The following is a 478,286-nucleotide window of genomic DNA, read 5'->3' on the forward strand; positions in this document are numbered from 1 at the left end:
TTCCAGCAACACTCTCCACTCTCATTTTATTTCATGTGTCAGTCATTAATCATTGCCCCAGGGGAGTGTGACAGGCATTGGCAGCCGGCACAATTCCTATTCTCGCAGCATTCCATCCCTGACCCGTTCAATGACTGGAAAACAGGTTGTAGGTTATCATTCATTTCTCCACAATTAAAGATCAGAAACCTTCATTTTTAGCCTGTATCCAAACATTCTTCTTACTGCAGCTACAGAATTAGCTGTTGTGTGAGGTCTTGCTAAAACCAAGTATAATCTCCCTGCTCATCAGCTGGCTCTGCGAAAACACACTAAACATTTCTGCCATACACCGCTCTGATGTCTCTGTCTCCGTGAAAAATATTAGGTCAATAATCCTACGTGGATTTTAATAGATTGGCAGAAGACCGGGACTCATAGGGATCTGGTACCAACCAATCTCCGGGTTGACAAATTTGGAAGAAGAACCCTCCTAACACTAATATGGCACACCAAACACCATCCTTTTTATGCGAGAACGGAATTTGTTTAAGAAAAAATCATCTGTTCTTTTGGAGATTCAATAGCGATTGTTATGCGTGTCAACTCACCCGCTTAAATGGAACGGGTTCATAAAAATATACAAGTCGCGCTCGCGAACACTTACCTTGATGTTTCAGTGCACGAACTTGAATTGTTTTATATGGTTTTAGGTTTAACAATTTGATTGTGATAGCCGTAGGTGTTTATCCTTGATGGATACACACTTGTTGCGCAAGTTTTGGGAAGTGACTTCTGCGGGGAACGAGACACCCTAGCTCTGAATTTGTCTATCTGTTCTGGTATTAGTACTGAACATCTATCGCTTTATCTAAGACTGAACCCATGGATTCGAATTTCTTAACCAATATTTCGATCGCACTTCTAGAGAAAATGTTGTAATAAATTCTCTTCGGATACAACGAGTGGTATCATGTTTAAAATATAGTTTACACAGAAATACGTGTTTTAAATTTGTTAGCCAACCAACCATCCCGAAGTAGATAGCTAACAGAACTTGAGACAGGAAAGAGATAGGAACCATTTGTCAGCACTCAGCCCTTTTAGTGGCATTTGGTGCAGAACCTACTGTCCTATCCCATAATCACACGAACACATAGATTAATGTCCGTGTCTTTCAACAAGAAAACATAATGCGATGTCCTCAGAATACGCGCGCACAGTTCTGTCTATTTAGAAGAAGTAGCGGGATATATCCCCATTTCTTCCTGCCAGCGTTATCTTATTATTATTATTATTTTCCTTACCTAACGGTTGGATGAGTTTAAACTCAAACTCAAAACTCAAATCTGTGGGTGCCGCTTGAACACGATCGTAAGGTAAAATGACTGTCTATGTCAGGCGGTTAAGGGCTTCATGTATGGCATCGATCTGATTTGTTCCTGGACGGTATTCTCTGAACCTTCCAATGTGGAGGTCTCTTTCGCCAGATTAATCCTTGTGGCATTCGTCACACTTGACCAAATCACCACAAGCTCTGATCTAGAACGTAAAAATTGTGAATTATATTTTCCTTCATGATATTGCGCGTTGTCCGCAAGAAATATTCAAGCGATCCAAAGACAGCACGACCAATTCTACAGTAAACTTCAGCAGTTGATGCCATTGCTTTAGTTAACCGAGGTATTTGAATCCTCTAAATTGTTCGATTTAATTCCCGGCGAGGTAGACAGCTGCTAATGAGCCATTACTTGCCATAAAGTAGATTTGTCTGTATTGACGATTAGCTCGTTTCATTTCACCGTCATTTCCATACACATCGAATATACTTTATATTATTATTAACATTTTATGTTATTATAAATTTTAAAAAACATAACACCTAGTCATGAAAAATTATATTTACAGTACTACTGTAGGCCTAACAAAACTTCAAGACCACCAGCGAAAAACAGTTAATGAACTCCTGGTCCTACATTTATGGTAAGCATTGGTCTTCAAATATTTTTTGGCTTATTTGTGTTAATTTACAACTTATGGAAAAGAACAGTTAAAATATCGAGTGATGTTTATGAGTTATAATTTTTTAAACAGTTTCAGAACCTATAAAACTACCCCACTTTTGAGTGTAAAGGCCACCCTGTTCACTAACTACAACATAAAAATTAAGGACATTTTTTTCTAATTATCTATCCAATAGAATGTCTACAGTGAAAACTGAAAGATGAAAGTATCAAATGATAGTTTTATCTGCAGTTTTCACAACATTTACTTCACAGCTCGAACGGTGACTCTATCCTCAAAGATAAGACGCCAGTCAACGACAATTCTCAATCTGTAACATGTATCGACCCTGCGATCTCTTGAGGGAAGCCTGTTCTACGTGAGAAGTGCAAGTTCGGTAACGGTAGCTCATTCCAAAGATTTTCCAAGTAATTTTAAAAAAAGGTGTTATTTCTTATTATTTAAATGCAAAATTTCAAAAATAATATTCCCAGAAAATAAAGGACCCTATTATACTTTTATCTTTCGGCTTTCATGTCAAGGTACAATTTATTGCACATTTATTTAGAAAAAAAATAAGGTAGCCATATATCTTCTGTAGTTCATTAAACGGAGCGGTCTGTACACCCAAAAATGTGATAAACTCGTGTTCTTTACAATATCAGTTTTTAGAGGCATATTGAGACCTTCCTTTTCATGCCATTCGTGGGCCTTTCTTATCTCTATCTCCTACCATTACCCTTTTTTTCTAGTGGTTTAACGTCGCACTAACACAATGAAGGTTTTTGGCGACGAGAGGATGAAAAAGGAGCGGCCGTGGCTTTAAATAAGGTACAACCCCAGCATTTGCCTGGTGTGAAAAGAAACCACGGAAAACCATCTCCAGGGCTATCGACGGTGGGATTCGAACCCACCACCACCCAAATCCAAACTCACAGCTACGCGACGCTAACCGCACGGCCAACTCGCTCAGTAGAGTCTTAACTCTTCCATCCTTTCTTTTGTTAGTGTGCAGACGGGCGGAGGGGGGGGGGGTGTGGCTGTCTGGTGTACTTCACCTTACGACAATAATTCTCACCACTACTATCCCTCATATTTCTGCGTGAATCCAAGATTCCAGGTAACAGTATCACGCAAGTTAAGCTGCCATGAGTACAGCGTTAAAAAAGTCTGAGGAACGAACGAAGACAGTTCTTCATCTTACAATAACCTGCAAATAGTGAGAAACTGGCCTAGGGTACTTCAGAGATACCCTTACACATTTTGAAATTCCTGATAACGATATGGAGTTGTTAAATTTCATGTCTGTTCTGATGCAGAAGCTGTCACATAAGCTTAACCGTCTCTGGTGACCACAGCGTTCTGTAACAACTAGAGACACGATTTTTTCCATTAACGATAAACGCGACAAAAATAATTTGAAGCTATTCCGAGATATCTTAACAAATCATCTGATTCTGGTTTTAAAAAATTAGCAATTTCGTTTTAGCGAATTACGGCGAATTAAATCGATTCCAGTTTAAAGCGATTTTTACTTATTTTGCGATAATTGCGAACTGCAGCGGAATTCATGGAACGAGCTTGAAATTGAATTTCAATATGAATTTTATGTGAATAGAAATGGAAGACAGAATAAGGTTTTCTCAATTCGTCGGAAATACGTTCAAGTATTATTACTTTTTAGGAAATCCGTTAATGGTATGACCATATAGGATGAAAGGGTCATTTATTGCGAAATCTTGATTAGCGCTATAATATTACATACATTACACACATGTAAGTAACAATGAATGATTATCTATACTGCTTCATTCAAAAATCGTATGAACGAGACTTTTCAATTTTTGAAACTGATTACAGCGAAATTCAAGCGATGTTTCAAGTTCTATTTCACGAAAGAACGCAAAAAATGTTTTCTTTTCGTGAAATCGAACATAAATTATTGCAACAAAGCCATGGCTCTCCTCATAATCATCGCTCATGTCTACATACGCCACACATGTCATTGGCATGAATCACTCAACCACCTATACGCCTATACAATTCCTTTCAAACTGTCAAATTGGTGTCGTTAACACATCTAGGCATTACTTGCACTCCTTCCCTCACCTTTATTCTAGGCAAAGGAGACATGCAATAGTGTTTTTAAATCTACAACTTCTATACTAATATTATATTATAAAACTTTGTTTGTTTGTAACGAATAGACTCAAAAACTACTGGACCGATTTTTAAAAATTATTTCACCTATAGAAATATACATTGCCAGTGAATAACATGGGCTGTATTTTATTTTCAAAACAATTCGAGGTGGGGGGCACGGGGAGGAGATATAGAAATAATAGGCTAATATAGGCAAAATATCGAATTTGTCGTATAAGGACGAGTCAAAGCTCAATTTAATCCTCTTGACGCAAAGAACAAAACTCGGTAAGCCCTACGGACCCGAAAACCATGTTTTAAGAGCCTAAAACCAGCCGTCACGGAGATATTGGCACCACACTACCCCTGCTCTAGGAATCGGATAAAGTAATGAACTGCCGTAACCATGACAACGTCAGCTCCAGGATTCTACAGCAGCTAGATTATGCATGTACGTTTGGCATAGCTCCCAACCAAAATTGATACACATATGACTTACAATCTGGAAAAAATAAACTGTTGTGTAAGACGCTCATAGCACTCCTTTGGGCGGGGATGGAAAGGGAGTGAAGTATAAAAATAATAGCCCCGGAGATCTCCGTAGTACAGCAACCAGAGGTTGCCGACGGGCCTCCGTTTTTATGTACTGGCTTAGGTTTCAGCATTTTGCGGAATCTGTTACCTATAGTTTAAACTATTTTCTATCAAATCGTGGAGTAGTAGGGTCACTGATGTTATTAGTGCCGATATTTTGGTCCACTTTTACGATCATTGTAACCATGAAACCTATATACTGTACACAATTGTCAAGATGGTGCCGCCCATGACTTGAAAACATTTCACAACATTTATACTCAGATTCATTATATGATGTGCGACATGAGTGACAAGCCCTGCGAATCATAATTCTCGATAATAATAGTAGTTTCTTTTATGCATCGCGTATTTCCTAGAACATTTTTAACAGTTACGAAATGTCGGATCAAACAAATACATTCAATAATATTTATATTTGTGGTACTATCTGGGGAAGTATACTTACACTAAACCTGCAGCTTTGTGAAGGGAGCAGGTATATCTAGGTGGGAAAGAAGGAAAAACATGGTAGCAAAAGATCTTAGAGGTCGACGCTAGATAGAAACTAATATTTAGAGGTCCCCATGAAGAAAAGAAGAAGCAGATACACTATAATTCCAAACATGACAAATAAATTCTACGTACTTAAGTAAATACACCAGTGATATAAATATCTAATGAAGTTAGTCACACCGATAGTATGAGTAACTAAAGCCAGTTTCTGATACCCCGTACGAAGAACGAGTACTTCTGCTAGTTAGTTATAAACTACTCTCCACTGAATATCGCACTAAACTGTCGATAATCAAATCATTCACACATCTTATGCCGGCGCACATCTATGCAAATTAGAAAAGGACTCCATCATCAGGACACTTAAGCAGAGTCTTGACCGAAATTTTGAACTTCTACAACTTATCACTTCAAAAACAAAATGTAAAACACAGGCATATATTACGAAGGGTAATCAAAAAGTAAAGTTACAAAGCCTGCAGGGAAACGTGTACCTACATTTTATTTCATGCAACCAACTGATCATACATACGTTAGGTTATTTCTTGACGTAGTCTCCATATCGGTTTAAGCACTTGTCGCTTATCTATCTAGGTATTCTGCCTTATGGCAGGTCTTGTCATGGGATGAACCTCTTCCACTGTTGCCTGTCCTGCGCCAAGTTTTTCATGTCCGAATATTTATTTCCTTGGATATTGTTCAACATTTGATATTTTTTCCTTCCTCTTCCTCGTTTGCCTTTCACCATTCCTTCTACTCCTTCTTTCAGTAAACAGTCCCTCCTCAAACAATGTCCGATCCAGTTCATTTTTCTCCTTCTAATGGTTTGTAACATACTTCGTTCATCTCCAACTCTTCGTAATACCTCCTCATTCCTTACCCGGTCTTCCCATTTCACTCGTTCTATTCTCCTCCATACCCACATCTCTAGTGCCTCCAATCTTCTCTCATCTTTCTTTCTCAATGTCCAAGTCTCTGCTCCATACAGCGCTATGCTCCAAATGTAACACTTAGCAAGTCTTTTCCTCAAATCTTTGTTTAGTGGTCCACAAAATAATTTTGATTTTTTCCTAAAGCTTTCTTTTGCTATGTCAATTCTTCTCTTAATTTCTGTTGTGCAATACATATCATCTCTGATCATACTTCCCAAATACTTGAAGTTACTGACTTGCTCTATTTCTTCTCCTCCTATACTAATATGACAACTTCTACCTTTTCCTCCAATTATCATACTTTTGGTCTTCTTCTTGTCGCTTTGTGGGATGAATTTCATTATTCCTGCCTGGCAAAACCCTGTCCTTACGTGTGCAGCCACGTTGTCGCGAAGTGTTTCATCTCCTCTTCTGAAGGGAATCGTCGGTCTCCCAGGTGATCCTCTTGCTGTCCTGAATCAGCTCCTCCACGTGTGCTGTCTTCAAATCTGTTGATGCTGAGCAGCGTCGGCCATTGAGATTCTCGTCGGTGGCCGTCTCTCTACCGGCCGCAAACTTTCGACATCATTCTGAGACATTACAGTCTCTCCGTAAACCTCTACCAGATTCCGGTGAATGTCAGCCGCGGTTAAACATTTCGCGCACAGAAACTGAATAACTGAGCGGATTTCTTCGCGAGACATTTTTCTAAGCGAGTCGCCATTTGTATTTACCTATAACTAGCGCTGTAGGTGGCGGGTGGCTGAAACTCTGCAGAGTTTCCAACCGCATGTATTAGAATTACCGCACACTGCTAATCTCTCTATAACAGACGAACTCCAGGAATATCGGCCTTGTAACCATAGTTTCTGATCATCCCTCGTAATAAGATGTAACCCACACAAAACTTTGAGTCGATTAGTTAATTGATTGGAAAATGATTGAGAAATAATTTTATTTTTATATGTTGCATCGATAAAAGCTCCTTACGGCACACTTTTCATTTTTTGGGCTATACTTTGGCAGACTTGTCAAAAATACTCATATATTTAAGAACAAATCTGGGTTTTGTAGTCAGGTGTAAACTATTGCATTTATATTTTTTTAAATTTTCATTTTGCATTTATATTTTTTTAAATTTTCATTATTCAATCAATAGGCAGAAATCATCAGCTTCTTTTTCTCCTTATTATTATTATTATTATTATTATTATTATTATTATCATCATCAATTTTTTCTACAGTTTTTCCCACACCTCTGCGGTCGCGGATGCGATCTGTGTTGCACATGTGGCTTTGGCCCTGTTTTACGATCGGATGCCCTTCCTGACGCCAACCCTATATGGAGGGATGTAATCACTATTGCGTAGTTCTGTGGTGGTTGGTAGTGTAGTGTGTTGTATGAATATGAAGAGGAAATTTCTGGGACAAACACAAACACCCAGTCTCCACGCCAGAAGAAATAATTAAAGGCGATTAAAATCTACGACCTGGCCGGGAATCGAACCCGGGACCCTCTGAACCCAAGATCCCAACGTTGACCATTCAGCCAATGAGTTGTTACTGAGACCCAATATACACATATGCATACATATTCATATACAACCACACGGACGCTCAATAAACTGTTTAAATTATTTGAAAAACTTATAGCCATTTTCCATTCTTATAATTACAGAAGATGGACAAAATAGTTACTGTAATTGAGTTGCAGAGAGGTAATATTTACTTGACTGCAGACTTCACATGGCAACCATGTTGCTCACTCTCAGCTATCTGCTTGCAGGCTTTCCAAACTCATTGTAAGTATGGCACAGACCTCAGTTCAAAGAGTAAACTACAGTTTAGCAGCAAATTTTAAATGCCATGGAAATTAACCTCTACGAAGAATTTGTACACATATGTGTACGGTAGGACTGAAGAGGATATTGTGTACTACAGATTGGTACTGTATTAGATTAATTTTCACCGTATAGTTTATTTTGGAGGAAGTGTATTCGACGCTCAGTCATGGAAAGTAAGTAATGACATTGTTAGAAAGAATCGTTTTGAAGTAGGTGCCTTGCGGATTTTGACTTAAGCGGAATTCAATTGGAGAAATCTTCGATGTTCCGAGAGTATATTTTGATTATTCTTTAATGAGATTAAATTTAAGCACAAAAGGAAGAAAATTTAATTCATAAAAGTAACAAATAGAATACTACTTCGTCCTTCCCAGATTTCCCATGCCAAACAGCCACAAATGCTGGTTCCACTTGTTCAGCATAAAATTGTCTGTGCCTATGTATCATTTGTTCAAATATAATTTAGCTAATGGTAGCGTATAAAGACGGAGTTGTAAATTAGGTTATAATAGTCCCGAAAGCTATAAAGATGGTTAGTCCTTTAATATGGTGAAAAACATTTATACTTTGTACCATTTATTCACATAAAGTAATCTTCTATTACATTTTTACAGTACATTGCACCTATGTATAAATACACTATCTTATGTTGATTGTGTTTCTTTTTATAAAAACCAAAACCAACCCCATGGCACAAGAGCACCGAAGGTCCATTGCCTTCCAAGCGACCGCTGCTCAGCCCGAAGGCTTGCAGATTATGAGGTGTCGTGTGGTCAGCATGATACATCCTCTCGGCCGTTATTCTTGGGTTAATAGGCCGGGGCCGTTATCCTCCCGTCAGATAGCTCCTGAGTTGTCATCACGTAGGCTGTTGGACCTTGAACCAGCCCTCAGTTCAAAGTAAAAATCCGTGATATGGCTGGGAATCGAACCCGGGGCTCCCAGGTAAGAGTCATGTACGCTGCCCCTACACCGAGAGGCCGGCAATTCTCTTTGTAATGAGTTAATTCCTGTTGTGATTATTATTTCAATAAGATTACACAAAGATGAATATTTTGTTTTCAAGGTATCATAATCACTAATTTCTTACCATACAGGACATATCAGGTGGAATCAGGTGTTGTGCCGAAGTTCCTGCTGTACTATAATTAACATGTCCATCATTATGAGATACCAGGTGGCTGCACTAGAGTGGGGTAACCTAGCACCATTTCACCATCGATTAAGATCATAATCACAATCACAACCAACACACCTGCCGTCCATAGAGCCAGAAGTTTCTAACTCAAACTCTGTAAATATTAATAGAATTAGTTTATGTCAAAAGGGCCTCTTTCAAAAAGTCAGCGAAAATTAAGCCCAAAAAATACGTCCTGGAGGGCCGAATGCAGTATTTTGTGCTAAAAAGGCTTCTGTCAGATGGATCCCTCTTACAGGAATGGATATGAACAGAGAGTGTGTTATGCTATAAGGTCCACTTCTATGAAATAATGATGGAAGCTAATGTGAACCATATGAGCGCTAAGCAAGGTCAATAATAATTAATTTCAGCAACACCCTGTAGTTTTATACATTTTTGCCTTTATGTCCATACATTTGTAAATGATAAATGTGAAATACAAATTATATTGCCGATCGAGTGGCTGCACGGCTGGGGACACACATTTATGAGCTAGCATTCGGGCGACAGTGGGCTGGAACCCCTCTGTCGTCAGTCCTGAAGATGGTTTTCCGTGGTTTCCCATTTTTACACAGGCAACTGCTGAGACTGTGCCTTAATTAATGCTACGGCTATTTATTTCTCACTCCTAGCCCTACCCTGTCCCATCGTCGCCATAAATTCTATCTGTGTCGGTGTGACGTATTGCGAATTCTCATTTTATACTATTATACATTACTTAAAATTTCGTGAATATTGTATTTTCAGGATAAAGTGACGTTATCACGTTTGTCCGTGTTAAATGATCATATCCACTTATCCACTTTCCATTCACCTTCATTCTAATCAGCCTCGGTAAATCAAACATAGATTCGATAAAAGTATATAAAACTATCCAAAGATATATGTGGATTTTAATTAACATCAGAAGTAATAATAATAGTGTTATTCTTTTTACGTCCCACTAACTGCTTTTGACGGTTTTCGGAGATGAAGAGGTGCCGGAACTGTGTCTCTCAGAAGTTCTTTTATATGCTAATAAATCTACCGTCACGAGGGTGAAGTATTTGAGCACCTAAAAAAACCACCAGAATGAGCGAGGATCGAACTTGCCAAGTTGGGATCAGAAGGCCAGCTCTCTACCGTCCGAGTTACTCAGCCCGGCCAATTGATTGTTCTTCTACACTGCTGTAAATATAAAATCCTATAGTGATCGAACTCTTCCTATAGAGTGCTTTCAGAGTACAGCAATACTATAACTCAGTAAATAATTTAATATTTATTTCAAGGAATAATCAAATGATGTATAGTATTCGACTTATGGCTCACAGAGGTAGAGAGACTTCAATGATAGTCAGTGACTTACTTGCTTCTTACATCAATGGATTCTGTATATCGTCGTTGCCGGGACAAAACCTCCTATGTGATAATATGTTTTGGAGATATACTGACCCGCAGCACATACATTGTGAAGAGCGAGAATGCCTTGACAATATGCACACGATATTGCACCTTAGATGACAGAACCTTACTAGCCAAAGTTCTAAGCTAAAATTATTTCACATAGGAGGTTTTGCCCCGGCAGCGACGATATAATATACTAAATTTTATAAAAGGAGACATCACCAGTAAAATCTTTACAGGACAGAACTGAATTGATTTGAGTTTATTGGATTGAGTGATGTGAATTAAACTGCTGAACTGTTTAATTTCGTCGGGTGATTAGCTTTCTCTTAATCATTTACAATTACATTCAAATGATATTGTCCATTTCAAATATGATCCACTTGTGTCAGCTGAAGTAGAAAAGTTTTTTGAAGTACAAGGCTTTGTTGGCTGAAAATAGGAATATTCTTAATTTGAAAATTTTCACAAGGTATTCATTATATTTTGCAACTCAGGGCCCATAAGCCGAAGTAAAAAGAAGTATCCGAAAAGAATCACAGTGTATGTTATCAATGTACTGATAATTTTAATAAAATAAAAGACATACTACAGTATTAAATTCCATAGCTTAGCTTGCTTCTCATATGCATTTTATTCTTAAATAGTTCTCCGTCATAAATTGACTTACTAATCGATTTTACAACTGAAATTTTATCTCAAATATAATATGTTTCTATCATATTGATTTATGTTACTGTGCATATGTGTGCATATTTTTATAAGATTTGGGTCATAAAAGGATTATTTTTGTTTTGTGCATATTACAATGATGTACCCCTACTGATGATTTGCCGATCCGATTTTCCTTACTTTTTTACCAGTGTCTACCTCAGACTACGTCAACATCGCTTCAAAGACAATCATATAATCCAGAGAGTAAAGAATTTGATGAATGTACCACGATTGGGCTTCACGGCTAGAGTGCGTTTAATTCGTTTCGATTAAGTGAGCGAGAACAGGTTGTGCAATTCACATATCTCGGAGGAAATTAAACTGTGATTTCCCCAGACTCAGCTTCCAATAGAATTGGAATGTCAAAGAACAGTTCGTTTATCAACAACCGTTATATTATGATATATGTTTGCATTCTATGCTCTGCAATAAATCTCGTTCCTTACTTACAATTGCTATAAGAACTGTTCGAGTTGACCATATCAAAGGACAGGACAGTATATGTTAGTAAATCTACATACATATATCAAAGTGAAACTCTGTGTGTGTGTGTGTGTGTGTGTGTGTGTGTGTGTGTGTGTGTGTGTGTGTGTGTGTGTGTGTGTGTGTGTGTGTGTGTGTGTCATATGGACTCAAAACTACTGGACCGATTTCACACAAAATTTCACAATTTGCCCTTATTACTACAAAGACGGTTTAGGAAGTGGTTTGAACGTATTTCTTATGACAAGTAATTCGATACAATTAATGTAATTACAAAGCCACGCCAAGATTGAATGAACATTGATGGACAGGTTGTCGCTAGGCAATAGCATCTAACTCTGCATCATGATAACTCGGTAAATAATGCTATATATAGAAGGATGTGAACACCCTGCCAAGTTTTTTTTTTTTTTTTTTTTTTTGCTAGTTGCTTTACGTCGCACCGACACAGATAGGTCTTATGGCGACGATGGGACAGGGAAGGGCTAGGAGTGGGAAGGAAGCGGCCGTGGCCTTAATTAAGGTACAGCCCCAGCATTTGCCTGGTGTGAAAATGGGAAACCACGGAAAACCATCTTCAGGGCTGCCGATAGTGGGGTTCGAACCTACTATCTCCCGAATACTGGATACTGGCCGCACTTAAGCGACTGCAGCTATCGAGCTCGGTCTGCCATGTTTTATAAAGTACCTTTCTTGCTAGGAGTTTCATGATCGTGGCTGTGTATAGAAGGATGAGAATATGTCATGTTGTATGAAGTACCTTTCTTAATAGGAACTGTTTGCCTATTGTTTGGAAATATCGATCCAACATGCCGTGATCTAGATGTGCTTTCATTTAACTAGGCCACTCATTGCTTGTTATTGTAAATAATTTTAATAAGTGTGTCCTGTTTAATAGGTTATGAGGTGTATGAACTTTTCAGTCCGCCTCTGTGGTGTAGTAGTTAGTGATTAGCTGCCACCCATGGAGGTTCGGGTTCGATTCCCGATTCGATGCCACGAAATTTGAAAAGTGGTACGAGGGCTGGAACGGGGTCCACTCTGCCTCTTTCAGGTAGTATTCACAATGAATTTGTCCGAAGTTGGTGCTTACGTGGCGATAATTATTATGTCTGATTATTATAACTTCCTTAGAAGAATATCTGAGACTTCAGAAAAGTCAAGTCTTCGTAAGGGATGCCTAGAAGAGTATGAAAAGTAAACTTAAAAAGGCATGACTCAATAAGGTTTTGAACCCTCATTGCTCCCTGTAGCTTATCGACGTACAGCTAACATGTCTAATTCCGTGCAGTTACTTCCTGCCGGAACATCTTGCTCGTACAACTCTGTATTCATGAGGAGAGCGAATGTCCTCACTTCGTAAAGTTATTGATGTGTTACAGCCTTATGGTCCAGTTTTATGACTTTATTGAACGCTGTAATGGTAGTAATTATATGGCGTAAGCTATCACATCTGCTGTACAGCATTTGCGCGCCATATATTGTAAAATACTGTGAAAAACGCGTTTCTATCAATTTAGATGTGATGAGTCTATATAAAATGGCGCTGAATTGACATGTCTGTAATTGGTCCTAACCTATCACGTTTTCTATGATACCGTAACCTCCCTTTTCTGCCAAAAGAAAATGACCTTTGTAACCAAACATGTGCGCAATTCTCTACCGAAAACTACTAAAGGAGTGGCTATGGTTTGTACAGTACAGTAACATTTTGTAAAAATTACTGGAGTATTGGACTCCGCTCTACATAAAATGATACAGTGTTTTTTAAAAAGGGCCTCATTTGCTGCCTCTTGTACCGTTTCTGCATTGTGCGGGGAGGTCTATATTGGACTGAGTGGACACCCGGTATAACAAACGTTCAAGAATATGTTATTTTCGTTCCTTCATACCCTGTACTTATTTATCGTACGACGGATAATAAAGCAGATGATTTCGAAAAATTGGATGTTTAGTCCAAGTCCCGTGGGACATGACACGCATATCACTTCAAGGGGTGTCATGGGAAAATCTAAAGAGCCAATTTACTCGTTTCGATTGGACAGATATTAAGGGAGGTATCATCAACGTCAGAGTGCCACGCCAGTGGTCAGAGATGCAATATGCAACCTGAGAACCGTAGAGAATTTCGCACAACTTCTGACCAGGGGCTTTACCGTAAAATAAATTCCGAAATCGCCTTCGTTATCTTTCTGGACTTTGTTCTGCTTCATCATATTTCACTTTACTGCTACGCGCTTTCGTAGGAAAATATTATTTTATCATGTCGCATTAAACGTATGAATACAGCCATGTTACTTATCATGAAGTCCTGAAGGAAACATGTAATCCACTGCAAAATCCCGTGCGAAGAACGAGTACAAATGCTGCTTAAATTTATATTTTTATATCCTCATTTTCCTGAGACCACTTATAGATAAGAATAGGACACCGCAGGTCAAGGAGTTACTCACGTCTTATTTCAAGTTCAGAGATGCAAGTTTTCAGTCAATATATACGATGTTCCGGCAATCTCTGCTGTACCTGTACAGTGGGACAATCTAGATAGCTTCGAGCACGGGAAAAAAATACAGACTAAATTAATAAACAGTTTAATTTCGCCAATAATAAATGTTTAAAGTATCCCTTTTTGTTCTCCACAAAACAGCGTACGACTCATAACGCTTTGTTGCAAATACAACAGGAATAAATGCCCGAATTTCCCTACAAAATAAACCCTAACATCACGTAATTCTGCATAAATAATGTTACATATATAGCTTCTCTCAAATATCCATTTCTTCGACTAACACCCATACACTAAAACATATCCAAATATTTCGTGATTATTACAACGCCACTGTTCCATTCAATAATTAACAACATGAAACCGAAAAGTTTACTAAGGCTCGAATACTACCACTAAAGTTTACAACCCTAAGGTTGACTGCCAGCAGCTCTCCAGAAGCTCCGGGTTGTTATCATTCTCTTCAGTTCTACATAATATTGGCATCCCAGCTCATCCACCAGTTGCCCAATATTCCAGTCTAGGCCTTCCCCTACGATTTCTTCCTTCCATAGAGCCCTCCAGGATGAAGACTAGTAAACTCTCATGTCCGGTTATACTGAATGTCCAATCCATGTATTTCTTCATATTCATTGACATGCTCGCCAACTATTTCCATTACTTCTTTATTAGTAATTCTATGTGTCCAAGGAATTTACAGTACACGTCTCTAGCACCCTTAGTGTACAGGTCTCACTTCTGCACAGAAATACGCTCCATACATATGTTTTAGCTTATTGTTTCCTCAGTTTTAAGATATTTTTAAATGTGAAGAGCTTTCTCTTTTTTATTGAAGGCTATATTTGCCTTGTTAATTCTACTGACCAGATCTCTCTTATTTCTATTATCAGCTGTTATTTTACTTCCAAGTAAGAAAACACTTCAACGTTACTGATCTGGTTCCCACATAGAGCTACCTCTATTTTTCTTTATTGATTACTTATTACCATTACTTTTGTCAAAACGCCAACAAGAACTTCTCCCCTTATCCACAGTGTTTTAACACTTATCTAATAAGTCGTATAAACACATGTTTGCTTATAATATGAACCCAGCATTCCCTTCTAGTAATAGTAGACCCTCGCGCTGCATACGTAAAGCAGTGAGATTGACGACATATCGGGTGTTTAGACTAAAAACCTACTTCTCCGAAGCACCTGTTACTTTAAGTAACCCAACATACTAAGTTGTATGGACCTGAATCGTATTTTATTATGCTCCGGTTATCGTAAACCACGTAATACGTGCCGTAAGTATACTTCTCGAAAGAATCATAGTAGCAATAACTAAATAAAGACCAAAGAATGGAAGGTGGAGTGCTTCAAATCCATTACACTAAAATGAGAAGAGAGGTTTGGCTCATATTTTTATTTATAAATACTCGTCAGAGGGCCACTTCAGCGAAATCAATCCCCACGTAATGAGCCCATAATTCCACATTGCAGAAGAACCGCCGCACTGCTATGTACGGTCAGCTACGAGATGGGAAAACGCGCAACTATCTTTGTAAATAGATAGCCTTATGTTCCTTGCTCGTTGCTTACAGCACGAGATGACCCAACATCGAGCAATAACGGAACATTTCGGAAGACCTCGGGAAATTAATAATAAAATTTTGGCTAATAACCCATTAGGAGAGATTTCGGCAACGTCATTAGAGAGGAAGTAATTTATAATAATTTTTGGAATCATTTGATGAAACTCACTTCACAGGGAGAAATATAACTAAATACGCCCAGAGAGAAATTCTCCTGTCCATTGAGAGAGGAGGAATCACACAAGGCAAGGTCACCCCCGCGGGAAAGTCACCCACGGAATTAATTAATTCATTAATTACGCCCCTGAAAGAAGCAGGAGAAAACAACAAATAAAACCATTGTGATCGAGAAAATAGGTGAAATCTCCGGTGTGAGTTGCAGTTATCAGATGGGATGATCGCAAAAAAGCGGGGGACGCGTTGTACCGCGTTCCTAGATTTCGTATAAATACCCTCACTGACCATGAGTGAAACATTCAACATTCATCGGTTCGAGAGAGCAAGCCTGCAACTGTCGACACCAAGAAGAAAATAAAATTTCTAGAACTAGGTGTCCGCCTCTGTGGTGTAGTGGTTAGTGTGATTAGCTGCCACCCCCGGAGGCCCGGGTTCGATTCACGGCTCTGCCACGAAATTTTAAAAGTGGTACGAGGGTTGGAACGGGGCCCACTCAGCCTCGGGAGGTCAACTGAGTAGAGGTGGGTTCGATTCCCACCTCAGCCATCCTGGAAGTGGTTTTCCGTGGTTTCCCACTTCTCTTCCAGGCAAATGCCGGAATGGTGCCTAACTTAAGGCCACGGCCGCTTCCTTCCCTCTTCCTTGTCTATCCCTACCAGTCTTCCCATACCCCCGCAAGGCCCCTGTTCAGCATAGCAGGTGAGGCCGCCTGGGCGAGGCACTGGTCATCCTCCCCAGTTGTATCCCCGACCCAGAGTCTGAACCTCCAGGACACTCCCCTTGAGGCGTTGGAGGTGGGATCCGTCGCTGAGTCTGAGGGAAAAACCAACCCTGGAGGGTAAACAGATTAAGAAGAAGAAGAAGAAGAAGAAGAACTATGTGATAGACGTGGGATATCTAAAGCCGTATTGGCTTTTGAGAGATAGGAGTGGCAAGGGTTGGGAAAACTTTAAGTTAAATAACAGAAATGCTGCAGTCATCGTAGTGTGAAGGGAACGTTGTGACACCATGTATTAGTGATTATGAAGGTTTTAATGAATTCTGTAAAGGAGATTAAAGTCTGCCTCTCTGTCTAGTCTGTTAACACAATCTTTGGCTACCTGACCACAGGAGAAATATTTCATTTTCAGGTGAGAAGGCGAGACGAGCGTTATCTCTTCCCACGGATACACAGGAATGAACACCTGGCCGTTAGACGTTTGTAGCTTCAAGCGGTTCGAACAGTCCCGAGGTTGTAATTTTGTGCACCATGTCTTTCGTGCCTGTATGTTTAAAAGTGTTTTTTATTAAGTTATAATTTATCGAAGAAGAAGATATTTGTGTTGCATCAAGAAGCGCAGAGTCAGTGTAATTGATAAGTTATTATTTAAGTGAAGAATGCCACTTATCATTATGAGGCACTAAGTCGGAGTTTACTAGCTTGCTAAATGCAGCCAAAATGACGCCACGTCAATCACCACAATTACAGGTGTCTCTAATTCAAATATTATGCCTTTTTAATTAGAAATGTAAATGCTTGTACTCTTAAAGTAGTTAGTAAATCATGATACTGCGTTGTATATGTGGCGTGTATAGAAATGTGTTGCGATGATGATTTTGTGTCATGTCCGCTGGAGGTTTACCCGGAAACACATCAGGTGCAATTTTGGGTCATTTGAAGCCGCGAGGCGTAAAACTGTATTAATTTTCTTAAAACGTGAAGTTAAATATTACAATAAAGTTCAGTTTATTATATTCACATCGGTAAAAGTTGTAATAATGATAAAGTTATATGTGTTACAGTCAAATAATGATTGTAATATTCATGTTAGGAGTATATTGAGATAATAATAATGCATTCACCAGTTGTGTCAGCGGAGTTTACAGTTTCATATAGAAATCCAGTAAAGTGACATATTGGCATTTGGTAATTTAATTATTGTGACACCGTGTATTTGAGAGATAAAATCACGGCATGCTACTTTGCTCCTGAGGTCTGAAAAAATTTAGAGACGCCACTTTGATATTATTATTAAGTTTTTTGGTTATGGGATGACTTATACTTAAAATTTGATCTAGCTCTGGAAGATAATGGATAGGAATGAGGAATGAAATATTTATGAGAATAATTAGGAAGAAACTTTGAGGCAGAGTAAGCCCTGTATTTTATGAGTGTGAAGTTCTAAGCATGATGCCGAAGAGAAAAGGCCCTGTAGTTTGATGGAGAGGAATTTTTGTGATAGGGTGTATGTTGATCTATAATATTTCAGAGACAGGCTGTATAAGAAGAGCGAAATACTGTAGAGATCCTGAATTACGTTAAACAGTGCAATTGAATAATGTAAGGGTTGTCAAATCCAAGTGAGGGCGTTGTAACGCATATTTTAAGTACAAGTGATATTCTCCTATGATTATTATTTTATGTAAGACTGTAGATAAAGTCAGTTAAGTCAAGCTGACGATGTCATTTTATACCAGCGAAGTTCATTTTGTCATAACCGAACTCACGAACAAAATGCATTCTAACGCACGGTCGAGGTAATACTTGTTTATTGAAAATTGAATTTTATTCTGTATCTTAACGAGGCGAAAAACATCGCGAATTGAAAACATTTCGGGTAACGAGTGAGTTTACTAAATTGAGAGTTTACCCTGTATATGTTGATGAGAGTTTACTTCACTGGAGACTTTACAATGCCACACGTGTGGTTATTTGGATCCTCATACTTTAGGCTAAGCCGCAAATATCGTGGTGGTTGTGATTATTGTTATAATTAATATCATGTGATATCAGACTAGATTTGAGTTTATTATCTAGAGAACTTCACTTCATGTGTTTGAATTTTAATAAGTGATAGATTGAACTATGCAAACCCGTTATTTAATTTCGATTTCACACTTTACCGTAGGAAATGGACATAGTTGATATTATTCCAGATTCGAGTTCATTTCAGTTGCGGATTTCACTTCATATGTTTGAATTTCAATGAGAATTAGATTTAAATATTCGGACATTGTTTTAATTTTTGTATTTTTCCCGACAGTATCAATGATGTGTAAATACCATACTTTTGGCTCAACAATAGGTTCGGGATGCCGCGTGTGCATGATTACAGTTAGAGGTGTGTAGACACGTTAGTGCTGGCTCAACGATAGTACCAGGGCGCCGTTTGTACATAGACAAGTTATAGGTTAGGCATGTTCATGAATCGACTTGAACGATGATGCAGGTATGGGAAGATATTAGCAGGCACTATTTAGGCCACATTTCGGCATAACCTTTACTGGCTGGAAAGTGCTTCCGTAATAGCGCTGCATCAGTAGAGGCTTAATTGTAAGGGTTGTCCATTTTGAAACCTGGCTAATGCAGACTGATCCCTACTACTTTGTCGCGTGCGTTCAAGCTCGATGACCTTTCATTTTATATTTTACATGTTATTCTTTTACTTCGAGATTTATTGTTCGGGTGTACGATATGTTACGATAGTGCTGAGTGTTGGTACTCAGGTTTTCTGTATTGAGGAATTTACAGTACGAAAGCGGTTTCGATTCGTCAGCTGTTACAATATTTTATTTTACGTCATTTACATTGCTTGAGTGAGGCGTTGGTCTACCGATCACTTATAGTTTAGTTTAAGGGGACAAGTGTAGTTAGAAAGATTTGTAGTTGGAGTTCTAATTATGTAGAATTGGGAATATTTCCTTTTTCACAGTGTGGACTTGTACTTTGACTAATTTAATGACGTAACTCTTTCATAACCTAAAAGTCGGGTTAGTAAGAAGACTTTTTGAGCGATCACTTTTATTTAACTTCAGTCTTTGGAGTTGCTTCTAAACGCATAGTGAGTTAATGTTTTTCTGCATTTCGCAGTTTTGTTCCTACAGAACGATGTAACGTAAGATCCCCTCGGACCAAGTACTGTTGGTTCATTCTGAACATCTGTTTGGGGTGATGCATATTTCAGCATATGAATTTATCTATAACTTCAGGGTGTTACGAGATGACAACATATGGTGTGATTTTATTTCAGATTGCGATAATTGCTGTCAACTTCTTTTTCTTCTCCTTATTCTTATTCTTTATCTTTGCCCTCCAGGGTCAGTTTTCCCACGGACTCAGCGAGAGATCCCATCCCTACCGCCTCAAAGGCAGTGTCCTGGAACTTCAGACTCTGGTTATGGGGATACAACCGAGGAGGATGACCAATACCTCGCCCAGGCGGCCTCACCTGCTATGAAGAACAGGGGCCTTGCGGGGGGATGGGAAGATTGGGATGGATAGACAAGGAAGAGGGAAGGAAGCGGCCGTGGCCTTAAGGTAGGTACCATCCCGGCATTTGCCTGGAGGAGAAGTGCGAAACCACGGAAAACCACTTCCAGGACGGCTGAGGTGGGAATCGAACCCACCTCTACTCAGTTGACCTCCCGAGGTTGAGCGAACTCTGTTCCAGCCCTAGTACCACTTTTCAAATTTCGTGGCAGAGCCGGGAATCGAACCCGGGGCTCCGGGGGTGATAGGTAATCACACTAACCACTACACCACAGAGGCGGACTAATTGCTGTTAACTTGTAATAAATACCATTCCTTCAAAAAATATTTTGCAACCTATCCAGAGCAACTGATAGTTAATTTGGTTCGATTGAGGATCCATTCGGGGGATGTTCGGATATTTGAGAGGATATTCAACTGGTGGATAACCTTAATTAAATGTAAACCTGTAATTCGATTTGTTGAAAGTGAGATTACCAAGGATTATGTGGGTTAACTCTTATTTATTGTTTGGGTCAATGTTGCCCGATTTTCAAATTTTAATGTTCCTTTTCTAGCTTTGCGGTCCACAAATTTCATATTGCGTTTTTAAACTTGGAAAGACACTAATGTAAATAATTTCAAGATACTTTCGCCGTTCATGTTATGATATGTGATTTATAAAATCTTGTGAATTTTTTTTATTTGGTAAATATCATTGTCGTGATTTCGTTCAATAAAACTTCAGTAAGCACATCTTTTCCCCTCATTTGAAGTAGTTATACTCTCCTCTGAACCCTGCCGTTCTGTCAATAAAGTGATAGACAAGAATCCTACACGACTCAAAGATCTTAGAATCAATAGCATATAGTTCTATCGAAACAACCGAGCCAGGCGACCGAGATGAAATGGATCAATAAGTCGGTCTCTTATCCTTTTGAGCCTGTTTAATGTTCAGACCTTCCGTTTTCGTAAACCAATGCCCGTACATGTTTATCATTTAAGTCATTTTGTTGTACAAACTCATCCGTCACCTAATATTTGTCGATCTCGTCTGGATATTGTGAAATGAATTCACGGCGAACACTGGAATGAACATCAGTATTCATCGCACACATTGTCTCGAATTTCCAATTAATTACACTTATAACAGTCCGCCTCTGTGGTGTAGTGGTTAGTGTGATTAGCTGCCACCTTCGGAGGTCCACGTTCGATTCTCGAATCTCCCACGAAATTCTATAAAGTGGTATGAGGACTGCAATGGAGTTCACTCAGCCTCGGGAGGTCAGCTAAGTAGAGCGGGTTCGATTCCTTTCTCAGCCATCCTCAAAGTGGTTTCCCACTTCTTCTCCAGTCAAATGCCGCGATAATACCTACGTTAAAGCCCCGGCCGCTTCCTTCCTTCTTCCTTGACCATCCTTTTCAATCTTCCCACACACCCATCCCCACAAAAGACCTGTTTAACATGGCAGGCGACGTACTGGCCCTCCTTTCCGGTTTCATCCCCGACCATATGTCTCATGCTCCAGGCCACTGCCCTTGAGGCCGTAAAGTTGGGATCCCTCACTGAGTCGGGGGCGGAGGGGGACAACCCTGAAGGGTAAACGGATATTTTTTTAAAAATTCTTACAACAGTGTTATCCTAAACTCCAATTTATTTTAATATAAACAAATAATTACTTTGAAATGTTATGCATAAACAATCGACTGGTACGGAAAGTTTCTTAAAGGAATTTGTGAAGATCACCTTCAGTCACTTAATGCGATAACACATAATTAGAGAGAGAATGAGATAAATGAAAACAATTAGGAGTTGTAGTGGTTTCTAAGTTACTGAACAAAGAATGGAAGAATCTGAGGAGAACAGCAAATCAATGTAATACTGTCGTATGAATGTAGGAAATGAAACGTAAGGAAGGTTAAAACTGAGAAGATGGATGTCACTCGTAGTGAAGACATACATGAGTGTATATTGTAGACTATAGGTCTAGAAAATATCTCAACATTCTTAGTTTGCGTAATCAGTAAAGGCACGACCAAGAAGGATTTATGGGATCTATACATGATATAAACAAATTACGGAGCGGAGTGTGCGTGCGCAATGGCTATGGCGCCAAGCTCTACATTTTGGAGACAATTGGGTTCCAACCCCACCGTCGGCTGTCCTGGTAAATGTTTTCTGTGGATTACCGTTATCACTTTCAGGCAAATTCCAGGACAGTTCCTATTCATATGCCCCAGCCAATTTCTTCCACCTCTTTACCATTTATTTTCGCGGTCATTCACTTCATCTTTATTAACTTCTCAACTGATGTTGGCGTCTGGAAGGGCATCTGGCCGTAAAACATGCGATAGAGTATAGTTTAATATCAACTCATTCCAACCCTGTATCAGGTAAGGGGTAGACATTCATACATTATACCGGGTGGCCCGTCACCACCATACTCTCTACTTATAAGTGTCCCGCATGCACTAATGATGAAGGTGATGTCTAATATCTGATTTTCACAGGGGTACTACTGCCTCAGGCAGGTTACGTCAGAATACGAACAAGCCGCTCGCTGCATGTTCCTCAGCGCTACCCGTCAAATGCGGCCGCTTGCGTTAATAAGCCTCGTTTTAGAATGCTTGGTAGTAGGCTGGTATTTGACACAGTAACACTAGAGTTGCTCTCAACATACCGCCAATGCCTGGTGTGTGCAGCAATGACGAGTAGACATACTGTATCGATTACGACCTGTACATGCCGTATTTTTTGACGAGTAATTGTATTCCATCATCACGCAAGACATTCAGAGCGAACTCGGTTTGTTTACGTTCGGAGGAGCGAGCAGGCGAGCAGGCGACAGCTGTGTGTGTGACGTAGCTGCAGGAACAAACTAGACTACCCGCCTGACGCCACGTGTAGCCTGCATGACCTGGTATGTTCTGGATATGAACGTCACCCCCTCGCGAACATTCGATGTGGACAAATTTTAAAACTTCTGTAATAATAATTGCAGCGACTTGCGCGATACGTCATTTTGAAGAGGACAATATAAAAGTCTCAAATTGTGATTCTCAAGAATATCCGTCAAGGGATTCGCAAGTTAATCAGCTTCGAAGAGATCACCTTATCTGATGACGTAGGAGCCCCAAACTGAATATAAGCTGAGCTCACTTGATCTGATCAGACAGTCATACAGTAGCTGGGTGTCCAGTCTGACTCTCCACACTGCAGTGTTCATCGAAGTGCTGACAGAGTCCAACTTCAAATGATTCAAATTCTTCCTGTGGGAATTAAACTCTGACAGTCGTGTTGAATTTATAAATTGTGAACTCTAATGTATAACAAACTCTTTATAATGGACATTGAGTCTATCAATCAAGTTGAACTTATAATCTGTGCGCGTATTGGAACTCTGATTATGAGAAGTCGTGTATAGGACTTAGGTGACAACAGTCAAATCGAACTTATATTCTGTGTGCAGGTAAAAACTTCTCGATATAACTTACTTTCGTCCTTGTGGAACTGAGTTTATTACCACGTTACCTGTGTGAAACTTAGTCTCTGAATCAATATTAATTTCAATCTTACACTACTGCGATATACTAGGAACTGTGATATTTCTTTTTAAATCTCAGTCAGCAGAACTTAATCTCTGAACACATATCATTAATTTCAGTGTGACACTACTACGTTATACCATTAACTGTGACATTTTTGTTAAATCTCAGTCAGCATAATTTCATTAATAAACAAGGGTGTTTATGAAAGTGTTCGAAGAACTTTCACATGAATGTTAATGCAAGTGCTTACCATAATCATGTGCTACGACACCAGTGTTTCACTCCGAACTCAAACTGTGTTCTTTATCTAGTTCGAACAAAATTGTGTATTATTTCTTCTGAACAGTGTGTAAATTATTTGTGTGTGACTGACAGCAGTGTCTATGATAAACTCTCGAACAGTCACCTATCTTATCTTATGTCGAGTGCACCTAACAACGAACTGTGCTTTTCATTTCAACCTTCTTTCTTCGTCAAAGTGTTTAGTATTATTGCATGACTAACAGCAGTGTATTTTATAAACTCTAGAGCAGTCATATATTTCTTTCGACGTCAAGTGCTACTTTATTTAGTGTAAAATCACCAAGAACTGTGCCAAGTGCGTGAACAATTTTCAGTTTCATTATTTCTATTCATGAACTGTGTTTTCTTTTTCCAATTTTGATGCTACTCGCATCTTCATCCTTAGTGTACTCATGAATTCTCTCTATAAGATTAAGAGTGAATTCGACTGGATATCACAACCATATTAAATGAAACAGGGCTGTTAAACCAAAGTGTCGGGTGACTGTGTAAATATGGACAATCGTATAAGTTATGTGACGAGTGATTACCCCCCAAGATCGTCGGAGATCGTCGGAGAACATCGGAGATCGTCAAGAACGTCGAAAGTTCGAGACTCAAATCCATATCAAACCGACAAGGGTGTTCCGGCCTTATCTCAAAGTAATATTGGCAACTTGCAGAACGTGTTCCGGTCCCGTTCAGCCTGGTGAACTGGGAGCACGGGTCATCAAAACGCGATGTTGAAGACAGCAACTTTCAACAATAAGGTGATGTGCACTTTAAAATGTATTTTCTGAATAAAAACTATTATTCAATCTATCTTAACATTTTCTTGTAGATTGGACCCTACCTCCTGTACTACCAAGCCCTAGCTAGAAGTCACCCAGTATTGCCCTGAGATCTACTTCATGCTAAATTTAAAATTAATTCATACATTTGGGCTATTTTACTGGTACAATACATAATTTTAAACTATAGAGAATTTGGTCGGAATTCAGCCGAAGCTCGCAGACGGTATGCGCAGGAGTTTCTAAATAGACGCCTGCCTTCTGTACACTTATTCCTCCGAACATAGTTGCAGTTAAGAGGTAATGAATCGTTCAAAGCACAACAGTTCAAGCAACATTTTACTAGAGTGTAATATCTGTACGTGTAAAAATTAATGAGTGATTAAACGTTATTTTCTGCACCTTTGTCATGTTTACGAATGCACGCTGCTACAGAGCATGTGTAGTAAAAGGACTGCTATTAGTTTCACATCCGAAATATAACACGTTGTAGCGCTCCTTTGTAAACCAATAATTAGGCATGCCGTTAATCATTAACGCATTAAGTACGGAGCTGGAGGACCACCTGATATAAGTAAATTATCTTTGCTGGCAGGACCTAGTGTTTACAGTGCATTATGTCTTCTGGTATAGGCTAGAGCAATTTTGTTACTTTCATTGACCTGTCTCAGTCTTACTCTTGGCTTTGACGATATGAAAGTGACCGAGGTATGAGCAATGCTAGCAATGCCATTCCTTGTGCAGCCAGTCCCCGCTATGAATAGTGTGAAAATGTTCCTCATAGGGTCGGATGATTACTAATATATAATAGCAACTTCTGGCTCTATGAGGAAAGCAACGATAAACTACCTCACTCCTCATTTCCCTAGTATGCCTCTTCAGTGATCACTAGGCTATCTATTACAGCTGATGGCGGAGCTGGTGAGGATCCAACCAGCCTTAGGGCTGAGGACTGAACATACATACACATCGATAATTTGCGAAACATGTTGTTAGTTGGAAAAATATCAGCCAAAAGTCCTGATGTCAAGGTTTTTGCAACAAACGGGCATTTAATATCGACTGCAAATATAAATATGCACCACTTGTGTCTGTTTTCCGTTTCTGTATACAAGTATTTACGAAAATGCAACCTCACCGAAAATAAAAATGATATTTTAAATTTTATCCGTTTTGATAGATTTCTGGACATGTGCTTTAAATAACATTGTGTTCTGGAACTTGTTTTAGGCAGATTTTATATATATGATAACATGAGCGAATGTTGTGTCCTTATATATGATGCAAAATTTGTTTTAGTCATGTTTGTATGAATGCATCTTTTTTCCACCTTTTTCAATTAAATTAAAGCACCTCCTTTGCCTCTTTTCTTACAACAATTTTGCACCTAAAATTACTTTCTCTACCTAGGTAGTAATTATTAACACTAACTACAAGTTTTAATACTGATTACTACAAGTGAATACTCTCTCTCTCTCTCTCTCTCTCTCTCCCTCCCTCTCGCTCTCTCTCTCTCTCCAATTGATGGTCATCCACAATTGGGAGAGAAGAGTATTCTATTCATTCCAAATTAGTAGTAATAAGACTATGAAGAATAAATTTGCTTACAATGCTTGGAACGATATCCAATGCTCCAATTACGTGGTGTGTGTAAAAATGTAGTACTGTTTAGAAGGTAACTTTATGGGTACTTAATTACCGGTCTAAAGAGGTAAAATACGTCGCAACGGAAATGATTAACCAAATAATAAAATTATTAGACACAGTAATTAAAAACGTGTCTTATTTAAATGTGACTGCTTATAAAAAGGTTTGTTCAGAAATTTAGAGGATATAGCACTTCAAGAGGCAATTCCCGGTTACGACAAGTCCATATATCGTAATATTCACAGGATCCGTTAGGGCAGCGGATTGTGATTTTACGTGCCTATGAGAGAAGCGTGTTTCTGACATTTTAATTTGTTGTGAGTTGCTTTCCCCTGTAACTTGCCTCCTGCAGGGCAGTAAATCACTAAACATATGGGCTTTTCTCACTTGAGAACTCTCTCATTCAGTAATCCCCGAAACTTTCTCAAGGTGTGCGCCCCTCCATCGATTTTACAGCTGATCCCTATTAAATCTAACGTACGATGTTGTTGTACAGCATAATGACTCGTAGGGCACAGAAAGCTAACTAGGGTAAATATTAGGTTGTAAATCGGTGAATTAGTTATTGGAATGCCTTACCTCCAGCAGTCCCTTAGAGTATTTTCCCAAAAATGCATGATGCTTCAAGAATGGACTCTAATATCCTATATATTTTTCCTTATGGTTTTCCTTATGTAAAATGTTAACACTACGATTACCTAGTGAGTTGGCCGTTCAGTTATGTTCGTGTAGCTGTGAGTTTGCGTTCGGGAGATGGTGGGTTCGATTCCCACTGTCGGCAGCCTTGAATATTGTTCTCCGTGGTTTCCAATTTTCACATCAGGCAAATATTGGGACTGTAACTTAATTAAAGCCATGGCCACTACCTTCCCAATCCTAGCTCCTTCCCATCCTGCGTCATCGAAAACCTTCCATGTGTCAGTGTATTAAAGCGACATTAAACCACAAGGAAAAACAACGATTTACAGTAGATTCAGGGATACATTTACTTAGTTCTAGCTTAAAGTGCTGGAAATATTTCAGTTTATCAATGAATTTGTATCTGATTGCCTCCTTAATACTATGCGGCAGTACTTGTAATGGAATAAATTATTGTAAAATTTGAGTTAATTGTCGAGTGACTGCGTGGTTTTTATTATGTTGCGCTACATGTAAAAAAAAATTCAAATTATTTTATGTAAATTTCCTATAATTTCCAATGAGAATGCTTGTAATTTGTAGCCTCTGTGGCCAAGATGGCAGCGTGTCGGCCTCTCACTGCGGGGTTCCGTGATTCAAGTCCCGGTCACTCCATGTGTGATTTGTGCTGGACAAAGCGGAGGCGGACAGGTTTCTCTCCGGGTACTCAGGTTTTCCCTGTCATCTTTCATTCCAGTAACACTATCCACCTTCATTTCATCTGTCAGTCATTAATCATTGCCCCAGAGGAGTGCGACAGGCTTCGCCAGCCGGCACAATTCCTATCCTTGCCGCAAGATGGGGCCTTCATTCATTCCATCCCTGACCCAGTCATTGACTGGAAAGCAGGTTGTAGGTTTTCCAATGCTTGTAATTAATACACTACATGAAAGTAACTCTTAATTGTCGTGTATTACTGCACCATTATTATTTCGTTTTGAAATGTCATGTTTTCGAGTGATTTCTTATAATACACTCGTCTGCAATGAAATCAAAATGCGAACAACGATGGTGCCATAACGAAGGCAAGTAAATTGGTAGAGGCATGAGGCACGGTAGTACAAAGAAAATATTGTACCTTGCCAAGCATTTATCGTAGGGTAACATAAACATGCAGGATGGACCTAGTATGATTTTGGACCACCCGTAGCACAGAGACAGGTAATATGAAATGGCGTATGGCTTTTAGTGCCGGGAGTGTCCGAGGACAAGTTCAAATCGCTAGGTGCAGGTCTTTCTATTTGACACCCGTAGGCGACCTGCGCGTGGTGATGAGGATGAAATAAATGATGAAGACGACACATACACCCAGTCTCCGTGATGGTTAAAATCCCCGACCCTGCCGGGAATCGAACCCGGGAAGGCCAGCACGCTAACCATTTAGCCAAGGAGCACAGAGACAAGTGTGACGATACGCTCAGCAATGGGGACATAAACTACTTCAGTCAGTAAGTTCGTGGACTGCCGCCTACGGTGTAGGCAACAAAGTGTACATCAATGTACATACCACAGTCAATATGTTCATGGACTGGTGCTAACAGTTTAAGGGTCATTTTATGGTGTTTCGACCTACCTTCTCGCGTCAATTTTTCCCGTCATGGTGATCTTGGCGATTTCGACTTGATCATATCAAACGTTTCGCTAGCGGATGTACCTAACATTTTGGCAGAATTTGAAATTTTCCCGTTGCTCAAACTACGATATTATGTTCCGCCGTTGACATTCAAATACCCTTCACGACAGAGACCGTTTTTCTGCTTATACTGTATGCACACAAGTGCCTCTTACTGGCACTAGCGAAGAACTGTCACAGCAACATCCTGTGGTGCAAACTCTCCACTATAGTGCACCACAGATACACTAGACGGCGATTCTACCCATTTAATGACTCTACCACGTACACGTCAGATGTTCTCGTGAGTAAGATCCTGCCACGGCAGCTACCACTACTGACCCTATAAATATGCTGTAGTTACCGCTGGTTGATGTTGCCTTCCAATGTGGTCCGAAATATTCTCGATGGGTGTGAGTTCTGGAGACCTTGCTGGCCAAGGAAGCATGTTGACATCATGAAAACAGGCTAGAGATAGCTGCGCTGTAGGATACCGGACATTATCCCATTGAAAATTTCTAGTTACTGAGCAATATCAAGAAGGGAAGCATACACGGTTACAGAATTTACTGAATTTCTTCAGTCACATCAGTAACGAGGGGGAATTGTAGGAAATGCGATCACTATCCGTGACTCCTCTCGTTGGGACCACGGCATGTGCCACTCCACAATGAAGCATGTGAATGACCAGTGCGTCTCCAGACTCGAATTCACCGGTCATCTTTATCAGACAGAACCGAGATTCATCGTTGAACTCAAATCGTTATCAGTCCGCAAGCTGTCCTGCTGTCCATTTCTGACAGTAGTTCAAACGTGCTCGTTCAATGTTCAGATCGCAAAGATAGACGTCATAAGTGACGCCGTGTTGACAAATCCTGCTCTACTACCCGACTGGACGCAGGCGTATCCCCAGCTGCCGTGACATGTCTCTGGAGGTGCGCAACGACATCCGTGGACTGCATACAGCTTGTCGAACGATGAATTGATCCTCCCTGCTAGTGGTTTGCGCGATCCATGCAAGCCATCCCAAAGCTTGTGTGTTCCCTCACGTTTCTACTTGATTCATCACTGACTCAAAATGAAGTCAGAACGGTCAGAATGCGCTGGAATGTCCAACCTGCCCTTCTTAGTCGGATGATGTGGTCATTCTCAAACTCATGGCCGTGCGTTTAGGGTCGCGCAGCCGTGAGGTTGCATTCGGGTGATAGTGGGTTCAAACCCTACTGACGTCAAACCTGAAGATGGTTTTCCGTGGTTTCCCATTTTCACACAAGTTAAATACGCGGGGTTGTACCATAACTAAGGCTAAGGCCGCTTCCTTCTCACTCCTAGCACTTTTGTATCCAATCGTCACCATAAGGTCTATCTGTGTCGGTGCGACGTGAAGCCAATTGTTAAAATTCATGTTGTAGAAGTTTTTGTTAATGTTGTTTGTTGTTTAATGGGGGGGGGGGCGGTTCTATCATATAGGTCATCTGCCCTGTAGAACAAGGGTTTCCAATTTGTAAGGGTTCAAGAGCCATATTGGAAGCATTAAGCATGATCGCGGGCCGCACATTTCCGCAAAATTTCACAAATGTAACAGAAGTGCCAGTATTAAACGATTTGCATAGTTAAATTGAAATCAAGGTTTAATCATTTGAATTGATTAATACACTGTTTTACAATTGCATAAAAGAGTGAAATTTAAAATAAACAGCCAACAATGTCAGTTCATATGAATTAATATTTGACAAATGACGAAAAGAAAAAGAAAATATCTTAAGACAAACTGAAATTAATAATGCAGTCAAAACAAAACTTATAGGGGGACAATTTAGTGCGAGTAGTGTTAAGGGAACAATGATTTACAGTTGTAAGAGACTAAAATCCCAGCAACTTTTTCCAGGAGTACTTCCCTGAAAATGTATTCGAGTGTGCAGAAAATTGTGGGTTCAACATGGGGAGCTACTGCATCCACTCTTCGATCATCAGGAGAGGGGAAAAAGCGTCAGTTGAAAAGAATTTTTGCTGCATCATAACTTAATAAATGTTCATCACTGTTCTTGATATATTTTGTGTACTTTTGATCACTGAACACGTTCAATAATATCATCTACACTTAAAATGGTTAATTATTATTTTATTGCCATAAAAACAAAAAGACCGGGCGAGTTGGCCGTGCGTTTACGGGCGTTGTAAATCGGTGCAATAAATATTGGAATGCCTTACCTCCAGCAGTCTCTTAGAGTATCTTCCCAAAAATTCGTGATGCTTCAAGAAAGGACTAATGTCCTATATATAGCGGATTAATTACAAAGCCATCGTTTTCCTTATGTATAATGTTAACACTACGATTACATAGTGAGTCGTCCGTGCAGTTAAGTTCGTGTAGCTGTGAGCTTGCATCCGGGAGATAGTGCGTTCGAATCCCACTCTCGGCAGCCCCGAAGATGGTTTTCCGTGGTTTCCCATTTTCACACAAGGCAAATGCTGTGGCTCTACCTTAATTAAGACCCCGGCCGATTTCTTCCAACTCCCATCGTCGCCATAAGACCTATCTGTATCGGTGCGACGTAAAGCCACTAGCAAAAAAAAAGTCAGTGGACTTACCCTTATATGGCTCTAAGTTTTATAAAATGTGACTTGCCTTCATTTGGCTCTGAGGTACAGGTTTAACTTTTGACATGAATGCAGACCTTAAATTTCTAAATTGCTGGTTGATGTTAAATAAGTTATCACTGAACACACAAAAAAAGACTACTTCATAAATTTAGAGCGACCGTGTCGATTTCTAACCAGGTACTAATTTGAAACAATATTATTCTGCAAGTAAATAAAGTCAATTTCTTGGACTTGATGGTAGAGAGTAACTTAAGTTGAAAACGGCATATTTCTAGTGTCTGTGACAGAATTGGTCCAATTATTGTTGCGTTCAGGCGACTCAAAGGAGTACTATCAGTTTTTGGACAGAGTTCTTTGTATTATTCTTTCATTCGTCATCACATAACGTACATGATTATCATTTTGCGTCAGAGGTATAAATCAGATTTTAAACCACTGGAAGTTCTACAGAATAGGACCATTAGACATTTGTTAGGACCACTATACTCAACACCAATTAAAGTTCTGTATGATCAGACTAGGATACTTACCACCTTTGGAATTATCGACTAAGTTCAATGCAGTTGTTTATATTTTCATAAATGTTAACAATAAAATTCATAACAACGTTATCATACAATATAATACAGATATACATCAACATGGCACACGAAAGGTTCGAAATATTACAGTAACTTATGAAAGAAAAAAGTATCTGGAATTATTTATTTAAAATATACAAAAAACTACCTCACGAAATAAAAAACATATCAACTAATAATAAATTTAAACTTAATTTAAGGAAAATATAGTTTGAATTCTACCTGGTCTAAAAATATGTGAAAAATCTATAAATTAAAGTTAAAGCATGTACACATTGTTTTGTTATTAGTTAGACTATAATTTAGTGTGTTTCATTTTATTTTAGTTATTGTTATTATTATTTCTTTCTTTCTTATTCCGTTTACCGTTCAGGGTTGGCTTTTCCCTCGGACTCAGTGAAGGATCCCACCTCTACCACCTCGAGGGCAGTGTTCCGGAGCACGAGACATTTGGTCGGGGGGGTGAAACTGAGGAGGAGGACTAGTACCTCACCCAGGTGGCCTCACCTGCTTTGTTGAACGGGGGACTTGCAGGAGTATAGGAAAGAATAGACAAGGAATAGGAAGGAAGTGGCTGTGGGCTTAAGTTAGGTACTACCTTCCTGGAGGAGAAGTGGGAAACCACGGAAAACCGCTTCGAGGGTGGCTGAGGTAGGAATCGAAACCCCACTACTCGGTTCACCTCCCTAGACTGAGTGGACCCCGTTCAAACCCTCGTAACACGTTTTTAAATTTCGTGGCAGAGCCAGGAATCAAACCCGGGCCTCCGGGTGTGGCAGCTAATCACACTAACAACTACACCACAGAAGCGGACTGTATATATTATAATTTGTATTATTGTAGTAGTTTCAATTTTAAATTCCATTGTAACTAACTGATATCACACATCTTGAATATGTTCGAAATTTTAACATTTTTAATGTAATGCATTCGTCCAGTATATACAACCCTTTAAGTGAGTTTTGCTCGTTGGGGTCTTTCAGAAATAAATAAATAAATAAATAAATAAATAAATAAATAAATAAATAAATAAATAAATAAATAAATAAATAAATACTTGTTTTACTGCCTTGGTTAGGCAGACTTCTCTTGCACTTCACGCAAGCAATTGAATGGTATTAACACACATGTCGGAAGCTCATTAATATTGAACAACTAGTCCATATTCTATGTTTCAATTATAACTGATTCCGTTCAGGAAAATACTGATTAATAAAGTAAAACAATTTTAACATTTTTACATAATGGTTGAGTGAAGAGAAGTGTGAAAAATGTACACATGAGAAAAATATTAATCTTGAAGAAGACTAGTTAAGAAAGTTTTACCGTATCATACTGACTCTCGTTGAATTATATATCATTGTTTTCCACGCCAGACCATGAACTACCTTTATTTCCTTTCAAGCGCGAAGAGAGAAAAATAATTAAAAGTGAGCACTTCTTCCTCAAAGTTAAGAGACAGTCCTAATGCGTTGTCAGATCTAATACGAAGTAAGAAACTCTCCAGTTCGTAACCTTAATTGGCCGTCCTAGTTTGTAAACTGTGAGTGGTGTCGGGAGACGCTTTCAACGAGACGCTCCCTGCAGTGTATCAAGAAATGAAATTAGAACCCCAACAGAAAGATGAATTATAGAGTAATACCCAGCTTAATTACGACATCTATTGTTGGTTGGTTTCACACAAACTTCTACCATTTTGTGAATTGAACTTTCATGGCTTTCTTAACTCCTAACCACTGTCAGCGCCTTAAGAGGAAATCCAATGCTTTTAAATTTCAATTTAACATGCGGCGCCTTATCAGAAGGATGAGAAGACGTTGTCAAACTGATATTCATACGAGGGGTCGCACTATTCCTTATTAGCCCGTCCAAGCCATTCACGTCAATGTTTTCCTCAAATTTACCCTTATACCGGAAAGGATCGAGGTTCAAAAAATTGATAATGTATTCAGAAGAATCATTCAATCATATAATCCCTTATAACGTGCACATGGAGTTACGACAGTGCATATGCATGTGTGATATCTACAATACAAGGCATAAAAACTGTATAACTTCCAGTAGATAAAGTGCGAAAGGAAATGACAGCCCAAACAGTCATCCACAAGTAATTACGAAGATCAAATCTACCTAAATTTGTACACACTAACAGTTGTATACTACCTGTATCAGATGACAAAAATCTGCAAATAGTCTAACAGTCGAATAAATTATATTTAGAGTATTGGATCACGTTATTTTACCATTTGCGGTAGAATGTTTTGGAATTTCATGTTACATTGTTCGAAACAGAAATGTGTTCACTTTTAAATGGCCATACGTCCATGATACACATACATACTGAAATGAAAACATACATCCAAAGAAAACAAACCCTTTTCTATACAACTATTAAGCATTTAAATGAAAAGGTTTTTTTTGGACACTCTGCGCTTGACGTTCTTTCACAACGTGTTATTAACAATTTGGTCCCTCGCCATACATCAAAATGGGTACGCAGTTATTAAACGGACTAATTAAGGAATATTACCACTCCTCGCATGAATAGCAGTTTCACAACGCTATTTCATCCTCCTGACAAGGCGCCGAATGTTCAGTTCAATTTTTCAATGTTATTTGCTTTACGTCCCACTAACTACTTTTACGGTCTTCGGAGACGCCGAGGTGCCGGAATTTAGTCCCGCAGGAGTTCTTTTACGTGCCAGTAAATCTACCGACACGAGGCTGTCGTATTTGAGCACCTTCAAATACCACCGGACTGAGCCAGGATCGAACCTGCCAAGTTGGGGCTAGTACGCCAGCGCCTTAACCGTCTGAGCCACTCAGCCCGGCAATGTTCAGTTCCACACTCTTAAAAGGGCACACCTTCAAGTGCGTGTTCAGCGTGGTGTATTTATCGCTCGATTACGTCGCTATAGTTGGATCCAGACTCGTTCGATTGGATTCAGTTCGGGACTTATGAATATCCACTCAAGTTGCTGGTGCTGTTGCAGGAAACTCTGAACGATGTTGGCATTATGCGCTTTGGCATTAAAATGCATGAATACTGGGTTTTCTCCTAGTTGCCTCACGTAAGAAATAACAATTCGCAATAATATCTCGCCTACGTACCATCCACCAGTTAAAAAACCATTGCAAATGAACTAGACATAGGTTTTCTTGTCAAGACTTCAGCCTGCCCACACCATAACAGATAAATCTCCATAATCAACGGCAAACTGTAAAATTGCCAGAAGGAATTCTTCTAAATAATAATAATAATAATAATAATAATAATAATAATAATAATAATAATAATAATAATAATAATAATAATTGTAGGAGGGTACACCTTCCCCGGCTATTTAAACTATGCATCTACACCATTATGGCCATCTCTGACAGTAATTGAGACTTTCTAAAACGTTCTTCTCCGATGGTTAGATGGCACTACCATCTATTTTCTAGCGATCTCTGGTGGGCTATATCCCAATCTACTGCCAGAGAAATTTAATTTGTTACAGTTATTAAACCTTTTACTGGTTATTGTTTTTATGTGCCGAAGTTGTCAATATTTTACTTGGTTCTTCCTCTAATGTACTCTGCTTTTCATATACCTGTAACTCAGTTCTCTAAGCAATCAACACCCGGAGGAGTGTATGGAAATTTAGCCTATCAGCGCTCTGGATTCTAATATAGCCTGGAAATTTCCTCTGCGGAGCTATTAAAGGAGGGCGCTTTAGGGCCGTCTTGTCTTGTCCGATTTGCTCCGGTGATTGAGAATGCGACTTGACGGAGGTTAGAGGAAGCAGGAGGCAGAGGGTGGCCCAGTGCTGACAGGTAATGGCAGAATTCACCTAAATATGTGATTGTGCCGAGAGGAAGAATTTAGCAGTTTTCCTTAAAATCTAATATGTAATCTCTTTATTTTTGCTGGAAAGTAGGACCTTCTGCCCAATCTTCGGACTCCATTTATATTTTTAGAGAATCATCATCGTGATTGATATTTGTCGTCTATCTTATCCGAGTGCCATCTGCTGAAAAAAGTAAGTTTATTGATCTGTATCTGTTTTATACCTGTCTTTATCAATATGCAAGTGACAAAGTTATGAGCGATGCTAGTAATATTATTCTTCATGCAGCTAGTTCCTGCTATGGATGGTGTAAAACTGTTGCTCATAGGGTCGGCTGGTGCATGCATTTTAGTACGCTTAGTAGACTACAACTTCTAGCTCGCGACGAAAAGCGACAAACTACCTCACGCCTAGGCCATTTATAACAGCTGATCGCGGAGCTGTTGAGGATCCAACCAGCCTTCAACCTCTGCAGCCAGTCTCTGCTATAAATAGGGTAAAACTGATGCTTATAGGGAAACTACCTCACTCCTCATTTACTTAGTACCTCTTTTAAGTCAAGCCTAGACCATCTATAACACCTCATAGCGGAGCTGTTGACGATCCAACCAGCCTTCAAGCTGATCACTAAACATACATGCATACAATAATATGCAGCCAGTGCCTGCTATAAATAGTGTAAAACTCTTGCTCATAGGGTCGGTTGGTGTCTGCCTTTTAGTAGGATTAGCAGACTACAACTTCTGGCGTGGTGAGGAAAGCAACAGCAAAACTGCCTTACTCCTCATTTACCTAGTACGCCTCTTCAGTGATGCCTAGGCCATCTATAACAGCTGATGGCGGAGCTGTTGAGGATCTAACTAGCTTTCGAGCTGATCACTAAACAAATATTAATATTTGACTTTTGTTTTTCTTAACAGAAGAGCAACAACTGTTTGTGATGAGAATTATCATCGTCATTGATACACTGACTGGCAGTGACAATGCAACACCAAGGAGGAGTGGTTCGAAAGGGATGAAAGTTGGGGAAAAAACAGAGACGGCACGGACGAATAATTGATGTTTATTTCAAACCGATATGCAGGTTACACAATGCGCACGGCATCGACTAAGTAGGATGTAGGACCACCGCGAGCGGCGATGCACGCAGAAACACGTCGAGGTACTGAGTCAATAAGAGTGTGGATGGTGTCCTGAGGGATGGTTCTCCATTCTCTGTCAACCATTTGCCACAGTTGGTCGTCCGTACGAGGCTGGGGCAGAGTTTGCAAACGGCGTCCAATGAGATCCCACACGTGTTCGATTGGTGAGAGATCCGGAGAGTACGCTGGCCACGGAAGCATCTGTACACCTTGTAGAGCCTGTTGGGAGATGCGAGCAGTGTGTGGGCGGGCATTATCCTGCTGAAACAGAGCATTGGGCAGCCCCTGAAGGTACGGGAGTGCCACCGGCCGCAGCACACGCTGCACGTTGCGGTGGGCATTTAACGTGCCTTGAATACGCACTAGAGGTGACGTGGAATCATACGCGATAGCGCCCCAAACCATGATGCCGCGTTGTCTAGCGGTAAGGAGCTCCACAGTTACTGCGGGATTTGACCTTTCTCCACGCCGACGCCACACTCGTCTGCGGTGACTATCACTGACAGAACAGAAGCGTGACTCATCGGAGAACACGACGTTCCGCCATTCCCTCATCCAAGTCGCTCTAGCCCGGCACCATGCCAGGCGTGCACGTCTATGCTGTGGAGTCAATGGTAGTGTTCTGAGCGGACGCCGGGAGTGCAGGCCTCCTTCAACCAATCGACGGGAAATATTGTTCTGGTCGATATTGGAACAGCCAGGGTGTCTTGCACATGCTGAAGAATGGCGGTTGACGTGGCGTGCGGGGCTGCCACCGCTTGGCTGCGGATGCGCCGATCCTCGCGTGCTGACGTCACTCGGGCTGCGCCTGGACCCCTCGCACGTGCCTCATGTCCCTGCGCCAACCATCTTCGCCACAGGCGCTGCACCGTGGACACATCCCTATGGGTATCGGCTGCGATTTGACGAAGCGACCAACCTGCCCTTCTCAGCCCGATCATCCTGTGGCACACGACAACACGTTCTACAATGACTGTCGGCTGAGAAATCACGGTAGAAGTGGGCCATTCGCCAACGCCGTGTCCCATTTATCGTTCGCTACGTGCGCAGCACAGCGGCGCATTTCACATCATGACCATACCTCAGTGACGTCAGTCTACCCTGCAATTGGCATAAAGTTCTGACCACTCCTTCTTGGTGTTGCATTTGCTCTGTCAGTCAGTGTATTTGCCATTTACTTCATCCGAGTCGCAGTTTGCTGTCTACGCACACACAAGAAGTTATATCCACATTCAACGCGCACATCTTTTAAAAGTATGCTTCCATCTTTTTATTTAACTAATATGTATAAATTGTTTTTAATCTAAAAATAGTATTTCGCTTTTATTGTAGAAACAATGAGAGAGGATTAACCACCTAGGTCACATTTCAACTCCTACAACGAGGCGGTTAAGCGGTCTTCCACTAAATGAGCGATTTAAATAATTTTGGTTCAGAAACTGAAAACAAAATTTGGTGAAAGAATTTTGTGCGTCTGTGACGACTTCCACTTTTACCCAATAGATTTAGTGTGTTAACAGATTTAGAATTAGAACAACTAATTCAACGATCTATTAGTATTAAATACCTTGGAATAGAGAACAAATCTTGTATCATTAGTTTCGTTGATATGTAATTATGTTAACGATTTGGGAAACTATACATACATGTTTTTCATCGCGTATACTAAGCGGTATTATTCGAAATTCACTGAATGTTTTAGATCCAAATTCTTTTTTACTCTCTTGCTATAATGTTTCCGGATTAAAAGTCACTTCTTTGCTGACTATGCATATGGCGCTTAAACTAAACGCCAGCCTTGCCTGTGTCTTCATTCTCTTCAAAGATAATCAGGAAATTCATGAAACATTTTACACTTCATCTAAAATGACAAAATTTTATGTTCGGACAATATTTCGGAATAGTTTCACGAACACATTGTTGACAAATTGCTCGCTAAATTTCAAAAGTTGGAAGAGAGTGCGAGCAATAAAGCACTCCAAAGTATTTCGCATCTTCTGATTAATGTGTGTAAATTCGATCCCTTGAATTCAGGTAGGCAATAGATTAAACTTCCTCAAGCCATTGTAAAGGAAGAAAGCAGTTATCAATATTCGGAATAACGATGACTATTGCTTTTTATGGTGTATCGCAATGGCATTAAAACCAGCAACACGTAATCATTCAAATACTTTTCAGTATAATGATATGATTATTCAGTTGCAACAGACATTAAATTTTGAAGGTGTTTCTTTTCCTATGGATTTAACAAATATTTCTACGCTTGAGGAAAACAACCATAATTTTTTACTTTCTGTGTACGGTGTCGGCGGAGAGAGTGTTGTAGGTCTACTTTACACAGTGATCTCTAACCTTAATTTCTGGGAATGTTATTGGCTGTTTACAGATGTGACTTCATCAGTTTCAAGTGCATTTAGCGGCTAGCGGAATTTTGGTGGAATTTTGATGGGTCAAAGGATTTTCTAGTGGCTTTGTAAAACGCAAACGTAATGTCGCGCATTTATGGCATAAATATTATTGAGTGAAATTAATGGGTAAACTTGGAATGTACCTGGTTTCCGGTGGAAGTGACACTTAAGTTGTTTCTCAGGTGCATCGGGCCGAACCTGTACAGTAAATCACGTACATCTAATTGGGAAGGCCGTTTTTTACTGGACGAGATCTGTTTTACTTTGTGAGTGTGTATGTCAGTTCAGTTCTTCATTGGTGTGTAGAACAGAGTCATCCTACTGCAGCACCACAGAAGTCCTTTATTTTAGTATTCAATATGTTAGTGACTTTCATCAGAGTGTTGTGCATGCATTTTGTGTTTTTCTTAATGTTTAAACGAATTTATCAATTTTTGTTACCTCTGCGTTAATGATTCATTTGTACTTACTATGTGCGTATGTTTAAATATCAAGAGTGTATCTATTCCAGAACACTGTAATTTATTAACTACTATTCACTTTGACCAAGTTTGCAAGACGATGTTTACAGACCCGATTGTTTCCAGAGATTTACAGGTGCATAGAACGAATTTTGCTGCAATAATTAAACACACACTTGGCCCTCATTTCATAAATAAGTTGAAAAAGTATATAGGTGACAGACAGCCTTTGTAATTGACGAATCAACAGTTTTTGACGTATTGTGATTCCCCGGAACATTTACAGTGGAACATCATCCTAATGCCTGGTGATTGTAATATCGTACATATATTGCGTTGATTAAGAGGGTAGGGCTTGTTAATAAACCATAACCAGTTAATGACTAGTTTATCTTAAACTTCATAAATCATACTATTTTAACTAAGTATATAATTTCGTGTGGCTATTTCTAGCCGAGTGCAGCCCGTGTAAGGCAGACCCTCCGATGAGGGTGGGCGGCAGTAGTATAATAAGCGGGTTCGGGCGCCTCCTCCCGCAGGAAATTTGAATTTTGGCGGGAGATTTGAATTTTGGCGCGAGATTTGAATTTGTAAACAAAGCCACGTGCTTTTTGACAGCTGTCATCGACAACAACGCATCGCTAACCTCACTGCTGCCATCTTGACGGGCCTAAACCTCAGTAGTGCCAACTTAACCTAACTAGCGTGAGGTAAACAAAGCCACGTGCAGCTGTCATCCGCCATCTTTAATCCATAGAGCACCGTGCTGCCCTCTTTGTGGTAGCGGATAATTTGAAAAATGCTTTTTGACAGCAACCATCTTTGAGCACCGTGCTGCCCTCTTTAGCTACTTACCTTTGAAATGTGGTGGCGGTAAATTCCACGTGCTTTACAAACCCATGTGATTTTCTGACAGCTGTCATCCGCCATCTTTAATCCAGAGAGAACAGTGCTGCCCTCTATGTGGTGGCGGCAAATTCCACGTGCTCTTGTTTGGAAACAAATCAACATGCTTTTTTTTGACAGCTGTCAACCGCCATCTTTAATCAGCGTGCTGCCCTCTTTAGCTACTTACCTTTGACAGCTGTCATCCGCCATCTTTAATCCAGAGAGAACAGTGCTGCCCTCTATGTGGAGGCGGCAAATTCCACGTGCTCTTGTTTGGAAATAAATCAACATGCTTTTTTTGACAGCTGTCAACCGCCATTTTAATCACCGTGCTGCCCTCTTTAGCTACTTACCTTTGACAGCTGTCATCCGCCATCTTTAATCCAGAGAGAACAGTGCTGCCCTCTATGTGGTGGCGGCAAATTCCACGTGCTCTTGTTTGGAAATAAATCAACATGCTTTTTTTTTGACAGCTGTCAACCGCCATCTTTAATCACCGTGCTGCCCCCTCTTTAGCTACTCACCTTTGAAATGTGGTGGCGGTAAATTCTACGTGCTTTACAAACCTATATGCTTTTCTGACAGCTGTCATCCGCCATCTTTAAGCTGTAAATCCCCGATTCTCGTGTTAGAAGTTGTAAAACAGATTCTTAATCCGAGTTCTTTGACGTCAGGAAGGGGAACCGGTCGAAAACAATAGTGTATGATGTAAGAGGCTAGATACTGCTAGTTTTGTGTCAGGAAGGGCAACTCAACAAATTCTTGCGATTTAAAAATCTTAGTTTTGCGTCAGGAAGGGCATCCGGCTGTAAAACAATAGTTCGTGATACAGCGATTTAAAATCTAAGAAGAGCATCTAGCTTTAAATCCCCGATTCTCGTGTTAGAAGTTGTAAAACAGATTCTTAATCCGAGTTCTTTGACGTCAGGAAGAGCAACCGGTCGAAAACAATAGTGTATGATGTAAGAGGCTAGATACTGCTAGTTTTGCATTAGGAAGGGCAACTAGTCTCAAAACAAGTTCTTGCGATTTAAAATCTTAGTTTTGCGTCAGGAAGGGCATCCGGCTGTAAAGGTCGAAAACAATAGTGTATGATGTAAGAGGCTAGATACTCCCAGTTTTACATCAGGAAGGGCAATCGATCGTAAAACGGATTCTTGCGATTTAAACTCTGTAAAACATATTTTTAACCCCAAGAGAATCGAACCCGAGACTGCCGGGTGAGAGGCAAGCACACTAAACCAAACTGTAGGAGCTGGCAATTCTCTTTCTATATAATAATTTCGTGTAGCTATTTCTAGCCAAGTGCAGTCTAAAAAAAATCCTAGTCTTGTTACATCAGGAAGGGTAACTAGAACATATGATCAGAACATCGGTTGATGTGTTTACAACATGTCTAGGGTATACCTTTGTTCTAAGAAAGAAATTAGACTGGAATTCTGAACAGCTTACGCAAGATAGCAACTCTTATAACATCGTTTACCTTTACTTACTCTACCAAGGTACATCTTTACCGAACACGCATTGCAAAAGCGAGAGTGTGCAAGTTTAGACTTAAACACATACTACCGTTTAAAAACACAGCATTGCAAGACTAGAATCAAAAACTGTTTAGGAAAACAAAAATTCTCTCCTCGATATACTTACTGAGCAGCTCATCCTCCTCTTCTGTTAAGGTGCATCTCTATCGAACATACATTGCAAAAGCAAGAGTGTGCAAGTTTAGACTTGAACACATACTACCGTTCAACAACATATATACATATTATAGTTCGATGTTGTAGAAATTGCATTGCAAGACTAGAATCAAACACTGTTTAGAAAAAAAAATCTCTTCTCAACATACTTACAGTGCTGCTCTTCTAAGATGAGAACATACTTACGAATTTGCTAAACACTTTCTTTCTTAACATACTTACTCTTCTTCTCCAAGTAATAAACAAAACTTTTAAGAGAAAGGAGTGGGAGAAGTTAAAGGTAATACCTAATCTAAAATAAAAGAATATGTTAATTCTACATTATTTATTTACATCTCGTATGTACAAGTTTTATCCCGAATGGTTTTACTTGTAGTAATGTTTACGTACTTTATACTTCGCGATGTAATTATCGTATACACATGCTTTATCTTACAATTAATAATGGAATTCTTGTATGTATGAGTTTTAGTTGATGTTATGCCGTAGTAAACAATGCTATAACTAAAACCGAGTGATACAAAACTCACATACTTGCAAGCGTTTACATTGTTGTAATTAATGTAGTACTTAAAGTTAAGTCTTCGGTAACGCGTGCTTACAAATACTAGTGAGCATCTACACTCCTAAGATTTTTTTCTAGAAGTCGCATCTTTAGCGACACCTACTAACACATACTAGGGAGCGTTCACATTCCTGTAATTAATGTAGTACTTAAAGTTAAGTCTTTGTTAACACTTGGCTTACACATACTAGTGAGCATCTACACTCCTAAGATTTTTTTCTAGAAGTCGCGTCTTTAGCGACACCTACTAACACATACTAGGGAGCGTTTACATTCCGGTAATTAATGTAGTACTTAAAGTCAAGTCTTTGTTAGCACTAGGCTTACGCGACTACACTGTTGCAATGTCTATGTCTATCGTCACAGAGGCAAGACGTTATACTGTTTACAATGTCTATCATCACAGGGGTGAGAGATTACACTGTCGCAATGTCTATGTCTATCGTTATAGAGGTAAGAAGTCATACTGTTGCAATGTCTATCATCACAGAGGAAAGAGGTCATACTAGTTGCAATGTCACAGAGGAAAGAAGCCATACTGTTGCGATGTCACAGAGGGAAGAAGTCATACTGTTGCAATGTTACAGAGGAAAGAAGTCATACTGTTGCAATGTCATAGAGGAAAGAAGTCATACCGTTGCAATGTCATGGAGGAAAGAAGTCATACTGTTGCAATGTCTATCATTATAGAAGTAAAGGGTTATACTGTTGCAATGTCATAGAGGAAAGAAGTCATACTGTTGCAATGTCTATCATTATAGAAGTAAAGGGTTATACTGTTGCAATGTTATAGAGGAAAGAGTCATGCTGTTGCAATGTCTATCGTCACAGAGATAAGACGTTATACTGTTACAATGTCTATCATCACAGGGGTGAGAGATTACACTGTTGCAATGTCTATGTCTATCGTTATAGAGGTAAGAAGTCATACTGTTGCAATGTCTATCGTCACAGAGGAAAGAGGTCATACTAGTTGCAATGTCACAGAGGAAAGAAGCCATACTGTTGCGATGTCACAGAGGGAAGAAGTCATACTGTTGAACAGAAGTAAAGGGTTATACTGTTGCAATGTCATGGAGGAAAGAAGTCATACTGTTGCAATGTCTATCATTATAGAAGTAAAGGGTTATACTGTTGCAATGTCATAGAGGGAAGAAGTCATACTGTTGCAATGTCTATCATTATAGAAGTAAAGGGTTATACTGTTGCAATGTCATAGAGGAAAGAAGTCACACTGGTGCAATGTCTATCATTATAGAAGTAAAGGGTTATACTGTTGCAATGTTATAGAGGAAAGAGTCATACTGTTGCAATGTCTATGTCTATCGTTATAGAGGTAAGAAGTCATACTGTTGCAATGTCTATCGTCACAGAGGAAAGAGGTCAGGACTTGAAGTCAACATGTTTCCCTGCTCGCAGTGCGATGTAACATTTACAAGACGAGATACCCTTACGCGTCATGTAAAATCGAAACATCGTGAGGCATCTACTACGTTCTCCTGCGAGCAGTGTAATGCGATGTTTACGAGGGTAGATACCCTTACGCGTCATGTTAAATCAAAACACCCTCTATCGTCACAGAGACCTCAGCAACTAGAGAAGTAGAAAGTACAAGGAATTAAAGAAGATTTAGGGTTTTACTAAGGATGTATGTGTATGTATATTAATAAGGTAGCACTTAAGAATAAAGACTGTAAATAGCTTGTTATTTTAAAGCTGTACAATCGTAAAAGGCTACTAAAAGTCCTAAAGAAAGCTCTAAACTTGAGTGCACTGACGAGGACGTTAGCAAAAGATTATACTAATGGAATATCTATCTGTTAATGCTACACTTCAAGCTGTGGAATGTTTCATAGCTAATATCGAAAACAACGCTTGCAGGAAGAAATTCTAACACTATAATAATTTAAAGCTGCTTTTTCTAGTTTTTAACCTTGCGACTCGAGAGAAGGATATTAAGTAACACCCTTATCAAACGTTATCTGCAAGAGCGCTTTTACTTTGTTAGGTATAGAACATTCATCTCTCCCTACGTCATGTTAAATCAAAATTCATCAGGTATCTACTATGTTATTCTGCGAGCAGTGTAGTGTAACATTCGAAAGACAATATTTTAAAGCTGCTGCAATAGAACAACATTTTAACTAAAGAGTGTAAGTTAGCTAAAGTTGTTGCATTTTAACAACGGTAGGGGTATAGATGTATGTTTGTATTAAAATTCTATATGCATATAACTAATATGAAGAATTACCTCGAAGTGCTTAGTGTAATTTACGCATTAAGAGCTTTGTAAGGTGTAACAGACGTAGTTTCCTAATTTATTATGCATCAACCAAACTAATAACACAAGATTTGTTCTCTATTCCGCGATATATAATGCAAATAGAACGTTGATTTAGTTCTCCTATTTCTAAATCAGTTAGCATACTAAATCTATTAGTTAAAAAACTTGAAAGTCTTTGTAGACGCATAACTTCTTCTCTCTAAATTTCGTTTTAAATCTTCGTAGAGAAATCACTTTAAATTGCTCAATAAGCAGTAGACTCGTCAGCGGCTTGGTAGTTGAAGTTGAAAGATGACCTATCTGGTTATTCATCTCCATAGTTTTTCTACAAAAAAAGCGGAATGCTATTTTTTAGATTTAAAAAACAATGTAAACATATAGGATCAATTAAAAAAGATCGAAACATACCTTAAAAATGTTCACGCTGCAGACTGCAAACTGTTACTCGAGTAAATAAAATGTGCACGTTCAAGCCTGTAACTCGAATAAATGTCGATGTTAACTCTTGATGTACCTAGAAAAAAACAAAAATATATGAATGTAGCGTTAGCACTTGCATCACACATAATGATGATCGGATATGAAAGAGAAGAAACCAAGTTTCAGCCTGTTGAGGACAGACATAGCTATGTGTGTGTTTGAAATTATAAAATTAACCTCGTCTATAGCATGAGGATTGAATAGAACGACTATTTATCAATAGACTAAAGTTACGATGTTTTAGAAGAAAACAAGTTTCAGCCTGTTGAGGACAGACATAGCTATGTGAGTTTGAAATTATAAAATTAACCTCGTCTATAGCATGAGGATTGAAGAGAACAACTATTTATCAATTGACTAAAGTTATGATGTTTTAGAAGAAACCAAGTTTCAGCTTGTTGAGGTCAGACATAGCTATGTGTGTGTGTGTTTGAAATTATAAAATTAACCTCGTCTATAGCATGAGGATTGAAGAGAACAACTATTTATCAATAGACTAAAGTTACGATGTTTTAGAAGAAACCAAGTTTCAGCCTGTTGAGGACGGACATAGCTATGTATGTGTGTTTGAAATTATAAAATTAACCTCGTCTATAGCATGAGGATTGAATAGAACGACTATTTATCAATAGACTAAAGTTACGATGTTTTACAAGAAACCAAGTTTCAGCCTGTTGAGGACAGACATAACTATGTGTGTGTTTGAAATTATAAAATTAACCTCGTCTATAGCATGAGGATTGAATAGAACGACTATTTATCAATAGACTAAAGTTACGATGTTTTAGAAGAAACCAAGTTTCAGCCTGTTGAGGACAGACATAGCTATGTGTGTGTTTGAAATTATAAAATTAACCTCGTCTATAGCATGAGGATTGAATAGAATGACTATTTATCAATAGACTAAAGTTACGATGTTTTAGAAGAAACCAAGTTTCAGCCTGTTGAGGACAGACATAGCTATGTGAGTTTGAAATTATAAAATTAACCTCGTCTGTAGCATGAGGATTGAAGAGAACAACTATTTATCAATAGACTAAAGTTATGATGTTTTAGAAGAAACCAAGTTTCAGCTTGTTGAGGTCAGACATAGCTATGTGTGTGTTTGAAATTATAAAATTAACCTCGTCTATAGCATGAGGATTGAAGAGAACAACTATTTATCAATAGACTAAAGTTACGATGTTTTAGAAGAAACCAAGTTTCAGCCTGTTGAGGACGGACATAGCTATGTATGTGTGTTTGAAATTATAAAATTAACCTCGTCTATAGCATGAGGATTGAATAGAACGACTATTTATCAATAGACTAAAGTTACGATGTTTTAGAAGAAACCAAGTTTCAGCCTGTTGAGGACAGACATAGCTATGTGTGTGTTTGAAATTATAAAATTAACCTCGTCTATAGCATGAGGATTGAATAGAACGACTATTTATCAATAGACTAAAGTTACGATGTTTTAGAAGAAAACAAGTTTCAGCCTGTTGAGGACAGACATAGCTATGTAATTTTGAAATTATAAAATTAACCTCGTCTATAGCGTGAGGATTAAAGAAAATAACTATTTATCAATAGACTAAAGTTACGATGTTTTAGAAGAAACTAAGTTTCAGCCAGTTGAGGTCAGACATAGCTATGTGTGTGTTTGAAATTATAAATTTAACCTCGTCTATAGCATGAGGATTGAAGAGAATGACTATTTATCAATAGACTAAAGTTACGGTGTTCGGAAGAAAACAAGTTTCAACGAATAGAGGTCAGTCATACCTTAAAATCTTCACGCTGCAAACTGTTACTCGGATGAATAAAATGCGTGCGTTCAAGCCTGAAACTCGAATGAGCTAACCTAGCTATCTTTACAACTCAAAGTTCGAAAACATACCTTAAAAATGTACGTGCTGCAGACTGTTACTCGGATGAATAAAATGCATACTTTCATGCCTGTAACTCGAACGGTACCTAAAAAAAAGAAGAAAAGAACATATATGAATGTAGATGTCTATTACCTAGCGTAGAAGTTGCTTTGCAAACAGTAACTAACAGTTCTACCTTACCTTAAGATAAAGGCTGAAGAATAATATTCACAGCAGACAGTACTTAGACGGGAGATGTGTGTACGTAATAAACGCATACAGAGAACTGTGAGCGCTTCACGCAGACTGCAGCGAGTAAATATGCTGCTTGTTACCAAGCGGATGTGAAAATCGCTGACAACTGTAGTACAGTCGGAACGAAGTGTTTATGCAACAAGAGCTCTCCTGAGGGTCTGCAGGCTGACGTTTTTAAGCCGGGGTCGAACCTGCTGTTGATGCCGAGGTGTCAGAATTTAAGAGTTCTGCAGCGGATCGAGCCTTGGAAAGTTAGCGCGCGATCGCAATTTTAGGGGGAAGAAACTAAGTTTCAACATATAGAGATCAGACATGGTTGTAAGTTCGAAATTATAAGATTGACCTCTTCTATAGCATGAGGATTGAAGAGAACAACTATTTATCAATAGACTAAAGTTGCAATGTTCGGAAGAAACCAAGTTTCAACCTACTGAGGTCGGACATTGTCGTGAGTTTTACTAAGCTAAGTCTACATCTACAGTACCCCTACCTGTTAGCAACAACACGAAACGCTGAGGTACCGAAATATAAAAGTTCTACAAGCTGACGTATTTGTACTGTGATTGAACGGGGTGGTTTGAGCTCAGCTCGAGAAGCTGCTAATAATTTTAATGCGAACTGTACGCGTGTAGCGGACTTCGTACCCTGCTGAGGCAAACGCATTCCAGGTAGGAGCTAGCTAGCCGGATGCAGCTTGCGCGCGCGCGTGTATGTAGGCATGCTTCAAAATACATCCCAGATATTTTTTCCTCGTTCTAGAGTCAGCTTATTCTAAATCCGGTGTTTAGCTAGTTACCCTTCCTGATGTAACAAGACTAGGATTTTTTTTAGACTGCACTTGGCTAGAAATAGCTACATGAAATTATTATATAGAAAGAGAATTGCCAGCTCCTGCAGTTTGGTTTAGTGTGCTTGCCTCTCACCCGGCAGTCTCGGGTTCGATTCTCTTGGGGTTAAAAATATGTTTTACAGAGTTTAAATCGCAAGAATCCGTTTTACGTACGATTGCCCTTCCTGATGAAAAACTGGGAGTATCTAGCCTCTTATATCATACACTATTGTTTTCGACCTTTACAGCCGGATGCCCTTCCTGACGCAAAACTAAGATTTTAAATCGCAAGAATTTGTTTTAAGACTAGTTGCCCTTCCTAATGCAAAACTAGCAGTATCTAGCCTCTTACATCATACACTATTGTTTTCGACCGGTTGCCCTTCCTGACGTCAAAGAACTCGGATTAAGAATCTGTTTTACAACTTCTAACACGAGAATCGGGGATTTACAGCTAGATGCTCTTCTTAGATTTTAAATCGCTGTATCACGAACTATTGTTTTACAGCCGGATGCCCTTCCTGATGCAAAACTAAGATTTTCAAATCGCAAGAATTTGTTGAGTTGCCCTTCCTGACGCAAAACTAGCAGTATCTAGCCTCTTACATCATACACTATTGTTTTCGACCGGTTGCCCTTCCTGACGTCAAAGAACTCGGATTAAGAATCTGTTTTACAACTTCTAACACGAGAATCGGGGATTTACAGCTTAAAGATGGCGGATGACAGCTGTCAGAAAAGCATATAGGTTTGTAAAGCACGTAGAATTTACCGCCACCACATTTCAAAGGTGAGTAGCTAAAGAGGGGGCAGCACGGTGATTAAAGATGGCGGTTGACAGCTGTCAAAAAAAAAGCATGTTGATTTATTTCCAAACAAGAGCACGTGGAATTTGCCGCCACCACATAGAGGGCAGCACTGTTCTCTCTGGATTAAAGATGGCGGATGACAGCTGTCAAAGGTAAGTAGCTAAAGAGGGCAGCACGGTGATTAAAATGGCGGTTGACAGCTGTCAAAAAAAGCATGTTGATTTATTTCCAAACAAGAGCACGTGGAATTTGCCGCCACCACATAGAGGGCAGCACTGTTCTCTCTGGATTAAAGATGGCGGATGACAGCTGTCAAAGGTAAGTAGCTAAAGAGGGCAGCACGCTGATTAAAGATGGCGGTTGACAGCTGTCAAAAAAAGCATGTTGATTTGTTTCCAAACAAGAGCACGTGGAATTTGCCGCCACCACATAGAGGGCAGCACTGTTCTCTCTGGATTAAAGATGGCGGATGACAGCTGTCAGAAAATCACATGGGTTTGTAAAGCACGTGGAATTTACCGCCACCACATTTCAAAGGTAAGTAGCTAAAGAGGGCAGCACGGTGCTCAAAGATGGTTGCTGTCAAAAAGCATTTTTCAAATTATCCGCTACCACAAAGAGGGCAGCACGGTGCTCTATGGATTAAAGATGGCGGATGACAGCTGCACGTGGATTTGTTTATCTCACGCTGGTGAGGTTAAGTTGGTACCACTAAGGTTTAGACCCGCCAAGATGGCAGCACTGCTGATGACAGGTGACGAATTTTACATCTACTATGATAAAGAGGGCAGCACAGTGCTCTGTGGTTTAAAGATGGCGGATGACAGCTGTCAAAAAAGCACGTGGCTGTCAAAAAGCACGTGGCTTTGTTTACCTCGCGCTAGTTAGGTTAAGTTGGTACCACTAAGGTTTAGGCCCGTCAAGATGGCAGTACTGAGGTTAGCGATGCGTTGTTGTCTGTCAAAAAGCACGTGGCTGTCAAAAAAACACGTGGTTTTGTTTTTCTCACGCTAGTTAGGTTAAGTTGGCACTACTGAGGTTTAGGCCCGTCAAGATGGCAGCAGTGAGGTTAGCGATGCGTTGTTGTCGATGACAGCTGTCAAAAAGCACGTGGCTTTGTTTACAAATTCAAATCTCGCGCCAAAATTCAAATCTCCCGCAAAAATTCAAATTTCCCGCCAAAATTCAAATTTCCCGCGGGAGGATGCGCCCGAACCCGCTTATTATACTACTGGCGGCATCTGCCATGTATGGGTAACTGCGTGTTATTGTGGTGGAGGATAGTGTTTTGTGTGGTGTGTGAGTTGCAGGGATGTTGGGAACAGCACAAACACCCAGCCCCCAGGCCACTGGAATGAACCAATGAAGGTTAAAATCCCGACCCGACCGGGAATCGAACCCGGGACCCTCTGAACCGAAGGGCAGTACGCTGACCATTCAGCCAACGAGTTTTAACTAAATGGTGCTACTGCATCATTCACTCCGACTCGGGAAACAAATATTATATTTTGCACACTTTATTTACGTACTTTGTTATTAAATTAAATGCTGAAGAATCTAGCAGGTTTCTAGCGGATATGGCAGAGTCAATTCACGGATTTCACTCTTACAGTGTTGGCAACACTGTACCTTGTTTATCGCGAGAACACACTAAGTATGGATTGTTGTAGACTGAGTGTAAAATAAACTGAACACTGATTATTGCAGACTGAACAAGCCACCTAGTTAAGTCTGACCGATTATTGCAGATTAACTGTCAAATAAACTAAGGACCGATCATTGCAGACTGAACAATGCAACTAGACGTGTTCGATTCCCGACACTGTCTAAAATATGATCACAGAACATACCTTTGAAGCTAATTTACTCGGTACTTTGTTTATCGTAAAACCACACTAAGTATGGATTATTTTAGACTGAGTGTAAAATAAACTGAGCACTGATTATTGCAAATTGAACAAGCTACCTAGCTAAGTCTGACTGATAACTGCAGACTAACTGTCAAATAAACTAAGGACTGATCATTGCAGATTGTACAATACACCTAGACGAGTTCGAATACCGACACTGAGTGTAAAATAAACTTACTACTGTTTATTTCAGACTAAACAAGCTACCTAGCTAAGTCTGACTCATCATTGCAGACTAAATATCAAATAAACTAAGGACTGATCATTGCAGACTGAACAATGCACCTAGACGAGTTCGATTCCCGGCACTGTCTAAAATATAATCGCAGAACATATACTTACCTTTGAAGCTAATTTACTCGGTACTTTGTTTATCGTAAAAACACACTAATTATGGATTATTGTAGACTGAGTGTAAAATAAACTGAGCACTGATTATTACAGACTGAACAAGCTAACTAGCTAAGTCTTACTGATTATTACAGACTAATTGTCAAATAAACCAAAGGCTGACCATTGCAGACTGAACAATGCACCTAGACGAGTTCGATTCCCGACACTGTCTAAAATATAATCACAGAACATATACTTACCTTTGAAGCTAATTTACTCGGTACTTTGTTTATCTTAAAAACACACTAATTATGGATTATTGTAGACTGAGTGTAAAATAAACTGAGCACTGATTATTACAGATTGAACAAGCTAACTAGCTAAGTCTTACTGATTATTACAGACTAATTGTCAAATAAACCAAAGGCTGACCATTGCAGACTGAACAATGCACCTAGACGAGTTCGATTCCCGACACTGTCTAAAATATGATCACAGAACATACACTTACCTTTCAAGCCAATTCACTCTGTGCCGACTGAATGTTAAATCGGCAGCCATCACATTTCCTATCCTGGCTGCTAGATAGAGGGGCTTCATTTAATTCTATCCATGACCTGGTTAAATTACTAGAAACTGGCTGTGGATTTTATTTAAACGACAAAGAGAATACAACGTGTTTATTCTCTCTCTCTCTCTCTCTCTCTCTCTCTCTCTCTCTCTCTCTCTCTCTCTCTCTCTCTCTGTGTGTGTGTGTGTGTGTGTGTGTGTGTGTGTGTGTGTGTGTGTGTGTGTGTGTGTGTGTGTGTGTGTGTGTGTGTGTGTGTGTGTGTGTGTGTGTGTGTGTTTGTTCTTTTGTACAGTTAGATAAGCATGTACTTTGCTCCCCGTCCCCAAGTTTGGGCGTAAAACGCTGACACTTGATATTCCATGCACGAAGATACACAGCTGTGCTCTCAACAAAGAAATAATACAAAGGCGACAGCGCACTAACCCCCTTAGTAAAATTTCGAGAGCAGCTTATAATTATGCCTGCCTAGAAGCTCCGAGAACGATTCCTAATAGCTCGCTGTGTAGAGAATTGCCTCTCGTAAACCTAATTGTTCGTAGTCTACCAATCTGTTTATGCCGGCATATTTTCTTAACACTCCAAGTTCGATTCCCGGCGAAGTCGGAGATTTTTATGTAGTCTACTCTGCCGGACCCCGTAGCGTATATGCCTCTTAGTTGGAGGTCCCATGTTCGATTCCCGACCAGGTAAAGTATTTTTCTCTCGACCTGAGGGCTGGTTCGATTCCCGGCTAGGTAAGGGATTTTTCTCTCGACCTGAGGGCTGGTACGAGGTCTACTCAACTTACGTGATTAGAAATTTAACTCGAGACGCGTTGGGATTTAAATACCATATCATCTATTCTCTCCGACCTCCCTTGGTTAATTCTTGTTCTTTTCAGAATCCTACAGTAACAACTTTCGTAGCTGCGACAGCAGCGCACCGGCCTCTAACCGCTAAATACCGTAGCTCACGCAGCACGCGTGTTAGCGACTACGAGGCACCTGACCTGAGTCTAGTCCGCCTAGGGTTATCGTATTCATTGACGCAGTCCTTGCTGAAGGTGAACGGAAATGCTGATACTATACATTCCAGCTCTCTGCTGGATAGAAAGTTACATGTGGCTCAGCTCTGAAGAATTACCTCTTACAACAGGCAGGAATACGTTCTGAAAGGGTCCTAAAAAGTGACCGCCGTTTAGCCTGCAAGCAGGTACGATCCTAGCTTAGTCCAGAATTCTACATCTACCGAAATACGTAAAAAAAGCGAAAATAACTCGGGCGAAGATAAGAATTGTGCTGTTCTAGTGATGATTACAACCCACAAAATTTACCTCGTGTAAAACTATAGGATTCAAACACACTATCTTATAGAACGCTGAGCAGCGCTTAGGTAAAAATCCCTGTCCTTACCGGGAATCGAACGCGGGTTTCTGTCTACCGCTGCTTAGCCTAAAGGCCTGCATGAAGCAGCCCTTAGGTAAAAATCTCTGTCCTTACCGAGAATCTGACCCGAGGTCTATCAAGCAACCGCTGCAGGGATATTAAAGTGCCGGAATTTAGTTCCGCAAGTGTTCTTTTATATGCTAGTAAATCTACTAAAACGAGGCTGACATATTTGAGCATCTTGAAATACTACCAGACTGAGCTAGGGTCGAACTTACCAAGTTAGGTAAAAAGGCCAGTGCCTCAACCGATTGAGCTACTCAGTCAAGCAGGTAGAGAATAATCTACTCTGTGGGTTAGTATTAACAGCAGACCATTCCATAGCTCAGGCAGAAGCGCGTGAGCGTCTTACCGCTGGTTTAAATCCTGGTTACTTCATGTGCGAATTGTGCTGGACAAAGTAGAGGCGGGACGAACTTGCCAAGTTAGGTTAAATAGCCAGTGCCTCAACCGATTAAGCCACTCAGTCCGGCAGGTAGAAAATAATCTACTCTATGTCATGATATGCGTTCGCGTTGACAGCAGACTATTCCGTAGCTCAAGCAGAAGCGTGCAGGCCTCTTGCTGCTAGTTCAAATCCCGGCAGGATTTTGAGCTGAGCAGCGGTCGTTAGGCAGGCTAAAGTCATTTTAAGGACGTTAAGTGGCGTCAGAATTTTTCAAATTGCTCGCCACATCACATGCATAAGGTAGCAGCAGTAAAGGTATAGGTTTGTTAATATAGCAGCACTAAAGTAAGCCATGTATAAAGTCCATGCCCATGTGGTTAAAAGACGACTGCTGTCAGAAAAAAAGGACGTGAAATTTCAAATTTTAGCAGCCATTAGTATTTAGCCACGTCAAGATGCCAGCACGATCCTCTCTTGTTTAAAGATGGCAACTGTCAGCTTAATAGCTACCAAAAAAGCACGTAGAACTTCAAATTGCCCGCCACCATGTGCATGAGGTTCCAGCCATGAGATTTTAGCCCGACAAGATGCCAGAACGATGCTCTCTTGTTTAATGATGGCAGCTGTCAAAAAAGCACGTGGAATTTCAAATTTCCCGCCTCCACGTATATAAGGTAGCAGCTATAAAGTTTTTGCCCCGTTAAGATGCCAACACGATGCTCTCTTGTTTAAAGATGGCAGCTGTCAAAGAAGCACGTGGAATTTCAAATTGCCCGCCACCAAGTACATAAGGTAGCAGCCATGACGTTTTAGCCCCTTCAAGATGCCAGCACTGAACTTAGCGATGCTCTCTTGTTTAAAGATGGCAGCTGTCACCTTGACAGCTGTCAAGAAAGCACGTGGAAGTTCAAATTGCCCGCCACCACGTGCATAAGGTTGCAGCCATGAGGTTTTAGCCCCGTCAAGATGCCAGCACTGAACTTAGCGATGCTCTGTTGTTTAAAGACGGCAGCTGTCACCTTGACAGCTGTCAAGAAAGCACGTGGAATTTCAAATTGCCCGCCACCACGTGCACAAGGTGGCACCTATGAGGTTTTAGCCCCGTCAAGATGGCAGCACGATGCTCTCTTGTTTAAAGATGACAGCTGTCAGAAAAGGACGTGGCCAAGCAGGTGGCTTTGTTTGCAAAGAAGAGCACATGGTCGTGACGTTACGGTCACGTGGTCATGACGTCACGAGGTCAATGATTTTTAGCCGGGGTCTATGACCTCGGGTGCTGACGCAGCTGAAAGAGTGCTGACGCTGCGTATTCAGGAACACTTTTGCTCCTCTACTTTACTTGATTCATGTAATCCAGGAACACTTGATTCAAGAACTGGAAAAAGAAAATCCAAAGAAAAGCAGCTCGAATTGTTCTGGGTGATTTCCGACAAAAGAGTAGCGTTACAAAAATGTGGCAAAATTTGGGCTGGGGAGATTTGGGAGAAAGGAGACGAGCTATACGACCAAGTGGCATGTTCCGAGCTGTCAGTGGAGAGATGGCGTAGAATAACATTAGTAGACGAATAAGTTTGAGTGGTGTCTTTAAAAGTAAGAAAGATCACAATATGAAGATAAAGTTGGAATTCAAGAGGACAAATTGGGGCAAATATTCGTTTATAGGAAGAGGAGTTAGGGATTGGAATAACTTAGCAAGAGGGATGTTCAATAAATTCCCAATTTCTTTGCTATCATTTAAGAAAAGGCTAGGAAAACAACAGATAGGGAATCTGGCACCTGGGCAACTGCCCTAAATGCAGGTCAGTAGTGACCGAATGATTGAAGATCATTATTCAGCATGCTGGCATTCAGTTCAAGCTCCTCAGAGCTATAATTCGAAGATAACAGCCAATGACTGCAGTCGTAGCCCTTGGATGTACTGTGCTTGGCAAGTCATCAACAGTTTCTGTCTCCCTGTACTACTTCCATGTTCGAGCAACATCAATAGGATTACGGCCCACACGCAAGCAATTGCCATTGTTGACCACTCTTCTTGACGTAATGCGATTATGCGTACACGTTCACATGTCGACACTGCAAGTTGTGCCATCCTAGATGCTCACTAAACTACTCAGAACACACCTCTAATACTCCTACACTAGTGTACACGGAAGTGATGTGGGTGAATGACACAACAGCCCAAGGTACAATGACCTACCAAGTGACCGCTGCTCAGCCCGAAGGCCCTGCAAATTATGAGGTGTCATGTGGTCAGCACGACGAATCCTCTTGGCCGTTATTCTTAGCCTTCTACACCGGGTCCGCTATCTCACCGTGAGATAGCTCCTCAATTGTAACCAGGTACGCTGAGTGGAACTCGAACCAGCCCTCAGATTCAGGTAAACATCCCTGACCTGACCGGGAATCGAACCCGGAGCCTCCGGCAGGCACGTTACCCATACACCTCGGGGCTGGCTACCCTGATACGGTAAACAAAAAATAGGAAGTTACCTCATTATGATCGCCAACGTTCGGTGAGGTGAATGCTCCGGATGAATAATAATAATAATAATAATAATAATAATAATAATAATAATAATAATAATAATAATAATAATAATAATAATAATAATAATAATCGTCGCCTCTGTGGAGTAGTTGTTAGAGTGATTACATGCCACTCCGGGAGGCCCGGGTACGATTCCCGGCTCTGCCACGAAATTTGAAAAGAGGTAGAAGGGCCGTAACGTGGTCGACTCAACCTTGGGAGGTCAAGTGAGTAGAGGAGAGTTCGATTCCCACCTCAGGAATCCTCGAAGTGGTTATCAGTGGTTTCGCACTTCTCCTACAGGTACCTAACTTGAGGCCACGGCCGCTTCCTTTCCTCATCCTTGCATATCCCCTCCACTCTTCCCATCCCACTACAAGGCCCCTGTTCAGCATAGCAGTTGAGGCTGCCTGGGCGGGGTACTGATCCTCCTCTCCAGTCTTATCTCCCGACAAAAAATCTCAGGATACTGCCCTTGAGGCGGTAGAGGTAGGATCCCTGTCTAAATCCGATGGAAAAACCAACCCTGGAGGGTAAACAGGGTAAACTGATTAAGAAAGAAGAAGATAGAAAGAATAATAATAATCATAGTCCTCGGCCACTCCGACTTTCCTACTTGTATGTAGGCTCTCTTGTGCTCAGTTCGCCCGTGGGTGGAGGCGGTTTTATAACATCCACGGTATGTCCTGCGTGTCGTAAGAGACGACTGAAAGGGGCCACAGGGGTTCTTGCTTCCACTTACTTGTGTCAGGCTCCTCACTTTCGTCTATCCTATCCGACCTCCCTCGGTCAACTCTTGTTCTTTTCCGACCCCAAGTGTATAAGGTGTCGAGGCCTACGGATTCTTTCCCCTCCTTTGTGGTCCTTGTCTTTCCTTAGCCGACAGTACCATTTCTCAAAGTGTCGGACCCTTCCATTTTCCCTTCCGATTCGTATTCATAGAGGATGGTTGCAATTGTACATCCTCTTAAATCAATAATTACCACCACCCTCTCGTGCTCAGCTTCGGATATTTTTTACTTGTTCGATTCTATTTTACTCATTCTATTTTCTTACTTTCTATTTATTTATTGTCCGCCTCCGTACAGTAGCGGTTATTATTATTTGAGTCCTCGGAGACGTGTATTCGATTCCCGGTAATGTCAGGAATTATTTAAGAATGGAATGAGGGCTGGTACGTGGTTGAAATGGTACACGCAACTGACCTTCATTGGGGGTGTGACTGAAGAGAGCTGCAGTACCTCGGGATGAGGACACGAGTTTACTTTACTTACTTACCTACTATTTATTCTCTTTCTATTTTCTTACTTCCATCTGCGGTAGGCTTGAACCTTCTTTGCATTAAATTATTGAGACTTTTAAGAAAAGTTCACAATTATTTCACAATTTTTCAAGTACGTAATCAAGTTTTTCACAGAAATTGTAACATATCGAGATATTTTGCGCCATCGGGCCTTGAAAGACATTTGAATACATTCCTTTGGATCTTCCTCCTTTCAAGATACGTTTTATTTCTTTGCTTTTATAGTTCTGAAATTATTGAACGTCCTGTACACACTCTTTTGGGTCTTATAAATTTTTACCAAGGGCCCAGTACTGGAACGAAAAGAATTATGTATTTTATGTCAAAATTTTGCCAAAACAAGGGAGAGACATTTTCAAGATGTGATCGGTATTGTCCAACTTTGTACACTTCTACGTGTGGGTGGGGGCGGTAGAACACTGTACATCCACGGTATTCCCCGCCTTCCGTAAAAGTCGACTACGGAGGAGATCAGGGGCGTGGACAGGCGACCACCGTTCCCCCAACCGAGTACGGCTTTGCTTACACCTACTTCTGTCAGTCTCCTTCCTTTCATCTTTCCTATCTGACCTCACATGATCAATTATTGTTCTTCTTCTCTTCTGACCCCGGCGGTTAGTATTATGTTTCTGAGGCATAGGGAGTCTTCCATTCCTCTGGCCTTCGTGGCCTTTGTCTTCCTTTGCCCGATACTTTCATTTTTCGAAGTGTGGGACCCTTTCTGTTGTTTTAATAGAGAATTGTTCTCAGTTGTACAGTAGAACCTCTGTTAACCGGAACAAATGGGGGAAAAGGTGGTTCCGGATAATGAACATTTCGGATAATAATTAAAATATAATTCTTGTAGTTAAGAATTTTTTTTTATGTTTTAATTTGAAGTAAATGAAGACAATACATATACAATGCTAACAAAGATTTTTAATAAATTTAATAAATTGGATTTTCTTTCCACATCGATTTCTAGCCGCGATGTCACACCACCATTTCACAAGCAGAACGTCAGAAAGCTTTTATTCGTCACATCACCAACTGAGTTGGCAATAGAGAAGGGAAGAAGGCACTTAAGGTCAGTGTCCACGCATTCCCTTACTCATATTTTTGTCGTAACATAACATTTGTTCCTTCAACTCATTTTTACCGAAAATATTTATTTTCGGTCGTTACTATTAAACAATATTTCGGTTAAAAGTGTCCCGGATAAAAGAGGTTCTATTGTATTTCCTCTTAAAACAATAATCACCACCAGACTACCACTGTGTACACTGTGAAGGTATGCAAAGAGCAACAACCAATGGAGAGACCTTGCATTAGTAAGGAGACATTTCTTCAGGTATCTCGATAGATAGATAGATAGATAGATAGATAGATAGATAGATAGATAGATAGATAGATAGATAGATAGATAGATAGATAGATAGATAGATAGATAGATAGATAGATAGATAGATAGATAGATAGATAGATAGATAGATAGAAAATTTGATGTTTCTTACATCGCTAATTAACTGGAATAATTTGAAGGTTAACATCTATCTATAACATACAATTTATTATACCTTATATACATTTAATAAACAATTGATTACAGAAATTGACATCATAAATAAATATTAGTGTCATACACAACGTAGCTCCGGATTATTCGTCAGCTTTTGTACCTAGTGCACCGTTAAAGTGGACAATAACTCCTCTCTCTAGCTCTCCACTTGTATGTAGAATTCTCATCGCCGATCAAGTCAGTTATATGCTTAAAACTTAAGTTTTAATATTCGAGTAACTAGTTCTGCCGCCCATAGTAGCACACAGACCGACATGAGGAAAGAGAGAGTCAGGAAACATGCTGGGTAACTTCCAACGACGTCACGAACTAAACCTGAAAACAGACAATTGTAGTAGTAGTAGTAGTAGTAGTAGTAGTAGTAGTAGTAGTAGTAGTAGTAGTAGTAATAGCAGTAGTAACAGCAATATATCCCATTCTTTTGATTACGTCCAGGAGTTGTAAGATGAAACGTAATTCACGAACGTGCGTTGAGTTCTAGCTGAAAAACAACTAATTGTCCCTAATTCTATGAACTTGTTCATCCAGTTAGTTGTACTGGTAATTGCAAATTATATAATGTTGTATTGTAATATTTAATATTGAACCGTTTAACCTACAGTTCCATCGTCGATCGTCTGCCTCAGCTGCTTCGGTAGAATAATACTGATTCTTAGATCCTAGAGCATGTATAAATATTTCTTGTCACAGTCGACCGATCGACAGGGTTCGGAGGAGAGTATACTTACTTCAAATCAGGAGCAATATGTGCTTACTAAAATGTTATAGAATTAAATCACGATAGTCTCGTTTATTGAATAACAAAGAAATGTTTGTATTGTTGTTATCAATCAGTCGCACTGAATAACGTGAACGGTGAAAGTATCTTGAATTATTTACGTTAGTGCCTTCCAAGGTTTGAAAACGGAATACAAGATATATGGATAGCAAAACAAGAATAGAACAGAAAAACCGAAAATCGGGCAACATTGGCACAAACGATATCTTAAAGTCAACCCACATGATCCGTGGAATATCTGACCTCCAACTAATAGAAATCCAGATATGCATTTGATTAACGTTATCCACCAATCGAATATCCTCTTCGATACAGGAACATCCTCCAAATGGATCCTTTATCTAACCAAATTAACTATCACTTGCTCCGGGTTGGTTACGAAATATTATTTCAAAGCATGGTGTTTGTTACAAGTTAACAGCATTTATCAAAGTCTGAAATAAAATCACACTATGAGGTGTCACGAGATGATCCCGATGCTGAAATGTGCATCGCCCCAAACATATGTTCAAAATGAACCAAATACTTGATCGGAAAATATCCTACTTTACTTCGTTCTGAAGGAACAAAACTGCGAAATGCAGGTAAACATTAACTCACTATGCATTCAGAAGAAACACCAAGTACTGAAGTTAAATAAAAGTGATATATCATACGAAAAGTGTCTTATTAAACCAAATTTCATGTTATTAGTCGCTTACGTCGTTAAATTAATTAAAATACAAGTTCATAACATTATAAAAGCCAACATGAAATCTTTATAATTCTACATAAGTACAATTACAAATATGTCTACCTACACTAGTCCCCTTAAACTAAACTGCAAAAGATCGGTAGACCAACGTCTCACCTAGATAATCTTAATAGCGTAAACTAAAATATTTTCTAAGAGCTGACGAATAGAAACCGCATTCCTAGTGTAAATCCATTATACAAAAAATAACCAACTGCCAACGCACTGCGCCATCATAACATACCATCCACCCGAACAATAAATCTCGAAGTAAAAGAAAAACAATGTAAAATTAAAAAAAAGAAAGGTCATCGAGCTTGAACGCACGCCGCTAAGTAGTAGGGACAAGTCCCCATTAGACAGGTACCCTTACATTTAAGCCAATACTGATGCAACGCTATTACGAAAGCACTTTCCAGCTAGTAAATGTTATGCAGAAACGTAGCCTGAATCATACCTGCTAATATCTTCCATACATGCATCTACTACTGCCGACACTATTATGGTTCAACATCACTGATACTGTTGGGCGAAATCAAAAATATAAAACAATGTCCAGATATTTAAATATAATTCTCATTAAAATTCAAACATATGAAGTGAAATCCGCCATAGAATCTGGAATAATATTAACTATGTCCATATCCTACGATAAAGTGTGAAATCGAAATTAAATGACGTATTCGAATAGTTCAATCTATCACTCATTGCAATTTAAATACACACAGTGAAGTTCGATAAATAAAAGTTAACTCAAATCTCGTCTCATATTACGTGATACGGATGAAATCAATAATCACAACCACCACGATATTCCCTACATAACCAATGCCGTGAGGCTCCAAATAAGCTACAATGTTAACTCTACAAACATGTGACATTCTAAACTATCCAGTGAACACACGCATGATAACTGTCAATCAGGTAAACTCACTTTCTAACCCGCAATGTTTCCAATTCGCGATGTATTTCGCCTCGTAAAAATACAGAATAAAATTCCATTTCCAATGAGCAACTACTGTCTCAACAGCGTGTAAGAGTGTGTTTTGTTCGTGAGGTCAGTTGTAACAAAATGCACTTCGGTGGTCGTCAGCGTGACTTAACTGACTTTATTTTCAAAACTACGAAAAATAAGAATCATGGGAAAATATAGCTTCTTCTTAACAATATGCATTACAACGTACTCACTTGGATTTGAAAACCCGTACATTTTTTCAATCGCTCTGTTTAACATAATTCAGGATCTCTATAAGATGTCGCTCCTCTTATACAGCCTGCCTCGGGAATATGACACATGAACTACACTGGCGGAAAGAAATATCCAAACACCATGAAATAAGAAATGTAGAATATGTAAATGTTGTTAATATATTTGTCGATACAACACATTTAATTGATTAAAGGTACAAAACCAAAGGTTAATATCCGCGCGAGGTAAGCTATCGAAAATATGCCATGCTGGTCAGGTGTAATCACCTGACTGTTGAATGCAGGTTAATGCCGGTTTTGGATGACGCTGGAGTTGTGGTCCAATGATCTCCTATACGTACTCGATTGGGAATAGATCGGGGATCGAGCAGGCCAAGACAACATGTCGACACTCTGTAGAGCACGTTGGGTTACAACAGCGGCATAGTGGCGTGCATTATCCTGTTGGAAATCACCCCGGGAATGCTCTTCATGAATGACAGCACAACAGGTCGAATTACTAGATGGACGTACACATTTGGAGTCAGGGTACGTGGAATAACCACGAGATCAACATAGGTACATAAAAATTAAATTTTAGGCGTCTTAAATTCTGATCACCCATTTTCTCGTGGTTCGGCGTTGATATGGGCCAAGCAACGGGTAAATACAAATTCATAAATATCTTTGTTATCATAGCAGGTACGGTAAAAATGTATAAAACATAAATGATCAGAAATTTAATCTATACTAATATTATAAAGAGGAAAATGTGTGTTTGTTTGTAACGGATCGACTCAAAAACTACTGAACTGATTTTAAAAATTACTTCACCTATCGAAACCTACATTGCTAGTGAGTAACATAGGTTGTATTTTATTTTCAAAGCAATTCGAGGTGGGGGTCACTGGGGGGGGGGAGATATAGAAATAATAGGCTAATTAAGGCAAAATATCGAATTTGTCGTACAAGGACAAGACAAAGCTCAATTTAATCCCCTTGACGCAAAGAACAAAACTCCTTCGAAAACCATGTTTTAAGGCCCTAAAACCAACCGTTACGGAGATATTGGCACCACACTACCCCTGCTCTAGGAATCGGATAAAGTAACGAACTGCCGTAACCATGGCAACGTCAGCTCCAGGTCTCTACAGCAGCGAAATTATCTACAATATATCACAAAAACCTAACATGTTGCAGACATGAAAACTGGTATTTATAATCTCCTTTAAAAATAAAGCAACAGTCGATTGGAGCCCTGCAGACGAAGCAGACGTGTGTGCGGAGTGCTAAGTGTTGTGGCGTAAGCGGAATGGGAATAAGCATAGAACTCTTCCCGAGCGGTCATCGGCCGATGGAACAATGGAATAAAATATCAGGTATGTGGTTTAAAATGTGATATAAAATACTCTGAAATCGTGCTGGCAGCGTTAGTGATTGCTGCGTTATTAGTAATTGGAGGAGTGGAAAGCAACCCTGGGCCACTGAATTGGGAAGATATAGCTAATATCAAGGAGGTGATAAAAAAAAGGGCAGCCAAACAGACACAACGAGGGAGCTCATTATGGCACAGAATAAAGATATTCGGGATATGAAAGATAGCCTTCGGGGTGATATGGCAGGTATAAAAGAATATCTGGATAAATACCAAGAAGGAATGGAAATTGCTAAGGAACACCGATTGGTGTTGGAGCAGCGCACACAGGAGCTCGAGATGCAGGTCCGGAGACAAGTGTTTTCCCAACGTAGCAGATGTCTGGTCATACATGGGATCAAGGAGAATAGAAGCGAGGACAAACTGGCATTACTAGATGCTGTGTTGGAAGTGTTCACGCTAGGAGTGAAAGTAAATTGCACGGAATCCGATGTGGACGATGTGCAGAGAATAGGAAGGACCCAAGGGAACAGACCGATTAAAGTACAATTGATATCTGGAATGAAAACCTACCAAACTCTTCGAAATGCCAGGAATTTGAAAGCGACGGAAGTCTGGATCCAGAAAGACCTGGGAATTGAAGAAAGGAAGGAGATGAGAATCCTACGATTTCACATGGGGAGAGCAAGAAGAGAGGGCCTTACAGCGTTTATTAGAGGCAAGAGACTATTCATCACAGGCGATGCTTGGAAAAGAACTACACGCCATCCCAGCTGGAAGCCTTTCCGCGAGGAGGAAGTGCGGTACCGGCGCAACACGGAAGAAGGAATGATGACGTGCAGGAAACAGGAGCTGAGCTCGTGCCGACAAGGTTGCTGACACCTACTGAGAGCAAGGGCGTTGCCACTAGTACGGAGAGACGACCTGTAAGTAAATGTTTAACACCTGATGAGGAATCGGGAAATAGCTCGTGTACTACTCCGGTAGCTGAAAAAAAGCAGCTGCAAGATAGAGGACGATAAGAAAAAGAAGCAGGGACAGAGCTTGAAAAACTTATGGGCCAAGAAGGGAGTGCTCTCAGATGGAAAAGGTAATAAACGGGAAGGAAAGAAGCTAGGGGAAAATTTATAGTTCTCCTCATGGATGTATAGCACAAATTGATAAAACAATAAACACACGTAGAAAAACAGGTAGTGTCTCTGATAACAGGAAAGTGAAATAACTAGCACTGAGAATTGGTTTTGTTAATATAGAACGCTTATTAAGTAAACTGGGGAATGATGGAGCGTCTGATCTTGTGGAAAATTTTGAGATATTTGCTTTTTTTTTTTAGAGACATGGATGCCCGAAGGAAATATTTTAACATGGAAGGGGCATGTTAAGAGAAGTGTAATAAAAAGAAAACGAGGGACTCGAGAGAGAATTCCGGGAGGAATATCACTTCTGATAAAGGAAGAGTTTAGTAGTCAGATAGAAGAATTGCCTAACGATATGCAAGATGTAATTTGGTTCAAACTTAAACTGGAAGGGAGGAAACAGAGAGATGTATGCATAGCCTTTATATACAACCGTCCGATGGGGAACTTTATTGAGGATTTAATAGAGGAGATTAACTTAATGAGAGGTAACTATGAAGAAGCAGGAATCATTATGTTGGGAGACTGGAACGCACGAATTGGAGAGTCAATTTCAGCATATAGTAAAGAAGGAATAGAGCCAATGATAGGTAGCAGAAACAGTAGAGATAAAGAACGTAATGTATATGGGGATAAACTACTAGAACTATGTGCCGCAGAGAATTTATATATTCTAAATGGTTGGTGGCGGGGAGATGAAACGGGAAAGCTAACATATATCACAGCGCAGTGAGGTAGTGTAATTGATTTGGTTGTGTGTACGGGAGATATTTTAGAGATGGTAAAGGAAATAATCTTAGAATGGGCCGAAACACATCATTCCCCGGTATATATTACCCTAGAAGTGTATGAGAAAGAACAGGAGGAACGTAACACTGTAAAAGAAAAAGATAATAATAGAATAATTAATAAATATAAGTGGTGCGAGAATACCAAAAAACAAGATTAGAGTCATATTTAATGGGAGAAGAATTCCAGATAATTAAGAGTGGAATAGAGGTAGCGTTATTGAGTAGTAAGGTGGACTTGGCGGTAGAACTGGTAGAGAAACCCTTTAAAACTGTAGCTCACGTGAAAAGAAAGCAGAATAATAATAAAGATAAAAGGAAAGGATGGTACAATGATGTGTGTAAAACAAAGAAAATGGAGGTGATTAGAGCCCTAAAGGCATATATAAAAGAGGGGGAGCCTGAGGTTCGGGCACACTATTGTAAAATAAGAAAAGAATACAAAGTGTTGTTAATAGAGCAAAAGAGGATATGGCAACAGCAGGAGGCAAAATTAATGAACATAGACTGTAAGAATAATCAAAGTGATAAGATATGGAATAGAATTAACAAAATAAGTAGAGGTGAGAGAGGATATTCCAATGTTAAAATTGCTAACGGAGTCTGGATTGATTATTTTAATAAATTGCTAGGAGGACAGGATACTTGGATAAATAATAGAACATGTATGGATATCTCGAGGGGTTTAGAGATTTGTATCCCCTGCTTAGATGAAGAAATATCAGAATGTGAGGTTTTAGAAATGATTAGAAAGGTCAAGTGTAGGAAAGCGGGGGGCTTCAGTGGTATAACTAATGACTTTTGGAAAGAAGCAGTAAAAATTCAACAAATGCTGGAAATATTAGTAAAATTGTTCAATAGGATATTTGATTCTTTGGATTTTCCTAAGGCATGGCAGACAGGTATAATATGTCCAATCTACAAGGAGTGTGGAGAGAGAAGTAATCCAAATAACTACAGAGGTATAACACTATTGGACCCCCTAAGTAAATTATATACAGGAATTCTGGCAAATAGACTGATGAAATGGGCGGAAGAATTCTCCATCCTCTCAAAATATCAAAGTGGTTTCAGGAAACGCAGAAGAACAATAGATAATATCACGATTGTAAAAATCAATAATAGATAAGTATATAAAACCGAAAGCAGGAAAATTATATATATCGGCTATAGATTTTGAAAAGGCTTTTGACACAGTCAGCAGGGGCGCATTGTTCACGAAATTACGCCTATTAGGGGTATCTAGTAAGATGGTACAAGCATTGGAGGCGGTTTATCGAAGGGTGCAATGCAGTATAAGGGTAGGTGATGGGGTATATGTGGTCAAATAGAATCTCTATTGGGTTTGAAACAAGGATGTAAGCTATCTCCTATTTTATTTTTGTTATTTACAAACGATATATTAAATGGACATGGAGGTGATAAGTGGATGAGCCCAGTTTTAGTAAATCAAGAAATACCAGGCCTAATTTTCGCGGACGATGTCCTGATGATGACGTTAACGGCCGGAGGCACGGAAAACAGCATGAATGCTGTGAGAGTTTGCTAAAAAGTGGTCATTAAAAATTAACATTTCCAAGACGAAAGTTCTGATCTGTAAGAAAGGCTGTAAGCGATCGAAGAATGAATAATGGACGATAGATGGGTATCAAGTGGAGGTCACAAATAGATTAGAGTACCTGGGAATATATATAGCAAATAACGGGAAGTGGGTCCAGCAAATAAAACAAGCTAAATGGAAAGGTCTTGCAGCATTATCAGTAATTAGAATTCTTGAAAATAAATTCCCAAATATAGACTATACGATTCAGAAAAATGTCCTGCAAGCCGTAGTAAAAAATCGAATGCTATATGGAGCTGAGCTTTGGGGTGTAGAGAAAGAGTGTGAGATGCTGAACCAGGTTATAAGTAAGTTCTGTAAAATTGTAATCTGTAATAGAGTTACCAAATTGTACAGCAAATTGTGGAGTAAGATTAATATGTGAAGAAAATATCCAAGTAGATATTCTTAAGAGAAATTTAAAATATCTGTTGAGACTGAAAGGAAGAGAGGGTGGTGAGCTTCTGCAGATCGCATATCAACATCAGAGAGATAATATCCAGGGAGAGTATTGGTTAACAAAGATCAGAAGTATATTAGACAGGTTGGGATACGGAAGTTATTGGGAGAGGTTGGAAAGATCGACGAATAAACTAATCATTAGACGACTCAGAGATATTCAAAGACAGTGGTTGGTATCCGAGTGTAGAAGCAAGGCGACCCTCTCTGAGTTTAATAGGATAAGATAGGATGTGAACATAAATATTGTGAGTGTAAATAGGAGAGAAATCCGGGTTTTGATATGGTGGATGATGAGAATTTACGAAAACAAGAGATGGATTAGGGTGAAGGATGCAACAAGGTGCCTTCTCTGTGGTGAAAACAGAGAAGAATTTCACATGTTGAAAACATGTAAAGAAACCATAGCGGTGAGAAGGAAATTTTTGAATAGCAAGGAACAATATATGATAAATAGCAAAGAACAATATATGATAAATGAGGGTGAGAATGGCTATAGGATTATTAAGATAATAAGCAAAAAATGGTATAAGCCTGGTAATCTCAGTAAACTGTTAATTGTAATTAGAAATTCATGTAGAAGTGTGTTGAAAGAGCCTACAATGAGGGTAGGACAGATTACGGATGGATGATTGTGTTACGAACCAGTTAGTTAAGAAATTGCCAATAGTGATATGTAGTAAAAGGAATATTAGTATATGTAGCACTGTAAAGTCGATATGTTAGTAAGCCATAACGTAATTAACTGTTAAACTGTTTGTAATGAGACAGGGCTCAATGGATATAATGTTTCATCCTCAGCTGCTGGCGATTCGTAGTTGTAGGCTGATAACATTCACTCATTCATTCACTACTCATTCCACATATATTATTCATTCAATTCTTTAATTCATAATAAGGGCTCTCTCCCCAGTTACTGGTTATCCGTACTGGGAGGGATGAGTTTTCTCCCCTATCATGCATGCATGAATATCCATATACCCATTTATAAATCCATCCATACATGTTTCCTCAATACAGTTAGGGAATCAGTAATTTATTTATTTATTTATTTATTTATTTATTTATTTATTTATTTATTTATTTATTTATTTATTTATTTATTTATTTATTCATACATTCTTGTACATAAAATCGTAGGCGTGGCCCTTGTGCGTGGCCCTTGCGCGTGGAATGGTGATCCGCCTGTGCAAGGAGGCACTAATTTAGGCAGGGAATCATAGCTAATTAATTAATTAATTCATACACTTATGTAAGGATATAACCGAAGTAGGACGGGATAGGACGGGCCTATCCCAATCGAATATGTAGAGTGACCTAAATGCAACAGAGAAAGAAGAATAGGGAGGGGGGCACATGGGGAGCGGGATTTCCGCTTATGTGTGCCTCGCAGAAATTAGGGAATGGTGAGAAATTAGTGTTTGACAGCTATTAGATCAGGTGGGGTCTTCCGTTTGGGCCTCAAGAGAAAGGGTCGGGCGTGTTATCTCTGAGAAGGTGGCTCCTTTTCTCACTAGGGGTGGATAACACGAGCGGGTAGTAGTTATGCATAATCCCCTCCATGCATTTATTCTGCGAACCTAATGCTCTCTCCTCATTTGGTGGCTATCCGTGACTGGGAGAGAAGCGTTCATTCATTTATTCATGCATGCATGACAATTTAATTCGGTCATGGAATCATTCATTTAAAAAAACTCATTCAGGCATTTATATTGACATATGTATAGTGTCTGTGAAAATGGAGGAGAACTCTGTACAGACTTATGACAAATAAATACTATTAAAGGATAAAACATACTTTTTAAAAAAAGAACACAAATTTTCTTTCCAGAAAATCCACTTAAGGGGTGATGGGGTGAAGGTGAATTGAAGTGAGGAAGGATTTGAATTATTTATATGGGGATACATATCTCAGAAACTGAAGATGTTACAGACGTTAAAATTCGTATTTAGAATCTCCTTTAAAAATAAATGAACACAATTTTTTGGAAAAACCACTTAAGGGGGTGAAATAATAAAAAATGCGGGTGAATTTTAAAAATGAGGATCTTCTTCTTCCACCGCTTTTCCCACACCTATGGGGTCGCGAGTGCGAACTGTGTCGCAAATGTGGATTTTACCCTGTTTTACGGCTGGATGCCCTTCCTGACGCCAACTCAAATGTAGGGATGTAATTACCATTGCGTGTTCCTGTTGTAGTTGGTAAAGTGGCGTGTTGAGTGAATATGAAGAGGAAAGTGTTGGAACAAACACAAACAACCTTTCCCCGAGCCAGAAGAATTAATCACATGCGATTTAATTCCCCGACTCAGCCCGGAATCGAGCCCGAAACCCTGTGAACCGAAGGCCTCAACGCTGACCACTCAGCTAAGGAGTGGGGCATTTTTTAAAATGAGTACGTCTACAGTATATCTCATAAACTTAACATGTTACAGACGTGAAAATTGGTATTTGTAATCTCCTTTAAAAATAAAGAAAAACGTACCTTTTCATCGTAAAATCAACTTACTGTAAGCTGGGGCTCGAAAATAAGTGAACAAGGGGTTGAATTCTCTTTATGATGATACTTATATCCCAAAAACTAAGATGTTACAGACGTGAAAATTGATATTTGGAATCTCCTTTAGAAATGAAGAAACCCACTTTTTTTTTTTCGACTTAAAAGAGGACTGTTTCTTACATGTAGAGTTCCATGACATATGTTCCAAATTTAGCTCTGCCAGTAGCTTGGTGATCTTAGCCCCAAGTAGGTTGTGGGGTAAAGGAAATGCACTTTTTCGGCGAGTTTTTATACGTCAAGGATTTACAGATAATGTTTTAGTGCAGTACCGAGGAACAAGTAATTTTTATCGAATTACGAAATACTCGTGAGCGAAGCCGTGGGTAACTGTGACGTGAAAATGGCAACTAATATCTATCTGGCATAATGGAGTTATAAAATGAAAACATCTACGAGTATTTATTTATTTATTTATTTATTTATTTATTTATTTATTTATTTATTTATTTATTTATTTATTTATTTATTTATTTGGCATCTCTACTTGTGGATCGAGACGTTATCTAACATTATCACTCATTGTTTGGAACTGTCGTCTAGTTGTGGATTTTACCATGCACATTTAATTCAAAACTATATCTCCTATTGTTACGTATTTGCTGGATTAATCTTATTCGCCCGATTATTGATCGAGTGCCGTGCGTTTTGCGCAGTGCGAACTTTGAATGCTGGGAGCGGTTGACTTCCTGCAGTCTGTCTGTTGTGTTGCAGCATTCAACATGGCCGGTTTTAGCCGCGCTCGTAAGAAGACATCTTGGTGCAGTCGGAGAGTGCTAGTAATGGCGAATTACTCGCCAGGATAAGTGTGAGGATGTCAGGGCTTGGCCCCTGATCTTTTGAATATTTATCAGTGTGTTCCAACGCATATTTATTGTACTAGTGTAAGAAGAAAACCTTGTGTGTGTTAACCGTTACCGACATGGGAAGTTCTAAATGTGTTGTAAGTCTTAGTATTGGATACTCTACTCAAGTATGTACTGGAAAGTCTATATTATTCAAGAGATCCCGTACAGCCAAGGAGCACATCCTTCGAAACTTTGGTTCATTAATTAAAAACTGTAAACGCCTGGAAGCAAAATTCGTTGTATCGGTTATGGACTAAATTCGTGTAAGTATGTAACTAAATTATGTGGGAATTTGGAATCGCTAGTTATGCGTCTATGAGGTTGTATTTTGTGTGAGTTGTTTAATCTTACTGTGTTGTTGTTCGTACCTTGTTTGCCTACTCATTCTTTGAGATTTTTATTATTATCATCGTCGTGATTATTAATATTATTATTACTATTATTATTATTATTATGTTATTTAATTTTGGTGTTGATTTTCCTCCTTAAGTTTTCTTCGTCGTTTGTATTTACCTTCTAACTGTTGCTATTGTCTTGGCCGGCTAATTAATTGGACGTGATTGCTATTTACATTGTTCGGTCTTTAATTAATGACACCTCATGTACGTATCCTAGCGTAATCCAAAGCCCCCTTCATTCTAAATTATCTAAGCTGTAGGAGAACTGTTTAACAAAAGAAAATGTAATTTCTAACTATTACCTCTTGCATAAATAATTATTATTTTTAAAAACGTCAAGTCTGTGAAAAATTGAAATTTTTCTGGTCGATATTGAACTAAATTTATGCCATTCTCTTTACGTTTTCTTGTCACATTCTACTCATTCTTTGGGGTTCCTTGCCTTTGTTATTATTACGTAATGTGTCATCACCTTCTTATCTTATATGATGGACACGTTATTAATTTTGGGGCTTTGATGATTATGATGGGATGATGGCTTGGCGTCGGTAACTGATCGCTCCTGGGGTGTGCTTCCGTGTTCTGTTATTATGTGGCAAAGTTTTTAGTATTTTTCCCTTGATATTTTTCATTTAGTTGGGATAGTTTTCCATCTTTGTTTTATTATAATTTAATCTGGTTTGGCTTATTTATGTAAATTTTAATTCGCGGTTGGAGCCACTGATTTCTTGTACGCGTGTTCTTGTGTGTGCTTTTGCGTGTGAGTTATTATTTGTTGGTAGTGTAGCAAATTTCAATTTTAAGCAGTATTGATATTCGCAGGCCCGCATACTGATTATCCTTTGACTATTTTATATTTTTAAATGAATTTCCAAGTAGTAATTACCTAGTGTTATCGTTCAAAAAATTCTGGTTGCAAACAATTTTTTTTAAAATATGTTAATCTTTCTGTACATTAAGGTAACGTAATTGACAATTTTATTTAATGGTATCAGTTATGAGTTTTCCAACTTTGATTGTTTGGGAAAGCCTGTGTTGAAATCAGCTTCATTTCATAATTTAAATTTCATTATAAAATCCTGTTTCTCCCTTTAGTTTTAATTTCGTTTTGTTTTTTTTAAAAAAGAATATATATATTTAACTGTTCGTATACTATTTTCAATTTTCATATTTAATTTATTAAGTAAATATTCCTTATTTCTAAATTTAATCTTGTCTGTTATTTAGTAGTTAGTAATATTGACCTGGCAACCTGTCAACGTTAATGTAAGACCCTGGCCTTTCTCCTTCATATTTTTGCCCTACACGCTTCGTATTTTGTACTACTGCCCTTACGGTAAGTATTGTGTTTGTCTTCATTTTGATGTTTGTGCATTTGCATTGTTCTCCCCATGTATATCCTGGTGAGGATATATATACAGGGTGTTAGGGGTATACGTGCAGATATTAAGCTAGACGGCAAAGAAAAATACATCTCACAATATATGCTATGTACTTTTTACCTTGTCCTATTAGTTTGCCCATAACTGAGCCAAATATTTCAGGACCTAATGTGTTTTGAACGGCCGTAGCAGGATATGCCGGTTACGTCATTCTGTCCACGCGTAGTGGAAGCACAGTAGCAGAGTATAGGGCTTGTTGAACCTGTTTCTTATCGCAGGCCAACGCATGTTGTTGTGCACTTCCGCTAAAGCCTTGGCAAGTAGGAGAGGATGACTCACGTGCCAAGCCACTTGCTGTACTCGAAAAGCGGTCTAGGGTACTCTGTGTGAAATGTACACAGAATTCTTACAGTGACCTCGAAGATACGTACCAGCACATACATGCGAATCAAGTATTGTGTAGTTGTGTGTGATTTTTAAGACGTCAATGGCATTACTCAGTGATCCCAGCTGACAAAATGAAAGGAAATAGTTAATAAGTAAATTAAAAATGAGCGCAACATTTCTGTGCTCTTATTGCGACAGTCCACGATGAATTTCTGACAATAGACAATGCGAGTTTTCTATGCTTATTCATAAACTTTTCAGGTCAGTGAAAGGACGGTGGACACTGAAAGAAAAGGTTGTAAGTATTCAGTCATACTGTTATTAATGAGACAGATTTCAAAAACCGTAGCTGCAAATATGCGTGAACATTGCTCAAAGGAAAAATAGCTACTGTGGATTTGCTTTGCTAGTTACTTTACGTCGCACCGAGACAGATAGGTCTTATGGCGACGATGGGACAGGAAAGGGCTAGGAGTGGGAAGGAAGCGGCCGTGGCCTTAATTAAGGTACAGCCCCAGCATTTGCCTGGTGTGAAAATGGAAAACCACGGAAAACCATCTTCAGGGCCGCCGACAGTGGTGTTCGAACCTGCTATCTACCGAATACTGGATACTGGCCGCACGTAAGCGACTGCAGCTATCGAGCTCGGTCTACTGTGGAATTGCCGCCGGGCATTTCTAATAGAAGGCTTATTCTTCTTTTTCCTAATCTGTTTACCCTCCAGGGTTGGTTTCCGGACTCACCACTACCGCCTCAAGGGCAGTGTCCTGGAGCGTGAGACATTTTCCTAATCTGTTTACCCTCCAGGGTTGGTTTCCGGACTCACCTCTACCGCCTCAAGGGCAGTGTCCTGGAGTGTGAGACATTGGGTCGGGGGATACAACTGGGGAGAATGACCAGTACCCCGTCCAGGCGGCCTCACCTTCTATGCTGATCAGGGGCCTTGCGGGGGAATGGGGAGATTGGAAGGGATAGACAAGGAAGAGGGAAGGAAGCGGCCGTGGCCTTAAGTTAGGTACCATCCCGGCATTTGCCTGGAGAAGTGGAAAACTACGGGAAACCACTTTCAGGATGGCTGAGGTGGGAATCGAACCACCTCTACTCATTTGACCTCCCGAGGCTTAATGGACCCCGTTCCAGCCCTCGTATCACTTTTCAAATTTCGTGGCGGAGCTGGGAATGGAACACGGGCCTCTGGGGGGTGGCAACTAATCACACTAACCACTATACCACAGAGGTGGACAGAAGGCTAATTACTGGACAGTAAGTGCCGATAGGTAATGTAACGGACCCGTTTAATTAAAACTTCCGTAATAATAATGTTACTACTACTACTACTAATATCTTAACGTTTCACTCACTAATTTTCACGGTTTTCGGAGACGCTGAAGTGCCAGAATTTTGTACCGCAGTACTTTTTTAAATGCAAGTAAATCCACACACACGAGACAGGCGTATTTCAGCACCTTCAAATACCACCGAACTGAGCCGCCATCGAACCTGCCAAGGTGGGATCAGAAGACCAGCGCTCTATCGTCCGAGCTACTCAGACCGCCATTGGAGCTTAGAGTAAGTTGATCGTGCGGTTAGGGGCGCGCAGCTGTGAGCTTGTATTCTAGTGATAGTGGGTTCGAACTCCACTGTCGGCAGCCAGGAAGATGGTTTTTCGTAGTTTCCCATTTTCACATCAGGGAAATGCTGGGACTGTACCTTTATTAGACTTCGAACGCTTCCTTCCCACTTGTATCCCTTTTCTCTCCCATCGTTGCCGTAAGACCTATTTGTGTCGGTGCGACGTAAAACAATTTGTAAGTACATGTTTCGGTAATTATATCGTGATATTGGAAGAACAGTCAAGTAAACATACTAGTCTCGTTTCTTTTCTATTTATTATTGTTATCAAAAAATCTAAAAATCTAAGATATAACACTTACGACACAATGATATTAAATAAAGATATAAAACATAGCACAGTCCAAAGAATGATCTCGAGTAGTGTCTATCAATTCCCAACATCCTCCCCACCCTGGTCAACCTCTAGGGGGATGACCAGCTGAATTGGTCGGGCTATTTTATGTCCCTGTGGGGTTCGAAGAATCACAGTCCTTATCTTCTGGTCCCTTCCTTCTAGTAACCTCTCTATTCTTGCCCTTTTCCACAATTGGCGTGGTCGTCCATCTTCTTGAATCAATGCCAGATCTCCGGGTCGAAACTCGATGGATCTCCCAGACACACCTCGAGCTTCATGAAAACTCTTGAGTTCTAAGAGGTACTCCTTGGTCCATCTTCTCCAAAAGTCGTCTGAAAGTTTTTGTCTCAGTCTGAATTCTCTTGTCAAGGCAAGTCTGGTAGTCGGTTCTGGTCCTGTTGGCACGGTCATGAGTCCTTCACCAACAAGAAAGTGTGCCGGCGTCAGGGGTTCAGCGTCATCTCCATGGGAGATCGGTCTTGAATTTATCGCAGCTTCAATATTGACTAGAGTGGTGTTAAGCTGTTCTTCTGTAAGTCTTGATAGTCCCAGCACCTTTCTTAGGCATCGCTTAACTGTGCCTACCATTCTCTCCCACCATCCTCCCCACCAAGCTGCCCGTGGGGCGATGAACTTCCAAGTTATACCGTCTTTGGCGAGGAATCGATGGGTCTCCGAAGATGACAGTGCCTTCCAAAGTTCCGACAGTTCTGAATTGGTAGCCTGAAATGTCCTTGCGTTGTCTGTATATATAGTATGTGGCAGTCCACGCCTACCAGCAAACCTTTGAAGGGCCATAAGGAATGTGTCAGTGGTCATACTGGAGCATAACTCTAAATGCACCGCACGTGTAACAGCACAAGTGAATAGCGCTATGTAAGCCTTTTCCATCGTCATGCCTATTTTGATATAGAGGGGACCGGCGAAGTCTATCCCGGTAACTGCAAAGGGTTTAGACGGTCTCACCCTATCCGCAGGTAGTGGAGCTTCGATTTGCTGCCCTCTAGGGTTCTTTATGATTCTGCATGGGAGGCAGGCGTGCAAGACCCTCTTAACAATTTGACGAGCTCTAAGGATCCAGAACTCTTTTCGGAGCTCCGACAGGATTACCCGAACTCCAAAATGATGTAGTCTGATGTGTGTTTGCCGAATGAGTAGATATGTGAATCGATGAGAGCCGTCTAGAAGTATTGGGTGCCGTCGCTCCTTAGCGAGGTCCGCACAGTGCAATCGACCCCCGAGGCGGAGGAGTCCGCCTTCAATGAAGGGGTTGAAGGGTCCTATTTTGGATTCTTTAGGAATTGGTCGACCGTCTTGGAGTGCTTAAAATTCTAGTGCTAAACATTCTCGTTGAACAGCTCCTATCCAGTATCTACGTGCCTTTGCGAGCTCCACCGCTGTTAGTTCTCCTGTAAGCTTCTCTCGATTGCGAGTGTTGTGTGTAAAGCGAAGAATCCAACCAGTAATACGCATCAGTTTCCAGTAGGAACTGAACTTCGAACTGTCTATAACGCTGGAATATGTGGTCGTTGTCATGACATGTTTTATGTTTCTCTTCTTCTCCTCGGGAAGTTGCTCGCTTGGGGTTTGAGCACCAGATGGCCAACATTCCTCACGATGTGCAAGCCATGTGGGTCCATTCCACCACTTGCGTTCATTCCGTATCTGGTCACCACGAAGTCCTCGTGTAAGGTAGTCAGCCGGGTTCTCATGTCCAGGGCAATGCCTCCACTGACTTGGAGTTAAGTACGATTGAATCTCCGTTACTCTGTTGCAGACGAAGGTTTTCCATCTGTTTGGGTCACTGTGTATCCAACCCAAGGTGACAGTAGAATCCGTCCATAGTATTGCCTGAGTTATATCGTGGCCTGTAGCTGCACAGAAATAGGACAGTAATCGTGCTCCCACTAGCGCTGCTAGTAGTTCCAGCCTTGGCAAGGTTACCTTCTTGATCGGGGTGAGCCTGTTCTTGCTGCAGGCCAGATGGACGAGTACGTTGCTTCCCTCGTTCGTGCGAATGTATAAAACCGCCCCATATGCCCTTTCTGAAGCATCACAAAATACGTGGATCTGAACCTTGCCCGCCGTTGAAGTGGCTAGCCACCGCGGAATTTGTATGCGTGAAAGAGAGGATAAGGAGGATGCCCAAGTGTTCCATGATGCTCCGATATCAAGGGGTAGCAACTCGTCCCAGTCAATTCCCCTGTTCCACGTATCCTGGAATAACAGCTTACTGAGGAGGGATACTGGGGATAACAGTCCGAGTGGATCATAGAATCTAGCCGTAATCTGTAATAACTTCCTCTTGGTGATTGGTCCTTCAGGTAAAGCCTTGGTGATCTCCTCTGGGTTAATGTAAAGGTTATCCGTTTCTGTATTCCAGTAAACGCCTAGTACCTGCGTCTCTACGTTGACCTCTTGACCTTCTGCTCTCCAGATGGCCTTTAACGAGTCTGAATTAGTGGCCCATTTCGCTAGGTGGAAGTTCATCAATTTCATCAGTGCAGTAAGTTCGTAATACAGGGCAATCACACCATTGTCATTCTCTGCGCCGGACACGAAGTCGTCCATAAAGGTATTGTCATCTATAAGGGGTGCTGCAATAGGAAATGTCGTCTTGTATCTGTCGGCGAGTTCCCTCAGTGTTGCTGAAAGTAAGAACGGACTGCAAGTCAGGCCGAAAGGGAGCCTAGTGAAACGATAGGTCACTACCTCGTCCGTCGTGTGGTAACTTCCGTTACTGTCTTGGGTGACCCTGTACCACAAGAATCTGGTCAAATCCCTGTCATCCTCGTGCAGAATCAGCTGAAGAAATGCCTGTGTAATATCAGTAATGATGGCCATGGGATGTAGCCTGAATCGTAGTAGAATAGCCAGTGTCTCCGGTAACAGATTTGGACCTGCCTCTAAAGCATCGTTGAGAGACGGAGAGTTGGTTTCATGAGAAGATGCGTCGAAAACTATTCTCCATTTTGTTTTTCCCAGGTTCTCCTTCTTTACAGCTTGGTGGGGGAGATAAAACGTGGTGTTCTTTGGATCTCCAGTAGGTGTGACTTCTATTTGTCCTTTCATGATATGATCCAGCATTTGGTTGTAGTACACCTCCTTTAGAGTGCTATTGTTTTGAAGTCTTTTGATCAAGTTATCAAATCGAAGTTCCGCGTTTATTTTGTTACTTGAAGGAAGAACATCCTGCTTTCTTGGTAGGCAGACCACTCTCCGGCGACCTTCAACGTGATAGGTTGCCTTGAATTCTTGAAGAATGGCAGAGTCTTTCTCAGCTAGGTCTCGATTTTGATTTGCAACTATTCCCATTGTCTCCAGATCCCAGAATTTTCTTAGTTCATCATCCGAAGGTGAGCTAGCTTGTCGAATGAAGTTCACAACAGTAGAATTCACACAAGTCCCTGATCGGCTTCCATTTAAGATCCATCCAAAAATTGTTGGAATCAGAACGATCGATTCAGATATTCGAATCGGTGAACCGTCCTTCACTATTTTCCAATATTGGTCACTGCCAATTAAGATCTCCACGGGCAGGTTTTCTTTCGAATCAGACCTAGGGTCTGCTAACTGCAATTTGCGTACGTGCGCCCAAGTTTTGATGTCTTGTGGAGCTGCTGGTTGAGGTGAGAGTGAGTGTGCACTTTCGTAAGCTTTCATGGAAACCGTAAAGTTGGTGTAAACTCCTTTCATACTGAACCTGACAACTCTGCGCTGACATGATGGGTAAGTCTGGGACTCAAATGTGCAAACAGTCAGTTCTCTTTTGTCGGTGGTTAGTAGCTGTAGGTCGTCTATCAGTGATCTTGATATAAATGTTGCCTGACTTCCACTGTCTAGTATACATCGAGTAAGTCGGCTTATCCCTGTAGGTCCAGTGATTCTTACTTGAGCTGTCTGCAAGAATGTGAAACCTGGTGTGGTGATATCTATTTTTCCTACAGAAGCTGTGTTGGCCTGATCTTCTGAGGTCTTGTGACTCCTTCCGTTGTCGCAAAGGGATTTATGGTGCGACTTCTTGCAGTTAGCACACTGTGCCTTTCCTTTCTTTCGACAATTGAACGCCGTATGCCCTCGATTGAGGCACAGGAAGCACCGGTTAGCTCTCTTCAGCCTCTCCTTTCGCTCCGTAACGTTTGTGATTTTCTTACAGTCCTGAGCCCAGTGACCTTTTGATTCACAAAAGACGCAAAATGGTTCCGGTCCCTTAACCTCTTTTCCTGCTAAGCCTTTACGATCGGCACGAACGTGAAGAGCTTCCGCCGTAGTGGGGTAGCTTGATGACATGGAGGTTTCACCACGAATCTTTTGTGTAGTAAGCGCTCCGTCAACTTCCTCACCGAGAAACTCCATTAGTTTGAGGATGTTACCCTCCGAAAGGTCTTTTCGCTTTGCGTGAATGATCCAGCGACGGCATATATCGTCTGGAAATGCTCGGAGGATCTTCGGTGCAAGTACTCGGCCATAGGCGTTCACATCTTCCCCAAGAGCGCGCAGAGCTTGAATGCGGCGATTGCAGTCAATAAACGTAGAATTAAGTGCGTCCGGTGTGGCAAACTGGATGGGCTTAATACATTCTATGTTGTCCAAGTGTGCCTGTATGATTCTATTCTTGTCGCCGTAGCGAGCTTCAAGAATTTTCTTAGTCTCTTCATAAGTCTCGGCCGTCACTGCGATGCCCTCAATCAAGTGCTTCGGTTCCCCCTCTAAATAACCCCTCAGAAATACATGTTTATTAATAGTAGAGAGTGACGTGTCCTTATCGATTGACTGTTCGAACTGTTCCCAGAAACGTGCCCATGTTTCTATATTACCTGAGAAGGGTTCTAGTCTTATTGGGGGGAGTCTTAACGTGGTTGAGGGAACAGCTGAGGCAAGTGTTGGTACCGTCTGTGTGTTCGTGAGTCTAAGATTCGACATCGCACTTTCAATTTTTTTCTCCATCCCATGTGAAATGCGAATGATAGCGCGCTTGGCGTTCTCTATATATTCCTCACATGTACTTATGTCATCAGCGTATGCGGTGTCATCCAGGAGGTCGTGAACCTCATCGTCCAGGGCTCTTAATTTATCCAAAGTCTCTTGTAACCTATCCTTACAGTACTCGTAATCCTCGGGAGAGGTAGACTCAGTAAACTCTTGTGCTTTCTCCACGAGACGTGTGATGTTTGCCCTTTCCCTAGCACGTCTTCTTTTCAATTGGTGTAGTCGTGTGTTCGCGTTACCGCCTTCCATACTGGACCTCTAGACGTGAATTTGCTATAACTTAGTAAAATAGTGTATTTGATAGGGACTTCGTAATAGCGTGGGAAATATTTCGTTACTTGATCTATTATTAATCGTACTCCGATGTATTGCGACGTAGTTCAAGGAAAGCCAGCAGATGGCAGCACTGGTCACTTAGTCGTGCGTGACGTCTTCTCCAAGTGACGTAAATAAACAATATGGCTACCCTTCCAGCTTAACCAATAAACTATCTATGCGTTTGCACTACAAATACTACTTATACCCCTTTTTTATCGTACTATGCTTTATGCGGTATTTGGAAGTTCCTTAAGTACGAGTAGTTCATATATTAACAGGAACAAAATTACATCTGAGAAATGTTACCGTACGTTGATGGCTTGGCGTGATAGGTTTTATTTCCACGGCAGCAATTTTTCCGTAGTCTCCTTACGGAACGTGTAGTAAACCAATGATTACCTATTTAGTCTCTAGTATATTGCCTTCGCGCTGGAGTGTAGTTCTTCCCGTGTTTCCGGCACCAAAATTATATCGTGATATTGGAAGAACAGTCAAGTAAACATACTAGTCTCGTTTCTTTTCTATTTATTATTGTTATCAAAAAATCTAAAAATCTAAGATATAACACTTACGACACAATGATATTAAATAAAGATATAAAACATAGCACAGTCCAAAGAATGATCTCGAGTAGTGTCTATCAATTCCCAACAGTTGCCGTAAGACCTATTTGTGTCGGTGCGACGTAAAACAATTTGTAAGTACATGTTTCGGTAATTTCGGAGACATGTCTGCAATTATAATATTAATAATAATTCGGACCTGTTAAAAGTTCACTATTTTCTTTAGTGTTTTCTGACAGATTACGAGCTACGATGTTTGAGTGGGGCGATTAACTTTTATTTTCATAATAGTTAGTAATAATAGACTAACACAGTTTTTATAATAATATTGCTACTGGCTTTTCGACGGATGCAAGCTGACAGCTGCGCGCTCCTAATCGCACGGCCAACTCGCCCAGTAATAATAATAATAATAATAATAATAATAATAATAATAATAATAATACATCTTTACGTGCCAATGGAGACGCGCGGTGTCGGAATTTTGCCCACAGGTATTCTTTAACGTGCCTGTAATCTACCGATCAGAAGCGGTCGTATTTGAGCACCTTGAAATACCAGCGGACTGAGCCAGGATCGAGCCTGCTAAGTTCATGAAACCAGTGCTTGAACAGTCTGAGCCACTCAGCCTGGCAACGTTTATTTTGATACGTTTAATAGGCACTGCAAAATCAGCAGTAAGCTAGAAGGCTTTCATTTACATTTAAAGTTCTCTTCGGTTGGAAGCACGAAAGGAAGGTACGTCTAATTCATTTATGTTCATAACATGTCCCTTACTTGTATGAAGTAAAACGTTCGATGTGTTTTGACATTTCAGTTCCGATACTACTCACTTGGAAATCATATCCCATGCATTCTTTCGTTGACGTAATAAACTTTATTTACATAGACGTCAACGCGGGATGTTTCTGCATACGGCGAGTTGCACTCCCAAAAGACCATGATATTGAAATCGCACTGTGGGAAAATATTCCACGTAAGCAGTTCGACAAAAGCACTAAACGTGTCTCGTGCCGATTCCGTTGTCTGCTGTACCTAGGGAAGGGGATGTGGCTGGACGGGTTCCCCGCCCCTACATGAAACCGGTCTGTCTGACCTTGACCTGAATAACAGCTGTCAGAGATGCGAATTATCGTCTGTACTAGTACGCGAGTTACTTCGTAGCAGTAGAATCAGTAGTATTACTTGAATGATGCCAGTGTATGAATACCACGAATACCATGATATGCTGCTAGTGTATCGTGTGGCAGAACAGGACACGGGTCGCCCTTCATGAATCTATCGGGAAAGGCTTCGAGCAATTTATATTTTGTTTTTTATTCACTACGAGTTAAAACAGAGGACACTTTGATTTTAAGGGCCGATGACATTAAGACAGCAATCATCATCATCATCATCGTCGTCGTCGTCATCATCATCATCATCACGTATAAATATTCAATAAAATAATTGTTTTATATTCATCATTACTGAAATAGGAAGTATAAGTTAACATTTAACTTAAGAAGGTTGCCTAGAGTGTTTTGTTAATTTACAAAAGAAAAATTAAAATTTCTTATAGTGTAAGGCAATCTGTATGTTTTTGTTTTCTAAACTGTTGTACTGTAATGTTTAACATAGGTACATTTTGTTGTTCACAGGCGTTTTCGTGTACGTTCGTAAATCCGTACTTTTCTATTTGAGATAGTCTTGTTACCGTCCACCTGGAATTACGGAGCCCGTACTGTATGGTAGTTATTTTTCTACAACAGAGTGTTACTCATGCGACTGTAGTTCCTACGACCACGCCACTCTTATGTCTGTGTCACTAATGTGCGCTTTGTTCGGCTCTGTACTGCTTGACCATGTGGCTCTCGTTACCTTCTTCTGCCACTTCTTCTACTGCAGCCTTATGTCTTATTCTACCGACATCATCTTAACACGCAGTAGCGTAATCTGTTGCGATTTACCGAGCTCGATAGCTGCAATCGCTTAAGTCCGGCTCCATGGCTAAATGGTTAGCGTGCTGGCCTTTGGTCACAGGGGTCCCGGGTTCGATTCCCGGCAGGATCGGGAGTTTAACCTTAATTGGTTAATTTTGCTGGCACGGGAACTGGGTGTATATGCCATCTTCATCATCATTTCATTCTCATCACGACGCGCAGGTCGTGGATACAGGTGCTTATGTACCACAACATCACCGGCTTTCAGGCCGGCTCCTTGGCTAAATGGTTAGCGTGCTGGTCCTTGATCACAGGGGTCCCGGGTTCGATACGCAGCGGGGTCGCGAATTCTAACCATCATAGGTTAATTTTGCCGGCACGGGGGCTGGGTGTGTGTGTTGTCTCATCATCAATTCATTCTCATTACGACACGCAGGTCGCCTACGAGTGTCAAATCGAAAGACCTGCTTCTGGCGAGCCGAACTTGTCCTCGGACACTCCCGGCACTAAAAGCCATACGACATTTCATTTCAGCGTGGCCAGTGTCCATTATTCGTGAGATAGTGGGCTCGAACCCCTCTCTCGGCAGCCCAGAAGACGGTTTTCCGTGGTTTCCCATTTTTACACCAGGAAAATGCTGGGGCTATACCTTAATTAAGGCCACGGCCGCTTCCTTCCCTGTCCTAGCCTTTCCAGTCCCATCGTCGCCATAAGGCCTATCTGTGTAGGTGCGACGTAAAGCCAATAGCTGCTGCGATTTGTTATTAGCACCATCATAGTAAAATGTAATATAGTTGTGGCGGAATCTTCTTAGATACCTTCGATATCTGTGGATTGTGTATAATTTGATAACTCATCTGTACTCATGAAAGCGACCGTCGGCCTGGCGTTCAGGTTAATAGCTACATCTCTCTAACGCGTAACCTTGATTATGTTTCTTAGATTTGTCGACGTGTATGTTTGATGTTTATACCCAGTACGAGATTACAGCTGACTCATCCCCACGAGCTTGACCTGGTTCTCGTCTTAAGCATAGTAATCTGTAGGTAACTACTGCGTCCGATGCTAACTCACGTGACATACATTTCATCTTGTTTCCTCTTAAACCACGCGTATTTTACTATTTTCTTCCACGTATTTCAGCTTTTAATTACGGTACCTGATAATAATAATAATAATAATAATAATAATAATAATAATAATAATAATAATAATAATAATAATTGCTTTACGTCCCACTAACTACACCGAGCTCGATAGCTGCAGTCGCTTAAGTGTTGCCAGTATCCAGTAATCGGGAGATAGTGGGTTCGAGCCCCACTGTCGGCAGCCCTGAAGATGGTTTTCCGTGGTTTCCCATTTTCATACCAGGCAAATGCTGGGGCTGTACTTTAATTAAGGCCACGGCCGCTTCCTTCCAACTCCTAGGCCTTTCCCATCCCATCGTCGCCATAAGACCTATCTGTGTCGGTACGACGTAAAGCCCCTAGCAAAAAGACCTATCTGTGTCGGTGCGACGTAAAGCAAAATAGCAAAAAACTACTTCTACGGTTTTCTGAGACGCTGAGGTGCCCGAATTTAGTCCCGCACGAGTTCTTTTTATGTACCAGAAAATCTGCCGACACGAGGCTGACGTGTATTTGAGCACCTTCAAATACCACCGGACTGGGCCAGAAGTTGGAGTCAAAAGGCCTGCACCTCAACCGTCTGAGCCACTCAGCCCGGAAGGAGGTACGAAATATAGGTACGTTTAATTTATTTAGTTGTATAACATGTCCATTATTCATTTGAAACTAAACGTTCGATGTGTTTCGATAATTCAATTCCGATGCTACTCATTTGGGCATCCCATGACTGTTTTCGTTGGCGTAAGGAACTGCCATCTTTCTTCTACCTTTACGCAATGCACAACGGGGATCGTACCGTATTTCACGTCCTGGCGCGCTTATCCCAACCAATAATTATATCAGTCGTACTGGTCCCGCACCGATACAGGTTTTCAGGTCATTTCCATACTCACTAGACCACGGGGCTGATGACCACAGATATCCCAACCCCCTAAATGACAAAACAGCAAATGAACCAGTATTAACGCTGAGAATTCGGTACATCTTCAGGGTCCGAAACCGATGACCAGGGTTGTCTGAAGCCCCTAAGACGGAAACTAAATACTGACAACAACGAACCCAGTCTGGCGAGAATGTAACCTAATATGGCATACACTACTGTAGTAGTCACCTTCAGCTGTTATCATAGCTCAGTGGCTCTTAAACATAAAACCAGTTTGACAAGTATGTTACGTAACATCTCGTGCAATACATTGGCAGCGTTCAGCTGTTACAGTAGCACACTTGCTTGTAAACATAAACAGAAACCAGTTTGGCACGAATGGCGCGTGACTCGCCTGTTCTCAATGCGAAGCTATTCATTCACAAGAACAAGTCATACTACCTATTCTAAAAACATCGTATCTTTTTGCTCTCGAAAATAACTTCCGAGGATTACTAAAAGTTTGATATATAGTGGTTCGTCACATCGTTCTCTATTGCTAGAAGAAATATCTGCAGGTATACACCTAACATCCTGTATATATATATATATATATATATATATATATATATATATATATATAAAACTTTAGTTATGTAGTATTTATCGATAAGACCACTAATAGCATAAATATTTGAGAATTAATTTTTAGGCCTTCCCCTAAACTACCATTTCACTCAGCATGAATAAAATTATTTATAGTCTAGATTGTAGTTGTTCGTTTTCCGACTTTACAAACCGATTTTCATTAAGTTCTCTTCAGCCATTTTATTTTGATGCGCGTACGTGCGTATATACATACAAACAAACAGACGGAGATCACGGAAAATTACAGTGCATTTTCTTGTTACTGAAAACACGTCCGATACAGAAATTCTGAGCAATGTACAGAGACTCTAGCTTGGATAATCGGTGATTTCACGAAGTATTTAAAACTCCTTTTTTTAAACGAAAGTTAACTTGAATAATTTACAGACTGAAGCTCATAGAATGTGCACTTATTTTATATTGTTTGCAAGTCTAGGTACATATAGATATTATTTAACTTACCAATGAGTGGTCCAAATGAAAGAAATACGACTCCTGTAATACCATGGTAGAGGCCTATAGCAGAAGGAAACCTCGCTGCGGGAATCGTTTCGGAAAACACTAAAATCAGACTAATGTATATACATCCACGACAAAATCCAAGGATTCCCGTGAGCGTGGCTATCACATAGTAATTTGAGACGAAAACGAACACTGTAATCAAAAAAGGAACATTATTAAAATGCACTCTGTAATTCAATTGATATATTAGATACATTACATCATTACTACCATTACAATTACCGCGGCCTTCACCCTATTGCGTCATGTTGCACATTAATGTCCCCACGAATGTACTTGCAAAGATTTGAGGCAATGAAATAATAAGCATGAACTGTTGTGGTAATTGAATGGAATTTTATATCAATAAATATTTGAAAAAACATCACAAGTAGAAAAATAATTCCTTATTCTGCAGTTTGGTACATTTTTGGACACAGGAGCTGGAGGCTGAATGTAGGGGAAAGACGACCCTAAACATGTTTAATTGAATCGAACAAGTACTAAATATAAGAACAAAAAATGTGAACAGATTAAAAAGAAGAGGAATAATTTGGTTGATGATGGGCATTAATTTGAATAAGCGTTGGACAAGAATGTTATGTTTATTGTGCGGTGATACAAGAGAAGAGTTTCACATGTTAAGAGCATGTAAGGGAACTCGTGTGGAGAGAGAGAAATTCCTGAGTGAGGGACAATTGGAAGCCATGAAACAGCCGAGTAACGAAGAGAAGATCGTTAACTGGTTAGTGAAAAAGTGGAAAGAACCCTGGAATATAAGCAAGTTTTCAGAGGTAGTTAGAAAACACTGTATAAAGAGATTAAAGGAAGCAGACCTTAGAAGATAGTAGTGTGATATATATATATATATATATACTGTTTCTCCTGTCGTAGTTATTGTTGTTGTAATAGGAGTAGCAGGGAAAGATCAGAGAATGAAGTCTCCCCACACTGTTCGTTAGCACAGTCGCTGTCGCACGCCCATTGTAAGTAGATTTTATAGGTAGGCCATTGTTTTTTGTTTGTTTTGTTTTGTGTGTCGGTTTTTTGCCGTCTGGTTTTGCTTAATAGTGTTGACTATTATTTATATCCTTATACTGTTTTGTATGTTCCCAGTTCAGTTTTATCTTGATTTGTATTTGTTCTTGTTTTCTATTTTCTCCGTAAAGATTAATTAGGTTGTAAACTGTAAAATCTGGAGAAAATAAATCTACCTATCTATCTACATTTTTGGACTTATTGTCAGTTATTTATTTTACTTTATTTTATTTTATTTTTGTTAAAAAGGAAGCCATACTTTCCAGTGTCGAATCAGTTAAATGTAAATTAAATTTGTTTTCGTTCTGGCGAGCGTACAAGTTCTGTATACATTTTCTTCATCTTCCCCGGCTTTTCCCACATCTGTGGAATCGCGGGTGAAAACTGTGTCGCACATGTGGATTTGGCAATGTTGTACGGCCGGATGCCTTTCCTGACGCCAAACCTATATGGAGGGACGCAATTACTATTGCGGGTTTCTATTGTGGTTGGTAGTGTAGTGTGTTGTCTGAATATGAAGAGGTGAGTGTTGGGACAAACACAGACACCCAGTCCCCGGGCTAGAAGAAATAATCAGTCGCGATTAAAATCCCCGACCTGGCCAGGAATCAAACCCAGGACCCTCTTAACCGAAGGCCTCAACGCTGACCATTCAGCCAATGAGTCGGGCATACAAGTTCAATATAAATCTATATATATAAAATAAGAGTTTTGTCTGTACATTGCTCAGAATTAGCAAAAATGGTATTTCTGTATCGGTCATGTCCACAGTAACAAGAAAATGCATTTTTTACTTTTCCGTAATTTCTGTCTGTCTGTCTGTCTGTCTGTCTGTCTGTCTGTCTGTCTGTCTGTCTGTCTGTCTGTCTGTCTGTCTGTCTGTCTGTCTGTCTGTCTGTCTGTCTGTCTGTCTGTCTGTCTGTCTGTCTGTCTGTCTGTCTGTCTGTCTGTACACGCATCACGAGAAAACGGCTGAAGAGAATTTAATAAAAATCGGAATGTAAAGTCGGGTGATGAACCGCTACAATCTAGGCTATAAATTATTTTAATCACGCTGAGTGAAATGGTAGTTTAGGGGAAGGCCTGAAATTTAATTCTCAAATATTTATGTTATTAGTGGTCGTGTCTTAATAAAAATCGCTAGACAAAGATGGGAAATAAGTCGCTACAATATAGGCTATACACGCTGAGAAAAATGGTAGCTTAGGGGAAGACCTAAAATTTAATTGTCAAATATTTATTTTATTAGTGGTCGTATCTTCACGAAAATTGGTATGCAAAGTCGGGGAATAGGTCGCTATAATCTAGGCTATCAATAATGTTATTCATACTGAGTGAAATGGTAGTTTAGGGGAAGGCCTGAAATGTAATCTATGTATATAAAATAAGAGTTTTTTTCTGTACATTGCTCAGAATTTGAAAATAATGGTATTTCTGTATCGGTCATGTCCATAGTAACAAGAAAATGCACTTTTTACTTTTCCGTAATTTCTGTCTGTCTATCTGTCTGTCTGTCTGTATGTATGTACACGATTCACGAGAAAACGACTGGAGAGTAATAAAAATCGGTATGTGAAATCGGGGGATGAGCCTCTACAATCTAGGCTATAAATAATTTTACTCACGCTGAGTGAAATGGTAGTTTAGGGGAAGGACTAAAATTGAATTTTCAACTATTTATCTTATTAGTGGTCTAATGAAAATCGGTATGTGAAGTCGGGGGATGAGCCTCTGCAATCTAGGCTATAAGTCATTTTACTCACGCTGAGTGAAATGGTAGTTTAGGGGAAGGCCTAAAATGTAATTCTCAAATATTTCTTATTAGAGGTTTAATCGATGAATGCTACATAACTAAGGTTATATAGTATTCAATTTCCTATTATTCATGTCTTATACATTGTTACCGTACTGGCTATGATTACAAATATATTCATGAATTTGGATTTTTGTTACTAAGTCCATATCAGCGTCGAGTAACGAGAAAATGGGTAAACAGTATTTAATGAAAATCGGTATGTAAAGTCGGAGAATAAGAAACTACAGTTTACGGTATAAAATATTTTACAAATCACAGAGTCGAAAGAAAACTAAATGTGAAGGCCTACAGTATAGAAAGCTCATAACATTGATCAACAATACCATTACATTGACCATTGTTTGCCGTGATGTGCTTTGTGTCTTCTGTTGCCCCCCATCTCTGGTAGATATGATTACTGCTGCGTACAGAGTACTTTTTATTTGATTTACGTCGCACCGACATAGATAGGTTTTATGGCGATGATGGGATAGGAAAGGGCTAGGAGTGACTTAGGCCTTAATTAAGGTACAGGCCCATTATTTGACTGGTGTGAAAGTGGGAAACCATAGAATACCATCTTCAGCACTGCCGACAATGGGTTTCAAATCCACTATCTCTCGGATGCAAGCTCACAGCTGCGCACCGCTAACCACACGGTCAACTCGCCCAGTCGTACAGAGTGTAACAGCCTGCCTGAATATTGATGGGAAGTAGCTGGGGAGTTAGATAACTTTCTTCTTTAGCATGCCATTCCCCTGGTTTATAAATTTTCTGATACTACTGGTACGTAACACACTGGATCATCATAGCATTCGGGCTATTCAATCTCTACTCTGAGGCACTGATTGGAATAAACAGTGTGCATATTTAGCAGAATAATGGCAGATGAGTGTTCATGGCAATCTGCAGCCTGGTCATCCCAGCTCTGGAACTTTGGACTATTAGATTGGCACCGCAATCTAACCGCAGCACGGTTCGTTAAAAGTGATAAAACGTGCGGCTTTCCATTTGATCGAGTATTTTATATGATAGCATTGCTTTTAATCGCTACATTCATACTTACGTTTTTGTAATGACCTATGTTGATTTCAGTTAGGAAAACCACAAAGTCAGTCTTTCTGAGAATCCCGTAGCGAAGCACGGGTACATCAGCTAGTATTACACTATAATAGGCCTCGTAAAAGAACACACTATTAAACAAAGAATTATATGTTTCATTCTTAAAAGGACATCATCAGATTCTATCATGTCACACTGTATATTTGGAAACATTTATGTTTATTTCTGTCCAAGAACCTAGGACTTTGCAATTTGGAACTTGTTTGTCTCCACTCCAATATACAATGCAAGGTGTTCAAAAAACCGTTAAGCCTGAAATATGTGTGCGTTCGACAGTCTGAAAAAGTTATAGTTATTGATTTCGACTGGTTACGTTTGCACAATATCTTTTCTAACTGTGAAATCATTAATTCAGTGCTGTAGGATAAACAGTATTACTCATAACACGATTCAGAGCGAAAATGTTTGAATTCCTCTGAGTATCAATCCTGGAGCAAGCTACATAAAATTAAGCATGAGAGACTACAGAGTTTCCAATTTCCAACATTGTTTAAAGTCATCGCGAAAGTTTCGTTACGCTGATGCAGTACAACCTCATAAACCGGCTACAGTTTCTAGTACTAAGCATGTAATTCAGTTTCTATGAAACAAATTACCGCCCGGTCAATACTCTATCCATATATTTAAAAAATTGATAAAAACTAAAGTCAGTCAGTACGGCCATTCTATCCGGTCGATTCCTTCATTTTTTTTAACTGAAAGGTGCACAGATTTGTCATCAGGCACTATAAATCACTTAACTTTCGCCTTCCTCAAATTATTTGATTTTTCAATTTTTTGTCTCTTTGAAGCTATCATATCTTTGGCTCTAATTGAGGTACGGAGTTCGTTTTGACTTAAGAACACTCAGTGGATCAAGATCTTTTATTTCAGCTCTTAACTATTCAAATTGGTTGATTCTGACGAAAGTTATGAGTGCACATTCAATTTGATGTCCCATTTCTTCAACATTTTTTTCTCATTGAAGCAATTAAATCTTTCGTTCTAATTGAGCTACGCAGTTCGTTTTGGTCTAAAAACACTTAGTGGATCAAGCGCTTTCTTTTGAGGTAATAACTACTTAAATTGGTAGATTCGGAGAAAAGTTATGAGTACATTTGTCTCCATGACGAAGATCTTTCAAGGACTTTTCAACAATTCAGCGCGTAGTGTTGTTCCAAGGAACGTTTAATTCAATTCCTTTGTGTGATGTATTTTCAAGTGTTTTGTTGACATAATGTTACATTCTATTACCACAGCAGAGCATGTCCTTTATTTCATTAACGCGAAACTTTGCAAATACGTCCGTGAGGATAGTAACGAACAACACCATAATTTGTACATTGCGGGCGGAGCCAGCGGGAAACTGCTAGTATTGTATTATAATTACCTACCGCACATGTTTCGAGAGCTACTACTCTCTTCTTCAGCGGTGCCAAAACATCAAATTAAATCCGTGGACTTGATACATTTGTACAATACAGTCATCAACAAAAATTATACATAAATCTTGAAGTCGTTAAAATATTTCTTTGTGTCTAAACTGTTCATTACAATTACTATGTCAATTAGTAAATTTTAAAAATAGAATAGGTAATTTTCAAACCATAAAATAAATAAAACCTATTAAGAGCCACTATATACTAAAATTTAAAATCTGCTCTGCTCTTGAAACTTGTGCTTTCCGTAAGTCCTAATTTACACGTAAAAAATAAATTTAAAATATTTATTAGTGTCTAAACTGTTCACTCAGAACTTACTATGTCATTTAGTAAACACTTTAAAAATAGAATAATTTTCAATTCATAAAATGAAAAAATCTCTTAAGTTAGTCACCATATGCTAAAATTTAAAATACTTTCTGCTCTGTTCTTGAAATTTCTCCTTTCAAGTCCTTATTTACTTCTAAAAAAGACATTATATTTAAATTTCTAATCTGTAATTTATTCCAATAATTGTCAATTAGCTTACTGAATTGGCAATTATTGCAATTATTGGAATAAATAAGGTCACGTAGGTTGAGTGGACCTTGAACCAGCCCTCAGATACGAGTGAAAATACCTGACCTGGCCGGGAATCTAATTCGGGGCTTGAGGGTGAGAGGCAGGCACGCTACTCCTACGCCGCGGGGCCGGTTAAGTGTTTATACCCCCTTTCTAAGTTAACACTTTTTCATGTAGATATGATTTTGGGCTGGATATCTATATAGAATTAGCGTGGACGGTTTTTCGTCGACAATTTTCTGACATTACGGTAACCATGGCAACCAGTGAACGTCATCATTTCAATTTTGGCCATCTGAGGGCCACGGAAAGTAACACTGTGCATTCATCTCGATCCTCCTTTTCTTGGCTTCCAATGACATAGATCTTCATCCATTCGCTTTGCTGTTTACTCCTCGCTTGTGTCCTCCTCCTGGAAATACTTGAAATTTTGTATCAGTCTTCTGAAAGTTTGACTGTCTTGTATTATATCGTCTGTTATTCAAAATTCTGTCATATCATCGCTCTTGTAACCATGGTTAAACACTCGTTTGTCCAATCTGCTGTTATCCATCCCCATTATGTAACCAAAAAAAGTTCTCCTATTTCCTATCGTGTCTGACATCCTTTCATTTACTTCGTCCTTGTATAGATCTTTATTCGTCCTATGTCTAAACTCTCCTTCCTCCGTTTTCAATGGTGCCCATGTTTTCCTCATTATTTTCCTTTCTTCTCTTTCTATTTCACCGGTATTCATGGAGAACATGCATTCTGTGTCATACAGACTCTCTGGCTTGATTACTGTGTTGCATTGTTTGATTGTAGTTTTCCTTGATTCTTCTTATTGCGGGTATCATTAGTCAGCTGGTATGCTAGATCCAGTTTTCTTGCCCCATATCTGTTTACTTCCTTATCGAGTCCATTAATCGAATTATTTCACCCAGGTATTTAAATTGATTAACCTTGTTGATTTTCCCGCACTCTGTTTTTACGAATGTGGGTGAATAATATTGGCAATGAATTTAGTATCTTCTAAATATATCTGAAGTCCATTTTTTCTGCTATTTCTTTCAGGAGGTCTATGAAAACTAGGACAGAAGCATAGCTTTCAATGCTTCTCCGTGTAGCGGACGAACTTGGTTAAATTTTATTTGTCCTAGATGTTAAACAGTGTTATATATTCTAGGAAAAATGTGTATCCTATACTTCTTTACTTAAATGAAAGTAGTACAAAAATAAAAATACGGAAAGCATTTCATACAATTTTACAATTATTAAACAAAATGTGGATCGCATCGGGAAGGACAGCATTTTTTTTCTGTTTTGTATTTTAAAAACCATGTGCCAATAGAAAATAACAGAAAATAAAATTAGCACTAACTTAACAAATGAAGTTAAACAACTCGTCCAGAACTAATTCCTACAGGTTTTATTTCTGATATACACAAGCTAATCAAGGATGCGGCTAAAAAAGTAGTACAATTTCCAGCTGACGTACCTGATGGCATGGTTTGTTCTAGAAAGAATGTTAAAGGTCTTGGTCTTTTTTGCGTACCTTGGGAATCTAATCTACAACATATCAACACTTGTAAATTTCTTGCACTGGAGAGGAACCCATACATAGATGCAACAAGAGACGTCATTAAATAAAGCCACAAATGAATCACAGAGCTTGGGTTAGAGGAACAAGAACATCTTTAAGGTAAACGTACGCATTTACTTTCGGCTTCCAAAATTAGAGTAGAGCTTAGAAACCGTGAATTCTAGAGATGGTGTAAATTACCTCACAATGGAAAAGGTGAGGCACTATTTGAACAATATAAACCCTCAAATAATTGGGTGTCCGCCTCTGTGGTGTAGTGGTTAATGTGATTAGCTGCCACCCCCGGAGGTCCGGGTTCGATTCCCGGCACTGTCACGAAATTTGGAAAGTGGTGCGAGGGCTGGAACGGGGTCCACTCAGCCTCGGGAGGTCAACTGAGTAGAGGGGTGTTCGAATCCCTCCTCAGCCATCCTGGAAGTGGTTTTCCGTGGTCTCCCACTTCTCCTCCAGGCAAATGGTACCTAACTTAAGGCCATGGCCGCTTCCTTCCCTCTTCCTTGTCTATCCCTTCCAATCTTCCCATCCTCCCGCAAGGTCCTTGTTCAGCATAGCGGGTGAGGTCACCTGGGCGAGGTACTGGTCATTCTCCCCAGTTGTATCCCCGACCCGATGTCTCACGCTCTAGGACACTGCCCTTGAGGCAGTAGAGGTGGGATCCCTCGCTGAGTCCGAGGGAAAAGCCAACCCTGGAGGGTAAGCAGATTAAGAAAGAAATAAATAATTGGGTTGGAAATCATACTGGTTTATCAGTCAGTGAATGGCGTGAGGGAATAAAAATGACTGCTAATGAGTGCGCTGTTAGATCTCTTCCTGGCAAGTCCCAGAACGGAAACCTCTGTAGGCATTGCCGAAGGAAGATGAAAACACTTTTTCATATTTTGGGATCTTGCCCTCAGGGAAAGACGCTGCGGAACGCCAGGCATAACAAGATTCGGTCCTTTATAGCAAATACCCTCAGACAGAAAAATTATAGGGTCGCCCAAGAGGTGTACGAACTTGCCGATAACGGTAGCAGGAGGAAACTTGACATCATAGCCTACAAGGAATCAGAGTGTGTGTGATGTATAATAGACCACACAGTTCGTTTTGAAATATCCACAGACCAGCCAGAAGACGTTGATAAAAGAAGGAAACGTATCTATGAACAGATCATAATTTATTGTAAAGATAAATTTGGATTGAAGGATAGGATAGGATTAATGATAGCTCAGACACTATTCCTCGATTCATTGTGCATTTTTGGAAGCAGTTTAAATTAGAGGTTCCGGAACTACAAACTATGTCTTTGTTAGCTTTACAAAGTTCCATTTCATTTCTGAGAAATCATTGCTACGTGTTATAATTCTTACAGTTTAAAGGCATTGTGAAAATAATGTAATCAACAAAATTATTGTAAATCAAAATTGTAATTTAAATTGTTTCCATTGTGGCAACCTTCGACTGAGGGAAGTTTTGTAAATAAATAATCTAGGATGTAAAATGGTGATAATTTGGAAGATGGGTGTAAACACTTTCTTTCTTTCTTTCTTTCTTTCTTTCTTTCTTTCTTTCTTTCTTTCTTTAATTTGACACGGCCTAGTACGTGCGAATCTCACCTGTGATAGTCACGACTGTTCCAACTGCACCCAAGAAGAAGATTAGGCGATTTCTGTATGATAGTCCACAGCTAACGAAGATGAGGAATACTCTCGCTAGCAGATCACCCGCAGCACCAATGGCTATCACAATGGATATGGCGGCCTTCGTGAAGCCAAGGATTTGTTCAAGATAAATGGGCTCCAAGGCAAAGAAAGTGATGTCGGACAAGTTGGTGAAGCAAACGCCGATCGTTATGTTGATGTAAACAGGGTCCTTAAGAAGGCTGAGGTCAAACAATTCTACGATCCATCGGAAGAAGACACAGCTGAAACACAGCACAGCAATTAAAATACGCTCGAACATTAGTTCTAACTGTCAGTTAATGTTCAATGTAGTATTAGACAAGATATTAAAGTATTCTGAATATTTAAATTAATATTTCATTCAAAATAAGTTACTTTATATGAACTGACGATTTCAGAAACAACAAGCACGATATTGGATAAATAATTATAAAACAGATCATTCACTATTATGAATAGAGTAGACATTGACTAGCTTAGGTTTGAGTCCAGCTACCAGATTAACATCTATATAAATTAGGTTGTACGGGTCCGCTGTCTGGAATTTCTTTTATTAGCCAATTTTTCACATATTTATCCGTTTTACGTCAACTCAAGTCCGAATCGGTGGTTTTTATTTTTCCTGTCTGTCTGTTTATCTGTTTGTTTCTTTGTTCCATCATCACGGCGAAAAAGGCTGTTTAGATATCAACCAAATTTCATATTTTTAGTATACCCATCCCGAGGATGGTTCCGATATGCATATTATTTTAAAATCTTTGATTAAACGGGGGATTTATAGGAAAACCAGAACGGTTTTCCTCCATTTCCTCTTATACTATTGATTTTCTGTAAACTCAGAGGACCGTATATGAAACGCCTCTTTATTATAAACAACTTTTCCTGTATTCATAAATTACCTTACTCTTCAAATGACGGAGAAAATTACTATTTTCTGCGGGTATCATGCTCTGCATTGGGTGACCCGTCAGACCGACAACGAACCTACAGGTTACCTTGGCAACGTTTCTGACTGCTTGCCAGCAGGGAAGTGACATATTGCCATTTTCCTCATCATGCCTTTAAATTCTTGGTTGTTCCTTGGGTAGAAAGCAAGACAGGCGTCAATCGGCCATTCTGCATGATATTGGCGGAATATCGTTGGAGGTGATAACCATCCTCGAATAGCTTAAGTAATAACACCATTAGTCATATTCTTATATGTTCACCTATGAATCCCAGGGCCTAAAATTCTGTTCTGTTACCGCTTTCTTACAGTATAGCCATAACTCACACCAGCATAATTTACTGAGGGGAATTTCAATTTCTAATACATTCACTTGGTATTTACATATTTGTCGTCATCCGGCTGCCCTCAGTTATAATCCTTTTTCTATTCATTTCAACTTTCTTAACTGTATTATTTTCTTCCTTAATTACTTCGTGTGTATGCGAGTGCTAATCCCGAAAGCTGGACACTCTTTTCTTTGAGGAAATATTCTAAGCTATGCAAATGTATAACTTTGGCCCCGGAAAATATCGAAATATGGATGCAATTTTAACGAAGGTGCAGACATTCGTTTCGGGATAATTGGTGGCTAATCGGTAAGTCGTATCACAAATCAGAAAGCGCAATCGCCTTTCATTTTTGAGAGATTTATAACTTTTTCCTATGTCTTATTGTCGTATTTCTATCCCTTATACGTTAAATAGAGCTACATTTCTCGATTTCAAGTTAATTTTGTACTTTTACACGCATATGTTATCATTTGACAGACTTGTAGGAAAGAGAGAATCATGACATTCGGCACGCACATTGACATGACCAGTGCCCATGTGACAGCCAAATTTTATGATTCTAGCTGTCACATGAGTATCAAAAATATAAAGTAGTATGTGAAAACTGTACAAAATTTCACCCCATTCAATGACTCTAACTTAATCTAACACATAAATATAGGCGATATGAGAAGATGGCATAGGACCAACCATGTAGAACAATGCAAGGGGCGTCTGATGGTGAAGTCCGTTTGCAGATATGTCGTCCAATTTCAAAGCAGTAACTCTCAAAATAACGGTCTGCACTTCTAGAGTGCCCATGCTTATCTGTATCAATAAAATCTTAACGACCGTGTGTCGGGTACATTGACTATTTTGGTGAAATTTCCGTACAATTATCCGCTTCAGATGTAATAATGACCATCTGCATATTTTTAGCATTGGTGTATGTTTGTTTGTCTGTTTGTTTCTTTGTCTGTTTGTCTGTAACTAGGAAACTACTGGATATATTTCCATCAAACTAATTATTTAGAATTCACCTGCCCTTGGGTAGGTTTTAGGGTAAATAATATTTCTAAATCCCTGAACTGACTGGGGGTTTATACGAAACCGGAACCGTAATGTTGCACTCCCACAAAATATACACAACCCAACTTAATGGAAATCTACCTGCCTTAATGGAAATTAATTTCTATATCTTTTTTCTCACGTGCATCATTTCGATACCAGAATAAATAAGGGAGATATCATTAACGGACCGTTCTCCTGTACAAGTCCCGCCGGACTTAATTCAAGAGCGGGTGCGTGTAAAGCGTATTTCATACAACTTGAAAACTACTGATGATATTTGAACCAAACTTTGTATTTAGCATCTACCTATTCAAAGGTAGGTTTTAAAGGTCAATAACATTTCATGTTACCGGAATGGACTGGTGGTTTATAGGGAACTGAAATTGTGATTTTACTCTCTCGCAGTATATACAGCAGAAGACCAAACTGACTGGAAATCGACCGAACTTGATGGAAATCCATTTCTAAAACTTCCTTTTCGTGTGCATATTTTCGACAGGAGGATTAATAAGGGAGATATCATGAACGGTCGGTTTTGCAGGTTATGTCCAGTGGACATCGCCCATAAGGTGTCGTACGTGGAGCAGATTCCTTATCTATCTATATAAATGGAATCGTAACGAATGTGTTCCTGTACATAGATTATTTTGGCGAAATTTTTGTACAGCTATCCATTTAAGGGGCAATAATGACCATCTGCATGTTTTTGGTTTCCTGAAGTTCTAATGTTTACCCTCCTAGCCCAAAATCCAGAATTCGGCATATTCTGCCAGACGAACAAGAAAATTGAAATTTGGCAAAATAATACGTCTTAGCCTGTAACAGAAGGAAAATTTCCAAGATCTTTAAATTCTTTCACTTTTTACCCCGAAGAATGTCGAAATATGGAAGCAATGTTAATCTAACCTTCGTTTCGAGGTATTTCGTGGGATCAACGGGAAGTCCTATCACATAACGGATGGCACAATCTCCGCTCAATTTGGAGTGATCTACAACCTTGGTCTTATGACTTTTTGTCGTATCTGTATCCCTTATACGTTTGATTTTTCTCTATTTCTCGATGTTAACTAAATTTGGACTTTTCTCATGCGTAATTCATACTTTCACCTATAGGAAGGATAGAATCATCAAACTCTACACGAAAATTGGCCCACACAGTAGCCATATGCAAGCCAAATGCTATGTATGTAGCTGTCACATAATTATCCGAAAATTAATGCAATGTGCGATAATCTTACACAAATTTTACCCTATTCAACGTTTCTAACTCAATCTGACCCATGAATAGATGAGATATCTTATGACCAGCCATTTAGCCCGCTAAATTCGGCGTCATATGGCACAATCCTTTGTCGATATGACGTACCGTTTAGTAGTAGTTAGTATGTAAATGAAGGTCTGCAATATTGTAAGTATGCATTTACTTTCGTACGTCGATCTACATAATATATTCATTGATGTCGATTTGTAGCGATCGAGAAAGGGTGTGTCTGCTATTGCAATCAGTACTCCCCACACTGATTTTGACTGTCAGTAGGAATGGATCCTTCTCCAACTCCTGTGTAACTGGCATTAGTAAGGAAGGCCTTCCATTGTAATGAATAATTCACTTCTCGATTTGTCTTACAGAAGGCAAGGGAGCATGCAATTTTGTTTAAAACTCCCCTACCCGATTGTGTTTAAATATAGGCAAGGGTGTCCGCCATTATAAACAAATGTACTCATATAAAATATGACTGGCATTAGGCATAGTGGCCTGCTGTTTTAATGGAAACTCACCAACTTGGTGTGACTGGCAGTAAGCTGTCTGGCAGTGCGAAAAGGAGCCTGTCATTATAATGATAACTGCACAACTCAATTTCGACTGGTAGTAGGGAAGTTACCTGCCATTATAATAAAAACTCCTCAACTGTAATCTGTCTGGAAGTAGGAAAGGGGGCCTGCCATTTTAACGAAAACTCTCCAAATTAATTGTGACCGCGCAGTAGGCAATGGGGTCTGAAATTATAACGTAAACTTCCCAACTCGATTGTGAATGGCAGTAGGCAAGTGAGCCTGCCGTTATCATCACAAATCCGTAACAAACACTTTGCATTGGAAACAACGTGTGGGGACCTCCCCATGGTGTTTCTCAGATAACGTTAAGAGACATGCAATTTTAAAACAATCTTATTTACTGCATGTACAGTATTTACTTCGACATCGGAATACAATGTAGAATACCGTAGCGAAGCACGGGTACATTTGCAAGTAGCAAATAAATCTCATTTGCAAGATCGAAAATGTATTCAAACATGTCAGTGTCCGTGATGATAATAATATGGTATTTACTTGCTTATACACGCATCCTAACTTTTGATATAGAATTGAGGGCGAAAACAATCCCTAGTTACAGAGTACCTCGCATCGATTATTCTTCATGTGTCAGTATAAATACGAAAAGTTACACCCTACGGCATGCATGCGTAATTCTTTCCTCATCCGAGTAGCAGCAATCCTCTCCCCTTGCTTGGTGAAATTCACGTAGGTAATTCGGAATGCTAGGGTATTTCCTGGCCTAATGAGTTAGAGGAATGTGTCACTGTTGAAGTGGTTGCCGAATATTTGCGGTCACTGACATGTTTGTGTGCCAACTCACAGAAATTCCCCAGCAGTCATAGGAGATATGCGGTCACCCAGCATGGGGTAGACCTCATTAGCTTAATCTTGGGGTATCCGCGCTAAACTGCCAGGGCTCCTGCTCGCTCTCTTCGAGAACAACATTATTTTCCCGCGCGCATTATTTAGTGACTGACACCTTCATCCACAAACACCAGACAGGCGGGGATACTGATCGCTATACAAATGAGGACACTTTTCTATATCGAAACATCCTGGTGTAAGTATTTACTGTTATGTACTGTAATGGAGTTGACAGTTACTAATAAGGCAGCTCGTTGTGCCCATTACAACGCACAGTGCGTAATTTCAGGAATCTAGCCGGCCAAAAATCGTATCTCGGAAACTAATGGACCGATTTACATAAAACTTAGTATGTAACTGCTATTATTGGAGATAATTAGGTGTTGGTCAATAAAGTACAAACAACAAATTACTACGCCAGGAATAGAATTAGTAATCTTTGTCATTTTAATCATTTTTCGTTATAGCTTTATGAAATTAAATAGATGTTAATAGTGAGACATGCTGTTTAGAATGTTTAAAACACAGATACAGGAATACATGTACTTAGTCATTAGATGCAGTTACACCAGAATCGCTAACTTCACTGTCATTATCTCCTTCGGCAGAACAAGATACAGGAGACTCAGACAGTAAGTTGAGCACTTCTCGTGAAAGCGGAATCAATTCCACCTCCTTGATTTCCCTAATCTGGTAATGTAAGGGTCTGATGATATAAGCAGCCTATGGAAAAGGTCAGTATTTGTGTGCTTTCTGGAAGGTTTCCTGTTATCTTTATTCCTGATCTCCTGGACTTCCTCAGAGAGTTGTCCAATAGGTATAATACAGTGTCTAATGACCTCCTCTCCATGAACCAAGAGTTTCTGCAAAGTTACAGGCATGTAGTACGATTTGTATTTTTGTAAGTACAATTGTATAGTTTCCTTTGCGTACATTCCAAATGTCACTTTATCAATGGCATACCCACACGAAAGAGTTTCTAAGATGACACGTAGATGGTTTATTCAATTTAGATCTACTCCAGCAATATCCGCAGAAGTGGAAGCCTCACTGAACAATCTTCTAGCGGTTTCCATCATTGGTATTGCCAGCATTTTGCTTCGGATATCAGACAATAGACTCGTTTCCTCCCTGAACCGAACCTGTATATTCTTCTTTCTTCAACCAGTTTCTTCTCCTCGGTATCTCTTATTTGCCACTTTCTTACGTCAAGTCTGAACGCAATATGTAAAAGGTATTCGAAACATCGAACCATGCATGGAGTGGTCATAACCCAAACTTAAGTGTTGTTGGGTTAATTACTCTTTCAGTCACTTCAGGAATATTAGTCATCCCTTTAGGGAACGCGCCACATATATAGCCCATTTGAGAAGACTGATAGGAAGACAATGCACTGCACACTTTTCCATCCACCACAGTGAAGTGTAGTTCATGTTCAACCGCTCTGTGAACCACTGGCAGCTCACTTCTATAGTGAAGTCATCTACAGTATTTATTTATTGCGTGTGTATTTTAGGCTTTAAATCAGTGTTTTGCGATAAGCCTACGTGTGTGATTTCTTTCTTTAACATTAATGCTGTGATCTTTTATAGTCATCTTCCGTATTTATTTATTGCGTCTTCTTTTCTAGCTTTTATTGTCTGGATAAATTAATTAAATGCAATTATATACATTCCCCGCCTCTCGAGCCCATGAAATTATTTGTCTATTTCTCCTGCAATTTGCCACATATTTCAGTGCTGAGGATTCTTATGTGCCGCAGTTTACCTCTGATTCTGTACAAACCAAAAGTGGCCCTTGTAAACCCCGTGTCCCCTTTAGTTCATAAAAATAATTTGTAGCTTAGTTTCTTAAGCTTTTTGTCTTGAACTTAAATACTGAATTTCACAAATTGATGTGCCTCCGTTTTCCCGTGATGGCGTTGAGAAAAGCCGTTCGATATGGAAACCCTGTTCTCATAAGAGCAATACTGGTCTCTTAACATGGAATGAGTTATAGTACTGGCAGGCTCATCCTGACATTATTGTGATGCATGTCCTTCTGCAAGGCTCATTCTCTCGTCGAACCAACTTTTATTGTACTTCAGCAATTTGTCCCTTTTTCTACCATATTTTGTCCAGCGTGATCGAATTTTAGCACACAAAATACGGACAGACTTCCTTATAGACTTGGATATATCCTCGGAATAATCCTTGAAACCTACTTTTTTCAATTACAGCATTCGCAATAGCATCGTTCCGCTTATATTCCCTGCTGTTCCTCAACAGCTCAACCTCCGGGTTACAGAGTACATGGCTTCTGAAAAAAATTTATTACTCTCATGGTCGCGCCTGGTCGCAGCAAAAAGTCACAGTTTTCTATTCATTAAAGTATAGATAACTCCTCCAAAAGACTTTCATTGCGGAAATCAAAGGCAATCCATTTTGAAGGTCAGCTCAAATTTGTATAATTAGATAGCGTTTGGACAAAATGTAAATGAATTTTAATTGCATATTCCGGACAAGAATATAGTAATTTTCAGAAAATGCTACATAATATATAAAATACATACCTTCGTCTAATATAATCACATTGCAAGCTAAAGAAATATTTAGTTCTGACTTCCTTACTGAGCCCTCACATAATAACTGCACGCTCGCCTCACCAGAATATGATCCCCTAACGGAGAAGAGCCGCTTTAGGCCTTCGGTGAGATTAGATAATCAGACAGCGTGACTTTTCAATACTTAATTTCTGTACCCTAGAGTCTTATAAACACGACTCACAGAAAATGTGCACCAAAGACAAGGGTTGAAAATATTATTTTTGGCCGGCTGGGTGCTAGAAATTACCCACTGTGCAACGGTTATATGCACAGAAAGTATAGGGAAAATAGACATGGCGTCGTCACCTGGGGGTGTCTGAAGGAGAAGAATAAGTTTAAAGGATGGCTGAGGACAAGAGGCGAAGAAATACTTTACACCGTTGATCATCATTGGGGGCCACCTGACAAACGGCATTCACGGTGAAGAAACAGATTCAAGAGGCAAAGAAGGGAGCACGAGAAGAAGCGACTCCACTATAACTGATTTATGTGCAGGAGTTGGGTGATCAGCATAACAATGGCTACGACTTTGTCACATACGGCAGTTCAAGAAACTTTATAAAGAGCAATGCACCGGAAACGAAATCATGCATACAGACTTCAGATAGAGTCAAAAACAAGTGCACAGGTAATTCTTAATGAAGAGGCGTTAAGGATGACTAATGGCAGCCCGTTTCTTTTAGATGATGACGGCGCGGGAGAAAGAGTTAACATCTTAAGTGCCGTAAACGGTAGAGAAAGTCTTAAGCATTGCGCGTCGATTTTTTATGGATGGTACGTTCAAGAGTAGCAGCAAAAAAAATTCGCCCAGATATACACCGGTAACGCAACGTGATAGAAGCAACAAATACAAATACAAAAAGATACAAATAACTATGTGGAGCTATTACAAAAGGCGACATCGAACAACAATTGCTGTAGAGGGATGTCATCGCTAAATAAACTTCTTAGTTGGAAATCCACATCCTCGATTCGACGATTTGATGAATTGTTTAAAGAAGGAAATAGAAGCGACGAACGGCACGTATCTGAAACTGGTGCTCAATCTTGCAATTAAGAGGACGAAAACGAAATATGTGAATAAAGACGACAGGAAAGAAAACTTTAAAAATATGAAGAAACCAGCGACATCAGGTCCTGCTTAAAGGCAATTGCTTACGTCGGAAAACTAGCCAAGTCTTTATGTGGCGTCAGATGATCCAAATGCACGTAAATAAGTATGTACATAGATAACAAATCAAGAAAGGCGTTCCAGGGGGCAAACCGTGGAATGGTTCCTGAGGTCGAAAATAGAATGGTTCAGTACGCGAAGTGTTTACGTGATAATGGATATGGTGTTTCACACGAAATGCTACCATTTAAAGCAAGTGAAATAGCGACAAAACAGGAGATTAGCTGCACGGAAGCGGTGAGCAGTGTATGGATAGCGCAATTCACTAAGAGTAAGCGGAAACGACAGGGGAGCGTATTCGCCTACGAATGGAATCCTTCAAATTGCAACGCTTCTAATAATTTTCAGTAACATGTTACGGAACATAATAAAAGCTAATCTATAATGTGAAATGTGAAGCTTCGGCACTTTCAAAAACCAATTTAATTCTAATCAAGTTCGGTTTATTGAATTCGCGCACATGCCTCGAACCTTGAGTTTTGAGCTCAATTTTCAGGGGGGGGGGGGAATGAGTGAGATATACGCGAGTAAATACAATATGATATTATGGATAATCATGTCCATTTCAGTTAGCTCATTTTCCTAACACGAGGCTAAAACTTCACTCCATCACTTTCGGGGCCCGAGACGACCCACCAATTTAGAAAACAATTTTTAAAAATGTGTTTAAATTGTATGTCATTTCTCTTTCTTATAGATCCTGCGCGTACTATTAAAATACTTTTTCCTGATAAACATGAGTTTGCATAACATTTATTTAGTAATTAAATTACTAGTTAAATGGTTTATATAATTACCATGTTACACATTATAACTAGGTATACTTGGTGAATAAACGATTTCTTAATTACTTTCTTATACATGAATATTATAACAGAATTGTACACTGCTGTTTATTTTAGTCCTTCCGTGAAAGCCTACATACTGTCGTCTTTGCACTCACCAGCAAATTATATTAAATGAAATGTCATGCATCTGTGGTTCGGATTCCACGTAAAACTGGAGATCCCATTGTTATGATCAAGATATCAACATTCATGTGGAACTATAGACCTCCTTGCTTGCGTATTTGCCAGAATCACTCGACTTACAGTACTGCATACTGTGTTTTCGTATCCTACAAAATTCACTATTTCGGAAATTGAAGGATTACGGCTCGAACAAGTCATTTCTACAGATGTACTTCTAATTGTGTTCAAATAATACTCGTATATATCGTTTAACAGTTATTCAGTTATATAAAGGAGTTGAAAGAAATCGCCATCATGCCCAATACATTCGATCTGCAGATGACGTAGCAATTGTAGCATACTCCAAGAAGGAGCACCAGAGTTACTTGATTCAAGAACTGAAAACATCCAGAGAAAAGAAGCTCGATTTGTTCTGGGTGATTTCCAACAAAAGAGTATCGTTACAAAAATGTTGCAAAGTTTGGGCTGGAAAACTGGGAGAAAGGAGACGAGCTGCTCGACTAAGTAGTATGTTCCGAACTGTCAGTGGAGATATGGCATGGAATGACATCAGGAGACGAATATGTTTGAGCGATGTCTTTAAAAGTAGGAAAGATCACAATATGAAGATGACGCTGGAATACAAGAGGACAAATTGGGGCAAATATTCGTTTATAGGAAGGGGAGTTAGGAATTAGAATAACTTACCAAGGGAGATGTTCAATAAATTTCCAATTTCTTTGCTATCATTTAAGAAAAGGCTAGGAAAACAATAGATAGGAAATCTGCCACCTGGGTGACTGCCCTAAATGCAGATCAGTATTGATTGATTGATTGATTGATTGATTGATTGATTGATTGATTGATTGATTGATTGATTGATTGATTGATTGATTGATTGATTGATTGATTGATACAAGGAAAAAGATCTCCTGGGCGAAGAAGAATTTCCTGACTCGACAACCTTGAAACCTGGTTCAACAAAACATCTGCAGAACTGTTCTGAATTGTAATTGATAAAGCCAGAATAGCCAATGAATATCGGATTTTCACGACCGCATTGTAATCGAAACCGACTTTCAACCTAATAGGTCGTGTTACGTACATTTAGTACGTGTTGAAGAGATATTAAGTACAGAACAGAAATGGCCAACCGGACACCAGTGGGATCCGAACCCACAACCTCCCGATTTCGCGTCGGTTGCTCTACCAATTGAGCTATGGTGGCCTAGGCCATCTTTGTTCTGTTGGAAAGGATCTGAGCTACAGGTCTGGCACCACTGCCATCACACTGTAGAGTGCGTTTAAGTCAAAGACTTTAATATTATTTACCTAGACTCACAGAGCGCGCTGATGCTATGCGGACTATTGAACACTTTCGCGCATCGCCATGTTGCGGGCGCTTCAGCTTCGCATGCATGGCTAGCACGTGGTAATGTTTATAAACCGTTGCATGTTTTCGATTTCATTTGAATCATGGCTGTTAGTGGATCTGTTTTAGTATTATATGTGTCGGAGTGTTAATATATTGTCAAATATTTTCAAGGAATGAGGGAGCTGATACATAACAGTAGTTTCGGTAATATTAGGCCAAACGTTAGGCCTTACCTGTAGAATAGAAAGATATTCACGAGGGTGAATTCGTGTGCAGCCTTCATTTGTACAGGTTGCTATCGGAAGGGATCTGGTATTTCTTTTCACATGTGAGTAGAAATAGAACTGTTATAAAATGACTTTAATTTACCATAATCGAGAACTATACAGGTTATAGGGTGGTTGATTCAGAGAACGCATGGACATGACATTTAGAATATTTAGGCTTCTTCTTCTTTTTTGTTTGCCTTTTTCCAATTCATCGGAGATAATTGTTTAGAACTAAACAGCTGTTCTGAAAAAGACTACATATTTTTCACACAAACTGTGTTGCGGTATTACAAATTTTATGAATCTGGACCTAGAATCCGTAAGATATGATTGATACAACTTGATAAAACCTTTTAGTATTAGGGTAAGGTATTGCTTCAAATTATCAGTTACGGTACATGAAAAATGATTTATTAGTATCGTATGTCTTCATTTCTCCAATTTTTTCCCATTTGCTTTATAATAAAAGAATACAATTGTTAATATGCTATTCCAGAAAGATCTGACAATATAAAGTCTACTGTAAATAAAGCTCATTACAATCTTGTCAGTAGAAAACGCTAATCAAAATAACTGTTCACTATGATATTAATCTTTTTGTTTGCAAGTGCTTTACTTTCAGTTTCATCTATTTTCATGATTTACACCAGAATGAAAAATTAGAACGCACTTTCAGTTTTTATGTGCTCAGATAATGTTAATCCAGAATGGATTTGAAAAAGCAGTAATATTCAAGAAGATAATATTATGAGGAGGGTTTTACATCTTAAATGATACCATTCTTACTTAAGCCCAATCGGGCGAGTTGGCCGTGCGGTTAGGACCGCGCAGCTGTGAGCTTGCATCCGGGATATAGTGGGTTCGAACCCCACTGTCGGCAGCCCTGAAGATGGTTTTCCGTGGTTTCCCATTTTCACACCAGACAAATGCTGGGGCTGACTTTAATTAAGGCCACGGGCTCTTCCTTCTCATTCCTAAGCCTTTTCTATCCCACCGTCGCGATAAGACCTATCTGTGTCGGTGCGACGTAAAGCAAATTGGTAAAAATAAAAAGCCTACCACGCAGAGAAACTAAAACTAACCCTAGACATTCATTTCATTGTAAGAAATACACAACAGAAGACTAGCACTAGTGTAACAAATGTCAGGCAGCATTTACCTAAATCCAAATCACACAATAATGATAACTTAACTTCTGCTCATCCAGTTACATTATTTCATATCCAAACCAAACCAAATCCCATGGCACAACAGGCCCGAAAGGCCATGGCCTACCAAGGGAAAGCTGCTCAGCCTGAAGACCTGCAGATTACGAGGTGTCATGTGGTCAGCACGGTGAATCCTTTCGGCCGTTATCTCACCGTCAGATAGCTCCGTAATTGTAATCACGTAGGCTGAGCGGATCTTGAACCAGCACTCAGATCCAGGTACAAATCTCTGACCTGGCCGGGGATTGAATCCGGGGCCTCCGGGTAAGAAGTAGACACGCTACCCCTACACCGCAGAGCCGGCATTTCATATTCAGAAAATGATAAAACATGTATCATTTTGTTTCAGAATGATTTCTGCAGTCATGTACTTTTTAACCAATGTGTTCAGAGAATTGAGTAAAATTTGTTGTAGGCCTAATGACTTATCAGAGAGCTATGTTACCTTTCGTAGAAAGATTTTATTCCACAGGGTTACTTTTTTGTTGATATTGAAGATTATTGTTATCGGTACAGGAGTTTGTAAATATTTATGTGTTCTGCAGTCTGCTGAGAGACAGGCAATTTTTATCTCACGATATGTAATCATACTTAGGTTGTAGACTGCTTTTGGAACATGTCTTCTTATTTTCAATAAAGCTAAATTTCAGAGTCTAGGTTTCTCATGAGACAGATTGTTACGTGATCCTCGTCCTTTGAGTCTGGCCTTCTTGCGATGCGTACAATGTTCGAACAAATTAGTTACAAACATAACCCTTATACAGCATTAAAGTGAGCGACATGATAATTTTCGAGGTACTGCTAGTGTATTTTTGTAGTAGTGTATTTTTCAGTCTTCTTATTGTCTGCTAAAGTTTTGTTTTTTTCGTGCTCTACGTATGGGCTATCCAAAGGATTTGCGTAGATTGTTCAGTTTTTGTACAGAAATATATTTTAATATTACCACAGTCTTCATACTATGTATATTTATTGCGTGTATACACGGTAGTCTGTGTAGGCTGCCATTAAGTTTGTAGGGTGGATGTTTTCATGTGTGCGAAATTTAAGTTGAAGCACGTATTCCATACGATCTCCGCGTCAAGCTGAGGAGCGCCCGCAACATGGCGGTACGCGCATGGACATGTCTTCCCCAGTCACACGCTACTGCGCAGCCAGCGGTGTGGGGCCTTGGTTTAAGTCGCCCGTTGAGGGCCAAGTCCATGAATATTGAATTTTCACGACCGCATTGTACAGTACAGAAAAAGAAGAAGAAGAAGAAACATACTGAACGATTTCTCACCAACATCAAACCTGCTGACAAAACAGTGGAGCAAGTCACCAGTTTCCCTTATCTAGGAAGCCTGATCACCAATGACAACAGGTGTAGAAAAGAGATCAGAAGGCGATCGCACTCGGCAAACAGAGGTTCAGTAATAAGAAAAATCTTTTGAATACTGCAAATTTAGATTTTGGAATTAGGAAGAAATGTATAATGTGTTTTTGTATGGAGTGTGCTACTGTATGGATCTTGGACAATCACAGATTGGAATCGACTTTAAGCATTTCAGATGTGGGTCTGGACACGAATTCTACGGATTATAGTCCAGCCGCCAGCTGTCCGGCCCTGACAGATTGTGATATGGAGAACAGTATTGCCAAACTCTGGCGATTTGAAACTATAAATATAACCTTGAAAACATTATTATGAATTACAATGTGCCGTATGATTTTAATTTTAAATCACTGAATCCAACACCCTTCGTTGATTTGTTATTGTTTTAATTGGAGTTATTTTACCGCAAAAATTTTTCTAAGAGTTCTGCTAGTGACAGAATAATTGTCACAGTTTGCAATGTCTGGCGTCACTGGCGCGCCAGATTTAAGATTTAACAGCATATACCAATCACCGTTCATGTCGCCATGAGTCCCGTGTATTGTTGGTGTGGTGATGCCACTTGTTTGAAGAGAAACACGTGGCCTCAGTTACTCTGTAGCCTGCATGAAGTGCATGGGTTCACGGTGTGTGTAAACCATTTGTTTCTGTTATTGTGACATGGCCAGTGGATCATCGGAAACGATTTAAAAAATCAATCGTTATAAGAGCCAAAGCTGTGAAATGAGAAAGAGCACGATAACGGTGGGCCACTTCTTCCTGTTACGAAAGAGGTGGTTCAATTTGTGACGCTTTAAAAGTACGTACGTAGAACGGCTGTGAGAAGCTTAAAAAAGTGTCCAGTGGATCTTAACACACCTTCTGAAGTGCTGCGTACTCCGGAAAAATGAAGACCAAGATATTTTCCCAAGACATCATTATTGTTGGGAAATCAAAAGAATGCACTTGCCCGGTGAGGCATGGGCGAAGGGGTTATCACCACCAGAGTAAGTGACGCAATGGTTACCATAGCAAGTTCCGCTACTTCCCGGGCGACTTTATATTATCCTCTACTGGCAGCTATTCGCTCTTGTCAGTTGCAATCCAGCAATGTTTTCGTGTAGCAAATAAGAGCAGATAAGAGCCGATCTGTCTAGGCAGAACAGGAAGTTTGTGCTTGCAGGCCATATTCCTCATTCTTGCATTCTTCTCATCTCTACACAGTAGATGCACTTCAAAAGGATGCGATATGGCGACGTATTTATAGTTATTACATGAGGAGGGAATTTCCCACGCATGATAAACTACTTTTCTCTTTGGAAGAATCTCGCTTATTCAGTGGAAGGAAGACCAGTTTAAGTAAAGTACTGAGAGAACTTGGCTGTCGGAAGAAATTTTAAGGGAGAAAAGCTGTGATGGAGAGAAGTGAAATTGTAGCATGGCGAGGAAGATTTTTTGAGGGAAAATTCTGAAGACTACTCCTGATAGAGTGGTGTGGTTAGATGAAACGTGGGTAAATGCCGAACATTGTAAAACGGTGGTCTGGACAGATGAAACTGCTGAAGGGTTTTTCAAAGCATCTACTGGTGAGGGAATTAGGCTTATTTTGCTTCATGCAGGTGGCGTTAATGGATTTGTTCCGAGAACTAAGCTTCTTTTCAGATCAAAGAGCACTAGTGATTATCACGAAGAATGTTCTCCTACCAAACGTAAGTCTCAATTCCGTAACTGTTATGGACAATGCCCCCTATTACTCTGGGTAACTAAACAAAGCACCGACAATGAAAGACATTTTTTTTTTTTTTTTTTTTTTTTTGTTGTGGTCAAGTACCCGAGAGTCCCGTGGCGACACTAGGCCACTCTACTCGTCGGTTTCTGCGATGTTGTGAAAAATTCACATCAGCACCAGCACGAACATACACTATTGGAGGAAAAACACTCTGTCGATGGCGGAGCAAGTCCGCCATGTCAGAACTGAAACCTCCCTTCGCTGCAACTGTTAGTTTTCAAATAATTTAGCTAGTGCTAGTTGGCAAGGTAGGAGATGATTGTTAATGATGGAATTATAAAAATTTCAAGAAGAAGAAGGCAAGTAGTGAGGGCAAGGCGATTTTTCTTGGTGGGGGGGGGGTCTAGGGAACAATGAGTTGACGGGGGGGCATGGCTGGGAGATGAGTTAGTTGAGGAGAAAGGAGATTGAGGAGAAGATAGAATAGAGCAGGGTTGTTAGTGTTTGGTTGAGAGAGATGAGGAGTGAAGCTATTGAAATGTGGTGGTGGAGATCTTGGTTCGCGGAGGTGCCTGGCGTTCTTGTAATGGTTCCTTATAGCCTTCTTGATGAAGGGGCACCCTGGGAAAGAGGCTGCATGTTTCCCCTCACAGTTGGCACACTTTGGCTGGGTACGAGGTACCTCGCAGACTGTGTGGTGATGGTCACCACCACACCTGTTGCACCGGGTGGAGTTGGTGCACGTAGCAGCTGTGTGATGCAACTGTAAGCAGTTGTAACATTGAACAACCAGGGATGGGTGGGGGGTGGGGGAGGGTTGAGACGAAGGTGCTGGTTTGGTGCTTGAAGAAGTCTGAGGCGCTGATGACCGGCGTTTTCTTCTTCTTCTTCTTCTTCTGGTTTGGGTGGCGCTGGAGGTGAAGTAGAAAAGATACCATTCTTCAGTGGTTGGTGGGAAATAATGTACCGGGGATATCCGCAGATATGACAAAGACGGAGCTGCTACTAAGTGTAAAGCTCCATAAGCCTAGATTTTGCACCTACGAAGTAGAGTTCATCGCTGCAGCTCAGGGATAATTAGGCTTCCTTCTTACCACTGCCACTTCAAAAGCAATCGAGCTAATTTGGGCACAAGTGAAAGGACATGTTACCGAAAATAACAAATATTTCCGTCCCACTGATGTCGAAAGAGTGCACCCTGCAGCCAAAAATGTTACAGAGAATAAGTGTAAAATTGTTGTGAGTCACACCTGGGAAGATCTACACAAGGCATAGGAAGTTGATGTAATTGTTGAATGTCGAGTGGAAGAACTTATTATTCCCTTGCGTAAGGATGACATCAGTGACATTAGTGACAAGGACGAAGACACCGATATTTTCGAACGCATTCCCTTTGGAGTAGTTAGTGTGAGTTCATAATTTGTTTCATTTTATTGCAATACTTTCTTATTTCGGCGCTACTATTCTATGAGCATATTGAAGTTTTATTGTACCAGCGATGTTTTTATTACCGCGGTGATATTATTCTCAGGGTTTTATTTTTATTCTAATTTATTTTAATTGCGGTGATACTATTTACAATGTTCGGGTTTTTATGTTTTTATTTTATACGTTTATAGTCTACTATTATTGAGTAACTCTTATTCTATTCTCTGAGTGTGCTTAATTTTGACTGGAATATTTTCTTATTATATTTACGCCTTGGAGTATGGTTAATTTTAATTGGAACGTTCTATCATTACGATTACACTATTCTTGGTTTTCAATATATTATAGGTAATTTTCTCGTACTTTCGTACGCATTTCCATCGCATTAACACAGAATCTGATCTGCGTATGCGTGAAATATTTTAGGAGTTCATGTTTGTTTATATCGTGCTGTTCAAAATCGGCAACACTATCTGAGAAACGTCAGGGCCGGACAACCGGCCGCTGGACTATGAATGGATTGAAAAGAGAACAAACAAAAGCATTCAAGAGAGGAGGGGAATGACGCCAACGATACAGAGAAGAAGAGCTAAATTCATTGGCCACAAATTGGGACGGTAATAGCTTTCTTACCAATCAGCTGGAAGGGAAAATCACAGGCAAGATACGCTGAGGAAAAATTCCCTCAAGACTTGGCATAGAATCTTTCTTATGGTTGCTAATGTGAAATGAAATGAAATGAAGAGCAGAGGACAGGGAACAATGGCTCTATTGACAATACGTTGTTTTTAGACACTGATGATGACTCACTTACATGTGTCATTTATGTGACCTAAACGTACATGTAACTGACAATAAGTTAAGAAGAGCTGTTGACACGTCAATCATCACTGACGGTAGAATAAACAACAGCAAGCTATAGCTGTTTGGCACTTACTCGGAGATGATCTTAGGATGGAAGGGTCACAGTGTGGGTCAAGAACTAAGTACACTTGTATAATTACATATGGTAAAAATGGAAATGGAAATGGCGTATCGCTTTTAGTGCCGGGAGTGCCCAAGGACAAGTTCGGCTCGCCAGATGCAGGTCTTTTGATTTAACGCCCGTAGGCGACCCGCGCGTCGTGATGAGGATGAAATGATGATGAAGACGACACATACACCCAGCCCCAGTGCCAGCGGAATTAACCAATTATGGTTAAAATTCCCGACCCTGCCGGGAATCGAACCCGGGACCCCTGTGGCCAAAGGCCAGCACGCTAACCATTTAGCCATGGAGCCTGACATTACATATGGTCATTATTACCTATGACATGTTGACCAAATGCACTGCCTGTCACAAGAAATGATCGGTTGAAAATTATTATTTTCCCCAGTGCAAGCACGACCAAAAGTAGACTCCTTGGATGGTTAACACAGGGAGGTTTTTCTGTCTTCATGGCTAAATGGTTAGTGTTCTGGCCTTTGGCCTAGGGTGGGTGGTCCCGAGTTTGATTCCCGCCGGGTAGGGGATTTTAACCTTAATTGGTTAATTCGCTTGGCTCGGGGCAGGGCGTGTGTGTCGTCTTAATCATTAGACATCATCTTAGGTAGGGCCCCATCCTTACAGACGTGCAGGTCACCTACAGGCCGTCTGCTAGAAAAAGACCTGTCTCCGGAGGCCGTACGACATCGTTATTATTCTTATCTACACTTTGCCAATACAATTGTACAGTGGAACTGGTTTAAAATAAAGTTGTCGTTAAATGCTATTTGTCACTTTGCTAACGTAATGGAAGTCAGTCTGATAAGATATCAGCAAGGAGACTCGTTAAATTCTCAGATAGTACCATCGAAGTTTACGCAGTTATGTGGAAACTCGAGAAACCGATAGCGGTGCTATAATAGGGTATTAGTTTACCATTTCTACCCCCACACTGAACAAGAATGCGCCGTTACAACACGATTCACCCTACGAGAAGCACCATTTGCAGCACTCAGACCAATTAGTTGACCACGGGGACGGCCAAAGAAGAAATGGCTTGACGCACTATGGGAGGACATGTGCTTGGTGGGCATTTATTACTGCAGTTACTCCAAGGATCGGAAGTGATGGAAAGCGAAATGCAGAACCCTGTAATTACGCGGGATAAATACTAGGGAAAAGAAGAAGAAGAAGATTCATTAATATACATTATATACCAATATACATGCACAGGTCATGATAAAATATAGCTTCCGCTGACGCCTCAGTCTTTTTTTCTTTTTTTTTTTTTTTTTTTTTGTGCCTCAGTACGAAAGTTGTTGGTGACTGTGGGAAACTGACGTAATGCGCATGAAGTCATCACAAGATGTCCGCCTACTTAAGTTATGCCTTTTACGGTGGAAGGTCAGTTATCGCGCTGTATAGCTCGATGTGTGAATGCTGCCCCGAGTCCAGTCAGGTGTAATTTGATTCGTTTCGATGAGACACCAGAATGGAACACCAGAAAAATTAAATATGTCGGCCTCCAAATTAAAACAATATTGAAGGTTTTGTGACTGAAGTATAACGAATGTTAGTGTACATCATAAAAGTTCTAAATGTATTCTTAAAAATTGTACAAAACTTATAGAAAACACATGCAGTAGGAAACTGGAAATTTTACAATTACCGAAAAATGTGCAAATTTAAAATGAATGAAAGGAAACGACGTGGGTGTCCAGAGTGGGATATACCTGGTTCATAAGAAGGAAGGGCTGGTTGTAGATTGCCTGGTCTTTGCTGATGATATGGCATTGATTGCCGATTCGCAGGATACAGCAAAAAAACAGGTCAATTGCCTCAGAAGACAGGTAGCTAAAGTGAGTCTTCAGTGTCGTGGGAGAAAAGAGAGTTCTTCACCCACATCAAAGAAGCTAGCAGAGAGATACTACTAGAACGGGTAAAAATAAAGATGACTGAGAAATTTAAGTATCTCGGCGAATGGATTGAATCCAACTTATCAGAAAGAGCATCATTATCCATGAGAGTGAACAAGTTGGAACTGGCCAATCGACTAACAAAGGGGACTTATAAGAAGAAATGCCTGTCACACAACCTGAAACTGAAGCACTACACGTCGGTCACACGACCAGAAGTTCTGTATGCCATGAAGTGTCTTTCATTGAATCGAAGGAGCCTGATGGAGAAATTGCAAGTCAGAGAGAGGAGAATTCTCAGGAAGATCTTAGGTCCGGTAAAGGAAGATGAAGAATTCCGTAGACGGCACAATTACGAGCTCTACGAACATTAAAAGAGGCTCTCTGATTGTGTTAGGAAAAGGAGCATTCTATGGTCATATAGTAAGACTGCCTTCCAAAAGAACTGACCAATCCCCTGTTCATCTTCTGGCAGAACAAGAAGATTCGTACCACTTGGCTGACAGAAACTGAGAAGGACATTAAAAAAGAGCTGGGACTATTAGATTTTCAAGATAGACGGTCTGTACGACATGCCCTGAAAGAAGTCCATGGATTTCAGGAAAACCCACGGAAAACGGCACCCCCTGAACAGATGAAAGAAAGAAGTTACACCAGCGGAAAATGCGAGAACACTGGGCAAAGATCAATGCCCAACAGTTGAACAAACGTGGTCCAAAGTAGACCACTTCGAACCAAGAAGAAGAAACGGCGTGTACTTGTGTTTTAATGTGATTTTTTAATTGCAATTTGCGATGGAAGTTTCGCATAAATTACTTCAGCTGAAGTACATCGTACCGCGTGCTTTTATAAAAGACCGTAGCTCGGGACATGGTACATTATACGAAGTTTAGCACTGATTCTTCTGTACTAGACTCCATCCATTTTTGTGTGTACCTGCACTGGCTTAATTATCTTAAGCAATTCGATACGCGGTCGATTTCAGCAAGTGTATTTTCAGATCTGACAAAGGCAATATTTGTCGAATTACTTATTCGTCACGTAATTCCACATGACTGCCTTATCATATCAGTGGTCATAATTTTATTATCAATCTTCTCTCCCTTAGAACCATTGGTCTTCATACAACATTCTTCGTTATTACCACGTGCCAGCTCATAAATACCTAGTTATGTTATCACTAAATTTAACAATTCAGTTAAAAGCCAACCCATTATTAGGATTCAACTCATTTTCGTTACAATTTGATGGTCACAGTTTTCTCCACGATGGTTTTATACCTCTCGAGGCTGATCTGTCGCAATTCTACTCTGGCCTTCAGCCTAGAATAATAATCCTTCAGTAAGCCCGGGATCAAACTCAGCACCTTCGGGGAGGAGGCAGAAACATTACTACTCCACTAGGGTGGAGGATGGCATAGAAGCTACTCATCAAAATGCCCCGGGTTCATATCCCGGCTCTTTCGTAAGTTAAAAACTAGTTTAAGTGAATTGAAGTAGTGTGTAATCCCACTCTCGGTCGTTCTACGAGCAATATGGCAGGTATTTTTACGTGACTGCTGATACTGTCTCTGCTAAGACCCCAACTAGAGTATGGTTGCAGTGTGTGGGACCCTCACCAGGATTACCTGATTCAAGAACTGAAAAAAAAAATCCAAAGAAAAGCAGCCAGATTTGTTCTGGGTGATTTCCGACAAAAGAGTACCGTTACAAAAATGTTGCAAAGTCTGGGCTGGGAAGAATTGGGAGAAAGAAGACGAGCTGCTCGACTAAGTGGTATGTTCCGAGCTGTCAGCGGAGAGATGGCGTGGAATGACATTAGTAGACGAATAAGCTTGAGTGGCTTTTATAAAAGCAGAAAAGATCACAATATGAAGATAAAGTTGGAATTCGAGAGGACAAACTGGGGCAAATATTCATTTATAAGAAGGGGAGTTAGGGATTGGAATAACTTACCAAGGGAAATGTTCAATAAATTCCAATTTCTTTGAAATCATTTAGGAAAAGGCTAGGAAAACAACAGATAGGGAATCTGCCACCTGAGCGACTGCCCTAAATGCATATCAGTATTGATTGATTGATTGATTGATTGATTGATTGATTGATTGATTGATTGATTGATTGATTGATTGATTGATTGATTGATTGATTGATTGATTGATTGATTGATTGATTGATTGATTGATTGATTGATTGATTGATTGATTGATTGTGGTCATAGCCATAGGACCCCCAGTTATACGTGGAATCCAAACCGAAGAAGTGACTAATGTTTTTATTTCAAACATTTCACGTGCATTGGCTAGGATTCAAATCGTAGTCGTCTAGGTGATAAAAGCACTCGACTATTACACCTCTTCGCCTTTGTAGAAAGGGTTTTGTTTGATTCACCGCTTCAACTCCAGGTGAGTACTGGAATGTGCCTAGTGTATAAGGAACACAGGTTTATCTTTGAACATTAATACCCTCTAATAATAATTAATATCCATCCAATACAGATCCATAGGTCATCAGACAGACTTCATGCACACTAAATAATTGGGATTGTATACAATTAAGCACCTAGCTTCTTACACAAAACTATGACGTCAAACATAGATTAACAAAATTAACAAAATACAGCGGAACCTCGATATCTCAAATCAGCTCGGGAGCTAAATTTTATTTCGAGTTATCGAAATTTCGGGATATAGAGAACGCCGTTTTTGAGCATGTATAGCACATGAATCATATGTATCTACGGGATTATACTGAATACATTATTTTAAACAGTAACAATATACAAACAAACTCTATTTTACGGCATCACTTTAATTATAACACTCTTTATAGTAACCCTTTAGAAGTCAGGGTACGGTACATTCAGTAGTAAAACAAGAAACACCGAGCTCGATAGCTGCAGTCGCTTAAATGCGGCCAGTATCCAGTATTCGGGAAATAGTAGGTTCGAACCCCACTGTCGGCAGCCCTGAAAATGGTTTTCCGTGGTTTCCCATTTTCACACCAGGCAAATGCTGGGGTTGTACCTTAATTAAGGCCACGGCCGCTTCCTTCCCACTCCTAGCGCTTCCCCGTCCCATCGTCGCCATAAGACCTATCTGTGTCGGTGCGACGTAAAGCAACTAGCCAAAAAAAAAAAACAAGAAACACACCTCGGTTAACACCTTTGGAAAAAAACTGTTAGTCTCTTCTGTTTGTTACTGTTAACATTTCCTCCCTTCACGTTGAAACTTCTCGTCAAAATCACGCACCTGATATTCGTAAATGGAGCTTGTCATCCGCGACTACGGGGGTGGCTTTCGAACGTGACCGGTAATTAATCCACACCCGAGAAACAGAGGGACTTCGCCGATTTTCCGATTATTAGAATTTTTTTGTTTTTCTGTTCCCGTGATATTAGCTCGCAGTATACTTGCTAACTGTTCCTCACAAACCACAAACGCCATATTGCACAATTAATGTTGCAAAAAATTTGAGTTACATAGGATTTTTTTTTTTTTTTTTTTATCTCTCTTCAAGGAAGGAAATATTTGCTTCGAGAAATCGAGAAAATCGTGTAACCGAATTTCGAGTAATAGAGAAATAAATACTGTACACGTGAAGAATTGGACAAACGACCGGGAAATTTAAGTTACTTGGAGATACTGAAAATTTGAGTAATGGAGACTTGAGATCCCGAGGTTCGACTGTACTCTAAAACTTGGAATAATTTTAGGGTAATAATAATGATATTACACGATATTACGTGATTGTTTGCGCTCGCGGTTATTTTGTTCCCAGTGCAGTGTTCCCAAACCTCATAACGTATAGTTTGACCAACTGGTTATTTCCCAAGAACAATGTCTCACTTTAGCGATTTTCCTGCAAACATGATATACCTAGTTTAACTCCCAACAACAACTTTCCCAGTACAAAATTATCCTGCAGGTTTGTTTTCCGAATGCACTCACCAAAATTATCCTGCAAGTTTTTTTTTGTTTTTTTCGTATACACTTAGCAAATTATCCACAGCAATCCTTTTATACGTAGCATCTTAGTAACTGACAACATTGTTTATATTTCGTTTAAGAAATATTCATTAATATGTCTAACCTTCCCGTTGTGATCACTTCATGTACTACGTAACGTTATTAGATCACCATCATACTAACAAGATTTCAGAAGGATTTCACGACGGATTTCAGACATAGTAGATAAGCCTTATCCTCCATCATTCGTGACATTACAATTTAGAAACGAACAGAGTGACACAGAAATGGCAATTAATTTTACAACTATCACTTGGACAGTCTATTAAAGCAAATCCAAAAACGAAAGTGGACACACATTCAAACAGTATTAGATCCGTAATTTTGGAGTATAGTACATGCAAAGATGAAAAGAGAACCATCTACCATTGAAGAAATTTGCATCGGAATTTCATTTGGTAAATTCCATCCAGTTTGTAATTATTACAGAGTTTAGAAATAAAATATACGCTTCTAGCCCTTCCTAAATTTGCAACCCTTTCTTTAATCATCGTTATCCGGTCGATTAGCAGTTTGCATTTTTCTATCACTATGAGTGCTAACGTGAGTCAATGCATAGGTTCACTCAAGCACCACAACAAGCGCTAATGTGAATCAATGCAGAGTTTCACTTAAGCCCTTATAACTACTTTCGGTGTGGACATTCTTCAAAAATCTAAAATGTCGCTAGAGTATTGAACCAAGGAACCTATTACAGAAATAACTATGTATGTAAGTTAATTTGGCTAGGATTTGAATCAAAAATAAAATGAGTAAACAAACAAGCTATTTTATGTTGCTTTTCTGGAATTGCATTTAGACAGGAAGCGATTTTCGAAATGTGTATTTCTTATTTTGCTAGATCTATCCAGGAATCACGATTTGAAACTTTTACTAGCACTTTAGTTCTTCAACTTTCAGCACAATTGAGGAAATGGCTAATTTTACATTTTTCGTAGGGTGTAGTACGGGGACCCCTATTTTGTCTGCTAAATGTTATTAACATTAAAAATGAATTATTGTAAAACTCGAGTTTGATATTGAAGATTGAGGAAAACATTCCGTTGGGAGAAGTTGTCTTAGGAATAATTCAAAGGAAATATTTTTTTGGGAAAGAGACATTAGAAAAAACATTTCAATGAAAAAACGGGAGAATTGACCGTGAGTCGCTTATTTGATACTAAGAGAATCAATATTAAAGTGAAGGCCTTAACGGCCGGTGTCAATATAATAAAGATCTTCCAGGCTATTTAGCCGTGGTCCACTCTTCTCATTTCGTCCAGACGTTTCGGCTACTGCTACGGTAGTCCTTTTCTGCGGCGTCGTGTAGATACTCGCTCCTGGCAGTCGCCAGCGGGATACAGGAGAGAGTATCTACACGACGCCGCAGAAAATTACTACCGCAGCAGTAGCCGAAACGTCTGGACGAAATGAGAGAAATTGACCACGGCATAATAGCCCGGAAGATTTTTATTATATAAGAGAATCAATTTTTCACTGAGTACAAAATGATTATGTACATTAATCAACTTTGTGAGAGCTGCATATGTCATTTGACCAATATAAAATGCCAGTGGATTACCCACCAAGCTTTTCCTGATGTAAAGTATCCTCACCTCCTGTCATTCCATCTCATTGACGATGTTCTCTTATGATTTGTCAGCTTTGATTGTTTACAAGATGCACCTAGCTCAACAGCTAATGCTGAAGTCTCTTCCTGCTATGAAAAGAGAGAACAAAGTGTTACAATGTATTGAGGGATATTTATCTAAAGATAACGTACTAAATGTTATACATATTGCCTCAAAAGGAAGAGTGAGTAAGATGAGCGAGCTTGAGAATATCATTCCGAAGAAAATGCTAATACATTTGTGAACATTTCTCAGAGATATCAACAGTTGCATACAAATAAAAATACGAAAAATAAGAGTAGACCACAAAAGTTAAATGCAACCGTGGTTTTAGCTTTGTTTAATGATCAGTTGCTCTAAGAAATTCAGAAACTTCCTTGGCATGGCCAGTGAGTACCTTATAATATAGCTGTAGTCTGAGTTAGTTCCTAATATTTACGTACTGAAAACACAAACATCTAAATGTCTAATTTTTCTCTAACTTTTCATTTTACCTTCAATTGTTAATAACTCAAATGTTGCAATATACATTTGTTGTTGTTGTTGTTGTTGTTGTTACGTTATGCCCAACTGAGGAGCACGCTTGAATTTATTTAGCTGATGATTTTGCTTTCTTCTCTTCCCAAAATCTCTGCACCCTCTCATTGAAATTCTTCTTGCGTTCTTCCGTCCGGGTTTCATTAGTTCTAGATTTTGGCTCCGCGAAACAATTTTAAATCAGATCGGTTCTTCACAGTTTCCTGGTTGATGATGATTTCCTGAAGATCTGATTCTGTTTCATTTAGCCAGTTGTTCTTGCCTTTCAGTGTGAGGGCAAGGTTTAGAAGATTATTATTTCGTTTCGGTCGACTATGGACCACGCTATTTCAAACGTTCTTTGTCTTGAGCTTTAACCACTCGCCCAGAACTTCCGCATCCATTTTCGGTGACCTTTGTTCTGTTCTTCGGTCCACGCCTTGCCTGTCTTCATTTTAGGTTTTGTTCGAAAACTCTGTAAACATTCTAGTTTCTTTAAAGGGTCACGTTGTTAGATGTCATTACGTAAGAACCCCAATTCTTGTAAATCCTTTTCCGCCTCGGTGAAACAGATCCCTTTAGTTTTCTTATTCAGAAAGTAGGCAAAGAATCGAGTGGACAGTCTTTCTGGTCTCACTATTATTATTATTATTATTATTATTATTATTATTATTATTATTATTATTATTATTATTATTATTATTATTATTATTATTATTATTATTATTATTATTATTCATATCGAAAACCGCAAAATGTCCAAAGTAAGTGAAAGGATTGACATTTACAGTTTTCCTTTTAGATAAAATTAGTATTTTTTAATATGCTAAGCAAAGGTCTGAAACGGGTCACATTGAAAAATATATTTTGGAAAACAATGGTCCTGACACAACATACATGCAATAATAAGTTAGAGGTGTGTCAAATTTCAGCCGTATCCTTCGAATAATTGGGGAGATTAGGTTCTGAATTGTATCCTCTCTGGTACATGGAACCCCTTATTTATCTCACTCAATTGTTATAGTTACATGATGCCATGGGAATTAGTTCCCTCTGAAGATCAGTGGTAGAGTGCTGTCCCCTGAGTCCAAAGATCACGGGTTTTAAACCCGTTAAACGTAGTCGGATTTTTGAAGGGGTGGACAAAAATCTGTTCGGTACTTAGATCGTACGATATCGGTATATCTTGATACATATGAATTTTACAAGGCAAAAATTCATTAAAACTGAGCCATAGATAGGCTTACAGAAATCCTGTTTATTCTAAATCTGGTAGAGTAAAGCGGAATGTTAAAACTGAAGCACAGGCATTCTAGATGGTATAAAATGAAAACGCATGCGAACAGTAGCTGAGACCAATACGTATTATTAATGTTGTTATTATTATTATTATTATTATTATTATTATTATTATTATTACTATTATTACTATTATTATTATTATTATTATTATTATTATTATTATTATTATTATTATTATTATTATTATTATTATTATTATTATTATTATTATAGGGAATCTGCAGGTCAGAATTCCATGATCCAAACCCACTTGCTGTACTGCTAGTGCCTAATGGCCCTGAGCATTTCTAAATGCACTCGCTGTACCTTATTTAATCCTATTTGAAACGAGATTCACGTGTCCCAGTATTATCACAGGTCTACAATGATGATTGTGAGCCACTCGTAACATTCTTGCTCAAATCTGTCTCAAAATCCTAACAGGATTAACCGATAATTCGAACAAAAACTTCCAGTATTCCCAACTGCAAATAGTTAGCTATTAGCTATTGTAACGTTCCCATTAAACTCTGTACCTCAGGATTCATAGTATGAAATGAATCCTAAGAAATTACATACTGAAATATCGTGCAAGCATACAGTCAGAACAAATTAAAGTGTTTTACTGAACAACTTCTCACTACTTTGCGATATAAACTAAAAGCATGTTGTGGTACCTAATACAAAAATGTGTTTCGCTTGATCGAAAGTAGTAACAATAAGAATAGTCACTGAAGCTCCATTGGAGCCAATAAACCTAGTGATTTAACAACTTAAACTTCACCGGCCTGTACATTGTATGGAAGGAAGGTACCTCAGCACTTGCCAGTTCCTTGACTAGTGGCTTTCCTTGAGTCACCTGGTCGTCTCTTTCGATGATCACCAGAACCAAACCTGCGCAATAAGAATATAAAGTATTGTTATTATTTACAATATTAAATTTAAAAGATCGTGTTTCATTCACCTTTATTCAACAAAAATGTGCAGTTAGCCTTGCCATGTTCACACTTCCTATTTCAAACACTTCCATTTTACTACTAGGTGCTGAACCCGTCGTTGGCGGGTGAGTTGTTACACAATTACAGCGAGAATGCCATCTACCAGAGAGAGCACATCTCAATTATAGTTCTCTAAATTTCTTCGGTAACGACCGGCGACTTAAACGTTAAGCAGTACCAAAACCCAACAGTAACCAGATTTATGTCTGTATACAGTCGTCTCTGTTGTAACCAATAACAGATGGCTCTTGACCAATAACATGCATGCTTTGTCAGTGACAGTCCACGTGGAGCATTTCAAAAGCGTGCCGGTCCTGGAACCGGCTCGTTTGTCAGGTCTCCAATGTTGCACAGCTGCACACAGTTCTGACCAGACTCGCTGCTCACTCTCAGAGGCTAATCAGTTAGAACGGTGAGTTAAGAAAGCTGTATCTCGAGTTGGGGAAATTCTGGCACATGGCGGTCAAGGAATGTAAACACAGCCGGCCAGCTAGGCTTCAAAAGCGTGCCAGTCGTCAACGGAAGAAATTGCAAGAACTATAACAACAGTCAGTATAATATTACTGTTGATTAATTTTATGGACTTAAGAAACTAGGCCAGCGCATCACTTTTCTTCCGGCTCGATAAAATTAGGGCGTTTCAGGTCAAGGAAGTTTCATTACGACCTCTCCTCAAGATTCCCTTTCATCTTGTTATTTCTCTTCTCGTTTTCCTTCTCATTTCAATGGTTACCTTAATTATCGTCTTGATAATAATATCGATGTATTTATTTATGTAAATTAAACTGTAATTTGGTCTGCGCACTTCAAACTTTTGCCTAATATTTCGTTTATCTCAGAGTAGGTTTACAAAATTCGAAAGTGGTTTCAGCTCACTGTCTGTCTGTCTGTCTGTCTGTCTGTCTGTCTGTCTGTCTGTCTGTCTGTCTGTCTGTCTGTCTGTCTGTCTGTCTTTCTTCTGCGTTAATATCACAGAAAATCGGCTGACAAAATTTCTTGTAAATCGGTATTTAAGTTCAGAGATATCTGAAGAGTGGGCAGGCTATACAGTATGTTTAGTATACAGTGGTGTAACCATATTATCCAAACCTCATTGCGCAACAGCCCCTCGAAAGGACATGGCCTACGAAACAACCTTTGCTCAGCTCGAAGGCCTGCTGATTACGAGGTGTCGTGCGGTCGGCACGACGAATTACCTCGGTGGTTATTTTTGTTTTTCCGAACCGGGGCGCTATTTCACCGTCCGATAGCCCCCCTGTTGTAATCACGTTTCTGAGTGGACGTCGAACCAGACTTCAGATCCAGGTAAAAATCTCTGACTTGGCCGGGAATCAATCGCGGAGTCTCCAGGTAATGGGGAGGCTCCCTACCCTTACACAGTGGGGCCGGCGTCTGACCATATTCAAGGGGACGAAGCAGGAAATGTCAAATTTCTCCTTGTAGAAAGAAAGATAAATTTCTCCGCTACACTGAGTATCATAATATCATGGATAATATTTTGGGCTTAGAAGATTAGAGAGCGAGTACAGATTCTTTGATTGTTCCCCTCTTAGTAGCCTCTTACGATATGCAGGGTGTAGAGATAATGCCTACTTTCACTTCACTCAGTGAGGAAATTTAAGAGTTCCGATGCATCGAAAAGAAGTATGCAGCAGCATGAGCTGCGTCCAACAAAATGGCAGCTATTCAGCACACAAAATTCCCATGTCATGTTACAAGAAAGCTCCACCTGTCAAGAGCTACGTCCAACAAAATGAGAGCTATTCAGCACACAACATTCCCATGTCATGATACAAGAAATCCCCACCTGTCAAGAGCTAAGTCCAACAAAATGACAGCTATTCAGCACACACAATTCCCATGTCATGATACAAGAAAGCCCCATCTGTCAAGAGCTACGTCCAATGATAGTTATTCAGCACACAACATTTCCATGTCATGATACAAGAAATCCCTACCTGTCAAGAGCTACGTCCAACAAAGTGACAGCTATTCAGCACACAATATACCCATGTCATGACACAAGAAGGCCCCACCTGTCAAGAGCTACGTCCAACAAAATGGCAGCTATTCAACACACAACATTTCCATGTCATGATACCAGAAAGCCCCACCTGTTAAGAGCTACGTCCAACAAAATGGCAGCTATTCAGCACACAACATTCCCATGTCATATTACAAGAAAGCCGCACTTGTCAAGAGCTACGTCCAACAAAATGGCAGCTATTCAACACACAACATTCCCATGTCATATTACAAGAAAGCCCCACCTGTTAAGAGCTAGGTCCAACAAAATGGCAGCTATTCAGCACACAACATTCCCATGTCATATATCAAGAAAGCCCCACCTCTCAAGAGCTACGTGCACCAAAATGACAGCTATTCAGCACACAACATTCCCATGTCATATTACAAGAAAACTGCGCCTGTCAAGAGCTACGTCCAACAAAATGGTCACTGATTTAGCACGCAATTTTATGGCCATAAATATTAGCAAGGTAGGTAAGCTTATTATGTTCGGCTGCCTTTTGTGGCGTGACCGTGTGTAAGAGGTTTTGCTTTAAGCTAGACGAAACGCTAGTCAAAGAGAGTGGAAACTAATTTAAGACCGACCCCACTTGTACCTACTGTGTATTATACTTATACCATGCTCTATATAGAATGCAGAGTTCTGGCACACGGTAATAACGTGAGGAAGAAGATAACAAAGATTTGGAACAGATAGATGATGAACACTAGTTGCCTGGTTACCGCGGTTCCGTTTTCTGTCCACGCAAAATTCTTGACGCTAATTCCAAATAGACCCCTAGCCCATAAATAAATTTATGTTACATTTTGTAAAGTATGGTTTCCGAATTTTTGAATTTTATGCACGAAGAAGAAGAAGAAGAATGGAGATATTCTCCGTTATTACTTCCTTCACGAACTTCCAAATATCCGCATAATCAAAGTTACAGGACCTACAAATTCCGACCATTTATGTCTCACACATTTTTACTGCATGGATTATGATAACAGAGTATTCATGGATGTAGAATTTTAGTGCAAGGTACGTCGACGCCGAACAAAGCTAACAGGTGGTGGTGGTGGTGGTGGTGGTGGTGGCGTTTTTAAGAGAAAGTACAAATAGGTAGCTATCCTCTCTGAACAAATTCAGTGGAAACAAAGATGAAAATACTATTTCTGTAGCCCAGAGCTAAAGAAGCGTAACTCCAATGTTTTTTAATTAGTGATTCTGTTACATCTAACCATGGTCTATTAGATGCAGTGAGAAGTAGTAAATCCAAAGAATTTTAATAACGGAGTTTCCTAAAGTAAAAAGTAGTAACTCCGCCTCTTCAAGGAGCCAAATGGTAGTGAATGCCACTTGATTCCGTTGGGTCCTAAGATTTGAGTACAAGGAAGACCGTAACTTCACAATGGTATGAGTTACTTCCCTTTGGCTCTCAGTATGGAGCAGTCTGGGGCAATTACGTCCATCGTAAGACAACACTGTGCGCTGAACACAGTATTTCTCAAATAGTGAATTACTGCTCACCACAAAAAAACCTATTCCATTGTTGCCCTGTTATTATTTTTTCTAGTGTAGATTGAAGACTAGAAGGTATTTTTTTTAGACTGAGTTGGTTTTGTTAGAAATAATATTGTGGAATATATAAAACTGGCAGCACTAAATTTAAAAATAGAGGGGAACTAATGGTAGAGTTTGCTCTATCGTCTGATGTGGACAGTCAGAATACAGAAGAAAATACAGTTGAGAAATATACGTTCACAGAACTGAAGGTAGTTCCAATCCATTATTTTTCCTTTACGGCAATGGATTTGTTTCATAAATTATGGGAATGTCCCCATTTCATATTTACCATGAACAATAAACCATCCAGATGTATAACTGCAATAATTGCATGCTTACTTTTAATTTTGACTGTTTTATTGTTAATTATATTTACTTATGTGGTTTAAGTTACTTTTAACTGTTTCACAAGGATATTAATTTAATAAAAAGTGTGCATTTGGGTGCCATGCTATGGAGTTACGTTCGTATGACTCGAAGAAAAACGCAACATAAAATGAAATTCCCTTAGAGCCAAACAGTCGTAAATCCGTTTTCTCAATACTTTGACATTTAAAAAATCTATAATGATGAATAAAGCTGAACGACACCGCAAAGCATGTCAATCAACATGTTTATAAGAATAAACCTATCCTTTTAGAGATATTGCTGAAAATGTCAGCGAAATGTTGTTTTCTCGCTCTCTGCAAAATTAATTGTTTCGCTTACGTTCATTTGGCTCTGGGCTACAGACTTATTAAGAGAAGGAATTTTAAATATTATTATAATAATATTACTATGCTGGATAAATTTATAACTATTTATTAAACTGAGGGATTTAAATGTTTTCTTAAAAATAATAACTGTCCCGGGGTTATCTGCGGAACGCAGAGAGCTGAAAGAAGGTGCGGGCTGGAATGGGTCTATCTACGAAAGTCAGAGATTAATTTAAAATTTTAAAATTAAGATTATATTTATTTTCCGAAAATCAGCTGTTAACCAACAAAATCCTTCACTTAGTGAAAACAACAATGTATCAGGTTCAATGACAATTTTGACCCTAGAACAGAAAACCCAAGGATAGGTAATTTACATGTTTCTGAGCTTCAAGGTCCACATTTACAAGTTCACAACGTCGCTAATGTTGCGTTAGGTTAGATAGGGGGGGGGTGGAGATATCTCCAAATACACAATTTTCAAGAGCACTTGGCTCCAAACAGTAACTATTTACGGCCTTTCCAAAGGCACCACTCAATATTACACAAATACCAGCAAAGAGCTTACATGCTCTTTGAATCCAACCAAGAAGACTGGCTCCCATTTTCTTACAGCCTACAAAAGGCACCTTTATATAATACCTTTCAATTAATGGCCTCTCTAGGCACAACCTACAATTTGCAATTTAGTTAACACAGGTGTATCTTGTACCCATACTACTGGGCCTTCCTGAAAAGGAAGAACAGGTTAACATTACTAGCCCAAACTCAAAATGTATGGAGGCGTACACTCGCGCTCCTAGAAAACCAAGTTTTAAAACCCTACTTGGGCTTGTGGCCTGATGATACAGAGGCTAATCCCACACTACTGAGGTGACTAGAGAGAAAGGTTAATTAATGCTTTACAGGAATAGAAACAGTTACAAAATTGTAGTCACCTTAAGATAAATAGAAGGGGAATTCGAGAGGGTAACGCACTCTCTATCCCGAGATTGCAGTTTAAGTGTTTATGAAACTTTACATGAGAAGAAGAAGTTTACATTTTAGAAAACAGACGGTTACATAGTAAAAGATCAGAACCTTCCCCTCGGGTAAGTTTGCGGAGATAGCTATAGAGCTAGAAAACTGGTGGCCAGTACCTGGGTTGATGTTCTGCCTGCCGAAGAATGAGTCACCCCGCCTCATGTCTCAACACACATACTCAGAATTTCGACGATTAATAAGACAAGGTAACTTGAAAAATCCGCAGCTTTTATACCCGAGAGGAGGGTTCGAGAAGGCTCTGGACTAAATCCGGACACAATATCTCATTTTTATTGGCTAAACAAAAACCTACAAGAAGCCTAAGATTGACTGAAAAATAAATACAGAAAATTTGTTACTGGCCAGACTCAAAGCTGGCGGGAGGAGAATGAAGTGTTGCAAACCTTGAAGTATCAAAATAAATGAAAGTCAATTCAGTTGAGAAAACCTATGAACACAAAACTTCTTTAAATCGCTGATTTTTCCACCTTGCACCAGAGTGCATGACATCAGTTCTTTTTGTAGAGATATCTATGTAGAAAAGAGAGAATTTCTTGATGTACACCAAAACAAAAAAAGATATCCAGTCAGTTTAGGAAACTTTAGCATAACATATTACTCCGTTATTTAGTAGTGATATATCTTGAAGAATGTCCCAAATTCATGCATTAGTTGTTTTACGTTTTGTTCGATAGATAGTGTTCCTTAAGGCGCTTCTTTTAAATATGCGGGGTTGAGGTGTACCTCCTGGTACAATAATAATAATTTTACTAAGCCGAAAAGGGCATTGAAAACTTGAAATTTTGAGCCCCTTGATTAATCCACTCTCACACATACTGCCATGGTACCATGTTCAATGGCGATGAATGGTCATTGCTCCTGCGAATGTTTTTATAGTCTTAACAATCGAATCAATCACAGATCCATAGTTTTGAAATATACTTACCAAAAATATGGATGTAGTATTTTTAAATACACTGACTGACAGAGCAAATGTAACACCAAGAAGGAGTGGTCAGAACTTTATGCCAATTGCAGGGTAGACTGACGTCACTGAGGTATGCTCATGATGTGAAATGCGCCGCTGTGCTGCGCACGTAGCGACCGATAAATGGGACACGGCGTTGGCGAATGGCCCACTTCTACCGTGATTTCTCAGCCGACAGTCATTGTAGAACGTGTTGTCGTGTGCCACAGGACACGTGTATAGCTAAGAATGCCAGGCCGCCGTCAACGGAGGCATTTCCAGCAGACAGACGACTTTACGAGGGGTATGGTGATCGGGCTGAGAAGGGCAGGTTGGTCGCTTCGTCAAATCGCAGCCGATACCCATAGGGATGTGTCCACGGTGCAGCGCCTGTGGCGAAGATGGTTGGCGCAGGGACATGTGGCACGTGCGACGGGTCCAGGCGCAGCCCGAGTAACGTCAGCACGCGAGGATCGGCGCATCCGCCGTCAAGCGGTGGCAGCCCCGCACGCCACGTCAACCGCCATTCTTCAGCATGTGCAAGACACCCTGGCTGTTCCAATATCGACCAGAACAATTTCCCGTCGATTGGTTGAAGGAGGCCTGCACTCCCGGCGTCCGCTCAGAAGACTACCATTGACTCCACAGCATAGACGTGCACGCCTGGCATGGTGCGGTGCCAGGCTAGAGCGACTTGGATGAGGGAATGGCGGAACGTCGTGTTCTCCGATGAGTCACGCTTCTGTTCTGTCAGTGATAGTCACCGCAGACGAGTGTGGCGTCGGCGTGGAGAAAGGTCAAATCCGGCAGTAACTGTGGAGCGCCCTACCGCTAGACAACGCGGCATCATGGTTTGGGGCACTATTGCGTATGATTCCACGTCACCTCTAGTGCGTATTCAAGGCACGTTAAATGCCCACCGCTACGTGCAGCATGTGCTGCGGTCGGTGGCACTCCCGTACCTTCAGGGGCTGCCCATGCTCTGTTTCAGCAGGATAACGCCCGCCCACACACTGCTCGCATCTCCCAACAGGCTCTACGAGGTGTACAGATGCTTCCGTGGCCAGCGTACTCTCCGGATCTCTCACCAATCGAACACGTGTGGGATCTCATTGGACGCCGTTTGCAAACTCTGCCCCAGCTTCGTACGGACGACCAACTGTGGCAAATGGTTGACAGAGTCGATGCCGTGCGCATTGTGTAACCTGCATATCGGTTTGAAATAAACATCAATTATTCGTCCGTGCCGTCTCTGTTTTTTCCCCAACTTTCATCCCTTTCGAACCACTCCTTCTTGGTGTTGCATTTGCTCTGTCAGTCAGTGTACTTTAAATACAGAAGCCACTCCCCATCTCATTAAACTCTATAATAAACCTAATCACTTGATTACTTTAATACTAGTGAGTTACTTGTTTCTCTCTTTGATCGTAATTGTAAAATTCACACAAACATCTTCCAAGGACCTTTGCGACAAAAATTATAATGGTTAAACCTATGCGAGTATCTCACTCCTTATCAAAAATTGTTAACAACGCCCTAGTAGACCTCTACCGAGCTCGATAGCTGCAGTCGCTTAAGTGCAACCAGTATCTAGTATTCGGGAGATAGTAGGTTCGAATCCCACTGTCGGCTGCCCTGAAGATGATTTTCCGTGGTTTCCCATTTTCACACCAGACAAATGCTGGGGCTGTACCTTAATTAAGGCCACGGCCGCTTCCTTCCCACTCCTAGCCATTCCCTGTCCCATCGTCGCCATAAGATCTATCTGTGTCGGTGCGAAGTAAAGCAACTAGCAAAAAAAAAAAAAAAGGTAGACCTCTAATATTTCCGCTTGATGAAACTTTGGTTCCCTCCTTGGTTTATGTTTAATAACTCAAATTGCCACCGAGCTATTCTTAGCTAGACATTACACTGCAAATATAGATATTGACACTAATCAGGAAGTTAATTAAGATAATCATAGAAATGATATAAAAGACATGCAGAAAAATAATACGAGAAAAGAGAGTTTTGAAGGGAGGTGGAAATGAAAGATTCGCTTGACTTCAGATGCCACAATTTCGTCGAGGTGGATGGTGGCCTACAATATCATAAGTTGATAAAACTGATCAACAATAACATTATTCTCACCGGTTTTAATAATGAGATGTGCTGTCTCTCTTCGGCTGCCACTCATTTCTGTTAACTAACACTTTCTATGCAATTGTTTAAGTACGAACTCATCAATGACCAGTTCAATAACTAGTCACTCATAAAACACAAAAAACAGATAAATCTGATGAATGTCTTAGTCCAATATGAGTTCCTTCAAGTTATTATAATTTCTTTAAAATTCCTCTCCAAGCTGTGGCTGGTTGAAGAACTCCAGACAATGCGATACATCACCTTCAGATGCCCACTTAGAGACTTCCGCGGAACTATCAACGACCTCCTGACAGCTTCAACAGCGACTGTTCAATGGGTGCAACAACTGGACATTCCAGTTTAGTTTTCATTTTCCATTTGCTAATTTATGTATTTACTTATATTTTATATGATGTTTGTATTTGTGTACTTTTTTCTATTTTTCTGTATTGTATATATCTCTCTTGATGTCTACTTTATGTTTTACCTTGACATTTTATTTTTGTTCTATTTTGCAAATTATTTGTTGCTTTCACATGTTACTCAATTTGTTCGCGGATTAACTTGTACCATAAGCTAAATTAATTAATTAATTCATTCATTCATTAATAAAACATCTACAAACTTGTCTAATTTAGAAATAGTAAACGTGCGATAGTCATGGAGCAAGGTTTCCAGGACTCAGGAGACATGAAGGTTTGAGCACCCCATTATAGAAATTTAGGACTTTACTCATTCCAACCCGAGACAACAATTATTACCACACCATGAGTATGACGTAACATTTGTTACATTTATTTGACTAATAGAAGATCTACTTCTTACCTAATTTTCGAGTTTTCATATAACCTTCAACAGGCCGGAGCAACATCATGCCTAGTAGACTGTGAAGTGTAATTGCTGCCATAAGGAACTGTGCTCCCCGGAATCCATAATTTTCTACTAGCAGCTGCACGAGAAGTGGCATCAGAAACGAACCAGCTCCGTTCATCGTTTGAGAAATGGCCATAGCTCTAGTCCTACGTTCACTGAAGTAGGAATTGAAGCTGGACAGAGCCGCAGGTATCATCAGACCAAGTCCAAATCCTGTAAAAGATGTTTTGACTGCCTTTATATTAAATGTAATACATATTTTAAATTTAGCATTTACTGAATAGTAATATGAATAAAATTAATTATGTTTATGGCCAGGTATAGGTCTTTCGAGTTGGGTCCTGATAGGTCACCTGCGCATCTGTGAGAATGGGGCCCTACCTATGACGAATTCTAATGCTGAAGATTGCACACACACTCAGCCCCGAACCATCCGAATTAACCAATGAAGGTTAAAATCCGCAACCTGGCCAGGAATCGAACCCGGGACACCTTGAACCAAAGGCCAGCATGCTAACCATTTAGCGATAGAACCGGAGAAAATTATCGCATATATGAGGTGATGACGTCCGCCTCTGTGATGTAGTGGTTAGCGTGATTAGCTGCCACCCCCGGAGGCCCGGGTTCGATTCCCGGCTCTGCCACGAAATTTGAAAAGTAGCATGAGGGCTGGAACGGGGTCCACTCAGCCTAGGGAAGTCAACTGAGTAGAGGTGGGTTCGATTCCCACCTCAGCCATCCTGGAAGTGGTTTTTCCGTGGTTTCCCACTTCTCCTCCAGGCAAATGCTAGAATGATACCTAACTTAAGGCCACAGCCGCTATCTTCCCTCTTCCTTGCCTATCCCTTCCAATCTTCCCATCCCCCACAAGGCGCCTGTTCACCATTGCGGATGAAGCCGCCTGGGCAAGGTACTCCCCAGTTGTAACCCACGACCCAAAGTCTCATGCTCCGGGACACTGCCCTTTAGGCAGTAGAGGTGGGATCCCTCGCTGAGTCCGAGGGAAAAGCCAACCCCGGAGTGTAAACAGATTAAGGAGAAGAAGATGAAGCGATAATTTTCTATCAACTGCGTAGCGAGCGTTGCCAACCCCCGAAAATTGAAAAACCGTACGGAAGTTCTAAATAAACCGTATTCTTTATCGAAAAACTGTACAATACTAGTTCTTCTTCTTTCCCTACCGTTTTTCCCACAAGTGTGGGGTCGCGGGCGCTAACTGGGTCGTGGATATGGATTTGGCCCTGTTTTACGGCCGGATACCCTTTCTGGGGCGAACTCTATATAGAGGGCTGTAATCACTATTGCGTGTTTCTGTGGTGGTTGGTAGTGTTGTGAGAATATGAAGAGGAGAGTGTTGGGACGGATACAAACACCCAGTCCCAGAGGCAGAAGAATTAATCAGAAGCGATTAAAATCCCCGGACTCGGCCGGGAATCAAACCCACGACCCTCTAAACCGAAGGCCAGTAAGCTGACCATTCAGCCACCGATTCGGACTGTGCAGTACTAATATTCACCCAAATACACTGAAATCTAATCAAATGTGTGCAATAACAACAAGTAGCAATAATATCAAATATGAACGTATTACTAGAAGTAAGAAAATGCAATATATACACTTTGCCTTTTCTTCACGTGTTGGATCAGGCAGCAGCCACTTCCTATAATGTCTATACTCTCGCACGACTGCCTGTACTTTTGTTTCCTTCTGGGTGTTTTAACAGAAAGTGTTAATTTTTTGGGTGCCGAAGGACCGGCTTTTTTTAAATTAAAAGTTAACCGCATTCAAGATATTCAAAATAAAAGCCAAAGAAAATTATAAAAATAATAAATTAAGCTAACCAACGAGAAATTGAAGAAATGCACTGTCACGCAAAATAAGTTGTAAGTAAATCAAAATATTATTCATAAGTTTGACGAAATCACGTTATCCCGAAGATTTAAAACTAGAAGCTGCACTGTTACATATTTGATGCTACACTGGTTAAGAAATGATTGACGGAGTTCGGTGTGGGCTCATTCAAGAGTGTGACTGTGAACAAATACACGACTACGAGATCCACAGTTGATAAAGTTTGAAGTAGGTTAATCCTGGCCGCAGAGTGAGACAGAAAAATCCCACGTGTCAGATTATTCAGGCGCTTTATTGGTTGATCTGAAACCAGCTCAGAGGTGGATGACAACATTCAACATTTTAGAGTGCCCTTGGAGAAATAAGAGTACGTCATACATGTCCAGGAAATGAGGTGTGTTCAAACAGGAGAAAGAATAATTTTGCATACAAAATCTGAACATTTCCAACAACAAAAAATATTAATTTAAAAATTTTGCAGAACCGCACATCACGCGTACGGTTTGACATTCGAACCGTATCCAGAAAGTTGAAAACCGTACATGTACGGTTTAAACCGTACTATTGTTTAGATACTTTTCTTCTAAGCTCAAGGGTGACTGTTCGTAGACCTGATCTAAAAGTATGTTACTTAAATGCGAGAGTATCGTGATAGAATATTTAATTTTAATTGCGTATAAATAAATTTCGCGTGGCTATTTCTAGCCGAGTGCAGCCCTTGTAAAGCAGACCCTCCGATGAGGGTGGGCGGCATCTGCCATGTGTAGGTAACTGCGTGTTATTGTGGTGGAGGATAGTATTATGTGTGGTGTGTGAGATGCAGGAATGTTGGGGACAGCACAAACACCCAGTCCCCAAGCCACTGGAATTAACCAATGAAGGTTAAAATCCCCGATCCGGTCGGGAATCGAACCTGGGACCCTCCTGACCTATGACCAGCACGCTAACCGTTTAGCCATGGAGCCGGACCATTCTTTATAACCACTATTATAATAACTCACGATGATTATAAAGATCATGTCCGTGGCAGTGTTCCATTAACTCCAACCGCTCCGCACGGCAGCCTCCATCACCTACAACATCTAGGTGCGTTTATACTAATTGAAAATGTTGGTAATATCATCAAGATTATTTTTCCAACTTCCAATGCTTGTAACGAGTCCATAAAATATACTACTCCGATCTAGTTACCAAGAAGGAAGATCTATGGCTTGATTAGCCTTCACGTCACTCTTGCAAAACACAACATTATACACTCCAAGAACTATCCATAGGGTCCCGTAAGAAGTCAGATGTACTGGAGACCGACCTCAAAGTACCTAGGAGCATACATTCTTCAGCGGGCACAGTCTCGTCTTCATCGGTATATCCTCGAACGACAGCTCGTAGAGGACCACTATATACAAGGTTTCTCTTCTAAACCCAGACCGAGCGCACGGTGTTTGTGCTCTGCGCGCTACAGCAGCTGCCTCATGTTGGAAACAAGGTTGGGTTTACAAAAACACAACTTCTTTATTTACTTCACATGTAAAATTACAATATTTATAGTAACAAAACTGAAAGTTATCTCGAAGCAAATTGAACTATGAATTTGGAAAAAGAGTCTGTCTTTGTACACTATATACACGTTGGAGTATTCACGTTCACTACTATTTCGGAAAGATAGTCCTTGTGACCTGAAAAGTTCTTGATAGTCGAAAACTATCAGAAGCACTGACGTAAATATCTCAGAGTGTCCTTCCTTGTTGAAGTGTCTGAGTTCATTAACGTAAGTTCAATGACTGAAGAGTTCCTACTTAGCAAAACTAAGTTGATAATGGGAGCTCGCATTAGCTAGGGAATGATATTGGCATATAATGGTAAGACTGGGCATGGACAGCGGAATAGGCAAGAGGAGCGGTGACCCGAGGTGAGACCTCTTACTGCCAGAAATTCAGTCCACCTGGCCGAAGCACATTTTCAAGAGGAGTAGCCTCCGTGCTCGACGTAGGGTGTATTCTGGAGCTGGACACCGGGGTCAGTGGGCGTCTGGACAGACTAGGAGCTCCTTTTTATAGCACACACGACGTTCCAGGCACGCGCACTGAGAGCTGCGCGTCGAGGCTCGAAGAATAACACACTGGCACGCGTGTAGCTGGCTGGCGGATCGAGAAGGGAGCGACGGACATACAACACCTCAGCCCAACTTACGTCGCGTAGCCGCCCTGCTTTAAGCGTGTAGATAATCTTACCTTATCAAAGATGCTGGAAGTGTCATCCTTCATAATGATGGACTTTATAAACACCATTAGGATTTTCTGCGCCATAAGACCTATCTGTGTCTGTGCGACGTAAAGCAAATAGTAAAAATAAAAAAATAAAAAATTTCTGCACACCAATAGCGAGAGTTATGACTGTTCACATGACAATTAACATGAAACCAGGTCTCATCCGAAAAGAACACAAGCTGTGGATCGAATGAGCAAGATACCACTCAAAATATCTCACTCTTGTGGCTGGATCAGCAGGTTTTAAACAATGGGCCCGTGTAAACCTGTACGGTTTTATGTGTAGTTCTGTGTGCAGAAGAAATCTAAACCCCTAATTCTTGTGCTAATTTTAAGAGTGATTTATTCGGTGACCGTTCAAGATTCGCAGCAATGTCATCTCGCATTCCCTCTGTTAACATTGTTCGTCTGCGCGCATGTTTTATATTGAGCACTGAGCCAGTAGTTTCAAATTTATTTACACGTGAACGTTCCTTGCAAGGTCAAGAATTACGCGTGCGCCTTTCGTACAGCTGCTTACGTCTCGAAGAGTAGAAACGCCGTGGAGGGGCTGGGTTTATAAGAGAGACCCTGTAGTCATGGACAGATCTCGTCGTCTGAAGTGTTCAACAGCGCAGTAGGAGGTCGACCGATATCAACAGTCAAAACTCATATCTGCAATACTTGCACCGTGAACATAATTGCCACTGGGGAAGTGGCCGCGGTTCGGGTCATGTACCTACCAGCTTACATTCAGGAGATAATGGGTTCGAACCCCACTGTCGGCAACCCTGAAGATGGTTTTGTATGGTTTCCCATTTGCACGCCAGGGAAATGCTGCGGCTGTACCTTAATTAAGGCCACGGTCGATTCCTTCCAGCTTCTAGCTCTTTCCTATTCCATCGTCGCCTTAAGACCTGCCTGTGCTGGTGCGACCCAAAGCAAATTGTAAAAAATAAAAAATGAAAAGCACAATTCTAATGTAAATTATACCTTCAAATCTTTTAATTTAATTTGATTCTAGTGTACGTACAGCGCCTAAGTAAGTATATTCGAATTATAAATATTAATTAAACTGAACGTGAAAAGGATTACAGACGCCTATATAGTATCTTCCTGTGCTACCTTTGAACGTAAGAACGGTCAGGATCAATATCTTTTTATCGTTCTTAGACTCGAAACTAGATGTGTTGTGTTCAGAAAGATAGCCTGAGGTAGACGTGTGCAGAACTTCACAATACACTACTTTTCGCGAACTTCATCAAGCCATTCTAATTTACTAAATCTTGAAAAATAAAACGCTTAAGTTTACAAAAAAATTGTCAATAGATATCGTTGCCAAAATTTGACGCTATTAACACGCACTTAATAGAGTACTATTCTTCCTCAGTACACGTCATGATTTAAGTGATTTGCCCCTTCGTAATAATTCACAAATATATATATTAAACATATTAAAACATTAAACTAAGGACGTGAAAGCACCTTACCTTGCAATAACCCATATGTTACAATGAGATGAATTACGTTCTGTGCAAATGATGATAACAAGGCTCCTAGGAAGTGAATAATTGCGCCGACAGCTCCAATCTGGCGGAATGAGAAGGATTTGGACAGGCTGTTGAACGGTAGACCTGTAAAATACGTGAAAGGATAATTTCGTAAAAAATCGTTCATAATTATCAAGTACGAGTGTTATGAACCACACAATAGTACAGTCCCAAAAATTCGTCTTAAATAATGAACAAATTCTCATGGATTAGAAAATCTGAATTATCCTCATTTTTCTTTCACTTGTTGCCTAGAGGACACATCAAAATCTTTTAAATATACAGAAAATGTTTAGAGAAGATGCTCAAGATAATCTGGGAAGATAAACGAACGAATGTCAGCTTTCTAGAAGAAGCTGAATCTAACTGTACTAGTATAGAATCTATGAGCAATCAGTATCAGAGGCGGTGTAATGGGCAGGTTATTCGAATGACCAACAAAATGCTGTACTCAAAATTAGGTAATGACAAGACATTGGTGGTCCCTCCCAACCAACCCCCCCCCCCCCAAATCCACCAAAAACATTTTAAAACCGCAATTGAACAAAACATGAAAAGCTGTAACATTTTCCTGAACATTGGTAAGATCTTGCTCACGATCGCACTGCTTGAAGGAAAGCCATCTCTAGTGGTGCTGTACAATTATAAAACTTCTGTCGACAATCTGTAGATGGAAGACAAGCTATAAGAAAGCTCCCGTAAAGTGTCAAAATAAAGAATGATCTCTTCCATCTGGGAAAATTTTCCCGCACTTTAAAGAAGTATGCGGTTCAAGGATTGATCTTTTCAGTCATCTGAAGGTATGTAGGAATACTATCATACTCGTTTACAAGTGATCGCACGACGACGACGACGACAACGACAGCGACTAAGGCTCGTATTCACCAACATCAGTTACTTTTGCTGTTATCTTAGATTTCCAAAAAATGGGTAACATCATTATCTCGGATAACGCTCACTTCTGCATTCACAGCAGAATTTATTATCTCGCTTTACTAAGTTTTTGTTTCAATCTGAATTTGAACCTTAAGTTTTTCATACTGACGCACGGAAAACAAATGACTACGTGCTGCCGCCACTATCGAAATGTAAATAAGTGTCTGATTCCATTCGGGGTTTGCAAATAATTTGTCATAAATTATGTCTGCTATTGAGCAGAAATGAAGAAAATTTAAAATCCTCAACCTTTTTCCATCATTCGACCGGGTCAGAAATGGAATGAATGACGCCCCATCCAGCGACGAGGACAAAAATCATGCCGGCTGCCGAAGCTTGTCTCATCCCTCTAGGGCAAAGATTAATCACTGGCAGATGAAATGAAATGATATTCGAGGGTGTTGCTGGAATGGACAGGGAAAACGGGAGTAGCCAGAGAAAATCCTGTTCCACCTCTGCTTTGTCCAGCACAGATCTCACATTGAGTGACCGGGATTTGAACCACGAACCCAGCGGTGAGAGGCCGGTGAGCTGCCACCTGAGCCAAGAAAGCTCCTCAGAAACGAAGAAGGAAGACTAATTTGACTTTCCAAGAGAGTGAATTGTTATTGAAATTGGTGGCAGAAATCATTAACATCAAAGAGAATAAGAAAACAAATTATAGCCTACCCGATGTATAGGCTATATCACTCAAGAAATAAGGCAGTATTACTTAATTCCTCATTAAAAAGTCATCCAGTCGTTTACCATATAAGACGCAAGCTATAGGCGAGAACTCACCTATGTGTTGGGAATTTCAGGTTATGTTCGAGTATCGATAACACCAAACACAGTAGAGACAATATGCGACACTCAGCGAGATATCGAGGGACAGCAATTAGAGCTCTCTCTAGCGTGTAGACCTGAGAACTACTGATTCTGTCATAAGAGCACGTGTATTTGTGTGTGAAATTTTTGGTGTCATTTATGCGTTTTCAGTGAGTTGACATAATTAAATAGTAGCGTGTGTCATTCCTTGATATCTCCTCTCAACATGAGCAGAAAGGTATGTGCTGTGTTTGGCTGCAGTAACTATGAAGTAGAGAAGAATGCGCGGTCTTTCTTTCGCCTCCCTCGATACAAGAAAATGTAAGTAATATTGTGTTTGCATATATATTCTTCCAGTGACAAAGAGATTTTTATAGTACTTCATAACCTGCTCGACCCATATTTTAACTGGCTTAAAATATAATACTCATATTTTATTGTATAGTGCAGCAGTTAACTTTAAAATCCGATGTGTTGTTGTAGGCGTGATCTGTGGGTTTTGAAATGTCACAGAAGTGATTTGGATAAGGTGTACAAGAAAGAAGGGACGTTACGCTTATATAAGATCTGTTCAGATCATTTCCAGGCCAGCGACTTTAGAAATCCTCGACTATACAGCCAAGGGTATGTTACATTTTTACTCTAATTGTACGTAAATATTCTTCAAAGCCTCACTGTCGACAACATTTTCATACTTTTCTTTTTTTATCCCTCTTCTCAGATTAAAGCCAGGATTTTATAGATCTTCTTTCTGTTAGTGGGCTTCATGTTAAGAGAAAAATTATCCAGATTTTAAATGTTAATTCAATGCATCATGTGTGTAAGGGATGTGCCGATATTTTTATTGACACGTGTCTTAATGTGATTCAGGGGGGAATGCTAAAGCAAAAAAGTAATGCATAAATGAAAATTAAGCCATTTCACAGCAGTCCATTTCTCATCCTGTGTATATGTCTAATTTCAGTCTTTAAATAATAACCTTTTAAATAATTCTTCATTCATTTATCCAGAATTGCTCAATAATACTTTCTTTCTAGACTTTTTTTTTTTTTTTTTTTTTGCTAGTTGCTTTACGTCGCACCGACACAGATAGGTCTTACGGCGACGATGGGACAGGGAAGGGCTAAGAGTTGGAAGGAAGTGGCCTTGGCCTTAATTAAGGTACAGCCCCAGCATTTGCCTGGTGTGAAAATGGGAAACCACGTAAAACCATTTCCAGGGCTGCCGACAGTGGGGTTCGAACCTACTATCTCCCGAATACTGCATACTGGCCGCACTTAAGCGACTGCAGCTATAGACCTCGGTTAGACGTAATTTATTTATCCATTTTCGTATATGCATTTCCAATGATATTTGAATTTATCGCGACTTTTCAGGTCAAGTCACTAGGAGCGCCACCGTCGAATTGTCTCCCACTTTAACAAGGTTAAATCCGTAAGTATCGCGCATTGTCTCTACTGTATTTGATAACACTGACCGTTCGAGCATGGATAACATTGACACTGACGAAGCTTTAGATAAAAAATGTGTTTCAAAATCATTGTTGTCGTAATCCTCAAAGTAAGTAGCGCGTTCTTTTTATCCACCTGGGGTTTTCTATTGCATATATTCCTTGTCGCTGTGATTTTCTCTTTCAGTTAAATATTCCAGCCGTCTACAAGCTGCCATCTTGAAAGATTTCCTGTTTTACTGGCCAACATTTCTTCGGTAAAATTTTAAACCGAGATAATACCCGTGTCCGCCTCTGTGGTGTAGTGGTTAGCTGCCACCTCCGGAGGCCCGGGTTCGATTCCCGGCTCTGCAACGAAATTTGAAATGTGGTACGAGGGCTGGAACGGGGTCCACTCAGCCTCGGGAGGTCAACTGAGTAGAGATGGGTTCGATTCCCACCTCAGCCATCCTCGAAGTGGTTTTCCGTTGTTTCCCAATTCTTCTCCACGCAAATGACGGGATAGTACCTTACTTAAGGCCACAGCCGCTTCTTCCCTCTTCCTTGTCTATCGCTTCCAAACTTCCCATCCTCCCCCCCCCCCCCTCCACAAGGCCCCTGTTCAGCAGAGCTCGAAACACGGTGTGTGCCTGTGTCAAGTGTCAATAATGGAGGTACCGTACCATAACAATATCTGGCAATATCAGTTAAGGTCCGCCTCTGTGGTGTAGTGGTTAATGTAATTAGCTGCCACCCCCAGAGGCCCTGGTTCGATTCCCGGTTCTGCCACGAAATTTGAAAAGTGGTACGAGGGCTGGAACGAGGTCCATTCAGCCTCGGGAGGTCAACTGAGTAGAGGTGAGTTTGATTCCCACCTCAGCCATCCTAGAAGTTGTTTTCCGTGGTTCCCACTTCACCTCCAGGCAAATGCCGGGATGGTACCTAACTTAACGCCATGGCCGCTGCCTTCCCTCTTCCTTGTCTATCCCTTGCAATCTTCCCAATCCCCCGCAAGCCCCTGTCCAACATAGCAGGTGAGGCCACCTGGACGAGGTCTGGTCATCCTCCTCAGTTGTATCCCCCGACCCAGAGTCTGAAGCTCCAGGAGACTGCCCTTGAGGCGGTAGAGGTGGGATCCCTCGCTCAGTCCGAGGGAAAAACCAACCAGAGCATTGCTTCCACTCACTTTTGGCTGGCGCATTGCTTTCATCTACCCTATCCGACTTTAGTCAACTCTTGTTCTTTTGCGGCCTCAACGGTATTAGGTTTCCAAGGCTAAGGAGTATTTCATTTTCTCACTCTTCGTCATCCTTGTCTTTCCTTGCCCGATACTTTCATTTTTCGAAGTGTGGGACACCTTCCACTTTTCCCCTCTGATTAGTATTAATAGAGGATGGCTGCCCAGTGCATCATCATCATCATCATCATCATTAGCGCTCTGGAGCCCTTTTGAAGTCATTTAGCGAGAGAATTTCAAAGATAGCGACTAGCGATTTTACCATATTTTAGATAAAATTCTGACGAATTTTAATTCATGACTTGATCAATTTGGTGAGCCAAGTACTCAACACTAAACAGCATTGCGCTTAGCGTAACCGCGTAGGCGTGCGCTGCAATATATTAATCTATGCATTTTACGAAACGGCATTTGAAAGTGCATGACATTCATACGTGTGGAGCATGAGTTCATATCGTTTACGGGAAGATTATCAGAGACCGTCCATCCGTCGAACCCGCTCACTTCCTGTTAAGGGAATGGAGATAGGGTTGAATTTCTCTGTGATGAGATTGATGAGTTGACGACAACATTATGATTACTTTTCCTTCGATTATTTCGAAAGCATTCATCATTCAACCGTCCCAGTCAATTGAATGGAATTTCAAATGAATAATAGAAAATCTAATTGAATGGAAAACATAATCGAATCAAGGAAAAAATCGAATAATGGAAATAATCGAATTAGCTATTATTTTGTACTTGATTATCCCATCAAAGGAATCTCTAAATGTTGAAACTAACTGAGGGAATTAACAGTCGTAATCTTTAACATCTGTGAAATAAAGTTCCTTATTTATGTAAACGTCGCATTCTGTCCGTATAATGGAACTAAGTCCCAGTACTACCAATTGGCAATTTCTTTTAACTAGCAGCAGGCAATATGTCCGCCTCTGTGGTGTAGTGGTTAGTGTGATTAGCTGCCATCCCCGGAGGCCAGGGTTCGATTACCGGCTTTGCCACGAAATTTGGTACGAGGGCTGGAACGGGGTCCACTCAGCCTAGGAAGGTCAACTGAGTAGAGGTGGGTTCGTTTCCCACCTCAGCCATCCTAGAAGTGGTTTTCCGTGGTTTCCCACTTCTCCTCCAGGCAAATGCCGGGATGGTACCTTACTTAGGGCTACGGCCTCTTCCTTCTCTATCCCTTCCAATCTTCCCATCCCCACCAAGGCCCCTGTTCAGCATAGCAGGTTGAGGCCGCCTGGGCGAAGTACTGGTCATTTTCCCCAGTTGTATCCCCCAACCCAATGTCTCACGCTCCAGGACACTGCCCTTTGAGGTGGTAAAGGTGGGATCCCTCGCTGAGTCCGAGGGAAAAACCAACCGTTGAGGATATGCATATGAAGAAAGAAGAAGAAAAACATTTTTAAAAATTGATACTCGTGAGTTTTGAGGCTCCTGAGATCTGAGACGACTCGATATGCATTATTTATTTATTTAAAATACGATTGCACTTGGGCTAGGGCTAGAAGATGATGATGTTTATCATCAGGCTGAGTGGCTCGGAGGATTAAGGGGCTCCGATAAGGTGTATCTTTCCCATGCATTTTTTACAAACTTTTCCCAAAAACTAATGAAGGTGCAGGTCTGAAAAAGAAGGAGAAACTATTATGGTCTTCTAGTACTTTAACAGGGATTTCCTGGAGTACCGGTTTCTTGGCAGAATTAAATTTTATACTCATATTTTTTGCACTTTTGGCCGTGCTCTACAGTCAATAATTCACACATTATGAGGTATAATACAATATACCTATGTTAAAATACTCACAGAAACATACTTTCAAGGCTGTAAAAGTTTCAGCAAGTTCATCCATGTAGTTTTCTAGAAAAGGTACACTAAATTTTTCAAAAAGCAATACTGCAGACAAAGTTTCAGTGCATTCCAGAACCATAACTTGGGTCATGAGGATCGTCCTGATAGGTTTCTTCCAGCCTCCTCTTTAGTTTTCTTCTCTTCTCTCGTGCCTATGCAACTTTCCTCAATGCTTTCTCTGAAGCTTTAACCCTTTCTTTGTCAAGCTAGTAGACCTACATGGCTCGTGTGGTGTAACACCCTAAGCTAATACTAAGTTTCTTCAATGCTTCACATCTTGATAAGTTGTCATTTTAAAAATCATTACAGCATCGTATACACCAAAATTAATGGACACAAAAACTGTTATTGGAATTCTCGAACAAATAATACTGTTGATACTCATTCTGATTTTAGGTTCGACCATTTACACACATTTTCGGTAACTGTACATCAGATAAGTATCTGAAAATAGGCCTACGTTCCTCTGTGGCACCATATCTGTGTGTACAAATGTTTGGCCTGCTGCTTGTGCCTTGTTGTACTTATACCATGTATCAGTTTCTTTGGGACTGAGTCCGTGGTTCGGTGCAGAATCAGTTGAAGCAATGCTACGAATCTGGCACGCCCACACTGCCTTCTCTCAAATCGTTTATCCTGTTTAAAGCATTTCTAGATTACAAAACATCAAATTAAAGAGGGCATTCCAAAGATCAATAATTAGCAAAAAGTAATGGAAAATGATATTTAATCATTTTCCACCATACCGGAGCCCCTCAAAGCGCTGGCTTTCTGAGTCCCAAGTTGGCAGGTTTGATCCTGGCGGTATTTGAAGGTGCTCAGATACGTCAGCCCCGTGTCTGTAGATTTACTGGTTCGTGAAAAACTCCCGCGGGACAAACTTCCGGCACATCGGTGTCTCCGAAAACCGTAAAAGTATTTAGTGGAACGTAAAACGAATAACATTATTATGGTAGTTTATCGCAGTCTTCAAGTCTTTTGATTGTGGTCTGTTTTAATGTCCGAGATTTGTAAGACATAAATACTGAAAGGGAGGAGCATAACAAAAGTATGTCAGAACTATTCTAAACTCAATTAGGCTATCGTAGTAGAAGTAGACACTTCACGCTCAAAGAATGATTACTGGGAGGATATTCTAGGAAATGCTTTCAAATATTGACATCATCATCATAAACTAAAGGCTAATCGTTGTCACTACAACCATTTTCCTCTTAACCCTACTGTTCTCTTCGCTTCCTTGTAGTATTTACATCCCACCACATTTCTAAAAGCCTATAAGTGTCTTCCTTGGTCTTCCCCTTCCTTTTTTTTACTAGTATTTTACCTTCGAAGACGATTACTAGGAAGTCATTATGTCTCAGGATTTGAACCATAACAGGGCTTCTCAGGGTGCATGCACTGTGCATGGTGCAAAAGACGACTTTGCTTGGTCGACCACAGTGCAGACCCCCACTCCTCGATTTGGAGCAATAGCGCTGTCTCTCTCTTTCCCCATGCCTGCCTCGCTCGCTCCGCCTGTCTTCCTCTTCCTCACTTGCTCCATAGCGCTCCAAATCCGAGCCGAGTTGAACCAAGTTGATTCGAGCTTAGCCGAGTAGCCCAGAGACGAAGGATTGGTCCGAGCCGAGCCGAGTGAAACCGGTGCACTGTGCACAGGAACTCTGCGCCTCAGTTTGCACGCGTGAGATTTTGGGCGTTTGAGAGGCCCTGACCTACAAATTTTAACTTTCTTCTTTCCATATCCTTTATCAGTCTCCGTTGCTCATTGGCGTCTTTAGAACATCTCGATTCGTCTTCTTTCTCGTAATTTTTCTCCATATCCACACTTCAGTTGATTCCAATGAATCTCTTTCCTTTTTCCAAAATAGTCCAGCTCTCACAACCATAAAGTAGTACACTTCAGACAAGGGATTTTTTAAGAAAAACCTTTCTTGTTTCTCTAGTTGCACGGGTATTTGTTAAAAGATTCCTTTCATTTTGAAAGGCCTGTTTAGCAAGAGCTATTCCACATTTCTCATATTATTCCACCATATTGAGACTTTCCTAACTGTCTGACTAAATTTTACAAATATTATAAAACTACATTTAACTTGAAAAATATGAAATATCTGCATTTAAAATGGAAAATCTGAAAATTAATATCATTAAATAAAATACACACTCGTCGGACCTTGTACTCACACTTACTTGTTACCTGCTTACTTACACATACGTTATTTGAAGGGCGCCAGCTGCCACTCAGTGCAGCAATAATAGAATGAGACTCTTGACTATCTCTAGGGTGTGGGGTAATTAGCTTACTTTTGACAACATACCATGAAAGTTCTGGGAAAAGGAGATTGGCGTTCGGTTTCCCCATTGATTTTAAGGTTAAGATATTTTACTGTCATTGAAATAAAACTATGAATTCGTTTGATAGAACAAAATATATTCTTTAAATAATATATAAAAAATAGTGAGTCTTGTTGCGATAAAACAGATGAGAATATGAAATTATGACATTGCAACTGAAAGAAACTAGGCATGAATTTGAATTCTTCTTGACCGGACATTTAACAATTTATACGAAATATTTCCCTCACTGGTTCACTTGACTGTACCTTCAACACTTTGAGTGTAATTACGACGTAATCCTATGATCTGGTGTTTACTGTAGATGTGTCACGCCTAACTCGGTGATACATCCTTGTGACTGCTTCTTCTCCATATCATCTGACTTCTTTGTAAGTCAATATGGTATTACCTCATAGCAGGTGGCATCCCTCTCTGACTCAATGGTAAGCCCTTGCGTCTGTGTCTTCAACTAAGTGACGGACCAACTTTGGCCTCACTCTCTCAATAACCAATAATTAATGGCTCACTGAGTCTTCTCCATCTCTCGTTCACACTCGTTGACTGACCGACTGAGGCCTCTTCATCTAGTAGACTTCTTCACTGATCAGCTTCCGTTTAACTAATGACTGACGCTACAATATACATCCACCTTTTATAGACGTTGGTTGACACAGCTACGTAATCTCCAGAAATAACAATGACATACTCCCACAACGCCTGAAACTGTTGCATGTTATGGTGAAATACCCTGGGGCGGCTGAGTCTCTGAGCGAATTGCTAAAAGCTCACGATGACGTAGCCATGACGTAGCAATGACTTGGCAGAATCGCCAGCATTATTGCACAATGTAACGATGCCATATCCAACATCTGACATATAACAATTCTCACTGTACATGTACTGAGTGTTATTTTACACACACGTATATATGCATACATCTAAGTACAATCCTGCAAGCGACAAGCATTGTAAAATTGAATTGAATAAGAATTATAACAAAATAATAGTAACCTCACAGATAAAATAATAATACGGACATAATAATAATAATAATAATAATAATAATAATAATAATAATAATAATAATAATAATAATATAATAATAATAATGTCATCTAGAAATTTAATTATTCAAATGTAATTTATGTTTGTGCATTTGTAAGGAAATGTATTATAAGTGCATGTAGTACTACTCATGTAGTGGAGCATGCAGAGAGTATGTACAGTAAATGAAAAAAAATGAATAATAATAATAATAATAATAATAATAATAATAATAATAATAATAATAATAATAATATCACAGATGCAATAATAATAATAATAATAATAATAATAATAATAATAATAATAATAAAATACAGATATTACCTTGTAACGGGATTTGAACCGTTACAATATTCAGCTAATCTCCCTATCTTATTTTAAGAGCACTTCAGCCACGACAAAACTCACAAGTTTCATGCCAGCGTTTACTTCCCCTTCTTCTTCTTCTTCTTCTTCTTCTCCTTCTTTATCTGTTTACTCTCCAGGGTCGGTTTCTCCCTCGAACTCAGCGAGGGATCCCACCTCTACCGCCTCAAGGGCAGTGTCCTGGAGCTTCAGACTCTGGGTCGGGGGATACAACCGGGGAGGATGACCAGTACTTCGCCCAGGCGGCCTCACCTGCTATGCTGAACAGGGGCCTTGCGGGGGATGGGAAGTTTGGAAGGGATAGACAAGGAAGAGGGAAGGAAGCGGCCGTGGCCTTAAGTTAGGTACCATCCCGACATTTGCCTGGAGGAGATGTGGGAAACCACGGAAAACCACTTTCAGGATGGCTCGTACCACTTTTCAAATTTCGTGGCAGAGCCGGGAATCGAACCCGGCTAACCACACTAACTACTGGGCCACAGATGCGGACGATAGCTTTTACATGCATTCGAAAGATGTCCGGGAATAGCGACCACGGTGACCTGAACGCTGAAATGCATACATAACAGCTGAAGTTACATTGAATTTCTGTTAAAAGTGTTTGTAGCTTGAACTGTATCGTTATCTATTAGTAACAAGGTAATTACGTTGGAAGGACAAAGTGTTCTACCTGATAATCAACAGAAGCAGTTTTGGTGTACTAAATAAGCTAGTGAATTTACGTCGCACCAACACAGACAGGTCTTATGGCGACAATGGGATAGAAAAGGCTTAGGAGTGGGGAAAAAGGCGGCCGTGGCCTTAATTAAGGTACAGCCTCAGCATTTGTCTGGTGTGAAAATGGGAAACCACGGAAAACTATCTTCAGGTCTGCTGACAGTGGGATTCGAACCCACTCTCTCCCGGATGCAAGCTCATAGCTTCGCACCCCTAACAGCACGGTCAACTCGCCCAGTACACAACTAAATAAGCATGTTGAATGATGTCGGTATAAAAAGGATCTCTTAGTGACACACTTGGTGTAGGCCCGAAAATATTAATAAAAGCTCGGAAAATAGGTTACTTTTACAAGGACTAGATATAGTCACACGAACAGTGTTGCCAACTCAGCGGATTTTCCGCCAATTTGGCGGATTTTAAAATAGAACAGCGGATAAATTTCCCCTTTAGCGGACACGGATATTTTGACGGATTTTCAAACATCTTTTAGCGATTTTCAGGATGGCTCAGCAGTAACCTTTCATCACCAGGGAGAAAAAATAAACAGAACTTACTACGGCATAATAGTCTACTTATTTCCGTTGTATTGAACTTGCGCTATAATAATTTCGTGTGGCTATTTCTAGTCGAGTGCAACCCTTGTAAGGCAGACCCTCCGATGAGGGTGGGCGGCATCTGCCATGTGTAGGTAACTGCGTGTGATTGTGGTGGAGGATAGTGTTATGTGTGGTGTGTGAGTTGCAGGGATGTTGGGGACAGCACAAATACCCAGCCCCCGGGCCATTGGAATTAACCAATGAAGGTTAAAATCCCCAACCCGGCCGGGAATCGAACCCGGGTCCCTCTGAACCGAAGGCCAGTACACTGACCATTCAGCCAACGAGTAACTTGCGCTGCATACTACGACTCGTTTTCTAGACCAGCTCTGGTCCACAGCCTCAGTCAGAATTTGTTACACTCGTTACTGTACTCTTGATGAGCCGGGTAGTGTTGTGTTTGATAAAGTATTTCTTTTGGCATCAGGTTCTTTTTCGTACGCCAATGTGTCGAAAGAATAGGTTAAAAAGTAGTCAGATATTTCATAAAGAGTGGTTAAATAATTACACTTTAAAAGATTAGTTTGTTAGCTTCCCAGTGATCCCAAATACCGACGGTGCATCTATTGGCAGTGCAATATAAATGCGAAATTGTTTGATATTATTACTTCTTTCCGCACTTATCATAAACAATGAAAACAGTCATGAAAGTGTTCGAAATAGATTTGAAAATTTCCGTATGTGCTTTTCTGCTGTGAACTGCCAGCATATACTTCGAAAAAGAATGGTAGCAAGTGGCTTCATATGAAAGCACAGGGCGAGTGTTGAGTTAATCTCTTTAATTGAAACAGCTGGTATATGCTATTTCGAAATATGGCGGAATTTAGCGGATTTTCAACTAAACTTTAGCGGAGCTACAACATACATGTGGTTGAACCTGTCTGCAGTGATGAGCCGCAGTAAATTATTCGGGCTCTCAGGCTCCTGTTTATAGATATTAACGGTAGCAGTTTCAGTTGAATTGCATTGGTTATGCGACATTCTCCACGTGACTGGTTGCAAACGAATCCCCTTCTGCATGCGAAACATAGTACAGTTTAGTTCTTTAGGTGCTACAGAAATATAGTGCAAACACAACCTGGGATGTAAATTTACGTATTTCATTATGTAATGCAGGTCAACTTTAAAGCCGACGGAAGGTTTTAAGCGTATGGCTGTGAGTACGAAGGGCGAACTCAACTGCTCTGTTCCTCATTTACGTACACGTCTGTGAATTTCATTCAGAGTGCACTACTACTACTACTACTACTACTACTACTACTACTACTACTGAATATTTGCATTCCTCCCCTGAAGGTGAAGACGGGTCTCCTAGACGGCAACGCGGTCTCCTAGGCCAGGAGACTTGTCGGCTGCTTAAATCAAAGTGCGACACAATAAATGCAATTTATAATTGACGAGCTTATTCCCGCGACTTCACTCGCGTGGATTTAGTAGTTTTTATGTCTGTAACATGCTATGTTTTTGAAAAATACTGTAGACATACTTATTTTAAAAATTGACCCACGTGTTCAATTTTTTCACCCTCTTAAGTGGATTTTCTAGAAAAAAATATTTTTAAAGGAGATTCCAAATACAAATTTTCATGTTTGTAAAATGTTCAGTTGTTGAGATATAAGTATCCTCATAAACATTATTGAAGCCCTGAAGATGGTTTTCCGTAGTTTCCTATTTTCACACCAGGCAAATGCTGGGGCTGTACCTTAATTAAGGCCACGGCCGCTTCCTTCCCACTCCTAGCCCTTTCCTGTCCCATCGTCGCCATAAGACCTATCTGTGTAGGTGCGACCTAAAGCAATTAGCAATTAGCAACATTATTTAACCCCATTTTCTGTCTTTTTTACACCTTAAATGGATTTTCCGAAGACGAAAAATACGTTTCTCTTTATTTTCAAATGCGATTCCAAATACCAACTTTCACGTCTATAACATATTCATTTTCTGAGATATCAGTATCCCAATTAAAGGATTCAACCCTTTTTCAGTCCTTTCCACACCGCCTTAAGTGGATTTTCCGAAAACAAAAGAATACTTGATTCTTTATTTTTAAAGTAGATTCCAAATACCAATTTTCATTTGTAGAACAGGTTAAGTTTTTGAGATAAACTGTAGATATACTCATTTTTAAAATTCAACCCATTTTTCACTTTCTTCACCCCCTTTAAGTGGATTTTCCGGAAACAAAAAAACGCATTCTTCATTTTTAAAAGGGATTCCAAATACCAATTTTCACGTCTGTAACGTCTTCAGTCTTTGAGATAAAAGTATCCTCATAAAAAGGATTCAACCCTCTTTTCAATTATTCTACCCTCCCCCCCTCATCCCCACATGTAGATTTTAAAGAAACAAAGAAACGTGTTCCATGTACCAACGTTCACGTCTGGAAGATCTTCAGTTTTGGAGGATTCCAACCCCTTTTCACTTATTTTTACCCCCATAAGTGGATTTTCTGAAGATAAAAGTATGTATTTCTTTATTTTTAAAGAAGATCCCAAATACCAATTTTCAGGTCTTCAAACTGTTACGTTTAGGAGATATACAGTAGATATATTTATTTTTAAAATTCATCCCCCTTTTCACCCCCTTAGCGACGGAGTATCCACAAATCCTTCCTTAGTGAGCACCTGTACTATAATATAAATGTATCCCCAAAATTTCATTTCTTTATGTCCAGTAGTTTTGGCTCGGTCAGGACATGTTATTTTATATAAGATTATTTTTAAACTTCACCCCCTGTCCATCTCCGCCCAAAGGAGTCCCATGAGTGTCTTACACAACAGTATATTGTTTCCAACTTTGTACCAATTTTGGTTGGCAGCTATGCCGAAACGTACATGCATAATCTCGCTGCTCTAGAATCGTAGAGCTGACGTCTCCATGGTTACGGCAGTTCACTTCTTTATCCGATTCCTAGAGCAGGGGTAGTGTGGTGCCAATATTTCCACAACGGTTGGTTTTAGGGCCCTAGTTTTGTTCTTTGCGTCAATTGGCTTAAAATGAGCTTTGTCTCGTCCTTGTACGGTAAATTCGATATTACGCCTATATGAGCCTATTATTTTTATTTCTTCCCCCGCGAATTGCTTTGAAATAAAATACAGCACATGTACCTCTGGGATAGCGTATATTTACATTAGTAGGTTTTTTTAGAATCGTTCGAGATTAGCCATTACATACAAACAAAGTTTACTGCTTTATATATTAGTATAGATAACACAAGTTAAACTTCAAAAAGTGAGAAGCCAAAAATCATGATCCTAGAAAAATTATGTCTTGCAAATGAAAATAATCTTCGAGAATTGTTCACCAGATCTATAATGAAATAAAAATCCATAGCCTGTTTCAAGTCATTCGTCCAGGTCAGGAATGGAATGAATGAAGCCCCCATCTAGCGGTGAGGATAGGAATTGTGCCGGCTGCCGAAGCCTGTCGCACTCCTCTGGGGCAATGATTAATGAATGACAGATGAAATGAAATGGTATTGGTGGAGAGTGTTGCTGGAATGAAAGATGATAGGGAAAACTGGAGTACCCGGAGAAAACCTGTCCCGCCTCCGCTTTGTCCTGCACAAATCTCACATGGAGTGACCGGGATTTGAACCACGGTGAGAGGCCAGCGCGCTCCACCTGAGCAACAGAGGCTCTAGTTCAATAATAATAATAATAATAATAATAATAATAATAATAATAATAATAATAATAATAATAATGTCTGGCTTCTTGGGTGAACATTCAGCATATTTGTCTTCGGACTGGGATTTTTCCGTATTAATATAATTCATCAATCTAGCCTATTCATAATATAGCACACTATCGGACGCCGCAGAAACGCGTAATAGTGAGTGCATCCCTCCATATACTGTGTTGTTGGCGTCAGGAGCAACATCCAGCCGTCAACTGGGCCAAATCCACACAAAGTATCGGTTCCAGTGAACTGAGAGAAAGGCCAGAAAGAAGTAGAAGGTAGATTTTTTAACGTGCCATTAATTGCTGCATATTTCAAAAGACGCTGGTGAATAGGATTTTCTTTTCCGCAAGAAAGCGGAAGGCAGGGACACGGAGTTTGCATATTTCAAAAACTTCATATACCACCGACCTTACTCAGGATCTTGGGAATAAAAGAATAGTGATTAACCAATGCAACCAATGAGGATCGTTACCACATTTTTTATTTCTTTTATTTTTTGCTACTTGCTTTACGTCGCACTGACACAGTTAGGTCTTATGGCGACAATGGCACAGGGAGGGGCTAGGAGTTGGAAGGAAGTGGCCGTGGCCTTAGTTAAGGTACAGTCCCAGCATTTGCCTGGTGTGAAAATGGGGAAACTACAGAAAACCATTTTCAGGGCTGCCGACAGTGGGGTTCGAACCTACTTTCTCCCGAATACTGGATACTGGCCGCACTTAAGCGACTGCAGCTATCCAGCTCGGTACCACTTTTTTTTTTAATTTCGTCTGGTAAGAATGGTGCAGCACTTTTAATGCAGATCCTCCAACAAGGGTGGGTAGTATCTGCCGTGTATGGGAAGTGCATGTTTTTGAAGTGGATGAGAGTGTAGCGTGTGTTGTGTGAGTTGCAGGAATATTGGGGACAGTAGAAACAGAAACCCAGTCCCCGAGCCTGGGGAAACAACCATGTAAGGTTAACATTTCTGAACCAGCCGGGAATCGAACCCGAGGCCCTCTGGCTACGCTGACCATTCAGCCAAGGAGCCAGACCACTATCACAACGACTTAGGTCTATATGAAATGACAGTGAAGATCCACAACCTGTTTCCTGTCTTTCGAACGGATCAGGAATGGGATGAATGAAGCTCCCAACTAGCGGTGAAGATCGGAATTGTGCCGGCTGCCGAAGCCTGTCGTACTCCTCTGGGGTAATGGTTAATGACTGACAGATGAAATGAAATGATGTTAGAGAATTTTGCCTCCGCTTTGTCCAGCACAAATCTCGCATGGAGTGACCGGGATGTGAACCACGGGACCCAGCTGTGAGAGGCCGACGCGCCGCCGTCTGAGCCACGGAGGCCCTATATGAAATCTAATTCACAAAATAAACCTTGACATTACGGAACCAGCCTATCGGCACGGTATCTCTTCTGCTAATTTACAAGTTACTGGTGTGGGTGTAAACACGACAGGCAAATGTCGTAGCTACTTTCTTGTCATAACAGCAGGTAAGGAAATACGTAATTCAATCGGACAAAGGAGGAAAAGTCTTTATCATTTACAAAGCTCAGGCTTCAAATGGATAAGAAAACAAAGAGCACATGTGTTGTTTTACGTGACTGTTGATATCGGGAAAGAAGTAAGAAGCCAAAAGTTTTACGCGAAATCCGAAGTACAGGGAGTGTCATTTCATTTCAAAAATGTTAAATGCGCTTGCGGGGATTCGAACCGAAGCTATCTTAATGGGGAGTTTGGTAAAATATAGTATTTCAAGTGCACTATATCCTTATTTTATTTAATGTTTACCCTCCAGGGTTGCTTTTCCCCCGGAATCGTTTAATGAGGTGGGTGAACCAGTGGACCTTTTTCACTCACTCCCGTCTAAAATTATACGTGCCCTAACGACCTGACAAATGTAAAGGTACCGGTACTCTCTGTAAAATATATAAATATGTGTATGCAAATGTCTCTACATGTAGTTTAATCATAATAATTATATCAAGAGATTAATTTTTATTTATGTAATTATTTAAGGTGTTGCAAATACAGTATGTGTATATAAACATTTTAAGCTTAGTTTACATTTGGTTATTATTTTAGGAACTTAGTGTAATTTATTTAAGGTGTATTTGTTGTATATATTGTTTAATTGTATCATCTGTAATTGGGCAAATAACCTGTTGATGATAAATCTATCTATCTATCTATCAGCGAAGGATACCATTTCTACCCCGCAAGGGTAATGTTCTGGATCGTGAGACATTTCGTCGGGTGGATACAACTGGAGAGGAGGACCAGTACCTTACCCAGACAGCCTCACCTGCTAGTATGCTCAACAGGGGCCCTGTAGGGGTGAGAATATTAAAAACGATGGGTATGAACTGGGGAAGCAAGCGGAGCAGAAGTGGGAAAACACGAAAACCACTTCAAGAATAGGTGAGGAGGAATCGAACCTCCTCTCTAGTCAGTTGACCTCCCGAGGCTGAGTGGATTCCATCCCAGCACTCGTACCACTCTTCAAATTTCGAGCTTTGCTTTTCCCCTAGGAACCTAAGTCTGGATAGGTGTTTTTCACCGGGGGAGTTGGCCGAGCGGTTAGAGGCTCGCGGCTGTGAGCTTGCATCCGGGAGATAGTGGGTTCGAATCCCACTGTCGGCAGACCTGAAAATGGTTTTCCGTGGTTTCCCATTTTCACACCAGGCAAATGCTGGGGATGTACCTTAATTAAGGCCACAGCCGCTTCCTTCCAACTCCTAGCCCTTTCCTATCCCATCGTCGGCATAAGACCTATGTGTGTCGGTGCGACGTAAAGCCTCTAGAAAAAAAAAATGTTGTTGTTCAAACCGAATGGTCAGGTCAACATGGCTGGGTAATCAAACGTATTAAAGCCCGCGAAGTCACAGAGCTGGTGGGATCCATAATTACCAATAGCAAATAGCAAACAGCCTCCGGAGGTTAAATTAGAAGAGGGTTCGATTCCCACCTCAGCCATGTTCGAAGTGGTTTTCTGTGGTTTCCCACTTCACCTCCAGGCAAATGCCATGATGGTACCTAACTTAAGTCCACAGCCTCTTCGTTGCCTACCCCTTCCAATCTTCCCATCATCCACAACGTCTCGTTCAGCATAGCATAGCAAGTGAGGCCTTCTGGGCAAGGTACTGGTCCTGCTCCCCAGTGATATCCCCGACTGAATGCCTGACGCTCCAGGATGAAACTCATTGAATGTGCAGCTAAGGTTTTGGCTGTGGCGTTAGTTAAGGTGCAACCTCGGCGTTTGCCTGGTCTGAAAATGGGAAACCACGAAAATCTATATTTAGGGCTTTCGATGGTGGAATTCGAATCCACTATCTTTCGAGTGGAAGCTTACTGCTACAGTACATATTCAGTACTGTACAGTTTAGCCAGCTCGCCCGGTCACGTAGGCACAGCAAACAAATAATTTAGTGGTGACTTCAACAAGCTAGTTACCTTATCAACTAACTTACGTATTAGCACAATGTAACTACAAGAAATGTTTAGTGCAACAGCTCTCTGACGTAATGGAGAGTTACAGGAAAATAAATACGTAGCCTCCTTCCTACAACGCAGCGATAGGTACAATGGTTTTTAAGGGCACAGGGGTCTGAGAAGTCTGTCTTGAACCTATTGGTCTGAGAATCAATCCATTCACGAATATGGTAGAATAAATAAATAAAAATAAAGAGTATCTTAACATGTTCAATACGACGTGCGCCACAGGTGCTACACGATTTAAAACAATCACCTTTCAAAAATTGCGTTCCTTAAGGGAAGACATTGAGTTTTTATAAAAACAACGTTGTTTTTCACATGAAACTCCTTGATCATTGGTCAGTTTACGTTGTATAACACTTTTAGAGACATGTTACGCACTTTAGTTTGTGTGCCACCGGTAGTAGGCCTACATGCAATTTCATGGTTGTTAAAGTAGATTTTGAAGTTTTGTAATTTTCAAAACTGCTTGTATGAGTGTAACACCTCGCATAAACAATCAGTAGACCACTCCTTCAGTGTATACCGCAACACACACCACATCAATTATTATCACATCAAGTTTTGATCGGCCGGGGTGCCGCCACACCTGTAACTTCGCACCTCGAGCTAATAAGCATATCAGCTGGCACCGAGTTGGAGGCCGGCCTTCCCCAGCCATGTTTACTTGCATAATCCATGACGTTGACCCAGCGATCTCGGACGAGGACGTTTACAGTGCCCTTCTCACACACCTTGTATCTGGTGTCACCAGACTTTAGGACGGCCCCGATCTCGCACCAGAGGTGCTTCTCTCTTTCCACCCTTTGGATGCCTGCAACCACGTCCAGACTAATGGAGTGTTTCTTCATCGCCGTCTCCACCGAGTAACAGCTACACCTTCCAACGTCATCGCCCAGATCTTGGATGTTGAAGACCCTGCTACGCCTGCTGCAAGTACGTCTCCTCCGTATTTCTCACCCCCACTCCCCTCCATCATCCTGCCCCACAACTAACTACCATCATCTCCACTGTATCTGCTTACCCATCCCTCAATATTTCTCTTACCATACCTGTCCCCACTACCAGTACTACCACCACCATCACTACTTCTGCTCACTCCTCTCCCATCCTTCCTATGACTAATACCACTACGTCCCATCCTTTTCCCCTTTTGATACCCTCTCTCCCCACCCCTCCCACCCCTGACCACCTAAATCACCAGCCTACATATATTCAGCCGCTGCCCAGGGACCTTCCACCGCTCCTCCTTCGAAAGTGGTACGTTCACCGCCACCTGAACATTCTTCCACCTACAGCTGTGTTATTCGCAGTGTGGATACAAGCATAGCGCCTTCAGCCGTTGTTCAAGAACTTCGCCAGACAGGCCTCCTTGTACGACAAGCTTCTCGCATCTACAATGCCGACGGTCCAACGTTCCTGGTGCGCCTCCAACTTCAGATTCCCGACGACATCCAGCTCCTCGTCGCTCAAGGACTCTACCTCTACGGTCGCCATCATCGGGTCGAAGCCTCTTATTCACCTCCCAAACCCTTACACCGTCCTCCCCCGGCCCAGCAGTCGTCCCCGGCTTGTCCCTCCTCCTCACTCAACCCATCCACGTCTACGATCTTCTACAGTCCCATACAGTCCCATCCCTGCCAAACTACTTCCCCCAGCCACCACCTTACCTTCCCCTCCTCCACCTTCTCCTCACTTCCCTAGTTAAGTTCTCCTCTTTCTACCACATCCTAGCTTCCCATCTTCTCCCTAGCACCTTCGTCTAACTCTTCACTCATCTCTGTTTTTGAATGTACATGACCTTGTATCTTTTTCAATAAAGTTTCATCTCTACTATACTCCTTAGTCCAGAAGCCATTTCTTCACATCTCCTTTTTCTTTAGGGTTCGAATCCCCGTCAGGAAGTCGTAAAATTTAAGAAACGAGATTTCCACTTCCGGAGGTGCATATGGCCCTGAGGTTCACTCAGCCTACACCAAAATGAGTACCAGGTTAATTCCTGGGGGCAAAGGCGGCCGGGCGTAGAGCTAACCATTCTACCCCATCACGTGCCGCGATTAACAATGGTGGAAGCCTTTACCTTCCAAACCTCCAAGGGTCTTCATGCCTGTACGGAGGTGACTTTGTCTTTGACTTTGTCTTTGACTTTGTCTTTTTCTTTATTTCCATTTACCCATCTCCTTCATCCCACACTTCTCCACTTTCCCGTCACCTCTCCTGGCCAGAGAGAGGGCATAACCCTCTAGGCGACCCACCCCACTCCTTCAGGGTGGAGAATGAAAGCATTAATAGATAGATTGTTTTCAGTGTATTTGTGAACTTCTCGCGTTTGAAAAATATTCTAACAATTTACAGTTCATTGGTTACGGTTTACATAGTTTTCGTAGGCCTATAGCATAAAACGGCACATTTGCTGGCGCTGTTTTAGAAACAGCAAAACCACATTCCTAATTTATGGTATGCCTAAATATTTATTATGGATCCTGATGAGATTGAGGAAATCCTAAATGAGAGCACATGTGTAACTGAACCTAGTGACGTGTCAGTGTCTGGAAATGAATATTTACCAGAAGAAAGTGAGGAAGAACGAAGTGATGAGGAAAGGAGTGACGGTGATCCAGTACAAACTGTAGTAAGTGCTATTCATAATGATCATGTAAACAATATTTCGTCCGGCTCCATGGCTAAATGGTTAGCGTGCTGGCCTTTGGTCGTAAGGATCCCGGGTTCGATTCCCGGCAGGGTCGGGGATTTTAACCATCATTGGTTAATTTTGCTGGCTCGGGGGCTGGGTGTATGTGTTGTCTTCATCATCATTTCATCCTGCACCTAGCGAGCAGAACATGTCCTCGGACACTCCCGGCACTAAAAGCCATACGCTATTTCATTTCATTTCAACAATATTTTGGAGTGGACTGACTTGAAAGCTACGTGTAGGAAATTTCCTTTTTCTGGACAACCAGGGCTGCAGTATAATTTGGATGTAAAAGACCCCTTTTACAGCATAGAGCAATGTTTAGATGATGAAAGCTTAGATGTAATTATTGTTTTAGAAACCAAGTGAAATGCAAGGCAACATGCTGCCTCTAGAAAAGTAAAAAGACGCTCCCCAATGGCTAAATGGAAGAACTGCACGGAAGACGAAACAAAGAAACTGCGTGGAGTTCTTATGATCATGGACAATGTCCTCTTCCCAAAACAAAAATTTACTGGTCTAACAATCCTATGTATGGAAATGAGGTTATAAAGTAAATTATGACAAGGGGCCGATTTACCAGACTTTGATTTGCAACTGCTTTATTTTCTTAAACAATTTAATTTTTACCAAACCTGTGTATTCTTACTCTATGGAAGTCATTTTGCATTAGAATTTAATAAATAAACCTTATTATTATAACTATACGCAATTTTGTAATCTTACAACATGTTTAAATTGATAAAATGCTATATTTTCGTTTATTGAATGTCGGTTATTTACTAGCTTTTCTGCACCAATTTTTGTGATAGCATCTACCACCGGTGACACAATATATACAATCCTAATAAAGCCGAAGCAATGCTCTGTATCCTTACATAAAACACCGACTGCAATATAAAGCAAAATATATCTTGAACCACATTGTGCGAATAAATGTTGGGGACTCAATGGTTGTTCGCCGTCGAGCTAAAAGTGTTAATAGGTGATGAACGAGAGTACCACTTACAATAGACCGTCGATAAAGCATTCTTAAATTCAAACCTTCATTATTGGAGAAGTCTTCCCCGTATACAGACGAGAGTTTCTTCTGAAGACGCGAAGCAAAATTCTCTGCGAAACGTAAAGAATTTCACCTTGTTTTCTTTACACGGCAAAAGTCAAAAGCTTGTTGTCATGTCTACAGTTACGGGCTGTGAAAGCGTCAATCTAAAGTACTACCTTTTTTTTTTATTAGCAGCAAAAATAGATGAAGTGCTGTTTCTTCCGGTGCAGAAGATGAGAACTGGACTTTCAATAGACCTTGACCAGACTTCACTTTCATAGTCTTGCAACGGAAGAGAATGAGAAATATTACTACTAACTTTTACCATACCCGTAAAAGGATGTGGTAGGACGGGCCTACCCCATATAAGTAAAAGAGAGATATATGCTGAACGAGGTGGAGAGAGGCGGGATACAGGAGGAGAGCGGTTTCAGCCTCACTAGGTTGGACGAAAATGGAATGGTGAGAAAGCTGTGCTGTCATCTGGTAGGGGTTGTTTGGGACTTCTTTCGGGCCTCACGGATAGGGCCGGTCGTGTCATCAATGGGAGGGTGGCCTTTTTCTCACTAGGGATAAATGACATGGCCGGACAGCAGTAGTAGTAGGTCGGTAGTTTACTTTTAACTTTTTGTTAATTTATATTTATTTATTTTAATATCCAGCGGGGTCGATGGAAGTGGCATGTAGGGACTGCGGATGACTGCTGTAATGATCCTCCCTAGGGAGTGTCACGTTTCCGGAGTATCCGACGGACCTCATGGCATGCCCAAGGAGTCTCATGTTCTTCCTTTATCCTTTTCTTGTAAGTTGTTTTCATTGTGAACATGTATTTGGGCTGAACGCCTGTTATGTTCAATAAATACAAATACTAACTTTTACAGCGTGCTAAAGTAAACAAGAAACCACTTGATGTTGAGAAATAGCTTTTGCTCCTATGAAGAATCGATACTTGATTTTCAAAACACAGAAAACGATGCCTACTTTAATGAAAGTTGTTTATGTCCACTGTAAGTTATTCACTTAAATATGCGAAAGATACGTGACCATTAGCTATAACTGTAAAGAACATATCGTCGTAAGAGCTTATGAATAGATATATCATTTTTAGTTACTCACCTGTCAAAAAGCAGACTGATATGTAAACACTTGTAATTGACGTTACACTTGTAGTTCCTTCGCCAAGACTTTCAAGGAAGTCGCCAAATATGATTCCAAAGGATGGTAAAACTCCCATTGTAACCATCTGCAGAAAATAAAAGGAAAGGTCAATTCAAATAATGCATACTGCTCCGATACTATCTTATCAATATCAACAAGCTTGCAAACAAAGTCCTTGCTATACTGGCCATCAAATTCGCAGAGCGGAAGAAGGTTAAAGGTAACCTCGGTACTGACGAGAAACCCGTCCCACAGCGCACCGGATGTCGCTGAAAGTATCACACAGAATCTAGTTAATAAATTCACAATATGCTGGGCTCAGTGGCTCAGACGATTGAGGCGCTGGCTTTCTGACCCCAACTTGGCAGATTCGATACTGGCTCAAGTCAGGTGGTATTTGAAGGTGCTGAAATATGTCAGCCTCGTATCGGTAGATTTACTGGCTCGTAAATGAACTCATGTGGGACTAAATTCCGGCACTTCGGCGTCTCCCAAAACCGTAAAAGTAGTGGGACGAAAAGGAATATATAATATTATTATTTATTAAAATGCACAATATGAGCTGCTAATGTCCGTTTTCTTGGCTGACGGGTCAGCGTAATGGCCTTCCGTTTAAAGGGCCCTGGGTTCTATTCCCAGTCGTGTTGGAGATTTTAGTCTTAAATGGTTAAAGGGCTCCGGTATGGTGGAAAATTATTAAATTTATCACTTTGGTTTTTTAATGTTTTTTCCTGATTATTGGTCTTTGGATCTCCTCTTTAATTTGATGTACAATACATACATTTTTGTAACCTAGAAATGCTTTAAATAAACGATTTAAGAGAAAGCAGTGTGGGCGTGGCAGAATTCGCAGCTTTGCTTCAACTGATTCTGCACCGAACCACGGACTCCGCCCCAAAAGAACTGATACATGGTGTGAGTGCAACAAAGCACAAGCAGAAGGCCAAACATTTGTACACAAGGATATGCTGTCATAGAGGAAATTAGGCCTATTTTCTGGGACCTATCTGATGTACAGTTACTGAAAAAGTGTTTATATGGTCGTACCCAAAATCAGAATGAGTGCATCAACAGTGTTATTTGGTCAAGAATTTCAAAAACAGTTTTTGTGTCAATTAATGCTCTGCATTTTGGTGTTTTAGGATGCTGTAATGAATGACAACTGTCAAGATGTGGGTCACTTAGTATTAGCGTTGGATATCACACCATACAAGTCATATACAGACTTGACAAAGAAAGGCTTCAGAGAAAGCATTGAGGGAAGTGGTAGATAAGACACGGGAGAAGAGAAGAAAACTAAAGAAAAGGCTGGAAAAAGCCTACCAGGACGATCCATATTATCCAAGTTATGGTTATGGAATGCATTGAAACTTCGAGAGCAGTTTCCCGTAAGTTTACTTTCTGAAAGATTTAGTGTGCTTTTTCTCGGAAACTACCTGCAGCATGAATTTCCCGATTCGATTACTGCCTTGAACGTATGTTTCTGTAAGTTTTTGAACACAGGGATATTGTATTATACGAGCGAATTATAAGTGCAAAAAAATTGGATTATTAAAAATATTAATTCTGCCAAGCAAAACGGCACTTATGGAAATCCCTGTGTTAAGGAATTTGAAAACCATCATAGGTTCACCTTATTTTTAATGTACCGAGCGAGTTGACCGTGCGCGTAGAGGCGCGCGGCTGTGAGCTTGCATCCGGGAGATAGTAGGTTCGAATCCCACTATCGGCAGCCCTGAAGATGGTTTTCCGTGGTTTCCCATTTTCACACCAGGCAAATGCTGGGGCTGTACCTTAATTAAGGCCACGGCCGCTTCCTTCCAACTCCTAGGTCTTTCCTATCCCATCGTCGCCATAAGACCTATCTATGTCGGTGCGACGTAAAGCCCCTAGCAAAAAAAAAAAAATTTAATGTCGAGAACATTTCTTAGCTGACAAAGTACGGGTCCCCATACTACTAAAAAAGTAAAATTAAGCAATTCCCTTAATTGTACCGAAATTTGAAGGGCTAAAGGGTCCGGGAAAATTTCAAATTGTGAGTCTTGGATAGCTCTATCAAACTAAAAAACAAATTTTGAATATCAATTCCGGTCTAAATGCATTTCCGGAAAGCCGCCTGTTTCCTGACTCGTTTTCTTTTTTATTCAAATCTAGCCAAATTAACTTATTTACATCATTCTTTCTTAAATGTGTTCCTTGGTTCAATACCCTCAAGTATTTTTTTGATTCTTTGAAAAATATTCACACCGAATATAGTTACAAAGGCTTAAGTGAAACTCTGCATTGACTGACGTAAGTGCTCGTAGTGGTGCTTAAGTCCGCCTCTGTGGTGTAGTGGTTAGTGTGATTAGCTGCCACCCCCGAAGACCCGGGTTCGATTCCCGGCTCTGCCACGAAATTTGAAAAGTGGTACGAGGGCTGGAACGGGGTCCACTCAGCCTAGGGAGGTCAACTGAGTAGAGGTGGGTTCGATTCCCACCTCAGCCATCCTGGAAGTGGTTTTCCGTGGTTTCCCACTTCTCCAGGCAAATGCCGGGGTGGTACCTAGTTTAAGGCCACAGCCGCTTCCTTCCCTCTTCCTTGCCAATCCTTTCCAATCTTCCCATCCCCCACCAAGGCCCCTGTTCAGCTTACCAGGTGAGGCCGCCTGGGCGAGGTACTGGTCATTCTCCCCAGTTGTATCCCCCGACCCAATGTCTCGCGCCCCAGGATACTGCCCTTGAGGCGGTAGAGGTGGGATCCCTCGCTGAGTCCGAGGAAAAAAAAAACCTGGAGGGTAAGCAGATTAAGAAAGAAAGTGGTGCTTAAGTGAAACAATGTATTGACTCACGTTAGCTCTCATAGTGGTAGAAAAAGGCAAACTGCTAATCTAATCGAACGGATAACGTTGATTAAGGAAAGGATTGTATTTTTTAGGAATAAATAAAGAATATATGATCATGCTTTATTATATTTTACTTACCTAAAATTCGTAGCACATATCCCTAGGATGTTTGCAACATTGTGTTGTTTGCATGAAGGGCTGGAATTCTGAATTTTTCCAGACATGTGCCTCAATTATTTGTGGAGGAAATGTGCAATGAAGTTTGTAAAAAAAATGCATGGGAAATATACACCCTACCGGAGCCCCTTAAATCCCTTGGCTCGGAGAGTTCGTACTTGTACTGACCCGAACATCCCTGCAACTCATACACAACAAACAAACTGTCCTCCACCACTATGCCACGCAGTATTTCACAAGGGAAGATGCAGCCCAGCCACGTCGAGCGTCTGCCCTACAAGTGCTGCACCACGCTAGTAATAGTAATTTACTATCCTTATAGATCCTAATGGAAAATATTTTACATTTTGGTGAAGCGAGTAGTCTCTGAATAGGAAGATGGTCTATAGCAGATTAAAGTTAACATTTTATAAAGTGACCATCTTCAGAGTTTACAAAATGATCAGAGCAGACTTTTAGCTTGCACCTTGAACAGCGAATGAAGAATGAGAGGTATTGACTGATAATAAAAGTTCACTCCATTTAAAACAAAAGTGCAGTAAACCATTCTTCGCGATCACACAGTACAGTGAAAACCGACCTCGCTTTTAACGACGTACTGGATATAACGGCGAAATCAAACGGTCCTGTGTAAATCCTATATAAACACTGTATTTTTAAAAATATCGCTTAGTACGACATCACTTATTACCACATATCGTATAAAACGGCGTAATTTTATTGCACTTTCGGGGAAACGTATCGGCTATAACGTCCAAAATTGTTGTTTATTATATTTTTGGGGATTGCTGACAACAAAGTAAAGCTTATTTTCAAATTCTTGTGTTCAGTAGATTGTAGATTTCAAATCAGTCAGTCTGTTAAATAGTTAAGGCAAGCTTCGCAAAAGAAAGGGATAGTGTTTAATATTGAAGAAAATGTATACATAATATGGTGATTACAAAATAGGGAAACAAATGTTATCATCGCGAAGGAAATGGTTATATCACACTCTAGGATTTCCTACAACTTGGAAGGATAGAGGGAATACCTCATTTATTAGCCAGGACCATATGTGAGACTATTGATCAATTTACGTTGTTGGTATTTCTTTCCTCAATTGGACCATGTTATGCATCACTAGACTAAGCGCCAAAACACCATTCTGAGATAATTGAGCTCAAAGTTTCCAGTCGATTAAAAATCCATTTATTGTTAAATTTTCCCAATTTTTTGCAATAAGTAAGAATTATTATTTTTGAACTCTTTAGTAAAACCTCCGTCTAATTACTTATCAAACAACGCAAAAAAATAAATAAAATGGCGGTTAGTCTATTTACGTTTGTTGTTTGATTGTGCATTTTTGTTTTGCATCAACAGACTAAGTGACTCTTAAGTCCTTTGGTTGCGTTATGCATAACTAAACAGTGCATTTGGACTAGTCTGTGATAAAGCATAAGTAAACTACACGACGTTTCCGAAATTTACAGGTCAATAAATAAATAATCATTTCACTATATTGGACACATAATCGTAAATGAAGTTGTAAATTACATTACCTAAGATACAAATCATTTGTGAAATCTACAATTTAACGTTATGGAATTATGAAATAAATCGGTTATTTTTGCTCTCAAGACTTTTGTAGAAATTCCTTTTCTTACCGGTAGTGTGAGGGAATAGCAATAACACGCACAATTTTGCAATAAAACGTACTTTATTCTTTACTAATTGGCACAAAACATAGTAACGTAATGTAAAACAACTGAATAAAAATGGAAATAATAAAGCTTACAAGACAACAACAAATCCAAAATGAACCCGGACATTATGTATTTTACACTTTAAAGCTTTTTATTACCTGACTTGAATCACAATACTGTAAAAAATGAATTATAGCGAAAGATACTTGATTAATCTTATAAACATAAAAAACCCTAAAATTAAAAGGTGCCATTGGAAGTCTTTTTCACTAATTAGCATGAAACACAATACTGCTCAGTAACTAAACAAAATTTAAGAAAGAAACATAAATGAAATCAAAATCAGTCATTATTCACTTTCTATTTCAAAGTCAAGTTGTCCATTGAACCAATCAATATCGTCTTCCACACTATTATCGGTGAAAAAAGACCGATACATTGGTCTGGCATCTTCTGGAATCAGCGGCAGAAGAGACTTCAAGTCTTCAAGTTTAGGTTTTGAAATTGGTTTCCCTCCTGGCCACAGTTGAATTAAGTGTTCACTCAAATGAACTGGTTGCGCAGAAGTTTCTCTTTCCTTTCTTTTCTTTTCTTTGAATACTTAATTCAACTCCAGTGTCCTGGTCAAAGTCACTCTTCATGAAAATGCTTAGAGGTTTGTCTTTTCTGATTTCAAGTTCTCTCGTTTTCAGCCAGTTTATTTTGGGATTTTCCATGTCAACTTTACGGTTTGTTATCTGTTTTTCCAGCATTTGTGTTCCAAACAATTCTTTCTGTTCCATTCTGTGAACAGCCAAAGCATTCTTTCTACGACGTACTTTCATCACATTCATATAGTCATTCACAGTGTACAACTGTTGTAGCTTCAACGCGCACTCTATGTCTCCAAAATTGCTGTCGTTGGGCAAAAAACTGTATCCTGGGAGAACATAGCGCAAAGTAATCTTTTCTAGCGTGGGGTGAGTTTCCAAAATCGTTCGTTTTCTTACCTGTAAAACCTCACAGTTATTAGAAATCGTTATTGCATTTGTAACAATGCGTTCGGTTCTTGCTCTGATAGCCTCCATTACTGGTACCATAATGTAGGAAATACGACAGTACAATCGTTTACCGTGTAAACATGCACAGTAACAACATACTAGGTTAGTAAACACTACACAGCTTGTGTTGACTGGTCTGTTGTGAACCAGTGCAGCCACCTGTTTCGTTTAGCATCACTAGACCACAGACCGGTAAAAGGCGCTTGGTCTACTGTTGCATAACTAAACATTAGCTTATCACTTTTGGTTTCGTGATGCAAAACACAAAATCAAACATAGGTAAATTTGCACTTAGATTTTTCACATATTTTAAGGCAACTGTTACTGGGACATGTACGGTGATTTTTTGTCCATTTAAGTTGCGTTGTTTCTCAACAGAATGCGCACAAATACAGATTTTTACAAAATGGCGCTTGGTCTAGTGATGCATAACATGGTCCAATTATTATTGTATATATTTTGCTGACATACGTAGTACAGTCATTAAGTTCTAAGATTTACCGCATGATGGCGCTGTGGTGTACTATAGCGTATAGGTAGCGTCGTGGTATGGTACCATGTCAGTTAGTCTCTCCACTCCCGTCTAGCGCCTGACACTCAGGAGCCGTTATGGGCTATATTCACTGATCACTGTCACGCGGCTCATAGTGCCGAACGCATCGTGTCGTCACAGGTCCCGCTTACCTTTGATTACTTGCGAATCTTGAAGTGAAACCAATTAAACTAGTGTATTATTTAATTCTAAAATAGTCAAGAATAACTTCGTGTGCCCAGTATCTTCTACCCGTACTTCCTTTTGTTATAGACAATCTTTCTTGTCTTTCTTGTAGTGTACGCATTCTCGAAGATCCCGCGCGGAAAGATGCTTTCAATCAGTAATCTGTAGCTTGCGGTAATGAGGTGAAGTTTGTTAAAACGTAGACTGGAGTTTTCTCTTTGAGAATTTTCAGTGAAATTATTACTTAAGCTAGTGTATTATTTAATTCTAAAGTAGTTGTGAATAACTTGGTGAGCTCAGTATATCAATATGTTCTACATCCTTTAATTGTAGGAAAACTTGAATCGTCATTTTAAGACGAAATATTCAGGTGAAGAAATGATATTTACAAGTCACTTCTTCACCTGCAATATGACATGGGCTTCCATCATAACGATATAAATATAATGTTAATATTTGTAAGTAGATGTGTTTCATAATAATATTAGCCACTTAGTTTCTCTTTAAGGTGTTAGAAATAATGAATGTGTACCAAGTAGCATTAGAACCGATTACACATTTGGCACGCGATAGCATTATAAGCGTTCAGTTATATCACTGAGCCTGTAATTCTGTTCACAGTACACTCTGAACTCGAGGAAAGTGAAAATCATAAGTTCTGAAAAGCTCAAGCAGAGGGAGAGTGTGGTGGCTAAATATCCTGCTACGACGATCATGCACGACCTTAGCCGATGACGGCTCCTGAGTGTCAGGCGCTAGAATAAAGTAGTCTCTCCTCCCTGCAAGAGACAGGAGGACGAGTTCGACTGCGCTAGCGAGAACACGTATGTGCTTCTCTCTCCGCTCTCACTCTCCTCTCACCGGGAACCTCTAGAACTTCAAGTGGATACACTACCTGGCCTAATCGGTTACTGCCTCTCAGTACCTAGGGTTAGATAGGGATTCTGTGGCCCAGGGACCCCCGTAACAAGGGATAATCCCGCGTCCACTAGTTCGTATTAGATGCCCCCACATACAAACACACGGCGCCGGGCTCGAGAACTTCAAAAGAGCAATGCACTTAGTGAAGAGCAAATTGTCAGCGAGCCCGGTGCTAATACAGACACCAACGACGATCCGGAAGAACTGACGGAGAGTGAAGGGCTGCCGTTATTACGGCAAGCTACTCACTCCACGGCCGTCAGCCCACCAGCGGAGGGTATAGCGCTGTTGTTACAGCGCACCCCCCCGCCAACCATCATCAGTAGACATGGACTGACCAGTCCTATCTTTATGGGCCTAACCCATAACACGTCTACCAGGAGCCCAGCCCAGGCGGCCAACGGCCATGCTATGCTAAACACTTCGATGAAAATCCCATCATCGCAGTTAAGCAACATAGGCCTTGGTCAGTACTTGGATGGGCGACCACTAGCGCGCAGCTCAGAGCTAACGGACCCCGCTACGGCCAAGGACCCGGCCGAGCGGGGACCGGTGGCTACCCAACACAGCGCGCCCCCCGTGAGCAGTGAGCGAAATGCGCCAGAGGAGCACAGAACAGTCACCCCTGATTCTGTGCAAGTAAACCTGGCGCACGAAACTCACGTAACGGAGTGCGCCATGCAGTACTTTGCGCTCACCACCACCACGAACACAACAACCACCACCACTACCAGGACAACCCCCATAGCCACCCCGTCAGTAGCCGCTGGCAAGCACATACCTGTGCAGCTGCTGCCCACTCGGCCGGCTGGCTCTACTCGAGCTGAGCCCCGAGAAAGGAGCGCGCAGCGCGGGGAAAGCGAACCATGCAGCCTGACGTTATGTGCGAGTGAACGGGAACCGGGGTTCGACCCTGAAGTGCCGGAACTCGCACTTGGGAAAGTGACTGGGGAGATACCTGAACACAAACAGGAGACTACTTCTCCCCCCAACACAAACCTTGCCCTCAAACCCAACCTAGTGGCAAGCCAGCTGGACGCCGGGAAAGCGGGACCCAGTTCCGCCTACCCGAGCGAAGAGGCGGCGCCCAAGGGAAGGAAAGAGGGCAAGAAAAGACGGGCTCGGCGGAAGGCGCCACGTAAAGTCCAACCCCCCCCCCCCGGCAAGCCGGCGAATCGGACTCCGACCAAGATGAGGCAAGACTGGTGATAGATGTATCAAGTACATCCCAGGATGCCGACTCTGAAGGCACGGAGGGAAAGGAGCCGAGCGAGCGCGGGGTGACCGAAACCTTGGACCCAGCCACCCTGCCGGGAAACCAGGATGACGGTTTTAGGGAGGCCAAGAGTGGGAGAAGGAGAAAAGGCGAGGAGAAAGGAAAAGACACCAAGCCTATGAGCCGCAAGGCCCAACAGGGCGGGAGTCGGAATCCGAATACCCGAGCCGAAAGCTCCACCGACACCTCATACAGCTCGATCATGCCACCACCAAACACTAACACGAGACAGGCACAACAGATAAGACCTCAGCACACACAAACAAGTAAACCAGCCACCCGTAAGGGGTCGACCCCCCCACCCCTTACGGTCTACAGTAACAACATTAAACTCATCGAAATTGAGCTTCTCAAAAAGCTGACACATGAGCAGAGAAATTATTATTTCTCCAAGCCGAGAATAAACGCACATGAAGCGATCCGGCTACATATGTCCAGCTTCGAAAGCTACGAAATCGCTATGAAAGTGCTGAAAGGGCTTAATATCAAGTTTGTACAGATATTGCCCAACTCAGCAGTAAAGCGATTTGTAGTGAGAACGCCCAATAATACGTATGTGCCATATGATATCGGGTTTGCCATGAGAGCCCAAGGTATCCAAGCACTTTCTGTACACAGGATGCGAACAGGAAACAGGCCAGCCAAGGGCTGCCTCTACCTAGTTGCCGTGGCGGATACCCCGGGAGCGGACAGCCTGCGGAAAATGCGGATGCTGAAAAACATGCTGGTGACAGTCGAACCGTACCGCCCGCAAACCACTGGCCCACAATGTGGGGTGTGCCAGAGGCATGGGCACTCAGGGGCGACATGTCAGCTGGATCCCAGATGTCGCAGATGCGCCGCCTCCCACCTGTCCCGCGACTGCCCCCACGGCAATGACCCAGCGTACTCAAAGTGCGCCAACTGCGAGGGGAAACACGCGGCTAATTATAGAGAATGCCCCCGCCGCAGGGACTACGAAGCCGCCTTTCAAGGCAAAGGGCCTAAGGGTAATAAGCGTGGCAACCCTAAAGCCCCAGCAGGCCCATCAGGCACAGACGCTTCACGTGGACAACAACAACAAATAGGCCCCTCAGGCAAAAAGGACCCATCAGGACCTACAGGCCATTCAGGCACCAAGGGCCGAAAGCAAGGCCCATCAGGCAAATTAGACCCTTCAGGTGGAGGCAAAGTAACCTTGCAACCCCCAAGGACGGAGGGTACACACAAAACCGGGCCCTCAGCCCAAGCACCCCCCACCTCCGTCCAAAGTAAGACCTCCGAAAATAAAAACAGGAAGAAGGCCCTACCCCAAAGACCCAACCTAAGGCAGGTCAAGTCCACGCACCCTCCCCCGGAGCAGCCTCAGGGCCCGCCCCAGAGCAGCTCCACCCCCCGCAAGGAACCTGCCGCTAATAAAACAGCATCCGACCCACCTCCCCCAACCCCCATACCCCACACAACAACAGTCGCACCCATCTCACCACCTGCACATGTAACACTAACACAGGCTCAACAGCCAGAGGGAAACATGGCAGTAAAGGCGTTCAGGGAAAGGATAGAAGAAATCCTGAAAACCTTCTTTCCGAACCTGAACCTCACGGCAGCCATTACCACTGGGGTAATGATGGCCAACATGCTCCCATTTTCCTGGCTAAGGGATCTGGTTAATGCGATCGCTGACCTCCTGTCCCAAGATGCCTGAACAACACGGCGAAGACCACAATAATAATAATAATAACACGCAGGAGCTTCGAGTTCTAATATGGAACTGCCAAGGCGTCAGATCCAGGAAATATGAGCTTGAAGCCTTCCTAGCCGCGAACACCATACACATAGCTCTCCTAACAGAAACCTTCCTCCCACCGGGGAAGAAGTTCACCATAAGAGGCTATAAAATACACCGAAGCGACAAGGCCAACAGAGTCGGAGGAGTGGCAGTTCTGGTAAGGAAGGACATTAAACATATGGAAATTGACTTACCAGAACTGGTCGAGCTGGAGGCATGCGGAATTGCCATGCCAGTGCGAGGAACACTCGTCAATGTAATATCGGCATACTCCAGACCTAAACACCTTAACACACAAGATATAGAATCGGTATTAAGGCAAAATAGAAACACGATCCTAGGAGGCGACCTAAATTCGAAACACGCCAGCTGGGGGTGCCTGAAACCTAACGCAGACGGCGAAAGGCTGTACAACCACATGCTATCCCAGGACTATGTGGTAACAGCCCCCAGCGAACCCACGTTCCTGGCACCAAACGAACAGGTCGACGATATATTGGACATCGCCCTACTGCGAAATATTCCTCAAAGACACACTATAAAGGTCATTAATGACCTAGGGTCGAGGCATCAACCAGTAATATTTACACTGGAAGCGAATCCGGAGGAATACGAGAATAACCCCAAGCGCCGACTAAACTATAAAGCAGCCAATTGGGGTAAATTTGAAAGAAAACTCGATTCACTCCTACAGGGGACTGAGGACATACAAATAGTAAACCCAGCCCAAACGGATGAGTCCCTTAACACGCTAATAAATGCGATCCAGGCAGCCACAACTGCGAGCATCCCGGTACACAAACCCAGACGAAACACCAACATCGAAATACCGGCCCACATTAAAGATCTAATACGCCAGCGCAACAGACACAAGCGCAATTGGGCCCGACACCACCGCGATGAAGACCGGATACGCAAAAATGAACTCAGGGTCGAAATCGAAACCGAAATAATGGAGTATAGGTCACGGATCTAGAATGACAAACTCAGTACGTTTGACACAAATACCAGACCGGTGTGGAACTTAGCAAGATATTTCACGCGAGAACCACACGTGATCCCAACAATTAAGGGACCTAACGGACCAGTATATGAAAATCAAGACAAAGCAGAGGTGATAGCCGACTCACTCGAAGAGGCCTTTAAGCCCAATGACGAACCGTCGGACCCCGCCTTCATTAGGCAAACAGAGGCCAAGGTAGCGGAATTCCTAACAAACGCACCCAAGCCCGAGGTTAAGAAGACTAATATCCACGAAATTAAGTGGATAATAGATCACCTTAACCCGAAGAAAGCACCCGGCCCAGATGAGATTCAGAACATAATACTCAAAAAGCTAACCCCGAAAGCCCTCGCACTACTCACTAAAATATACAATGCAATGTTCCAATTGCAGTATTATCCCGAACAGTGGAAAAAGGCGAGAATCCTTGTTTTCGGCAAACCAGGCAAGGACAAATCTAACCCCAATAATTACAGGCCCATCAGTCTCCTGGACGCCCTCAGCAAAGTATTTGAGAAAATACTGCTGAAAAGGCTCATAGCACATATCAAGGAAAGAGGAATCATTCGGAACGAACAATTCGGTTTCAGAAACGGCCACTCCGCCCCGCAACTGCTTACCCGGGTCCTAGAACAAGCGACCATCGGACTAAACAAGCGCAGAGACACAGGCGCAGTATTCCTTGATATCCAGAAGGCATTCGATAAAGTCTGGCACGAAGGCCTATTAGCGAAATTAATAGACCTCGAATTCCACCCAGGGTACATAAGATTAATTAAATCATACCTGGAAGGCCGAGAGTTCCAAGTAGATGTTCATAACACACTGTCAAGCACGCGACCAATTAGGGCAGGCGTAGCCCAGGGGTCACTAATAGGGCCAATCCTGTTCATTCTATTTACGAATGACATGCCGACAGCGGAACTTACTACCACGCACCTCTACGCGGATGACACTGCTATCACAGTACAACACTTTCAGCTAGCATGCGCCCGAAAGAGACTACAAGAAGCACTGCGAACTCTCGAGCCCTGGCTAACCAAATGGCGTATCAAGGTCAACGTTGACAAATGCCAAGCTGTGATGTTCACTAGGAAGAACAGACGCACACGCATGCCAGCCAATATAAAACCACTCAAACTGTTCAATCGAGATATAGCATGGCACGACAAGGTCAAATATCTAGGAGTAGTCCTAGATAGAAAACTAACCATGCTATATCACGTCAAAGACATCCAGCGGAAAACAAACGCACGACTGGCACAGCTCTATCCGATACTGAATAAAAGATCCAGTATTAACAAGCGAGTAGCAATAAACATGTACAAGGCCCTAATTAGGCCGATAATAACGTACGCAGCTCCCGCCTGGGGCTACACTGCTATGACGAACCTGGATAAGCTGGAACTAATACAAAACAAATGCATTCGAGCAGCGGCTAGACTCCCGTATGACACACCAATTCGCCACCTACGCGCAATTGCGAAAGTCACCTCCATAAGGCAACACATACGTAAGCAAACACTCCGAATGTACAAGAAGTCATGGGGTAGTAAGGTCAACCCACTAGTCAGTGGAATAGGACGCTATGACGTCGACCTATACACCAAATACCCCACACCGAAACACATTCTGTTCAGGCACAGGGCCAGGAGGCCGGGGGCCCAAAACCGCCCTCGCTCCTAAACTGACACCAACGCAATAAACCGCACCACTTAACAATATGCACACACACCACAAAACCTGTATATATGTACATGCTTGTCTAATACCTACATCCTTGTCCTAGATTATGTTATTAATATGTTACAGATTTAGTCAAGCGAGGGAGGATTGAGAGAAGAAATACAACACGACGAAGGCAACACAGCCATGAAAGAGACGATCCAATCCAACCTCGCCCCCACCAGCGACAAAGGAGTGGACGAAACACCCACGCCTGCTAATACCACTAACTATTAATCTACTAATTGTAATTGTACTTGTTCTACAGGACACGAGAGCGGAAAAGCGGCCCGCACTCTACAGAAGAAAAGTAATAATGAATATATAATAGGATGTGTGTATATATGTGTATATATTTACAGAGACAAGTGTGTGACACCATCACCGCAAAGAAGGGACGTCATCAGGCGGGAAAGAAGATGCCCCTTACAACAAGTAAGGCTTGGCACTACTCCCCTTCTCCTTAAAAGGAGACTTGGCACCAGGGACTGCTGGCTGCTGGACCAAGGGACTAACCTGTGGCCCAAAGCCCAGACGCCAGCGGACCCGAGCCGCACCAGGCAGTGACAAGTAGGACTGATCCCCCATAATAATTGACAAAAGCTAGGTAAATGGTTATGATTGCATGACACATATTCCTAACTAACACAACCTCTGGTCTTTTTCCAGCCCACATCCTTGCATGTGCTATCAAAAAGATGTCAGGTTTTACATGTAGGCTCTTTCTTCTTTCTGCCTATGTGGTTTTTCCCTGACCCTTCAATACCATACACCAATACCATATACCTAACACAATCTCGCCTGGTAACGTGTCCGACATGGAAACAGGCAGATACTCCTTGTATCACTTCCCACTCTACCCAGCTATCTCTTTTCTACTTAGAAATTAATAGCATGTCGGAGGCCATGTAGATTGAGTCGATGGTCACGACGGGGTAGCGGGCTACGGGGGCCCCCCGTAAAAAAAAAAAATAAAAAAAAAATAATAATAAAAAAATGCAAGAGACAGTTGAGTGCATGCACTGGAACCAGTTGTTGTGGCGGTGAGTTGAATGCTCCCGTCGGACCCTGACATGTCACAGTTTGAGCAACCGGCAAACATCAAGTTCTACCATAAATTAGGCAAAACCGCTGCCGAAAAGTTTGAAATGATGCAGCAGATTTACTGTGAGGACGCACTGAGTCGCAGTGTTGTGTTTAGGAGGCTCCGGCGTTTTGTACAAGGACGGGACAGTTTGGAAGTTGATGTGCGTACTGGTCGGCCACAAACAGTTCGAACGGAACGCAAGATCCAAGAAGTTGCAACGTTGGTGCGTTCTAACCGCTCCCTATCGGTAGACGATCTCGCAGCAGCAATAGGGGTCAACCATGGTACTTGCCACAAAATTCTGACGGATGACCTCAACATGTCTCATGTTACTCAGCACAGTGTACTACGAATCCTGTCGCAAGACCAACGTAATGATCGCATGATGATTTTTGGTGACCTCATCAGTAGTGCTGACGATGATCCGACGTTTCTCAACCAGATAATAACTGGAGACGAAACATGGTGTTCCTTTTCAGCGGTGCTTCCAGCAGCTATACCAACGTTTGGAAACGTGCATAACGGGCAACGGCGACTATTTTGAGGGTGTATGTGGTTCTGTTTAAGGTGGTCATATACACAAGTTTTCTGAAATTTCACATTTAAAATGTTTATTCCATTTTGTAGGAAATTTTTTCTAGTTTTAGAAAATATCTGGTTCATAAATATACCATTAATATTTCATGTCAAACTAAATTATTTACTGTGAGATGGCATGACCGTTCTGACTGACAGCGTATCAGCAGATCTGGAAAAATCCTTTCGAGCCTAAATTGAATTTCTCTTTAAATTCCCACTGGTTTCCGTGAAGCAGCATATCGTTCTTTACTTGTTTCACGGCCGACTTGATGCGTCGCTCTAGCTAGCTCCTTACCGGCCTTGACAATCGGGTCCACGAACTGTAATCGGAGTAGTTACACAACTCGACACGTGGCGCTGGCGGCCGACCTATTTGCGGTAGAAATGCATACTTCTTTATGGAAAATATATTGACTTTGGTTGGCGATTTATCGTAATTTAGAGCTATAGAGAATGTTACATGGGTTAATACTGTTAAAATGATTAATCTTAAAGGTTACTTTAGTTGATATTTGCCAAAATGATGTCGTGAAATGAAACTGGGGGGAGATGACTTAGTCCAGCTGACGTTCTGATATTGACTCTGATTGCCGATCTATCTTAATTTAGGGAATAAAATAGTATGTTACATTGACTAATACTGTTAAAATGATTTATCCTAAAGGCTACTTTCATTGATATATGCCAAAACAACGTCGTGAAATGAAACTGCGGAGGATGGAGTAGTCCAACTGACGTTAATTAATTGTGAGGAATAATAGTAATCGTTTTTATTATCATGGCATTTAGATACATAGCAGAACTTACCACAATGCTTTTGTCTTCTGATGTTAATATTGAGATTAAGAGTCATTGTTCAATTAGAGTTTTAAAATTCTGCAAGCGCTGCTCTCAGGAAGGGGGATGGACAAAACATAAGAGTCTTACTTTTTCCATATTCGTTGTATGCAGAACATAAATATTTTGACTCAAACATGTTTAAATGTTAATTTCAATATATATAGTTTCAGATTACATTTTATTCGTACCTTTCACTAGAATATTAAATACCGGGCAAGCTGGTCATGCTAAATTCAGAAAATAAATTTTACTTGAAATGCAGTAGGGTGGAACAGGTTGGCCGCGCGGCGTGGAGCTGTGAGCTGTGAGGTTGTATCCGGGAGATAGTGGGCTCGAACCCCACTGTCGGCAGCTCTGGAGATGGTTTTCCGTGGTTTCCCATTTTCACATCAGGCTGTACCTCAATTAAGGCCACGGCCGATTCCTTCCCACTGCTAACCCCTTCCTATTCCACCGGCGTCATAAGACCTATCTGTGTCGGTGCGACGTAAAACAAATAGCGAAAGAAGAAGAAGAAAAATAAAAATTCAATGAGAGAAAAGTATTTTCAGTAAATAAAATGTAAACTGTTCTCTGCTCGATGATGATGCTTGTTGTCTAAAGGGGCCTAACATCTAGGTCATCGGCCCCCATTGCTCAGGTAACAACACTTCATACGCTGGCCTTACCGTCATAGCAGTAGTGATTCTTACTTGTCAATGTTTAAATGTTAAAGTTCAGATTATCTTGAACAAAAATGTGTTGTGTTGCTGTCATATGGCAAATACGACACCGCCTAAAGGATTATTCTATGAAAGAAAATTCATGGGTGAAAATGATTAGCGGCCACTCACGGAGGCCCGGGTTCGATTCCTGGCCCTGCCACGAAATTTCAAAAGTGGTACGAAGGCTGGAACGGGGTCCACTCAGCCTTGGGAGGTCAACTGTGTAGAGGGTAGTATTGATTCCCACCTCAGACATCCTCGAAGTGGTTTCCCATAGTTTCCCACTTCTCCTCCAAGCAAATGCCGGGATGGTAACTAACTTACGGTCACGGCTGATGCCTTCCCTCTTCCTTGGATATGCCTTCCAATCTTCCCATCCCCGACACAAGGCCCCTGTTCAGCATAGAAGTTGCGGCCGCCTGGGCGAGGTACTGGTCATCCTTCCCAGTTGTATCCCCCGACCCGCAGTCTCACGCTCCACGATACTACCCTTGAGGTGGTAGAGGTGGGATCCCTCACTGAGTCCGAGAGAAAAGCCAACGCTGGAGGGGTAAACAGAGTAAGAAAAGAGAAAGAAAGAACGAAGGTAAATACCCGACATAGAAACGGAAAACTAAGACGTAGTTTTGTCCTGGTCTACAGAGAATTCGTAAAATGATAGTGTCCCTTTGCTTTTTTTTCCTGTTCGGAATACAAAAAAGGCACACAGCAATATATATTCGAATATTTCCTAACACAGTTGAAGAAAAGCAAATCAACACACCATTAAAAAACGAATTAGCACATAAATTAAAATCCTTGTTCAGGACGAAGTTACAGCGAGAAATCACTTTGTTCTTGTTTCCATAAAATTTCTGCTCGAAGTACGAAAAGGTGCACAAGAATGTCTCAAATTCCAAGATTTGTAAACACAATTTAAAAAATATAATCACCACACTACACAATAAAAAATAAACTCACTAGCGCATAACTATCAGATTTCATTATCAAGCCAACAAGCACCTCATTGCGAACACATTGCCAACATTTACGACAGCAAAACCAAAAAATAAAACTGGAAATGCGGCAATTTGCGGTATACAGCTTCCTGTCAGTGGGTAGAAGGCCAGCGCTCCAGCGGCATTATGGTGAAACTTTGCAATTACAGCTTTATGCTGGGCTTCACAAGCGTTTGTCAAGGCCGGTATAAGGAGCGCAGCGAGGTATCCAGTCGGCCGTGCTTGTTTCATATTAGAGCGTGTGCATCCCACCAGAATGCAACACTTGTCTGCTACTGATATGCTTGCTAAGTATTTGCATGGCACGATAGAAAATAATAGTGAGTCGTTCAATGGCACCATTTGGCTGCGGTGTCCGGAAACCTCCTATGTTGGTCTCATCAAATTAAAACTAGCTGTAATGGATGCTGTATGTCACTTTAATTGTGGAATACGAATAGAGCTTCAGGTTATGAAAAGAATGAACATAATTCCTGGAAAGTACATGGTAAACTCAGTGAAACGTTCAGACCAACTTCGTATTTCAACATGTGCCAGAAAGTCTACTCCAGAAGGGAAGACAAGAAGGAGGTACCTCAGAGTCCGAACAAAGATAAAGGAAGACTATACAGCTTCCAAGGAAGGACCTTTGTATGTTCCAGGAGGTTTCCGATGTGATAAAAACAGCATGTGAGTGAAAATATACTAAGTAAACTTTAAATGCGATTTACTCATTAATTCATTTTCTGACATTTGAAGTCATTCAAAGTGCTTTAACTTTTGTCACAGAAATGGTATCTGCATGATTTTTATTTTAAACTAAAGCTGATACATGTATCTATGTTCCCTAGCATTGAGGAAATGATATCCATAAAAATGTAATTTTAACAACTTTTAAACAATTTTGTTAAACAAAATTTGAAGAAACTTAAATTTTAATATAACTTTAAAACCCTTACTTGTGACTGATTCAAACAAAAATGGTAGGGAACATTCCCCATGCAATATAGATTGCTTTTGTTCAAAGTTTATGGATTTGGGTTTTAAAATGTGAGAGATAGATGACTTTAAGTACCCCAGTGTAAATAGCAACAAATACATTGTTTATAAACAATTAACATAAAAATAGTGTAAAATGAATTTCAGAATATCTTAGCTTGATCGTGATAAAACAACCAAAGAATTTAACATTGCTAGAGATTATTATTTAAAAAAATTATTTTTAGTGTATATGACCACCTAAGTGGTTAACGGCCAACGACGACTATTTTTAGGGTGGATGTGGTTCGGTGTAGGTGTACGCCGTGTTTGTGGGTTTAATTTGTTATTTCTGTTCTTGGTCTTTATATTTTTTGTTTATGTTGACTTCTACTGCTGAGAGTCGTTAAGGCGGTAGATATCACACAAACTTCTTATTGTCATTACACATTGTTGTCAAATAAATGTGTGACAAAAGTTAAAATTTCTTCAAACGTTGTGACTAATACGATCTTAAGTGCACTACACAGCAAAAAAAGTATCATTTCCTAACTAAAATATGATATTTTAGCATCGATTTCCATTGCTGTGTTTATTTTTAAATAGTTTGGTTCAGGTCCTTTCTGAAGAGCTTATCACGGTGTTCCGGGAGACGCCAAGAGCAAGCATTTGTTTACCACTGTGGGTGTTATACTCAACAAAATAAAGTGCTGCTAGATGCAATTAAGTGGCAATTTCTGTACTATAAATTGTAAAAAAACAAAATCCCCGTGCAGAGTGATGTTAGGCTAGATAGGTTATATATCATTTTTATTCTTTCGCGAGGAGACCGCAGGATCCCTTAAAGGCCCGGGCCCTCCTGCATTGCCCTGCAGGCTCTAACGTTACGCCCCTGTTCCACACCATCTCTCAACTGACAGCTCGGAACATACCACTTAGTCGAGCAGCTCATCTCTTTACTTCCAAATCTTCCAAGCCCAAACTAGCACAGATACGAAGAACATGTACAGTACAACAAGAGGTTTGAGAAATGATGAAAAATAGCCTTTATAAACTCGGTGTGTATATTTACCAGTAGCACCTGAAAGATTGATATTCAGATTTATTCCACCTTTATCTCAGAGTCTCATGCGAAATCATCTCCTGTTTTGTCACATGATAATTTATTCGTTAGTTACGATTCTCGTAATGCATCTATTCATTTCTTTCAAATTTGAATTATTAAAAATACAATGTTGACTGTATTCAGAGAGCTGCGTGAAGCCTTCAAACTAACGTTCCACGAACTGATTTATAAATATTACATTTTTGGTAGAGAGTGTCCTTATTTTCTTTTTCTTTCTCTAGTAGGCTTAATTTCAATCTTACAGTACAAAACGAGTTCTCTGCATGCAGAGCAACACCCAGAATATTTCTGCGGAATTATTTGCCAAAACAGTAGGTTTGCTGCCTTCTATTTATTTATGTACGTATATCTCCTTAGAATAATTTAGGCTACTGGGCTCTGAGAACTAGTTCAATAAAATTAAAATTTAACCATTTGGGCCATGAAAATTCTACCAATTTATGAGCAATCACGAACAACAATTTACAGCCAAGGTAAAATAGAGACCAGTGAATGTACTGAAATTCGGGTTTGATGATCGTTGATTATGATTAATCTCTTCTTCCTCATGTTAATCTAAGTAGGTAGTACTAGTAAGCTAGGAAATGTGTGACACTTAAATGAGAAAGGTTACTTCTCAAAATTCCGAATTGAAATATACGTATCGCCAAGTTGTAATCTGTACCCGCCTTCGCCTGCTGTGAAAATGGGAATCCACGATTAAATATTCAGGGGCACTGACGCTGGTACAAACAGGTGGTAACAATGCCAAGTGGGTACTCCAAATGAGGAGATAAACGATAAGTTTGAAATGAACTCGACTGTTGAAGCTGTACGCATAAACCTGCTTCGGTGTTGGGGTCGTCAGGGGCAAATGAAGGAAGAGAGGTTACCTAGGAGAATAATGAGTTCGGTCGTGGAGGGTAAGAGAAGTAGAAGGAGGCGAAGACTCAGATTTTAGTGAATAAAAGATACGATGTGTGGAATAACCGAGGCCACAGACCTAGTTACAAATACACTGACTGACAGAGCAAATGCAACACCAAGAAGGAGTGGTTCGAAAGGGATGAAAGTTGGAGAAAAAACAGAGACGGCACGGACGAATAATTGATGTTTATTTCAAACCGATATGCAGGTTACACAATGCGCACGGCATCGACTCAGTAGGATGTAGGACCACCGCGAGCGGCGATGCACGCAGAAACACGTCGAGGTACAGAGTCAATAAGAGTGCGGATGATGTCCTGAGGGATGGTTCTCCATTCTCTGTCAACCATTTGCCACAGTTGGTCGTCCGTACGAGGCTGGGGCAGAGTTTGCAAACGGCGTCCAATGAGATCCCACACGTGTTCGATTGGTGAGAGATCCGGAGAGTACGCTGGCCACGGAAGCATCTGTATACCTCGTAGAGCCTGTTGGGAGATGCGAGCAGTGTGTGGGCGGGCATTATCCTGCTGAAACACGGCATTGGGCAGCCCCTGAAGGTACGGGAGTGCCACCGGCCGCAGCACATGCTGCACGTAGCGGTGGGCATTTAACGTGCCTTGAATACGCACTAGAGGTGACATGGAATCATACGCAATAGCGCTCCAAACCATGATGCCGCGTTGTCTAGCGGTAGGGCGCTCCACAGTTACTGCCGGATTTGACCTTTCTCCACGCCGACGCCACACTCGTCTGCGGTGACTATCACTGACAGAACAGAAGCGTGACTCATCGGAGAACACGACGTTCCGCCATTCCCTCATCCAAGTCGCTCTAGCCCGGCACCATGCCAGGCGTGCACGTCTATGCTGTGGAGTCAATTGTAGTCTTCTGACCGGACGCCGGGAGTGCAGGCCTCCTTCAACCAATCGACGGGAAATTGTTCTGGTCGATATTGGAACAGCCAGGGTGTCTTGCACATGCTGAAGAATGGCGGTTGACGTGGCGTGCGGGGCTGCCACCGCTTGGCGGCGGATGCGCCGATCCTCGCGTGCTGACGTCACTCGGGCTGCGCCTGGACCCCTCGCACGTGCCACATTTCCCTGCGCCAACCATCTTCGCCACAGGCGCTGCACCGTGGACACATCCCTATGGGTATCGGCTACGATTTGACGAAGCGACCAACCTGCCCTTCTCAGCCCGATCACCATACCCCTCGTAAAGTCGTCTGTCTGCTGGAAATGCCTCCGTTGACGGCGGCCTGGCATTCTTAGCTATACACGTGTCCTGTGGCACACGACAACACGTTCTACAATGACTGTCGGCTGAGAAATCACGGTACGAAGTGGGCCATTCGCCAACGCCGTGTCCCATTTATCGTTCGCTACGTGCGCAGCACAGCGGCGCATTTCACATCATGAGCATACCTCAGTGACGTCAGTTTACCCTGCAATTGGCATAAAGTTGTGACCACTCCTTCTTGGTGTTGCATTTGCTCTGTCAGTCAGTGTACTATAGATGATTGTGGAGGCGTTTAGTAAATTCACAGAGGCAGGCTTGCAGACTGAACGCTGAAAAGCATAAAATACCTATAATGAAGATGTATGTAAACATACATAACGGAGAGAGTGGCTGCGTGATTTTTGTCGCGTAGCTGTCAGTTTGCATTCGGGAGATAGTGGGTTCGACCCCCCAATGTCGGCAACTCTGGAGATAGTTTTCCGTTCTTTTCGATTTTCACACCAGAGAGTTGCTGCGTGATATCTGTCGCGTAGCTGTCAGTTTGCATTCGGGAGATAGTGGGATCGACCCCCCCACTGTCGGCAACTCTCGAGATAGTTTTCCGTTCTTTTCGACTTTCACACCAGGCAAATGCTGCAACTATACCTTAATGAAGGCCATGGTCGCTTCCTTCCCACTCCTAGCCCTTTCTTATCCCATCGTCGCCATAAGACCCGTGTCGGTGCGACGTAAAGCAAATTGTAAAAATAAAAAGTACGTATGTATGTATGTAAGTATGTATGTATGTATGTATGTATGTATGTATGTATGTATGTATGCATATATGTACAATGAGTGGCCAAAAGTCACGGGGAGTAGAAAATATGCCGTGTATGACCCCTGAGCGTTGCGGCTAGCTGCGGCGTAGCAGAGCAGTCTATCACAGACACCAGTGTCGTGAAGATGGCAACACTCGCGTGTTAACTGACTTTGAACGTGGGGTGATCATCGGCGCAGTCCGGCTCCATGGCTGGCCATAGCGTGCTGGCCTTTGGTCCAGAGGGTCCCGGGTTCGATTCCCGGCCGTGTCGGGGATTTTAACATTAATTGGTTAATTCCAGTGGCTCGGGGGCTGGGTGTGTGCGGCATATTCAGCATCAGAAATCATCCTAGGTAGGGCCCTCACCTTCACAGACATGCAGGTCGCCTTATAGGCCATCTACGAGAATGAGGCCCGCATCAGGCCTCTTCGGAGGCCACACGCCATTATTATTATTATTATTATTATTATTATTATTATTATTATTATTATTATTATTATTATTATTATTATTATTATTGTTACCGTGTTTTAGCGGTAGTTATGCGTAAAAGAAGGTGCGGGTGTGAATGGGTTTCAAGCTACGAAATTATAGTGCATGTAAAATTAATTTAAAATTTAACAAGGTTATATTTTCTTTTCAAAAACAAAGCAATAACAGACATGGCAGGTACAATGTAGCAAAACAAGGGGAGTTACAATATTTACAGGTTTTGGGCTTCACGCCCTGACTTCAGCGATCAGCTCAGTTTTACCACAAACACAAGTTTTAACAGAGGGGCAGAAACCCCATTCATCCCTAGGAGCCCCTGGCTCCGAATTACACAGAAAAGCCTCCACGAGGCATATGACACTCCATTTTCAAAAGAGCGATCCGCTCTTTAAAATTTAAGCCTCTCAAAGGCCACACCAAACTCTACCTTCAAGCTGTCCTCTAAGGACGTATTCACAGGGGTAAAATACCCAACCTACTGAGGTCTATTACATGAAAAGAAGGTTGATTACATGACCTCTAAAATAGCAATTTGAGAGGAGGCTAACCGCACTCCTAATACACTTTGTTTAAGACCTACTTGGCACTAGGCCGTTAATACAAGGGCTAATCCCATACTACAGAGGTGACTTAAGAAAATAACAATTTACATTACATCACGGAAAAATGGGTTTGAGAAAATAAGTTCACCTCAAAACAATATGAGTGGGAACTCGAGAGGGTTAGCACACTCTATCCCAATATGTAGATTAGAAGATAGGATAGGTACCAGTAGTCTTTACATTTTAAAGGAAAGTTACATGGTGGAAGGCCTAGAACCCGCCCCGAAGGTTAAACTGCTGAGCAAGCAAAGAAAGAAGTTATTACTTGGCCATTACCTTGTTGTAGACGCCGCCGAAGAAAGAGGCGCTTCCCGCCTCCTGCTATGTACTTAATACACTGAAAGATGGAACAGAAGTGGCCCCGAGACCCTAAAATCAGCAGTTTATATCCTCTCGCGGAAGATTCTAGGCGTTAGGGGAAAGAAAACACCCTCCCACAAAATTTTTATTGGCTAGGGAAAAGAAACCCCTACATAGAGGAAGAAGAAACACATTATTGGTGGAAAATTAATTAAAGAAATTCGGGATTGGCTAGATCCAAAAGAAGGGGAACAAGAGGGGTATACAGCCAACTTAAACAATGACAGACAGAAATTTAACAAAGAACAAACTCTTGAAATAAAAATTTCTCCAACAAAATAGTTCTTTGACTCCGCACTAGGTCGCACTATTGTTGATCTTCAGTAGTGTCCTCTAGAAGAGAAAGTTCACACTTCTTACTTCAAGCGAAACAAAAACACATCAAAAATGACACAGTTCACAAACTCAAAAATTTCCAGGTAGTGACATCTTCTGAGAAATTAGTAGATTAATAGTGTAGATAAAGTTCAGACTTCCTCCAGAAGAGGAGTTTCAACTGGCGCAACTTTTAAATAAACAGAGTAGAGGTGTACCGCCCGGTACAATTATTATTATTATTATTATTATTATTATTATTATTATTATTATTATTATTATTATTATTATTATTATTATTATTATTATTATTATTATTATTATTATTACTGTTACGGGGGTACCCCTGGATCAGAAAGACGTGAAAGAAGGTGCTGGGGTGAATGGGTCTAACTACAATATCAAAGTTAATTTAAAACTTTAACAAAGGTTATATTTCTTTAGAATTTCAAAAATCAACAAATAACAATATAACAGGTGCAATTAGCAATTTTAGAACAAGTCAAGGAAAATACAATATTAGTGCATTCGACGAGTCCTGGGCTTCAAGCCCTTCGCTTTACAATGATTGAGCTCCCAGCTCAAATTAACAATTTAAAGAAGGACAACTTTAGTAAAGGGCAGAAATCCTCTAATTCAAAGAGCACTTGCTCTTAAATTTGCAATATCTAGCCTCCCAGAGGCACACTTTACAATTACAAAATTTGTGAAAGAGCTATCAGGCTCTCCGTTTCCTTTCAGCCTCCTCGAGGCAATATCAAAAATCGTACACTCTCTGGCCTTCCATGGCCCAACTTACAATGTGAAACAGGGGTATCTTGTACCCAACTTACAGGGCCTTTGCGGAAAGGAACAGGTTATGGCCCAAAACACAAACTGAATGGAGGCGTACAGTGCTCCAATGTAGTGAAAACTTAAAAACCTAAGAGGCACTAGGCCGGTGAAACAGGGGCTATTCCCAAACTACTGAGGTGACTCGTATAAGGGTAAATTAATACATTACGGAAAGTAAGAACAGTTACAAACGTAGTCACCTCAAACCAAGATGAAGGGGAGCTCTAGAGGGTACTTCACTCTCTATCCCCGATTTACAGTTAAAGATTTTATGAAGTTTTTACATTAGCCGGCAGAAGTTACATTTTCAGAAAAGTATGTTACCTAGTTGATGATTCGGACCTTTCCCTCGGGTTAAATTGCGGAGCTAGCAAGAAAGAAAGAAAGATGTTATGTGGCCATTACCTTGTAAAAGCTCTAGCAGCTGACGAAGAGGCCTCCCGCCTTCTGCTTGACACACACACACGCAGTAAGATGACGATCATTTGGTCAAGAGACGTGAAAATCCGCAGTTTATAAACCTTCAGGGAAGGTTCGAGATCATTCATGAATAATCAAGACACACCCACAGAATTTTATTGGTTGAGTTCAAAGGTGACACTCAGAGTCGGAGAAGAAGCCTGTGATAGGTGGAAAATTAATTACAGAAATTATTGATTGGTTGGATTCAAAACTCGCGGAAAGAAAAGATAAATATTGCCAACCCAAAAATAAATTAACATCAATTAGAAAAAGACTTATGAATAAAATACTTCTCTAAATCAAAAGTTCTTTCACTTCGCACCAAGGTGCATGATAATAGTTTTTAGCAGTGACATCTATGGAAGAATGCCAAACTTCTTGATGAATGGCAAAAACAAGTAGAAATACAGTCAGTTCAGGAAATTTCACAATAACAAAATTATATCATATTTTAGTGGCGACATTTTCTGAGTAAATTTATAAGTTGGTCTAGTTTCAGTTTCACTGTTTCACCAGTATAGGAGTTCCTTTAGGCGCTAGATTTAGATGCACGGCGTTGGGGTGTACCTCCCGGTACAATTATTATTATTATCGGTGTATATTACGCAGATTGCGGAGATTACATGAGAATTCGCGTTTCTGAGGACAACAGCGTCGAGGGTGGATCTTTAATATCGCAGGGAGAATGTTACCACACGCATAAACCGCCACACGGAAAGATCACATGTGTTTAACGACCGGACATCACGCCGCCTCCGCAGAACCATATTGGGCGCTCGATGGGTTACTGTGAATCATACCACCGCTCAGTTGAATGTTGGAAGCCAGGAACCTGTTTCTACCAGGACTGTAAGGAGGCAACTGCACCGCATAGGCTTCACCAGCCGACGACCAACTGGTGTCCCTTTGCTGACACCTCGACACAGAGCTCAACGACGTGCATGAGTCCGCGAACATCGGCAATGGACCATGGAACAGTGGCGGCGTGTTGTATGGTCCGATGAATCCTACTTCCAGTTGTATCGAGCGGATGAGCGCGTGAGAGGGTGGCGTATGCCCCATGAAGCTATGGATCCTACGTATCAACAAGGTTGTGTTCAGGCGGGAGGTGGCTCAATTCTGGCCTGGGCGGCGTTCTTATGGTCGCAATTAGGCCCCATTTCCCGGCTTCAGGAAGCACTGACAGGTGCATGTTATATGGACATTCTTTCAAACCATCTGCATCCCTTTCTAGACCTAGGGTACCCTGATGGATATGCCATGGTTTAACAGGACATTGCGCCAAGTCACCGCTCTGTGGTGGTACGCAGGTGGTTGAAGGAGCACTCCATTGAAGTTACGACCATGGATTGGCCTTCCAGTTTCCCCGATCTTAATCCAATGGGATGATGTCGATGCTGGTGTACGCTCCATGAACCCCGCACCAACCACACAAGACCAATTGTGGGTAGAGCAGTGCAAGATGCATGGGCCCAGGTCCATCCAGAACGTTTCCAACACCTTGTAGAGTCGATGCCTCGCCGTATTGCTGTCGTTTTGAGGGCACGCGGAGGAGCACCTCGTTATTAACATTACATTCAGTGCCATCGCATGAATTTTGGCCACTTATTGTGTGTATTTTTTTTTTACGTCGCACCGACACAGATAGGTCATATGGTGACGATGGGACAGGAAAGGCCTAGTAATGGGAAGGAAGCGGCCGTGGCCTTAATTAAGGTAAAGCCCCAGCAGTTTCCAGGTGTGGAAATGGGATACAATGGAACACCATCTTCAGGGCTGCCGACAGTGGGGTTCGAACTCACTATCTCCCGGATGCGAGCTCACAGCTGCCCGCTCCTAACTGCACGGCCAGCTCGCCCGGTCATTGTGTGTATGTATGCATGTATGTACAATAGATCATTCACCCAAGTTTCATTGATATCTGCCTTGTTCTACCCAGGCAGTTCCTTTGTAAACAGGAGAGAGAGGTTAGCATTTACCCTCATTGTCATTACTGACGTAGGCTGAGCGAACTGCAAAGCAATATATCTCTCCGGAAGTGGAGTCCACTTCTATTTTCCAGAATCCTCATCCTTATAAATGGATCGATCTCACATTTACGGCATCGGCTAGGTAGTCCCCGTAGCTAATTCACGCCCATAAAGAAAAATAGGTTACTGTGGGCGTAGAAGTGATCTGCGACATAATACACTGACTGACAGAGCAAATGCAACACCAAGGAGGAGTGGTTCGAAAGGGATGAAAGTTGGGGAAAAAACAGAGACGGCAAGGACGAATAATTGATGTTTATTTCAAACCGATATGCACGTTACACAATGCGCACGGCATCGACTCAGTAGGATGTAGGACCACCGCGAGCGGCGATGCACGCAGAAACACGTCGAGGTACAGAGTCAATAAGAGTGCGGATGGTGTCCTGAGGGATGGTTCTCCATTCTCTGTCAACCATTTGCCACAGTTGGTCGTCCGTACGAGGCTGGGGCAGAGTTTGCAAACGGCGTCCAATGAGATCCCACACGTGTTCGATTTGTGAGAGATCCGGAGAGTACGCTGGCCACGGAAGCATCTGTACACCCCGTAGAGCCTGTTGGGAGATGCGAGCAGTGTGTGGGCGGGCAATATCCTGCTGAAACAGAGCATTGGGCAGCCCCTGAAGGTACGGGAGTGCCACCGGCCGCAGCGCATGCTGCACCTAGCGGTGGGCATTTAACGTGCCTTGAATGCGCACTAGAGGTGACGTGGAATCATACGCAATAGCGCCCCAAACCATGATGCCGCGTTGTCTAGCGGTAGGGCGCTCCACAGTTACTGCCGGATTTGACCTTTCTCCACGCCGACGCCACACTCGTCTGCGGTGACTATCACTGACAGAACAGAAGCGTGACTCATCGGAGAACACGACGTTCCGCCATTCCCTCATCCAAGTCGCTCTAGCCCGGCACCATGCCAGGCGTGCACGTCTATGCTGTGGAGTCAATGGTAGTCTTCTGAGCGGACGCCGGGAGTGCAGGCCTCCTTCAACCAATCGACAGGAAATTGTTCTGGTCGATATTGGAACAGCCAGGGTGTCTTGCACATGCTGAAGAATGGCGGTTGACGTGGCGTGCGGGGCTGCCACCGCTTGACGGCGGATGCGCCGATCCTCGCGTGCTGACGTCACTCGGGCTGCGCCTGGACCCCTCGCACGTGCCACATGTCCCTGCGCCTACCATCTTCGCCACAGGCGCTGCACCGTGGACACATCCCTATGGGTATCGGCTGCGATTTGACGAAGCGACCAACCTGCCCTTCTCAGCCCGATCACCATACCCCTCGTAAAGTCGTCTGTCTGCTGGAAATGCCTCCGTTGACGGCGTCCTGGCATTCTTAGCTATACACGTGTCCTGTGGCACACGACAACACGTTCTACAATGACTGTTGGCTGAGAAATCACGGTACGAAGTGGGCCATTCGCCAACGCCGTGTCCCATTTATCGTTCGCTACGTGCGCAGCACAGCGGCGCATTTCACATCATGAGCATACCTCAGTGACGTCAGTCTACCCTGCAATTGGCATAAAGTTCTGACCACTCCTTCTTGGTGTTGCATTTGCTCTGTCAGTCAGTGTACATGAACATGAATAAGATATACGGTAACCATGTGTCAAACTTACCCATTCTGTAAAAACATGGATAGTGATAAAGGTAAGAAAATTAGACATTATCGTTCGGGTTACTAAAACAGGCAACAAATAGTGATAAGTAAATAATCAATGAAGAGAACAAAGGCAACGCGTTTGATAATGCGCAAATCTCATTATGTAAACAAACATAACTCAAGTCACTGAAGTGGAGTAATACATATGTCCGCCTGTGTGGTGTAGTGGTTAGTGTGATAAGCTGCCACCCGCGGAGGTCCAGGCTCTGTCACGAAATTCGAAATGTGGTACGAGGGCTGGAACGAGGTCCACTCAGCCTCGAAAGGTCAACTGAGTAGAGGGGGTTCGATTTCCACCTCAGCCATCCTCAAAGTGCTTTATCGTAGTTTCCCATTTCTTCTCCAGGCAACTGCCGGGATGGTACTTAACTTAAGGCCACGGCCACTTCCTTCCCTCTTCCTTACCTAGCTCTTCCAATCTCCCCCCCCCCCCCCTCCACAAGGTCCCTGTTCAGCATAGCAGGTGAGGCTGCCTGGGCGAGGTTGGCCTTCTTGTTGTGCCCCCGACCCAATGTCTCACGCTCCAGGGCACTGCCCTTGAGGCGGTAGAGGTGGGATCTCTCGTTGAGTCAGGGGGAAAAAACCAACCCTAGAGGATAAATGGATTAAATAAAAATAATAAATAAAGATATTGCATACAACACAATATACATATCTTGAAATAAATTTTGTACGATCTAATTTTCGTGATGTTATGCCAGAAATTTCTATGCCTGCTGGAGACACCATGTTCGGTTCGAATTTTAGCTTAAGCTTTAAGATCGAATACGCTTTATGACTCAACGTGACTTTACAGGCTAAAACTCTAAATTGAGGCTCACCAGGGTTGAAGCCTCGGTCTTCCAAGAAAAATACCAGTAGGTAAGGCAATGAGCAAACCACGCACCTCAGGGTTTGCATCCTTCACTAAATATAGTTTCCTGGGACAGTCTCCATAAATTTTTTCTCTTGAGTAGACAGGGGCACATTAATAAAACCAATTTGTGTCGGTGCGACGAAAAGCAAATTGTCAAGACAGAGAAACAGGGGCAACCATATTCCTTTCTTTCAATCGGGAGATAGTGGGTTCGAACACCACTATCTGCAGCCCTGAAGATGTTTTTCCGTGGTTTCCCATTTTCACACCAGACAAATGCTGGGGCTGAACCTTAATTAAGGCCACGGGCCCTTCCTTCCCAGACTTAGTCCTGTCCTATCACATCGTCGACATAAGACCTATCTGTGACGGCGCAACGTAAAGCAACTTATCATATTCCGTTCACCAGGAATAAGTAGATTTGATTCTTTCTTAGGAAGTTGAGAACTTCAGAAATTAAACTTCCATATCTGGGAAGGCGCATGCCCTTGACGTTCGCTAAGGCCAAAAACATGTTTTAGTTGTTCATCTCGCCGTGCATTTCGCCGCGCATCTCGCCACGCACCTCGCATCTCGCCTCAGCATAATATACGAGTACTAAAGCGTTCCTCCTCGCCACACTTCACGCCGTTTAATACATTGAGTAATATTTGGTCAATAAGCGAGTTACTTTCAGAGAGTACTAAAGGAGACTGTACTATCGTAATATTGAGATGTTTGCAGGCTCTGACAGTGACTGATTTATCTGCAAGTAATGCAGTAGAGTCGTGGTTACTTTCGAGTAGGGATGAAAATATAGCGTACATCCAGTCACTGAGGAACGAACCGAACAGAGACAATTCTGAAAATTGTATCAGGAGTGTGACATTATTAAGGAACTTGGACTATTCGGCGAGTGATTTGAGGTTCGTGTCACATTAAGGATTTAAGCTGGTGTGCATCGGAACACCCCCTGTTGACGTAGCTAGTTACTATAGCCTCATCCAGTTGGTGGCGCTCCTAGTGGCTGCAAGCCTAAACTGTGACAATGAAGTAAATTATTGAGACAAATGAAAACAGGCTTTTAGTGAGTCGACGCTATGATGGAGTCAACATCAGACGGAATGTTGCAACGACATGAAAGATATCTTTAATGTCGTTGGAATGTTGTGTTTCTGGCTAAAAAGAATGGCAAGTGGAGTGAAATATAATCCTGGTTAGGGATCGTTTTTGGATGAAGGGTTGAACACCCTTCCTTGCATCGGCGCCTGCCGCTGAAGTTGTTTGTGGCTAAGTTCTTTTTCTACGCCAGTTTAGGCCTAGTAGTGTTTTAATTTATATTATTCTGCTGTATTTATTCTGGAACCTCTAACTAAATGTGGTAAAACAATTACTGATGTATATGGCTAAATTCGGTGTCAATTTTATTGCACTGTGAACTATATCTGATATTCAGGTGACTATTCGAAATCAGTGATATTCGCTAAAACCAATGTTTTTTTTTCTTCTGCTAACATCATTATTAGTAAAATGTAAATGTTGTTTTCTTATTTCATCCTTGGTAAAGTTTATTTAGGGCCTATTAACGTCCTTGTGTAAGTGAGCTTAGGCCTAATAATGAATGATATTGTATACCCTCACATTCGTTTCTCCTTATGTGATTGAAACCTCAAAATTATTATGGTAGCTCACTCTAGCCTTGTTTTTCGGTACGTACATTTGGTCTTGGCTATTATTCTGGTTGTTGCCAGCTTCTTACGTTTATTTGATGATGATTTGTTTTTCTACACCTTCCCTTGTTATTTAAAAAATCAATGGGTGATTTCCGATGTTACTGACCGAAATGAAGATGGTTTTCGGTTAACTATTTCTTGTGGACCTTAAGCTTGTGACTTCGTGGTAGAATTGTAACTGATCATCCAATTGTTTCTGTCTCACACTTAAATTATTTTTACCTGTAACCTTGAACCTTAAATGTTGTGAAATGGTTTCCATTATTCTGATATAACATTACTGGTCTCACCGAACAGAAATAATTTTGGGGTTCCGGATGTTATGTTCTATTTAGGAATGATCTATTTCTTCTAGAGATAATTTAAATAAATGTTTTTGTAATTTAGGTACCTCACTTACGGTTTTAATTTTGATTATCGGCAAACTTTAATATCCTTAGTCGGTCATTTAAGCTCACTATTTTTAATTATCAACAAAACTCTAGCATTTAAAGCTGTTCATCTAACTACATGTGTGATATTTGTTAAATTCAAATAGTTTTATTAAAATTATTTATATTAACTGGTGTTTCTCATTTCATGAGATATAGGTAAGAGAGCTGAAACCTTAATACTAGTTCCAGGCCTTTAAATAATCAACTATTGGAGTGGGCTTCTCCCTTCCACGATAATTATTGTCATTGGTAAGTACATTTGTTCTATGACAAGGAGCTTAAAATGTACCCAGATAGATTTTATGAATATTTAAGCAAGTCTCAGTCGACGTATAATTATGTATTGAAGCTAACAGAACCTACAGTCCAAAGAACGCACACTAACATATATAAGCTACCAGTCATTGACGAAGAAAGGTTGATGGTGACTTTCGCGTAATTGATAATAATTATAATCTATAATTTACGTACATAACTTAGACAAATTTATAAATCTCATTTTTGCCCTGTATTGGCATCAACTCAACTAACGTTAGGTTGAACGGAGAATGGAAGGTGGAATTCTCCATTCAACCTAACCTTAGTTAACTTACTACAAATGAAATCTGACGACAACGATCTTCTAATCATTATCCCAGCAATACTCCTCAATCATAATGGATAAGAAATACGAATTCTTTAAGGAATTCATACAATGCGGTGTCCAAAAAGTATTAACACCTACTTTTTAAATGAAAAGTATTGCAATTGCTAATAGTGACAATAATAATAATAAAAATAATAATAATAATAATAATAATAATAATAATAATAATAATAATAATAATAATAATAATATAGGTAATAACAATAGGTTTAAATGAACTTGGTTAATCAAATAAAAATACAAACTAGGACAAAATTAACTACTTACATTTGTATTAATGGCTGTTAAGTTTTGGTACGATTTATTTCCTTCTGATGTACCCTGAAATGCTGCTGGGGTGGCTGGGGTATTCTTGAATACATATGCTATTGCAAATGGCATATGTAACCACTCATTGGCAAGTAATTCAAGGAGATAGCGGAATAATTTTATCGTAAATTTTTCGAACTGTCTAGGTGCAATTGACGAAGGGCATACCGGATTTAAGTAGCTGTTTCGGTCGAAAACGTATTTCAATGATAAACAATAACTTTCCGTTGTTCTTCAGGCAGTTAGTGACGCCAACTGTAAATTAATTTGTATTGAAATGGGAGCATATACAAAAAAAGAGAGATGGTGGACATTTCTGGAACTCAGTAATTTACAGATTAATGGAAAAGCTCGCACTAAATAACCCTGCTGAAGAATTTCTCCCGAGTTCGAATACGAGAACGCTTTATGTTTTCATTGGTGATCAGGCATACAATTTGTTAGTGAATTTGTTGAAACTAAATGCTCCCAAACATAACATATTATTATTATTATTATTATTATTATTATTATTATTATTATTATTATTATTTGCTTTACGTTGCACCGACACAGATAAGTCTTATGGCGACGATGGGACAGGAAAGGGCTAGGAGTGGGAAGGAAGTGATTGTAGCTTTAAGGTACAGCCCCAGCATTCGCCTGGTATGGACATGAAACTACGTAATCAAACATCTAGATGAAGAGAAGGAGCTATTTAATAAGTTTAATAACAAACTGGCGGTGGCGCGAGAAACGGTGGAATGTAGTTTCGGAATACTACACGCGAAATGAGGATATTGCACAAAGCAACAGAAACGTCCTGGAACTGCAGAATAGTAATCGACAGAGAGAATAAATAAATTGCATCGCAGAGATCCCACCCCGCAGAGAAATGTCGAAGTTGGAATGTTTAAAGGACACGCTTTTCAGTTCATTAATTTATTTTTTTCTGTTATGTAAAAGTTACAATAACCAGGTGCAATTTTCATAAAGTTCTAAACATACAGTACTTTTGCAAGAATTTAAAAGTTTCTGTGTTCGGATTTATCACTGAGACCAAATATGTAAGTCATTAATTATTATATTATTTTGAAAAATCTTGATTCAGCTATTGTAGAAATTATAGGGTGTAATTGTTTATATCATTACATTAAATTACATTACGTTTAATTTGTAGTTCACTCATATTTCGTTCATGTTTCCTTAATTTGAGTCATGAGTAAAAAGAACGAAAGAAATGCAAGCCAATGTAAGTAACTATTTATCATTGTTACCTGTGGCACTACAATAGGCTTCAAACTCTTTTCAACACTTATCTAGAACGCATCTGTTATGGTGTGAATCGTGACGCTAATTCCATATAACAGTTTCGCGAAAAGCTTCGCTTATATCGCTTCCTATCCACGGGTACAGTGTTACGACAAAACACGGCCATCGATATGACAGCAATGCTTCATCGCATACAGGGGACGAGGAAGTAATCTTGTGACATCCATTCACAGCGCAAGTTCCAGGTACCTGCATCTTGAAATATCAAACCAATCTGATTCCTAGTGAACGGCGAGATGCGTGGCGAGGTGTGCGGCTCCAATATGTTACCAATCATTTGCTACTGTTGATTTGTCCCCTCGTCGCCGCACGGCGAGATGCGTAGTGAGGTTCGCGGCGAGATGAACAACTCCAACATGTTTTTTAGCATAAGACCTAATCTAGAAATGAGCAGCAGGTAAATTGAGGAGCTTTCTTGAAAACACCACAAGTCATTTTTAACAAGTTTTGTCTTTGTGTTAAAAATTCTTGTTAGAATGATATGCTCGCGTGTTTTCAAATGTAAATTGGGCGTGACTTAAATGCTTTTAACACAGTTTTTTACTGGAACAGGAACACGTCATTCTATCAAGAATTTTTTACACAAAAATAATGTGTAAAAGCTGGCTTAAGTGGTATTTGCAAAAAACCTCCTCAATTATTGGCTGCGAAGTCAGCTGGGAATAGCGTTAGCTAATCTAACCCACTTGCATGAGACCCCTTTGTGTTGGACCGCTCCAATTGCAATGAAATTTCACATAATGGCCAATGAAGACATCATAAACTTAATGCTCGTAGTTGTTCTGCCTTAAACGTAATATTTTCGAACATACAAAATAGTACCTTTTCTGCGTTTTTATATGGAATGTGATGTATCGAAGCTATCTATTGTACTTGGTTGGGTGACCAACTAAGACTTCAGAATATCGCTCAACTACTGTCGTTGTTACATAGGCTGCTAATAACTAGAGCCTTGCGCAGATATACAAAATATTATCCTCATCCGCACTTCTTTCATCCGCATCCGCGAATGCTTATCTCCGCGGATATTGTAAATAATTAACTACAGTGTATTACACCCGAGGTACTGAAACGAATAAATCTGTTACCATATTTCAATAGGCCTGATACCTGGCAACGGACCCCCCCCCCCACAATCACAGGTTTATGAGGGATTTTCTCTTGCGGCAACTACCAACGTTTTGACCTTTGTGCCTTCCTTCCAATAACTGCGGGTAGGAGCCAGATAGCTTAGGTCAAATTTATGTTTTTATGGTCTCAAGGCAAAAATAAAGGGTATTCTTGAGTGAAAATGAATAAACTTCAGTTCTTAGAAATTATCAGCAAAATTATCCTCACTGCCATAGAGTTTACATCCGCCAAGACACTAATTTCGTTGATATCGGATATCCGCATCCGTGCAGGGCTCTACTGATAGCATAACAAAATGAATGATTCTGGAGAAGAACTAGTCTATTTCCTCGTTTATCATCATCATCATCATCTGTTTACCCTCCACGTTCGGTTTTTCCCTCGGACTTGGCGAGGGATCCCACCTCTACCGCCTCAAGGGCAGTGTCCTGGAGCTTCAGACTCTTGGTCGGGGGATACAACTGGGGAGTATGACCAGTACCTCGCCCAGGCGGCCTCACCTGCTATGCTGAACAGGGGCCCTGTGGAGGGATGGGAAGATTGGAAGGGATAGGCAAGGAAGAGGGAAGGAAGCGGCCGTGGGCTTAAGTTAGGTACCATCCCGGCATTCGCCTGGAGGAGAAGTGGGAAACCACGGAAAACCACTTCCAGGATGGCTGAGCGAACCCACCTCTACTCACTTGACCTCCCGAGGCTGAGTGGACCCCGTTCCAGCCCTCGTACCACTTTTCAAATTTTGTGGCAGAGCCGGGAATCGAACCCGGACCTCCGGGGGTGGCAGCTAATCACGCTAACCACTACACCACAGAGGCGGACTTCCTCGTTTATACTAAGAAAAATTTTACAAATAATAATAATAATAATAATAATAATAATAATAATAATAATAATAATAATAATAATAATAATAATAATAATAATAATAATATTGCAACCCTTGAGGAGAGCACACAAAATCCCATAGGTCTCGAGGATACTTAGGTTCAATACCCAATGGCTGAGCGATGAGGATTGTGACTTCCAGACCATCCTTGAAAAGAATGCACAATATTCGGGAGATAGTAGGTTCGAATCCCACTATCGGCAGCCCTGAAGATGGTTTTCCGTGGTTTCCCATTTTCACACCAGGCAAATGCTGGGGCTGTACCTTAATTAAGGCCACATCCGCTTCCTTCCAACTCCTAGGCCTTTCCTATCCCACCGTCGCCATATGACCTATCTGTGTCGGTGCGACGTAAAGCCCCTAGCAAAAAAAAATAGAATGCACAGACATGAAAATAGCCTACTCTACAAAAGGCTCTACAGGATGCCGCTCAAGAAACTATCGCTGCTTCATCCAACAAAGGCAAGCACCCCTGGTGGATCACAGAATGTGACCAAACTATAGACGAAAGGCGCAGAGCCTGAATCAAGTGAAACCAGCGCAAATATGAGCCGAGCCATCAGGCTTTCATTGCGCAAAGAAAAACAACAGCGAGCAACATCCGCAAAACTAAGAGGAACTACAACAGATCTCAAATACAACAGGCAGAAGACGACTTCAAGCGAAACAATTCAAGAGATCTCTACAAGGGACTCAAGAAACAGTCTACCTTATACACGGCCCCCACCCTACATCACCGAGGTTCACATGGGAAGCTCCAAATGAACAACAGAGACTGCGCCAACACCTTTGCAGAGTACTTCCTGAAACTCCTCAACGCAGAAGAACCTGAAGAGAGACTCATATCCACCGAGCCCACTGTTAGGAAACAGGACTCTACCACCCAACAAGGAATAAATAGAGGAGATCATCAAAGGCCTTAAGAACAACAGGGCCCCAGGTGAAAATGATATAACTGCAGAGATGTGGAAGCACATAGATGAACAGTCCCTGCAGAGTATCACCCAGATCATTCAAGACGTATAGAGAACAGAGGTCTTGCTAGAGGGATGGACTTCAGCCACGATCTATCTATTACATAAGGAGGGAAGTAAGACCGACCTCAACAACTACAGAGTCATCAACCTGTTGCTTGTAACCTACAGCCCTGCTAACTAGAGTCACCGAACAGCTCCACTCCCAACTAGGTGAATACCAGGCTCGTCCTGCACAGACCAAATACAGAACCTCAAGACAATCCTCACATATAGGAGCCGAGGGAGACACCCCTGGATAGCCATTATGGTGGATTTCCAAAAGGCATATAATTCAATAGACAGACAGATCTTCTCTACCCTGCTGGAACTAGGCCTAGATAAGAAGAACACCAGACTTTTCCAAGCTACCTTGACGAACACCAACTCCAAAGTCAAGTTCAGGGGTGAGCTTTCTGAGAGCTTTCCCATCCAGACAGGAGTCAGACAGGGAGATGGTCTCCCTTGCATCCCCGTCAACTGTGTATACTGGAGAAGATATCAGGGAATGGACTGTCACATTGTCATCAGGAGCAGGACTGAAGCTTGGACTCAAGAAAGACGACCTTAGTGTACCCTGTCTAGCCTTTGCTAATGATCTCATACTGGCCAATAGCATGAGGGAGGCTACTCACCAACTACAGATCTCTACAGTATTGCAGAAAAAACTGTCTTGAGTGTTAACCGACAGAAGACGGAAGTAAGATCCTTCCACAATCCCACTAGGAAACAACACCATAAGTAAAGTTCCTGCATTCAAATACTTCGTAGAATGGAACTCAGCCAGCGAGAGTGAAACTTTGGCCATAAACAACAGGCGCACCAAGATACAGAGGGTCTACCATTCCTGCAAAAGCATCTACACCTCCAAGTACCTCTCGAAGAACCTAAAGCTGAAGCACTACAGCTCAGTAGTGAGATCCTCTGTACTCTACACCTCTTAATGCCTCTTGATGAATCGAAATGACCCACTCACGAAACTAGAACTTAAAGAGAGGAAAATCTTGAGGAGGATACTAGGACCCATAAGAGAGGAGGATGACACCTACAGTATCAGATATAACAACGAGCTCTACGAACATCAGGAAGCCACAGTCACGTATATGACGGAAAGGCAACTGACCTTCTACAGCCACATGACCCACCTGAAACCTGGCAGGCTCACCAACAGAATAATTATAGTGACAAGTAGGGGAAAGGCTTTCAAGACCAAGTGGATCACCTCAGTAAAATCAGACCTAGTGAAATTACCACTGATCTCTTTACATGGATCACCGATGGCAGCTTTCCGCTGCAGGAGAAAGTACGCCAAGTTGAGCGCGAGGTCCGCCATGTTGGCGTACCCATCCTAGAGCTCCCCTTACGGGGAAGCAATGATAATATAGTCAATTTTAAATCGCAATTAATGGCGCATTGGAATAATTAAAAATATAGAGACTTACTCACTCAAAGCATAAGGACATTGGGATCACTGATACGTCATTCCGAGCAATAAAAATGACTGCATAATGACTGCATAATAACGACCGAAGAAAATTACTACTGACTGAAAATGACCTGAAACTGGGGGTGTAACTATGAACCGGTGGGGAAATGTGATCAAAACACCCTCGCCACTTTTAAGCCTATGACAATGAATAGAGTAAATTCAGGTTATGGTTTTATAACGTCCTTCTAGCTCATAAATTATTACCCTAAGTAACTATTATAGACCTCTTTAATTAAATTCAGCCAGCAAAGCAATATTGATGGTTTCATCATAAATATGCAACACCCATTAAAAGAGCCCTAAATACCACAAATATTATAATGGGATAACCTAAAACACCCACCACACTTTCCCTTCTCCCACCACTCGAGTGCCTGAAACCCATAATAATTACTGATGTAAATAAAATAGCGAACTCCTCCAGACCATTTTCCAAGACTAAGGCCGAGAATTGAACCCTCTGAACCGAAGGCCATTACGCTTACCATTCAGCCAACGTGTCGGACCTCAGGGCTGTAGTGCCATAGGGTTAGTTTAGTTAGTTACAGTCAATATTGTAGTTCAAATTTGTTCCTAAATATTTATATTTTGTCACTTGCTATACTGTCTCTCCATTGATCATCAAGCTCTCTAGGTGTTGTAATCGAGATACTACCTTAAAACTTATCTTACATATATTAAGTGTTAAGCCCCATTTGTCACTTGCCTCCACGACTCGGTTGGTCAGTCGCTGTAAAACTTAGTAGGCTTTCTGCCAATAATAATAATTATAATTTCGTGTGGCAGACCCTCCGATGAGGTTGGGCGGCATCTGCCATGTGTAGGTAACTGCGTGTTATTATGGTGGAGGATAGTGTTATGTGTGGTATGTGAGTTGCAGGGACCCAATAACAATGTGACATCTGCAAATCTTAAGTTGTTGATTGTTTTCCCATTAACTTTAATTCCTTCTGTTCTTCCGCTAAAACGGTTTGTATTATTTCCTCTGAGTATTGATTAAACCGCATAGGACACAACCCTGTCTAACGCTACCTTTTATTTCTTTATGATAGCAGTCTGGTTGTAATAAGTATTGCTGATGGTTCGAATGTTCTTCACATCCAAGTTCTTCTTCCTGAGCATTTGGATAAGGCAATCATGACGACCTTTGTCGAAAGCTTTATTATAATCGAAAAAGCAGACGTACATTTGTTAACATCTCTGTGCCAACATATTGAAGGTAAACAAGGCTTCTCGTGTTCCTAGCGCATTTCTGAAACCAAATTGTGTTTCGCTGATGTCCTGTTCTAATTTTCTGAAGAAACTTCGGTGCATAATTTTGAGGCATATTTTAAGAGTATGGCTCATGAGACTGAATGTTCAATGATCCCTGCATTGACGAGCATTTGCTTTTTTCGGCAAAGGAACAAATATAGACTGGACACATTCACTAGAGATGACTCCTGGGTCGTAGATTGAATTAGATAAGTCTACTAGGAAATCTAATTGCTCTTCTTTAATGAGTTTTAGTATGTCAGCTGGTATGAGATTAGCACCAGGTACTTTATTACTTTATGTCAAATTTGTAGCTTGTATTACTACTTCTTTTGTTATATCTGATCCATTTTCAACATTATGTTGGTTTTACTGTCATGGTCGTGAGGTCCCATGGGGCAATACGGCGGCATATTATCGCTGTTGCTTTCTTAGCACCACCCGGGGTGGACACGTGTAGGGTAATTTAAGGTTTCACCTACGGGCGTGAAACAACTTTCAGTGGGGCTGGATAGACTCGCCTCATTGTGACTATAGATATGTAGATATGTAGCATATAGTTCAGGAGTGCCCTCTACATATTATAACCTTTCAATGATATCGAGGTCAAGAGCGTAGGATTCATTGAAAGTTATAATATAAACAGATCAATGAGAGCGGCACATAAGTACATAAATCGCCGGAATACGTCCAGTTTATACGTCCAACCACGTATAAAATAATAAAAAACCGAGACAACTCGCACATTAATAGAAAATCTTATGGAATGAAGTAGAAAAATCAAGCTCAGAACCCCGTGGTATATTGAGGATTGAGTTAAGAATAGTTGAAATACAAACAGAGACCAGTAAGGAGAAATTGTGTCAACAGCTGTGAAGAGGAAAGGTCATACATAACATGTAGTCCGGGAAACGTCACAGCAGAGGCCATGGAATAACTGAAAGCAATGCAAGGTCAACCATCAAGAAGGCGTGTGCGAAGTGACGTATATGAAAGAATATGGTAGAATGTTTTCCTTTACGAAACTCTGTGAGTGAAGGCAACACCTCCTAGATAATAAGGCCTAACAACAGCGTAGTGACGTCACGCTACGGAGGCGATGGCAATGCAGAGAAACGAGGAACATGGTTAAACACAGACTTGATTTTAATATTTTTTGCCAATGGAATAATGTATTTACTAACAAATAGCGTTTAAATTCGAAGGATATTGAATTATACTGTCGTTATTACCGTATTTTAGTGACTCTGCCAGTAAAGATAAACAGCAAACAGTTGTAAAACACGACAGAATCTTGCAATGTTAACTCACTTAGGCCGAATTGCTAACATCACAAGAGAATGTTATAAACATATTTCAATTTAAATAGGCATTACGTGATCTTAAAAGAAAACTAGCACGTATAATATTAGCATAGGCCTAACATCTAAGCTGATGTAGCATCACTGGCAGTATTTGCACATGAGCCTACAATGTTTCCTCCCTTGAAGTTCATGTATGGTTTAATGAGAATTTCACCTATCATCGATGTTACCAATTTGTCATTCTTTTCAAAACCATTATGTATTCCAGAAAGTATGTAAGTTTCTAACCTAATATTGGACTACCATTCGGACTGGAGCCTACTCTTTTAAAAGTATTGACATATTGTGGCAACATTAAATTGCTACTGTCTCATAAATTTGTAGAAATCGCACGGCGCAACAGCCCTGAAGGGCTTGGCCTTGATCATGCTCAGCCCGAAGGCCTGCAGATTACGAGGTGTCTTGGGTTCTGCAGGACGAATCCTTTCAGCCGTTATTCTTGGCTTTCTAGACCTGGGCCGCTATCTCACCGTCAGATAGCTCGCAAATGTAAACACGCAGGCTGAGTAGACCTCAAACCAGCCCTCAGATCTAGGTAAAAATCCCTGACTTGGCCTGGAATCGAACTGGGGCCTCCGGGTAAGAGGCAGGCATTATATCCCCTCACCACGGGGTCGGCCATAAATTTGTAAACATGAGGAGATATCAGACAGAAGGTTGAACAAATAACAAGAAAATCATACACATATTCCTTTATGAACTAAGAAATGTTTTAACTATGGCTATTAAATTAACTGTGGGGACATCATCCTCGGTGTCCAATTCACCAACTAGGACTAGAATTAACTTATTTATTGAATCTTTCTACACATTGTTACACTCATTCCTTGTGATGTAGCTATGATGTTTTGTAACTAAAGAATATACCGCATTTGTATTAGTAATTTTGTCCACATATACATTAGAAATATTTTTTACTTTAATAAAACCCGTTTAGAATAAAGGCCATGTCTTATAAGATGATTACATATGTCATGCAGTATGGTTGCCTTGATGTATCGACGTACAGAAAAATTACTTACGTTCCCTTCATCACAGTACAACAACCATCAGGTAACAACGTGTTTATTGTACTTTTCAGCTGTGTTGAAATTCTGTGTATGAGATATGTACTATCTTCAATGGCCCTGTTTATTGCTCCTTTCTATTCTACATTTTTGCCTGGTTCTTTTAACTACTCCTATTCCAAGACCATGATTGTCAGAGACAGCAGTGGCTTATATCTTTTCCAACTGCCCATCTTATTTATAGTCACATTCTGGCTGGATCAGTACCAGTTACTTCCCATAAAATATCACCGACTTTGAAATGTCTGTGGCATACCTGTAAAATAATGTATCACCGTGAGCGAAATTCGTGCATTTACAGAGTGAATCGGCCTACACCAGCAGCTCCTGTAGGTGGTATGTTTTAATGCGTATAATAATAATAATAATAATAATAATAATAATAATAATAATAATAATAATAATAATAATAATAATAATAATAATAATAATAATAATACCGTTGAAATAATGTATCCCATGATTGTGATCTAACATAACCTTATATCATTGAAGAGTAAATATGCCTACATATCACCAGTTGTTGCGTGTAGTTAAATACGTCATAGGCCTATACTCATTATGATTGTGTGAGAATGTAATAATAATAGTTACTCACCATTGAGTTATTAGTAAATCTGTAGTCTTGTCTTGGAATTGCACGTAAACATATCTGCCGCATAACCTCGTCTTTCGTAAACTTAATGCATGCACTTCGTTATCACTGCCGGAATTCTCCTTAAAGTTGAGTACGCAACACATCAGTACCATTACGTACAACGGTATTAACAATTGGCACCATTAAACGAATTAAAACTCTTCTAATTTCAGCGTTACATGGCCAAACTCACTGCTGTGTTATTACTGAAAAGGTTCAAGCTTGCCTCCCGATTTTGACGTCACAGTATATTCCCAGAACAGTTGTGAGGCCTTATATATCTAGGAGGTGTTGGTGAAGGGAGTGATTGTAATGTCAAAGTTCCTCAAATGTCAGAAACATGTGTAATGGAGATTATAATATAGCAGTTTTTATATGAATCATGAAATGCGAACCAATTATTGTTGTGAGATAATTTAAATGGAATTTTTTTTCTTGCCTGTGTATGAAGGAAAGCAGATAGAAGGTCGATATTGAGAATAGATTTGACGTATTCTGAAGAATTGAGGAAATCAGTAGAATTTTAAGATATTATATAGCTTAAATAAAGGAGGGTTGGTTTATACGGCGCCGATACATGCAGGCGAGTATCAGTAAATGAAAGTGTGGATGTAAAGTCTGTTTAAACTCTGTCTAATATAACGTGCACGAGTTTCAGGGTTTGGAGAACGACAAGATTGTTAATAATTATGATCCAGGACATCAATAAGACGGAGATGGGCGCTTAAGCTAAACTAGGATGCTGATGGATCCGAGCTCTGCTGGGATGACCGAAATAACATAAAAACGGATGTCCAGAAATATTACAACCTGAAGGATGGGATGAACGTCAGTGTCTCCAAACGATAAGTACCCAAGTATTGTCTTGCCCTGTTCTATTTGCATTAGCTTATTGTAGTATTAGATTTGTCATCACATTCAGGTGACTTTTAAGAAAACGACTTGAATAACCTAACGTGTAGGTCGTTGTTTGTTTTGTGAAGTGTTGGTCTGACCGTTAACGAGATAGGATTTCGGTTTATCGTCAGCGTTTAATAGGGATAGGCGCAATTATGTTTCATCCGTTGCTCTTATACTATTTGAAGAATTGTGGAAGTTAATCATGGTAAGGTAATATCGAGTGTTTGCAGATAAGTCTGTGAATGAGTGTATGTATGTGGTGTTGTTAATGTTGTGATCCTCTCAAAGAATTCGCTCAGCAGAATGAGTTAATGAAGTGCTAGTTTATTGTGAGTTGTGCGATGTTCATATGCGTGGTGTTAAGGATCTTCGATACCTTTGCTTATATATTCGAGTAATAATGCAGATGTGGTGCACATTTTGATGAAGTATGGCGAGTATAGAGTCGTCGAATGTTATGATAATTGGTGCGGTTATAATTGTGAATGAGATTTGTTGAATTGCATGATCCGGTAGCGTGATTAATCTTCGAGAATGTTAATGAGTTTAGGATAATGATGTTAAATGAAATGTTCACCGCGTATTTTAAAGAGTTGGATAGGCAAGCAATGTAATGTAATGCTGGAATTTGAAGGTATTTCCAAGAAATTAATGTCCAGCGCATAGGATTCATCATAATATAAGATTGTGGTACAGCGTAGAGTAAATAAATAGATTAGCGGACGAATAGTTAGGATCCTCGATAATTAACACATCCGAAAAGTAGACAAGGAAGTATTTGAAATTAGTGTCACTTGTTACTGTGTATTAGCACTCGAAGTATTGCTTGATGTAGTTATTTGGGCAGCAGAATTATTTTTCAGCAGATATGGAGAAGAAGCTGATGCGGCGCAGACCTCCTAATATTGTTCTGTTTGTATATGTCAGTAGTTAGCAGTTGTTAATTTCCAGGTGCGGCGATGCTGAACATCCTGATGAGTGTAACGGCCCTGTGATTATTTATCTATGGAATTACTTGTGTCTTGGTCAATTAGCAGATGTGATTCTGTACTACGTTAGGGAATTAACCGCCAAGGGAATTCAAGTTGTTTATTAGCTAGACATTTAAATGACAGAATAGATAGAACAGGGAGGGCAAAATTTGGGCAAAAGTGATCCAAATGAATGAACAAAAATGAAAGACTTGATGATTGGCAGATTTTCTTGATTTATTAATTTCATTATGATAAAAGCATTTTTAAGACTGTCACGATTTATCTAAAAATTTGAATTTAATGTTGAGCAAAGTGTTAAAGATGAATGTTCGGAACCAACAGTGTGTGATAGAATTTGTATTAATCATATTTCTCCATCATGTTGCCTGTTCTCATATTTATTATATTTTCTTAGAATTATTTAATTAAACTGAATGTCCTTCCAAACTTTTATTATGATTTTCATTTCTTGAGTGATGATTTAAGAGCCTATATATATAATTAGGTAGGACGTAGAATTATTTTCTCTCTGCTGATGTATGATGAGATGTGACCGGTACTCGTCGAAGGGCCATGCCCTTGAGTGGATTTTCATGCGAACCGTTGAATTCTAGCCGAGGTCTAACTGAAGAAATTTATCATTTTCGAACCACTTATATCCACGAACGGTCACAATATGTATCCTGGATCCTTGGAAGATTTCCATGCAGCCAATCTAGAAACAATTGAATGGATTAAATATCTACCAATCCATATTTAAAGTTATATTCCTTTTGGTCCTAATGCTGTAAATTGTGTATATTGTATAAATTATTTTATTCCTACTGTCTTGTATACATCATACGCTAATAATAATTATAATAAAAAAATTCCGACATTCATATCTTCACTAGTATAGAGTTCTTTCCTATCATCTTCAAACAGTTCTTCTATCTATTCTTTCCATATTCTAGTTTTTCTTTATTGCCAGGAATGATGTCGCCATTTATGGGAGGAATACCATTAATTGAGAAAGTCTTGAATCTAGAAGAACTAGAGCTCGCCTGTGTGGTCTTTACAAGAGCTATAGGCTACGGGAAGGGCTGCCTGGAGTAGTATTATAAATAGGTTGGAACCTTCCTCATACTTATCGAGAAATGATCATAAACATAAAATTAGGGCCAAAAACCAGCATACGGGGAAAGATTTCCGTCGTTAACAGGGCCATAAGGGATTGGAATAAATTACCTGCAGCAGTCTTTGATAGATTCCCTTCCGGTATCAAGTCATTTAAGAAGACTATTAGTGCTAGTGTAAATTGAAAAGTAAAAGTTGTAAATTACAGGCACTGAATTTGCGATTTTCTGTTAGTTTAGATTGTGGAAATAAGAGCTTTTTCTTGTGGTATTATCTTTCCAGGGAATTGCTTGTTGTACTCATGTTGTTGTAATTGGGTAATTACCAATGTTTTTAACTTTACTTTATAATCACTTGTAATGTTACGCTAGTAGTAAGTTCAACCTATAGTACTGTAAGCTGTAGTGTTAAGCACCGGAAATACTTAAGTTCTGTATGAAATTTTATACGATAATGCTGGATTTATAATGTTAAACTAGTAGTATTTCATGTAATATTTTTATGCCGTAGAATTGCTTGTTGTACTCCAGTTGTTGTTGTTGTTGGGTAGTTATGTTTTAAGTTTACTTTATTATCACTTATAGTGTTAAGCTAGTAGTAAGTTCAACCTATAGTATTGTAAGCCGTAGCGTTAAGCACTGGAAATACTCAAGCTGTGTGTGAATTTGTATATGATGATGCTGGATTTAGAATGTTTAACTAGTAGTAATTCCTGTAATATTTCCTTTCCATGGATTTGCGTGTTTGTTTGTTTGTTTGTTTGTTTGTTTGTTTGTTTGTTTGTTTGTTTGTTTGTTTGTTTGTTTGTGTGGCAGGTTCTATTCTGGCTCAGTCCGGTGGTATTTGAAGGTGCTCAAATACATCAACCTCGTGTCGATGGATTTACTGGCATGTTAAAGAACTCCTGCGGCACTAAATTCCGGCACCGCGGCGTCTCCGAAAATCGTATAAGTAGTTTGTGGGACGTAAAGCCAATAAACATGATTATTTTCATTATAGACTGGTATGTCTTTCACCATTCAGTTTGCAAGACTCTGTGAAGAGATCTCTGGAGATCTGATAATTTTTTCGTTAAAGGATACGCTACTTGAAGTTTGTATTGTCCATTATATGAACCACCTGGGTAATGCCCCCAAGCAACTCAGTTGACCCCAAGGTGCGCTCAGACCACGGCCAAAAAATAGAGCTAAATTAATTTACACCTTGGCTATAAATGATGGAAAACATTTATTCTTAAATTTATCACCAATACGAAGACATTAATACAGTACTATAAATGATGATAAACAAACCGCGACGTAAGATTGATGAAAATATGTATGAATCTAAGATATGAAATAATAACTGATCTGATCAAACAAATTAACATACGAAAAATGGCATTCAAAAATATATATCTTGATAGAGGTCATCCTGATGCAAGCTCTTAACCATTAATTAATTGGGCTTGATTTACTGAACACTACTGTTACGGCTAGCAATTATTTAATTTATTTAAGCATTTTGAATGAATGCTCGTGTTTCATGTCTGTGCATAATATCGCTGTGGAATACTAACAATAAACCTACGCTATCGCTTCGGGGGTAATCCTATACACAACAACCTAAGTGGGTTAGCGAGTACACTGATTCACAACTCCCACTGGAGTAAACAAACAAAATTTGTATAAATCACTTCGTGGATTGAAACTACATACAACAAACTCACAACAATGAAACATAACCGCAAATAATTGTACGCATGTTTTCAAATGTTTTCACCCACATTAAACATCTAACTTCCACACCAACAAATATCTCGACTTTCCATGAAAGGAAATAGACTAATATAAATCACTGCCAACGTTGCTTCCTGAAATAAAATATATGACACTCGAAAAAAAGATAAACATTCTGTTGACTCAAATTCAATCTCAATTGCAACGTTGTTTTCTGAAATAAATGACATGGTACTCGGTGACTCAATCCTACACTTGAATCCTAATTGAATTGGGACGAATAAAAAGCATAAAGGAAACACTCAAGAATCATCAAGTCAAACAACTCCTAGGAAGGTGGGTGAAAATATAAATAGTAGTTCGCACTAAAATAAAAACCATCCTCGGTAGTCAATTATAACTTCGCCGGAATAAAACAACACGGAGATCAACGTTCTTTATGCGGCTAAATAATTTTGGAATTCCAATTCCCACGGCCTCCATGAATCCAGGCTCAATCGACGATGCTGCAAATTAAAATAGCCTACTCCAAGACAAGTCTGTCACAAAAATATACGCGCACATTACGATGGTTTTAACTGAAGAAGAAGATAAAGTTGGAATTCAAGAGGACAAATTGGGGCAAATATGCGTTTATAGGAAGGGGAGTTAGGTATTGGAATAACTTACCAAGGGAGATGTTCAATAAATGTCCAATTTGTTTGCAATCATTTAAGACAAGTCTAGGAAAACAACAGATAGGGAATCTGCCACCTGAACGACTGCTCTAAATGCAGATCAGTAGTGATTGATTGATTGATTGATTGATTGATTGATTGATTGATTGATTGATTGATTGATTGATTGATTGATTGATTGATTGATTGATTGATTGATTGATTGATTGATTGATTGATTGATTGATTGATTGATTGATTGATTGATTGATTGATTGATTGATTGATTGATTGATTGATTGATTGAAGAACAAACTTCCCCATAATCATTGAAATCAAACAATCCAAACGTCCTAAATTTCGCTTGTATGATAATCAATTTATGACAGCTCACAACATCCGATTCTCCCAATAACAACTTTAAATGTGTCACGAAGATCATACTCGTGTCTATAAGAAGTACATAATCAGGTCAATTAAGTTTACTTTGATTTAATTAAATATTGATGACTGAAACTTAGCCTCTCTTAGCTCAACCTGGCGTAATAAATCAACAATGTTACAGAACTACATCTCTAACTTTATTGATCATGTCCAAATAATAAACGTTCAAATGATGACTTGAAATCATATTAACAAACTAATAGTCTGCGGCTTCAAAGTAGAGATCCAACTGGTTCCTAAAATAATCCTTAACTCGAAATTATGACAACACTGACAATTCAACTCTACAAAAACACATTTACACATTGGAAATCGGGTGAAGATCCGTCTGCGGAGCTTGAATCTCTACGAAATGAACATGTATATCCATACAAACTATTTACATATACCTCGGCGACCATGTTCTGACATCGAATACGAGATTCGTCCGGATGTACCACACTCACATTCACAGGCTTGGATGGTGAAATCTGACTGCATACTATACCCCTCTGATTTCTTATCATTACTTTACTGAATTTAATATTGATCACTTTACTTGAATGTATTCCCATAACATTTACTTTAAACCCTGAGATGTACAAAGCATCTCCACAACAAAACAAGGTAAAATGGCAAACAGAGCAAACTTAAGTAACTAAATAAAAATCAAGTTCACTCACGTGGGTTTTAAAAATGTGAACAATATGACCTCATGATTTACTTTACAGTATTTACAATTAATCAGAAAATTATTCTACTTCTTAAAGAAACAAAATTTAGGAAATTACCCTATTAAATTATCTTACAAAATTATCATATTCCCTGGGCAAATTTGTAATTGTACATTATAAAATAATATGAAACTGAGCACTCATTCTTTACGATCAGCTTCACCTCCAGCCGGGCTACCCCATGGTTTAGTGATTACACATCACTAATGTATAGTAATCGCCACGTAAGGCAATACCCCAGAAAGTAAATATCGCCGCCCGATGCTCTTCTTTTCTCTTTTTTGTAATGGCTGATCACTGCTGCCAACCTGCCTGGTTACACATTAAAATCACCAGACATAACCATAACAAACTAACCTCAATGTAAACACCGATAATGAATGTTTCCCTACCCTAGTAAATGATAAAGTTAAGATGAAATAAATCAAGATATTCATAATTAAGTTGATTCCCACGCTCAATGAGGAATTAAGGAAATAAACACACTTTCTCACTCAAATTAATGTTACATATCTCTGTCTTTATTTTTATATACAGTAGGCGTACTATAACCATATTCTTGAAAAGAGGGGCGTGTTAAATGATCCAATTTATTTAATAAGTCTTTGCAGTGTGATTTTCGAAAGTTCCAGACATCCAATGACTTACCTTTCTTTTGCGCGAACATTTCCTTCTCTTTTCAATACCGGTAACCAGTAAGGAGAGAGATTATTGGCCATATTTTCAGCCTGCAGGCTGGTTATATCTTCAAGCTTATCAGGAAACATATAGGAATACTAATGTGCCAAGCTCCGTAAACGGAAATTAGGTCAGCTTTCAAGTTTACTGCGGATTTGAAAATAATAATGTTATAAGTTCTACTGCCAAAATTTCGTCCCGCAAGAGTTACTCGTATTTCATGTACCGGTAGATCTAGACATGAGACTGGCGTATTTGAGCACTTTCATCATTTCACACAAACTATGTTATTAAATGCATTATCCAAACATGCCACAATTCTACTTACCTGGTATTAGCCAAATAGATTTACAATCCCACACAAAAAGAAAATATGCTTTAAATATTCTCGCAAATGTATCACTAGTGACTTTAACGGCAATGCGGTGGCAACACGCAATTCACGCTAGAACAGTGATTGAACGTTGCCAACGTGCCAGATTAACGGTAAATGTAAGACGTCGTATCGGCAAGTAGGGTCCCTAAACTGTATGGTTACCGACACTGAAGAAGATCTGCAAAATACCCAACAGCAAGAAAAGTAACTATAAATCAATACCTTAATATTACAGGGGAGAAAGGATAAGGTTGCACCCTTAGTGTAGGTCCTTACACGGAGAGGACTATAGTATTGGTAAGTAATAAGCATGATCTACCCCACTGCTCCATAACTGCAAGTCCAATCTGCAATTCTCATTCTGATTGCTTCTTTCTTCTGTCCCGTACTCACAAGAACCTAAATACACAGTTATTTCCTGGAGATCCCTAGAATTTGCGGCACTGTTATATAATAATTGATTAGACTCCACAACCTGTTTGCCATAATAACGTAGTTAAATTTTAACTACTCTATTATCTTTTGACCTACTGGCCAAATTTCTTCGTATCTCCCCAAACAAGTTTCTCATTTACATAATACAAATCCCGCTGTTGAATTCTTGCCTTCCAAAACGTAACTAATTTTTGCAGCAATTCTAAATGAACGTGTCACGTAGCCTCACTAATTACAGTGTCCGATTCTCCCCGTAAAAGTTTTTAAATATTGTAGCTCTCTGTACTCCTTGAAACTTGCTGAATAAAATTCTGACTTCTTGCTCATCGCTAATTATTTATCGACCTCTAACTAATATGTACATTAACTGTTCTGTAATTAGAAAGAAGATCATAGTTCTGTCTCTCATATCGGTAATTTACATCTACTAAGTTAAGTATTCTGCCATTCCCATGATAATAGAGTTCTCCCATGATAAAGATTTTGCGTCCTACTAAGCTAGATATTATTGTCATACGAGCTAAACAGTCACCAATTCAAATACTTCTCTTCAACGATCACGATGAAAATTATTAGACGAAAGATTTAAGACCTCTCCACAATATAAGACATAAAACGATGTAAGACGCTCTCTTCAGTTAGAGCTTTTATTAACTCATATACTCTTGTCATATCACGTTCTATCACGTCCTGATCCAGTCGTATTTAAATATTGGCATGATGCTATCTTTCCACTGGATTTAATTTAGCGCGTTTTCCTGGCTTCTCCAAAAATCACTCTCTCTGCTGTCTGCGCCAATCACGTCGAAATACGCCTGCATCTAGTCTCCAAGACACGCGTCCTTTAGCTTTTCCTCTCGCTTCAAATATAGACCCCTCGAGATCACGTACACTCGAGCAATGATTCCAAGGATCTCTCCCTTATGACAAATATACACACTCGTATCCTGTATACTTGCAACATTTGCCACAGAATGCAATAATATAAAATTATGAGGGTTACTATTTTAATTTACTGTATTGCTTACGTATCACTCAATGTTGCCGTTTTAATTGGCATTAGCAATGGATAAGGGCACAGTATTTAGTAGAAAGGCGGCAAATTCAACAGCACGATAATCTCTTCGCTAAAACATGTCTGAATTTGGTGAGTGATGCACCTTACTGAATGTCTTCACAGTAAGTGTTGTACGTCATCAGAGTGATAGTGATATTTATAATGTATAGTAGCCATTATAACTAAATTTTTCCGTATAATAAATAATGGCTGTAGCCTCCCAAGGGAACCAAATTTGCTCTTTCGAGTTGATGCCGTAGAGGTGAACTGTGGATCCGTAAATATGTGACCCTACCTGTGATGAATTATAATGTTGAAGACGGCACGGGCACACACACACACACACACACACACACACACACACACACACACACACACATTCAGCCCCCGAGCCATTGAAATTAACCAATGAAGTCAGATCGCGAATTTTGGCGGATTATATATAAAACATTAAGCATTCAATAATACATTTCTTTATAATACCGTAGCGAAGCATGGGTATCTTGTTAGTACTCATATAAATCATTCATATTGCTGACAATGTGACCAGCACCATCGTAGCGCGTACGCAAGTGCGCGAGATTTCTGGCGACACGAATGATATACTTCAGTGCATTATTGACCTTATTATAGAGGTGAACAATTGCATGGTCAATTTCATTCCTACCGTTTATTTCAAATGTGTTTACATTTTTATTTATATGTCTGGAGAATCTACTGTAATCTAACTTTATGTTCTCCAAAGGAAAAGGTGGCTCTTGAAAACGAACCCAGGAAAGAATAAAAATGATCAGTTTATGATCAGAATAAGTACATTATGAACAGTAAAATCAATTGGTCTCAACTCCTTTTTCACCCCACCGCCATTAAGTTGATTTACTCTCCCCCCCCCCCCCAAAAAAAGAACGCGAGTTTCTGTACGTTTAAAGGAGATTCCAAATACCAATGTTACCTGTTACCTTTAGTTCAGAGATATAAGTATCCCCATAAAAAGAATTCACTTTTTCACTTCCTTTCACACTCCCCCAACCCCTTAAGTGAATTTTCCGGCAAAAATACTTGTTTATTTAATAGTAAAGGATCTTCTAAATACCAAATATCAGGACTCTAACATGTTCTGTTTTTGAGATGTGTTTCCTCATGAAAAAATTCAACTCCTTTTTACCCCCGCCCCCAAGATGACTCCCCGACACCCAAACGCTTTTTTCTTGGTTTTTATAGGAGATCCAAATACCAATTTTCACGTCTGTAACAATTTTAGTTTTTATTAGATGTAAGTATCCTCATACAATTAATTCAATTAATTTTTGAATCCTTTCACCTCCACCCCCTCTTCATTGGATTTTCCGAGAATACGTGTTTCTTTAATTATAAAGCAAATTCCAAATACTAATTTTCACGTCTGCAAAATCTTTCGTTTTTGAGACAATAGTATCCTTATACAAATAATTCAACTAATTTTTCAATTTCCCCTACCCCTTTGGTGGATTTCCGAAAACAAAAAATACGCATTTTTTTATTTTTAAAGGAGATTCCAAATACTAAATTTCACGCCTGTAACATCGTCAGCTTTTGAGATATCAGTATATTAATTAAAAGAATTCAACCCCATTTTCAGTCACTTTTACCCCTCCACCCAAGTGGTTTTTCAGAAAACAAAAAATACATGTTTCTTAATTTTTAATAGAGATAAAAATACTATTTTTTCACTTCGGTAACATATTAAGTTTTCAAAATATATTGTAGAAATGCTCATTTTAAAACTTCACCGCCGTTTTAGTTAAGTGGAGTTTCAAAAAACAAATTACCGAAGTTTCTCTATTTTTACAGGAGATTCCAAATACCAGTTTTTACGTCTGTAACATTTTACGATTCTGAGATATACTGTAGATATAGTCTTTCTAAAAATTCACCCCAATTTGTCACTCCTGTTTAACCCCCATTAATTTTTATTTCCAAAAACAGAAAATGCGTATTTCTTTATTTTCAAAGGAGATCCCAAATACCATTTTTCAGCTCTGTAATGTCTTCTGTTTCTGAGATATAAGTATCCTCATTTAAGGCATTCAACCCCCTTTTCACCCCTCCTATTGGGATTTTCCAAAAACAATAAATATGTGTTTCTTTATTTTTAAGGAGATTCTTAATACCCATTTTTACATCTGTAAACTTTAAAATTTTTGAAATATAGATACACTCATTTTAAAAATTCAACCCCCTTTTCATCTCACCCCCCCCCCATTAATTAGATTCTCCAAAAAAGAGCTTCATTTTTTAAAGAAGATCCCAAATACCTATTTTCATGTCTGTAATATTTTCAGTTTCTGAGATATAAGTATCCTCACTGAAGGCATTCAGCCCATTTTTCACCCTTTTTCACCCTTTTTCACCCTTCCTATTGTGATTTTCCGAAAACAAAAATACGTGTTTCTTTATTTTTAAAGGAGATTCTAAATACCAATTCTTACATCCGTAAACTTTAAAAGTTTTGAGATATAGATACACTCATTTTATAAATTCACCCCCTTTTCACACCCCCGCCCATTAATTGGATTTTCCAAATTAAAAAATACATGTTTCTTTATTTCTAAAGGAGATTCCAAATACAAATTTTCAGGTCTGTAATATCTTCAGTTTCTGAGATATAAGTGTCCTCATTAAAGGCATTCACCATTTTTCACCCCTTTTCACCCCTCCTATTAAGATTTTCCGAAAACAAAAAATACGTGTTTCTTTATTTTTAAAGGAGATTCTAAATACCAAATTTTACATCTGTAAACTTTTAAAGTTTTGAAATATAGATACACTCATTTTAAAAATTCACCCCCCTTTTTACCCTCACATTAATTTTATTCTCCAAAAAGAAAAAATACGTATTTCTTTATTTTCAAAGGAGATCGCAATTACCAATTTTCAGGTCTGTAATATCTTCACTTTCTGATATATAAGTATCATTAAAGGCATTCAACCCCTCTTTCATCCTTTTTCACCCCTCCTGTTGGGATTTTCCGAAAACAAAAAATACGTGTTTCCTTATTTGTAAAGGAGATTATAAATACCAATTTTACATCTGTAAACTTTTAAAGTTTTGAGATATAGATACACTCATTTTAAAATTTCACCCCCCTTTTCACCCCCTTTGCGACGGAATATCCAAAAATCCTCCCTTAGCGAGCACCTACGTTGTACTATAAATGTATCCTCAAAATTTCATTTCATTATGCCCAGTAGTTTTGGTTCGGCGATGATGAATCAGTCAATCAGTCAGTCAGTCAGTCAGTCAGTCAGGACAAGTTATTTTATATATATAGATTTCTATTGGAAAATGTTACTTAAGTAATTCAGTACGTCCCGACTTCTAAGTTTTTAAAACAAAGAAACTTGTATCAGTTATACGGTTTTTGGAGACGCACATATCTCAGTAAACCACATCATAATATACCGGAGCGTGCTTCCAGGAAGGCTCGGCTATCAGATGTGTCAGCGACAAAAATTGCTGGACAATTTTCATTCGCTAGCTGCTGTAAAATCTAACGGACTGCCTAAAGAACATCGCAGGGCGGCTGTGGTACATTGTAAGAAAGCCGAGGTGGCCGAACGCCACGAGCCGCCACGGAGTACATCTGCTCTTTTCTGGCCTATGGAGATAGATAAGCCCGAAAACACTCAAAAGATAGGTGGTAGAATATTGCTGGAGGCTGAAAATAGTGTGATTTCACAACATTCCCAAGAGGACAGACTACCCAAAGAAATCACTCTAAACCTAAATTCTACGCATTCACTTCTTTCTAATATCCACGTGACGTATACTACGCTCTAAAGACCTGAGGCCGTGGCTTCAACACAGACCCCGTCTATTTCTTCTTTTTTAAACAATCGTCATGTGTCATTATCTGAATATATGTCCGGCTCCATGGCTAAATAGTTAACGTGATGGCCTTTAGTCACAGGGGTCCCAGGTACGATTCTCGTCCAGGTCTGGGATTTTTACTTTGATCTGAGGGCTGGCTCAAGGTTCGCTTAGCTTACGTGATTACATTTGAGGACCTACCTAATAGGTAGTGACCCCGGTCTAGAAAGCCAAAAATAACGACCGAGAGGATTCGTCGTGCCGACCACACGACACCTCGTAATCTGTAGGCCTTCGGGTTGAGCAGCGGTCGCTTAGTAGGCCAAGGTCTTTCGGGGATGTTACGTCATGAGGTTTCGTTTGGCTTGTTAGTAGTAGTAGTATACAGAACCGTGGTTGCCTTAAATTGTATTTCACGGTTCAGAAGAAAAAAAAAGCGTGCTCAACCACTGCAGATAAGTTAACAATGACGCTCGTATTGCTTCAGCTTGATGTTGATGCCGAGTGTAATGTATTCTTATTTGCTTCAAGGTTTTTGACTATTTGCACAGTAACTAATCAAGAAAAATGCGAAACAAAAATTTGTGTTGTAATATCAATACACAGATATCTAGCTCGCTAAGATGTGACTCTCTCCGAATCACACCGTTGTTCAGCAATCCAACTCACCTTGGAATGATCTTGATGAGGACTTTGACAACGACGGTGTTTTACAAGATAATATATCGCCAATCCACTCCGACAGCTGACCTTCACTTAGAACAAATTACAATGCTACCAGCGTGAAGACTTTGAACACAACAAGAAAGGAAAAACTGATAATGCTAAAGCCAGAAATTAAAGTAGTTCCTCCTGGGCAAAATTAATTTGTCCAAACCGCAGCAGGATGTATTTCTCTCGCCTAGTTCAAATTAGTTTATCTTGAAGAAACTTTGAAGCTCCAAGGACATACTGATTTTCCGTTGTCTGACTATTCTAATAAGTTGATGACTACTGATAAATAAAATCATGAATAAAATATATAAATAAAATTACTAAAAAACTTAATAAAATTAATAAGCATAATTAACCGAAATGTCCGTAGTATGGGCGCCAGAGTTCACCAGAATGGATCCCTCGAATTTAGATAAGAGCATGATAAACTTTATATCCCAGGGCGTGTACATAATGCTGCGTACTGGTACATCTGCTGCAGGCCTTACCTAACCTCCTGAAAACGACTAATTAGGTAGGAACTGCACCTAGGTTCATCAATAACACTGATTCTAAAATAGCTAACTATATTCTTAACAAATTCCGTGCATGAGCACCTCATCAACATACAACATTATACATATAATACACACATAAAATATTGCTGGAAGACTCCATATTTACAACAACAACAACAATAATAATAAAAATCGTGGGAAAACGAAAGCGAGAACTAAGCTACCATTTGTAGATAGTCCGATGAACAATGTACATGTATGAAGATAAATACCTGCACTGTCTCTATATCAATTCGACTTACCGATTCTCATAATCGGCAGTTATCACATCACACAGATACTGTACCTTGTACTACTGTGTTCACATATTTTAACACTTGTTGTAAAGATATATACACACGTCTGTCGATCCTCAACATAAATTTATGGAAAGTCTGAGATAGCTTTCACCAACATATAATGCTAGGCCGCCACAAGTGCTACCATACTAAATGCGCAAGCACTCTCCACAATCATCCACTTTCCACGGACATAACAAGACTACGCTCCACGAACGTTTGAAGTCCAGTCCATTGCTGCCGTGTCACTCCAGTACCGTGTATCAGCACCACTTCCTTCCCGTACAGTGCGTCAGTTGTAGTTGTAGTTATCTTCCTTCTCGTTCCTTTACAATCACCCTTACAATGTTCCTTTCAATGTTCCCTTACAATGTCCCCTTGTTGCCGCCGTATGATCAACCTTTATAGACATCAACATCCCCCTCCTCTCAGATGATACGTCTGGATTGGTGCTTGCCAGCCAATCATGGGTGGTCCTCTTCTCAAGCCCAAGCCCTGAACTCCTTCTTCCTCCCAAGACAATAACAAACTCTGGGGTATATTCCATGAATCACCAAACTTTCCTAATACAACAACAAGCTCATCTCGTCAGGCTGGGATATATACATGACTCATGAATTTCCCGACACAAGTACATCACAACAAACACTGGGGCAGCCATATGACTCATTCAAATTACCAGAGTTATTAAAGCAATGTTTTCCGACTCGTGCAAAACAAATTACTCATACCTACATATGTGGATATCTTCCAGCTTACCAATATAAATGGCAAAATATATAAATGAAATACTGATAATAATAATAATAATAATAATAATAATAATAATAATTATTATTATTATTATTATTATTATTATTATTATTATTATTATTATTATTATTATTATTATTATTATTATTATAGTAAAAATAATTAAAAAAATCGAATACTGACAATAATATCTCTAACTTCTACATATAATTCTGGGGTGTGATATATGACTATCACACTATCTTGACCTGAAGTCCCACTGTTAGTGAGCATTTTCTACGTTAGAAATATTGGTTGATGGATGTAACTTGTCAGATATTTCTTTCATCTTTCTGTCTTGTTATCGATGTCTTCTTTGTATTCTTCTTGAATTTTGAATGCTCTTCGTAAAAAAAAATTATATACTCGACTTTTAAAATATCAACTTACAATTGATTCTCATCCTATTTTTTACCTTTGGGGAGTTTCCAAATATCCTCCTTATTGTACTCTTTTAGTAACTTGGAGGGCTATGAAATTCTGTACTAGAGAGTCCAACTCTAGGTTCAATGCCAGATATCATCTTGTAAGTCTACTATTTAATGCTCAAATAGAACGCATATTTTTCATAAAACTACACACACACCTCCGACCATTTAGATACACTGTTGTCCTTCAGACAAGAACTGCCCGGCTCCGTCGTTAACTGGTTGACATGCTGGTCTTTCGTCTAAGGGGTCCCAGGTTTTATTCCCAACCGGATCGGGGATGTTAAACTTAATTGGTTAATTTGGCCCGGGGACTGGACGTATTCTTTTAAATCATGTTTATAACAAGTAGTTGTATAATGAATTAATCCACCAAAACTGAAGAATAATTTTAATTTAGAAATATCTTTACAACACTACTACTACTACTACTACTAAAAACGTATTCATTTTTCCCCTGAAGGGGGAGGCGGGCCTCTTAGACGGTGACAAAGTCTCTCAGGCCGGGAGAAATGTTGCGATGAAGGAGATGCTCGGAGGAGGTGAGGGGTTTGGCGGCCGTGGCATATACTAGGAACTGTCCTGGCATTCGCCTTAGTGCAGGAGAATGGATAATCACGGAAAACCATTCTCAGGACAGCCGACGGTTGGGACAAGCCGTGAGGTTCAGCCCTGTCCCGTCTCCCGAATGTAGAGGCGTAGAGCCGCGGTGGAGTCGTGGCCCTCCACTGCTCGGTTGGCCTGTCAGAGTGCAGAGCTGTTGGACCACGGACCAACCGTGGCCACTTATGGGCCGAAACCCACTCTGCATCTTCCGATCTCTTTACAACACCTACATTTCTAGATCATATAAAAGTATAATGTCTAGTATTTGTGAGTACGTAAGTTGGTAACAGTACAGAAATACATGAAAACACAATTATATCTAGTCATGATATGGGCTTTTGTGTTTATGGTGAACTCATTACGTTTCGCATAGAACTTCTCGCGCACACACGGTGTGACAGAACATCTTATTGGAGTTTAATGTGTCGTCAGCTCCCACTTGGAATACCAGCGCTGTGCCAGCATATAGCGAGCCACCTGGTGAGGAATGAGGGTACCACTACAGCACCAACGGTAAAGCATTCTTAAATTCAAACCCTCATTATTGTAGAAATCTTTCTCGTGAACAGTCAAGATTTTCTTCTGAAGACGTGGAGCAAAGTTTTCTGCGAAACATAAAGCGTTTCACCTTGTTTTCTTGACACGGCATAAACCCAAAAGTCCTTAACTTATCATGTCTACAAGTACGGGTCGTGAAAGCATCAATGTCAACAATAATTTTTAAAATCAAGCAACTTGATTGTATCATGAACTTTAAACATGCTTCTAAGCGATCACCTCGAATAATAATGGAAATAGTAAAGAAAAGCTTGAGAATAGTCTTTAGAAAACGGTGTATTGAAAGGGACATTGAAATGTATGTAACGCGGCAGCAGGAAATTTGTACGGAATAGTTTTGTGAAAGACTTGTCATTAGTGGACTTGGCTACTGAAAACATTTTGATACATCAGATTTTGTTTTTATTTTATACGAGCTGTTTCAGAATACCAATCCGAATTTGTTTAATATGTCATGTGGCATGTAATCGAACATTTTTCCTTAACGAAGTAGTGTCCGGAACCGCTTCTGTTTTCAAATAATTCAGAAGACATCAAAACTATGCATTGACTTTATGAATGCCCATTCCCACCTTTCTACTATTCTCGCTACTATGGAAAAATTGATGTTGATTTGTTTGTATTACATGTCACAAAATAACTTCTGTGAGATCTGTTCCAGTCATAAATGTTGTACTGTTTTACAAAATGTTATTTCAACCATGCATAAGGCATATAGATCAGGCATGTCAAGGTCACGAGCTGACGGACAGCTCCCCGTGCATGAGAAACAATTGTCACGAGCGGTAGCCCAGGACGTTGTCAGATAGCGCAAGTCTGGTGGAATGTACATCATACGTACATAACTACGGTACTCCATACGATACATGTTCCCTGGCGTTCAATTCATTCAAGTCCCCCTCTTGTTTTCTCCAGCCAATTTATCCCCCAGTTTTAGGAATTTATTACACTGAATATCCTTTTTGTGAGTATATTATTATTATTATTATATTGTGACTCATACTACTAATTGTCTTAAGGGAAGTTGGACTGCTGGAATTTCAGCCCAGAATGAATATATTCACGTAGCAATAAATGTAACGCAAAGGTCTTTCCCTATTAAGCATTCCTAATTGACGAACACAAGCATATGAACCGAACTCCTGACCAACGATGCCACTTACGATTATTAGGTCACGAAAATTGATCGTGTGTAATATTTTGTTTCCAATTAAACCACAAATATCATAACTCGGGAGATGGATCGATCGGAAATACTACGTTTATAAGTTAATTCTGCATTTCAGTTCTGCTTAAATGGGCAATACTATATACATACGACGTTTTTCAGTTTCCCAGTAGTTCAGTGTTGTACAAGCACAATCACGGTTTTAGGAACGCTGGAACAGGAAATGGCCACGATAGCGATTGGCTTCAAACAAGATAGGAAAGAATGGAAAGCCACCTACAGATATGCTGGTAGTGGGACTCAAAACATAATCTTTTGAATGCCAGCTTACAGTTACACACGACCCGTCACTAAGCCAACTCAATCGCTATTAGTACATGCATGCACGGAAATGGTGTCCGATATAAACAAAGCATGGCGTCCCCGACCTCCTCACTAACGTATTGCTGCAAGTAGACACCCCGCTTCAAGACTGTTGTAATTGAAATGGGCACAGTGGTGGATGTATGGCAAAACTAGTGATGTGCGTGAATGACGCCTAAAATCGCGAGAATGCGAGAATCGGTTTCTACGACTCCGAGGCCGCACTCGATGAAACGGAAACATCAGTTCTGAAATAAGAAGCTGAAAAGGCTATGAACACTACTGAAACGCCTTCCATTTCCTAGCAGCCGTCAACCTGTGAAGATTCAAGATTTTTATCAGAGACTTAGGCACAAATTTGGGCAAATATTTAATTATAGTTTTTCCCCTCTGGCGTAGATTAATCTAATTGTGTACTGTATCGATATATGCCAAAGCCTGCTGTACTGTTATCCCGACAAATTCGAACGTGCAGTATTTATTATCTCTTTTTTATACAGTATAGTATGATATAACACCCCAGGGGGCTCATCGCGCTCACTTGTTTCTCTCCCTAGCCGCCTTCTGCGTGACGTCATGTGATATGAGACAGCGCTTGCCCGTCCTGCTGACACGTATTACCACTACAGTCTGAAATGGTCATAACTTCTGAACCATTCATACAAATAATGTCCTGACAAGGTTATTGTAATCCTTATAAAATACTGGAGGAGGTCAAACAATTTATTTTGATGAGGAACTCGAGGATAATATCGAAATATTTATTTAATTTTAAGGAGTTACTTTTTACCGCGGTCTATAGCAAAAAATCGCTTCTAGAGGGCAGCCGGTTGGAAATAGGCATGTGCCATCGCAGACTTTTCTGTAGAGGTTTCTACGCTCTACAATTCGTACGCTTACACTTGGAGTCTATCGTTGATGGTTCACGCAGCGTAAGCCAAGAAAGCAAGTGACCGACCGACATTTTTGTCTCTGAGTTGCTACTCAGCCCAGCTATTAGCACAAAATAATTTTATAGTGGTTCACTGCGTGGACAGTGTTCGCGTTGTCAGTATCTGTAGTAGAACCACAGTACTTATTAAAATGCAGTCAACATATTATGGAGACGTGAGTGGCGCTATAAATTGTCGGCACGTAAAAGAACTCCCGTGGCACAAAATTACGGCACCTCGAGTCTCAGAAAGTCTTAAATGTTGTTAATCAGACGTAACACAAATAACATTATTATTATTATTATTATTATTATTATTATTATTATTATTATTATTATTATTATTATTATTATTATTATTATTATTATAAAGACAATAACGACAACAACCATCATAGCCAGTTAGTTTGCTACTGTGATGGCATAACGATACTTCCTCGTCAGCAATGCTTGGTTGTTGAAACCGTTTGTAATAAACTCTTGAATATCTCCATTATTATAGCTCGTACGGTAAAAAGGTGTCGGATATAAATGACTGAATGAAAATCATATCGTCGCTGGAACGGTAAAAGGTTGTATCCCACAATACTCTTCCTATCCATTATTCTCCTTAAGACTGGTCACGCCTGCCAGCCACATATGGATACGCAGTCCATCAGAACAATGTCCGTTGTGTTCGTTTTCCTATGTCGACAATTAAACGAAAATGAACCTTACATGCATTGTACACTAGGAGTGCGTAAATACGCAATGCAAACGTGCATTCCTACAGTACGGTACTGTAAGGTTCATTTTCCTTTACATATGCGCATAGGAAAATGAACACAACAAAATTTGTTCTGACGGACTGCATATACATACGTGGCTGGGAGGCGTGGCCAGTCTTAAGGAGAATAATTGATAGGAAGAGCTTTGTGGAATACAACATTTTACCGTTCCAGCGACGATATTTTCTATAATTACTGTTATGTGCTAATAGCCGGGCTGAGTAGCAACTCAAATGGTAGAGCGCTGGCCTTCATAGACCAACTTGGCAGGTTCGATCCTGCCTCTAGTCTGGGGGTGAAGGTTCTCAAATACATAGTTAGTGGGACGTAAAATCCAATAACATTAACATTACTATATGCTAATAACTTATATTTCTGAATATATTTCGAAGTTCGTGAAATAATACAGTATCCGTGATCCGATATACAGTAAATACGAAGAAAGAGACAAAAATGTCATGCGAGAAGAGACCTGTTACTGGATCTCGGTTATTTCAAAAGGGGGTCTTACACATCCCAGTCATGTGTGGTTAAAAAAAACTTAGCCCAGTTCGAAATTTCATTTGGTGTGTTTCACGGTAAGACTGCATCCAGATGCAAAAACATAATGAAAACTCTTATTTCTATTATTAAATCAAAATTTCCAGTATTCCATGACAAAATAATTTGTCTCTACGTAAGGACCAGGACATTTATTAGGATATCGCATTTTAATGCAAAGAGTAAGGAGCTAGCACTGAGAAAATATGCCAATAAGAAGGCTAAGCTTTGGGCTGGTTCATCAAGTAAGTCTCCTGACACGTACGTTTTAATAATTTAATGTAATTTCATAAAGATGTCGATATGATGTATATTTTCCTATGCCATTGATATAAATATTTACTTCATCAGGAAATTAATTAATTATTTTCAGTTGCATGGCAATATTTTATTTCTTTTTGTATTATATGTCATGCATTTGATAGTTGATGTTCTACCTGCTCAGCATGTGTTGAAATTTAACTCATTTTCACGTTTTTAAATCTATTGGAAGTGCCGTTACTTATCGAATCGGACTAAACCAGACTATTATTTGGTGAAAGATTGAGAAGATGTTTCATAGGCACGAAAACTCACAGGCTTGCTGTACTGCGACTTTGTACCTTACTCGCGATCGTTCATATTACGTGACGTCATAGCGCTCCAGCCAATGGAAGCTTCAACCGCCGGAGTAGCCTACCTAGTATTCTAGTTACCTTGATAACACCCATTAAAATTAAATGTATTATTGGTTGTTATGAAACATGAAAATGAAGTAATAATTTAACCTGGTAGTCTGGAAATAACATTACACATTTCGACACTGGGCGTTGTCGTTTATGCTTGTACTGTATTCTGATTCTAATATACACTGACTGACAGAGCAAATGCAACACCAAGAAGGAGTGGTTCGAAAGGGATGAAAGTTGGGAAAAAAACAGAGACGGCACGGACGAATAATTGATGTTTATTTCAAACCGATATGCAGGTTACACAATGCGCACGGCATCGACTCAGTAGGATGTAGGACCACCGCGAGCGGCGATGCACGCAGAAACACGTCGAGGTACAGAGTTAATAAGAGTGCGGATGGTGTCCTGAGGGATGGTTCTCCATTCTCTGTCAACCATTTGCCACAGTTGGTCGTCCGTACGAGGCTGGGGCAGAGTTTGCAAACGGCGTCCAATGAGATCCCACACGTGTTCGATTGGTGAGAGATCCGGAGAGTACGCTGGCCACGGAAGCATCTGCACACCTCGTAGAGCCTGTTGGGAGATGCGAGCAGTGTGTGGGCGGGCATTATCCTGCTGAAACAGAACATTGGGCAGCCCCTGAAGGTACGGAAGTGCCACCGGCCGCAGCACATGCTGCACGTAGCGGTGGGCATTTAACGTGCCTTGAATACGCACTAGAGGTGACGTGGATTCATACGCAATAGCGCCCCAAACCATGATGCCGCGTTGTCTAGCGGTAGGGCGCTCCACAGTTACTGCCGGATTTGACCTTTCTCCACGCCGACGCCACACTCGTCTGCGGTGACTATCACTGACAGAACAGAAGCGTGACTCATCGGAGAACACGACGTTCCGCCATTCCCTCATCCAAGTCGCTCTAGCCCGGCACCATGCCAGGCGTGCACGTCTATGCTGTGGAGTCAATGGTAGTCTTCTGAGCGGACGCCGGGAGTGCAGGCCTCCTTCAATCAATCGACGGGAAATTGTTCTGGTCGATATTGGAACAGCCAGGGTGTCTTGCACATGCTGAAGAATGGCGGTTGACGTGGCGTGCGGGGCTGCCACCGCTTGGCGGCGGATGCGCCGATCCTCGCGTGCTGACGTCACTCGGGCTGCGCCTGGACCCCTCGCACGTGCCACATGTCCCTGCGCCAACCATCTTCGCCACAGGCGCTGCACCGTGGACACATCCCTATGGGTATCGGCTGCGAGAAATGCCTCCGTTGACGGCGGCCTGGCATTCTTAGCTATATACGTGTCCTGTGGCACACGACAACACGTTCTACAATGACTGTCGGCTGAGAAATCACGGTACGAAGTGGGCCATTCGCCAACGCCGTGTCCCATTTATCGTTCGCTACGTGCGCAGCACAGCGGCGCATTTCACATCATGAGCATACCTCAGTGACGTCAGTCTACCCTGCAATTGGCATAAAGTTCTGACCACTCCTTCTTGGTGTTGCATTTGCTCTGTCAGTCAGTGTAGTTTTCAAATATCGCTAGTATAAACGTATAGTCTGTGGAATCACATTTTGAATAAGTACACAACTTGTTTGGTAAGTACCTGTCTTCCGTTACAATTAATTTGCATTGGACATTTCATAATACTACTAAATATTATCATGAGAAATTGTTCGAATTGCTATTTTTGTTTCCATCGCTGCTTAATACTAGCTAGGTTATCTCTTTAGTACAATTGTATTTTGTTGAAATAGTAGTATTATAATATTAAAGTATGAAGGCTTTCACGGCCGGTGTTAATATAATAAAAATCTTCCGGGCTGTTATGCCGTGGTCCACTCCTCTCGCTTCTCCCAGACGTTTCGATTACTACTGCGGTAGTCATCTTCTGTGGCGTCGTGTAGATACGCTCTCCTATATCCCGCTGGCGACTGCAGTAGTCGAAACGTCTGGGAGAAGCGAGAGGAGTGGACCACGGCATAATAGCCCGGAAGATTTTTATTATAGTATTATAATATGTCATAATCCCCATACAAGTATTGAGGTATTGATAATCCATACAATTTGATTAGTTTCAAACAGATAATCATATATTCTGATCAAATTAGAGACGTATTAGAGTATATGACTCCAGAACTCTATTAATGAGAGCAGGCATGGCTTGTAGAGTGGCCTGGCTATAAACCAAACAATTAATAGGATATCCGCCACCTGGGTAACAGCCCTAAATGCAAATCACTGATGATTGATTGATTGATTGATTGATTGATTGATTGATTGATTGATTGATTGATTGATTGATTGATTGATTGATTGATTGATTGATTGATTGATTGATTGATTGATTGATTGATTGATTGATTGATTGATTGATTGATTGATTGATTGATTGATTGATTGATTGATTGATTGATTGATTCCTCGGAATCGATTTCGAAATGAGGTACCCAATTCCCCAGGCATATGGAATCCGCTCTTCGCGATTCCCAGTCGCAACCCATCACAAGGCAAAACACATAATGTGCCTTCAACGCTACCCCTTCACGCCCTCCCCACCTTTTGCTAGTGGCTTTCCGTCGCACCGTCACAGGTATGTTTTATTGCGACGATCGGATAGGAAAGACCTAGGAGTTGGAACGAAGCGGCCGTGGCCTTAATTAAGGTACAGCCCCAGCATTCGCCTGGTGTAAAAATGGAAAAGTACGGAAAACCATCTTCAGGGCTGCCGATAGTGGGTTTCGAACCCACTATCTCCCGGATACAAGCTCACAGCCGCGTGCCCCTAACCGCACTGCCAGCTCGCCCGGTCCTCTCCTTTTGAGTACTGGAGTGGGGCAGTGTTGATGGTTTATGTCGGGATACCATTTCTGTGCATGCATGTATGATGATTGTTTAATCTTAGCCGATCACAGTGAATACACTTGACTATGGTCGCTGCCGCAGTGGAAGACCACCTTGCCTGTCACTCAGCTCTCGGAACAGAAATGTTTACTATTGTTTTTCACCCCTGGCGTCATTGTGTACTGTATCGGTATACGCCGAAGCATGCTGTACTGCTACCCCGACAAATGTTTACGACACTGCCAGCATAGTCGATGTTCTGCTTGGTCGTACATTATACCTCCTGTTATACAATGTACACAATTATGGATAGCCTATACCAGGGATGGCAAACCTTTGTCGACTGGCGTGTCAATTAAGGTCTTGGCTATAACTTTTTACTGTCCAGTGTGCCACCAGTTATTGTCTTTTAAAATCATCATGAAACCCATCATCTGACTTAATTTGGGTATTATATTGCATTACGAACAAAATCCATTCGACAGAATGTTTCATGATTTTGTGCAAACATCACTTCTTTTCCTACCGCTTTTTCACACACCTGTGGGGTCGCGGGTGCGAACTGCGTCGCACATGTGGATTTGGTCCTATTTTACGGCCGGATGCCCTTCCTGGCGCCAACTCTATATGGGGGGATGTAATCACCATTGCGTGTTTGGTTGGTAGTGTAGTGTGTTGTCTGAATATGATGAGAAGAGTATTTGGACGGACACATACACCCAGTCCGAGTCAGAAGAATTAATCAGAAGCGATTAAAACCCCCAATCCGGCCGGTAATCGAGCCCGGGACCTTCTGAACCGAAGGCCAGTACGCTGACTCATTCAGCCAATGAGTCAGACTAGAGCAAACATCACTGAAAATTACATTTTCTTAACCGATAAATTTTAATAAGGTATATTTTTATTGCTTTAACCTAATAAAATGTGTACAAAATATGGCCATAAAATTAATTGTGACATACTTCTTTATTAAAGCGTAACGCTAAGTTGGTAGATTTTAGACCTATTTATTGCATGTTAAAAACATTAAAACATGTTAGTATGTTGTCTGACGTGCCACTGAAGTCGTGTTCGCGTGTCACCTAGTGGCACGCGTGTCATAGGTTCGCCATCTCTGGCCTATACAGTATTCAATAGGCTACTTACAAACATTCCAGCCATTCCACAGACTACCATCCATCCCCAACCCCCGTCTGGGACGCCTTCCATTTCCTAGCAGCCGTCAACCTGTGAAGATTCAAGATTAAAAATCAGAGACTTAGGTATAAATTTGGGCAAATATTTAATATAGGACGAGAAATAAGAGATTGGAATCATTTATCAAGGGGAATGTCATATATTTGCAAACTCTTTGAAAACATCAAGAGAAAGGCTAGGTAAACAATTAATAGGATATCCGCCACCTGGGTGACAGCCCTAATACAAATCATTGATTGATTGATTGATTGATTGATTGATTGATTGATTGATTGATTGATTGATTGATTGATTGATTGATTGATTGATTGATTGATTTCAATTATCCACACCAAACAAACAACTAGAATAACAAATCTTATGAAACGGAAACATCAGTTCTGAAATGAAAAGCTGATAAAGCTATGGAACACTACTGTACAGAACTTTAAAACCTCAGTATCTATCCACTGAAGTAGTTCACCGGGCTTGCATCTGCCTTGCCGTAGAAAGTAATGAACTACTACTACTACTACTACTACTACTAAATGTTTTCATTCCACCCCTGAAGGGCCTGAGGTTCACTCAGCCTGCACCAAAAATGTGAACCAAGTTAATTCCTTAGGGCAAAGGCGGCCAGGCGTAGAGCTAACCATTCTATTTTTTTTTTTTATTTTTTTTTTGCTAGTTGCTTTACGTCGCACCGACACAGATAGGTCTTATGGCGACGATGGGACAGGAAATAGCTAGGAGTTGGAAGGAAGCGGCCGTGGCCTTAATTAAGGTACAGCCCCAGCATTTGCCTGGTGTGAAAATGGGAAAGCACGGAAAACCATTTTCAGGGCTGCCGACAGTGGGGTTCGAACCTACTATCTCCCGAATACTGGATACTTGCCGCACTTTAGCGACTGTAGCTATCGAGCTCGGTCTAACCATTCTACCCCACCATGTGCCGAGGTTACGGATAGTGGAAGTCTTTACCTTCCACCCCTCCAGGGACCTTCATGACCTGTACGGAGATGACTTTTTTAAATACCTTGGAGAAATAATTCATCCTTCAGCATTAGACAGTTTGGCCAATATAGCAAGGGCCTCAGAACCTCAGAGGACATTTAGACCAACGTGGGGTCACTACAATAAACGAGTAATGTTACGTAATGTTAAATTGAAACATTGCAAAACAGTTATCTACCAGAAGCTCTAAATGCAACAGAAAATTTAACTTTAGTAGGTCATTCTAAAATTGCAGATATTGAGAAACAAAAATGGAAAATTCTTAGGAAAATTTTCGACCCCATACAAGAAAATGGAATTTGAAGCAAAAGGCGAATTTCAGACCTCTATAGTCACACAAATAGTATCATCAATACTGTCCAGAGGAGACGTTTGGCATTTTTTGGACACATTCTTAGGATGGATAATAATAGACTCACAAAAAGATTAGTCAATGTAATAAACTCCCAAAAGAGGAGGAAAAATTGGCTGGAGGAAATAAGAAGAATTGAACATCAGGGAAGACATCATGGAAAATCGTGAAGTCTTCACGACCTCTGTAATTAAACACACATTTTGTGGTGAAAAGTAGCAGCAAGACTGGTACAAAATGGTCAGAAGAACGGAAGAGATAACACAGTGAGTTCATAAAGTGATTTTGGAAGAACAGAGCCAAGAACAAGTTCCAACGCGCTCTATGAATTGCCATAATGAAACAACAACAACAACAATAATAATAATAATAATAATAATAATAATAATAATAATAATAATAATAATAATAATAATAATAATAATAATGGGTTTTACGAGCGCGTTGGCTGGACATTTTTACGAGAGATCATCATTTTACCCAGATCATTAATCTAGTGCTTCAGAATAAACAATATATCGTGTTACACTATTTGGAGCTTTGTTTGTATATCCAACCCTCAAGGTATTATGAGGTATACTAAACTGGGTGATGACGGACATACGTTAACGCTGATTTGTGTGTATGAGTACAACAAAATTGAAATTCATATTTTAGACTTATCTAGCCATTATACGCACCTTTCTATGAGCTGTTATCCAAGTTGCTCCTTACGTGAACCAAACTGAAGTTTGTATGGAACTACTTGTAAGTGTAATGCGGACTCTGTGTGGGAAGCACCAAACTAGCCGTAAAAGCCTCAAATACAACGATTTCATTCCCTCCTTCGTCCTGACTGTCGTCGCTGATAAGTTAACTCAGATAAGAGTCAATAACAAAGAGCTACTATCATTCCAGTGAAACAAATTGTAATAATTTACAGCCATTCATCATAAATAATTGTAAGCGGAATGGGCTATAATTTGACAAACCAACAGCGTTTAAACTTTCAAGCAAAACGTTGGAAAATGGAATTAAAATTAGGCCTAATAGAAGGTATTTATTTATTTATTTATTTATTTATTTATTTATTTATTTATTTATTTATTTATTTATTTATTTATTAGTCAATAGTGGGACCCGCCCACAATGTACCACGTTGTTCATGTTACAAATGTGCACAGTTTCGAGGTAATGGAATAATACGCATGATCGGTTATGGTAATAGAATGTAACATTACATCAACTAACACTTGACCGAGTGAGTTGGCCATGCGGCTAGGAACGCGCAGCTATGAGCTTGCATTCGACAGATGGTGGGTTCGTACTCCACTGTCGGTAGCCCTGAAGATGGTTTTACGTGATCTCCCATTTTCATACCAGGCAAATGCTGGGGCTGGTGGTGGCGATTTTTGTTTTAAGAGGAAGTACAACTAGACAACCATCCTCTATATAACAGTAATCAGAGAGAAAAAATGGAAGCGATCCGACACTTGAAAAATGAAGATATCGGCCTAAGAAAGACAAGGACCATGAAGGGCGTGAAAATGAAAGATTCCCTAGGCCCACAGTGCTCTAATACCGACGGGATCGGATAGGATAGATGGCAGTGAGGATTCTGGCACAAGTAATTGGAAGCAATGCCAGGACTCAGCTAAGGGCCCAGTGGTCTCCAACCACTGTTCCAAAGTTAAGAGCCCCTGGAGCCCCTTTTAGTCTCCTCTTACGACAGGCAGGGTTTACCGTTTATTTTATTCTACTGAAGCCGATCCCGCGGTGTAGGGGTAGCGTGCCTGCCTCTTACCCGTAGGCCCCGGGTTCGATTCCCGGCCAGGTCAGGGATTTTTCTGTCGACCTGAGGGCTGGTTGATGGTCCACTCAGTCTACGTGATTACAATTGAGGAGCTATCTGACGGTGATATAGCAGCCCCGGTCTAGAATGGCAGGAATAACGGCCGAGAGCATTCGTCGTGCTGGTCACACGACACCTAGTAATCTGCAGACCTTCGGGTTGAGCAGCGATCGCTTGGAAGGCCATGGCCCTTTGGAGCTGTTGAGCCATGGGATTTCGTTTGGTCTGGTTATTCTATCGCCCCTACCCACAGGGGTAAGTAAGGTAAGGGTGTATTCTGCCCGAAGGCAGGTCCGAACCTCCGCAGAGGTGTGCCTGAGCCGGAGCTTACGTACGGTAGGGTGACCATTTCCTTTCCGCTCCTCTATTCCCTTACCCCCCACCAACAGCGCGTGGCAACCCATCCAAATTTTGACCACGCCCAATGTTGCTTAATTTCGAAGATCTCACGGGATCCGGTGTTTCAACATGGCTACGGCCGTTGGTAGGATGTACCTTAATTAAGGCCATGGCTGTTTTTTTCCCACTCCTACCCATTTCCCATCCCATCATCGCCATAAGATCTATCTGTGTCTGTGCGACATAAAGGCAATTGTAGGAAAAACACTTGAAAATACATCACAAATGGAAATGGAAAAACCTTATTTTTTCTGCAGTTTTGTAACTTTCTGAACTTATTTGCGAATTATTGATATCTATTCGTAATTTCATACATTTTTCTACCCGCAAAATAATTAATCTAGTGGCGTAGGATAAACAATATTACGTGTCACATTACTGAGTGCATATGTTTGTACGTCTAATTCTTGCACCGTTTCTCTACGGAGTAGAGTATGAAGTGAGATGAATCTTTGTAGCGAGATTTTACGACCGAATGTCCTTCCTGATGTCAACCTCATCAGAAGAATGTGCCACAATATTGGGACTGTAAATATATAAATTCCTCGGACTTCCAACCCTAGAGGTAAGGTAAGGGTTATTCTGCCCGAAGGCAGGTCCGAACCTCCGCAGAGGTGTTCCTGAGCCGGAGTTTAAGTGCGGTAGGGTGGCCAGTTCCTTTCCGCTCCTCCATTCCCTTACCCCCCACCAACAGCGCGTGGCAACCCATTCAACTCCTGACCACGCCCAATGTTGCTTAACTTCGGAGATCTCACGGGATCCGGTATTTCAACACGGCTACGGCCGTTGGCAACCCTAGAGCAAGCTGCATATAATAAGCCGTGAGAGAAACAAGAAGTTTCCAAGAATCCCTGCTACTTCCAAATATTGTCCTTGAGTCTTTTTGCAGTCATCGCGAAAGCTAGATATATTGGAAATTGCAGTCGTTTGAATCCAATCGATATGTCAGAAGAGATTATTGGTAACCGTGCGATGAGTATGTCTCCTTTCGCAGCACCGGTCAGTATCTTAGCCTGGATAATGATGATAATGTGATGTTTTAAGTATGGGCCTCGTTCCGTTGCAAAATGAAGGCGGATCCAAATTTCGGAGTAAAATTATGGGCGATCTAATTTTAAGGATAAGAAGATGAGGAGGCATTTCTGGTGGATCTCGTGAATTCAGGAATTCTAGGGGATAAGTCACTGCTTTTTTAATCTAAAAATGGTATCGACGTATTTATACTAAGGCACGCGAGAGTTGGAGTCTACGTTCAGCACCACGGGAGAGTAAAAGTTGACTAACGTTGCTCGAAATGGTCCGTTGCTATGGCAACGACAACAGCGATGCTACATTTAAGGAAGCTATTGCCACATGGGTTGGCTTGCTCTCAGTCACTTTTGGGATATTATTAAAAGTGGCACTGTGTTAGCTGTGTTAGTTTTTGCTGCTTTATGTATTTACGTGTTTGTGTTCTGAATATGGTTTTCGTTGTTAGTTTATTTTCTGTAAGTTCATCAGTGGCTAGTTGTGCATTTCTATTCTGAATTAAACATGTACATTGTTTGAGGTTATTGTCCAAAACATGATTTTGTTAGTGACTATGAAATCCAATATGTATCGACAGTGGCGTGTTTTGTCTTAAATGCTATAATTATTAGCACAAGCTTAAGAACGGGTCAAAGTTTATTGAATTCCATTAGGGCTACTTGTTTTACTAAACACTCAGCCTGTATGAAAGTGTGAAGGTAACTATGACAACGCAGCGTACTCCATAGTTATTGCTTTCGCCCCTCAACTGTCAGACTCCAACCCTCCTGGAACTAATTTATGCAGAAGCCTCTCCTGTTATTTTTTCACATTGTCATTTCTTGACGTCTGAAAGCAATCATTCAATACTCATTCCAGACAGTAAATTGCTATGTTGTATCACAGAGCAAAATCTGGCGTCCTTTTATACTCATGTATAGAACTGAGGTTAACACACGTAGAGGAATGCAGACTATGGTACATACGTAATCCAATCTGTAACTAATACGAACTCTGTGCAGGTTGGAATAAACAGAGTCAAGAAAATATGTCTGAAAGCAATCACTCAATACTAATTCCAGACAATAAACTGCTATGTTATATCAAGACCAACTACAATTACATCAGACCCTAACTCAGAAGAAACATGGCGGACATCGGTGGGCAACATGAGAGTTTAAGGCTGAGCGCACATTGGATCCGTATTTGTTTTGTACGGTTATGTACCACCGTGATCGTACGTATGAACGCAAACATTGGTTGCAAACTCGTTCGATGCGATCGTTCAGTATTCGCTTTTGTCTTGCTCTCTCAACAAATGAATAATTATCTCTGTCATCATCATAGAACTGAGTGCGTTAATGAAATATGTCTTAAAAGGGAAGAATTAGGGGAATTTCATCACAACTGGGAAGATAATTAAAAAATTCGAAAAAAATCACTTCGCATTATCGTCACAAAGCATGCGAAAATTACATGGACAACGGAGAAAGCAATTATAATACGGAAGTATACAGTCTTCTCTACCATTCTGATTAAATATGACATATTAAAATTATATATATACCGGGTGGTTCACCAGCCCCTTATTTTTTCGGAGACAGGCAACCCAAATAACGTGTATAACCTAAAGAGCCTTATAATTTCCTTTTATGAGCACCAAATAACTTGAAATTCCTCCTTATGGTCAAAAAGGCTCTTCCCTACCTGTGTGTCATCACTGTAAATTGATCCATAGACCTAGCAAAACTAAAAATTTCTTTTCTGCTATTTGCATTACGTCGCACCGACACAGATAGGTCTTATGGCGACGATGGGACAGGAGAGGGCTAGGACTGGGAAGAAAGCGGCCGTGGCCTTAATTAAGGTACAGCCCCAGCATTTACCTGGTGTGAAAATGGGAAACCAGGGAAAACCTTCAGGGCTCCGATAGTGGGGTTTGAACCCACTATCTCCCGATTACTGGATACTGGCCGCACTTAAGCGACTGCAGCTATCGATCTCGGTATAGGAAAAACTACTATGCACAATTCCGCGCCAAATACTAAGATTGATTGCGCCTTGAAATAACACACGTATCCGTAATACGATGGGATTAATAGGTTACGCACCGTGCTCTGTAACGTAAGGAAGTTAAATGGACACTGTAAACCTCCACTGAAGACTTTAAAACGTATGTTAACTTTCGAGGTGGATCGGCCGTACTTAAGCACTAAACCTCTAGCAAGCATCGTGTATGTTGACTTCGTGGCTGAAGTGTGGAGCAGACGATGTGTGAGTATCGGCTGCGTAGTGGTTCAAATCCAGTATAAGGCAATTTTTTGAACGAGAGAGGTGCTTCATTTCAGCGAGGATACAATAACAATCAGTACATTTTACTTTTGGTTTTAAGGGGTGCACTCTTAATTTATTTTTTTTAATTTCTTTACTATTTGCTTACGTCGCACCGACACAGATAGGTCTCATGGCGACGATGGGACAGGAGAGGCTTAGGAATGGGAAGGAAATGGCAGTGGCCTTAATTAAAGTACAGCCCCAGCATTTGCCTTGTGTGAAAATGGGAAACCATGGAAAAACATCTTCAGGGCTGCCGACAGTGGGACTCGAGCCCACTATCTCCCGGATGCGACCTCACAGCTGCGCGTCCCTAACCGCACGGCCAACTCGCCCGGTACCTGCGCTCTGATTTGGCGTCCTTCCTCTGTTTTAAGGCGTGCGCTCCGATTTGGCATCCTCCTCCTAAAGATGGGTGGGGGTAGGATTGGAAAGGAAATCGGCCTTGGTCTTTTATTCAAGTACCGTCCCGGCAATCGCCTGTTTTTTTTTTTTTTTTTCATTTGTTCGGGGCGTCGACCGATGAAGATCTTTTGCCCCTACTTGCACCACATGTGAGGAACCTGCGTGTATTATGTAAATGGCGGAAGTGTAAAGTGTTGAATGTGAGGAAAGGAACGTTAAGGTCGACACAAACGCCCAGTCCCCAGGCTAGGGAAATTAATCATTTACAATTAAAACCCCGTGATCCGGCCGGGAATCGAACCCGGAGCCCCCGGGTGACAGGCCGACACGTTGCCCCCTACACCGCTGGGAACCGAGGAAAACCGTTTTCAGGACGGCTGACATGGAATTCGAATCCACAACCTGCCGAATTCAACGCACACAAATAATCAACACCTACCAGGTCACATCACAGCACTTATTCATTTCCGCACGATATATTTATCTAAACAATACGTTGAATTCTTGCTAATTTGTGGAGAAAGTACGGTCGAATTAAAATGTATGCCATGTTTTCCGTAATGGTAAATGTTACCGAGTTTTTGTGGTAGTTAAGCATGAAAGAAGGTGCTGGGTGGTGAATAGGTCTCAAGCTACTAAAGAGAAATTAAATTTTAAAATTTAACAAGGTTATATTTTCTTTTCAAAATTAGGTAACAACAAATAGAACAGGTACTTAGTAGCCGAAATACAACTTGAAATGTACAATTACAGGGATTAAAGAATTTGGGCTTCGAGCCCTGAAAATACAATTCTTGAGCAACTAGCTCAACTTTACGATATACCAATTTCAACAAAAGGGGCAGAAGACCCCACTCAAACCCTGGAGCCCTTGCTCCAAATTACACAGCAAAGCCTCCTCGAGGCATACAACTCTCAGTTTTAGAAAAGAGCCACTCGCTCTTAAAGTTAAGCCTCTCCCAGGCCACACCAAACTCAACTTTCAAGTCGTCCTCAAAGGACATATACACAGGGGTAAAATACCCAACCTACTGAGGTCTATTAGGTGAGAAAAGATTAATACATGACCTCTAAAATACAACTTGAGAGGAGGCGAACTTGCACTCCTAATACACTTTGCATTTAAAACCTAATCTGGCTCTGGGCCACTAACGCAAGGGCTAATCCCATACTACAGAGGTGACTTAGAGAAGAACACTTTACATTACATAAACGAAGAAAAGTTTGAGAAAATAAGTTCACCTCAAAACAAATGTGAGTGGGAGCTCGAGAGGGTTAGCACTCTCTATCCCAATATGTAACTTTACAAGAAAAGAAGAAAAGAGTAGTTACATTTTAGGAAAAGGTTACATGATGGAAAACGCTTCGAACCCGCCGCGAGAGTTAAACTGCCGACCTAGCAAGAAAAGAAGATATTAATAGGCCATTACCTGGTAGTAGATCGCTGCCGAGGAAAGAGGCGCTTCTCGCCTCCTGCAAAGTACTTAATACACTGAAAGATGGAACAGAAGTGGCCCGGAGACCCCAAAATCAGCAGTTTATATCCTCTCGCGGAAGATTCTAGGCGTTAGGGGAAATAAAACACCCTCCCACAAAATCTTTATTGGTTCGGGAAAAGAAACCCCTACATAGAGGAAAAAGAAACACATTATTGGTGGAAAATTAATTAAAGAAATTCGGGATTGGCTAGATCCAAACTAAGGGGAAAAAGAGGGGTATACAGCCAACTTAAACAATAACAGAAAGAAATTTAACAAGAAACAAACTTTTGAAATAAAAATTTCTCCAACAAAATAGTTCTTTGATTTCGCACTAGGTTGCACTATTGTAATTCTTCAGTAGTGTCCTCTAGAAGAGAAAGTTCACACTTCTTATTTCAAGCGAAACAAAAACACATCAAAAGTGACACAGTTCAAAAACTCAAAATTTTCCACGTGGTGACATCTTCTGAGAAAGTAGAGAATTAATAGAATAGATAAAGTTCAACCTTCCTCCAGAAGAGGAGTTTCAACTGGCGCAACTTTTAAATAAACAGAGTAGAGGTGTACCGCCCGGTACAGACCTCCCCCCCCAAAAGTTCCTCCAAGGGGTAACACAGAAGAACATAAGCTTTGTTTCCAAAATAAGGTCCAAGTTTTGATGTTGATATTAAGATTAATTGCGGAAGCATTTATAAGATTTTAGTAATTTGGTTGGTTGCAATTTCAAAATTTTGTTGTTGCCGGTGCAGTAAAGTTTTTATGTTTGTAGAAGTTGAATTTCTGAAGATAAACCTTTAATGCTTAAAAGGTGAAGAAAAGTTTTTGCAATGTCCACCAAATATTGTTGTTAAATTCCCAAATGTAATTATTGCTTATGGTGACTGTCCATGTAGTTGATGTAGATTGAGTCGGATGGCCAGACCGGCCGTTGCAGCTTGCGTCCAACGGAGGCCGCTCGGACCCCTCAAGTACCCTGAGATACCGCTCGCCCGCACTATGAGGGGAGCAGAGGTGTTGAAGTACGCCGCGCCCGCGGTGAACAGATACAGGCTGCGGGCATGTAGCAGGTCGTGCGCCGCACATCAGCCTTGGCCGGGAGGTGAGCTCCGGCTCGCCGTGCACATGTCGTCCTCGCTGGAGAGGAGGGGGCCCATCCCCCTCCCCAGTCGCTGCGCGGCGCTGCGCGGCTGCGGGGGCGCTGAAACATTAAAGCTAGGCGGCAGAATTGTGTTGGACAATTATTTTCTTTGAGGGTACAGGCTTGTAGAGAGAGTGAGGGGCCAGCGGCGTGCAGATATTCATGGTATTCATTAAGCCACTGTGTAGAGTGGAGCAGGAGACGGGAGCGTGGTAATGGCCGTGGCAAGAACAGGATGGCAGTTTAACGGGTCGGGGCAGGTTTTACATAAGGCTTACATCTAAAACCAAAATATTACAGAAGGGGCAGAATGCCTTAAAAGTGAAACTCAAAAAAAATATAACCTTCATATCCTTTCAAAATAATATGGAGCAAGTTAACACAGAAATTACACCGGTTTCACCTGGGACAGGTGAACTCTAAATATCCTCTCGGTGGCTGGATTACTTAGCAATAAGGTAACCGGCGTAAGAAAATCGAGAATGATACAAGGCCCATGAAATCTGGGGGCAAGCTTGCCCGCGGGAACAAAATTTTTGACCATAACCTGGTCACCTACCTTCAAAGTGGTGGGTCTCCGTCCACGATCATACCTTTCCCTAACCTTTTCATGAGACACTTTAAGATTAGCTTTAGCCTTCTTCCAAAGATCTTTAACGTTGTCCGGATCTATTGTCTCGGGCAGAATGTCATTCAGAGACCAGAGGTTAGAGAGCGGCGTGTTGGGAACGAACTTAAACATCAAAGAAGCTGGAGTAAATTTGTGAGATTCATGAACCGCCGAATTCAAAGCAAAAGCTAACCAATGCAGGGACGTGTCCCACCTAGAATGATCTTCATGATGATAGGCAATAAGTGCGGACCTGAGATTGCGGTTAACCCGTTCAGCCAGAGATGGTTGAGGGTAATAAGCAGATGTAGTTACATGAGAGATGGACAAGTCAAAACAGAATTTACGAAACAGATTTGATGTAAAAGCTTTAGCATTATCAGATACAATGTATTGGCACGGACCAAAAGAAGCAAAAATAGAATTTAGGCAAGTAATGGTGGACTGAGCGGTAGCCAGCTTAGTCGGAAATAACCAGGAAAATCTTGTAAAACCATCTACACACACAAAGATGAACTTGTTGGCATTACCCTTTGACTGGGGGAAGGGTCCCACATAATCGATATACAGGCGTTCCATGGGGCGCGACGCTTGATGAGAAGACAAAAGGCCTACTTTAGTGGACATGGTGGGTTTACTGATCAAACAAGATTTACAAGCTTTTACAAGTTCTCGAATTTCACCGTCCATACCTTTCCATATGAACATTTCACGAATCTTTTCACGAGTTTTAAAGATTCCAAGATGCCCCCCCGATGGGGTCTCATGATAGTATTTGAAGATCATAGGTACAAGAACCGCTGGAACAACAACTTTCATCAACTTATCATGCCTCGAAGGGCAACATAGAACACCATTCCTCAGAACATAAGGGACAACATGTTCCCCAGAAGAAAGGGTTTCCATTATAGGAGCCAGCGTCGGATCTTCACGTTGGTATTTCTCAATATCCCTAAAAAGCATGGGAGCACCTGTTAAGATGGCATTAACACCAGATAGTATGGACTCGGAAGGTGATGAACTATCGACCGGTTCGTGGGTCTCGACGTCGTTATGAAACATACGGCTGAGTCCATCAGCAACAACATTTTCGGTACCTCTGATATGTCGTACATCAAATTGGAAGGCAGAAATACGGATGGCCCAACGGGCTATACGACCAGTACGACGCGGCCTACCTAAGACCCAGCTTAAGGCTTGATTATCTGTCTCCAGGTCGAATTTGACATGTTCCAGATAGAGACGGAACTTTTCTAAGGCGAATAAGACTGCCAACCCTTCGAGCTCATAGATGGAATACTTGGCTTCTTGAACCGATAGAGTCCTAGATGCATAGGCGATGGGACGCCTCCCTAGTTCAGTCTCTTGAAGAAGGACTGCAGCTACAGCTGACGACGACGCGTCCGTTTGGACGATGAATTTCTTCGAGAAATCAGGCATAGCAAGTACAGGGGCATTACAGAGAGCTAAGTTAAGATCTTCGAAAGCGGCTTGTTGAGAAGGTCCCCACTCGAATTTGATGCCTTTCCTACGAAGAAGGTTTAAGGGCGCCGCTCTATTAGCGAAGTTAGGAATAAACTTCCTGAAGAAATTCACCATACCAATGAATCTAGCGATACCTTTGATGTCCTTAGGAGGTTTAAAATCACGGATGGCCTGTGTTCTAGAATGATCGACTGCTACACCATCAGGTGACACAATATGCCCTAGGAATGACATAGAGGGCTTAGCAAAGGCAACCTTGGACAACTTAACGGTTAACCCAGCCTTACGAAGGCGATTGAGAACTTCTCGCAAATGATCTAGATGTTCTTCAAAGGTTTCGGAAAATACGACGACATCATCCAAGTAGTGATATAAGTACTCAAATTTGATGTCGGAAAAGACCCTATCTAGTAGCCTAGTGAGCACAGCTGCCCCCGTGGGGAGCCCGAAAGGCACGCGGTTGTATTCATATAAATTCCAGTCCGTGGCAAACGCTGTAAGATGTTTAGACTCTTCGGCAAGGGGAATTTGATTATAGGCCTGATTCAAGTCCAAGATGGTGAAGAACTTGGCCTTACGAAACCATGAAAAGCAAGAATGAAGGTCGGGAAGGGGCACAGATTGCAACACCACCTTCCGATTGAGAGCCCTGTAATCAATGACCGGCCTGAAGCCTCCTTGGGGTTTCGGGACTAGAAAAATAGGCGAAGAATACGCTGACTTAGAGGGCCTAATAATACCATCCTTCAACATCTGATCGATGATTTCTTTCAGAGCCTTCATTTTAGGTGGAGATAGCCTATACGGTGGAAAACGGACAGGAATTGAATCCGTGACCTCAATTTTGTATTCAATAAGGTCAGTAACACCAAGAGTATCAGAGAACACCTCGGGAAACGACTGACACAGTTTCCGAATACTATCAGCCTGCTCCTCAGGTAGATGTCTAAGGTCTAACAACATCTCATCCTGGGTAGGCGAAATAGATGAACATGATACAGAATTACACTTTAACAAGGGAATTCTACAATTGGACGCAAATTTGAATATGCACGACCTACACTGGAGATCGAGCACAAGACCAGTGTGAGAAATGAAGTCCGCTCCCAATATGATGGGGCAAGACAAACGCTTGGCCACAAACAATTTGATCTTCCATGTAAACTTAAAAACCCGAATTTTGACATGTATGGAACCTAGAATTTCTAATGGAGATGAATTAGCCGAAACATATTGAACAGGAGAAGAGACATAGTCAGGGAGTTTACAAACAGATTTCAATTTAGAATACCAATCAGCCGAAATAATGGAACAAACACTGCCTGAATCTAAGAGAGCTGTTATAGGCTCGTTATTTAACTCAATCTTAAGAAAAGGAACAGGTGCGGGGGTATCCGCCGCAATCCTAAGACACTCTTTAGGGCATTCAAAAGATGAATTTGAAGGCTGGTCGTTCTCTGCATTTACAACCTGTTTACTAGGGGCTAAGTCTCGGGAAGATGGATTAGTCGGCTCAGCCGACGCCACTAGTCACTTTTTATTATTGGAATAGCTGGAATTTGCACCAGAAGTTGAGCAGGAGGGGGTGCTATTTGAGTTTGGGCAATTCTTGGCGATATGTGAGAAGGCCCCACACTTAAAACAGCCTTGTGATGACCCTACTCCATTCCTTGTCCCACTTGACTTGATCAGAGGACACTTATTCCGCAGATGGTCAGGCGACCCACAAGCATAACATTTACGGGGATTGACTGGTCGGCGAGGTGGAGGCCGAGTGTTACTAAAGGAAGGCGGGGGTTCTTTCGCCACACGCAAGGAATCGGCATACCTAACTCCTTCCGCAGAGACGGCTAATGCTTCCAATTCAGAGAAGGTTTGCGGGCACGCCGCGAAACACAAATATGACCTGTAGGGTGGTGAAATCCCTTCAACAATAGCTTGCACGATCTGATCCTCAGGGAAGTGGAGAGCAAACACCCTAGTATAAAACTTAATATCTTGGATGAAGTCTGCCAGGTTTTCATCCAAACGCTGTACCCGATAATAGTATTTCTGAATAAGGGAGGACCTGGCCCTAGCCGGGATGAAGTTAGCTAGCAAATGGGCGTGGAAATCCTCAATAGAAGATTGCTCGGCAATGGCTCTAACTATTTTGTCAGATAGAACACCAATAGCATAAGGATAGATAATTTGCAAAATTTGACATGGGGAAAGAGAAAACACAAGGGCATGATCCTGAAATTCCACTAGAAATCTTAAAAATGAAATTACGTCACTGGTGGTGTTGACGGAAAACTTAGAGATACCTCTAAGCAACATTGCCAATGGATGAGGCAAGCTGCTGAACCCAGGTGTCATAGTCGTTAAAGGTTTCAAGGGCAAGGAAGTTAATTCAGAGCGGATGTTACTCAATGACGCACGGCGTTCAGATTCGTTGTTCGATGGGGCAGAGATAGTTTGAGCAGCAACGGTTATCCTATTGACTTCTCCCTGAGGAGGCTCTTCCTCGTTACCTACATTCACCGTGGCGGGTTGATCAGTTTTGGGAGGAGCTTCGCCGGTTAGCAATTGAGTGACCTTATTAGACAATCCAGAAATAGTTTCAAGGAGCGTATTAGCTTGCTTCCTCTGAACGTCATTCACCTTTAGAGACAATAGATCATTAACTCTATTTGCAAAGTGATACAGCCTGCCTTGCACACGCTTAATTTGATTAGGAGATGGATCGTTTTCATCAAAAAAGCTGACTACCGATGCTAGCCCAGTAATATTCTCGACAATCGTGGAAAGAGAGTCGTCAATTTCTTTCTCTCCCAAATTGGGGATGGAAATGGGCAAATCAAGGGACTCTCTAAGCTTGTTAGTGTCTATTGCAACCGTGCCTCCAGATTGAACGTTTCTGATAGTTAACTCATATATCAACTCCTCTTTGCGCAAGTAGTTAAGGAGGAGAACATCGCGAGGGCCGGGCATGATGACAGAACAATTTTGAAAAACTCAAAAAATTCCAGCAACTGAGAAAATTGTTAGAGTTCGAATCAAAGCAATGTTTAGCCGTCAAAAGGGGCTAAATTGAGACCCATTCAACCACGCTCTGCTACCACTTGTTACCGAGTTTTTGTGGTAGTTAAGCATGAAAGAAGGTGCTGGGTGGTGAATAGGTCTCAAGCTACTAAAGAGAAATTAAATTTTAAAATTTAACAAGGTTATATTTTCTTTTCAAAATTAGGTAACAACAAATAGAACAGGTACTTAGTAGCCGAAATACAACTTGAAATGTACAATTACAGGGATTAAAGAATTTGGGCTTCGAGCCCTGAAAATACAATTCTTGAGCAACTAGCTCAACTTTACGATATACCAATTTCAACAAAAGGGGCAGAAGACCCCACTCAAACCCTGGAGCCCTTGCTCCAAATTACACAGCAAAGCCTCCTCGAGGCATACAACTCTCAGTTTTAGAAAAGAGCCACTCGCTCTTAAAGTTAAGCCTCTCCCAGGCCACACCAAACTCAACTTTCAAGTCGTCCTCAAAGGACATATACACAGGGGTAAAATACCCAACCTACTGAGGTCTATTAGGTGAGAAAAGATTAATACATGACCTCTAAAATACAACTTGAGAGGAGGCGAACTTGCACTCCTAATACACTTTGCATTTAAAACCTAATCTGGCTCTGGGCCACTAACGCAAGGGCTAATCCCATACTACAGAGGTGACTTAGAGAAGAACACTTTACATTACATAAACGAAGAAAAGTTTGAGAAAATAAGTTCACCTCAAAACAAATGTGAGTGGGAGCTCGAGAGGGTTAGCACTCTCTATCCCAATATGTAACTTTACAAGAAAAGAAGAAAAGAGTAGTTACATTTTAGGAAAAGGTTACATGATGGAAAACGCTTCGAACCCGCCGCGAGAGTTAAACTGCCGACCTAGCAAGAAAAGAAGATATTAATAGGCCATTACCTGGTAGTAGATCGCTGCCGAGGAAAGAGGCGCTTCCCGCCTCCTGCAAAGTACTTAATACACTGAAAGATGGAACAGAAGTGGCCCGGAGACCCCAAAATCAGCAGTTTATATCCTCTCGCGGAAGATTCTAGGCGTTAGGGGAAATAAAACACCCTCCCACAAAATCTTTATTGGTTCGGGAAAAGAAACCCCTACATAGAGGAAAAAGAAACACATTATTGGTGGAAAATTAATTAAAGAAATTCGGGATTGGCTAGATCCAAACTAAGGGGAAAAAGAGGGGTATACAGCCAACTTAAACAATAACAGAAAGAAATTTAACAAGAAACAAACTTTTGAAATAAAAATTTCTCCAACAAAATAGTTCTTTGATTTCGCACTAGGTTGCACTATTGTAATTCTTCAGTAGTGTCCTCTAGAAGAGAAAGTTCACACTTCTTATTTCAAGCGAAACAAAAACACATCAAAAGTGACACAGTTCAAAAACTCAAAATTTTCCACGTGGTGACATCTTCTGAGAAAGTAGAGAATTAATAGAATAGATAAAGTTCAACCTTCCTCCAGAAGAGGAGTTTCAACTGGCGCAACTTTTAAATAAACAGAGTAGAGGTGTACCGCCCGGTACAGTAAAAAGTTAAATGAACACTGTAAAGAGGTCAACATTTCGAACACTTGTTACTCTGGATATGCATGGTACTCTACTTCCTACCGGGCAAGTTGGCCGTTCGGTTAGGGGCGCGCAGCTGTGAGCTTGCATCCGGGAGATAGTGGGTTCGAGCTCCACTCTCAGCAGCCCTGAAGATGGTTTTCCGTGGTTTCCCATGTTCACACCAGGAAAATGCTGGGGCTGTGCCTTAATTAATTAAGGCCTCAGCCACTTCCTTCCCACTCCTAAGCCTTTCCTATCCCATCGTCGCCAAAAGACCTATCTGTGTCGGTTGTTATTGCTCACTAATTAAAATGAAACAGAATTAAAATATTCATGAAATAAAATACTCAATCATCGGAATATGTAGTCGCACTTTGTACTTATCTGATTACTTACACATACAATTGTTGATGGGAGCCAGCTACAAATAAATGTGACGATAATAGAATGAGAATATTGAATACCTCTAGTGTGTGAGGTAATAAGCTTACATTGACAGCATAACATGTAGGTACTGGGAAAAGGAGCTTGACGTTTAGTTTTCCAACTAAAATTTGAGGTTATCTAATCTACCATTAAAATAAAACAATCAATTGTATTTGATACCAAACAAAATATATTCTTTAAATTTTCAATTTAAATGGTGAGACTTACTCCGATAATTTGAACGACAATATAAAACTCTGAAATAACAAAAGAAAGAAACTCTAGGCATTGCATTTGAAACCCTCTTGACCGGACATTTAAAAGCTGTACAAGAAATGTACTCCTCACTGTTTCACTTAAAAGTACCTTGAACACTTTGAATGTTATTATGACGTATTCCTTTGAATTGGTATCACGTGTAGGTATCTCAAACCTAATTTGGTGAAGTATCCTTTTAGTTTCACTAACGAGATATAGCATGGCTTGAAAAATATAACCACACTTCACAATCAACTTTACAAGTAATTCATTGATAACTGTTAGTCTGCATTACGACGACTCAGTATTCGGCTGTCACCGAACTGACACAAGAACTCGACCGAACAGATACACGAGCACACTCCGAACATTTAATCCGTTTGGTCACTGACGACTACATATCCATATCATTGACTGTGGTACGGTTCTACCTTCCACTGACTCACTGACTAACTGTGGCCTTACTCTCCATATGACTGACTATTCGCACTGTTCACTATCCGTCTGACTGGCCGCTATACGATACTCTTATTCCTATAGAAACTAGTTCTCACTGGTATTACACCCAAGTCATGGTTATAACAGTCAATGACATCACTCTAACCCAGCCCCCAAGTGTTATAGATTGTGTTGAAATAGCCTCAGGCAAACTAGGTCCTCTCTAAATTATTTCATGCCCCTAAATGCAGGCAATGACGCGCGATGACTCGACAGTTACTGTAACAATATTGCACCATGTGCTACAACGTCTTAAAAGTTGTTTCACAAAATAAATACATGTCCTATACATTATAAAGCAGCAAATCTCGCTCTACATTTTCTTAATGTTAACATCCACACACATATGTATATACATAATCAATTAATTACAATGAAGCAAGGGATAATTAATTCATGGCGAAATCAGATTATAGATTTGAATCAAATAATATTTGTTATAATAATAATAATAATAATAATAATAATAATAATAATAATAATAATAATAATAATATAGATAAATTAAGAATAATAATACAAATAGTAATATTAATACAGATAAAATCATAATAAAAATAATAATACAGAGGAATGTGTGTAACGGGATTTGAACTGTTACACGGTGTGACGTAAAACAAATTGTGAAAAAAGTCTACTTCCTACCTACAGACCATCACGTCGTAGCCCAACTTGGTTACGTAACATTGGAAAAAACGGTCTTTTTCAGGACTAAATAAAATTCTTCTTCTTAATCTGTTTACCCTCCAGGGTTGGTTTTTCCCTCGGACTCAGCAAGGAATCCCACCTCTATCGCCTCCACCTACACACCTCAGCTACTAACGAAATGTCGTAGACCGGTCAAAATTGGCAATAGACAGCCAGGAACTGAAGCCAGGCCTCTTACACTAATGATTAAAAGTATAAAAGGCGCGAATTCATGTTTCTTTAGTCTAGAGAGGAACTCACGAAGACGGGCTACGTGTTCTTCGAAGGTTTCAGAGAACAAAATGACGTCGTCTAGGTACGAAAACAGGCAGGTAAACTTAAGATCTCCAAAGAGCGAATCGAGTATGTGGGTCAGCGCCTGACTACCAATAGAGATACCCATGGACACTTTATTAAAATGATATAGGCCAAGAAGTGTAGCAAAATCAGTGAATTCCCGAAACCAAGATCAAGGGAAATTAGAAAGTATCCAGAATTGAAATCGAAAACGGAATACAATTTTGCCTTCCCAAAGGATTGTAGGGCGGACTCAGTAGTGGGAAGAGGGAAGCCGTCGAATACAATATCATGGTTTAGAGATCTATAATACAACCCAGCATTTTCAAACATTTTTCTTGCGGCAAGAGGTGTGATAGGTGATCTCAACTAATTTTGGGTCGCTGAACACGAATCCGTTGTCCGTTTCTACGTATCACGTCACGTTTTCTCGCAATAGGTATATCAAAATAAGAGATAGACCTGAATATTTCATTTAAAAAGTACTGAAAAATGTTGATAATTTTGGAAATATTTATATTTGTATGTATTATTATATATATTTTGAAAGTTGAATAATGTCTTGAATTATTATATACAATGAATAATTATCGTGTATAAAATTACAATGAAATATCTAGCATTTATTTTAATATAATGCTGATTTACACAAAAACACATAAACAAACAACTTTGAGGCAATGAAAGCATTTTATTTTGACAATTAAACGTGATTTACAAACAAATAATGTAACTTTTATTCAGTATCTTTATGAATTCACAAATGTGAACAAAATAAACTTTAACAGTCCTAGATGTTCGCTTGGAATGAACACTTCGCTTCCCAGCGTGTGACTGCATCAAGTTTGTCTTTTTTCAAACACCAACAGTAGTCGGCCATCATTGGTTCAGCCCACTTCCCCTGGTATCTTCTTTCTGCCTCCTTGATGTCCTGATGGAACCTCTCTCTCATCTCTTTATTAACAGCCTCAAGATTTTCCGGCAATTGATCGAGATGAGAATGAAGGAAGTGCAGTTTCAGACTCATTCTACGCAACTTCTTTCATAACACCCAACATCGTTTTCAATATTGTTTAGTATTGTTCATCCTTTACATTTCCTAGGAACTTCATTATGACGTCTCTTATTGAATTCCATGCACCAAGTTCCACGCCATTCATCGTCTGTTCAAAGTTTCTCTTTCAGAAGCTTTCTCATTTGTGATCCATTAAAAATGCCTTCCTTGACTTTTGCATCAGATAAATGTGGAAATTTGTTTGAGATGTACTTGAAACAGGGGCTACTTTTATCCAAGGCCTTAACAAACAGCTTCATAATTCCCAGTTTGATGTGTAGCGGTGGCAAAATAATTGTTTGTGGGTCAACCAATGAAGCATTTGTAACATTTGTAACATTTTTCACACCAGGTGTCAAAACTTGTCTCTTGGGCCAGGAAGGTGTTGACCAGTGTTTGTCCCTAGCTCTGCTGTCCCATTCACATAAATAACAAGGGAATTTAGTGTGGCCTGCTTGTTGTCCTAATGCAATACCATACACCTTCAAGTCACTACACACATCCCACTGGTGTTCATGATACTTGATTTTATCTAAAACAGTTTGCATTGTGATATATTGTGATTTTGTTTTAGTGAAACCGAATGTGCCACAGGAATCGAAGCGAGAATGTTTCCGTTATGAAGTAGTACAGCCTTTAAGCTCCTCTTGTAGGAATCCACAAACAGCCGATTCGCTGTTATCACAAAGCAGCACTGTGCCACAATGACATATTTTCAGACAGTAAATGGAAAATAATACGAAAACTAGACGTGATACAATAGAACCAATGACATTTCTGAAATCAGGAGACCCTATTTAGTTAAAATCACGTACCACATGTTTCGCCGCAAAAATCATGCTGGGTAGTGAATCGACCACAAGACGTGCTTGACCGCATTTCTTGGAAATTAGAAGGGCGGGGCTACTAAAAGGTGATTTGGATGAGCTTATCACAACCTTCTCTAACAATTTATTAACACACTTCCTCATGGCAGTGAGTTTGGGAGGAGAACTACTGAAGGGTGGATATCTGACAGGTGTGCAATCTTTCAATTAGATGCAATAGGAGAATTCTTTAGCGCACCCTGGTTTTGCGGCAAGTATCAGAAAATTCTTCAAGAATACTATTCAGTATGAGAGCTTGACTTTCGGAAAGATCACGTTGATTGACAAGGGGGCTACACTTCGATAAGGCGCACAATGGTTTGTCACTACATACTAATACTTTAAAATCTGCTCTGCTCTGCTCCAAGGATTCAGTTTGATGTAAAGTATTGACAAGGTGGAAATTTGTTTCATAGAAATTCTATATAGGAGTGGTGTCTCACTTCGCACACTTCACCACACATCATGTAAACACAATACTTGGGGGCCCTGGTCGATTCCTGGTACTGCTAGAAATTTAAAAATGGCAGGAGGGCTGATATGTGGTTAAAATGCTATATGCAGCTCACCTTCATTGGAGGTGTACATGAAAACAGCTGCACTACCTCGGGATAAGGAAATGATTTCACTTACTTACCTGTTATACAGTAATATAATATAATTGCCTGAAATTACACCATTCTGCAGCTTCCTGTTCAGAAACCACCCGCTGCAACAGATGCAGAGGGGACCACCACTGTAAAGTGAAGTGTACCAACTGCCAAGGTAGTCATGCCGCTCGTTCCCTCGATGCCCTTTCATCGAACAGGCAATTAAAGCTAGATAAACATTCAGAACATGCAAGCCCACCTACGCACCCACCCCCGCCCCCGCAAACACAACCCACCCAGCCCCAGGTCGCATACCAACCACTTACCAAACCCCATAACCACTCCCATCTTTCAAAAACCTTTATTAGGCTGGCTGATGAGCGCATTAGTGCGCCATTACCAGTGATTTCTGACGTTTGACAGTGCTTGCAAGAGTAGTAAAGTCGTTTAATTTAATGGACACTATATTGACGAAAATTAAATTCTTTCTTACAATGATTGAGCGCGATACCATTTTATAATGAAGTCATAAACTTTTCAGCCAGCCTTCACACACAAGAATTACAAAGAAACAGGAGTTTTTGACGTACATCTGTTACCTTCAAGGAACACGTGTGCTTTCTCCCCTCATTCCCCTCTCTAGCGCATCTTCAACGTCGATCCAGGAGGACCTGCGGGTAGGCGGGGAAGCAGGTACAGTTCCCTCTGCGCGTGATTAGTTCATGCTAGATTTCCCGACCTTCACTCTCTCCATCTCCCCTCGTTCTTCAGATGTGTGCATGTATTACGCGTCTAATGGTTGTGACCAATCACAGAGAGTGTATAAGCAGGTACTGGGTAGTTCAGAGGGCTGTACAGGTTCCCTTGTCTGAATGAATATTTCTGGCGACGAGTTTTGAATGAAAACCAGGATACAAACACAATATTTTCTTATCTGCTGTGGCAGTCCGTCAACACACACACTCACACACTTAGCTTATACAGTGTTACCTTTATAAATTACCGGAGTTATGTTGGTTACACGATTTTGGTTTCCACTGAAAATAAGTCCCATAATCACGTGGGATGGCCATAGAATATACTGTAATCATAGTCGTACAGTTTACAGTCCAAAAGCTCGTTCGGTCCCTAGCCCAACAGAGCCTTTGGCCGCTGTTATTAAAGCCCAGGTGTCATTGAAGGTCTGTACTAGGGAAATGAAGAGTGAAGTAGTTTCACGTAGCTCTCCTCAGTGAGCGACAATATGCTATTACATATAGCTGCCAAGTTCACTGAAATATATACACCAGTCTACAAGACACATTTTCACACCATTCATCAGAGGCACTGACGGGAAGAAAGTTTATGTTACTAACATCACTCACACCTCAGTCACATTCATAATATCAAAATGGAAGATCTGACGAAAGTAGGTTAGAAGCTGCTGTTGGATGGTTCAGCTGCCACCTCCTCCTCCGGCACCTGGACGAGGCCTCCACCTCATTGACTATGCTGATTAAAACTGCAAGCTTAACATCGCAGACGCTATCTTGGAGGGGCTTTACCTTACTTTCTAAGCGCAAGAAAGCAAGCCTAACCTCAGAGTCGCCATCTTGGAGGGCCTAACCTTACTTTTACGGCGAGATGCCCTTCCCGAAGTCATCTTGCCAGATGCAATTCCCGACGCGGATTTTGCATAAGAGAGCATGCCTAACCTCACAGTCGCCATCTTGGAGGGGCCTAACCTCACCTTCGATACCCGTGCTAACTGCAGGTCTAACGTTACGCTGACCACGCGTTAACCTCTCAAGACTTTGGAGTTCAACTTGGAACAAGATGGCGGCGATACATAGGCTCTTATGCAGAAACCTGGCCTAGGGGGGACATAGGATTTAAGGTGACGGCCTAGCGGCGATTGCGCAAGATGGCGGCTATACACGGGCTCTTATGGAGAAAGCTGGCCAAGGGGCTACTGCGCAAGATAGCGGCAATACATAGGCTCATATGAAGAAAGCCGGCCAAGAAGCTACTGCGTAAGATAGCGGCTATATATAGGCTCTTATGGAGAAAGCTGATCCAGGAGAGACTTAGGACTAAAAATGACAGCCTAGGGGTGATTGCGCACGATGGCGGCTATACGCGGGTTCTTATAGAGAAAGCCGGCCCAGGGGCTACTGCGCAAGATGGTGGCTATACATAAGCTCTTATGGAAAACCGCTGACCCAGGAGAGACTTAGGACTTAAGATGACGGCCAAGTGCGTTTGCGCAAGATGGCGGCTACACACGGGCCCTTATGGAGAAACTTGGCCCCGGGGCTACTGCGCAAGATAGTAGTTATGCATACACTCTTATGGAGAAAGCTGGCTCAGGAGAGGCAGAGGGTTAAAGGATACAGCTTAGGGGCGATTGCGCAATATGGCGGCTGCGTTCAACTTTCTAGTGCTAGGGCCCCCGAGGAAAGATGGTTGCTATATATAGAATCTTATGGAGAAAGCTGACCTACGAGAGACTTAGGACTTAAGATGACGGCCTGGGGCGATTGCGCAAGATGGCGGTATACACTGGCTCTTATGGAGAAACCTGGCCATGGGGCTACTGCGCAAGATGGCGGTCATACGTACGCTCTTATGGAGAAAGCTGGTTCAGGAGAGACATAGGATTTAAGGAGACGGCCTAGGGTGATTGCGCAAGATGGCGGCTGCGTACAACTACCTACTGCTAGGGTCCCCGAGGCGAGATGGTTGCTCTACATTGGCTATATGAGGCTAACTTTACGGAGATGAAACAGGAGCTAATGGCGATACATTGTTCTTATAGGACTAAATCTACAGAGCTTCCTCAGAGGCTCACAACTTGTAACTTATGACCTATTACTTTGATCAGCCTGACATTCGAGAACTGAGGCAAGGGCTACCATGCAAGATGACTGCTATACTGTATTAGTATAGACCTTAGCTAGATGGCTGCCTCAGAGGATCACAACTTGTAACTTATGACCTATTTATTTTTATCAGCCTGACATTCGAGAACTGAGGCATGTTCTGCTATGCAAGATAGCTGATATACTCTATTCGTATAGACCTAACATAGCTGATACACTCTATTCGTATAGACCTAACTTGAGAGCTGCCTCAGGGGCTTACAACTTGTAACTTATGACTTTTTCGTTTTACTAGCCTGACTTTCGAGAACTGAGGCAAGGTCAACTGTTCAAGATGGCTGCTATACTGTATTCTCATGGACCGAACTCTAGAGAGCTATCTCAGGGGCTTACAACTTATAACCCATTAGTTTTATCATCTATTTTTGGGAACTGAGGCAGGGACTACTAGGCAAGATAGCCGCTGTGCATTGGTTATATTAGACTAACTTGAAGGAGCTCTGCTATCGCTCATCCTTCCTACCAGCTGCCCTTTATAAATTTAGTCCAGCACAGGAGCTAGTGGTAATACATGAGCTTTATGGTGCAAACTTGGGGAGAGCTGCACTAGACGCTTAAAGCTAAAAAGCATAATCAGAATGATGAGATTTTGATAAACATAGAATGTTGTTATAACGTCACTTTGTAATCTGTTGGAAGTGATAAGGTTCATTCAGTGTAGGATTGCAAAATGCTGAACCGGCAAATTCGTGCTAACCACATGATAGGGAATAGAACCCAGGGTTCACGTTTTATCAGATGGACAAAAGGACGAAAGGACTCCTCTTCCTCCTCCTCACCGCACCCTCCTCCTTCTCCTGCGGATAAAGGGCTAATTGGCTAAAGGGCTAATGAGTGATAGGCCAAAAGGGCTAATGAGCTAAAGGGCTAATGGTCCAAAAGGGCCAAAGGGCAAAAGGACGAAAGGACTCCTCTTTTTCCTCCTCACCGCACCCTCATCCTCCTCCTCCTACGGACAAATGTGTTAAAGTGTAAAAGGGCTAATGGACTAGAGGGCTAATGGGCTAATAGGCCACAGAGCTAAAGGGCTAAAGGTCTAACGGGCTAAAGGGATAAAGGGCTAATTGGCTAAAGGGCTAAATGTCTAATGGGGTAATGGGCAAAAGGGATAAAGGGAAAAAGGGCTTACATTTTGTAGTATTTACGGTACCTTTCCTCTCTTATCCTGGCTTGAGAACGACTGCATATTTAGAGGAGTTAACACCCTACGGAAGGGAGAATTTTGGAAAACAGTCTGAACCAATATAACTACTCGATCCACTATATGCTACAGAAGCATGAGTTAGGTCAGGGTGAGGGCTGGGAATGTGGGAATGTGTTTAGGCTGTTGTACTTGTAGCAGGCCTAGACAACAAGGGAAAATTAAAAATGTCTCACAGAGGTGTACTTTTAAAAAATAAATCAGTGTTTGCTTCAACACGGTTGAACTCTTTGTATTTTCTTCTCGATGAAGCTTCATTACGCGCGGCTTCGTGGTGTTGAGCGTTGTAAGCGTTCTTAAACTCTTGACGCTCAACGTCACGAAGCCGCGTGTAATGTAGCTTTATCGAGAAGAAAATACAAAGAGTTCAACCGTATTCAAGCAAATACTGATTTTTCTAAAAAATACACCTCTGCGAGAGATTTTTAATTCTCCCTTGTTGTCTAGGCCTGCTACAAGTTCTGTTACTAAGCACACATTTCCAGATAACGAGAAGCAAGATGATGATCATGATGAGGATCAGGATTCTGATAATAATAGTGATAAAGGAAAAGGAGAAGTAGAATAAAAGGAAGATCTCAATGTTTCTTTTCCGTTAGAGCTTTATGATTTCACTTCATTCTCTAAGCCTACTACACGTTCTGTCGTCGTGCAAACATCTCAAGAACAGATGCAAGATGAGGTAGAAGAAGAATTCAACGCTTCTTTTCTATCAAAACAAGTTATGTACCTGCAAACGCTACTGCAGAAGCACATATAACATCAAATCCAGTCCCTACACATCAATTGTCTGCATATTAGCTTAAAGTTCACAACAACCCTCTATTACCCCATGTAGACGTAAGATACTGCAAATACCCCAACGTTTTCGTAAAACGTTTGCAACTGCTAAGAGCATATCAAGATGCTGGTTACACCAAGTATAAAACATATATTTTTGAAATAGAGCAAGAATTACGTCGTGTGGGTATTATCGAGTAATAGTTCTTCAAGGTAAAGACCTTACCTGTAAGCTCTCCATCTCTCAACAGTACAACAGCCTAAACACATTCCCACATTCCCAGCCCTCACCCTGACCTAAGTCATCCTTCAGTAGCATATAGTGGATCGAGTAGTTATACTGGTACAGACTATTTTCCAAAAATCTCCCTTCCTTAGGGTGTTAACTCCGCCTCAAGATGTACAGCCGTTCTCAAGGCCGGATAAGTGAGAAGGAGTACCGTAAATACTACAAATATGTAAGCCCTTTATCCCTTTATCCCTTTTGCCCTTTTCTTATTAGCCCTTTAGCCCATTGGACCTTTAGCCCTTCAGACAATTAGCCCTTTAGCCCATTAGCCCTTTAGCTCTTTTGCCCTTTGGCCCTTTGGCCCTTTTGGACCATTAGCCCTTTAGCTCATTAGCCCTTTTGGTCTTTCACTCATTAGCCCTTTAGCCAATTATCCCCTTCTCCCTAGGAGGAGGAGAGTGCGGTGAGGGGAAGGAACAGGAGTCCTTTCGTCCTTTCGCCCTTCTGATAAGACGTGCTCCCTGGGTTCTATTCCCTATCATGTGTGTAGAACGATTTTACCGGTTCAATACTTTGCAATCCTACACTGAATGAACCTTATCACTTCCAACAGATTACAAAGTTACGTTATAACAACATTCTATATTTATCTAAATCTCATCATTCTCATTATGCTTTTAGCTTTAAGCGACTAGTGCAGCTCTCCCCAAGTTTGCACCATAAAGCTCATGTATCACCACTACCTCCTGTGTTAGATTAAAATTATAAAGGGCACCTGGTTAGAAGGATGAGCGATAGCCCAGCTCCTTAAAGTTAGTCTAATATAACCAATGTACAGCGGCTATCTTGCCTAGTAGCCCCTGCCTCAGTTCCCAAAATAATAGGTGATAAAACTAATAGGTTATAAGTTACAAGTTCTGAGCCCCCCTAAGGTAGCTCTCTAGAATTCGGTCCATGAGAACACAGTATAGCAGCCAACTTGAACAGTTGACCTTGCCTCAGTTCCCGAAAGTTAGGCTAGTAAAACGAATAAATCATAAGTTACAAGTTGTGAGCCCTTGAGGCAGCCCACTAGTTAAGTCTAAACGAATACAGTATATCAGCTATCTTCTATAGTAGCCCTTGCCTTAGTTCTCGAATGTCAGGCCGATCAAACTAATTGGTCATAAGTAATAAGTTTTGAGCCCCTGAGGCGACCCTCTAGTTAAGGTCTATACGAATAGAGTATAGTAGCTATCTTGCATAGCAGCCCTTGCCTTAGTTCTCGAATGTCAGTCCGATCAAAATAATAGGTAATAAGTTTTGAGCCCCTGAGGCGTCCCTCTACGAATAGAGTATAGTAGCTATCTTGCATAGTAGCCCTTGCCTCATTTCTTGAATTTCATTCTGATAAAACTATTAGGCTATAAGTTACAAGTTGTGAGCCCCTGAGGCGGCCCTCTAGTTAAGGTCTATACTAATACAGTATAGCAGTCATCTTGCATGGTAGCCCTTGCCTCAGTTCTCGAATGTCAGGCTGATCAAAGTATAGGTCATAAGTTACAAGTTGTGTGCCGCTGAGGAAGCTCTGTAGAGTTAGGCCTATAAGAACAATGTATCGCTATTAGCTCCTGTTCCATCTCCTTAAAGTTAGTCTCATATAACCAATGTATGGCAACCATCTTGCCTCGGGGTCGTTAGCAGTAGGAAGTTGTACGCAGCCGCCATCTTTCGCAATCGCACCTAGGCCGTCTCCTTAAATCCTATGTCTCTCCTGAGTCAGCTTTCTTCATAAGAGCGTGTGTATGACCGCCATCTTGAGCAGTAACCCCTAGACCAGGTTTCTTCATTAGAGCCTAATAATAACGAAGTTTTGTAACCATGTATGTACATAAAACAACTTTGATACACAGATATGGAACATAATAAGGTCAAGTCACTAATAAGTAAGGGCGACAATAATTACAATTTTAGTATTATGTTTCGTTTTTATATTCAGTTTTGTTCCTTTGTTCTTTAAGTATTGTATATTTTCTAATTAGTAGATTCAGTTCATTGATATGTAAGCTGCACTGTATTCTTCTAATGAGGTTGTTTGTTGTTTGTCTGACCTGTTTTTTGGCCTTTTGTTTTTGTTAGTTAGTTTGTTTTGGCTACTAACGTACAGTAGAGCTGGAAGAGGGTGAGATAGGCCTGACCTATCTCAAGCTAAAGTGTTGTTTCGGTACGTCTGCACGTTTAGAGTAGAGTAAGGTAGTGAATAGTGTTAGGTTGGAGGAAGTAAGTTGTCAATGAGACAGCGAAAGATGAGCCGAGTTATGGAATCCATTAGAGCCCTGTATAGCCGCCATCTTGCTCAATCGCCCTAAGCCGTCATCTTAAGTCCTAAGTCTCCCCTTGGTCAGCTTTCTCCATAAGAGTCTATGTATAACAACCATCTTTCCTCGGGGGCCCCAGCACTAGGAAGCTGTACGCAGTCGCCATCTCTTGCAATCGCCCCTAGGCCGTCTCCTTTAATCCTATGACTCTCCTGAGCCAGCATTCTCCATAAGAGTGTATGCATAACTACCATCTTGCGCAGTAGCCCCTGGGCCAGGTTTCTCCATAAGAGCCCGTGTATAGCCACAATCTTGAGCAAACGCCCTTGGCTGTCATCTTAAGTCCTAAGTCTCTACTGGGTCAGCGTTTTTCCATAAGAGCTTATGTATAGCCACCATCTTGCGCAGTAGCCCCTGGACCAGCTTTCTCTATAAGAGCCCGTGTATAGCCGCCATCTTGCGCAATCACCCCTAGGATGTCAACTTAAGTCCTAAGTCTCTCCTGGGTCAGCTTTCTCCATAAGAGCCTATGTACAGCCGCTATCTTGCGCAGTAGCTTCTTGGCCGGCTTTCTCCATATGAGCCTATGTATTGCCGCTATCTTGCGCAGTAGCCCCTTGGCCGGCTTTCTCCATAAGAGCCCGTGTATAGCCGCCATCTTGCGCAATCGCCGCTAGGCCGTCACCTTAAATCCTATGTCACCCCTAGGCCAGGTTTCTGCATAAGAGCCTATGTATCGCCGCCATCTTGTTCCAAGTTGAACTCCAAAGTCTTGAGAGGTTAACGCGTGGTCAGCGTAACGTTAGACCTGCAGTTAGCACGGGTATCGAAGGTTGAGGTTAGGCATGCTCTCTTATGCAAAATCCACGTCGGGAAGGGCATCTCACCGTAAACGTAAGGTTAGGTCACTCCAATATGGCGGCTATGAGGTTAGGTTTGCTCTCATGTGCGTAAAAAGTAAGGTTAAGCTCCTCCAAGATAGCGTCTGGAAGATTATAAGCATGCAATCTTAGTCAGCATAGTCAATGCGGTGAAGGCGTCGTCCACGTGCCGGAGGAGGAGGTCGCGACTGAACCATCCAATATCAGCTACTTAGGTTGATATAAATAACAAACTTTTTCTAGCCAATACCAGAAGATATAGTGTACTGTAAACACTATTTGTCACCAGCGAAGAATATATGGGCAACTTTATCAGTAACATATTTCAGGGACGAACAGTTGGAAGATAAACTTGCACTACGTCACTTTCTCACTCAAACATAATTAGTCATCGCCCTTAATATCCCATGTAAAATATATGGCACTCTATAGGTATGTTTCAAACTTCAGATAAATAGATAGAAATGTAACAACCGTTAGTGAAAACAAGTTGATAGTGATAAAACAAAACACATTCAGTGTTTGGCAGTCACAGCGAACAGACGTACGTGCTTCCCGGTGTGTTACTCTCCTAGCCAGGCATCTGTACTTGATAGTACTTTTAAGTACGCAATACGAGCATTGTCAGGAAGCACTTCTTAGTGCTAGCTCTTTTCCAGGTTTTTCATTTCAGGAAACTACAGGAATGGCGGAACTGCGAGATGACCTACCAGATGGCTACCGACGCCTTCGGGAACATCCTGAACTGGGCGATAATCGTTCGCATCATGGAACAAGATCGTCCGCTATGAGAGGAGCTTTCCTGCTTACTTTAGGTCAGCCGATTACCAGGATGGAGAAGCTACCCTGCCGGCACCGGCAGCCAGGAGGCAGCCAGCTAGACGTCACAGGGGACGTCTACAGTCGAGACGCAGAGAGCCAGGAGGTAGAGGAACAAGCAGATGGGAACGGACCCACGTTTCGTGGCTCCCCCAAAGCCGTGGTCCGAGGACGACGGCGGCGCTCCCGAGCGCCGCGACGGATCAACCCAAGTCGACTTGCTGTACCCCGCGAAGTACACGCAGACCGACAAGGCCGCCAACCAGGAACGTCGACCACCTGCCTGGGCCACTCAGAGAAGGCCCACCACCCGGGCGCAGACCAGGAAGGCGACCCGGACGGCGGAATGTGACACGGAGACGGACGCCCTCGGGCGTTCAGAGGCTGCCACGCAGACTTAGTCTGCTAGCGCCTCGTTCACGATGCAAACATCGATGTGTGCCTCTCAGGATATGGAATGCAACAAGATTCCAGCAACGACCGACGCCGCTACCGCCAACCAGGAGGAGGAAGAATCCGGCGCTGCAGCAGGACCACCCGCTACCCAAGAGTCACCCGGCAGGAAGGAGGGCCGCCAGGACGAGGCCTGCTCCCCAGCCGGACATAGACTGTCGCCAGGAAGCAGACGCCACCCTCGGACAAGAAAGACAGCGGCCGACTGAGGAGTCAAGCAGGAGAGGACCTCAGTGGGTTGCCGCGATCAGGTGAGATCGAAACGTCCCCCTCAGCAGCTCTTGCAGTTTTTCCACTGTTTGAAGTGGGGCCACCGGCAGGAGAGGTGTGGGCTCTAAGTGAGGTGCAACCGTTGTGGGAGTGATCACCACTACATGGCCTGCACAGCTCTTAAAGAGGCGCCGGCGTGCGCCAACTGCGTGGGTGGCCACCCGGCCTCTCATCGCAGTTGCCCTGTTTACCGGGTCATGGCGCGGGCAGAGAGGAAGGAGGCCCGGTGTCATGACACACCCCCATCCAGGAAGCCCCCGCCCAGGTGGGCTTGGCCTCATTCTCCGGGATCGGAAACTGGGTACGAGGGACACCAAGGAGGTGGCGTTGTGCGACGGGCCCTAGTGGTACTTGACGCATGGCTCCGCAACCGGCAACGTCCGCGCTAGTCACGGCAGTCCCCAGACGGACTGATCCCCTGATAACTGGAATGGCGAGATTATGGTTCATGGCTAGTGCATGATACCTTTTTTTCAATTAACACAAACACCTGGACCTATCCAGAAACTACATCTTTGCATGTGCTATCACAATGTGTCTGGTTTTACATGTAGGCTCTTTCTTTTTCCGCCTATGTGGTTTTTACGTCTTAGGCCTAACACTTCCTTATCAACACAAACCTTGTCTGGTAACGCGTCTGACATGCAAACAGGCAGGTACTCCTGTAGTACCACTCCCACTCTCCCCTGCTATCTCTTTTCTTCTTAGAAATAATAGCATGTCGGAAGCAATGCAGATTGAGTCGACTGCCACGCAGGGGGGTTGTGTTTCAGCCCCCTACCATTACCCAGGACGTAGCCACAATTCTCAACGGTGCCGGGAGGTCCCGCTACCATAGGAGTAATTCTAGCCCGTTAACTCAATTAGGGCCTTGAGTGCTAGTGCTTAACAATTTTCCAGCTAGGGACTGAATTATTGTTAGAGTTTGTGGACTGTTTACAAGAGAATATCCGTAGGACTTGGATATCGAAGACCTAAGGTGTCATAATTTCCTATTTTCCTGAACAGTGGAATTTTGCTCTCCGTGAGCCCGTCATAAATTGCTCGGGACATCTGAAACGCCCGGTATTTACGTGCCAGCATGACCTCTTCGCTGCTACCTACCACACTGTTTCTTGCATTTTCACCCTGGCCTTTCCTGCTAAGAGTCAAGGGAATTCCGATGTTGTGGTTTTCCAGCCAAAATAAACACGTAATTTCCGTCTTCCTATCTACTAAGTTCCCTCTTTTCCACTATGTTGGCGAGTTTAGTTTTCTAGAGAATAGAATTGAGCAAAGCAAAGCAAATTCACCTCCGTACAGACCATGAAGGCCCTTGGAGGAGTGGAAGGTAAAGGCTTCCACCATTGTTAACCTCGGCACGTGATGGGGTAGAGGGGTTAGCACTACGCCCGGCCGTCTTTGTCTCCAGGAATTAACCTGGTACTCATTTTGGTGTAGGCTGAGTGAACCTCATGGCCATACGCAACTCCGGAAGTGGAAATCTCGTTTCTTAAATTTTACGACTACCTGACGGGGATTCGAACCCACGTCCTTCCAGGCGAACCGATCACGCCTTTACCGCCTCGGCCAGGCAGCCCCTAGAATAGAATTGAACAGATTATATTTTATTCACCAGGCGAGTTGGCCGTGCGGTTAGGGGCGCGCAGCTGTGAACTTGTATCCGATAGATAGTGGATTCGAACCCCACTGTCTGGAGCCCTGAAGATGGTTTTCCGTGTTTTTCCATGTTTACACGAGGCAAATGCTGGGGCTGTACCTTAATTAAGGCCAGGGCCGTTTCCTTCCCACTCCTAGTGCTTTCCTATCCCATCGTCGCTACAAGACCTATCTGTGTCGATGCGACGTAAAGCAAATTCTAGAAAGAAGAATTTTTATTCAGTAATATGTTACAGTGTATCTTGTAAAAAATTAAAATCACAATGTAAGTTATTCTTTCCTTTTTTACAAAAATTCTTTTCTAGCTACTTGACCACCTTCCACCCTGTATCTTCTAAGTGCCTTCATAACTAGTGACTTTTTCTTTGCACATTCTGTAGTATACTATCCACATTTTATCTGCCGCTTGCCTAGATTTTGCCTCATACATTTTCCTGCCATTCCTAATAAATTTTATATCCTGGTTTAGATCTTCTTCAACTCTATTCCCTTCTATCAATTTTACAATACCTATTTTCCAAATCTCAAAATCCTCTCCATTGAAGTACTCTCTCAATTCATTCCCTAAATCATTTCTCCAACGATACTTAGGTATTTTCCTCTCCTTTACGCTATCGTAAACGATCTCCTGTAGTCTTATATCTTGAACCATTAATTTTATAAATACTGGCATATGGTTTGCCTCCACCCAATCCCAAATGCGTTTCTCTTTGATAACTTGCAGACTATCCCTACAGCATACAACTAGGTCAATTGGTCAATTGTACTGCCCCCATTTTCTACTACATAGGTTAGTTTTCCACTCTCATCTCCGACCCACCACCCATTGAATATATAAAGCCCCTCTAAAAAAAGCAAAGCAAAGTCACCTCCGTACAGGTCATGAAGGCCCTTGGAGAAGTGGAAGGTAAAGGCTTCCACCATTGTTAACCTCGGCACGTGATGGGGTAGAGTTGTTAGCTGTACGCCTGGCCACCTTTGCCCCCAGGAATTAACCTGGTACTCATTTTTGGTGTAGGCTGATTGAACCTCAGGGCCATATGCACCTTCGGAAGTGGAAATCTCGTTTCTTAAATGTTACGACTTCCTGACGGGGTTTCGAACGCACGTCCTTCCGGGCCAACCGAGCACGCCTTTACCGCCTCGGCCAGGCAGCTCCTGTAACGCTCCTCTACCGCGCATAATTCTAATAGTTTTTCTCCATTTTGTTACATTTCTTATCCTGGCTATTTCTATTAACTACTAGTACCTCGTCCTCATGTTGACTGTAAACTGGCTTCTTGTCCCCTATCCTCGCGTTAAGATCCCCCATAATAATAATGCTTGCCTGATCATACGTACTTCTCATTCGTCTAATTCCTGTCGCTAAATTTTCAAAAATTCATTCTGCGAAAATGGGGAGCTCAAAGGTGGATTATATATAAAAGCTACACATATTTCATTCCTCCAATTGACCCTATCTAATATTCTTATCCAGATTAATTCCTTAAACTCAGATTCTAAGAGCTGTATCCCATCTTTTAAGTTGTTTTTGATTACCACCGAAATTGCACCCGATATCTTTCCTCTACTGGATCTCTTTGAACCATATTGACTCCATACAATACATCCTTCTATCTTTCTTTCTTGTAATCAGCCCAAGATTTTACAAGCCCAAGGATGTCCATTTTTCCAGTAGCTCTTTAAAGTCTTCATTACCTATTTTGTTCCATATTCCTTCAATATTAACACATGTTACCTTTAACTCTAGTTATTTTTTGCTTCTATGTTCTAAACTCCCTGACACTTCTAGTCATTCTAGATATTTCCACTTCCATTATACTCCCCTCCGGAGAGCAAATAACGTCCTTCTCAGATAGCTCTTCTATCTGAACCCATCCCCTTCTTCTGTAAAAAATATTTTTTTAGGCTCACTGACCTACGCCTGGAAGTATCCTCAGCTCCTCCACGCGGCGCCGCTGTTGACAACCGGCTCGCCTCGTCGTTCCTCCCACTGTTATTTAACCACAGTCTAATATACACAGTCGCGAAGCTACTTAGTAATGAAATGGCATCCTGTTGTCAGGCGGAACAACACTAGCGCTCGTAGCGGCCAGCAAGCTCTAACTGTTCGGAACAGATCTCTACCCAACAGCTGAATGCACTTTCCCACGTAAATTATAAACTGTAACCACCTCGACAAATATATTAATCGTGCATTTTAATAAAATACGTTGATACACTAGACTACCGCGTGGTAATAATACCGAAGGAAAACAACAATAGTTTATTTTCGAAGGAGCAGCTGATCATACCACTGTAGTTAAGGTCTTAGCCATTTTCGAAATCCTATTATTGAACTGAATTTGGTAATTTCACATAAATCATAAAAATAGTAGTGAACTATAAAACAATTCAAACAATATTCAAACATCTCAGGAACCTAAATGGCTGGATTTTGAGCTTTTTTGTTTTATGACACTGAAAACTTTCATTGCAAAATATCACAAGATAATCTAATCTTAGTTTCACAAATAATTTCAACACTAATGACTTAGTACCTTCTCGGCATTAATGTGGAAAATCAAGTATTAACATTAGGGAATTAATAGTTTACTACATAGAAGTTAGTGAGCATACAGTCCATGTTCTCTCGGCTCCTCTGACAAACGTGCAAGTGGCTGGGCGGCTTATCAGCTTACATTTCGGAGATAGTGGGTTCGAACTCCACTGTCGCCAGCCCTGAAGATGGGTTTCCGTGGTTTCCCATTGTCAAAACAGTCTGTACCTTAATTAAGGCCATGGTTTCTTCCTTCTCGCTCCAAGCCCTTTCCTATCCCACTGTTGCCATAAGACCTATCTGAGGCGGTGCTACGTATGACTGTGTGTTGTGCTCCTTTGAGACGGGCTTTCGGTTCGAAGAAATCTGCGGAGATTCCATACTAATTTCTTTTTCTTTGCTGACATAAACTGGCTGTCTGCAAAATGATTGGCACATAACGTGATGTTATTGTACAAATAGTTCACATTTTTCTTCAATAAATCATCCCCCCTACCATTTACAAGCAATTTTCTTGCCTTTCTTCCTTTCTTAATCCGTTTACCCTCCAGGGTCGGTTTTTCCTTCGGATTGAGTGAGGGATCCCACCTGTACCGCCTCTAGGGCAGTGTCCTGGAGCGTGAGACTTTGGTTCGGGGGATACAACTGGGGAGGAGGGCCAGTAGCTCGCTCAGGCTGCCTCACTAGCTATGCTGAAGAGGGGCCTTGTGGGGGATGGAAAGATTGGGATAGACAAGGGAGATGGAAGGAAGCGACCGTGGCCTTAACTTACGTACCATCCCGGCATTTGTCTGGACAAGTGGGAAACCACGGAAAACGACTTCGAAGATGGTTGAGGTGGGAATCGAACTCCCTTCTACTCAGTTAACCTCTCGAGGATGAATGGACCCCGTTCCAGCCCTCGTACCACTTTTTCAAATTTCGTGGTAGAGCCGGGAATCAAACCCGTGCCTCCGGGTGGTGGTAGCTAATTACACTAACCACTACACAGAGGCGACAAGCAATTTTCTACACATTGAAAATCAAAACACCGCTACGTGTTAGAGGTTACGGTTGTGTTAAAACATTATTTAGGTTCATATAATAGGATGGATTTCACTATGAGTTATATTCCTGAATCAGTGATGAACGAAATGCCTACTTATCTTGTTCTCTTATCCGAAAATGTAAACTGTAATTAAGGCTTTAATGTTCAGGATCTTTAGAAAGCCTAAAGAATGATAGCTCCGGTGTCATACATACCATGTCAATTTAATAGTAAACCGATCATCTATAATGTAATTACCTCACGCTTACCTCGCAAAACGTATACAACTTACACATCCCAGAAGACCGGCAGCTTGCTGGCCACGTGGAGCGCTGCAGTCGCATGGATGAAAAAAATAAGCCGAGCTTCGCGACTGTCTATATTAGACTGTGATTTAACTCCATTGGAAGATCTGACGTAGACCGCTGAATCACATGCCCAGGGTTATCAACACCAGCAGCGCACGTAGACCCTGGAATCTCTTGTGTCATCACTCCTACACCATGCACTTCCTCTGATGACCGAAACTGCTTACTTCGTTCTTTGAACATATCACCCAGATCACTGACCGTCCACGTTCTCGGCCAGATATCTCCTATCACATGCAAGGGGTTTCCTCTTGTCAATGCCCTTAGATTGGATTTTCTTGCTTGTCGTAAATGGAATTGTAGAACTCTTTGCTCTTGGAGACTTTTTCTGTCCATATCCCTTTTTATCCAAACCCTGCTACCCTTCAAGTTCCTCGCACTATTCAAACTTCGGCTTGCCATTAATAAAAGCAAAGTCATCTCCGTACAGGCCATGAAGGCCCTTGGAGGTTTGAAAGGTAAAGGCTTCACTATTCGTAACCTCGGCACGTGATGGGGTAGAGTGATTAGCTCTACGCCCGGTCGCCTTTGTCCCCAGGAATTAACCTGGTACTCATTTTTTGTGTAGGCTGAGTGAATCTCGGGGTCATATGCACCTCCGGAAGTGGATTGCCATTAATAAGGAAACAAACTTAATTCTAACAGGTATTCTTCCCCTATTCTTTCCCATCCTATATAAATCATCTATCTCCCTTTCAGTAAAATCAATGCCTAATTTCTCTCTCATTAGCTTAAAGACTGAGTTCATCAATTCCGTCGTAGATTCTCCTTCCGTTTCCTCCAGTTAGTAAATACTAATATTTCTTCTCTTCTCCTCCTCCGTTCTACTAATATATCACCATTGAAGTACCTGAACTTGTTCTTCTAGCGCCTTTATCCTCTGATTTAATATAGCTCTTTCTTCCTTGTCTTCTCTTAACTTCGCCTTTATTTCTGTTAGATCTTTGGTTATGCTGTCCTTCATATCGTTGATTTGTTGGAACTGTGCCTCTAACATTTCTTTGGTCTGGTCAGCCTGAGAAGCATCGCGGGCAACTTCCTTGATTTTCTCCATGTCCTCCCATGCCAATGGGCCTGGGTTCATCTCGACGCCTCCAATGACTAATAGAGTAGCTACTATAGCTACCGCCATCAACAGTTCTGTCAGTCCTTTTTCTTTATTAACTCCTAATTTGCACTCCGTCTTGATCCACTTGACCCGGCTGTGCCATCGCCCTATACTGCTGCACTGTTACGCCCATACTGCTTTCCCTGCACTTCCGGATCGTTACCACGCACGTCTGCTCATTAGCTCAGCTCAACAAAGACTCAAAATCACAATGTACATATACAGATTATTATTGATTATCCAGTAAATCATGGAGCCCTATTTCACAAAAGTACATTAGGGCTGTTTCACTCAGCCTACACCAAAAATGAGTACCAGGTTAATTCCTGGGGGCAAAGGCGGCCGGGCGTAGAGCTAACCATTCTACCCCATCACGTGCCGAGGTTAACAATGGTGGAAGCCTTTACCTTCCACTCCTCCAAGGGCCTTCATGGCCTGTACGGAGGTGACTTTGCTTTGCGTACATTAGGGCTGTAGTTTATAATCACAAAATATTTCAAAACGAAAGATTCAGAGTTCAATTTGTTAAAGATGTGCTGAATGAATATTAAGAATCGCTTATAACAACAAGGCTTCTTGAAAATATCATGTAGCTGCAGTCGCTTAAGTGCGGCCAGTATCCAGTAATCGGGAGATAGTGGGTTCGAGCCCCACTGTCGGCAGCCCTGAAATGGTTTTCCGTGGTTTCCCATTTTCACACCAGGCAAATGCCGGGGCTGTACCTTAATTAAGGCCACGGCCGCTTCCTTCCACTCCCTAGGCCTTTCCTATCCCATCGTCGCCATAAGACCTATCTGTATCGATGCGACGTAAAGCAAATAGAAAAAAAAAAGAAAATATCATGCAATGGTTAAGAAAATACAAGATCAAACTGCTCAGGTGACACTCAAATACAAGTATCTTCATTCCAAAAGTAGATGGATCCACTGTATGAGGAGAACCACTAAAGCATAAATATCCATCTGTAATTTGGATTTTAAATTGCTCAAGGTAAGATTGAAATTTTCCATGTCCCGATAGAAATTGCGTTAATGCAAAGATAGGCACTAATACTTTACTCTAAAGTCGATCTTTAACTTCGGGGAGGAATAGTTATCTTGAAACAGATCCTTTCAAGCTAGAAATCCAGCCATTGTTCCATTGATGTATAATATATTTCTTGATTTGTCGCTTAACATAGCATATTGGAGGTTCATCATATGTAATTCCGATGTTTGATGTGGCGGCTAACTTTGCTAAAGAATGTGTTTTTTTCATTTCTATGAAATCATGTATGACCACGAATCCAAGACATGCAGATGTGAGGACATTCTTCAGCTTCTGTTCTTGTACAAGCGGCTATCGGATTCATATTGTACTTGTTGTTTTGTTTGTTGGGTTTTTTTGCTAATGGTTTTACGTCACACCGACACAGATAGGTCTTATGGCGACGATGGGTAGGAAAGGCCTAGGAGTTGGAAGGAAGCGGCCGTGGCCTTAATTAAGGTACAGCCCCAGCATTTGCCTGGGGTGAAAATGGAAAACCATTTTCAGGGCTACCGACACTGGGATTCGAACCCACTATCTCCCGGATGCAACCTCAGAGCCACGCGCTCCTGACGGCAGGGGTACTTGTTGTTAATGGAGCTCAATGCTGCTTGCGAATCACTGAGTATCTTCACATTCTTGTTGTTAGTTTTATACCCACCGGGCGAGTTGGCCATACGGTTAGGGGCGTGCGGCTGTGAGCTTGCATCTGGGAGATAGTGGATTCGAACCCCACTGTCGGTAGCCCTGAAGAGGGTTTTCCTAGGTTTCCCATTTTCACACCAGGAAAATGCTGGGGCTGTACCTTAATGAAGGCCACGGCCGCTTCCTTGCAACTCCTTGGCCTTTCCTATCCCATCGTCGCCATAAGACCTATCTCTGTCGGTGCGACGTAAAGCAAATAGAAAAGAAAAAAAGTTTTACACCACAGCCCTCCATTTCTTACGACGCAGAGTTCTGGCTGAACAACTGAGTCAGCTATTTGGAAACCTATACTGAGCTGAAAAAATGTCAACACCATCCTGGTAGACTACATAGGCACATCCACCTTTGTGAATTCCATCAGTATCAAGTATGCGCGAGCCGTCTGTATAGATGATACAATCATGAATATGTGAGCAATTGTTGCAAAGAAGTTTCTTGAAATAGCTAAGATGGCCAGACTGCAGAAAAATGACACTTTCTCTCAACAACAGTGCCTAAAACTGGTAGAGGTTATACATTGTTTTTCTTACACAGACTCAATTCAGCTATACCGATTTCAGTTAGAAATAATGGCTCAGTTACCTCAATTGCCAATAACAGTATGTAATGTCGATGTAGGCCTACAACAAACTCATTAATTTCGAAGTATTCCTGCACTGAGTAAAACGGATACATGACTAATCACTTCTTAAGCTTTTTTCTGAATATATTAGATGGCAGTTCATTCAGATCTGATGGCAGTTTATTAAACATCTTCAAATGAGCAACGAAATGGCTGCAACCCGTCTTTTGTAGCTTCTGACGAGGTATATCGACTTGGTTAACTGACCTGGAATTATATTAAAGGTAAGAACGTCACTTCTGAGCCTGATATTGTCTGTTTCTGCATATAATTTAAGAAGTGCATTATTAAACGTATGTCTTCACTGTACTGGGAGGAACACCTCAACGCCGCGTATTCTAAATTAGCGCCTAAATTAACTCCTCTATCAATCAAAAGTGGAACTAATAACACCACAAATTGGAACTTTAACCAGAAGATGTCACCACAGAAATATTATGTAATTTTGTTATTGTGCAGTTTCCTAAACTGAGTGGATTTCTCCTTGTTTTGTTTGTCATTCATCAAGAAGTTTGGACATTCTTCCATAGATGACACTGCCAAAACACTATAATCATGCACCCTGGTGTAAAGTGTAAGAACTTATAATTCAAAGAAGTTTTGTATTTCTAGGTTTTTATAACTGATTGATGTTCATTATTTTTGGGTTGGCAATATTTCCTTTTTCTTTCCGCCAGTTTTGAATCTAGCCAATCACTAATTTCTGTAATTAATTTTCAACCTGTCACAGGCTTCATGTTCGATTCTAAGTGTTACTTTTGAACTCAACCAATAAAATTGAGAGGGTGTGGCTGGTTTAGTCTTGAATGATCTCGAACCTTCCCTGAGGGTTTATAAACTCCGGCTTTTCACGTTTCTTGGCCAGTTGATCGTCGTCTATCTGAGTGTGTGTGCTTAAGCAGGAGGTGGGCGGCCTCTTTCGTCGGCAGCCAGAACATCTACAAGGTAATGGCCACATAACTTTATTCTTCCTGCTACCTCCGCAGTTTAATCCGAGGGAAAGGTCCGAATCTTTAACTGTGTAACCTACTTTTCTAAAATGTAAATCATCTTTCGGCTAATGTAAAAATTTCATAAAATATTTAACTGTAAATCGGGGATAGAGAGTGAATTACCCTCTCGAACACCCCTTCATCTTGGTTTGAGTTGACTACGTTTTGTAACCTTTTTTCTCTTCTGTAAGGTGTTAAAGTAATTTCTATACGAGTCACCTCAGTAGTTTGGGAATAGCCCCTGTTCCATCGGCCTAGAGCCCTTTAGGTTTTAAGTGTTCATATCTAGGAGTGCAAGTATACGCCTCCATTCATTTTGTGTTCGGGACATTAATTTAACCTGTTATTCTTATTCCACGAAGGCCCAGTAGGTTGGGTATTTAATACTCCTGTAAAAATAAGTTCCATTTGTAAATGGTGGTTTGAGAGACCAGATCTTGATGTAATGTTGTCTTGAGTAGGCAGTAAGGAACCGAGAGCCTGTTAGCTCTTTTTCAAGTTTTGTAATTGTAAAGAGTGCCTCTGGAAGGCTAAATATTGTAATTTTAGGAGCAAGTGCTCTTTGAATTAGGGGATTTTTGCCCTTGACTAAATTTGTGCTCTTTTGTAAGTTTGAGCTGGGAGCTCAGGAATTGTAAAGCGAGGGGCTTGAAGCCCAGGATTTTTAAAGTCCTCTAATCTTGTATTTTCCTAGTCTTGTTTCAAGATTGCTTTTGTACCTGATATGTCGTTTAATGTTCACCAAGTGAAAACAGTTAAATTGTTGCTTTCTGGAAAAATATAACCTTTAGTTTAAGTTTTAAATTAATTTTGATATTGTAGATAGACCCATTCACCCCGGCACTTTCTTTAACCTCTTTCTGCTCCACGGGTATCCCCGTAACATTCACAATAGTCATGACATGAGTTCATAACAGCTTACGGGACCGTAACACTAAACTTTTCAAAAAAATAAAACGGGCCATAAGAGATTTTGTTACAAAACGTAAAGCCCTTTCCTGGACAAGTAAATTTTCAGAAAAATGACTGGAATGTACCCTCAGTAGAATTTGGTATTGAATAATACTGTGAAAGAATGCAAGGCAGGCATTTATGAGATACTGACTAGGATATTTATCTCTGATAGCTCTCAAGAGATGCGCTACACTTGAAAAAAAGTCTCTGTGAGCATTCCAGTTCAAGTTTGGATCTAAAGATATTCTCAATAACTTCACATTTTGATTATCATGATTTAATTAATTGTTATTAATTAAATATAATTGACAGTCTTTTTATCATTTACTTGAGCTTCTTAGCAGAGAACCATTCATCTGCCATAGCTTACATAACTTAGTACTGCACCCATAATTTTGAGCCTGTTGGCAAACTAAATTTATTTGAAACCAAAACGGAGACATTCATATATGGCATCTAAATGGTAAAAATTATGGTATATCCATGAGGACACTGTAGGTGATCAAAGAATTATATGAAGCCCACGTTTCTTTTCTAGAAGAAAGTGTTATCTCTGCTAAGTAAGCAACGAACACCCGGTGGATTGCATCAGAATAGAGGTAGGGGGAATCTACACAGTAGAAGCGGAAAATTCCACTGTGCGTGAGAGACAGAAAACAACTTAATTACTACCCAAAACCCCTTCATCTGTGTTGGACTCGTCTATACAAGTGACTGGCGAATGCCTCTCGTCCTATCAGAATTCACCATTCAAATATTTTGAAAGTCGATCTCTGCAAATAATTAAGATGTATTTCATAATATCAGGGTACTTGTATTTACCAAGTATTTTTAGGACCAAGCAATTACATTAATTGTAGTGCAAATAATTAATTACGCACTAAGCTACGAGTTAGTAACAGATGTGTGAAATCGCCACTACAGAGTTGGTTCAGCAGTGCGTAGGAAGAATTAATCCGACCCAAGCCGTCAATATTACATAAAATCTTACGGGAATCGAACCAGGGAGCCTTTCAACCGAAGGCCAGTACGCTGACCGTTCAGCCAACGAGTCGGACTATCTCCTAGACTGAACAGTGACTATATTGTCAATAGTAGCCAAGAGACTCGAACACATTGTACATAATCAAATTACAAACTATCTCAACGACCACGACATACTAGATCCACACTAATCACAGTATATGTACTGCCTTACTAAACGTGACTGACGATGTAAGAGAGGCCATTGATGAGCAAAAGATGACAATACCAGTATTATTGGACTTCAGCAAAGCATTTGATTCTGTTGACCATGAGTTGCTCTTGTCCAAACTTTATCGCCTAGGTTTCTCCTACAGTATTCTGAGATGGATGGGAGCCTATTTAAACGAACGACAACAACGTTTAGTTAACCAAGGTACCATTTCATCGTGGCAATATGTGAAAACAGGTGTCCCACAAAGGTCAACCCTACCTCCTTTACTATTTTCAGTCTGTATCAACGACGTAACTGAACAGCTGACACATCGTAAACGTCACATTCATGCTGACGACGTACAATTGTACATACATGCAAAACCAACAGACGTTCCGACAGCAACCGAGCAAATTAGTATGGATCTAGAGGCCTAAGCAAATGAACTTCCCAGCGTGCACTTATTTTAAACTCGGAAAAATCCCAAACCATAGCAATTGCCCACGCGAGACTTATTTTCAGGAACTACCGCATGTCCATTCCCGGCGTACGACTTCAGAACTAAGCTTTGCCCTTCTGCAAGAGCGTAAAAAAACCTGGGAGTAATCATTAACCAGCACCTCTCGTGGTCGGATCAGACAATATCTGTGAGTAGACGAGTTTTTGCCATGCTGCACACTTTAAACTATTTCAAATTTACTTTCCCGTTCAGTTTAAACAAGAAACTAGTCGAAACCCTCGTTCTTCCAATATTCGAGTCTTGTGTTGTAGTTTACAAATACGCGAAAACCGAACTTCGAGATAAACTACAACCTAAACGGAATTCCTGTGTAAGATTTTTATGTAATTTGAAATTTTTAGATAATGTTACCCAGTCTTACGTCGACCTCGGACGGCTACGCCTCGAAGACGGACGCACGCACTGCATCGAATCCTTATCTTACAATCCCCAACTTACCTGTATGAACGATTTCATAGCCTTTCTAAACACCATGATAAAAACACTGGAGGGCTGAACACAACATTGCTCGCTGTTCCTAAGCATAAATCCTCGACCTACAACAATTCCTTCACTGTTGTGGCAAGGCGTGAATGGAACTTTCTTCGGCAGGAGGTCAGAGGTATATCAAAACACGGAAGATTTAAAAGGTGGTGCTAAGAATATCTCCATGAGACAAGCTCGTATTGCGACAGTGATTCTTCTCTTCCTGGTCTTCTTCTTCTTCGTATTATTATTTTTATATCATTCATCGATACTCTTAGAGCAGTAATAGTACTCAGCTGTGGCCCCCTGCATAGTTATTCTCATTCCAATCCTTATTCTGTAATGTGTTTCGCCCACAGTCATAACATGAAAACTGTAACTTTCATCAGTGTGAGAAATTTCTGGAGTTGGACATTGGAATTGGAATTGGATTCGTCCACGTGTGCACATTTGAGAGTTTTTCAGCTTTACCGTAAATCATGAAAACTGGACAATGTGAGTTTTGCTTCTACATCCCTCAATTGTAAATAGTAGTAGGGTTATCTATATTATTATTATTGTAATAATTATTATTGTAATTATTATTGTAATTATTATTATTTCAATTCATTGTATTTTAATTTCTTCGTAGGTATTACACTGACTGACAGAGCAAATGCAACACCAAGGAGGAGTGGTTCGAAAGGGATGAAAGTTGGGGAAAAAACAGAGTCGGCACGGAAGAATAATTGATGTTTATTTCAAACCGATATGCAGGTTACACAATGCGCACGGCATCGACTCAGTAGGATGTAGGACCACCGCGAGCGGCGATGCACGCAGAAACACGTCGAGGTACAGAGTCAATAAGAGTGCGGATGGTGTCCTGAGGGATGGTTCTCCATTCTCTGTCAACCATTTGCCACAGTTGGTCGTCCGTACGAGGCTGGGGCAGAGTTTGCAAACGGCGTCCAATGAGATCCCACACGTGTTCGATTGGTGAGAGATCCGGAGAGTACGCTGGCCACGGAAGCATCTGTACACCTCGTAGAGCCTGTTGGGAGATGCGAGCAGTGTGTGGGCGGGCATTATCCTGCTGAAACAGAGCATTGGGCAGCCCCTGAAGGTACAGGAGTGCCACCGGCCGCAGCACATGCTGCACGTAGCGGTGGGCATTTAACGTGCCTTGAATACGCACTAGAGGTGACGTGGAATCATACGCAATAGCGCCCCAAACCATGATGCCGCGTTGTCTAGCGGTAGGGCGCTCCACAGTTACTGCCGGATTTGACCTTTCTCCACGCCGACGCCACACTCGTCTGCGGTGACTATCACTGACAGAACAGAAGCGTGACTCATCGGAGAACACGACGTTCCATCATTCCCTCATCCAAGTCGCTCTAGCCCGGCACCATGCCAGGCGTGCTCGTCTATGCTGTGGAGTCAATGGTAGTCTTCTGAGCGGACGCTGGGAGTGCAGGCCTCCTTCAACCAATCGACGGGAAATTGTTCTGGTCGATATTGGAACAGCCAGGGTGTCTTGCACATGCTGAAGAATGGCGGTTGACGTGGCGTGCGGGGCTGCCACCGCTTGGCGGCGGATGCGCCGATCCTCGCGTGCTGACGTCACTCGGGCTGCGCCTGGACCCCTCGCACGTGCCACATGTCCCTGCGCCAACCATCTTCGCCACAGGCGCTGCACCGTGGACACATCCCTATGGGTATCGGCTGCGATTTGACGAAGCGACCAACCTGCCCTTCTCAGCCTGATCACCATACCCCTCGTAAAGTCGTCTGTCTGCTGGAAATGCCTCCGTTGACGGCGGCCTGGCATTCTTAGCTATACACGTGTCCTGTGGCACACGACAACACGTTCTACAATGACTGTCGGCTGAGAAATCACGGTACGAAGTGGGCCATTCGCCAACGCCGTGTTCCATTTATCGTTCGCTACGTGCGCAGCACAGCGGCGCATTTCACATCATGAGCATACCTCAGTGACGTCAGTCTATCCTGCAATTGGCATAAAGTTCTGACCACTCCTTCTTGGTGTTGCATTTGCTCTGTCAGTCAGTGTATATTATTGTACTCAGAAATCAAAATGTTAATTTATATTGTGTACTAGTAATTACCCGCGGCTTCGCTCGCGTTGTTTTCGTAATTTGTTATACGTAATCGTTCTTCGGTACTGTACTAAGCCCATTGTCTGGAAACACCTAAAGTATAAAAACTCGCCGAAAAATTGTGTTTCATTTAGCCCAGAAACTCTGTACATGTACTGTACATGTGAGAAACAGTCTTCTCTCAAGTGGAAAAAAAAATGTTTTTTAAAAGAGTCCAAATCCCTATTTTCACGTATGTAACATCATCAGTTTTTTGAGATATAAGTATCCCCATAAAAAAGAATACAAGCACTTTATCAGTCCTTCCCCCACCCTAAGTGGATTCTCCCAAAACAAAAATATAGGTGTCTCTTTTAAAGAAGATTCCAAATACCAATTTTCAGGTCGTCTGTAACATCTTCAGTTTTTGAGATATAAGTACCCTCATAAAAAATAATTCAACTCTTTTTTTCACTCCTTTTCACCACCGTTAAGTGCCTTTTCCGAAAACAAAAGAATACATGTTCCTGTATTTTTAAAGGGCTTTCCAAATACTAAGTTTCACATCTATAACGTGTCAAGTTTTTAAAAATTCACTCGCTGTTTCGGTTCTTTTCACCCCTTAAGTGGATTTTCCAAAAAATGCGTATTTCTTTATTTTTAAAGGAAATTCCAAATACCAGTTTTCACTTATGTACCATCTTCAGTTTTTGAGTTGTAAGTATCCACATGAAATGTCCGGCCCCGCAGTGTAGGGAGCAACGCGTCCGCCTGTCACCCGGCGGCCCCAGGTTCGATTCCCGGCCGGGTCAGGGTTTTTAATTGTAATGATTAATATCCCTGGCCTGGGGACTGGGTGTTTGTGACGTTCTTAATCTTCCTTTCCTCACACACAACATTCCACACTACCGCCATTCCAATCACACTCAGTTTCATAGAATATGGTGCCAGTAGGGGCAAAAGGTCCACAAAGAACGATGCCTCCAACACACAGCATTTAAAAAAAAATCCACATAAAAATGTTCAACTCCTTTATTAGTCCTCCTCCCATCCTTACGCCTACCGAGCTCGATAGCTGCAGTCGCTTAAGTGCGGGAGATAGTGGGTAATCGGGAGATAGTGGGTTCGAACCCCACTGTCGGCAGCCCTGAAGATGGTTTTCCGTGGTTTCCCATTTTCATACCAGGCAAATGCTGGGGCTGTACCTTAATTAAGGCCACGACCGGTTCTTTCCTATTTCTAGGCCTTTCCCATCCCATCGTTACCATAAGACATATCTGTGTCGGTGCGACGTAAAGCTATTAGCATCCTTACGCCCACCTAAGTGGATTTTTGACAACAAAAAAGTACACGTTTGTTTATTTTTAAAGGAGATTCCAAATACAATAAAAAGAAGTCAACTTCTTCATTTCCTTCCACCCCTCTTCTCCCTTAAGTAGACTTTCTGAAAACAGTAAATACGTGTTTATCGTCTGTAACAGCTTTACTTTTTTAGATATAAGTATCCTTATACAAATAGTTCAATTTTTCAGTTTTTTCAACCCTAACCCCCATCCATACGTAATTTTCCGAAACAAAAGAATATGTGCTTCTTCATTTTTAAAGGATACTCCAAATACCAATTTTCACGTCTATAACATCTTTGGCGATTTTAGATATACAATAAGTACCCTCATACAAAGAATTCAAACATTTTTTCAATTCAATCACCCCCCTTAAGTGGATTTTCCAAAAGCAAAAGAATACGTGTTTCTTTACTTTGAAGGGAGATTCCAAAAGCAAATTTTCATGTCTGTAACATCTTCAGTTTTGAGATATAAGTATCCTCCAGGGCCGGATTAAGAGGGGGGCTAAAGGGGCTGCAGCCCCGGGCCCCGCGTGCCTAGGGGCCCCGGCCCTTAGCCGAACCTTAAATTGTATAAAAAGGCCTGCTGTTCCACCTCCGTGCATGTATATGAATATTTACGCTCGCAAAATGTCGAACTGTCCGCGTTAGTATTTCATCACTGCTAGAATCAATTACCGTCCGAAGACACGAATCCTCGCTACTTACGCACTGTAATTATTGTAAAAGTTATATTTGACGAAAGTTTAAATCTTGCAGCTTGCGAGTACGGGCAGAGTGGAAAGGGGGAAGAGGTCTAGGAAGTGAGCGGGGGGGCACAGGGGAAGCACGGTGGAATGCGCATGCTATACTATATCTTTGAATCGGAAGAGAACTTCCACTTCACCTCTGATTATTGAACCATTCGTAAGTTATAACTGTAATGTTCTTGTAAAATGGATAGAACATATCCTAGTGGTACCAAAAAACGTAAGTTCTTTTTTGTTATGTCGATTTGATAGTGATGGTGTGAAATATGTTTTGGCATTATGAAATATTAACATGAAAAACAGAGAAAAATTGTAGTCTATTTCAACCGTGCCGTCTCAAAACTCACGAATTCCAGGCAGAGGATTAGTAAGAACAGGTTTCTCTACCTGGGCCAGTCTCAAAACTCACAAGCAGGGCCAGTTCTTCCTTGAACGAATAAAATGTCCACCCTATTAGTGATGCGATAATGGAATACTTTTAATAATCGAATAACTTCCATCCGATTATTTAAATAATCGAATGAGTTTCAAATATCATTCAGTCATATCGCACAGAATAATCGGATGCGTTATGAGTAATGTTTTCGGTTTAAGTGTGTCGGGTAGACAATCTATTGAAATACCTAAGCGAGTAGATGAACTCCTACGAAAAATAGAAACAAGCCTTTTTTCTCCAAATGAGTCTCAAAATGTTGAAACTAAATGAGTATATTAACTATCTTGATCTTTAATATCTCTAAATAAAATTCCTTTTTCAAGTAAATACCACTTTCTGGCTTCATAATGGAACTGAGCCCCAGTACTACCAACTGACAGTTTCTTTTTAACTACCAGCGGGCAATATACCTAATTTATGTCGTCCGACTGCATGCATAAATTGTTAGCATGCTGGCCTTTGGTCCAAGGGGTCCAGGGGTTACCGGGTTCGATTTCCGTTCGGATCGGAGATTTTAACTTTCATTAGTTAATTCCTATAGCTCGGGTACTGGGTTTCGTGCCGTCTTCAGCAGTAGACTTCATCTTAGTAAGGACTTCATCCTCACAGACTTGCAGGTCACCTGTACGGCGTCAACTCTAAAGACCTGCACCAGACCTCCCCGGAGGCCACACGTCATTATTATAAATTTATGCGAAAGGTAAAAAATGCATTATATTAACTTTAAGGCAACAGCAAAATAATAATAATAATAATAATAATAATAATAATAATAATAATAATACACCTCGGTCTCTCTCTCATTCACCAGCCATTATTTTTCCCCTGTGGGTTGGGGTGGCAGAATGACATCCGCAGTATCCCCTGTCTGTCGTAAGGGAAGCGTGAGTCCCTCCTGCAGTTATCGCAAGCACCTGCTGTCCGGAGTCGTGAATTTTGAGACTCATTAGAATGTTTACTTTAACTACCAGTTTGCAGTCGTGAGTTTTGATACTATTTGTAACTAATTTTAGCCCGTGAGTTTTGAGACGTAACCATTTCAACACTTCCCTATTCATCAATTTAAGTAGAAGTAGTTCTATAACAACTTTAGTATGCTAGTCTTACGTGATGTTACGAAGAAGGGGCCGCACATTTTTAAATAGCCCAGGGCCCCCAAACACCTTAATCTGGCACTGGTATCCTCATAAAAAAATACAACTACTTTTTCACCCCCACCCCCGTTAAGTTGATTTCCCCCCGAAAACGCGCGTTTCTTTATTTTTAAAGGAGACTCACAATACCAATTTTCACGTCTGTGACCTTTAGTTTATGAGATATAGGTATCCCCGTAAACATAATCAATTTTTTTCACTTCCTTTCACCCTCCTCCCTTAAGTGAATTTTTCAAAAACAAAAATATGTGTTTATTTATAAAGGAGCTTCCAAATACCAATTACAATGACTTCAGTTGTTGAGATATACGTATCCTCAAAAATAATTCAACTCCTTTTTCATCCTCCCGCCCCCATGTAATTTTCCCACAAAAATGCGTGGTTCTTTTATTTCTTTAAAAGGAGATTCCAAATACCAACTTACACGTCTGTAACATACTTAGGTTCCTTTAGATATAAATATCCTCATACAAATAATTCAACAATTTTTTCAATTTTTCCACCCCGTTTGGTGGTTTTTCCGAAAACAAAGAAGTAGGGCCTATGTATTTCTTTAATTTTAAATGAGATTCCAAATACCAATTTTCACCTCTGCAACAGCTTCAGTTTTTGAGATATCACTATTCTAATAAAAATAATTCAACCCGTATTTCAGTCCTTTTTTAACCCCTCCTTAAGTCGTCTTTCGAAAACAAAAAAAATACACATCTCTTTATTTTTAAAAGAGAATAAAATACGTCTGTAACTTGCTATGTTTTTCTGTATGTTTTTCTGTAAATATTCTCATTTTAAAAATCCTGCCCTTTTTTCAGTTCCCCTTAAGTGGATTTTCTGAAAATAAATTCTATGTTTCTTTACGTTTACTGGAAATTTCAAATACCAATTTTCATATCTGTACCAATTTACGTTTCTGAGATCTACTGTAGATGTAGTCTTTTCTTAAATTCACCCCCTTTGTCACTCCTGTTCACCCCCATTATCTGGATTTTCCAAAAACAAAAATGCATGGTTCTTTGTTCTTAAATGAGATTCCAAATACCAATTTTCATGCCTGTAACACATTTTTTTATATATACGAGGATTGGGGCAAACATCATGGCAACTATTTTTTTTTCTTGTAGATATGTGAACGGATCACAAACGTATATGTGTCGTGTGGAAGTTCTGCAGGTATAGTGTGTATGCAGAACAACAGAAGGCTCTGTGATAGTTGGTAGTAGCGCAGCGAGGGCTGTGAAATCAGTCAGTTGGTGAGTGTAGTGCGAGATGGAAGTAACCCGTATTGAGCAGCGCGCTTACATCAAAATAGCCGTTCTCCGAGGGAGAAATGCGATGGAATGTCACAGTGAATTAGTGGAAGCCCTTGGAAATAACGCTCTACCATACCGTACAGTAGCACGGTGGGCAGGAAAGTTTCAGCAAGGACGTGTGTTAACCAGTGATGAGCAACGTTCGGGACAACCTGTCAGTGTGCGGACCGACGTGGCACGTGCCGTCATCGAGCAGCTCCTGGATGAAGACACACGATGGACGCTACTGGAGTTAGAGAAGCCAAGTGACATCGAGAAACGCACCGTCCACAGGATATTGCGTAATGAGCTGCAACTGCGCAAAATCGCATCGCGGTGGGTACTGCATGCACTGATGAAAGTTCAAAGGTGGGTGCGCTATGCAATATACTCCGACCACCTTGCACGCTGGCAACAGGACGGCGATCAATTCTTGTCACGAATAATTGCAATCGATGAATTTTGGTCCAGGCCATATGAACCAGAACTGAAACGTCAGTCCGCGGAGTGGCGACATGCTGGATCACTAAGGAGGCAGAAGGTTCGTCAGAATCCTTCCCCAGTCAAATTGATGGTGATCGTCGCGTATGACGTCAAGGGTGTCATTGTTTGCCACTTTGTTCCACATGGCAGAACAGTGACCGGACAGTACTACAGGGACTTCCTGGTGCGACAGGTACGACGTGGCGTTCGGGAGAAACGTCCGGATCTTGTGGACAGTGCAATAATCCTCCCCTACAATTCAAAACCACATAAAGCATAGTGTGTAGGGCAGCTACTGCGACGTTGTGGATGGGAATTGGAGCACCGACCGTACTCTCCCGACATTTCGCCCTGTGACTTTGATCTCATTCGAAAGATTAAGGAACCACTGCGTGGTAGGCGGTTTGCAACACGAAGGGACATTGCTAATGCTGTGCGCACACAGGTGACCCGATTCACACCTGGTGCGGCAAATGCTGAGGCAAATGGTATTCAGCGCCTCCCACATCGTTGGCAGCGTGTCGTGTCAGTAGCAGGGGAATACTTTGAGGGTCTTTAGGCCCAGGTTTGTCATGTCAACTTTATGTGTACTGCAGTGGCGGCGCGTGACTTTCATCACTGGGGGTTCAAAAGAAGAAAAAATTGCCTCCCTCCCAACCTCTCCTCTTCCCATCTCCGCCAGCTTCTCTTTCATCGTGGGCCGTAACCTCCTAAACTAAGATTACATAAGTTCTAGAAAGTGATCAAATACAAGAGGAGCAGAAAATACGGTAGGCCTACATGCCGAGTTTTACCACATGCAAAATAAGACATAACTGCTTCATTGAAGTCCGCAGAGTCTCGAACAAAGTTCCTTTCAATTGACAACATAGCAAGAGCAATAAGTCTATCCTCGGTCATTGTGCTGCGCTAGAAAGTTTTTATTCTCTTCTGCTTCCGATGTCATGGGAATAGTAACAACTATATTTAAAAGTTTTCATTGGTATTACCTTGCCGCTATTCTTTGCCTCAATGATTTTTGAGTTAAGTTTCTCTCCAAAAGGTAATTATTCCAAAGAAGGCAAATTAATAGGTGTTTAGTAAGTAATGATATATTTGGGACAAGATATTAATTGGAATTTGACAGTTTAATGTGACTTTTGGTAGTAACGATGCTTTTCAACACTAGCGCTAGTTACGTGTTCTATTCTCTGTTGCCTAGTCAAATTCCCGTAAGGCCAACAGATGGCAGGCACATACCCCAACCCCAACAACACGACTAGCTAGTCTTGAGACAGTGGCCTATTGCGCATGCGTAAAGAACAGAGATCCGTTCCTGCGATATCCTGGTCTTGCCTTAGTGCTGGCTTTCGTCCCCCCGCACCTCGCCACTCCCTTCGCCTATGTACGGACGGAGAGATCGTCTTTGCAAGGGGGTTCATTCCAGACAAGTATCCAGCCACAGACCTTGCGCAGCTCACATGAATTGAAAGCCAGTACGAGTTTATTACGGATAGAGGGACTTAGCAAGAGCTTCGAGATTGACAAGGGAGTTATGAAAATTACGTAGTTGAGTACAATTTGATATAAACTGGAGGTTCATTGCTCCATTGCGCTATACCAGAAACCGCCACTGGTGTACTGTGTTGTCATTCTTTTGCACCGGGAAGGCCATATTGCCCTGTTATGCTACCGTAATAAATTAGTGTGTTACGATATTTCAGTGCTATTCATTGTCCACACATGTAGTTAACACATTGTCCTTTCGTCTATATATGTCACATTTTCTAACAGGACTGGTACCTTAAAGAAAAAAATAGTTGCCATGATTTTGCCCCAACCCTCGTATAAGTATCCTCATTTTTCACCCCTTTTAAAGCAATTTTACGAAACAAAAAATTGTTTCATTCTTTTTTAAAGAAGATTCTAAACACCAATTTTTAGGATTGTGAATTTTTACGTTTTTGAGATACAATAATGCTCATTTAAAAAATTCACCCACCTTTTCACCCCCTTAGCAATGGGATATCTAAAAATCTTCCCTTAGTGAGCACCTACACTCTAATATAAATATATCCCCAAAATTGTATTTCTTTATGTCCAGTAGTTTTGGCTCGGCAACGATGAATCAGTCAGTCGGTCAGTCAGTCAGTCAGTCAGTCAGTCAGGACATGTTATTTTATATAAATAGAGATTATGATAGATATTTTATATACAGTAGGAGAGCATAGTAGCATAGCAATTTGTTTCACTTTTTTATTTATTCAGTATTTTAATATTTTTTTATGTTATTTATGTAATCACTGGTTATCCATCCATCTATCTATCTATCTATCTAACTGTTCACTTATGTAGTAGTGACCTCTCAAGTTCAGAAACTATTGTAAAGATGAATTCAAGAGACTGAAGAAAAAATAGGAAATGATGACCTGAGTTACAAAACAAAGAACGCAGCATGTGCTGCTGTGAAGTGAAAAATGAAAAAATAAATATGTAAATATATTTTATGTATAGAAAATAACTTTTTGGGCAAGAATTATATGACTATATATTTAATAAAATCTTTTCATTTTGTCTGTAGGTTTAACATTGAATATGTACAGCTAATTATCAATAAAAACATGGCAATAAAATTTTGCCTTTGCATACTGAAAATTTTGTTAGTGTTACTACAGTCCAACACTAAGGTATAACCGAATCTCATTTATATTATAATATCAAATGTCACACTAAAATTAGCTTTCTGATTTTTGCCCCTCCCCGACCTGAAAAAGAATACTGTGTGCAGGCCAGTTAATCTTCAAGAATGTAAAGAGAGTGGCATTCTTTGGCACTTACCACTTGCTGTACACGTGGAAATATTTAATCAAATAGGGTACAAAATGTGTCCTGACATACAGCCACCACGTTCTATTCACCTGCATCCAGTGTTCTTACAGGTGGATGATTGTACTGTTGCACCCACAGTTCAATCAATGAATCAATCAATCAATCAATCAATCAATCAATCAATCAATCAATCAATCAATCAATCAATCAATCAATCGATCAATCAATCAATCAATAATGTTTTGTCTTATAAATAAGACATCTTGAGCTAGTCAATTAATTCAAATTAACAAAGACATTCTGATAAATAACACATTAAAAAGTTTAAAAATATTTATATCACTAGTATTTTCTTGTTGTTTGCAATGTCTCTACTCCTTCCTCTTCTCCTCCTTGTTTTAGTTTAAAAAGTTTTTATGTTTTTCACAATTGTCATAAATATTATGCTGAAATATTTTTTTAATGTTTAAAAAGTTTATATATAGTGTGTGCTACTATTACTTAATCCATATCTTAAGGGATGTTGTAGCAGCTCCTCTCAAGGTTGATATTTTAAAATAAGTAGGAGAAGAAGTAGACACATTACAAACCACAAGAAAATACTAGTGACATAAATGTTTTTAAAAATGTTTAATAAATGTTATTTATAGGAATTAATGTCTTTGTTAATTTTAATGATATATTACAATAAGACGAAATATGTCCAAATGTAACACAATGAATTAGTCCTACATAAATGCAGGGCAAATAAAGCAAAGTATTGAATAGGTGGAAACTGTATTACATTGTTCAGTCTCAGTCTGAAGGCAGTTGAATCCTCAACTACTCCACCATTGGCTGTCATAGATAGCAGAAGCGTCACTGAAGACACATACTATGGAAATGAAGATTGAGGTAGTTTTCATTTGTTTTCCTCGCTGACCCAGAAGGTACAGTTACATATCACTCTGGAAAACCCATCGAAATTTGTGCACCAACTGACCCTATGAATGACACACCATTCATTACAGTGACGAGTTTTATAAGGAATGACATCACTAGCATTACTCGTAACCAGGGTTAGGATTTTGATGACATGTCATCTTTTAATTGATTCAAAACAGATTAGCATTTTTTGTCAATTTGCCATTTTGTATTTTTACTTCATTTCCTAATTTTATACATCATTATTTGGTCATGTTATGGAATTTATTAGACTATTTTATACTGTTTGAGTCATTTTCTTACATGTTTCAGAATTTTGAATCATGTGGTATTCGATATTATCACAGCTTTAGTGAGGATGAATACGGAGACTTGAGAATCTTCACAATGTTTTGTCAGTCTGGGGACTAAAAAAACTTTCTTCACCACTTACTTCTTGGAAACGGCCACATTCCAGGCCACATCTCCAATTGGAGAAGTATTCCTCGTGAAAAGCTGAAATTTTCTTCTGAAGATTTGGAGCAAAATTCTCTGCAAAACATAAAGAATTTCACCTTGTTTTCTTGATATGCCGAAAGCCTAAAAGCTTATTATAATATCTAAACATAAATACAGACTATACCAACTCAATTAGTAAAGCTATCAGTTTAAAGGTATTAATAGTAAAAGTTCAAACTTTACAATACTTATAAAAGTTTTTATTCATAAAGCGAACACATTTTATGAATAGCAGCATAGAACAAAGATTGAACTACTAGTCATGATTTTTCTCCCTTAACCTGTGTGTCAGCAAATGTAAGATGCTTTTATACTTGATTAACGATGAGATGTTACAAATGGATTTCACGTCGCCTCTTTGTTATCAAATGGTACACTAAGACCATGTAAATTTGAGTTGCTATAGACATGTATATAACAACTTTTTATTAAATTTTTGTTATGCTAATTTTTACTATTTAACTTTCGTTCTTCACCAGGTTGAAGATGTCCCCCAAGAGGGAAGAAACATGTACCTATAACTTTGCTTTAAGAATAAAAACTTTTGTAAGTTTTGTAAAGGTGGAACTTTTAATGTTAATATCTTTAAATCATTCAAAGTTGACAATACGGGCTGAACACATCATACATTATTAGTAAATTGATTGTAAAATTTCATTTACAATTTATGTAATTTTTTAAAGTGTTTGGATTATTTTACTGGATTTTTGCCATCATTTTATAGGTCATTTTTTAAACATTTTTAGGTCATCAGAATCCTGGCCCTGCTCCTAACTCAGTTATTTTGGCATTCTCAAAGCCAAGGATGACACTGTGAAAGCTCAATGAAAGAAACAAATTTGGTCTAGACCACTTCAGAAGACATCAGTCACCACTGATCTGCATTTAGGGCTGTCCAGGTGGCAAATTCCCTATCAGCTGTTTACCTAGTCTTTTCTTAAATAATATCAAAGAAGTTTGAAATTTTTCCAACATCTCCCTTGGTAAATTACTCCAATCCCTAACTACTCTTCCTATAAATGAAATTAGCCCAAATTTATCCTCTTGAATTCCAGTTTTTATCTTCATATTGTGAACTTTCCTACTTTCACAAAACTTTCGATCTTATTCATGAATTAATGTAATTCCATGCTGTCTCCCCACTGACAGCTCAGAACACATCACTTAGTCGAGCAGCTCGTCTCCTTTCTCCAAAGTCTTCCAAGCCCAAAGTTGGCAACATTTTTATAGCATTAGTCTTTTGTCAGATATCACCCAGAGCAAATCATGCTGCTTTACTTTGGACTTTTTCCAGTTCTCAAATCATGTAATCCTGGTGAGGGACCCATACACTGGAAACATACAGTATTCTAACTATGGTCTTACCAGTGACTTACCAGGTATATACAATCTCCTTTACATCCTTATTACAACTCCTAATTACTCTCATAACTATATGAAGAAATCTGTAAACTTCATTTACAATCCCATTTTATGTGATTACCCCAATAAAGATATTTCCTTACATTAGCACCTAGGTACTTACAGAGATCCCCATGAGGTACTCTCACCCCATCAACACAATATTTAAACCGAGAGGACTATTTTCTCTTGGTGAAACCCTCAACCTGACTTTTCAGCCCATATATAAACATCTCCATCTCACAACATTGTCGAGGTCTTTCTTTTTTCAGTCACTAACAATCCTGTAACTTATTCATTACTCTGTATAATATAACATCATCTGCAAAAAGCCTTATCTATGATAAAGGTCCAATAATACCACCTAGAGAAACTCTCCTCTTAATCATTACCGGTAGATGACCAGATAATTCTCCACTGATCTAATTCTCATGGTGTACTGTCCACTACCGCACCAGCACCTTTGACGATGCTGACAGTTCTCCAAAGCCATCCTCCTGAGATGATGATTTCCTCTCAGAATGATCTCTTCCAGAACTTTGTGTGTTGTACCATTCTTTTTATCATTCTCTTCAGATTCTAAGAATGAGAGATACGCTGCACTGTACACGTCGAGTAATTATATCTGTAGGATGCATTTGCACTCTCTCACACCTACAACGTTACTTCTATTAAAGTAACTTATGCACCTGTTCAGCTATTCCACATGAACACATGCTATTTTCAATTCCTGTTGACCATTAACTTACCTACTCATAGAGCTATGCTGCCTTAATCACAGAATTTCCAGCAGTGGTAGATCTGAGATGTTACACTGAGTAATTAACCTAGACTTGGTGCACATTAAAAAGAAACACACTACATTATACATTTGTTCTTACCTATTCCTCAGTGTACACTTCTTACAAAATATTCTACATCACAACGCAACTTCTATTTTGTTTTCTGATTTTAGTGAATGGTTGTATATTTCATCATAATCACATAATAGATTTCTTGAGAAAATAATAAGGTTCCCATTGCTTTCATGACAACTCAGTAGTCGATGGTGAGGAGCAGTATTATATGCTCTGCTTGCCAACATACCAACGTACAATAATCAACCACATTTCATCCTTTACAATTAAAAATGTCTACCGAGTATGCGATACATATTTGAACTTCAAAAAGGCTAAAGCACTGTATAAAATATTGTATGGGAAACAGAAGGAACTTACTAGGAAATTGAATCCAGCAAAGAAGTCAGCTAAGGATAACATGATGGCAAGCATAATTGGCAGTCATACAAAATTTAGTGAAAAATGGAAAGGTATGTATAGGCGCTTTAAGGCAGAAACAGATTCCAAGAAGGAAATTCCAGGAATCATTAATGAACAAGGAGGGTGTGTAAGTGAAAATCTTCAAAAGGAAGAAGTATTCAGTCAGCAGTACGTAAAGATTGTTCGTTACAAGGATAATGTCCAGATAGAGGAGGTCACTGATACTAAAGAAGTATTAAAATTTACCCATGATAATGACATTTACAATATGACACAAAATTGAAAATTAGAAAAGCAGCTGGAATTGATAAGATTTCTGGGGATATACTAAAGACAATGGGTTGAGATATAGTACCATATCCGAAGTTCTTATTTGATTATTGTTTTCATGAAGGAGCTATACCAAATGAATGGACAGATGCTATAGTAGACCCTGCGTATAAAGGATAAAGCCACCAAGTTTGACATACATTGCATGTAAGCTTTGTGAAATTAATAACTGGTTCGATAGAAGGCAATTAGGGTTTAGGAAAGGTTATTCCACTGAAGCTCAAGTTGTAGGATTCCAGCAAGATATAACATATCTTGGATTAATCGCTATTGACCTGTCTAAAGCATTTGATAGGGTGGATCATGAGAGACTACTGGCAAAAATGAGTACAATTGGACTAGACAAAAGAGCAACTATATTTCTAGAAAATAGAACTCAGAGAATTAGAGTAGGTGAATCTTTATCTGACCCTTTAATAATTAAGAGGGGAATTCCTCAAGGCAGTATTATTGGCCCTTTATGTTTTCTTATATATATGATATGAGTAAAGAACTTGAATCAGAGATAAGGCTTTTTGCAGATGATGTTATTCTGTATAGAGTAATCAATAAGTTAAAAGATTGTGAGCAACTGCAATATGACCTCAATAATTTGTGAGATGGACAGTAGGCAGTGGTATGTTGATAAACAGGATTAAAAGTCAGGTTGTGAGTTTCACAAATAGGAAAATTCCTCTCGGTTTTAACTACTGTATTGATGGGGTGAAAGTTCCTTACGTGAATCATTGTAAGTACCTAGGTCTTAATATAAGGAAAGATCTTCATTGGGATAATCATGTAAATGGGATTGTAAATAAAGGGTACAGATCTCTGCACATGGTTAAGAGGGTATTTAATGGTTGTAGTAAGGTTGTACAGGAGAGGGCATATAAGTCTTTGGTAAGACCCCAACTAGAGTATGGTTCCAGTGTATGGTACCCTCACCAGGATTACTTGATCCAAGAACTGGAAAAAATCCAAAGAAAAGCAGCTTGATTTGTTCTGGGTGATTTCCGACAAAAGAGTAGCGTTATAAAAATGTTGCAAAGTTTGGCCTGAGAAGACTTGGGAGAAAGGAGACAAACCAATTTATTAATTTATTAAAAAATTAATAAACTTATTAATTAATAAATACATTCATTGGTTTATTAATTAATAAATACCTTCATTGGTTTTTAAGTCATGACAACTTTCAATACAGATTAATCATGAGGTTTATAACATGTAATAAGTGGTATGTTCTGAGCTGTCAGTGGGAAGATAGTGTGGAATGACATTAGTAGATGAATAGGTTTGAGTGGTGTATTTAAAAGTAGGAAAGATCATAATATGAAGATAAAATTGGAATTCAAGAGGACAAATTGGGACAAGTATTTATTTATAGGAAGGGGAGTTAGGGAATGGAGTAACTTACCAAGGGAGATGTTCAATAAATTTCCAATTTCTTTTCAATCATTTAAGAAAAGGCTAGGAAAACAACAGATATGGAATCCACTCTAAATGCAAATCAGGATTGATTGATTGATTGATTGATTGATTGATTGATTGATTGATTGATTGATTGATTGATTGATTGATTGATTGATTGATTGATTGATTGATTGATTGATTGATTGATTGATTGATTGATTGATTGATTGATTGATTGATTGATATGGTAGGCAAGGGGCATCACTATTCGCAGCTTCAAGAACCTCATCTATTGAATTACTCAGTCCTGACCTTAGTAAACAAATTTACTTATCAGCCAATTGTACTGTACTTTACTGCATTGTTTCCTCAAGGATGATATCTTTCCTACAGTTTTAACTTCCTCTCTCATGCATTAAACACTACCTAGCTTTAGTAATGCCAGGAAAGGCAACCCTGGCCACTAAATACATATTCTTATCTAAAACACTGCCTAGATTTGCTACACACAACGTGCTGAATGTATTCATACAAACTGTTCTCAATTTCTCAATTATTTATCTCCCATGTTTGACACAGGAGTGACCAGGCTATTTACTCCTTCACTACTACCTTTGAAACTTAATTACATGAAAAATCTTAACTATGTCAAGTCCACATCTGTGGTGTAGTGGGTAGTGTGTTTAGTCGTCATGTCCAGAGGCCCGGGGTCAATTCCTGGCTCTGCCACAAAATTTGAAAAGTGTAACGACGACTGGAACAGGGTCCACTCAGCCTTGGGAGGTCAACTGAGAAGAGGAAGGGGCGTTCAATTCCCACCTCAGCCATCCTTGAAGTGGTTTTCTTTAGTTCCCATTCCTCTCCAGGCTGCTGGGATGGTACCTAACTTAAGACCAAGCCCGCTTTCTTTCCTCTTCCTTGCCTATCCCTTCCAACCTTCCCATTGCCCACAAGGCCCCTGTTTAGCACAGCAGATGAGGCCACCTGGGTGATACTGGTTCTCCTCTGCAGTTTTATTCCTGACCAAAAGTCTCATGCACCAGGACACTGCCCTTGAAGGGGTAGAGGTAGGATCCCTCACTGAGTCAGGGAATTAACCAACCCTGCAGGGTAAATGGATTTTTTTTAAATATCTAAATTCATCAAAACTGTATTTAGGGCTTTTTCCCAGGTGACTTTTTAAAATATTTTCTTTTTCTTAAACATTTTCAAAGAACTTGGAAATTTATTGAACATTTTCCTTAATAATTTATTCAAATCCCTTACTGCTTGTACTATAAATGAATATTTGCCCCAATTTGTCCCCTCGAATTCCAACTTTATCTTCATACTATGATCTTTCCTACTTTCAAAAGCTCCACTCAAGCTTATTCATTTATTTATGTCATTCTACGCCATCTCTCCACTAACAGCTCAAGACATACCACGTAGTCGAGCATCTCGTCTCTTTACTCTCCAGTCTTCCCAGCCCAAAGTTTGCAACATTTTTGTAACACTGATCCTTTGTCAGAAATCACCCAGAACAAACCATGCTGCTTTGCTTTGAAATTTTTTCCTGTTTTGGTATCAAGTAGTCCTATTTAGGGTCCCATATACTCAATCCATACTCTAACTGTGGTCTTACTATACCAAATAAATAAATAAATAAATAAATAAATAAATAAATAAATAAATAAATAAATAAATAAATAAATAAATAAATAATGCAATGTTCAAAAAATATTAACTAAGGTAGCCTAATACTAAGTATGGTAAGTTCAAAATGTAATTTTACTAAATCTAAACTTCAAGAACTGAGAAATCACAAATGTAGGAAGCAGGTTTATTCCCTACTGACATCAGCTTTGTCCCCAAAATGCTAATTTTTGAATCGTACTCACAGCACTTCCATTCATGCCCCAAGATATTTGATTGCAGACTTTCACAATAATCTGCTGATAGAATCAATTTATTGGCATAGGCCAAACTGCTTGCTTAATTTCCAGCTAATTGAATTTGTTCCTGCCACTTTTTACATTTCAGTAATTGATTCATGTATACTATAATTGGCAAAGATTAAATTCTTCTGCCTTGTGTAACCCTGAGTCAAGAATTCATTCTTTTATCAACCCTTATTGCAGCATGATTGTCGAATAAGTACCTTTAATTGCCTAATGCCATAATCCACCAGTATACAGCTAACAACTTTTCCATTAGTATTTCTTAACAAGTGTGAAACATAAACATATCTATCAATTCTCCTCACAGCATAGCATTTTCAGTTGCTTTACATGTATCAAAACTCTGGTCCTGACAGCACCTCTCTGATCGAAAACCATACCAGTTTTCACCCAATTAAATTTACACTTTATTTGTCATCTTTCCTTCTAATTTTTTTGTTTAATAAACCTAATGTATATTCTAAAATATGTTAAAATCAACCATCGTTGGTCATTCAGTGTACTCCCAAGTGGACAGCGTGAGACGATTTGGTTTCAGCGTGGATGAACGTAAGCCAGTATAACCTCACCAGTATCGGTCCTTGGGTGTTACACAAGACCAGCAAGCCTCCTATTGAGAAACAATTACAAATATCCCTACTAGATTGCACCACTTTGTGGAGATAACTTTGTTCCTGTTTTCTCTCCTCTTCTAATGGTAATTTCTTTTCCATGCCACTAGGGTATACCATTCTGGACTACATGCAATATTACCAACATTTTGCAACAATAAAAAACAGGAGGGCAAATTTTCAATTCAAGTGAGGTAAGAATAACTGTAGTTATACTGTATAATTATCCTCTTATTTCCTGTGTTTTAGTTGCTGGATATATTTTTTAGTAGAAATTTAATTTATTACTTGACGATAATAGAGTTTCTTGTTATTTCTGTAAGCTTCTCATATAAAAGTGTGACACTGAAAATTTCAGTGCAACACCCAGCTTCAGATACCAGCAGCCACCACTGCTCCCTATCATTGATTGCATCTCCTTCCCAATCCCAAACTGCCTCTGAAGATCTTTGCTGGTATACTGATCAATGAAATGTGCATTGGTAGCTGTTGCTACCCTTTCTGTTCTGTTGCTTGTAGATAGGAGCAATTATTACTTTCATTCAAGGAAAATGTAGCTTACACACCTTCCATGCTAATCCTATTCCACTATGAAGCCATGTAATTTGTGCCTTCCCAATATATTTCAGTATTTCAGGTTTAATTTCTCTCTTCCTGTTGTTTTATGACAATGTAGTTTTATTTACCACTCCTTTCCCACCTCTTTAAGTGTACATTTGCTGTCATTATTGTTCTTCACACCATTATTCCATTATTCAGAAAGATTTCCTTCTACATTAAAACAGATTGAAATAATAACATTTATTTATTAGACCACCTAATCAATACAAAATCGTCTTGGATGATTTACATAAATTTGTTAGCTAAGAGTGGAGCTAACATTAAAACAGTTTTTAAAATATTCCTTCCTTCTGTCCAGTGATTCCCTAGGATCCACAATTAGTTTACCTATTATAATACTATGTATTTTTCTTTTGTGCCTTTCTAAGATTATTTATTACAGTCCAGAAAGTTTTCCCTACTATTCGACAAAGTCTTCCCAGGATATTACCAAAATTCTCAATTTTGCTAAGTTGGGACTGGATCTAGCTCGAATTAAATGTCGATAAGCATTTATTAGGCACCTTTTGAGCGATGATATTGTCTTTTTGGCATCAGAAAGTATATTCGAATGACCCTAATTTTGATCAACATTAGACTGAACTTTTAATTCCCCATTCGCTGATGCACTCACGTTTTCAGTCTTCTTTCTTCTTTTCCTGATGGTGTCTAGGTTCTCTTACCTGATGGGAGATTCACGGGACTTAATCTTACTTGAAAGGTATTTTGGTGGCAAATTAGGGAAAATGTGAGGCACTGCTCCTGGACCTAATTTCCATTTCACATGAGAGAGATCCACTTTTTCACTATTCACTATAAAATTATCTGGTTTTACTATCAAATCATCAGAGAAATGAACATGAAAATTTCTGCTGTTACGCGTTAACTCAGTATCCTTCCGTGGAATAACTCTGGCCCATTTTTCAAATTCATTTCTATCATCTGGCAGTCAAAAAAGTCGCATATCATCAGCCTGACTTACAGCCAGGCACTAAACAGTATGGCATGCTGAACTATTAAATTAATCAAGCCGCATAAGATATGGCTTGAAGTACACAACACACAATGAACTGAGTTTAGGAACTGGAAGCAAAGAAAATTCAACTCATTCACTGAAATATCTCTCACAGTAACATCTCTCGCACTTTTCTATATCCGGCTTGCCAGAACTACTGGAGCACGTGTTGGATATAATCACTCGCACAAATTACCATGCTATAATGGCTGAGTCCTCACACTTAGTCATATATTCGTCATGGTACAGTATTAAAATTGATCTGCAGCAGAACATTCATAATGTGAGGTTTTCACCTCCTGTATGAATGAGACTGGTATTATTTTGGATTTTTATTACTCTTTACAAAAGTTCGGAAGTTATTGGAACTTGATCAATTTTAGCCTTGCGATTTTCTAAGTCAATTTTGTACTTCTTATGATGATTTATACAACTATGAGTCTTATTCAATCCTCCTATTCAATACACAATTCAAACCTCTATTCGGGGGGGGGGGTCAAATGTTAATGACAAATGTTCAAAAGTCATACATGTTTAAACCCTTATTTGTGGGCCATCTTCAGTGAATCTTTAGCTTGAAAGTACAAGTGTTTCACTTAATATTGTACCTAACTAAAAGTTATGGACACAGTATAAAAAGTTCTTAGATGATGATAAATTACACATTTAAGCTCAAGCTGGTGTAATTGAAAAAGTTTATATACATTCTTTGTGTTAGGATAAGTAGTAAAGAACTGAAATTGTCTTATTAAGTCTTAATTTAGAAACAAACTGTGAAGAAGTGAGTCCACAGTTTGGTTAAAAGATTTGAATGTTAAATTTTTATTTCTTTTTTAACCCATGGTACAACAGCCCTGAAGGGCCATGGCCTACCAGGCGACCGCTGCTCAGCCCGAAGGCCTGCAGATTATGAGGTGTTGTGTGGTCAGCACGACGGATCCTCTCAGCCGTTATTCTTGGCTTTCTAGACCGAGGCTGCCATCTCACTGTCAGATAGCTCCTCAATTGTAATCACGTAGGCTGAGTGACCTTGAACCAGCCCTCAGACACAGGTAAAAATCCCTGACCTAGGTAGAAATCGAACCCAGAGCCAGCCATACACATTTTTAGTACATGAAAAACCATTATGTATTAATTATACATGTGGGATGGACATGACTCTAAAATTTCCCATCTTTACACACAGCTAATATTATGAAATAACTTCTTATGCTGTCATTATCATCAATATCATCCATTTCCCTTGTCCAGCACCCACTGGCTTAGGATGTTTATGGCACCTTTCCATCTTCCTCTGTCAAACCACCATTGTTTATCTTTAACTGTGTTTGAATTCAGTTTCTTCTAATTATCCTATTCTTGATTGTTTTCAACCACCTTAGTCTGGGTCTCCCTCTTGTCCTCCCTCCTTCTGTCTGGGTCTCCATCGTCTGTTTTGGAATCCTTCTGCTTCCATCCCGCAGCGGCTGCTGAGGGGGTCTGGCGGAGGGGCACTACTTTTTCACAAATTTACGTTCTTACTAAACACACACAATAAACAAATGCATAGCCAGATACACATCATACAATGTTAAATACTTGATTATTACTCAACTACTTCACTGTCTTCTTCATTTTAAGAGAAAATGTGGAATGAAATGTTGGTGTCCATTCGAAGAAGCCGGCGGTCCAGACTCTTACCTCACCCAAGTATCTTGAACTGCTTAAATGCACAGTAACTACCATCACTGAAGTCTATCTGAAATACGTTCACAGTACTATATACATTATCGAACTACTGTTGGATGGGTGCATTCCATTCAAATTACTGTACCAACTGACAGGCCTACTACTGAGCCTACGGGACGAATGAAGTACAGTCTACTCACACTGGCCGTACAAATGAAGAATATGGTAGGGCCTTGTTCGACGATGGCAGTGTTATTCCTTTATTTAAACACAAATTCCATTCTTCTATGCCGTAAACCCACAAACATAGAAATGACTTTATTGTCAAAGTGAGGCATACCAATATAATGGTCCGTTATTGGACATTAACAGTTTTCCAGCTAACTCATTCTTGGTTGCCTGCGTTTTGCCCTCATGTGCTAAGGTGGGCTCAGCAGTTGGTACTTAGCACACCTACCAAGACGCTGGCTAGTGTATACCGTGGAGGCCGTGTCTGTCTGTCTGTCTGTCTGTCTGTCTGTCTGTCTGTCTGTCTGTCTGTCTGTCTGTCTGTCTGTCTGTCTGTCTGTCTGTCTGTCGAGAAGTTTTCATTCCCCGCCCATCGGGCGGGGCGGGCCCCCTAGATCGTTACGCGATCTCTCGGGCCGGGAGAAGTGAAAAGATCTGGGAGGTGTGAGAATTGAAGAAGGTGGGTGAAATGAAATGTCGCATGGCTTTTAGTTCCGGGATATCCCAGAACGGGTTCGGCTCGCCAGGTGCAGATCTTTCTATTTGACGCCTGTAGGCGACCTGCGCGTCATGATGAGGATGAAATGATGATAAAGACAATGCATACACCCAGCCCCCATGCCATTGGAATTAACCAATTAAAGTTAAAATCCCCGACCCGGCCGAGAATCGAGCCCGGGACCCTCTGAACCGAAGGCCAGTACGCTGACCGTTCAGCCAACGAGTTGGACAGAAGGTGGGTAATGCGAAGTGATATTAGGTGGAGAAGTGATGACGGTCTCTTAGTTGAGGAGATGTTAGGAATTAGCTTGGCTGGGGAGATGAAAGAAAGTGAGGATTTATACAGGAGTACAGAGATGGAAGTTGCGAGAGGGTATAAGGTGGTGTAGTGTAGAAGCTATGTGGGAAAGGACAGTTGTGAGTTCTCGTAGATGGTCTAGTATATGTGGGGGGAATGAGATATGAACAAAGGGGGTAAGTGGACGGATGTGTTGTGTACGGTGAAAAGGAGGATGATCAAGTCGGGTGTGACGACGAGATGTGGATTGAGGATTTTGAGCATGGGTAAGGGAACGAGAAGGTTCAACAGTATGGTGACGGCCGTAGAGATTGACACCATGGGAGACGAGGTGGTACCGAGCTCGATAGCTGTAGTCGCTTAAGTGTGGCCAGTATCAAGTATTCGGGAGATAGTAGGTTCGAATCCCACTGTCGGCAGCCCTGAAAATGGTTTTCCGTGGTTTCCCATTTTCACACCAGGCAAATGCTGGGGCTGTACCTTAATTAAGGCCACGGCCGCTTCCTACCCACTCCTAGCCATTCCCTGTCCCATCGTCGCCATAAGACCTATCTGTGTCGGTGCGACGTAAAACAACTAGCAAAAAAAGACGAGGTGGTCAACTGCTGCTGCGCTGGTGAGCTGGAGACAGATTAGATAGGTGGGGCCGTGGGTGTTAAAGATGCAAAACGCCCTCCAGATGGGTATGACATGATGACGAAGTTGATGGTGAACTTCTGCTGGCGAGATGAGGGGGGTCAACACCGTGAACGACGCAACTGAACATGCAGGTGGAGTTGATGTCGATGGCATTGGGCTGTCGGCGGCTGCTACAGGTACGGTTGAAGATGGTGGTAACACTGTTGATGGCAGTAACGGAGGTTGACGGGCTGTTGCTGGTGACACCATGGATGGTGGCAACGAAGGTTGACTGGCTGCTGCTGGTGCGGCTGAAGATGGTGGTGACATAGTCGATGTCAGTACAGATGGGGTTGGCGTAGACAGGTGGTAGATGCGATGGGTGTCGGGGAGGATTGACGTGGAAAGGAAGGTTGACATAACAAGCGATGGATGGGACGATGTAGTAAGAGTGAGAGAATGGGAAGAGTAAGTGTAATAACAGGACGCTATGGTGGTGGTGACGGTGGTTGTAAGCATGGTGGGCGGAGGTATGAGGACAGCTAACATCCAATGAGGAGTCGGCCTATTTGCTTGTTGGTTTGGCGAGCGGATAATAAAGGTGTGTAGCCACCCGGCCGATCAAAAAGAACAGAAGAGTCTTCTGCGACGAGTTGTGTATAGTCCACTTGAGAGACGTCGATGAAAGACCCTCCGTGGAGGCCACTGCATAGGCTACTCAAAGCCACCAGCAGTGCCAATGCACTATGAGAGACTAAGTCTCATTTCCAAAAATTGATGCCTGCCTGACCATCAGATGATATAGATGTTGATTCCCATAGGGAACATGAATTTCATTTATTTCATTTATAATGTCCAATAACACACCTTTATATTGGTATTATAAATTTACTCATTCAGGACAAATATTTCATGTTCCCTATGGGAATCAACATCTATATCAAAGTGAGGCATATCATAAATGAAGTCTTTCGCAATAGATATCATTGCCAGATCAGACAGTCATTCTACGATCATTGTATTGCCTTAGAAATGTCTTAATATGAGCAGTGTCGAAAAACAGCACTCTGCTTTGTCTGTGGACATGGGTGTTGTCACAATTATCCTGAGAAGCTTTAGTGTTTTTTTGAACGTTGATTTGAGATTATTTTCTAAAATAAAAGCGAGGAGTGGTGGAGCTCCTTTGACTTGTCTGAAATATGTCCGTTTATAAATCACTTCTAATTCTGTCTTTAGCATTTCTTTCTGCAACACTGGATAATTTAACAGAGTAGAATTTAATACATTTTCTGGTAAGTTTATAGAGAATTTGTCAAATGTATCAGAGTACAGTAGTGTTGCAGCTTCAATTTACCCAGTAACTGCAAAACTATCATGCACTTGGTTCATTACAACATCACAGGCTTATTTTGCTGCAATGGTCCTTGTGTCACTTACTCTACATCTTTTATCGGAATTACTGTAGTCCGTGAGATCACATGATATTGTATCTGTTTCTTCACGTTGTCATGTTACACACTTTGCAAAGTCAGAAATAGCCTTTTTTTATTTGGACTGAATCTGTTTTGCATTTTTCTAGCTGATTGTACAGTATGTCAATATGCGGCATTAATTTGTAAAAAAAAAAAAAAAAAAACTAGAACATGAATATGGTATCCTCAAGAGCACGGCACAGTCCACCGGCTTCATTTACGCTAACAGACATTTTTTCTTCTTCTTCTATTCTATGAAAGCACTCAATCAGTTTCTCTCTATTCTCGTAAACTACGTTCACGGTATGAAAGTTGTAGTTCCAGCGAGTAGTGATTTTCGAGGGAGTCTAGTCTTCATTACTTCATTCAAGACGTCACTTCTGTGCGACAAGTTGGAAATAAAACCGTTGAGATTGCGGACAGGTTACAGAAAAATAAACTTGGGGACTGTAGGAACAAGCATTCTGCATTGTCAAATTTAGTTGGTGACCATAGCAATGAATGAAATGTGCATTAGGGTAGTGTACTTTCAATTTCACCTACACACCCCCTGTCCTTCTGCTCATTAACGCTGGCTTCATCATAACTCTGACAAATAAGTTTATGTGGTGTGTCCCTTAATATGAGATTCATTTGCTCTAACAGACACTGACTCAATCCATCCGCTGTCCTGTCGGTTGGATTCATGAACCCCCAAAACCTTTCCTGGATGGACCCTCTAATGCATATCAAAAAACAAGTACCAACTGGCATTTGTTTGAAACATCCATTGTTTCATCTGCTTCTATTGCAATGAATTGGGATTCCTCAATTTGAAGAAATTTGTTCCCTACACACATTCAACATACAGTCGAAGCTCGCTCTGAATAGTCTTTGATGTACCTTTAAGTACAGAAGCTTTGGCCAGGTATTCTTTCATAGCAATGTTTATTTCAGCTGTAAAATTAATGAGACCTTTGAAAATTCCAGGATTTAGAGAATTTTCTGTCTCATCATGGCCATGGAGTGCCACTTCAAATATGCCAAAGAATTGTATAACCTAACCTAACCCCATGGCACTACAGCCCTGAAGGGCCTTGGCCTACCAAGCGACCACTGCTCAGCGCGAAGGCCTGCAGATTACGAGGTGCCGTGTGGTCAGCACGATGAATCTTCTTGGCCATTATTCTTTGCTTTCTAGACTGGGCAGAATTTTATGCATTGAATAATTCTGCGTACTATGTGCCTATTTTTCCTAACTTGATAATTGTGTTTGTTAATGGATTGGCGATAATTGATATGTTGGGAGGAACTTTTCATGCTTTGTAATTTTTTCTTTCAAATGTTTGAGATGCCTTTGCTGGTGAGATATAGTGTTTAGCATGCACTGTGTCTTCTGGTATGGGCTAGAATAAATTTGTTACTTTCATTGCCCTGTCTCGGTCTCATCCTTGGCTTTGACAACATGAAAGTGACCGAGGTATGAGCGATGCTAGTAATACCATTCCTTATGCAGCCAGTCCCTGTTATGAATGGTGTGAAAATATCACTCATAGTGTTGGTTGTTCCATGCATTTCAATGGGCTTGGCAGACTGATATGTAATAGCAACTTCTAGCTCGGTGAGGAAAGCAACGGGAATCCACCTCACTCCTCATTTGTCTAGTATGCCCCTTCAGTGATGCCTTGGCTAACTATGACAGCTGTTGGTGAAACTGTAGAGGATCAAATCAGCCTTTGGGCTGAATACCCAACATACATACCTACAAGTGTTTGAGATTTGTTACTCCGGTTTTCATCCACGTCAGGTCATGTCCGAATAACATGCACGGAAAACAGAAAAACATTTTCCTTGTATCACAGCCACACAACCACTTCTATTCTGTATACACCCCTGGCTGGAATCTATGTTGATATTCGTTCCCTTTATATTGTCCAATTTGTTCCAATTGTAAATGAGGTGTTGGTCGACTGAGTGTCTTTATCTCCGTCTTTTACGTTAGGGACAGTTGAGAAAAAGGTCTACTTAATATATTACTCACAGAATTCATTGTACATAGCCTACAGGTTAATCATACCTGTGTGATAAACCTTACGTGACTCTTCATAGGGATTCTGTAGGCTATATCCGCACACAACACACAACAGATTTACTTTTAACGACACCACACTAAATATTATGAGATAGGATATTGACTAATTTCATTAGCCAGTACAGCACCTTTATAAGACTGCAGATGACAGATTTGGAGTGCGAATTTGAAACGGATGTTCTGCTCGGCGCGATAAGCCTTCGTGTATTTTCAGAATCCTAGCGGGCTTCAGCAATGACCCCATATGCTATTCAGTACATGTTTAAAAATATTTAGTTCTACACGTGCACGAATGAAAATTACCTAAGAAAGAGTCAACAGCTAAGGGCGCAGGGCCAGCATGACCAGCCAGCGAAGAGCCCGCCGTAGAAAGAAAAGTACGTGTCTGATGAAAACATTGACACACTAGCTGCAAGTGGTGCCTAATATCAAAACTGAATGTATCATCATTCAAATGGCCAGTACTTGTAAAACCATGCACTAACAGTTAATTAGCTGGAGAGGCACGTGCCCCTCTGCCCTTTAGAGTGAACCGCTACTGCTTCCATCCCCTGAACATGTTCAAAGCATGTAAGGTTATCCTGCTCCATTCTTTCGTAAAGCTTTTCCCCTCTGATTTCCTTCCTGATGTCTTTATTTCTTACTCTGTCCTTTCTTGTCTTTCCTATCATAAAACAAAAACCTACCAAGCGACTCTGCTCAGCTCGAAGGCCGCAAATTATGAGATGATGCATGGTTAGTGCACAAATACTCTTGGTCGTTATTCTTGGTTTACTAGACCAGTTTCCTATCATAATTCTTAAAAATTTCCTTTCACTGGCCTGGATTTTATTCTCCTGTCTTTTTGTCAGTCCAGGTCTCTGCTGCAAATGTCAATATTGGGCAGTAGTACAGATTATACATCATCTCTTTACATTTCATTGGCACTTTCTTATTCCACACAGGGTTTCTCACACTCTGACAGAATGCATTTCCCTCTTGAATCCTCTTACTGATATCCATATCCAACACTGCATCTTGAATCGGTTTGCTTCCCTAGTACTTGAAGCTCTCCATGATTTAAAGGTTCTGACCTTTTATTTCCAGAATTCCTTTAATTTTCCTTCTCCTCTAGTCAACACCATTGTCTTACTCTTTTCCATGATGATTTTCATTCCATAATTTTCAATAACCTCACTCAACATATGGATTTGACCTCGTTCTTCCTTTCTGTTTCCTCTCCAAACAGTAGTAGCAACTGCCCCACCCACTTTGTGGAGAAAACACTACATTTTTATTCCATTTTAGCTAGCTGAAACTAAGAATTATAGGAATTATTAAAACAAGCAATTTGTACAAGCCCTTTTGTCTTATCAGCTAATTATTTCCTTCATTTTCTTTAGTTATTAACAAAATTATTAGCAGAAATATGCAAACGAAATACGAGGGATACCCAGAAAAATGGAATCATTTTTAAAAGCTGTATATTTTCAATTTTTTACAAAACAACCTTATCCCCTTCAAAATACTCTCCATTATAACTAATACTTTTGTCCCACCGGTGCTTCCACTGTTTGAAACATTTTTTTGTAGTCATCTTTAGAAATTGCTGACAACTCCTCCCTCGTTTTCTTAAGCTCTTCAATGTTATCAAATCGGTGCCCTTTCATGCCCCTTTTCATGTGTGGAAATAAGAAAAATTTGCACAGAGCCAGGTCAGGGGTTAGTTATTAACAAAATTATTAGCAGAAATAAGCAAAAAAAATATGAGGGGATACCCAGAAAAATAGAATCATTTTTAAAAGCTGTATATTTTCAATTTTTTTACAAAACAACCTTATCCCCTTAAAAATACTCTCCATTAAAACTAATACTTTTGTCCCACCGGTGCTTCCACTGTTTGAAACATTTTTTTGTAGCCATCTTTAGAAATGGTTGACAACTCCTCCCTCGTTTTCTTCTTAACCTCTTCAATGTTGTCAAATCGGTATCCTTTCATGCCCCTTTTCATGCGTGGAAATAAGAAAAATTTGCACAGAACCAGGTCAGGGGTGGGGCAGCAGAACCATGCCACTTTTAACCAAAACCTTTCTAACAGAGATGGCTGTGTGTGCAGGTGCGTTGTCATGGTGGATGAACCAGTCTCCTGTCTGCCACAAATTGGGTCTTTTTTTGATGCACACTGTTGCACAATCTTCTTAAAACTTCCCAATAAAAGGTTTGCATGTTGTTCACTTAAACTTGTCATCATAAAACACGAAACAAGAACAAAACAGCACTAGCAAAAACAGTCACTACAGATGAACAGAACAAGCCAGGTCGACAACACAGGCAGCACTGAACTGGCAATGAGTTGCGCTATACACGCCTAGTGGCAGAAATGTGTACTACACAAGCTTCACCAATGGCAATGTTATTCCGGTTATTTTTGGGGTACCCGCTCGTATTGTTCGTCGTGGATAACCAATGTGTACAGTGTCACAGCAAGTAGTGGACACTTTGCATGTGCTGTGAGGAAGGGTAGCAGGAGTATATTTTTTGCCAAGGTCATGGATATAGACACTGAGGTATGATTCACCCACTTGCCATACACATTCGTCAGTCTAGCAGTCGCATTTTATGTGTAGTCAAATGCTAAATGATTTTTAATTGTATAATCATGCCGTACTTCTATTTAATTGTAATACATGTGGAATATTGTTCCTTTGGTGAAAGTTTTATTGTAGGCTATAGTATTGAATCAAAGTCTCAAAAAACTATTATTATTGCCCTTAAGTTGATATACTGTCAAACTTTACCCCTCTGTCAAAATTTACTCAGAGAACATAAATACTTACCAATTTGTGGGTTTTTTTTTTTTTTTTTTTTCAGTTTTGATGTGTAATACCCAAAAAAAGAAAAAAACACGGCACGTAACGCCCTCAAAAGGGCCTTGGCCTGCACAGTGACTGCTGCTCAGCCCGAAGGCTTGCAGATTATGAAGGGTCGTGTGGTCAGCATGACGCATCTTCTTGGCCGTTATTCTGGGCTTTCAAGACCGGGGCTGCCATCTCACCATTAGATAGCTTCTCAATTCTAATCACGTAGGCTGAGTGGACCTCGAACCAGCCTTCAGATTGACAGAAAAATCCCTGACCTGGCTGGGAATCGAACCCGGGGCCTCCGGGCGAGAGGCAGGCACGTAACCCCTACACCACGGGACCGGCGTATAATACCCCCCCAAACTCACAAACCCAGGTACTTTCTGTTGTCTGTATATTTTTGTGCCCCTCTCCCCCCTACTTCTAATTCCCAATTGCTGTTACTCTAACTTCACAGCACTGTCATATGCAAACAGCATTACCTTCTGCTCCCTGTTCCCATACTTCACCTTTGTCTCCTTCTATCCTGTATTTCTTTAAAATCATTCAGTTTCATTTAAGTTTCACTTTCAAGACCTGTCAGTTTCCATCATCTGTGTACCTTATATTTAGCCTTCATTGAGCTAACAATATCAGCATCAAATCAGACAGGGAACCAGGAGAGATTTCTTTGACTACTGGAACCATTGCAATGTTCAATATGGCAGCTAAGAGTAAATCATGATAGAGCTTGTAGTTCTGACTGATATTATCACTATCTTCAAACAGATATCAGGGACAGTCACTTGAATTGCTTAATGATTGCTTTCTTCAAAGACTGAATTTCTTCAAGAACTGGTTTCTTATGGTTTGCTCAAACTTTCAAAGTATTTTCCCATACCAGCCCAGCATGGTCTGATGGTATCCTACCAGAATTCTTCAGATGAACATCTTTGAACATCCTGGGGTATATTAGGACTGTTTGTGAATAATAGATCAAGGAAATGTTAACTGCAGGAAGGATGAGGTTTAACTTGCTACAGAGAAAAATCTGCAACAGATTCACAGTAGTCTAAAGTGAACTAACAGCTGTTTTATTTACAATTGAAAAAAAGCGAAACACCTGCATTCTCTTGACCCCACATGATGTCTGGTCAGTTTAAATTTCTGCTCAATAGTATAATGTACCAATCAGTTTAGCATGGACCCTGTTTAGAGAGGTATATGTGACAGATGCCCAAAAATGCTACCGTAAGTCAAAAATGTCATTTTTTTTTTAATTTATCATTTGATAGTGTATAATATAACACTGTTTTCTTGTAAACCAGAAGTCTCTAGCTTGAAACTTATCTGCTGTAAGTTCACCATATAGACAGAATTTACAGAATTATTTGTTAAGCTTACATAAGTGGAGGTGTGACAGGTTTTTCTCCAGGTACTCTGATTTTCCCTGTCATCATTTATTCCAGCAACATTCTCCAATATCTGTCATTTCCTCTGTCAGTCATTAATCTTTGCCTCAGAGGAATGCAACAGGCTTCTGCAGCTAGCACAATTCCTATCCTTGCTGGTAGAATGGGGCTTCATTCATTCCATCCCTGGCCCAGTCGAATGACTGGAAACAGGCTTCATTTGTTAAGTTTACACAATGTGTATCAAGATTTTTTAAGACTTTCCATTGCACTAACAGGGCTGTTGACGGCACCTTTAATGTACATTAAGAATTAGGCTAACATTATTTTATGGCAGTGAAGTAAAACTTGACATTTCTTACCACATCACGTTTCCTTCTCATGATGTAAAATCTTGCTATGCAACTTATGGTATGATTTCCTCAAGAAGCTCACATTTAGACCTACTTGGGCTAGTATATTGGAGGAAGCTACACACAACCTTGAAACAAGCTAGACTTAGCTCTAATTTTAATCCAAACCATTTCAAACTTGCTCTCTCAAGTCAGTCCTTCATTTTGTATATACAGTGGTGGTCAAAATAATAGAGCCACCTGGCAAAGGTTTAGAATAAAGTGCAAATTCATTACTAGACATGTTTGTACTATGATGGAAACAAAATTTTACGTTGTACAGGAACCATTACAACAGAGTCACATTGTACCACAGTCAGTTATATAGATAACACAACTGAAACTAATCAATAATATTCAAAATAATACCAGACCACAGTGTCAAAAAAATAGAGCCACTTGACACAAATATTTTGTACTTGATATAAGTCTTATGAAATTTACAGGAACAGTCGTTTTTGCATAGGAGTGCATTAGTACTTCGTGGTGTAACCCTTATTTTTGAGGATTTCCCTGCACCTCTTACCCATAGAGTCGACTAAAGGCCTGCATTCGTCGCTGCTGATCGCATACAAGGCTCTCTGGATTTCTTCCCAAAGTTTATCTAAAGACGTAGCTTTTGAGCGGTCAATTCTCTTGTCTACGATCTCCCATAAGTTCTCGATGGATGATGCGTCAGGGGATTGAGGTGGCCACTCTAATACTTCGATATGGTGATATTGCAAAAACTGCCTTATGATCCTTGCAGTATGCTTTGCATCGTTATCGTGCTGAAATTTCCATTTCAGCGGCATTTCCCTTCAGCATAAGGCAGCATCACATTTGCTAAGATGTCGTTGTACATTTCTGCGTTCATTATGCCGTTGATATGGTGTATTGGACCAAGGCCATACCATGGAAAACATCCCCATACCATAACACTTCCGCCACCGTATTTCACAGTTTTTAAAGTGTACTTGGGATTAAATTACTGGTTTGGTGGGCGGCGCACATAGACTTTTCCGTCTGAGGAAAACCTATTATACATGGATTCATCGGACCAAAGGATGTTCCTCCATCAAATATTGGGTTTGTGTTCATTTCTCCGGGCGAAGGCCAACCTTTTCCGAACATTAGCTTTTGAAACATGTGGCTCCTGTCTCGCAATGCGCCCATTCAATTTTGCGGATCTCAGTCGTCTTTGAATCGTTGAAGTTGATGGTTGAACATCATTTTTGTCGCTAAACAAAATGGCTTTCAGTCGTGGTGGTGACAAAAATGGGTTCCTTTACTACCCTAGTGATGAGTCTGTCTACGCGAGGAGTAGTTACACGAGGTCGCCCCCTGTTCCCCACCTGCGGCTTTGTTTGTTTTGCCAGTCTAATGGCGTTCTGGACTCGTTTTCGCGAAACGTGTAAATCTTTGGCTATTTGATTCATGGATATCCCACTTTTGAACATCCGGAACATTACTATACGACCATCATCACTTGCATGCTCTGCTCTGCCCATCTAGAAGAATGTAAACAAAACCAAACATCAGTTTACATACAAAATAATATTGAGTGGAGGTTTGTTGACAAATAATATTACTAGCCCCGAAAACAACTGCAAAAAATCAATTTGAACGGGACTTCTGTAAAACGGCTCTATTATTTTGACCCATAAGATTCTTACCTTTATGCCTCTTTTCGAACGTCTAGTTCCTTTCGCACGACTACAGACAGCAGCGACGTCTTCCCTGATATTGTCTAAAAGGGACTGACTACACAGTACTCATGGAGATTTTGCGAACTAATAGATATCCTAGTTCTTAATCCCGTCAATAGAGGTGGCTCTATTATTTTGACCGCCACTGTATATATATGAAAAAACCTCATGTCCTCATCTTACGGTGGTGCAGCTCTTTCCAGGTACACCCGCAATGGAGGTGAGCTGCATGTACGATTTTGACCACTTACCAGCTCTCCTACCATTTTAAAATCTCTAGCAGTACCAGGCCACCAAGGATGTCAGCTAATAATGATAACCATTACACTAGGGAGGCAGACTATACAGTGTGGTTGGAAACAATGTGAACTGGGTATATCGGTGTTAGAGGGTCTATCATGCTGATAAATAATTTGAAAAAAATAATTTGATATCTCCCACCGTTGTTATTTTATCAGCTGCTGAAGTCAGCCAGTCAAATCACTTCACGGGTGAATTCCAACGAGCTTTGCATGACACTGTTGACAGTCGCACATATAACATAATATTGCTTAATGGATCAAAGAGGTGACACAGTATAGGCTGAGCTCCTGTTAATGTATTGACCGACTGAGAAGCAACTTAGACTTACATCAGATTTTTTGTATCCACTGTCAGCTCTGTGTGAACACCCAAAGATTTTAAGCAATTGATACCACTGACAACATCCATAATATTTTTGTCTTAAATTGCCCTTAAGAACTAACATCTCAAATATCCACCCTCAATTTTCTGTCATTAATTTTCTTACAATAGAACCTCAGGTAATGCAAACTTTTATTTAGCAAAGAAAGGCTTCCTTTAAGTAATTGTGCTTCCATGAGGGAAAGAAGAAAGTTTTCAACATGTTGGTTGTTCTCTTTTAAAATAGTACCCATAAATGCATGTTGTTGGAAGCTATATTCTCTTAATCTCCTCAACTTTATAAGTAGGGATAAAAAGGGAATTCTGGGCCAGGGGCTAATGCGCAAGATGGCCGCTATACATGGGCTCTTATGGGACTAACTCCTGGGACCTGCGCTAGGGGCTACTGCGCAAGATGGCGGCTATACATAGGCTCTTATGGAGAAAGCTAGCCATGGGGAGACATAGGGCTTAAGGAGACGGCCTATGGCGATTGCACAGTATGGCGGCTATACCCAGGCTCTTATGGAGAAAGCTAGCTCAGGGGCTACTGCGCAAGATGGTGACTATACATAGGCTCTTATGGAGAAAGCTAGCACAGGGGCACGTGCGCAAGATAGCGGCTATATATAGGCTCTTATGGAGAAAGCTGGCACAGGGGAGACATAGGATTTAAGGAGACGGCATAGGGGCGGTTGCCGAGATGGCGGCCGCGTGCAACTTCCTAGTGCTAGGACACGCGAGGCAAGATGGTTGCTGAACATTGGTTATATGAGACTAAATTTTAGGAGATGGACCAGGAGCTAATGGTGATACATTGTTCTTATAGACCTAACTCTACAGAGCTGCCTTAGGAGCTCACATTGTTAACTTATGACCTATTAGTTTGATCATCCTGACATTCAAGAACTGAGGTAAGGGCTCCTATGCAAGACGACTGCTATACTCTATTCGTATAGACCTTAAACAGGGGCTGCCTCAGGAAAACACAACATGTAACTTTTGACCTATTAGTTTTTACCAGTTTAATTTTCTGGAACTACTATGCAAGATGGCTGCTATACTGTGTTCACATGGACTGAACTCTAGAAAGCTGCCTTATTGGCTTACAACTTGTAACTTATGTTCTATTAATGAATATTGAATTTTCACGACCGCATTGTAATCGAAGTCCGCCTCTGTGGTGTAGTGGTTAGCGTGATTAGCTGCCACCCCCGGAGGCCCGGGTTCGATTCCCGGCTCTGCCACGAAATTTGAAAAGTGGCACGAGGGCTGGAACGGGGTCCACTCAGCCTTGGGAGGTCAACTGAGTAGAGGTGGGTTCGATTCCCATCTCAGCCATCCTGGAAGTGGTTTTCCGTGGTTTCCCACTTCTCCTCCAGGCGAATGCCGGGATGGTACCTAACTTAAGGCCACGGCCGCTTCCTTCCCTCTTCCTTGCTTATCCCTTCCAATCTTCCCATCCCTCCACAAGGCCCCTGTTCAGCATAGCAGGTGAGGCCGCCTAGGCGAGGTACTGGTCATACTCCCCAGTTGTATCCCCTGACCAAGAGTCTGAAGCTCCAAGACACTGCCCTTGAGGCGGTAGAGGTGGGATCCCTCGCTAAGTCCGAGGGAAAAACCGAACCTGGAGGGTAAACAGATGATGATGATGATGATTGTAATCGAAACCGTCTTTCAACTTATTAGGTCGTGTTACGTACATTTAGTACGTGTTGAAGAGATGTTAAGTACAGAACAAAAATGGCCAACCAGACACCAGTGGGATCCGAACCCACAACCTCCCGATTTCGCGTCGGTTGCTCTACCAATTGAGCTATGGTGGCCTAGGCCAACTTTGTTCTGTTGGAAAGGATCTAAGCTACAGGTCTGGTACTACTACCATCACACTGTAGAGTGCGTTTAAGTTGCCCGTTGAGGGCCAAGTCAATGAATATTGAATTTTCACGACCGCATTGTAATCGAAACATCTCTTCAACACGTACTAAATGTACGTAACACGACCTAATAAGTTGAAAGTCGGTTTCGATTACAATGCGGTCGTGAAAATTCAATATTCATTGACTTGGCCCTCAACGGGCAACTTAAACGCACTCTACAGTGTGATGGTAGTAGTACCAGACCTGTAGCTTAGATCCTTTCCAACAGAACAAAGATGGCCTAGGCCACCATAGCTCAACTGGTAGAGCAACCGACGCGAAATCGGGGGGTAGTGGATTCGGATCCCACTGGTGTCTGGTTGGCCATTTTTGTTCTGTACTTAACATCTCTTCAACACGTACTAAATGTGCGTAACACGACCTAATAAGTTGAAAGTCGGTTTCGATTATGTTCTATTAGTTTTATCACCTAACTTTTGGGGACTGAGGCAGGGTCTACTAGGCAAGATAACTGTTGTACATTGGTTACATTAGACTAACTTTAAGGAGCTGGGCTCTCGCTCATCCTTCTCACCAGCTGTCCTTCATTACTTTAGTACAGGAGCTGGTAGTGATACATGAGCTTAATGGCACTAACTTGGGGAGAGCTGTGTTAGGGCTTTTCAAGTATTGGGCTAATGCGGGGTCGGTGTTTCATCCTCCTAATCGGATGCCCTTCCACACATCAGTCTAGCGCAGGGGCTCTTGCGTATACATAGGCTCTTATGGGACTAACACTGGGGGAGGAAAGCTGCATTAGTGCTCTCGAGGATGGATAGTCGCTCAAAGCCAAAAGCATAATTAGAATGATGAGATGTAGACAAATATATAAAACATTGTTATAACCTAACTTTGTAATCTGTTAGAAGTGATAAAGTTCATTCAGTGTAGGATTGCAAAATACTGAACTGAAAAAAATTCGTGCTACATGCATGATAGGGAATAGAACCCAAGGGCCACATCTTATCAGAAGGGCAAAAGGATGAAAGGACTCTTCGTCGTCCACCTCACCGAGCCCTCCTCCTCCTTCTCCTCCTTCTCCTAATTCTCCTCCTTCTCCTCCTAGGGATAAAGGGCTAATGGGCTAAAGGGCTAATTGGCTAATGGGCTAAAGGACTAATGGGCTAAAGAGTAAAAGGGCTTATATTTTTGTAGCATTTAGGGTGCCTCTCCTCCCTTTATCCGGGCTTGAGACCGGCTCTACAGCTAGAGGCAGAGTTAACACCCTGAGGATGTAGGGAAGGAAGTTTTTAAAAGTTTCTGCAACGTTATAGCTACTCAGTCCACTATATGCTACAGAAGGATGGATATGGTGGGAAGCAGCTGTGGGAATGTATTCGATGTAGGAAGGTGTTTAGGGTGCTATGATGTACTGTAGAGGTACGGACAGCTTTTTGTATTCTGCGTTAATAACATGATAACAGCGTGGCAGTAACTTTTAAATATTATTCAGTATTTGCTTGAATACGGTTGAGCTCTTTCCTAAGGAAGGGAGAACGTTCGAAAAGAGTCTGTACTAGTATAGCTACTTGATCCACTATATGCTACAGCAGGATGACTTAGGTGAGGGTGAAGGATGGAAATGTAGGAAGGTGTTTAGGCTGTTGTACTGTAGAGAGAGAGCTTACAGGTAAGGTATTTACTTTGAAGAGCTATTACTCAATAATACCTGCACGACGCAATTTTTGCTCTATTTTAAAAATATCTGCTTTATCATCATCATCATCATCATCTGTTTACCCTCCAGGTTCGGTTTTTCCCTCGGACTTAGCGAGGGATCCCACCTCTACCGCCTCTAGGGCAGTGTCCTGGAGCGTCAGACTCTTGGTCGGGGGATACAACTGGGGAGTATGATCAGTACCTCGCCCAGGCGGCCTCACCTGCTATGCTGAACAGGGGCCTTGTGGAGGGATGGGAAGATTGGAAGGGATTGGCAAGGAAGAGGGAAGGAAGCGGCCGTGGCCTTAAGTTAGGTACCATCCCGGCATTCGCCTGGAGGAGAAGTGGGAAACCACGGAAAACCACTTCCAGGATGGCTGAGGTGGGAATAGAACCCACCTCTACTCAGTTGACCTCCCGAGGCTGAGTGGACCCCGTTCCAGCCCTCGTACCACTTTTCAAATTTCGTGGCAGAGCCGGGAATCGAACCCGGGCCTCCGGGGGTGGCAGCTAATCACGCTAACCACTACACCACAGAGGCGGACTATCTGCTTTATACTCTGTGCAACCAGCATCTTGGTAGGCTATTAGCAGTTGCAAACGTTCTACGAGTAGGTTGGGGTCTTTACAGTACCTTACGTCTACATGGGGTAACAGAGGCTTGTTGTGCACTTTGTGCTTGCATGCAGACAGTTGATGAGTAGGGACTTGTTTTGATGTAATACGTGATTTTGCAGTAGCGTTTCCAGGTACAAACCTTACTTGTGTTGGTAGCAAAGAAGCGTTGATATCTTCTTCTACTTCATTTTCCATCCCTTCTTGAGATGTTTGCACGGCTACAGAACGTGTTGCAGACTTAGAAAATGAAGTAAAATTATAAAGCTCTAATGGCAAAGAAACATTGAGATCTTCGTTTTTTCCTTCTTCTCCTTCGTTTCCTTTATTATCACTATTATCATCAGCATCTTTATCTGCCTCCTCCTCCTCCTCGTCATCTTCATTATCATCATCATTATCTTGCTTCTCTTTGTTTCGAAATGTGTGTTTAGTAACAGAACTTGTAATAGGCCTAGACGAGTGAGAATTAAAAATCTCTCGCAGAGGTGTACTTTTTAAACATAAACCAGTATTTGCTTGAATACGGTTGAGCTCTTTATATTTTCGTCTCGATGAAGCTACATTACACGCGGCTTCATGACGTTGAGCGTTGTAAGCGTTCTTAAACTCTCTTCTACAATGTTTGCATTGAAAAATTGTTCTACAAGATATCTCATGACGTCTCTTATGATAGCCTCGGTGAAATATTTTTCCGCACTCCTTGCACGTATAGCTTGGTATAGTTTGCTCCATGATAGACTTTTCTTCTGCTAATAGATCGCACCTGAGAAAAAGAGAGAAGCAGAGTAATGTATGCCCGCCCCTCAACAGTTTATTACAAACTAAAATATTGCTGGTCCGCCTCTGTGGTGTAGTGGTTAGCGTGATTAGCTGCCACCCCCGGAGGCCCGGGTTCGATTCCCGGCTCTGCCACGAAATTTGAAAAAAGTGGTACGAGGGCTGGAACGGGGTCCACTCAGCCTCGGGAGGTCAACTGAGTAGAGGTGGGTTCGATTCCCACCTCAGCCATCCTGGAAGTGGTTTTCCGTGGTTTCCCACTTCTCCTCCAGGCGAATGCCGGGATGGTACCTAAATTAAGGCCACGGCCGCTTCCTTCCCTCATCCTTGCCTATCCCTTCCAATCTTCCCATCCCTCCACAAGGACCCTGTTCAGCATAGCAGGTGAGGCCGCCTGGGCGAGGTACTGGTCATACTCCCCAGTTGTATCCCCCGACCAAGAGTCTGAAGCTCCAGGACACTGCCCTTGAGGCGGTAGAGGTGGGATCCCTCGCTAAGTCCGAGGGAAAAACCGAACCTGGAGGGTAAACAGATGATGATGATGATGATGAAATATTGCTCAGTTCTTCTGCTGGTATATACTTTTATTTATAAGGAACGATGTTATCACGTCAACAGTCCGTGGGAAAGTGAACATCTTACGCTAATCTTCTGACTTATATATAATGCAGTACTTCAAATTATTTTCATAAAGTGTGGCTAACCTAATGCCTTCACATTACTGGAAAAATTACTCAAGTTCAAATTTATATCGTTACAGAAACATTTGAAGGTATATGTTTGAAAGCCAATCAGGACGATTTAAGGTAGAAAAACTGACATTAACACCACTGCGAGGGTTCTATCCCCATCTGACCGAAGTGTAGCAAGTTTCTCTACGCCCCTCTGTGAGGGTTCTAACATCGACCGATCAAAGCTCACATACTTTACACAAAATGTACGTGGAAGACAAGCTCAACTAAAATTAACTACAATGCTGTACGTAAACTCTCATTTTTGACATACCAACAAGGTTTGCAAGCTCGGATGACAAGTATGTCTCAGAGGTCTACTCTCCCTTCGTAAAGGGCACCGCGCAATATAGTTAAGTCTAGAGGAGCAAACAATTTTTGTGTAAAAATACGATTGAGTTGAGTTAAAAAATTATATCGTAACAGGAACATTTTGAAAGTATATGTTTGTAAGCCAATCAGGACGTTAGAAAATAGAAAAAACTGCCATTAACACCACTGCGAGGGTTGTAGCCTCGTCTGACCGAAGTGTAGCAAGTCCTCTCCACCCTCTTTGAGGGTTCTAACATCGACCGATCAAAGCTCACATACTTTACACAAAATATGCTTGGAAGACAAGCTCAACTAAAATTAACTACAATGCTGTACGTAAACTCTCATCGTTGACATACCAACGAGGTTTGCAAGCTCGGATGACAAGTCTATCTCAGAGGTATACTCTCCCTTCGTAAAGGGCACCGCGCAATATAGTTAAGTCTAGAGGAGCAAGCAATTTTTGTGTAAAAATACGATTGAGTTGAGTTAAAAAATTATATCGTAACAGGAACATTTTGAAAGTATATGTTTGTAAGCCAATCAGGACGTTAGAAAATAGAAAAAACTGCCATTAACACCACTGCGAGGGTTGTAGCCTCGTCTGACCGAAGTGTAGCAAGTCCTCTCCACCCTCTTTGAGGGTTCTAACATCGACCGATCAAAGCTCACATACTTTACACAAAATATGCTTGGAAGACAAGCTCAACTAAAATTAACTACAATGCTGTACGTAAACTCTCATCGTTGACATACCAACGAGGTTTGCAAGCTCGGATGACAAGTCTATCTCAGAGGTATACTCTCCCTTCGTAAAGGGCACCGCGCAATATAGTTAAGTCTAGAGGAGCAAGCAATTTTTGTGTAAAAATACGATTGAGTTGAGTTAAAAAATTATATCGTAACAGGAACATTTTGAAAGTATATGTTTGTAAGCCAATCAGGACGTTAGAAAATAGAAAATCTGTCATTAACACCACTGCGAGGGTTGTAGCCTCGTCTGACCGAAGTGTAGCAAGTCCTCTCCACCCTCTTTGAGGGTTCTAACATCGACCGATCAAAGCTCACATACTTTACACAAAATATGCTTGGAAGACAAGCTCAACTAAAATTAACTACAATGCTGTACGTAAACTCTCATCGTTGACATACCAACGAGGTTTGCAAGCTCGGATGACAAGTATGTTTCAGAGGTCTACTCTCCACTTCGTAAAGGGCACCGCGCAATATAGTTAAGTTTAGAGGAGCAAGCATATAACTTATTATTTATAACTTTTCTAAATGGTACGATATCAGAAAAAATCGTTTTCTAAGCTCACTAGTTCAAATAATTAATAACATATTTATAGACACCTGCAAATGTGAGAGGGATACTGCTGTAGTCAATGGAGCATCTACGTAGAGAATGTACTCACACATTTACTAAATTACCTGTAGAAAGGAAAACAATACTATTTGAAAAAAAATTTGGTACATAACTCAATATATCAGGTAAAAGTGTTAATAATAGCAATAATAATAATAATAATAATAATAATAATAATAATAATAATAATAATAAACAAAATCCTAGAATAATGGCTGGAGGGTGGATTAGTCTATATCATCTGTTAAAGGATTATTTTTAGTGATTTTTAAGCTAGACATTAATTTTCTAACACCAACCGTTTAGGAGATATTAAATTTTTAAGTTAAGGGTTGTTTTCAGCCCTAACTTGTTTTTGACTCTAAAAGTCATCTAGAGTATACTCCAGTACCAAATTTTAACATTTTAAGCTATTTTCGCCCAAAAACCTAAAATAATGGTTGGAGGGTGGATTAGCCTAAATCATCCGTTAAAAAAATTGCTTTAGTGATTTTTAAGCTAAACATTAATTTTCTAGAACCAGCGGTTTCGGAGATATCGAATTTTCAAGTTAAGGGTTGTTTTCATCCCCAACTTGCTTTCGACTCTAAAAGTCATCTCGAGTATACTCCAATACAAAATATTAACGTTTTAAGCTATTTTTGCCAAAAACCCTAAATTAATGATTAGGGGGTGGGCTGGTGTATATAATCTGTTAAAGGATTACTTTTGATGATTTTTAAGCTAAGCATTAATTTTCTACGACCAGCTGTTTAGGAGATATTGAATTTTTCAAGTTAAGGGTTGTTTTACTTCTAACATGCTTTTAACTCTAAAAGTTGTTTAAAGTATATTCAGGTACATATTTTTAACATTGTGGGCTATTATGCCGAAAAACCTAAAACAACAGTTAGAGGGTGAGTTGGTGAGGCTGATAGCCTTGACGTTTATGAGAAAATGATTAATCTGTTTCAATAGAATAATAATAATAATAATAATAATAATAATAATAATAATAATAATAATAATAATAATAATAATAATATTACAGGCTTTACGTTCCACTAACTACTTTTACGGTTATCGGAGACAACGAGGTGCTGAAATTTTGTCCTGCAAGAGTCCTTTTACGTGCCAGTAAATCTACCGGCACGAAGCTGACGTATTTGAGAACCTTTAAATACCACGGGGACTGATCCAGGATAGAACCTAGGTTTCAGGGAGCCGGCGCCTCAACCGTCTGAGGCACCCAGCCCGACTTTAACAGAAGAGCTACTGTGTCAGTTCGTAGACTGACCAAGGTCAATCAGTCTACACTAAAGGTTGCAGGTCGTTATTCCGGTACTTTTACACTCCTCAACTGAATTCAGAATACGTAACTGATTCTAGCGTTCTTACAAAAAACAAAAAAACTACAGTATATATCGCACTCCGTACAGAAAGCATGCAAGAGATGTCTCGAATAGAGCGGAAGTACTTACGCGCTGCTGCTTCTTCCTGATGTTATTCAAGACACGGTCACTGGCATACTGATTATTATTTGCAATACACCGCTCTTATATAGACGTCACCAAGAGCAAGCTTTAACTTGCACAAGTGCGTACGACCGGTGACGCCACTGCTAACAAGCTGTACAACTGCACGTCGCTGCCAACAAGCTGAGATTTGAAGTGTTAGAGAGGAATGCTGGGATGGTTCCTAACTTAAGACCACGGTCATCTCTCACCCAATCCTACCCCCTACTACAAATACACGCGCTACTAGACACTGCATTGTCACAGGTTACCAAAGAATACAAGTACACGAGGCTGATGACCACGATATATTCAAACTTATACATAAAGCAACAACAACGACTTAATGAAACTACTGTTATTGAGAGAGCATGAAGCGAACAATTAATAATAATAATAGTAATAATAATAATTCATGTCTACTTCAGTTCCTCTATAGGCTACTTCTTAAGACACACCGCCAAGCCAAGATAAGATGAGTAAAGGAATAAAATGAATACTTACAGAAGGCTGATTTCAGATGTCACGTCTAGGATGTCGATTCTTCTCAAGGTCGACCATCGACTCAATCTACATGGCCTCCGACATGCTATTAATTTCTAAGTAGAAAAGAGATAGCTGGGTAGAGTGGGAAGTGATACAAGGAGTATCTGCCTGTTTCCATGTCAGACACGTTACCAGGCGAGATTGTGTTAGGTATATGGTATTGGTGTATGGTATTGAAGGGTCAGGGAAAAACCACATAGGCAGAAAGAAGAAAGAGCCTACATGTAAAACCTGACATCTTTTGATAGCACATGCAAGGATGTGAGCTGGATAAAGACCAGAGGTTGTGTTAGTTAGGAATATGTGTCATGCAATCATAACCATTTACCTAGCTTTTGTCAATTATTATGGGGGATCAGTCCTACTTGTCACTGCCTGGTGCGGCTCGGGTCCGCTGGCGTCTGGGCTTTGGGCCACAGGTTAGTCCCTTGGTCCAGCAGCCAGCAGTCCCTGGTGCCAAGTCTCCTTTTAAGGAGAAGGGGAGTAGTGCCAAGCCTTACTTGTTGTAAGGGGCATCTTCTTTCCCGCCTGATGACGTCCCTTCTTTGCGGTGTTGGTGTCACACACTTGTCTCTGTAAATATATACACATATATACACACATCCTATTATATATACATTATTACTTTTCTTCTGTAGAGTGCGGGCCGCTTTTCCGCTCTCGTCGTGTCCTGTATAACAAGTACAATTACAATTAGTAGATTAATAGTTAGTGGTATTAGCAGGGGTGGGTTGTTTTATTTTCTTTTTTTTTTCGTCCACTCCTTTGTCGCTGGTGGGGGCGGGGTTGGATTGGATCGTCTCTTTCATGGCTGTGTTGCCTTCGTCGTGTTGTATTTCTTCTCTCAATCCTCCCTCGCTTGGCTAAATCTGTAACATAGTAATAACATAATCTAGGACAAGGATGTAGGCAGTAAACAAGTATGTACATATATACAGGTGTTGTGGTGTGTGTGCATATTGTTAAGTGGTGCGGTATATTGAGTTGGTGTCAGTTTAGGAGCGAGGGCGGTTTTGGGCCCCCGGCCTCCTGGCCCTGTGCCTGAACAGAATGTGTTTCGGTGTGGGGTATTTGGTGTGTAGGTCGACGTCATAGCGTCCTATTCCACTGACTAGTGGGTTGATCTTACTACCCCATGACTTCTTGTACATTCGGAGTGTTTGCTTTCGTATGTGTTGCCTTATGGAGGTGACTTTCGCAATTGCGCGTAGGTGGCGTATTAGTGTGTCATACGGGAGTTTAGCCGCTGCTCGAATGCATTTGTTTTGTATTAGTTCCAGCTTATCCAGGTTCGTCATAGCAGTGTAGCCCCAGGCTGGAGCTGCGTACGTTATTATCGGCCTAATTAGGGCCTTGTACATGTTTATTGCTACTCGCTTGTTAATACTGGATCTTTTATTCAGTATCGGATAGAGCTGTGCCAGTCGTGCGTTTGTTTTTCGCTGGATGTCTTTAATGTGATATAGCATGGTTAGTTTTCTATCTAGGACTACTCCTAGATATTTGACCTTGTCGTGCCATGCTATATGTCGATTAAATAATTTGAGCGGTTTTATGTTGGCTGGCCTATGCGTGAGTCTGTTCTTCCTAGTAAACATCACAGCTTGGTATTTGTCAACGTTGACTTTGATACGCCATTTGGTTAGCCAGGGCTCGAGAGTTCGCAGTGCTACTTGTAGTCTCTTTCGGGCGCATGCTAGCTGAAAGTGTTGTACTGTGATAGCAGTGTCATCCGCGTAGAGGTGCGTGGTAGTGAGTTCCGCTGTCGGCATGTCATTCGTAAATAGAATGAACAGGATTGGCCCTATTAGTGACCCCTGGGCTACGCCCGCCCTGATTGGTCGCGTGCTTGACAGTGTGTTATGAACATCTACTTGGAACTCTCGGCCTTCCAGGTATGATTTAATTAATCTTATGTACCCTGGGTGGAATTCGAGGTCTATTAATTTCGCTAATAGGCCTTCGTGCCAGACTTTATCGAATGCCTTCTGGATATCAAGGAATACCGTGCCTGTGTCTCTTCGCTTGTTTAGTCCGATGGTCGCTTGTTCTAGGACCCGGGTAAGCAGTTGCGGTGCGGAGTGGCCGTTTCTAAAACCGAATTGTTCGTTCCGAATGATTCCTCTTTCCTTGATATGTGCTATGAGCCTTTTCAGCAGTATTTTCTCAAATACTTTGCTGAGGGCGTCCAGGAGACTGATGGGCCTGTAATTATTAGGGTTAGATTTGTCCTTGCCTGGTTTGCCGAATACAAGGATTCTCGCCTTTTTCCACTGTTCGGGATAATACTGCAATTGGAGCATTGCATTGTATATTTTAGTGAGTAGTGCGAGGGCTTTCGGGGTTAGCTTTTGAAGTATTATGTTCTGAATCTCATCTGGGCCGGGTGCCTTCTTCGAGTTAAGGTGACCTATTATCTACTTAATTTCGTGGATATTAGTCTTCTTAACCTCGGGCTTAGGTGCGTTTGTTAGGAATTCCGCTACCTTGGCCTCTGTTTGCCTAATGAAGGCGGGGTCCGACGGTTCGTCATTGGGCTTAAAGGCCTCTTCGAGTGAGTCGGCTATCACCTCTGCTTTATCTTGATTTTCATATACTGGTCCGTTAGGTCCCTTAATTGTTGGGATCACGTGTGGTTCTCGCGTGAAATATCTCGCTAGGTTCCACACCGGTCTGGTATTTGTGTCAAACGTACTCAGTTTGTTATTCCAGATCCGAGACCTATACTCCATTATTTCGGTTTCGATTTCGACCCTGAGTTCATTTTTACGTATCCGGTCTTCATCGCGGTGGTGTCGGGCCCAGTTGCGCTTGTGTCTGTTGCGCTGGCGTATTAGATCTTTAATGTGGGCCGGTATTTCAATGTTGGTGTTTTGTCTAGGTTTGTGTACCGGGATGCTCGCAGTTGTGGCTGCCTGGATCGCATTTACGAGTGTTTTTAGGGATTCATCCGTTTGGGCTGGGTTTACTATTTGTATGTCCTCAGTCCCCTGTAGGAGTGAATCGAGTTTTCTTTCAAATTTACCCCATTTGGCTGCTTTATAGTTTAGTCGGCGCTTGGGGTTATTCTCATATTCCTCCGGGTTCGCTTCCAGTGTAAATATTACTGGTTGATGCCTCGACCCTAGGTCGTTAATGACCTTTATGGTGTATCTTTGAGGAATATTTCGCAGTAGGGCGATGTCCAATATATCGTCGACCTGTTCGTTTGGTGCCAGGAACGTGGGTTCGCTGGGGGCTGTTACCACATAGTCCTGGGATAGCATGTGGTTGTACAGCCTTTCGCCGTCTGCGTTAGGTTTCAGGCACCCCCAGCTGGCGTGTTTCGAATTTAGGTCGCCTCCTAGGATCGTGTTTCTATTTTGCCTTAATACCGATTCTATATCTTGTGTGTTAAGGTGTTTAGGTCTGGAGTACGCCGATATTACATTGACGAGTGTTCCTCGCACTGGTATGGCAATTCCGCACGCTTCGAGCTCGACCAGTTCTGGTAAGTCTATTTCCATATGTTTAATGTCCTTCCTTACCAGAACTGCCACTCCTCCGACTCTATTGGCCTTGTCGCTTCGGTGTATTTTATAGCCTCTTATGGTGAACTTCTTCCCCGGTGGGAGGAAGGTTTCTGTTAGGAGAGCTATGTGTATGGTGTTCGCGGCTAGGAAGGCTTCGAGCTCATATTTCCTGGATCTGACGCCTTGGCAGTTCCATATTAGAACTCGAAGCTCCTGCGTGTTATTGTTATTATTATTGTGGTCTTCGTCGTGTTGTTCAGGCATCTTGGGACAGGAGGTCAGCTATCGCATTAACCAGATCCCTTAGCCAGGAAAATGGGAGCATGTTGGCCATCATTACCCCAGTGGTAATGGCTGCCGTGAGGTTCAGGTTCGGAAAGAAGGTTTTCAGGATTTCTTCTATCCTTTCCCTGAACGCCTTTACTGCCATGTTTCCCTCTGGCTGTTGAGCCTGTGTTAGTGTTACTGGTGCAGGTGGTGAGATGGGTGTGACTGTTGTTGTGTGGGGTTTGGGGGTTGGGGGGGTGGGTCGGATGCTGTTTTATTAGCGGCAGGTTCCTTGCGGGGGGTGGAGCTGCCCTGGGGCGGGCCCTGAGGCTGCTCCGGGGAAGCGTGCGTGGACTTAACCTGCCTTAGGTTGGGTCTTTGGGGTAGGGCCTTCTTCCTGTTTTTATTTTCGGAGGTCTTACTTTGAACGGAGGTGGCGGGTGCTTGGGCTGAGGGCCCGGTTTTGTGTGTACCCTCCGTCCTTGGGGGTGGCAAGGTTATTTTGCCTCCACCTGAGGGGTCTAATTTGCCTGATTGGCCTTGCTTTCGGCCCTTGGTGCCTGAATGGCCTGTAGGTCCTGATGGGTCCTTTTTGCCTAAGGGGCCTATTTGTTGTTGTTGTCTACGTGAAGCGTCTATGCCTGATGGGCCTGCTGGGGCTTTAGGGTTGCCACGCTTATTACCCTTAGGCCCTTTGCCTTGAAAGGCGGCTTCGTAGTCCCTGCGGCGGGGACATTCTCTATAATTAGCCGCGTGTTTCCCCTCGCAGTTGGCGCACTTTGAGAACGCTGGATCATTGCCGTGGGGGCAGTCGCGGGACAGGTGGGAGGCGGCGCATCTGCGACATCTGGGATCCAGCTGACATGTCGCCCCTGAGTGCCCATGCCTCTGGCATACCCCACATTGTGGGCCAGTGGTTTGCGGGCGGTACGGTTCGACTGTCACCAGCATGTTCTTCAGCATCCGCATTTTCCGCAGGCTGTCCGCTCCCGGGGTATCCGCCACGGCAACTAGGAAGAGGCAGCCCTTGGCTGGCCTGTTTCCTGTTCGCATCCTGTGTACAGTAAGTGCTGTGATACCCTGGGCTCGCATGGCAAACCCAATATCACCTGGCCCATACGTGTTATTGGGCGTTCTCACTACAAATCGCTTTACTGTTGAGTTGGGCAATATCTGTACAAACTTGATATTAAGCCCTTTCAGCACTTTCATAGCGATTTCATAGCTTTCGAAGCTGGACATATGTAGCCGGATCGCTTCATGTGCGTTTATTCTCGGCTTGGAGAAATAATAATTTCTCTGCTCATGTGTCAGCTTTTTGAGAAGCTCCATTTCGATGAGTTTAATATTGTTACTGTTGACCGTAAGGGGTGGGGGGGGGGTCGACCCCTTACGGGTGGCTGGTTTACTTGTTTGTGTCTGCTGAGGTCTTATCTGTTGTGCCTGTGTCGTGTTAGTGTCTGGTGGTGGCATGATCGAGCTGTATGAGGTGTCTGTGGAGCTTTCGGCTCGGGTACTCGGTTTCCGACTCCCGCCCTGTTGGGCCTTGCGGCTCATAGGCTTGGTGTCTTTCCCTTTCTCCTCGCCTTTTCTCCTTCTCCCACTCTTGGCCTCCCTAAAACCGTCATCCTGGTTTCCCGGCTGCGTGGCTGGGTCCAAGGTTTCGGTCACCCCGTGCCCGCACGGCTCCTCTCCCTCCGTGCCTTCAGAGTCGGCATCCTGGGATGTACTTGATACATCTATCACCAGTCTTGCCTCATCTGGGTCGGAGTCCGATTCACCGGCTTGCCCGGGGGGGGGGGGGGTAGGACTTTACGTGGCGCCTTCCACCGAGTCCGTCTTTTCTTGCCCTCTTTCCTTCCCTTGGGCGCCGCCTCATCGCTCGGGTAGGCGGAACTGGATCCCGCTTTCCCGGCGTCCAGCTGGCTTGCCACTAGGTTGGGTTTGAGGGCAAGGTTTGTGTTGGGGGGAGAAGTAGTCTCCTGTTTGTGTTCAGGTATCTCCCCAGTCACTTTCCCAAGTGCGAGTTCCGGCACTTCAGGGTCGAACCCCGGTTCCCGCTCACTCGCACATAACGTCAGGCCTCCTGGTTCGCTTTCCCCGCGCTGCGCGCTCCTTTCTCGGGGCTCAGCTCGAGTAGGGCCAGCCGACCGAGCGGGCAGCAGCTGCACAGGTATGTGCTTGCCAGCGGCTACTGACGGGGTGGTTATGGGGGTTGTCCTGGTGGTGGTGGTGGTCGTCGTGTTCGTGGTGGTGGTAAGCGCAAAGTACTGCGTGGCGCACCCCGTTACGTGAGTTTCGTGCGTCAGGTTTACTTGCACAGAATCAGGGGTGAAGTCTGTTCTGTGCTCCTCTGGCGCATTTCGCTCACTGCTCACGGGGGGCACGCTGTGTTGGGTAGCCACCGGTCCCCGCTCGGCCGGGTCTTTGGCCGTAGCGGGGGCCGTTAGCTCTGAGCTGCGCGCTAGCGGTCGCCCATCCAAGTACTGACCAAGGCCTATGTTGCTTAACTGCGGTGATGGGATTTTCACCGAAGTGTTCAGCATAGCATGGCCGTTGGCCGCCTGGGCTGGGCTCCTGGTAGACGTGTTAGGGGCTAAGCCCATAAAGATAGGACTGGTCAGCCCTAGTCTACTGATAGTGGTTGGCGGGGGGGTGCGCTGTAACAACAGCGCTATACCCTCCGCTGGTGGGCTGACGGCCGTGGAGTGAGTAGCTTGCCGTAATAACGGCAGCCCTTCACTATCCGTCAGTTCTTCGGGATCGTCGTTGGTGTCTGTATTAGCCCCGGGCTCGCTGACAATTTGCTCTTCACTAAGCGCATTGCTCTTTTGAAGTTCTCGAGCCCGGCGCCGTGTGTTTGTATGTGGGGGCATCTAATGCGAACTAGTGGACGCGGGATTATCCCTTGTTACGGGGGTCCCTGGGCCAGAGAATCCCTATCTAACCCTGGGTACTAGTGATGTGCGCGAGTGATGCCTGGAATCGCGGTACTCGATTCTTTCGAGTCCAGGCTCGGACTCGCTTCGCTTGCGAAGGCTCGATGATAGCATGACGTCACACGTTCGCTCACTCGCCGGCTCGTAGATAGATGAAGCATGCGTACAAGCGGTCGCTGAGGGTTTATGGGATTGCGACAGCGCGGTACGATATGAAAAAACTGAATGAATGCGCAAAAGGAATAACCTAAATTTGATAATTACTTGAGAACGATAATAATGCCACTTAATACGCATAATAAGATATGAAAATATCCGTTTACGGCGTCTCGCACACACTTCACTGAATATGCCATCTATTCTAATATTGATAATATAGCTTATCTGGCCTTCATAGCCCAACGTGGCCGGTTCGATACTGGTTTATTCCGGTAGTATTTGAAGGTGCTCAAATACGTCAACCTAGTGTCGGTAGAATTATTGGGACGTAAAAAATCTCCCGGGGGACTAAATGCGGTACCTCGGCATCCCCGAAAACCATACAAATGTACGTACTTGGACGTAAAAGTTATAACATTATTATTATTATTATTATTATTATTATTATTATTATTATTATTATTATTATTATTATTATTATTATTATTATTTCAAATCCCTGTCACGGTATGTATGTTGTAATTAGTGTATTTTAAACATGTGCTATTTGTAGACTATAGACGGTATTTCTGCACACATTGTATTGCTTCGCTACTGGTAAATTATATCTCATGTAGCCATTATGCATATACACGGGCGTAGATGTGCTAATATGATCGGTAGTATGACAGATTTCTTGTAACCATAGCCTATTGCTAACCGCGCCAAAGCCTACAATCGTCCGGGGGAACAGGTGAATTACAGCAGTTTATATGTACATCATACTTTCGGCAGATATAATGTCGGGTATTAAGATGAGGCGTCCAGAATGTGACGTACGTTCACGCAGCAAATCAGCGGACAGAACGTCATTCTGTTCTAGCTAAACAGCTGACAGTTTGTTAGTAAGTCACAACCTTTAGTGCCTATGATGATGATAATAATAATCATAACAATCGAATTATTGACGACCGATGACTGAACAACATCAATCATCAGCAGCAAACATATTGCACTCCACACCACAAAAATATTCTGTGGGTGACCCTGAATGCCGCGCACTCCAGAACAGTAGATTTTAGTTCTAAGGCATGTCCACAGATAGCGACACCAGTATGCTTGGACTCGAGTCTGGAGTCGAGTAATACCGATTCTAAGAGCACATTACTCGATTCTACTCGATTCCGTCGCTAGCCCATCACTACTGGGTACTGAGAGGCAGTAACCGATTGGGACAGGTAGTGTATCCACTTGAAGTTCTAGAGGTTCCCGGTGAGAGGAGAGTGAGAGCGGAGAGAGAAGCACATACGAGTTCTCGCTAGCACAGTCGAACTCGTCCTCAAGCCGCCTCGCGTTTTACTCCCTGCTTATAAACGGCATTTAGCGCTGGAATGTTAAAGGTGCTAAGTAGTTATATTACAGTACACCAAAGCCATTATAGTTTACTTTCCAGTTAAAACAGAATTTCGATCTTCTCATAAATCAAGAAAATTCTAAAATGATACTGTATTAATATTGAATTAGTTAAATTCCAAACATTAGAAGCACTATTTTATTATCAAATTAGGCTAGACATGTCCTGTAGTTAAATGACCTTGGTCTACTTGTTCTGCAGTGCTCTAAGAGAAACAAGTTAATTCTGCTTAGCACAATAATAATAATAATAATAATAATAATAATAATAATAATAATAATAATAACTTGGCAGTTATTGGATAATTATTCTAGCACAATCATGTGCAGAATAGTTAAATACTGATAATACCGCCTGAAATTTAACCCATGACCCTCTGATCCGAAGTCCCAAACGCTGACCTATCAGCCAAGGAGTCTGATTATACACTGACTGACAGTGACAATGCAACACCAAGGAGGAGTGGTTCGAAAGGGATGAAAGTTGGGGAAAAAACAGAGTCGGCACGGAAGAATAATTGATGTTTATTTCAAACCGATATGCAGGTTACACAATGCGCACGGCATCGACTCAGTAGGATGTAGGACCACCGCGAGCAGCGATGCACGCAGAAACACGTCGAGGTACAGAGTCAATAAGAGTGCGGATGGTGTCCTGAGGGATTGTTCTCCATTCTCTGTCAACTATTTGCCACAGTTGGTCGTCCGTACGAGGCTGGGGCAGAGTTTGCAAACGGCGTCCAATGAGATCCCACACGTGTTCGATTGGTGAGAGATCCGGAGAGTACGCTGGCCACGGAAGCATCTGTACACCTCGTAGAGCCTGTTGGGAGATGCGAGCAGTGTGTGGGCGGGCATTATCCTGCTGAAACAGAGCATTGGGCAGCCCCTGAAGGTACGGGAGTGCCACCGGCCGCAGCACATGCTGCACGTAGCGGTGGGCATTTAACGTGCCTTGAATACGCACTAGAGGTGACGTGGAATCATACGCAATAGCGCCCCAAACCATGATGCCGCGTTGTCTAGCGGTAGGGCGCTCCACAGTTACTGCCGGATTTGACCTTTCTCCACGCCGACGCCACACTCGTCTGCGGCGACTATCACTGACAGAACAGAAGCGTGACTCATCGGAGAACACGACGTTCCGCCATTCCCTCATCCAAGTCGCTCTAGCCCGGCACCACGCCAGGCGTGCACGTCTATGCTGTGGAGTCAATGGTAGTCTTCTGAGCGGACGCCGGGAGTGCAGGCCTCCTTCAACCAATCGACGGGAAATTGTTCTGGTCGATATTGGAACAGCCAGGGTGTCTTGCACATGCTGAAGAATGGCGGTTGACGTGGCGTGCGGGGCTGCCACCGCTTGGCGGCGGATGCGCCGATCCTCGCGTGCTGACGTCACTCGGGCTGCGCCTGGACCCCTCGCACGTGCCACATGTCCCTGCGCCAACCATCTTCGCCACAGGCGCTGCACCGTGGACACATCCCTATGGGTATCGGCTGCGATTTGACGAAGCGACCAACCTGCCCTTCTCAGCCCGATCACCATACCCCTCGTAAAGTCGTCTGTCTGCTGGAAATGCCTCCGTTGACGGCGGCCTGGCATTCTTAGCTATACACGTGTCCTGTGGCACACGACAACACGTTCTACAATGACTGTCGGCTGAGAAATCACGGTACGAAGTAGGCCATTCGCCAACGCCGTGTCCCATTTATCGTTCGCTACGTGCACAGCACAGCGGCGCATTTCACATCATGAGCATACCTCAGTGACGTCAGTCTACCCTGCAATTGGCATAAAGTTCTGACCACTCCTTCTTGGTGTTGCATTTGCTCTGTCAGTCAATGTAAATGCAAGACACACATCCTGTCCAGAATAGCTAAATACTGTTAATAATACCAGGAGCAGCCGGTTATTTAAAACTGCTGGTTTGCTGCTCCTTACCTAAACCATATTATTATTATTATTATTATTATTATTATTATTATTATTATTATTATTATTATTATTATTATTATTATTATTATTGATGGCGAAGCGCAAGGAGAATGTATGTTAATTAAATCCTGTGGCGTAGTCTTAGTCATAGTCTGTAGATTATGGGTGACACCTGGTCAGCGCATCAACTCCATCAGTTGCATTACTTAGCTTTTTTTGACCGGGATCGCAACCTCTTGTATCAGACCATACCGCCGTTATTCTCACAAGGCTGAGTCAACTCAGATCAGGTCGAAAATCCCTGACTGAGTCTGGAATCGATCATTACGTTGAGCTGACCATGCAGTCACGGAGTCGAGATTGACAAAAGTTTAGAGGCTAAACACACCCGGAAGAACAGGAGGCTAGAAGCTTTGTGGATATAAAATTACGCGCAGCATTGCAGTGTGTATGGGTGAGACCGCCACGCAAAGTGGGTAGTCACCGGCTGCTCCGTGAGGAAGTACGTCTACTTCTTACTGGAAGAGCAACTAACGAGATAGTGAGCAAGGACGACTACTTCTTCCTTTTGCTCTCTGTTAGTAGCAGCCGGGGACTTTTGTCAATCTCGACTCCGTGACTGAATGGTCAGCTCAACGTAATGATCGATTCCAGACTCAGTCAGGGATTTTCGACCTGATCTGAGTTGACTCAGCCTTGTGAGAATAACGGCGGTATGGTCTGATACAAAAGGTTGCGATCCCAGTCAAAAAAAAGCTAAGTAATGCAACTGATGGAGTTGATGCGCTGACCAGGTGTCACCCATAATCTACTGACTATGACTAAGACTACGCCACAGGATTTAATTAACAGTCATTCTCCTTGCGCTTCGCCATCAATAATACTAATAATAATAATAATAATAATAATAATAATAATAATAATAATAATAATAATAATAATAATAATAATAATAATAATAATAATAATAATAATAATAATAATAATAATAATTTGGTTTAGGTAAGGAGCAGCAAACCAGCAGTTTTAAATAACCGGCTGCTCCTGGTATTATTGTCAGTATTTAGCTATTCTGGACAGGATGTGTGTCTTGCATTTATAATCAGACTCCTTGGCTGATAGGTCAGCGTTTGGTCTTCGGATCAGAGGGTCATGGGTTAAATTCCAGGCGGTATTATCAGTATTTAACTATTCTGCACAGGATTGTGCTAGAATAATTATCCAATAACTGCCAAGTTATTATTATTATTATTATTATTATTATTATTATTATTATTATTATTATTATTATTATTATTATTATTATTATTATTATTATTATTATTATTATTATTATTATTATTATTATTATTGTGCTAAGCAGAATTAACTTGTTTCTCTTAGAGCACTGCAGAACAAGTAGACCAAGGTCATTTAACTACTGGACATGTCTAGCCTAATTTGATAATAAAATAATGCTTCTAATGTTTGGAATTTAACTAATTCAATATTAATACAGTGTCATTTTAGTATGTTCTTGATTTATGAGAAGATCGAAATTCTGTTTTAACTGAAAAGTAAACTATAATGGCTTTGGTGTACTGTAATATAACTACTTAGCACCTTTAACATTCCAGCGCTCAATGCCGTTTATAAGCAGGGAGTAAAACGCGAGGCGGCTTACAAGGAGCAGCTGGCAGCCGTAGCGGAAGGACGTGTTCTTCTCGCTCGCTCGCTCTCTCCTCGCCAGGCGCTCTGTACTTTCCCAGTACTAGTCAGGCAGCTGTACTTGTTAGTACATCTTCGAAAGAGCATTGTCTGAGCTGAGCACTTCTCAGTGCTCGCTCTTTCTCTTTCAGAGTTTGTTACAGGAGGACCAGGATGGACTACCAGGCGGATACGATGACGACCCAGGAACGGGCGGTGGCGATCGGGCACTTGATCCGAGATCTCTTCACCGGCATGACACCGTCACCGGAGAACAACACGGAGCCGCAGACACTGGAACCTGTGCCGGAGACCCCGGCACCCGAGCCGGAGCTGCCACAGGAGGACCCGGAGATCGAGGTGGAGACGGAGCCTTACAGGGACGGGTGTGACCCCCCTAACGGCTTCTTCTTCTCCGAAGGCTACACCGACCCGGCGCACGAAGCACTGCTCGTGTACTACAGGCCGGGGCGCCCTGTAACTTCTGAACGGGGCCTCGTCCTGGACAGAATGCGGCGCCCTCGCCGAGGAGGCAGGATCATCTCGACAACCATGGCCGTCGAGAGCTTCCTACCAGGAGGCCTCATCATCAGGCATCACGACCAGGAGCGGATGCGCGACGCAGAGAGGGAGCTTTCTTCTTTGTTCCAGGTCATCCGTCTACCAGGGAGGGACGGAGTGCCAGGGATGAACACCGGCGCAGTCAGGGCCGCGACGGAGACCAGGGAGACGCCGAGGAGGCTAAGGAATAGGGCGGTTAATACCGACCTAGTCCTGGCCACCCAGCCGGCGACCAGCGACGCCACCACGGAGGTGGGGCATGACGCCCCCTGGCGTCAAGACTGTGCGACTTCTGTGGAGGAGGACGCCCCCTGGCGTTCTGAGGTTGCTGTCCAGGCCCAGCCTGACAGCACGTCTGTCGAGCTGCAGACCTCGATGTGCGCCCCACAGGACAGGGAACGCAGTCAAGCGTTAGCAGCGACCGACGCCGCCGCCGCCAGCCAGGAGAAGGAAGAAGACGGCGACGCAGCGGAACTATCAGCTACCCTGGGGTCACCAGGCCGGGAGGAGGGCCACCAGGACGAGGCCTCTTCCCCCGCCGAGAAGCAACCCCCGGGAAGAAGAAGAAGACGACGCCGCCGCACCAGGAAGCAGAAGGCGTCGCTGGCTCACCAGGAGAGGACCGCCAAGCCGCAACCCAGGACTGCTCCCAGGACAGCAGTCAACCGAGGAGCCAATCAGGAGAGGACCTCAGCGGGTAGCGGCAGTCAGGTGAGAGTAAAACGTCCCCCTCAGCAGCTCTTGCAGTGTTTCCGCTGTCTGAGGTGGGGCCACCGTCAGGTTAGCTGTGGACTCCAGGTGAAGTGCAACCGCTGTGGTGGTGATCACCACTACACGGCCTGCGCAACACTTAAGGAGGCGCCGGTGTGCGCCAATTGCGCGGGGGGCCACCCGGCCTCCCACCGCAGTTGCCCAGTCTACAGGGCCATGGCGCGGGCAGAGAGGAGGGAGGCCCGGCGCCATGACCCACCCCATTCCAGGAGGCCCCCGCCTCGGCGGGCTTGGCCTCATTCTCCGGGATCGGAGACTGGGTACGAGGTACCCCAAGGAGGTGGAGCCGTGCGACAGGCCCTAGTGGTACTCGACGCATGGCTCCGCAGCCGGCAAGGACCGCGCTAGTCCCAGCAGTGCCCAGACGGACTGATCCCCAGGCGATGGAATGGCGAGGAATTGGTTTATGTTTTTGTGCATGTTACCTGTTCCTAACTAACATAACCTCTGGTCTTTTTCCAGCCGACATCCTTGCATGTGCTATCACAAGATGTCAGGTTTTACATGTAGGCTCTTTCTTCTTTCTGCCTATGTGGTTTTTCCCTGACCCTTCAATACCATACCTTAACACTATCCAACCAATACAAACTTTGCCGTGGTAGCGAGTCTGACTCGGAAACCGGCAGATACTCCTTGTATCACTTCCCACTCTTCCCTGCTATCTCTTTCTTCTTAGAAATAATAGCATGTCGGAGGCCATGTAGATTGAGTCGTTGGTCACGCGGGGGGAGCGGGCTTCGGGGGCCCCCCCGAAGAAAAAAAAAAAAAAAAAAAAAAAAAAAAAGCGAGGCGGCTTTCTTTCGTACTAGTAACGTGGTGACCTTGGGAAGAATCGACATCCTAGACGTGACATCTGAAATCAGCCTTCTGTAAGTATTCATTTTATTCCTTTACTCATCTTATCTTGGCTTGGCGGTGTGTCTTAAGAAGTATAGAGTAACTGAAGTAGACATGAATTATTATTATTATTATTATTAGTGATGGGCTAGCGACGGAATCGAGTAATGTGCTCTTAGAATCGGTATACTCGACTCCAGGCTCGAGTCCAAGCATACTAGTGTCGCTATCTGTGGACATGTCTTAGAACTATAATCTATTGTAGTGGATTGCACGGCATTCAGAGTCACCCACAGAATATTTTTGTGATGTGGATTGCAATATGTTTGCTGCTGATGATTGGTTTTGTTGAGTCATCGGTCGTCACTAATTTGATTGTTACGATAATTATTATCATAATAGGCAAAATATTTATGACTTACTAACAAACCGTCAACTTGAAAGATAGACACGTAGGACCGAAGATGAGCGTGGGATGGGGACAGTTTCCACACTGTGGTGGGGACCTTTTCTAATGTCGATAACGGCAGCGTTCTATTATTATTATTATTATTATTATTATTATTATTATTATTATTATTATTATTATTATTATTATTATTATTATTATTATTATGCAGCCTGGAAGTAGCCACCAGGGATTTGTTGATAGCTATGAAATATTATTCCTGCGACGTCCTTGTAGGAAAACGTGGAATAATATTCTGCGAAATAATGACAATATTACTGCCAGAGAATTTATTGCAAAGATACATGTGTAGCGCGTTCAGAAACATACATGTGCTGTAGTATCACTTATTGTTATTGCCCAACTCGTTGGCTGAATGGTCAGAGTACTAGCCTTCGGATCAGAGGGTCCCGGGTTCAATTTCCGACCGGTTCGGGGATTTTAATCGCTTCTGATTAATTCTCCTGGCTCGGGGACTGGGTATTTGTGTCCGTCCCAACACTATCCTCCTCATGTTCACACAATACACTACACTACAAATCACCACAGAAACACGCAGTTCGCTTAGGGGCGCGCGACTGTGAGCTTGCGTCCGGGAGAAAGTGGATTCGAATCCCACTGTCGGCAGTCCTGAAGATGGCTTTTCGTGAGTTCCCATTTTCACACCAGGCAAATGCCGGGGCTATACCTTAATTAAGGCCACAGCCGCTTCCTTCCACTTCCTACGCCTTTCCTATCCCATCGTCGCCGTAAGACCTATCTGTGTCGGTGCGACGTAAAGCAAATAGCAAAAAAAAAAAAAAAAGTACTGCTTACATCCCGCCGCTATTCTTCGACCTTTGCTCAACTTCTAAAGACTTCACTCGGTTTTGTTCCTTTGCAGTCATGTGTTGCAATGATAAATGTCAAAACGGAGGGTGTATTTTGTTCATTGCGTTCCATCAGCCGTTTAGCTAGAACAGAATGACGTTCTGTCTGATGATTTGCTTCGTATACATACATCACATTCCGGACGCCTAATCTTAATACCCTACATTATATCTGCCGAAAGTATGATGTAAGTATAAACTATTCACCTGTCCCCTCGGACGATTGTAGGCATATCGCGACAGTAAAAAGAAATGAAGTGGCGTATGGCTTTTAGTGCCGGGAGATCCCAAGACGGGTTCGGCTCGCCAGGTGCAGGTCTTTTGATTTGACTCCCGTAGGCGACCTGCGCGTCGTGATGAGGATGAAATGATGATGAAGCAACACATACACCCAGCCCCCGTGCCAGGTAAATTAACCAATGATGGTTAAAATTCCCGACCCTGCCTGGGATCGAACCCGGGAGCCCTGTGACCATATCCAACACTCTAACCATTTAGCCATGGAGCCGGACACCGTGACAGTGATTTTAAATAATAATGTTATGAGTTGGAGCCCTTCCTTTTTTTCTCTCTGATTAGTGTTATATACAGGATGGTTGCCTAGTTGTACTTCTTCTTTAAACAATAATCGCCACCACCACCACCAATTTACGTCCGACTACGTACATTTTTATGGTTTTCGGAGATGCCGAGGTGCCGGAATTTAGTCACCCGGGAGTTCTTTCATGTGCCAGCAATTCTACTGACACGAGGCTGACGTATCTGAGCACCTTCAAATACCATCGGACTAAACCAGTATCGAACCTACCAAGTTGGGCTAAAGGCCAGAGAAGCTATGCTATCATTATTAGAATATAGGGCATATTCAGTGGAGTGGGTGAGAGACGCCGTGAACGGATATTTTCATACTTTATTATGCGTATATAGTTGTAGTATTATCTTTCGCAAGTCATCATCAAATTCAGATTATTTATTTTGCTCACTCGTTAAGAATATTTATATCGCACCGGTCCATCGCAATCCCATAAAACCTCGGCGACCACTTGTACATATGGTCCATCCATCCAAGAGCGGGCGAGAGAGCGAACGTGTGACGTCATGCTGTCATCGAGTCTTCGCAAGCGAAACGAGCCCGAGCCTGGACTCGGAAGAGTCGAGTACCGCGATTCCAGGCATCACTCGCGCACATCACTAATTATTATTATTAATTGTTCGCTTCATGCTCTTAAAATAACAGTAGTTTCATTAAGTCGTTGTTGTTGCTTGATGTATAAGTTTGAATGTATCGTGGTCATCAGCCTCGTGTACTTGTATTCTTTGATAACCTGTGGCAATGCAGTGTCTAGCAGCGCGTGTATTTGTAGTAGGGGGTAGGATTGGGTGAGAGATGACCATGGTCTTAAGTTAGGAACCATCCCAGCATTCCTCTCTAACACTTCAAATCTCAGCTTGTTGGCAGCGACGTGCAGTTGTACAGCTTGTTAGCAGTGACGTCACCGGTCGTACGCACTTGTGCAAGTTAAAGCTTGCTCGTGGTGACGTCTATATAAGAGCGGTGTATTGCAAATAATAATCAGTTTGCCAGTGACCGTGTCTTGAATAACATCGGGAAGAAGCAGCAGCGCGTAAGTACTTCCGCTCTATTCGAGACATCTCTTGCATGCTTTCTGTACGGAGTGCGATATATACTGTAGTTTTTTTGTTTTTTGTAAGAACGCTAGAATCAGTTACGTATTCTGAATTCAGTTGAGGAGTGTAAAAGTACCGGAATAACGACCTGCAACCTTTAGTGTAGACTGATTGACCTTGGTCAGTCTACGAACTGACACAGTAGCTCTTCTGTTAAAGTCGGGCTGAGTGGCTCAGACGGTTGAGGCGCCGGCTCTCTGAAACCTAGGTTCGATCCTGGATCAGTCCCCGTGGTATTTCAAGGTTCTCAAATACGTCAGCTTCGTGCCGGTAGATTTACTGGCACGTAAAAGGACTCTTGCAGGACAAAATTTCAGCACCTCGGCGTCTCCGATAACCGTAAAAGTAGTTAGTGGAACGTAAAGCCTGTAATATTATTATTATTATTATTATTATTATTATTATTATTATTATTATTATTATTATTATTATTATTATTATTATTATTATTATTATTATTATTATTATTATTGTACCGGGCGGTACACCTCCACGCCGCTAATTTAAAAATTGCGCCAGTTGAAACTCCTCTGCTGGAGGAAGTCTGAACTTTATCTACGCTATTAATTCTTTACCTTCTCAGAAGATGTCACCACGTGGAAAATTTTGAGTTTTTGAACTGTGTCATTTTTGATGTGTTTTTGTTTCGCTTGAAGTAAGAAGTGTGAACTTTCTCTTCTAGAGGACACTACTGAAGATCAACAATAGTGCACCCTAGTGCGGAGTCAAAGAACTATTTTGTTGGAGAAATTTTTATTTCAAATGTTTGTTTCTTGTTAAATTTCTTTCTGTTATTGTTTAAGTTGGCTGTATACCCCTCTTTTCCCCCTTGTTTTAGATTTATCCAATCCCGAATTTCTTTTAGTAATTTCCGACCAATCCGACGTATCTTCCCCCAACTTGGATATGTTTCTGTACCCTAGCCAATAAAGTAATTGTGGGCGGGTGTTTTCATTCCCCTAACGCCTAGAACCTTCCGCGAGAGGATATAAACTGCTGATTTTTGGGTCTCTGCGCCACTTCTGTTCCATCTTTCAGTGTGTAAAGTACATAGCAGGGGGCGGGAAGCGCCTCTTTCCTCGGCAGCGGTCAACAACAAGGTAATGGCCGATTAATAACTTCTTTCTTTGCTAGCTCAGCAGTTTAACTCTCGGGGCGGGTTCGAAGCGTTCCACCATGTAACCTTTTCCTAAATGTAACTACTCTTTTCATATATTCTCTTTTAAAGCTACATACTGGGATAGAGAGTGCTAACCCTCTCGAGCTCCCACTCATATTGTTTTGAGGTGAACTTATTTTTCTCAACCTATTCTTCGTTAACGTAAAACAAATTATTCTCTTTTTAAGTCACCTCTTTAGTATGGGATTAGCCCTTGTATTTACGGCCTAGTGCCAAGTAGGTCTTAATCAAAGTGTATTAGGAGTGCAAGTTCGCCTCCTCTCAAATTGTTATTTTAGAGGTCACTTAATTAACCTCCTTTTCATTTAATAGACCTCAGTAGATTGGGTATTTTACCCCTGTGTTTACGTCCGTTGAGGACAGCTTGAAGGTGGAGTTTGGTGTGGCCTGGGAGAGGCTTAAATTTGAGAGCGAGTGGCTCTTTTGAAAATTGAGTATTGTATGCCTCGTGGAGGCTTTTCAGTGTAATTTGGAGCAAGGGCTCCTAGGCATGAATGGGGTTTTCTGCCCCTCTGTTGAAACTTGTGTCTGTGGGGTAAAACTGAGCAGATTGCCCTAGCATTGTGCAGTCAGGGCGCGAAGCCCAAATCCTGTAAATATTGTAACTACCCTGTGAACTTGCTACTTTGTACCTGCCATGCTTGTTATTTCTTTGTTTTGAAAAGAAAATATAACCTTGTTAAATTTTAAATTAATTTTACTCTTAGTAGCTTGAGACCTGTTCACCACCCCGCACCTTCTTTCACGCATAACTACCACAAAAACTCGGTAACAATTATTATTATTATTATGTCCGCCTCCGTAGCGTCACGGTTAGTGTTATTAGCTACCGTCCTCGGGGGCCCGGGTTCGATTCCCGGTACTGCCAGAAATTTAAGAATGGCAGGAGGGCTGGTATGCGGTTTAAATGGTACATGCAGCTCACCTCCAATGGGGGTGTGCCTGAAAAGAGCTGCACCACCTCGGGATGAGGACACGAGTTTGCATTTTTTTTCATTATTATTATTATTATTATTATTATTATTATTATTCTATTGAAACAGATTAATCATTTTCTCATAAACGTCAAGGCTATCAGCCTCACCAACTCACCCTCTAACTGTTGTTTTAGGTTTTTCGGCATAATAGCCCACAATGTTAAAAATATGTACCTGAATATACTTTAAACAACTTTTAGAGTTAAAAGCATGTTAGGGGGAAAACAACCCTTAACTTGAAAATTCAATATGTCCTAAACAGCTGGTCGTAGAAAATTAATGCTTAGCTTAAAAATCATCAAAAGTAATCCTTTAATTGATTATATACACCAGCCCACCCCCTGATCATTAATTTAGGGTTTTGGGCAAAAATAGCTTAAAACGTTAATATTTTGTATCGGAGTATACTCGAGATGACTTTTAGAGTCGAAAGCAAGTTGGGGATGAAAACAGCCCTTAACTTGAAAATTCGATATCTCCCAAACCGCTGGTTCTAGAAAATTAATGTTTAGCTTAAAAATCATTAAAAATAATCTTTTAACGGATGATATAGGCTAATCCACCCTCCAACCATCATTTTAGGTTTTTGGGCGAAAATAGCTTAAAATGTTAAAATTTGGTACTGGAGTATACTCTAGATGACTTTTAGAGTAAAAAACAAGTTAGGGGTGAAAACAACCCTTAATTTAAAAATTTAATATCTCCTAAACGGTTGGTGCTAGAAAATTAATGTCTAGCTTAAAAATCACTAAAAATAATCCTTTAACAGATGATATAGACTAATCCACCCTCCAGCCATTATTCTAGGATTTTGTTTATTATTATTATTATTATTATTATTATTATTATTATTATTATTATTAACACTTTTACCTGATATATTGAGTTATGTACCAGATTAATTTTTCAAATAGTATTGTTTTCCTTTCTACAGGTAATTTAGTAGCTGTGTGAGTACATTCTCTACGTAGATGCTCCATTGACTACAGCAGTATCCCTCTCACATTTGCAGGTATCTATAAATATGTTATTAATTATTTGAACTAGTGAGCTTAGAAAAAGATTTTTTCTGATATCATACCATTTGGAAAAGTTATACGTAATAAGTTATATGCTTGCTCCTCTAAACTTAACTATATTGCGCGGTGTCCTTTACGAAGGGAGAGTAGACCTCTGAGACATACTTGTCATCCGAGCTTGCAAACCTCGTTGGTATGTCAACGATGAGAGTTTACGTACAGCATTGTAGTTAATTTTAGTTGAGCTTGTCTTCCACGTACATTTTGTGTAAAGTATGTGAGCTTTGATCGGTCGATGTTAGAACCCTCACAGAGGGGAGTAGAGAAACTTGCTACACTTCGGTCAGACAGGGCTACAACCCTCGCAGTGGTGTTAATGGCAGTTTTCTCTACCTTCTAACGTCCTGATTGGCTTACAAACATATACTTTCAAAATGTTACTGTTGCGGTATAATTTTTTTAACTCAACTCAATCAGATTTTTACACAAAAATGCTTGCTCGTCTAAACTTAACTATATTGCGCGGTGCCCTTTACGAAGGGAGAGTAGACCTCTGAGACATACTTGTCATCTGAGCTTGCAAACCTCGTTGGTATGTCAACGATGAGAGTTTACGTACAGCATTGTAGTTAATTTTAGTTGAGCTTGTCTTCCACGTACATTTTGTATAAAGTATGAGCTTTGATCGGTCGATGTTAGAACCCTCACAGAGGGGCATAGAGAAACTTGCTACACTTCGGTCAGACGGGGCTACAACCCACGCAGTGGTGTTAATGGCAGTTTTTTCTACCTTCTAACGTCCTGATTGGCTTGCAAATGTATACTTTCAAAATTTTACTGTTACGATATAATTTTACGATTAGTTTAATACTATTAATATTCTTGGAAAAGTGATAAAGTTTGTTGTTTTATGATTTATTTCATGAGTATGTGTAATTTCTTACCTAAACGCAGTGTATGAGGAGTTATATGTAGAAAATTTTAAAAAGGCCGCGCGATGAAGCTATTCAAAAAGCAGTGCATGATGGGTAATTAAAAATATTATATAAGCAGTTGCATTACCGTAGGATGTTCAGTTCATCGCAGACTGTTGACGTGATCAATTGTTCTTTACAGATAATCGTCTCATCATGGAGCCGCTTGCAGGAACATCTAGCCATGGTTATGTACCTAGTTTTGTGTGTAGTAAATGCGGAAAGTGTTTCCTCCGGAACTATGATAAAAAGCGTCATGAGTTGTCATGCGGAGATTTCCATCAGTGTAGAAAGTGCGGAAATCAGTTCAGTAATTCTTACAACGGGCTTCGTCATGAAGAAGCTTGCGGATTAAGTTCGTCTTCTAAGAAAATAGCAACTGAACCACGCAAAAATCAGCTGCTCTCTACTGTGCCTGATTATAGTGGAATAGTTGAGTACGAAACATCGTTTGAAAAACGGCTGAAGTCATATTTTATTCGGTGTGATAATGTAAAAATTTATCTTGTTACCTGAACGAAGCCAAAGATCGTATAATTAATGTTATAAACAAGGAGCTAAATATTCATAGATCGTTGAAAGTAAACATTATGGCAGAGTGTCAGTTTATCAATGCTTCGGGAGAGACTGTGGACCGTGCGTTTAAAACACGCAATGCTGCCGTATATATTAACACAGATTTGAGTAAATTTATTGAAAACAAATTTTAAAAATTGACAACAGAACTGGAAGAGTCACAACTTAAAGGAAGTAACTGGACCTTGTTAGCTGTTGAAGGTCTCCGCTTGAGGATAAATAAGTACAATCCCTTACGTGGAAACAGCTACATTCCACTCCCTGCTTGTAGTGAAGCTAGAAAGGCCTGCATAAATCCTCAAAATTTTAAGGACGAGAAATGCTTCATGTATGCTATATTAGCAAAATTTATGGAAAAGAAAGGACACCGTGTTAGTAAGTACAAAGATTTAGAGAATAAATACGATTTTTCATGCGTGTCATTCCCTACATCTCTTTCGGAGGTATCTAAATTTGAGAAGAAAAACAGCATGTCTACCAATGTGTTTGGACTAGAAGAAGATAACAAACTGTTTCCACTGAAAGTAGTTGACGAAGAATTACCTGACCACCGTGATCTTCTTCTGTTAAACAATGAGTCTGGCCGTAGTCATTATGTATTTATTAAAGATTTTGAGAGGCTTGTAAGGTCTCAGCTTACTAAACACCATGAGAAAATATATATTTGTAAGCGTTGTTTTACACATTTTGACAGCCAGTATGAGAAGAGCGGGTTAGAAAAGTTAGAGGAGCATAGAAGATCCTGTCTGCAGCATGATATTGCTAAGATTGAAATGCCTTCTAAAAAGCCTATGCTGAGGTTTGAAAATGAAGAGAAACTGTTACGTTTACTTTATGTGATCTATGCAGATTTTGAGAGTATTCTAACTTCGCTTTCAACATGTGCACCTAGCGATAATGTAAGCTATACAATGGCATACCAGACCCATAGTCCTATGAGCTTCGCTCTCTATGTCAAGCCGTCGTCGTCTGTTGAGCATGTAGAGACTAACCTACCTAAAGAACCTATTGTATACCGTGGTCCTGACGCAGCAGAGAAGTTTATAGAGTGTCTTACAACTATATCCATCGAAATAAACCGTATATACAACCTAAATAAACCAATGATCTTAACAGAAGAACAAGAAAAAGACTTCCAATCTTCAGTCAACTTCTACCTCTGCCATAAAGAATTCACTGAAAAAGACGGGAAAGTTCGCGATCATTGTCATATCACTGGAGAGTATCGTGGAAGTGCGCACAACAGCTGTAATTTGAAGTGTAAAACTCCTAACTACATCCCAGTATTGATTCATAATTTAAGTGGCTATGATGCTCATTTTATTGTGAAACAGTTAGGTTGTACAACAGAGAGAGTAGAAGTAATTCCTAACTCAGAAGAAAATTACATTTCATTTTCTAAGTATGTAGGTGATATAAAATTGAGATTTGTAGATACATTTAGGTTCATGCCATTCAGCCTAGAATCACTGGTAAAGAATCTAACATCATATCCTGAAACAACCAAGTATTTTGGAGAAGAAAATTCGTGTTTAATGACTAGGAAAGGTGTTTTTCCGTATGATTACGTTGATTCGTGGGAGAAATTAAGTGAAACCTGTTTACCTCCAAAAGAAGCCTTCTTCAGTAAGTTAAACCAAGCCAAGATCTCTGATGAAGACTATCAGCACGCTCAAGATGTATGGAAGCAGTTCGATATTAAAACATTGGGAGAGTACAGTGATCTCTATCTACTCTCAGATGTACTCCTCCTCACAGACGTTTTCGAAACGTTTAGAGATATAACGTTGACAACTCATAGTGTAGATCCTGCGCACTATTTTACTTCTCCTGGACTTACGTGGGATGCTATGCTATTCTATACAGGAATTGAACTAGAGTTGATACAAAACTATGATCAACTCCTCATGGTGGAGTCAGGGATACGTGGAGGAATATGTCAAGTATCTCATCGCTATGCAGAGGCAAATAATAAATACATGGCAGTGTTCGACCCTGAGAAACCATCGCAGTTTATCACCTATGAAGATGCAAACAACCAGTACGGTTGGGCTATGTGTCACCCCCTTCCATACGGAGGCTTCGAGTGGATCTCTCCTAATAGCATAGAAATAGAAAAACTTGAAGAAGATGATCCCTTTGGTTACATTTTAGAAGTAGACGTTGACTACCCATCTGAGCTTCACGAACTCCACAACGATTTACCATTTCTTCCTGAGTGTATGCAACCTACAGAAGCATCCTTAAAGAAGCTAATACCACACCTTGGGAACAGGAAGCACTACGTTCTTCACCATATGGCACTCAAGCAAGCTCTAAATCATGGTCTGAAACTAATGAAAATTCATCGTGTGTTAAAGTTTCGTCAGTCACGTTGGCTTAAGGGCTATGTTGAGTTCAATAATAATCTACGTAAGGAAGCTAAAATGATTTTGAGAAAGATTTGTATAAATTATTCAATAACGCTATGTTTGGCAAAACCATGGAGAACATTCGTAAGAAGATTGATATTAGACTTGTTACAGATAGCAAATTAGCTGAAAAACTAATAGCAAAACCTACATTCATTGACCGAACTATCTATGGTCCAAATCTAACAGCTTTTCATATGGCAAAACGTACACTTTTAATCAACAAACCAATTTATATTGGTATGTGTGTGCTTGACATCTCTAAAACACTAATGTATTCTTATCAGACGACGTCTTGCTTCCTTATTACGGAAAAGAGAATCTGAAACTTATGTACATGGATACCGATTCTTTCATACATTTAATAAAAACCGAAGACGTATATCAAGATAAACTGAAGTTCAGAGAGCATCTTGATACATCTAATTATCCTCCTGATCACCCATGCTACTCGATAAAGAACAAACACGTGTTAGGAAAATTTAAAGATGAGGCTAGTAGCAAGATTATTACAATGTTTGCAGGACTTCGTGCAAAAATGTATGCCTTAAAGATCGATGGAGAAGAAGTAAAAAAGATTAAGGGTATTAAAAGGAGTGTCGTTAAGAATTGTATCACTTTTGATACCTATGTAGAATGTCTCAAAACTAACACGCTTGCAAGAAGGCCTATGAACATTATTATATCTCGAAAACACAATGTATCATCAGTTAAAATTAATAAGATAGCACTGTCACCTCACGACGATAAAAGAGTAATCGCATCTGATCAAATATCTACTTACGCTCATGGTCACTATGCGGTCTCTACGTTAAACTGCATAAAATGAAATTACTGCCACGCTGTTATCATGTTATTAACGCAGAATAAAAAAGCTGTCCGTCCCTCTACAGTTCATCATAGCACCCTAAACACCTTCCTACATCGAATACATTCCCACAGCTGCTTCCTACCATACCCTGTAGCATATAGTGGACTGAGTAGCTATAACGTTGCAGAAACTTTTAAAAACTTCCTTCCCTACTTCCCTAGGGTGTTAACTCCGCCTCTAGCTGTAGAGCCGGTCTCAAGCCCGGATAAAGGGAGGAGAGGCACCTTAAATACTACAAACAGTGTGAGCACTTTTTGCCCTTTAGCCCTTCTGACATTTTGCACTTTAGCCCATTAGCACTTTAGCCCATTAACCCATTAGCACTTTAGCCCTTTAGCCCATTAGCCGTTTAGCCCTAGGAGGAGGAGGAGGGTTCGGTGAGGAGAAGTAAGAAGAGTCCTTTCATCCTTTTGTCCGTCTGATAGCAGCTTGGATACACTAGTAAAAATCTAACGTTGTGTCCTGAAACAACCAAATACTTTGGACGAGAAAATTCGGTTTCAATGGCACGAAAAGGCGTCTTTCCGTACGATTACCTAGACTCCTGGGAAAAATTAAGTGAAAAATGTCTACCCCTAAAGAATCCTTCTTCAGCAAATTAAAACAAGACGATATCAGTGACGAAGATTATGAACATGCAAACAACGTGTGGAATCATTTCAACATAAAAACTTTGGGAGAATACAGCGATCTCTACTTGACTTCTGACGTACTTCTCTTAGCAGATGTTTTCGAAACGTTTCGTGCTACTACCATAGAAACCCATATAGTCCTTCCGGCCCACTACTTCACTGCGCCCGGACTTACGTGGGACGCTATGCTGCTCTATACAGGTATTAAACTGGAGTTACTAAGAGATTACGATCAGCTACTTATGGTAGATCTGGTATACGAGGTGGGATATGTCAAGTATCACATCGCTATGGAGAGACTAATAATAAGTATATGTCGGATTTCGATCCTGAGAAACCATCCCAGTTTATTACATATGAAGATGCTAACAATCAGTATGGTTGGGCTATGTGCCATCCTCTTCCTTACGGAGAATTTCAGTGGGTCTCCCCAGACACTATTAATCTAAATACGCTGAAAGAAGACGATCCGTACGGCTACTTTTTAGAAGTAGACGTTGAGCATCCTCCTAAACTACATGCGCTTCATAATGACTTACCGTTCCTTCCAGAAAGTATGAAACCGGCTGAATCGTCTGTAACGAAAAAATTAATAACTCATCTTGGAAAACGAGAACATTACGTGGTACATTACATGACCCTCCAGCAAGCTTTGAACCATGGACTGCAACTATAGAAGGTACATCGAACGCTGACATTTCGACAGTCACGCTGGCTGAAATGTTACGTAGAATTTAATAACGATCTCAGAAAACAAGCTAAGAACGACTTCGAGAAGGACCTCTATAAACTTTTTAATAATGCAATGTTCGGAAAAACCATGGAGAACATTCGCAAACGGATAGACATACGTCTTGTAACAGATAGCAAGGTAGTAGGAAAACTCGTAGCAAAACCTACCTTCATTGACAGAACGATCTTCGGACCCAACCTGGCGGCTATTCATATGGCGAAGCGGAAACTAGTCTTCAACAAACCTATCTATATTGGCAAAGAAAAAGTCGTCTCTCCCTACAATACAGCATAACACCCTAAATCCTATGTCTAATACCTAACCAACCTCAAACCCTTACTTTCTGTAACATATGGTGGACCGAGTAGCTATAATGTTGCAGACTCCTTCACTTCTTCTTTCTCTAAGGGTGTTAACTCCGCCTTAGGGTAAGCCCTAGTGCCGGTCTCAAGCCCGGATAAAGGAGGAGAGGCATCCACAAAGCATTTATAGTTAGAGTTTCAGATTCATGGTATAGTCAATCTTCGATCGGTCGATGTTAGAGCCCTCCCAGAGGGAGCAGAGTACTGGCTACACTTTTGTAAGACGGGCTTACAAAACCCGCTGTTGTGCTAATGGTGGTTTCTACCTTCTAGCGTCCTGATTGGCTTGAAGTACACTATGTAACCCATACACCTTTTTAACACCAGCATACCTCCCAGGCTTTGATCGGTCGATGCTAGAGCCCTCACAGAGGGTGTAGAGAACCTGCTACACTTCGGTTAGACGGGGCTACAACCCTCGCAGTGGTGTTAGTGGCAGTTTTCTACCGTTTAGCGTCCTGATTGGCTTGAAGTACACTAAGTAACACATACACCTTTTCAGCTTTCTCCATAATAGCCTATATATAGCCGCCGTCTTGCCCATTCGCTCCTGGTCCAGCTCTCGGTGGGTTAGTCCCATAAGAGCCCATGTATAGCGGCCATCTTGCGCATTAGCCCCTGGCCCAGAATTCCCTTTTTATCCCTACTTTTATATGTTTGGTGGACAGCATTGTCATTCTCACAATAGAGGTATTCTCTCCAAGTCTAACTTCTTTACTGTTGCATATGGTTGTCTATTCTTGATGTTCTCTATAAATACTTTTCTTGGTCTTCCTTTTCTTCTTTTGGCCTCTATCATTCTCTCCATATAACTGGTGCTCAAGTTTGAATGTCCTTGCAGGTGACCTATGAATCTATTCCTTCTACTTTCTAATCTTTATACCAGCTGAAATTTTCCATTCACACTTTTCAGCACTTCTTCATTGCTTCCTACTGGTCCAGGGTATTTTTAGCATGCCACACCATTTCCATATTTCAAAGGCATGAATTTTTCTTTTATCCCTGTCCACAAGAGTCCAATTTTCTAACCCAGCACTCCATATAAATGTTTTTATGTATGTCTTGCGAACATCTATGCTGGTCGCCTTAGAAGTCAGCAATGATTAGGGTGACTAGATACAAATAGATAAAAATGAGGACAAAACTATTTAAAAAGGAGGACAACGCCAGAAAAGAGGGGGCACAAAAATCCTCCATTCAGAGTCAAAATTTAGACTTATATATTCTAATTTGTATATAAACAAAATTTATCCATTTGCATATTATACACCAAATTTTAACTAAATTTAAACAATGAAACTAATTAACACACCTTGATAGTACGGTACTTTTCTGGCATGTCTAACATATAAAATGATCAGTCTTTGCTGAGCTGAGCTAGGGAGCAGACGTGCGTGGTAACGGTGCGGAAGTGCAGGAAAAGCAATATGGGCGTAACAGTGCAGCAGTATAGGAGTGTGATAGGGCGATGGCACAACCGGGTCAAGTGGATCAAGACGGACTGTAAATCAGGATTTAATAAAGAAATAGGACTGACAGAACTGTTGATGGCGGCAGCTATAGTGGCTACTCTATTAGTCATCGGAGGCGTCGAGATGAACCCAGGCCCATAGACATGGGAGGACATTGAGAAAATCAAGGAAGTTGTTCGCGATGCTTCTCAGGCTGACCAGACCAAAGAAATGTTCGAAGCACAGTTCCAACAAATCAACGAGATGAAGGAAAGCATAACCAGAGATCTAACAGAAATAAAGGCGAAGATAAGAGAAGACAAGGAAGAAAGAGCTATACTAAATCAGAGGATACAGGAGCTAGAAGAACAAGTACAGGTACTTCAATGGCGAGATAGCAGAAGAACGGAGGAGGAGAAGAGAAGAAATATTATTATTTACGGACTGGATGAAACGGAAGGAGAATCTAAGATGGAATTGATGAGCTCAGTCCTTAAGCTAATGAGAGAGAAATTAGGCATTGAGTGTACCGAAAGGGAGATAGATGATGTGTATAGGATGGGAAAGAATAGAGGAAGAAGACCCGTTAGAATTAAGTTTGTTTCCTCATTAATGGCAAGCCGAATTTTGAATAGTGCGAGGAACTTGAAGGGCAGCAGAATTTGGATAAAAAGGGATATGGACAGAAACAGCCTCCAAGAGCAAAGAGTTCTACAATTCCATTTACGACAAGCAAGAAAATCGAATCTACGAGCATTTATAAGAGGAAACCGCTTGCATGTGATGGGAGATACCTGGGCGAGAACGTGGACGGTCAGTGATCTGGGTGATATGTTTAAGGAACGAAGTAAGCAGTTTGGGTCATCAGCGGAAGTGCATGGTGAAGGAGTGATGACACAAGAGATTCCAGAGTATACGTGCGATGCTCGGGTTGATAACCCCGGGCAGGTGATTCAACAGCCTACGTCAGATCTTCCAACGGAGTTACATAACAGTGGGAGGAACGACGAGGCGAGCCGAATGTCAACAGCGGCGCCGCGTGGAGGAGCTGAGGATACTTCCAGGCGTAGGTCAGTGAGTCTAAAAGACTTTTTTCAGAAGAAGGCGATGGGTTCAGGTAGTAGATTAAAACTCACAGAAGAACTATCTGAGAAGGACGTTATTTGCTCTCCGGAGGGAAGTATAATGGAAGTGGAAAGATCTAGAATAACTAGAAGTAAGTCAGGAAGTTTAGAACATAGAAGTAAAAAATAACTAGAGTTAAAGGTATCATGTGTTAACATTGAAGGAGTATGGAGCAAAATAGGTAACGAAGACTTTAAAGAGCTACTGGAAGAAATGGACATCCTTGGGCTTGTAGAAACTTGGGCTGATTGCAAGAAAAACTTAAAGATAGAAGGGTGTATCATATGGAGTCAATATGGATCAAGGAGATCCAATAGAGGAAGGATATCGGGCGGAATTTCAGTGGTTATCAAAAACAACTTAAAAGATAGAATACAGCTGTTAGAATCTGAGTTTAAGGAATTAATCTGGATAAGAATATTAGATAGGGTCAATTGGAGGAATGAAATATGTATAGCTTTTATATATAATCCACCTTTGAGCTCCCCATTTGCGCAGAATGATTTTTTTGAGAATTTAGCGACAGAAATTAGACGAATGAGAAGTACGTATGATCAGGCAAGCATTATTATTATGGGCGATCTTAACGCGAGGATAGGGGACAAGAAACCAGTTTATAGTCAACTTGAGGACGGGGTATTACTAGTTAATAGAAATAGCCAGGATAAAGAATGTAACAGAAATGGAGAAAAACTACTAGAGTTATGCGCGGTAGAGGAGCTTTATATATTGAATGGGTGGTGGTTTGGAGATGAGAGGGGAAAACTAACCTATATAGTAGAAAATGGGGGCAGTACAATTGACATAGTTGTATGCTGTAGGGATAGTTTGCAAATTATCAAAGAGATAAGCATTAAGGATTGGGCAGAGGCAAATCATATGCCAGTATCTATAAAATTAATTATTCAAGAGATAGGAGCGCAAGAGATCGTTTACGATAGCGTACAGGAGAGGAAAATAGCTAGGTATCGTTGGAGAGAAGAATTAGGAAATGAATTCAGAGAGTACTTCAATGGAGAAAATTTTGAGATTTTGAAAATAGGTATTGTAAAATTGATAGAAGAGAATAGAGTGGAGGAAGCCATAACCAGGATAGAAAATTTAATAGGAATGGCAGGAAAAGGTATGAGGCAAAATCTAAGTAAAACGCCGATAAGAGGTGGATGGTATAATACAGAATGTGTAAAGAAAAAGTCACAAGTTATGAAGGCACTTAGGAGATACAGGGTGGATGGTGGTCAAGTAGCTAGAAACGAATTTTGTAAAAAAAAAGGAAAGAATACAGAGAATTGTTAAGAAAGACGAAGTTGGAATGGCAACAAAAGATGGCTGCAGACATAAATAAAAAGTGTAAGGACAATGACAGTAAGAAAGTATGGGATAAAATACATCAAATAACCAAGAAGAAGTCGGGCTCTGGGGGGGCCAATATAAGTTATAGTACATGGGTCCAGTATTTCGAGAAAATATTGAATAAAGAAGACAAATGGAGAGCTCAGCATGAGGGGATTACTGTTTCGAGGGGTTTGAGTGTCACTCTGCCTGAATTAGATGAGGCTATTTCGACTCATGAAATAAGGAACCTGTTACAAGGAGCCAAAAAGGGAAAATCAGGAGCTATTTCAGGTATCACATATGAATTTTGGAAAGAGGTGGGAGAACGAAGCGGCATGTTGGAAATTTTGACAAAGATATTCAATAAGATATTCGAGAAAGGGATATTTCCAAAAGCTTGGAAAGAGGGGATTATATGCCCTATATACAAAAATAAAGGGGATAGATTAAATCCAGGAAACTATAGGGGAATAACCTTATTAGATACATTGGGGAAAGTATATACGGGTATACTAGCAAATAGACTAAGGAACTGGGCAGAGAGACATTCAATCCTCTCGAAATTTCAAAGTGGCTTCAGAAGAGGGAGAACAACACCAGATAATGTTTTTATTGTGAGAACTCTTATTGACAAATATGTAAAGAAAAAAACGTGGAAAGCTCTATATTACATCAATAGATTTAGAAAAAGCATTCGATACTGTGAACAGGGGGGCAGTCGTTACTAGATTGAGACAAGTAGGAGTGTCATGTAAAATGATGAGGGCTATAGAAAAGATATATGCTGAAGTAAAGTGTACTGTGAGAGTCAAAGAAGGAGTAGTAGTAGGAGATATTATTTCTAAAATGGGTTTGAAACAGGGATGTAAATTGTCACCGATTTTATTTTATTGTTCATTAACGATATACTAGAATTTGAAGTTGAGGAAAGATTAGCACTGCCGTGTTTAGAAAATCAGGATATTCCTGGTCTTGTCTTTGCTGACGACATACTCCTGTTCACACTAACGCCAGTTGCAATGCAAAAAAGTATTGATGGTATCGAGAAGTACTGTAAAGAGTGGAATATGAAAATTAACGCACAGAAAACTAGAGTAATGGTGTGCAAAAACGGGAACAAATTAGCAAAAAAGGAAAAATGGTATCTTGAAGGAGTAAATCTGGAAGTAGTTAATAAGTTAGAATATTTAGGAATTATCATATCAGGAAATGGAAATTGGTCTGAACACGTCAAGAGAGCAAAACTGATTGGTGCAGCAGCCCTAGCTAGTATAAGAATATTAGATAACAGGATGCCTAATATTGACTTTAGGGTACAAAGAAATGTATACAACGCTGTGATTAAATCTAAAATGATATATGGTTCAGAAGTATGGGGCACAGAAAAGGAAATAGTAATGCTCGATTCAGTCACTAGTAGATTTATTAAAATAATTACAGGCTTACCAATATGTACAGCGAATAGTGGAGCAAGATTAATGTGTACTGACATTAATATAAAAGTGGATATAATCAAGAGATTAATAAAATATTGGTATAGGTTAAAAAGGGGAGGAGGGGGAGAAATTCTAGATATAGCTTACCGACACCAAATGAGGTATCAGGATGGGTACTGGGCGGGCAACTTAAAGAAAATACTAGAAGGAATTGGGATGGGGAACTATTGGGACAACGATTTAGAAGAAAGAAAAGTCTGTGGGAGAGTGGCACAGAGGGTAGCAGATATAGAAATACAAAGGCTAAGAGCTGAGGGTAATAATAGGAGAACTCTGGAGGAATTCATGAATATATACCCAGGTATGAAAATAATACATGATAAATTAACCAAAAGAGAATACAGGGGAATGATATGGTGGTTGATGGGAGTTTATAAAAATAAGGCATTTACAGAAGTTGCAAATACATGTTTATTGTGTGAAAAGGAGTTAGGAAATGCACATTTCTTGAGACAGTGTGAAAGTACAAGAGCATTACGGGTTAAATACTTGGAAGCGGAAGAGTTAAATAAAATGGAAAGAGAATCTGAGTACTATACTCTTGTCAAATTAATAAACAGGGAATGGAGAAGGCCAGGGAAACTATCAAAACTATTCACAATTATAAAAAGCTTGTGGGAGAAAAAAATGAAATTAGTGCATGAGGGAAGGGGCACATGCTGCTGAAAGAAAAAAAAATGAAACAGCGAAATTAGCACGAGTACACATGGTTGAAGGATATTATGGGACACTTAAGCTACACATACAGGAATGCATGCTAGTATTTCAGGATGAACCAAGTCTCGGCTCTCCTACTTCGGACGACCGAAGTTGGAAGAGGGAGACTCCAAATCGACCAGTTACCAGTACACTGAATAAGAAGTTTAAAATCATTATAGTCAGTAGAAGAAAACATACGGAAAGTAGTTATCTCTGAAGTATCATCTCTGTATGGGTTAATAATAACAACGAAGTTTTGTAATCATGTATGTACATAAAACAACTTTGATTCACAGATATGGAACATTATAGAGTTTAACTCACTAATAACTAAGGGCGACAATAATTATAAGTTTAGTATTATTTTCGTTTTTTATATCTGTTCAGTTTTGTTCCCTTGTTCCTTAGGTATTGTATATTTATAATTAGTAGATTCAGTTCATTGATATGTAAGCCGTACCGTATTACTTCTAATGAGGTTGTTTGTTGTTTGTCTGCCTGTTTTATTTTACTTTGGTTTTGTTAGTTAGTTTGTTTGGGCTACCTTCTAATGAGATTGTTGGTTGTTTGTCTGCCCGTTTTATTTTATTTTATTGTGGTTTTATTTCAGTTTGGTTTTGTTAGTTTGTTTGTTTTGGCTGCTGACGTACAGTAGAGTTGGAAGAGGCGGGGATAGGCCTGACCTATCTCAAGCTAAAGTGTTGATTCGGTACGTCTGCACATGTAAAGTAGAGTAAAGTAGTATAGATTTAGTATATATTCATGTAGTAAAGTAGTGAGTTTAGTTAAGTGGTGTGTTGCATGTGGAGCTGGCGATCCGCCCATGTGCAGGATGCTACAAAGTAGATTTAGAAGTAGTTAAGTAGTATATTTATGTAGTAAAGTAGTTAGTTTAGTTAGGTGGTGTGTTGCATGTGGAGCTGGCGATCCGCCCATGTGCAAGATGCTACAAAGTAGATTTAGAAGTAGTTAAGTAGTAAGTAGTTAGTGTCTAGCTATAGTCTGTGAGTGTTTATTTTATTGGAACATTGTAACTGGGCGAAAGCCTGTTATGTTCAGTTCAATAAATTCATTCATTCATATAAAATGATACACATGTAAACTCCTTTAGATTATACTGAACCATTAAGAGGATTTTCACAGATTCTACTTTGAAATGGTTCCTATTATCAGTCCATTGTGCTGAGATCAATTAAAATAGTCTTTCTACATTTTCTTTGTGCCTTGGTATGGAAAAAAAGTGTCCGAGGACAAGTTCGGCTCGCCAGATGCAGGTCTTTATATTTTCCCGTAGGCGACCTGTGTGTCGTGATGATGAAATGATGATGAAGATGACACATACACCCAGCCCCATGCCAGCGAAATTAACCAATCATGGTTTGTCGTGCGTGGCTAACCGATTTTTATAATGCCACAGCAAGTAGTGGAGACTTTGCATGTGCTGTGAGGAAGGGTAGCAGGGGTATTTCTTGTTTGTTTGTTTTTTTCTGCCAAGGTCATGGACACTGAGATGTGATTCACCCACTAAGCCGTGCACATTCTTCAGTCTGGCATTCTCTTCAGTGTCTGTTAGTTTGTTAGTGTGTAGTCTAATACTAAATGAATTTTAACTGTATTATCACACCGTACTTCTATTTAATAGTAATACATGTTGTCCGCCTCTGTGGTGTAGTTGTTAGTGTGATTAGCTGCCACCCCCGGAGGCCCGGGTTCAATTCCTGGCTCTGCCACGAAATTTGAAAAGTGGTACGAGGGCTGAAACGGGGTCCACTAAGTCTTTGGAGGTCAACTGAGTAGAGGGGGGTTCAATTCCCACCTCAGCCATCCTGGAAGTGGTTTTCCGTGGTTTCCCACTTCTCCTCCAGGTTAATGCCAGGATAGTACCTAACTTAAGGCCATGGCCACTTCCTTCCCTCTTCCTTGTTTATCCCCTCCAATCTTCCCATTCCCCCACAAGGCCCCTTTTCAGCACAGCAGGTGAGGCTGCCTGGACGAGGTACCAACCATGCCGGAAATCGAACCCGGGACCCCTGTGACCAAAGGCCAGCAGCCATGGAGCCGGATATCTCTCTACTGACAGCTCGGAGCATACCACTTAGTCGAGCAGCTCGTCTCCTCCCAGTTGTATCCCCCGACCCAGAGTCTGAAGCTCCAGGTCACTGCTCTTGAGGTGGTAGAGGTTGGATCCCTCTCTGAGTCCAAGGGAAAAATCTACCCTGGAGGGTAAACCGTTAAAGAAGAAGAAGAATAAATGTGTAATATTGTTCCTTTGGTGAGAGTTTTATTGTAAAGCATTGAATCAAAATCTCAAAAATCTATTATTACTGCACTTAAATTAGTAAACTGTCAATCTTTACCTCTCTGTGGGAAATTTGCTCAGAGAGCATCAAAAACTTAACAATGTTTTCAGTTTTTATGTTTATCCCTCCCCCCATCTGCCCACTATCCCATAAACCCGGGTACTTCGTTGTCTGTACATTTTAACCCCCCCCCCCACTTTAAATTGCCTCTACCGTTTCCCTTAATGTTCTTATATGGTGTTGTGCCTCTGTAAAGCCTCCTTCTGTTTTGCCTTTCCTGATGTTCTGTTACTGCCATGGCAAACAAATGCCAACAATACCAACAAATGCATTCTTCAAATTCTAACATGTCTCTTCAACATTCCCAATAAAACCTGCCTGGTGGCCATGACCATTTTGCCTTTCCTGATGTTTTGACACCTTGGTTAGCTAGTTCATGTCCCATTGGTGGAAAACGTTTTCATGATCAGAATGTTGACTGATAGGGTAGAAGAGGCAGTAGTATATAATTTCCAATCACTAGATTGTGTGCCAAAAGCAAGGATTATTTAATTCCAAACCTCTTCCCAGTGTTCACCTGGAGATAGGGCATATGACGCTGTTGATGGTAATTCATCTGTTGGATGAAGATGAGCCTTGAGCGTATCCCTTGGTGTTATTCGACATTCAACAGGAGTAGGCTATGTGCTAACACTCGGTTTCTCCCTCGCCCTACATCATTGTCATCATCTCAAACACAGATGAACAGGTCGTCCATCGGTGTCAGATACAAAGACCTACACAAGGCAAGCCGAACATGTTCTTGGAGACTCCTGACACTGAAAGCCATCAAGACTGCCTTCATAGACCCTACTTCCAATTATACTTAAATATCTGCAACACAAAGTTTTCAACTGTGTGGAGACTTTGAATAGGTAGTTCATTTGTAAGATCTTTGCTAAACATGTATAGGCCCCTATGTGCAGGTGTGAGAACAAAATAAAATTTAAGCGTAACAGTGATAGCCTCCACCTACAACAGAATATAAACCAAGTTAGATATAAATAATCTATATATATATATATATATTGCAGAATGTCTGTGTGTCCATCCGTCCATCTGTCTGTCTGTTCCTTACACAAATCCATACCATTCCACCAATCTGAACTAAATTGTATATACATACTGTCCCCTTCAAAAGTGGTAAAAATCATTTATTGGAGAATATTTTATTTCTACTGTGTGTTGGAACATTATTTCGTGAACCAGGAAGGGAGTTTTAACACATCGAGTCGGCTGAGCTTAACACCAGGTGTACGGGAATTCCAACCAAGGGCGAACGAGGGGAGAGCGCAGATACAGCTAGCCAAATAACCTTCAAATCAGCCGTGAATGACACGTGACCAGGCAGAATGTGTGTCAAGTGCTCGATCGATATTAGTGAGGGTGCATGACGTCTGACTATGGCAGCCAATCAAGCGATTAATTTGGTGTGAAGTTAATATATTAACCAATCGCTTATAAGGAAAAGACGCACCCCTGTCTTAAGACGGTGAATTATGGATTTTCCTAAGGAAACTTTACTTGGAAATTTCTACCTCTGAACGCGACGTGTGGAGAATTACTCTAGCTTCAACTACGGACGGGAGAAGACGCACTTCGCTTACTGAGGAACTTCGTCTTATTCAGAGCCTACAACTTGTTGCAACAGCAGTTCAGATATTTACGGATTCCACCTACAATTCAACAGATCTTAAAAGATAAGTTACTTTTCCATCTTATCAAACAGCGGTGTGTGTTTTGGACTTGTCTCAGACGTACTTTTCAGTTTCAGCTTTCACAAGAACTTCCACAGAAGAGATCGCTGGTTCGAGTTCAAGTCAGGATGCCTGTCTTCTTACGAGGTGAATGGTGTGATTTCCAGCGCGCCAACATGTCCTCAATGTACGAGTAAAATGTAAGGCAGTCCAGACGGGCGTGACCAGGATCGATGGTGCGTAATGTGGTAATGCACTAGGTCATCAGCCCGAATTCTACGACCGACAGTCACCATAAAGTAATATTTAAATTTTGTTATTCTTTCTCTCTATCTGTAAATGTAATTGTAATGACATAGCCTCTACTTATTTGTTTAGAAAATTTTCTATTAGTTAGAATTTTTCCACCTCTTCGTTCTTGGTGAAGGTAGTTTGAGGATGTGTGAGTATTTTGAACCTATTAGTTTGTTTGAGTGAATGTCATCGAGAAGTGTTTCAACTGTCCCGAGTTCATTGTGGCAGGAGAAATAAAAGTAATATGACCTCAACGCTAAACTAGGACTATTTGAATATTTGTTTGATTTAAATTGAGATCAAATGGGACAGTACTTTCGTGGATTCTATTATGTCAGAGTTCATTCCTCAATTATGCGACGTATGGTTGAATTTCGAATGCAATAGAGTCATCTGAAATATTATTGTGCAGTAGCTTCCGCATGTATGATCTTGCGCGGCCAGGGGTGATAATAATAATAATAAAAATAAATTAACTTAATTATCGCGTAAAAGAACACTTAAGGTCATGAGCATAATATTAGTTATTATTGAATAAGGTTGATGTGCGCTCATTTATGTTAATTTAGGCCTGGGAAATGGCAGTATCTGACCGATACAATTTTTATATATTTGCTGTGCTGTGATAATTAGTTGACTGGTAGATGGATATTATTGAATTCAGCAGATGAGCTGTGCATCCATTAGTGAGTCAATTTAAGAAGGAAATATGTTACTTGACGTAATTTCTTCGTTGTGAGTGCAGATTAATCGAGAATCACAATTATGGTGGAGAAGTAAAAATAAATATCGCAGCTCATGAACCGCGTGCGCGGAATGTTAATTCTGACCTGTGTTCAAGCAATTTTGTCGATGATTTTTGGATGATTTTGTTCGTAAATTTTCTCTGAACATCGTCGTATAACTGAGTTCTTTAATAAAGTGATAATCATTGCTCTATCACATTTCAAGTTGATGAGAGGAGGTCGCCACGATAGTGTCATCATGAGAATATTTTTCCTAACTTTGACTAAACATGAAAATTAATAATCAAGGGCTAGCGTTCGTGTAAATATGTATATAATTTTTCCGTGTACCTTTGTGTGAGTGTAGTGTGTGTGATTTGTCTGTATTTTGCTTAATGTAATTTTTCAATCCATATTTGTGATGATGCTCTTCGTTATTTCGTGGAATTTCTGGCCTATTTTACGCCAACTTTAGTGGTTCACCATTTGACATAATTTAAACCTTTAGTGAATTTTATTCGTTTTTAAGGAAGAATAGGATCTTAACTAACGAATACACATAAATAAGTATAGGCCATGTCAGTGGATTGAACTCACAAAATCAAAATTGTAAGAGTTACTTAATTAATTATTTCAATTAATGGATAAATGTAGATTGACATGATGTCAAGTTCCAAGCTATTATGTGAAAACCAACTACTAAATAATTATAAAATAGAGTTTATTAATTAATTTAAAGGTCAAGGAAGACGATTTAACCATAATTTCATGGGAGAAAATTTTTTATTTATTTTTCAAAGAGGAGTGAAAATGATCATTTTCAAACTTGGTTAAAGTTAAATCCATGGAGGAAGGAAATTTATTTTCAAGTTATTTAATTATCAATGGCAGAGATCATCTCAAATTAATTATTATTAATTATTTAATTAATTTTCAACTAAAAATATAAATATTATATTTACAGATTCAGGCATTTGCTGTTCCGTTTATCGATGAAGTGTCTAAGTGATTACGACATAAAAGAAGACAAATCATATAAAACCAAATCCCTAGATTTTGTAAATTATTGTAAAGTTTAAGAAGAGCAGTAGTTGTAATAAATGTGTAATACCTATTTAGCTTTCTCTCATTTGCCACTAGTTCATCATATATCCCTGCACTTTAAAATTTTCGCACAGCCGATAAGTGAACGATCTACCCCCTGGAGATCCTCGCTCACCGGCCGAGCTGAGCCCGGCATGACGGGTGCAATACATTTTTAGGACCCTGCAGGTAACCCCATCTACAAGAAATTTTAACAGCCCTCTCCATTCCATACATTTAGGTCCTTTGCTACATTGCATAGGCTAATATAGGTGAGATATCAAATTTGTCATACGATGAGACAAAACTCATTTTTAACCTCAGATGCGAAGAACAAAATTTGGTAAGGCCCTATGAGCCCGGAAAACCATGTTTTAAGGACCTAAAACCAACCATTGTGGAGATATTTGCATCGCATTACCCCACTATAAGAATCAGATGCAGGAATGACTAGCCGTGACCACGGTAATGTCACCTCAAGGATTCTGCAGTAAAATACAGACCTGGTGTTCGAAATAGACACATGGTTAAATGTGGGCTAGGCCACGGAGAGATTCTACTAAACATATGACTGTCTGGAAAAAAAGCACTGTGGAGGTACGTCACCCCTAGGGGTGGAGGTGGAGAGCAATTGGCGTATGAATATAATCAAAAATAATGTCGAATCCATAGCTATCGGAGTCACTGAGATCAATAATGAAACTCCAGATGTCGTTTAAGTCCATGTTCAAACCCCATCGGCATGGGGGGTGAGAAGGGGTGACAAAAGTCCAAAATGGCCGAAATTATAGATGTACGCGTATGCACCGCTCTGGAGGGAGTGGAAAGTAGGTGAAGTATAAAAGTAATAGAAAACGACCAATATTAAAGTAGAACTCATACTTTTTGGGGTTGCTGAGATTAATAGTTACACTCCACATGTCGTTCAAGTTCAAGTTAAGCTGCATCGACATGGGGGTGAGAATGTGTGAAAAAGAACTTATACAAAATAACCGTGATTAAAGATGAATATGTGTAAATTCCGGTATAGCTTTCAACCAAACATAGTACACATATCGCTTACTATCTGAAAAAAATAATGTGGGGGCAGGGCTCGCCTAACACTGTGACACTCTGAATGCTGACGGTTCAGCATTCAGTGACGATTCAGGTCCTGGCAGAAAGGAGGTTTAGAAGGTGCGAAAAAGAATGTCTAAAATGGCCGAGATTATGGATGTACGTGTTATATTCCAACATAGCTGTCAACTAAACTAGGTAAAAGTATGACTTACTATACTATCTGGGAAAAATTATGTGGAGTAAGACAACCCTAGGGAGGGAATGGCTTACAAGAATAATCAAAAATGATTAATATTAGCCCTGAATTCATAGTTTCCATGGTGACGCGTTCCACATCAGATGATCAGCCTCACCACTATGCTGATGATGACTGGAAAACATGGGATACAGACGACAGCTTCCACCGTCCGCTACACCAGCCTTTGCTGCCACTGGACCCGGACATACCGCCTGTGCCAGAGCTACCTGACTTTCAACCATCTTCACAGAAGCCTACGCATTATCACAGTCTCGCTATACCTCTCGCCGCATCAGTGCCATACCAGGACACACCCTTGGGACGCTTTGCCGAAACACTCACAACGGAAGGGGCAAAATTACCGAAGCCAACGACAGCACCCCACGTCTTCATACCTACCAACATTCAAGCTTAATGGATGCGACGAGGCCAGAAAGCATATAATAACATCATAAATGAAACAATAATAGATATCAAAAAGAACAATAAGAAACATGAAAACATTACACACGATAATGTATCCTGTCCTTGCCGTCTAGCAAGCTGAGACGGTTCATTTGTTGAATCACTGCAGGCTCGTGTTGGCTCTGGAGCAGGCCGGTTGCTATCGGCGGGAGGCCGGTTAGCGACCGATGAAGAGTGCCCGCTGGCGACGGGGACGGACTCCTGTTGTCGCTCAAGCAGACTCGTTCCCTAGATCCAGATGCTAGGTTGGTGCTGTTGTAGCCTTCGCCCCCCGAGTGCCTCGCCCGCGGCTGACCGGTGTTGAGTGAGGCTGAGTTTGAAATGTGAAACCTTCTGGGACCCAGGTCAAGGTTTCGGATGTTGCTGCATCGAGTTGAATTGCCTGAGACCAGCCTTTGCTTACGGCGACGTATAAGAGATTTGCCCTTGTTGCAAAGTATGTTCGCTGCGCTGCGTCGAGTTGATCCCATGCTGATAGTCCCCACAGTACCGTATCGATGTCGTGGCGATCCCTGCCGGTTTGTGTTAGAAGATACTGTTGCTGGAGGAATTGTGCAATCTGGAGGACTTTGGCTGGGTCGGGATTTGTCCATCCCGCTGTCAGTTCTGCAGGGCGAAGTGGTCGCCATACCGAAGGCTGCTGGTTCTGTTGTGGCGGCTGCTGTTGCTGCTGTTGTAGAGGAGGCTGTGGTTCCATCACAGTTTGGTCATGCTCGTCGTAGTTCTCAATATGTTGAAGTCGTTCGTTGAACATGTGCTGTTGTATTGCGAGATCTTTGACCAATTGACGAATTTCTTGTAGTGCTTGTAGGACTGTGATGTCAGCAGATCCTGTGGCCATTCGGAGTGTGTGGCCTGGAGTCGCGTTGTCTTCTTGGCGTTCCATGGAGGTGTCTCGGCTGCGACTCTGTCCCCGTTGTCTTGTCTTGCCGGGGGTGTTTTTGACCTCAGGGAATGTCTCTGGTATAGTTGATTGCTTCGACATGCCCTGTTTCGACGCGGTCTGGTTAGCGCCCGGGAGATGAGATCCGGTACCTAACCCGGGACTGTGTGTTGTTGCCTTCTCCTTCCCTGACTCACAACTGTCCCCGAGCTGCCCCAGCAACCGCCTTTTATACCTTTTGGTGGTGCGCGTGTACCAGGGGAAATACGGGGCGCAGCCCGCGAGCCAGCGAAGGAGAAAGGCGGTGGTCAAGTGAAGCTTGGGAACCCGTGCTGCCTTTATTAATAGTTTTAACATATATATACAAGAAGTTTGCATACGAGGCCTGAAAGCATATAATAACATCATAAATGAAACAATAATAGATATCAAAAACAACAATAAGAAACATAAAAACATTACACACGATAATGTATCCTGTCCTTGCCGTCTGGCAAGCAGAGACGGTTCATTTGTTGAATCACTGCAGGCTCGTGTTGGCTCTGGAGCAGGCCGGTTGCTATCGGCGAGAGGCCGGTTAGCGATCGATGAAGAGTGCCCGCTGGCAACGGGGACGGGCTCCTGTTGTCGCTCGGGCAGTCTCGTTCCCTGGATCCAGATGCTAGGTTGGTGCTGTTGTAGCCTTCGCCCCCCGAGCGCCGCGGCCCCGTCCTCTGCCTCGTCCGCGGCTGATCGGTGTTGAGCGAGGCTGGGTTTGAAATGTGAATCCTTCTGGGACCCAGGCCAAGGTTTCGGATGTTGCTGCATCGAGTTGAATTGCCTGAGACCAGCCTTTGCTTACGGCGACGTATAAGAGATTTGCCCTTGTTGCAAAGTATGTTCGCTGCGCTGCGTCGAGTTGATCCCATGCTGATAGTCCCCACAGTACCGTATCGATGTCGTGGCGATCCCTACCAGTGGGTGTTATAAGATACTGTTGCTGGAGGAACTGTGCAATCTGGAGGATTTTGGCTGGGTCGGGATTTGTCCATCCCGCTGTCAGTTTTGCAGGGCGAAGTGGTCGCCATACCGAAGGCTGCTGGTTCTGTTGTGGCGGCTGCTGTTGCTGCTGCTGTAGAGGAGGCTGTGGTTCCATCACAGTTTGGTCATGCTCGTCGTAGTTCTCAATATGTTGAAGTCGTTCGTTGAACATGTGCTGTTGTATTGCGAGATCTTTGACCAATTGACGAATTTCTTGTAGTGCTTGTAGGACTGTGATGTCAGCAGATCCTGTGGCCATTCGGAGTGTGTGTCCTGGAGTCGCGTTGTCTTCTTGGCGTTCCGTGGAGGTGTCTCGGCTGGGACTCTGTCCCCGTTGCCTTGTCTTGCCGGGGGTGTTTTTGACCTCAGGGAATGTCTCTGGTATAGTTGACTGCTTCGACATGCCCTGTTCCGACGCGGTCTGGTTAGCGCCCGGGAGATGAGATCCGGTACCTAACCCGGGACTGTGTGTTGTTGCCTTCTCCTTCCCTGACTCACAACTGTCCCCGAGCTGCCCCGGCACCCGCCTTTTATACCTTTTGGTGGCGCGCGTCGGGATGCAGACGACAGCTTCCACCGTCCGCTACACCAGCCTTTGCTGCCACCGGACCCGGACATACCGCCTGTGCCAGAGCTACCTGACTTTCAACCATCTTCACAGAAGCCTACGCATTATCACAGTGTCGCCGTAACTCTCGCCGCATCAGTGCCTTACCAGGACACACCCTTGGGACGCTTTGCCGAAACACTCACAACGGAAGGGGCAAACTTACCGAAGCCAACGGCAACACACCACGTCTTCATACCTACCAAACCTTCAAGCTTAATGGATGCAGTGATCAGTGACTTAGTGACTAGTGACATACTTAGTGAACAGCCCATTACTAACGCTCATCCTCTCTTTCTTGTGACTAAACCAGATGATGCGGCCCGTATTATCCACGATTTAAGCAGGTGGACTGAATATTATCAGATTCAAAAATTCTCCTTACTCTCTTCGGCTCAAGCCCTCCACAAGATACCACCCTTCTCCAATATGATTAAGCTAGACTTGAAATCAGGGTTTTTCCATATCAAAATTCGATCTACACGGAGACATTTTATGGAGTGTATTATAGAGGTAAACATTATGCATTCACCCGTGTACCGATGGGGCACACGCTAGCCCCCATCGATCATGCAACGATAGGCCCAAGCTGTCCTAGACATTATTTGTGATCAATTTAATGTACAGGCAGTAGCTTATCTAGACGACTGGCTATTGTATGGACAAGACATTCATGTTCAGGATATCCTCCTCTATCTTGACCTCGTTATGGGTATAACTATTAATAGACCCAAATCAATTCTCCAGCCCACAACATCTTTCGTGTACTTAGGGGTGCAGATAGATACCAACCATCAGACACTAACATTGACTCCTACAGTGCAACGGCGTATTCTGCAATATGTGTCTTTGATTCCAAGACTACAGAACATTGACTCACCAAGGGTGGCAGGATACTTGGCATGGGTGGCGTATGTTATGCGCCTACCCATGTTTCCGATCCGACACGTGCTATCCAGGGAAGCATACTGGCCACGACAGGGGGATCTGTTGACATCACAGTCCTACAAGCACTACAAGAAATTCGTCAATTGGTCAAAGATCTCGCAATACAACAGCACACGTTCAACGAACGACTTCAACATATTGAGAACTACGACGAGCATGACCAAACTGTGATGGAACCACAGCCTCCTCTACAACAGCAGCAACAGCAGCCGCCACAACAGAACCAGCAGCCTTCGGTATGGCGACCACTTCGCCCTGCAGAACTGACAGCGGGATGGACAAATCCCGACCCAGCCAAAGTCCTCCAGGTTGCACAATTCCTCCAGCAACAGTATCTTCTAACACCCACCGGCAGGGATCGCCACGACATCGATACGGTACTGTGCGGACTATCAGCATGGGATCAACTCGACGCAGCGCAGCGAACATACTTAGCAACAAGGGCAAATCTCTTATACGTCGCCGTAAGCAAAGGCTGGTCCCAGGCAATTCAACTCGATGCAGCAACATCCGAAACCTTGGCCTGGGTCCCAGAAGGATTCACATTTCAAAACCAGCCTCCCTCAACACCGATCAGCCGCGGACGATGCAGAGGACGGGGCCGCGGCGCTCGGGGGGCGAAGGCTACAACAGCACCAACCTAGCAACTGGATCCAGGGAACGAGACTGCCCGAGCGACAACAGGAGCCCGCCCCCGTCGCCGGCGGGCACTCTTCATCGGTCGCTAACCGGCCTCCCGCCGATAGCAACCGGCCTGCTCCAGAGCCAACACGAGCCTGCAGTGATTCAACAAATGAACCGTCTCAGCTTGCTAGACGGCAAGGCGTATGACTTTTAGTGCCGGGAGTGTCCGAGGACACGTTCGGCTCGTCAGATGCAGGTCTTTATATTTTCCCGTAGGTGACCTGCGCGTCATGATGATTAAATTATGATGAAAACTACACATACACCCAGCCCCCATGCCAGCGAAATTAACCAATCATGGTTAAAATTCCCAACCATGCCAGGACCAAAGGCCAGCACGCTAACCATTTGGCCATGGAGCCGGACATCTCTCCACTGACACTCGGAACATACCACTTAGTCGAGCAGCTCGTCTCCTTTTTCCTAAGTCTTCGCACTCTTCCCAGACTAAACTTTGCAACATTTTTGTAACGCTACTCTTTTGTCGGAAATCACCCAAAACAAATCGAGCTGGTTTTGTTTGGATTTTTTCCTGTTCTTGAATCAAGTAACTCTGGTAAGGGTCCCATACACTGGAACCATACTCTATTTGGGGTCTTACCAGAGACTTATATGCCCTCTCCTTTACATCCTTACTACAACCCCTAAATACCCTCATAACCATGTGCAGAGATCTGACCCTTTATTTACAAGAACCACATACTAGCCCTCCTAACATTCTTAAATTTATTTTTCTTTCTTTTTTCTTTTTTTTTTTGCGTCGCACCGACACAGTTATGTCTTACGGTGACGATGGGATAGGAAAGGCCTAGAAATTGGAAGGAAGCGGCCGTGGCCTTAAATAAGCTACAGCCCCGGCATTTGCCTGGTGTGAAAATGGGAAACCGCGGAAAACCATCTTCAGGGCTGCCGACAGTGCGACTTGAACGTACTATCTCCCGATTACTGGATACTTCTTAAATTTCTGGCAGTACCGGGAATCGAACCCGGGCCCCCGAGAACGGCAGCTTGTTCAGTCGGATTTTTGAAGGGCGGAAAAAAGTCCATTCGACACTCCATGTCGTACGATGTCGGCATGTAAAAGTCTCTGGTGACACATTTTGTGTTTTCCCGACAACATTAAATCTCATCCATAGACGTCCAAGAGAATTTCAGTTTACTCAGTCTGCCATCTAGTAGGCCAAGAGTAAAACGGAACGTCGAAATTGACGAGCAAACAGCCAGATGGTATCGTATTAAAATGTCTGCACACGATAGCTGAGGCCATACGATCATTATTATTATTATTATTAGTGGTCAAATCTGGAAGTTAGTCTTCTATATTAAAACTGATAACTGCAGTACATTAGAAGTTATAATGAAAGGGCGTATCTTTTAGTGGCGGGAGTGCCCGAGGACAAGTTCGGCTCGCCAAGTGCAAGTCTTTCGATTTGACGCCTGTAGGCGACCTGCGCGTCGTGATAAGGATGAAATGATGATGAAGATGACACGTACACCCAGCCCCCGTACCAGCGGAATTAACCACTCATGGTTAAAATTCCTGACCCTGCCGGGAATCAAACCCTGGACCCCTGTGACCAAAGACCAGCACGCTATTTAGCCCACTGATCTCAGATTTACTGACCTCGGAATGACGTGTCGGTGTTCCCAATGTCCTTATGCTTTGAGTGAACATGTCCCTATATTTTTTAATTATTCCAATGCGCCATTAATTGCGATTTTAAATTGATTATATTATCATTGCTTCCCCATAAGGAGAGCTCAAGGATGGGTACACCAACATGGCGGACCGCGCGCTCAACTTGGCGTACTTTCTCCTGCAGCGGAGAGCTGCCATCAGCGATCCATGTATAGAGATCAGTAATTTAGTCATGGAGCCGGACATTAGAAGTTATATTATGACTCAAGAACGCCTAAGCGTTTGGTTCCATTGCCAATAGAAAATAAAAGGGCATGGCAGATTTAAGTTGATAAAGTCGTTGATATCTTTGCCGATATGAAATGAAAGGAAATCTTCCACGTCTCAAGTTTAATTATTAATGTTTTTACGTGTTAATTATTAATGTTTCCCCTGATATCAAGAACATTTGGACTTTAAGGTTTCTCTGTATATTTTAGTCTTTGTTTTTATTACTTTAAATTGTCCTTATAAACTTGTTTTGCGTTTACTACGTAATGCTTAGTAGTGAAAAACGCAGTTAAATATTTAAATATTATTTAGGTATAATTATTTAGCCATTTTTATTTAATAAAAAGTTCTGTTAATTTATCCATTCAAGACTAAGTTATTTTTATTATGAATAGTCTTAGTTTGGCAAGACCATAAGTCCTAATAACGCATGTTCTGAGCCTGTTGATATTATTGTAATGATAAGTATCTAACATTTTAAACAAATACAAATCTAAATAAAACAACATCTCATTATTTGATATTATTGTTCTTCAAATTTGTAAAAACAGGTAGGCCTATTACGTATACATAATTGTTGATGATGCTTGTTGTTTAAAGGAGCCTAACATCGAGGTCATCGGCCCCTATATAATTGTTTATGTATGGTTAAATCTTATTTATAATATAGGGCCTAATGCTTACGTAAATTATATATGTCACTGCTGGTAATACCTAGTGTTTACAGTGCATGTCTTCTGGTATGAGCTAGAGCAATTTCATTGATCTGTCTCAGTCTTTGATAATATGAAAGTGACCGAGGTGCGAGCGATGCTAGTAATGTCATTCCTTATGCAGCCAGTCCCTGCTATGGTTTGAAAATGTCGCTAATTGGATCAGTTGATGCATACATTTCAGATGGCTTAGCAGACTGATATGTAATAGCAACTTCTGGCTCGGTAGGGAAAGCAGCGGGAAACTATATCACTTCTTATTTTTCCTAATTCGCCTCTTCAGTGATGCCTAGGCCATCTATGACTGCTAATGGTGGAAGTATTGAGGATCCAACCAGCCTTCGAGTGAGGACTGAACAAACATACATACATACATACAGACATAAATTCAGTAGCGTAGCCAAGATCGACGACAGAGGCGGTTATAGTAACAAAATGATGAAAGAACATACGGAAGGTGGTTGTGCGTGTGTGGTGCGCGAATGCATATTGAATTATGTTGATATTCAGATTGCAGTACCGGTACACTACAAAATCTTACATTAAAATCAGAACAAGAACAAAATAATCGAGGTGAATAGTTTTACGGCGGATGGTATGTTCAGATTACAATCTAAAATCCATCTTTCGAGGCTTCTTAGAAAATAGATTCAAGATATCTGTTAGTTTTACAATTATGTCTCTGTGAATGTTCAAAAGAGCCAACACATTGAGTCTATTTTTCAATTTTTACTTGTTTATTGTCAGTTTCTGTTTATTTTCTTTTGTCAAATTTCCATTGGGGGAGGGGATAACTCCCAGTTACATTTAAAAACTCTTGGATTCACGTTTGGCAATCGCAGTTCCATTATTTCCCTGATCCATTTGTACCTTCTGTACAGGGGCCTCCGAAAACTTAGCTATGCCACTGGTGGTGATGGTGATTATTGTTTTAGTTATCCAACATTTATTTCAATCTTTGTACAGACACAATATTACACTACAAACTTTAAATTCCTGACGACTTCACCAGTTGCGCTAGGAAATGAAGCCGCTTTTGTTAGCCACATCAATTATAATATCCTGAAAGGAAACTGCGGTGATGATGGCAATAATTATGCCGTCAAATCCCGGACAAACTTGAGTACAGTGACGGCTTCGGAAACATGACGGCAAGTGGCTGGAATCAACTATTCCATCTATTCCTGCTGGTCTTTGTGCTGGTGCTTGGAAAACAACCAAAGAATAACTGTAAGCATCCAAGTGTTCTATTTTTATAGGTCAAGGCCGTACCCAGGAAGTTTTTGGTTGGGGGCGGGTCCGAAAACAAAAGCTATAGTAACATACATTTTTTAACTTCAAAATAGATTTTACAGAAATGTAATTTTGAGTTTTAGAGCAGTACCTTTTACAACTCAACGGGTGACATATTTAGATGTCTGATTTTTTTAAATCTTCTAGCGGTTCGATAACATGAACATATTTCTAAATGTTTATTGAAATCGATGTTGATGGTGCGAAGTGTATTAAGAACATTAAAATATCCGTATATCTCGCCAAAATTAAAATTTCCATTTACATTTTCAGTAAATTTGTTAAATATATTCATAGATAAATGTTTAATTATAGCACAGATTTTATAGGTTAAATTCACTTTTTTTCTTTTTGCAAATGCTTAATTTTATAATATTTCTAATTTATTTTAGGCTGTTTAACTTTAGCAGGGGCTGCCTGGCCGAGACGGTAAAGGCGTGTTCGGTTCGCCCGGAAGGACGTGGGTTCGAATCCCCGTCAGGAAGTCGTATAAATTTTAAGAAACGAGATTTCCACTTCCGGAGGTGCATATGGCCCTGAGGTTCACTCAGCCTACACCAAAAATGAGTACCAGGTTAATTCCTGGAGGCCAAGGCGGCCGGGCGTAGAGCTAACCACTCTACCCCATCACATGCCGCGGTTAACAATGGTGGAATCTTTTACCTTCCACTCCTCCAAGGGCCTTCATGGCCTGTACGGAGGTGACTTTGTCTTTTTGTTTAACTTGAGCAGGTTCATTTCATAACCTTCCCCCTGGGTACGGTCTTGATAGAAGTGGTAGTAGTGGTGGTGGTGATGATTATTGTTTTAAGAGGTAGTACAACTAGGTAACCATCCTCTATATAACACTAATGAGAGGAGAAAAAATGGGAGGTATACGACACTTCGAAAAATGAAGACATCAGCCAAAGAAAGACAAGGGTCGTGAAGGGCGTGAAAATGAAAGACTCCCAAGGCCTCGGGAACCTAAAACCGTCGGGGTCGTAAAAGAACAAGAGTTGACCAAAGGAGGTCGGATAGGATGGATGAGAGTGAGGAGCCCGACACAAGTGTGTGAAGGCACTGTTAGTTATTTCTAGCTATTGTACGTGCCTTTTACAGATCGGCCATTAGGAGGTTCAGGTACATCGAGAAAAGCAATCCGATTCGTGACTAAAGTCATCATCATCATCATCATCTGTTTACCCTCCAGGTTCGGTTTTCCCTCGGACTCAGCGAGGGATCCCACCTCTACCGCCACAAGGGCAGTGTCCTGGAGCTTCAGACTCTTGGTCGGGGGATACAACTGGGGAGTATGACCAGTACCTCGCCCAGGCGGCCTCACCTGCTATGGTGAACAGGGGCCTTGTAGGGGTATGGGAAGATTGGAAGGGATAGGCTAGGATGAGGGAAGGAAGCGGCCGTGGCCTTAAGTAAGGTACCATCCCGGCATTCGCCTGGAGTTGAAGTGGGAAACCACGGAAAACCACTTCGAGGATGGCTGAGGTGGGAATCGAACCCACCTCTACTCAGTTGACCTCCCGAGGCTGAGTGGACCCCGTTCCAGCCCTCGTACCACTTTTCAAATTTCGTGGCAGAGCCGGGAATCGAACCCGGACCTCCGGGGGTGGCAGCTAATCACGCTAACCACTACACCACAGAGGCGGCGTGACTAAAGTACCGACCACTAAATCAAGCGGTTCAGAAATAAATACGCTGTTACCAAGATTACCTAGCAACCGAAGTAGACATATCCAATTGAGCACACCATTTCGTAGCATGAGGCGTTTGTTCTTTCTCGGGGGCCGATGACCTTCGATGTTAGGCCCCTTAAAACAACAAGCGTCATCATCATCATCATCATCATCATCATCATCATCATGTTCTTTCTCGAGCTCCCCATATTATCTCCAATATTGTTGCAAAAACCTTGACGTAAATATGTTTTCAGGCTGGAATATTAGCGTCATTAATTTATAGTAGATAATTTTGAGAGGACAGAAAAGCGACACCGTGGTAGCCAGACAACCAGTGTTCACCATCTACCTATATTCACTCCTCGTCATCTTCCTCGCGTTATTACCGGCACCTTGTGCCAGAACTCTGTCTTCAATACACAGTGGGTACAAATGGCGACGTGTTTAAAACGAGTTTCCACTGTCTGACTAGCATTTCGTCTAGGTCAGGGCCTCTCAAACGCCCACAATCTCACGCGTGCAAACTGAGGCGCAGAGTGCACAGTGCATCGGTCCTACTCGGCTCGGCTCAGACCAACGTTTCGTCTCTGCGCTACTCGGCTAAGCTCGGCTCAACTCGGCTCGGATTTGGAGCGCTACGGACCAAGTGAGTAAGAGGGAGACAGCGGAAAGAGAGAGATAGCGCTATTGCTCCAAATCGAGGAGTAGGGGTCTGCACTCTAGTCAACCAAGCGAAGTCGTCTTTTGCACCGTGCACAGCGCAATGCACTGGTGCATGCACCCTGAGAGGCCCTGCTCTAAGTCACAGCCAAGCGTCTTACACGTGGTAACGTCACCAAAGGCAGCAGAATGTTGTGCCCGTTGCATTTTCGGACGTGTTCCAAAATGGGGCCTAGGAAAGATATAGACCACTCAGACCCAAGGGAGTATACAAGAAAGTCTTGACATGTGGATACAATAGGAGGCCATGATTAACTTGGAACGAATACATTTCAAAGGCGGTGCAGAACAGAGCAATGTCAGAGGAATTGTGTCCAAAAAAAAAACAAGTAAAATAAAATAGATTATTGAAAAGCTTACTTGAAAAACTGAACTCGAGAAGAGAGGAAGCCAATTGCTATTGCTGCGTCAAAGAAAGGAAATTGTAAAAATTACGGCAGAAGTTTTGAAGAATAACTATTATAATTTAAGAGAATACGGCAAAATGCCTGCAGAAACACTGTGGAAAATATAGATACAGCGGGATATACGAGAATTTCTTTAAATACACACACTGATAGACCTGAGGCGCAAAATCAGCGATACATCGGAAATCATTAATTGGAAGTCGTAAAAGAAGAAAAGGATAGGAGAAAATTACTCCGTCAGAAGAAAAATCAAGGAAGGAATAATATGTTTAGAAAATAAATAATCTAAAATTGAAGATTTTCGTAAGACAAGACGGAAGATCTTACGCAGATTTAGAGAATTGGTTAACTACAACACAAGAGGAGACTAATAGAATAAATTTAAAAAGAAATATTACTCTAAGAAAAACTTAAAATGAACATTTACCTGTCGACATTATTTGATTATATTGGCCGTTATTCCGAGAAGAAGATGTCTTGCTAAGCATCCGCATGGACCAACCTGGAGGGAGATATCATCCAACCAGCTGAACCTACCTAAGATGAGATGAGGAATCCAACCGAACCTCGAACCATGACCAGCTGAACCCACCTAAGATGAGATGAGGAATCCAACCGAACCTCGAACCATGACCAGCTGAACCCACCTAAGATGAGATGAGGAATCCAACCGAACCTCGAACCATGACCAGCTGAACCCACCTAAGATGAGATGAGGAATCCAACCGAACCTCGAACCATGACCAGCTGAACCCACCTAAGATGAGATGAGGAATCCAACCGAACCTCGAACCATGGCCAATGAACCAGCGATGTGACGAGCAGGAGGAGAGCTACTGACAGCTGATATGATGAAAGACGAGCTAAGTGTTTGCCATAAGTATTATAATTCTTAATTTAGCTAGGCATATGCATCAGAATAGAGTATTCTAAGTGTGAAATATTTAAGAGTGCAAGTGAAACAGTGAAGTGAAGTGAAGTGAAGTGCGTTACATTTAAGCTGCTAATACTATATTGAGTTAGTGTATAATTAGATTGATATCTCGTGGAGTATGGCTATGCATGAAATAAGTGAATTTCCAAGGTAATTTAGAATACGAGTAGGAAGAAAAGTTATGTAACAGCTGAATGCAAAGAGTGTCATATGGTGAATAATATCTACGGATCTCGCGAAACCATTCAGTCAACAATTACGTCACATGTGGATCGCATGAGAAGAACTGAAAGATATAGTCGAGTTATTCCTTGTAAAGTAATGTTGTTAAATGCACGAACGCAATATTTAAGGTTAAGCATCGTAATTTTGGAAGAGAATTGATCTATTTAAAGGAGTATTTACGTAAAGAGGAATGTTACGTATTAGTAATTGCATTTATTATGAAGGAGGTTATGAATGATGAGAAATGATATTGAGAAAGATGAAATTGAATTAATTGAAGATTTTATAATGAAGATATATGAATTGATTTGAGTATGATAATGTGCGTTATGGTGATTATGAGACGTATATATGGATGGTAGATGCTAAATATGAATATATTGGACCAGTTAGACGATGCAAGCACAAGGAAAGAGAGACACCGTGGGAGTGACATAAAATAAGGTATGAATGGTGAATATTCACATATAGTTGAGATTTGAGAGGTGGTGTAACGTCAAATACACCTGTTAATATTAAAATATATGTATCTTATGACGTATTCTCGTAACATATGTGAAGTGAAAGGTGTGTTAAGCCAATATAAATATTAGAAGCGACGCATATAAATAGTACCGAGATATCATAACGTAGATACTTGTTGAATTATACGTAGCCTACATTGCACATATGATATATTAGAGATAAGTTTAACGAATGTATGCATATTGAGCCGTATAGCAGTAAATTAAGAATTATTTAGATAGAATAGTGAGATAGATTATTTTATATTTTGAGTGTTGATTTATAATTCATGTTATAATTTTAAACGAGAAGATAGTAAATTAGAAGCCGTGATTTAAGAGGCAATAGGGATGGAAACCTTAGCACGTCAGTCATCATAATACATTTCTTCGCCAATTATATACTGCATTAACGAATTCAGATTTCATGATTTCAGACTTTATAAATTATAAGGAGGAATTTCGATTTTTTTTAAACTACGATGTAATTGTGATACAGTGATAGATGTGAACGATTGATTTAATTTTTCAAAGATGATTATGAATTGAAACTTGAGTTCATTTCAGAAAAAGTGAATTCATTATATCATATTATTTTGTTTGTAAGCCAGCGCTGACTTAAATGTTGAATTTTACGAATTATTAATGATTTTAATCAACGATTGTGGAAGTTCATTATATCACGAGTTCTCAATTCTTTCTTATTTTTACTTAGTTTAATAAATATGATTTCTCATTATTTTCTAATACAGTGAGTGATAATTTGTAGTAGTTGTGAGTAGATTGACTTAGTTTTTAAGGTGTTTATCATGCGATTTGTGTTAGAATTATGCGGTCAGTGATGAATTTACACTTAAATGCGATAGGATGGAAACGTTCATCGGTGATTATCGCGTGCGGTCCCTACCTTTTTCTCTGAATTCACGTAAAGCCTAGCCTAGGAGAAAAATTAAATATGTTTCTTATGTGAAGAGATACCCTGAGATTATATCTGACTGTCGGGATATTATGGCTGTGTCGTACCTGGACGCGGGAAGGGCTCAATGTTAATGTTGAAAATATTTCTTAACAGACAAAGTAGGGTTCCCCATACTACGAAAAACGTAAAATTAAGCAATTTCCTCAATTGTACCGAAAGTTAAAGGACTAAAGGGCCCGGAAAGGTTTCAAATTGTGATTCTTGGATAGCTCTATCAAACTAAAAAAAAATTTCTAAAGTCACTTCCGGCCTAAATGCAGTTACGGAAAAACACCCTAACTCACTTGTTCCTTTACTCTCATTTTTTATTCAAATCCTAGCCAAATTAACGTTTTTACATAATTCTCTCTCTTATGTGTTCCTTGGTTCAATACCTTCAGGCCCTTTTTGATTTTTTGAAAAATGTCCGCACCGAACGTAGTTATAAGGGTTTAAGTAAAACTCTGCATTGACTCACATTAGCGCTCGTAGTGCCACTCTAATCGACCAAATATCGATGATGAAGAAAAGGTTTGCGATTTTTAGGAACAAATAAAGAATATATTTTCATAGTTGTATTATATTTAATTTACCTACAATTCGTAGCCATTATCCCTAGGATGTTTCGATTTATCGGAACTCCTTATCGCTGCTGAGGGTGGAGTGAAATATTTCATTATCTGTACCCCTTGCATGTCGTAAGAGACTACTAAGAGGGGAACAACCGAAGAATCTGTACTCGCTATCTCGTGTTCTAAGAGCTAAAATATATCCATGATTCTACACTTTTCCGTGCAAAAAAGAGATTTACATATATTACTTTTATCCAGCAACTTTCAAGAAAGACCTCTGATTTCAACTATATAATTATTTTTACATATAAACCCCTTGAAATAATTATTAAATATAATAATCTGAACAAGTAAATTTAATTCTGCAAAATCACGTAGGTATTGAAAATTTCGATAAACGAACTTATTTGTTTCTTGGGCCAGTAAAATGTTGTCTTCGGAGAAAATGAAGATGTTCTTCCTTTTTCACAATTGGCTTTACGTTGCAACGACACAGTTAGGTTTTATGGCGACGATGGGATAGGAAAGGGCTAGGAATGGTAAGGAAGCGGCCGTGGCCCTAATTAACGTACAGCCCCGGCATTTGTCTGGTGTGAAAATGGGAAACCACGGAAAAACTATCTTCAGGACTACCGGAAGTGGGGTTCAAACCCACTATTTCCCGAATGCAAGCTCATAGCTGCGCGCCCCTAACCGCACGGCCAACTCACTCGGTAAAATGTAGAAAATGAAATTTGTTGTCTGCAATTTTTTTCTACAGATCTTTTAGTTTTCTCTGAAAGAGGCCATATGCATGAGGCTACTCGTCCTTAATAGCCCTATCATGGCATGAGACAACAGCTGTATGACAGCGGAATTCGAACACATCATCTCCTGAATGCAAGCTCACAGCTATGCGACGCGAACCGCGCTGAGAATTAGGAGGTAAGAAATTCTCGACCATCTGTCGTTTTGCCGTTCCCATATCTGACGACGGCAAACTGTTCCTCACCCGCCTAATTTAGAGGCCGCTAGTTCAGAGTATACGTACATGTATTATGAAAATAGCGGTCTGTTTGTAAGAGAATCGTGAGAGTAGTGTGGAAGGTGTGAAATACGTTGTGAACGTTAATACCACTGGATCAAATGAAGTGGCAAGGATATCGTCCGATACATGCCTATTGTTCCTACACAAACTTATTTAAAGTTACTTATCTATAGAAGTAAATTAAGAATTTTGTTTGCGCATTGGTCAGAATTTAGAAATAAATGGAATGTGTCTGTCTGCCATCTCCAGAATAATAAGGAAACACAATCTGAAAATGTTGATCATGTCTGTATGCATATACGCGCTTCAGGAGAAAGCGGCAGAACAGATCTTAATGAAAATCGGTAGGCCTATTTAAGATCAGGGGAGAAAGCACTACAATATAGGTTATAAATAATGTTATTCACGCAGGGTGAAACAAATAGGTGAAGGTCGAAAAACTCTCAAATATGTCCGTTAACACTGGCCCTATCGATAAAAGGGGCATATTTTTAAATTCATCGCAAATTGTGCGCTGAACTGTATAAGTTAAAACATTGATTTGTGTCCGGTGGATCCGACGAATCGCTGGAATACAGAACGATATACTGGAGAAGGAATGTAAATGATTGGTCAGATGTCCGTATTATACTGAAATGGGTTAATATAGGAGTTACTGTTTACTTCTCCAGAAATAGTTGTCTTATTTCGCTAAATAATAATAATAATAATAATAATAATAATAATAATAATAATAATAATAATAATAATAATAATAATAATAATAATATTTTCGTGTAGCTATTGCTAACTAGCGGACTTATCGATTATCCTTTAAAAACCCCGTTAATCTGTGCAATGAGACCAGAATGTCTACTCCATCAACAGATTATAGCACAATACACTTTCAATCAAAATTATATTACGTGTATTACCACACACGGTATCCCCGACCTGTCGTAAGAGCCGACTAAAAGGGGCTCCAGGGGCTCTCAACTTGGGAACGTGGGTTGGCGACCATGAGGCCCTCAGTTGAGTCCTGACATTGGTTCTACTTACTTGTGCAGGCTCCTCATTTTCATCTATCCTATCTGACCTCCCTTGGGCAACTCTTGATCTTTTCCGACCCCGAAGATATTAGAGCATTCGAAGCCTAGGGAGTCTTTCATGTTCACGCCCTTCGTGGCCCTTGCCTTCCTTTCGCCGATACCTTCATTTTCGAAGTTTCAGATCCCTTCCATTTTTTCTCTGATTAGTGTTATATAGAGGATGGTTGCCAAGTTGTACTTCCTCTTAAAACAATAATCACCACCACCACAACGTCTCCAGGAAAGGGACATAGATGTCCTAAGAACTGAATACTCTTATGGTGTCGAATTTCTCTTGTGTGTGTGTTTTTCTCGACGTTCCAGTAACTTGTATCAGGTTTCCGACATTCTTCAGCCACTCCTGAATCCAGTGTGCCTAGGACGGAATACGTTGTATTGTTAAATGATAATGAAAACAATATAATAATTTTCGGCTTGAAATCATTTTAAATTGTTTATATAACTTAGAACAGATACGGTTTACCTAGGTGGAACTTCCAAATCCTGTGCCAAGTACTTGACATAGTTGTTTGCGATACATTTCCTTCACGAAGCGCCAATGTTTTGTTTATTATTAAGTAAAAGCAAAGATGTGTATTACTTGATGTTTCGTTTCTTAAAAGAAAAACGTGAGTATTTATAACTAAAATTTGAGCATGGTTTGGTGATCACGGGCCCTTAGCTAAGTCCTGGGGCCCTGTTTCATAAAAATAACTAATAATATTAGCTAATAATATTAGAACTCATAAAAATAATTATTAGTTAACCAAATTTTGTTTCATACCTTCATTTTTCTTTTTTTCATAAAATATCTTCACTAATAATATTACTTCATTAGTCAGCTGATACAAATGGAGGTTAGAATCGGTCTGTTGCATATGTTCTTGGTTTTTTTTTTTTTTTGCTAGGGGCTTTACGTCGCGCCGTCAAAGATAGGTCTTATGACGACGATGGGATAGGAAAGGCCTAGGAGTTGGAAGGAAGCGGCCGTGGCCTTAATTAAGGTACAGCCCCAGCATTTGCCTGGTGTGAAAATGGGAAACCACGGAAAACCATTTTCAGGGCTGCCGATAGTGGGATTCGAACCTACTATCTCCCGGATGCAAGCTCACAGCCGTGCGCCTCTACGCGCACGGCCAACTCGCCCGGTTGCTCTTGGTTTGGGTTTGTTCCTAGCAGTAGGCTAATGCTTGACTGCAACCGACTATTAATCCACATGTGCAAAAGGCTCATTTGATGTTTTCGTTGTTGTGACTGCAATGGATAAAAGAAGTGAAAATAATGTGAGAGAAGAAAGTTTCTTTGCGGAAAGTGACTGAGTTAAAGCGTCAACTATTCGCAGCCTTTTCCACACTGTAACTCTGCTTGTTCCTTTTACTTTTTTATTTCATGTACTCTTAAAAATCTCTGTTGAGATGGACTAGCAAAATCTTTGTTTAATACTCCCTGTTGGTGGGGGCGGTAGAATAACAGCCACGGTATCCCCTGCCTGTCGTAAGAGACGACTAAAAGGGGTCCCAGGGCTCTCAACTTGGGAGTGTGTGTTGGCGAACATGGGGCACTGAGATGAGTCCTGCCATTGTTTCAACTTACTTCTGCCAGGCTTCTTTTCATCTACCCTTCTGACCTCCCTTGTTCAACTCTTGTTCTTTTCCGACCCTGACAGTGTTAGGTTGCGAGGCCGAGAGAGTCTTTCATTTTCACGCCCTTCGTGGCCCTTCTCTTTCTTTAGCCGATACCTTCATTTTTTAAATGTCGGATCCTTTCCATTTTTCTGTCTGATTAGTGTTATTATAGATGATGGTTGCCTTTTTGTAGCCTACTTCCTCTTAAAACAATAATCATCACCAGCATCATCTTGGTTTACTGGTGATATAAGCCAAGATTTTAAAAGGTACTTGGAGTGTCTGAGCAGAACTGCATTAGAGAAACACAATGATACTGTGTATCACTACCATCCGGTGGAGTGCAATGCGAAGCTGCTATTTTAAGTTTATGCTTCATTCCTTGCAGTGGAACGTTCTTTACCTACTAATCCTATCAAGCAAATACTCAAAAGTTATGTAATCTAACCTTAATTTCCCATTGTACCGGTATTCATATGTTTGTTACATGTCAGTACAGGCTCTTTTTGACGTAACATTCATTGAACGGTGAATACCTACACTCGTTCCTTATCACTATTTGTATCAGAGTCGACCATTTCAGTGATCTTCATGATTTTATGCCAAAATATTAAAATACCACTCACTTTGGTTTCACTAATAATATAAATTATGAGTCAAAATACACTCATGGAAATAATCCTAATAATATGAGTAACTTTTATTAGTCATGCTGTCTATGAAACACTTTACTAATATTATTAGGAACATCTACTAATAATTTTGACTCATAAACTAATAACTAATATTATTAGCTAATAATTTTATGAAGCATAATACTAATATTATTAGTTAATATTATTGGTTTCTTACCAATAATATTAGTGAAAGATGTTTTATGAAACAGGGCCCTGGCATTGCTTACACTTACTTCTGCCAGACTCCTAACTTTCACCTATTCGACCTCCATTGGTCAACTCTTCGTGTTATGTTAAGAATGATGGTGCAATCGGACTGGCGGAGATTTTTTTTTTTCCCCCTCAAGAAAATGAGGTTACTTTGTTACTTCCGGGCGCGCGATTCAAATTGAAGAACTTGCCGTACTTGCTATGTCAGAAAGCTAGCCGCGGACTGCTGCTGTGCGTCAGAAAAAGGAAGGGAAGGGAAGGGAAGGGAAGGGAAGGGAAGGGAAGTATTTTGCCATAGACTTATGTCAAGTTCTCAGAAGTTTGACCGGCAGGAATTCTTCAGCTGCTGTCTTCCTAAATTCATATTGTGTCTTAACTAACTGACACACATGAATATACTTCTATTCTTGCAAACAATCCAGCGGCAAGGCCCGGTTATAGTTAAGCAACGCCGGGCGTGGTCAAGGTTTGGATGGGTGACCACCCAGGCCTGGCCCCTGTCGCTGGTACGAAATAATTTATAAATATTTATTAAAGTCCGTCTCTGTGGTGTAGTGGTTAGTGTGATTACCTGCTACCCCCGGAGGCCCAGGTTCGATTCCCGGCTCTGCCATGAAATTTGAAAAGTGGTACGAGGGCTGGAACGGACTCCACTCAGCCTCGGAAGGTCAACTGAGTAGAGGTGTGTTCGATTCCCACCTCAGCCATCCTGGAAGCGGTTTTCCGTGGTTTCCCACTTCACCGAGCTCGATAGCTGCAGTCACTTAAGTGCGGCCAGTATCCAGTATTCGGGAGATAGTAGGTTCGAACCCCACTGTCGGCAGCCCTGAAAATGGTTTTCCGTGGTTTCCCATTTTCACACCAGGCAAATGCTAGGGCTGTACCTTAATTAAGGCCATGGCCGCTTCCTTCCCACTCCTAGCCCTTTCCTGTCCCATCGTCGCCATAAGACCCATCTGTGTCGCTGCGACGTACAGCAACTAGCAAAAAAAAAAAAAAAGTTTCCCACTTCTCCTCCAGGCAAATGCCGGGATGGTACCTAACTTAAGGCCGTGGCCACTACCTTCCCTCTTCCTTGTCTATCCCTTCCAATCTTCCCATCTCTCACCAAGGCCCCTATCCAAAATAGCAGTGAGGCCGCCTGGGCGAGGTACTGGTCATCCTTCCCAGTTGTATCCCCAGAACCCAGAGTCTGAAGCTCCAGGACACTGCCCTTGAGGCGGTAGAGGCGGGATCCCTAGCTGAATCCGGGGAAAAACCAACCCTGGAGGGTAAGCAGATTAAGAAAGAAAGAAAGAAAGAAAGAAGAATATTTATTAAACACCTAACCATGATCAAACACGCGCGCGCGAAGGTTTAAATTAAACCAATTACCATATTACAGTAACACACAATACAGACTCAAATCTCACTATTTTATTATTATTATTATTATTATTATTATTATTATTATTATTATTATTATCACAAATTATGCATGCATTATTCTTATACTTATTGTTCTGAACAGACCAGGTGAGGAGTGCACTAGCGCACCGCTACTGGTATCGCATTAGGCCCCCCTCGGTGGTGCCCAAACAGTTACTTTTGGACGAATTCTTCAGCGTGCTGGAAGTCTGCATCATCAAATGCCATTATTCTCGCTACGACCCGCCTTTCAAACCAAAGGACAATGACGAACCGACTACACCACTAAGGTTCGACAACTCGTCAAGAAGAAAATATAAGTGAAAAATAGGTCTCTTTAAATTTTCGAGTGTGCCTTGAGAGGTGTAAAATTACTATGGGCAATACTGTACATGCTCTTAATCTCGCTGCCTAAGATAATTAGACCGGAATTAATGTCACTAATTGCTTAGAGGAAGTAGATTAAACTGAAAAGGAAGCGAGTGCGGTAAATCATTATCATATTCACCGCGGTAACTCTATTAATTATTTAAACTATACTTCCTTCTTGAACGAATCCTGCCAGGATGACGGTCAAAGTATTCAGCCCCACTACAAGCGAAGAGTAGCAATATGCCCGTTACCAAGGCATGGCATGGAATGGAAATGACTGGGAGGACTAGAGATCTCGATGGAAACCTGCTTCACTTTTTCTGTCATGATAATCTCATATATAATCATCGAGGTGAAAATCCGGATTACTATCAATATTAGTCTCCTTACGGAGGCTTGGTAATCACCACGAAATAATTATTCCTTTGTTACGCTTCTCATTTCAAAGTTGTAGTATCGTGGATGTTGTTCGACTTTCATTGGTTCTCCCCCTATGAGTGGGGGTGGTAGAATGGCACCCACGGTAAACCCTGCCTGTCGTAAGAGGCAACTAAAAGGGGCCCCAGGGGTTATCGACTTGGGAGCGTGGTTTGGCGACCACGGGGCCCATAGCTGAGTCCTGGAATTGCTTGCACTTATTTCTGCCAGGCTCCTCACTTTCAACTATTCTATTCGACCTCCCTTGGTCAACTCTTGTTCTTATCCGACACCGACAGTATTAGGTCTTGAGATCTAGGGAGTCTTTAATTTTCACGCCCTTCGTGACCCTTGTGTTTCTTTGGCCGATATCTTCATTTTTCGAAGTTTTGGATCCCTTCTATTTTTTCTCTCTGATTAGTGTTAATAGAGGATGGTTGCCCAGTTGTACTTCCTTTTAAAACAATAATCATCACCACCACCACCACCACCACCACTTTCACTGGTTCTGCCTGCGTCTTCCCCTAACAACGTTGGTAATTTTCTTCTTGCCGATTACCACAAGGTTTGTTTCCTGCATCTTTATTTTAAGGCCAATCTCCTTTCTTACTTCGTTGACCCTATTCAAAACAAATTGAAGGTACCGCATTCTGAATATTGTCAGCTTGTATCACAATGCCATCCACATAATGCTGTAAAGAACTTAAATCAGATCAGGAAAGTAAAACTGTAGAAGAAAACAATGAAACAAGTTGCATGTATTTTGAGTTCTATGGGCTGCCTGGCCGAGGTGGTAAAAGCGTGCTCGGTTCATCCGGAAGGACATGGGTTCGATTCCCCGTCAGGAAGTCGAAAAATTTAAGAAACGAGATCTCCACTTCCGGAGGTGCACGTGGCCCTGATGTTCACTCAGCCTACACCAAAAATGAGTACCAGGCAAAGGGGGCCGAGCGTTTAGCTAAAGAGGATCAATCAATCAATCAATACTGATCTGCATTTAGGGCAGTCGCCCAGGTGGCAGATTCCCTATCTGTTGTTCTCCTAGCCTTTTCTTAAATGATTGCAAAGAAATTGGAAATTTATTGAACATCTCCCGTGGTAAGTTATTCCAATCCCTAACTCCCCTCCTGTAAACGAATATTTGCCCCAATTTGTCCTCTTGTATTCCAACTTTATCTTCATATTGTAATCTTTTCTGCTTTTAAAGACACCACTCAAACGTATTCGTCTACTGATGTCGTCCCACGCCAACTCTTCACTGACAGCGCGGAACATCCCACTTAGTCGAGCAGCTCGTCTCCTTTCTCCCAAGTCTTCCCAGCCCAAACTTTTTAACATTTTCGTAACGCTACACTTTTGTCGGAAATCGCCAAGAACAAATCGAGCTGCTTTTCTTTGAATTGTTTCCAGTTCTTGCATCAAGTATTCCTGGTGAGGATCCCATACACTGGAACCATACTCTAGTTGGAGTCTTACCAGAGACTTATATGCCCTCTCCTTTACATCCTTACCCCGCTCTACCCCACGAAGTGCCGAGGTTACGGGTAGTGGAGCCTTTACCTTCCGCCCCTCCAAGGTCCTTCATGGCTACATTGTTTAGTTCTACACTCTGCAGTATGATAATTTCAGGACTGGGTAAAGAAGGCGGAGGGAGACGTCAAATGTAGAAATTGGAGAGTCAACAACTGGTGGGACTGTTTTATTATATTCTGCCACATAGTGAAAAAACAGAATAAATAAACTGAACATACTGTTACGTCATTGCATGATGGATAGAACAAACATGAAGGCTGCTGCTGCAACGTGTTTCATTCCCCGCCCTTCGGGCGAGGCGGGCCCCTAGACAGTGTCGCCGTCTCCCGGGCCGGAGATGTTGAAAGAGTTGGGGAAGGACCAATATTGTAAGGAGGAGGGTAAGGGGAATTAATGGTTGAGGAGGTGTGCACGGATGTTATTTAAGTACCAGGGATGTGCGTGACGGGAGAAAATTCAGAGAGGAGTACTAGAACTGCCATGAAAGGTTAGTAGGTGTAAGGTTGCGGAGATATTGTACAAGGAGGTGAGGAGAAGTCTGAGAAGGTCGGCTGGTAAGGGTGGTGAGAAGGAGAATTGAGTTGGTGGACGAACGTGCGAGGGAGTTCGATATGAGGGGGCTGGCCGGGGTCGAAGACGTGGGCTGTTGGAAGTTCTAGGAGGGGAGCGTGAAGGTTCCACTTGATGTTGACGACCGTAGATACGTGCCCCGCTGGTAAGAAGACGTTGGACTGCTTCTTCCGTAGGCAGGTGGAGACGGACGAGATAGGTTGGTCCGGAGTTGTTCCAAATTCGGAAGGCACGACGCACAGGAATGCCTTCGAGATGTTCTTGGATAACCTCTCGATCTGAGATGTCAGGATCCACGCCGCGTAAGACACAACTAGGCATAGTGGTGCGATCTGGCAGTGGTGGTGTTGAATGGCACATGGTGTCTGCTGGAGGTGAAGGCTGTATGACTGGTGTCGTAGCAGAGGTTTCTTCAGTGATGGTCGAACGGTTGAAGTAGCGGGGAGGGATGTACAGGTAACTGGGCGGATCAGGGTATGGCGGCAGAGGAAGGGTCGTAGTCAGAATAGGGGAAGAATGGGAGTACGTAACCGTAGTGACAGGAAGGTATGGAATGTGAAGTGCGCAGGTCGTGGTGGTTGTTGTTGTGGTAGGAGTGGTAGTGGTTGTCATGGTGAGGAGAAAAGAGGAGGTATAGGGGTGGCTAACTTCCAACAAGGCGTCAGCCAATTTGCTTTTTTTGAAGTCGGCGAAGTAGCTGGAGTAGAGATGCTGAGCCACCCGGCCAACAAAAAAATTAAGGAGTAAGGGGAGTTCTGAGACGTACGAAGAGTTCAAGAGCTGATCCAGCGATCCTAACATGAAGGCCATTCCCCATCACTTTTAGCAAAATCAACCGTATAATATCATAGACATGATAATAAGCATTTGGGCTTTTACTGCGTCAGAAAACAAGGTGAAACTCTTTACGTTCCGCGGGGAACTTTGCTCCGAGTCTTCAGAAGAACATCTCGACTGTTCACGAGCAAGACTTCTCTTCTCTTATAAAGTTATAAGTTATAATGAAGGTTTGAATTTAAGAATGCTTTACTGTTGGTCTGTCCTAGGTGGTACTCTCGTTCATCACTAGATGGCTCACTGTGCGCTAGCCTTTCGAACTCATCTTGTATTATGGAACGGACAAGACAGTATTCAGGGTCCCAAACACTGTGGAGTTTCTAACTTGTTTGAAGAAAGACTTGCATATCAACCACCCGAACAACAGAACCCATGTGGACCGAGGTCGGGTATATCAACGCGAGGGCTGTTTCAAGTCATTCAGACTTGAAATACGCTGTAATGAAATTTGTTAAGTCATGATTAAAAACGATAGTACCGGTATACAGATAGAGTGTGGAAATGTGCAAGTGTAAATAGAGCAAGTTACGATGTAGACAGGTGTTATTCACACAGGGTCAAGAAAATAATAACAAAACGTGATACTAACGCGGTCTATGGAAAAAATGGACATGCGACCTTTGATGAAATGGCTACCGAGATTATCGTTGCTAACGTTCGCCAAATTATTAGAGTATTAAGAAGAGACCTCGAAAAATGCACAGGATGATATCCGTTGTCTTCTAGGTCGTGAAAACGATGTAGAAGAGAAGAAAGAATAATACGCGACAGTACAAATATTGAAAGCACCCCAACGAAAACATGCGACATAAACTACGCATCGCCCATAACAACAGCAAATCGCTTTGATATCCTTGGGAATCCTGAAGACATTACAGCTGATTACGCAGGAGTGAGTCCTAACAAACAGAGTGCGAAAGTGTACACATACTGGAGAGAAACCGTTCCGCTATGGCGATCGCAATAAAGCGTTTACTACTAGGGGTGAACTCCGCCAACGTGCATACTGGAGAGAGGCGGTTCCGCTGTAAAAAATGCTATATGGCGGTTTACAGAAAGGAGACTCTACAAGACACGCAGTTTTTTCATACGGGATAAAGGCAATTCCAGTGCCGGAAATGCAATAAAACGTCTACCCAGGGAGGTAATCTACAAAAAAAAAAAAAAAAACCACCTGTTCGCTCATAATAGACACACATCACTTCAGTGTCAGGAATGCAATAAAACGTTTGGTCAAAGCTCGTCTCCTAAGCAACACACCATGATGCATACTGGAGCAAGGCCATCCTAGTGTTAAAAATGCAACAAAGCGTTTAAAAATAAGGATAGCATCCGATAACACGCAGCTGTACATACTGGAGTTAAGCCAAACCCAAACACGGAATGCAATAAAGTGTCGTCTATTTAGTAATCTTCGCACCCAAACTCTCCTTCACAACGGGGAAGTCCCTTTCATTGTCAGGATTTATCGAATTATTCTGTAGGAGAAGTTACCTCACGGTACACAAAACGATACACGCCCGGTGGTTATATTACATAGTCTACGTATGGTGTTAATTTCAGTTTAATCGAACAGCCTTGACATGTAATAAATTGTATGAGCATAAGCCGATATGGATAATCAAGTTAACTAATCGCAAACTCATTCTCAACATTGGATTACATTTTACGACACGGAGACGGAATCCGCGAAAGCCAGTAACGAAGCAGCAGATTCTTCGAGTGCTGTAGATCATATTGCAAGCTCTCAAAATAATTTAAGTTCGAATGGAAAACCACGACTACCCTGTCCCCATTGTGGCAAACACTACATAAAACTCAATACGCATATAAGTCGATCTCATCCTGATATCCATCGCAAAATGATAGTGCAGAGACAGCCTACCATAAACCACTCTGTCGCTTCACAAGGTGATGAAGCATACAATAACGAAGAATCTCGCTCTCAAAATGAAAGTAGAAACCCAGTGGGGCCAATAGACGAATATAAAAAGAGCTTGAACACGTGGAATTGTAAGTTTTCTTATGAAATGAGCACAGATCAGTTCGACAAGTCCGTTGACGAATTCGCTGTTTTCTTAGCCGAAGCCATAGATCTCCTACCAGGTCCTAAACACCCAGCAAAAAAGTACTTTGAGGCAAGAAAAACAAAGAGAGATGCAAAGCTACAGAGAACTTACAAGCAACACTCAAATCCGCAGAGGGCAACAAACAGAGATAAAGAAAAGAGACGTAATAAGTACCGATACCAAGAAATGCAGTATCTCTATCACAACCAGCGAAGAAAAGCCATCAGAAACGCTGTGAACGATCAAACGACTCACTGTACGGCTGATATCGAGGATATTGAGAATCATTTTTCATCTACTTTTGCCACACCAAACAACTGCGAACGCGAACATTACGACGACCTGCTGACTGAAAGGGAACGCGCTGTACAAGACGAAACCTTCGATGTAACGGTGCACAAGGACGAGGTAATCCTGGCTATGAAACGAATGGCTGTGGACACGTCATCCGGACCCGACAGAGTTCTAGTCAGAGCTGTCAAAGATGATATGGCATCAACTATCATAGCTAAAATCGCTACGATAATGTTACAGACAGGGCATGTTCCATTACTGTTCACAAAGGCTCGCACCATTTTATTACCTAAAAATGGAGATCCAACAGAACTGTCAGACTGGAGGCCAATCACTATATGTTCAGTCCTTCGCCGTGTCATCGAGAAGGTCTTCGACGCAAGATTAAGGAGTTACATCCAATTTAGCGAACACCAAAGAGGATTCATCAAAACACCTGGCACCATCATAAACACCGCTTTACTCAGATCTGTGTTAAACTCAGCAAAACACAACAAACAAGATGCTACTCTGGTCTTCCTAGACATAAGCAAGGCTTTCGACAACGTGGGCCATTTACACTTAACAAAAACGTTAGCTTCGTCAACTGCGCCAAGCAAGCTGAGCAATATAATTTGTAAGCTTCAGGAGAATAATACAACTCAGATCCAGGCCAACTTCAAGAAAACTAATCCCATTAAATTACGCCGTGGCGTAATGCAAGGATCCCCATTGTCGCCAGTTTTATACAATCTCACAACAGATCACATTTTTCGAGAAGTTGGTGAAAAAGAACTATGTGAAATGCATGGTTATACCCTCGCCAACGGACTGCAACCTTTAACAATATTAGGCTTCGCAGATGATACGGTTATTGTAGGAAAAAACCGTGACTCTGCAATAGAACTGACGAAACTAGCTCTACAAAGGTTTCGTGAACTAGGTCTCACAATAAACCCTGAAAAATCTACAGTTATTAATATCAGTGGAGGAGAAATAAAAGAGGGGCTCATTACAGTCGAAGAAGGTATAGAGATATGCATTTCGAGGAACGAATGTGTCAAATACTTAGGGGTAAATTATGCAGATACCATGTTATTTGATCCCAAGAAATCAATGACACTCATTCAGCAGAAACTCAGCTCGTTATCATCTTGTCCCTGGCTTCATCCGGATCAGAAATTTTCAATTCTAAATACTTCAGTCTGCCCTGCATTGACTTACCAGTTCCTCTGCGTTCCTGCAGGTAAAATACCACGGCGATTTCTGGAAGATGCCGATAAACTCGTTAAGAGTACACTAAAGGAGATCTTATCCCTTCCTACTGACACTCCAGATTCTATGATTTACTCAGATAAACGGTACAAAGGTTTAGGTGTTTTTAGAGCAAGTTGGGAAGCCTTGATTCAGAACATAAACAGCTGCAACATTCTGAAACGGGAGGAGAACCGATATATCGAAGCCACCAGAAACCTGGATGAAGAAATTAACAGATGTTTAACTGAGTTAAACGTAAATGGTAAAACTGAGGATATGAAGAACAGACACGGGGAGTACGACACCAAGAAACTCAGAATCAAATTACGAGAATCTGAATTTGAAAAATGGTGCCAGTTGAGAAGTAAAGGTCAGGGAGTGTGTCTGTACAAGGAGTTCCCTCCTGCAAACCGCTGGGTTAGAAACCATGATGGCCTTCCTAGCACGGAGTGGAGAGATGCGCTGAAAATGGCGTGTAACGTTGCACCTGTAAGAGCTGTACCAGGAAGGTCCCTTGATGGTAACCGCTGCAGAAGATGTAGTGAGACTGAAACATTACCTCACGTCTTGGGTTCCTGTGCCTTCGGTGAAGCCCTTCGAAACACGAGACTTCATAACATCAGGTCATCCATAGCACAGACGCTCTGTGAGAAAGGATATCAAGTGCATGAGGAAGTCCATGGCATCGGAGTAAATGGCAGTACAAGAAGGATTGATATGATCGCAATCAAAGGGAAAGGATATATATTAGACCCCACAGTAAGATTCGAAACACACTCCAACCAACCAGACGAAGTGGACCAAGAAAAGAAGTCTATCTACCAGCCTACAGTACCGTATTGTAAGAACAAATACGAACTGGACGACATAGAAGTGAGGGGTCTCATGATCGGTGCAAGAGGGACAGTCCCCAAGAAGACGACAGAACTGACGAAGACCTTTAACATCAATACCAAGGAGTTCATTGACTGGGGGCTGAAAGCGCTCAGGGGTTCTCTGTTGATACTCAGACACCACCTATACTCGCCAGACTGAGACTCTACAGGTTGAGACATAAGTTACTCATTTTATGTTTGAATGAATTGTTTGTGTATTCTTTGTCTTTGGCAGCCTCCAAGTGGAGGAAGATTTTGAAAATAAAAAAATAAGTGAGCCATCTACTGTAGTGTTCAGGAGTGCGAATTTGGAAAACTCAGAAACTAAATAACCGAGCAAGTGGCTATGTGGTTTGGGTCACGTAGCTATCAGCTTGCATTCGGGATATAGTGGGTTCGAACCCCCACTGTCCGCAGCCTGAGAATAGTTTCCCGTAGTTTCCCGTAGTTTCCCCATTTTCACATCAGGCAAATGCTGGGGCTGTACTTTAATTAAGGCCACGGTCACTTCCGTCCTACTTCTAACCCTTTCCTATCCCATTGTCACCATAAGACCTGTCTGTATCGATGCGACGAAAAACAGATTGTAACAGGACTGCTTCATTAAGAAAGCATTTATTATCAAAAATGAGAATATGCATTAAATATTCAGTACACGAAGTTCCATTGTCATCATTTAAGCTTTTCTTATACCAATCGTATTTTTCAGACCGTAAGTTTTGTCCTGGTTTTGGATTTCGAGATTATGGCAACCCTAGGTGGAAATAGCACCTTTTGAACAGACACTTCTCATTTCTCGTGTACGACTATTCACCCTGTATGTTCAAGACTTCAGTGTATAAACTTGTGGCCGTTACTTGACTAAAATGAGTGATTATACGGGAAGTTACTTAATGAAAATTGTAATCTCAGTTTCAAGTAGAAACCTATATTACCAAACTATTCAACGCCATTTTCAGATTCACCCACTTCCCTACCTTCTGGAAACTTGTTAAAGTTATCATGACACCCAAGGCACTCTCTGTTCCGACCTTCCCACAAAATTATAGACTATGGCATCTTTAGAATGATCCGATCATATCTGATACTTTCATTTATACAGTATATTAACATAAAAGATAAGTGGTTCCAACTTCATGAATCCTTTACTATAAATAATGTATCTATAGTAACTTAACATTAACATGTTTAAAGTAAATCAGAGACCATTTTTCCCTAGCTCTTTCCCTAATTATCAGTCTCAATTCATAAATTTAATGTGTGCTTCTTTCCTTCTTGACTGACTTACGTCGTACACTTCTTGGTGTTCCTAACACTCCATCGCGACAACTTTGTTCAACATCTTCTGTGAACCACTTTACCGTCTATCACTTTGATGCTCGTCAATTATACTCCTCCTTTCCAACATTTTCGATCCCACTGCTGTGCTAAATCCACTTCCAGTCTCCACTAAGATCCGTTCTCACTCAACGATGCCATATCTTCGCTCAGTAACATTGCTGTGGCCCAAAGCTATATGAGATGTTAGGGTCAGAATTCGTGAGACTCACTGTATATTCAAGCTTATAAGGATTTCTGCAGATTTTCATGAAACGCGTTGGGTCGTCTTATGAAATCCTGGTGTGAAGTGAGGGATGAGTGGCTGTTACTTTTTTTTGTTGTTGGTGGCGGTGGTTGTTTATATTTGAGGCTTCAGACAAATGTATTCATATTTCCTTACGGGGACAATCGATTGGTACCTTGTAGGCGATGCGAACGTGTGTGCGTGAGTGCTGAGTGGGGTAGTACCGAACTGATCCGACGGTGAAAACATCCCAAATATATTTTTGTTCCATAAAGAAAGGTCGCGGTTGAACTGGTCCGACGGGTAGTTGGCACGTAAAGGCAGAAATTCTCGAATTGGTTACTAACCTAACCCCTCACCCCTCAACAACTGCCTCATTTCGCTAGAGTCAGTGCAGTGTAGTACTAGTAGAAGTGTACAATGTTTTCCATGTTAAGTGAGAGGGGCTTTAAGTTAGTCGTTTTTGAGGGATTTAAATATTCAAAAGGTGACAAGACACGATCGGGTCAAAAGTGGCGATCCTAACCTAAACTAACCGAAAGACCACTACATATATAAGTTATATTTACATACTAGCTGACCCGACAGACGTCGTTCTGTCAAAAATAAATGATAATGGATCGAACTCAAATTCAGTTTGTACCGGGTGAGTTGGCCGTGCGGTTAGGGGTGCGCGGCTGTGAGCTTGCATCCGGGAGATAGTGGGTTCGAACCCCACTGTCGGCAGCCCTGAAGATGATTTTCCGTGGTTTCCCATTTTCACTCTAGGCAAATGCTGGGGCTGTACAATAATTAAGGCCACGGCCGCTACCTTCCTAATCCAAGGACTTTCCTTCCCACCGTCGCCATGACCTATCTGTGTCGGTGTGACGTAAAGCAAATAGCAAAAAATAGCAAAACTTCAGTCTGTACTGCACGCAAAAATCAGAATAATGCAAATGACTACATCATCAACATCAAATGAGTTAATTTTCTACTGCTACCAAAAGTTAGTAACAAACTACTGGAAAAACGTGTTTTCATTACCTGCAATATTAATATCTTGATTGTGAATAAGGAAATGCTGGAATAGGTCACAGCATATCATTACCCAGAAATAACCCTGATTGACTGTAACGTAGATCGGAACTGTTCAGCAGGTCTTCAAATCCCTCACAGAGCCATGATTATCCCCCGTTGCAAATCAAGTAATTTGATAAGTTAATGGCGTGAAGATAATGTGGCAAAACTTACTCCTCTTTCTTCGTAGGAAATAACTATCATAGAAAACACTGATTCCAATGAACACTATGAAGATATTTTTCATTGTATTTTTTGTTTGATTAGGCCCTACCTATCGCGTAAACAAACAAAGTTCATGGTTTTCCAATACGGGAACAGGCAACATACAATTGGCTATGCGAGAAACATGGGTTTTCAAGATTAATGCCGCAAACACTCAATGACTGCCCCTGGGATTTATTTATGGACATAGCAAAAGCGAGCCGCACTCGAAACTGCAGTCTTTTAAATTTAAATGGTATGTCAATCGGAATCATACGGATGCGTGGTATCAAAACGTCTTCTCCTTTATGCTTCCCCGTTGGAATAGTTGAAAGAAAGCAAAATGGGGGATAAGTCTGTTTGTTATATGTTACCTTGAATGTTGGTATGAAATTGTCCCGAAGTACATTATTTGTTGCCCCAATGAAGTCATTTAAAGCAGTTGTTATATTTTTGGATATTTGTAAGGAAATGTATGGAATCTGTTCCTGTTCCTAAAACCAATGAGTACAATGGATCTGTTGGTGGAATCAATGGCACTAACTTCACTTTGCCATTTGCGCAACACAATCCCATTCTTTTTATTTCAATGCGTTACAGTTTTGGCAAACTGAGTTCATAGAACCAATAGCAGCGCATTGGTAGGCACTGTAGTCAATTGGTAACTGAAAGCAGCTCGATTCAAACTTGGAAGATTATTAGCTGAACGACGCGCTGCACGGATTTGTGATATCCGAATCCTTTCAGTTTCATTTCGCTCTTCACGTTGTTGTGCAGTCCGATTAGACTGAAAATTAGCTTGGCTTGTAGCATTTCGAGTTCGACCGAAGTTGCTCCGCCCGCGTCTTATAGCCGGCATGAGTCTTGAAATGAGTATACTGTATATGGAAGCATACACAAAATAAACCAATCAACCAAATAAATCGATGAACTTGTTTGTTGAGAAACGAAGATTTAAAAACAATCAGGGTAGATAAAGGTCTCCAACTTTATAACAAAACACGACACTGCATACGACTGTCTGGAGTGCGTACGCGCGAAAGCAATACCCAAGGAGGCATTCTTCCTGTCACAAACTGAGAACTAAGCAAGATAAGAACTTGGGGTTTGTTTTAAAAATAACTTCCATATCTGAAGACCATTTGCCTCGCTTTGATCCCCCATGCAAATTCAATAGCAAAGAAGTTGGCCAGCAACTGACTTTTTCGTGCCTGCACATAAAAATCTCTGAACATGACTGAAAAGAAACGCAAATAGTGCATGTTCTTATCATTTAAATTTAGAAACAAACTTATCTACGTCGATCTGAAATGTTCCTTTACCAGCAGTGAAAAAATTACAAATATAGTGAATATAAAATAGGAGTTATGACATGATAAGTTCTAAGCAATGAAGATTTTACATTTGAGGTAACATTCCATTTTTTTACATTTTCACACTCAATTATTTTGTAAACCTTTCTTTTGTTAACGGCATCAAATGCGGCTTGAAATTTTGTACATAATCCGATATTCACCCATTTTAACCGATAACACTGAGATTTACAGACATTTGGCAAACGCGCTGGATTAGAGGAGGACAGCGCTAAGCGCAAACGTGGGAGAAGAAAAGAGAGACGAACAGTTTGAATGGAAAAAGAGAAATGGGGTTTTTACGTTTTTCCTGGCATTTTTCCAATGTTTTTCTTCGCAAAAACCTTACTCGGACTTCGACGAATATTTGAAAAAAAGAATTAGCCGAATTGGTCCAGCCGTTCCCGAGTTTTGTGCTTAGCAACACATTTAGCGATTCATTTTTATTTATATAGATATTTACTATGTTGTCCTGTGTCATTTTATTGGGACAGTTGGTATAATATATGAACGGACGATAAGGTTGCTTCGATCCTTGGTTTTGATATGTTAGCGTCGTACCAGTTCGAACCCACCCTCTGGGCTAACCATCGGCGGTTTGACCCCAATAATTAGTAAATTTATAAATTCCTATAACAATCGGACCAATTTGACAACACCCGCTGAATATAAGCATAATGGGAATTAAAAAAAATAAAAAAAATAATGCTTGAACCCTACATGACGGTCAACGGGCGAAGGAATAACCGATTGAAATACCAGGTTTGTGGAATTGAAAATTAGTATTAATTACCTTGAAATGGAGTTGTTAGCGATAGTTGTCACGGTTCCAATGCTGATTGGAGGGATGGAGAGTAATCTTTTGCCCCTGAGTTGGAAGGATACTGAAAACATTAAGTAGATGGTAAATGAGGTGAGCCAAGCCGACATGACAAGGGAGTTGATAATGGATTAGAATAAGGGTAACCACGATCTGAAAAACTGTCAGAAAGGGTCAGGAATTACAGAACAGCGCACACGAAAGCTGGAAAGACAGGGCCGAAAAACAACACTTACACAACATAACAGATGCCTCATCATACTTCCATATGGTTTCATGTACAGGTCTACGAATTGTTTAGAAATCTATGCTATACTAAGTAGTTATGCCTGCAACCGTAATTATTTGGCTGTAAGGTCTAGATAGATTTTGCATATCATACTACAAGTTCCTAAACCGAAAAGTATCTAAGATGAATACGGTATGCAATTTCCAAAAAGACACTCACTCACTCACACTTTAGTGTGTATATGGAATATGGCATTATGCGAAAGTGAAACATGGAAAATAACGGGTTCACACAGAGAAAGAACATACAGGATGATGCAAAACTAACTGTAAATTTCTTTTACGGAATATAGGACATACTGAAACAATCATAATTTCTGTAGAAATGCATGTTTGCAGAAATCATCTGTTGATGCTGTTCTCTGTCACTTTATCAGTCTGTACAGATAGTTTAGAGACACCCTGTGATCTGTGTGTCCTTGAAAAGGAGTGTTACGTTATTAAAAGTGATAATGTAGCTCTAATGTCAGCTGAGATATGATTCAGTATTTTAATAAGGAAAAAACGTGGTATTATTTGGTCAGAATAAAAGGATACCGTTAGTTTATGGACCTTTGAAATGTGGAAGATTTGTTCGTTATTTGTAGGAATTATGTGGCGTAGGATCGGTCAGGAACTAAGATGGGTATGTTTCTAATGGATATTGGTGGCGGTGGTGATTAATGTCTTTAGAGGAAGTACAACTCGGCAACCATCCTCTATATAACATCAATCAGTGAAAAAAGTGGAAGAGACCCGACACTTCGAAAAATGAAGTTATCGCCCAAAAGAAGACAAGGGCTACGAAGGGCGTGAAATTGAAAGATTCCCTAGGCTTCGCAACCTAATACTGTCGGGGTCGGAAAAGAACAAGAGTTGACTAAGGGAGGTCGGATAGGATTGATGAAAGTGAGGAGCCTGGCACAAGTAAGTGGAAGCAACGCCAGGACCTAGATCAGGGCCTCGTGGTCACCAACCCACGCTCCCAAGTTGAGAGCCCGTAGGGCCCCTTTTAATCACCCCTTACAACAAACAAGGGATAGCGTGGGTGTTAATCTACCGCCCCCACCCGCAGGGGATTTTCTAATGGATAAGAGAAGGTGCTACATAGAAATGAAAATATTATATTCTGATAGGTGGCATGAAGAAGCGCATGAAACCAGTCAGATAATTTGACGTTTGCTCGGATCAACTCTACTCTACTCTACTTTACTGCAATTTCAGCCATTTACTTGGTATTTTATTCAGGTGTAAATGCAATCCCTTACATAAGTTTACCTAATAACTTTTAAATATGCTTTTTGTTCTCTATTCCAGCATTCCACACGAATATTGATGATATGGGTGATAAGATCGTAAATGGCAACGCCGCGCAGAAAAATCAGCTCCCATATCAGGTATTGTCAAGTAAGATATTTTTATTTTCTGATCAATCAAATGATATACAACTTCACTTATCCCATTTGCTAACCATTGTTTATTACGTTTGTTTTTCCTTAAATCACTGAGTAATCTTTATTCATTTAAATAAATAAAATTAAAATTAAAAAATAAAATTAAAATAACCACAATACTGAAGAAAGTTTGTGATTTTATAATTGCTTATACGTAATTAATTATATAACATCCATGCAGTGGCAATGCGTGCTTAAAATCTTTTGGTATTCACATAGAGCTGTGGGTAGATTTTTTAAAATCCGATGTATAGGTGTAAGTTGCTTCTCAGTCGGTCAATGCGTTAAGAGGAGCTCAGTTAGCCTATCAGAGTTCGTAGTTTATAGCATTTAAAAATCAGAGATTTAGCGTTTTGATTTTCAAATTTAGCGTTTTGTAGCATCTATACTTCTCACATTTAGCGTTTTGCAGCTGATTGGTTAAAATAGGTATAATTTGATTGCAAAGTCGGCACATCAATATATCTGTATCGCTTACATAAAAATGTTCCGAATTGTAATTCTCGGCACGCTGTTTGATCGTCATTTCGCTTCTACCCATGGCTACCAGACAATAAATCGTTACCGTACTTTAAAAGAGAATACTAGTACTCAACACCTATATCAAGAATAACCGACTATGATCAGGGGTCAACAACTCAACACAAAGTGAATGAATGCGTGTGCTTGAAAGTGTATTAAGCTGTTTTATTGGTTATTCTTTGCACTTCTCTTTGGTCGTTGAAAGATATTCCACATATTGAAATATTTAAGGCGCCGTAATAATTATTTCCCCTGAAATAAATAACAATATACCCTATATCATATTTTTAAGAAAATGCATCGTTTTTAAAAAGATATACGTTTATTTCGCATAAAACCGAGTGTTTCGCATCTATTTCGCTTAATTGTATAATTTCGAATTTTGAACCAATTTCGCAAAATATCGCTAATTCTAAATCGCTAAGAACCACGCTTAGGGGTCATATAAGATGGAGGCGCATATACTGACAAAGTTTCAACATATTTCGCATTTATCGCAAATGCTAAGAATTACAAACTCTACCTATACTGTGTGGCCTCTTTGGTCCATTAAGCAGTATCACTGCCTTCGTAAAGTACAGGCCGTACTGTAGCAAGTGCAGGAAAGCAATCAGCTGATCGTCAGGGGGAAGTTTAGCACGTGAGTAAGTTGAGTTACATGTCAATTCTTCGCTGTTTTATTGAAATTGTTAAAGTTAGCCGCATGTTTACTCATATATATATACAGTATATCAGACTGAGTCGTTATCGACTGCATTATTAAGTGAAAAGTCCTCAATTAACGTGAGCGTGTATTCATGCGAGGCTATAGGTTAAGAATATCGCTCTGCCGTGTTTTAATTTTGTAGTTTATTTGTGTAATGTTATATCCCTAGTGTAAAATGAATTGAGTTAGTGCATTCAACGTTTTATTATCAACTACGATGTGTATATACTTGAATTAAGGTTATCAGTGAGAGAAATCAACATGCTAAGAGTTGTTTTGTGCCTGGCTGCAAAGCAAAGTATAAACAAGGAGAGTACACTCCTTTATTTGTGTTTCCTTCTGATGAAGAAAGAGGTAGATTATGGAAAAAGGCTATTCCTATGGATAAATCAATAGTGTATCACCACACAGTTGTGTGTATCAACCAATTTCCTGAAGACTAAATCCTGAGAGAAATAAGTGTCCCGTTCAGATGGTGAGTTAAAATGTCTTATTATGTAAAAAACATGAGTAACATTAGATATATTTTTATGTAATTAGCCTTACGGCTTATTTGAATTCGGTGTATCAGAAAATTTATGCATTTTAACATTTTAGTTAGAAATGTATTGTGAACTAACACTGCTCAGATTTTTCCTATCAAATTTCATATCATAGGCAATTGAACAGGGTTATTCCATGAAAATTGAATATGAAAATAATTGAATAGACATTATTTGCTGTTTAGAAATCCACATCTTGAAACAATAACTGAATTTCATGTCAGTGGCAGTAAATGTTTTGTTATTGTTGGAGGTTAGCTTACTCGTAATCTCTCTTGTAGGTACTGAATTGGTCGTACAGAAATAATTTACATTTTGTAGTATGTTGTATTGGTAACTGGTTGCTTGTTTTCTATCAGTGTGTATGATGTTAACGTTTCACTTGATTAGGAAATGGATGGAAATCGCAAGAATACATGTCTCAAAGTGTTAGCCTGTACTCAGGGAAACGAACGGATATACGCGAGAAATAGAACGTTACGGGGAAGGATATGCATTGCATGTCAGAACTAACAAATATTTGTGAATAGTTTTTGGTTTTATAAGGTGTTAAGAGTTTCTTAAGTAATTTAAACGAGTGTGTTATTCAAGCGGAGCGGATGCGTATTGCCTCAAAGTCCCACCCAAAGCGTGACGTCATCAGAGCTACTAAGGCTCTATAAGATGGGTATGCTTAGCCGCCATTTTGGTTCATACATGCGCAATGGGCCATGTGATCAAACGCTAGATTCTCCCACGCGCGCTCGCTTCGTCACATTGAACGTATTGCTTTAGTCACCGCGTGCAAGGGCAGAATAGTGCTATGTTTTTGTGGACATTTAGTACATAACTAGCTGACCCGACAGACGTCGTTCTGTCAAAAATAAATGACAATGGAACGAACTGAAATTCAGTCTGTACTGCACGCAAAAAATCAGAATAATGCAAATTATCAACATCAAATGATTTAATTTTCTACTGCTACCAAAAGTTAGTAACAAACTACTGGAAAAACGTGTTTTCATTACCTGTAATATTAATATCTTGATTGTGAATAAGGAAATGCTCGAATAGGTCACAGCATATCACTACCCAGAAATAACCCTGATTGACTGTAACGTAGATAGGAACTGTTCAGCAGGTCTTCAAATCCCTCACAGAACCATAATTATCCCCCGTTGCAAATTAAGTAATTTGATAAGTTGATGGCGTGAAGATAATGTGGCAAAAGTTACTCCTCTTTCTTCGTAGGAAATAACTATCATAGAAAACACTGATTCCAATGAACACTATGAAGATATTTTTCATTGTAAAGCTTTAAGGTACACGATATATTTTGTATGATTACCTGGCGCGTAAACAAACAAAGTTGATGGTTTTCCAACACGGGAACAGGCAACATACAATTGGCTATGCGAGAAACATGGGTTTTCAAGATTAATGCTGCAAACACTTAATGAATGGCCCTGGGATTTATTTATGGTCATAGCAAAAGCGACCCGCATTGGAAACTGCAGTCGTTTAAATTCAAATGGTATGTCAGTCGGAATCATAGAGATGCGTGGTATTAAAACGTCTTCTCCTTTATCCTTCCCCGTTAGAATGGTTGCTTCGATCACGTTGTTTGTTATATGTTAAAAGAAAACAATGTTGTATGTTATTGAAAATTGGCATGAAATTGTCACGAAGTACATAAATTGCCCCAAATGAAGACATTTGAAAGCAGCTGTTATATTTTTGGATATTTGTAAGGAAATGTATGGAATCTGTTCCTGTTCTTGAAACGAATGAGTACAATGGATCTGGTGGTGGAATTAATGACACTAATTTCACTTTGCCATTTGCGCAACACAATCCCATTCTTTTTATTTTAATGCCTTACAATTTTGGCAAACTGAGTGCATAGATCCAATAGCAACGCACTGGTAGGCACTGTAGTCAATTGAAACATAGTATCTGAAAGCAGTTCGTTTCAAATTTGCAAGATTTGCTGACGGGTTTGTGATATTCGAATCCTTTCAGTTTCATGTCGGTCTTCACGTTGTTGTGCAGTCCGATTAGAATTAAAATTAGCTTGGCTTGTAGCGTTTCGAATTCTTCGACCGAAGTTGCTCCGTCCGCGTCTTATAGGCGGCATGCGTCTTAAAATGAGTATACTGTGTATGGAAGCACACACAAAATAAACCAATCAACCAAAGAAATCGATGAACTTGTTTGTTGAGAAGCGAAGATTTAAAAACAATCAGGGTAGACAAAGGTCTCCAACAAAACACGATACTGCATGCGACTGTCTGGTGTAAGATGTTCCTGACTCTCTTACTAAATTTTACAAATATTATATTTAAAACTGCATTTATATTGATAAATCTGAAATATATGCTTTTAAAATTGAAAATCTGAAAATTAATATTCATTAAATAAAATACACACTCGTCGGACCTTGTACTCACACTTACTTGTTACCTGCTTACTTACACATACGTTATTTGAAGGGCGCCAGCTACCACTCAGTGCAGCAATAATAGAATGAGACTCTTGACTATCTCTAGGGTGTGGGGTAATAAGCTTACTTTTGACAACATACCATACAAGTTCTGGGAAAAGGAGATTGGCGTTCGGTTTCCCCATTAATTTTGAGGTTAAGATATTTTACTGTCATTGAAATAAAACTATGAATTCGTTTGATAGAACAAAATATATTCTTTAAATAATATATAAAAAATAGTGAGTCTTGTTGCGATAAAACAGATGAGAATATGAAATTATGACATTGCAACTGAAAGAAACTAGGCATGAATTTGAATTCTTCTTGACCGGACATTTAACAATTTATACGAAATATTTCCCTCACTGATTCACTTGACTGTACCTTCAACACTTTGAGTGTAATTACGACGTATTCCTTTGATCTGGTGTTTACTGTAGATGTGTCACGCCTAACTTGGTGATACATCCTTGTGACTGCTTCTTCTCCATATCATCTGACTTCTTTGTAAGTCAATATGGTATAACCTCTTGGCAGGTGTGTCCCTCTGTGACTCCATGGTAAGCCTTTGCGTCCGTGTCTTCAACTAAGTGACAGGCCAAGTTTGGCCTCACTCTCTCAATGACCAATAATTAATGGCTCACTGAGTCTTCTCCATCTCTCGTTCACACTCGTTGACTGACCGACTGAGGCCTCTTCATCTAGTAGACTACTTCACTGTACTGCTTCCGTTTAACTAATGACTGACGCTACAATATGCATCCACCTTATATAGACGTTGGTTGACACAGCTACGTAATCTCCAGAAATAACAATGACATACTCCCACAACGCGGCAAATATTACATACAATGGTGAAATCCCCCGGGGCAGCTGAGTCTCTGAGCGCATTTGCTAAATAAATACGATGACGTAGCCATGGCGTGGCAATGACTTGGCAGAATCGCCACCAATCTTGCACAATGTACCAACGTCACATCCAATCTCTGATATATACAACAATTCTCACTGTACAGGTATTGAGTGTTATTCTACACATACGTATATATGCATATATCTAAGTACAATCTTGCAAGCAACAGGCATTGCAAAATCGAATTGAATAAAACTGATAATTACAATAATAGTAACAATATCACAGATAACATAATAATAATACTAACATAATAATAATAATAATAATAATAATAATAATAATAATAATAATAATAATAATAATAATAAAATACAGATAAAATCATACAATAATAAAAATACAGATATCATCTTCTAACGGGATTTGAACCGTTACACTGGAGAGCGTAACTCGGCGAGATCCGTACCGGCAGTCGAGGCAGCCAGACTGCCAGTCAGCCCGCGCGAAACCAAAACCCAAGGAGATATTCTCCCGATCACAAACTGAGAACTAAGCGAGATAATAACTTGGGGTTTGTTTTAAAAATGACTTCCATATCTAAAGACCATTTGCCTCGCTTTGACCCTCCATGCAAATTCAATAGCAAAGAAGTTAGCCAGCGACTGACTTTTTCGTGCCTGCACATAAAAATCTCTGAACATGACTGAAAAGAAACACAAATAGTGCATTTTCTTATCATTCAAATTTAAAAACAATCTTATCTACGTCGAGCTGAAATGTTCCTTTACCAGCAGTGAAAAAATTACAAATATAGTGAATATATAATAGGAGTTGTGACATGATAAGTTCTATGCAATGAAGATTTTGCATTTGAGGTAACATTCCATTATATTAACATTATCACGCTCAATTATTTTGTAAACCTCTTTTTGTTAACGGCATCAAATGCGGCTTGAAATTTTGTTCATAATCCTATATTCACCCATTTTAACCGATAACAGTGAGATTTACGGACATTTGGTAAACGCGCTGGATCAGGGCAGGACGGCGCTAAGCGCAAAAGTGGGAGAAGGAAAGAGCGACGAACAGTTTGAATGGAAAAAGAGAAATGGGTCTTTTACGTTTTTCCTGGCCTTTTTTTCCAGTTTTTCTCTTCGTAAAAACTTCGACGAATATTTGAAAAAAAGAATTAGCCGAATTGGTCCAGCCGTTCCCGAGTTTTGCGCTTAGCAACACATTTAGCGATTCATTTTTATTTATATAGATAGATGGTGGACTGTTCTGCACCTAATTGTAGTCATCTCTCTACTGCGGGATACAGGTTGTTTAGATTCCCTACTGGTGCATTATGCCTCCATTTCCTCTGCTACACCTTCTACTTCAACTGCTGACTTAAACCTGCATGCAGCTCCCACTGACATTATTACACCCCTTAATTTAGTCACATTGATCATTCAATATTCAGTTCTGCCGCCGAAGTCTGGCAACAGTAGTTCAAACACCACAGTTACAATATTTGCCTAAACTAACTTCATATGACAGAAATAATTTGTTTACAGTTGGTGGTAGTACAACGAATGTACTATTGAAAACCAAGATCTGTGGTAGGCCTATATGCAGATAGGTTCTAAACTATGAGCTTTTTGACTCAAGCTCTGGAACATTCGTTTCTTTTTTAATTTGGACGGTATAAGGTAACCAAACTGTGAAGTTATGGAATTCATTTGTAAATGTGAGGTCTTCTATAGGGACTACAAGCATTATATACGGTAATGCAAAATGGTGCAAATCTTGTAAGGGAGAAAATTTTAAATGATAAATGTACCGGTACATGTTTTCCAACGTGCTGTAATTTAAAAGAAAACATTGTTAGACACTTCTTCAAAATTCGATCCTATGCTGTTGTGGACTTTAACGAGGTAAAATGTATGGTACTGCTTTGGAAAAGAAGAGAAAAATATAAATAAAAAATGAAATGTTATTCTTTTGCAAATACTGTACTAAAAGGAGACAGTAAGTTAGTAAAATATTACTTAAATATAATTTTCTTTTTAAATGTGCTGCCTGAGCAAGGTAACCTCTGTTACAACCCTTTGAAGAAATCATACTACTACTCCTCAAACCAGAGTAATCTCTGAAAAAAAAAAAGTACTGTTAACTTTGCCATAGTAAAACATTTTCAATATTATCCACAGCTCGAGGGCACTCCCCTTACAAGTCACTGTTAACTGATTATCAGTGAAATACTTCAGGTTGGAAGAGAAGACTCAACTATAGAAGTAAGGTAGGTTGCGGTAATAAGGCCCAACAGGTATTAAGGTCCACAGTTTGATTTTCGTATTTGCCGCTTCTTTAGTCGGTAGTGAACCTATACGTCTGCTTACTGTCTATGCCTGCTACCTGTTGGAGAAAGTGAGAACTCGGCCCTCCTCAGTATTTGGTTGCTAGGCCAGAGTCAAGACGCGGGAAGGTGAGTTGATCTCATTTTTATAACTTTTCTTTGGTAAGGGAAGTAAAAAAAGGGAATGTTAGTGATAGGATAGCATTAAAATAATATATGTATCTACTAGTGCATTCAATAAGTAATGAAACGGTGTATATTTTATTGAATGTGGTTAAGAACACAAGATGGTGCAATCGAAAAACCCTCAAGGTCACGATGCAGGAAATAAGGCCCATACTTTGCAACATGTGGGCCTTATTTCCTGCAGCTGCTACGAAAGATTTAGTTTCAATTTAATACAAAAATATGCTAACCCAATGTTATTTTAGGTCGTAAAGTTTCACAAATATACTAAATAGACTAAAATTATTTTAAATAAGCGAAGAATTTTATATTTTTTTTTATCCAGTGTACACATTGGTATTGATCTGAATTTGAAGTCGAAGACATGTTCTTACACATGACTTTTGTATTAAAGACTACCGCGGTGATCTCAGGGTAGCATGCTATCTCCTTGGCCTGGATTCGATTCCCAGTATTGGCACGTAAATTATAAAAGCCAGGAGGCCAGGAGATCTGGAATGGCGTTATCCCAGCGTCTTGAGAACAATTGTAAGTACCGGCATCGGTCAAAAAACCAAGGGAAGCGTTATGTTGACCACATGACCTCTACATCTGTAGGCTACAAGCCGAGCAGCAGTTCTCTTGGAAGCTTTCAGTTTTATATTAAAAACAACCCCAGATATAAGCTGGTTTTGTGCTGCATGCCGGGAGAATACGTGGCGGACATGCGAGCTTTGCAAAACTTGCCGAGTTTGGGTGCATGAAATGTGTGTTGGACTGACTGTAAATGATAAGGAAGATTATTTTTGTCCTGACTGCTCATAAGTTTTTGTGTTTCCAGACTTCGTTTTCAAAATATCAAAGACTATTATTTCACACAGAATTAAATGTTATATTAAAGTAAATTAACTTAGTTTTTTAAATAAGGGAAAGAAAAGTTAAAAGTGACTGTCTGAAAATTAAGTGTTTTGTGAATGTTTGTGTAATTTAAATTTCAATAATTTTATATTTAGTGGTTATGATTAATTTTTTAAAGCACATTAGCTTGGTTTTTCGAAGTAAGATGAGAGGAAATTATGCTTCCTGTAACTTTTAAAGAAGAAAATGCAGGTCGCCTTAACTTAGCATGGTGAAATGTTTCATATTATATTTTCAATTTTAAAATTTCAACATAAATATTTTTGAATTAATGAACATGTCTTTTAACACTTCTTATCTACAAAACATGCCATTTCCTCTTCCAATTTGGCGTCGTAATTGCCCATAGAGATGAGGTTAAGGTACTCTTCCACTGCGGGCCTTATTACATGTTAGAGCAGGAAATAAGGCCCAATTACATTAATTACATAATTGTGCTATGTGGGAACCACGGATACATTTACAATTATTTATGTGTGATATCTGGTGAAAAGATACATTAAGGAACATTTTTTATTTGAAACAAATTCTTGTATCTCTGTTACTTTGAGAGCAAACGGCAGTCTATCTGTAAGTGGGCCTTATTTGCCTCACCTACCTTAGTTACTCTATTCCTATTTTCTTCCTGAATGTAATTTATAACAACATAACATTTGTTTCATGAATGTGCGGTTGAGTAAACTAAAATCCTCTGTTCACTGCAACTGCATAACATGGTGAGATTCATAACACTCACCAAATATTAAGTTTATTTTGCACATAGAATGTCTATTTTTAAACACTGGTAAATCAAAAAGGGCTAAATTTTAGAAGAAAGAATTAAACTTAATGAATCCCAGTTACTCTAGTGTGTTCGTCTTCGTACATCAAATTCCAGCGTTATTTTTGTTCGAAGAATATTTTTCTTATTATTTCGACAACATTGAAAATAGCGCTGAATCAATTTCACACAAGTATGAAATACCGACTGAGATCATATGGTATCAAAATTTTCTGTACTAATTTATATATCTTCGACACTGACCGATTACCACGTCAAATTCTACGATTTAAGAATGACAGTAGCCTATATGAATACCACAGTGTCTCTCATTTCATTTGACTGTACCGCAGCGCAAAGGTTACGAACATCCTATTCTACTTATCAATAATAATAATAATATTAATAGTAACCCGATTTATTAGCAAGCTACTTTTTCTAATATTTCTCCAGTGGGAGTACATGCCTAGTTTGTTTGTTCATTAACCCTTTATAGGTTGCTGGTAAATATATTTACCACTTGGGTTGCCGTAGAAACTGTTCAGATGGCAATACCCTAAGTGAACGTAACTGTCTGCTTTCTAGTCCAGTAACGCTCTCTGGTAAGAATATTTACCACATTTTTCGTAACTTGTGCTTCACGGCTATTTGAATCGTTCCACTCCCAGAAGTGGTACATACGTTTACCAGAGAGCGCCACTTGAATTTCACTCGTGTAAGCATTGTGTTTAGCCTTTGCTGGCAGGACCTAGTGTTTACAGTGCACTATGTCTTCTGGTATAGGCTAAAGCAATTTTGTTACTTTAATAAATCTGTCTCTATCTTATCCTTGGCTTTGACAATATGAAAGTGACTGAGGTATGAGCGATGCTAGTAATGCCAATCCTTATGCAGCCAGTCCCTGCTATGAATGGTGTGAAAATGTTGCTCATAGGGTCGGTTTGTATATGCATTTCAGTGGGCTTGGCAGACTGATACGTAATAGCAACTCTGGCTCGGTGAGGAAAGCAACGGGAAACTACCTCACTCCTCATTTCCCTAGTACGCCTCTTCAGTGATGCCTAGGCCATCTATGACAGCTGATGGCAGAGCTGTTGAGGATCCCACCAGCGGAATCGCTGACGGACTGAACATACATACATAAGCATTGTGTTGACCGTAAAATACAGCTCATTTTAAGCGAGATACTAGATTTTCGTGATTTATTTAACATAACAATATGTATTTTTGAATATTTTGATTATTTTGTGACCATAGATTACATATTTTTTGGTTGACTTTGAAAGATTTTAGCAAAATTATCATTGGTCTACACATGAAGTACCAAGAAAAGCGAAATAGTGTGCTGGTTTTGCATATTGATAACATACTCATTTTCAATGCAATTGGTAATATAAATATCGGAAAACAGACTTCAGAGCTTCTAGTTACATGTTTAACATATGCCTTTGCGTACAATATTCTGGCCAACGTGTTATATTTACTAATATGAAATCATGCAGCAAGACTGTAAGGTCGTGGACGTACGTTTTATCAGTCACAAGATGTATTACCTTCCCAGATTATGAAAAATGGATTTATATCCAAAACAACACTTCATGTGTATTTTGGAAAAACATAAATTTAGTCAATCTGTATGGTAAGTTATTCAGTTTCTCTTGAGTTCAGGGGCGTATACAGAAAATAATAATAATAATAATAATAATAATAATAATAATAATAATAATAATAATAATAATAATAATAATAAAGAATAAATTTTCAGGGTAATTATGGATGTAAGAATAGACTGCCACATGTAGCGGCTAACACCAGGGCTTCCCATAGGGGAGAGGGTGACATATCAGACACTTATTGGATGGATATATCCCAAAATTCCCCTCAATCCCCTAGGCACTTGCCTGCCTGAATGCACATTTATGCTATTTCGTAAGATATTCATATACGATCTTAGAAATTTATTTCGGACGACGGCTTGTTTTGAATCGTATTGTTTGTAAGGAGAACTATGTGCCTTAGTTCTATTAAAAATAATAAACAGAAGATGTAAAACATAGATGTAGCCTGTGTTCCTAGGTCAGTGTTTTCTGCCCATGACCTCATGATTCTAGTGCAATTTTCAGAGCCACTGTGACATTTATAATTATATATACTTCTTGTTTGTTTCATGCTTTCCATCTGCATTTTGCACCTATTATTTGCAAAACACTGTGGAAAGTTGCCATGTAAGCAAAGTGGTAAATATATTTACCAGTACACACCCGGTGGGAAAGAAATCCTAAATGCTCTCTGGTAAAAATACCTACCACCCCATATCGCATAATCAAACAATGTATTGACTCAGATTTTGGTCAAAACCTAAACAGTAGACACCAACGACATGGTATTTAACCAAATAAGTAATATATTTTGTTCCCCAGGATTTTGCGCTATAAAGGGTTAAAAGACACATTATCAACGACTTTGCTTCTATAATCACCGTCTCGAGTTACACAATAATGTACGGAATATACAGTGTTGTTTAGTCCTCAGCCCGAAGGCTGGTTGGATCCTCAACAGCTCCGCCATCAGCTGTCATAAATGGCCTAGGCATCACTGAAGAGGTGTACTAGGGAAATGAGGAGTGAGGTAGTTTTTCGTTGCTTTCCTCACCGAGCCAGAATTTGCTATTACATATCAGTCTGCCAAGCCCACTGAAATGCATGCACCAACTGACCCTATGAGCAACATTTTCACACCATTCATAGCAGGGACTGGCTGCATAAGGAATGGCATTACTAGCATCACTCATACCTCAGTCACTTTCATCTTGTCAAAGCCAAGGATAAAGCTGAGACAGATCAATGAAAGTAACAATATTGCTCTAGCCCATACCAGAAGACATAGTGCACTGTAAACACTACGTCCTGCCAGCACAGGCATGGAATATACAGTACTAATATTTATGTTGAGTAACCGTTTGAATGATACTGAGAATGATTATTTTTACGGTATGTTAGCTTAGCATTATTTTCTAGTGTGGAGAACAGTAAAAAAGAGGGATATACGAGGCTGGGTCGGTCAACTGTCTTACCAACGTACTGCAGGAATGAACCATAATGGTGGGCGAGCATACTTAGTCTTTAGAGAGCCCTAAGAGCTACAGTACGGTCTATACATCACGAAGGCAGTGGCAGTATTATGTTACACGTGCGACTGTCAACAGCGCCATGCGGATAGTCAGTTAACTACTTCGGGGTAAGAGCTCTATGCTCTATGTATTAACCACTGCCACGGACTACGCGATACGTGCTGCCATATTTGGGATTTGAAAATAACTTTCAGAGAAGGCATTGGAAGCGAGTCAGCGGTCTGTAATCCACTGCCTGCTCGATATGAAGCAGCTATCGGATGCATATCGAGGGGCCAGTGCCGTGTTCACACAGTAAACCGTGATCATATTTGCCATTCCCACAGCATTGCCCCTTCGAGCTCTAGCTATGCAATACGCCGACATTTGTAGTTCAAAACGGGGTTGTGACCGGCTGGTGTGGCTCGTGATTCAAATGGAAACGGAAAGTGAATCGGCAGTTACAACTTCGTAAATACGTTCTCTACGTACAGAAATCTTGTTCTCTTTATACAATATCTTGTAAATTTCAGGTGTTTTGGGATTACCAGGGTGTATACATTATCGTGTGATCCTTAAGACGAGACACCTTTGCATTCATCGTACAATACTGAATACATTCGTAGTTTACATGAATCACTTTCTGACTTATCCTATATTGACCTTTTGTTTTTAATAGCAAATTGTGTTGAAGGTTTCCAGTCTTATCTTGCAGTAAAGATCATTCAACTACTCAAAGAGTGTATTCTCTCAGGATGGTTGTATAGTAAAATTAAATCAAGAAGTAGTGAAGCTAATGCAGTGCCTTCTTATTCTTATTCTTCATCTTCCACTTCTTACACTCAGTTTTAATATGTAAAGAAGATGTGTTAAGACAAACGCAAGTACCACGCTGCCGAGTTAAAGCTGAAATCCCCGACCCGGCCGAGAATCAAACGTGCGGTCCTCTGAATCGTAGGTCACTATGCTGTCCATTCAGTCAAGAAGCTAAAAAGTGCAGTAATCTCATAGTTGCAATCGATGATAGTCTGTAAGAAGGAAGTCAGTTCACAGAAATAAATCATGTTTTACATCTCTCTGTTTTCAGGCAGACCTTTCTGCACGGGAGCGAAACTGAGTAGATTCATAAGATGGAGATGGGAGACTACTGATCAAAATGAGTAATTTAGACTAACCATAAGAGCTACATTTCTAGAAAACAGAAATAAGAGAATTAGAATAGGCAAAGCAATATCTGTTCCTGTAACGATTAAGAGAGGGTTCTTCAAGGCAGTGTTATTGGACTTTTATGAGTCCTTATTTATAAATGATATAAGGAAATAACTGGAATTATTGATGCAGCTTTTTTAGATTATATTATACAATATACAGTAATAAATTTTACAGCAGTGGTGTATACTGATGGCTACCAAGGCTTTCGGTAAAGCCCAAACCTCAAATGAGAACGATGGAAATCTAAAGCATACTATAATGTAAGCATCTAACACATTGTTCCATTTAAAAAACTTGTAAGCAATGAGGAAAAACGTCGCACATATTTCTGAGACTAAGAATCAGAGACTGATCCTGCAGCCCAGGAGCTGCGTCCCCCTTCCCTCGACTCACCTCGCGCGGCTTGTTGACGCTGCTGCTGCTCGGTGCAGAAACCGGGGGGATAGGTGTGCTAGGTTTCGCTCCGTCAGATCGCCACAACCATGCGTTCCCCATCCTATATACTTCCTCACTTCATGCTTCTGACTTAATTATGTAGACATAGCCGCATTTAAGCCTTATGGGCCCGGAACCAGGGTGGCAAAATGAAAAGGTCTAATAGTTTGAAAACAAGTTTTTAGAATGCGCGCACTGAATAACAGAATTTCTGTTCCGCTTATGTGAAAGCTGTTGGTATTAATATTATAAACACCATCACAATGTTGAAAGCCAGCCCCGCCGCTTCTGCGTACGGGTATCAAGATGACTTCGGGCTGCAACTTAGTCAAGTGGGCAGTAAATCAACGCCACATAGAGACAACTGCGTGGTGTTGAATGATTCGAGGTCGCTAATTTCCCATAATACTAAGAGTTCTGGAGAAGACCGTGAAAGTGAAAGCCATTTTTATTCATTTTTTGAGAGTTTTATTAAGCGTTTTTTCCTGTTATGTGCACAACATGGATGATCGTAAAAATTACGGCTAGTGGCTCAAATGATCGCAAATCAGCAGAAGAGAAGAAGGGAAGGGAAAGTGAATTCTCTCAAACACCAAACTTAGAGTTTTTTCCAACAGAAACCAAATTACAGTATGACTCAAACAACTTCCTCTTATACAATGACGAAAATAAAAATGATGGTACTGGCACAGAAAACGTTGATGAGTTACATTTTAGTTGCGTTTCCTTTTGTCTCTTGTGGGAACTGAAATTGAAAGTCGTGAAGATGATCTAGTACCAAGACAAGGTATTTTAAATCAATCAATTACCCTTATTTTTGGCTTATGAAAAGTAATTGCAATTTTGTCTTATCAAGTTTAAAGGAGGGTGGGGTGGCAGCGGCAAAATTATTTGGTCCCAGAGGCGTTCCAGTATTTAAATTCGGTCCTGTATATAGACAACAGAGTGCTTGATTTCACTCCCGTTTAATTGTACAAATTTGTAACAAGACACTGCAGGGCTGCTATTATAGGAGTAATATAGTTTTATTTTTTGACTCTGCAGAGAATATGGTCTTCAAATCTATATAAATAAAATTGTAGGGGGTCCGCTGTCTGTAATTTCTTTTGTTTTGCCAATTTTTCAGATATTTATCCGTTTTGTCTGTTTGTTTGTCTGTTTGTCTGTTTGTCTGTCTGTTTGTCTGTTTGTCTGTTCCACCATCACGCCGAAACGGCTAGATAGATCTCAACCAAACTTATATGAAGTATACTCATCCCGGGGAAGGTTTCGATATGCATATCATTTTAAAATCTTTGAATACACGGGGGGTTTATAGGAAAACCAGAATAGTTTTTCCACCATCACGTCGATACGGCTGGATAGATCACAACCAAACTTCATATTTGGAGTACACTCATCCCGGGGAAGGTTTCGATATGCATATCATTTTAAAATCTTTGAATAGACGGGGTGTTTATAGGAAAACCTGAATGGTTTTTCCACCATCACTTCGAAACAGCTAGATAGATGTCAACCAAACTTCATATTTAGAGTATACTCATCCCGGGAGAGGTTTCGATATGCATATTATTTTAAAATCTTTGAATAGACGGGGGGTTTATAGGAAAACAAGAATGGTTTTCCTCCATTTTCTCTTATACTATTGATTTTCTGTAAACTTAGTTTACCGTACGTGAAACGTCTCTTCATTATAAACAACTTTCGTTATGTTCATAATTTACCTTACTCTTCACATGACGGAGAAATTTACAATTTTCCGCTGGTATCATGCTCTGCATTGAGTGACCGACAGACCGACAACGAACCTACAGGTTACCATGGCAACGTCTCTGACCGCATGCCAGTAGGGAAGTAACGTATCGCCATTAACCTCATCATGCTTTTAAATTTGTGGTTGTTCCTTGGGTAGAAGGCAAGAGAGGCGTCAATCGGTCTATCTGCGAGATATTGGCGGAATATCATTGGATGTTATAACCGCCCTCGAATAGCTTAAGTAATAACACCATTAGTCATCTTATCTGTTGACCTAAGAATGCCTGCGCCTAAATTTCTCCTCTGTTACCTCTTTCTAATATCCATAACTCACACCAGCATAATTTATTGAGGGGCATTTGATTTTCCAATACATTCACTTGACATATACATATTTGTCGTTATCCGGCTGTCCTCAGTTATAATCCATTTTCTATTACTTTCAACTTTCCTAACTGTATTATTTTCTTCCTTAATTACGCCGTATGTACGCGAGTGCTACAAACTACTAGATGTATTTCCACCAAGACTCATATTTAGAATATACCTGTCCTTGATAGGTTTTAGGGCAAATATTGTTTCTAAATCCCTGAACTGACTGGGGGTTTTGTACGAAACCGAAACAGTGATTTTGCACGTCCACAAAATATACACAACCAAACTTAATGGAAATCTACCTACCTTGGTAGAAATTAATTTCTAAACCTTTTTTCTTATGTGCATCATTTCGATACGAGGATTAATAAGGGAGATATCATTAACGGACCGTTTTTCTGTACAAGTCCCATCGGACTTAACTCACGAGCGGGTGCGTGTAAAGCGTATTCCTTACAACTTGAAAACTACTGAAGGCATTCGAACCAAAATTTATATTTAGCATCCACCTGTCCAAAGGTAGGTTTTAAACAAAATAACATTTCATGTTCCGGAATGGACTGGCGGTTTATACGGAACCGAAATGGTGATTTTACTCTTCCACAATATATACAGAACAAGACCAACCTGACTGAAAATCGACCAAACGTGATGGAATTCCACCTCTAAATCTTTTTTTTTATGTGCATTTTTTCGTCAGGAGGATTAATAAGGGAGATATCATGAATGGTCACTTTTGCAGGTTAAGTCCAGCGGACATAGCCCATGTAAAACACGGAGCAGATTCCTTGTCTATATAAATCAAATCGTAACGACTGTGTGCCTCTACACTGACTATTTTGGCGAAATTTTCGTACAGCTTTCCGTTTAAGGGGTAATAATGACCATCTCCATAATTTTTGGTTTAGTTTCCTGAAAGTCCTAATTTTTACCCGCCTCGCCCAAAATCCAGATTGCGGCATAATCTGCCAGAAGAAAAAGAAGATAATTGAATTTTGACAAAATTATACGTTTTAGCCTGTAACGAACGGAAAACATCCTAGATCATTAAATATTTCACTTTTTATCCCCGAATAATATCGAAATATGCAGGCAATTTTAATGATGGTGCAGACCTTCGGAAATTGCTATCACATAACAGATTGCACTATCTCCGTTCAATTTGGAATGAACTACAACCTTGGTCTTATGACTTTTTGCCGTATCTGTATCCATTTTACGTTTGATTTTTCTCTATTAATCGATGTTAAGTCAATTTGGAATTTTCACATGCATAATTCATACTTTCAATTACTTATATGAAATACAGAATCATCAAACTCTTCACGAAAATTGGCCCACCCAATAGCCATATGTAAGCCAAATGCTATGTATGTAGCAGTCACATAATTATCCGAAAAGTAATGTAATGTGAGATAATCTTACAAACCCTTTACCCTGTTCCACGTTTCTAACTCAATCTGACCCAAGAATAGATGACATATCATAGGACCAGCCATTTAGGCCACTAAATCCGGCATGTTTTATGGTATAATCCTTTGTCGATATGACGTACGTTTAGTAGCAGTTAATCTGTAAATGAAGGTCTTCAATATTGTAAACACGCATATACTTTCGTATGTCGATCTATATATATTCACTGATGTCGATTTTTAGCGATCTAGAAAGGGTGGGTCTGCTATTGTAATCAGTACTCCCCACACTTTAACTTGCGTAGGAAAGGGTTCCTTCTCCAACTCCTGTGTAAATGTCATTAGTAAGGAAGGCCTACAATTGTAATGAATAGTTCCCTTCTCGATTTGACTTGCAGAAGGCAAGTGAGCATGCAGTTTTGTTTAAAACTCCCCTACCCGATTGTGTTTGGCAGTAGGCAAGGATGCCCGCCATTATGAAGAAATGTCCTCATCTAAAATGTGACTGGCATTAGGCATAGTGGCCTGCTATTTTGATGGAAACTCACAAACTTGGTGTGACTAGCAGTAAGCTGGCTGGCAGTAGGAAAATTGACCTGGCATGATAATGATAACTGCACAACTCAATTTCGAGTGATAGTAGGATAATTGCCTACCATTATAATAGAAACTCCTCAACCGTACTCTGTCTGGAAGTAGGAAAGGGGAGCTGCCATTTTAACGAAAACTCCCCAAATCGATTCTGTCCGCGTAGTAGGCAATGGGGCCTGCAATTATAATGTAAACTTCCCAACTCGATTGTGAATGCCAGTAGGCAAGTGAGCCTGCCGTTATCATCACAAATCCGTAACAAACACTTTACATTGGAAACAACGTACGGGGACATCCCCATGCTGTTTCTCGGATAACGCTAAGAGGCATGCTATTTTAAAACAACCTTATTTACTGCATGTACACTATTTACTTCGATATTCGAATACAATGTAGAATACCGTAGCGAAGCACGGGTACATTCGCTAGTAGACAATAAAAAGACCAAAGTGATGATTGTAGATCATTTTAATAAACAAGAGACCTGCCATAACAGGAATTGCTGATTATGAGGTTGTCAGTCGTTCGAGTATCTGGGATCTATTGTCACAAATACCGGAGACTGTGAACCTGAGATCCGTAAGCGCACTGCGACTGCGAGAAATTCAACAGTAAAACTTACTCGCATCTGGAAGGACACCTCCATCACTTCGAAGACAAAGCTCACCCTCATTCGAACTCTGATCTTTCCTATCGCGACCTTTGCAGCAGAAACTTGGACGATGAAGATGGTGGATCGCCGTAGGATTGATGCTCTAGAAATGTGGTGCTATAGGAGATTACTGCGAATACAATGGACAGCACAACGTACTAATGAATTGATCCTCCAACGGCTCGGCATCAGAACAAGACTGTCGACCCTTGTCAAGCAAAACCAACTCAGATATTTTGGTCATATTGCCAGAAGACAGAAGGCAATGGAAATACTAATCATAGAGGGAAACGTTGACGGCCGAAGACCAAGAGGACATGCACCGTTATGACGGATGGACCAAATCAAGAGCCTGACCAGGATGAGCTTACAGCAAGCAAGTCACCATGCCCAAAGCAGAGACTCCTGGAGGCAGATCACCGAAAGGCTTGTCGCGTGACGCCACTACACCCTTACGAAGGGTTGGGCTCAACGAGAGAGAAAGTTTTCTTTTTATAGGTAGATCTGCTTAAATGAAATGCAGTCTTTCAGATTTAGTGTTCTCTTTTGTTGGTCAACAGGGTAAAAAGTCAGGTTGTGTGTTTCAGCAAGAGGGAAAGTCCTCGAGTTTTAATTACTATGTTGATGGAGTGAAAGTAACTCAGGAGAATCATTTAGGTGTTGACATAAGGAATGGTCTTAATTCAGGTAATCACATAAACGGGATTGTAAATAAAGGATACAGAGAAATTGTAGTAAGGATGTAAAGGGGGACATATAAGTTACTGGTAAGTCCACAGTTGAGGACTATAGATGGAAAAGGATGAAAGTGCCAAATATGATATTGTGTGTGTGTGTTTGTTTAATAAGGGGATGTATCAGCCATGCCGCATTTGGTGGTAACTTGTGCATGTGCCTGAGGTCATTAGATTAGGTGGTAGAAAGTTCATCACGTGCAGTAGAGCCACAGTCCAATGTGCCCAGCTGAGTTTGGTGGGGAAGGGTGAATGTGCCAGCGTCTCGTCTGTAATTCTTCTGTGCTGTCCATTGCGTCAGTGTGCTATCACTCATGTATTTCCGAATTTCTGAGCCACTTATTTAAAGAAATGAAATTTATAGAAGCTAAATATTGTTATTTAATTATATAAAATGTGTTGGATGTAGTATACTTGCAATTTAAGGCCGTAGTTAATCATTAATTCCTGGCCTCCTTTTGCAGAGAAGGGTGAAAGTGCCATTGTCCTCGGGAATCCTGTTATTGGCGTTTACTCGAAAACATGTTTCTGCCACTTTCACCCTTTCCCATCTCTGCTCCTCAATTCGAGTAAGGTTCCAGCGTATGGAACCCTCATCAGAATTACTTGATTCGATAACTGTAAACAATCAATAAAAAAGCAACACCGGTAATTTCCGGCAAATGATTAGTTGTTAGGAAAATGTTGCAACTTTGGGCTGGGAAGACTTAGAAGTAAGGAGACGAGCTGCTCAACTAGATAACTGATTGATTGATTGATTGATTGATTGATTGATTGATTGATTGATTGCTTGATTGATTGATTGATTGATTGATTGATTGATTGATTGATTGATTGATTGATTGATTGATTGATTGATTGATTGATTGATTGATTGATTGATTGATTGATTGATTGATTGATTGATTGATTGATTGATTGATTGATTGATTGATTGATTGATTGATTGATTGATTGATTGATTGATTGATTGATTGATTGATTGATTGATTGATTGATTGATTGATTGATTGATTGATTGATTGATTGATTGATTGATTGATTGATTGATTGATTGATTGATTGATTGATTGATTGAAAATGTATTTCACTTATTTAAGGGATACATATTGTAAAATTAACTAAAACTATTATCTGCTGTCAAATGAATTGTACAGCATCATTTGTAGCCTTAACTCAGGTACCTCTGGCATCTCAATATGTGTGCGTATTTGCCATTGTTTTTTACAGGTACTTATAGAAGACATCAACCCTGAGAGTAATATAGTCTGTGGAGGAACTTTGATTAATAGTGGTGATGGCCAGAAGAATATTGCTGATTTCGTACTGACAGCTGCTCATTGTGTGCAACGGTGAGTATTCTCCTACTCTTCTAAACACACATTAACTGTCTATCTAATAGGGACTCAACCCGGAGACTGGGCGGATCTTCGAATACTATACTACCACCAATTGGTATGCGGTAGCAGAAAAATTGTAAAAAAAAACGATGGTGGCTCCATAATGAGACGTACAAGGCGTGATGACGAGTGAGGTAGTTTGCCAGTGTTTTCCTCACTGGGCCAGAAAGTGATATTGCAGAACGACTGGCCCTATGAATGGGCGCCTTTCATTTCATCCAGACACACTATTCGTGGTGAGAAAGGGTGATATATTCGTGATACATGTAAGACCCTGATAAATCTTTGAATCATGTACTTCCCTGTTCATCGCCCTCCACGATGACTGCACTAATATGTCTTCCCAATACAGCAATATGTACGATATCACGGCCGACTGGATCCCTCGCTGCACTCCTTATACCGGCCTTGACAATCGCTTGTAAAGCTCAGTATAAAGCTGTAATTGGAAAGTTTCTCCATAACGCCGATGCAGCGCTGGCCTCCTAGTCACTGAGAGGAAGCTGTATACCACAAAATACCGCATTTCAAGTTTTATTCATATCGTTTTGCTGTCGTAAATGTTGGCAATGTGTTCGCAATGAGGGTTTTTTGGCTTGATATTCAGAGCTGATAGTTATGCGCTAATCAGTTTATTGTTTGCTGTGTAGTGTGGTGATTTGATATTTTAAATTATGTTTACAAATCTTGAAATATGTGGTATTATTGTGTGCCTTTTCTTACTACGAACAGAAATTTTCTGCAAACAAGAACAAATGTAATGAGTGTCTCACAGTGATTCCTCGCCGTAACATCGTCCTAAACAAGAATTTTAATTTATGCGCTAATTCGTTTCTTTTAATTGTGTACTGATTTGCTTTTCTTTAACTGTGTTTGGAAATATTCCAATATGTATTGCTGGGTGCCTTTTGTACTTCCAACAAGAAAAAAAAGAGGAATGGGACACTATCATTTCACGAATTCTCCGTACACCGCAACAAAAGTATGGAGTGGCTCAAAGCAGTTAGCACTTTCATCTTAGTTTTCCGTTTGTATCTAGGGTATTTACAGTATCTTCTTTCATTATTTCTTAATCTGTTTACCCCTCCAGGGTTGGTTTTTCCCTCGGACTCAGAGAGGGATCCCACCTTTACCACGTCGAGAGCAATGTCCTGGAGCGTGAGACATCGAGTCGGCGGATACAACTAGGAAGGCTAACCAGTACCTGGCCCAGACAGCCGCAACCGCTATGCTGAACAGGGGATTTGTGTTGGGGATGGGAAGATTGGAAGGGATAGACAAGGAAGAGGGAAGGAAGCGGACGTGACCTTAGGTTAGGTACCATCCCCGCATTTGCCTGGAGAAGAATTGGGAAACTATGGAAAACCACTTCGAGGATGGCTGAGGTGGGAATCGATCCCCCCTCTACTCAGGTGACCTCCCGAGGCTGAGTGGACCCCGTTCCCTCCAGTGAGAAAGCCGGAAAGGAATTCCTTAGCAAGGAGACGTATAAGGCCATTCTGTTGACTACAGCATCAACAGCGGTGTGTGTAAAGTACCTTCTTCAGACAGGATTTCATTATGTTCTGACCCGAACGCCCAATAGTGACTATAGAGATTGCAAGACAGGCTAGCCCACACAACTCGTCAATCTACCTCGCGGTGAGCACTGGATGCATCTGGAACCATGAGACATGCATTCGAGAACTTTCGATTCAGAAATTTACAAAACGTTTACCGATTATTTTATGCTAATTGATTTTGTTTTGGTTGTTTATTTTTGTTTAATTGTGCAGTAAGTGGTATTTGATTGTGTATTTAGGTAGAGTATGAGTGAAAGAGCTTGTTTAGGTTTGGACATTGTATTTATCTCCATTAACAGATCAATTAGGTCATGTACTGTATGATCTGGAGGAAATATAAACAAATATAAATAAATTCGGCCGGTCACACATGTAAACGAGCGAACATGGCGTAGTTGCCAGTTCAGGAACTTGGAGCGCCGAGAAGCTGGCATTAGTCTGCTTGACGAGACACGCTCGGTGGTCATTGTTAAGAATACTGGTGTAATTTGAGCCTGAGTTTACCTTATTTGGTTTGTTTCTTTGGTCGTGAACTTTTTAATGCTTATGTGTATAGTATGATTTATTGCTGTGTGCCTTTATTTAAGAGCAGAAGTAGATCGGAGAATGGGATTTCGTTTCATGAATTTCCTTTGAAGGAACAACAACATCAAGAATGGCTAAACGTTACTCCAAGAAATGATTTCTCGCCGAATTTCAATTCGATATCATTGAAACGAGTAAATTTACACATTCACGCTACACAAGAAATATACTCTGTGAGACTGGAATAGCACCAGCAGGAAGTCAGCGTCTAAATAAAGCAGAGAGATTGTGTTTATTGGCAGTACATCGAAAAGCAGATGTTATATGACAAGAAACTCGACACCTTCTTTGAACAGAAAGACGCTTCATTCCATGTTGAGCGAATAAAAACTACTTAAGATGACTGCCATGCGAACTAAAGTAGAAATCCAAATACTCTTGTAAATAAACTTTTCCGGATTTTTCATCTCTGGCGTGACTAGAAAATACAGCCTACCAGCAGCATGTTTCTTCTCTAGGAGGTTTTTAGGTACAGAGCTACATACTTCAATACACACAATAATACAGGAAATCAAAGATTGCGGTGTTTTTCGTGTTGAGTATTGTGAGTTCCAATAATACGACTAATGCCAGCTTGATGGAAAGACTGTCTTCAGCCATGCTGCTGATAGTGAAAGGCCTCTTATTCTTGATTTCGACCCATGGCACGTAAGAAATTCTTCATTCGAAAATCTATGTTTGATGGTTCCCAGTACGTGAGTGGTGATTTTGTCAAGAAACTGTATCACAAGATACTAGACCTCGTTGATGAACGACGAAAGTACAAGGATGCAAAAAATGAAGAGGGCAGAAAGGAATACAGGCCATTAAAGAATGAAGTGGAGGGAAAGTGCAGGGCAGCTAAGGAAGAAAGAGAAGTGCAAGGATGTTGAAGGTTGTATGGTCCTAGGAAAGGAAGATGCTGCGTGTAGTAAAATCAAGGAAACGTTTGGAGAAAAGAAAACTAGGTGTATTAATATTAAGAGCTCAGAAAAACCACTGCTAGGGAAAGAAGCCAAGGCTGAAATTTGGCGGGAACATTTCCAACAGTTGTGCGAAGACGTAGATGATATGGCTCTGGACCAAGAAGAGGCTGTTGATGCTGATGAAATGGAAGACCCAATTTTGAGGTCAGAATTCGACAGAGCTTTGAGAGACCTAAATAGGAACAAGGCACCTGGAATTGATGACATTCCCTCTGAATTACCGACTGCCTTAGGAGAAACCAGCATGCCGAGGTTATTCCATTTAGTGTGTAAGATGTATGAGACAGGAGAAGTGTCATCCTGTTTTCGGCTGAATGTTATTATACAGTAACTATTCCCACGAAAGCCGCTGCTGACAAGTGTTAAAGCTACCGCACCATTAGTTTCGTATCACACGCCTGCAGAATTTTAACACGTATTATTTACAGAAAAATGGAAAGACAAGTTGAAACTGAGTTGGGAGAAGATCAATTTTGCTTCAGAAGAAATGTAGGATCACGTGAAGCAATTTTGACTTTACGTGTGATCGTAGAGGATCGAATTAAGAAGGACAAGCCCACATTCATGACGTTCACAGGTCTTGAAAAGGCATTTTATAATGTTGCTTGGACCAAGCTATTTGAGATTCTAAAGAATATATCAGATATTGGGAACGAAAAATTATCTACAATCTGTATAAAATACAGTCTGCAGTGATAAGAATCGAGGGCTTTGAAAAAGAAGCAGCAATCCAGAAAAGAGTGAGGCAAGGCTGCTGTTTGTCACCTCTCCTTTTCAATGTTTATATAGAACAGGCAGTAAAGGAAATTAGAGAGTAATTTGGGAAGGGAATCACAATCCAAGGAGAGGAAATCAAAACCCTGAGATTTGCTGATGATATGAGAGATGGTGAAACTACAGTAGATCTTTAGAAATTGATGAATGGTATGGACAGAGGCTTGGGTAAGGAGTACAAGATGAAAATAAATACGTTCAAAACAAAGGTAATGGAGTGCAGTCGAACGAAGTCAGGTGATGCAGGAAATATTAGATTAGGAAATGAAGTTTTAAAGGAAGTAGATGAATATTGTTACTTGGGTAGTAAAATTACTAACAATGGCAGAAGTAAGGAGGACATAAAATTCAGACTAGAACAAGCAAAGAAGGCCTTTCTTAAGAAAAAAAATACTCGCTTCTAACACTGATATAGGGATCAAGACGATATTTTTGAAGACTTTCGTCTGGAGCGTGGCATTGCATGGAAGTGAAACATGGACGATAACTAGCTCAGAAAGAAAGAGAATAGAAGTTTTTGAAATTTGGGCTTACAGAAGAATGCTGAAGGTAAATAAAATGGCATATGCTTTTAGTGCCGGGAGATCCCAGGACGGGTTCAGCTCACCAGGTGCAGGTCTTTTTATTTGACTCCTGTAGGCGACCTGCGCGTCGTGATGAGGATGAAATGATTATGAAGACAACACATACAACCAGCCCCCGTGCCAGGGAAAGTAACCAATAATGCTGAAAAGTCCCGACCCTGTCGGGAATCGAACCCTGGACCCCTGTGAACAAAGGCCAGCACGCTAACCATTTAGCCATGGAGCCGAACAATGCTGAAGGTGAGATGGATAGATGGAATCACGAATGAAGAGATACTGAATCGAAGTGGTGAGAGGAGATCGATTTGGCTAAATTTGACCAGAAGAAGAGAGAGAATTATAGGACACATCTTAAGACATCCAGGACTTAGTCGTGTGTTTTGAGGGAAGTGTAGGCGGTAAGAACGGTAGTGGTCGACCAAGGTATGAATATGACAAGCAGATTAGAGCAGATATAGGATGCAGCAGTTACGAAGAAATGAAAAGGTTAGCACAGGATAGGGTGGCAAGGAGAACAGAATCAAACCAGTCCGTGGATTGATGACTCAAATAACAACAGTAGAGGGCGATACTGTTATAAGCATTTCAACATTACTTCTAGTTCCCTGAGTTATCAACAGATGTCTCTAGCTACTTGCATTGCTCTTCATCCTTATACAGGACAAATTATACTTATTCAAAGATTTATCACGAACTTAGATTCCTTTACCCTACCTTAGCAGCCTTGGGCCAAGAGGTAATAAATGGGAATATTCTTGGTCAAAGTTAATTTTATTTATAACATGTCCTAACCCTACAACTAGTCCAAGTTGGTAGAGCCAATTAGAGAGGTCTGTTATGCACGCCTAGCCCGCTTGTTGCTTGACTTGGCTTAGTTCATAACTGTTGGGTTCTTTAGTCTACCGAAACTAATTATGAATAAATAAATGTATAAACTACCTGAAAATTAAACGTATAGTAACAGAATTATCTCTAAAAAAAACAGAGCGAATTGGCCGTGCGGTTAGGGGCGAGCAGCTGTGAACTTGCATTCGGGAGATAGTGGGTTCGAACCCCACTGTCGGCAGCCCTGAAGATGTTTTATGTTGTTTCCTTTTTTCTCACCAGACAAATGCCGAGGCTGTACCTTAATTAAGACCACGGCTGCTTCCTTCCCACTCCTAGCCCTACCCTACCCCATCATTGCCATAAGACCTCTCTGTGTTTCTGCGACGTAAAGTCAATTGTAAAAAATAAATACCTGGAAAAAAGTAGGTGTAATCTTGTACCATATGTTTTATTATGTAGACACTTTGTAAATTTATTTATTCGAAATTCGTTTCGGCAGACTGAAAAACCTAACAGTTAAAAATTATCTGAGTCGAAACTGTAAAGGGATGGCTTCAAATACCATCCAAAAAATGGCTTGGCTAAGGTTAGGGACTCTAAAACATGAAATAATTTGATATAGTATAATTTTGATCTCAATGTAGTGGTGATCACCTTTTTAAGGTGATGTACTACGAAATAACCATCTCCCCTTAACTTTAATCAAAGGAGAAATATAACATTGAAAGGACAACGACTCAGAACGAAAGATGAACGAAATGCAGCAAAAGGCGTAAAATATTATATTGGACTTCACAGCGCGAATGTTCGCGGGTTACGGAATACGACGTAAGAGACACCGAGATGACAGATCCTATCCTGCAAGACGTATTGATAGTAAACTGTTCGCCACAGCATCATTCGAATGGGACGCGACTTTTCTCTGGCTGGTGACGAGAGACGCCCGTGGACTAGTTACTGTTTGTCGAACGATGGAAAGATCCTATTATCTGATGATCTACCAGTGTCTTCCCAAGTGATCTATGTACTTGCTAAACATCAAACTTCAGCCTACTCGGAGATAAATGTGTATACACTGACTGACAGTGACAATGCAACACCAAGGAGGAGTGGTTCGAAAGGGATGAAAGTTGGGGAAAAAACAGAGACGGCACGGATGAATAATTGATGTTTATTTCAAACCGATATGCAGGTTACACAATGCGCACGGCATCGACTCAGTAGGATGTAGGACCACCGCGAGCGGCGATGCACGCAGAAACACGCCGAGGTACAGAGTCAATAAGAGTGCGGATGGTGTCCTGGGGGATGGTTCTCCATTCTCTGTCAACCATTTGCCACAGTTGGTCGTCCGTACGAGGCTGGGGCAGAGTTTGCAAACGGCGTCCAATGAGATCCCACACGTGTTCGATTGGTGAGAGATCCGGAGAGTACGCTGGCCACGGAAGCATCTGTACACCTCGTAGAGCCTGTTGGGAGATGCGAGCAGTGTGTGGGCGGGCATTATCCTGCTGAAACAGAGCATTGGGCAGCCCCTGAAGGTACGGGAGTGCCACCGGCCGCAGCACATGCTGCACGTAGCGGTGGGCATTTAACGTGCCTTGAATACGCACTAGAGGTGACGTGGAATCATACGCAATAGCGCCCCAAACCATGATGCCGCGTTGTCTAGCGGTAGGGCGCTCCACAGTTACTGCCGGATTTGACCTTTCTCCACGCCGACGCCACACTCGTCTGCGGTGACTATCACTGACAGAACAGAAGCGTGACTCATCGGAGAACACGACGTTCCGCCATTCCCTCATCCAAGTCGCTCTAGCCCGGCACCGCACCATGCCAGGCGTGCACGTCTATGCTGTGGAGTCAATGGTAGTCTTCTGAGCGGACGCCGGGAGTGCAGGCCTCCTTCAACCAATCGACGGGAAATTGTTCTGGTCGATATTGGAACAGCCAGGGTGTCTTGCACATGCTGAAGAATGGCGGTTGACGTGGCGTGCGGCGTGCGGCGTGCGGGGCTGCCACCGCTTGGCGGCGGATGCGCCGATCACCGCGTGCTGACGTCACTCGGGCTGCGCCTCGACCCCTCGCACGTGCCACATGTCCCTGCGCCAACCATCTTCGCCACAGGCGCTGCAGTGTGGACACATCCGTATGGGTATCGGCTGCGATTTGACGCAGCGACCAACCTGCCCTTCTCAGCCCGATCACCATACCCCTCGTAAAGTCGTCTGTCTGCTGGAAATGCCTCCGTTGACGGCGGCCTGGCATTCTTAGCTATACACGTGTCCTGTGGCACACGACAACACGTTCTACAATGACTGTCGGCTGAGAAATCACGGTACGAAGTGGGCCATTCGCCAATGCCGTGTGCCATTTATCGTTCGCTATGTGCGCAGCACAGCGGCGCATTTCACATCATGAGCATACCTCAGTGACGTCAGTCTACCCTGCAATTGGCATAAAGTTCTGACCACTCCTTCTTGGTGTTGCATTTGCTCTGTCAGTCAGTGTATTACTTGCAGGTACTTAAACAACTAAAATGTATATGTTCATTACATTGTAAGCGTTGTAAGTACTTTGATGTTCCATACAACAACAACAACAACAACAATAATAATAATAATAATAATAATAATAATAATAATAATAATAATAATAGACAACAGCCATTTTGCATCTGGAATGTGATGCATCAACTAGTATGTATTTTGGTATGTAGAATCCGAATATACCTTTCAAAATGTTCTAGCACGTACCATTTTTGAGTTTTTAAAGGTTTTTATTTTTGTATTCAGTATTTCGCTTTTTGCTGTTCTTCTGTTTTGATGTCTAATTGTTTCTTATTGATTTGCAGAGGAGAGCTAGAAGATCTACAAATCGTCAGTAAATGGTTGGTATGGTAATCCAGTGGTGTGAAAGAGATCCTCAGTGAGTGTTTCCTGTGAAAGATAGTGCAAACTTTTTCTGTTTAAAACTTACACTAAGAAAAATGGCAACTAGTAAATCTCGTTGCTGTCTAAACCACCCCGACAACTTTTGTTATGTGTGTGGGAAATTCACTCCAAAAGCCCAAAGAAAACCAATCACTGATTTGGTTAAGAAGGCATATAAATTGTATTTTGATTGTCCTGTTGGTGATCAAGATAAAAATTTTGCACCTCATATTTCCTGCTTAACCTGTACTACAACCTTAACCGAGTGGTTGAAAGGAAAACGCCCAGCCATGCCATTCACTGTTCCGATGGTGTGGTATGAGCCTAAAGACCATTATTCAGACTGTTACTTCTGTCTTACAAATATTTCGGGACATTCAAGCAAAACTAGACATAAAATAAAGTATCCAAATGTATCTTCAGTGCATTTGCCTGTGCCCCATGATGAGGGGTTGCCTGCTCCTGTCTGTAACTTGAAAGCCACGGAACCAGACACCATGTCAAGTGAATCAGAAAGTACTGAACATATAGAAGAGTACTGCCCTCAATATCATGACCAGCTCTTTAATCAAGAGGAAATGAACGATTTGGTTCGCGATCTAAAACTTTCCAAACAGCAAGCTGAACTCTTGGGGTCGAGACTGCAGCAACGGAACCTTCTAGCTCCAGGGACAAAAATTTCCTGTTTCAGATCAAGAGGTGCTTCCTTCGCTTAATATTTCGATATGCAGAATTCAATGTGTGTATGTAGAGATGTCAATGGTCTGATGATGCAGCTAGGTGTACAACATAATCCACAGGAGTGGCGACTATTTATTGACTCCAGTAAAACCAGCATGAAAGCAGTACTACTGCATAATGGCAGTGGATTTCCATTGGTACCTTTGGCTTACGCAGTAGACATGAAAGAAACTTATGAAGCCATGGCTTTGCTGCTAGAGGCAATCAAATATAAGAATCATGAGTGGCAGCATTGCTGTGATTTAAAAGTTGTTTCACTCCTTACAGGTTTACAGGCTGCATTCACGAAATACTGCTGCTTTTTGTGCCTTTGGGACAGCCGTGACACCAAGAACCACTATACAGTCAAGGAATGACCTATAAGGAAGTCATATATTCCTGGAAACATAAATGTGAAAAATACCCCATTGGTTGAGCCCGATAAAATCATTTTGCCTACCCTTCATATCAAGTTGGGCCTTATCAAGAACTTTGTAAAAGCTCTGGATAAAGAAGGTGAGGCCTTCAATCACTTAAAAGAAAAGTTTACCAAATTAAGTGAGGCAAAGCTGAAAGAGGGTATATTTGTTGGACCACAAATAAGAAAATTGCTGAAAGACCCAACCTTTGATACCAAACACACAGATATCCAATTAGCTGCTTGGTCTTCTTTTAAAGCAATTGTGAAGGGCTTTTTGGGTAACAGGAAAGACAAAAACTATGTTACCATTGTGAATGATCTGTTGGACAACTATAAGAACATGGGTTGTAGAATGTCGCTTAAAATACACTTTTTACATTCTCACCTTGATTTCTTCCCGGAAAGTTTGGGAGCCGTAAGTGTTGAGCATGGTGAACGCTTTCACCAAGACATTCTTACCATGAAACACCTTTACCAAGGCCATTGGAACCCTTCGATGATGGGTGACTACTGCTGGGGTCTTGTTAGGGAGAGTGATGAAACGGCAAACAAAAGAAGAGCTCCGTAGTCGCATTTTTCAAAAACCAAAGACGATTAAAGGTGAAAATATCTTCTGAAATAATTTGGACCTTTTATTGGCATCATGCCCATATATACATACAAAACAGTATTGATTTCAAACGTTCTGAATGTGTATTTTTGTTTGACTTAATTGTGCCAATTTTCGCTATTGCCGTTTTTTATTCTGCTGTATATCTAAGAAATGTGACGTCATAGAGAAAAACTGATTTTACCAGTGTATTCAGCATCCCAAAATTAGGGAAATCCACCCATTTACAAACCAGATGAAAAAGGAAGTTTAAATTTGTTAACTAGTGTAATAATAATAATAATAATAATAATAATAATAATAATAATAATAATAATAATAATAATAATAATAATAATAATAATTGTACCGGCGATACACCTTCTCCGTCCACTTAAACTACGCGCCTTCTATAAGGCCATCTATTTAATTGAACTTGAAGTAATGTTATGCAAGATACTTGGATTTTGTACTAGTAGATATCTCCAGGGGGGTCTCTTCCCGCATCGCGCTCACTTTTTTCTCTCCCTGGCCGCCTTCTGAGTGACGTCATGTGATATGAAACAGCGGTCGCCCGTCCTGCTGACACGTATTACCACTACAGTCTAAAATGGTCATAACTTCTGAACCATTCATGCAAATAATGTCCTGACACGGTTATTCTAATCCTTATAAAATACTGGAGGAGGTCAAACAATTTATTTTGATGAGGAACTCGAGGATAATATCGAAATAATAATTTAATTTTAAGGAGTTATATTTTTTACCGCGGACTGTTGCATAAAATCGCTTGTAGAGGGTAGCCGCTTGGAAATAGGTATGTGCCATCGCGGACTTTTTTGTAGAGGTTTCTATACTCTGCATTTCGTACGCTTACACTTGGGGTCTATCGTTGATGGTTCGCGCAGCGTAAGCCATGAAAGCAAGTGACCGACCGACCGACATTTTTGTCTCTTTCTACGTATTTACTGTAAATCTGATCACGGATACATAATATTTTTATAGTGGTTCACTACGTGAACAGTGTTCGTGTTGTCAGTATCTGAAGTAGAACCAGTGTACTGTTTAAAATGCAGTCAACATATTATGGAAACGTGTGTGGCGCTATAAATTGTCGGCACGTAAAAGAACTCCCGTGGGGCAAAATTACGGCACCTCGACTCTCAGAAAATCGTAAATGTTGTTAGTGAGACGTAACACAAATAACATTATTATTATTTTGCATATTATAAAGACAATAACGACAACAACCATCATAGCCAGTTAGTTTGCTACTGTGATGACATAACAATGCTTCCTCGTCAGCAATGCTTGGTTGTTGAAACACTTTGTAATAAACTCTCGTATTACTCCATTATTACAGCTCGTACGGTAAAAAGGTGTCAGATATAAATGACTGAATAAAAATCATGTTTTTTATAATTATTGTTATGTGCTAATAGCCGGGCTGAGTAGTAACTCAAATGGTAGAGCGCTGGCCTTCTTAGCCCAACTTAGCAGGTTCGATCCTGTCTCTAGTCCGGTGGTGAAGTTGCTCAAATACATAGTTAGTGGGACGTAAAATTCAATAACATTAACATTATTATGTGCTAATAACTTGTATTTCTGAATATACACTGACTGACAGTGACAATGCAACACCAAGGAGGAGTGGTTCGAAAGGGATGAAAGTTGGGGAAAAAACAGAGACGGCACGGATGAATAATTGATGTTTATTTCAAACCGATATGCAGGTTACACAATGCGCACGGCATCGACTCAGTAGGATGTAGGACCACCGCGAGCGGCGATGCACGCAGAAACACGTCGAGGTACAGAGTCAATAAGCGTGCGGATGGTGTCCTGAGGGATGGTTCTCCATTCTCTGTCAACCATTTGCCACAGTTGGTCGTCCGTACGAGGCTGGGGCAGAGTTTGCAAACGGCGTCCAATGAGATCCCACACGTGTTCGATTGGTGAGAGATCCGGAGAGTACGCTGGCCACGGAAGCATCTGTACACCTCGTAGAGCCTGTTGGGAGATGCGAGCAGTGTGTGGGCGGGCATTATCCTGCTGAAACAGAGCATTGGGCAGCCCCTGAAGGTACGGGAGTGCCACCGGCCGCAGCACATGCTGCACGTAGCGGTGGGCATTTAACGTGCCTTGAATACGCACTAGAGGTGACGTGGAATCATACGCAATAGCGCCCCAAACCATGATGCCGCGTTGTCTAGCGGTAGGGCGCTCCACAGTTACTGCCGGATTTGACCTTTCTCCACGCCGACGCCACACTCGTCTGCGGTGACTATCACTGACAGAACAGAAGCGTGACTCATCGGAGAACACGACGTTCCGCCATTCCCTCATCCAAGTCGCTCTAGCCCGGCACCGCACCATGCCAGGCGTGCACGTCTATGCTGTGGAGTCAATGGTAGTCTTCTGAGCGGACGCCGGGAGTGCAGGCCTCCTTCAACCAATCGACGGGAAATTGTTCTGGTCGATATTGGAACAGCCAGGGTGTCTTGCACATGCTGAAGAATGGCGGTTGACGTGGCGTGCGGCGTGCGGCGTGCGGGGCTGCCACCGCTTGGCGGCGGATGCGCCGATCACCGCGTGCTGACGTCACTCGGGCTGCGCCTCGACCCCTCGCACGTGCCACATGTCCCTGCGCCAACCATCTTCGCCACAGGCGCTGCACCGTGGACACATCCCTATGGGTATCGGCTGCGATTTGACGAAGCGACCAACCTGCCCTTCTCAGCCCGATCACCATACCCCTCGTAAAGTCGTCTGTCTGCTGGAAATGCCTCCGTTGACGGCGGCCTGGCATTCTTAGCTATACACGTGTCCTGTGGCACACGACAACACGTTCTACAATGACTGTCGGCTGAGAAATCACGGTACGAAGTGGGCCATTCGCCAACGCCGTGTCCCATTTATCGTTCGCTACGTGCACAGCACAGCGGCGCATTTCACATCATGAGCATACCTCAGTGACGTCAGTCTACCCTGCAATTGGCATAAAGTTCTGACCACTCCTTCTTGGTGTTGCATTTGCTCTGTCAGTCAGTGTATTTCGAAGCTCGTGAAATAATACAGTATCCGTGATCCGATATGTAGTAAATACGAAGAAAGAGACAAAAATGTCGTGCGAAAAGAAACCTGTCACTGGATCTCGGTTATTTCAAAAGGGGCCCTCACACATCCCAGTCATGAGTAGTTAAATAATATAGCCCAGTTCGAAATTTCATATGATGTGTTTCACGGTAAGACTGTATCCAGATGCAAAAACGTAATGAAAACTCTTATTTCTATTATTTAGTCAAACTTTCTAGTATTCCATGACAAAATAATTTGTCTCTACGTAAGGACCAGGAGATTTATTAAAATATGGCATTTTAATGCAAAGAGTAAGGAGCTAGCACTGAGAAAATATGCCAATAAGAAGGCTAAGCTTTGGGCTGGTTCATCAAGTAATTCTCCTGACACGTACGTTTTAATAATTTAATTTAATTCCATAAAGATGTCCATATGATGTATATTTTCCTATGGTAATTGATATAAACATTTACTTCATCAGGATATAAATTAATTATTTTGAGTTGCATGGCAATATTTTATTTCTTAACGTATTATATGTCATGTATTTGATAGTTGATGTTCTACCTGCTCAGCATGTGACGAAATTTAACGCATTTTCACGTTTTTAAATCTATTGGAAGTGCCGTTACTTATCGAATCGGACTAAACCAGACTATTATTTGATGAAAGATTGAGAAGATGTTTCACAGGCACGAGAAATCACAGGCTTGCTGTACTGCGACTGTGTGTGTACCTTTCTCGCTATCGTTCATATCCCGTGACGCCATAGCGCTCCAGCCAATGGAAGCTTCAACCGCCGGAGTAGCTTACCTTTTATTCTAGTTACCTTGAGATATCTCTACCATCGACCTAAGTGCCACCTCTGGCGGGATTAAGAACACTTAATTCTTAACGGAAAGTTAATTTTCAGAGGTGGCTAACCTTAGTTTTGAAGACTGTTTTTCTCTTGTGTCAAGGTTGTCAACTTCCCCCCCCCCCCTTCCCCCTCAATCTCCTGTATCTATCAACCAATTAGAAATTTTGTGGATATTTTCTCCAGTCAATTAAAATTGGGGATGTGTACAGGCATCCAGCCTATCTGTAAAGAGTTCTGGAAACTTCCCCTCGAGATATTATCGTATAAAAGCTGGGCGCTTTAAGGTCTATTGTCATCTTCATCGCTCCAGTTTATTGTGTGCCGCGTGTACTAAGGGGACAGATGCCGCAGGTCGGCTTTCGGAAAGCCCAGCAACTCAAAGTAATGGCAGAATTTTGTTTACATGTTATAGCTCCGGTAGATAGCTTGAGGGGAAGGTTTCAAAGCTCTTTTATTCGATGTAAAATTCTAAACCTCTTTGTTTTAAAGTAAAATTTGAGATCAGTCTAAGAACTCTGTTTTATTCCCTACTGGGAAATGTGTAATGTAAGGGAACAAATAGTGATTTCCCTCTGTTGATTCCCATTCAACTTGGTATGGGTGACTAAAGTTTCTTTATCCTCTAAAATTCTTAACACTCTTTTGGTATATAATGTTTCTCATTTAGTCACCCCGGCGTAGAATAGGTTTAGCCTCTGTATCTTGGGCCATAAGCCCACTTAGGGTTTGAAGAGTTTTCTAGAAGGAGTGCAGGATTTTTGCCTCCCTGCATTTCGTTTTTGGACGATCATTATCAACCTTTTTCTTTTTACATTATGGCCATTTAGTATGGGCACTCATTACCACTGTTTATGTTTCCCGAAAAAAATTATAAACAGTTGATCAGAAGTGACTGTAAATACCTCATTTGAAGATTGTCATTGTATAAGCTTGTGTGCTGTAAGAAATGTATGCCTCTGAGGGGCTGGAGTGTATTAATTTTGGTGCTCAGACTCCTAGGCTAGGGAAGTTAGTGGAGCAAACATGCTCTTAAAAAAATAGTGTACCATTTTCAGAGCTATAATGCTCATCCCTCGTACATTATCATGTTGATAATTCTCTCTAGTTTTGTACATTTTTTTTGTTGTTGAAGCTGACGAGCTCATTATTATATTGTTATTATTTATTCAGATCTTCTATTTACCAAATTGTAAATATTAAAAAAGGAAGGAAAGAAGTAAAATGTCAACATTTAGTGCATTCACTTATGCTCTGGTCATTTCCTCGTCCGCCCATTCACCTCAGCACTTTCCTACACCTCTTTGATCCACAATATATCCGGAACAATAATAATAATTTGTGTTGTATTTCAGACCAAACACAACTGCCATCTTGATCACTGCTGGTGTAATCGACAGATACAACGTACATTCCCATCTGCGGAAGGTAACTGAAGTATACTTCTACAAAAGGAAAAAGGAAGAGGTCATTGAGAACGATATTGCTCTTCTAAAGGTAATTCATAGATTGATAAACATTCAGTAAACTACGAGGAGTGGTCAACGAAATGTACGGAATTACTAGGATTTGCAGCTAATTTCTTGTAAATGCAATAAAAGTGCCTTTAAGCAAAGGCGGTCCTTAAAGTTACAACATTGCATTAATATTGTATTCACTGTACTTGCGCCTTAGTTCAGATAGACTTTTTCGACTTCATTAAATTCACTCAAACTGGATCCTTCCACGCATCCTCTGTACTTTCCAGGGATATTGTTGCAAAGTCGGAATGCAGTGTAGGATACTCTATAAGCATCCTGAAACAGTGTGGTAGTGCTTGTTTGAACGGTGCCGTCCTGATTGCGAACAGTTCAGATTGCAAACAATCCAGATTGCAGACAAGTGGTACCTTAAGGGGGTGATTTGGGTCTGACACACATTAATGAGTCCAGTTTGCGGACAGGCATAATGTAGGCGCTTAAGCGAGAATATGATAAGTATGAATACATCACTATATATATGTCACGCTACTTACCTAGGTGGATTGTGGCAGCAGTATGCATCACTAGAGGCACCTACACTCTTTTTAAGTACTTTAGAAAGCCGCTTTAATTATTACCAGGGTGATTCAAATTTATTCACAAACCAACTCTGGCAATAAACAATAATGAACTTAATATATAACATCATCACCTAAAATAAATGTTATATTTACAAATCTACATTTACAACTTTCCTCAACAGCTTCAGCACTATTCCATTCTCAGTACATATTGCATTGTTTTCACAAACTGTTTTATTTCGCCGTTTTCCTCGTAGCGTTTTGTGGTTTTCGCTACTTTTTCATCTAGCGCCATGTACTTCTTCTTCCTTTTAATCCCTTCCATGTGCAGTCCATTCTAATTTCTTTAGGTTGGAGTGCTCCACTTCAGACTTTAAATTCTTGATAAGCTCCCTAACTCTTGGGTGCGGTCTTCCAAGCTGACTATTAATCTTGTGGTTCCACCCTTCCACTTATTTGTTCGTTCTGTGTCCACGACGATAGCAGCTCCATACCTGGGTAAAATGTTTAACAAGTAATTATTCACAAAAATACGATTGTAGTAGCAAGTTAGTCCATTCGTTATTTATAAAAATGCTTAAATTTATATAAAAATTCACCTCTTTCCGCACAGTTAGAGTATCTAGCCACTGTTCCACGAAGTAGTTGAAGAATTACGTCGGCTTCTCGTTTAATGGAGCTGTGTCTTAAATAAAAATCCACCCTTCGTCTACGTCAGGGCCTCTCATGGTGAATGCGCCTGGTGCATGCACTGTGTACGGTGCAAAAGACGACTTCGCTTGGTTGACCAGACTGCAGACCCCCACTCCTCGATTTGGAGCAATAGCGCTGTCTCTCTCTTTCCCCACGCCTGTCTCTCAAGCTCCCCCTGTCTCCCTCTTCCTCACTTGTTCCGTAGCGCTCCAAATCCGAGCTGAGTTGAGCCGAGTTGAGTCGAGCTTAGCCGAGTAGCCCAGAGACGAAGCGTTGGACCGAGCCGAGCTGAGCGGGACCGATGCACTCTGCACAGGAACTCTGCGCCGCTATTTGCACGGGTGAGATTTTGGGCGTTTGAGAGGCCCTGGTCTACGTCTTCTGGCTTCATAAATGCCAATGCAGCGCACAAACTAATGTGAGACTTAACTTCAATATCTTTCTTAAATAAATTTGTCAAACCAACATCTTGAACTTGTCGCCACAAGCATTTAGTAAAATTAAAATAACACCCTTTTATGTTCACCGTACAAAACCCCTCCTTTAGAGCTGAAATAACACTTGCTTCAAAGTCAGTATTGACCATAACAGGAGCCCAATTCGGCACTTCTTCAAAAATCATCCGAGACATACGTACATAAGCTTTTTTCTTTTGGGTAGGAGAACAAAGATTATGGGCACCTCATTGGTTTCTGCTAGCGTACTTCCCAACTGTAAGTGTATTGTATATATCTGAGTAAACTGAGTGCTACAACTGTTAAAAGTTCCACCCATGAAAAAAAAATGTTTTTTTATCTCTCATACCGTAACTTATTTCCTTTTACCCCAGCAAGAACTAATATCCTATCTGCACACCATCGTCAGGAATAATAAAACTGCTCTCATCGCTCATGTTAAGTGTTTCTTCATCAAAAACAACTTCCCCCGGCTGCTTTGGTTCTTTTTGTACTCCCTGTGCCTGGTTTCTAATAGAATACAACGAGCTGCGTCCAGTAAAATACTGAAGCAAGTAAGCCCCTATTCTGAAATGAACGAAACTCTTGATTGTAAATCTGTCGTATCTGCGTGTCGCTCTCCTCGCGGGCTTTTTTGCATTGTAAATTGATTTCTTCACATCTATGCCGGTTTCGTCCAGAACACACTGGCGGTCGATAACCCTGATTACTTCGCCATTCTGCCTCATAAGTTTCCCTATGCACTTGGAGGTTTTCTCCTTGAGACAAAGCCACGTCACTACACCTTGTTTATTTTCCCGAAATTTGCGATACGAGTATCCATTATAAAGCGCACACGGTTTCCCTTTCTCTGTCTCGATTAACTCCATTACAATTGCAGCACAACAGAAAAACACTACACCAATAAAACTGTGACTACTCCTAGCGGCAACTAGGTATGAAATGACAAGTTTTGCGATAAACAACTAAACTATTTTTGGGATAAGGGTGTCTGGAATGTTTGCTTCAGTTCAATCCTTTGTACGTCTGGCTAGAGTCACCGACACCTCCCCACAGGAAATACCAAGATGCCCTACCCGCCTGACCAGAAATGTTGACTTGAATATGAAGAAAATTCTAATTTGACGGGCGGCAGAAAAATGAACCCTTAATTGTTAAACCAAGTTCTGGTATACACAATCGGAATATTGGGTAATACAACAAAAGAATTAAAATCTTATAAGAAAAACTCACTTGTTTCCAAATAAACTGACTCTTAATCTGCTTATGTATTACTTTTAATAATAATAAAACTCTCTCTAATCCACCATAAATAAGTACACCTCTAGTTTTTTTATACATTAAAAAAGATAATATTCTAAATGGTAAGATTACCTCAAACAAAATTATTAAACATTCGCAAAAAGAAAATTTGAAAAATATGGTTAGGTTGTCGAAAACATCCCAATATACCAGCTAATGTTAATAATACTAGAACAAAAATTAAATATGAAGATGATTTGAACATTGCACTGTATATGTTTTGTGTATCCCAAGTCAACACTAATCTCTTGTCCGTAATCTGGACAGGGTATATTTAGTTGTTCGGAATCTGGGCGGTTTTTGTCTTGTCCGCAATCTGGACTGTTCGCAATCAAGGCACAACCGTTTGAACATCGTGGGCTGCAGTCTGCTGATGACGTCTCAGCCGGTCAGGTGATTGAGGCTACCTGTAGATATAGCAATCATAGTGATGGGCAGTGTGATACGAGGTCTCGAGATTTCTCGGGATTTCTCGAGATTAGCGCAGGCATTATTTCTCGCGAGAAATTTCGATAAATCTCGAGAGCGTTGTCCCCACAATGTGCGGCGAGCAGCGTGTCGTAGGCCTGCATGTAGTCGGAGCTGAATGTTGTTTGTTCCGAATATACGAATAGCCAACCACAGGCCTTCTCGTTTTCGTAAATACATGTCAACAAGTGACTAGGGCTTTCATTTATACCAAGGTCTATTTTGACGCAGTAAAACATAATTATAAACGATACGCATTCGGGCATTGTATGCACTGGTAGGTACACGAATGAGTGGTTTAAGTACAGAACCTGACGGCTAGTGTAGGTACACGTAACTGGATACTAGAGGCGTGCATTATTCGAACTCGAGACGAGGCAAGATGCGCCTTGCAGCATATGCAACCGCCATTACGCATGAGTAGAATGTGCAATCTAAATTGCTATAGAGTATTCGCGTCATCAATTAGGTAGGTAGTTCGATATATGACGGTGCAATGTGAACTGTGTCGAACTGTACGCGACAACTTGAACACGATGTCCGAAACGCAACGTAAGTCGTGGATGACGGTTATTTTTAAGAGATGTCACATAGCACAGCCCACTGTGTTGCTTATTCAAAAGAAGTAAAATGCTTCTGGGATGATCCGGCACTTACAGACGCATAATATCAATGAAGAGATATCGTCACAGAACACCTCCGGCCCACTCTGAATCACAAGAAGCTGCCCTGCCGACAATGACTGTGAGTCATCCAGGTAGGATTACATCCTAATAACAATTATTAACAAATTATACGGGTTATTCAGCTAAGAAGTCGCCTGACATAACTCGTGAACAGTTTAAGATACTGGCATTCTGTATTCACTTTCGTTAATGGTAAGGAGCTCATAGTTCAACGTGCAGTGCTTTCATAGGATTTTCACAAAATTTATCGTCACACACGTTTCCATGTGAGAACTGCTGATGATAATTATGAAGCTTACACTCGTAGTTACTGGGACGTCGCACAGCTCGCAACACACGAGAATCGGTCTCGAGAGCGTTGCCCATCACCCCTGTTACACGTTCCACTCATGTGTAATTGGGATTGCGTATGTAGCAAAGCACATCTTCCCCGTCTCAGGTTCGAATAATGCACGCCTCTAGTATCCAAGTAGGTGTACATCCTATCTACAGTTATTCACAAATTATGCATTGTTATTCACCTAAGATGTCCACCCCAAATAAGGCGTGAACAGTTTAAGATACTGACATTCTGTTTCCACTTTAGTTAATGGTATTGAGGGGTTCATAGTTGAACATGCAGTACTTTTCCAGGCTTTTGACAAAATGTATTGGCTCACACGTGTCCATAAGAGAACGTTATTTCACGCAAAAACTGCCTATGATATACTATCAAGTTTACAGTCGTAGTTACTGGTACGTAGCACAGTTTGCGCTACAGGAGGATCGGTCTCGGGATTCTCGCGAGAGTCTCGAGATCTGCGACGTCAGTCTCGAGAGTCTCGAGCAAGAGCGTTGCCCATCACTAAGCAGTCACGCTGCGCCATGAGAGACGGCGTTACCGTCTAAGATGTCCGCCTTCCCCTTCAGGGGTGGAATGTAAATATTTTAGTAGTAGTAGTAGTAGTAGTAGAGGGAAGAGGCTCGGTAGATGCAGAGTGGGTTTCGGCCAACAAGTGGCTACGGTTGGTCCGTGGTCCATCAGCTCTGCACTCTGACCGGCCAACCGAGCAGAGTAGAAGTGGCCACGGCTGGTCCGTGGTCCAACAGCTTTGCACTCTGGCCGGCCAACCTAGCAGAGGAGGGGTGGCCACGGCTCTACCGTGGCTCTACGTCTCTGTATTCGGGAGACGAGAAAGGGCTGGACCTCCAGGCTGGTCCCCACCGTCAGCTGTCCTGAGAATAGTTTTCCGTGGTTTTCCATTCTCCTGCATCTAGGCGAATGCCGGGACAGTTTCTAGTATAGGCCATGGCCGCCATCACCCTCACCTTCTCCGCGCATCTCCTTCACTGTAACAAATCTCCCGGTCTGAGATACGGCGTTACCGTCTAAGAGGCCCACCTCCCCCTTCAGGGGGGAAATGAAAACGTTTTATTAGTGGTAGTAGTCAGTTAATTTTGCTGTTATCTTAGATTTGAAAAACTCGGATAATTTCATTATCTCGAATAACTCTCACTTCTGTATTCACCACAGAATTTATTATCTCGGTTTACCAAAACTGAATTTAAACCTTAAATTCTTCACACTGACGCATGGAAAACAAATGACTACGTGCTGCCGCCATTATAGAAATGTAAAAAGTTTTTGATTCCATTCGGGGTTTGGAAATAATTTATCATAAATTATGTTCGCTGTTGATCAGGAACGAAAGAAGTCTAGTATGATTTTCCAAGAGAACAAATTGTTATTCAATTTGTGGCAAAGAGCATTAACATACCATAGAGAATAAGAAAACAAATTATAGCGCACCCATTGTATATTTCACTCAAAAACGAAGGCAGTATTCCTTAATTCTTCATTAAAAAGTCATCCAGTCGGGAACCTACAAGATATAAGCTATAATAGAGAATTAATCTTAGACCTACCTATGTGTTGGGAATTCCAGGTTATGTTCGATCATTGCCTGTGTCGAAACTTTAGATAACTTAAAATGTGTTTCAAAATCAGTGTCATAGTCGTCTTCAAAGTATGTAGCGCGTTCTCTTTGTCCGCCTAGGACGGTTTATTGCATAATCTGGGTCATATGCCTCGTCGCTGTATTTTTTTTTTTGAGGGCAAGTAAGTGAGAGTCCCAGGGCGAAAACTATGCCCTTTTACTCATCTGTTTCCGAGAAGTTCCGATGAGTAGGAAAAATCACTGATTTTGCACTGGTGCTAGAAACATCTGTCTGGCAGAGAGGCGGTATTTGCCTCCCGTCAGAGAAGAAACCCCCTTTTTGCTGAGAAACTGAATTAAAATTTTTTAGTCGGAGAGCTCTTACGGCCCCTTTCAGTGGTTTAATTTTGAGTTTAATTTAGTGAGAAAAAACAGCAAAGTCATCTCTGTACGGACCATGAAGGCCCTTGGAGGGGTGGAAGGCAAAGGCTTCCACCATTCGTAACCTCGGCACGTGATAGGGTAGAGTGGTTAGCTCTACGCCCGGCCGCCTTTGCCCAAAGGAATTAACCTGATACTCACTTTTGGTGTAGGCTGAGTGAACCTCAGGGTCATATGCACCTCCGGAAGTGGAAATCTCGTTTCTTAAATTTTATGGCTTCCTGACGGGGATTCGAACCCACGTCCTTCCGGGTGGACCGAGAACGCCTTTACCGCCTCGGCCAGGCAGCCCCTGGTTGCCTAGTAGCACTTCCTATAAAAGCAATAATCACCACCACCAACCCCGGCACCTGGTGGGGTAAAGTGGTTACCTCTACTCCCGGCCGCCTTTGCCCCCAGGAATTAACCTGGTACTCATTTTTGGTGTAGGATGAGTGAACCTCAGGGGCATGTGCACCTCCGGAAGTGGAAATCTCGTTTCTTAAATTCTTAGACTTCCTGACGGGGAATCGAACCCAAGTCCTTCCCGGTGAACCAAGCATGCCTTCACCGCCTCGCCCAGGCAGCTCCTTAATTTAGTGAGAGAATGGTTTGAATTTGGGAAAGACCGAAAAGAATTTTTATTTCCTATTAAAACAGGTCGTAAATGAGCCACGTTTGAAACGTGCGTTCGGCTTCTTGGTCCTTACGACCTGTAGCGGATGCTTGCCTAGTTGTACTGAACCCATAATTCTACGATGAGAAAATTATTTCTTTTTAATTCCAAATATTTATTTCAGCTACAAACTACTTTTTGAGAGCAGCCATGTTTTTATTTCAAGAATCTGCTGTCTCGTGGGAACGAACTCCCCGTGTCGAGCAAGCCGCAAGATCGTGAAATACCGGGACACTTCGGTGGACTTCGAATATTGAAAAATTTATCAAATTTAAGAAACCCTTCATAACGGGAGATTTTGGCGACATTGTAAATCCAGGAATAAAGAATCTAAATTATTCTTAAACCATATGTGAAGACAGAACCCCCAGGGTAAAAATAAATGCAGTTAAGCCAAGAGAAGAATTTGCGTCCGGCCCGCGGATCAGCGACACGTGCCAAGGCCGATGGATGAGCAAAAACCCGCGAAACGCCCGGGCAGAAATAGTTCATTTCGCCTGTTGCGAGTATGGGAAAAATATGAAATTAACACCGTAATAAATCGCAAGTCTGTCCGAAGTTATAGAAAAAATTAGCATATTACACAACCAAGCTTCATGGTGTGGGTAGCGTCTTCCCATAGAGTATAAAAGAGATCTCCCTCCGTATATTTCACACTCTCTGTCTGGTTGTTGGAACGGCGAAGCCCACGTCACTCGTCAGCAGGAAAGTGCGGAGATTTGTTCTCCAAGAAATTTATTACATATTCGTATCTATGGTTCAAATATACTGTTAAAGCAGAAGATGATAGAAATTTTCTGAACTGCCGCTAATGGGAACTTTGAAGGTTTAGATATTTGGGTGAATAAGTAATTGAGTTTCTCTCTGTATTCAGTGTGTGCGTATAATATTTGTTAAAGAGGAGTCTGGAAGTTAGCTGCGAGGTCTGGTTTCTTATCTGTTGGAACACCTGGCCCTTAGTAGGGTGAGAGGGAACAGAATCTCGGGAACGCAGTGGACGTGGTCATTTTGAGAAGAGTGCTCGTCGCCTGTTAAACGTGTTGAAAGTGCGTTGTAAAGTGTTGTGTAATTTAAGTTATATATCTATAAGAAGACGTCTAAGATAGCCATGGAAGGCTAGGCAAAGAGGTCTGCTAGCTAGATGCAGCCAGAATCCAGAATGATGTCTACGATTACAGGTCTGTGAATATTTTTGCATCAATGTTGTAGTAAGAATATTTTTTGTCCCAACCAATTTTCATTGCGTATGTCGGGTTGATATTTAATAATGATCAGGCGAATGTATTACATTTCTGGTCGTCGTGTGAAAAACTTCAGTGCTGTAAAATTCACGTCAAAAAACTATAAAATGTGCAGTTTAAATATTGTGCTAATATTCTTTGAAAGATTGTCAAAATTGAGTAAAATTAGGAAGGTGATAACGATAACGTAGTCGTGGTGATTGTCTTAATTTCGAATATCGTTTGAATTCAGAAATTTTCTGTCGAAATAAGAATAATAACAACAATAATAATATTTACCGCGGGATAAAAATGTTTTTGTGTTAAAAGTGCATTTAACAAGCATGTTCAATAAGGTTGGCGTGTGTCAAGAAAATTCCAGTGAAATCCGATAAAGTTATGATCTATTCATGAGAAGTAAAATTTTGTGACATCGTGTATGTCGGTGATATGGAAAATCACGGTGTGTTGTATTCTTGAGGTCCGAAAGTTGTAGTAAAAATAAAATAAAAAGGTATATTTTTATAAAAGTTGTTTGTCACGAGAGGATTGAGGTTTGAAAAGTCTTGAGATATAAGAAAAGGGATTGATAGCGAAGAATGTTGATATGTTGAGATAATGTTGAAGGCAAAGGAAGTCTGGATTTTGTGTAATGCCGCCGTGAGAAGGCGATGAGAATGAATTTTTGAGACAGGCTATATTTGCTGATAGCGAAGAATTTTTGAGACAGGCTGTATATTAAATGTGATATTTATGTGGCAGGCTATAGTATATTCCGCTAACAATGCGAAAACTGAGACAAGGAGAAGGTTGGTTCGAGATGATTATTGTGTGAGGCACAGTAAAATTTCAAGTCAAGATCCCAGGTGAAAAACAATTCCTGGTGAAGATTGTAACTCTTGGTTGTAAAAATCAAGTGACTAGTTACGTAAAGTCAGTATAATGAATATTGTAGTAACATGACCTCAAGGGTAGAAAAGCATTCTGAATACACGGTTGGTGTTGTTTGACTGTAATGACAAGTTTCCAATCAGTAAATTTCATAAATTTCGAGACGGTAATTTATCATTAAATCGGAAACATTGTGGGATGAGATATCGGACGTTATTAAAGCGATATGTTTGGCTGTGTAGATTCATTGGGTTTCGTTTCACTGGATAGTCATGCATATGAATATTTGGAAAATGACGGTAGGCGATTTGAGGGCTTCACCCTAAAATTACAGCGTGGATTTTTGCGGTGGTGATGATTATTGTTTGGCGATAGTCAAGTAGTGTTAGACGTGTGTTGGAAGTCATTATTATTTTTCGAAACTTCAGTGTGCATGCTGTGATCGTGTTTCAGTTGTGGATTGCTCGCCACGCGTTATTTATTTTCAATTTTACGTTTTAATAACAAGATAGGGACTTAGTTGAATTTCCCGACTTGCGTTCATTTTGTTCATTGTGTGTTATCAGTTTCGACCAGGTTTACGGCTAAAATATCTAAGTGTGTTCGAAGTTACGATTTCGCCTGATATGCTAGAGGAAGCGTATACGACCCAATTTACGCTCGACAATAGATTTATGACGTCACATGTTATCCTAGGAGTATACTGATGATGAGACGTCCTAGTTCATGCTCAACGATAGGGTTAGGAAGGTGTATGTGTACATAGAGGTTAGTGTTAGGGTGTGCAGACATTATGTAGGCCCGACGATAGGTCTGGGATGTCAGCTGTACATACTCAAGTCTTAGATTAGATGTTTTGCGAAGTGACTTGAGCGATGGTAGTGTCTGCAGTAGTGTATGCAATGCGAAGAGTGTTAGCTCAGTAATATTGACGCCAAGCCTGCGTGCAGCCCTCACCAGCTGGGAAGTGTTTACCTAAGATTATGGAATCACTACTGGCCTGAACATGAGGGTTGTCCACTATTGGGTACTGAGTTAATGGTGATTAAATATTTACTGCAGTTCGCCATGCGTGTTTGAGTTCAATGAGCTTCAGTATTTTATTTTACGGACTTAATTGTTTTGTCGTTCTGACGTCCGTTTGCTTTGATAGTGTGCGTGTTGACACTCAACATATTTGTGTCAGACTTGAGTTACGAATGAGGGTTCGATTCGTCAGCCGGTAAAATATTTTATTTTCAATTCTTGTCGTTCTTTCATTTTTATACGTAGTTGAGTGTGGTCAATTGATAACTTTGTAGGTAGTGTGTTGGGACAAAGAATAAGTAGATGGATCTGTGATGGTAGTCATTGTTAAAAAGGAAAGAATTCTGTATTTTATGTTATTTTACCATGGGGACTTGTCATTTTATTAAGCTTAACGTAACCATTTATAACCTGAAAGTCGGTTTTATAATAATATTTTTCAAGTGATTTACCACTTTTTAATTAACTTCAGTGTTTGGCATGTCTTCTAAATGCGTGATGAATAAGTGTTTCCTGCATGTCGCAGTTTTGTTCCTTCAGAACGACGTAACATAAGATCCTCTCGGATCATGTTGTTATTGGTTCCTTCTGAACAGCTGTTTGGGTGATGCACGTTTTAGTATCGGGATTATTGAATAACTTAAGGGTGTCATGAAATGACAATACATGGTGGAATTTTCTTTCAATTGTGAATGCTGCTGTTAACTTGTAGTGAACACCATGCTTTCCAATAAAATCTCGCGACCTGTCCAAAGCAACTGATAGTCAATTTGGCTCGATTAAGGGTCCATTCGGCGGGTGTGTCCGTATCCGAAAGGGTATTCTACTGGTGGATAACCTTAATTAAGAGAAAATCCGGCATTCTACTTGTTGAAGGTCAGATTTTCCACTGATCGTATGGATTAATTCTCAGTTATCATTTGGATTAATAGGTGCCCGAATTTTCAGGCTTTCTTTTCACTTTTTCAGTTTCGCTGTCCACTAATTTATGATATTCCTACTCTCTCCGAAGAAAATTCTTCGATGTTGTAATCAATAAAATAACGCTATGCAATGTGACTGCGTTTGAAACATTTAATAATTAATAATCTTTTTTGATCAAGGATTGATATAAACATTGTTTGTGCAGTTAATTGATTCAATAAAAGTTAGTAAGCACATATTTGCTCCTCATTTCTAGTAGTTAGGCTCTCTTCTGAACCCCATCGTTTGGTTAAGATCGTGACCGAATTATTCCCGCAATGACCCGACGAAGACTTAAGAGTTCAATATTGCTCTACTGCAGCAGCTGTGGCCGATCAACGATAGAATAGTAAGTTAAGGGTTCAGTACTTCCTCTTTAAACAATATTCACCACCACCACCACCTTACGACCCGATTTAAGAGAGGATTGGCTAAGGAGAATACTAGATTTGGTCATCTTGACTATTTTCTTTACCTGAATTCTAATAAGCAGGGTCTTTCATTCTTTCTTCCTTAATCAATTTACCCTCCAGGGTCAGTTTTTGCCCTCGGTCTTAGCGAGGGATCCCACCTCTACCACCACAAGGGCACAACGGTGTACAACTGAAGGAGGACCATTACCTCGCCCAAGCGGTCTCACCTGCTATGCTGAACAGGGGCCTTGAGGGAGGATGGGAAGACTGGAAGGGATAGACAAGGAAGAGGTAAGGAAGCGGCCGTGGTGTGATGTTAGGTACCATACCGGCATTTGCCTGGAGGAGAAGTGGGAAACCACGAAAAACCACTTCGAGGATGTCTGAGGTGGGAATCGAACCTACCTCTACTCAGTTGACCTCCCGAGGTTAAGTAGACCCCCCATTCCAGCCCTCGTACAACTTTTCAAATTTCGTGGCAGAGCCGGGAATTGATCCCGGGCCTCCGGGGGTGGCAGCCAATCACGCTAACCACCACACCACAGAGGCGGACAATAAGGGAGATAAGCGGGATACCGACTTTATTCCGTATCCACCTATTAGATCTCAGTCTGGGGCCTGTGGTCATCATTCTGAGTGTTTTGGAGTTTTAGGAAATAGCTCCGTCCGCCTCTGTGGTTTAGTGGTTAGCGTGATTAGCTGCCACCCCCGGAGGTCCGGATTCGATCCCCGGCTCTGACATGAACTTTGAAAAGTGGTACGAGGACTGGAACGGGGTCCACTCAGCCTCGGGAGGTCAACTCAGTAGAGGTGGGTTCGATTCCCACTTCAGCCATCCAGGAAGTGGTTTTCCGTGGTTTCCCACTTCTCCTCCAGACACGGCCGCGTCCTTCCCTCTTCCTTGCCTGCCCCATCCAATCTCCCCATCCCTCCACAAGGCCCCTGTTCAGCATAGCAGGTGAGGCCGCCTGGGCGAGGTACTGGTCATTCTCCCCAGTTGTATCCCCACCCAAAGTCTGAAGCTCCAGAACACTGTCCTTGAGGCGATAGAGGTGGGATCCCTCGCTGAGTTTGAGGGAAAAACCGACCCTGGAGGGTAAACAGACTAAGAAGAAAAAGAAGGAAATAGCTCCACGCCTCACAGGGTGGCCCTGATACATGCTAGGTAAATATTGCTCTTGATGTTAGTAGAGATATATATTTTATTTCCCAGCAGTGATTTTTCTCTTTCAGTTAAATATTCCAGCCGTCTAACGAGCTGCCATCCTGAAAGGCTATTAACTTAGATTTCCTGTTTTACCGGCCAACCTTTCCCCGGTAAAATTTTAAACCGAGATAATGTTCTTGGTGAATACAAATGTAACTGTTATCTCGGTTTTCTTACCTTCAAACTAAGATAAAATATCGCATGAGCATTCTGAACACAATAAATTCCTCGCCCAGTCCACTCCAAAGTCAGCGTAGTGTCCTTCGGTTTAGAGAGCTTCGCATTCGAGTCCCTGCAGGTTCGGGTATATGTATCGTAAATGATTAATTCCCCTGGCTTGGGGACTGGGTGTTTGAGTAGTCTACCCAACACTCATGCAACTCGTTCATCACACACGACACCATCCTCCATCACAGTAATACAGTTGAACCTCGATATCTCGAACCTCCATTACTCGAATTATCAGCATCTCGAAGTAACTTAAATTTCCCGGCCGTGTGTCCTAGTCTTCACGTGTATTTATTTCTCTGTTACTCGAAATTCGGTTACACGAATATCTCGATTTTTGGAAGCAAACATTTACTCCCTTGAAGAAAAAAAAACTCTGTAACTCGAATTTTGTGCAACATTAATTGTGCAATACGGCATTTGTGGTTTGTGAGGAACAGTTAACAAATAAAGAAAGGTTTACATTTATGCTAGCAGCTAATATGACGGGAACCGAAAAACTAATACTTCTTGTGATCGGAAAATGGCGAACCCTTTCTGTTTCTCGGTTGTAAATTAATTACCGTTCACGTACGAAAGCAACCCCCGAAGTCGCGAATAACAAGCTCCATTAAGAATCTCGGCTGCGTGGTATTGACGAGAAGTTTCAACGTGATGCGAGGAAAGGTTAACAGTAAGAAACAGAAGAGACTAACGGTTTTTTTTTCCAAAGGTGTTAACGGAGGTATGTTTTTGTTTCACCACTGTATTGTATTGTCTTCTATAAAGCTACTATAATAAGTGTTATAATTAAAGTGATGCCATAAAATAAAAAATAGAGTTTGTTTGTACATTTTCAAATACTGTTGAAAATAATGTAGGCCCTATTCAATACAAGCCCGTGGATGATTCAATTATTTGTTATACATGCTCAAAAATGGTATTCTCTATATCTCGTTACAAGGGCTGACCCAGGGTAGCAATAGCCACACGAAATTATAATGACCAGCTTAATAATTCATATTACACCTAGTGATGGTGATCATTAGGGCTCGGATGTTTAGGAAAAGTCATAACTTTTTCTTTGCCTATATTTCCTTGCCTGATTGGATTTTGGTGCAAATTAGGTGATTATCGTCAAAATTAAGTGATTTTTATTTGTCATATAAATGCATATTTTGGCTATTTTTGTCATAAGGTCATATTTTGAGCTATTTTCGCAGATGCGTCATATTTCGGTCATATTTTGGCGGCTTGACGACAGCTGTAGCTGTGCAAAATCATCTTCAACGTACCGAATCCGATGTAGTGTTCATAAAACTGCTTCTCGGTATCACATCTGCAGTTAATACAAGCGGAATACTCTGCCTCTTCTATCAAGATTGGATAGGAATTGTTTTCGAACAGTTTGTCAGAAAGTCTGGCATATATACGGTATATAGTCGAACTTTGGAATTATATCGACCGCAATTAGAAACTGCTAGCTCAGAAATTCATGCAAGTATTGAAATCCAGTACAACAATCACATGGAATAGTTGGCGAGTGTGTAAAATGGAATTTTTAAAACACTCTCGCCAACTATTTTCGAGTCATATTTTGTAATTTTTACGTCATATTTCGTCACTTTTGAGGTCATATTTGCTTGCTTATTTGGGCTATTTTTAGGTCTTAAACATCCGAGCCCTAGTGATCATTATAGTTTTAAGAGGAAGTACAACTACGCACATGTCCTCTTTTACTACGGCCACACGTGCGTATTTTCACGCTGTAGATCAGGAGTGTTTTCACGCAGCTTGATATCATAAACTTTCCATGGATACATACGTGCGTTTTTTCACGTCGCAGTTCACATTCGGAATATGTACTGTCATAACATGATCCATCGTGTGGGAATTATAATAATTATGAACAGAATTCAATTAAATAAGAATTCAGTGTTGCATTATGTACTGCGTTAGTTGATTCGCGGAATTTTCCATTCGGAATTGCTAGGCGGGCAATAATTCCATTGTAGAGATTTATCTCCCGTATGCAGTTATCAGACTGTACCTCATATATAGGCTTCTGATAAGCTCACCTGCATACACCCAGCGTCAGTGGGTAGGGTCTGACACATCCCACTCTGACGAGTCTAGTGTCAGACCTAAGACAAAACGCTGGTTAATAGAGCAAACGCCTGAAAAGCCTTACATCTGATATGAAAATACTGGACTCATTCCATATTGAGGGACAGGCCAGCATAAAGGAAATGTGTGCTCCTACATAATACACTGGAAGAAAATCCCTGGAAGTTTTTTGAGCATTATAGGATACCCGTCAGCTCATGGGTATTTTTGAACCCTCTAAATTATCAATTCACAGACTAAAAGAATATTCCATTTTCCACTAGGATGTGATGTACACTGTTTTAAAATAATTAAAAGCTGTCAGTTAACCCAATAAAGATAACGCACGATATACATAAACACAGTTCGTTGTAGCTGTCTGCTATATAACTTTTGAGAACAATACTAGAGCAGCGTGTTTCCCCGCACCTGTGGTCAGACAATACTGAAAGGCTAGCGTGAAAACCAGCCAACAAATGGACCCGGGCGCATTCTCCAGCGGGTGCCCTTGAAAGTGCGCCTTACTTCCTCTTTTCTGGCGGGATATCATGCTGTGTCTGGCCGGTATCATCCAAGCTATTGTAATCCATATTTGTGGCGTATTTTCACGCAGAATCTCCGCGTTACTGCGTGAAATCTCCCGTCGAAAATGCACAGCACTAACTTGGACGAGACTGGTCACACGCACAGTGTGATTTCTCGCCGCGGAACCAGAGACAAGGCGCGTCTTCAAGATCACTCGCTCCAGTGCCTGGCCAAACTTACGGAAACACGCCGCTGCGATATTGTGCTCCTGTCTGAATATTGCGCTTGGTCCATCTGCGTTCGTTTTGTACTTTCACGTTGTAAAATGGAAATAGACACTGAATTCATCATTTTGGTGGTATAATAGTACCCGTGCCTTTACGATACAAAGGACTAAGAGGTCAAAAACAGAGACAGGAAGAGAGATGCGTAACGGGCGCTGTGTTGTGCTTCGTTTGCTGACAGCATTTTTCAACAAACAGAAACGCATTTCAAATGAGGTCACGGACATTCTGCTATATTAAAAAGAATTATCTTGGCTGTCTTGTACTTTGTTGTGTGGGAGCATAAATTGTCCATTTGATGACCTGTCACTTATTATAGGATGGATCCAATATTTTCTCTGACGACGATGAACAACCAACGCAGCATATGACGCAACAAGGGAGTTATTATTTAATGCAATTTCTTCCATATGCAGAGCAAAGGCGACGCTTTGCTACATCACAATAAACAACACACTAATAAAATCACGCCGAACAAACACAGAAATGTGGCCACGCGCCCTGTCGTCCAGCTTCGTGAAAAACACGCAGATATCCAGCGTGACAAAACGCAAGTGTGGCCACCCACATCGCAGGTCGTCCAGCTCCGTGAAAACACGCAGTAACGCAGCGTGAAATCACGTAAGTGAGGTAGTAACCTACGGCCTCTTCTCCGGCGTCATATCATGCTGTGTATGGCCGGTCTCATCAAGTTAGGAATCACAGAGCAATAAGCTCTTTTCACTTACACATTCGCCAAGGACTCAAGTTAGAAAACGTTTCATATATTATTTCGTCATTTTTACGCTTTTACTTGCCTCCACATGAATGGTTCGTGGACATGTTAATCAAGATGCTCTGACACATTTATGCCGTAAGTGTCTTGTACCTCGTAAAAACAGAATATATGACATGTTAACCAATCTACCGCTCATTATAATGCCGTATCAATTGTATATCTGTGTCTAGATCTATGCACAGACATATAAGCTGTAGTTTTTTCTCCTCTGACAGAGTGTTGACAATTAAGACATTTCATAACAAAATTAACATTGGTCACTGTTCCAAAAATGTTCTTTGTCATAAATCTGTACATTTCCTCCTTTCGATGTATATTATTTTCAATCAATCAATCAATGATCTGCATATAGGGCTGTTGCTCAAATGACAGATTCCCTGCTAAATGTTTACCCAGCCTTTTCTTAAAGATTTTCAAAGAACTTGAACATATATCGAACATTTCCCTCGATAAATTATTCCAACCCCTTACTCCTTGTTCTATGAATGAATATTTTCCCCAGTTTGTCCCCTTTAATTCCAACTATTATGATATATTATGACATATTATTTTCCTTTTTTCAAAGCTCCGCTCAAGGTTATTCGTCTACTAACGTCATTGCACGCCATCTCTCATCTCACAGCTCGGAACATACAGCTTGGTCGAGCATCTCGTCTCCTTACTCCCAAATCTTCTCACTGATTCACTACCGCCTTATGCTCACGCAGAAGCAATGCTGGTGCGGTTGAGCACGGGATTCCTTGGCTGCGCCATCTGTACAAGCTTAACGATCCATCTACGTGCGCGCACTAGGGTGACACAATTTTTGTCCGGTGAGCTTGGTATCATATTTTATATTGAACTTGTTCGTTCGACAGAGTTAAAAGCTTTTAAGTCGACACTGAAAAGTATGGTTTCCTTCTTAACAACTTAACTCTTATTCGCGAAATTGATATCCCCGATACCGATTGCGTTTCCTTATTCAGAACGTCGCTACTTCGTCTTTAATACTTCGACAACATTCATGGGATTAATTCTTCTCATGAAATTAAATGGCGTATGGCTTTTAGTGCCGGGAGATCCCAGGACGGGTTCGGCTTGCCAAGTGCAGGTCTTTTGATTTGACGTCCGAGGCGACCTGAGCGTCGTGATGAGGACGAAATGATGATGAAAACAACACACACCCCCAGCCCCCGTGCTAGGGAAATTAACCAATAATGGATAAAATTCCCGACCCTGCCGGCAATCGAACCCGGAACCCCTGTGACCAAAGGCCAGCACGCTAACCATTTAGCCATGGAGCCAGACAATTCTCTTCATGGTGACAATGTACACAATTCACGCTGTAACTCGCAACGAACACTCCGATGGATGCACTCGTACTGCAGCTACACTTGTCAGTATACAACATCTCACCGTATAATGACGCAATCAGGCAACTGCTGAGTTTTGCATGTAAAAGTCACAGATCGCTCTGCTTGTGATGAATAGGGAGCGACCGAGCTCGATAGCTGCAGTCGCTAGTATCTAGTATCCGGGAAATAATGGGTTCGAACCCCACTGTCGGCAGCCCTGAAGATGGTTTTCCGTGGTTTCCCATTTTCGCACCAGGGGCTGTACCTTAATTAAGGCCACGGCCACTACCTTCCCATTCCTAGCCCTTTCCTATACCATCGTCGCCATAAGACCTATCTGTGTCGGTGCGACGTAAAACAAACTGTTAAAAAAGTAGGGAGTGAATGTCGTTGAAATATCCAGTTTTCCCCTTTGCATTAGAACATTGCTCAGTAGTATAGCAAATCAGTCTACGATATAACAAACGATAATTACGTGGTTTGATTTTTCATTTATTTATTTTTTGCCGATTTGAACTGATCAGTCATTACTTCAATATATAGCATTTTAAATAATTTTGAGCATTTTGTAATTCATGCATGCATTCCTTATTGTCAAACTGATAAAAATCCACAACTAACAATACAAAAAATTATACATTTGTCTTACATAAGTGGTTGAAGTTGCTAAATATGGCCAAGCAAACTGACAAGCAGTTGTTGGTAACTAAGAAAGTGTAAGGAAGGGATTTATACCTGTGAATCTTGTGTTTCCGATATACGTATGTGCAGGAACACAATACAGAACTCTGATAACTTGGATAAAGTATCTCCTAATGTGTCTCAAGCGCAAGGCATGGACCAGCCTTCGCACCCGCCCCTACAGCCAACCATTCATCCCCCGCGTACCTCAACGTCAAGAAAAAAATAGAAAGGGCTTGGAAACAATAGCTAACCTTCCGGTTCAATACAGAATTATCCTCCAAAGTGTGTACCATAGGTCTATGCATGAAAAATGCCAAAAGTGCATATTTAAGACAGGTATGAATGAATTTGGAAAAGACCTGCTTACGATGGATGGGCGTGTTTTCGTAAATTGTGTAGTAAATTAGTAGATAATTACTTCTGAAAAAATAAGAGCTGTCCAGTGAATGGAATAGGCACATATTTATTGCAAAACCATTGGTACACAGTTACCAGATTTCAATTTTGTCAAATATTTTAAAATATTTTAAATAGCATTTTCTCATAAATCTATAAGGGCATTTTATTGATAATTTTCGGCGATTTTTTCATGTCATCAATATCCGCCCCCTAATGATTAACGATCTAAATTCTAAGCATGCTTTCGTGCGATTCGGAGCGTTCGACGTCAAGGGTGTTCCTCGTGAGAACCTGTACGGTTGGATTCCCACCGACATAAGCTGATCCCAGTCTCTGTCCGGGCCAATTAATGTAGAATTCTTGAATTAAAAAGCCAAGTTTCTATGGTCCGTATTCCACATAAAATTGCAAGTCCTATGGCTATTATCACGATAGTTAGTCACACAAAATTATTTATTTATTTATTTATTTATTTATTTATTTATTTATTTATTTATTTATTTATTTATTTATTTACCGAGCAATTGGCCCCGTGGTTTGGTCACGTAGCTATCAGCTTGCATTCGGGAGATAGTGGTTTCGAAATCCACTGTCGGCAGCCCTGATTATGGTTTTCTGTGGTTTCCCACTCCACACCAGTTAGTTAAGGCCAAGGCCGCTTCCTTCCCCCTCCTAGCCCTTTCCTGTCCCATCGTCGTCATAAGACCTATCTGTGTCGGTGCGACGCAAAGCAACTTGTAAAAAAAAAAAAAGTCGTTTCCATCTTCTCTGAAACAGCAACTCTGACAAACGGAAACCCCCTTCTTTTTGGAACAATACCTATTTAACCATATGTCTACTTTGGCCGGAAGTCTAAGAAATGATAAATATAATGTTCGGCATATTTTATTTTCAGCTCCGTTCACCATTTCCTCAAAATCTTCCTGAGATTGCACGAATTAAGCTAACCAACCATCGTCTAAAACCAGGCATCAATTGTACTGCGAGTGGATGGGGAGACACAGAGGTAAGTGGACACATCTTCTCACATAGGAACTCTTTTCTAAAGTAATATGAAATAACTGGTATAATATTTTGTTGCAAGAATAATTAGTTAAGAGCATTATTAAAGTCACCACGTCCATTGGAGTTGCAGCGGAACACTTGCCTTTGCCCTCCAAAAACCTTAAAAGCCATTAACAACGCATAGCTGGGCTTCCAGTAGACATTTTGACTGCTCAGTTTCCTCAAAAAGTCTGTGTATACACATTTTTTATAAAATTGGCTTTTTTAAACGATATTGAAACAACTGCGAACTGTTTTCCTTTCAAGTTTCAAAATATTAGCGGTATGTGACATTCCTCCTGTTTTCTAAATTGTTTTCCTCAATGTAATTCGGAAAGTTCATAAAAATTGCTGATTTAATTTGTCTACAGTTTCGTTGTTCTTTTCCTTCGCTGTTGCGGAACTGTTGGTCCTTGGTCGAGCACTATTCATGTACGGTACTGCAACAATTGGATCTTGATTATTGTCCCAAGGTCACCAGTTACTTGTTTTCAAAGTACTCCACAATAGACTTTATTTATTTATTTATTTATTTATTTATTTATTTATTTATTTATTTATTTATTTATTTATTTATTTATTTATTTATTTATTTATTCATTGTGCTTCAGACAGGTACAAACCTAATGATGTGAAACACATATACTATTACATTAGATAAAAACAAATATTAAATTAAAATTATAATACCTCTTATGAAAGTCCTTGTAAAATAAAGTCATAAATGAAATAAAAATACACTTTTCTTCAGTAACATAGTATTACAAATATTCAGTTACATATGCACATATTATAACAACGTATTTAAAATATTACAATTAAAATGATTTACGAACTGCTTTAAAGCTGCATTAGTACTATAATTATACATGATGGTAGTGATGTTATCGAAGATAATAATGATGATGAGCTAGATGGTATAACTAGAAACTAGAATATTAACTAAAGTTATGAGATTAACAATAGGAATCAGCAAAGTGGGATTTTAACTTAGAACAGAAATCAATTAAGCTATTTGTTTACATTGTTTTACTATGTAGTTGCAAATATATCTATTCTATACTCACTGCTATATTTATTAAATATTTTCATTTAGTTTAACACTGGTGAATTACTATGTTGTTGGGTTCTTGATCTAGAGCAGTAGAAAGTAACATATTTCGGGCGTGTGGATGGATTAGGGACAGACAAGTTGAACAGAGAGAGCAAGTTAGAGCTACCAATAAGATTGTTAAATAATTTGTAGACAAATAGAAGAACTGCAATTACTCGTCTTTTTGCTAAGGACTTATAGCCAAGTTGTTTCATTAAGTCATCGTACGAATCAAATTTAGGATAATTATTAGTTATTTTGTACGTAAGGTATCTAAGAAATTTGTTTTGCACCATTTCAACTTTGTTTTCATATAGTTTAAAGGCGGGATTCCAAATGGTTGGTGCATATTCTAGCCGACTTCTTACAAAGGAGTTGTATAATAGCTTTATTGCCTCGGGATTTGTGAAGTCACGTGTGCATCTCTTAATAAATCCTAATATTCTGTAAGCATCTGCAACTACTTCGTTTATGTGCAGAGAGAACGTCAATTTAGCGTCAAAATGCACTCCAAGATCCTTGATAAAATTCACTGATGACAGATTAGTATTCAAAATATTATACGAGTGATTAATTTTATTTTTATTCCTGGAAAATACCATTACATGACACTTGTTAATGTTAAAATCTAACTTGTTAATAACGCTCCAATGCGATATGCTATTGAGGTCTTTCTGAAGAAATCTACAGTCCACCTGTGAACGAATGGTTTTGAAAATTTTTACATCGTCTGCGAATAACAATATGTTTGAATACTGTACGCATTTAGGAAGATCATTAATAAGTAGTAAGAAGAGTAATGGTCCAAGATTTGAGCCCTGTGGGACACCAGATTGAGTATTGTAATACTCAGATTCAAATCCTTTATAAGACACAAATTGTTGTCTATCAGAGAGATATGATGCAAATAATTTTATTAAGCTGTGAGAGAGTCCATAATAAGCTAATTTATTTAAAAGTACATCGTGATCAACTTTATCGAATGCTTTTCTAAAATCTGTGAAAACTACATCCACTTGGCCTCCTGTATCCATGGCTGCCGACACTTCATGACTGAACTCCAACAAATTTGTCGTTGTCGATTTCCCCGGTCTGAAGCCATGTTGGGTGTCACTGATGATAATTTCTACATGTTCGAACAGATGCCGATATAGGGTTTGTTCGTAGACTTTTGCTAATGCGGAAGAAATTGCAACGGGTCTGTAGTTATTAATTACTGACCTATCCCCGGATTTGTGAAGCGGACTAACTCGCGTTGTCTTCCACTTTGTAGGAAAAGTTCCAGTTTTTAGCGAAATGTTAAAAATAATTGAGAGAGGGTGTAATAAAATATCTCCACAGCCTTTAATTACATACGGAGGGATTAGAACTGGGCCTGCGGCTTTTTTAGGTTTCATCTTGCGTATTGCGTTTTGAATTTCGGTAGTACTAATTTCATTAACATTTAGTACATTCATCAATGGATCTATTTCCGTTTTCTCATATTTCGGTAAATCATACCGCGCCCGTTTCTCTGAGTATACAGATGAGAAATAGCCTGCAAAACTGTCAGCAACAGATTTGTCGCTTATTAGTTCTTTTCCATTGTATTTCATTACACTGACATAGGGGTTCCTTTGCTTACTTTTAACGAATGGCCAAAAGTTCTTAGTATCTTTCTTAATACTTCTTTTCAGTTCTTTGAATTTCAAGAAATGGGAAGTCTGATTTTTCTGCCCTTCGCGCATTTTCCTGTGATGGTATGCTTTCCACCTAATATTTCTTATTATCTCTTGCGTAAACCAACAAGGGTATCGTTTCTTTTTCCTGACGGTTGCCGGAACACAGACATTCAAAACAGAACAAAATTTAGAATTCTTAGGGAGAACTTAAGCACACACGTGCCGCTTTAGATATTAGGATACGCTAAAGTCATTGTGGAGAAGTAAATATATTTCGCAACAACGCTTGCTTTGAAGAAGCTCATCTGCATCACTTAGGGGGTGGGTATGGCCTTGTTTTAAAGACCTTCTGCTAGCTCTGATGCTGGCGTGGTAGCTATACGTAGTAGGATCCAATGTTCGTGGCATCCTTTAAACCACTATGGTTCATTCCACGTTAAGAAAACAGTATTGCTCTTATGACAACAGGGTTGCCATATCGAACGGCTCTGCGCAACACAATCACGGGGAAACGGCGGCACATAAATCTGTGAAATTCAATATTTAACTTCAAGATAACAAGCGGAATAAACTAAGCTGCAAATTATTTCTATGAACTAAAGGGGACGGGGAGTTTACAGGGGCTACTTTTGGTTTGTACAGAATCAAACTATGGCAGATAAGAACCCTCAGCATTGAAGTGTAAGGTAAATCGGCGGAAAAAGTAGACAAAATAATAATATTTTGTATGGGCTCGAAGGGTGAAAGATGCATTTAATTGCATTTAATAAATTTTCCCAGACGGGCTCAGTGGCTCAGACTGTTGAGGCGCTGTCCTTCTGACCCCAACTTGGCAGGTTCGATCCTGGCTCAGTTCGGTGGTATTTGAAGGTGCTCAAATACGTCAGCCTCGTGTCAGTAGATTTACTGGCACGTAAAAGAACTCCTGCGGGACTAAATTCCAGCACCTCGGAGTCTCCAAAATCCGTAAAAGTAGTTAATGGGACGTAAAGCAATTATTATTATTATTATTATTATTATTATTATTATTATTATTATTATTATTATTATTATTATTATTATTGAACTCGGGAAGGTCTTTACATTATTCACAAGGTTGCTGCAAGGTTGGAGGATGGTTTTTAAGAAAAAAATCGTGCACCTTACGACTTACACCACTGCGAACAAAATCATTGAACTTGACTGACCTGCTGTCTTTCCGTGATGCTTTACGTGCTCTTGTTTTAATCGGAGAAGCCAAAGGTTCTGTAGTGGCTGCTGATCGCACTTTATAAACAGTCCTCTCAGAAATGCCTTTTGCTTCAGCAGTTTCTTTAACCATCCAGCTGTGACTTTTATCTGGATTCTTTCGAGAAAGATAATTAAGTACGTTAAGCAGAGTTTATTTTTGTTTCTTCCTAAGTATCTCTCCCTGCTTATTTTTATGGTCGTTCTCACCCATAACGCAAATAAATCATTATTGATTATCACTATTAATGTTAAAGAAAGAAATCACACACGTAGGCTTATCCTATAACTATCACTCAACAGAAGACAAGTACGCACTGATTTACAGCCCAAAAACACACATGCAATAAAGAAACATCTACGTAACTTCACTACAGAAGTGAGCTGCCCGCGATTTACATATGCTTGTACCAGAGCAACATAGAAGGCAAATGAAGCAAGGCAACGAAGCGATGGCTGTTCCCGCCATTGTACTTCCCCCCTACGATTGTATTTAAGAAAAATAAAATGTTATATAGTTATTTTAATATCTCACGGGCAAAAATGCCTCATCTTTCTTATCTATCTTTCATAATACATTACAAAGTACAGTAGGCTATAATATCCCTTAATCACGAGGAATTATAGGTGTCTCAGAGGGGGTATGTCACTCGTTGTAGGTCCGTAAGAGCAATATTGTTTTCTTAACGTGGAATGAGCCATAGCATGTAGTTAAGGTAGTCCGCCTCTATGGTGTAGTGGTTAGCGTGGGTTCGATTCCCGGCTCTGCCACGAAACTTGAAAAGTGATACGCGGGCTGCAACGGGGTCCACTCAGCCTCGGGAGGTCAACTGAGTAGAGGTGAGTTCGATTCCCACCTAAGCCATCCTTGAAGTGGTTTTCCGTGGTTTCCCACTTCTCCTCCACGCAAATGCCCGGATGGTACCTACCTTAAGGCCATGGCCGCTTCCTTCCCTCTTCCTCGTCTATCCCTTCCAATCTTTCCATCCCCCACAAGGCCCCTTTTCAACATAGCAGGTGAGGCCACCTGGGCGAGGTACTGGTCATCCTCGCCAGTTTTATCTCCGATCCAAAGTCTCACGCTCCAGGACACTGCCCTTGAGGCGGTAGAGGTGGGATCCCTCCTGAGTCCGTGGGAGAAACTAACCCTGGAAGTTAAACGGATAATTAAATGAAAAAATATATAGGTGGTCAGGACTGTATAGGGTAATTCCGGGAGAGTTGCCGCACTTTTTATGTCTTTTGCTTTATCTCAGTATATTTACTTTAAAAATTGTTGCAAATTCATCGAGCATAATTTGAAAACATGTACATTTGATCAGGGATGAACAAAATATTGGCAATTGAAAGTAAATGGGAGAAAGGAGTGAACAAAGGAATTGTTGCATCTGCGGCGTCTCTCCCTGGGTCCCGGTATAGATGCCGACTTTGCTCAGGAGAGGTGCCGCGAGTAAAATAATTAATGACAAAATCAAATTTAAGCCAATTTCTTCAACTTTAATATAACCGAACACTAGAACGTACTACAAGACAATTATATCCACATCATATAATCATTCAATGGAAAAAATCTATCTGATAATTTACAACATTAAAATCATATTTTAATTTCGATTTACTATAAATGTGCATGTGCAACGGATTCTTCACTGTGTTATATAAAACCCCACGGCACTTAACACCCTTGAAATGGCTCTGGCCTGCACAGCGACCGCTGCTCAGCCCGAAGGCCAACTATCAGGGAGAGACGCCGCACCCTCCTGTTTTCATACCTCAAGGCTATCATGGCCCAAAATTAGCTTACTCTCAACTACAGTTATGTTTCTGACGTCTACTGTACTAAAAACGTCTGATTTAAGCATTTGAAGCCAACTTAATATACAATAAATTAACACACGCAAAAACTTTGTCAGGAGGAAACATGTACTCGCCTCATGATATCGGCTATAATTGGCGTAATATACGAGCAAATTTCGTCACACTCGCAGACAGTAGTTCTTCCTTAGAAACTGAAAAACCACACATATTGCCATCTAGCTGCAACGATGGGAACCTTTAGCTACAGTGTATGCGGCATCTCTACCGGGGCGACATCTGTCCCGGATTTACCTTACTACATAGTACTTTAGCTTCTTATTCTTATTCTTCTTTCTAACTGACCAACTAAGCACCACGAAATGCAACGTGTCTGCTTGGAACGGGCCTTGATGTTTTCTCAGTAATCTCGCATTCTCTGGCTTTCCAGTCTCTCCTTCGTACAAAGAGCACCTGTCTGGCTTGTCCTGCAACCCCTTTTGTTTTAATGTCCTTCTGAGAGGTATACCTAATTGGTCTTTCTTTGGTGTCACCTTCTGTTACTACTCAATCCTGCATGTCTTTGGTCATTAGCTATGGTGTCTTGATCATTCTATTGTTCCCGTAAGAAGCCGGTTGGTCATTCTGGCTGGATTCATTCTTGAGATTTGACCGTAGAAGTTTAGACGTCTCTTCCTGAACTTTTCACTGTATTTGAACAACTCCTGGCTGAGTCGCCGTCTGTATTCGCCCTATTCTATAACTGGTCCCTAATATCTCCTGTAGTATCTTTCACTTTTGGACCTCCTGTTTATCCGTCAGTCCTTTTCTGTTTTAAGTATCAGACACTCACGAGGGAACATTGGCAATGGTTAAGTCTCCGATCGCGATGAAACTTGAAAAACACATTGAGGTACACATAAAAAAAAGATGTCAGCATCAATTTTGGGTGCGACATTCATTAGGGCGTTAACTAAGGGGCCTAAAAGTTGCGACATTTCAAGTTCCGCGCGAACAGAGATGAATACCTGCTGGCCAATTCTAAGCCTGCCTCGTGCCACACCTCTGCACCTCATCCCCCCGCCCCTCCTTCTGGTTCCGCTCCTCACGTTTCCCTTCTCCCCGCGCCTGCCGTCTGCGTAGCTGCTGAAAAGGACCGGTGCTACACTTTGCGTACTCCACCAGCCTTCCTCATAGCTCTCCTTTATAATTCCCACATTTTATTTGTCAGTTTACTTTTTCTGAAATGTTTATGAAAACTTTAGCGACGATTCCTTTAAGCATAATGATGTTGAGCGTGTCAGAAAGTATCCAGTGCTGGAAATTAAAATCTAAAATTCCACATGCAGCGCAAAAGACCACGCTTCAATCTACATTATTACGGCCTACTTCACGCAGTGTGACATTACCTCGTGAGCGTCAAAACCTATGTAAAAACAATTGACTGCTTAACACTCACCCTCAATCGCGTCATAAAGCTGCAGCTTCCGAAAATTCAGCGGACCTTCAGCCGTGACTTCCGTGATTTGCTTGCTAGTTGCTTTACGTCACACCGACACAGATAGGTCTTATGGCGACGATGGGACAGGAAAGGCCAAGGAATGGAAAGGAAGCGGCCGTGGCTTTGATTAAGGTACAGTCCCAGCATTTGCCTGGTGTGAAAATGAGTAACCACGGAAGACCATCTTCAGGGTTGCCAACAGTGGGGTTCGAACGCACTATCTCCCGGATACGAGCTCACAGCTGCGCGCTCCTAACCGCACGGCCAACTTGCCCGGTCCGTGAGTTGCTTGAAGATGAAAAATAATTTTTGACCCGCTCAACGACATTACGCTTAAGGAATTCGACGTAAACGTTTTCGTAAACATTTCAGAAAAGTAAACTATACAATGTGCGAATTACAAAGGAGGGCTATGAGGAAGGCTGATAGCGCCGGTCCCCTTCAACAGCTGAGCAGACGGGCAGGCGCTGGGAGAAGGAACCAGCAGGAGGGTTGAGGGAGGAGGTGCAGATGTGTGACATGAGGCAGGCTTAGCATTGACCAGCAGGGGTTCATCTCTGTTCGCGCCGAACTTGAAAGTCACAACTTTTAAGCCCCTTAGTTTAACGCTTTAATGAATGTCGGCACCCAAAATTGATACAGGCATCTTTTTTACATGTACCTGAACATGTTTTCCAAGTTTCATTGCGATCGGAGACTTAACCATTGCCGAAGTTCCCTCGTTAGTGTTGGAGTCAGTGTGATACTCGTCAATGGCGTACAAAGTTCCGGACGAATAACTGCATGGTAGTGTCTGAGTTTGGTACTGGAGGAGAGACTCTTCGTATTGTAAGCGTTCTTGGTTAAAACTTTAGTTGCTATTATAAATGATACAAAGGTATTGAAACCATAATATTTTTATATATTATCCACGTACTATGCATGTTAAAATAGGTTTTAAGATAATATAATTCTATTCGTCTAGTAAAAGAATAATTTTTATATAAAGAATTTTATGAAATATTAAAATAGAAATATCGGTATATTTCTACTGTGCATACACAAGCCTATTCTACGTCATCACCAGATAATTGCACTGAGTCTCCCAGCTATTTTAAGTAACTAATTTAAATTTGTCCTTTCTGGTAAAACTATTATCACCATTAAATGTATGATATCTCAACTGCTCATTTACCTCCTACGTTGCATTGAAATCTATATGGTCCCTTGTCGGAGTCCTTCGCCAAATGGAACTTCTGTTACCGAGCGAGTCGGCCGTGTGGTTAGGGTCGCGCAGCTGTGAGCTTGCATTCCAGAGATAGTGGGTTCGAACCCAACTGTCGGTAGCCCTGAAGATGGTTTTCCATGCATTCCCATTTTCACACCAGGCAAATTCTGGGGCTCTACCTTAATTGAGGCCATGGCCGCTTCCTTCCCACTCTTAACCCTTTCTTATCCTATAGTCGCCATAAGACCTATCTGACCGAGCTCGATAGCTGCAGTCGCTTAAGTGCGGCCAGTATCCAGTATTCGGGAGATAGTAGGATCGGACCCCACTGTCAGCAGCCCTGAAGATGGTTTTCCGTGGTTTCCCATTTTCACACCAGGCAAATGCTGGGGCTGTACCTTAATTAAGGCCACGGCCGCTTCCTTCCCACTCCTAGCCCTTCCCTGTCCCATCGTCGCCATAAGACCAATCTGTGTCGGTGCGTCGTAAAGCAACTAGCAAAAAAAAAGACCTATCTGTGTCAGTGCAATGTAAAATAAATTGTAAAAAGTTAAAAATTACAAAATAAGGAACTTCTGTTTTCAACATTCGGATTATTCGCTGGATTTAGCCCCCTGAGATTTTACCCGCGCCAGAATGAAAAATCATCTGAAGGAATGTAATTTTTCATCAACGGATGAGATCAAAAGCAGCATCGCAGGGAGCATTATGGGAGGTTGGATAAGGTAGCAGATAGCTCTGAATATATATAGCTTCCACATATTTCACCAACGCTGCCAGAAGCGTACAGTCACCCAAGGTAATTAGACTGAAGGTTGCTGTGCATCAGTGAATTATATTTTTATTTTATTTTTACAATTGGCTTTACGTCGCACCGATACAGATAAGTCTTATGGCGCCGAGGGTATAGGAAAGGGCTAGGAATGGGAAGGAAGCGGCTGTGGTTTTAACTAAGGTACAGCCCCAGCATTTGCCTGGGGTGAAAATAGGAAACCACGGAAAACCACCCTCAGGGGAGGGGTTCGAACCCACTATCTGCCGAACGCAAGCTCGTAGCTCCGCATCCCTAACCACACGGCCAGCTCACTCGGTTCAGTGAATGTATTTACCATGCATTATACGCCTATTCCTCGAACACCTGGATTCTACGTCGTACAGTATATAATTTTTTTAAAAAATGAATGTGGGCAATATTGTAATAACCTGCAAAATCTTGTTTCACAGGTTCCAAGCGTCAGTATCGTCACCAAATTAAATTTCGTTCATTTACCTATTCTTTCAAATGAAGACTGCCAGCAAGCATATCCTGACATTGAGGAAGACAGATTCTGTGCAGGATTCATGGAAGGAGAGAAAGACACTTGCTCGGTAGGTATTCCATCTCTATACAGCAAAAACCTTGGTCATCAGTGTGGAATTCAACTTTGGGGTAGTCAGTCAGAATTTGAGTACTAACACTTCAGAGACCTGAAATTTCCAATAATGCTTTCAGTGAGATGTGACTAGCTCATAGGCGCAGCAGCTCAGACGGCTGAGATACGGAGCCTGCAGTAGAATTTTCACATGGAAAATCATCCGACGTGAGGAAGGGGAGGCTATCTGACCTTGAACACCCAGTAAAAAAAACCCAATGAGCCAAGATGGCGTGAACAAGCAAAATAATGACAGGCAGAAGCTGAAGAAAGTGGATTTTCAACAAAATGTTTTCAGAGCAAAATTCCAGAATTTTCGTGTTCTTAAAGCCCGATCATATTTTAAGACACTTGAAATGTACATTATTATTATTATTATTATTATTATTATTATTGCTATTTTGCTTTACGTCGCACCGACACAGATATGTCTTATGGCGACGATGGGATAGGAAATGCCTAGGAATCGGAAGGAAGCGGCCGTGGCCTTAATTAAGGTACAGCCCCAGCATTTTCCTGGTGTAAAAATGGGAAACCACGGAACACCATCTTCAGGGCTGCCGACAGTGGGATTCGAACCCACTATCTCATGAGAAAACATGCTGGGGAAGACTGATGGTAACAGGAGAAGAGGGCGACAACGGATGAGGTGGATTGATGACATCAAGGAAAATAGTATACGACAGGAAAAAATGGCGCACTTTGGTCTATGGGGTCACGGAGAGTCGAAAGCGACTAAACGACTAACAACAACAACAACATCTCCTGATTACTGAATACTGGCCGCACTTAAGCGACTGTAGCTATCGAGATCGGTATTATTATTATTATTATTATTATTATTATTATTATTATTATTATTATTATTAGCATTATTATTATTATTATTATTATTATTATTATTATTATTATTATTATTATTATTATTATTATTATTATTATTATTATTATCGTAGTGTGGGTTACTGTAGTCACGTTGTAGTTCAGAAACCATAGGCAACCGCTAAGTGACGTGGTAAATGGTCCTGAGAGTCGGAATACCAGTTACTATGGAATAGGAGTGGGCATCTCGGACATGTTCTGAGTCATGGCCCTCCTTGTGGTGAAGCAACTAGGACTATACAATCCACCAGTGGTCCCTAACCCGTTAGAGGACTATGTGCAAGGAGGGTAGCGTCCTGCTTCACAGATTTTATATCGAGCTCGCTCAAAACATTTTAAGCAAGCCTCGGAACTACAGTATGTGAATAACGGAGCACCACTTCCATTTGCCAGGCGAGGAATGGAATTCGATGTGGAGCTCTCATTATTAATGGGGCTTATGCCACGTTTACACGATGCCAGTTGATAAGACAGTTGTCTTCTAATGTTTGCGGAACAATTGCTGGCCAGTCCAGTTGAACGAAAACCCGTTCACAGGAGGAAGCTTGCTACGGCAATAGATGATGAGAAATGGCTGAGTGCGCAGCGTCTGTAGTGTCCCGTGAGGAATTTAATTTAATGTGTAATAATATGTGCCGGAAATTCATTCCTGAGTCATGCAAAGTTTTGACTCAGTCACACCGAATCCTTGAATGTTCATTTTATCGCCAATCTCAGAAAGTGCCGCTTGACGAACATTTTTGTCTTCGAACAGGTCTTCGTCGTTCCCTACGTATACAGCTCAAAGATGTTTACGTTATTATTGTCATCCCACTTTGGAAACATAATTACACGAACAGCTTACAAATAATTTAAACATTAAAGTATTTAAATTATCAAGACCATGCAGGCGGCCGCACCTCTCGTTTGACGCAAGCGAACTGGCACAAAAGAAATATACAGCATATTGGCCTGTCACGTTCACACGGTGACAATTTGTCGCGACAGTACTGAGCTCCGGGTGCTGGAGGGCGCAGCTGGGCGCAGTTGGTTGTCCTCAGTCTACTCCTGGAGACAATAGATTGCCTAGACAACTTGACTGAAATGTTTACTGTAAGCCAGTCAACTGTCTTCTGACAAAATTCTCTCATCCACTGGCTTCGTGTAAATGCGGCATTACAGAAGAAAGGAAGTAAGCAAAGTGTCTGACAAGGAAACATCGGCAATGGGTTAGGCGCCAATCGCGATGAAACTTGGAAAATACATTGAGGTACACGTAAAAATGATGTCGGCATCAATTTTGGGTGCCAACATTCATTAAAGCGTCAACTACGGGGCCTAAAAGTTGTGACATTTCAAATTTCGCGCGACCAGTGGTGAATACCTGCTGGCCAATGCTAAGCTGGCACACTGCGTACCTGGAGACACGCCTATGCACCTCCTCCGCACCCCGCTCCAATTGGTTCGCCACCGCAGCCGGCAAGCGCGGGGAGAAGGGAAACCCAAAATTGATGCCGACATCGTTTTTACGTGTACCTCCATGTGTTTTCCAAGTTTCATCGCGATCGGCGACTAACCCATTGCCGATGTTTCCTTGTGAGTGTGTTTGGAGTTAATGATATTCGGGTAAGGGGAAATAAGGAAGAAGAGATAAGAGATTATAAAGTGTCCTTAACAGATATTGAAAAAAAGAGAAGAGAGTGTGGGGTAGGACTGTCCATCAGAAATACAATGGCACGCAACTTAGTTTCTCTTAGGCACTTAAATGAGCGAATAATGTGCATACATTTAGCACTTGAGGGAAACTGGGATGAGAATGATCTCAACGTTTTTACCATGTGAGGGTGCAGATGAGGATGAAGTTAAAAAGTTTTATGAAGCACTGAGTGATATCGTACTCAGGGTCAACAGCAAGGATAGAATAGTACAAATGGGCGATTTCAGTGCGAGAGTTTATTTATTTATTTATTTATTTATTTATTTATTTATTTATTTATTTATTTATTTATTTATTTATTTATTTATTTATTTATTTACTAGCAAATGTACCCGTGCTTTGCTACGATATTCTACATTGTAATCGAATATCGAAGTAAATACTGTACATACAGTAAATAAGATTGTTTTAAAATGGCATGTCTCTTAGCGTTACCCGAGAAACAGCATAGGGAGGTTCCCAATACGGTGTTTCCAATGTAAAGTGCTTGTTACGGATTTGTTATGATAACGGCAGGCTCACTTGCCTACTGCCATTCAAATCGAGTGTGGAAGTTTTCATTATAATTGCAGGCCCCATCGCCTACTGCGCTGTCACAATCGATTTGGGTTTTTCGTTACAATGGCAGGCCCCCTTTCCTGCTTCCAGACAGATTACAGTTTTCATTAGAATGTTTGGCAACTTCCCTACTACCAGTCGAAATTAAGTTGTGCAGTTATAATTATAATGACAGGCCCCTTTTCCTACAGCCAGCCAGCTCACTACCAGTCACACCAAGCTGGTGAGTTTCCATCAAAATAGCAGGCCACTATGCCTAATACCAGTCACATTTTAGATGGATACATTTGTTTATATAGGGCGGGCACCCTTGCCTACAGCCAAACACAATCGGGTAGGGGACTTTTAAACAACAATGCATGCTCCCTTGCCTTCTGCAAGTCAAATCGAGAAGTGAATTATTCACTACAATGGTAGGTCTTCCTTACTAATGCCAGTTACACAGGTGTTGGAGAAGGGCCCCATTCCTACTGCCAGTCAAAGTCGGTGTGGAGAGTACTGATTACAATAGCAGACACACCCTTTCTCGATCGCTACAACACCACTTCAGTGAATATATATAGGTCGACATATTAAAGTACATGCATGCTTAAAATATTGCAGACCTTCATTTACAGATTGACTGCTGCAAAACGGTACGTCATATCGACAAAGGATTGTACCATAAGACGTCAGATTTAGCGGCCTAAATGGCTGGTCGTATGATATATGATCTATTCATGGGTCAGATTGAGTTAGAAACGTTGAATAGGGTAAAATTTTTGTAAGATCATCTCATATTGCATTACTTTTCAGGTAATTATGTGACAGCTACATACATAGCATTTGGCTCACATATGGCTACTGAGTGTGCCAATTTTCGTGTAAGGTTTGATGATTCTATCTTTCTTATAAGTGATTGATAGTATGAATTATGCATGTGAAAAGTCCAAATTTACTTAACATCGAGAAATAGACAAATATCAAACGTAAAAGGGATACAGATACAACAAAAAGTCATAAGACCAAGGTTGTAGATCACTGCATATTGAACGGAGATTGTGCCTTCCCTTATGTGATAGGACTTCGCGAAAATCTGCACCATCATTAAAATTGCCTCCATATTTCGATATTCTTCGGGAAAAAAGTGAAAAATTTAAAGCTCTTGGAAATGTTCTGTCCGTTACAGGCTAAAACGTATAATTTTGCCAAATTTCTGTTTTCTTGTTCGTCTGGTAGATTATGCCGCAATGTGGATTTTGGGCGAGGAGGGTTAAAATTAGGAATTTCAGGAAACTAAACCAAAAAATTATGCAGATGGTTGTTATTATTACCCCTTAAAGGCGTAGCTGTGCGAACATTTCGCCAAAATAGTCAATGTACAGGCACACAGTCGTTAGGATTTTACTTATATAGATAAATAAGGAAACTGCTCCATGTACAACACCTTTTGGTCTATGTCTGCTGGACTTACCTTGCAAAACCGACCATTCATGATATCTCCCTTATTAATCTTTCTGTCGAGAAAATACACATGAAAAAAGTTTTAGAAATGGATTTCCAACAAATTTGGTCGATTTCCAGTCAGGTTGGCCATGTACTGTATATATTGTGGAAGAGTAAATTCACCATTTCGGTTCCCTATAAAATACCAGTCCATTCCAGCAACAGGAAATGTCATTGGCCTTTAAAATATACCTTTGGAAATGTGAATGCTAAATACCGGTATAAAGTTTGGTTCAAATATTTCCAATAGTTTTCAAATTGTAAAAAATACGCTCAACACGCGCCCGTTCTTAAGCTAAGTCCGGTTAATGATATCTCCCTTATAAATCCTCTTACCGAGATGATGCACATGAGAAAAAAGGTTTAAAAATTAATTTCCATTAAGGCAGGTAGATTTCTATTTAGTTTGGTTGTGTACATTTTGTGGGAGTGCAAAATCAAGGTTTCGGTTTCGTATAAACCCCCTAGTCATTTCATGGATTTAGAAACAATATATGCCCTGAAACCTACCCAAGGACAGGTGGATTCTAAATATGAATTTTGGTGGAAATATATCCAGTAGTTTCCAAGTTATAGACAAACAGACAAACAGAAAAAAAGACACCAAAGGTAAAAGTATGCAGATGGTCATTATTACACCTGAAACGGATAACTGTACAGAAATGTCGCCAATATAGTCAATGAACAGACACACTCTAGAAGTGCAGACCTTTATTTCGAGAGTTACTGCTTTGAAACTCTGCGAAATATCTGCAAACGGACTTCACCATCAGACGCCCCTTTCAGTGTTCTACATGGTTGGTCCCATGACATCTTCTCGTATCTCCTATATTTATGGGTTAGATTGAGTTAGAATCATTGGGTGTGAAATTTTGTACAGTTTTCGCATACTACTTTATATTTGTGGTACTCATGTGACAGATAGAATCATAAAATTTGGCTATCACATTGCCACTGGTCATGCCAATGTGCGTTCCGAATGTCATGATTCTATCTTTCCTATAAGTGTGCCAAATTAATGTTAACATATACGCGTGAAAGTACAAAATTAACTTGAAATCGAGAAATACAGCTCTATTTCACGTATAAGGAATAGAAATACGATAAAAAGTCATAGGACGAAAGTTGTAGATCTCTCCAAAATGAAAGGCGATTGTGCTTTCTGATTTGTGATAAGCCACCAATTATCCTGAAACGAAGGTGTGCACCGTCGTTAAAATTGCATCCATATTTCGATATTTGCCGGGGCCGAAAGTTATACATTTGCATAGCTTAGAATATTTCCTCAAAGGAAAGAGTGTCAAGCTTTCGGGATTAGCACTCGCATACATACGGTGTAATTAAGGAAGAAAATAATTCAGTAAAGAAAGTTGAAATTAATAGAAAATGGATTAAAACTGAGGACAGTCGGATGACGACAAATATATAAATACCACGTGAATGTATTGGAAAATCAAATGCCCCTCAATAAAATATGCTGGTGTGAGTTATGGATATAAGAAAGAGGTAACAGAGGAGAAATTTTGGCGCAGGCCAGGTCAACAGATAGGATGACTAATGGTGTTATTACTTAAGCTATTCGAGGACGGTTATAAACTCCAACGATATTTCGCCAATATCCCGCAGAATGGCCGATTGACGCCCTCTCTTGCCTTCTACCCAAGGAACAACCATGAATTTAAAGGTATGAGGAGGAAAATGGCAATACGTTTCTTCCCTGCTGGCAAGTCAGAGACGTTGCCATGGCAACCTGTACGTTCGTTGTCGGTCTGTCGGTCACACATGCAGACCATGATACCTGCAGAAAATAGTAAATTTCTCCGTCATTTGAATAGTAAGGTAAATTATGAACATAACGAAAGTTGTTTATAATGAAGAGACGTTTCACATACGGTCCACGGAGTTTAGAGGAAATCAATAGTATAAGAGAAAATGGAGGAAAACCGTTCTGGTTTTCCTATAAATGCCCGTCTAATCAAATATTTTAAAATGAAATGCATATAGAAACCTTCCTCGGGGTGAGTATACTCCAAATATTAAGTTTTGCCGTTGATGGTGGAACAAACAAACAAACAAACAAACAGACACGAAAAGTAAAAACCACCGATTCGGTCTTGAGTTGACCTAAAACGGATAAATATCTGAAAAATTGGCAAAACAAACGAAATTACAAACAGCGGACCCCCTACAACTTTATTTATAAGATGAGGGTAAGCATGAGCACGTTGGAAAGAGCAGACCTTCACTTCGAGATTCATAACTCCTAAACGGTGCATGATATTAACAAACGGTTTGCACCATCAGACGCCTTATTTATCGCTCTACGTGTTTGTTTCTAAACTATTTCCTCGTATCTCCTATATTTAGGGGGTAAATTGAGTTCAAACATTTGAATAGGGGGAAATTTGAGTACATTTTTAACGTTTTACATTAATTTTTGCATACTTATGTATAAGCTAGAATCATGAAATTTGGTCCACATGTGGCCATTGATCGTGCCAATGTGCGCACACAACTTGATGATCCTATAATTCTTATAAGAGTGTCAAACAATGAAATATACTTGTAAAAATCATCAAATTTACGAACAATTCAGAAATACGGCCAAATCTAACGTATAAGGGAGAGAGATACGACAAAAAGTTATAAGACCAAAGTTGTAGATCACTCCGAATTAAACGGAGATTGTGCCATCCGTTTTGTGATACGACTTACCATTTAGCCAACAAATACCTCAAAAGGAATGTCTGCACTGTCATTAAAATTGCCTCCATATTTCGATAACTTTGGGGGTAAAAAGTGAAAAATTTGAACATCTTGGAATTTTTCCGTCGGTTAGAGACTTAAAGCTAAAATTTCACCAAATTTCAATTTTCTACCTCGTCTGGCAGGTTGTGCCGCCATCTTGATTTGGGGGGACGGGGAATAAAAATTAGGAAATTCCTGAAAATTTTTAAGCCCACCAAACCTATAGGTTGTCGCTTTGGATAAATGATACGACTGCGTTCTTATGCTGAGTCCAAAATTTGAGGCCCCCAGCGTGCCCCCTTCAGGGAATTTTGAGAATTTTCGATTTTTCTAGGGATCCTGGGGTCATCAGCTTCTCCCATACAAAGTTTCAAATTGCTGAGATTTATTTATTTATTTATTTATTTATTTATTTATTTATTTATTTATTTATTTATTTATTTATTTATTTATTTATTTATTTATTTATTTATTTATTTATTTATTTACGTACTGCGCACTACAGGATTTCTAATTCCAATTACAGTGGCAAATGTTTACGCGTGTTCTTTAATGTTTCAATCAGTCTAATATCATAATATCTGAACTATTCTAATATTATATTTACGTTGAGAAATAAATAATATTACATATCTAATTGCATAATATTAGAGTAATGTTTATGTCAGTTGCCTGTAGGTAGCACCACTTCCCTTTGGTGTGATGCTCTTCTCTCTGGCGCTACAAGATGCCCTCTGTATGTTCCCTGGCAGCGATGTTTTTTGTGGGTTCTCTGGACATAATGTGCGAAGATGTTATGTTTACTTGAGTGTTAGTGGCAGCTTAATCCTGCACCAATGTATTAACTACCTATACAGCATATTGATTGTTCACATGACAATGATAATATAGTTAGTCAAGTTTACCGTTGTTTATATTATCCCTTCTTGCATCCTGTGAGAGAACCAGCCTCAAAGCAATACAGTCCACTTCACAATACTAAAATAATTATTTTCAAGTTTATTCATGGCCATCACGGGCCGGATGCATAGAAGGTGTACTTTAAAATTAATGGATTGCGCAGACACTGGATCTAGCACCATTGCGAGTTCATTAGCATAATCAACAATTGGTACTTCCTTTCATTTGTCAAATCCTTGCACACAATGGATCCCGATATTAGAAAGTCATTAATAAAGAAGCCTCACAGATGCAGCAATGCAAGTCAATCTCCTTGAAAAGACAGCCAACATGACAGGCTTGAGAATCTCTGCCGAGAAAACAAAATTTTTGACGAATATAAAAAGTGCCCCAAAGTTTTTAGCAACGGATATTGGTCGAATAGAAAAGGTAAAGAAATTCAAATATTTGGGTGAGACAATTCAAGAAAATGGTTTAGAAAAATCTGCTATAGAGGAGAGGATACAAAAAATGGAAAGAGCGTACGGTATAACTAAGAATACTTACAACAAAAAGTGCTTATCAAGAAAACTTAAAATAAAGCACTACAACACAGTAGTGAAACCAGAATGCCTTTATGCCAGCGAATGTCTAGCACTGAACTACAAGCTTGATAAATTAGAAATATTAGAAAGAAGAATTATAAGGAAAATATTAGGTCCTCCAAGAATTGCAGTTTTTTTGGAAATTAAGAAGTAACAATGAAATTTACCAGAACGTAGAAAACATATCAGAAACAATAAGAAAAAGGAGATTGCTATTTCTTGGACACATTTACAGAATGAATGACAATAGACTAACTAAACGAATCTTCAAGTACCTTTGGGAAAAGAAATCAACTACCACCTGGATTCAAGAAGTCAAGAAAGACCTGGAAAGGAACAACTTACGAGAAGAAGAATTATTGGAAAGAAAGATTTTTAGGAAGAAAGTCTTACAAATGGAAGGATTCCAAGGGAGGGAGGAAAAGAAAACAGGCACAAAGTGGACTGAAGACAGGAAAAAGAAACACAGTGAAACAATGAAAGAATACTGGAAGTAAAGGAAAGAACAACTAAGGAGGAACAATTGAAATTGTAACGTGGTCCTTAGAAGGCCGGAACGCAAGAAGAATAAGAAGAAGAAAGAAGCGTGGGATCGCGAAATCGAAGGTAACCAATATAAAGAAATATACCGATTCTCTAACTGGTCATATTGATAAATTCAGTGTTAAGGTTAGACTTGATGCTTTACAACAAGCGTGGCAGGACTATACTGTCGTGCAAGATCAACTAGAAGTAGAAGATGACGACTCCCAACAACATGAAAGGGATAGGGAACAATTCTCAGAGGTGTACTATGATCTGCAGGCTCATATGATGAGATTAATCGAAGATCAAGAGGGCAGTAATTTTCCACCAAGTTTACATTCTGTGGGCTCACACAGGGCTAATGTAAAACTGCCGCCTATAAAGGTGCCTGTGTTCAATAACAATATTATTGACTTCAGACATTTTTATGACACATTCAATTCCTTGGTAATCAATAATGACACTATAGATAAGATTCAGAAATATTATTACTTATTGTCAGCAGTATCAGGTGAAGCACATAAGTTAATTGAGAACTTGCCGCTCACTGCTGACAATTTCGATATTGCCTGGAATCTGATCTGTGAGAGATATGACAATCCACGCTTAGTAGCCAGTACACATATAAAGGTATTGTTATCTCCACCAGCAACAAATAAGGATTGCCCATATTCCCTACGCATTTTATTAAGCCATTGTAAGGGTCATTTAAATGCTATTGAAGCACTAAAATTGTCAACTTCACTACATGAACTAACCATTTTTCAGCTGTATTTAGATAAGGTTGATGCCAATACTAGGAGGGACTGGGAACTCATGTTATCAGCAAAACAATCTCCATCACTCGACGAATTTCTACAACTCTTAGAGAAAAGGTGTCATGCCTTAGAATTAATTAAATCTAACATGCCTAGCATTATCCAACAAGAGAAAACAAAACCTAAATTAAACAGAGATACTAAACACAGCTACGTTTCAACTAACAATGCATGTGTAGCCTGTAAGCTCTCTCATCCTATCTATAAATGTGGAAGATTTAGGGACATTAGTGTTCAAGAAAGGTTAGACATTGTTAAGGAACATCAACTGTGTTTTAATTGCTTGGCTAGTGGGCACAATGCTATTAATTGTCCATCAGGTAATGTGTGCCGTCAGTGTGGCAAGCTACATCATACACTTATACATCAGCACTATACACAGTCTGCCATGCCAGTAAGTGCCGAGAATAGCACGGAGGCGGATTCCTCACAAGACTCACACGAAGGATTCGGTTCATATTGTTCCTTTAAACCTAAGGCTTCTGCTCATGTATTGCTTGCTACAACCATTGTCATGGTTCGTAATCAGTTGGGATAACTTCAAAAATGCAGAGCTCTTCTAGACTCTGCATCACAAACTAATTTCATCACAGAATCCTTAGTTCAGAAGCTCCAGTTGAAGAAGTCTCGCATATCCAAGGAATTAATGAGGTCATGTCCGAGTCGAAACACTCAGTATCTCCGCACTTACAGTCTACTGCAAGCAATTACAAGGTAACAGTCACTTGCGCTGTACTACCACGTATTACGGGAGACATGCCATCTGTGAAGATTTGCTATGATTGGAATCTCCCAGATGAGATCCAACTCGCGGATCCTAACTTCCATCAGCCAGGAGGAATAGATTTACTTCTAGGTGCTGAAATCTTTTTCGAAATTTTGCGTCGTGGGAAGATGACCAAACCAGGGAACTACCCAGTGTTGCAAGAAACAGAGCTTGGATGGATTCTGTCCGGAACAATAAATGCATCGAGCACACCGTCCTCAACTGTACAGCCGCAACACTCATTCTTCATCCGTGGAGAAACCTCATTGGATGACCAGCTTCTGGGAACTAGAAGACCTCCCAAACAAAACTCGAACTATTGAAGAGATGAGATGTGAAGAACACTTCACTCACAACACAACGAGAGATTCTACAGGTCGCTACATTGTCCGCCTTCCTCGTCGCTCAGAAGTGGGTCCGGTGGGAGACTCATACTCACACACAAAACAGAGGTTGCTACAGTTAGAACGTCGTTTGCATAGACAACCAGATGTTCGGCATGCCTACAATGAATTCATGTCTGAATATGAGCAACTAGGTCATATGACAGAAGTTCCAGACAATGACAATTCCGAAAGGGAAGTGTTCTACTTGCCGCACCACCCCGTCTTCAAGGATACAAGTAGCACCACGAAAACACGAGTAGTGTTCGATGGTTCTGCGCGATCTAGCAACGGACTGTCACTGAACGACACATTAATGGTGGGCCCCAACATAAAACAGGATTTTTACTCCATTATTTTGCGTTTCCGGATGCAGCCTATAGCACGAACCATTCGATCAGTCATCCACAAGTGTATGCAGTACTTTAGGCTTAAGGCAAAGAATGCAAGTCAACTCATTGGCCAACTGCCAAAGGCTCGCATCCAGATGTCTCGTCCATTCCTGTCCTCAGGTGTTGACTTTGCAGGGCCAGTTGATGTTAAAATAGGATCCAGGAAAGGTAAATCGACTTACAAATGCTATGTCGCGATATTCGTTTGCTTCAGCACGAGAGCTGTACATATCGAACCTGTCACAGGTTTGACATCTCAGGCATTCATCGCAGCTCTCAGAAGATTCGTTTCCCGTCGTGGACATATTCAAGATCTCTACAGTGATAATTCTACAACATTTGTTGGGGCTAACAAGGAACTGCAGCAAATGTTGAAGGACGAACAATTCAACAAGGAAATAAGCAATCATGCGGCAGCATCAAAATTCAAATGGCACTTCATTCCGGCACGTTCACCACACTTTGGCGGAATATGGGAGTCCGCAGTGAAAGCGATGAAGTTCTACTTCCGTCGGGTAGTGGGTCAAACTTTTAACCTACGAAGAGTTGGTTACCTTACTCACGCAAATTGAAGCGTGCCTCAATTCTAGACCATTGCGTGCATTATCCGATGACCCTAGTGATCCTTCTATTCTCACACCTGGTCACTTTCTCATTGGAGCTCCACTCATGTCCATCCCTGACTCTGATATGACTGAATCTCATCCAAACAGACTGTCACGCTGGCAACACCTTCAGCAGATGCAGCAGCACTGGTGGCGTCGATGGTCCAAGGATTATCTTCACACTCTGCAACAGAGGAATAAATGGTCCACGTCACATCCGAATCTTCAAGCAGGCACTCTTGTTCTGCTGAAGGAAGATCACCTGCCACCTTTGCAGTGGAAGATGGGCATTATTGAGCAGGTGTTTCCAGGAAAGGACAATTTAATAAGAGTTGCCGATGTCAGATGCAATTCCAATATCTTAAGGCGTGCTATCACGAAGCTGGTGCCCCTGCCTCTTCCTTAACCCTCTGTGCATATTGTCACATAGTTATGTTTTGAACAAGCTCCACGGGGCGGAGGATGTATAATATTAGAGTAATGTATATGTCAGTAGCCTGTAGGTAGCACCACTTCCCTTTGGTGTGATGCTCTTCTACAAGATGCCCTCTGTATGTTCCCTGGCAGCGATGTTTTTTGTGGGTTCTCTGGACATAATGTACGAAGATGTTATGTTTACTTGAGTGTTAGTGGCAGCTTAATCCTGCACCAATGTATTAACTACCTATACAGCATATTGATTGTTCACATGACAATGATAATATAGTTAGTCAAGTTTACCGTTGTTTATATTATCCCTTCTTGCATCCTGTGAGAGAACCAGCCTTATAGCAATACAGTCCACTTCACAATACTAAAATAATTATTTTCAAGTTTATTCACTAATCCTTACAAGAAACAAGTATATAAAACACAATTTCCTATCTAAACTAGTCTAATAACCTAATACCTAAACTATTTTAATATTATATTTACAATGAGAAAGTGATAATATAGTTAGTCAAGTTTACCGTTGTTTATATTATCCCTTCTTGCATCCTGTGAGAGAACCAGCCTTATAGCAATACAGTCCACTTCACAATACTAAAATAATTATTTTCAAGTTTATTCACTAATCCTTACAAGAAACAAGTATATAAAACACAATTTCCTATCTAAACTAGTCTAATAACCTAATACCTAAACTATTTTAATATTATATTTACAATGAGAAAGGAACAGAGTTGGAAATAGAACTAAAACGTATATGATTTGTTTCTATTCGGTGAGAAGTAACTTAGATTTTTGGAAAGTCTTTCCCCAAATTAAACTTCTTTTCTAGGTTTATCGGGGTCCGGGAAATCAGCAATCGTTCATGTATGTAATTTTATTGTCATTGTGTCTTGTAAATTAATTTCATTGTGTAAATTGCTCGTTGTCTAAAGTCTGCTTATATGTTCTCTTCATTTGAGTTTCTTCTTTCGGAGAGTGTACTTCCTCTAGTATATTTAATAATTTAAGTTTGGAAAGTTGGATTGCTTCTTTTCTTGGTTACTCTCCCGCAAGCCAAAAATCCTCTTTTGTTTGAATTTGATATTAATCTCTTAACCCTTTTGTGTAGTCCCCTAAGGACTGCAGTTAGAGCTGTAAGGGCTATAACAACAACAACAACAAGTATTATTATTATTATTATTATTATTATTATTATTATTATTATTATTATTATTATTATTATTATTATTATTATTATTATTATTATTATTATTATTATTATTATTACAGATATAGAACCATATTTTGGGTTATTAGGCCACGCAGCGTCTTAGACAGGCGTGCCAGAGCAATTGTTGAGCCTAGAGGTACACTATGGGGGAGTCGCTGTACATACGCAAACAAACAAACAAACAAACAAACAAACAAATACTCGGCTTAATAAGGGAAAATGTGGTTCAATTGCTGTGACTTTTTGTTCTGATTCCGTAAAAGCCTTAATTTTTAAATAATAATAATAATAATAATAATAATAATAATAATAATAATAATAATAATAATAATAATAATAATAATAATAATAATAATCTTTTAGTATAGTACTGTAGTATTAATATACTGAAGGAAATCTGAAGACTTCTTTTATACATGCCTGTCTTCTTGTGTGCTGTAGGGTGATTCTGGAGGTCCTCTGGTATGTGAAGGAGTCCTTACAGGAGTTATAGAAGGAGGAGATGGCTGCGCAAAGCCTGAAAAACCAGGCACCTACACTAACGTCTTCTACTACCGAGACTGGATCGACTCTGTGTTGAGCGGCCGTATTGAACCAACCAGAACCCTAAACTACCGTCAAGCTGAATACGATGACACAGAAGACCCCCTTTTCTCTTCTGAAACAAGTGTCTTTGATTATGATAATCCTTCATATGATGGTTATGATGAGAACCCCGACAGTCCCCCACAAGTTGAAGTCAGTATTGGTAGTGAAGAAAATGATGACGATAATGGTGAGGAAGGGGTAGAATATGACAGCATGGATCCTGATTATCCAATTATTAATAACAACATTAATTTAAGAAAAACAGGGAGGAACTTCTACAGTGGTGATGAAAATATCCGTCATTATATTTTCACTAGTCCTCATACATACAGTAATCCTGGAAATGACATAATAAATATCATGCTTCATATTACAATATCCGGCAGTGGGACGAAGGAATACAAATTCCTTAAGAAAATGGGAAAGGGGACGATGAGAAACAAAACTAAAGGATTGATTAACAAACTGAAAAAGGTGACGAATAACCACAAATCTAAAGGACTGCTTAAAAAAATGAAGAAGGTGGCGAAGACATACAAACTTAAGGGTTCTACTAAAAATGAAAAACATTAGTTAAATCTTTATCATTATTATCATTATTATTAAGGGAATTGGGAAGTGTTCCATGCATAGAAATGGACATGTTCATACTATCATAATCTATTTTTTTTCCAAATGGATAGTTTTGCAATTTTTTTCTAGTAACCTATCAAAGCTTGTTCCTCGTGCCTCTGCAGTTTCATTACTTTAACTCAAAATACCTCTAAGTAAAAGAAAAAAACGTGCATAGGCTAGATATTTTGAACATATATTGAACTATATTTACTTGAGACTGATATTAAAAAATTAAGTAGACAAAATAAATGCCATGCGCAACGAACTTTCTGCCAGTTTCTTCAAAATATAAATTAATCTTTTATAATCTATTGGACATACGTAAGTACATGATTAATTTACTTATAAGGTCTCTTTAAGATATCTAAAACATAGGGCCCTATTTCTAACCGTTCCTGAAAAGAATGCACCTACATTTACAAAAATATAATATCGAGAAAAATGGTTAGAAGATAAAAATTACTATTAGAACTTATATCGGCGCATTCCTGAATAATAATTACAAGTTACATCAGTGTATTTCTGAAGAACAGTCATCATCACATGCTTCAGCTAATTCATCTAATTTCTTTCTTCTGTTTTCTTCGATTTTGGCTGTTGTAGACTAGCTAACATAGTTATACATCCACCAAAAATTAGTAGAATATTATTATTGTCACAGGTGGAGGGATGGATCTCGGGGGGTGGGGGGTTGAGAGACGGATTGGATCGGACTGTAAGGGACGTGTCAAGAATCCCTAAGAGACGCTCATTCGTTTGAAATATATCTTCAGAACTATATATGCACATTTGTTTTACGTCGCTCCGACACAAAGAGGTCTCGTATCGGCGATGGCATAAAAAAACGCTAGGACTGGCACGACGAATCTTCTTGGCCTTTATTCTTGGCTTTCTAGACCGGGAGAGTGGTTTTAATCAAGGGTGTGTAAATTTCAAGTGTTCTTTTAGTCGGGGAACTTACGTTCCCCTTTGATCCGTTAGTCGTCTTTTATTTTATTTTGTTTTATTTTGTAATTCATTTCAATTCCTTCGTTGAATAAATAATTTTGTTTTGTTTTAAAACTTGTTTCCACTTAGTTTGTCCAGAGAGGATGATTGCCTAGTTGTACCTCCTCTTAAAACAAAAATTACCCCCCACCACCACCACCACCTTTTCCAGTTACGCCGCACCTGCAGCCGCGCGATCCGCTAATTCGCTCCTCCACTTTCTTCTTCCCGCGTATCGCTAGAGGTTGTTGCTTGATGCTGCCTGCCCACTGCGGCCCACATGAAAGAAGACAAGTGTGACTTCAGTCTCGAAAGTGATCATTTTGTTTTCCACACACTGTGGATAAACCAACAAATTTTCAAAATTATTTGCTAACGCTCAAAATGTGCCCTACTCACAACTAAGTAGGAGAGAATAATTACGGGTTCGAATACCACTGTCAGGAGCCCTGGAAATGGTATTCCTTGGTTTCCCAATTTCACACGAGGAAAATACTGGGGCTGTACCTTAATTAAGGCCACGGTTGCTCCCTTCCTATCCCATCGTCGCCGTAAGACGTATCTGTGACGGTGCGACGTAAAGCATTTTTTAAACTTTTCGATGCTGCCTTTTCTCGCAGGAATTAAGCTAGTATTTTCTGTAAGATGGTGAAAGAACCTCAGACAATGTGTCTCTCCTGATGTGATGTAGATTTCCCAACTTCGTGTCATACTAGCGGCTATTTGAGGGGGCTAAAACATTGCATTTTTATTCCATTTTAGCAGCCTGAAACTAGGAATTGTTAAAACAAGTCGACGCGTGGGCGGCCTACGTGCGTCAAATCAAAATACCTTCACCTGGCGAGCCGAACTCGTCCTGGGATCTCCCGGCACTAAAAGCCATACGACATTTCATTGTTTTTAAACAAGCGATTTTTATAAGCCTTGTTATCTTATCATCTATTTATTTACTTCATTTTCTTTAATTTTTAACATAATTATTAGCGGTAATACACAGAAAAATGTCGTTCGTCGTGGCTAACCGACTTGTATAACGCCACAGCAAGTAGTGGATCGAGCTCGATAGCTGCAGTCGCTTAAGTGCGGCCAGTATCCAGTATTCGGGAGATAGTAGGTTCGAACCCCACTGTCGGCAGCCCTGAAAATGGTTTTCCGTGGTTTTCCATTTTCACATCAGGCAAATACTGGGGCTGTAACTTAATTAAGGCCACGGCCGCTACCTTCCCACTCCTAGCCCTTTCCTGTCCCCTGTGTCGGTGCGACGTAAAGCAACTAAAGCAACTAGCAAGTAGTGGACACTTTGCATGTGTTGGTAAACTGTCAACCTCTACCTCCCTGTCGAAAGTTGCTCAAAAGATTGCCATTTTATAGCCCTCTTTTTTTCAGTTTTGATGTATATACCCCACCACCACCACCACCACCACCAATATATCCCACAAACCAGGATAATTTTATTATCTGTACATTTTCCCTCATCCCCATCCCCACCCCC

At 40.9% G+C, this 478,286-nt stretch overlaps 3 protein-coding genes across 8 annotated transcripts; 2 read left to right on the top strand and 1 right to left on the bottom strand.

Annotated features, from left to right (window-relative positions):
- Positions 1-59,448: 59,448 nt before the first annotated feature.
- Positions 59,449-317,804, bottom strand: LOC136867386 (monocarboxylate transporter 13). Of its 6 annotated transcripts, none has more exons than XM_067144566.2 (10): positions 317,770-317,804; positions 230,391-230,471; positions 161,832-161,958; positions 138,417-138,560; positions 132,782-133,042; positions 123,390-123,469; positions 120,764-120,867; positions 95,121-95,428; positions 85,968-86,159; positions 59,449-59,793 (listed from the first exon to the last, which is right to left on the bottom strand). In XM_067144566.2, the coding sequence occupies exons 2-10, from the start codon at positions 230,451-230,453 to the stop codon at positions 59,669-59,671; spliced, it is 1,404 nt and encodes a 467-aa protein (XP_067000667.2). In that variant the 5' UTR covers positions 230,454-230,471; positions 317,770-317,804; the 3' UTR covers positions 59,449-59,668. The 6 variants fall into 6 exon arrangements, with proteins under 6 accessions (XP_067000667.2, XP_067000668.2, XP_067000665.2 ...); XM_067144567.2 differs by lacking the exon at positions 317,770-317,804 and adding an exon at positions 265,201-265,258 and having other exon boundaries at positions 120,764-120,864; XM_067144564.2 differs by lacking the exon at positions 317,770-317,804 and adding an exon at positions 265,201-265,258.
- LOC137498963 (coagulation factor X-like) lies at positions 279,069-438,560 on the top strand. Its single transcript, XM_068226860.1, has 5 exons — positions 279,069-279,117; positions 394,007-394,086; positions 414,923-415,044; positions 430,343-430,484; positions 438,519-438,560. The coding sequence occupies exons 2-5, from the start codon at positions 394,030-394,032 to the stop codon at positions 438,558-438,560; spliced, it is 363 nt and encodes a 120-aa protein (XP_068082961.1). The 5' UTR covers positions 279,069-279,117; positions 394,007-394,029.
- A 21,960-nt stretch (positions 438,561-460,520) lies between these two features.
- LOC136867388 (uncharacterized) lies at positions 460,521-476,705 on the top strand. The gene is made up of 2 exons (XM_067144572.2): positions 460,521-460,576; positions 475,046-476,705. Exons 1-2 carry the CDS (start codon positions 460,550-460,552, stop codon positions 475,763-475,765), a joined length of 747 nt encoding a protein of 248 aa, XP_067000673.2. The 5' UTR covers positions 460,521-460,549; the 3' UTR covers positions 475,766-476,705.
- The last annotated feature ends 1,581 nt before the right edge of the window (positions 476,706-478,286 follow it).

The sequence above is a fragment of the Anabrus simplex genome, chromosome 3 (genome assembly GCF_040414725.1).
Source record: "Anabrus simplex isolate iqAnaSimp1 chromosome 3, ASM4041472v1, whole genome shotgun sequence".
In the NCBI taxonomy this organism is placed as follows: Eukaryota; Metazoa; Arthropoda; class Insecta; order Orthoptera; family Tettigoniidae; genus Anabrus; species Anabrus simplex.

Bases quoted from the DNA above. Each gene is read 5' to 3' on its own strand.
- LOC136867388 (XM_067144572.2), top strand. From the start codon at position 460,550: ATGGAAGGAGAGAAAGACACTTGCTCG. The intron at 460,577-475,045 runs GTAGGTATTCCA...TGTGTGCTGTAG, and splicing joins GAGAGAAAGACACTTGCTCG to GGTGATTCTGGAGGTCCTCT.
- LOC137498963 (XM_068226860.1), top strand. From the start codon at position 394,030: ATGGGTGATAAGATCGTAAATGGCAACGCCGCGCAGAAAAATCAGCTC. The intron at 394,087-414,922 runs GTATTGTCAAGT...TGTTTTTTACAG, and splicing joins AAAATCAGCTCCCATATCAG to GTACTTATAGAAGACATCAA. The intron at 430,485-438,518 runs GTAATTCATAGA...CTCTGTATTCAG, and splicing joins ACGATATTGCTCTTCTAAAG to TGTGTGCGTATAATATTTGT.
- LOC136867386 (XM_067144566.2), bottom strand. From the start codon at position 230,453: ATGGAAGGCGTCCCAGACGGGGGTTGGGGATGGATGGTAGTCTGTGGA. The intron at 133,043-138,416 runs GTAAGGTGCTTT...CATCTTTTACAG, and splicing joins AACATATGGGTTATTGCAAG to GATTTGGACTTGGTCTGATG. The intron at 95,429-120,763 runs GTGAGGATACTT...GCTGTGTTTCAG, and splicing joins ATGAGATGGAATGACAGGAG to CTGTGTCTTCTTCCGATGGA.